Source organism: Dendrobates tinctorius, unplaced genomic scaffold (genome assembly GCF_039654945.1).
Source record: "Dendrobates tinctorius isolate UK_male_01 unplaced genomic scaffold, ASM3965494v1 ptg000069l, whole genome shotgun sequence".
Lineage (NCBI taxonomy): Eukaryota > Metazoa > Chordata > Amphibia > Anura > Dendrobatidae > Dendrobates > Dendrobates tinctorius.
The window spans coordinates 21,118,586-21,637,533 of NW_027361737.1; the positions used below are offsets into that span (position 1 = coordinate 21,118,586).

Consider the following 518,948-nt stretch of genomic DNA (forward strand, 5'->3'; position numbering starts at 1 on the left):
TCTAAACATTTTATTTATAAACGTTCTGTTGACATGAAATTTTACCTGATGTCTAAAAATCCTTCCAGTCCACACAGACCAAGAAATCAAACCATAATGTCCATAAATGTTACAGTGGGGAAAATAAGTATTTGATAAACTGCTGATTTTGCAAGTTTTCTCACCTGCAAAGAATGGAGAGGCCTGTATTTTTTTTACCATGGGTACACTTCATCTGTGAAAGACAGAATCTTAAAAAAAAAAAATCTAGAACTCACATTTGTAAGATTTTTACATATTTCATGCAATAAAATGCAAATTAATAATTTGATCAAATAGAAGAACTGAACTTAATATTTGGTACAGAAACCTTTGTTTTGCAATTACAAAGGTCAGATGTTTCCTGTAGTTCTTGACCGAGTTTGCACACACTGCAGCAGGGATTTTGGCCCACTTCTACGTACACATCTTTCAGGTTTTCGGGCTGTCACTGGACAACATTGAGTTTCAGCTCCCTCAAAAGATTTTATATTGTGTTCAGGACTGGGGACTGTCTAGGCCACTCTAGGACCTTGAAATGCTTCTTACAGAGCCGTGAGTTGTTGGCCAAAATCTCCTAATATATCACCCCATCCATCCTCCCTTTAATACTGTGCAGTTGACCTGCACCCTTTGTAGAAAAGCATACCCAAAGTATAATTCCCCCACCCTGCTTCACGGTTGGAATTCATCCTTCTTTCTCCATACCTGGTTAGTGCAGTTGAAACCAAAAATTTCTATTTTGGTCTCACATGATCTTCTCCCACACATCCTCTGGATGACCCAGATGGTCATTGGCGAACTTCAAACAGGCCTAGACATGTGCTGGTGTTAGCAGGGGGACCTTGTGTGGATTTTAGTCTATGACGGTGTAGTGTGTTACTAACTGTAATGTTTGAGACTGTGATCTTGGCTCCCTTCAGGTCATTGACCAGGTGCTCTCGTGTAGTTCTGTGCTGATTCCTGACCTTTCTCAGAATCATTCTTAGCACACGATACAAGATCTTGCATGGATTCCCAGACCACGGAAGATTGACAGTCATCTTGTGTTTCTTCCATTTTCCAATAATTGTGCCAACAGTTGTCTCACACTAAGCTGCTTGCCCATTGTCCTGTAGACCATCACAGCCTTGTGCAGGCCTACAATTTCGTCTCTGGTGTCCTTGGACAGCTCTTGGTCTTGGCCATGGTGGAGAGGTTGGAGTGTGTCTGCAGGAGACTTTTATACAGGTAACGAGTTCAAACAGGTGCAATTAATACAGGTAATGCGTGCAGAGTAAGAGGACTTCTTAAAGAACTAACAGGTATGTGAAAGCTGGAATTCCTGCTGGTTGGTATGTGATCAAATACTTATTTCATGCAATAAAAATTATTTAAAAATCATACAATGTGATTTTCTGTTTTTTATTTTTAGATTCTGTTTCTCACAGTCGAAGTATACCTACGATAAAAATTACCTCTACATTCTTTGGTGGGAAAACTTGCAAAATCGGCAGTATATCAGATATTTATTTTCAGTAGTCTGTGTAATGATGAGAAATGACACAGTGGAAAAGTATTGAACACGCTTACTTAAATTGAATTAATACTTCATACAAAACCTTTGTTGGTGATGATGGCTTCATGATGCCTTCTGAATGGAGAAACCAGTTGCATGCATTGCTCAGATGTGATTTTTAGCCATTTCTTCCACTCAAACACTCTTCAAATCCTGAAGGTTTTGTGGGCTCATTCTAGGAAGTTTTCTATTGTATTCAGGTCAGGTGATTGGCTGGGCCATTATATCAGCTTTATTTTTTTTTCTCTGAAACCATTTGTGTTTCCTTGGCCGTGTGTTTGGGATTATTGTCTTGCTGAAGTGTCCACCCTCATTTCATTGTCATTACTCTGGTAGATGACAGCGAATTTTTATCAAGAATGTCTCTCTACATTTGTCCATTCATTCTACTTTCAATTACCTGAAGATTGCCAATGCCATATGCTGAAAAACAGCCCCACACCAAGATGTTACCATCCTCAAACTTAACTATTGGTATGGTGTTTTGATGATACAGTTGGAGTGATGTGCAGTGCCTTTTGATCTCCATATATGGTGTGTTTTATAGCATCCAAAGAGTTTAATTTTGGTCTAATCTTACCAGACTATATTCTCCCAGTATTTCACAAGCTTGTCTAAATGTTTGAGTAAACTTTAAACGCACTTTTGGTCAGCAATTGGGCTGTGGTGAGCGTGCATACCGGACATGGAAGTTCAGTGTTTTCCTATAAATAATTGTACCTGTTGATTTCAGGTCTTTCTGTAGCTCTCTTCCGATGCCTCTTAGCTCTTGGACAACTCTTCCTATAATTCTTTTCACTCCTCTGTCTGAAATTTTGCAGGGAGTGTTGGTTATGGCTGGTTTATGGTGAAATGATCTTTCCACTTCTTGGTTATGGCCCCAACAGTGCTCACTGGAACTTTCAATGGTTTCAGAAATTCCTCTGTAACCAATGCCATCAGTATGTTTTGCAACAATAAAGTTGCAAAGGTCTTGAGACAGCTCACTTTTTTTTTTACACATAATGAGTTATTTTTGTGTGACACCTTTTTATAAGCCATCAGTTGAACCAGTTGATATTATTTTTCACTTAGTGTCAGGATTGCTTTCTAATTACTGATAGGTTTCAGCTGGTGTCTTGACTTTCCACGGCTTTTTGCATTTCTCGTTATTCATATGTTCAATCGTTCTTTTCCTCTGTCATTTCTCATTATTACACACAACTTATTTTATGGGCATTTATAGTTTGATTTTTTTTGCCTGTGTGGATTTGATAAGTTGTTACTGACATCTGGTGAGAATTTCATGTCACCTTTAGAATTCCTTAGAAAATTGGTGACGTGTTCAATACTTCTCACCCGCTGTATTTGTTTTGTGAATTTCTATTTAATATAATGGACCCCCAAGGGGTGGTTATACACCAAGCATTTTTTCATGAAAAATAGACATTTTTATTTTGCAATTTACAATCCTAATTTACTTAAATGGATTGTGTCGCCATATAACATAGGGAATGATGCAGACATCATGAAAATAGCTTTGTAAAATAAATGAATTAGCTTTTGAATGGGACATCATTTTTATGTATTCTTTAGTATAGCAACTTAGTGTTGGCACTACTGGCTAATTCTCTCTCTTCTAGGAGCCGAGCATGCGCTGTTCCCTCTCCTTTCAGAATGGCCGCCTCAGTCAAGCAGGAGGAGCCCTCCGCCTCAACCAGCCAGATCTCATCCGGCTGAGTGAAAGCTTAGTAGCAGGGAAGTGTCAGAAGTCAGTGCGCCTCCCTCCCCAAAACAGTGTTTGTGCTTTCAATGGCTTCTGCCAGTGCAGAGTGGATCGGTTGTAATGAGTTTGGCATCTGGTAGCTGCTCTATATATGGGCAGCGTTTGAGATGACAAAGTTCTGTCATCTCAATCCTTGCCTTCGCCGACCAAAACAGCCAGGTAACATATTCATCACAAATTCTCATTCGCTGTTATCACTGCAGAGAGCAACAGCTGTGATGAGTTTGTCATCTGGTTACTGCTCTCTGCACAACAACCACCACATGACAAACTCAACACAACTGTGTCACTGGCGGCAGCGATTGAGAAGACAAACCACTTACTGATTCAGCATCCTCTCTCTTCCAACATCTCTGCCCCCCAGCTCTTCTGCCACATCTCCCCCATGCTTTGTAAGTCCTCTTACTTCCTTTCATTCTCTCACACTTTTGTGAGAGGAGACACAGACTCGCGCGGATAGCTTTCCCAAGTTTGTAAAGAACTGTCCCCTTTTCTAAAAATAAAATAAATCTTATAAACTATTTTTTTTTAAATACATTTTCTAATCCTAATATGGATGAGGACTAGGGTTAGAACTAAGATTGAGTTGGACTAGGGTTAATCCAAGGCTGAAGGTTAGGACTAGAATGAGGCATAAGACTAAAATTAGGGCTACAATGAGGGATAGGGAAAGGGATGAAGCCCATGCACACATTAGACTTAAGTCCGCCAAACACACTGATATTTGCAGGATTGGCTGGCAGTCTAATGTTATGGGGCATGAGAATGCTGATTTTTCAGCAACCTTGAAAATATTTCACCTGTTAAACATTCCCTTTTTAATCTGGTGATTTTTGGCCGGTGTAGTCAATAATTAGGAATCAAATGTTCCTAGGAATGCTTTCTCAAGATTATCCGCTTGTCTAAATGTGCTCTTAGGGGGCACAAAATACTAGTCATAGGCCGAGCACCTGCATCCCATGCTATGTCATTGAGTTTCATGCATTTTTTTATTGCATAAAAAGAGATTTCTAACACAACTGATATGTTGTGGATTTTAAAATCTGCACCGCATGTCAATTTAGAAGTGTTAAAAAGCAATATGCACGTAGGAGATACTTGGACCATGAGGCACGTACATGTGAGATAGATGGGAAAGGTGTGTATGTATATATATTTTATTTGTTGCATAGTGGAATGCGTTGCGAACAATAAAACATAAAAATGAACAATGTAAATCACGGTTACTATCCCATGGAAGTCTGGATTTGAAATGATGCGCAAAATCAAAGTGGAAAATCAAATTACAGGCTGACCTCCTTTCAACACCTAGGCATGATCCTAATGAGGCGGCTGATGTTCTCCTGAGGGATCTCCTCCCAGACCTGCATTAAATCATCAGTCAACTGGACAGTCTGTGGTGCAACGTGGCATTGGTGGATGGAACGAGACATGATGTCCCAGATGTGCTCTACTGGATTCCGGTCTGGGGAATGGGAAGACCAGTCAATGCCTTCATCATGCAGCAACTGCTGACACTCTTCTATCACACAAGGCTTAGTATTGTCATGCATCAGAAGGAACCCAGGGCACACTGCACCTCCATATGGTCTCAGTGGGTCTGAGGATCTCATGGCGGTACCTAATGGCAATGAAGTAACCTCAAGCAATTGACAAGAAAAAATAGAGTTTCTTGATGCAATGAAACAATTATTTTATTCAGGGAATCCACAACTGACAAAACCAGAAAATTCCTCCCAACGTTTCGGCCTTTATGGCCTTTTTCAAGGGTATATTTCTATATAAACAAACACATAAATAATTTGTAACTATAATACAGTAATCCATCAATTATAATCATATGTAGTCTTCCAGTTAGAACAGTCAATTAAGATAATAAAATGGAACACATAGTAATGGGTGTGAATTCACCTAAAAGAAAATGGAAAAAAAAGCTCTAATTTTAATAAACTTAAATGCCAGTCATTTATCCAACCTATTTTTCTATGATCAAAAAGAGATACAAAAGAAGAGCATACCAAACAAATAGGAGTGCACTACTAACTGATCACATTAGGCACCTAATGGCAGTCAGGGTACCTCTGGCTAGCACATGGAGGGCTATGCGGCCCTCCAAAGATGCCTTCCCAAGGGACTATTTGACTACAGTAGAGGGGAAGGTGACTATAAAAGCAGTGATACAGCGGCTGAGCCAATGAAGCAGAGGCACCTACTGTCAACTGGGTCTTCAGTGAATCCCTCCCACAATCTCCTATTTACTATCACATGAAGGGGACACAATTGAATCGGAGAACATTGAAAAAAGTGTTTATTCAAGTTATTCACTTTAAACATTTCCTGTGAACATGTATACCTGTTTAGGAGCTTTCATCAGCAAAGTGTGTGTCATGTCACAACCCATATAGTGGAGACCTATAATAATAATAGTAATCTTTATATAGCGCCATAAGTAACATTAACAATACAACAATTAAAGCAAGATAAGATGACCCTGCTCTTGAGAGCTTACAATCTACAATGTGGTGGAGATACAAAGTACAGGTGTGTATTTACAATGGTGTATTTACAATGATGGTCCAGTCATCTTGAGGGAATGAGGGATGGATGGAGATAGTGAATGGGTTACTCATGCACACTTACACATAGAATGACTTTGATTAGTGAACGTGATAGGCCACGCTGAACAAATGCGTTTTGAAGGAGTGCCTGAAACTATGCAAATTGTGGATAGTCCTAATTTCTTGGGGTAGAGCATTCCAGAGGATTGGCGCAGCGCGGGAGAAGTCTTGGAGTCGGGAATGTGAGGTACGGATTAGTGCAGAGATTAGTCCAAAGTCGTTTGCAGAGCGCAGCGGTCGGTTAGGCCGATAGACAGAAATGAGGGAGGAGATGTAGGGGGGTGCTGCACTGTGGAGAGCTTTGTGGGTGAGAACAAGTACTCTGAATTGGATCCTATAATGAATGGGCAGCCAATGTAAGGACTGGTGAGTGGACGTGTCCGAGTACTGATTAGCCAGATAGATGACCCTGGCTGCTGCATTAAGTATGGACTGGAGAGGGGATAGTTGAGTAACGGGGAGGCCAATTAATAGAGTGTTGCAGTAATCCAGGCAGGAGTGGATCAATGCTACAGTGAGGGTTTTCGTTTCCATGGTGAGAAAAGGGCGGATTCTAGAGATGTTCTTTAGGTGTAAGTGGCAAGAGATTGTATATGGGATGTGAAGGAGAGATTGGTGTCAAACATAACATCCAGGCAGCGTGCCTGCTGCTGGGGTGTTATTGTGGTGCCACCCATGGAGAGGGAAATGTCAGATTTAGGGAGGTTAGTAGATGGCGGGAGCAGAAGAAGTTCAGTTTTGGAGAGGTTGAGTTTCAGATAGAGAGCGGACATGATGTTGGAGACTGCGGACAGACAATCACTGGCATTCTGTAGTACAGCGGGGGTAAGGTCGGGGGATGACGTGTATAGTTGTGTGTCATCAGCATAAAGATGATACTGAAAGCCAAATCTGCTGATGGTCTGTCCAATTGGGGCTGTGTAGAGAGAAGAGAAGGGGACCAAGGACTGAGCCCTGAGGTACCCCGACAGGAAGAGGAGATGACGTGGAGCCAGAGAACAAAACACTGAAGGAGCAGTCAGAAAGATAGGAAGAGAACCAGGAGAGAGCAGTGTCCTTAATGCCTAGTGACTGGAGCCTAGAGAGTAGGAGATGGTGGTCAACAGTGTTGAAAGCTGCAGATAGGTTGAGAAGAATGAGCAGAGAGTTGTCACCATTACGTTTTGCTGTCAGAAGGTCATTGGTCACTTTGATGAGTGCAGTTTCAGTTGAATGAATATAGGGGGCTGAAGCCAGACTGAGAAGGGTCTAGAAGAGAGTGAGTGGAGAGGTAACGGGTAAGGCAGGAGTAAACTAGTCGCTCCAAAAGTTTAGAGATGAAGGGGAGATTGGAGACTGGTCTGTAGTTGTTTGTGCAGGATTGGTCGAGAGCGGGTTTCTTTAGTAATGGAGTAACGATGGTGAGTTTGAAGGAGGATGGGAAAATGCCGAGAAGAGGGAGAGATTAAAGATTGCAGTTAGGATCTACAAATGAAATTCTAAGATACAAATTACTAGCAAATCAGATGATTTCCTTCAGTATTACTGGGATGCAGTTTAGGGGTTTCTGAAGAAACACTACACAAACACGAGGAGGACATGCACAGTCCATAGAGTTGATGTTTTTGCAAGGATTTCAACTAAGGATTCCAGCGTTGCACAGTAACGGTGCTAACCACTGGGCCACCATTCCTTCCTAATTAAATATAATGGAAAAATCGATTCACCTATTATTCTCATAACCACTGGGTTTCCTCCTTTGTGATACTTTGCCAGGCCTTTACTGCAGCTGACTTCACTTTTATATGCAAATTCCCAAAAACAATGAGCCAATGATAACTCCAAGCTCAGCTATTAGCACAACGATAAAGAGCAGCAAGCTCAAAGAGTGTAATCCTAAAATAATATTTATTTCATTAATTTAAAATATGCATGGTAAAATACAGAGACTGCTTAGCAAACAAAACAGGAGACTACAAAGATGAATTATTTAAAGTGCTTAGTGCCACAACACCACACTATAATCGTATTAATTATACTGTCATATAGTAGCAAACACAAGACTGTGATGGGTCCATATAGTAGGTAATCAATGTGAAATAGCCACACGTATTGCTGCCTAATCAAATGGCAGGTCAAATATCCCGTAAGAATGGCCTAATGTGAGGAATATGGCTACACTTGAAAAAATAAGACCCAAAAGGAAAGCCATGGAAAGCTTAAAATGAAGCTACTTACTAAGGAGGTGTAAGTCTGTGTCCTCTCCATCGCCCCAACGCACGTTTCGTTACAAATTCATCAGGAAACGTGTGTTGGGGGAGGGATGGAGCACTCTGATGTGGACACAGGGAAGCAGTGCACACACATCGTCACCATGACACTGCGTATTTGTGCAGTGTCCAGATGTTACAGCATAGTGGATGCCTACTATGCGTCCACAGACGCCCGCAGAGACGGATATGCGGCACGTCTCTCCTGACCGTAGCATGTCAGTTTCTCTTGCAGAGACACAAGTCTCCACAACAGAAATGTCACCAATAGAATGTATTGGATGGCAGCACTTTGGATGCATGGGACATGTGCTGCGTCAAAAGAGCTGCTAGTTCCCGATCGTGGGCACCCGGCCTGAAAGGTTCTCTAATCTCCAGTGCTGAGCATGTCTGGATACTTGACCAGAACTCACAATGATGTAATACCAGAGTCCACCCGCAGTCTGTCCAGGCTGTCTGCACCTGTTCCTAAGGCACATCAGCAGCCATACTGCTTAGTATTCTGCCCAGCAGATAAGAACATGACCGGTCTCAGCATTGCTTTACTCCATTGTTTGCATTATCCTACATGTTTTATTGTGATAAAGTTGGTTAAAATAAACCCACAGCAGTGACGTCATGTGCAGAGATCCTGGATGCCGCTGTCTTCTTGTTTAGCTGGTTGGTGGGCAGGGCGTCGTTTGTCACGTGGTTGGTGGCGGAGCGCAGTTCAGTCAGACTGGGAAGAGAGAGCCTGACCGGACAGTCAGGCTCTCTTATCTGCATACATCCCCTGCTACCTGCACTCCGCACTTTGATTTGATGTCACGTTTCGCCATGGAATAAAACTGCACATCAAGGAGGATTGGGTGACTGCTACAATTCTTTCAATTTCTTATGTTTTACCTTGATGACACCTGTGTGAGTGCACCACCCCACAGAGATCCTAAGGAGGCGTATGGAGGTGTGAACCAGAGAACATTGCGTGATTCCAGCAATTGGTGCCTATTTCTTTTTTTTTTCAAGTTCCATTTTCATTGCAGCTTAATTTTCTATGTGGGGAGGGGACAGCATCACTGGGGGGACACAATGAGGAGAGGAAATGGCATTGGGCAAGGACAGAGTAAAGAATTAATAGCGTTTGTGGACAAGTGGGGCAACTGTGGAGGCCATGTTCATAAGGAATGACTGCGTAGAGGCCATATGTTCAGGGGGAGGACAGTGTGGAGGGAATATTTTCTAGGAAATGACAGCGTGAGGCTATGTGCCCATGTAGCGATTCTGAAGCAGAATAAACCTGAGCAGAATCGCACACCCTGCTCCCGGGAAACCGCATGCGTTTTTGACGCACCTTTTTAAGAGTTTGTCAAGCATTTTTGCATGCATTTTCCTAAGCGTTTTTGCCCATATAATTGATGGTATGCGGAATCGCGTGCGATTCTGCAAAATTAATGAACATGCTGCATTTTTAACCGCTAAGCGTTTCCGCAGCGGTTAAAAACACACCATTAGCACAACATGTGCGTTTTCCATTACAAAACCATTGGATGCTTTTCTTAAATGTTTTTGCAGCAGAAACGCTTGTCTAAAAGCGCTGCAGAAACGCTTAAAAAACGCTACGTGGGCACACAGCCTGAAGGAGTTATTGAGGTCCAAATATTTTTTAAAGGGCACAACGTGTCCAGAGATACTGTATCTTTATACAGGATGCATTATAATGACACATTTTTAAGAGTCGGAGAAGAGAGAAGCCTGTAGAGACAAGATGTGGATGTGAAAAGTCAGCATGGCATCTAGACAAGATGGAGCAGAAAAGCAAAAGAACGACTTCAATCAGAGAAGGTGTAAACAGGACCATACCGGGATATAAATATTTATTTGTGATACTTACTTCAACTAATCAAACTGTATGATCTGCAGATGATGACGGCTGATAACTCTCAGCATCTTCTTACCATTGTTACGCTTATACTGGGAGTGGTAAGTCCATGGGATACAAATGTATATGTTGGGTTCTTACCTGACATAGAAATCATAGAATCGTAGAGTTGGAAGGGACCTCCTGGGCCATCTGGTCCAACCCCCTGCTCAAAGGAGGATTCGCTAAATCATCCCAGTCAGATGTCTGTCCAGCCTCTGTTTGAAGACTTCCATTGAAGGAGAACTCACCACTTCTCGTGGCAGCCTGTTCCACTCATTGATCACTCTAACTGTCAAAAAGTTTTTTCTAATATCTAATCTGTGTCTCCTCCCATTCAGTTTCATCCCATTGCTTCTAGTCTTTCCTTGTGCAAATGAGAATAAAGTTGATCCTTCTACAATGTGACAGCCTTTTAGATATTTGTAGACAGCTATTAAGTCTCCTCTCAGTCTTCTCTTTTGCAAACTAAACATTCCCAAATCCTGCAACCTTTCCTCATAAGACAGGGTTTGCAGACCGGTCACCATTCTGGTCGCTCTTTTCTGAACTTGCTCCAGTTTGTTGATGTCTTTTTTAAAATGTGGTGCCCAAAACTGGACACAATATTAACATTGCAATTGATTGCTGTACTAATCTTGGTGATGTATTCATAGACTGATGATAACTATGGTGATGTGTTCATGGATAGATGGTGGTTTCGGTGCTGAGTTCCTGTACTGATGATGGTTATATTAATGGATCCCTTTACTGATGATGGTTCTGTGCTCTATTCATGTATGGACGATGGTTCTGACGCTGCAGTCATGTATTAAGTATGGTTCTGTTGATGTATTTTTGTATGGACGCTGGTTCTGGTCATGTATTTATATATTGATTTTGGTTCTGGCGATATATTCATGTACTGATTGTGGCCCTGGTACTGTAATCATGTACTGATTGTGGTTTAGGTAATGTATTTGTCCTGATGATGGTTCTGGTGATGTGTTCATGTACTGATGGTGGTCTTCATGCAGTATTTATGAACTGATGATGGTTCTGGTGATGTATTTCTGTACTGATGGTGGTTCTAGTGATGTATTTATGTACTGATTATGGCTCTAGTGATGTATTCATGTACTAATGGTGGTTCTAGTGATGTAATCATGTACTGATGGTGGTACTGGTACAGTATTCATGTACTGACGATCAGCGTCGGACTGGAGCACCTTGGGCCCACCAGAGAAAATCATTCTTGGGGCCCACTATGTAGCTACATAGAAATAAATACAAGACCACCAATTGTGTGGTAAAACACACTAATATCAGGGTATAATATAAAGTAGTACAAATCTTAATTATGTAGCAGGAGTTGGGGTAGCCTCCCTCATAGAATATAAAGCAGCCCCCTCATATAGTATAATGCAGCCCCCTCATAGAATATAATGCAGCCCCCTCATAGAATATAAAGCAGCCCCCTCATATAGTATAATGCAGCCCCCTCATAGAATATAATGCAGCACCCTCATAGAATATAATGCAGCCATCTCATAGAATATAGCCCTCTCATAGGGTATAATGCTGCCCCCTCATAGGGTATAATGCTATATAGATATAGAGTTAGATAGATATAGATAGAAAGATAGATGTAGAAATAGATAGATATAGAGATAGATAGTAGATAATGGATAGATAGAGATAGATAATAGATAGAGATCGATAGAGATAGATATAAAGATAGATATAGATGGAAATATAGATATAGAGATAGATTGATAGATAAAGAGATAGATAGAAAATAGATAATGGATAGATAGATAAACGATAGATAGATAGATAGCTATAGATATAGAGATAGATAGATAGATAATAGATAGAGATAGATAATAGATAGAAATATAGAGATATTGTAATAATAATAATAATATAGAGATATATAGATAGATATAGAGATAGATAGCTACAGATATATATAGATAGATAGATAGATAGATAGATAGATATAGAGATAATAGATATAGAGATAGATATAGAGATAGATATAGAGATAGATATAGAGTTAGATAGAAATAGAGTTAGATAGATATAGATAGAGCGATAGATAGAGATAGAGATATAGAGATAATAGATAGATATAAAGATAGATATAGAGATAGATATAGAGATAGATAGATATAGTGATAATAGATAGCTATAGAGATAGAGCGATAGATACATAGCATTAGATATAGAGATAGATATAGAGAGAGATAGATATAGAGATAGATAGATAGATATAGAGATAGATAGAGATAGATATAGATAGATAGAGAAATAAATATAGAGATAAATAATGGATAGATAGATAGAGAAAGATAGATATAGAGACAGATAGATAGTTAGATAAATAATAGATAGAGATAGATAGATAGAGAAAGATAGATAGATATAGATAATAGAGAAAGAGATATATATAGAGAGATATATAGAGAGATAGATAGATATAGAGATAGATATCTAGATAGATAGAGAGAGAGACAGATAGAGAGAGAGATAGAGATATAAAAAAAACAAACCACGATACTCACCTCTCCTCCTCGCTCCCACGCTGATCCCGGCTTCAGTGTCAGGAGCTGCCCCGTCTGCCAGACACACAGCGGGTGCGCGATGTAGTGACGTCATCGTGCACTGGCTGTGAGTCAGGAGCAGAGGGGACTGAGGGCGGCACCGGCCCTGATTTACAGATGCAGAGCGGCTTACTGGGCTGGGGGCGGGGCCTCTGGGGGTGGAGACTGTGAAATGATATTCACTGCTTTGCAGTGAATATTCATTTCTCTTTAGCAGCGGGGACAGGGACTTCTGCCTCCTGTCACCCGCTGCTGCTCCACTGGCAGGGGCCCCCATAGCAGCTGCATGGTGTGCGACACACCACTGGCTGGGGGCCCCTGGAGCAGCAGGGGCCCTAGGCAACTGCTGGCCCTGTATGCCAGCAGGTGCCAGAGCCCACCAGATGCCAGGGCCCACCGGAGAATCCACCGGTTCTCCGGTGGGCCAGTCCGACGCTGCTGACGATGGTTCTGGTGATATCTTCCTGTACTGATAGTGGTTTTAGTGATGTATTTATGTACTGATGGTTGTTCTAGTGATGTATTTATGTACTGACAGTGGTTCTGGTGATGTATTTAAGTACTGATGGTGGCTCAGGAGATAAATGTATGTACAGATGATGACTTTGGTGACTTTGGTTCTGTAATCATGTGCTGATGATTGTTCTGATGCAGTATGCAAGTACTAATGATGGTTCTCGTGATACATTCCTGCACTGATGATTGTTTTTATGATGTATTCCTGTGCTGATAATGTTTCTGATACTGTATTCATGCACTGAAAATTGTTCTTGTGATGCATTCCTTTGCTGATATTGGGTTTGGTGATGTATTTCTGTACTGATGGTGGTTCTGGTGATGTATTTATGTACTGATTATGGCTCTAGTGATGTATTCATGCACAGATTATGGCTCTAGTGATGTATTCATGTACTAATGGTGGTTCTAGTGATGTAATCATGTACTGATGGTGGTACTGGTACAGTATTCATGTACTGACGATGGTTCTGGTGATGTCTTCCTGTACTGATAGTGGTTTTAGTGATGTATTTATGTACTGATGGTTGTTCTGGTGATATATTTATGTACTGACAGTGGTTCTGGTGATGTATTTAAGTACTGATGGTGGCTCAGGAGATGAATGTATGTACCGATTATGACTTTGGTTCTGTAATCATGTGCTAATTATTGTTCTGATGCAGTATGCAAGTACTAATGATGGTTCTCGTGATACATTCCTGCACTGATGATTGTTTTTATGATGTATTCATGTGCTGATAATGTTTCTAATACTGTATTCATGCACTGAAAATTGTTCTTGTGATGCATTTGTTTGCCGATATTGGGTTTGGTGATGTATTTCTGTACTGATGGTGGTTCTGGTGATGTATTTCTGTACTGATTGTTGTTTTGGTGATGTATTTATGTACTGACAGTAGTTCTGGTGATGTATTTAAGTACTGATGGTGGCTCAGGAGATGAATGCATGTATCGATGATGACTTTGGTGACTTTGGTTCTGTAATCATGTGCTGATGATTGTTCTGATGCAGTATGCAAGTACTGATGATGGTTCTCGTGATACATTCCTGCACTGATGATTGTTTTTATGATGTATTCCTGTGCTGATAATGTTTCTGATACTGTATTCATGCACGGATAATTGTTCTTGTGATGCATTCCTTTGCTGATATTGGGTTTGGTGATATATTTCTGTACTGTTCATGGTTCTGGTTCTGTATTCACATACTGATGAATGTTTTGATGATGTATTACTGTGCTCATTATGTTCTGGTGCTGTATTTATGTACTGATAGTGTTTCTGGTGATGCACTCTTGTGCTGATGATGGTTTTGGTGATATATTCATGTACTGATGGTGGTTTTGATGGTGTATTTATGTGTTAAAGATGGATCGGACTTCCTGTTCTGGCGCCGCCATGTGCAGACGCATGTGAGGGAGCTCCCGCTGACCACCGCAACACTCTGCATTTACACAGAGCCCTGACTCACAAAAGGTACTGGGATAATCGTGAGACCATCCAGGACCATCTGCAACATGGATCGGTTTGTCACGAGAGACGCAGGGAAGGAGCAGAGGGAGGAGGAGGTCGGAGGAGGCCTGCAGAGTGGGAGCACAGTAATGGCGACGGAGACACAAGCACAAACAGGGCAAGCACATGAGGAGATAGAACGGGAGGAGGAAGCCCCAGAGAAAGAAGGACATTTCAGCCAGGGGGAAACAGTGGAGGCAAGAGGCACATTGGAAATGCAGCTACATGCTCATGGCTCATTAAACTTTAAACAGCTAGCAAAAGAAATGGCATCATACCTTGCTGAAGACTTTAAGCAGGCAGTGGATGACATGATCCAATCTACCACTAAAGAGCTGCAAAGCAAGATGACTCATCAGGAGCAGAAACTGCAGGAAGTCGAGCAGAGAATCTCTGAGGCGGAGGACAAAGTTATTCAGCTAGAAAAACAAGTCAGTGACGTAAAGAAACAAGCCTCCTACACTGTGGATAAATTAGAGCAGTGGTCCCCAACCTTTTTTGCACCAGGGACCGGCTTGAAGCAAGACCATTCTTCCATGGCTCGGCAGGGCGGGGATGGAGGTGTGACAGGGGTGGGGCTTTGCTCATAAGGGGGCGGGGCTATGGACGTGGTTGTAGTTTAGCAGTGCATACTTATAATTTAATTATAACATTTTTAATGTGACTCAACTCACCATAGGTTTTGAATGAGTGGGAGCACCTGGCTTGTTTCTCTGTTTCAGTGGGAGCACCGGCTACTTCTACTGATGGCCGTCACTGCTAATGATCATTGGAACCTACACGGAAATGGAGCATTGAGCACTTAGAAAAATTGTACTGGAGTTCTGTACATGCTGATTATTTTCTAATCATCAGAAAATGTATGTGTGGTTCCCCCCGTCCTGTCCAGCTCTGTGTGGCTCCCCCTGTTGTATGCATGGCTCCCCTGTCCCATCCTGTATACATGGCTCGGCTCCCACCCTCCCATCCTGTATACATGGCTCTGCTCTCACTCTTCCATCCTGTATGCATGGCTCCCCTGTCCCATCCTGTATACATGGCTCCGCTCCCACTCTTTCTCCCCTGTATGCATGGCTCCCCTCCCACTCTCCCTCCCCTGTATATATGGCTCCGCTCCCATTCTCCCTCCCCTGTATATATGGCTCCGCTCCCACTCTCCCTCCCCTGTATATATGGCTCCGCTCCCATTCTCCCTCCCCAGTATACATGGCTCCGCTCCCACTCTCCCTCCCCTGTATACATGGCTCCGCTCCCACTCTTTCTCCCCTGTATGCATGGCTCCCCTCCCACTCTCCCTCCCCTGTATATATGGCTCCGCTCCCATTCTCCCTTCCCTGTATATATGGCTCCGCTCCCACTCTCCCTCCCCTGTATATATGGCTCCGCTCCCACTCTTCCTCCCCTGTATATATGGCTCCGCTCCCACTCTCCCTCCCTTGTATATATGGCTCCCCTCCCACTCTCCCGGCCTCCCTTGTATATAAGGCTCCGTTCCCACTCTCCCTCCCTTGTATATATGGCTCCACTCGGCTCCCCCATCCTCCCCCATCATACTTACCCTCACATCGCTGAACTTCTCTCCCTGCATCTCGCGGTTCTTCAGATCCTGTGCGGAGCGGTCACGTGCTACCGCTCATTAAGGTCTATGAATATGGACGCCACGCCTATGGGAGCTGAGTGGCGTCCATATTCATGACCTTAAATGAGCAGTACAAGTGACCGCTCAGCGCTGGATGAAGCCGCCGCGGGATGCAGGGTGAGTATCAGGCGCTGCTGCACCGCCGCCGGCTCCCCTTCTGTCCGCGGAGCGGCAAGGGCACTGCAACGGCCCGGTGCTGGGCCGAGGACCGGTGGTTGGGGACCCCTGAATTAGAGGATCTGGAGAATAGGTCCCGCAGAAGTAATCTGAAAATGATAGGCCTTCCAGAGACAATAAACACACAGCAGCGAAATGATATCTATGAGGTGGAATTGCAAAAAGCACTGGGACTGTCATATAACTGCAGAGTGGAGCGTGCACACAGGATAGCCCCCCAGAGAGGCCTCTGAGACTGAGAGGGGCAGGAATAAACAGAATAACAAGGAAGCTCAGAGACCACGCCAGGCAGTGGCAAAGTGTTTGAACTTTAAAGATAAGGAAGAAATACTCAGGGCTTATAAAGGAAGAAGGCGAACACTGATAATTCAGGGACATAAAGTCCTTTTATTTGGAGACTATTCAGCAAAGGTGACACAGAGAAGAAGGGCATTCAGCGAAGCATGCACTCTGCTGTTTAAACGCAACATCAGATTCCAGCTAAACTACCCAGCAACGCTGCGTTTTAGGACAAGAGATGGTGTGATGAGGTCATTTACAGATCCCAAGGAGGCCATGAAAATTATTTCCCAGCAGCAACCTTCATCTTGCCAACAATCACCTGATAATACCAGCCCGCCGAGAGAGGAGACGGGGAGATGCTGAGGATGAGAGGGGGAGACCCTATCCGTATAGCCTGAGGTCGGATTTGCATTTGGAAGGAGATAATGAAAGAGAGACAATGGCTAAGGAACAAAGAACCCCAATGACAAGGGCGTTCAGGAAGAATCAAACAAGACAGAATTCTAAATGATCTAATGCTTATGAGATTGTGTCAAGATATATCCTGGGGTCAGCATAAGTGAAAAGTATGACTGGAATACCTCACATGATAATATGAAGATGGAAGGGAGACATTTTTGTGGTCTAGGTTGAGCTTCAGAAAGACTACTTACACTCCCAATCACCTAAAATAGGAAGACGTTGTCATGCCCACCATGTCCGTTATGCCCGTCATGTACGTTATGCCTGTCATGCCCGCCATGTCTGTTTACCGCATGACTCCTGGAGCGGTGTGCACGTGCACTGAATTCTCATGCCCGTTATGTCTCATGCTATAAGATGCCTGGAGTGGTGAGCACGTGCACCTTACCTCATGGCTGCATGCCGTTGCTAGGTAACCATCCGTCTCTGCTCTGATTCTGCAATCCTCTGTATTCCTGGAACCCCTGATCATGTGACCTTTCCTATGTTCCAGCACTGTCTGATTCTGCAATCCTCTATGTATTCCTGGAACCCCTGATCATGTGACCTTCTCTATGGTTCAGCCCAGTCTGATCTAGCAACGCTTTCTATGATCCTGGAGGATCTGAACCGGAAGTCCTTCCCTGATCTTCACCCGGAAGTGCAGGTGCTATGGTGCTATATCAGACCGCCCCTTCCTATGGTCGGGGCCGGAGTATCGTGTTGCTTCCCTGCATGGCTGCTTGGTCTGCTCGGTCGCTTTCTGTATTCTGTGCCCCTGCACTCTGCCCTGTCGTGCATCTCTGCACACGCCCTGTGCTTGTACTCTGCCTCTTGTCTCATGCCATGTCTTGTGTTGTCTTTCGTGCCATGTTTGTCCTTGCCTTGCTTTGCCTTGTAGTACTTCCGCTGTTCTCTGCCTTTGCCTGTTTCGCCATGTCTGGTCTTTGCTATTCTGAGCCTTGTAGTGCTTCTCATGTTTCTTGTCTCTGCCTGGTTTTCCGTACTCTGCCCTATGGTGCTCTCTTGCACATTTCCATGTCTAGTCTCAAGGCTCTGCCTTGACCCGCCTCTGGGTTTCGGCCTACGCTCCACTGATAGACTCTGTCCCATCGTGCTCTCTTGCACATTTCTACGCTAGTCTCAAGGTTCTCCCTTGACCCGGCTCTGGGCTTCTAGCCTTGCCTTGTTTCTTCGTGTGCCCTTTGCATGCACCTGGCCTTCCTAGCCTTCTGCTTTTGCCTCAGCCGTGCCCGCCCTAGCCGTGCCTGCCTGCTTGTGCCTCAGCCGTGCTCGTCGGTCAGTGACAGCTGTGTTGCCTGCTATGCCCCATCCGGGTTCGCTGGAGTCTTGCACGCCTGTTTGTGCTGCAGCCCATCCAGCTAGCCAGTGCCCCAGCCATGCTCTCTGTGCTTCCTTGCACTCACGCTGTCTCTGCACTGTGTTGCGTGCTCCTCTCTTAGCACGCGCAGGCCCTCGCCTGCCCCGTGGCATACCTCCCCGTGCTTCTGTAAAAGTACTCGCAGGTCTTGCCTTGTACCCTGTCGTGCCCTCTCGCACGTACAGGTCCTTGCCTGTACTCTGTCCCTGGCGTGTCCTCTGCATGCGCAGGACTCTGCTTTGGACCCTGACCCTGGCGTGCCCTCTGCTCGCGCAGGATTCTGCCTTGAACCTGACCCTGGCGTGTCTCTCTGCACGCGCAGGACTCTGCCTTGAACCCTGACCCTGGCGTGCCATCTGCATGCGCAGGACTCTGCCTTGAACCTGACCCTGGCGTGTCTCGCTGCACGCGCATGACTCTGCCTTGAACCCTGACCCTGGCGTGCCCTCTGCACGCGCAGGACTCTGCCTTGAACCTGACCCTGGCGTGTCTCGCTGCACGCGCATGACTCTGCCTTGAACCCTGACCCTGGCGTGCCCTCTGCACGCGCAGGACTCTGCCTTGAACCTGTCCCGGGCATGTTTCTCTGCACGTGCAGGACTCTGCCTTGAACCCTGACCCTGGTGTGTCTCTCTGCACGCACAGGACTCTGCCTTGTACCTTGGCGTGTCTCTACACGCACACCCTGTCTTATTGTTGAACTTTGAACCCTGGCGTGTTTCCTACACACGCACCTTGCCTTGCACCTTGCTTTGAACCCTGGCGTGTCCCCTACACACGCACCCTGCCTTGCACCTTGTCCTGGACACTGGTGTGCTCCTAGCACGCATCCTGCCTGGAATCCTGCCTTGGACCTCGGGGTGTTCCCTAACACGCACCATGCCTGGTGATCTGTCATGCCTCCTTGCCTGAACCCTGGTTTGCCTGCCGGAGGCACGGAACTTGCCGATCGCTGCCAGAGATCGTAAGCCTGATGACTGCGGCCTGATGTCCGGAGCTGATGTCCACAGCCTGATGCCCTGATCATGTTGATATTTGCCAGCTGTCCGGAGTCCGATGCCATTGTGCCTTTGCCTGTATCCAGGCGTGCCACCTGGCACGTATCATGCTATGGCCCTTGGCGTGCCCACGCACGCACCTTGCCGTGTTTGCTTGTTCTCAGGTTTTTGCACTGAATGTTATCCTGAAGTTGTCTTAATGAAGATACTTTGAACTTACGTCTTGTCTTGCTTCCTACTCGTCCTTGTCGTCAGACACTCGTATCTAGTGTCTACTTGAGCCGGCCGTCTGGTGCCAGCAGTCGTGGTAGCTCACCCCCTTGGTCTTGCCCCTGACACTCCCTGTATAGGGGGTGGTTCCTCACAAGGTTAGTTCGCCCTAAGTGGGTGGGTGCCACGACCCAGAGGGTCCACTCTAAAGAAAAGTTGACTCAGCGTAAGCTGACCTCGTCACAGACGTACAGTAATAAGGGATATCATCTGTGAACCACATGGTGGTGTGCAAAACTTACAAATTTACAGGTATATTCACCCGACCAAGTCAATATCAGACGGAACTATGTATGTTCAAGGAAGACTACAGGACAGCTGGTGGAGAGATCCCCCTTCTCCTATTTCTTTTTTTTTTTTTTTCTTTTCCCATCTTATTTCTTTTCACAGGTTCTGTTGGACTGAATGGAGAATTTGGGGTGCTGATTTAATTGGTCTGCAAGCTGATCATACTGGCTGACGGCAAATTTGTGACTTCCAGGTTTATGGACATTGTGAGGTTTTCACAACAAAAAGACATGCTTTATAAAGTTGGGATAATGCTGACCAGATGTGATGTATATACTAGGTAGAAGACTAGATCTTCATTGAATGTTGATGGGAGTATTTTGTGTTAAATTAAAATATCTTCCAGGGGGAAAGTATCATACAAATGCTAGGTTCACATTGGGAGATATTGCTTGGGGGATGAAGGGGGTGGGAGTAAAGTATTTTTATACCTCTCTGACATAAAAATGAGAGATGGAGAAGGACTTTAAGATAATATGGTTGTGAATATTAAGATGTTAGGAAATTGATATGATAAATTAAGGGAAATAGATGTTGATCTAAGATTTCGGAGTTCCAAGGTTTCATGAGGGTCAGGGCTCAGATAGAGAATGGATATAAAATACGTACAACATGATAAATATGGGATAATAGGCGGGCGGGAAATTATTTCTCTTTTGGTTTGGATAATGGCGGAAAAAAGAGGAGTCAACAAAGAGGTTGTTATATGGAGAGAGGGTGAGATGAGAAGGGGGGAAGGGAGGGAGGGAAGTTAAAGTTCATGAGCCCACTGCTATTGTACTAATTAATTTATTACTGACTCAGATGACATTGACTGGCAGTCCATACCTGAGAGGGAGAAGCTTCACACGTCCTTGCAGAAGAAATGATTTTGCAATTAAAAATGGTTAGATTAATAACATGGAACATAAAAGGGTTGCAATCACCACATAAAAGGATGATGATACTTCATCACCTGAAAAGATTGAAAGCAGATATAGCCTTGCTTCAGAAGACACACTTGGGTAAAGAAGACTTTTTTAGAATGAAGAAATTATGGGTGGGAGAAGTTTATGGTTCTAGCTCAGTAGACAGAAAAGCAGGAGTCCTAATACTTATACATAAAGCATTGGCACACAGAGTTTCATCCGTAGAAATGGACCAGGAGGGTAGGTTAATCCGTTTGAAATTAGAGATAAATAATGAAAGTATTACCCTGTACAATATATGCGCCCCGAACATAAATCAAAATAAATTTTTTATGTCCTTAGGCTAGTTTCACTCTTGCGTCTTTTTGCGCAGCGTATCGAGTGCACATGAAACTCATGTCAAAAGCGCATGCAAACTCTTGTAAACGCTGCATTTTTTTGTAGCATTATTGTGTGCATTACGACAAAAAATCGCAGCTTTTTTTGCGTTTGTAAGCGTTTTTCATGCGTTTGCATTTTTTATGCGCAATGGTGTCACTTCACAGGAGGAAAATCCTTGAAAAATTCTTGCAATACACTCCACCAATGGGACAGCAGTGGGCGTGTCTTATGGAAATTCTTTATATAGACCCTTTTTACAGCTGAATTCTTCACATTTGCTTGCATTTGCCTTGATAAACATGGATCTGCACTGGAAGAATTTTTACTTTGACTTGGATCTGGACATGAGGATGGCTAAGGCTTATGCAGTTGCTTGCCATGAACAGAGGGAGAGAGAGAGGCAGCGAAGATGGCAACGGCGGCGTTTGTGGATACATCCCATTATTGAACTCCGGGAGAGCCGTGGAGCGTACCACACCCTCTACAGCGAGCTACAGGCAAACCCGGAGAAATTTACGGATTATACCCAGATGTCCCAAGAAACCTTTAACTATTTGCTTGGTCGAGTCCAAGAAGTCATCCGGAGACAGGACACACAGCTCCGGCGTGCGATTACTCCTGAGGAGCGGCTCCTTGTCACATTACGGTATGTAGTTTTGCAAAACCAATGCCTGCCTAATTTTCTTTGTTGTGACATGTACTCTTCCAAATCTGGCAGAATTATAGTTCTGCCATGTAGTTAACAAGAGGCTGCGGTATTTTTTTTATGGCATGTATTGAACAAAAGGCTGCAGATTTTTTCTTTTTTTTTCATTGAATTTTAGGTGTGTTCAAAAATCCCTATACAAATATATTAATTTTGTTTTTTCTTTGTGTCACAGATTCCTGGCTACTGGAGAGACCCTTTCTTCACTGCACTTTCAGTACCGTATTGGAATCTCCACGTTGTCTGGAATTGTAGCGGACACCTGCCGGGCTTTGTGGAACGTTCTTTGTCCAGAATTCATGCCCCTGCCCACCGCAGAAAAGTGGTTGGAAATCGCCTAAAGATTCTGGACTGTCTGCAATTTCCCTAACTGTTTGGGAGCGGTGGATGGGAAACACATCCGGATTATCAAGCACAAAAGAACAGGCTTCAACTTTAAAAAGTACTTTTCTACTGTACTCATGGTCATTGCGGATGCAGACTGTATGTTTATTGCTGTGGACATTGGTGCATTTGGCCGTGAGAATGACTCCCAGGCTTTTAAGAACTCCGACATGGGCAGGAGGTTGTATGGCAACCACTTCAATTTCCCCATGCCACGGCCTCTTCCCAGCACCGATGGTCCGCCTCATCCCTTTGTAATGGTTGGTGATGAAGCATTCCAGATGTGCCAAAATCTGCTCAAGCCCTACTCCAGCCGGGACTTGGACCACAACAAAAGAATTTTTAATTACAGGCTGATCAGGGCCAGAAGAACTGTTGAGTGTGCATTTGGTATACTTGTATCTAGATGGCGCATTCTCGGCACAGCCATTAATCTGAAACTGGAAACAGTGGATGAGGTGGTGAAGGCCTGTGTCGTTCTACATAATTTTGTAATTGCTAGAGAGCACCCGAACTTAGATCTTGATGATGTTGCTCCTAACCCATTGCCTGAATTTACTCAGCACCCTCTCCGTTCATCCGTTGAAGTTGGCCAAATGAGGGACCAATTGGCGGCCTACTTCAACTCAGATGTAGGACGGGTGGAATGGCAAGAGCAAATGGTGTAAAAAAATTGTCTTGTTGGTATGTTAATAAAAAACACTGTTTTGATACCTGTACTGAGTGCATTCTGTGTTTTTACACTCCCAATACTATTAGCAAGTAGCCAGGTGTATCAGTGAATTTATGATGCTGTGTTTTGTGCATCATGAATTCACTAATACTCCTGAGTAGGTAACTATACATACACACAAAAGTTGTATTACCTTTATAATCTCTACAGTGTGTGTTCAATTAACAGCGACCGTGGAGATAATACAACTAATATTTGTGTCACATAGGGCGATTTTACAAATAGTGATTTTTGGATTCACCGGCATACTTCACTTTTTATGCCACGGAAACATATGACTATAAATATTATTTGTAGGATCAGCACTGTGGCTTGGATTTTGAAAGCACACTGGTAAAATACCCAGGCCTGGTGTCATGCTGAAGTGACGAATACTTCACAAATTTATCACAAGTGGGCAGAAGAATACACATTAAACTGCAGCCTCACTACACTGTTCTTCAAATATATGGAGAGTTAAGCAACGCTGCAGGTTCAAACTCATGTGTATTCACCTGCCCAGGTGTGATAGTGATGATGATACAAGGTCAGGCTATTTGTGAAGTATATACAACATTTATTTTCACCATCATTAATCAGTTTCTTCAACACACACGTAATAGAGTATGTGGTTAATTACAAGGTATATCTACAGTTCCTTGCCTTATGTCTAATAGTTAAATGATGATGGTACAAAATAGGCAAGGTAACAATAGATATGCCTTGCACTCAACACCATCTTCTATGCCAGGGTTTCCAAAATCTAGTCCTAAATGTCCACCAACAGATCATGTTTTAAGGATTTAATTTTTTTTTCCTCAGGTGATGCAGTTATCACCAGAGTAATGGAATTACTTAAAACATGATTTGTTTGTTGGCCTTGAAGACTGGAGTTGGGGAACCCTGCTCAATTCAGTCTGTGCAATACACCAGATATCTCCATTACTGATGTTTCTTGTGTCAGTCTAGAACTAAATTGTTGTAAAAATAAAAAGAAAACAATCTACATGACTTGTCTTTTCCACAGCAGTCTCTACATTCTTGGAGTATTGCACAGACTGGATCCAGCAGGGTTCCCCAACTCCAGTCCTCAAGGGCCACCAACAGATCATGTTGTAAGGAAATCCATATCTCCGTTGATAACTGCTTCACAAGAGCAAAAACAAAAGGAATTCCATACAACATGATCTGTTGGTGGCCCTTGAGGACTGGAGTTGGGGAACCCTGCTGGAACCAGTCTGTGCAATATTACAAGAATGTAGATACTGCTGTGGAAAAGAAAAGTCATATAGATTGGTTGTTTTGACAACACATATCTCCAAGACTGACACAACAATCTCCAAGACTGACACAAGAAACATGTCTCAGTAATGGAGATATCTGGTGGCAAAAACGCTAAGTGTACGGCGCAGTGTGTGTAGTGGGCGATTGACACAGTAACCAATCCAAATATTTTGAAAGCAGAATTGCACATTTATTTTTATAACAACAACAAAAAAAAGATTTTATTAGGAATGACGTTTGGGGGAAGATTGGGATACTTTGGGGGTGTGGAGAGACGAGTAATGGCTGGAGGTTGAGGAAGGGGTTCTAGGAGAAGGGGCGACGAAAGTACTGGGGGAAGGGAGCTCTGGAATGGACATGGAGGCAGATTGAGACACATTAGGAGGAGAGGGTGGATGGACGAACAAAGTTTTTTTTTCTTTTCTTTGGCGCAGGAGTATCCTGCCTGGACCGACTTCCACCGTGTGACCGCCTTACTTTGCTCGACCGCTTGGAGATGGTGGACCGTGGCGTTGACCTGTAACATATTGAATGTGGGTCACCACTCTGCTGCTCTGTGGTGGCGGTGGCGGTACTCCTAGAAGTGGCAGTGGCGGTGCTCCTAGAAGGGGACAAAGTTGTGTCGGTGCTCATAGAAGTGGCGGCGGTGGATGTCATACGAGGAGACAAAATCGCGTCGGTGCTCAAAGAAGTGGCGATGGCGGTGATCCTTGGAGATGTAGTTGTGTCGGTGCTCCTAGAAGGAGGCTGCGTGTCGGTGATCTGAACAGAAGTTCTGGCGGGACTCCGAGGAGGAGAATTGGTGGCGGTGCTCTTTGGATGAGGAGTGCTGGTGGTGCTCCTTTGATGAGGAGTGCTGGCTGTGCTCCTTTGATGAGGAGTGCTGGCGGTGCTCCTTTGATGAGGAGTGCTGGCGGTGCTCCTTTGATGAGGAGTGCTGGCGGTGCTCCTTTGATGAGGAGTGCTGTCTGTGCTCTTTTGATGAGGAGTGCTGGCTGTGCTCTTTTGCTGAGGAGTGCTGGCGGTGCTCCTTTGATGTTGACTGGTGGTGTCGGTGGCCCAAGCAGGTTCTGTGGTGGTTTTACTCCAAGCAGGTGGTGCTGTGGCTGTGGTGGTGCTCCATACAGGAGCAGCGCTTGCCATAGTGGTGGTGGCGGAGGAGTGTCCAGCAGTACTCAGACTTGGGGTAGTGTAGTGGTGTCCGGGTTCGCTGGGAATGCAGGTGGCCGTGCAGTGGTATGCAGCAGAAGTCGGTAGGGAGGTGTAGCGAGTAAGAGGTGGCACTGTTGGAAATGACTCCACTGACTGCTGCACATACCGATTCTGCTGCATAGCCTGCAAGTAAGCAGTGTTGCAGGCCTGTAACACACTCAGCTGTTGCTCAGGACTAAGGTGTTCTGCCATGCCCTGTTCAATTTCACTGAAAAAATGGTGCGCTGGTTTGTTGAGGTCGACCTCCAGACGGTCAAGGCGCTGGTGGACAGAGTGGAAGCGGCGTTCCATGTGGTTAAAACCACGTTCCATCAGGGAAAAACCGCTTTCCATTCTGGCAGACAGCGCCTTGAGGCTGGCCTGAAAGGCCTCGCTCAAGTACATGAACTCGGGCATGACAGGCCTGTCCTAGGCCCTCTGCCGCTGGCAGGTAGTGCCCGCATAACCAGTGACAGAGACCTGGGACAGAGGAACACCTGATGGACCAGCTTCCTGGTCACCAGCTGTCTGTGTTGCTGACCTGCAAGATGCTTCCTGGCTGTCGGATGGCTGGGACGGGTCCAAAGTCGATCGATGAAGAACCGCTCCTGAGACAGGTTGCAGGGTGCTGCTCCAAGTGCTATGGAAAGAAAGGGAAAACATTAGTGTCATGCATTAACAAGAAGCATCAGCTGTGGAATAGAAAAGCACATAGTAATAATAAAAAAAAACCGCTCTGCTGGCAAGGACCGGTCTCAGGAAAGCCAACTCGCGATGAAAGGGGTACTTTCTTCTGCGCCTTGCCACTGAACCACTGCGAACCTGTCCCTCAGCACGAACATCAGTGTTGAAGCGGTCCTTCATCGAGCGCCAGTGTGTGCGGATTTTTTTCACTGTTGGGAAAAAAAGAAAAAACGTTAGACAATGCACTGAAGGCAACATAATTATCAGCACACACACCTGATAGAACTTTGCAAACAGTCAATGCTGCAGCACAAAAAAATTCTATACAAAATTCAGTCACTGTTGATCGTGAGGACACTGCTATGCTTCCTGCTAGAATATATGTAGCAGCCAAAACAGTATCATCAGGAGCAAGAGTGAAAACAGGATCAAGACAGCAGTTCAATACAAAAAGCAATCACTGTTTTCCAGAAGGCATTGGTGTGCTTGATGCAAGAATATATCTTGCCACAAACACACCTGTACCATCAGGACCATAAATCAATGCAGCTTCAAGACAGCAGTTCAATACACAAAGCAATCACTGTTTTCCAGAAGGCATTGGTGTGCTTGATGCAAGAATATATCTTGCCACATACACACCTGTACCATCAGGACCATAAATCAATGCAACTTCAAGACAGCAGTTCAATACACAAAGCAATCACTGTTTTCCAGAAGGCATTGGTGTGTTTGATGCAAGAATATATCTTGTCACAAACACACCTGTACCATCAGGTCCATAAATCAATGCAGCTTCAAGACAGCAGTTCAATACACAAAGCAATCACTGTTTTCCAGAAGGCATTGGTGTGTTTGATGCAAGAATATATCTTGCCACAAACACACCAGCACCATCAGGACCATAAATCAATGCAGCTTCAAGACAGCAGTTCAACACACAAAGCAATCACTGTTTTCCAGAAGGCATTGGTGTGTTTCATGCAAGAATATATCTTGCCACAAACACACCTGTACCATCAGGACCATAAATCAATGCAGCTTCAAGACAGCAGTTCAATACACAAAGCAATCACTGGTTTCCATAAGGTATTGGTGTGTTTGATGCAAGAATATATCTTGCCACAAACACACCAGCACCATCAGGACCATAAATCAATGCAGCTTCAAGTCAGCAGTTCAATACAAAAAGCAATCACTGATTTCCAGAAGGCATTGGTGTGTTTGATGCAAGAATATATCTTGCCACAAACACACCAGCACCATCAGGACCATAAATCAATGCAGCTTCAAGACAGCAGTTCAATACACAAAGCAATCACTGTTTTCCAGAAGGCATTGGTGTGTTTGATGCAAGAATATATCTTGCCACAAACACACCTGTACCATCAGGACTATAAATCAATGCAGCTTCAAGACAGCAGTTCAATACACAAAGCAATCACTGTTTTCCAGAAGACATTGATGTGTTTGATGCAAGAATATATCTTGCCACAAACACACCAGCACCATCAGGACCATAAATCAATGCAGCTTCAAGACAGCAGTTCAATACACAAAGCAATCACTGTTTTTCAGAAGGCATTGGTGTGTTTGATGCAAGAATATATCTTGCCACAAACACACCAGCACCTTCAGGACCAAAAATCAATGCAGTATCACAGAGCATCTTTATACTTACTGAACGCCCTTTTTGAAGTTGGAGAGGCGCTGTCCCAGTCATCCATCATCACTGCGGCCACCTCATTCCAGAGCGGCCGGGCCACCACTGTGTCTTTGTACTGCTGGTCATGGGTGTCCCACAACGGGATACGTTCCTCAACAAAGCGGATCAGGTGCTCGTTGTCGATGTACACTTCTTCGTCATCCCGTTGTGGAACCTAGAAAAAAAAAATTAGAATCTTTGTAATTTTGGAGAATGAAAAAGATAGAAAAAGAAACAGAGAAGAAGCAAGATAAAAGATGAAAATAAAGACAGAAAAAAAAAGTAGAGATTATATACTAGCATTGCGTCTCCTCGCCACGACTTGGCTACACTGCTCCCGCTCAGACTGCTCCCGCTCAGACTTCTCCCGCTCAGACTTCTCCCGCACTTCACCTTCACTGGCCGTGTCCGATGTCTGTAAAAGAGAAAAAAAAATTATAAACACATTTCTAGAGGCAGCTAAACTTACCCAAAGGCAGCAACATCTTCACCTCAGGATCAGCTTGGGCCATTTCTTGCCGAGATGGTGAATAGACCGATCCAGAAGAAGACATGCTGAAATTTAAACAAAAAATACATTAGTACATTATAAAATTGTACAGGACACACAGACATTATGTTGAAGAATACTCACATTTTGGCTTCTGAAGCTTGAATCCAAAGTTGGAAGGCTCTTCTATGTTCTTGTCTGGTCTTTACAAGGCTGTCTGTAGAGTATTGGTCTGGCCCTGAAGACACCTTCTTTTATCAACACTCCTCCAAAACAATGTTGCTTGTTTAGGGGAGGTTTAGACAAGTGTCTAGACATTGTTTACTGAAATCGCGTGCGCGCACAAAGCGCTGATGTGCGCGCATCCAAGCGCACGTCAGCGACCCCATAGACCAATGCTATTTATGGGCGCACACGTGCGCGCGCGATTTTTTTAACGATGTAGGCGGAACAAAAAAATGCAACATGGCGCACACTAAACGCTGATGAGCACGTGCAATCGCAAGACCCTGCGACCACCATGTTAGAGATAGGGGAACGTTGCGCGTGCGCCTGATAGCGCACGATGCGCTGCGTGATAAAACACTAGTGTGAAACCAGCCTTACAGAACAAAATACTGGCTGATAGTGCCAACAACATAATCATAGGAGATTGTAATGAGGTGCTTAAGGAGGAAGAGGACAGAAAAGGGAGCTTAATAAGATTAAATCCAGGAGAAGGGAAGAGATATAGGGGGAAAAAGGTTATTTGGAAGATATGATATCGAATTGGCAGCTGAAAGATGCGTTGAGAACGTCACACCCTATGGATCGGGGATTTTCACATTACTCTCATGCACACAAGACATGGTCGAGAATCGACATGTTCTTTGTGTCAGATAAGATACTACGCAGAATGTGTGATGTCAATATTGAGGACATGGTGATATCTGATCATAGTCCTTTATTTCTAGACTTAGCTGACGCACATCCGAAAGGGACGGACAATCTATGGTGATTTCCAGGAAACATGACAAAAGAGCAAGATTTTGTGAAACGGATGGGGGAATGGTGGACAGAGTTTGCAATGTATAATGAGGAGCACAAACCTAACCCTAGACTATATTGGGAAACAGCGAAGGTGGTGATAAGGGGAAACATCATGGCTTACACGCAGAGAATAAAAAAAACGAATAAAAGAGCAGCACTCAGCAGCAAGCAGTGAAGTTAGGAGCCCCCATACAAAATATAAGAACTCACTACTGGATGAGGATAAAGATAAGTGGATGCGGGCCCAAAAAAATTTTGAAGAATGGGCCGAAAAAAAAGAGCAATTATATAGAAATCACTGGGAGGTAGAATTAAATAGGTATGGTGACAAAGCAGGGAGAATACTGGCTAATTTGGCTAGGGGAAGATATGTGGGTACATCTATAATGGCAATTTGAGATAAAAAAGGACAATGACTGACTGATCCCAAAGATATAAACAGAGTGCTGGGAAAATTCTAGGCTAGGTTATACAAGGATGAGGATCATCAAGATGTAGCGGGGGAGACATGGCTGGGTAGAGTTGATATCCCTAAACTGGCAGAGGAGGAATTACAGGATTTAAATGGTTGCATCACGGAGGAAGAAATTAGTAAGGCAATAAAAGGACTGGGGGCCAATAAGGCTCCAGGGCCCGATGGATTTAATGGTTCATTTTATAAGGCGCTGAGTGAGAAAATAGTTCCCATGCTTAAAGATTTATATAATCACATTTTGCAAGGGGAAGCTATGTCAGAAGGGATGAATATGGCCTACATAAAGCTTCTCCCGAAGGGAGGGAAGGATTTGGAAGACCCTTCGGGATATAGACCTATATCATTAATAAATCAAGATGTTAAACTTCTCTCAAAAATAATGGTAGACAGGCTGGCTAGGATACTGCCTAGATTGATATCAAAGCAACAAACAGGTTTTGTGAAGGGAAGATTAGCCGTTACTAATATAAGCCATGTTATTGCTAGACAAGATTAGAGGGAAGCATTTGGATAAGGGAGAGGATCCAGCTATGGTCACACTGGACGCAGAAAAAGCATTCGATAATGTGAGGTGGCCATGGTTGGATCAAGTGTTGGATAAAATAAATCTGGTAGGTCCGTTTAGACAATTTTTGGCAGTACTATATCAGAATCCCAAAGCAAGGGTATACATGCCGGGGTTTCTCTCAGATGCCTTCGAGCTGAAAAAGGGAACGAGGCAGGGATGCCCGCTGTCCCCCTTACTGTTTAATTTGGCGATAGAACCTATGTCAAGATATTTAAGGGAATGCAGTTCCTACAAAGGGATAAAGGTGGGAAATGAGACAGTCAAAAATGCCCTATTTGCAGATGACATAATTCTGTTCATGAACAACCCAGAGGAAGATCTCCCTATGTTGCTGCTTGAAACTGAAAAGTTTGGAAAATTCTCGGGCTTTCGTTTAAATAAGTCTAAATGTGAGATTCTGTTCATGAGGAGTGAGGTAAAACGTGGCCAGGAGAGTAATATAATGGGCATCCCGAAAGCGACAACATCTATAAAGTACTTGGGAATTTATTTGGGGAGAACGCCGAAACAGATTTATGATCTCAATTATAAGCCTATCATAGACAAAATGGAGAAGGAGTTGGAGAGGTGGGAATATCTACCCCTCTCTTTGTTAGGTCGCTGCCACCTAATCAAGATGACAAGCTTTGAGAGATTACTGTACCCAATGCAAACTATCCCAATGTTAATTCGTCACGCAGATGTTCTCAGATTAAACAGGGCCATTTCTAAATTCATCTGGAGGGATAAAAGAGCGAGACTGGCTATAAGAACTCTAATGCACCCAAAGGAGGGAGGGGGAGTGGGATTGCCAAATATTAGGGGATATAATTTATCGTGTTTAATGAGGAATGTAATAGACTGGATTAAAAAACGGGGCGATATACTGACTACAAATTGGAAACGGAATTTTGTGGTTTGTGGGACCTGACGGCGCTGCTACATACGCTGCTGTCACACATACCGCCAAACATTAAATATTCGGTAATATGTAAAGATACCATTACCACATGGAAGGCAATAAAAATGTCGTGGAGAGTGTCAAAACACCTGAATCCTTGGGCATTTCCTGCCTTTAGATTAGGAAGAGAAAATAAATTATACACCGAGTGGTTGGGGAAAGGTATACAGACGTTAGGGGACTTACTACATCTACAAGAAGGCCGCTGGTTGACGGGATTGGAAGTGATAGACAAATTTGAGCTGCCGAGATTTCATTTGATGTTATATAGTCAATTAACGCATTATGTATTAGACCTCCTTCAGGATGTGAGGAAGGAAATCGATTCAGAAATATGGGAGGACTTGGTTACCAAAGACATTGGAGAAATATCCATCACCTCAATATATGGGATGCTGAGGGACATATTACGCCCTTCAGGGAAGGGCAAAATATTTCACAAATGGGAAAAACATATACATGATGAAGAACTTGAGCACAAGATTCTGCGGGGCTGGGAATTGGTAAGAAAGCATATCATCAATGAACAATGGAGAGATAGTCAGTTCAGAATAATGCATAAAGCAATATGTGGCTTCAATATACCTCCGACTCCGCAGAATCCTGATAGGCAGACAAGTTGCCCAAAATGTACAATGCCCAAAACAGACCCAGAACATGGATTGTGGTCATGTCCCAAGACACAAGAACTCTGGTTAAAAGTCCAGGATATGTATCTGAAGATATGTGGGATATGGGTAGAAGTAGATCCACTGTGTTGGTTGTTTCACTTTACGACGGGTAAAACAAGAGGGGGACGGCTACATGACTTGTTTCACACCATTGCAATGGTGACAAAACATCTAATTCTGCAACACTGGCTAGCTAAAACACTCCCAGGGATAAAAGAGATCAAGGAAGGTTTAACATCGGTCGTATTTTTGGAAAAAAGAGAAACAGAAAGAAATAAATATAAAATGACGACATTTTTTTTTTTAAAATGGAGTGTTTATAGAAACGTCACTGACCACCAGAGAAATTCAAGACTTAATGAGCGCCTTTGTGGATTCGGAGTGGTATCTATTAGAGGATTTGAGTGGTAATTTGGGTAAACTGAAATTCGTTATATGAGCTATATGGAGGATAAGGTGGAGCTGGAGATAAGGTGTCTGATTTCAGTCAATGTAATCTATGAAAATGTGGGCGTAAGGGGGTTCGATAATTTTATATTTGTTAAGTTTATTTTTGCTTCTATTTAGGCTTAGGTGATAAGCATGTTTAAATATGTTCTTTGTAACAATTCAATGTAACGTTTATAAATTGTAATATGCACTTCATTACAAAATCAATAAAAAATTATGTTTAAAAAAAAAAGATGGATCTGGAGGTTAATAGCAACTCAGTTTCAGCCAGTGCTGTTTGAGACAGATTTTGGCTATGTAATATTGCTGGTATGTGCCATATGTGGGGGAGGCTCAGTGCTTAAGTCCACAAATATTTATATCCTTTTTGTTTGAATGAATTAATGATTGATAACCACTGGGACCCCACCAATCTCAGATACAGGGTTCTGAAATGCCCCACATGAATGTAACCTAAGTCAATCATGCACTTCTCTGCTCAATTCATTCCCTATGGGTCTGATAGAGATAGGAAAGCCCCATTTTAGGAATTGGTGGATGACTATTAGTACCAATTTTTGGACCTCCATTGTTCAGTAAGTTATATCCTGAAATTTGTTTACTTCGTAGAAACCTTTTGGAGTAATATTACGAATTGAAAAATCCATATGTGTATATTTCTGTCTATTAGACCTCCGTGTGTTTTCCTTAACGACCACCGATGCTCCTTTTAACAGTGGCAGTTAAGGGTACTTATTCCTCAGCACCGCTTTTTAACAGCTAGGGTTAAGGTTATGCCTAGAGCAAGGGTTAGGGTTGGGCTAGGGTTAGGTTTGCGTAGGGGTTAAGGTTGTGGTTTGAGTTATGGTTATGTTTGGGATTACGGTTAGGATTGGGATTAGGGTTAGGAGTCTGTTAAGGTTGTGTTAGGGTTGGGGTTAGGGGTGTGTTGGAGTTAGGATTGGAGTTAGAATTGGTGGGTTCCACTGTTTAGGTACATCAGGGGGTCTCCAAACGCAACATGGCGCCCATCATTGGATCCAGACAATTTCGCGTTCAAAAACTCAAACGATGCTCCCTTCTGAGCCTTGTCATGCGCCCAAACAGTGACTTTCCCCCACATATGGGGTATCAGTGTAGTCAGGAGAAATTGTACAACAAATTTTGTGGTCCATTTTCTCCTGATACCCTTGTGAAAATAAAAATTGGTTCCAAAGTAATTTATTTGTGAAAAAAAGTTAAATGTTCATTTTATTTTTTAAACATTCAAAAAATTCCTGTGAAGCACCAGAAGGTTTAATAAGCTTCTTGAATGTGGTTTTGCGCACCTTGAAGGGTGCAGTTTTTAGAATGGTGTCACTTTTGGGTACTTTCTGTTATATTAACCTCCAAATTCACTTCAAATGTGAGGTGGTCCCTAAAAAAAATGATTTTGTACATTTTGTTGGAAAATTAGAAATTGCTGATGAACTTTTAACCCTTATAACTTCCTAACAAAAAAGTAGTTTAAAAAATGATGCAGATATAAAGTAGACATATCGGAAATGTTATTTATTAACTATTTGGTGTGGTATAACTAAGAGCATAAAAATGTAAAGTTTTAAAATTGCTAAATTTTCCCAAAAAATTTTTTGTAAAATTTTCAATATTTTCATACACAAATCCTATCTAACAAAATTTACCACTAACGTGAAGCACAATATGTCACAGAAAAATGGTCTCTGAATCACTGGGATCCAAATAATTGTTCCACAGTTATTACCATTATTAAATTTTGTTGGAAAAATGAGAAATCGCTGGTCAACTTTTAACCCTTATAACGTCCTAACAAAACAAAAAAAATGTTTTGTGCTGATGTAAAGTAGACATGTGGGAAATGTTATTTATTAACTATTTTTGTGTGACACCGCTCTCTGATTTAAGGGTACAAAAATTGCAAAATTTTCAAAATTTGACAAATTTCGATTTTTTTCATAATTAAACCCAAGTTACATCGAAGAAATTTTACCATTAACATGAAGTACAATATGTTGTGAAAAAAATTTCAGAATCAGCGGGATCCGTTGAAGTGTTCTAGAGCAATAACTTCATAAGGCAACAGTGGTCAGAATTGTAAAATTTGGCCTGGTCATTAAGAACCAAATTGGCTCTGTCACTAAGGGGTTAATATATTACACATCAGGTATATGAACAGATTGTTACCAATCGTGTAGGTATCGTGTAGTGTCACGTAACTTAATTTTTATGAAGATGTTCATTTTAAATATGAAGCATAGAACCCATTAGGAAAAAAAACCCTTATTTTTGTTTTATTTTCAGATTAAATTTTGCTCAGATTGTACAAATCTTCGTCAAGTAACATAGTTCTTACCTTCTGTCATAAAACAAACTGTATACTCTGTAGAAAAGGGATTAGTACATTGTTAATTTAATTCAATGTAGCCAGTTTCTTAATATTCATATACGGTAAGCACAAAGCACGGAATGATGTGTCCTGGTATATTACATACTGGAGTCATAAATAACCTAAAATTACACGTAGGAAAAACCGACGTAACTAATCACATACCAGATTCTCTTGACCATATACAAGGTATGCTCGGCATATGTTACTTTCTTTGGATTGTAAGCTGTTGTGGGCAAGATTCTCTTCTGTTTCATTAATTTATTTTTTTTTGTAAACCTGTAATGTATATCTACTGCGACTCAAGATTGTAACTATGGAAAGTACAGGTATTATAAAAGTCCCATGTGTATTCCTGCTGTAAACTTCAGTTTTTGATAGATCAAAGCAGAAATTCAAAGTTACTTTTCAAATCAATTGACGATAATGGACCTTGTCAATTTAGGGGGTAAAGGGCCGTGATTGGAATTATCCCTGATCCTGGCTGTTTTAGCTCAGTGCCAGTAAAAATATACAGTAAATTGCACTAAGCCCTTGACAATGGCACTGTATTACATAGTAAATCTCACCAAGGGGTTAAAAATAGCATTTCTAGAGTAATTTTCTTATAACTTTGCATTGTGCCATTTCTTCGTTCTTCCTCTTAAAAACAGTAAAGCACATTGACAACTGGGGAAAACCATTCCTCTTATTAATGGTGTCTCTACATGATCTGAAACGGTCTGAGGCTGGTTTTACACTTACCGTATTTTTGCGGGCCGATTTTGTGGCCCCAATAGGTTTCTATGGGGCCACAAAATCGGCCCGCAAAAATTCAATGGTGTGCCGTACAGCCGTGAGGGTGCCCATTTAAATCATTGGGGTCGCAAAAACAAAACAGAAACTTGTTCTTGTGGCGCGCCGTCACTTCCGGTTTTCCGCAATAACGGCGATCCGCAAACATTTTTCGTGTCCCGTTATTGCAGTACATCACAATAAATGTGGCGATACGGCCCGCAAAAACAGGCCGCAATAACGGACCGCAAAAAATGCGGTAAGTGTAAAACCACCCTAACAGATATAATAAAACCAAGAAATAGGCATCATTTTGTCAGGCATGACAAATATTTCACTAAAGAATTTTGGTAATTTTACAAATTCTTCAATATTTAGATCACATTTGTGCCCCCGAGTCACTAATATATAATTATTTTAGATAACTGCCCACATTTTGCCATAAGTAGTATATAAGGATGTACATAAACTAATGATATACTTTATAAATAATTCATACATAAATGTACAGATATGTGGGTATAATTGTACTGGACGGAGGTCCTGTGTTATTGTCATCATTTCGAGAAGATGACCTTTTTTACCCAATTAAAGCCCCTCTCCATGTATAGAGAATAAAAAAGGTATCACATAAAACATTTCACTAAAAGGCACAAACAACAATATCTATATACACGAGCATTGTAAATGTACATTGTAAATGAAATGTCAATTCCGCTGCTTTGTGTGAAATATACAGTAACTGAAGATGTACGAATTCTCGTTTTCTTCTAGAAAATGGAGATCTCACTTTATATGAGACTCCTGCCCCATGATTGTTATTTTTGAAGCTTTCTTTCCTGTTTGAATATTTTCAGTATAGCTTCCTCTGCTACAGATGCTTAAAGGGAACCTGTCATGTCAAAAAAATGCTATTAACCTGCAGATATGGGGTTAATCTGTGAGTTAATAGCATTCTAAAGCTGTGCAGCCACTGCAATGAGAGCCCCGCTGCCAGGAGGAAATTAATTTATTCCCCCAGCAGCTCCGGCTTTCAGTCATAGAGGCGTGGCTTCAGTCACCTCTCAGTGCATAGTGAGTGATGGCTGTAACCGCCCCGGCACTGACTGACAGCCCCCTCAGCAGTGCATCAGTGCTGCACCTCTATGAATAAAACCCCGATGCTGCCAGGAGCAATAAAGTCCATGTCCTTCCCGTCAGCAGGAGTTTCAGCCCATCTTTAGAACACTGTTAACCTGCAGATTAACCCCATGTCTGCTGGTTAATAGTATTATGGGACGTGCCAGGTTCCCTTTAATGCAGAACCATTGCATCATCCACTCTACTTGCACATTGTACACTTAGTATGTGGTGCAGAAGCGCAGAATTGTCCTATTCACTTCACTGTCAAAAGCGGCAGGTGAGTAGATGTAATGTAAACATTATGGCTGTTTTCCTACAATGAGCTTCCGGTACATTTCTCTCATGCAGAAAAAAAAACGCATTATATTGTAGTCTCAGCGAAGTGTATAGGATGTATATAAACCTTGTGCCTACTGTGTTTTTTTTTTAAACATTGTGGAAATTGATCTGCAGAATCATTTTGAAGTCCCCAACATGTCAATTTTCTTACAAATATGTTCTATATATGCAGAGTTTTCCTACACATTTGAATGAGATGTGGAAAGTCCACAAATAAAACAACACATGTGGTTTTATCGTGTCTCTGCAGTGGAAAGGCAGGAAAAACACATGAAATCCACACATGAGTTTATCAAGAAAATTGTATAAAAAAATAATATAAATTTATGACTGCATTGGTTGCATATATAGTTAAATTACATATTTTATATGGCAGTATTTTTCCTCCAAAATGGGACTAGGCAATCTTTCATTGCCGCTTTCATGTTTCAAATTCATATATGTGTGACAATAACTCCATATAATGTCCTTGTAAATGCAGAATGTGGTCATAAATCTCCGAGCTTCCAGTAATTAGAAAAATGATTACTTGAGTCTTGTTCTCTACTTTTTTGTGTTTTGTTTTTTTTTAGATCGCATAGAAACATTTTTCACTGATGCGCCCATTTAGACATCTGTCTTGGCACTGAGAGAACTGTCCTCTGTTCTGCCTTCTTCCCGGTTCTTTACATTGTCCGTTCCATCCCGCCTACATGGCAAGCGAAGAAGAATCTGACGGAATTTCTTGACAGCAAAGAAGTACACGATTGGGTCTAAGGCCGCATTTAGGGTGCTGAGGCAAGAAGTAAAACGGTTTGCTAAAGCCAAGCCTTGCCTTAAGTCACAGGGAGATGGCATAGCTGCACTTTCACCTCCAGGCATCAGGACATGATAAAGTGCCCGACTCAGATGATATGGAACAAAGCAGATCAGGAATATTGCAAGGACCAGGAGCACCATCTTTACAGCACGTTCCTTGGGTTTTCTATCACCTCCTTTCCGGAGTCGCCTCAGGATAAGACCATAGCAAGTGACTGTGGCCAAGAAGGGGATGGCAAAGGCTGCACTGAGTGATGACAATGCTCGCAAAGATGGTGTTTCCCGATATAGCAATCGACAAACTGTCTCGTCCATTGCTGCTCCTCGACCTAACAGTAATGGTGCAGTAGCAAATGCAACAATGATCCACAAAAAGCCACAAGTCAAATGAGCATGTAATGGTTTCCGGAATTTGACTGAATTGAGAGGATGCACAATAGCCAGATACCTATCAATGCTTATTCCAGCCAAAAAGTAAAGACTGGCATACATATTGAGGTAGAAGACAAAGCCAGAAAGCCTGCAAGCCAATGAGCCAAAAGGCCAATGATTTCCTGACAGGTGGTAGAAAAGCCGAGTAGGTAAGCTGAGCAACAGGAAGAGATCTGATAAGGCCAGGTGAAGAAGAAAGATGTCAGAGGGTGACTTAGGCTGGCGGTCTCGCACAAACAGTGAGAGGGCGATGATGTTTCCCAGACCTCCAACAAATAGGCCAAGTACGTAGCATACAGATAGCAGAGCATTTTCCAGCAATGTTTCTTGGATACACGGATCCACCCACGCCAGGCTGGAGGAGTTATCAAACATTGTGTCCTCAGAGTTAGTCATAGTCACCAAGATTCTTTACTGCCACCCTGGAAAACAGAGTTCATTAGTTATTTCAGATCAGGTGCTTACATTACAATTGTAATTGTTTATTGGGCCATCATTGCTGCAGTGTAATCAGAAATCGTTATAATTATGGTAAATAAAAATGTATATGTTTATACAGTGTAATATGATGAGACACAGCCCCCCCACTCATAGTATGATATCCCACAGCCCCCACAAGCACACACAATAATATACCTCCACTTCCTCATACATAGTATGATGGTCCCACAGACCTCCCCTACAAACACAGTATGAAGCCCTCTCCCAGTATGATGGCCTCATAGAACCCCCAAACAATGTGATGAGCCCCATATACAGTATGATGCCCCAACAGCCCTCCCCTACACACAGTATGATGACCCCACAAGCACGCGCAATAATATGCTTCCACTTCCTCATACATAGTATGATGGTCCCACAGCCCTCCCCACATACACTGTATGAAGCCCTCTACCTGTATGATGGCCTCATAGAACCGCCAAACAATGTTATGAGCTCCACACACAGTATGATGCCCCAACAGCCCTCCACTACACACAGTATGATGACCCCACAAGCACGCGCAATAATATGCTTCCACTTCCTCACACACAGTATGATGGTCCCACAGACCTCCCAACACATACTGTATGATGCCCTATCACAGTGTGATGGCCTCATAGAACCCCCAAACAATGTGATGACCCTCACAGCCCTCCCCCCACACACTGTATGATGCCCTCTCATAGTGTGTTGGCTTGACAGCACCCCCACACAATATGATGGCCTCACTGTCCTCCTCCCAAGTTTCCCCCACCAGTACTGACTGACAGTAAGATTGCCCCCACACAGTATTATGTCCCTACAATCCCCCATACAGAATGATGCCACAACAGTTTTCCCCAAGTACTGACTGACTATAAAAATATGCATAAAACTACTCTCTTTTCTCCATTACCTCAATGTGCTGCTCTACTTTTTGCAGTATGTGTGGACTGAGGCTCGCACAGCATGTGAAATCTGGTGATCGCTGCTGAACTGAGACTCAGATGCACAAGCTGAATGGTTGACAAAAGAGCCAATTGTTGAATGAAATGTACCATCAAAACGCCAAGCAGGGTGGAGGAAAGAGTGCCACATGGTGTAGTACACTTTCGTTTCCAATCTTTGGCTGTATCAGACAGGAAAGGAACAACCAAAATATGAATGGGGCCCTCTGTGCCCCGGACTGACATGAGCTAAATGTTACTATAACAATTGTTGAGCACCCTAAGGCTACGGATACACTATCAGTATTTAGTCAGTATTTCACATCAGTATTTGTAAGCCAAAACCCGGAGTGGGTCAAACATGCAGAATTGGTGGAATTTTGTTTCTATTATACCTTGTCCTCTGATTGTTCCTCACCTGGTTTTGGTTTAGGGTACCGTTACACTTAAAGATGCACCAGCGATCCCGTCAGCGATACGACCTTGTCAGGATCGCTGGTGCATCGCTACATGATCGCTGGTGAGCTGTCAAACAGGCAGCTTCACCAGCGATCAGCACCAGCGAGGACGCTGGTATCTAAGGTAAATATCGTGTTACTAAGCGGCACGTGTCACTTAGTTGCACGATGTGTACCTTAGAAACCTGCGTGCTCGCGCCGGGAGCTGCGAGCACGTAGGTTTCGAAGGTACACATCGGGTAACTAAGTGACACGTGCCGCTTAGTAACCCGATATTTACCTTAGATACCAGCTCCCAGCGCCTGCTTAGAGCACTGGGAGCCTCGCTGATTGTTGGCTCCCGCTGCCACACGCAGCGATGCTTGCTGGCTAGCGGGCGAGCAACGATCAAAAAATGGCCCAGGACGATCCTGCACGATCAGTGATACCTGGCAGGGGGCCCGGTCGCTAATGTGTGCCACACACAGCGAGATCGCTGTGGCGTCACAAAATAAGCGATCTCGCTAGCGATCTCACTGTGTGTGACGGGGCCTTTACAAATGCTGAGAAAAAATGCTGAACAAATACTGATAGTGTGGCCATAGCCTAAGGCTACCTTCCTTCCCACCATGAGTTTTTGATGTTCCGTAATTTCACTGAGTCAAAAATGCAGCATCTTACAGTTCCAGCAGAGTGGATGGGTTTTATAGACATCTCCTGCCCCCTGTGATTTTTTTTTATCAGTGTAAACTGACCTGCGCTGTGTGTTTCAAATCCGCATCATGTCAATTCCTCTTGTAGCTGCGCAAGCTGAGTTTTATGTGCAGATTTTTCCCATTGACTTGCAATAGATGCAAAACATCCATAGGTAAAAAAACACACGTGTTTTTAAAGCATTTTCGCAGAAAAAAATGCAAAAAAAGCATGTAATCCGCACATGACTGTATCAATAAAGTTTGCTCAAAGCCAAATACCAGGAATTATCAAAAACAGTGCAGCTTTATTTAATGCATGACACAAAAAAAGAGACAAAAAATGCAGTGTCAAAAACAGTAAGCGAGTGTAAAAAAAAATCCCCAAAAACTAACAAAAAAAATGCAAATAACCTATTTTACCTAATAGGTGCAGAAATGGTGCAAAAATCTGGAACATCAAAAACTCGCCAAAAACTCATTGTGGGAACATAACCTTAAAGGGGAGCTTTCTTCCGATTCTTGCTGCCTGAAACACTGGTATCATAAATCAGCCATGTTTGTTTCACTCTGAAACATTGCAGCGTTGTGGAGAAAATATACTTTGAAAAGTCGTCTGGGGACGATGCTTTTCGTATGACTAGTCTAAGGCAAGTCCCCAGCATCTTCTCCCAGCCCCGATTCCCCTGAATGACCCTTGTCTTCCTATTAACACATAGGAAAATCTTCACCAAAAGCTCATCGTGGGTACATGGCCTCAGGGCCTAGTGATGAGTGAGTGTGCTCGTTACTCGAGTTTTACGAGCATGCTCGCGTGATCTCCGAGTATCTTGGGCGTGAACGTAGATTATTTTTGTGCCACTGCAGCTGCATGATTTGTGGCTGCTAGATAGCCTGAATACATGTGGGGGTTGCCTGTTTGTTAGGGAATCCCCACATGTATTCAGGCTGTCTAGCAGCCACAAATCATGCAACTGCTTAGACACAAACTAAATCTCCCAGCACGCCCAAACTACTCGGAGATTACCTGAGCATGCTCGGAAAACTCGAGTAATGAGCACACTCACTCATCATTATGAGGGCCCTATTCAGCAAGACCTCTGTTGTTCGCACTGGTCTTGATGATTGGGCGAGCTCAAGTCAGACTCTCCGGATTCATGTAGATCTGGAGTGTCTGATGAGTGGGCATGCGCCTCGTCAACACCGGCATGAACAAGTTAGGAACTGGAGTACAGAACACCACAGTTCATCATGAATTAGGCGAGCTGTGGCGTCACGCTCCCACTGTGCCTTAGTTCAACCCATTTTGGCAGAGCTGGGAGTACCTGTTGTGAAAACGTCAAAAGTCGCAAACTTTACTCACAACTCAAAATATGCCTAAATTTTGCAACTTTTCAAAGCTTTTACATGATAATTTTGTCGTGAAAGCTTTAATGAATCGCACCCAAAGTATATTAGAATGCTACAAAGCTACATTACTTTTTATTTTACAACTGACAAGCTGTAGAACAGTGTAGAGTCACAGTGTTGTGAAAATTATATGGACTCATGTGCCATCACTTTAGAATAACATGTAATTGATGTATGCACTGAATTAGCTGTGAATTAGAAGACTGTGTGGGGGTTCACACTGTTTATAGGGGGCTGTGTGGGAGCTCACGCTGTATATAGGGGGCTGTGTGGGACCTCTTGCTGTTTATAGGGGGCTGTGTGGGAGCTCACGCTGTATATAGGGGGCTGTGTGGGAGCTCACGCTGTTTATAGGGGGGCTCTTGATATATATAGGGTCTGTGTGGGGCTCTTGCTGTATATAGGAGGCTGTGTGGGGCTCTTGCTGTATAAAGAAGGCTGTGTGGGCTCTTGATATATATATATAGGGGCTGTGTGGGGCTCTTGCTGTATATAGGGTCTGTGTGGGGGCTCACACTGTATATAGGATGCTGTGTGGGGGCTCTTGCTGTATATAGGGGGCTGTGTGGGGGCTCTTGCTGTATATAGGAGGCTGAGTGGGGCTCTTGATATATATAGGGGCTGTGTGGGGCTCTTGCTGTATATAGGGTCTGTGTGGGGGCTCACACTGTATATAGGAGGCTGTGTGGAGGCTCTTGCTGTATATAGGAGGCTGTGTGGGGGCTCACGCTGTATATAGGGGCTGTGTGGGGGCTCTTGCTGTATAAAGAAGGCTGTGTGGGCTCTTGATATATATATATAGGGGCTGTGTGGGGCTCTTGCTGTATATAGGGTCTGTGTGGGGGCTCACACTGTATATAGGAGGCTGTGTGGGGGCTCTTGCTGTATATAGGGGCTGTGTGGGGGCTCTTGCTGTATATAGGGGCTGTGTGGGGCTCTTGCTGTATATAGGGTCTGTGTGGGGGCTCACACTGTATATAGGAGGCTGTGTGGGGGCTCTTGCTGTATATAGGGGCTGTGTGGGGCTCTTGCTGTATATAGGGTCTGTGTGGGGGCTCACACTGTATATAGGAGGCTGTGTGGAGGCTCACACTGTGTATAGGAGGCTGTGAGGGGGATCATGCTGTTTCCAGTGGGCTGTGTGGAAGCTCTTGCTGTATAGGGGGCTTGTGGGGCTCTTACGGTGTGTAGGGCTGTGTGCAGGCTCAAACGGCATGCGGGGGATGGTGGCATACTTAGTTCTGCTCAATATTAATTGATACAATTAATATTTATACAAAAATTAGTAGAATTAATTTCAGCCTATTGGTTCGGCCCTCCACAACAGCCATGGTCTCTCATTATGGCCCCTCAGGAAAATTGATTGCCCACCCCTGGTCTAGGCAATGATCTGTGAGCGAAGTGCAACACAACTTTTTAAAACCTTTCTGATCATTTTCTACAATGTATCATTTAGGAGTCCATTTTATGGAACATTGCCCAGACTGGATGCCATCATGTCCTCTACAGATGCTGAGAGCAGGACTGGATTTCTACAGGTTTGCAGCCTCTGAACTGAAATAAGACTTTACCTTTAGTTTTGGACTACATGGTAAGTTAGATCCATTTACACTTCTAAATAAATGATTTTTTTGTGTGTGTAGATGTAGCCAGGTTGCCAGCCACATTTTTTTATTTGCCAGTTTTGTCAATATGGCAAATTTAAATATTAAAACGAATGATATAGAAGATAAGTAAAAAGCGACCTTATGTAAAAAACTAATAGAAGCACATTAGAAACACTAAGAACTGTAGAATAAGTGTAATTCCAATCACCATTACATATAAAAGCTCCACACAAACATCAAAATGCAACTATTGCTACGTAATTCCAAAGATTTATTTTACAGCAAAGACATCAAATATTCCCTAATGTCTGAGCATTTAGAGTCGAGAATCCCAGCCTGATATTTTACTGAAATTTATCAGAGCAGAGTTTGTGCTTCTAACAAGCAATTTCCATGATTAAAGTGAAGAGCATTTCATTCACTTCCAGCAAGCAGAAATCTTAAAAAATTGAGAGTATTTCAAATTCAAAGTAGGTGAAATACTCATGAAATATTTTGTTATATCATGATTAAAAGGAAACTATGGTGTGAAAATGGTATCGGATCTCCAGCCAGGAAGAGCTGATCAGATTGATATATGGTTTTTGTGGGAAATGTTTCAGTAAAACTTGCATTTTATTCATTCATATCCCTGGTATTTGTATGCACAGGAGTCCAGTGGGCGGTCCCTACCAGTGATTGACAGTCCTCCCTGTATGACTGTGTGTGGAGAGATAGCTGTTCACTAGTAGCACCGCCCACTGGACTCATACACATATAAATGCCAGAGATTTCAGTTATTAAATTTCAAATAAAGGCTCATTCAGACCTCGGTGATTTTACTTATATGCAAAAAATGGTCCAAGTTTCATCAGAGTTTGGTCAGATTGACAGTTTTTACCATCAGTATTTCATCAATTTTTCTCTGGAAAAAAAAATTCTGTAGATATCTCAAACTTCTTCCTTAAACAGTCCGTGAAAAACGAATAGTGCATCCGAGTGCTGCCTATTATTTTCTCAGAGCCATAGAACCAAAGTCTGATCTGTAAGTTGGATCAAAATCAAGCATGTGTCAATGTTCATTCGGTCCACAGAAATACGATGTCACTACTGTCATAGGTACAACTTCTGTCCATGAAAAAGAGAAAGAACTTGTACATGAAAAATCCAAGTCTGAATGAGCCCTTATGCTGAATCTTTTCCAACAAGCCTACATACATATCACTCTGCTCAGTTTCTCCTTGTCTCTACCATTCCAGTCATATATCGGAATGTATGTACGACGTGACAGGTCCCCTTCGAGGAAGTAGTCTCATGTCAGACATTTTGACATCTCCACTTCTGGGACCTGCACCTATCCGGAGAACACACATGGATAAAACATTTATGACAGATTCCGGTTGTGCCATCAATCAGTTTTATATATTATTACATAGTTAATATACATGTATATATAGACACGAAAACCAGATGTTAAATAATGATAAATCTCCCCAGATGGGACAATGATGGACTCACTATGGTGGAGGATATACTTACAGCTTCATCAGCCTCCGGCTCTGTCTGTCTCCTCTTCTCTGTGCCTTAGTATAAGTAGGACCGCGTCTCTCAATTGGGGTAGTCAAAACGACTCTTTTACTAGGGAGGAGGGTGCCCCCCACATTCTTGTCCTCTTCTTCACCCCCCGAACAGATAGGCACAGCAGCATTTTTCATAGTAGGACAAAGAGAGGAGTGTGTCTGCAGAACGGATGAGTGCGCTGTTGCCATAGGAACTTGGGGGGTACATGTTCAGGGGGCTTTTGACTTTTTGTCAGAAGAGACTATCATCCCTTGTGTGCTATTAAGTATAATAAGCTGCTCATCAGAGAGCCCCGTTATGTGCTGGGCTCACACATACCCATCTTGTTCCACAGCTGCAAACACATAGTAAGAGGGGTTTTTTTCTGAGGGCCTTGCAGGGAAAAAAAATTGGGAGGCTATATTTTTGGAAATGGGTCTATTAGGAGACATCTCTTGTTGAAGTCACAGGTGTTTAATGAGTGATTCACAAATAACAAGGACTTTTGACCCATTCTGATTCACAGTAGTATCACCATATCCACCAATAGTCAATAATCTGAAAGGCCAATAAAGAATGAAAAGGCCGTGAACCAACAAACTTCTCTAGTCAACGGCTACTCAATAAAAAGCCTTTTACCATGTAATTTTATCACAGCTAGGCTTTCTTAGCAGAATTCAGTTCACAGCTCATGTGTCCAAATTACCAGGGCAGGGGATGAAGCTGACAAACAAATTACATTCAACTATCTCAATTAATCTTAACAACTTAATTCACAATATCACCACAGATTTTGTAAATTTTAAACGTATTGGTTTATCCTTGTTCGGGAAAATATTGGCTGTCAAGTCATTTGTTTTACCTAAGATATTGTATTTGTTTAGGATCCTTCCAGTATACATTCCTTCAGCGCAATTGTCAAAAATTCAAAAATTAATAAACTCCTTTGTTTGGGATGGCAAAAAATCAAGAATTGCGTCGAACATCCTTTATAAAAGTAAAAAAAAATGGAGGTCTGGGGCTGCCGAATGTAACAGCTTATTACCAAGCCTTATTGATTAAAGCTAGCATTTATTGGTTTAGTCGTAATACAACACCTGCGTGGATCGCCTTGGAAGAAAGTCAAAGTAATAATGACATATTCCACAATATTTTCTTTGCTTATGTATTGGGTTCCCGACCAAGTTTGCCTTCTCATCCCATATTCCAAGCCATACTCTTGGCTTGGAAAAATTTTATTAGACCATGGAGAAATTGGAACAAAGTGAGACAAATGTGTAATTTTCCACTAAACTTAATATCTATCTTTTACAAGTGTACTATTCCAGAAATTTGGACTACATGTAATATTAAAAAATAGGAGATATATACAATGGTACCTTCCTTTCCTTTAGTGAGATTAAAACAAAATTTAATCTTCCCTCCTCAGAATTTCTCTTTTTCACCATTCTAAAAAGCTACATTAAAAAATTCTCCAAAATTAAGCCACTAAATTTGGACATTATATCTTTATACTTGGGAAACATAGAGAAAAAGAACGTTTGGAGCTTAACCCCTTCCTGACATCCGACGTACTATCCCGTCCACGGTACCCGGGCCCGTATGACCGTGGACGGGATAGTACGTCTACCGCGATCAGCGGCGCCCACGTGGTGAGCGCCGCTGATCGCGGCCGGGTGTCAGCTGATTATCACAGCTGACACCCGGCACTATGTGTCAGGGGCGGTCACGGACCGCCCCCGACACATTAACCCCTTGCACACCACGATCAAACATGATCGCGGTGTACCGGGAGTTAAAGGGAAGCATCGGCAGGGAGGGGGCTCCCTCCGTGCTTCCCTGAGCCCCCCACGGCAGCGCAATGTGCAGCGCTGCTGCGGGGGGCTCCTATCCTCCAGGCCCCTGAATCCAAGATGGCAACGGGGGCCTTCGGGGACCTGAGGAAGCTGGCTTCCTCAGTGCCTGCAAAGCGCAGGCAAGAGGAAGTCTTCTTCAATGCCTGTGACAGATTGCTGATCTGTCACAGTGATCTGTGATGTGACAGATCAGCGATCTGTCACAGGACAGTGATGTCCCACCTGGGACTATGTAATAAAGTAAAAAAAAAATTAAAAAAAATGTAAAAATAAATTAAAAAAAATCGCCAAATAAATTAGAAAAAAAAAAAAAAAAATTCCCTCAATAAATCCATTTTTTGGAAATAATAATAAAAAAAAACAATAAAAGTACACATATTAGGTAGCGCCGCGTCCGTAATGACCCGCCCTATAAAACTGTCCCATTAGTTAACCCTTTTAGCGAACCCCTTAAAAAATAAAAATAAAAAACGAAGCAAAAAATAATGATTTATTATCATACCGCCAAACAAAAAGTGTAATAACGCGCGATCAAAAAGACGCATATAAATATCCATGGTACCGCTGAAAACGTCATCTTGTCCCGCAAAAAACGAGCCACCACACAGCATCATCAGCGAAAAAATAAAAAAGTTATAGCTCGCAGAATAAAGCGATGCAAAAATAATTATTTTTTATATAAAATAGTTTTCATTGCATAAAACCGACAAAAACATAAAAAAACGACCTAAATGAGGTATCGCTGTAACCGTACTGACCCAAAGAATAAAACCGCTTTATCAATTTTACCGCACGTGGAACGGTGTAAACGCACCCCCCCAAAAGAAATTCATGAAACGCTGGTTTTTGTTCATTCTGCGTCCCAAAAATAGGAATAAAAAGCGATCAAAAAATGTCACGTGCCCGAAAATGGTACCAATAAAAACGTCAACTCGTCCCGCAAAAAATAAGATCTCACATGACTCAGTGGGTCAAAATACGGAAAAATTATAGCTCTCAAAATGTGGTGATGCAAAAACTATTTTACAATAAAAAGCGTCTTTTAGCGTGTGACAGCCGCCAAACATAAAAACCGCCATAAATAGTAAATCAAACCCCCCCTTTATCACCCCCTTAGTTAGGGAAAAATAATAAAACTAAAAAAAAAGTATTTATCTCCATTTTCCCGTTAGGGTAAGGCTGTGTGCACACGCTGCGGATTAGGTGCGGATTCATCCGCGCGGATTTTGTAAAATCCGCAGGTGAAACCGCAGGTCAAAAGACCTGCGGTTTTACCTGCGGATTGCTCTGCGGTTTTGTCCTGCGGTTTTACCTGCGGATTGCTCTGCGGTTTTGTCCTGCGGTTTTTCATCTCCTCAATAGAGGAGATGGCAAACCGCAGGAGAATCCGCAGAAAGAATTGACATGTCAATTCTTTCTGCGGATTGAAAACCGCAGATAATCCGCGCGGAAAATTCTGCACCGTCTGCACTGCGGTTTTTGATTCCCATAGGGAATCATGGTACTGTACACCGCAGCAGAAACTGCTGCGGGTCCGCAGCAGCCAAAGCCGCTGCGGAACCGCAGCAAAATCCGCAGCGTGTGCACACAGCCTTAGGGTTAGGGCTAGGGTTAGGGCTAGGGTTAGGGCTAGGGTTAGGGCTAGGGTTAGGGCTCAGATTAGGGTTAGGGGTGTGTTAGGGTTAGGGTTGGAGTTATAATTGGGGGTTTCCACTGTTTGGGGACATCAGGGGCTCTCCAAATGCAACATGGCGTCTGATCTCAATTCCAGCCAATTCTGAGTTGAAAAAGTCAAATGGTGCTCCTTCCCTTCCAAGCTCTGCCATGCGCCCAAACAGTGTTTTACCCCCACATGTAGGGTATCAGCCTACTCAGGACAAATTGCAAAACAATTTTTGGGGTCCAATTTCTCCTGTTACCCTTGGGAAAATGAAAAATTGGGGGCAAAAATATCATTTTTGTGGAAAAAAATGATTTTTTTATTTTCACGTCCGAGTGTTATAAACTTCTGTGAAGCACTTGGGGGTTCAAAGTGCTCACCACACATCTAGATAAGTTCCGTGGGGGTCTAGTGTCCAAAATGGGGTCATTTGTGGGGGGTTTCCACTGTTTAGGTACATTAGGGGCTCTCCAAAGGCAACATGACACCCGCAGACCATTCCATCAAAGTCTGCATTCCAAAACGTCACTACTTCCCTTCCGAGCCCCGACGTGTGCCCATACAGTAGTTTTCTCCCACATATGGGGTATCAGCATACTCAGGACAAATTGGACAACAACTTTTGGGGTCCAATTTCTCCTGGTACCCTTGGGAAAATAAAAAAATGGTGACTAAAAGATCATGTTTGTGGAAAAAATACGAATTTTTTATTTTCACGCCCGGGCGTTATAAACTTCTGTGAAGCACTGGGGGGGTCAAAGTGCTCACCACACATCTAGATAAGTTCCTTGGGGGGTCTAGTTTCCAAAATGGTGTAATATGTGGGGGGTTTCCACTGTTTTGGTACATCAGGAGTTTTCCAAACGCGACATGGTGTCCAATCTCAATTCCAGCCAAAAACGTCAAATGGCGCTGCTTCCCTTCCGAGCTCTGCCATGCGCCCAAATAGTGGTTTACCCCCACATGTGGGGTATCAGCGTACTCAGAACAAATTGCACAATAACTTTTACAGTCCTGTTACCCTTGGAAAAATAAGAATTGAGGGTGAAAAGATCATTTTTGTGGAAAAAATATGATTTTTTAATTGTATGGCTTTATGTTATAAACTTCTGAAGCCCATGGGGGTTCAAAGTTCTCACCACACATCTAGATAAGTTCCTTAGGGGGTCTAGTTTCCAAAATGGTGTCATTTGTGGGGGATTTCCACTGTTTTGGTACATCAGGGGTTTTCCAAACGCGACATGGTGTCCAATCTCAATTCCAGCCAAAAACGTCAAATGGCGCTGCTTCCCTTCCGAGCTCTGCCATGCGCCCAAATAGTGGTTTACCCACATGTGGGGTATCAGCGTACTCAGGACAAATTGCACAATAACTTTTAGGGTCCTGTTACCCTTGGAAAAATAAGAATTGAGGGTGAAAAGATCATTTTTGTGTAAAAAATATGATTTTTTAATTGTATGGCTTTATGTTATAAACTTCTGAAGCCCATGGGGGTTCAAAGTTCTCACCACACATCTAGATAAGTTCCTTAGGGGGTCTAGTTTCCAAAATGGTGTCATTTGTGAGGGATTTCCACTGTTTTGGTACATCAGGGGTTTTCCAAACGCGACATGGTGTCCGATCTCAATTCCAGCCAAAAACGTCAAATGGCGCTGCTTCCCTTCCGAGCTCTGCCATGCGCCCAAATAGTGGTTTACCCACATGTGGGGTATCAGCGTACTCAGGACAAATTGCACAATAACTTTTAGGGTCCTGTTACCCTTGGAAAAATAAGAATTGAGGGTGAAAAGATCATTTTTGTGGAAAAAATATGATTTTTTAATTGTATGGCTTTATGTTATAAACTTCTGTGAAGCCCATGGGGGTTCAAAGTTCTCACCACACATCTAGATAAGTTCCTTAGGGGGTCTAGTTTCCAAAATGGTGTCATTTGTGAGGGATTTCCACTGTTTTGGTACATCAGGGGTTTTCCAAACGCGACATGGTGTCCGATCTCAATTCCAGCCAAAAACGTCAAATGGCGCTGCTTCCCTTCCGAGCTCTGCCATGCGCCCAAATAGTGGTTTACCCCCACATGTGGGGTATCAGCGTACTCAGGACAAATTGCACAATAACTTTTAGGGTCCTGTTACCCTTGGAAAAATAAGAATTGAGGGTGAAAAGATCATTTTTGTGGAAAAAATATGATTTTTTAATTGTATGGCTTTATGTTATAAACTTCTGTGAAGCCCATGGGGGTTCAAAGTTCTCACCACACATCTAGATAAGTTCCTTAGGGGGTCTAGTTTCCAAAATGGTGTCATTTGTGGGGGGTTTCCACTGTTTTGGTACATCAGGGGTTTTCCAAACGCGACATGGTGTCCGATCTCAATTCCAGCCAAAAACGTCAAATGGCACTGCTTCCCTTCCGAGCTCTGCCATGCGCCCAAATAGTGGTTTACCCCCACATGTGGGGTATCAGCGTACTCAGGACAAATTGCACAATAACTTTTAGGGTCCTGTTACCCTTGGGAAAATAAAAATTGGTGTGAAAAGATCATTTTTGTGGAAAAAATATGATTTTTTAATTGTACCGCTGTACGTTATAAACTTCTGTAAAGCCCTTGTGGGTTCAAAGTTCTCACCACATATCTAGATAAGTTCCTTGGGGGGTCTAGTTTCCAAAATGGGGTCACTTGTAGGGGGTTTCCACTGTTTAGGTACATCAGGGACTCTCCAAACGTGACATGGCGTCCGATCTGAATTCCAGCCAATTTTGCATTGAAAAAGTCAAACGGCGCTCCTTCCATTCTGAGCTCTGCCATGCGCCGAAACAGTCGTTCCCCCCCACAAATCAGGTATCAGCGTACTCAGGACAAATTGCACAATAACTTTTGCAGTCCAATTTCTCCTGTTACCCTTGGTAAAATAAAAAAAATTGAACCTGAAGTATTTTTTTTGTGAAAAAAAGTTAGATGTTCATTTCTTTTTAAATATTCAAAAAAATTCCTGTGACGCACCTAATGGGTTAATAAACTTCTTGAATGTGGTTTTGAGCACCTTAAGGGGTTCAGTTTTTAGAATGGTGTCACTTTTGGGTATTTTCTATCATATAGACCCCTCAAAGTGGCTTCAAATGTGATGTGGTCCTAAAAATAAAATGGTGTTGTAAAAATGAGAAATCGCTGGTCAACTTTTAACCCTTATAACTTCCTAACAAAAAAAAATTTTGGTTCCAAAATTGTGCTGATGTAAAGTAAACATGTGGGAAATGTTACTTATCAAGTTTTTTGTGTGCCGTATCTCTGTGATTTAAGGGCATAAAAATTCAAAGTTGGAAAATTGCGAAATTTTCAAAATTTTTGCCAAATTTCCATTTTTTTCACAAATAAACGCAAGTTATTTGAATGAAATTTTACCACTAACATGAAGTACAATATGTCACGAGAAAACAATGTCAGAATCACCGGGATCCATGGAAGCGTTCCAGAGTTATGACCTCATAAAGGTACAGTGGTCAGAATTGTAAAAATTGGCCCGGTCATGAACGTGCAAACCACCCTTGGGGGTGAAGGGGTTAAAGAACATATATAAAATTTTCAATAAAGACACGTTTATACTAAAGAGCGCATATCTGAAACGATGGGAGTCAGAATTAAACATTACACCCACACTGGAACAATGGCAAGATGCCTTGAAGTTTTCTTACACAGCAACAATCTCAATGACACTACAAGAGTCTTACTACAAAATGTTTGTGAGATGGTATTATACCCCTTCGAGGCTGAATTTTATAAATCCAGGTAACTCCAACTTATGTTGGAGAGAGTGTGGAATGGTGGGAAACATATATCACATATTTTGGGAATGCCCTAATGTTAAGAGTCTATGGAAGGAAGTATCTGTTCATATAAACACCTTTTTGGGAAGGAAATTGATTATTTCCCCTAGTATAGCTCTTCTTTTATTAGATCTAGAAAATTTAGACTTTTCAGATACATTAATGATAGTACATATTTTACTAGTAGTTAAAAACTCAATAGCAGCACACTGGAAAAAAACCGATATACCAAAATTCGAAGATATTTTTCACAATCTTCTGATACATAGCGCATTAGAAAGACGCTTTGCTCAACATAATAACTTCTTGGACAAATATAATAAAAAGTGGGAAGTATGGAATAAAACTTTTCTTACAAAAAACTAGTTTTGTTGTCACTGATGAATCCAGACAGGATCTTATTTTTCTTTTCTTCTGTTTATTTTAGATTTTAGACTTCAGATGTTAAATTTTAGTTATATTCTTAGCTTTTAGCTTTAAGATGCTTATGGAGTAATGGCTATAAATGATCACTCATTGAGTTTCCTATTGTATTTTCTTTTCCCTTCCCTTTCCTTCTGTATCCCATTTCCCATACCCTTTTTTCCTATGTTTGTTAAATTTGAAATACCTTAATAAAAATTATTGGAAAACAAATTACCAGGGCAAATACAGAGCGGCTTATTGCCCCCTTACACCTGGTACAGAGCTCCAATGACGTGTTGAGCATTCCGATACCGCAAATATCGGGTATCGGTCGATATTCGCGGTATCGTAATTCCGATACCGAGTTCCGATATTTTTACAATATCGAATACCGGAATCGGAAGTTCCCATAATGCAATGAGCCAGTTGTGTTAGTCATGTTAACTAATGGCATGGCTGTGATTGGCTGCTGAAATGATGTCATCATGATGCGCGGTCTGTGCAGGCCTGCTGGGGGTCTGCATGGGCCTGCCGGGGGTCTGTGTGGGCTGCCGGGGGGGTCTGTGCGGGCTGCCGGGGGTCTGTACGGGCCTGCCAGGGGTCTGTGTGGGCCTGCCGGGGGTCTGTGCGGGCCTGCCGGGGGTCTGTGTGGGCCTGCCGGAGGTCTGTGCGGGCCGGCCGGGGGTCTGTGCGGGCCTGCCGGGGGTCTGTGCGGGCTTCCGGGGGTCTGTGCGGGCCTGCCGGGGGTTGTGTGTGTGTGCAGGCATCGTCCGATGGGACTACAAGTCCCATCAGGCGATGCCTGCTACAATGACAGTATTTGACACATTAGCTAATAATGGGACAGTAGTAGTCCCATCATCCGGCTAATGTGTTGAATGTAAAAAACAAAACAAAAAAAACATACAAACTACATACATACAACATTCATACAACATACATACATACTACATATATACTACATTCATACAACATACATACATACATACTACATAATACATACATACTACATATATACTACATTCATACAACATACATACATACTACATACTACATACATACTACATATATACTACATTCATACAACATACATACATACTACATACATACTACATACAGTCATATGTTAAAGTTTGGGCACCCCTATTAATGTTAACCTTTTTTCTTTATAACAATTTTGGTTTTTGCAACAGCTATTTCAGTTTCATATATATAATAACTGATGGACTCAGTTATATTTCTGGATTCAAATGAGGTTTATTGTACTAACAGAAAATGTGCAATCTGCATTTAAACAAAATTTGACTGGTGCAAAAGTATGGGCACCCTTATCCTTTTCTTGATTTGAATACTCCTAACTACTTTTTACTGACTTCCTGAAGCACTAAATTGGTTTTGTAACCTCATTGAGCTTTGAACTTCATAGCCAGGTGTATCAAATCATGAGAAAAGGTATTTAAAGTGGCCACTTGCAAGTAGTTCTCCTATTTGATTCTCCTATGAAGAGTGGCATCATGGGCTCCTCAAAACAACTCTCAAATGATCTGAAAACAAAGATTATTCAACATAGCTTTTCAGGGGAAGGATACAAAAAGTTGTCTCAGAGATTTAACCTGTCAGTTTCCACTGTGAGGAACATAGTAAGGAAATGGAAGAACACAGGTACAGTTCTTGTTAAGCCCAGAAATGGCAGGCCAAGAAAAATATCAGAAAGGCAGAGAAGAAGAATGGTGAGAACAGTCAAGGACAATCCACAGACCACCTCCAAAGACCTGCAGCATCATCTTGCTGCAGATGGTGTCACTGTGCATCGGTCAACAATGCAGCGCACTTTGCACAAGGAGAAGCTGTATGGGAGAGTGATGCGAAAGAAGCCATTTCTGCAAGCACGCCACAAACAGAGTCGCCTGAGGTATGCAAAAGCACATTTTGACAAGCCAGTTACATTTTGGAAGAAGGTCCTGTGGACTGATGAAACAAAGATTGAGTTGTTTGGTCATACAAAAAGGCGTTATGCATGGAGGCTAAAAAACACAGCATTCCAAGAAAAACACTTGCTACCCACAGTAAAATTTGGTGGAGGTTCCATCATGCTTTGGGCCTGTGTGGCCAATGCCGGCACCGGGAATCTTGTTAAAGTTGAGGGTCGCATGGATTCAACTCAGTATCAGCAGATTCTTGACAATAATGTGCAAGAATCAGTGACGAAGTTGAAGTTACGCAGGGGATGGATATTTCAGCAAGACAATGATCCAAGACACCGCTCCAAATCTACTCAGGCATTCATGCAGAGGAACAATTACAATGTTCTGGAATGGCCATCCCAGTCCCCAGACCTGAATATCATTGAACATCTGTGGGATGATTTGAAGCGGGCTGTCCATGCTCGGCGACCATCAAACTTAACTGAACTGGAATTGTTTTGTAAACAGGAATGGTCACAAATACCTTCATCCAGGATCCAGGAACTCAATAATAGCTACAGGAAGCGACTAGAGGCTGTTATTTTTGCAAAAGGAGGATCTACGAAATATTAATGTCACTTTTATGTTGAGGTGCCCATACTTTTGCATCGGTCAAATTTTGTTTAAATGCAGATTGCACATTTTCTGTTAGTACAATAAACCTCATTTGAATCCAGAAATATAACTGAGTCCATCAGTTTTTAGATATATGAAACTGAAATAGCTGTTGCAAAAACCAAAATTATTATAAAGAAAAAAGGTTAACATTAATAGGGGTGCCCAAACTTTAACATATGACTGTATATACTACATTCATACAACATACATACTACATACTACATACATACTACATATATACTACATTCATACAACATACATACATACTGCATAATACATACTACATATATACTACATACATACATACATACTACATACATACTACATATATACTACATTCATACAACATACATACATACTACATAATACATACATACTACATATATACTACATTCATACAACATACATACATACTACATACTACATACATACTACATATATACTACATTCATACAACATACATACATACTACATACATACTACATATATACTACATTCATACAACATACATACTACATACTACATACATACTACATATATACTACATTCATACAACATACATACATACTGCATAATACATACTACATATATACTACATACATACATACATACTACATACATACTACATATATACTACATTCATACAACATACATACATACTACATATATACTACATTCATACAACATACATACATACTACATATATACTACATTCATACAACATACATACATACTACATACATACAACATGCTACATACATACAACATACATACAACATACATACTACATACATACTACATACAATACATTCATACATTCATACAATACATACATATAGACATACAGTACATACAACATAGAGTACATACTCACCATCACTTGTCACTTTGATCCCCGAAGCCAGTGTCATCTCACTGTAAAAAATATTAAAATATCAAACAACCAATATACTTCCTGATCCGCAGAAATACACGAGTGTCCCACGACGATCTCCTGCAGTGCATCACTGAGAGGTTACTGTAGTTCACTGGTTTCACTTTATGGCAAAAGCTGCGTGGGAACTTTCTCACACAGCAATGCCAAAAGTGAGACTAGGGACTATTTTTTTTACAGTGGCTGAGGAATACAGTGCGGAAGGATACCTACCTCCCGTCATTGTATTCCTGGTGCCCCTAGAGAGCGGTCGCATCAGCTAATGCTGCTGTTCTCCACGGGAGATCGTCGTGGGACACTCGTGGATTTCTGCGGATCAGGTAGTATTTTGGTTGTTTGTTATTTTAATATCTTTACAGATGACACTGGTTTCGGGGATCAAAGTAACAAGTGATGGTGAGTATGTACTCTATGTTATATGTACTGTATGTCTATATGTATGTATTGTATGAATGTATTGTATGTAGTATGTATGTTGTATGTCTGTAGCATGTTTTATGTATGTTGTATGTATGTAGTATGTACTATGTATATATGTATGTATGTTGTATGAGTGTAGTATATATGTAGTATGTAGTATGTATGTATGTTGTATAAATGTAGTATATATGTAGTATGTATGTAGTATGTATGTATGTTGTATGAATGTAGTATATATGTAGTATGTATGTAGTATGTATGTTGTATGAATGTAGTATATATGTAGTATGTATGTAGCATGTATGTTGTATGAATGTAGTATATATGTTGTATTATGTATTATGTAGTATGTATGTATGTTGTATGAATGTAGTATATATGTAGTATGTATGTAGTATGTATGTATGTATGTATGTTATATGAATGTAGTATATATGTAGTATGTATGTATTATGTAGTATGTATGTTGTATGAATGTAGTATATATGTAGTATGTATGTATGTTGTATGAATGTAGTATATATGTAGTATACAGTATATGTAGTATGTATGTATGTTGTATGAATGTAGTATATATGTTGTATTATGTATTATGTATGTATGTTGTATGAATGTAGTATATATGTAGTATGTATGTAGTATGTAGTATGTATGTATGTATGTTGTATGAATGTAGTATATATGTAGTATGTATGTATTATGTAGTATGTATGTTGTATGAATGTAGTATATATGTAGTATGTATGTATGTTGTATGAATGTAGTATATATGTAGTATACAGTATATGTAGTATGTATGTATGTTGTATGAATGTAGTATATATGAAGTATGTATGTAGTATGTATGTTGTATGAATGTTGTATATATGTAGTATGTATGTAGTATGTAATATGTATGGGGTTTTTTTTTTTTTACATTCAGCACATTAGCCGGATGATGAGACTACTACTGTCCCATCATTGGCTAATGTGTCAATCACTGTCATTGTAGCAGGCATAGCCCGATGGGACTTGTAGTCCCATTGGACGATGCCTACACACACACAACCCCCGGCAGGCCCGCACAGACCCCCGGCAGCCCGCACAGACATCCGGCAGGCCCACACAGACCCCCGGCAGGCCCGTAAGACCCCGCCCGCACACACCCACACAGTCTCCACCCACGCCCTGCCCACACTCTTCCCCCCTCCCGAACTGGATGTGCAAGTAAAGAAAGGGTTTATTTTCATTCCGATATTTGTGCCCCATTGACTTGCATGGCTTTCCGGTATCGGAATCGTCGATACCCGATATTTTTGGGGTATCGGTCCGATCCAATCCGATCCAATATTTGCGATATCGGAAGGTATCGCTCAACACTACCAATGACACATATCTTATCAGACCTAAATATGGCCATGTTACAATAAAGCATCATTAATCTCTTCTTCAAGGCGTCCTCTTGTTTATCGAGCCTTTAAAACTTTAAAAAATGAAAGGTCTATGGTCTGACCCTCGTCACCTCAACCATCCAACTTGTAACAGTTATTAAGGTTGATGGAAGACTTTAAGTCCATCTAGTTCAACCCATATCCTGTCCTAACCTGCCCTAACATGTTGATCCAGAGGAAGGCAAAAAAAAACCCATGCGGCAAACAGTAAGCTTCACATTGGGGAAAAAAATTCCTTCCCGACTCCACATACGGCAATCAGACTAGCTCCCTGGATCAACGCAATATTAAGGAAACTAGTGTATATACCCTGTAATATTATACTTTTCAAGAAAGGCATCCAGTCCCTTCTTAAATTTTATTAGGGAATCACTCATTACAACATCATATGGCAGAGAGTTCCATAGTCTCACTGCTCTTACAGTAAAGAATCCACGTCTGTGAGTATGCTTAAACCTTCTTTCCTCCAGACGTAGAGGATGCCCCCTTGTCCCCATCACAGGTCTAAGAGTAAAAAGATCATTAGATAGGTCTTGGTATTGTCCCCGCATATATTTATACATTGTAATAAGATCACCCCTAAGCCTTCGATTTTCCAAACTAAATAACCCCAAGTGTAATAACCTGTCTTGGTATTGCAGACCCCCCAGTTCCCTAATAACCTTGGTCGCTCTTCTCTGCACCCGCTCCAGTTCAGCTATGTCTTTCTTATACACCGGAGACCAGAACTGTACACAGTATTCTAAGTGTGGTCGCACTAGTGACTTATATAGAGGTATAATTATATTCTCCTCATGAGCATCTATGTCTCTTTTAATGCATCCCATTATTTTATTTGCCTTTGCAGCAGCTGCCTGACACTGGCCACTAAATGTGAGATGAGTTTGTCATCCACCCATACACCCAGGTCTTTTTCAGTGACTGTTTTGCCCAGTGTTTTACAATTAAGCACATAATTATACATCTTGTTCGTTCTACCCAAGTGCATGACCTTACATTTATCCCCATTAAAGCTCATTTGCCATTTCTCATCCCAGTTTGCATAAATCCTCCTGTAATATAAAATTGTCCTCCTCTGTATTGATTACCCTGCAGAGTTTCGTGTCATCTGCAAATATTGAAATTCTACTCTCTATGCCCCCTACAAGGTCATTAATAAATATGTTAAAAAGAAGTGGGCCCAAAACCGACCCCTGTGGTACCCCACTGCTAACCGTGACCCAGTCCAAGTGTGCTCCATTAATAACCACCCTTTGTTTCCTATCCCTGAGCCAGCTCTTAACCCACCTACACATATTTTCCCCTATCCCCATTGTTCTCATTTTATGTATCAACCTTTTATGTGGCACCGTATCAAAAGCTTTTGAAAAGTCCATGTACACCACGTCCACTGCATTCCCTTGGTCCAGTCCGGAACTTACCTCTTCATAAAAGCTTATCAGATTAGTCTGACAGGAACGGTCCCTCGTAAACCCATGTTAATATTGGGTCATGAGGTTATTCTTCTTCCGATATTCCAGTATAGTATCTCTTAGAAAACCCTCCAGGATTTTACCCACAGTAGAGGTTAAGCTCACTGGTCTATAATTTCCAAGTTCAGTTTTTGCCACTTTTTGAATATTGGCACCACATTTGCTGTACGCCAGTCCTGTGGTACAGACCCTGCTAATATGCAATCTTTAAAGATTAAAAATAATGGTCTATCTATGACTGTACTTAATTCCTACAGTACTCGGGGGTGTATCCCATCTGGGCCTGGGGATTTGTCAATTTTAGCGATTTTTAGACGCCGCCGTACTTCCTGCTGGGTTAAGCAGGTGACATTTAATGGAGAATTTTTTTTATCACTGATCATGTTATCCGTCGTGGGATTTTCTTGTGTAAATACTGTTGAAAAAAGTCATTTAGCATTTTGGCTTTTTCCTCATCCACCATTTCACCCAGACTATTTTTAAGGGGGCCAACACTATCATTTTTTAGTTTCTTACTATTTATGTAGTTAACCCCTTTCTGCCATATGACGTACTATCCCGTCCATGTGCCCTGGGACTTATATCCCAGGGACGAGATAGTATGTCATAGCGATCAGCGGCGCCCACATGGTGAGCGCCGCTGATCGCGGCCGGGTGTCAGCTAATTATCACAGCTGACACAGACCGCCCCTGACACGTTAACCCCTGGCACACTGCGATCAAACACGATTGCAGTGTACCGGGGGTTTAGGGAAGCATCGGGAGGGAGGGGGCGCCCTCCGTGCTTCCCTGAGACCCCCACAGCAGTGCAATGTGCAGCGCTGCTGCCGGGGTCTCGTCCCTGCAGGTCCCCGGATCCAAAATGGTGGCATGGACCTTCGGGAGCCTGCAGGGAGCTGGCTTCCTCAGTGCCTGCAAAGCACAGGCACGAGGAAGCCTTCTGCACTGCCTGTGATCTGTCACATGACAGTTATGTCCCCCTGGGACATTGTAATAAAGTAAAAAAAAAGTGTAAAAATAATTTATAAAAAATCGCTAAATAATCTAAAAAAAAAAAATATTCCCTAATAAATTAATTTTTTGGAAATAAAAAAAACCAAAAACAGTAAAAGTACAAATATTTAGTATCGCCGCGTCCATAACGACCCGCCCTATAAAACTGTCCCATTAGTTAACCCCCTTAGTGAACCCCTTAAAAAATAAAAATAAAAACAAAAAATAAAGCTTTATCATCATACCGCTGAACAAAAAGTGCAATAACGCGCGATCAAAAAGACAAATATAAATAACCATGGTACCGCTGAAAATGTCATCTTGTCCCGCAAAAAACGAGCCACCATACAGCATCAACAGCGAAAAAATAAAAAAGTTATAGCTCGCAGAATAAAGTGATGCAAAAATAATTATTTTTATATAAAATTGTTTACATTGCATAAAAGTGCCAAAACATAAAAAACGACATAAATGAGGTATCCAAGCTGTGCCATGCGCCCAAACAGTATTTTACCCCCACATATGGGGTATCAGCCTACTCAGGACAAATTGCACAATAACTTTTGCAGTCCAATTTCTCCTGTTACCCTTGGCAAAATAAAAAAAATTGGACCTGAAGTAATTTTTTTGTGAACAAAAGTTAAATGTTCATTTTTTTTAAACATTCAAAAAATTCCTGTGATGCATCTGAAGGGTTAATAAACTTCTTGAATCTGGTTTTGAGCACCTTGAGGGGTTCAGTTTTTAGAATGGTGTCACTTTTGGGTATTTTCTATCATATAGACCCCTCAAAGTGACTTCAAATGTCATGTGGTCCATAAACATAAAATGGTGTTGCAAAAATGAGAAATCGCTGGTCAACTTTTAACCCTTATAACTTCCTAACGAAAAAAAATTTTGGTTACAAAATTGTGCTGATGTAAAGTAAACATATGTGAAATGTTATTTATTAAGTTTTTTGTGTGCCATATCTCTGTGGTTTAAGGGCATAAAAATTCAAATTTTGAAAATTGCGAAATTTTCAAAATTTTTGCCAAATTTCCGTTTTTTTCACAAATAAATGCAAGTTATTTGAATGAAATTTTACCACTAACATGAAGTACAATATGTCACGAGAAAACAATTTCATAATCAGTGGGATCCATTGAAGCGTTTCAGAGTTATAACCTCATAAAGGGACAGTGGTCAGAATTGTAATAATTGGCCTGGTCATGAACGTGCAAACCACCCTTGGGGGTTAAGGGGTTAAAGAATATTTTGGGATTATTTTTACTTTCTCTGGCAATGAGTCTCCCTGTCTCAATCTTTGCTGTCTTGATTTGCTTTTTACAGAATTTAATCTTCTGTTTTTATTTAATACCTCATCACTACTACCTACTTGCTTTAATTCTCTAAATGCTTTATTTTTGTCACTTATTGCACCCCTTACAGCTCTATTTAACCATAGTGATTTCCTCCTATTTCTAACATGTTTATTCCCATACGGTATATATTGTGCACAGGCAGCGTTGGACTGGGGTGCCAAGGGCCCACCAGTAACATTGACTTTGAGGGGCCCACTTTTCACCTGCATAAAAATAATACACTCCCCTCATTCACAATTGTACCTATATCTCTAAATAATAAGCTTGGTAGTTTTGATAATGAATGATGAGATGCTGCTTTTTTTCTGTACAGAGTAAATAAAGTGAATTATGCCAAGTACTATCCATATAGTGGGGTTGGGGACCCAGATCTGCACAGGGGCCCATCGGGGGATCCCCCTGTTACCCTGTGGGCCAGTCCAAGTCTGTGCACAGGTCCTATTCAGGATGCTAATAAACGTCTCCCATTTTCTTTGTGTATTTTCATGTCTCAGGATATCGTCCCAGTTAATTGCACCAAGATCATCTCTCATCCGTTGGAAATTTGCCTTCCTGAAGTTTAGTGTCCTTGTAACCCCCTACTACACATCTTATTAAAGGATACATGAAAACCTATTATTTTGTGATCACTATTACCCAAGTGACCCCCAACCCTTACATTTGAGATGCGGTCTGGCCTGTTGGTTATTATTAGGTCTAGCAGTGCCCCCCTCTTGTTGAGTCCTGAACCAGTTGTGAAAGGTAATTGTCTCTCATAGTTGTCAAAAACCTATTAGCTTTGCTGGAACTGCAGGTTTCAGTTCCCCAATGTATTTCAGGGTAGTTGAAGTTCCCCATAATAATAACTTCTCCTTGAGTCGCAGCTTCATCTATTTGCTTTATGAGGATATTCTCTGTTGCTTCCATTATTTTTGGAGACTTGCAACAAACCCCATCAGTAATTTATTATCCCCCCCCCTTATCTCTACCCACAAGGACTCTACATTTTCATTAGATTCATATATATTATCACGAAGGATGGGTTTTAAGGATGATTTTACATATAAACACACGCCTCCCCCTCGTTTGTTTGTTCGGTCATTTCTGCACAGACTATAGCCCTGTAAATTAATCGCCCAGTCGTGGCTCTCGTCCAGCCATGTCTCAGATATCCCCACCATGTCATAATTATGTTCCAACAACATTAACTCCAATTCCTCCATTTTGTTGGCGAGGCTTCTGGCATAAGTATACATGCACTTTATGTAACTCTCTGTACCTCTATTCTTTCTTAAATTATTAACTGTGAACTCATTCACGTCAGTTTTTTGCTTTTGAGCGCCATCCCTGTTTATGACACAGAGTGTCACAATCCATTTTTGGATCTGTGTCAGATCTAGTATTCTCATAAATAAACTTTTTTCCTTTCAGGCCATCGGGGGTTAACATCAGTTTCCCCCCCCGGTGGCCGCTGGCGTAATTACATGGCTGGTCAGTTTTGCTAATGCAGGTGGTGACCATTCCCACCTTCTTTTAAAAGATGACCTGATGCTTCAGCTAACTGTTGGTGATACACTTCCTCTTTGGAGACCAACCAAGCTGGAGTCAGGAGCTGGCTGAGTGCAGTGGTGCTTCCGCTGAATGCTGTGCTCAGGGGCCTAACTCTGCTGTGCGGTGCATTGCAGCAGACAAAGCTAAGTGTTGTTTGTCTTACCTTGTTTGCATATCTTCCCTTGGCGTTATATTAGTGCAGCGGTGGGACCAATGTCCGTACTTACCAATTCCATATTGAGGGATAGGTGCAGGGCAAGTGAGGGCTAAGGTATCCAAAAAAAAAAAGAGAAAAAGAAGACCACTATAATGAATGCACACCACAATTGTAATTGTGGCTAGTGAAAGCTTTTATTGAGAACACCGCATAAAACCATCTACAAACAGTGAGAAACATCCCGCATATGCCCTGCTCCTGTATACAATAGATAATGACGTATAATATGCAGCAGCCCTGTACGAACGAGCTACCTGAATAAAAGCAACATGTACTAGAAAATACAAAATAGAAAGAAAAGCCTAAACCAGGAGAAAATGTAATAACCTGAATATGCAAAAATTATATATATATATACATATACATATGGTAATCAGGCAGAATGTATTACACTGGAATAAACCATATAGTGCAATGTACCACACATGCTGTCTGCAGTAATACAATGCTCCTATAAAGACAAAGCCTCACAATGTGGAAAAATGTGCCATGTACACAAAGAGTGTGTGCACACTAATAGTGCCAATAATGCCTATATAACACCATGTCAAGAGTGTGCTAACATAGTGGCAACAACAGCACAAAAGAAGTGCTGAACACATGAAACATGACACAACCCACATAAGTCAAGGGTAATGTGGTGGAAAGGATAGCCACAAGAAGTGTCATTTCCCATGACGAAGCCGTCCGTGCAACGGCGACACGCGTTGGGTCTCCCCGCCTCTGTGCTCTGCCTCCTCCATTTTGGCCCTTCAGCATGGAACTCTGGTGACTCACTCCTTACATATGAGGTGCATTCCTCATGAGCCTTACAGGCTGCCTATGCTGTGCTTTTACTTCTTGTGGCTATCCTTTCCATCACATTACCCTTGACTTATGTGGGTTGTGTCATGTTTCATGTGTTCAGCACTTCTTTTGTGCTGTTGTTGCCACTATGTTAGCACACTCTTGACATGGTGTAATATGGGCATTATTGGCACTATTAGTGTGCACACACTTTTTGCGTACATGGCACATTTTTCCACATTGTGAGGCTTTGTCTTTTTAGGATCATTGTATTACTGCAGACAGCATGTGTGGTACATTGGACTACATGGTTTTTTCCTTCCAGTGTAATACATTCTGCCTGATTGCAGTATATATACAATTTTTGCATATTCAGGTTATTACATTTTCTCCTGGTTTAGGCTTTTCTTTCTATTTTGCATTTTCTAGTACATGTTGCTTTTATTCAGGTAGCTCGTTCATACAGGGCTGCTGCATATTATACGTCATTATCTATTGTATACAGGAGCAGGGAATATGCGGGATGTTTCTCACTGTTTTTAGATGTTTTTATGCGGTGTTGTCAATAAAAGCTTTTTCTATTCACAATTACAATTGTGGTGTGCATTCATTATAGTGGTCTTCTTTTTCTCTTTTTTTTGGGTTGTCATTACTTTTGACCATTGAATTGCACCCACGGTTTCATTTTGGATAATGATTAGCAGTGCGCCAATTTAATACATTACTATTCTAGGGCTAAGGTATCCTGCTTGGCGACGGTTTGAAAGAAGCCTTGTAGGGACATCAGGATAGACCAGGGCACAGCCTCAGGAGAGTGCAGTGTAAGAGAATGGTCAGCCATAATATACTGAGCGGCCATGTTGTCTCTAGCAGCCATCTTGTCGAAAGTTAGAGAAGATTCAACTTTTACAAAAGAGCTAATAAAATGTACTAAATGGAGGATGGAAAATGAGATCATGTCTCCTAGCAACCTCAGCCGATGTGCGTAGAGGAAGATTGGGTCAATCAATAGGGTCACAGGTCACCAAATATATGGTCAGTATGCTTATACGTGATAGTGTGGTAGCGAAGTGTAGAGTAGTTCAAATGTCAGGATGTAAGAATTTATGGACCTAGACTGGAGACGATGATGAGATTGAAGGCAATAGCCATGCATAATCCTGACTTATATGGGTCTTTAATGTCGTGTAACGAAAAGTAAATTGAAAGGGTCATATTATTTATCATTATATCGTAAAATACCTATTTATGTGGATTACCTTATGTATGCCTCAAAATTATAATCTTAACGCCCTCTGTGGCAAAATGCAGCTTTCTTTGTTCTGATAATGTATAAGAAGCTCCTGTTACTGTTGCTTGTGGCCATTCCATCGCCATCATGCCACTGTGCCTCACCATGGCCAGGGCACAGAGCCTTATCACCGCTAGACCTCCTAGCAAATCTCTGCCCGTCTGAATTCCTGTTTTTGCCCGCATATTCCAACTCCTCTGTTATTCTGTATCTGTTTTGCCGTGTATCTCCAAATAAACTTCAACCTCAGCTTCGAGAAGAATTGTCTGCAATTTTGTCCGGCTCTTCCAACTCTCCCGATAAGAACATTTTCTTACAAGTGGCGATTGCCAGCCATGAGGAGCAGCTCCGGAGAGCGGCCTCCAGAAGAACCTTTGTGGAAGAAGTTGCAGATGAGAGTTTGAGGTTGGAAGAGTGAAGAAAAAATAAAAGAAACGCGTGTGGCCACACGTGAAACCGATCAAAGGAAGCCAGCCTGAAGGAGAACCTCTCGTGATCGCTCCGAGACCGCCTGCCCGATTTTTTATAAGAAAACCACGGACAAAGAAAAAGACTATAAAAAGATGAGTAACTAAGAAGAAGCTATCTACAAGGACGTGAGAACTTTTTTGTGCCCGGTAGCAAGAAGCTTTAAAAGGGCGTGGGGAGATGCCTGGCAAGCTAACGAGTGAGGCTGGAATCACGGCTGCACCTCTTTTGATATCTGGTCAACCCCAAACAGCCGGCAGGAGGTCTTCCATTCGAGAGAGGTGTGAGTATCTAACTTTGCTTAAATTGCATTTGTTGATACTAGAACAGAGTAAAACTCGTCCTTATAGAACACTGTAAATATGGAGTGGTTACGGAAGCAGGCAGAGAAATATGCTGGCACACCCCAGCTGGAGGGGGTTAATGTGGAAACCACGTGGCTAAATTGTATGCAATGGTTTACCACAGAGAACAGGGAACTAGATAGAAAGAATTCGCTAAGGAAAAGTAACAGCCGGGTAGCGGCTTTGTGTAAGACAGTCATAACCTTTGATCAGGCTCTTGATAAACAGTCTACACAACAATATGTTAACATGATCACCTGGGGAAGGGCAGTGTATAAGGAGAGATTAGAAAAGCTGAGTGAGATGCTGGAGCTAGCACGGAAGCACAGAGAGGAGGGGTGCGAGCAGCAGCAGCAGCTGAGAGCAGTTATGTCACAGATGGACACTGCAGTTTCAAAACACAGTGCTGATGTAAATACAGGTGTAGGCTGGAGAAGAGAGTTAGGAGAATGAGTGAAGTAGTACATCACAAGATATAGTGTCCCAACAGCTCCAGCTTATGCAGACACAGTTGAGGAAAGATATATTGTCCCGACAGCTCCAGCACATGCAGACCCTAGGTTAGGTGTGATGCTGCTTCAACCCCAAGAAAAATATCCCTGACCAAATGTCCCTGATCCATCTTAAATTTATTAAAAATTTGCCTAATTGGGAGGAAGGTAAGGGAGTGTTTTGTTAGGACGATGCAGTCCGAGGTGAAGGGTGATGAGTCCAATGTTTTTGCGTACCATTCACCTCGGGGTGTATCTGCTGACTTGGGGAGGCCAGGAGTTCCGGGGGGTACGGCCAGCTGCCGAGAATGGGCAGGTCCCGTTCGGGAGAGCCCCCACGGGATCCCATGAGAGGTCCCCCCTTGTGTTATTTTTGTGGACATCTAGGACATGTTAGACGTTTTTGTCCCAACCTTGTGCCAGGGATTGTACCCCGAGAACCCCGGGCACCATTTAACCCCCAACAGACCCGGGAATTCTCTCGACCACCTTTCGGAGTTAGACCTCCGTATCCAGCAGTGAGTGACCCTAGGCAGTATCAGCAGTACAATGGTCTTCAAATGGTTAACCCAGTCTCACAGGAGCCTTCAGCTCCTGTTCCTTCCCCGCCGGCTTTCACTCATCCGTGCCCGGAGGTCCATGCCATTCAGGGAGGGGTCACTCCTCCTCGTCCCTATGTTCCTCTGATTAGGGAGCTATGGGAACATGAGGATCGGACCCTAAGGATCTCTTTGGGGCGGAAGTGGCGGCTGTTGGACGGAAGCCGTGCCCAGATGGGGATGATGGATTTTTCGGGCTTCCCACCGTAGGTAACACTGATTGATGGAGTGCTCCCCCTGTTCCCCTTACCCTCCTTGCCCCCCTTTCCCTGGGCAAGGACGGTAGACCTTATGTCAGGGAGAATAGCGGGGTTGCCGTGGGAAGACATCCTCATCGATACAGGAGCCACAGTTTCAATAACACGACACAAATTGCAGTCACCCCCTGGACTGCCTGAGACTACCACGTTGGTAGGATTTGAGGCAGTAAAAAGTCGTCCAGTAAACCTGAAATTTCAGGACACAGGGGGATCGAAGCAAAGGGGTCTTCGATGCGCTTTTTGGGTAAACCCACAGTTACGGTACACTATTTTGGGAACTGATGTTTTGGGAGCAATGGGAATTGTTGTTGATTTATGTAACAAAGAAGCCACTATCTGTTCTGTAATTGTACCTGTGGAGGAGGATGAGGGGAGTCACAAATTACCCATTGCTAGTTTCGGAGTATGTACTGGTGAAAATGTTGAAAATGCTGACAATGATGCTTTAAAGAATGAATTGAAGCAAAGGTTCCCTGAATTGTGGATCTCAAAGAAAACTGATTGTGGGTTAATGCAAACTCAGGTTAAAATTGATGGTGAAAAACTGCCACATTTCCAGCGTCAGTACCGCATTCCTGAGGACGCCATCCCTTACATAAGGGTTGCGGTCAGTGAATTGGAAAAGCAAGGTGTTGTTGTGAAAGATAATTCTCCATGTAATAGTCCTATTCTACCTGTAAAAAAGGAAGATGGCAGTTTTTGAATGGTAGTAGACCTGAGACTTGTAAATAAGTACACTCCTTCAGCAGCCCACCTTGTTACATCTGTCCCTGAAGTTATGTCACAGCTGAGGAGTGATTGTAACGTGTTTTCTTGTTTGGACATAGCAAATGGCTTTTTCTCAGTACCCCTAACACCTGAATCTGCCCCCCGCTTCGCATTCACTTTTGAGAATGTGCAATACTTGTTCACGCGGCTGCCCATGGGATTTCACAGTTCTCCTGTGTATTTCCATCAGGCATTAGCTCAGGTGTTAGAACCCCTTGGCTACGGAGACAAAGTCTTACAGTATGTGGATGATTTATTGATTCAAACTGTCGATGAATGTGAACACAGAGAAACCCTTGAAAATGTTTGTCAGGCTTTACAAGATGCAGGACTCAAAATGAGTCTAGACAAAGTACAATTGATGAAATCAGAGGTTAAATTTCTGGGTGTGTCTGTCTCAGCAGAAGGAAAGAAGCCCATGCATGATAGGGTTAAAGCTATTCAGGCTGTCCCCATACCAACTACCATTACTGAACTCAGAAAATTTTTGGGTCTTATTAATTTTTCCAGAGAATTTATTGAAGATTTTGCCAATTTGGCTAAACCACTGTATGATTTATTGAAAAATGCTGATAATGACTTTACCCCTGTAACTGTAGAAGGAGCAGCCTTACAGGCTTTTGAGGGATTGAAGCGCGCCCTTACGGCAGCTGCTGCATTGATTAACCCTGACCCTTCCCAGCCTTTTTACATTCAGACTCACACTGGTGATATCTCTATTTCTTCGGTGCTTCTGCAAAAATGGCCCAAAGAAAGCCCAGAAGTGTCTAGTCAGCTGTATGCCCTAGGTTATTACTCTAGGTTGCTTACTCCCGTGGAAAAAGGATTCACTCAGTGCATGAAGCACCTACTGGGCGTGCACTGGACTATGAATCAAGTGAGACATATAGTGGGATTCGCTCCTTTAATTTTACAAACCCCACATGTCACCTTAAAAACTTTGCTGAAGGGAAAAGCTTCAGGTATTCACAGAGAATGGCCCAATGGATCATTGATTTTGAGACTAGAGACTTACAAGTTGAAGTAGGTGAGAAATATCACTTAGCCCAGATGATGCAATATGCCGGAAAAAGTTACGATTGTCAAATTGAACAGGCTAATGTCACTCCCTCTCCCTTCCGAGCAGATTTTCAGGTGGGAATCCCTTGTGCCTATATCGACGGAGCTCGATATTGGCATGAGGGGCACTACGTCACAGGCTTCGCTGTGTGGTTCCCAGCTAAGCCACTGCTGCTGCAGTATAAACTCCCAGGTCATTTCTCCGCTCAAAGAGCTGAATTGGAGGCAGCTTTACAGGTCATTCTCGAATGTGCAGAGCCGATGAATATCTTTAGTGATAGCGCCTATGTTGTGTCGTCACTCACTCTGTATCTTAATGTATGGGCCCTGAGAGGGATGGTTGATTCACAGAACAAGCCCTTGCAGCATGCAGAAATCTTAAACAAATTGAGCAGCGGGGCAATGAATTCCCAAAATTATGGTCCTTCTGTAAAATTAAAGGACACCAGAGGTTGATTCCTGACCCCCACATCCTTGGCAATGCATATGTAGACCATGCAGCCAAGGAAGCTGCACTCAAGGGTGATGACAAATATCCCCAAGAAGTCATTGCTGCAGTCACTAAAAAACCCCGAGAGCCCCCCTTGTTTTTTCTGCTCTTCAAGATCTCGTAAAGGCACAGGAGAAGGATGGAGACCCATCTCTGTTCAATTCCCTTGAGTCCCTGCCCAATGAAGGGGATGGGCTAGTGCTTTACATCCCAACAACAATGATTAAGTCTTTGCTCAAATTTTCAAGCTAAAAAGGTGATTAAAATGGTTCATATCAATCAGTGTAGACTTCTTCATTATTTTCCTGAGATTTCTGGTAAGGACTGATACTCCACTCTTTTTTTCTATTTTCTCCAGGTCAGCTGAAGATTTTCATATTCGACTCCTGGGACCATGAACCTATTGGATGATCAGGAGAAGATGTTTCACACTATACAGTGGGACTCTGATAGTGTGAGAGGGGGAGCAGATCAGGAAAATTCAGAAGACAAAGAATGAGAAGAAAAAGACCAAAAAGACTTGACTATTGTGCAACTTATTTTTTTCGGCACTATTTGAATTATTTTTTTATTATGTGTTTGTTCTATTTTTAGGGACTTTTGCCTTACACACACACGTGCATAAAGTGCTGAATTACCTCAATATTCTTATTTTCAGTAATTTACCCATGAATATTACAGTATTGTATGTTGTACTCTGGAGAGAGTACAAGAGGGGGACTTGTAAGAGAATGGTCAGCCATAATATACTGAGCGGCCATGTTGTCTCTAGCAGCCATCTTGTCGAAAGTTAGAGAAGATTCAACTTTTACAAAAGAGCTAATAAAATGTACTAAATGGAGGATGGAAAATGAGATCATGTCTCCTAGCAACCTCAGCCGATGTGCGTAGAGGAAGATTGGGTCAATCAATAGGGTCACAGGTCACCAAATATATGGTCAGTATGCTTATACATGATAGTGTGGTAGCGAAGTGTAGAGTAGTTCAAATGTCAGGATGTAAGAATTTATGGACCTAGACTGGAGACGATGATGAGATTGAAGGCAATAGCCATGCATAATCCTGACTTATATGGGTCTTTAATGTCGTGTAACGAAAAGTAAATTGAAAGGGTCATATTATTTATCATTATATCGTAAAATACCTATTTATGTGGATTACCTTATGTATGCCTCAAAATTATAATCTTAACGCCCTCTGTGGCAAAATGCAGCTTTCTTTGTTCTGATAATGTATAAGAAGCTCCTGTTACTGTTGCTTGTGGCCATTCCATCGCCATCATGCCACTGTGCCTCACCATGGCCAGGGCACAGAGCCTTATCACCGCTAGACCTCCTAGCAAATCTCTGCCCGTCTGAATTCCTGTTTTTGCCCGCATATTCCAACTCCTCTGTTATTCTGTATCTGTTTTGCCGTGTATCTCCGAATAAACTTCAACCTCAGCTTCGAGAAGAATTGTCTGCAATTTTGTCCGGCTCTTCCAACTCTCTCGATAAGAACATTTTCTTACATGCAGGAGGTGTGTATTTCCCCGTTCCCTATCGCAGTGCCCACCGTTGTAATTGTGTGCCTGGTGTTCCCTTGTTTGTTTGTCATTTAGTGACACGGCACTCATGGTTAAATCCAGTGGTCTGTTCCTTATACACCGTCTGATAGACAGTAGACCGTGAACTGCCTTCTCTGACCTGGTGGTTTGACACAATAGTTGACGTACCATACGTAACAGGAAGTATTGTGATTATAGCTGACGGAAAAACAGATTAAGGCCCTGTGCACACGGTGCGGATTCTGCCGCGGATCCGCAGCGGTTTTGCCGCTGCGGATCTGCAGCAGAACTGCAGGTGATGTACAGTACCAATAAACACTATGAAAAAAAAATGCTGTGCACATGCTGCGGATTTTTCCGCGCGGTTCTCGTGCGGAAAAAAAGCAGCATGTGACTTCTTTTGTGCGGTTTTCCTGCAGTTTTCCACCTACTCCACTATAGGAATCTGCAGGTGGAAAACCGCAGTGGAAAACCGCGCAAAAACCGCAAAAAAACAGGAAGAAATCCGCAGGAAAAATGCAGGTAATTTGACCTGCGGATTTCGTGAATTCTGCACAGAAAATGCATGCACCGAATACGCACCGTGTGCATATAGCCTTAGTGCTCATTCAGACGTCTGATTTTAACGTACGAGTGCTATCCTTGGTTTTCACAGACAGCACTCATACCTGTGATAGTCTTTGGGACCACTCACATGTCATTGGTTTTTCATGACCTGACAGATCCGCAGAGGATTGTGGAGATGTCCGATTTTGAGCTAAGGGTCAGCTCAAAATCGGCAATGAATGTCTAAGGGTTAGTAAAAATTAGTCAGTCACGACACATAGGCCCTGATTCATCCAAACCGGTGATAAGGAGTCAGAGGCGCCTGATTCATTAAGAAGCGCACACCTGAATTCACGCGTAAGGTATGCCACAGGTCGTCATCACGCCTCAGCTCAGCCCATTTTGGCAGACCTGGCCATAACTGATGTGAAAATGCTAAAAGGTGTCAAATTTTTGCACAAATTTTGTGACTTTTCAAAGTGTTTTACTCCAGATTTCAGGCATAAAGACTTTGATGAATCATGGCATAGTATACAGCTAACTTTTCCAAGTATGTTCTCATAACCAGATTCTGATAGATGCTTCTTGTCGCCTGGGCAGCATAATTCTTATCACAGGTTCCTTTTAAAAAATGTTTTAATTGTGCAAAAGTAGTAAAAGAAAAAAAATGAAATGAAACAGTTATTTCAATAATTGTACCCACAGAATAAAGATATTGTGTCATTTATACTATTTGGTAAAGAAATGAAGATTTTAAGTTTTTTTTTTTCATCTGTCCACAAAAAATAGATAGTTTATTTAACACATTATATGTGCTTCAAAGTTATGCAATTAAAAAATATAACTCATGCCACAAAACGCAAGCCCTGATAAGGCTTTTGAGATGGAAAAATTAAAATAAAGCTATAGCTTATGGAAGGGAAAAACTGAAAAATATGCACCATACTGAGCAAGGGGTTAATATAAGGGAGGAGGATACAAAGAGATACATGAGATCTGCAGATGTACAGAACTAAGAATGAATGTAATTGTATAAAATTTGGCAGTCAGTTCTGAGCAAATTTTAATTACCCATAGCAAATGTATGAACACCACATCAGATTAAAGCGAAATGGATCCAAACAATGAATGTGGAGTTGTAGCCCGAAGAGGATGATGATACAGCCCCCAATGTATTAAAATATAGCTTGTTATACTGCAGTCCCAATTCACCGCCTTCCTGTAAGTATGAATATAACTATTAGGCTATGTGCACACGTTGTGGATTTTTAGCGTTTTTGCCGCGTTTTTTTCGCTGCATAAACGCTAAAAATCCACAACCCATTGAATACAATGGCATTCCGCACATGCTGTGCTAATGCTGCGTATTTTTCCGCGGCGGAATCACATCGCGGAAAAATACGCAGCATGCTCATTCTTTTTGCGGAATTGCGGGAATTCCGCACACATAGGAATGCATTGTTCTGCCTATTTTCCGCATGTGGCTATGCCCACCATGCCAAATGCCAAAAGCGGAAAATGTGCGTATGGTACCCACGGGTCTGGAGGAGAGGAGACCATATCCCTGTTAAAAAAAGAATTAAAATAAAAAATCGTGAAATTCTCACCTTCCGGCGTCCCCAGGCCTCAGCGATGCTCCCGGCAAATCCCGTTCCCAATAATGCCTTGCGACAATGACCTGTGATGACATAGCGGTCTTGCTAGGTCATTGTCGCAAGGCATTACTGGGAACGGGACTTGCAGGGATTATCGCTGAGGCCTGAGAACGCTGCGGGGGACGCCAGAAGGTGAGAATAACACGATTTTTTATTTTAATCATTTTTAACATTATATCTTATTACTACTGATGCCGCATAGGCAGCCTCAATAGTAAAAAGTTGGTCACACTTGTCAAACACTATGTTTGACGAGTGTGACCAACCTGTCAAATCAGTTTTCCAAGTGATGCTACAGATCACTTGGAAAACGCTAGCATTCTGCAAGCTAATTACGCTGCGGAAGTTAATTAAGTTGCGGAATTGCCGTGGAAATTTCCGCGGCAATTCCGCACGTGTGCACATAGCCTCATAGTCCTTTCTATGTATAAGAATATAAACACTATAATACTGCCCACCTATGAGCATAAATATGACTATCATACTCCCTTCTATCTACAAGAATATTACTACTATTTATTTTATTTATTTTACACACTTATATAGCGCCATTAATTCCACAGTGCTTTAAGGTACTGTCACACTAAGCGATATCGCTAGCAATATCGCTGTAACTTGTGACGTTACAGCGATATTGCTAGCGATATCGCTGTGTCTGATACTTACCTACGACCCGCTCCCCCGCTGGTTATCGCTGATCGCGCGAGAACATCCAGGACTGTTACTCGTCATCAGCTTCCTGCGGCGCTTCCTGTGGAGAGACGAGCGACGAGCGTGGAGCCGGGCTGGAGGACGTCAGGATCGCCTGGTGTGACAGGTAAGTAGCGATCCCCGTCCCCAGCGATGTCGCTGGTGAGATCTGCCTGTGTGGCAGCTCACTAGCGACCACTTAGCGATGTACCAGCGATCCTGACTGCGTCATATTGCTGGTCGGAATCGCTGGTACATCGCTAAGTGTGACAGTACCTTTACAAACATTATTGACACTGTCCCCATTGGGGATCACAATCTAGAATCCCTATCAGTATGCCTTTGGAATAATACCTTGTACGTACAGTTGTGCTCAAAAGTTTACATACCCTTGCAGAATTTTTGCTTTCTTGGCCTTTTTTCAGAGAATATGACTGATAACACCAAAACTTTTTCTCCACTCATGGTTAGTGGTTGGGTGAAGCCATTTATTATCATACTACTGTGTTTTCTCTTTTTAAAGAGAAAGAGGACTTGAACTCTATAGCGTCACCTGTTGGTAGTAGCGATCCTACAAGTCACAATCAACCCTCGTCAGTGCAAAGTATGACGAGGGCCAATAGCCCAAAACACTGTCTGCAAATTGAGATGCTGATTTGGCTTTTATCCTAAGTCATATTACAAGACTCGTTAAAGGGTTAATTGTGACTTGTAGGATCGCTACTACCAGCAGGTGGCGCTATAGATTTCAAGTCCTCTTTCTCTCTGAAGAGGCAATTTGCATATTAAATTTCCCAGAGGAGCATTGCATGGCGAATAAGCCTCCTTATCTTGACAAGCCAGAGCTGGTATGTCACTCTACACAAGGAGAAACCTTTTCTCTTTTTAAATAAAAATGACAACCCAAAACATCCAAATGACCCTGATCAAAAGTTCCATACCCCATTTATTAATATCGTGTATTGCCTCCTCTAACATCAATGACGGCTTGAAGTCTTTTGTGGTAGTTGCGGATGAGGTTCTTTATTTTGTCAGATGGTAAAGCTGCCCACCCTTCTTCTCAAAAAGCCTCCAGTTTCTGTAAATTTCTCAGCTGTCTAGCATGAACTGTGTGCTTGAGATCTCCCCCGAGATCTAGCAGCTGCAAATCATGCAGCTGTGGCGACACAAATTAAATCTCCGAGAACGCCCAAATACTCGGAGAACACCAGAACATGTTCGGAAAACTCGAGTAACAAGCATACTCGCTCATCACTAGTGATGAGCGAACGTGCTCGGATAAGGTGTTCTCTGAGCATGCTCGGGTGCTAACCGAGTTTCTTCAGTGTGCTTGAATAACATGCTCATGTCCCCGCAGCTGTTTGTTAGCCAATCACTGCATGTGTTATGGCTGTAGAACAGCCGTGAGACATGCAGCCGCCGAGACTCAAACATATTTTTCGAGCACGCCAAAGTCACTCGGTTAAATAACACCTTATCCGAGCACGTTCGCTCATCACTAGTCACCAGCTTAAGCCCGGTCTGTTGTAATACAGTTTATGCCCAACTTTTATTTTTCATTTAATGTACAACTAGTATCCTGTCCAGATCTCATACTAATTAAATAGACCCGGCCCAAGGCAAGAACTTCTCAGGAGGTGGTCAGGTCGGGGAGATCTATAGAACTATATATATATATATATTTACATACACACATGCATATATTCAGAAAATAACACAGGATCAATCCTTTAAATTCTTTATTAGGGTTACATTAGGACACAAAACACAATGAGAATCCAGGTTTAAGTCAAGGGTAGTCATTTTATGTCATATAAAATACATTTAAACAAATTCATCCATTTCACTGCCATCTTATCCCATGTACCTGGCATTTTCCCAAGTCTGTATCTGTATCTCACATAAGTGATAAAGGCACCAGTATGGTAAACACGAACTTGACATGTGATAGCACAGAGGTGTGTACAAGTCACAGACGGTATACATAAAATGATGGATGCTCTGCTCTATGTAGATTCATGACAACACAGGAGTGCGGAATTCCCGGATAAGTAAGGAGTCATTTACACCTAATGTAACATCTAATGCCACGAAGCAATGACTGTATCTAATGCACATCTCGGGGTGCGTGGCTAGCAGATGAAGTTCACATATAACAGGTGTTTTTCATGTCTTCTTCTATTCAAAAAAATTTGAGGAAAATGTAATGAAAACAAGAATACAATGATTGGAAAATCTTTTGTAGCCATATTTTATTCACGACAGAACAAAGATCACAGATCAGAAAATGAAGATTAGACCGTTTTTCATTTCATTTGAAAATATTAACTCATTTAGAAATTGATGGTAGTGACACATCTCAAAAAAGTTGGGTCAGAGCTACAGCCTGCCTGTCATTGTGTAGCATCACCTCTTCTTTTTACAAAAGGCTTTAAACGTCTGGGAAGCGAGGATAATGGCCGCTCAACGGTTCTGGAGCTTCTCTGCTGGACTTTTAGTTTCATAAATATTTTCTAAATTCGTTTTTTTTTTTTTTCAAATGTTACGGTAAAATGTCTATGTGATGAATAAAATATGGCTACAAGAGATATTTGCCTTTTACACAGTGTCACAAAATTTTTTTTGAATTAAAGTTGAAGTCTGAAATGCCATTTATAAGAAGTGAAGCTGCTTGATAGATCTTACTCAAAAGAAAGTTACAGAGAAGTTATTTGCAGTGTAGGGAGTAATTAAAAGAAAAGCAAGACCTTGATATTAGAGATGTACATTGCTGCACTGGCTTCCATGTGTCCCTGATGCTATGGGTGCAGCGGAGATGAAGTATTACAAGCTGCGAGCACTGCAGTTACTTACGTTGTGTTAACCCATTTCGCATTATGTCATTAATCACTTTCCCAGATCACCTTGGGGGTGACAGAAGCACATTTTCCAGGCAATTGTCAGGTGTATTAAGAATTCCATGTGTAAGTCCAAGGTCCATGATGTAAGATATTGACATTTTATACTTATGAACACAATGCACAAGGCACAAAAATCTGCATGTTCAGCAAAAGTGAAGCAGATGACGATGCTAGGCAGTGACTTGAGCCTTTGCTGGATTGTACATTCGGAATCCATTAAATGTAATTTATTCTTATGACTACATCAGGCACAGATCGGCTGGAAGTAAAGATGGCGTGTACCAATGTCCTTTATCAGATACACTATGGATTGGTTGTTTTTTGCTGTATTGACAGAAAATAACTGATGTATGATGTCAGAAGGTCGTCCATCTTATAGCCCTGTAGAAGAATAATAGTAATGAAAAAAATAGTATAGAATTATAGTTGAGCAAATATGATTTCCATGACCCTGGTTTAGAGGCCACATTTGTAGTCTGTGACTTCTAGACCAGATCACGGCAAACCTCCTATTACCTACAGCGTCCCCAGAGCCTCTGCTACCCCATCATCATTAAGTTGATGCAAAATGCAGGAATGATGACATGGGGGAGTACTAATCAGAAGAGGCATCATGGATGCTGCAGATAGGAGGGTTCAGGTCCTACTATTGTGGTTAAATAGTTATCTCATTTACAGTGGCTTGCGAAAGTATTCACCCCCTGGCTTTTTATGGGGTTGGGGGGATTACTTTATGTGTGGGGGGATTTGGAGTGGGGATGGGGGGTTATTTAAAGTGTGTGTGGGGATTTGGACTGGGGATAGGGGGATTATTTAATGTGTGTGTGTGGATTTGGAGTGGAGATGGGTGTTATTTAATGTGTGTGGGGAGATTTGGCATGGTGATGGGGGATTTAATGTGTGTGGGGAAACTTCAGGACACAAAATGAAGAGTATGTATGAGGACATATATGAGGAAACAGTATGGGGGATGGGTGCAGACACAGTATAGTGAGTGGGGGGATAGGTGCAGACAGTATGGGGAGCAAACAGGTAAATTATGTGGACACAGTATGAGTACTGATGGGAAAAATTTATGTGGACACAGTATGTGGAGTGAGGGTGATGGGATGTGTGCAGACACAGCATGGGGAGTCAGGGGTATGTGTGAGCAGACAGTATAGAGAGTGAGGGGGTAAATATATGAGGAGACAGTATGGTGAACAGGTGGGATGTTAGAGGAGACAGTATGAGGAGGGAGGGGAATAGTGTGAGGCGACAGTATATTGCAGATATTTTTATATAGGAGCATTATAATGACACTTCTATTTTTAAGGGCATCGTGTGGAGATTTGCTGCAGAAGACCGGAGAAGATGGAAGCCTGCAGAGACGAGATGTGATGAGAAAACTCATCATGGGGTCTGGACAAGAAGAAAAGAAGAAGGAGAACAACTCCAGAGACGATGTCATCTATAAGGTACCTGGATGTAAATATTATTTGTGATACTGACTATTTCTCTTGTTTTTATTTGTTAGGAGTATTAGAGGGGTTGTCCAGGTTTAGGCTGAGTCTGCAGTCATTCTATGTGACTGCAGATTTCTGAATTCTCACAGTGCTCACTGAACGCTGTCAGGATTCTCTCATGCCGGTAATATACATACCTACGGTCACATGCTGACTAGACATGTGTGGCCTCACTCAATGAAAATGAACGGAGCGAGGCCGGGCACGTCTAGTCGGAATGTGGCCAGAAGTTTATAAATCACATGCTTGTGCTGACATAACCGTGTACTTTTGCCACCGGTATGGGAGAATGCTAAAAGTGTGCAGTGCATTCGTGTTTAGAATTCAGAAGCTGCAATGTCAGGATTCAGCTCTGCAGGTTCCAGCAGTCATCACATGGACACTTCACACATATGTGATTTTCATACTTATGGTCCTGTGACAATGAGCTTCTCTTCCTGCTTCACTCAGTTTTTCACTGAACATTGAGAGCATTAAGGAGAGCAGCTAGTCGGTACATGACTAAGTATGGAAATCACATGTGTGCTTGGTGGTGGTGGTGGGGGGGGCGCCGAAAGTGCCCAAACTTTTCATGCCATTGTAAAACAATGTTTAGACAATTGCAGGTTCAAGTCCCCCCAGGAGGACTAAAAAAAGAATGCTAAAAAGCTATAAAATTGCAATTCACTCACCTTTGAAAAATAAAGGCATTAAAAAATTAAGTGCAAACATATTGAGTATTGCCTTAACCCATACAGTAGAGCAAAATAAAATATCAAATTGCCATAATTGTTGTTTTTTGGCTGCTGCACTTCCTCCCAAAAATACAATAAAAACCAATCAAAACATTTTATATAAATCAAAATGTTATTGATAAAAACATCAGCTCATCATGCAAAAATTCAGCCCACAAATAAAAAAAAAAGTTATGGGTTTCAAAAATGGCAACACAAACCAATTTATTGTAATTTTTGTTCTGCCACTTTCTGTATTTATCTTTATCACTAAAATCTAAAATAACAAATAGACTAATGGAGAATTAAATAGCCATATTAATGCACAATGAATGAATTTCGTAGAAACAAACCCTAAAATCATGAACAGAATTGTGTTTTTTTTTTTTTGCAATTTCACTGAACTTTTCTTTGCAATTGTTTTGCACTATCCAGTACATTGTACAGTTAGTGACATCAATAGAGTCATTCAAAACTACAACTTGTTCTGCAAAACACATGCCTACATACAGCTATGTTAATGGAAAAATAAAAAGTTATGACTCTTAGATGAAAGGTAGGAAAAATTAGCATTTTGTCAGCACTATAGGTGCAGGAACTTGCTTTCCCTCACTTCTCAGCATGGATTGCACTTTTCATTGTCCAGTGGCTTGTTTGCCACCAATTTAAAGTCCTCCTCTTTATTATGGCTGCATGCCTCTTAGAACCCTTCCTGCAATTGTTTTGACCTTTTGGGTAAATCTTTGTCAACCTGAAGGTTATTATTATATGCAACTCACACAGACGTGGCACTTACCAATGAAGTCTCACATAGGATCTTGTTATCTCGCACCAGGTTCCCAGTTGTCATCTGAAAATATGTATTTCCGCTGTTCCAGCGAGAGATTTTATTTAGTGGATGGTTAACAAGCAACTCCTATGTGGACAGAAAAAATAGTTACCTACAAGCCTTATCAGTGCTCCATAAAAACTGCACAAATATATTTCCTTTTTCAAATGTTTTACTTCTATATGTATATGTATATATGTTATACATTCAAGGGCTTGTCCACTACTTGGACAACCCTTTCTCAATCCCAGCTATACTCTTCTCCAGTGCCTGATCCATTCCAGTGGTGTCAGCACTGGTTTTCCTGGGAATCACGTGAGATTATGAGTCGTGATTCCTACAGCCAAGGCCAATCACCACCAAAGGTGAGGAGAGTGAAGTCAGTGCTGATTGGTTGCTGGGATCGCATGACATTGCTATGTCACGCGATCCCTGGGAGAGCCAGTACAGACACCGCTGGAGGCGAGTATAGGTCTTATTGTTTTACAAGGGGGAAGGGTAGTGGACAAACCCTTTAATCAACAGCTGCTAAACAAATTTATTAAATCAAACATGGTGTTTTTAATTAAAAGATTCCCACCCCTTTAAAAAAAAAAAGAAGCAAAATAAAAAAAAGTTCTCTCTTATCCATAGGATAGGGGACAGCTCACTGATCACTGGGGGTCAAACTGCTGCAGGGGTCCCGAGGTCAGTGCTCTAGCACCCTGACAATGTGCTCTGCAGCCCCATCTTGTATAGAGCAGAAGGACACATATACTCGACCTCTGCTCAATTTTGTCTCAAGATGACTCCCGAAAAAAGTTGAGCGTGCTATTTCTGTCAGTATTATAGACAATGAAGGAAGGCCAAGGATGAGTACTGTCGTTCCATTCAAGATAGTGCTGCAGAACCACATACTTGCAGATCCATAGCCCTGATCTCAGTATTACTGGTGCCCAGCCGGTTGGACCCCAGCAATCGACAAGCTATCACAGATAACTTATTGTTTGCCTGGAAGTCAGACTACTAGGATGCACAGCAAACAGCACGCTAATACCTATTCTGAGGATAGGGGATAGCTAGCTTTTTTGGGAATAACTAACATTTTGATCAAAATTAATAAGCCTATTGCCGTGTCATGACACCTTCTATAGGTGATCCCTACTCAATCAGGTGCAGCCTGGCATGGCAACCACCGACACTGCAACATAGCGCTCCTAGCGTGTTTCAGGTCCTCTATAGGTATGAAGAAAGTTTTTGGACTTAGGATGTATTATTATCTTGCTGGATAGGTGCAGGGTGGATGTGGACAGTAATAGGACGATGCGCAGGTTACTTTTTTAACTCCACACTCCAGTGTACCTGAATTGGTTTCTAGATCTAGGAATGATTAGAGGATCATTAGTTTCCTGGAAGCCTACATTTCTTACCTTCGTCTTGGGATGAAATAAAGATACCCCATGCTTGTTTATTGCAATGAGTACAATATCAGGCAATGAAGGATCAGATGATTGCTGGAAGGTAAAGCTAGATTACCAAATGGAACCAAAAAATGTTGCTGTTCTTACAACAGATATAGTCATAATAATATAGAAAGTATATGGTAAGTATATAAGTATATACATTATAGTTCATAGAAATGTATAAAATAATATACACTAAACTATGCAACACTATTAGATACAGGCAAACCAAACTACATTCATTTTACTGTGTTTAAAGCAATCCAGCTTTATTTAAAGAAAAAAAATGAAGAACTCATAGTCTCATAGGTCCTGATTCATCAAAGTATTTTCATCAGAATTATGGAATAATATTGCAGTAAAACACTTTGATAAATTGCAAAATTTTGTGCAACTCGAGACTGCGCAAAAATATTAAAACTTTTGGCATTTTTACTCCAATTTCGCTCAGTTCTGCCTAAAGGTGCGGAGCGGGAGCGTTACAGTGGCGTGACACCACGGCTTGTCTATTTCAGTTTAGTGTAACTTACACCAGAAATCTTACTCCAGCTCCTAACTTGAGTAAGATTAGTGATGAGGCAAATGCCACTTTTTAAACAAGCCAAAGGTGTGCACCTCTTAATGTAAAGGTTATTATCTAAAAAAATATTTTTTACATGTTGTTTTGACCTATGCTATTAAATTGTATTTATGTTTTTTTTTTTAAATACATTTTACTTTGCAGGTCTTTGGTGTGTCAAAGGTTGTCATAAGTTTATACTCCCAGACTCTGCCGTCTCTCTGAGATTTGAAGTTACCTTTCAATTCAAGTAATTTCAGGTCCAACATTTTTGTATGCCTGATCACAGCACCATGGACCTGAAATTACTTGTATTGAAAGGTAATTTCAAGTCTCAGAGAGACAGGAGGGTATGGGAGTATAAACTTATGACAACCTTTGACACACTTAGTGCAGGAATGAATGTGTTGCATGGATTTATGTCTTTTTATATCAAATAAGGAATTTGCTCTTCAGACTTTGTGGGGGCATCACACAACACAGAACCAGACCCCAATCAGAGGGCAATAAAACTTTCACTTCTAATCTATGAAGTGTTCCAATATTTATGGACACAACTGTTTATCACTCTCCCATAATGACAGGTTCTATGCTGTGTTGTGTATAAATATGTGATTCTTCAGATTTTGTATTAGTCTATGCCTGATGAAGAGACCTGAGTAGTCTCGAAAGCTTGCAATTTGTTACCATCTTTTCAGTTAGCCATTAAAAGGCATCAACCACTGAGGACTCAATTCCAAATATTTTTCCACTGGAAATGGTCATTCTGCTGGTAATAGACCAGTTTCCACTATCTCTCATGTGTTTATACCTCACCTTGACCTCGAAGAATGCAGAACCAAATGTTGGCCACCTGCTAATATGCTTCAGAAATGCAATCTTAGCTTCTTCCACAGTTTTCTTCTCATGTTTATTGTAAGAAGCTATTATGTTCTACAAACAAAATAATATATTATCAGTGTATCACATCCCCAATATACAGGAAAATAATGCTAAAAGAAAAAAAGTCACAATTCATAAATCTGATTTAGACCTTATTTGCATTGCTAACCATTTTCAGATTACAGCATAACAATTTTTAAAAGTAGTGAGAGCAACATGAAATATAAAAAAATATAAATTGTTTTGTACAAAAATAGTATGCAACAATATTAGTAACATTTTCAAGACAAAAAAAAGTGCAAAATCCTTGACAAATTCAACCAATGGTGTCTAGCATTATGCTCTTGGCCACTGAACTCTCCGAGTGCCAAAGTTACTGCTACCAGTGTGGGTGAATTAAAATGTGTCAGATTTGTTGTAGAAATTTCTGTGACTGTCACATTTAACTGAATACAGTTTGAAGAAGACCATGTACATGGTGAAGAAACAATCTCATTAAAATAGATTGAAATGATTTTCAGTTGCAAAAGTTTCTGCAACAAATTTTCGGTTTGTGAATGCACGCTATTACAAATGCATCGAAATAAGACAAAGGTGATGGGGACTTGGAATAGCCTCTTTCTTAGAAACCATGTGAATATAGGTCCAATTACACTGGTCAACAAACTGCCCACAACGATCAATGACCAATATAGGCAATCATATCTGCATAAGTTGGTTGGCGCTTGTTCACTTTCATTATCGTTCCTTTTTCATTGTGCTGATGTGCTGTCAACCAACAATAATTTCTCCCTGTATAAAAGATTAGATTCTCGACAAATAAGTAGTTTGATTAATAGGTCCTTAAAGGGAATCTTCAGTAGCATCAGCCTTCATAAGCAGTCTGTAAGAGCATGTAGGTCATAGAAAGGTTGATAAAATGATACTTTGATATTTGCGAACTTATGTCTCATTCCAGAGAAATCCATGTTTTTCTTATGTGTAAATGAGCTATTAAGATCTCTTTGCCGAACATAGATCTCTTTCAGAATCTGCCTCCAGGACTTATATTAAATGAAAGGGGGTACCAGTGTGAGACATGTAATGACTGACAGTTTGCGCATAATCACAGAAGCTCTGCAGTGAAATTAGAACACAGTATAGCAGAGTTAAACCTTGTCTCACTACAAACACATTTGCAGATATCTTCTCACAGTGCTGTCAGCTTTGCTGCCCCTCCTCTCCACACTGGCGGCCTGGGAGATGGAAGCTGTAAGGGAACCTGTCATGTAAAATAACGTCATTAACCTGCAGATATGGCGTTAATCTGCAGGTTAATAGCCTTGTCAACCTGCCTTCTGCCCGCACTTAGAGCCTTGTTGCCGGGGGTAAATTAACGTTATTTTCCCGGCAGCGTTGGGGTTTCAGTCATGGGGTGGAATCAGCACTGCTTCAGTCACTGCTCTGTGTATAGAGAGTGGTGGCTGTAATCACGCCCCTGTCACTGACTAACAGCTGGTTCTACTGCTGAGCGAGCGCCACTCCTGTAACTGAAACCTGAGGACTGCAGGAAATAAACTTAATTTCCTTCCAGCAGCGGAGCTCTAAGTGCGGGGACCAGGCAGGTTCAGAATGCTATTAATCTGCATATTAACCCCATATCTGAAGGTTAATAGCATTCTTTCACGTGACAGGTTCCCTTGCAGTACTGTGAGAGGACAGCTACAACTAAAAATGTGTCTATAATGAGGCAAAGTTCACTTCTGCTGTACTGTGTTAGCTCTGACTTTACTACAGAGTGATGTGTAATTATGAGAGCAGACTGTTAGTCATTACATGTCTCACACTAACAATGCTTGAGGCAGTAAAATAAGCTCTAGAGGCAGACTCTCAGGGAAATCAGTGACTGGTCCATAGATTATTATTATTATTATTATTATTATTATTATTATTATGCATTTATATAGCGCCATTTATTCCATGGCGCTTTACATGTGAAAAGGGGAAATATAGACAAGTATATTAAACATGTGTAAGACAAGGGACACACAAGTACATAAGGAGAGGGGACCCTGCCCGTGAGGGTTCACAGTCTACAGGGGTGGGTGAGGATACAGTAGGAGAGGGTAGAGCAGGTCTTGCTGTGGTTCAGTAGACCGAGGATCATTGCTGGCTGTAGGCTTGTCGGAACAGGTGGGTCTTCAGGTTCTTCTTGAAGGTTTCCGTTGATGGTGAGAGTCTGATGTGTTGCGGCAGGGAGTTCCAGAGTATGGGAGAAGCACGGGAGAAGTCTTGTATGCGGTTGTGGGAAGAAGAGATAAGGGGGGAGTAAAGAAGGAGATCTTGAGATGATCGAAGGTTGCGTGCGGGTAGGTATCTAGAGACCATGTCACAGATGTATGGAGGAGACAGGTTGTGGATGGCTTTGTATGTCATGCTTAGGGTTTTGAATTGGAGCCTCTGGGCGATAGGAAGCCAGTGAAGGGCCTGGCATAGGGGGGAGGCTGGGGAATAGCGGGGAGACAGGTGGATTAGTCGGGCAGCAGAGTGTAGGATGGACTGGAGCAGAGCCAGAGTGCTAGAAGGGAGGCCAGAGAGTAGGAGGTTGCAGTAGTCGAGGCGGGAGATAAGAGCATGCACTAGTGTTTTTGTGGTTTCATGGTTGAGGAATGAGCGGATCCGGGAAATATTTTTGAGTTTGAGGCGGCAGGAGGAGGCGAGGGCTTGGATATGTGGTTTGAAAGAGAGCGCAGAGTCAAGGATCACTCCAAGGCACCGAGCGTACGGGACTGGGGAAAGAGAGCATCCATTGGCATTGATGGATAGGTCTGGTGGAGGGGTAGAGTGAGATGGGGGAAAGATGATGAATTCTGTTTTGTCCATGTTCAGTTTGAGAAAGCGAGCAGAGAAGAAGGCTGAGATAGCAGACAGACATTGTGGGATTTCAGTCAGTAAGGAGGCGAGGTTGGGTCCAGATAGGCAGATCTGCGTGTCATCGGCATAGCGGTGATACTGCAAACCATGGGATTCTATGAGCTGTCCCAAGCTGAAGGTATAGATGGAGAATAGTAGGGGTCCTAGGACAGAGCCTTGGGGAACACCGACAGACAGGGGGTGAGGTGAGGAGGTGGTGTGTGAGAGGGAGACACTAAATGTTCGGTCTGTTAGGTATGATGAGATCCAGGATAGGGCCAGGTCTGTAATGCCAAGAGATGAGAGAGTCTGTAGCAGGAGGGAATGGTCTACGGTGTCGAAGGCAGAGGACAGGTCCAGGAGAAGGAGGACAGAGTAGTGTTGCTTGCTCTTGGCGGTTAGTAAGTCGCTAGTGACTTTAGTTAGGGCAGTTTCAGTTGAGTGATGCGGTCGGAAGCCAGATTGCAACCGGTCAAAGAGGGAACAGGAGGAGAGGCAGGAGGACAGTTCAAGATATACATGCTGTTCCAGTAGTTTTGAGGCATAAGGGAGAAGAGATATTGGGCGATAGTTGGACACAGAGGATTGGTCAAGGGAGGGCTTTTTGAGGATGGGTGTGATTGAGGCATGTTTGAAGGATGAGGGAAAGACACCATTTGTAAGTGAAAGGTTGAAAAGGTGTGTTAGAGATGGGGTGAAGACTGTGGCCAAGTTAGGGATGAGGTGAGACGGGAGTGGGTCGAGGGCACAAGTGGTGAGGTGTGATCTTGACAGAAGGGTGGAGAGCTGATCTTCTGTCATGGTGGAGAAGCTGGCTTTTGCAGAACAGGGCTGAGCGGCTAAGAGGGGCATTGAGGGCTGCGGGCCAAAGTTTTGTCTGATCGTGTTGATCTTCTGCTAAAAGAAGGAGGCAAAGTCTTCGGCAGAAATGAGAGGAGGGGGAGGAGGTGCTGTGGGACGGAGTATAGAATTGAAAGTGTTGAAGAGCTGTTTAGGGTTGTGAGACAGGGAGGATATGAGAGATGCAAAGTAAGTTTGTTTTTCGGCAGAGAGCGTGGACTTAAAGCTGGCAAGGGACTGCTTGTATGCGTTGAAGTGCTCAGTAGAATGGGTTCTCTTCCATCTCCGCTCAGCGGCCCTGGAAACCCGTCTCAGTTCTTTGGTCAGGCTAGTGAGCCAGGGCTGCCTGTTGATTGTTCGAGTTTTGCTCTGCGTGAGAGGGGCAGCCGAATCAAGTGTTGCTGTTATTGTGGTGTGCATCTGTGTCATGAAGGGAAGCTATGTCTGTAAGAGGGAGAAGGGATTCAGAGAGTGATTGTAAATTGAGGTGTTTGAAATTCCTGCGAGGGTGAGCAAGTTTATGGAGCGAGGGTTGCGCAGTAGGAGAGGAGAGGGAGGAGAATGTCAGTAGGTTGTGGTCAGACATGGGGAGGGGTGAGTTATTGAGATTAGTGAGGGAACAGAGTCGGGTGAAGATAAGGTCCAGCGTGTGACCATCTTTGTGAGTGGCCGCAGAGGACGATTGAGTGAGGCCGAGGGAAGCCGTGAGTGATAGAAGTTTAGAGGCAGCCGGGGTGGAAGTGTCAATGTGGATGTTGAAGTCGCCCATGATGATGGTGGGGATGTCAGCAGAAAGGAAATGGAGTAGCCAGGTGGTGAAGTGGTCGAGAAAGGTGGAGATGGCTAGTTCTGGGGGGCGGTAGATGACAGCCAGTTGGAGGTTGGAGGGGGAATAGATGCAGACGGAGAGCACCTCGAATGAGGGAAGAGTAGCGGAGGGTGGCAAAGGAATTGGGGCAAAGGAGCAGGTATCAGACAGGAGCAAGCCAACTCCTCCACCACGTTTGTTGCTGGGGCGAGGGGTGTGAGAGAGATGGAATCCGCCATAGGAAAGCGCAGCTGGAGAGGCTGTGTCAGAGGGAGTGAGCCAGGTTTCAGTGATGGCGAGGAAGGAGAGTTTGTTGGTGATAAAGAGGTCTTGGATAAATTATAGCTTGTTGCAGACAGAGCGTACGTTCCATAGGGCTCCAGGTAAGGGGGTTGAGGGAGTGGGGGCTGGATGAATGGGTATGAGGTTATCATGGTTGCGAAGACGTGTATAGGATCGTGGCAGGGTGGTAGAAGCGAGTGTAGGGAGGTGTTGAGGAGGGCCAGGATTAGGGGATACGTCACCAGCAATAAGGAGTAGTAGACAGAGCATTAGAAGGTGGGAGCAGGATAGGACATGATGTGGCCGTGTGGGTCTGGAGAAAAAGGATTTTGTATGTGGAGGAATGTTGTGAGTTCATTTTCCCCTTCAATACTGAGGCCCGAGGAACTCCCTCTTCTGGTAAAGAAAGGTAGTGAGCCTGATTATCAAACACCTGAGGCTGATGATGATGACTGGCTGAGTGGAGTTACTGACTGGATATAAGGCTGCCGACGCCCTTCTGCCCTGCGGGTGATTTCTCTGTGGGATCCTTGGAGACCAGTCTGAATTCCTGCTCCTCTAAGCTAAGTTTGCTGCTCGGCTTTTTGCATTTGCGCTTTGACTTTGTTTGCTTTGTTTTTCTGGATTTCTGCCATTCCCTGCTGGGGTATGCTGAATTCCTTTAACTCTGTCTTCTGAAAATACCTGAGTGCTGATTTAGTTTTTGAAGCCTAGCTGCTTCAGGGTCTTTTTCATATCAGCTTGTTGGCTTATGTCTTTGATAGGGTTTTGGCAGATTGCAGACAGCAGCCTTCCTGTCCTTTCCTATCTAGGTAGTTTTGGGCCCCGGCTTTGCTCAGTCTATCTTTCTGTCTGTGTTAGTGTTTTCATCTTGCTTCACCGTCATTATATGTTGGGGGCTGCCTATTGCTTTGGGGTCTGCTCTGGGGCAGTTTAGATTTCCCCTTTCTTTCTTTAGGCCTATTTAATTCTCCGGCTGTGTTCGAGGGGTCTAGGGCATCGTAGGAACCCCCCACGGCTACTGCTAGTTGTGTTGATAGGTTCAGGGGTCTGCAATCTGATAGTTGCCAACTTCTCTGGTTTTCTGGACTTAGCTTGTATTTCTGTTTTTGCCTCCTACGGTGACTCAATCATAACAGAATCACCCGCCATACCGCAGATCCTAGGGTACTCAATAGCAGGAAAGAATTGTAAAAAAAAAAAAAAAAAAAAAGTGTGTATATTTTTTCCTCTATATCTCTGAGGCCGTAGGGGGAATTTTTTTTTCTCTCAATGGAGATAAAGCAATTGTCTGATCGTGGGGAGCAGCTCGCTGCGGAAGTGTGGGGAATTTCCGCCTACCTTGCTCATTCACATGCTGCTGAACCAAAGATTCCTACACCTGATGTATTTTTTTGGGATCGGTCTAAATTTTTGAATTTCAAAAATAATTGTAAATTATTTTTGCCTTGAAGCCTAACTCGTCAGGGAGCTCCGCGCAGCAGGTTAAAATTGTCATCTCTTTGCTGCGTGGCGATCCCCAGGATTGGGCGTTTTCTTTGAAACCAGATGATCCTATTCTGACTAATGTGAACGCATTTTTTCAGGCCTTGGGGTTGTTGTATGACGAACCTAATGCCATTGATCAGGCTGAAAAGACCCTGCTGGCATTGAACCAGGGTCGTGATTCTGCAGAATTGTACTGTCAAAAATTCCGAAAGTGGGCAGTACTTACTACCTGGAATGATAATGCCTTGGCTGCTCTCTTTCGGAAGGGGTTGTCTGAAGCCGTAAAAGATACTATGGTGGGATTTCCTGTTCCCTCTGGTCTTGACGATTCTATGTCATTAGCCATTCAGGTTGATCGGCGTTTGCGCGAACGCAAAGCTGCACGAGAGGTGTTGCCACCTGTTGAACAAATGTCTGAACCTATGCAATGTGATAGAGTTTTTTCCAGAGAGCAGCGTCAGGAGTTCAGAAGGCATAATAAGTTGTGTTTTTTCTGTGGAGATGCCTCGCATATTATTTCTGTCTGTCCTAAACGAGAGAAACGCTTTGCACACACGTTTTCTGTTGGGGGTGTTCAACCTAAGTTTCTTCTGGCTATTACTTTGATCTGCTCCCTGTCCACATTTTCCGCCAAGGCTTTTGTGGATTCGGGAGCAGCCCTAAACCTAATGGACTTGGATTTTGCTAAACGTTGTGGATTTCTGATGACACCTCTGCAGACGCCTATCCCTTTGAGGGGGATTGATGCTACTCCTTTGGCTAAAAATAAACCTCAGTTTTGGACCCAGGTGGTAATGCGGGTCGCCCCAGACCATCAAGAAAATTGCAGATTTTTGGTGTTGCATAATCTGCATGATACTATTGTTCTGGGGTTTCCCTGGTTACAAATTCATAATCCAGTTTTGGATTGGAAATCTGTGTCTGTGGTGAGTTGGGGTTGTCGGTGTGCCTTTATAGTGAGGCTCCGGTGTTTTCCACCTCTCCTCAGTCGCATGATGTTCCTGATTATTTGGCGGACTTTTATGATGTATTTAGTGAGAATGAGTCTGCGTCTCTGCCTCCTCATAGGAGTTATGACTGTGCAATTGAACTGAGCCCGGGGTGTAAATTTCCCAAGGGTCGGCTCTTCAATTTATCTGTACCCGAGCATGAGGCTATGCGATCCTATATTAAGGAGGCGTTGGAGAAGGGTCATATTAGACCATCCTCGTCACCCTTAGGTGCCAGTTTTTTTTTTGTAGCCAAAAAGGATGGATCATTAAGACCTTGTATTGATTATCGTGCCCTCAACAAAATTACTGTTAAATATCAGTATCCGTTACCCCTGATTTCTGATCTATTCTCCAGAGTTAAAGGTGCTTGCTGGTTTACCAAGCTTGACCTCAGGGGGGCATATAATCTTATTCGCATTAAGCATGGGGATGAATGGAAGACGGCGTTTAATACTCCGGAGGGACATTTTGAGTACCTGGTGATGCCTTTTGGGTTCACTAATGCCCCTTCTGTCTTCCAGTGCTTCATGAACGATATTTTCTGAGAGTTTGTCGATAAATTTTTGATTATCTATCTGGATGATATTTTGATCTTCTCCAAGGATTGGGATTCTCATGTGGAACATATTCGGACTGTGTTCTGGATCTTGAGGGAGAATTCCCTGTATGTCAAAGGATCTAAATGCCTTTTTGGAGTACAGAGGATTTCTTTTTTGGGATTTATTTTATCCCCGTCAACTATTGAAATGGACCCGGCCAATTTTTATCGGAAATTTATAGCAAAATTTTCTAGTATTGCCAAGCCATTGACTGATTTGACTAAGAAGGGTGCTGATGTGTTAAATTGGTCTCCGGAGGCTGTTTCTTCCTTTCAGGAGCTGAAGCGAAGATTCACCTCCGCCCCGGTTTTGCGGCAACCTGATGTCTCACTTCCATTCCAGGTAGAGGTGGATGCTTCTGAGATTGGTGCAGGAGCTGTTTTGTCCCAAAAGGATCCTGTAACATCTAAAATGAATCCCTGTGCTTTCTTTTCCCGAAAGTTCTCTCCATCTGAACGTAACTATGATGTGGGGAATAGGGAACTGTTGGCCATGAAATGGGCATTTGAGGAGTGGAGACATTGGTTGGAGGGAGCTAAGCATCAAGTCGTGGTCCTCACTGACCACAAGAATTTGATTTACCTAGAGTCGGCTAAGCGCTTGAACCCTAGACAGGCTAGGTGGGCCTTGTTTTTTACACGTTTTGATTTTGTGGTTTCTTTTCTTCCTGGAACGAAGAATGTCAAGGCAGACGCCCTCTCTAGGAGCTTCTTTGCTGATTCTGCTGTGGTGACCAAGCCTGCTACCATCTTAGGCGAAGGGGTAGTTCTTTCTGCCATCTCACCCGATTTGAGACGTGCTCTGGAAGAGTTCCAGGAGGACAAACCTGAGCGTTGTCCCAGTGGAAAGTTGTATGTTCCTGACCAGTGGAAGAAGAGAGTGATGTCTGAAGTTCATTGCTCTGCTTTGGCTGGTCATCCAGGTATTTTTGGTACTAGAGATCTGGTGAGTCGGTTTTTTTGGTGGCCCTCCTTGTCTCGTGATGTCAGGAATTTTGTGCAGTCCTGTGGGACGTGCTCCCGGTCTAAATCGTGTTCTCGCTCTAGTGGGTTGTTGATGCCTTTGCCTGTCCCCAAGAGGCCATGGACCCATATTTCAATGGATTTCATCTCTGATATGCCTGTCTCTCAAAGGATGACTGTTATTTGGGTGATTTGTGATAGGTTCTCTAAGATGGTTCATCTTGTACCACTCCCTAAGTTGCCGTCTTCCTCTGAGTTGGTGCCCCTGTTTTTACAACAGGTGGTTCGTTTGCACGGGATTCCTGAGAACATTGTATCTGACAGAGGAGTCCAGTTTGTGTCTAGATTTTGGAGAACTTTCTGTTCCAGGCTGGGAATTCAGTTGTCCTTCTCCTCTGCTTTTCACCCTCAGACCAATGGGCAGACAGAGAGAACAAACCAGACCTTGGAGTCATATTTGAGATGTTTTATTTCTGCTGATCAGGATGATTGGGTTTCATTTTTGCCCTTGGCCGAATTTGCTTTAAATAATAGAGCTAGTTCTGCCACTTTGATGTCACCTTTTTTTTGTAACTTTGGGTTTCATCCTCGATTTTCTTCAGGGCAGGTGGAGCCCTCTGCCTGCCCAGGTGTTGACACTGTGGTGGAGAGAATGCACCAGATCTGGGACCAAGTGGTGGATAAGTTATCTCTCTCCCAGGAAAAGGCCCAGCGGTTTTCCAACCGACATAGGACCATTGGTCCCCAGTTTAAGGTTGGTGATATGGTGTGGTTATCATCAAAAAATATTGCTATGAAGGTGGCTTCTCCTAAGTTTAAGCCTAGATTTATTGGACCTTACAAGATTGTGGAGATTATTAATCCGGTCTCTTTTCGTTTGGCTCTTCCTGTCACATTTAAAATCCATAATGTGTTCCATAAGTCCTTGTTTAAGAGGTTTGTTGAACCTGTTGTTCCGGGGGTGGCACCTCCAGACCCTGTATTGGTTGAAGGTAACATGAAATATGAGGTAGAGAAAGTACTGGATTCCCGTCTGGCTAGACGGAGACTCCAGTATTTGGTTAAGTGGAAGGGTTATGGTCAGGAGGATAATTCCTGGGTCTCTGCCTCTGATATTCATGCCAAAAGATTGGTGCGTGCCTTTCATCGGGCTCACCCTGATTGCCTGGTGGCGTGGTTGAGGGTTCGGTGACCCCTCCTCAAGGGGGAGGTACTGTTGTGAGTTCATTTTCCCCTTCAATACTGAGGCCTGAGGAACTCCCTCTTCTGGTAAAGAAAGGTAGTGAGCCTGATTATCAAACACCTGAGGCTGATGATGATGACTGGCTGAGTGGAGTTACTGACTGGATATAAGGCTGCCGACGCCCTTCTGCCCTGCGGGTGATTTCTCTGTGGGATCCTTGGAGACCAGTCTGAATTCCTGCTCCTCTAAGCTAAGTTTGCTGCTCGGCTTTTTGCATTTGCGCTTTGACTTTGTTTGCTTTGTTTTTCTGGATTTCTGCCATTCCCTGCTGGGGTATGCTGAATTCCTTTAACTCTGTCTTCTGAAAATACCTGAGTGCTGATTTAGTTTTTGAAGCCTAGCTGCTTCAGGGTCTTTTTCATATCAGCTTGTTGGCTTATGTCTTTGATAGGGTTTTGGCAGATTGCAGACAGCAGCCTTCCTGTCCTTTCCTATCTAGGTAGTTTTGGGCCCCGGCTTTGCTCAGTCTATCTTTCTGTCTGTGTTAGTGTTTTCATCTTGCTTCACCGTCATTATATGTTGGGGGCTGCCTATTGCTTTGGGGTCTGCTCTGGGGCAGTTTAGATTTCCCCTTTCTTTCTTTAGGCCTATTTAATTCTCCGGCTGTGTTCGAGGGGTCTAGGGCATCGTAGGAACCCCCCACTGATACTGCTAGTTGTGTTGATAGGTTCAGGGGTCTGCAATCTGATAGTTGCCAATTTCTCTGGTTTTCTGGACTTAGCTTGTATTTCTGTTTTTGCCTCCTATGGTGACTCAATCATAACAGAGGAACAGTTGTGACAAAGAGGTGAGATGGCTGGGAAGGATGGACGGGGAAATGACAAGTTCCTTACTGGGTGGAGGGATTGCAGGAGTTAGGGAGAAATAGAGTAGTAAGGGGGTGATAGTAAATAGAAGGCAAAACATTGTTGTGGTGTTATAGTCCTTTACCTTACAGTCAATTCCAGTCCAATTCAAGTCTAATTCAAAGTACTTAGAAATTAGTATTTTGAAATTGATGGAGCCGACTACGTCTGGCGCAGACCCATGGTGGTGAATATATGTGCAGCTAAAGACAATCAGGTGTGAGTAAAAGTGGGGTGTGACTGCCCAGGCCAAATGCACAGAGTTAGGCAGAGGTCATAAAAGGGGGAAGGGGTTATACAGACCACTTACATGTGTGGCAAAGATAACAAGATGGAGTACAATTATGGATACAAGAAGATGGGTAAGCAATGCATACCATACAAAATACAATGCAGTTCACATAGGGCATTCAGGAGCATGAGAAAGTGGTGGAAATTCAGCAATGCATACCATATAAAATACAATGCAGTTCACATAGGGCATTCAGGAGCATGAGAAAGTGGTGGAAATTCAGCAATGCATACCATATAAAATACAATGCAGTTCACATAGGGCATTCAGGAGCATGAGAAAGTGGTGGAAATCCAGCAATGCATACCATATAAAATACAATGCAGTTCTTAACATTTTTATTTCCATAGTAAAAAAACATGGATTTTTCAAGAATAAGACATCAAATTACAGATATCAATATATAATTTTATTTAGCCATCTATGACCTACATGCTCATATATAAACGGCTTAGGAGGGTGGAGCCCAATGAATTATTCCTTTTAGTGATATTAATTTGTCTAATTATTTAGCTGTGTGCACTCTCTACTGATCTATAAGAAAACACTGTATTTGTCACCCACCTTCTTCCATTCTTCCTGTGCACTCATTCGCAGAAGATACTCTGGAATAAAATCCCGTAGGATTCTATGGATGTTGACAAGGTGAGAGCGGTCATTGTTGTACTGTATTTTGTATATCAGTCCAGCTAAGTTCACAGCATCTTCCACGGTACATCTGTGGTACCCACGCATATATTTTGGTAGCTCCTAAAAATTACATTAATATTACTGGTGTCCTGTCCATTTATGTTGCTCCTTTCCATTATCCATATACAAACTGAATATACCTTCCAATGCAAATGTCACTCACCTGATGAAAGTGAAATATAGTATCTGCCTTAATATCCTTCCCTGGTTGAACAGATACCCACAGCTTCCTCATAAAGTACAACTGGAAAGTGGAAAAATTAGGTGCTCCTGCATAGCAAAATCGTGTTACTAGACTCAAAAACATTATGTCTATCTGCAGATCACATATTAGATGTACAATTTACCAGCAGTAGGACGGCTCTTTCGGATATAGTCATTCAGTTGTCTTAGTGCATCATAGAAATAATCTTGCTCATTCAGGCTGATAACCTGTAGCGACATAAAATCAATACATAATTATAGATAAACTAAAATATCACAAATATAGGAAAATAAACTTTACAGCAAAACTTCAACTAAGTCTTTTCTAAACTTAAAAGTATTAGGCTACTACATAGGATAGGCCGTCAATATCTGATCAGTCGGGTGCTACACTCGGCAACCCTGCCAATCATCTGATACCGGCGCTGTCTGTAAATTCTCGGATGTTGTGGGAACACAGCAGTTCCTTCACTTCTGTAGTGGCTGCGGATCCACCGCCTATTCAGTGGAATATGGCCACTATAGTTGTGACAAAGCCACTGTGTTACTCTAGCATCCGAGAACTTCTAGCCACTGCTGGTGCTGGTAACAGCAGACCAGCAAAGCTGCCGAGGGTCACAACCCTACCAGTCAGACACTGATGGGCCAACACTCTTATTGCAGGAGCCTACATGCTACCGTAGCTGGCTGAGCCGAGAGCCATTACTAGGACTAAAAGAGGCAGCCCCTCCCTCAAATAACCATTTAGATACCGCTGTTACTATTGACAGCAATGTGAGTTAAACAGCAGCGATCGGGGCTGATACTGATTGTGGTCATTGCAGCTATGATATATAGTTACTAGTGATGAGCAAGTATACTCGTTACTCCGGTTTTTCCGAGCATGCTCTGGTGATCTCCAAGTATTTTGGCATGCTCAGAGATTTAGTGTTTGTCGACACAGCTGCATGATTTGCGGCTGCTAGACAGCCTGAATACATGTGTGCAAAAACGGCGTGAAAGTGCAATAAGGACTGCGCTTGCTTCTGGTGGAGTACAAGGTTCTTTATTCAGCCAACGCGTTTCCTGAGCCTACTGGCTCACTTCATCCCTGATGAAGTGAGCCAGTAGGCTCAGGAAACGCGTTGGCTGAATAAAGAACCTTGTACTCCACCAGAAGCAAGTGCAGTCCTTATTGCACTTTCACGCCGTTTTTGCAAATTTGTCCTAGGACCCTGTGCAGATTTGCTGCTGCTTCTCATGCGTTTATGGGTGTTGTGACTTCCTCACAACCCCAATAGGTGAGCACCTTCCTTTTTTCTCTGTTATTGTGTTTTTTGATACGGATTTACACAGTGGATGCGCCCTGTATTTCTCCTTTGAATACATATGTGGAATTCCTATCAAACAGGCAATCCCCACATGTATTCAGGCTACCCAGCAGCCACAAATCATGCAGCTGCGTCGACAAACACTAAATCTCCGAGCACGCCAGAATACTCGGAGATCACCTGAGCATGCTCGGGAAAACCAAAGCAATGAGTATACTCACTCATCACTAGTAGCTACATGTTAATTGTGCAATCTATAGGTGATGATATACACCTGACACCTGCTGTCTTTGCTTGTGAGCTGGTGCCATCATTGCACCATACATGTACAGTCGTTTGTGGGAAATCACCTCCCGCTATGCCGTATGCCAGGTATCAGGAAGGGATTAAAAGAAAAATCGTCTCCATATTTCCATACAACCAGCAATCCAATAGTGCTGGAAAGAGACACCGCCCTCTGAGACAATGTGCTCTGGCATGACTTTCTTAAGGGGCGCTGGTGTGCTATTCCTTAAGCCTGCTCTCTGAGGAAGTCTTTGGAGCTCTGATCAGTGGCGTACCTAGAGTTTGATGGGCCCCAGTGCAAGATTTGGATCAAGGCCCCCCCCATCCTGATTATATATGCCCTCCATCCTGGTATTTAGGTCCCTCATCCTAGTATATGCCCCCTTGCCCCTTATCTTGGGACCCATCCTGTCATATATATGTCCCTCATCCTAGGCACCATTCTTGTATATATATCCTCCATCCTGGTATTGGTGACCTGTTCTGCCACTGATCTATAATGTATAGAAAAAAAAACACCAAAACATTATACTCACCAGGGGCAAACATAGAAGTAATGGGGCCCCATAGCAGAAGTATAATGCACTCCTCACAATACTCCATATAGTATAATGCACAGACTATAGTCCTCCCTATAGTATAACGAAGCCCTCTTAGTCCTCCATACAGTATAATGCGCCCCCCATAGTTCTCAATGTAGTATATGGCACCGCCCATAGTTCTCCATATAGTATAATGCACCCCTCATAGACCTCCATATAGTGTAATGCAACCATTAAAATCCTCCGTACAGTATAATGTGCCCCCCAAAGTCCTCCATGTATTATAATGCACAGCCCATAGTCATCCATGTAGTATAATGCACAGCCTATAGTCCTCCATATAGTATAATGCACCCCTCTTAGTCCTCCATATGGTGTAATGCACCACTCATAGTCCTTCATACAGTATAATACGCCCTCATAGTCAACCTTGTAGTATAATGCACAGCCTATAGTCATCCAGGTAGTATAATTCACAGCTCATAGTCATACATGTAATATAATGCACAGTCCATACATATAATACAATGTACAGCTTATTCCCTAGTCATACATGTATAAAGCACAGCGGAACCCATCGTCATACATGTAGTATAACGCACAGCAAAGCTCATAGTCATACATGTAGTAAAATAAAGAGCCCATAGTCATATATGTAGTATAATGTACATCCCCTACTCATATATGTAATATATTGTACAGCCAAGAGTAATACATGTAGTAGTATGGCCACAGGCACAGTATACTCACTGATTTAAAAAAAAAAAAAAGAAGAAATCATTATACTAACCTTCCGTCTGCTTCCCCACCGCGCTGCATCTTCTTCTAAAGCCGGCAGCTAACTTCAGCATGCAAGCGACTGGAGCGCATGACGTTACTTCTATGCACCCCATGTCAGCTGCTGGCCTCTGATTGGCTGGCAGCTTGTATTGCAGCGCCCGGACACAATGGGTTTGTTCACTGCAATACACTTCAGCTGACTGTGCGTTCAAGGACACACATTCAGCTGAAGTAGAGGCTGGCGTCGGCGGTTTCATCACCAGCCATCCCCGGTTTCTGTGGCTACAGCTGCCACCATGGTCGTTATGCCCCTCGATTACTCCCCAACCCATGTATATAGCATGTGTCCCAATTTAGAGTATTTAGCTTAAAAATCACATGCTGGTGCCCAATCCTCTGCCCTCTATTATGACCAATAATATTAAAATATTGTGGTCATTAGGTATCTTGGTGGGTGAAACTTAGGACATATGCAGCTAGACGTACAGTTAAAAAGAACATATTACCTATTCTGCAAAATCCCAAAATAAATACATATACAGAACCCCCACACACCCCTCCCCCAAAAATAACAGATTCCCCAGATCCCAGAACAAAAACACATCAGTAAAAATAAAGGCCAGCCCCCCAGCCCCCCTTGACCAACCCCAGATCACGCTTCCCTGTTTACAGACCCCAGATAAGACATACAACCATTTTCACATTTTCAGACCCCAGACCACACATCCTCTGAACCATTTATAAACAACAGACCACACATTCACTCTCTGTCCCATTTACAGACCTCAGACCACACATTCACACCTGTCCCATTTACAGACCCCAGACCACACATTCACACCTGCCCCATTTACAGACCCTGGACCACACATCCACTCCTGCCCCATTTATAGACCCTTGCAGACCCCAGACCACACATTCACACCTGCCCCATTTACAGACCCTGGACCACACATCCATTCCTGCCCCATTTATAGACCCTTGCAGACCCCGGACCACACATTCACTCCTGCCCCATTTACAGACCTCAGACCACACATCCAACCTCTACTTGCATTTACAGGCCCCAGATCACACATACACTCCTGCCCTTTTTACAGACCCCAGAGCACACATCCACTCCTGCCGTGTTTATAGACTCCAGACCACACATCTACCCTCTGCCTGGTGTATAGACCTCAGACCACACATCCACCCTCTGCTCTGTTTAGAGACCCCAGACCACACATCCACTCTCTGCCTCACTTACAGACCCCAGACCACACATTCACTCCTGCCCCGTTACAGACCCCAGACTACACATCCATTCATGCATGCCCCGTTTACAGACCCCAGACCACACATCTACTCCTAAACCGTTTACAGACCTCAGACCACACATCCACCCTCTATCCAGTTTACAAACCCCAGACCACACATCCACTCTTGCCCCATTTACAGACCCCAGAACACACATTCACTCCTACCCCATTTACAGACCCCAGACCACACATCCACCCTCTGTCCCGCTTACAGACTCCATGTAATGCATCCACTAAGGCCCCATTTACAAACCTCAGACCACACATTCAAATTCTATCCCTTTTATGGGCCCCAGACCACACATCAACTCCTGCCCCATTTACAGACCCGAGAGCACACATCCACTCCTGCCCCGTTTATAGGCTTCAGACCACACATCCACCCTCTGCCAGGTTTACAAAATACAGACCATACATCCAGTCTCTGCTCCGTTTAGAACAAAACATAATATTTGATACAGAAACCTTTGTTTGCAATTACAGAGGTCAGACGTTTCCTGTAGTTCTTGATCAAGTTTGCACACACTGCAGCAGGGATATTGACCCATTCCTCCATAGAGATGTACAGATCCTTCATGTTTCGGGGCTGTCTCTGGGCAACATTGAGTTTCAGCTTCCTCCAAATATTTTCTATTGGGTTCAGATCTGTAGACTGAATAGGCCACTCCAGGACTTTGAAATGCTTCTTACAGAGCCACTTTTTATTTGCATTGGCTGTGTGTTTTGGGTCATTGTAATGCTCACGACCCATGTTCAATGCTCTTACTGAGGGAAGGCGGTTGTTGGCCAAAATTTTGCTATACATGACATCATCAATACTCGCTTCCGCTTCAATACGATGCAGTTATCCTGTCCCCTTTGCAGTAAAGAACCCCCAAATGATGTTTCCGCCACCATGCTTCACAGTTGGGATAGTGTTCTTGGGGTTGTACTCATTCTTCTTCCTCGAAACATGGCGAGTGGAGTTGATAACAAAAATTTCAATTTTGGTCTTATCTGACCACATGATCTTCTCCCATGGCAAACTTCAAATGGGTCTGGATATGTGCTTGCGTGAGCAAGGGGACCTTGTGTGACAAGCAGAATTTTAATCCATGAAGGTATAGTGTGTTACTAATGGTAATGTTTGAGACTGTGGTCCCAGTTCTCTTCAGGTCATTGATCAGGTCTTCCCGTGTAGTTCTGGGCTGATTTCTGACCTTTCTCAGAATCATTCTTACCACATGAGGCGAGAACTTTCATTGAGCCCCAGACTGAGTAAGATTGACATTCATCTTGTTTCTTCCATTTTCTAATAATTGTGTCAACAGTTGCCTTCTCACCAAGCTCTTGCCTACTGTCCTGTAACCCATCCCAGCCTTGTTCAGGTCTACAATTTTGTCTCTACAGTTCTTTGGTCTTAGCCATAGTGGAGAAGTTGGAGTGTGATTTAGTGTGTGGACAGGTGTCTTTTATACAGGTAATGAGTTTAAACAGGTGCAAATGATACAGGAAATGAGTGCAGAGTGGGAGGGCTTCTTAAAGAAAAACTACCAGGTCTGTGAAAGCCAGAATACTTGCTGGTTGGTAGATGATCAAATTTTTATTTCATGCAATAAAATGCAACTTAATTGTTTAAAAATCATACAATGTGATTTTCTGGTCTTTTTAGATTTTCTGTCTCTCACAGCTGAAGTGTACCTATGTTAAAAATTACAGACCTCTCAATTCTTTGAAGGTGAGAAAGCGTACTAAATCAGAAGTGTGCTAAATATATATTTTCCCCTCTGTATATATGGTTATATTTGAATTTGGGGGAAAGATGGATGATCAATATGGCTGTAATTTCCAATAACATTGTCCCACAGCTTTTCCTCACTCATGAATGGTAAATGTGACAATATTGATATAGGTAATAGAATACTGCATAAGTAGGCATATCTACTGAACACACATCTACTATATAATTGTCTAATTCTGTCTGTCTGTCTGTAATGGAAATCCCGCCTCGCTGATTGATCGCGGCCTAATGTGCGGATGCCAGGGTCCAGAGGAGAGGAGACTCCTCCGGACCCTGGGTACCATTAATCTGTAAAAAATAGAATTAAAATAAAAAAAAAAATAGTGAGATACTCACCTTTGGATGGCCCCCGGACTTCCCTTCTCTAACCACGCGCCCGGCATCGCGGTCCCAGTAATGCTTTGCGCCAAAGACCGCTGATGACGTCGCTCTCTCGCGAGAGAGACGCCATCTTCCGTCCTTCGCGCTAAGCCTTACTGGGACCGGAAGATGCCGGGGCAGGAGCGCACGTGAGAATCAAGCATGCGCATAGCACTATCCGGCGCCATTTTCCTGAAGATACATTTGCAGTGTGTCTTCAGGAAAATGGCGCCGGACAGCGCAGTATGGGCATGCGCGTACTCCGGCGCCAGTGTTACACTACTCCTGGCTCCCCCAGCCTCTGGCAGATCGAGACAGCGCTGGACCACAGGAAAGATTGGTGAGTTTAAATTTTTTTTTGTATGTTTGCAGTTTCCTAGGGGTGAGGGGGACCATGCAAACCAGGAAAGGGGGGGGGGTGACAGGACCATGAATACCAGGAAACGGGGGTGAGGGGACCATGCATAACAGGAAAGGGCGGTGTAGTGTCGTGATGTCGGCGATAAAGAATTCAGAGACGTACACTGATGTGCTGGTGCTTGGCTGCCAGGCCGTGCTTTTCTTTAATCCTTACTTCCTCCTTCCTCTCCACGTCCCTCCCCCGACTCCTCCTCTCCCCTACATCACTGTTACTAGGCAAAGAATGCAATCAAGGGCAACAGCCCACAAACAACAGGAGATGTGACAACATCACACCTCTTCTTTTCTCACAACAAAAAAAAAAACTGAAACATTTGAAGAATATTGTCGTTCAAACATTAAGTCTCACTGCAGAACATAGTCTGTAAGGTGGGCAGGTGGTCTTCGATAGGTCCTAGTCGGATAGCGGTGAGACAGCCCATCACCAGATGAGCCCTGAGTATCCCCGGAGACATCCCCTGTTAGGCTTACGGCATCTCCAGTCTCTGGCAGGAAGTCGTCGCTCTCCGCTTCCTTAATAGGCGTGGTTTTTGGGACGTGGCCCCGGAGTTTTTTAAAGTGGGACACATTTCGTGTGACCTGACGACTTTGATTCCGGGCAGTAACCATGGTGCCCTTAACGTCTATAACTTGAAAGGGTTCCGGATAGTACGGTGACGCAAACTTGCTAGTCGCTTTTAACCTTTGTGCCAGGACCCAATCGCCCACCTGTATTGCCGGCTGATTGCCTCGATGGTTGCGCTTATCTGCATACCGTTTCATCTTTTCCTTTGATATGAAGTCATTAATAGAAATCGGGGTCTGGACGGAGATTGCTGGAATGCTTGGAAGTTTGACCCGTAAGGGCCTGTTGAACAGTGCCGTTGCAGGTGGTATTCCCGTTGTAGAGTGGGGTGTAGCCCTGTACTGTCTGAGGAATGCGTTCAACTCTTGCTGTAAGTCCTTGTGCTCCATGGTAGCAATCCTTAGGGTCTTGTTGAGCGATTGCATGAATCGTTCGACTTCACCGTTGGCCTGAGGCCAGCAAGGAGTTATTTTCCGGTGTGTGAAACCCAGGTAGGTTGCGAAGGACTGAAAGTCTGTGCTATTAAAAGGCGGTCCATTGTCAGATTTCACGATCTCAGGTATGCCATATGCCGAGAAGATCTTGTCTAATTTTGGTAAAACAGCCTTGGCCGAGGTTGTAGAAACATGTTCGATGACTGGAAACCTCGAAAAGTCATCCATGATCACCAGCAGATAGGAGCTATCTGGTAGACTGCAGAAATCGATGCTAACAGCTATCCATGGGCCGGCTGGCAGGGGTGTCATTTGTAATGGTGCATGTCTATGGGCAACTGTAGTGGCTTGGCACGGTATGCATGTTTCAACGAGTGCCTCTACCTTTTTGTCAAGTCCGGGAAACCACTTTCTCCCGAAGTAGCTGCTTCGTTTTCACGACCCCTTGATGAGCTTCATGCGCCAGATCCAGTACCCTGCTCTGAAGTTTCTGAGGTATCACCAGGCGATTATCTCTTAAGAGCATATTTGAGTCTGATACTGATAGTGAATGTCTCGCGTTAAAGAAAACCTCCAGGTACCCAGCCTGATCAGGAGGGTGAAGGCGGGCCTCAGCGAGAAAACTGCTCCAGTTCTTGGACCGAACCGTCTCTATCACAAATTGAAGTTGGTGATCGGCATCCAGCGCTTGCTTAATTTCCTGTATGGTCATAGCTTTCGGTACCGAATGGGCGACGACAAAGTTGACATGCTCCTCCGCCAGAATCGTCGCAGGGATGTCGTCTGTGGTGGGCTGTGGTGCTGGGTGTCTCGAGAAATAGTCTGCGGGATTTCCAGCTCCCGCCTCGTATCTCAACTGGAGATGATAGTTCTGTAAGCGGAGCAACCAGCGTTCAAGACGCGGGGGAGGCTTTGACGAGGGCTTATTGAAAATTGGAACGAGTGGCTTGTGGTCAGTTATCACTGTGAATTGATGTCCAAAAAGGTATAAATGGAAATGAAGGCACCCCCACACAACTGCCAGGGCTTCTCTCTCAGTTTGTGAATATCGCTGCTCTGTATCCGTTAGTGTCTTGCTGGCATATGAGATTGTGGATATGTCGCCTGCGCTAGACACTTGTGTGAGAATTGCCCCTAGGCCTACTGGACTAGCATCCACCAGTAGCTGTGTGGGTTTTGACGGGTCAAAATAGGCCATGACAGTGTCGCTGGTTAGGTTGGTTTTCAATGCGTCAAAAGCTGCTTGCTGCTCAGTACCCCATGTCCACGGAGAGTCTTTCTTTGTGAGCTTTCGCAGAGGTTCAGAAACAGTGGCTAGGTCAGGTATAAATCGCCCACAGTATGTGACCAGTCCTAGGAAGCTGCGAACATCTGACACATTTTGCGGTGGGCTAGCCAATTTTATGGCAGCCACTTTCTGTGGGTCAGCTGAAACTCCTTGTTCAGAAAAGATGTATCCAAAAAAAGTTAATGATTTTTGGTTAAATTCACATTTTGACGGATTGACAGTGAGATTGCAGGCTTGGAGTCTTTGAAACACTTGTTCTAGGCGATTGTCATGTTCCTCTTGGGTTGTGCCATAAATGAGAATGTCATCACTGACGTTGAGGACTCCTGCAATGCCAGACAGAACCTGGCTGACGATATTCTGAAAAATTTCTGCGGCCGATGAGATGCCAAAGTTCAATCTCTTAAATCTGCGCAGGCCCACATGCGTGCTAAAAGTTGTAATGTACCTGGAGTCTGGATGCAATTCAAGTTGATGATAGCCTGAGTTTAGGTCAATTTTTGAAAATACCTTCGCACCATTCAGGTCTGCGAGAATGTCATCAATAGTGGGTGTGATGTGCCTTTCTCTTTGGATCGCCCGATTGGCGTGGCGCATATCCACACATAGTCGGATTTTACCTGGCTGCTTCGGTTTAGGTGCAACAACGATTGGTGAAACCCCGGGGGTCGGGCCTTCAACGCGTTCGACGACATCGGACGCCTCCAGGTCTTGCAGTTCTTGCTCCACAAGCTTGCGGACATGGAATGGAATGCGCCTGTGGGGCTGAATAGAGGGCTGTACTGACGGATCTATATGCAATTTTATTTGAACATCCTTTAGCTTACCTAGGCCTTTAAAGAGATTTGGGTACTTCTGCATAATGTGGTGGGCCGAAGGACCTGTAATGCTGTTGACAAGGTTCACAAGGCCAAGAGATATTGCACTGGTACAGCTGAGAAGTGTGTCCGCAGAGCATTCTACCACATAAAAGGTGTCAGTGATGGACTTTCCTTCAGCTGCAACTTCTGACTGAAATTTTCCGCACAGGGGCAGTGCAGCTGCTGAGCCATAAGGAAAAATCTTTATATTAGTACTTTGTAGAGTAGGTTTGTTTAGGAGCTGGTTGTAGACTGTATGACTGATGACGTTGACTGATGCCCCCGTGTCCACCAGCGCTTCTATTGGATTGCCATTCACTAGGATTACTCGTTTTGGATTAGTAACTGCGTGCACAGTATTAGATCCCTCTTCCGTCACGGAGAATAAATAGGTGCTGTGGGACTCGTCATTAATCTGCAGTGTTTGGATCTTCGGTGGCCTAGGTTGTGCAGTGGTATGAGGAGATTGTGGCTTGGATCTACACACCTTTGCAAAATGATTTTGCTTTCCGCAATTATGACAAGTTCCTCCCTTTGCTGGGCAGACATTCTGGTGAGGATACAATCCACCGCAGTTGTAACATGTGGCTGCCTGCGTGCGAGGCACATTTGGTTTCTGTGTAAGCTTTGCTATAGAAGATGTCGCGTCTGGCTCATGCTCGATGTTCTCTATCAGTTTAGCTTGTTTGTCTGCAGCATCATTTATACGCGCTGTATCTAGCAACTTCGCTAACGTCATGGTGGGGTCTCTGAGTGCTTGTCTCCTTAACTTGGAGGAAATACATCCTTGTACGATCTGCATTTGGATTTCTTTGTCTACTTCCGCAAATTCACAGTGCGCTGCAAGGTGTCGTAGCCGGACATGATACTCAGCCATGCTTTCTGTTGGCGACTGCTTTGACTGCCTGAACTTAAAAATTTCAAATGCCGGATTTCTGTGAGGGGAGAAGTGCTTGCTTAACACAGCTTTGCTGAGCTCATAGTCCTTGTCCTCCCCTGTATTCGGCAGAGTAGTGAATATATCGTAAACCTGCACCCCTGCGTAGTGTAACAGCATGGCTTTTTTCCGGGTATCATCAGAGACATTCATGGCTTGCAGAAATATCTCGAATCGCTTTAGCCATTTATCCCAAGATACTGCCAGGTTTGCTTGGGACTGATGCACATCAAAAGCAGGAAATGCGGGTAGACAAGCCATAGTGATTGCTGATAGCCTTGTAGACTGTTCGTGGGACTGAAATACCTGTGGCTGATGAATGAACGCTTCCTCGTCGCCAGTTGTAGTGTCGTGATGTCGGCGATAAAGAATTCAGAGACGTACACTGATGTGCTGGTGCTTGGCTGCCAGGCCGTGCTTTTCTTTAATCCTTACTTCCTCCTTCCTCTCCACGTCCCTCCCCCGACTCCTCCTCTCCCCTACATCACTGTTACTAGGCAAAGAATGCAAACAAGGGCAACAGCCCACAAACAACAGGAGATGTGACAACATCACAGGTGGTGAGGGGGACTATGCATAACAGGAAAGGGGGGTGAGGGTAACCATACATACCAGCAAAGGGGGGTAACGGGACCATGCATACCAGGAAGGGGGGGTGAGGGGGACCATGCATACCAGGAAAGGGGGGTGAGGGGTACCATGCATATCAGGATTGGGGGTAAATCTTCATAAATAAACTACATACATATTCTAGAATACCCGATGCGTTAGAATCGGGCCACCATCTAATACATTTATATATATACTTACCAGGTCCTGCTACTTCACTTGTGCAGATCCCAGGCCAGTGATTTAGGGGCAGCCATGATGAGGAGAAGGGGGAAAAAACAGGACTGTAGCAGCTTCCTGTCATTAGCGTCTGAACTCTGCTGTGCTGTGAGCTGGCCCCTCCCCCTGTCTCTCAACTTCTGACCCACCACGGGAAGAGGGTGACAGATGCTCTCATGAACTAGTACTACAGAGAATGCACAGCATTATTCACTATAAGTATTGCTGTACACCTTCTGTGCTCTTCTTAAATGGGCTGTAGAATCAGAGTGTCCCATAATGCTGGGCCTGACAGCAGGCACACTCACAGGCAGAAGCTGGAGGGGGTGGAGCTCAGCACTGCCTGACCGAAAGTACAGAAACAGTGCAGCTCCTTTCTCACAGAGAGTAGCCAGCTGATTCTCTGCAGAGCAGGCCTCCAGCCTTACTGGCCCTGTCGCAACCTCTGCGATGGCGATTGTTACGCCCTAGCTTCGGTGCCTTGTGTCCAACAGATGATAGCCTCAGGGACTGCATGTGGCCCTTGGGAAGCATGTTTGAGGACCCTGCACTAAACTTTCCAACAGTTCACAAGGAGACTAAACCTCCTCTCATGCATAAAAGTATACATATATTGTATGCTGCGAACTGCAACTACTGTGCCTTAAACCCCTTTCTGATATTTGCCGTAATAATATGTATGTGTGCCCCGGGCCTATTTGACCGGGAACTGATTATCACATCATGGCGATCGCCAGCGCACACTTGTGCGGGCAAACACCACCGGGTGTCAGCTGATTCTGACAGCTGACACCCGGCCCTAAGTGCCAGGAGCGGACTTGCTGAGATCGAACGCGATTGCAGAATTCCAGGAGCCGGCATAGGGATGATAGCCCCTCTGTCCTTGGATTGGAGACCCAGCGGCATGATGCGGGGTCCCAATCATTGCCATGGTGACCCGATGTCATCAAGACAACATCCAGGTCACCAGAGTTAGGAAAGTTGCTTGATCATGCGCAGTGCATGATCAACAACTTTCTCTGTCAGTGCAGAACAACCATTTTGTACAACATGGGGATACTGCTGCATCCCCATGCTGTACAAAAAAGCAGCCTGCAAATAATGATAGTCCCATGGTGAGACGGAGTAAAAAAGTAAAAAAACATGTTTAAAATAATTGTAAAAATATGTATATAAAAAAAATCTAAAGTAATAATAAAAAATGAAAAGATAGTGTCCATAAATACATATTTGTTAGGAAAAACACACATTTTTGGTATCACCGTGTCCACCAGTACCTGACCTATAAAACTGTCCCACTAGTGAACCCCTCTAGTGAACACCATAAGAAAAATTACAAAAACTAGGGAAAAAACAATTCTTTATCATCATTTTGATGAATATAAAGTGGATAACACGCAATCAAAAAGATATATAAATAAACATGGTAACGCTGAAAACATCATCTTGTCACGCAAAAAACAAGCTGCCATACAGCTCCATCAGCGGAAAAATAAAAAAGTTATAGCTCTTAGAATAAAGCAATGCAAAAATAATAGTTTTTTCTATAAAATAGTTTTTATTGTGTAAAAACCCCAAAACATAAAAAAGATCAATTTTGCCACACACGGAATGGCATAAACCCCCCAAAAATTACTAATTTGCTGTTTTTTTTGTTAATTCTGCCCCTCAAATATCAGAACAGAAAGCAATCAAAAAATGTCATGTGCCCTAAAATGGTACCAATAAAAACATCAACTCATCCTGAAAAAAATAAGCCCTCACTTAACTCTGTGGGCCAAAATATGGAAAAATGATAGTTCTCAAAATCTGGTGATGCAAAAACAGTTTTTTTTGCAATTAAAAATGTATTTTAGTGTGTGATAGCAGTCAAACATAAAAACCCAATACAAATCTGGAGTTGCTGCAATTGCACCGACCCGAAGATTAACCCCTTTCTGACATCAGACGTACTATCCCGTCCATGGGACCCGGCCCCTATGCCCATGGACGGGATAGTACGTCTAGCGCGATCAGCGGTGCCCACGTGGTGAGCGCCACTGATCGCGGCCGGGTGTCAGCTGATAATCACAGCTGACACCCAACACTATGTGTCAGGGGCGGTCACGGACGGGCCCCGACACGTTATCCCCTTGCACACTGTGATCAAACACGATCGCGGTGTACCGGGGGTTAAAGGGAAGCATCGGCAGGGAGGGGGCTCCCTCTGTGCTTCCCTGAGCCACCCACGGCAGCGCAATGTGCAGCGCTGCTGCAGGGTGCTCTTTCCCTGCAGGTCCCCGAATCCAAGATGGCGACGGGGACCTTCGGGGGCCTGCAGGGAGCTGGCTTCCTCAGTGCCTGCAAAGCGCAGGCATGAGGAAGCCTTCTGCACTGCCTGTGACAGATTGCTGATCTGTCACAGTGATCTGTGATGTGACAGATCAGCTATCTGTCACAGGACAGTGATGTCCCCCCTGGGACAACCTAATAAAGTAAAAAAAAAAAAAAAAAAAAAAGTGTAAAAATAATTTTAGAAAAATCGCTAAATAAATTTAAAAAAAAAAAAAAAATTCCCTAATAAATTCATTTTTTGGAAATAAGAGAAAAAAAAACAATAAAAGTACACATATTTGGTATCGCCGCGTCCGTAACGACCCGCCATATAAAACAGTCCCATTAGTTAACCCCTTTAGCGAACCCCTTAAAAAATAAAAAACGAAGCAAAAAATAATGATTTATTATAATACAGCCGAACAAAAAGTGCAATAACGCGCGATGAAAAAGACGCATACAAATATCCATGGTACCGCTGAAAATGTCATCTTGTCCCGCAAAAAACAAGCTGCCACACAGCATCATCAGAGAAAAAATAAAAAGTTATAGCTCGCAGAATAAAGCGATGCAAAAATAATTATTTTTTATATAAAATTGTTTTCATTGCATAAAAGCGCCAAAGCATAAAAAAAGACATAAATGAGGTATCGCTGTAACCGTACTGACCCGAAGAATAAAACCGCTTTATCAATTTTACCACACGCGGAACGGTGTAAACGCACCCCCCCAAAAGAAATTCATGAAACGCTGGTTTTTGTTCATTCTGCGTCCCAAAAATCGGAATAAAAAGTGATCAAAAAACGTCATGTGCCCGAACATGATACCAATAAAAACGTCAACTCATCCCGGAAAAAATAAGACCTCACATGACTCAGTGGGTCAAAATACGGAAAAATTATAGCTCTCAATATGTGGTGATGCAAAAACTATTTTTACAATAAAAAACGTCTTCTAGCGTATGACAGCTGCCAAATATAAAAACCTGCCATAAATAGTAAATCAAACCCCCCGTTATCACCCCCTTAGTTAGGGAAAAATAATAAAATTAAAAAAATGTATTTATTTCCATTTTCCCATTAGGGGTAGGGCTAGGGCTAGGGCTAGGGTTAGGGCTAGGGTTAGGGCTAGGGTTAGGGCTAGGGTTAGGGCTGAGATTAGGGTTAGGGGTGTGTTGGGGTTAGGGTTGGAGTTAGAATTGGGGGTTTCCACTGTTTGGGCACATCAGGGGCTCTCCAAACGTGACATGGCGTCCGATCAGAATTCCAGCCAATTTTGCATTGAAAAAGTCAAACGGCGCTCCTTCCCTTCTGAGCTCTGCCATGCGCCGAAACAGTGGTTCCCCCCACATATTAGGTATCAGCGTACTCAGGACAAATTACACAATAACTTTTACAATCCAATTTCTCCTTTTACCCTTGGTAAAATAAAAAAAATTGAACCTGAATTATTTTTTTGTGAAAAAAAGTTAAATGTTCATTTTTTTTTTAAATATTCGAAAAATTCCTGTGAAGCACCTGAAGGGTTAATAAACTTCTTGAATGTGGTTTTGAGCACCTTGAGGGGTGCAGTTTTTAGAATGGTGTCACTTTTGGGTATTTTCTATCATATAGACCCCTCAAAGTGGCTTCAAATGTGATGTGGTCCGTAAAAATAAAATGGTGTTGTAAAAATGAGAAATCGCTGGTCAACTTTTAACCCTTATAACTTCCTGACAAAAAAAAATTTTGGCTCCAAAATTGTGCTGATGTAAAGTAAACATGCCCAAATGTGAACATGTCGATCAGACAATGCTCACACCACCCACTAACTGAGCTACAACAAGAAAACACAGAATGACAGATTTGCAAAAATACTCTGCAATAAAAATGGCAGTAATCATCAAGTGCTGGATAACAAATACAGGGTATTTAGTCGATGTGAGCATTGTCTGATCGACGTGTTCACATTTGTGCATGTCACATGTGTGTTTTTAATCCGTTTTTTTTCCCTTGCTTAGCATGGTTTGGGAGACCCCACCCCTCTCTTGTGTGACGTGCACATAAGAGCTGTCTCAGACCACAAGCCAATACTAGGGAGCGGCCTGTCTGAATCCTGTTCATATTAGACACTGTTCACATGTTCAGGTTTTTAATACATTAGATAGGGACTTCTTCAATGGGGGTTACCTTGACATGGTGGAGCAGCTTGGTGTACATTTTTTTGCGCAAAAAAACGTATCGACTAAATACCCTGTATTTGTTATCCAGCACTTGCTGATTACTGCCATTTTTATTGCAGAGTATTTTTGCAAATCTGTCTTTCTGTGTTTTCTTGTTGTATCTCAGTTAGTGGGTTGTGTGAGCATTGTCTGATTGACGTGTTCACATTTGTGCATGTCACATGTGTGTTTTTAATCCGTTTTTTTTCCTTGCTTAGCATGGTTTGGGAGACTCCACCCCTCTCTTGTGTGACGTGCACATAAGAGCTGTCTCAGACCACAAGCCAATACTAGGGAGCGGCCTGTCTGAATCCTGTTCATATTAGACACTGTTCACATGTTCAGGTTTTTAATACATTAGATAGGGACTTCTTCAATGGGGGTTACCTTGACGTGGTGGAGCAGCTTGGTGTACATTTTTTTGCGCAAAAAAAAGTATCGACTAAATACCCTGTATTTGTTATCCAGCACTTGCTGATTACTGCCATTTTTTTTTGCAGAGTATTTTTGCAAATCTGCCATTCTGCGTTTTCTTGTTGCATCTCTGTAAAGTAAACATGTGGGAAATGTTACTTATTAACTTTTTTGTGTGCCGTATCTCTGTGATTTAAGGGCATAAAAATTCAAAGTTGGAAAATTGGGAAATTTTCAAAATTTTCGCCAAATTTCTGTTTTTTTCACAAATAAACGTAAGTTATATGAATGAAATTTTACCACTAACATGAAGTACAATATGTCACAAGAAAACAATGTCAGAATCACCGGGATCCATGGAAGCATTTCAGAGTTATTACCTCACAAAGGGACAGTGGTCAGAATTGTAAAAATTGGCCCGGTCATGAATGTGCAAACCACCCTTGGGGGTGAAGGGGTGAAAGTCGCCTAATCAATTATACTGCACGAGGAATGGCATAAAAAATAAATAAAACCAATTCTTCACCTTCTGCTGATTTTTCTTTCTGCCTCCCAAAGATTGCAGTAAAGCTTGGGGCACATTTATCCTGCACTCTGCACTGAGCGCTTGCATCGGAGTTTCCATGTAAATCTCTGAAATGCGTGATTCATACGGAACCCCTGGAGGAAGAATCTCAATAATGAGGCAGCAGTGCCGGCGTTGGCGGCAGGCAGACCAGGTAGTTGCCTAGGGCCCCCGCTTCCCCAGGGACCCCCAGCTAGTGGCACATCACACAGCCGCTATGGGGCCCGTAAGGCAGGGGGGCCCACCTGCCGCCAGCGCTGACTCCCCTCACCACCGCATTGAACTATACTGGCATCTTCCCGTACAGTTCAAAGCAATGATGGAGGAGAAAGCGTCAGCTGATGTTTCCGCTCCCATAATGACACAGCAGGTGTGCGATGACGGGGGTTATATGCTATGTGGGGCTGTGCGGCTGTGCTATATACCATGTGGTGCTGTGTTATATACCATGGGGCTGTGCTATATACCTTGTGGGGCTGTGCTATATACCTTGTGGGGCTGTGCTATATACCACATGGGGCTGTGCTGTATACCACGTGGGGCTGTGCTATATACCAAGTGGGGCTGTGCTGTATACCATATGGGGCTGTGCTGTATACCATGTGGCGCTGTGCTATATACCATGTGGCGCTGTGCTATATACCATGTGGGGCTGTGCTATATACCATGGTGCTGTGCTATATACCCTGTGGGTCTGTGCTATATACCCTGTGGGTCTGTGCTATATACCCTGTGGGGCTGTGCTATATACCATGTGGGGCTGTGCTATATACCATGTGGGGCTGTGCTATATACCATGTGGGGCTGTGCGGCATGCTATATACCATGTGGTGCTATGTTATATACCATGGGGCTGTGCTATATACCTTGTGGGGCTGTGCTATGTACCATGTGGTGCTGTGCTACATACCACATGGGGCTGTGCTGTAAAACATGTGGGGCTGTGCTATATAACATGTGGAGCTGTGCTATATACCATCTGGTGCTGTGTTATATACCATGTGGTGCTGTGTTATATACCACATGAGGCTGTGCTATATACCACGTGGGGCTGTGCTATATACCATGTGGGGCTGTGCTGTATACCACATGGGGCTGTGCTATATACCACATGGGGCTGTGCTATATACCACATGGGGCTGTGCTATATACCACATGGGGCTGTGCTATATACCACATGGGGCTGTGCTATATACCACATGGTGCTCTGCTATATACCATGTGGGTCTGTGCTATATACCATGTGGGGCTGTGCTATATACCATGTGGGGCTGTGCTATATACCATGTGGGGCTGTGCTATATACCATATGGGGCTGTGCGGCTGTGCTATATACCATGTGGTGCTGTGCTATATACCATGGGGCTGTGCTATATACAATGTGGTGCTGTGCTATATACCATGTGGTGCTGTGCTTTATACCATGTGGGGCTGTGCTATATACCATGTGAGGCTGTGCTATATACCATGTGGGGCTGTGCTGTATACCACATGAGGCTGTGCTATATACAACATGGGGCTGTGCTATATACGACATGGGGCTGTGCTATATACCATGTGGTGCTGTGCTATATACCATGTGGGGCTGTGCTGTATACCACATGGGGCTGTGCTATATACAACATGGGGCTGTGCTATATACGACATGGGGCTGTGCTATATACGACATGGGGCTGTGCTATATACCATGTGGTGCTGTGCTATATACCATGTGGGGCTGTGCTGTATACCACATGGGGCTGTGCTATATATGACATGGGGCTGTGCTATATACCACATGGCTGTGCTATATACCATGTGGTGCTGTGCTATATACCACATGGGGCTGTGCTATATACCACGAGGGGCTTTGCTATATACCATGTGGGGCTGTGCTATATACCATGGTGCTGTGCTATATACCATGTGGGTTTGTGCTATATACCATGTGGGGCTGTGCTATATACCATGTGGGGCTGTGCTATATACCATGTGGGGCTGTGCTATATACCATGTGGGACTGTGCTATATACCATGTGGGGCTGTGCAACTGTGCTATATACCATGTGGGGCTGTGCTATCTACCATGTGGTGCTGTGTTATCTACCATGGAGCTGTACTATATACAATGTGGTGCTGTGCTATATACCATGTGGGGCTGTGCAATATACCATGTGGGGCTGTGCTATATACCATGTGGCTGTGTTATATACCATGGGGAGTACATTATACATTATATTCTATGGAGGAGGCTGTGTTATATAATATGGGGTGCTACATTGTATTCTATGGGGAGGTGGGCTGTATTCTATTCTATTCAGGGTTACATTATATTCTATGGGGAGGCCTGTATTATATTATATTCTATGGGGGTGATTGCATCATGCTCTATGAGGGGGCATCATTATTCTATATGAGGAAGCTACATTGTTTTCTATGGGGGAGCTAGATTATATTGTATGGAGGCTTCATTATACTTTATGAGGAGGCTACATTATATTCTATTGGGGCTGCATTATACTATATGAGGAGGGCTACATTGTATTCTTTGGAGGGGCAACATTATACTATAAAAGGGCTACATTATATTCTATGGGGGGCTGCATTATTTTCTATGAGGGGGCTGCCATATATTCTATGGAGGGGCTGCATTATACTATATGATATGGGCTGCATTATATTTTATGGGGGGTTACATTATATTCTGTGGGGTGGCTGCATTACACTAAGAGGGGGGCTGCATTATATTCTATGAGGGATGCAGAGAAGAGCGACCAAGGTTATTAGGGAACTAGGGGGTCTGCAATACCAAGACAGGTTATTACATTTGGGGTTATTTAGTTTGGAGAATCGAAGGCTTAGGGGTGATCTTATTACAATGTATAAATATATGCGGGGACAATACCAAGAGCTTTCTAATGATCTTTTTACTCTTAGACCTGTGACGGGGACAAGGGGGCATCCTCTACGTCTGGAGGAAAGAAGGTTTAAGCATACTCACAGACGCGGATTCTTTACTGTAAGAGGAGTGAGACTATGGAACTCTCTGCCATATGATGTTGTAATGAGTGATTCCCTACTAAAATTTAAGAATGGACTGGATGCCTTTCTTGAAAAGTATAATATTACAGGGTATATATACTAGTTTCCTTAATATTGCGTTGATCCAGGGAGCAAGTCTGATTGCCGTATGTGGAGTCAGGAAGGAATTTTTTTCCCCAATGTGAAGCTTACTTGTTGCCACATGGGTTTTTTTTTGACTTCCTCTGGATCAACATGTTAGGGCAAGTTAGGATAGGATATGGGTTGAACTAGATGGACTTAAAGTCTCCCTTCAACCTTAATAACTATGCTATGCTATTACATTATATTGTATGGTGTGGCTGCATTATGCTCTATGGGGTGACTGCATTATACTGTATCAAGGACTATGGGGAATATATTATACTATATGAAGAACTATGTGGTGCATTATACTATGGGAAGTGAATTGTACTACATGGATGACTGGCGGTGTATTATACTATATGGAGGACTATGAGGTCTGTATTATATTATATGGAGGACTGAGCAGTGTATTTTAATATATGGAGGACTATGAGGAGTGTATTATATTATATGGAGTACCATGGGGAGTGTATTATGCTATATGGAGGACTATAAGGAGTGTATTATACTATATGGAGGACCATGGGGAGTGTGTTATACTATATGGAGGATTAAGGAGTGCATTATACTATATGGAGGACTATGGGGCACATTATATTATATGGAGGACTATAGGGAGTGTATCATACTATATGGAGGACTATGGGGTGTAAACTGTAGATGTGCTGCTGATCACATGATACTGTATGGTGATATGTTAGCGATCCATTAGTGATTGTTCTGTCCCGATCAATCTTTCTCAGATGGTGGAAAGAGGCCGGGAAACAAGTGTTGAACGACTTCAAAATTGTCGATCACACTCATTTGGCGGCCTGAACTCCGCGCATGTAAATACAATCAAAATGCTTCTGTGTGATGTGCAATATGTTAGCATTTGGGGCCCCATTATAACTTTGCCTAGGGCCCCACTTTGCCTAAAACCGGCCCTGTGAGGCAGAAGGAGGCACTATGGATGCCGTCTGACCTGTGATCCGGAGTTACTCTGCTGCCTCATTATAGTGAATGAATCACCCGGTGGTTTCATCTGAATCACGTCACTCAGAGATTTACATGGAAACTCCAAAGTAAGTAGTCAGCGTAGAGTGCCAGATAAATGTGATCCAAAACATTATGTACCATGTGCCCAATAAACGCTTCAACGCAATCCACGAAAAAGCAAGCCCTCACTCAGGTATGTCATCTGTTAACGGAAATATAGGGGCTTCCACGTTACTGGTAGAACAAAGGCTCTGGAAAAGCAGAATGGTTGCTCACCCGCCAAAAGAAATTCAGCAAATTCTCCACTGCCAAATCCAAATGCCCCCCTCCCTTCTGAGTCCCACAGTGTACCTAAACCACATATAGCATCCACGCTTGGCATTTCTGAAGTGATGAGAGCCTGCCTAACTTACGGGTGCATGCTTCCAGAAGCACGGGCTGTGCATGACGTAATGGTGACTGCAACGTACTGGTGACTGCAAAATACTGGTCACTACAGCACACTGGTCACTACAACAGCAGTTTGCTTCGCAATTTTCACTCAGCAACATTCAATGCTACTTGTTTCTGGAAAATACCCATGGAGTCAAAATCGTCACTACACCTGTAGATAAATTCCCAAAGGGGATAATTTCCAAAATGAGGTCACTTGAGGGGGGATTCTGCTCTTCTTGCAATTAGGGGCTCTGTATATGGAATCTGCCAACTGTTCTAAGAACATCTACACTACAGAAGTCAAATAGCGCTCTGTTCCTCCCAAGTCTCTCCGTATGGCTAAGTAGTACTGTATAGCCATATATGGGGTATTGCCGCGTTCAGTAGAAATTGTGGGACAAATTTTGGTGCCATTTTAACCCACTTCTTGTGTGAAAATGTAAAATCTGGGGCTAAAACAAAATTTTGGTGGTAAAAATGTAGGTATTTTTTTCTTTGCTGCCTAATGGTATAAAATTTTGTGACACACCTGTGGTGTCAATATGATCACTGCACCACTAGATAAATTAATTGAGAGGTGCAGTTTGTAAAATGGGGTCACTTATGGGTGGTTTTTCTGTATTGGCACTTCATGGGCTCTCCCATTGGGTCATGACACCTGCAAACCATAACAGTAAAATCTGGCACTCCTTGCCTTCTAAGCTTTGCACAGTGCTTTAAAAATATTTCCTGATTACATGTAGGATATTGGCGTGTAACAAGGTGGCACGGGGTGGTAGTTGTGGGCGAGTTTACTAAGCCACAGTCAGTGAGCACCCCGGAAACTTGCACATGAAAAGACAGGTGAAGTCCCAGTCCTGTGGCACAGTCAGTTACCTTCAGCACACATTCACTTCGGTTACAGGGGATGAGGTCTCAGGAAACACCACAAGCCAAAGCTCTGTTCCAACGGTAAAACTTTACTGAACACGGTGAAAACAAGACAATGCTTCCTGTACTTTTTTTGCAGCCTCTGTATGTTGCATACCACCAGCTCATATCTGGGTCCCGAACCCCGTAGTGTTCCTGGGGATGATCCCGCAAAGCCAGTGTCTGCCCACGCTGCCCGTCAAGCTAGGGCAGCTTTTATCCCCATGACCGGGGAATCCTCTGTCCTCGCTATGGCTCAGGTCTCGCCCTGGGCAAGCCTGCCCGGGCTCTGCTCTAAAGGCAGGAAGTCCTTTCCCTAAGTTCAGAGGCTTTGCACCATCCCCCTTTTAATGCCTCCCAACTGGTTAACCCTTAGTACTCCATCCCTAAGCTAACAAAAACATTTTTATGTTACAGTATTAAACATTACATACACGAACATTGGAAAACCGCACATATCATCAATAAAACGTTAGGAAACTGCCCGTAACAGGTGCTAGCTATTCAGGAGAGAGAAGGCAATTGAGGGTCCCCACCACCTCCTTACACTCCTCCCTCCTAAAACATGGTCATCCCTGACCATGATGGCTCCTGTAGATTTAAAGACAGTGGTCAACATTTATACAACATTAAGAATGTTTTTAAAACACTTCTTCTGGGTTAACTGTGACCATCACTTCACTCGTCTGGAGCCCTAAAATCAAAAAGTCCAAGTTCCTTTTGAAGTGAGTCCAACTGACTCCGATCCTGTGATTCCTAGGGCTCGTCCACATAAGGTACCAAGTACCAACAGTTCAGAGGTACCATATAGTATCAGTTCTGGTCCATAGTACAGTACTTTCCTACTCCGAGTAAGCAAACTAAAAAAAACAATAAGAACGAACATACTGGCCCAGTGGCCAGTTCAGCAGCAGTTCATATAGTCCTGACCCGGCTCGCTCCTCGGGTCCTCCTGCACAGATCTCTCCCCCTCCCTCCTTTGAGCAGACCACGGGCCTTTATACACTGGTGGGCTGATTTTAACAGGGGACAGTCCAGGGTTAAAAGAAGGGTAAAGTCGAAGGTTAAAAATAGTTCTGTTCTTAAAGCAGCCGCACACATAGTCCATAGTGATTATCCCTTGATGGGATTCAGCCCCGTAATCCAGCAAGGGGTGCACAACTAAAACTTGGAGGAGGGGGGAAAAAATGGACAAAAAGTTCTGTAACTGTGACCGTACTGGTCCCCACTGACACCCAGTCCAGGTGCCATATAGGGCTCACTGCCCTTTCAGAGACGCCAAACAGTATTTTATCCAGCAGGTGCAACCAGCACAACAACACATTTTTTTTTCCAAAACAGGACCACATCAATCTGTACATGGTCGCTGATGAGAGTAATGGGCCGCATTTGGTCCCTGCAACACAATTTATGTGTGAACCGAGGATCTGCTGGAGGTGCCTCCGCTATGTCTCCTACTCCATGCCCCCCCCAGCGGCAGTCTCATGGCTCCAAGAACTTCCTGCTCTGGTGCTTCAACTGCTGCCGCCACATTCTGTCCAGGCACTGCTTCTTCCTGCCTAGCTGCCGGAGCTGCGGCCGTTACAGCTGGTCGCACATCACATAGGGCTACACGCGCCCGCCGTTCCCCCGGGCTGGAGACCATCCTGATGGCCAACGCATATCGCCCCCGAGGTCCCTGCTTCTTCATAAACGACACTCCGTCCCATTCCTGTATGGGGCAGTCACAGCGAATAGACCCAGCGTTGACGTAGACCTTCTCCCGGGTCTCAGGCTTGTAGATGAAGCCATATCCCCGGGTGGGATGGAAGTATTACATGTACCAATGGGTTATCCGGTCTGACATAGCTCCCCTGCCGGGGCATTGTAGCTCCCTCACAATTCAGCGTTCTCGCCGCTTCTTCTAGCTAATCACCCCTTGGTTCCACCAGTCCTCCTCAGGAGAACACACTCTGGACTCCAGGTAGGCGCCGGTAGAAGCAGCAGGAGTCGGCGAAGATGGCGGGGCTGCAAGAGGTGAGGGGGCAGGAGATGATGTGGCAGCCTGGTCGGACGCGGGTTCCCTACTCACCGCCGCTGCGCCTGGTGAGCCAGGAACTACGGTCGCGATGACCCCTCTTTCAGGCTGTTTCCGATTCTGCCAGTCCCGCGATATCCTCGACCTCGAGAGCCTGCTTGTCTTACCATCAAAAAGATCGCCACTCCTCCCACTTGCTCATCCACCCGGTTTTGAAGTGCAGGCCTGTCTCTGCCTTGGCCACAGATCGCTTCCAGTCCTGGCGTCCAATGCCACCACGGAAGGACATGCTTTGACTCTGCATGCTGTCAGGCAATGGCGTTTTCTCTCCCGACACGCTGTCTCGTCCTTCTGGGCTCCTCCCATTCGTGGGCAGAGTCACTTCTGACTGCTCCACCTGTTTCCTCACACTCTGTTGGAAAGGCTGAAGCTTCTTCACCCGCACCCATTTTGGGTGGGCATTAATCACATTGGGATGTGACCTTGGCTCAGGCCAAGGCCTTCTTTCTTTTGGCGCCAGTTTCTTTCTAGGACGCCCACGAAAAGTGGCACCACCCTCCATTTTTTGTGCCACTGACTGTCTCCTTCTCAACAGTGTTTGGTGCCATCTTGGACCACAGCTCAGTCATCAGTTCACAAGTCCCGGGAATCTTTTCCACCAGTTCGGTAGCTGGGAGCTTCTGGATTCAATCCTGCTGAATATGCCAAATGTAAGTAGGTACGAGGATGCAGTAACCCAGGAATGCAGAGCAAGGGTTAACAAGAATGCGGTTTAATTTACAGCAATAAACTCCTCGCAGGGACATAACAGGAAGGGAAAAGCAGGTGAAAGCAATGTTATTGTGATACAATGCAACAGTCTTGCTATCAAATTCAACTTATCGTGACTCCGCTGTCCTTTAGTCGCGTGCGGTCTGATGGATGATGGAAAATACAAAATATAATGACACGTCACTCCTCAAAATATGGTGGTGCCCGGATAAGGGTAACCAATCCTTGATCAATGTAAAAAATTAAACCGGCACATAAAAGATCAATGCTGATAATGAATATTTTATTTTATTTTATTTCAGAGGGCATAATCCAAAAAAACATGACGTTTCGGTCTATTCATTGACCTTCATCAGACGGTTTAAGATTGAAGCCCATAAGAAGAGAGAAATCATGGGAGAATCTTGAGTAGGTCATAGGAGACAATCTGGTGCAGAAGTGCTGTGCAGTAAAGGGAGGGAGCCGATGAAAAATATGCATTTTTCACCGGCTCCCAGCCGTTACTGCACAGCGCTTCTACACCAGATTGTCTCCTATGACCTACTCATGATTCTCCCATGATTTCTCTCTTCTTATGGGCTTCAATCTTAAACCGTCTGATGAAGGTCAATGAATAGACCGAAACGTCATGTTTTTTGGATTATGCCCTCTGAAATAAAATAAAATATTCATTATCAGCATTGATCTAGTTCCGGATTAATTTTTTACATTAATGGATGATGGAATGCCGATGGAGGCTGATACTGCGTCTTTAGGCTTCCCCGCCCAACACACGGTTCCACTTCTGGCGGCAACGGCCAATCACCGGTTTTGCCCTTTGAGCCCCTAGTCCATTGAACTGCAGAGCCGAAGTGTGGAGCTCTGCATAAGTCTCTACTCGGCATGTGCTTTGCTGTGCACCTGTCGATAGCTGGATACACACCCCACGATGCTGCTCCTGGTGCTCATTCCTTAGTGAACCCACACGGCGCTGCTTCGCTCGGCGCCCATCTCTCTGCGCTCTCACTGCTATTCTGGAGCCCTCACTGAACCCCACCCGAGTCTCTGTACCATGCTTCATCTTACTTTGCAGAGCCCAGTCGGCCACTGCCTTCGCCTTCCTCCGGCGGGAACTCGCTGGCTTTTCCCGCACTACACTCTCTCTTTTCCTCTTGCTTACCACGCCCCTTATCTCCAGGTCATGGGTCCTGTCCGGCTCCCATTTCTTTCCCCCCCTGCAACACTGGATGCAGCCTCGGCAGTTCCAGATCCGGTATTGCACAGGTACCCACAGCCCAGTCTTCCTCCTTACAGGCGCACTCAGGAAAAAATGGACCCCAGTTTGTTGTAAAACATTTTCCTATTAGCCCTTAGAAAAATTAAAAACTTGGGGCTAAAACAACATTTTAGTGATAAAAATGTAAATTATTCATTCTTCACCGCTCAGTGGTATAAAATTCTTTGAGGCACATGTCGTGTCAATATGATCACTACAACCCTAGATGAATTCATTGGGGAGTGTAGTTTGTAAAATGAATTCACATATAGGGGTTTTCGGCTGTTCAGGCACATCAGGGGCTCTGCCAATGTGACATGACACCCTCAAACCATTCCAGCAAAATCTGAACTCCAATATGGCGCCTCTTCCCTTTTGAGCTTTGCACTGTACCCCTTATGAAAACGCAAAATTTAGGGCCAAAATAACATTTTTGTGAGGAAAACGTGATTTTTTTATTTTCACGACTCAACGTTATAAACTTCTGTGAAGCACCTGGGGGTTCAAGGTGCTCACCTGTTGTGAGTTCATTTTCCCCTTCACCATTGAGGTCTGATGAACTCCCTCTTCTGGTGAAGGAAGGTAGTGAGGCTGATTACCAAGCACCTGGGTATGATGATGATGACAGGGTGACGGGAGTTGCTGACTGGATATAAGGCAGCCGACGCCCTTCTGCCTTGCTGGTGATCTCTCAGAGGGATTCTAGGAGACCAGTCTGATTCCTGCTCCTCAAAAGCTAAGTTTTCTGCACTGCTTTTTGCATTTGTGTTTTGTTTTGTTTTGCCTTGTTTTTCTGAATTTCTGCCATTCCCTGCTGGGGTGAGTTGAATTTCTTTTTGCTCTGTCTTCAGAAAATACCTGAGTGCTGTTATAGTCTTTTTGAAGCCTAGCGTCTTCAGGGCCTTTTTCCCTATCAGCCTGTTGGCCCTTGTTTTGATAGGGTTTTTGGCGGAATGCAGACAGCAGCTTTCCTATCCTGTCCTATTTAGTTAGCTTGGGCCCCATCATTTGCTCAGCCTATCTTTTTATCTGTGTGAGTGTTTTTTCATCTTGCTTCACCGTCATTATATGTTGGGGGCTGCCTATTGCTTTGGGGTCTGCTCTGGGGCAGTTTAGATTTCCCTTTCTGTCTTTAGGCTATGTAGTTCTCCGGCTGTGATCGAGGGGTCTAGGGCACCGTAGGAACCCCCCACGGCTACTGCTAGTTGTTGATAGGTTCAGGGGTCTGCAATCCGATAGCTGCCAACTTCTCTGGTTTTCTGGACTTAGCTAGTATTTCTGTTTTTGCCTCCTACGGTGACTCATTCATAACACTCACCACACATCTAAATACATTCCTTGAGGGGTCTAGCTTCCAAAATGGGGTCACTAGTGGGGGGTTTCCACTGTTTAGGCACCTCAGGGACTCTCCAAACGGGACATGATGTCCGCTATTAAATTTTACATTCAAAAAGTCAAATGACGCTCCTTCCCTTCCGAGCCCTGCCGTGCGCCCAAACAGTAGTTTTCTCCCTCATATTGGGTATAGGCGTACTCAGGAGAAATTGCATTTTATGTTGCAATTTCTCCTGTTACCCTTATGAAAATGTAAAATTTTGGGCCAAAATAACATTTTTGTGGGGAAAATGTGATTTTTTTTTATTTTCACAGTTCAAAGTTATTAACTTCTATGAAGCACCTGAGGGTTTAATGTACCCACCACACATCTAGATCAGTTTCCTGAGGGGTCTAGTTTACAAAATGGTGTCACTTGTAGGGGGAGTTTCACTATTTAGGCACATCAGAGGCTCTCCAAATGCAACACGGTGTCCACAAATTGTTCCAGCTAATTTTGCATTCAAAAAGTCAAATGGCTCTCCTTCCCTTCTGAGCTCTGCCATGCGTCCAAACAGTGGTTTTTGCCCTTATATGGGGTATTGGCAGAATATATTTGCAAAAATTTCTACATTTCTGTTTTTTTCAGTCAAGTTGGGGTACAGAGTGTACATTAATGAGAAAAAAATAAAAACTTTTTTGAATTTACAAAATGGCTGCAATGAAACAAAGACTGAAAAATTTAAAGAGATCTGAATACTTTTTGTACCCACTGTATTACTTAGTCATTAAAGCGTGATCTATTTCAAGTGTTTATTTCTGTTAGTGTTGATGATTATGGCTTACAGCCAATGCCAAAGAAAGCACAAAAGTCATTTTCTCAGTAAATTAGAATAATTAACAAAAACACCTTCAAAGGCTTCCTAAGTGTTTAAAAAGGTCCCTAAGTCTGTTCAGTAGGCTCCACAATCATGGGGAAGACTGCTGACTTGACAGATGCCCAGAAGGCAGTCATTAACACACTCCACAAGGAAAGTACATTTTGCATTTCATTTGGAAATCAAGGTCCCAGAGTCTGGAGGAAGAGTGGGGAGGCCACAATCCAAGCTACTTGAGGTCTAGCATGAAATTTCCACAATCAGTGATTGTTTGGGGAGCCATAGCATCTGCTGGTGTAGGTCCACTGTTTTATCAAGACCAAAGTCAGAGCAGCAGTCTACCAGGAAATTTTAGAGCACTTCATTCTTCCCTCTACCGACAAGCTTTTTGGAGATGGAAATTTAATTCTGCAGCAGGACTTGGCACCTGTCCACACTGCCAAAAGTACGAATACCTGGTTTAAAAAACAAAGTATCACTGTGTTTGATTGGCCAGCAAACTTGCCTGACCTTAACCCCATAGAGAATCTATGGGATATTGTCAAGATGAAGATGAGAGACACCAGACTCAACAATGCAGACAAGCTGACGGCTACTAGCAAAGCAACCTGGGCTTCCATAACACCTCAGCAGTGCCACAGGCTGATCGCCTCCATGCCACTCGACAATGATGTAGTAATTGATGCAAAAGGAGCCCTGACCAAGTATTGAGTGCATTTACTGAACAAACATTTCAGCAGGCCAACATTTCAGATTTTAAAATAATTTTTCAAGCTGGTGTTATAAAGTATTCTAATTTACTGAGATAATGACTTTTGGGTTTTCACTGGCTGTAAGCCATAATCATCAACATTAACAGAAATAAACACCTGAAATAGATCACTCTGTTTGTAATGACTCTATATAATATATGAGACTCACTTTTTGTATTGAAGAACTGAAATAAATTAACTTTTTAATGATATTCTAAAGTTTTGAGAAGCACCTGTAAATAAAGAGTTTAAAGGGAATCTGTCACGCCTTTTTTGAGCTATCATATAATGATATCATTCAACTGTGTGTCACATAAGGATTCTCTAAGTACTTTTGCTTCCCCCTGACCCCGCTCCTTTCATGCATAAATACCTTTTTTATATCGGTTCAGATGTATGTAAACTGCCCCTGTCTGGTCCGCTGGGTGGGGCTTATTCACCTGCTCCCCCCTCCCTGTCTTGCTCTACACAAGAAGAAATGCGTAGAGCAAGACAGGGAGGGGGGGAGCAGATGAATAAGCCCCGCCCAGTGGACCGGACAGCGGCAGTTTACATCCATCTGAACCGATATATAAAAGGTATTTATGCATGAAAGGAGCGGGGTCAGGGGGAAGCAAAAGTACTAAGAGAATCCTTATGTGACACACAATTGAATGATATCATTATATGATATCTCAAAAAAGGGGTGACAGATTCCCTTTAAGTTCCCTTTAATTTGAAGTGGCTATATATATACGGGATAACTGATCATGGTCTTTACTGACAAATGCACTGTATACATTATATGTGATACGTACCATCAATACGGCCACAGTAGTCATTATTGATAAGGTGGTTGCTTCTCTTGGAAGTTGATGCATCCGAACATACAGTGGGAGTTTTTGTTATGGTTTTATGGATAGATGCATTGTGTACATTATACAGTATATGATAAGCTTTCCATTGTATCCACTACACCTTACTATTTGTTTGGTTTCCAGTGTGCTATATTTTCATTCTGTCTACTTCAGTCCTATATGTATTTACTTTCAGTGTACTTGAATAAAATAATGGTTTTGCTGTTTAACTCTGTCCTTTTTTGTGCAGTCACATTTTTAATACAGCCGTGTTTAATGCAGATATTAAAGTAAAACATTTAGAGATGTACCTTGTCTCCAATCTTTAAAAATATACTGAAGCCGTCCCAGGAGCTGAGCTGCAGCTTGTTAGAAATGTTCTGGCACACTTCTCTCACTTTAGTGTTTGTGCCAACTTCAAAGGCCTGTGAAAAGATGAAACATACCATTTATTGAGTCCCTCTTGTCTGTTTGTGACCTTTTATTAAGAACAAGCATATATTTTAGAGCAGCTTCACATTAGTATAATGTTGATGGCTTATTCTTAGGATTGGTCATGAATATCTCGTTAGTAGAGGTCAGACAAGCGGCACCCGCATCAGCTGTTATGATATATGGCACAGAACATCGCAGCTCCACACACTACTTAGTGGCCATTGATGGGAACTGCAGATCAGCTCCTATACATATAAAATTAAACTGTGTGATAAAGCGGTGGTGTTCCATCGAATATATATACACAACTTACAATATTTTTTGCAAGGTATGTAGAGAAAAAAATAAAATGTGTTTGTTCTTCACATTAGCTTTTATTTTTTTCAATTTATTTTTTACAAAGGACCACTAAAATGCACATTAAATTGAGTTACTCTTTCCACAGCAATTATTTTTATGTACTGGACAAGAGGGTTTTTTTCTCGATGGGAAGTAGCTCTAGAAGTCTCATTTATTATTTTGTTTTATTTGCTTTCCTTCCTGTTTTGGTTGTCCGGCCACTCCTGGGAAGGTTCACCACTGTTCCATGTTTTTACTATTTGTGGATAATGGCTCTCACTGTGGTTTGCTTGAGTCCCAAAGCTTGAAAAATTGCTTTATAACCATTTGCAGAGTGATAGATCTCAATTACTTTGTTTCTCATTCGTTCCAGAATTTCTTTGGATAGTGGCATAATGACTAGCTTTTGAGGAACTTTTGATCTACTTTACTTTGTCAGGCAGGTCCTATTTAAGTGATTCCTTGATTGAGAACAGGTATGGCAGCAATTAGGCCTAGGTGTGGGAAGTTGAACTCAGCTTCCCAAAGATGTGATAAGCCACAGTTAATTTATGTTTTAAGGGGTTTGATGCAATCACTTTTTCACACAGGGCCCTGTAGGTTTGGATTTATTTTTCCCTTAATGATAAAGACCTCATTTAAAAACTGCATTCTGTGTTTAGTTGTGTTATCTTTGTCTAATATTTAAATTTGTTTGGTGATCTGAAACATTTAAGTGTCACAAACATGCAAAATAATAGGAAATCAGGAAAGGGGCAAACACTTTTTCACACAACTATAAGTGCATGATAGAAGCTGTGCTTATATGTGAGATAATGAAGACAGCAGTACCCCGGATACATGCAGAGCTCACATCTAGCCATTATAGTTCTTAGTGACAATTCCACAAGTGAAAAATCTTAAACTTAGATCCGGCTATTAAATGTATGCTAATGTATTAAACACCCATGCGCTGTTCGTTTGCAAAACTGATAGCTTACGGACAGCACACTGACTAATCAATGTCAATGTGGCAGTTCACATTAACTTTCTTTTTACATATGGATGAATGCTTACTGTAGTTGTGACATCCCATAAATCCCAAATGATAGCTGTAGCCAATCATTAGCCTCAGTGATCTCCAGTAGTTCAATGCTGCATTCACACATCCATGATTCACGGTCCATGATTCCTGGAACATCGGTGGATCTTCCAACCCAAAATCAAAAGCCTTATATACAGTAGCATGTAAAATTTTGGGCACCCTGGTGAAAATTACTGTTATTGTGAACAGTTAAGCAACTTGAAGATGAAATGATCTTTAACCCTTTTCTGACATCGGGTGTAATAGTACGCCAGTGTTGGACTCCCTCCCTTTGATGTAGGCTCCGGCGATGAGCCCACATCTTTCCCGGCAAATGGCAGTATTTTTGAACAGCTGACATGTGCCTGGAATAGCCGCGGGTGGAATCGCGATCTACCCGTGGCTATTAACCTGTTAAATGCCGCTGTCAAAAGCTGACAGCGGCATTTAACATGCGCTTCCGGCAATCGCACCACAAATCCACCCACCGGTGACCCGCGTCACGTGATCGCAGGTCACTGGTGGGTTGGCATGACAACCAGAGGTCTCCAGCAGACCTGTAGGGTTGTCACTGCCGGCTTGCTGTGAGCGCCGCCCAGTGGTCGGCGCTCATTGCAAGTGAGTAATTCAGCTAAATATAGGCGATCTGATCATCACCTCTATGTAGCTGAGCCAATCGAGTTATGGCAGCTTCTAGTCTCCCATGGAGACTATTAAAGCATGATGCCAAAAGTTAAAACAAAAAAGAAACTGTGTTTAAAAATATAAAAAAAAATGAAGTTCAAATCACCCCCCTTTCGCCATATTCAAAATAAAACAATAAAAAAGAAATCAAACATACATATATTTGGTATTGCCATGATCAGAATCGCCCGATCTATCAATAAAAAAAGGATCAACCTGATTGCTAAAAGGCGTAACGAGAAAAAAAAGTAAAAACGCCAGAATTACGTTTTTTTGGGTCGCCGCAACATTGCATTAAAATGCAATAACGGGCGATCAAAAGATCTTATCCCCACCAAAATGGTATAGTTAAAAACGTCAGATTGGCACACAAAAAATAAGCCTTCACCCAACCCGAGATCACCAAAATAAAAATGGAGACGCTACGGGTATCAGAAAAAAGCATTTTTTTTTTTTAAACAAAAGTTTGGAAATTTTTCACCACTTAGATAAAAAAGAACCTAGACATGTTTGGGGTCCATGAACTCATAATAACCTGGAGAATCATAATGGAAGGTCAGTTTTTGCATTTGAAGGAAAAATAAAAAGTTATGGCTCTGGGAAGAAGGAGAGCGAAAAACAAAAACGCAAAAACAAAAATACCTCTGGGATTAAGGGGTTAAAAGACCTCAAGTTACAGATGACACATTTCCTTTTCCTTTGTATTTTAGTGTGTGTATATATATATATATATATATATATATATATATATATATATTTTTTTTTTTTTTTTTGTCTTTTTTTTCTTTTCATTTTTTACATTTTAAAAATTACAAAAAGGAAAATGGGTGAAAGGTTTGGGCACCCTGCATGGTTAGTACCTAGTTTGGGCAGCACGGTGGCTCAGTGGTTCGAGTCCCACCAAGGACAACATCTGCAAGGAGTTTGTATGTTCTCCCCGTGTTTGCGTGGGTTTCCTCCGGGCACTCCGGTTTCCTCCCACACTCCAAAAAAACATACTGATAGGGAATTTAGATTGTGAGCCCCATCAGGGACAGTGATGAAAATATGTGCAAACTGTAAAGCGCTGCGGAATATGTTAGCGCTATATAAAAAAAAAAAATAAAGTAAAAGTAAAGTAGTAGCACCCCCTTTTGCAAGTATCACAGCTTGTAGATGTTTTTTGTAGCCAGCGAAGAGTCTTTCAATTCTTGTTTGAGGGATTTTCATTCATTGAAAACCTGAGCAACGAGCATACTCACTCATCACTAACCATTATCCATTTGTAGAAGCCATCCTCTTTTCAACTTCAGCTTTTTTACAGATGGTGTTAAGATTTCATCATGAATTTATTGAATTTTAATTGAGTCCATTCTTCCATCTACTCGTGAAATGTTCCCGGTGCCATTGGCTGCAACACAACCTCAAAGCATGATTAATTAACATCCATGCTTAATGATTGGTGAAATGTTCTTTTCCTGAAACTCTGTGCCATTTTTTCTCCACACATACATTTGATCATTGTGGCCAAAGAGTTCTATTTTAACCTCATTGGTCTTATTTCCAAAATGCATCAGGCTTTTTAGATGTTCTTTTGCATACTTCTGATGCTGAATTTTATGGTGAGGATGCAGGAGAGGTTTTCTTCTGATGACTCTTCCATGAAGGCCATATTTGTGCAGGTGTCTCTGAACAGTAGAACAATGTACCACAGCTCCAAAGTCTGCAAAATCTTTCTTAAGGTGTTTGTAGTCAAGCGTCGGTCTGATTTGCCTTTCTAGCAATCCAAGAGCAGCTTTCACTGAAATTTTGCTTGGTCTTCCAGACCTTATGTTGCCCTTCACTGTTCCTGTTAACGAACTGTTAATTTCTTAATTACATTTCAAACTGGGAAAAGCGCAACTTGAGAACACTTTGCTATCTTCTTGTAGCCTTTTCTTGCTTTGTTGGCCTCCATCATTTTAATTTTCAGAGTGCTAGGCAGCTGCTCAGAACCACCCATGGCTGCTGTTTTTGATACAAGGTTAGAGGAGGCTGGGGTTTTAAAATGAAGGGAAATTTGCAGCACCTGGTCTTTCCTAACGATGATAGTGAACAAGTCATAACCCTATAACAGGCTATTTAAGGTCTAAAACCTTGGTCAAAGTTATCTGATCACAAAAATCTCCAAGGATGCCCAAACTTTTGTCTCAGCCCATTTTCCTTTTGCAATTTACAAAATATAAAAAGATGACAATATACATATTTTTGATGCCTAAAATACAAAGGAAATGTGTCATCTTTAACTTTAGGCCTTTTAGAGATCATTTCATCTTCAAAAAGAGCAAATGAAGGAGCAAGATCAAGATTATATTAAAAATACAAAATTTATGATAAAAATTTTAAAAAACAACATATGACATCACAATAATTAGAGTACCAAAGAGCATGGACAAAGAGATACAATGAAGCCTACAGGTGCAGCCCCCAAGGCTAGAATATATATATATATATATATATATATATATATAAAAAAAAAATATATATATATATATGTATATATATAAAAAAAAATATATATATATATAAAAATATATATATATAAAAAAAAAATATATATATATAGGAGAGGCGCTGTAATATACAAAGCACATACAGTATATTCCTATAATAGCTAAATGAGTATACAGAAGGGAGCAAAATCATCAATAGCAATCAATTGTGTGGCCACTCAGTGTATTAATAGGAATGCATATAACGTGCAACAAATGTCCAACTGAGCTCCACCATTGCTGGATAGAAACATCCAAATTGTCCCTCACTGATATGCCATCAGATGCCTATAAAATAAGCCGGATTACTTACCGGTAATGCTCTTTTAATGAGTCCACGACAGCACCCACTGGAGGTATCGGATCCGCCCCATTTGGAACAGGAAACTCTACAGGAAAGATAGGCAATGTCTTTGTATATCTAACTTTACTTATTCATCTTTAGCAGATACACTTTATTATCGATATCTTTAGCAGGGAGGGAAGTGAGCAGGTGCTGTCGTGGACTCATTAAAAGAGCATTACCGGTAAGTAATCCGGCTTTTTACCCTTCGCCACGACAGCACCCACTGGAGAGATTCCAGAGACCATCACCTGGGTGGGACCACCGTGCTAAGGATAGTCCTGCCAAAGCTTAGGTCAGCAGTTGATGAAAGGTCAAGTCTATAGTGATTATAGAAGGTAGAAGGGGATGACCAAATTGCCGCCTTACATATGGTTTCAATTGGAACGTCTCCCCTCTCGGCCCAGGAGGTCGCCATTGCTCTAGTGGAATGCGCTCTGATGCCTTCTGGAGGATTTTCATTTTTTGCGGAGTAGGCTAACCGAATGGCTTCCCTGATCCATCGGGAAATGGTGCTCTTCGTGACTCCGTACCCTTTTTTATGGCCCTGAAAAGAAACGAACAGAGCCCTACACTGCCTCCAGCTCCTAGACCTCTCAATATACTTTAGGACAGTTCTTCTGCTCCTCTGGAATGGAGGGATCCTCAAAGAAGGTTGGGAGGAGTATCTCTTGAGACCTATGGTATTTTGTTGATACCTTAGGCAGGTATGAGGGGTCTGGCTTTAATAATAACCTATCTTGGTATACCTGTAAAAAGGGTGGATCTATGGACAGGGCCTGGATATCACCTACTCTTCTAGCAGATGTCAGTGCTACCAAGAGGGCCGTCTTGAACGATAAGTATTTGAGGGATATCGTGTCTATCGGTTCAAAGGGTTCCCCCGTCAGGGCGTCTAAGACCAGATTTAAGTCCCATGTGGGGATTGTAGGTATGTGGACTGGTGTTATGCGTTCGCAGGCTGCAATAAATCGTGATATCCACTTATTTCCTGCTATATTATGGCCGTACAGTGCCCCTAATGCAGACACCTGTACTTTCAGTGTGTTTACTGCCAGACCCAAGTCCTTTCCTCTCTGTAGAAATTCTAAAATAGGAACTATCGGGACTTCTGCTGTATGGGGTGCTATATGAAACTGTAGGAACTTCTTCCATATTCTAGTATAAATCTGGGTCGTGGACTGCTTCCTGCTCTGCAGGAGAGTAGCAATCAGTGTTTCAGAAAACCCTCTTGATCTTAGTAGCTGCCTTTCAAATTCCATGCCGTCAAGTGTAAGCTGTCCACTTGGGGGTGGAAGAAAGGGCCTTGGGAGAGTAGGTTGGGAATCGAAGGGAGGACCCAAGGATCTGTCACTGACATAATTCGTAGCCATGAGAACCACGGTCTCTTGGGCCAGAATGGTGCTATCAAGATTACTCTCGCCTTGTCCTCTCTGATCTTCCGGATCACCTGTGGCAGGAGAATCAACGGAGGGAAGGCGTATGCCAGTTTGAACTTCCATGAGGCTTGGAGGGCATCCAGTATGTCTGGGTGATCTGACGGAGACAGGGAAGCAAATGTTTTTATCTGTCTGTTCGCCCTCGTGGCAAAGAGATCCACCTGAGGTTGTCCCCATAAGGCTACTATGTCCTTGAAGATCCGGCGGCTGAGGCCCCACTCCCCTTGCCGAAGCGTGTGTCGGCTTAAAAAGTCAGCCTCTTGGTTGTTCTTTCCTCTGATATGAAGTGCCGAGAGGGACAACAAATAGCTTTCGGCTAAGTTTAAGATTCTTGCCGCAGAAGACATCAGAGTCTCTGATCGTGTACCTCCCTGTCTGTTTATGTAGGCCACTGTAGTGGTGTTGTCCGACAAGATCCTGACATGTTTCTGTTGGAGCTGTGGAAGAAAATGGTGTAGAGCATAGTATACCGCTGTCATCTCTTTTAAATTAGACGAGTATTCCCCTTCCTCTCTATTCCACCTTCCTTGACAAAAGCTATTCCCCATATGGGCTCCCCAGCCATGGGGGCTAGCATCGGTGGTTAGGATACAAGATGGTACTATGACCCATGGGACTCCGGAGGATAGATGGTCATCCTCTAGCCACCACTCTAGAGAAGCCAAGACCTCCTGAGTTAAGGTTATCTTGCTCTCGAGGTGACCACCATGTCGCCTGTCCTCTTGGAGGATCTGGTGTTGAAGTGTGCGGACATGATAATGGGCCCACCGGACTGCTGGGGCACAGGAATTTAGCGACCCCAATAGCGACATCGCTTCTCTTAGAGACATGCATGGTCTATCTATGGCTGCCTCTACTTTTCCTTTTGTGAGTGCAATCTTTACCTGAGGAAGTAGACATCTCTGGGTTGTGGATTCTAACTGGAAACCTAAAAACATCTGGAGGGATTGTGGAACGAGTCTGGACTTCTGTATATTGATGATCCAGCCTAGATCCTGCAAAGATGAGATTGCGTCAGCCACACGTTTGGTACATTGGGTGACCGAGTTCCTGATTATTAGGAAGTCGTCTAGGTAAGGTACAATTAGAGTGTCTTTTTGGCGAAGATAGGCCATCACCTCTGCCATCACCTTGGTGAAGATTCTTGGCGCTGTAGAGAGACGGAAAGGCATGGCTGTATACTGAAAATGATGGATCCTGCCTTCGAACACCACTGCGACCCTTAGGTATTTTTGGTATCTATCATGGATAGGAATATGATAGTAAGCATCCTTCAAGTCAAACCCCGACATTACACAGTTTGGAAAGAGAAGCTTTATGGTGGATCTGATTTTCCATCTTAAACTTATAATTTTTTATAAACGTATTAAGCTTCCTTAAATTAATAATTGTTCTAAACGTGCCATCTGGTTTAGAAATTAAAAATAAAGGAGAGTAGAAACCTCTACTTTCCTGTCCCTCTGGGACCTCCACTAAAACCCCCTTGGATAATAGGCTCCGAATTTCTTCTTCGAGGGCCTTTTGTTGAACTATGGAGTTAAGGCGGGTTATGAAAAAGAAATCATAAGGGGTTTGAAGGAATTCTATCTTCATTCCCTCTTTAATTATACCTAAGATCCATGGGCTCGAAGTTATTTGTTCCCATTTTGAATAAAAAAATTTTAATCTACGCCCTACTGGTGGGTCTGATTTTTTAATTTTTATTTTCCCTCCGGAATGCTGAACCCTTGAACATGCTACCCTTTTGCTTTTCTTCCTTCGTGGGCCATCTATTTGACCTATCCGTTTGTCTCCCTCTTCCAAACGGTCGTCTTTTAAAGGTTTTCCTATAGAAAGGAATAGAAGAGTCAGGCCTTCTTCCTCTCCTTTGCTTTGGCGAGTATGTCGTCTAGGGCTTTCCCGAAGAGAAACTCACCCTCGCACGGGGTTGCACAAATCTTAGATTTTGATTGCGCGTCCCCCTTCCAGCTCTTCATCCACAATGCCCGCCTGGCGTTGTTCACAAGAGCTGCCGATCTTGCTGCCAACCGCAGAGTATCCGCCGACGCATCGGCCATAAAGGCTGCTGCCCCTCTGATCAATGGAATAGCGGCCCGTAGCTTTTCTCTTGACGCCTTCTGCTCAATCTGTTGATCCAATTGGTCCAACCATACAAGCATAGATCTGGCGGTGCATGTGCTGGCTACTGCTGGTTTAAATATACCTGTAGTAGATTCCCAAGACCTTTTTAATGCTGACTCTGCCTTACGATCTAGCGGGTCTGCCGATAAGCCTGCGTCCTCTACCGGAATGGTAGATTGTTTAGAGGTAGAGGCTACAACGGCATCAACCTTTGGCACCTTGGTCCATTTTAATAGCTCATCATCGCTAAATGGATATTTTCTTTTAGAGGCTGATGGGAGAAAACTTCTCTGATCGTGTTTTTCCCACTCTCTTTTTATTAGGGCCTTAACTGCCGGTATCACTGGGAACGCTCTCCTTTTCTTCTCTGCCAACCCCGCAAACATTATGTCTTGTGTGGTTTGAGCACCCCTTGGTTCCTCACACCCCATAGTGCTCCTCACAGATTTGACCAGGTTATCCACACTATCCAGGGAAAACATGACCGTCCCTCCAAGTCTGATGACGATGACGAGGATGTGAGTGAGGAATCGGAGATTAACCCCTGTTCTTCCTCTGACTCTGAGCTAAGGGTCATCTGTTTCTTGCTCCTAGTCTCTGAGGGAGTACTGGCGCGGTTGATAGCCTGTATTTCCTCCCTGATAATGGCCCGGATGTTTTTTGACGACATTGCGGACCCCTGCCTAGTCTCTCTGGTGCACTGCTTGCAGAGCTTTTTGGGGTAGGAGTCAGGCAGAGGTTCAGAACATAATGCGCATTCCTTATGCTTAGATTTTTCTTTTTTCTTTGTCTAGAAAGGGAGACCGAGAGGAGGGGGGGGGGTAGGAGGTCAGCTTAATAGGCAGAGTATATACTTTGCACACTCACCCAGTGAAGCCTTATTACCGGATCGGATGGCTGAGATCCCGTCCTAGGTCTTGACTCTCCCGTCTCGCTCCTGCGACCGGTGTCTGTCCTAGCGTTGCGGTCCCTGGTGGAGCTGCCCCCCGCAGAGTCTCCTGCTGGAGCTTGCGCTTCCGTTTGGGACGACATGGCTCACCACCGCTCAGTTGTGGCGCTGTTTAAATAGATTGCGCGCTCTTTTTTTTTTTTTCTTGTGTCCGCCCCCGGAAGTCGCTCCTCCTCCCCGGGATCACCGCGCATGCGCCGTCGCGCTCTCAGCCATCATGCCCCGGAAGTTCAACCATTACTTCCGGGGGTCAGGAGCCTCTGCGCCGGCCGGCTACCGCGCCCCCGCTGGTACATGCGGTCCGCGCTTTTTATGTCACCGCCACCGCTGCTCCCTTCTTCGCGCCACTGGCGCACTTACCGCTAGCAGCGGCGGAGCCCTGGTGCCACCCGGCGCGCTCCTGGGTGAGACCGGGCGGCCCACCCCGGACCCGGTCATCACCCTCCATACACCAGACGAGGGGGGAGCCGTCTAACGGAGTCTCCCCCGACGCTGCCTCCGGACCGCAGCCCCTGCCGTTCACATGGAGACTGCACAGGCGGCGTGCATGGCCCAGGTATGTTTCCTGAAGGATCGTGGCTCCGTTTGGAACAGGAAACCAAAAACTGAGGAGGAAAGGCGGACCGCCCCCTTTTATCTTTCCTGTAGGGTTTCCTGTTCCAAATGGGGCGGATCCGATACCTCCAGTGGGTGCTGTCGTGGCGAAGGGTAAAATATAAGTTATTACCTGCCGCCGTGATGTAAGGGGGTGCTGCCTGTCCAAAGACACCTTGACCTTCTAGCCTTGGGAGCCGCACCTGTAGGCTTCATTGTATCTCTTTGTCCATGCTCTTTGGTACTCTAATTATTGTGATGTCATATGTTGTGTTTTTAAAATATATATAATAAATTTTGTATTTTTAATATAATTTTAATCTTGCTCCTTCATTTGCTCTTTTTGGCATCTATGTTGTTTGAAAGGATCATATATATTGTTTAGGAGGATTTTCTTCTTTTGTTTTATCATTTCATCTTCAACTTGCTTAACTGGTCACAATAACAGCAATTTTGACCAGGGATGCCCAAACTTCTGCATGTCACTGTATATCAGGATATGAAGATAAGCTCAGGAGACCCTTGGTCAGTACATGCATATAGAATATGACACATTAGTTTATGATTCTGGTTTAAAGTCAGGTTCATTTGCGTGTATGCAAAATCATTGATTTTTCATCTAGAAAAAAACAGACATTTTTCATCTGTACTGTCATCCGTATGCAATGCATGTGTTCATTTTTGATATCTGCATGCCATCTGTATGCCATTTTTTTATATTCATATACCTATCTTGTTTTTATGTGAGCAAAGTAATAAATAATAAAAGACCAACTACATTGCGATGGATCTGTGAAAAATGCATGATATACAGATGGTAAGCCTTATGCGATTTGTTTTTTTTGCACATTTATTGACTTATGATTGAGTCTGATCCGAAAGACAGATCAAAGTAGTACAAGCTGCAAATTTTTAACACGTGGATCATCGCTCCGTGTGTAAAAACATTCATTTGAACTTGCACATTGACTTGCACTGATCTATCCATATGCTACCAGTATTGCATATGGACTGCACACAGCCTGAGTATACACGTGTCTGAGTGAGCCCTAAGGCTAAATTCACATTTGCGGTTGAGTACGCAGCTCATCGTCCGCAACCGCAAATGTATGCAAAAACGTATGCAAACGCATGCATGCGTTTGCGGTTGCGGACAATTGGCAAGTGCTATTTTCCTGGCAAATTTTTGAATGTACACAAGCCACGCCCAATGGGCGTGTCTTATGTAAATCCTTGCGTATGCAAACGCAAAGCGTACGCATGTGCTTGCGTACGCATGCATTCCCTTAGACTGTAATGCGCTGTTCCTGGTATCGTGGTAAACAAACGTCTAGCGGAGAGGACTGGGGACGCAGAGCTGGAACAGCAAAGATTTTTAAATGATCAAAAACCCCTTTAAGTGACAACTGAAAAATAAGAGTGAGTCTCGCTACTTGAGGTTAGGCACAATCATGGCAGCATCAACAGGGGTAACAGGTTTAAATATTCTAAATCTATTTTAGGTGAGAAAATAAGCCATGACAGTCCATTTATCCTGTAAAATTTCCTGAGTCAAACAAAGTAGGATGTAACACGGCACATGAATAGTTCCATGGTAGGATTGCACTTATACCTGTTCTGTGTCATTTGGAAAGTACACTTTGTGGTAGATCTTGGTGCTCATTTGCTGGATGGCTTCAACTTCTACCTGGTGAGGGGGTTGTTTTCGTGGGCCAGTTCTATATTCCACATTAAAAGAATGGTCAGTAACATCCAGAAAATGAAATATCTATTCCATACAATACACAAGTTACATTTCTGGAGCATGAAATAAAACACAACATAAAGCATTACTATATACAGTATGCAGGCACATAATTATCAGTTTAGTGCAAATAATGGATTAATACTCCTACTCTGTGTTTTCTAGTGAAGCTGTTGTTTTGGTCCTGTAGATGGATTTAACGTTATATCAACACATCGTTTTAAAGGGAATCTGTCAGTAGATTTTGCCATGAAATCTGAGAGCATCGTGATGTAGAGGCAGAGACCCTGATTCTAGCGATGGGTCACTTAGTGGGCTGGGTTTTGCCGTTTCAATAAAATAAGTGTTTTATCAGCAGGAGATTATCACTGGAGGACTAGGTGTCTCATACCTCCTGGTCTAACCACGCCCCCCCAGCACTGATTAGCAGCTTTCTGTCAATATACAGTGTTCACAGAACGCTGCCAGTCAGTGGTGTGGGTGGGGTTATGCATAAATCAGCATTCTAAGCTCTGCTAGATCTGCAGCAGAGAAAACTGTGATTCTATCACAACGGCTTCACCAAGTAAATTAAGTGATACATCACTGGAATCAGGGTCTCTTTGCTTACACTATGCTGCTCTAAGATTACATAACAAAAGTTTGCTTACAGATTCCCTTTAAGGTTCAGATAATTGGGAGGCTTCCATTTGTTCTGCAGGGAAATAGGTTCTATGTGTTAACATACAAAATAAAATAATGCTATTTTGCAGTAGTATACATTACAAGTGTAAACCAAACTAGTTATCGTATTACTGTAGGATTCTTTGGATTCTTTGTTTACAATCCTTGGATAGTGGTTCCCTCTGACGGTTCTCAATAAATTTCTGAACATGAACCAACAAAGTTTTACTTGGTGAAAAGAGCCCAGTGCATAACCAAAGCAGCTGCCATCCATTGCTTAAACTGTAACTGGAAGAAGAAACACAGTTTTATGTAATAAAAGTAAAATAGAGAATGACAAATTCTATGCAGTAAATATACAAGTTGGGACTTCAGACATTTAGGCCTCACTCACACGAGCATATAACAGGACCGAGTGCTAGCCGATGTTTTATCAGATAGCACTAGACCCAATGTTATACGATGGGGCAGTGCCGATCAGCGATTATTTTCTCATGCCGATTCAGCAGCATACTCCGATTGGCTAGACTCGGCTCACACGCTCCCATACCAATATATGGGTGCGTGTGAAACAGAAGACTGCACTCGGATGTCATCCTAGTACAGTCCGATATACACCAAGACAGGTAATGGAGGAGATGGAGAAATTACTTTCTCAGTTTCCTCCGCACCCATGCTCCGATTTTCTGTGCGAGAGGATCGGGGCACAGAGCACTGACACTCGGCTCACGCTCGCAGCAGAGCTGGAGCAGAGTGTCATTAGATATGATGCTCTCACAGATGTTAGACACTTGTGTGACCTCAGCCTTACAGGTAGCAAGTTTAGTTAGTCTATTGTATAATAAACACCTATAAAATCACTGTCTATAAAAAAATCTTCCCTGACTATAAAAAAAGGTAGATCACCAAAGAAAATATTCGATGATCCAAATACATAAATGTAAACACAATCTTTATTGAAGAATTGCAATAAAGGCACATAAAATGCCAAAGCGAAAAACCAGAAGAGATAAAATCATAATCTGCACATGGAAAAAGAGGAGGAATTTTGAAAGTAATAATTTACACAAATGAAAAAATTAATTTATGTAAGGTATAAAAATATGCTAAAGGTAAAAGTAAGGCGCTCAGTGTAAGAAAACGCACAAAGTGAATAAAGCACAAAGCATATTAGGAAGGTTGAAGGCAAATATAAAGTGAATAATACTGCTTAACAACTATCGCAGCATATAATCCAGGGAAGAAGCCCTACCAACCAAGCAGCCCGAGCTAAAATGGTTAAATGAATGTCAGATCCATCTCACCCAATACATGTTTCGCTTTTATGCTTCATCTGGGGATGAAGCATAAAAGCTGAAAGCGCGTCGGGTAAGGTGGATCTGGCATTCATTTGACCATTTCACTGTGAGGTGTTTGGTTTCTCTTTGACATCTCATTACTTAACACTTCATATTTGGGCCTTCTATTCTTTGGTATATGTGAACTTGTGTGAAGATTTAGATAAAAAAATACTAATATTTTGTCAAAAGATTTGCACATAAAATAGTGAAACAATTGACTGAGCATATTGCTAAATACGTCTGCCAATATATTCAGCAATATATGCTCAGAGCATAGAAAGTATTTATGCATATTCCATGGAACAATCCAGAGGATCCATTCTATATTAACATTTACCTGTTGCTATTTGCTGTCATTTGCTTCAAGATCTGGCAGTAGATTTCATCTCTGAGAGATTCCTCACGTACTGGGCCAGAGAATATCTGATCAGTAAGCTCGACTGAGGAGCGAGATTGTTTTGCTGGATAGTCTCCCATATATTTCATGATAGGTACCTAATGTTAAGGTCTGTAATTGAGGCATGTTTCCCGATCTTACACAACTTCCTACCAACACTACAAACAATATTATTTTTCATAGAGGGCTATAGCGTATTCCTGCTAATATCCCTGATGGTCTAGAACAGTATTTCTCTGTGATTACATCAAATTAACCCAGAACGTACGTTTCAGTTCGTGCATCATTCTGCAGTTCTTAAAAGCATAAGGTCAGTGTACAAGACTTTGAGATATAACAATTACTCCATATTTTCTGCATATTGGGCACCTAGGGGATAGCTTAAGGGTTATTAACCGATATCTGTTTTACTCTAATGCGATTTAGGGGTTAAAATGAACCGGTCTGCAGGTTTTTAGACCCCAAAGTAACATCATCCCAGTAAAGTACCTGTAATGATGATTATTTCCATACCTTTATATGTCCATGTCTCTGTTGACTTGTAAGCCATCGGCTAATTCTTTGCAAATGAGCTTGCAAGTGAGGGGCTTGGTCTGCACTTACAGCTCTCGGCTTCCCGGCCTCTTCCTCTTCCCAGTGCCAACGTCCTGCTAATGATCGACAGGTCACTCTTCTCTGTGACCTGCTCCCCTGGACGACATCTTGTGCAAGAGCTGTCATTTCCAGGTGCGGCGCATACACCGATGGCTATTCCGACTCTTGCAATATCATCAGGATATGATAGAATGATAGTGCCTGCCGAGAGTAGGTCACAGAGTAGAGAGATCAGTCAATCACTGGCAGGAGATCAATGCGTGGGAGAAAAAGACTGAAGAGCTGTAAGCGCAGGCCAAGCCCCTGCCATTGCGACTTCATTTGCATAAAAATTCACCAATCGCTGACAAAAAAATGAAGACCTGAAATTGTAAAGTAAAGGTATGGAAGTAATCATCGTTAGGCCACATTGACACGTTCAGTATTTGGTCAGTATTTTACCTCAGTATGTGTAAGCCAAAACCAGAAGTGGACAATCAGAGGAAAAGTATAATAGAAACCGTCACCACTTCTGGATTTATCACCCACCCCTGGTTTTGGCTTACAACTATTGATGGGAAATACTGACCAAATACTGAACGTGTGAATGTGGCCTTACGGATACTGTACTGTGATGACACTACTTTAGGCTATGTGCACACGCTGCGGTTTTGGCCACTGCGGATCTGCAGCAGTTCTGCAGACAGTGTACAGTAGCATATAAATCTATATGATTTACAATCTGTTGCGCAATATGCTGCAAATTTTTAACTGCGGAAAAGCTGCGGTTTTGAATCCGCAGGAAGAATTGACATGTCACTTCTTTTCTGCGGATTCTGCTGCGGGTTACCATCTCCTCCATTGTGGAGGTGATAAACCGCAGGGGAAAACCGCAGGCCAATCCGCAGGTCATTTTACCTGCGGTTCCGCAGATACAAATCCGCAGACCAATCCACAGCGTGTGCACATAGCCTTAGAGTCTAAAAACGTGCTGTCAGGTTCCCTTTAAAGGGAACCTGTCACCCCCCCAAGGCGTTTTTCAGTTAAAGAGCCACCGTCAGCAGCACTAAGGCTGCACTATGTGAAGGTGGCTCTTCTTTTTCTGACCCCTAGTAATGCTGAAATATCAACTTTTATAAATAGCTCCTCATGCCTGTAATGTGTCCCATAGGTATGTTGTGTCCCCCTGTATCAGCCACCTACCATCCGTCCATCATGTCTGTCCTGCGTCTCGGCGCCGCCCACTATCCATCCATCATGATGCCCCTGTGCGCCGCCGCCTCCTCCTGCTTTGAATGCCGGCGCCTGCGCTGGGACAAGAGTTCTCGGGCATGCGCAGTGCGCGCTGCCTGAGAACCGACATCAGGCTATTGCGCCTGCGTGTTGTGGAGGCCCCGATCCCGCCCCGCAATGTGTTATGATGTCCCAGTGCATTGTCACCGCAACTAAATCCGGAAAATATATTCCCCGCTATTGAGATTGCAACACCAAGAAGGTAAATTAGTGGAATTATAGAACTCTAAGAATCGAAAGACATGCTAATTATATGCAAATGATGAAAAACTGAAGCAATTTACAATATAACTGGATTTCACATGCAGAAATACGGGATCTTACACCCCTTGGCTGCTATCATTGAAGTTATTAATGGTAGCTTGAAGAATATTCTGCCATGCTGAAAGCATTCGGGCTCACAAATTATCAAGATCCAATGCTGGCAGCGCCCTTTGTAACTGCCAACCAATGACATCCCAAAATTGCTCGATGGGAGACAAATATGGAATCCTTGCAGGCATGCCTTGGTAGCAGGTTATTCACAGTAACATAAGCAACATGTGGCAGGCATTTTTTTGGACTTTTCAACCTAAATTTGAATAAATTCTATTTTGATATTTTGGATATTGGGCTAAACATTTGCCGTGCATTTCTATTTTCTGGGTTTATATATCATTCATGCCGTATCACCTATCCAGTGAATGAATTAAGGATATCAATGAAAGCCTGGCATGCATAATCTCGCAGATCCGCCACTTCATAAATCTTCCGAAGCAAGGGCTGTCTGAGTGGTTCCCTTGAATAAGCCCAGAGCTGTGACTTACCACGAGATCTTTGTAAAAAGGCCTTGGAAACACTCTCAGGATCTGGAGGTCTAAGGACAGCAACACACAGAAATTAATATATTTTTTATTAAAAGTGCACAGACTTTTAAAATCTTCCTGTTATAAATCCATATATGCTCCTAAAGTATGTTATTAGGGTAAAATATATAATATAGATATAATCCGTCAGAATACTATTCTAATGAAATGGAAAACAGAAAACAGTTAGTTGCAACAGAATATATATATATATATACACATATACACTTACTGTATACCTGCTTCCATATCTTTACATTTAAATACCTGAAATACTGCAAAGAATATTCCTCTAATGTGTATGGCTTAACTTCTTCCTGTTGTCTAAACTCATCAAATGAGGTACCGATTAATTCTGATTTTCGCTGTTCTGGGGACATAGCAATCATTCGCTAAGGGCAAAAATGAAATGCAGAAATTAATAAGCATCATCAAATGGAAAAAGTAAAAAAAAAAGGGCACTGTGTACTTTACAGCCATTTGCTTACCAGTATTTCAGAGCTAGGTTTGGTAAGGGTTGGTACAATATAGATGGCATCCAAAGACACAGCACCACTGTTTCCAGTTCTTTCATTTTGTGCATGAATCCAGCTCCGTCCATTCTGAAGATCTGAGCTTCTGTTAAGTAGAAGCAGATCACCATTTCGAAAGGTTAACAGGTCTGGTTCATCTAGGAATAGAGACAAATACTTGTGATGAGCTCAGAAATACTTTGCTAATAAAGTTCAATATGGCCTCTTGGGTTTACACTTTATGCGACAGTGAAACAGTCCCGCTAAACATATGATTAGACATTTACAACTGTATGTCTACATTCTATCTAATTTGTGCATGTTGTTATATAGTATCCCACCAAGGACAACATCTGCAAGGAGTTTGTATGTTCTCCCCGTGTTTGCGTGGGTTTCCGCCGGGCACTCCGGTTTCCTCCCACATTCTAAAGACATACTAATAGGGAATTTAGATTGTGAGCCCCATCGGGGACAGTGATGATGATGTGTGCAAAAAATGTAAAGCTCTGCGGAATATGTTAGCGCTATATAAAAATAAAGATTTATTTTATTTTTATTTTAAAAGTGCAATCCTTGTTGAGGGCATGGGAATATTAGCAGACAACACTATTGTGTCAGGCATAAAAGATAGACCATGTGAGGGACGACGGAGATGTCCCTCCACTCTTGGGATTCCACAGGATCATTGTTTTTGTTTAATTAAACTCCAGGAACAAGCCCTTTGAAGCTCTGTGACTAGCAATTAGCACAAGGGTGTGAGCTCTATTGCAGCTACAACCAGCTGACTCCCTTTGTCTAACTCAAGCACCACAGGTCAAAGCAAGGCTCTGAGATATTGAATTTGGAAAATGACCTATAATAACAGAATGCAATATATCTGAGCCTAGCCAAGCATATTCTCAGAACCGGCAATCCTTCCCCTACACGCCCGTTCCCAGCAGCCACTTGTAGACCCCTTTGTTATAGAGTTATGAAACATAGCTACCAGGGACCAGGGACCTACATACGGTAGGCATATTTGGTCTCCCAGATAAAATTCAGCAGAATCCAGTGGCATCTCTGCCATTCCATTCAGAGCTTCGGGCGGAAAGTTATGAGCCTCTACAATTCTGGACAGAAAACCATACTCTCAGATATGGGAGGAGACAGGCTGCACAAGCCCAGGGGTGGGCACAGTGTGGGAGGGAGCAGCCTAGGAGATAAGAGGCAGCTCCTCATTTTGAGCTTAGTTTTCTACTGGCAGGAGGATCCGTCACCTGACACTGCCAGGAAAAGCCTGTAACTAAGAGTTGGAACTGTGATCCATTAGTGCCTCCCTGTGGTCACATGCTATATAACACGATAATTGCAACCTATCTATACCCTACCCTTGACTGTATACCTGTATATTGTTCTGTAAATATATGCCTGTATATTTCTAGTGCGCATTTCGGCAATTAAATATAAAATTAATCTTGGGCTGCTCTTTTATCTTAATACACGAATCCCCACGTCCGCACACTCCGTTGGTTATTATACGCTACCTGGGTTGGTTTCTGTCCTGATATAAGCCTGCTGACGGACTGGGCTTATTTCGAATGAAGAACTGGTGGCAGCAGACCGTACTGTTTTAGAGAGGAACTCTGGCAGTGACGGCAGGGAGGTTTATATATATATATCCCCAGCCTAGACTGGTGATATACATCCCCCCTCACTTGGAGTGCCTCAATAACTCGTACATATAAGGGAAGCCTTTCCAGCGACTATTTGCCCTGGGTGCAGTTCCCTGACTGACATGGGACAAGTGGTGGCGCCAGAGAGCTGATCCCTGCTGGGTCCTTCTCTCCTCTACCCCGAGGTGAGAGAAGTCGACACCCCCTTCCCCTGTGCGATCTGTTACAGACCCCCTCAAAATAGATTCAAACGGAGTCCAAAGTGGCAGACTTTTGCCTGATTATACTCCAATATTCGGATCGCATTCTGCCATGCAAGTCAAAGTGTCCATGGAAAAAATCAGACCACACTCGGATAACATCTGAGTGCTGTCAGATTTTCAAAGACTGACAGAATGGAGAAGGTGGGCAATTTTTTTTTACCATCTTCTCAATTGAGAAAATTGGATCACACTATGCTCACACTCTGATCAAAGTTTGATTAGAATGTGATTAGCATATTCAGCCCGATTCTCTCAAATAAGAGAAAATACGCTGGTGTGACCCTCACCTTATAGAAATCGCAAAGGAGTCTAAATCGTAGTGTGAAATTACCCTAAGCCAAGTCTCTATGTTCTTTGTCTAGTTACATGCAGTCTCCATTAATCATGTAGGAACTCTAATAATACAGTACCTGTTAATGTCTTTGTATTTGTCAGTGACCTTGAGCTGTCTTGTAGAGCTACTGCATACACAGACCTCGCCTTTAGCCCATCCAAAAAGTAGAGAAGCAGATTAGCAATTTCTTCACTGTTCTGTGAGGTTAATACAAACTGTTCTCCCCTTAGTGTATTTAAGACACAGCACTGACCAAATGATTTTTCAGCCCTGTAAAAAATATAATAGATATACAATTCGTATATAGATAAAAAATATTAGAATATACAGTAATATTTCAATAATGAAAAAAGGCTGAGTATAATCAACAAGGTTTCCCATTTACATCAAGCCAAGAAAACCAACACTTGGCTTTCAACTGAATTACAACAATGGCCATTCACCTACTGTATATACATATTTAATGCATAGAAATAAGAGCATCTCCTGTCACCAGGGCAAAAGTGGACATGTTTTGGTCTTATTTTATTTCCACTTGTCTTCTGAGTATTCTGTGCTTTATTTATTTTTTAATCATACAGTTGCAGAGATATGTTTTTTTGTTTATAGTCTCTAGCAGGGGGGCATGGCTCACAGAATTCACTGTCTTTTGACTGCATTATTACCCTTTGTGCAGTGCTCCCTTGTTGAAGACCATAAAAATTAGCACTAAATAAAAAAAGTCCATTTCCCTGGAATAGTATGGCAGATTAAAAAAATAAAATAAAATAAATCACTGAATACTCAGAGGAGCAGCAAGAATAAAATAAGCACAAAATCTGGCCACTTTTGACCTGGTGACAGGTTTTCTTTAATCAGTTTAGGACCAGGTTATGTTACCTCATTCCTGGCCATGCGCTTTTAAAGATGCAAGTAAAAATTATCATTTGGATATTCAAATAATTTTTACTTCTTTTTTCACAATTCATGGGTGTCAGTAGGAACACCGTAGAGATCACACAAATCCCACCACTGCCACCAGTTTGTCAGGGGACCCAACTCCGTTGCCTCCAATCATCAGGACAATTATGCAATAGCCTGACGAGTGATGGACGAGGCCACAGCTGCTTCCACTACTTGGCTGGTTATTGGGGAACACACAGTGCCCGTATGGTATATACACCTCTGATTCCAAAGCATGGAATATTTATACATACCCCCTGGTATGGTCACTGCCAACTCCACAATAACAAAAGGAACTACTAGCTGCCGCCACCAGTTGTTTAGGCCGATTGGACACCCTTTACAGGCAGGGCTGGCGTTAGGGGCAGGCAGACCAGGCAGCCGACTAGGCCCTGTGCTCCTCCAGGGGCCCCCAACCAGTGCCGTGCTCTGCCTCTGAATCAGCGTGTGCCAGCAGGGGAGCTGATGAGACACTCTGCAGAAGCCAGAGCAGCAGGGGAATGAGGAGGAGATGCAAATATTGTGTGTGTGTCTGCTGCACAATACTGTGTGTGGGGGGCTGCACGATACTGTGTGTGGGGGACTGCACTATACTATGTGTGTGTGTTTGCTGCACTATACTTTGTGTGGGGGGCTGCACAATACTGTGTATGTTGGGGGGCTGTCGTCATATTGAGATATTGTGGTCATGTTTCCTATCACGATTGAACCATGAACCATGGATGATGAACCATGGCATGGATAGCATCATCCATCTGAGGATATTAAGTTGGAGGTGTTCGGCTGATCTTATGGTGATGTGTGTAAATGTGTTATGTCCCATAAATATCAGAATGATGAAAACCTCAATATTCATAACAGACCACTGGCTTCAGAGAGTCAGAGACAATTCCTTTGAACAGAGGAAGCCTCTGTACTTCTCCACTTCTGATTATTAGAATCCTATGCTTGTTGGCTGGTTCTCATCAAATCCAATGTGGTAATTACCTGTTCACGGCAGAAGGTCATACTTCAATGGAGGTTGAAGTGTCATATCTTTCTCACTTCCCCAGTTATAATTAATCCCATATGTTCAATGTGAAGGTGATATGTACTCTCTATGGAGAAGTCTTATGGATTTTACAATTTTTCTCTATGACAATGGGGCTTAATTTTTGTGTTGTTTGTATGCCTTTTTTGTTTGCTAATAGTCAAAGAAAATGAAGAAATACATATCTATTTTTCACATTTTTTATTTTTATTTCCGATTACAAAGGACATTTTAAATTGTATCTCCCTTTCTGTAGAAATTTTTCTTTATTGGACATATTTGTTACACAGAGGTGGGGCTAGAAACAGTATCTGGCAGCATCTCTTTTTTAAGTTTTGTTTTATTGATTTATGCTTTTTTACTTTATTTTTGCTTTTTTATTTTTTTTTTATTTATTTCACACACTGTGCCTCTCATGAGGTCTTAAAAGACATTTGGGAGAATTTTAACATATTAAAATTTATTTTTCTTGCAGATTTCCCCTGTAACTGGGACTGTTATAATAGCCTCAATTGAAGGGGAAATTTAACCTCCTGACTGCATAGCAGGGCTGACTTGATCTCCTAGGACTCAGCAGCTCCTGCTTCCTACATACAATGGTCGTTCACATGATTTCTGAGTCCGGAGGGGAAAGCACTGTCAGTGCTTTATAATCTATATATACAAGTGCTGGTTCAGCTGTGTCAACACAATAATCAAAAAGGTAAACCTATTAATAAACCATGCTTATCTTCTATGTGAGGAGTCTGACAGCCACCTCCCTGCCCAGACAGCTGCACAATATCATGGAAGCTGCTTAATCTGCATTGACATTTGCAAACATCAGTGCAGAGGAAAGTGTGGAATGTTTATAGTCATTGGGCAGACCAATAGTAGTTAAAAAAAATGTTTATTTATATATTTTTCTCTTTATTGAGTGATATTTAAAAATTGTTAATGACTAGAGTTGAGCGAAACGGGTCGAAAAAATTCAAAAGTCGCCGACTTTTGGCAAAGTCGGGTTTCATGAAACGAAACCCGACCCTAGGATGAGGTCGGCCACGAGGTCGGCGACTTACGCGCCAAAGTCGCGTTTCAAAAGTTTGTTTTGCGCTCTTTTCCAGCCAATCAGGATCCACGGACACTGTGGGCAACGTGATGACATAGGCACGGGTCACCACCATCTTTCAGAAGGGCATGCAAGTGATTGGCTTGCTTTGGTGGGCGTCACAGGGGGTATAAAAGGGCGTGCACGCCGACCGCCATCTTACTTCTGCCGATCTTAGTATAGGGAGAGGTTGCTGCTGATTCTGTAGGGAGAGCGTTAGGCAGGGAAGAAGACAAAAAAACTGCTTCTGCTGCTAGCGATTTGGCCTGCACAACACACAAGTCACTGTGTGTGCAGTGCAAGGGGAGGCTATATTGTGGTGTATCAGTGGTGTTGGTTGTTGGGCTGCCTTTTAAGGCTTCCTGACACGCTGGCATTGCTGTTTACCCACTGCTCCGCAAACTGTTTTTTTAAAAGCAATCCAATCTCCATTATCCTCTCGTCACTTTGGTCACAGGCAGCTGTGCCATCGAGCGTGTCACATAGCGCTCAGATATCAGTGGGCCGCACACAATCCACAAGTGTCCAGTGTCCAAAAGTGTACGCAGAGATTCAAAATCTCCACTATCCTCTCGTCACTTTGGTCACAGGCAGCTGTGCCATCGAGCGTGTCACATAGCGCTCAGATATCAGTGGGCCGCACACAATCCACAAGTGTCCAGTGTCCAAAAGTGTACGCAGAGATTCAAAATCTCCATTATCCTCTCGTCACTTTGGTCACAGGCAGCTGTGCCATCGAGCGTGTCACATAGCGCTCAGATATCAGTGGGCCGCACACAATCCACAAGTGTCCAGTGTCCAAAAGTGTACGCAGAGATTCAAAATCTCCATTATCCTCTCGTCACTTTGGTCACAGGCAGCTGTGCCATCGAGCGTGTCACATAGTGCTCAGATATCAGTGGGCCGCACACAATCCACAAGTGTCCACTGTCCACAAGTGTACGCAGAGATTCAAAATCTCCATTATCCTCTCGTCACTTTGGTCACAGGCAGCTGTGCCATCGAGCGTGTCACATAGCGCTCAGTTATCAGTGGGCCGCACACAATCCACAAGTGTCCACTGTCCACAAGTGTACGCAGAGATTCAAAATCTCCATTATCCTCTCGTCACTTTGGTTACAGGCAGCTGTGCCATCGAGCGTGTCACATAGCGCTCAGATATCAGTGGGCCGCACACAATCCACAAGTGTCCACTGTCCACAAGTGTGTGCAGAAATTCTAAAACTCCCCTGTCCTATAGACACCTTGTACCTTGTTTTACATTACTATATAGTTTGTTGGATTTTGTCTACATTTCTACCAAAAATGAGGAAGGCTGGTGGAAGAGGCCGTGGAATTGGGCGGGGGTTGGCAGCTGGTAATGATGGTGTTGGTGGTGGATCTGATGGTAGTGGCAAGAGCAAAATAGGACCGAATGCAGGAGGTGCTGACCCTGCGTCATCGTCTGGCTACATAAGGACTCGAACGCTTAGTTTTCTAGGAGTTGGCAAACCGCTTTTAAAGGCAGAGCATCAGGAAAAAGTTTTGTCTTAAATTGCTGACTCAGCCTCCAGCTCTATCGCCTCCTCTTCTTCAGTTGTAAAAAGTAAAAGCACTGAGTCGTCATTGGAGGCTCATGTTCATGAACCACACCTTTCCTTGTGTCCTTCACCCCAACCAAGATTGAAGGATGACGCAGGCCATACTACTGATTACTCCATGGAGCTGTTTTCACATACCATGCCTGGATTATCAAGTCAAATGGTGAATTACCCAGGCCAAGATGAATCTGACATGGAGTGCACTGATGCACAGCCGCTGATGGATGATTCTGCTGGTACATTCACTCAGAGCACTACATTGTCCTCGCAGTGTACAGAGCCAGATTTTGACCCTGATGAGACTCAGGTGCCCCTTCCCGCACACTATACCACCATACACGGTGACACAGAGAAAGGTGCACATGACATAGAAGAGGAGGTGATGGATGACCCAGTTGTTGACCCAGATTGGCATCCATTGGGGGAAGAGGGTGCTGCTTCCAATAGCTCAGATGAGGAGCATCCACAGCAGACATCGACATCGCAACAGCTGTTATCTGGCAGGCCCGGAGCACTCCAAAGACAGGTTCCAAACATCAAAAGAGTTGCTGGACAGCTTGTCCAGAGGGTCAAAAGATCACAGCGTGCTAGGCCGCAAAATGTCTGCCAAAGTAGGAAGAGTGCAGTGTGGCAGTTTTTTGAACAAAATCCTCATGAGCAGGCCAAGGTTATCTGTAAGAAGTGCGCAAAGACCTTTAGCCGAGGGAAAAATCTGAAAAATTTGAATACCAGTTGCATGCTTAGACATTTAACCAGCATGCACTTGCAAGCGTGGACACAACACCAAACCTCAAGTGCCACATGTGCAACTGATCACAACGAAGGTAGTCAGCAACGCTACATTGTTTCCCCCACTGTAAGCCCACCGGTTAGCACAGCAGCAAATGTTGAGGTGTCGTTGCAAGGCCACAGCAGTCAGGGAATCCCACTGTTATATCAACGAAAGACTGATTCTAGGCCATCAGAAAGAACAACAACTCCATCACCATCATCAACCCTCTCTCAGTCTGCCCTGTCCACCGCTACTTCCACCATATGCAGCTCTCAAGTCCAGCTCACCCTCCCAGACACTATGAGTAGGTCAAGAAAGTACTCAGTCTCTCATCCGCGTACACTGGGTTTGAACGCCCACATTGCCAAACTAATCTCGTTTGAGATGATGCCCTTTCGGTTGGTGGAAAGCACAGCTTTCCGCGAACTCATGGCCTATGCAGTACCACGCTATGACCTACCCAGTCACCACTTCTTCTCTCGCAAAGCCATCCCAGCCCTCCACCATCATGTGAAAGACCGCATTGTCCATGCACTCAAGCAGTCAGTGAGCGGAAAGGTGCACCTCACAACTGATGCATGGTCCAGTCGGCATGGCCAGGGCCGTTACGTGTCCATCACTGCGCACTGGGTTAATGTGGTGGATGCAGGGTCCACAGGGGACAGCGGTGGTGGGACAGTGCTGCCTAGCCCACGGTATAGGAAACAGTTGGCTGTAGGCGTTCGACCCTCCTCCTCCTCCTCCAGAAGCGACAGCTCGTCCACAGAGCGCAGTCGTACGAGCACTCCATCTGCAGCTGCCACTGTTGCACACGATGTGTCCCCCTATCGAGCAGCTAGTGGAAAGCGTCAGCAGGCTGTGTTGCAGATGATGTGTTTGGGCGACAGACACACCGCCGAGGTGCTGGCCGAGTACTTGAAGCGACAAACTGAGTCATGGCTGGGCAGTGTACATCTTGAGGCAGGCAAGGTAGTTAGTGATAACGGCCGTAATTTTGTGGCAGCCATAGCCCTTTCAAAACTCAGCCACATACCTTGCTTGGCTCACACCTTGAACCTGGTGGTGCAGTGCTTCCTCAAAAATTATCCGGAGTTAACAGCCCTGCTCCAGAAGGTGCGAAGACTGTGCGCGCACATCCGCCGGTCGCCTGTACACTCCGTTCGTATGCAGAAGCTGCAGCGATTGCTCCACCTTCCCAACCACCGCCTCATTATCGACATTGCAACAAGGTGGAACTCCACCCTGCACATGGTGGAGCGGCTGTGCGAGCAGAGGCAGGCCATAATGCATTTGTGGGAGGATACACGGCCAGGCACTTTGAGAGCAGACATGGAGTTGACAGGCGTGCAGTGGTCGAAGCTGAAAGACCTTTGTAAAGTCCTTCAGTGTTTTGAGGAATGCACACGGCTGGTAAGCGCAGACGACGCCATCCTAAGCATGAGCATCCCACTTATGCGTCTGCTCATGCAAACTTTGACGCACCTTAAGGAGCAGGCGTCTGCAGCCAATGTTGATGAGGAGGAAGAGGAGGAGGGAATCCTTGATGACATTCAGCCATTGTCTGCTTAGGGACCTCTCCTGGACGAGGTGGAGGAAGAAGAGGAGGAGGAGGAGGAGGATGATGGGGATGATTACTTAGGGGAGGAGGATGCATCTCGTGGGGCAAGTGAAAATGTTGGCGTGGCAAGGTCTGGTACAGGGTTTGTGCGTGACTGGAGGGATGTGGATTTGCCAGAAAGTGCTCCTCCACCCCAGCACTCGCAGTGCATCATTGACACCGGGAACATTGGCCCACATGTCAGATTATGCCTTGCGGATCCTAAAAAGGGACCCCCGCATTGCCAAAATGATGAACGATGACGACTGCTGGTTGGCCAGCATCCTGGATCCACGCTATAAAGGCAAATTACAAAACATCATGCCACAGGAGAACCTTGACCTAATATTGGCTAATAAACAAGCAACTCTGGTAAATCGGTTGCTTGAGGCATTCCCAGTACACAGCAGCGGTGATGGTTCTCACACGAGCCGTACGGGCCGGGGGCAGCTTGGCATCGTGGTGCACACAGCAGAAGTGGCGTTGGAGACAGGGGTTTCATGACAATGTTGTGGACTGATTTTTCAAATACCGCTCACACAACTGGTAATACTGCATCGATGGAAAGTGACAGGAGACAGCAGTTGTCAACTATGGTTACAAACTACTTTTCCTCCCATATCGATGTTCTCCCACACAGGTCATTCCCCTTTGACTATTGGGCCGCTAAACTGGACACCTGGCCTGAATTGGCACAATATGCCTTACAGGAGCTCGCTTGCCCAGCTGCAAGTGTGCTATCAGAAAGAGTCTTCAGTGCAGCTGGATCAATCCTGACAGAAAAAAGGACCCGTCTGTCAACCCAAAATGTGGATGATCTAACCTTCATTAAAATGAACCACGCATGGGTTTCCAAGGATTTTGTCCCACCTTCCCCTGATGACACATAGGGTGACAGAAAAATGGCTTGCTTTGGTCCACCTCTTCCTGGTACTTCACCTATTTCGCCTTTTGCATCAGTTGAATGCCCAACATCAACATATGCCACTTTCTAAAACTCCCTAACTGTGCTGCCTCCCCCCCCATGGCCGGGGTCACCACCTAGCGCACGACACCGTGCGAGTGCCGTTGCCCTGAACAGGTGGGTAGGCCGACTCTTGGGATCGGGCACTGGCACAGGGTCCCTCATAGTGCAATCAAGTGTCTCTGATGGTGGTGGTGCACACCCGCCGTCAGACACACCGCTGTACTATGAGGGGCCCAGTGCCAGTACCGACGCCCACGAGTGGGCCCCCCTTGCTTGGCCAGGGCCCCAGCATTTGCAATCTTTACCTCTCCCTGCTCCTCCGCTGTGTAATCTGGGCCGTCAAATCCATACTGTGCCTGACACCGTCTGAGCCTGCCTCCTGAGACATATATTTTGAATGTGTACGCTATCCATACATGTTATCCAGGGATACGGTACCCTTTCTAACCTTTGTGCAATGACGTGCAATCCATACTGGGCCTAACACCGTCTGAGCCTGCCTCATGCTGTATAGACATATATTTTGAATGTGTACGCTATCCATACATGTTATCCGGGGATACGGTACCCCTTCTAACCTTTGTGCAATGACGTGCAATCCATACTGGGCCTAACACCGTCTGAGCCTGCCTCATGCTGTATAGACATTTATTTTGAATGTGTACGCTATCCATACATGTTATCCGGGGATACGGTACCCCTTCTAACCTTTGTGCAATGACGTGCAATCCATACTGGGCCTAACACCGTCTGAGCCTGCCTCATGCTGTATAGACATATATTTTGAATGTGTACGCTATCCATACATGTTATCCGGGGATACGGTACCCTTTCTAACCTTTGTGCAATGACGTGCAATCCATACTGGGCCTAACACCGTCTGAGCCTGCCTCATGCTGTATAGACATATATTTTGAATGTGTACGCTATCCATACATGTTATCCGGGGATACGGTACCCCTTCTAACCTTTGTGCAATGACGTGCAATCCATACTGGGCCTAACACCGTCTGAGCCTGCCTCATGCTGTATAGACATATATTTTGAATGTGTACGCTATCCATACATGTTATCCGGGGATACGGTACCCCTTCTAACCTTTGTGCAATGACGTGCAATCCATACTGGGCCTAACACCGTCTGAGCCTGCCTCATGCTGTATAGACATATATTTTGAATGTGTACGCTATCCATACATGTTATCCGGGGATACGGTACCCCTTCTAACCTTTGTGCAATGACGTGCAATCCATACTGGGCCTAACACCGTCTGAGCCTGCCTCATGCTGTATAGACATATATTTTGAATGTGTACGCTATCCATACATGTTATCCAGGGATACGGTACCCTTTCTAACCTTTGTGCAATCACGTGCAATCCATACTGGGCCTAACACCGTCTGAGCCTGCCTCATGCTGTATAGACATATATTTTGAATGTGTACGCTATCCATACATGTTATCCGGGGATACGGTACCCCTTCTAACCTTTGTGCAATGACGTGCAATCCATACTGGGCCTAACACCGTCTGAGCCTGCCTCATGCTGTATAGACATATATTTTGAATGTGTACGCTATCCATACATGTTATCCGGGGATACGGTACCCCTTCTAACCTTTGTGCAATGACGTGCAATCCATACTGGGCCTAACACCGTCTGAGCCTGCCTCATGCTGTATAGACATATATTTTGAATGTGTACGCTATCCATACATGTTATCCGGGGATACGGTACCCCTTCTAACCTTTGTGCAATGACGTGCAATCCATACTGGGCCTAACACCGTCTGAGCCTGCCTCATGCTGTATAGACATATATTTTGAATGTGTACGCTATCCATACATGTTATCCGGGGATACGGTACCCTTTCTAACCTTTGTGCAATGACGTGCAATCCATACTGGGCCTAACACCGTCTGAGCCTGCCTCATGCTGTATAGACATATATTTTGAATGTGTACGCTATCCATACATGTTATCCGGGGATACGGTACCCCTTCTAACCTTTGTGCAATGACGTGCAATCCATACTGGGCCTAACACCGTCTGAGCCTGCCTCATGCTGTATAGACATATATTTTGAATGTGTACGCTATCCATACATGTTATCCAGGGATACGGTACCCTTTCTAACCTTTGTGCAATCACGTGCAATCCATACTGGGCGTGAGAACGGCTGGCGAGCTGTTAAGCAAGCTACAGCACCTGTCCAGACAAGTACAGGGATTCCCTAGCGAGGAGACTTATTTGATTGTTTTCTATGTTGGGACAGCAATTTTTGGGGAGCACTATACTCTGGAGAATGATAGATGGGGCCCACCATACACTGGAACATTCCAAAGGTGGACATCAGACACTGGAGCAGCATTTACAGGGCCCATTATACACTAGAGCATTAGAAATGGGGCCCATTATGTTTGGAGCATTATTTGGGCCCATAAGACAGTGGAGCTTCATCCATGGGGACCAACATATACTGTAGCATTATGTGGAGCTCATCATATACTGTTTCAAACATTATATGGGACCAATGATTTTGTATGGAGAAATAGATGGGCCTCGTCATGAGATGTAAAAAGTGAGGTATTTTTCATTGTACTATACCGCTATTTCTCTGCCGTATCGGAGCATGATGAGTTGTGGTATGTGTTAAAGGGGCGCTCTTTCGCCCAGGGCACATGAAAACCTGCAGCCAGCCCTCCCCCCCCCACAAATTTAGCCAAATAACCCCCATTTTTCAGTGCGTAACTTGTATTATGAAGTTAATTAAGGTTGACAAGCTTAAGTAAGAAGAATTGATGCTTTTGGCATTCAAATGGGCACTGTAGGTGTGTTTCCTGTCCTCCTCTCACTGCCGACTTTTATTCCCCATTGACTTACATTGGGTTTCGTGTTTCGGGACGACCCCGACTTTTCCCTATAATCGGACGATCTTGCTCGACCCGACTTTTGGAAAAGTCGGGTTTCACGAAACGAAACGCGACCCTAAAAAACCAAAAGTCGCTCGACTCTATTAATGACACAATACTAGATGTACCGTTTTGTGAGGATACCAGTTAAATCGGGAAAAGTAAGATCCAATAACTTTTTCTCTGTTTCATCCAGAAAACTCACTCCTTTCCAGTTTATTGCGACAATGAAGTGATTTCTGCTGATGCTGGGTCCTGACGGACATGTAACAAATGAAGTAAATTGTTATGAGACAACAGTATTTATACTGACAGTAAAACCAGCAACATTTTTCTTTCAGTTATCATGAATTTGAACCATACAGTTGTGACAAGTATTATGTAATAAACCTGTCATTTTAAAACTTACTTGGCAGATATGCCTTATCTTACCTGCAAATCTGGAGGCTTCAAAGAACTTTGAAAATAATAAAGGCCACTGCTGGCGAGAGTAATCTACGACTGTTTCCTTTACTTGTAGGGCAGGAGTCTTCTCTGTTATATATTGAGCCTAATAAATAGACACATGAATTCACTTTAGATGCCTGGACAATTGTATATGGACACCTGATCATAACAGCTATATGAGATTTTGGTCACCCCAATCTGATGCCATGGAGTTGGGCCCCTTTTCTGTGTCTATAATAGGCTGTATTTTTCTGATTGAAAAAAAAAAAATTGATAGTGTATCACATCAACAGGAACATTTTGATGAAATATTCGAGATGCTCAATGCACTGCTCTGGACAGAGGTTTCTGAGCAAATAAAGTCTGAAGGTATTCCTGATCCTTGTCCAATAGTTATTTTCACGATTCCTCCTCACACATGCATGCTTGGTTTGGCTGAGTGTGCATGTGTTGTTACGTAGGAAAGCAAACTAAGCGACCGCTCAACACCTTTGATTTATTGGCCTTTTTTTAATCAAATATGACCAGTCCCTCTTTTCCCCCACTATTTGCCATCTGGGGAAGGTCTGCACATGTAATAAGTTGGCTGAATTTTCTCTAATGTGTGTGACCACTATTACTGAAAAAATCAAAAGCAGACCTCCAGAAGTTAAAAATGATCACTCTATGCCTCATCAAGAGCCACCACAATGCAGCCGCTCCCAAGGCTGCTAGTAAGCACGCAAATCAAATAACGAGGTATGCAGGCATCATATTTTCAAACAATAATTGTTTTATCATTTTTCAAAGAATTCTTTCCATGGAGAAAGTGTAAACACGATTACGTGATTACACAAAGCCAGTGTATTCACCATAGTTATTACAATCTGAAAAGCAGATATGCCGCTTGACACTGAAGGAGCCCACACCTGCGGCAACGTTCTGGCGATCCTCACCTTTTTTCAAACACCTTGACTTGTGCTTCTCATCACAATGGTGAATGTAGTGGATGTGTAATTGTGTTTATACTTACCCCTTTTAATACAGGAAAGATGTATATCTTTGTACCGTGTTAGCCAGTAGTATTGAAAGGTAACTTCACATCTCAGAGAGAGAGAGACATGTTTGGGAGTATAAATTTATGACGACCTTTGACACTCTCAGTGCTGGAATGAATGTGTCGCATGGATTTATGTCTTTTTACATCAATTAAGGAACTTGCTTTCAAGACCTGGTGGGGGCATCACAACACATTAGGAGACCCCAATCAGAGGACTATAAAACATCCGGACTCCTTATCTATGTACTGGTCCAATATTTATGTTTCTCCCTCTCCCATATTGACAGTTCTGCTTCACGTCACTTGTCTTATCCATTGCATTTTTTCTGTGTTGTACTGTGCATAAACATGTGACTCTTCAGATTTTGTATTAGTCTAGCCTGAAGAAGAGACCTGAGTAGTCTCGAAAGCTTGCAATGTGTTACCATCTTTTCAGTTAGCCATTAAAAGGTATCAACCACTGAGGACTCTCAATTCTCAATATTGATCTACCCCTTTTAAAGAATTCTTTGAAAAATTATAAAATAAATATTGATTGAAAAGATGACATCTGCATACTGCGTTATTTGATGTGACCACGATTACTGTAGCCGTGGCATGAAAGAAGGTCTCAACAGTGATCTGATCTGCAGTAATACTGCAATTTAATGAATCATGCCATGACACTGTGTTGCAGTGTTTTGTTTCTGTTCTTCCATTTCCTCCATTGTTCCTGGTCTGCTATTTCCTCTAACAGCAAAAATTTAAAGGACGCAGAATTATGCAGCAGGGAGCTACAGTTATGAACCAAAGTATTTTTTTTTTTTAATGTTATGTGGGCAATTATATTATTACAGCAATATTTGATTTGAGATAGGAAAATACTTTAAAGTTAGCCTTTCTGACATTTCATTAAGACATTAATTTCCGTAAGCACCTTACAATTAATTACTGGAATATAAATTACTGAAGCAAAAAATAAATAAAAATGAGAACAAAACTTTGCTGAGCCTAGAATGTTAATCTATAATAATAAATGCCCTAAGCAACTTCCGGTTGTAACAACTTCCGTCCAGTTGTAACCGGTGACGTCACCGCACACCTCTTTCCATGTTAACCCTCAACACACACACTCCACTCACCTTTCACCATCTCCACTCACGTCCACTTACTCTTTCACTCCACATACGACCCTTTCTCTCACTCCGTCTCTCATACTCACGCCGTCATCGCCGCTGATCCACGATCCCCGACATCTTCTTCCGCCGGCGCCATCCTGGATCCAGACGTCCTCCACGCCGGCGACATGTTCTTGCGGCGACGCCATTTTGGATCGGCGAAATCCCGCGATAGTCAAGATAGCGTCGCCGGAAGAACATGTCGCTGGCGTGGACGATGTCGGGATCCAAAATGGCGTCGGCGAAAACTCGCGAGATTTCGCCGACGCCATTTTGGATCCCGACGTCGTCCACGCCGGCGACATGTTCTTGCGGCGACGCCATTTTGGATCGGCGAAATCCCACGATAGTCAAGATGGCGTCGCCACAAGAACATGTCGCCGGCGAGGACGACGTCGGGATCCAAAATGGCGTCGGCGAAAACTCGCGAGATTTCGCCTACGCCATTTTGGATCCCGACGTCGTCCACGCCGGCGACATGTTCTTCCGGCGACGCCATCTTGACTATCGCGGGATTTCACGATACTCAAGATGGCGTCGCCGCAAGAACATGTCGCCGGCGTGGACAACATCTGGATCCAGGATGGCGCCGGCGGAAGAAGATGTCGGGGATCGTGGACCAGCGGCGATGACGGTGTGAGTATGAGAGACGGAGTGAGAGAAGGGGTCGTATGTGGAGTGAAAGAGTGAGTGGAGATGGTGAAAGGTGAGAGGAGTGTGTGTTGAGGAGTGTGTGTGTTGAGGGTTAACATGGCAAGAGGTGTGATGCTATCGCATCCTCCCGATGCGATAGCATCGGGCCATAATCTAGTCTATAATAATAAATGCCCTAACCAGCTTCCGGTTGTAACAACTTCCGTCCAGTTGTAACCGGTGATGTCACCGCACACACACGCACGTTAACCCTCAACACACCACACCGCCTCAACACACACTCCTCTCACCTTTCACCTCCACTCACGTCCACTCACTCTTTCACTCCACATACGTTCCTTTCTCTCACTCCGTTTCTCATACTCACACCGTCATCGTCGCTGCCCCGACATCTTCCTCCGCCGCCGCGATCCAGGATCCAGACGTTCTCCAGGCCGCCGACATCGGGATCCAAAAAGATGGCGTCGGCGAAATCTCGCGAGATTACGCCGACGCCATTTTGGATCCCGATGTCGCCTATGCCAGCGACATGTTGTTGCGGCGACGCCATCTTGAATATCGCGGGACTTCACGAAATCCAAGATGGCGTCCCGCAAGAACATGTCGGCGGCCTGGAGAACGTCTGGATCCTGGATCGCGGCGGCGGAGGAAGATGTCGGGGCAGCGACGATGACGGTGTGAGTATGAGAAACGGAGTGAGAGAAAGGAACGTATGTGGAGTGAAAGAGTGAGTGGACATGAGTGGAGGTGAAAGGTGAGAGGAGTGTGTGTTGAGGCGGTGTGGTGTGTTGAGGGTTAACATGGCAAGAGGTGTGAGGCTGTGTGCACAAGCTGCGGATTTTGCTGCGGTTCCGCAGCGGTTTTGGCCGCTGCGGACCCGCAGCAGTTTTTGCTGCGGTGTACAGTACCATGATTCCCTATGGGAATCAAAAACCGCAGTGCAGACGGTGCAGAATTTTCCGCGCGGATTATCTGCGGTTTTCAATCCGCAGAAAGAATTGACATGTCAATTCTTTCTGCGGATTCTCCTGCGATTTGCCATCTCCTCTATTGAGGAGATGAAAAACCGCAGGGCAAAACCGCAGAGCAATCCGCAGGTCTTTTGACCTGCGGTTTCACCTGCGGATTTTACAAAATCCGCACCTAATCCGCAGCGTGTGCACACAGCCTTAACGACGTCGGCGAAATCTCACGAGATTTCGCCGACGCCATCTTGCATTCGTGAAATTGCGTAATTTACCTCACGCCGACTTGCTGTGCGGACGCTTGGCATTGCCTGTACCACCATAACTACTGCTGCCTTGGTCCTATGCCTGTTTACTGCCGGTGTCTAATTACAGGGCCAATTTGCCTATACTGCCATAACTATTGCTACCTTGCTACTCTGCCGGTGTCTAATTACAGGGCTAATTTGCCTCTACCGCCATAACTACTGCTGCCTTGCTCCTCTGCCGGTGTCTAATTACAGGGCTAATTTGCCTCTACCGCCATAACTACTGCTGCCTTGCTCCTCTGCCGGTGTCTAATTACAGGGCTAATTTGCCTCTACCGCCATAACTACTGCTGCCTTGCTCCTCTGCCGGTGTCTAATTACAGGGCCAATTTGCCTATACCGCCATAACTACTCCTGCATTGCTCCTCTGCCGGTGTCTAATTACAGGGCCAATTTGCCTATACCTCCATAACTACTGCTGCCTTGCTCCTCTGCCGGTGTCTAATTACAGGGCTAATTTGCCTCTACCGCCATAACTACTGCTGCATTGCTCCTCTGCCGGTGTCTAATTACAGGATCAATTTGCCTCTACCGCCATAACTACTGCTGCCTTGCTCCTCTGCCGGTGTCTAATTACAGGGCTAATTTGCCTCTACCGACATAACTACTGCTGCCTTGCTCCTCTGCCGGTGTCTAATTACAGGATCAATTTGCCTCTACCGCCATAACTACTGCTGCCTTGCTCCTCTGCCGGTGTCTAATTACAGGGCCAATTTGCCTATACCGCCATAACTACTGCTGCCTTGCTCCTCTGCCGGTGTCTAATTACAGGGCTAATTTGCCTCTACCGCCATAACTACTGCTGCATTGCTCCTCTGCCGGTGTCTAATTACAGGATCAATTTGCCTCTACCGCCATAACTACTGCTGCCTTGCTCCTCTGCCGGTGTCTAATTACAGGGCTAATTTGCCTCTACCGACATAACTACTGCTGCCTTGCTCCTCTGCCGGTGTCTAATTACAGGATCAATTTGCCTCTACCGCCATAACTACTGCTGCATTGCTCCTCTGCCGGTGTCTAATTACAGGATCAATTTGCCTCTACCGCCATAACTACTGCTGCATTGCTCCTCTGCTGGTGTCTAATTACAGGGCCAATTTGCCTCTACCGCCATAACTACTGCTGCCTTGCTCCTCTGCCGGTGTCTAATTACAGGGCCAATTTGCCTCTACCGCCATAACTACTGCTGCCTTGCTCCTCTGCCGGTGTCTAATTACAGGATCAATTTGCCTCTACTGCCATAACTACTGCTGCATTGCTCCTCTGCCGGCGTCTAATTACAGGGCCAATTTGCCAATACCGCCATAACTACTGCTGCCTTGCTCCTCTGCCGGTGTCTAATTACAGGGCCAATTTGCCTCTACCGCCATAACTACTGCTGCCTTGCTCCTCTGCCGGTGTCTAACTACAGGGCCAATTTGCCACTACCACTTCATAACTACTGCTGGGCAATTACAGGGTCAATTAGTATCTGTTTACTCTACAATACTCCAGGACGCCTTCTTCACTGCCAGATAACTGCCAAATAGACTCCTTTACCTGTGCCAACATGAGTCATAACAAAAAGTATGCCAATGCCAGTGAAAGGAAAGCAGCTTTAGCACTACGACAAAAACAACGCCGTGCTAATGAGACTCCTGAGGAAAAACACCATCGCCTTGAGAAGATTAAGGCTTATAAACGCCGTCGCCTCACACACGAATCCCCTAACTCTAAATCCATAAGATTGGCTGAAGAAGCCTCTGCACGCCGTCACCGCCGACAGCAGACGGCCTCTTCCTCATCATTATTATTAGACTCACAACAGGATGCTTCCACATCAGCATGTGGAACAATTTACTGCTACACTTCATCCCATATGCCGTTCACTGACATAACTAATCAGCAATCTGTTTCTGCCCTATCAATACCACCATTCAATACCGATGCACAGTATGCCAATGCCAGTGAAAGGAAAGCAGCTTTAGCACTACGACAAAAACAACGCCGTGCTAATGAGACTCCTGAGGAAAAACAGCATCGACTTGACAAGATTAAGGATTATAAACGCTGTCTTCTCACACACGAATCCCCTAACTCTAAATCTATTACATTGGCTGAAGAAGCCTCTACACGCCATCACCGCCAACAACAGACGGCTTCTTCCTCATCATCTATAATAATAAATGCCCTAACCAGCTTCCGATTGTAACAACTTCCGTCCAGTTGTAACCGGTGACGTCACCACACACACGCACATGTTAACCCTCAACACACCACACCGCCTCAACACACACTCCTCTCACCTTTCACCTCCACTCACGTCCACTCACTCTTTCACTCCACATACGTTCCTTTCTCTCATTCCGTTTCTCATACTCACACCGTCATCGTCGCTGCCCCGACATCTTCCTCCGCCGCCGCGATCCTGGATCCAGACGTTCTCCAGGCCGCCGACATGTTCTTGCGGCGACGCCATCTTGGATTTCGTGAAATCCCGCGAGATTCAAGATGGTGTCGCCGCAAGAACATGTCGCTGGCGTGGACGACTCAGGATCCAAAAAGATGGCGTCGGCGAAATCTCGCGAGATTACGCCGACGCCATTTTGGATCCCGATGTCGTCCACGCCGGCGACATGTTCTTGCGGCGATGTCATTTTGGATTGGCGAAATCCCGCGATAGTCAAGATGGCGTCGCCGCAAGAACATGTCGCCGGCGAGGACGACGTCGGGATCCAAAATGGCGTCGGCGAAAACTCGCGAGATTTCGCCGACGCCATTTTGGATCCCGACATCGTCCACGCCAGCGACATGTTCTTCCGGCGACGCTATCTTGACTATCGCGGGATTTCACGATACTCAAGATGGCGTCGCCGCAAGAACATGTCGCCGGCGTGGACAACGTCTGGATCCAGGATGGCGCCGGCGGAAGAAGATGTCGGGGATCGTGGACCAGCGGCGATGACGGCGTGAGTATGAGAGACGGAGTGAGAGAAGGGGTCGTATGTGGAGTGAAAGAGTGAGTGGAGATGGTGAAAGGTGAGAGGAGTGTGTGTTGAGGAGTGTGTGTGTTGAGGGTTAACATGGCAAGAGGTGTGATGCTATCGCATCCTCCCGATGCGATAGCATCGGGCCATAATCTAGTATTAAGATAAAGCTATGGAACAAATCTGGATTATTTGTGTTATTATTAAAGGGGTTTTCTCAACTTCTTAAATGGGTAAAATTTCAAAATGCTTGGAAAAACGAAAAACTTTGCAATTTATCCCTTATTAAAAATACTTTCCGTTCTCCAGAACAGAGGGGTTTTTAACTCTACACTGTAGTTTACTGCTCAGTACCTAGGTTAGCGCCCACCTCTGCAATTTATCAGAGGCGGCCAGTTTCCTAAGCAAAAAGTGCAGTGCTTGCAAGCTCTTAGCTATAGAGCTTGCAAGTGCTGCTCATGCTGCATCCAGCTAACTTCAATGTCTCTGGGCTCCTCCAATGCTGTAAAGATCACAGTTTGGTCTAGTGGAATAACAATTTGTTAGTTATTAAGGGTGTGTGCAGACGCTGCGGAATCCGCTGCGGATTAATCCGCACGGATTTTGCAAAAACCGCAGATAATCCGCAGGTCAAAAGACCTGCGGATTATCTGCGGTTTTGCCTGCGGTTTGGTCCTGCGGATTCACCATCTCCACAATGGTGGAGATAGGAAGCCGCTGCGGATTCCGCAGAAAGAATTGACATGTCAATTCTTTCTGCGGTTTCAAAACCGCAGCAAATCTGCGCGGATTTTTCCGTAACGTCTACACAGCGGTTTTTTGTTACCATTCATTTGAATGGTACTGTACACCGCAGCTAAAACTGCTGCGGGTCCGCAGCGGCCCAAACCGCTGCGGAACCACAGCGGAATCCGCAGCGTGTGCACATACCCTAAGAGTGCACCGACCTTCAGCAAGCAGGGAGCTAAGAGGCATGGGAGCAAAATACTTCATGATACAACTCATTTTATTTGTAGCCATGACTAGTTGTTTATTCGAAATGTGTTAGTGGTAACAACTTAAGCAATCTCGGATTATAGATCCTGACAGATGTTTGAAATAAAGGTTAAAAAGTTTTAATTCACATCAGTTCTGGACCATAAATCTCTAACTATATACTTGCTGTAAGATTATCTGCCGGGATAGATCAGTGCATGTGTGGGGAGCTGAGCTGGCCTTTATTTTGCTGAATTTTTCTTTATTACATGTATTGTGGTTAAATTACTACCTTAGCTTGATTTTCCTTCAATGGGGTTACCCAGTAACTGCTGGGCTTAGAGGCTAATTGCTTTGCAGGAATGCAGTCTTTTAGGACACTTTGTATGTGTTCTTCTTTTAGTAATGCACCATATTTAATATAGTAGTGTTTGGACATAAGCTCCACTAAATCATCCTCCTGCAAGAGAAAACTGTAAGGTTACTGTGGATGTATCACATCACAGAACAAATCTGTAACATTTTATTTTGTATCAAAAGAAGATAAATTTCAGATGAAAGAAAAAAAACCATTTAGAATATAAAAATAATATCTAAGATATAAAAAACTTACTGTAAACACTTTTTTTGTCATTTTTTTTTAAATATGAAATACGGAAAAACAAGAAAGAACAAACATGTACGATAAATAAAAGTCCATGACATAACCCCTCCTGTTCTATTCTGCTAAGATAAAATGGAAAACTTAAAGAACACCTACACTTTTTTTGCTAACATATAACAAGGGCCTCATATGTTCTTCATATTGGTGGGGATCAAGATCCTAAGGCTATGTGCACACGTTGCGGATTCTGCCGCGGATCCGCAGCGATTTGGCTCTGCGGAAATGCAGCAAATTTAGGTGCGTTGTACAGTACCATTGTTTTCAATAGTAAAATGAAAAACGCTGTGCACATGCTGCAGATTTTTCTGCGCGGATTTGCTGCGGGTTCAAATCCGCAGCATGTCAATTCTTTGTGCGGAATCAGCAGCGGTTTCACACCTTCTCCATTTTAGAGGTGTGAAACCGCAGGGCTAAACCACGGACAAATCCACAGCACCTAAATCTACGTGTGCACATAGCCTAAGATTGCCACCAATCGCTCAAAACACGTGTCACACGTGGACTGCTTAACTGCATGCAGCGCTGTGTATGGGCTCAATAGAAAGTTTATAATCATTGCGTAATATTCTGCACTTTCAAATCAAAGATTGTTGTTAGTCACCATAAAATCTGTTTCTCGTAGCCTTCATTGGAGGCTGATACTAAGAATACATCTTAGAAAAAAAAAAGCTGACTCCTCTCCTCTAGGCTACACCTGGGCAGCAGACACCCTGTTATTCAGTTAATGCAAAAGCAGTAGGAAGAGCAAAACTAAGACACTCCCCCAAACAAGGGAGCATGCTAGGTCCCCAAATGAAGGCTGCAAGAATGAGATTTTACACGAGTACCAAAAATCTTTATTTATTGGTCACTTCATTGGGGACACCAGAACCATGGAACATCCTCAAGCTATCCCTGGAGTGGGAAAACTAATACCAGTACTGCAGAAGGAATAATAGTAATCCTTTAACTTACTACCCCAGGAACTGCCACTTGCAGTACCCTTCTGATAAAACTTGCATCCCTAGACTAAATGCAAAGGTAAGACATCCACGGCGATGTGAAAAGAAGACTAGTAGTAGCCCAATGGAATAGAAGAACGAACACCTAGAGCTCTAAGACCCAGGTGGATTCTACCCCTCGGGTGTCCTGGCTGGGCTGCTCTAGCTTAGTCTGACCTTCCGCATTGTCAGATCAAATTGGAGAATAATGGTAGTTCTAGAGGTGGCCCAACTTCTGCAACAGCTTATCAGCATGATCCACAAGGCAACTGAACTTCCAAACAGAGCTTTGAGAAAGGCCAGCGTCATACTAGCGACGAATACGGGCGAGTGCTGTGCGATAAAACATCACATAGCACTCGGACCAGTATTCATCTATAGGGCAGCTCCCTTTTTTTTTTTCCTCGGCCGTATTCTACATGCGAGTGAAATCACAGCATGCTCAGATAGTCACCGTCACTTGGCCAAATCTCGTTTCATTCACATCCATATAAGTCTATGGGTGCGAGTGACACAGCGCACATCACTCGGATATCATTCAAGTGCTGTGTGATATACGCTGACCCCGGCAATAGAGGAGATGGAGAAATTACTTTCTCCACCTCCTCTGCAACTATTCTCCAATCCCCTCTGTGCGAGAGGCGCGGAGCACAGTAGCATGACACTCAGCTCACGATCGCAGCAGAGCAGGAGCCGAGGGTCATTAGCATATCGCATCCGATGCTTTCGCATCAGATGCCATACGCTAGTGTGACCCCGGCCAAAGCGGTAGATCTGCACAGCTCTGACCATGTCATATTGTGTAAGAACCTCATTAAGGTGACAGACAGAGAATCACACTAAGGTGAAAGGAGGAAGCTGAACGTCAGACCACTCTGTCCTTTAAAAGTAGAAAGGCAAGTGAGAGCCACCTTTGGAGCTTCGCCTAATGGAAGAGATCGCTAGAGAGGAAAAAATCATTGTTTAAAAGCCAAGCTGGAGAGATATCTCTGATTGGCATGAGAGGAGAGGACTCAAGAGTGTCTAAGACCAGAATTACTTCCCCAAGATCCAGTGGGGTGCTATTATGGTAGCCCTGAGTTCGCCCTGCCCTGGGTGAGCAGTCCAGACCTATGGCTGACAAGTCAAGTTCCGTTGGACCAGGATAGACCAAAGCAGGAATCTGGAGCTTCAGATTCAACCCTGGCTAAAGACAAGCAAGCAAAAAATTAAAAAGGAGGATATTACCTTTGGAGCGCTGCCAATAGGTTCTTACTTAAGAACATGACGCTTTCTAAATCTAATACTAGCAACGTGACGTCTAAGACCTTTGTTCCCTAATCCTTCCAAATGGCACTAAATATAGGTCAACCTACCTTCTGACAGCGGTACTCTCCAAAGCATAGGCCACGTATCACCTGGTTATAAATTAGGTCAGTACTAACAGGATCATCTGAAGAGTTATGCCATGGTGAGAAGACTTCTTTACGGAAGAAAAGACGCCATGGAGCATGCTTCTCTTGGTCTCCCCTTTCCCTGGCTAATTGCTCACATTGAGAAATACCATCCATTAGATGCTCCGATCCACTGCCCAGAGACCACACCTGGAGATTATAAATGGAAAGATATTAATGTTACAAAAATATATATATGTCATACGACTGTAAAGTATTAGGGAATGTTCACACTTTTGCCATGTTTTTTTCTGCCATGAAAAATGCAGCATTCGACTGTACCAGCAAAATGAATGAGATTTATGAAATCTCATGCACGTTGCTTATTTTTTCCACTGCAGCATGTCAATTCATTCATCTTTCTGGTATCATATTTCACCCATTCTAGTGAATGAGAAAAAATGCGTCAAAGAAACATGCAAAATTGCTAAAAGAATTGATATGCTGAAGATTTGAAATTTCTTCAATGTGTGATTTATGCAGCAGTTTTCCTGTCAAGAGACACGTTTTTGGTGCAGAAACATCTTAAACAACTTCTTAACGTGCTCACTCCCTTAGAGGTATTGTTGTGCAAGTATATTATAAGTTTTAATTATTACTTATGTTGAAATAATAATTTGAAATGAGCGCATATGTTTTCTTTATAGAGATGCTATCATTAAAGATGTAATACAATAATACATATATGGTACATACATTAGTGCTGTAGGGCATCAATGTATTATACAATGCAACCTCCAGTATGCACAGTACAGGACACTAAACAAAACTTCATGTACCTGATCATAGACTGAGATATAAACAGAAAAACCAAATAAGTCCTTCATCTCCAGTTTCTGACCGATGTTCCTGCATATCTCTTTAGCAGTGGTGGCAGAATCTGCTTGGATGATGATAGTCTCGCCAGTCATGATCTTGACGGGCACTTCTAGACTTGCTGAACCTTTTAATGCCTTAAACAAACCAGATGGAAATTTCTAATCACTTATAGCAATATGACAACTGCAAAGAAGATTCAAGGTTTTCTACTGAATAGAAAGTTAGCATTGATGTTTTCATACATTAGCTAATACTTTGTATATTTTGGATCAATCACAATTAGAATGAAAATGATACAGTAAATGTTTATAAACCTGTATGTCGGCTACATTTCTGTATTTATGAAATGCTATCGTATAACAATCTAATATATATATATACATGCGCCGATTAAGGGCACCTGCTGACAGGGTATATAATCAAGGATCCCTTATGCGACATACCACCGCACCTTGAGAAATAGGCGAAACGCGCGTCGGTGGCGGCGCTGCACTTGTCCTGGAGCATATGATGGGTAAGCACTTTAGCATGGGATAAAGGGGTTGTTTCTCAGGATGCGCACCTGGGTTTTCCCTATACTTGTGTCCCGTTTTTATGGCCCATCTTCATAAGAAGCACTTGGCACTTTTTTACTTGATATTATATGGACAGGACAAAAAGCAGCTGATATTACCCGATTCCTTCATTGTGGATGTTGTTTATAATTGTCAGTACTATTTTTATGTATAATAAATTTCTTACATTTCTAATTCATTACGGACTTTTACTCCATTTCTTTGTTTGAATACGTATAACAATCTAATTTGGCTGAACTACACTTCTGTTCAAAGTTGTACAGTCATAATCCAGCAAGCCTAGACTTCTATGGTGTCCTAATTTGCTATCACGTGCTTCCAATTTCAAACAGAGGTAAACAGAGGACTCATTTAAAGGGCTTACCCCATTTTCTTAAAATGGGTACAATTGCAAGATCTTTGTAAAAACAAGCAACTTCCTTCTTATTAAATATCCTCCCTGTTCTAAAGAATGGAGAGATTTTGTATTCTATAGTTTACTGCTTATTGCTTAGGTTATCGGCCTCCACGGCAGTCTATCAGCAGTGTTTGCTCTTCTAAAAAAGTAGTGCAACCCTTGTAAGTTCTTTGCTGTACAGTTTGCAAGCCCTGCTCAGAAGTTCTATAGCCGGATAGCAGGATCCTGCCAGCGTTAGTGCCCCTACACTCCTACAGTGCTACAGAAGCAAAAGTGCCTCTCCCAGCAACACTGCTGCTGATCTGAATTTTCAGTCATCAGGAGCACACCGACTCCCAGCTTCCCTCTTGTGGAGCGATGCACTCCTGAAGAAAGAACTATAGAAAATCCCTTTAAATTATAAATAAAGTTAATTGTGCCATGTAATCAGACACCATAACCTGGAGCTACTTTTACATATAAACATTGCTTAAGGTGTTAAGATTCAAGTTCTTGACATCAATAAACCCAGTGATACTCATATAAGCTTCAGACATTTTTTAGCAGATGCACAGTACCTGTAGCTCTAGCCAGCTGGGGGGCTGTGACCGTGCACCATTAGCAATTGTTCGAACTAGCTGTTTCATACACACAGAGCTGTGTGCTATCTGCTGCCCACGGATAAAATTCTGCAGGTACTGTAAAAGTGAAAAACATTTAAACAGAGATAAAACTTTCGGAGAAATATTCCGATATTTGTTTTTATTTTGCAAACAATTATCAGATGCAGTTGAAAAATATTTCTCTATTTCCTTCCCTCCATCTTAATCCAAACTCATAAAAAAACAACATTTTTTAATAAATAGTTTCAGAAATAATTAAAAAAAAAATCAACACTTAGAATACTGCCAGAAAATATGGGAAGCAAGGTGTGCCACAGTCCGCGCTGCTGAGTCCACAAAATCACCTGGGATGCAAGATGTTGTAACAAAGTACTTCTTTATTCCTTCCTACGCGTTTCGGCGCCCTTCCTGGCACCTTCCTCAGTGATATCCCTGAGGAAGGTGCCAGGAAGGGCGCCGAAACGCGTAGGAAGGAATAAAGAAGTACTTTGTTACAACATCTTGCATCCCAGGTGATTTTGTGGACTCAGCAGCGCGGACTGTGGCACACCTTGCTTCCCATATTTTCTGGCAGTTTTTCCACGTTGGAGTGGTCGGTGGAAGTCCTGCAGCAGCTGATACTGTGTTATGTCTTCAAGCCAGTTGTGGGTCACACAACTGGAATAGGTGAGTGGAACTGCATTACACCACTCACATTGTAGTGTCACTAGTGATAGGGCACTATTGCGACTCTTGTTCCCCCACCCTTTTTGTATTAACACTTAGAATACAATACTCTGCATTGATCAGCCTTATGTGCAAGACATTTGTTGTACTGTGTCCAAAGGGCAAGGCATATTATGTGATGTTCTTCAATACACTGTATTGTAAAATGAACTGAGTCTCCTCCATTCATTTCATCTGAGCAGGATGTTACCAGATAAAATGAAGACAGTTCAAACATTGTTTATTATACTAGTGTTTGTAAAATTGGTAAAGCTGGATGACTTAACTTCATCTTCTTATTTGCTTCTTTTGTCTTCAAAACTGCACATGTCCAACTCAGGATACTCAGGATAATTTCTGCTCTATTCAACGCTTTGTCCATATTTGCTACTTTGGAAATTGATTAGAGTACATTCTATCCAAAATATATTACTACTAGCTATGAACCCGTTCTACGCCCGGGTGGCAAGTATTTTTATTGGTATATAGTCTCCCATCCTGGTATGTGCTGTCCCCCTCCTGTCCTGGTATGCATGGTACCCCTGATCCCTATCCTGGTATGTATGGTACCCTCACTCCCCCCAATCCTGGTGTGCATGGCACTCCATTCCTCATCCTGGAATGCATGGTCCCCTCACTCTCTAATCCTGGTATGCATAGTACCCCCTCATCCCTGTCCTGGTATGTATGGTCCCCTCACCCCCAATCCTGGTGTGCATGGTTTCTCACTCCCCAATCCTGGTATGCATTGTCCCCTCACCCCCAATCCTGGTGTGCATGGTTTCTCACTCCCCAATCCTGGTATGCATAGTACCCCCTCATCCCTGTCCTGGTATGTATGGTCCCCTCACCCCCAATCCTGGTGTGCATGGTTTCTCACTCCCCAATCCTGGTATGCATTGTCCCCTCACCCCTCATTCCTGGTATGCATGGTCAACTCACCTTCCAATCCTGGTATGCATGGTCCTCTCACCCCCCAATCCTGGTATACATGGTTCTCTCACCCCCCAATCCTGGTGTGCATGGTTTCTCACTCTCCAATCCTGGTATGAATCGCCCCCTCACCCCCCAATCCTGGTATGAATTGTCCCCTCACCCCCCAATCCTGGTATGCATGGCCCTCTCACCCCTCAATCCTGGTATGCATGGTCCTCTCACCCCCCAATCCTGGTATGCATGGTCCCCTCACCCCCCTATCCTGGTATGCATGGTTCTCTCACCCCTTATCCTGGTATGCATTGTCCCTTCACCCCCTTATCCTGGTATGCATGGTCCCCTCACCCCCCTTTCGTGGTATGCATGGTCCCCTCATCCCCCTTTCCTGGTATGCATGGTCCCCTCACCCCCCTTTCCTGGTATCCATAGTTCCCTCACCCTCCCTTTCCTGGTATGCATGGTCCCTTCACCCCCCCTTTCTTGATATGCATGGTCCCCTCACCCCCCTATCCTGGTATGCATGATCCCCCTCACCCCCCTATCCTGATATGCATGGTCGACTCGCCCTCCAATCCTGGTATGCAAGGTCCTCTCACCCCCCAATCCTGGTATGCATGGTCGTCTCACTCCCCAATCCTGGTATGCATTGTCCCCTCACCCCCCAATCCTGGTATGCATGGTCCTCTCACTCCCCAATCCTGGTATGCATGGTCCCCTCACCCCCTATCCTGGTATGCATGGTCCTCTCACTCCCTATCCTGGTATGCATGGTCCCCTCACCCCCTTATCCTGGTATGCATGGCCCCCTCACCTCCCTTTCCTGCTATGCATGGTCCCCCTCACCCTGTATCCTGAAATGCATGGTCCCCTCACCCCCCTTTCCTGGTATGCATGGTCCCCCTCACCCCCCTATCCTGATATGCACGGTCCCCTCACCCCCCTTTCCTGGTATGTATGGTCCCCATCACCCCCTCATTCCTGGTATGCATGGTCCTCTCACCCCCCTATCCTGGTATGCATGATCCCCCTCACCCCCCTATCCTGATATGCATGGTCGACTCGCCCTCCAATCCTGGTATGCAAGGTCCTCTCACCCCCCAATCCTGGTATGCATGGTCGTCTCACTCCCCAATCCTGGTATGCATTGTCCCCTCACCCCCCAATCCTGGTATGCATGGTCCTCTCACTCCCCAATCCTGGTATGCATGGTCCCCTCACCCCCTATCCTGGTATGCATGGTCCTCTCACTCCCTATCCTGGTATGCATGGTCCCCTCACCCCCTTATCCTGGTATGCATGGCCCCCTCACCTCCCTTTCCTGCTATGCATGGTCCCCCTCACCCTGTATCCTGAAATGCATGGTCCCCTCACCCCCCTTTCCTGGTATGCATGGTCCCCCTCACCCCCCCTATCCTGATATGCACGGTCCCCTCACCCCCCTTTCCTGGTATGTATGGTCCCCATCACCCCTCATTCCTGGTATGCATGGTCCTCTCACCCCCCTATCCTGATATGCATGGTCCCCTCACCCCCCTTTCCTGGTATGCATGGTCCCCCTTACCCCCCTATCCTGATATGCATGGTCCCCTCACCCCCCTTTCCTGGTATGCATGGTCCCCCTCACCCCCTTTCCTGGTATGCATGGTCCCCCTCACCCCCCTATCCTGATATGCATGGTCCCCTCACCTCCCTTTCCTGGTATGCATGGTCCCCATCACTCCCCGTTCCTGGTATGCATGATCCTCTCACCCCCCTATCCTGATATGCATGGTCCCTTCACCCCCCTTTCCTGGTATCCATGGTCCCCATCACCCCCCTATCCTGATATGCATGGTCCCCTTACCCCCCTTTCCTGGTATGCATGGTCCCCCTCACCCCCCTATCCTGATATGCATGGTCCCCTCACCCCCCTTTCCTGGTATGCATGGTCCCCCTGACCCCTATTAAACTGCACACATACAAAAAAATATTATACTCGCCTTTCTTCCCTGTGTCCAGCGCTGTCTCATTCTGCCGGAGGCCGGGGGGTGCCAGCATACGCACATGCCCATACCGCGCTGTCCGGCGCCATATTGCTGAAGACACACTGCAAATGTGTCTTCAGTAAAATGGTGCCGGAAAGCGCTATGCGCATGCGCGATTCCCACGCGCACTCCGGCCCCGGTCTCCGGCCGAAGAGAAGCGCCGCGACAACGCTCCTCCCGATCAGGTAAGTATGTAAATATGGCGCCGGAGATAGCGGTATGCAGTGTGTATGCGTACCGCCATCTCCGACCCCATACACACTTTTCTTACCGCTGGATGCCTAATTCTGCCTGGAGCCAGACTGCGCAGGCGAGTCACACTTGCGCAGTCTATAAAGGCTTCAGACAGAGTGACGCTACCACGATTATATTATAGATGTGGAAAGATAGTTTAAATGGCAACTCTTTTTAGGATCAACTGTTATAATGGGTCATACAAAGTTGAATAAAATGATACCTGGAAATCTGTGATCTGATGTCTTATTCCAGAGAAATCCACATTTTTCTTAACCTGTGTGAGACATGTAATGACTGACAGTCGGCTGTAATGATCTACATGTCTCACACTGGTAATACCCCTTTCATGTAAAATGAGCTCTGGAGGCAGAGTCTCAGGGAGATCAATGTCTGGTCCATAGATCTTAACAACTCATTTACATACTAAGAAAAGCATGGATTTGCTGAGAATAAGACATCGGATTGCAGACATCAAGGTATCATTTTATTCAGCTTTCTATAACCTACATGCCCATAAAGACGGCTGAGGAGGGTTGATTCTACTGTCAGAATCGTTTTAATTCATCTTAATACGTTATATGACTCTACTGACCCTTCTCCCTGCGATTGGTGGTTGTGTATTGCCCTCCGTTTAACTCCCATCAGTTCTTGGATCACTTTTTCACCTGGCTTCCACATTTTCTATCCTGTGACATCCTACTGTCATCATGGGGGATTTTAACATCCCCATTAGTTTTCCCCTCTCCCCATCTGCCACTCACCTTTTATCTGTAACCTCTTCCTTTGGCCTCTCAAAGCTTACTAGCTCTCCTACACATGAAGACAGAAATACGCTGGACCTGATCTCCCGGCTCTGCTTAGTGCATGATTTTACAAACTCCCCTCTCCTGCTCTCTGACCACAACCTTCTTTCATTCTCTGTCAAGAACTGTCACCCAGCACAAGACACCCTCGTTTTCCACACTTACAGTTAGGTCCATATATATTTGGACAGAGACAAAATGTTTCTAATTTTGGTTCTAGACATTACCACAATGAATTTTTAACAGAGCAATTCAGATGCAGTTGAGTTCAGACTTTCAGCTTTCTTTTGAGGCTATCCACATTAAAATTGGATGAAGGGTTTAGGAGTTTCAGCTCCTTAACATGTGCCACCCTGTTTTTAAAGGGACCAAAAGTAATTGGACAATTGACTCCAAGGCTATTTCATGGACAGGTGTGGGCAATCCCTTCCTTATGTCATTCTCAATTAAGCAGATAAAAGACCTGGAGTTGATTTGAGGTGTGGTGCTTGCATTTGGAAGGTTTTGCTGTGAAGGAAACATGTGGTTAAAGGAGCTCTCCATGCAGGTGAAGCAAGCCATTCTTAAGCTGCAAAAACAGAAAAACCCATCCGAGAAATTGCTACAACATTAGGAGTGGCAAAATCTACAGTTTGGTACATCCTGAGAAAGAAAGAAAGCACTGGTGAACTCATCAATGCAAAAAGACCTGGGCGCCCACGGAAGACAACAGTGGTGGATGATCACAGAATAATCTCCATGGTGAAGAGAAACCCCTTCACAACAGCCAACCAAGTGAACAACACTCTCCAGGAGGTAGGCTTATCAATATCCAAATCTACCATAAAGAGAAGGCTACATGAAAGTAAATACAGAGGGTTCACTGCACGGTGCAAGCCACTCATAAGCATCAAGAATCAAAAGGCTAGACTGGACTTTGCTAAAAAACATCTAAAAAAGCTAGCATAGTTCTGGAAGAACATTCTTTGGACAGATGAACCCAAGATCAACCTCTACCAGAATGATGGAAAGAGAAAAGTATGGTGAAGGCGTGGTACAGCTCATGATCCAAAGCATACCACATCATCTGTAAAACACGGCAGAGGCAGTGTGATGGCTTGGGCATGCATGGCTGCCAGTGGCACTGGGTCACTAGTGTTTATTGATGATGTGACACAGGACAGAAGCAGCCGAATGAATTCTGAGGTACTCAGAGCCATACTGTGTGCTCAGATCCAGCCAAATGCAGCCAAACTGATTGGTCGTCGTTTCATACTACAGATGGACAATGACCCAAAACATAAAGCCAAAGTAACCCAGGAGTTTGTTAAAGCAAAGAAGTGCAATATTCTTGAATGGCCAAGTCAGTCATCTGATCTCAACCCAATTGAGCATGCATTTCACTTGTTAAAGACTAAACTTCAGACAGAAAAGCCCACAAACAAACAGCAACTGAAATCCACTGCAGTGAAGGCCTGGCAGAGCATCAAAAAGGAGGAAACACAGCGTCTGGTGATGTCCATGAGTTCAAGACTTCAGGCAGTCATTGCCAACAAAGGGTTTTCAACCAAGTACTAGAAATGAACATTTTATTTACAATTATTTAATCTGTCCAATTACTTTTGGTCCCTTTAAAAACAGGGTGGCACATGTTAAGGAGCTGAAACTCCTAAACCCTTCATCCAATTTTAATGTGGATACCCTCAAATGAAAGCTGAAAGTCTGAACTTCAACTGCATCTGAATTTTTTTGTTTAAAATTCATTGTGGTAATGTCTAGAACCAAAATTAGAAAAATGTCTCTGTCCAAATATATATGGACCTAACTGTATACAAATATATGTGCTATTAATACATAGAAACATATGGAGAATTTGCAGTCCTCATTGGCCCCAATATCATCCCTTTCATGTACTAACTCTGCACTGAAACATTATAATGATATTATACAGAGTGCCCTGGATGAAGCTGCACCTCCTATACATAGAAGAACTTGGCACAGATGATGACAACCCTGGTACACGCTGCAAACACCTCTTCTGCTCCAAGTGTGCTGAACGTCTGTGGAGAAAATCCAATCTACATGAAGATTTCATCCATTATAAGATTATGCTTGAAACATACAACTCTGCCTTTCGCCTCTCCAAACAAACCAATTTCAACACCCTCATTACCTCACTATCCAACAATCCTAAACGTCTCTGACACTTTTCATTTGCTTCTCAATGCAAGACTAAAGTACCTAACCACCAACCTCAGCACTGATGATCTGGCCAATTATTTCAAAGAAAAAATTGACCATATCCAATAGGAATTTTTCTCCCAATCCCTTAATACTATGCACTGTCCTCCCACCCTCACTTATCTAGCCCCCTCTCTATCTGAACCAGTCATGGAAGAAGAACTGATCAGGCTTCTTGCATCCTCTCGCCCTGCTACTTGCACCAGTGACCCTATTCCCTCACATCTCCTCCAGTCCATTTCCCCTGCTGTCACCACTCGCCTAACTAAAATATTCAACCTCTCTCTCATCTGGTATCATTCCCTTCTCATTTAAACATGCCAGCATACATCGATTACTTTAAAAAACATCCCTCCACCAGAACTGCACTGCTAACTACAAAACAGTCTCTAATCTTACCTTTAACTCTAAAATTCCAGGAATGCTATTTCTCAGATAACCCTCTTCTTGACGCTCTACAATCCGGTTTCTGCTCTTTCCACTCTGCTGAAACTGCCCTCACTAAAGTCTCTAATGGTCTAATAGCTAAATCTAATAGTCACTACTCCTTGCTGATTCTCCTGGATCTCTCTGCAGCATTCGACACTGTGGATCACCAGCTCCTTCTCACTATGCTATTCTCTAATGGCCTCAAGGACACCATTCTCTTCTGGTTCTCCCCCTATCTCCCTGACCGCTCCTTCACTGTATTTTTTATGGCTCCTCTTCTTATACTTTTCCCCTTACTGTTAGAGTTCCTCAAGGATCAGTCCTAGGCCCCCTCCTCTTCTCCTTGTATACTGCCACTATGGGACAAATAAACAATAGATTTCGTTCTTAGTGTCATCTCTAAGCTGATGATTATCTTTCCGCTGTCTCTAAAGGGTACTTCACACATAGCAAGATCGTTAGCGAGATCGCTGAAACGTCACAGGTTTTGTGACGCAACAGCGACCTTGCCAGCGATCTCGCTACATGTGACACAAAGCGGCGACCGGCCCCCCCACTGGATATCGCTGATCGTGGTCTAATGACATAGGTCATTTTTTGATCGTTGGTGTCCTGCTGGCCAGCATGCATCGGTGTGTTTGACGCCATAACAACGAGCGACCTCGTTGGCGACTCAGAACTCAGGGACGCAGGCGTGTTTTCATCAGAATAGCTGCTGTGTGACAAGGTCTCAACGACCGCCGAGGTCGTTATACGGATCGCCGTATTGTTGCTGCGTCGTTGAGTAGATTTGCCTGTTTGACAGTTTACTAGCGACCATGTAGTGACATACCAGCGATCCTTACCAGGTCATATCGTTGTTGGGATCGCTGGAGCGTCACTATGTGTAACGAGACCCTAACATCATGTCCTCCCTCTATCTGAAACTGAATCTCTCCAAAACTGAACTTTTCATGTTTCCTCCCTCAACTAACCTACCTATGCCAGAAATCGCTATTTCTGTGTGTGGTTCTACTACTACCCAACAAAATGACCGTCTCTAGATTAGCGTGCACACTGTGTGAATTTCTGAGGTGCTGGTGTAATGGACATAAAGCCCTGAATCAATAGGATTAATGTTCACCGCTCACGCAAGTGGAATGACTTGCACAAAGAGTAAATTTTATTGTAACACTGCTACAGCCAGGTGCCGGAGCGCCGCCCTGCCATCCAGCGGGATAAGGTCCTGCACCACATAAAACGTCCAGGAATCAACATTGTGCTGTAACAGTGCTTTTTTGGCACCTTCCTAATTATATTAGCTCATGGGACCACTTTATATCCTCACTGCACCATTGTGCTTTATTTTGTATATGCACTGCAATCTGAGCGATATATGATTAAGACCCTGGCACGGTCGAAACGTCATCTTTAATCGCATATGTAAATCTGCTCCCTGGCTTAATATTTGTACCACAATAATATTTACTCTTTGTGCAAGTCATTCCACTTGAGTGTGCGGTGACCATTAATCCTATATACACCTCAAAAACATTTTTAGAATTCAACCTTTTCCTCTGCAAAAACTCTTACTGTTGCTCTTATTCATTTTCGTTTGGACTACTGCAACTCTCATTTAGTTGGTTTCCCTCTTACTAAACTCTACTCTCTCCAATACGTCACGAATGTAGCAGCCAGGATCATATTCCTTGCCAACCGCTACACTGATGCTTCACCCTGTACCACTTGTTCCACTGATTGCCCATGTGATATAAAGTTCAATATAAACCCATCACTCTCACCTACAAAGCGCATCACATTTCAGCACCACCCTACATCTCCTCCCTCCTCTCAGTTTACTACCATAAACATGCCCTCGTTCTGCTAATGACCTAAGATTAACATCTTCAATAATCCGAAACCTCCCATTCCCGTCTCCAAGACTTCTTGCGAGCTGCGTAAAATTCTCTGGAATGCATTACCCAGGATACTTTCATTAATCCCCAATACTCACAGCTTTAAGCGTGTCCTAAAAATGCATTTCTTTAGACTGGCCTATGGCTGCAACATAGCAATTATCTAACTATCCATGTTTTGCCCATACAAAATTTTCTTCAAACCCAGGATCCTCGTATCATCTGTTCACATACCCTACATGCACTTAGTAGCCTGCTGTGTCTGCACACATACTAGGTGGTGATCAATTCATGCAGCATTGCGTGAAAACTCTATTTATTATATTATGGCTAAAATACAAGCAATTGTTACCATACACCTTTCGTGCTTCCCCTATTTCCTCATAGATTGTAAGCAGGGACCTCACTCCTCTTGGTATCTGTTGATTTATGTGATTATTGTTATTCTACAATGTCTCATTATCTGTACAAGTCCCTTCTACAACATAAAGTACTGCGGAATATGTTGGCGCTATAGAAATAAAATTATTAAATTATTATTATTTTTATGTAATTATTATATGTCCAAAGGCATTATACAAAATCCAGATAAAGCCAACAATATTGGCTGTATCAGCCAGCGGTCTAATATTAAGGAGGAAACTCAGAAGTCTTCCAATTTCACACCAAAAATGTAAAGTTCCCAAAGGTTAATGTATGGTAAATTATTAATGTTTTCATACTGTCCACCACTAGCTTTTACTACAAAAGTCAATCAGCAGATGGATCTAAACAAAGGACAGGAATACATTAGAACATATGTTTTTTGTAATGATCAAAAAGAGATAGAACCTGTCACCGTCATACCATACTATAGGCAGTATTTTTTTCTTGTCCTTCAAGGGGCAATCCATGAATTAGCAGGAACTTAAATTATTTTATTTATGTATTTACAAAGACCGTTGATTTACCTTCATAAACCTGTCTGTTGGCGGAAAGCAGCCAAGGCATAGTGATAGTAGGATCCAACCACGGGCATAGCTGTTTCTGTTATTGTTCCCAGATACTTGCTTGCAGATTTGACAGTAAATTTCATCCCTAAATAGTAAGATGGTATTATTACAATAAAACCCATATTGAACAGCAATCCTCACTGTACTGATCCTACAATAACAGTAAACTCATCTATTACTTATATTTCACCAAAGAAGAGACCCATACAAAGAACATGTCATATACTGTAAATATAAAGGAGAGGAGGAGCTGTCGGGACACTGTTGAAAAACATTTATATGAATGAAATACATTGACTTATTTTATAAGTGGTTTTATATATTCTGTGTTGCAACAGCTATTTAGCCTGTGGACAGGGTTAACTATTATAAGCCAGCCCATGGGGGAAAAGTAAAATGGGCACATACCGTAGGAACTTGTTTCCTGTTTGTTAAAAAAAAGTTGGCGGGCAGCTTCTGAAGGAGTATTATGTACTGTATTGCTGTTTAGGAGAAGGCCATAAGTGGAAAGTGTATTTAGTCCAGACAAATTAAAGCAAGTTTGAGAACAAGTTCTTCCAGCAACTGATTACTACTTACACCGCCAGAGTGTGGAATTAGAATGGATAGAACGAAAGCATCTACCAATTTGCTGTGAATACAGCTGTAGCATAAGGCTGGGGTCACACTGCCTTATGGCAATCCGTTAGACGGACTGCGTTATACCGCGGTATAATGCGGTGTAACGCAGTCCATTAACGCTGCCTTTGACCCCCATTATGTGGCGCAGCACGACGCATGCCGTAAATCGGCACTCTTTCGCGATGTGCCGTCATTCAGTGACGGAGGCTTGGACGCGGGCTGCAGCGTCTGAGGCTCCGTCACCTCTAGCGCAGATGAATCATCAGCGCTAGCGGTTTAGCATAACACATATCGCGTTATGCTATAGCGTTAACGCAGCCCGTCAACGCTAAGCGTTGAACAGGCTGTGTTAACGCAATGTGAACCTGGCCTAACAGAGCTGTGGCTGTCAGAAACCCTGAAGGCAGCTAGAGGGAGTGGGCTGCAAGGGCACCGTGTTAGCTGGTCCTGGATGATAGGAGTTTCTATTCTGACCAGGAAGGTATGCAGACGTACACCCAGGGTTGGAGAGGGGTAAAAAAAAGGTTTTATGGGCACAGGCCCTTTAAAAAGTGCAGGCAGGGGTGAGAGCATGCAGACCTGACCCGCTGCAATGACCAGGACTGATGTCACCACCCAGGACACCAGTGAAAGTGCCAGGGTCCCGGACGAATGGGGGAACCACTCATCGTCGGGGACACTGGCATGCTATGGTACCCGTGAGTAAGGGGAGCCCAGTGCCAGTGCTGGCATCGCCACCCCTATTAAATACTGACCTCTCCTCGTTCCAACTGCCAGCAGCTCCAGTGTCTTCAGCATTTTCTGACTCTGTGACGTCTCGGGGCAGAGGGCGCGATGATGTCACTACAGCGTGCCCTCTGTGCTGAGCAGTACAGTGTCAGAAGTCGCTGAGGAAACCGGACCTGCCGGGAACGGGAGAGGTGAATATCTGATTTTTGCTTTAACCCCTTAACGACCAGGGGTATTTTTGGTTTTACATTTTCATTTTTCCCTCCCCTTCTTGTTTTATTTTGATTGGGGCGAAAGGGGGGTTATTTTTACTTTTAGGTTTTTTTAATTTTTTTTAATTTTTAAACATTTTTTTTTTTACTTTTGGCAAGCTTCAATAGCCTCCATAGGAGGCTAGAAGCATGCGCAACCCGATCGGCTCTGCTACATATGGGCGATGAGCAGATCGCCCATATGTAGCAGATTTACTGCTGTGCTTTCAGCGCCGACCACCGGGTGGCTCTGAAAGCCATATGCCTGGAACAACCATAGAGGTCTCATAGAGACCTCTGGTTGTCCAGGCAACATGACGCCGACCCCCGATCACGTGACGGGGGTCGGCGATGAGGTCATTTCCGGCCCGGCGGCCGGAAATGCTATTTAAATACCCGCTGTCAGCTTTGACAGCAGCATTTAACTAGTTAATAGGCGCGGGCAGACGGCGATTCCGCTCGCGCCTATTGCGGGCACATGTCAGCTGTTCATAACAGCTGACATGTCCCGGCTTTGATGTGGGCTCAGCGCCGGAGCCCTCATCAAAGCAGGGGAAATGTCTGATGACGGACTGTGTCCGTCATTGGACATTAAGGGGTTAATGTATGGAGAATTATATGGGGCCATTATACTGTATGTAGCATTATATAGGGTCAATTATACTGTATGGAGCAAAATATGGGTCCCATTATACTGTATGGAGCATTATTATAATTATGTGAGGCCATTATACTGTATGGAGCATTATACGAGTACTGCATGGAGCAATATATGTGGCCCATTATACTGTATGGCGAATTATTTGGGGCCCATCATACTGTATGTAGCAATATATGGGGCCCATTATATACTGTATAGAGCAGGGGTCCCCAACCTGTAGCTCGGGAGCCACATGTGGCTCGCGGTCCCATGAATTGTGGCTCGTGGCTGTCTGCCAGCTTGGTGCATTAGCTGCAGGTCTAGCAAACAGGTATGAAGATAACATCTCAAAATAGTGAATTGTGTGAATAGCCCTGCACAGAAGAGCAGAACTGGATTCACATATACTGGTCTTAGGGGTTTAGAGATGTTTTCTGTATGGTACGCTGGAGGATGATACTACCTGTTATAGGAGGGGCTCAAAGCTGGGTGCAACAGTGTGTTGGGAGTCCTTGATGGGAGAAAACTGAATGGGGGGATTGTGGGAACCCCTGGATCTCCATGTACTGCTTTGGAGTGATTTCTGTGGAAAAGCTTTGGTTATCATTATACCTATAATGGGGGCTTTGGTTGACACTACTTTGAAGGGAGTGGGAGCTGGATGTGGCTCACGACCCTCTCTCTAAGCTGAATGTGGCTCGCGACCCTCGCTCTAAGCCGAATGTGGCTCTCAAGGTCAGAAAGGTTGGGGACCACTGGCATAGAGTAATATTTGTTACGCATTATACTGTATGGAGCAATATATGGGGCCATTATTCTGTATGGAGCAATATATTGGGCTACTATACTATATGGAGCATTATACTGTATGGAGCATTATATGGGGCCATTATTCTGTATGGAGCAATATATTGGGCTACTATACTGTATGGAGCAATATATGGGGCTCATTATACTGTATGGAGCAATATATGGGGCTCATTGTACAGTATGGAGCATTATATGGGACCCATTATACTGTATGGATCAATATGTGGGGCCCATTATACTGTGTTGCGCAATATATGGGACCCATTATACTGTATGGAGGACAATGTGGTGCCCATTATACAGTATGGAGCAATATATGGGGCCCATTATACTGTGTGGCCCATTATACTGTATGGAGCAATATATGGGGCCCATAATACTGTTTGGAGGACTATGGTGCCCATAATACAGTATTATGGCAGGGACACCATGCGCTGCTCACAAGCAGAGCACAGCTGCTGGAATACTTGTCGGGACTGTGCACGCAGAGAGCAATGAGTATTATACCTCTCTCCTCCTGTACCAGTCGTGATTTGCATTGTTTAACCCCTTAAGCCCCAAGGGTGGTTTGCACGTTCATGACCGGGCCAATTTTTACAATTCTGACCACTGTCCCTTTATGAGGTAATAACTCTGAAACGCTTCCATGGATCCCGGTTATTCTGACATTGTTTTCTCGTGACATATTGTACTTCATGTTAAAATTTCATTTAAACAACTTGCGTTTATTTGTGAAAAAAACGGAAATTTGGCGAAAATTTCGCAATTTTCCAACTTTGGATTTTTATGCCCTTAAATCACAGAGATACGGCACACAAAAAACTTGATAAGTAACATTTCCCACATGTTTACTTTACATCAGCACAATTTTGGAACCAAAATTTTTTTTTTGTTAGGAAGTTATAAGGGTTAAAAATTGACCAGCGATTTCTCATTTTTGCAACACCATTTTATTTTTACGGACCACATCACATTTGAAGCCACTTTGAGGGGTCTATATGATAGAAAATACCCAAAAATGACAACATTGTAAAAACTGCACCCCTTAAGGTGCTCAAAACCAGATTCAAGAAGTTTATTGACCCTTTAGGTGCGTCACAGGAATTTTTTGAATATTTAAAAAAAAATTAACATTTAACTTTTTTTCACAAAAAATATAATTCAGGTTCAATTTTTTTTATTTTACCAAGGGTAGCAGGAGAAATTGGACTGCAAAACTTATTGTGCAATTTGTCCTGAATACGCTGATACCTAATATGTGGGGGGGCACCACTGTTTCGGCGCATGGCTGAGCTCAGAAGGGAAGGAGCGCCATTTGACTTTTTCAATGCAAAATTGGCTGGAATTCAGATCGGACGCCATGTCACGTTTGGAGAGCCCCTGATGTACCTAAACAGTGGAAACCTCCCCACAAGTGACCCCATTTTGGAAACTAGACCCCCCAAGGAACTTATCTAGATATGTGGTGAGAACTTTGAACCCACGAGGGCTTCACAGAAGTTTATAACGTACAGCGGTACAATTAAAAAATCATATTTTTGCCAGAAAAAAGATCTTTTCACCCCCAATTTTTATTTTCCCAAGGGTAACAGGACCCTAAAAGTTATTGTGCAATTTGTCCTGATTACGGTGATACCCCACATGTGGGGGTAAACCACTATTTGGGTGCATGGCAGAGCTCGGAAGGGAAGCAGCGCCATTTGACGTTTTTGGCTGGAATTGAGATCGGACACCATGTCGCGTTTGGAGAGCCCCTAATGTACCAAAACAGTGGAAACCCCCCACAAATGACACCATTTTGGAAACTAGACCCCCCAAGGAACTTATCTAGATGTGTGGTGAGCACTTTGACCCCTCAAGTGCTTCACAGAAGTTTATAACGCCCGGGCGTGAAAATAAAAAAATCGTATTTTTTCCACAAACATGATCTTTTAGTCACCTATTTTTTTATTTTCCCAAGGGTACCAGGAGAAATTGCACACCAAAAGTTGTTGTCCAATTTGTCCTGAGTACGCTGATACCCCATATGTAGGAGAAAACTACTGTATGGGCACACGTCGGGTCTCGGAATGGAAGTAGTGAGGTTTTGGAATGCAGACTTTGATGGAATGGTCTGCGGGTGTCATGTTGCCTTTGGAGAGTCCCTAATGTACCTAAACAGTGGGAACCCCCCATAAGTGACCATATTTTGGAAACTAGACCCCCTAAGGAACTTATCTAGATGTGTGGTGAGCACTTTGAACCCCCAAGGGCTTCACAGAAGTTTATAATGCCCGGGCATGAAAATAAAAAATCGTATTTTTACCACAAACATGATCAATTAGTCCCCAATTGTTTTATTTTCCCAAGGGTTACAGGAGACATTGGACCCCAAAAGTTGTTGTCCAATTTGTCCTGAGTACGCTGATACCCCATATGTAGGAGAAAACTACTGTATGGGCACACGTCGGGTCTCGGAATGGAAGTAGTGAGGTTTTGGAATGCAGACTTTGATGGAATGGTCTGCGGGTGTCATGTGCGTTTGGAGAGCCCCTGATGTACCTAAACTATTGAAACCCCCCCACAAGTGACCCCATTTTGGAAACTAGACCCCCCCACGGAACTTATCTAGATGTGTGGTGAGCACTTTGAACCCCCAAGTGCTTCACAGAAGTTTATAAAGTAGAGCCCTGAAAATAAAAAAATCATTTTTTCCACAAGAATATTTTTGCCCCCAGTTTTTTCTTTTCCTAAGGGTAACAGGAGAAATTGGACCCCAAAAGTTGTTTTGCAATGTCCTGAGTAGGCTGATACCCCATATGTGGGGATAAAACACTGTTTGGGCGCATGGCAGAGCTTGGAAGGGAAGGACCACCATTTGACTTTTTCAACTCAGAATTGGCTGGAATTGAGATCAGACGCCATGTTGCACTTGGAGAGCACCTGATGTGCCCAAACAGTGGAAACCCCCAATTCTAACTCCAACCCTAACCCCAACACACCCCTAACCCTAATCTCAGCCCTAACCCTAGCCCTAACCCTAGCCTTAATGGGAAAATGGAAATAAATACATTTTTTTAATTTTATTATTTTTCCCTAACTAAGGGGGTGATAACGGGGGGGTTTGATTTACTATTTATGGCGGCTTTTTATGTTTGGCAAGTTGTCACACGCTAAAAGACGCTTTTTATTGCAAAAATAGTTTTTGCATCACCACATATTGAGAGCTATAATTTTTCCGTATTTTGACCCACCGAGTCATGTGAGGTCTTATTTTTTGCGAGACAAGTTGACGTTTTTATTGGTACCATTTTCGGGCACGTGACATTTTTTGAGCGCTTTTTATTCCGATTTTTGGGACGCAGAATGAACAAAAACCAGCGTTTCATGAATTTTTTTTGGGGGGGTGCGTTTACACCGTTCTGCGTGCGATAAAATTGATAAAGCCCTTTTATTCTTTGGGTCAGTACGGTTACAGTGATACCTCATTTAGGTCGTTTTTTATGTTTTGTCGGTTTTATGCAATGAAAACTATTTTATATAAAAAATAATTATTTTTGCATCGCTTTATTCTGTGAGCTATAACTTTTTTATTTTTTCGCTGATGATGCTGTATGGCAGCTCATTTTTTGCGGGACAAGATGATGTTTTCAGCGGTACCATGGATATTTATATGCGTCTTTTTGATCGCGCGTTATTGCACTTTTTGTTCGGCGGTATGATAGTAAATCATTATTTTTTGCTTCGTTTTTTATTTTTATTTTTTAAGGGGTTCGCTAAAGGGGTTAACTAATGGGATAGTTTTATAGGGCAGGTCGTTACGGATGCGGCGATACCAAATATGTGTACTTTTATTGTTTTTTGTTTTTTTTATTTTCAAAAAATGAATTTATTGGGGGAATATTTTTTTTTTCTAATTTATTTGGCGATTTTTTTAAATTATTTTAACTTTTTTTTTTTTTTAACTTTATTACATTGTCCCAGGTGGGACATCACTGTCCTGTGACAGATCGCTGATCTGTCACATCACAGATCACTGTGACAGATCAGCGATCTGGCACAGGCAGTGTAGCAGGCTTCCTCGTGCCTGCGCTTTGCAGGCACTGAGGAAGCCGGCTCCCTGCAGGCCCCCGAAGGTCCCGGTCGCCATCTTGGATTCGGGGGCCTGCAGGGAAGGAGCCCCCCGCAGCAGCGCTGCACATTACGCTGCCGTGGGGAGCTTAGGGAAGCACGGAGGGAGCCCCCTTCCTGCCTATGCTTCCCTTTAACCCCCGGTACACCGCGATCATGTTTGATCGCGGTGTGCAAGGGGTTAACGTGTCGGGGGCGGTCCGCGACCTCCCCTGACACATTGTTCCGGGTGTCAGCTGTGATAATCAGCTGACACCCGGCCGCAATCAGCGGTGCTCACGACGTGGGCGCCGCTGATCGCTATGACGTACTATCCCGTCCCTGGGAATTAAGTCCCAGGTCACATGGACGGGATAGTACGTCATATGGGATTAAGGGGTTAAGATTACTTTACTCGTTTTACTATGTATACCCATTTTCACATGCAAAGCGTCATGGAATAAATGGCGCTATAATAAAAATATTGTTGATCACACTTGTTTAGTGGCATGAACTCAGCGCACGTAAATACAACCAAAATGCTTCTGTGTGATGTGCAATATGTTATCATTTGGGCCCCCATTTTATACTCTTGCCTAGGGCCCCATTTTGCCTAAAACCGGCCCTCACTATATGATAGTATTATGTGAGTTTTGCAAGGCACACATTCACAATTTTATCCCTAAATACAGTTTAAACATTCATTTTCATAAACCTGCAGAAAGACACAATGACCTGCAGGTGGCACCTCCACCGGAACACATTTTTTGGCCTCTGCTTATCAAACCAATTTATTGTATTACCAATCTACATATATAAATACCTGTCTGTGTCATTTACATTTGACTAGCTTGCTTTTTCTGAAATTGCCTGTGCCCCCGACGACCAATGTGCGAAAATTTCGCACGGGCCCACTAGTTCTTCCTAGTTGAGATTATGGAACTAAATATATAGCATGAGCATCTCCTATTCATTATTATTATTATTATTATTATTATATGTCATCATGGAGAATATAACCCCCAACCAGTAGATTCAGAGCCCAATTTTTCAGGGTTGTCCAACTGTTTTTAACAGTGTGTCTAATATTTCTCACCTTATTTCTGGCCTCAGGATTCCATTTCCAACAATTAAATGTGCTTTTTCTAACATTGACATGGGTTTATCAATGAGGGAACTATCCATCTCTGGGATATCTGCTGCATTGTTCAACTGACTTGAAACCTGAAATGATGAAAAACATGTACTTGTAGAGAGAAAATAGAAATTGAGTGAGACCATTAAACGGGAATCTGTCAGAAGGATTTCACCTTCCAAACTATTTCTTTCTGCATGTAGCGCTTTCAAAGACAAGTCCAGCAAAATTTAAAATTTACCTAAGTGCCAAGTTTTCTACAAAATTTACATGGGATAGGATCCTACTTGGGCACCATCCACAGAAGTGCCATAATTACTATTTTGAAGAGCTATTTGTAGACCTGAAACCTCTGTCACTCCAGCTCTATTCCCAGCTCAGTGCTGCTTCCTCCTGCTTGACTGACTGTCCTTGTGCCTAAAGTGAGACAGCATAAAGCTGTTAGTCAAGCAGGAGGAGGCGGCACTAGGTTGGGAATAGAGTTGAAGGGACAGAGGCATCAGATCTACCAGCCTCATCTGCATTTCAATTCAAAGTCTGATTTCTCTGTAACAGAGGAACAGACTGGCCTTGTAAAGGTATTGCTGGACTTGTGTTTGAAAGAGCTACATGCACATATAAATAGTGTAAAAGTGTGAACTCTACTGACAGATTCACTTTAAGTAAGCTAAAAAAACCATAGAAACATCACATTTTGGGGTTCATTAAACTGCTCATAGACATAGATTATTGATAGTGGATCCAAAACTGGGTAGAATGGGTTTAATAAGCACACCATAGATTATGGCAGCACAAGGGCCATCTAACTCATATATATCTTGCAGAAATCATATGCTGTTATGACTGTCCAGAACAGGAATATTTATAATGTAGTCCAGGTAGATAAGTGCCACCTGGGCATTTGCTTGGTCAAAAGTTCTCTCATATCCATTGCATATTAACATCATCTGTTATATGGAACCTTTCTAAAATGGATAACGGAGCTGACAATAGACCGCTACCTAGATGCTGTGATAACTACTTTATACATTATTTTAAAAATTAAAATATACAGGAGGTTGAAATAAGTTTTGAACAACCACCAATTTTCTAAGTAAATACAGTATATTTCTAAAGATGTTACTGACATTAAATTTTCAGCAGGTATCGGTAACAACCATTCAAATCCACACAGGCAAAGAAATCAAACCATAGATGTCCATAAATTAAGTTAGGTGCAATAATGAGAAACGACTCAGGGAAAAAGTATTGAATACATTTACTGAAATTTATTTAATACTTTGCACAAAAGCCTTTGCTGTTGATAATAGCTTCAAGTTGTTTCCTGTTTGGAGAAACTTGTCGCATTCATTGCTCAGGTGTGATTTTGGTCCATTCTTCTACACAAACACTCTTCAAAACCTGAAGGTTCCATTGGCTCCTTCTATGAACTCTGAGCTTTAGTTCCTTCCATAAATTTTCTATTAGATTCAGGTCACGTGATTGGCTGTGCCGTTCTGGTAGCTTTACTTTCTTTCTCCGAAACCTATTGAGAGTTTCCTTGGCGGTGTGTTTGGGATCATTGTCTTGCTGAAATGTGCACCCTCTTTTTATCTTCATCATTCTGGTAGATGAGAGCAGATTTTTATCAAGAATGTCTCAGTACATTTGACCATTCATCCTTCCTTCAATTATAAGTTTGTCAGTGCCATATGCTGAAAGACAGCCCCACGCCAAGATGTTCCTACCTCCAAACTTCACTGTTGGTTTGAAAAATATTCAGAATTGAGAGTCCTCAGTGGTTGATGCCCTTTAATGGCTAACTTAAAAGATTGTAACAAATTGCAAGCTTTCGAGAGTACTCAGGTCTCTTCATCAGGCATTGACTAATACAAAATCTGAAAGATACAAAGATATACCTCTTTCCTGTATCACTGTTGGTATGGTGATTTTTGGGGTGATATGCAGTGTTTTTTGGCCTCCAAAAATGGTGTGTATTATGGCTTCCAAAGAGTTCAATTTTGTTCTCATATGACCAGACTATATTCCCCCGGTATTTCACAGGCTTGCCAAAATGTTGTTGAGCAAACTGTAAACGCCCTTGAACATGCTTTTTGGTCCACAATGGAGTCTTGCATGGTGAGTGTGAATACAGGCCATGGAGTGTGAGTGCACTGCTTATATATACAGTTAAGTCCATATATATTTGGAGAGACACAACATTTTTCTAATTTTGGTTCTAGACATTACCACAATGAATTCTAAACAAAACAATTCAGATGCAGTTGAAGTTCAGACTTTCAGCTTTCATTTGAGGGTATCCTCATTAAAATTGGATGAAGGGTTTAGGAGTTTCAGCTCCTTAAGGCTGGTTTCACATTTGCGTTTTTTAGCGCTGGAAAAAAACGCATACGTGCGCATGCGTTTTTTCCCCTATATTTAACATGGGTGCGCATACCTGCGCGCTGGTAAGCGCATGTATGCGATTTTCATGCGCTGCGTTTTTTTGGGGTGTGCGTTTGTATTTTCCAGACACAGCATGTTGCATTTTTTGGCCCTGCAAAAAAGAGCATGCGCACATATGCGCACGTTTTGCGCTAAAAATGGCCATTATAGCCTATGGATGCGCATACATGCGCACTGGCATGCTCATGTATGCGTTTTTTTGCACATGCGTTTTTTTTTGTTAACCATGGAATTTAGGGGTTTGGGTTAGAGTTAGGGTTAGTTATGGGGGTTTAGGGTTAGGGTTATGGTCAGGGTCAGGGTTGGGGTTAGGGTCAGGGTTAGGGTTAAGTATGGTTTGGTTAAGGGTCAGGGTCAGGGTTAGGGTTGGGGTTAGGGTCAGGGTTAGGGTTAATTATGGTTTGGTTAAGGGTTAGGGTCAGGGTTAGGGTTAGGGTCAGGGTTAGGGTTAGGTATGGTTTGGTTAAGGGTTAGGGTCAGGGTTAGGGTTAGGGTTAGGGTCAGGGTTAGGGTTAGGGTTAGGGTCAGGGTTAGGGTTAGGGTTAGGGTTAGTTAGGGTTTAGGGTTTGGGTTAGGGTTAAGTATGGTTTGGTTAAGGGTTAGGGTCAGGGTTAGGGTTAGGGTTAGGGTCAGGGTTAGGGTTAGGGTTAGGGTAAGTTAGGGTTTAGGGTTAAGTATGGTTTGGTTAAGGGTTAGGGTCAGGGTTAGGGTTAGGGTTAGGGTCAGGGTTAGGGTTAGGGTCAGGGTTAGGGTTAGTAAAGTCATGGTTTGGGTTAGTGTGAGGGGCCACCTAATGTTGGAAAAAAACGCAAACGCGGTAAAAACGCACTAAAAACGCATACAAACGCATAAAAACGCTGCGTTTTTTTCATGCATGCTCATAAAAATGCTTGAAAAAAACGCAGCAGTTGTATGCTTTTGTATGCGTTTTTTCAATGCGTTTTTTTGCGGGAAAAACGCGCTGCAAAAAAAAAGCAAGTGTGAAACTAGCCTAACATGTGCCACCCTGTTTTTAAAGGGACCAAAAGTAATTGCACAGATTAAATAATTGTAAATAAAATGTTCATTTCTAGTACTTGGTTGAAAACCCTTTGTTGGCAATGACTGCCTGAAGTCTTGAACTCATGGACATCACCAGACGCTGTGTTTCCTCCTTTTTGATGCTCTGCCAGGCCTTCGCTACGGTGGTTTTCAGTTGCTGTTTGTTTGTGGTCCTTTCTGTCTGAAGTTTAGTCTTTACCAAGTGAAATGCATGCTCAATTGGGTTGAGATCAGATGACTGACTTGGCTATTCAAGAATATTCCACTTCTTTGCTTTAATAAACTCCTGGGTTGCTTTGGCTTTATGTTTTGGGTCATTGTCCATCTGTAGTATGAATCGACGACCAATCAGTTTGGCTGCATTTGGCTGGATCTGAGCACACAGTATGGCTCTGAATACCTCAGAATTCATTTGGCTGCTTCTGTCCTGTGTCACATCATCAATAAACTAGTGACCCAGTGTCACTGGCAGCCATGCATGCCCAAGCCATCACACTGACTCCGCCGTGTTTTACAGATGATGTGGTAAGCTTTGGATCATGAGCTGTACCACGCCTTCGCCATACTTTTCTCTTTCCATCATTCTGGTAGAGGTTGATCTTGGTTTCATCTGTCCAAAGAATGTTCTTCCAGAACTGTGCTGGCTTTTTTAGATGTTTTTTAGCAAAGTCCAGTCTAGCCTTTTTATTCTTGATGCTTATGAGTGGCTTGCACCGTGCAGCGAACCCTCTGTATTTACTTTCATGCAGTCTTCTCTTTATGGTAGATTTGGATATTGATACGCCTACCTCCTGGAGGTTGTTCACTTTGTTCAAGTTGTTCACTTGGTTGGCTGTTATGAAGGGGTTTCTCTTCACCATGGAGACTATTCTGCGATCATCCACCACTGTTGTCTTCCGTGGGCGCCCAGGTCTTTTTGCATTGATGAGTTCACCAGTGCTTTCTTTCTTTCTTTCTCAGGATCTACCAAACTGTAGATTTTGCCACTCCTAATGTTGTAGCAATTTCTCGGATGGGTTTTTCTGTTTTTGCAGCTTAAGAATGGCTTGTTTCACCTGCATGGAGAGCTCCTTTGACCGGATGTTTCCTTCACAGCAAAACCTTCCAAATGCAAGAACCACACCTCAAATCAACTCCAGGCCTTTTATCTGCTTAATTGAGAATGACATAACAAAGGGATTGCCCACACCTGTCCATGAAATAGCCTTGGAGTCAATTGTCCAATTACTTTTGGTCCCTTTAAAAACAGGGTGGCACATGTTAAGGAGCTGAAACTCCTAAACCCTTCATCCAATTTTAATGTGGATACCCTCAAATGAAAGCTGAAAGTCTGAACTGCAACTGCATCTGAATTGTTTTGTTTAAAATTCATTGTGGTAATGTTTAGAAAGAAAATTAGAAAAATGTTGTTTATGTCCAAATATATATGGACCTAACTGTATATTCTTTGAAGCAAGTGTACCTGCTGATTCCAGATCTTTCTGTAGCTTTTCACAACTGGTCTTTCGCTCTTGGACAACTCTTCTAATATTTTTTTTCACTCCTCTGTCTGAAATCTTGCAGGGAAGCACCTATCATTGCCGGTTTATGGTGAAATTATGTTATTTCCACTTCTGGATCATGGCTCCAACAGTGCTCACTGGAACCTTCTGTAGTTTAGAAATTATTCTGTAACCAATGCCACCAGTATGTTTTGCAACAATATAGATGCAGAGATCTTGAGACCGTTCACTGGTTTTACCCATCATGAGATGTTTCCTATTTATAGGCCATCAGTTGAACCAACTGATATTTTTCACTATGTAGCAGGATTGCTTTCTAATACCTGATAGATTTCAGCTGGTGTCATGAATTTCCATAGCTATTTGAACATATCTTTCTTCATGTGTCCAATACTTTTTCCCTGTGTCATTTCTAATAATTACACATACAGTTGTGGCCAAAAGTATTGACACCCCTGCAATTTTGTCAGATAATACTCAGTTTCTTCCTGAAAATGATTGCAAACACAAATTCTTTGCTATTATTATCTTCATTTAATTTGTCTTAAATGAAAAAACACAAAAAGAATTGTCCTAAAGCCAAATTGGATATAATTCCACACCAAACATAAAAAAGAAGGTGGACAAAAATATTGGCACTGTTCGAAAAATCATGTGATGCTTCACAAATTTGTGTAATTAACAGCACCTGTAACTTACCAGTGGCACCTAACAGGTGTTGGCAATAACTAAATCACACTTGCAGCCAGTGCGCAGTGTCATCAAGAAGTTTAAAGCCCATGGCACTGTGGCTAACCTCCCTAGATGTGGACGGAAAAGAAAAATTGACAAGAGATTTCAACGCAAGATTGTGCGGATGTTGGATAAAGAACCTCGACTAACATCCAAACAAGTTCAAGTTGCCCTGCAGTCCGAGGGTACAACAGTGTCAACCCGTGCTATCCGTCGGCATCTGAATGAAAAGGGACTGTATCTTAGGAGACCCAGGAAGACCCCACTTCTTACCCCGAGACATAAAAAAGCAAGGCTGGAGTTTGCCAAAACTTACCTGAAAAAGCCTAAAACGTTTTGGAAGAATGTTCTCTGGTCAGATGAGACAAAAGTAGAGCTTTTTGGGCAAAGGCATCAACATAGAGTTTACAGGAGAAAAAAGTGGCATTCAAAAGAAAAAAACACGGTCCCTACAGTCAAACATGGCGGAGGTTCCCTGATGTTTTGGGGTTGCTTTGCTGCCTCTGGCACTGGACTGCTTGACCGTGTGCATGGCATTATGAAGTCTGAAGACTACCAACAAATTTTACAGCATAATGTAGGGCCCAGTGTGAGAAACCTGGGTCTCCCTCAGAGGTCATGGGTCTTCCAGCATGACAATGACCCAAAACACACTTCAAAAAGCACTAGAAAATGGTTTGAGAGAAAGCACTGGAGACTTCTAAGGTGGCCAGCAATGAGTCCAGACCTGAATCCCATAGAACACCTGTGGAGAGGTTTAAAAATGGCAGTTTGGAGAAGGCACCCTTCTAATATCAGGGACCTGGAGCAGTTTGCCAAAGAAGAATGGTCTAAAATTCCAGCAGAGCATTGTAAGAAACTCATTGATGGTTACCGGAAGCGGTTGTTCGCAGTTATTTTGGCTAAAGGGTGTGCAACCAAGTATTAGGCTGAGGGTGCCAATACTTTTGTCTGGCCCATTTTTGGAGTTTTGTGTGAAATGATCAATGTTTTGCTTTTTGCTTCATTCTCTTTTGTGTTTTTTCATTTAAGACAAATTAAATGAAGATAATAATACCAAAGAATTTGTGATTGCAGTCATTTTCAGGAAGAAACTGAGTATTATCGGACAGAATTTCAGGGGTGTCAATACTTTTGGCCACAACTGTAACTTAATTTATGGACATCTATGGTTTGACTTCTTTGCCTGTGTGGATTGGATAAGCTGTTGCCAACATCTGGTGAAAATGTCATGTAAATAGCACCTTTAGAAATATATTTACTTAGAAAATTGATGACGTGTTCAATACTTATTTCACGCATGACATCTATCTTCCCCTCCATCACGTCTCATAGCCACAAATAAGTATATCATTTATTTTAACAGACGTCCCATGGGGTTTTTGTCATCCTCTGGATCAACATGTAAGGAGATAGGTTGAACTTGATGGACTTAAGTCGACCTTCAATCTTAAAACTATGAAACTATATATTTGCAAATGCTTGAAAACTATACATGTACAGTCATGGCCAAAAGTTTAGAAAATGACACAAATATTAATTTTCACAAAGTCTACTGCTTCATTTTTTCTAATGGCAATTTGCATATACTCCAGAATGTTATAAAGAGTGATCAGCTTAACAGCAATTACTTGCAAAGTCAATATTTGCCTAGAAAATTAACTTTATCCCCCAAAACACATTTCAACACCATTGCAGCCCTGCCTTAAAAGGACCAGCTAACATCGTTTCAGTGATCGCTCCATTGACACAGGTGTGGGTGTTGATGAGGACAGGGCTGGAGATCAATCTGTCATGATTAAGTAAGAATGACACCACTGGACACTTTAAAAGGAGGCTGGTGCTTGGCATCATTGTTTCTCTTCTGTTAACCATGGTTATCTCTAAAGAAACACGTGCAGTCATCATTGCACTGCACAAAAATGGCCTAACAGGGAAGAGTATCGCAGCTAGAAAGATTGCACCTCAGTCAACAATCTATCGCATCATCAAGAACTTCAAGGAGAGAGGTTCCCTTGTTGCCAAAAAGGCTCCAGGGCGCCCAAGAAAGACCAGCAAGCGCCAGGACCATCTCTTAAAAGTGTTTCAGCTGCGGGATTGGGCTACCAGCAGTGCAGAGCTTGCTCAGGAATGGAAGCAGGCAGGTGTGAGTGCATCTGCACGCACTGTGAGGCAGAGACTCTTGGAGCAAGGCCTGGTCTCAAGGAGGGCAGCAAAGAAGCCACTTCTCTCCAGAAAAAACATCATGGACAGACTGATAATCTGCAAGAGGTACAGGGCGTGGACTGCTGAGGACTGGGGTAAAGTCATTTTCTCTGATGAATCCCCTTTTCGATTGTTTGGGACATCTGGAAAACGGCTTATTCGGAGAAGACCAGGTGAGCGCTACCACCAGTCTTGTCTCATGCCAACTGTCAAGCATCCTGAAACCATTCATGTGTGGGGTTGCTTCTCAGCCAAGGGAATGGGCTCTCTCTCAGACTTGCCTAAAAACACAGCCATGAATAAAGAATGGTATCAGAATGTCCTCCAAGAGCAACTTCTCCCAACTGTCCAAGAGCAGTTTGGCGATCAACAATGCCTTTTTCAACATGATGGAGCACCTTGCCATAAAGCAAAGGTGATAACTAAATGGCTCAGGGAACAAAACATAGAGATTTTGGGACCATGGCCTGGAAACTCCCCAGATCTTAATCCCATTGAGAACTTGTGGTCAATCATCAAGAGACGGGTGGACAAACAAAAACCTTCAAATTCAGACAAAATAAAAGCATTGATTTTGCAAGAATGGACTGCTATCAGTCAGGATTCGATCCAGAAGTTGATTGAGAGCATGCCAGGGAGAATTGCTGAGGTCCTGAAGAAGAAAGGTCAACACTGCAAATATTGACTTGCTGCATTAACTCATTCTAACTGTCAATATATCCTTTTGTTACTCATAATATGATTGCAATTATATTTCTGTATGTGATAAAAAAAATCTGACAAACACATAAAAACCAGAGGGCAGCAGATCATGTGAAAATATAATATTTGTGTCATTCTCTAAACTTTTGGCCATGACTGTAGATCTGTCTGAGGAAAAAAAAAGCAGACTAAAGCAAACTGTAGTTAGCACATTACTTCATCATATGTGTTTTACCTGTCCAGCCAATTTTGAGGACCTCTTTAATTTCATGGAGGAAATCTCTTTTGAGAATTTTGCCCTTCGGTCAACTCTTGGCGACTTAAAAAAAGAACAACGCATAGTTATGTAATTACATATTACATTTTTGAAATCATGATTATGACCCAAATTCAGCAAAAAAAAAACAGAATTGCAAGGCAATCATTTCTTTAAAATGTATTTTTTATTTTTAACGCAGCATAAAAATAAAAAATAAGTTTCGATTTCCAAAAGGTGTTGTCTTGCTGCTTATATACTGGACTAAAAATAAAGGCTATGTATAGAAGTACTGTAACATGGTGACTTGAAATGCTGTTATTTGCTGACATAGGTTATGGTATTGGGGTATATTCACAAATATAAACTCTCATCCCCAGAAAATGAAAAAAAAATGCTAAGATAGAAGCTTCCCCTTTCTTATGATGATTCCTACATGAAGGTCATATGTGGGCAGGTGGCTCTGGATAGTAGAACAATCTACCACAACTTCAGAGTCTGCTAAATATTTCTGATTTTTTTTGTAGTCAAGTGGGGGTTCTGATTTGCCTCTCTAACAATTCTACGAGTAGCTCTCACTCAAATTTTGCTTGGTCTTCCAGACCTTATCTTGACCTCTACTGTTCCTGTTAACTGCCATTTCTTAATTACATCTTGAAGGGGCATCTTGAAAACGCTTTGCTATCTTTTTATAGCCTTCTCCTGCTTTGTGGGCCTCCATAATTTTCATTTTCAGAGTGCTAGGCAGCTGCTTAGAAGAACCCATGGCTGCAGTTTTTTGGCACAAAGTTAAGGAGGCTGGATTTTTATAAAACTGGGAAACTTGCATCAGTTGGCCTTTCCTAACATTGATAGTGAACAAGCCATAACCCTAACAGGCTATTTTGAGGTCTGAAACCTCGGACAAAGTTATCTGAGCACACAAATCTCCAAGGGTGCACAAACTATTGCATATTTTCCCTTTTGTAATTTTTAAAATGTAAAAAATGACAATATTTATATTTTTGCCAAAAATACAAAGTAAATGCATCATCTTTAACTTTAATTTTGACCAGGGTTGCCCAAACTTTTACATGCCACTATATGGGCTTTCAGAATGTGGGCACAATAAACTAGGGGAAGCTTCTGACCCCATATGATGATATTCCCTCTGCCCAACCGATATGACGTCCATATGCTCTAGTCTAATTGGATAGATGGACAGGGGTTATTTTTATGCAACAACCCCGTTAAAAAAAAATAAAAGCATGATTCCTGAAAGAAGACATTACTTCATTTAATGATACTCACTCCTTGCATGCCATCCTTCATTGCAGCCTTAATATCATCCTTCCTGGTTAAAGTGTCATAAATTTGTGTGAGAACAGAGCTATTCTCGCTTCTAGATCTGGGAGTGTATAATGCTGGCTCTGGAAGATCGCCCATAAATCGCAGTATAATCTTCCAAACAGTTAGCGATGCCTGAAATTAAAATAATAATTTCCACACAAAACATAATGAATGGACAAAATACTATTTTTGCTTAAACTTTCCAGGTTTCTCACATGCTGTACTAATACTCAAAGGAATAGTGAAGAAAATTACCTGTTGCTCAGAGAAATTATATACAGTACTTCCTATGTTATATTTATCAGATACATTTCTTTGTTACCTACAGTAAAAATGTATTGAACATATCACCAATTTTCTAAGAAAATATAGTTCTAAAGGTGCTATTGACATGAAATTCTCACCAGATGTTGGTAACAACCCATCCAATCCACACAGCCAAATAAAATAAACAAAGATGTCAATAAATTAAGCTATGTGTAATACTGAGAAATGACACAGGGCAATAGTATTGAACACATGAAGAAAGAGAGGTGCAAAAAGCTGTGGAAAGACATGACACCAATTGAAATCTATCAGTAATGAGAAAGCAATCCTGCCACTTAGTGAAAAATAATATCAGCTGGTTGAGCTGATGGCTTATAAATAGGTGTCTCATTACCAAGGTACCACACAAGAAACATCTCATGATGAGTAAAACCAGTGACCTGTTTCAAGATCTTCGCAACCTTATTGTTGCAAAACATACTGATGGCATTGCTTTCAGAAACATTTCTAAACTTCTGAAGGTTGCAATGAACACTATTGGGGCCATTGTCAGGAAGTGGAAAGATCATAATTTCACCATAAACTGGCCATGAGAAGGTGCTTTCTGTAAGACCTTTAATCAGCAGGTACAATTGCTTCAAAGAAAACAATAAGTAATGTACTCAAACTCAACTATATATATATATATATATATATATATATATATATATGTCATCCTGCGGTTGATGAGTGACATTCGAATAAGATGACGGTCATCCCAGTCAGTGGAGAGTCGTTTTTGCCCTCTGCCGGTCTGTAGCTTTGTTGTCCCCAATATCTGCTGCTTGACCTTGTTGTAATGGACTGCTGTCTTAGAAATTTTAAGGATGGAGGCAACATGATGCTCACTGTATCCCTCTGCTAGTAAAACCAGAATTGAGCCCTTCTTTTCCTCACTCAAGACTTTTCTTTTCAACTCCTTTGGCATGGTTAAAAGTTATTTTTTCATTCCTATGTACAATACAAAATAATGTTGTACCGTGTTAGCCATAAAAATAGATGTAAATACTTATGTCCCCACCAAAAAAATTGAAAAAAGTATTCAAGGAATGATACCTTTATTGGTTAACAAGAGAAATTATATTCGCAAGCTTTCAAGGCTCAGAAGGCCCCTTCATCAGGCTTTTGCTGAGAAGAGATGGCAACATTTGTATAAGAATTATACAAGGACATGAGGTGATGCTTGCTTGAGATAGGCCAAGGAAATCAAATTAAGGTTTTGATTATACATGTAGATGAGGTGGAAGTGTTCTATTAAACTTCTGAAGATCTACTTGTAGAGCAAGCATCATCTCATGTCCTTGTATAATTCTTATATAAATGTTGCCATCTTTTCTCAGTAATGCCTGATGAAGTGGTCTTCTGAGCCTTGAAAGCTTGCAAATATAATTTCTCTGGTTAGCCAATAAAGCTATCACTCCTTGAATACTTTTCTCAATTTTTTGGAGGGAAATAAGTATTTACATCTATTTTTTCATTCCTATTACTTTTGGGATATTACTAGCACTTGTTTTGTCATCCAGCTTGTCTTATTTGGAAGAGGATTGTGAACACCACAGCAGGGTTTTTTTTATACTTTCCTTCATTAAATAAGATTTGGTTCAGGTGATCACCTAATCAGAAGCACATTAAGTAGAATGAGTTGTACTCTGGTTGGAATTCAACTGACACTGGAATGGAATGGTGGTCAGACATATAGAGATGCTGATTTTTATAAAACTGTGCAGTAGTCTCTTAATATTTGCCAGAGATGTATATATACAGTAGATGGCAGCAGATTTTCTTCAAGAATGTCACTGTATATCTGCTGATTTCAGGTCTTTCTGTGGCTCTCCACAGGAGATCCTTGCTACCAATGCCATCAATATGTTTTGCAACAATAAGGTTGCGAAGGTATCGCGACAGCTCACTGGTTTTACCCATCATGAGATGTTTCTTGTGTGGCACCTTGATAATGCAACACCTTTTAATAGGCCATGTGTTGGACTGGCTGATATTATGTTTCACTAAGTAGCAGGATTGCTTTCTAATTACTGATATATTTCAGAATATATCTTGACTTTATTCATGTGTTCAATACTGTTTCCCTGTGTCATTTCTATGGTTTGAGTTCTTTTCCTGTGTGGACTGGATGGGTTATTACTGTTATCTGGTGAACATTTCATGCCATTAACAACTTTAGAAAAATATTTACTTAGAAAATTGGTGACGGTTATTATTATTTCTTATATAGCACCATTAATTCCATGGTGCTGTACATGAGACGGGGTTACATCAAAATACAAATATCACTTACAGTAAACAAAACTAACAATAACAGACTGGTACAGAGGGAAGAGGACCCTGCCCTTGCGGGCTTACATTCTACAGGATTATGGAGAAGGAGACAGTAGGTCGGGGGTTGCAGTAGCTCTGAAGGCTTTGAAGTGGCTGTGTACTCATTGCAGGTTGTAAGCTTTCAATACTTATTTCACCAGCTGTATTTGTCTCCTATCTGATACACCCCCATATTTTCTGTATTTTTCTTTAAATGTATGTATTTATAGTACATTGCATTCATCAACTATGTACTGCAATTGGGATTCAGACCCTTGGCTACGTTCCAATGATGAGCTTTTGGTGTGTTTTTGATGTAGATTTTCTGCACCATTTCTGCACCTACTAAGTAAATTATCTTACTTGCGTTTTTACTGCATTTTGTACATGCATTTTTATTGAGTTTTTGACACTACATTTTTGTCTCTGTTTGGTGTGTCATGCTTTAAATAAAGCTGATTTGTTTTTGATACTTCCTGGTATTTGTTTTTCACAAAACTTTATTGATTTACTTAGGTGCAGATTACATGAGTTTTTGATGTGTTTCAACAGTAGAAATGCACTCAAAATGTATGTGTTTTTTTACCTAGGGATTCGTTTGCTTCTGATGCCATTCTGTGGGGAAATTCCGCACTTAAACTCAGTGTAACTGTTCTGATCTGAAATACCCACTGCTGATCAGTTTACTCTGAGTCAAAACAAAGCACGGGGGCGGGAGTTTTCTATTAATCCCATCCACTTTGATGTAACTGTAAAACACGGTGTTTTTGATGCAGTAAAAATACGCAGAGTCAAAAACGTACCAAGATATGCAAGCTCGTAATCCAACGTCAAGGGTCCCCTCACGCTTGGGAGTCCTATCACTAAACTAATAGCAAAGCCACAAAAGAAGACTAATAGGCTGAGAACCAGACACTATGCATTACCTGCATGTGAACTGCGCCCTATACAGGCCTCTATTGTGCAAATGTATACTAAGCAGTCACCCCCTCCATGAATGGATAGATGGTGAGTGGCTGTCTATTTAGTATTTTGCACCTTTTTTGCAACATCTTTGCTATATGGGCTGGCTGCATCCTGTAGTGCATTTGTTCAAAGACCTGGGCAGGTAAGCGATGCTGCCTTTTTTCTGCTGCATTTTTCCCCTTCACATGTATGTGTCTCCAGTACGTGTAGCATCTGTTTTTACACATACCGGAGACACTTATCAACACATACCCATTTTAACTTTTTGTAAATATGCGTCTTATTAATTTCAGTTGGAAAACACACCCATAGTGCACATGGAGCTGTTTTATAACGTGGAAATAGAAACATGTCAATTCTTGAGGTGCTTCTGCTTAAAAAAAAGTTCTCTATTTGATGGAAAAAAGCCCCTTGGCTTGCACAGAAACCACAATGGAAAAAAAAACAAATAAAATAAACATTTAAGACTTTCTCTAACAATTAAAGGAATCTGTCACCCTTTTGAGCTTTTTGAGTTATGGGCATACAGGTTGTATATAGCTGAAATAGGTCATACCTGTATGCCTCCTGGATGCGGCCTTTTATAGCTTTGATCTTCAAGACTATTGGGCGTAGGCTGCCTGGAAAATAAGACTGCCTCCGGTCTTCATTATACAAGATTTCCCCTTCTCTTCAGACGTCCCTTTGACATCATGTGCGTGAACGGAAATCCCACGCCTGCGCATTCTGCCTGTCGTCTCTCCTCTGCACTGTTCCTCCCTTCCGTGGGCAATGATGAAAGAGGATGCGTCAGCTGACGCTTCCTCCTCCATCATTCTTTCTCAGAGACTGACATCTCAGCGCAGCGGTCGCGATGATGTCCCTACATGGCATACGCTGAGCAGAGATGTGCACTGGGGAACGAGGAGAAAAGGTAGTATTGTTTTCTTTTTTTTACATAACTAAGTACATTGCTGTGACCATAATACTCCATGGAGGACTATGGGTTGTGTATTACACTATATTGAGGACTATGTGATACATTATACTATATAAATACAAATACAACACTAGGAAATGTACTAAAGGGCTCAACTCACTGAACAATACAAAATAAATGGAATCTCATGCAAGAGCTATTAAGCACAACAGGAGATCAGAATAGAGTTTTTCCAAGCTCAAATATAATTTATTGAAATAATGATAAACAGAGCATAAATGCTAGTATAGGTTGCAGCAGACATAAACACAAAGTGATTGTACAGCACCTTAAAAAAAATTTTTTTTTTACATTTTTTTTGAAAAATATAGATATTTTTGTGCAGCATAAGCAGTTATTTCACAAATATAGAACACAATAGACAGCAGCCACCCAATTGAAGAAATATATATACCCAGAAAAAAGGGTGTTACATACAAACAATACCCAGGGTAGGATACCATCTATAAAGTGCATGAGTGCTCTGTGCTAATAAACCCAAAGGGCGTTAAATGTAAACTAAATGAGATGAAAACTGCCTATGCAAGATACAGAACTAAATATAAGGGCTGCGTTATAGAGTAACACTTACATGTAATGTGAATGCTGCTGTCAAACCTGCCGCCCCTACGAGCGTTACGCCGCAGCGTCCTCAGGATTGACAGATTGAAAGCTCTTTCTCGATTCTGTGGGTGGTGGTGCATGGCCGTTCTTAGTTGGTGGAGCGATTTGTCTGGTTAATTCCGATAACGAACGAGACTCCGGCATGCTAACTAGCTATGCGACCCCCCGCGGTCCGCGTCCAGCTTCTTAGAGGGACAAGTGGCGCTCAGCCACGCGAGATCGAGCAATAACAGGTCTGTGATGCCCTTAGATGTCCGGGGCTGCACGCGCACTACACTGAACGGACCAGCGTGTGTCTACCCTTCGCCGACAGGTGCGGGTAACCCGCTGAACCCCGTTCGTGATGGGGATCGGGGATTGCAATTCTTCCCCGTGAACGAGGAATTCCCAGTAAGTGCGGGTCATAAGCTCGCGTTGATTAAGTCCCTGCCCTTTGTACATACCGCCTGTCGCTACTACCGATTGGATGGTTTAGTGAGGTCCTTGGATCGGCCCCGCCGGGGTCCGCCAAGACCCTGGCGGAGAGCCGAGAAGACGATCGAAATTGACTATCTAGAGGAAGTAAAAGTCGTAACAAGGAAGCTACGGCGTAACGCGCGTAGGGGCGGCAGGTTTGACAGCAGCATTCACATTACATGTAAGTGTTACTCTATAACGCAGCCCTTATATTTAGTTCTGTATCTTGCATAGGCAGTTTTCATCTCATTTAGTTTACATTTAACACCCTTTGGGTTTATTAGCACAGAGCACTCATGCACTTTATAGATGGTATCCTACCCTGGGTATTGTTTGTATGTAACACCCTTTTTTCTGGGTATATATATTTCTTCAATTGGGTGGCTGCTGTCTATTGTGTTCTATATTTGTGAAATAACTGCTTATGCTGCACAAAAATATCTATGTTTTTCAAAAAAAATTTTTTTAAGGTGCTGTACAATCACTTTGTGTTTATGTCTGCTGCAACCTATACTAGCATTTATGCTCTGTTTATCATTATTTCAATAAATTATATTTGAGCTTGGAAAAACTCTATTCTGATCTCCTGTTGTGCTTAATAGCTCTTGCATGAGATTCCATTTATTTTGTATTATACTATATGGATGACTATGTGGAGTGCATTATACTGTATGGAGGACTGTGGTGCCAATTATACTATATGGTGGACTATCGTGTGCATTATACTATATAGAGTACTATAAGGGGTACATTATACTGTATGGAGGACTATGGAAGGGCCTTATAATGTAGAGAGGATTATGGTGAGTGCATTATACTGTATTAAGGACTAACATAAGGGCCTTATACTGTACAGAGGATTATGGTGAGTGCATTATACTGTATGGAGGACTACGGGAAGGGCCTTATACTGTACGGAGGATAATGGTGAGTGCATTATACTGTTTGGAGGACTATGGAGAGTGAATTATACTATATGGAGGACTATGGGGAGTGCAGTATGCTACATGGAGGACTATGCTGAGTGCATTATACTGCATGGAGGACTATGGGGAGTACATCATACAATATGGAGGAGTGCATTATGCTATATGGATAACTATGGACAGTGCATTATACTATATAGAGGACTATGGGGAATGCATTCTACTATATGGAGCACTATGGGGAGTGAGTTATACTATATGGTGGACTATGGGGAGAACATCATACTAGATGCAGAACTATGGATAGTATGTTATACTATATAGAGGACTATGGGGAGTGCATAATAGTATATGGAGGACTATGGGGAATGCAGTATACTATATGGAGGACTATGGGGCCCATTATACTATATGGAGGGCAATGTGGGGGCTATTATAATAATATTTTAAGGGCTATGTGTGAATCATTATATTATCTGGAAAGCTATGTGGGGGCCATTCTAATATTTGGTGGGCTATGTGGGAGATTTTAGATTTTATGGAGGGCTATATGGCGGTTATTATGCTGTATGCATGCAATTATACAGTGTGAAGGTTTGTGTGGGGTCCATCATAATGTCTGGAGGCCATTATACTGTTTGGAGGGCTAGTTGGAGCCATTATACAGTGTGGAGAGGTGTGGGGGCAATTATACTGTATATAGGCCCAGTATACTGAAAGGATGGCTGTGGGGGGGGGTCACAGTTGGCAAATCATACTGTGTTGGGGTCACCATACTCTGCCAGGGGAGTTGAGGTGGGGTACAGTAGGGACATCAGACTGTGCGTGTGGAGGGTACTGTGGAGGAATTCACTGTGAGGGTATCCTACAGTATTTGTGTGGCACTTTTGTTGGCATCAAACTTTATGGTTATAATGAAAGGGGAATCTACGGCTTCAGTACATTGTGAGATATGCTTTTCTGTGACTTGTCTATCTTTACAATTACTTTGCGGTGCATCTATCCCAGCTTCATCATATTTTCTTGTTATAATTTAAGTTTTATATTAGGTGACAAACTTGGTTTTGCACGTGTTTTTTTTTTTTGTTTATTTTTGTGAGGAGAGGTGAATGGAATTATAATTGGTTTTACAACTATAGAGATTGCTGTATAAATAAGGCTATGTTCCCACTGAGTTTTTGGTGGGATTTTGATGTTGCAGATATTCTGCACCATTTCTGCACCCATTAAGTAAAATAGGTTACTTTTATTTTTTCGAAAATGTGCAGCATCAAAAACTCACCAGGTACTCATAGCCTGAGACAAACATTTAAAAATCAACACATATTTAATATAAAATTGACAACCGTACTATAACATCACCATGGTCTTCATGATACAAAAGTGGTTGGTGCAATGTCTTCCTTATGTGGGTATCTGTAGCTGATCCTTGAAAGTAGGTAGCTGCGAACTTCGGAAAAGTGAATTCAGACAGGTGATCCATCTCTTTCTCTAACTCTAAAGGGAGTGTGTCCAGGTCTATTTCATCTAAAGATTGTGAATCCAAGTCCTAGTGGAAAAATATTGCTTTTTTTAGTAATATGTTTTCATTCAATTTATTTTATGCCAATAAACACATTTATAGAATATAAAATCCAAATGATTCACGCTGACATTTACCATGAGAGGTAAAAACCCAAACACTTGCTCCACCATTGCCAGGTTTTCCTTCTCTTGCTGTTGTAGAAGCTCTTTCTGCACCAAATTCCTTTGCTTTTGCATTGCTATGTCTTGCTGGTTTAATAAATCCTGTGGTAAATAAAAAAAAAAAATTGAAGATAAATTGACTATTTTTTTTAATACCCCCTTTTTTCTTTTTTTTAAAAAGGAAAAACATTTTACACAAATTGTTCCCAAATCTGTTATCCATTTTTCTTTAAGGTTTTAGCTTCTTCATCGGATATTTTGGATACTGCACAAACGCCAGAATGTTTAAGCAGCATGTTGGGCAGCACGGTGGCTCAGTGGTTAGCGCTACAGCCTTGCGCTGGGGTCTTGGGTTTGAATCCCACAAAGGACAACATCTGCATGGAGTTTGCATGTTCTCCCTGTGTTTGCGTGGGTTTCCTCCCACATTACAAAGACATACTGATAGGGATTTTAGATTGTGAGCCCCCTCGGGGACAGTGATGACAATGTGTGCAAACTGTAAAGCGCTGCAGAATATGTTAGCGCTATATAAAAATAAAGATTATTATTAAGCTAGAGGCTACACTTAGACAGCAGCCCTAAGAATAGTGGTGTGTGTCAAAAAAATATCTCTGCATCGTGTTATGCAACTATTTTGGAGCTGTGATTTTGCTCTAAAAAAACAAATGACCAGAATGAAGTGCAGTTGCATGTGATTCACTTTCAAGACTATGGCGGAGTCCCGTGAGATTTTAGACTAGCGACAAAAGGTTCAGCTCATTTTTAAACACTTGTGCCTCGTTGTCACAGGAGGTTGCACATCATATGCGATGTCACAATGAGACACTACGATTTCAGGGTCGCGTGACATATGAAATCCCTTAGTAAACATTTAGTCATACTTACACTCTTTCTCATCCTCCGGTACCTATTACGAGCCAGCATAACCCTGGTGTAAGTCTGAAGAACAAGAATAGCTGTCTTCTCCTGTGCAAGGCGTTTTCTTAGTAGATAACCTCTGCATTTGGCCTGTAGTTTGGAAATGATAGCTTGAGATTTCTGATACTGGAGGCGTACATGCCTACTTCTTATAAGTGCTTGCAGTCTTTGGAAACCATGTTGCATCTGAAACAGAAGGGTTGGAACTTTAGAAGAAGTGACCAGTACAATGAGCTAAAATCTTTAATTCGTCAATGATAAGAAATGCCATGCAAGGAAAGAATAATACCTTGAGGTAGGACTTCCTATCATGGTAACCTCTCCATGCACTTTGAATCTTCACAGCAGACTTTTTCTGCTTAAGAAACAGTTTCCTGCAAAGTAGGAAGACACTTTAAAAATCAAGTAAACAACTGCAGCATTATTGAAGAATTAAACAAATAACACATTAAAAATATTTTGGAATAAAAAAGAATCAACAATCAAGAAAAAAATTTCGAAAAATGTATGGAGGACATAAGACAGACGTAAGAAATGTAATGGTAACTTTACACTTGACATTGCAGTCAGTTCAACAAGCTATATAGACATGCACACTCAATTTAACTCTGCAAGGGAAGAATGGGGCTTATCTCCTGGGAAAACAAAATGATGAATGTAAAAGGAAGTATCCTGACAAGAAAAAATAAATTATAAATATATATATATATATATATATATATATATATATATATATATACACAGTTGTGGCCAAAAGTATTGACACCCCTGCAATTTTGTCAGATAATACTCAGTTTCTTCCTGAAAATGATTGCAAACACAAACTCTTTGCTATTATTATCTTCATTTAATTTGTCTTAAATGAAAAAACACAAAAAGAATTGTCCTAAAGCCAAATTGGATATAATTCCACACCAAACATAAAAAAGAGGGTGGACAAAAGTATTGGCACTGTTCGAAAAATCATGTGATGCTTCACAAATTTGTGTAATTAACAGCACCTGTAACTTATCTGTGGCACCTAACAGGTGTTGGCAATAACTAAATCACACTTGCAGCCAGTTGACATGGATTAAAGTTGACTCAACCTTTGTCCTGTGTCCTTGTGTGAACCACATTGAGCATGGAGAAAAGAAAGAAGACCAAAGAACTGTCTGAGGACTTGAGAAACCAAATTGTGAGGAAGCATGAGCAATCTCAAGGCTACAAGTCCATCTCCAAAGACCTGAATGTTCCTGTGTCTACCGTGCGCAGTGTCATCAAGAAGTTTAAAGCCCATGGCACTGTGGCTAACCTCCCTAGATGTGGACAGAAAAGAAAAATTGACAAGAGATTTCAATGCAAGATTGTGAGGATGTTGGATAAAGAACCTCGACTAACATCCAAACAAGTTCAAGTTGCCCTGCAGTCTGAGGGTACAACAGTGTCAACCCGTACTATCGGTCGGCGTCTGAATGAAAAGGGACTGTATGGTAGGAGACCCAGGAAGACCCTACTTCTTACCTCGAGACATAAAAAAGCCAGGCTGGAGTTTGCCAAAACTTACCTGAAAAAGCCTAAAACGTTTTGGAAGAATGTTCTCTGGTCAGATGAGACAAAAGTAGAGCTTTTTGGGCAAAGGCATCAACAGAGTTTACATGAGAAAAAAAGAGGCATTCAAAGAAAAGAACACGGTCCCTACAGTCAAACATGGCGGAGGTTCCCTGATGTTTTGGGGTTGCTTTGCTGCCTCTGGCACTGGACTGCTTGACCGTGAGCATGGCCTTATGAAGTCTGAAGACTACCAACAAATTTTGCAGCATAATGTAGGGCCCAGTGTGAGAAAGCTGGGTCTCCCTCAGAGGTCATGGGTCTTCCAGCAGGAAAATGACCCAAAACACACTTCAAAAAGCACTAGAAAATGGTTTGAGAGAAAGCACTGGAGACTTTTAAGGTGGCCAGCAATGAGTCCAGACCTGAATCCCATAGAACACCTGTGGAGAGATCTAAAAATGGCAGTTTGGAGAAGGCACCCTTCTACTATCAGGGACCTGGAGCAGTTTGCCAAAGAAGAATGGTCTAAAATTCCAGCAGAGCATTGTAAGAAACTCATTGATGGTTACCGGAAGCGGTTGGTCGCAGTTATTTTGGCTAAAGGTTGTGCAACCAAGTATTAGTCTGAGGGTGCCAATACTTTTGTCTGGCGCATTTTTGGAGTTTTGTGTGAAATGATCAATGTTTTGCTTTATGCTTCATTCTCTTTTGTGTTTTTTCATTTAAGACAAATTAAATGAAGATAATAATACCAAAGAATTTGTGTTTGCAATCATTTTCAGGAAGAAACTGAGTATTATCTGACAGAATTGCAGGGGTGTCAATACTTTTGGACACAACTGTATATATATACATACATACACACACACCATAATTTTCGTATTATAAGACGCAATTTTTCCTCCCCAGTTGAATTGGGGAAAATGGGGGTGCGTCTTAGAATGCGGATATACCTTACAAACCGTGGTGGAGCAGGGTCCCAGGGTCGCTGCTGGAGGAGGAAAGAGAGGCGCGTTGCTGCAGGCCGCAGGCTGGGGTGTTCCAATGTGTGCTGCTGCAAGTGAAAATGGCTGCGGTGCTCTGTGGTGCGGGGGGCTCCCACCTGCATTTTGTGAAAGCCCGGAGCCCCCTGCATATCCATTACTGCGATGTGGTGGCCTCTGGAAAAATGGCCGCCTGGAGTGGTGCATGCTCAGATTGAGTACTTAGCAGCGAGATCTTGTCCCGAGATCCCGAAAGACGAGATCTCGGCACCCGAGAGCTTGTTGCCGAGATCTCAATCTGAGCATGCGCTGCCCTGACAGCCATTTTTCCGGAGGCCATGGCATCGCAGTAATGGATATGCGGGCGGGCTCCGGGCTTTCACAAAATGCTGGCGGAGCCCCCCGCACCACAGAGCCATTTTCACCCGCAGTGGAACTCCCCCTCATCCCAGCCTGCGGCCTGCAGCAACGCGCCATTCGTGCCACCACCAGCAGCGACCCTGGAACCCCGCTTCACCGCAGCCACCACCCCCGGTAAGCAATAAGACGCATGGATTATAAGAGGCACCACCATTTTATTAAAAAAGTTTTTTTTCCTATTTTTCTCCTCAAAATATTGGGTGCGTTTTATAATGTGCAAAATACGGTGTATATACACTCACTGGCCACTTTATTAGGTACACCTGTCCAACTGTGTGTTAAGACTTAATTTCTAATCAGCCAATCACATGGCGGCAACTCAGTGCATTTAGGCATGTAGACATGGTCAAGACAATCTCCTGCAGTTCAAACCGAGCATCAGTATGGGGAAGAAAGGTGATTTGAGTGCCTTTGAACGTGGCATGATTGTTGGTGCCAGAAGGGCTGGTCTGAGAATCTCAGAAACTGCTGATCTACTGGGATTTTCACGCACAACCATCTCTAGGGTTTACAGAGAATGGTCCGAAAAAGAAAAAAAATCCAGGGAGCGGCAGTTCTGTGGCCGGAAATGCCATGTTGATGCCAGAGGTCAGAGGAGAATGGGCAGACTGGTTCGAGCTGATAGAAAGGCAACAGTGACTCAAATTGCCACCCGTTACAACCAAGGTGGCCAGAAGAGCATCTGTGAACGCACAGTGCGTCGAACTTTGAGGCAGATGGGCTACAGCAGCAGAAGACCACACTGGGTACCACTCCTCTCAGCTAAGAACAGGAAACTGAGGCTACAATTTGCACAAGCTCATCGAAATTGGACAGTAGAAGATTGGAAAAACGTTGCCTGGTCTGATGAGTCTCGATTTCTGCTGCGACATTCGGATGGTAGGGTCAGAATTTGGCGTAAACAACATGAAAGCATGGATCCATCCTGCCTTGTATCAACGGTTCAGGCTGGTGGTGGTGGTGTCATGGTGTGGGGAATTTTTTCTGGGCACTCTTTGGGCCCCTTGGTACCAATTGAGCATCGTTGCAACGCCACAGCCTACCTGAGTATTGTTGCTGACCATGTCCATCCCTTTATGACCACAATGTACCCAACATCTGATGGCTACTTTCAGCAGGATAATGCGCCATGTCCTAAAGCTCGAATCATCTCAGATTGGTTTCTTGAACATGACAATGAGTTTACTGTACTCAAATGGCCTCCTCAGTCACCAGATCTCAATCCAATAGAGCATCTTTGGGATGTGGTGGAACGGGAGATTCGCATCAGGGATGTGCAGCCGACAAATCTGCGCCAACTGTGTGATGCCATCATGTCAATATGGTCCAAAATCTCTGAGGAATGCTTCCAGCACCTTGTTGAATCTCTGCCACGAAGAATTGAGGCAGTTCTGAAGGCAAAAGGGGGTCCAACCCCTTACTAGCATGGTGTACCTAATAAAGTGGCCAGTGAGTGTATATACTGTATATATCCCCTCTGTCACTTATTCCCCCACAAAAAAGTATGTCCTTATCATCCCCTCATGTATATAATAATGTCCCCACGCTTTGGAATGTCCCCTCATACCCTGATATAATATGCCCAGGATAAATCTTGTCCAGGCATTTCAACGAAGGTGAACAATTGTCCATCTGTTGTCTGTGGCCATATACTGACATGGTTAATTACCATGTCAGGAGATAACCACAGACTGCTAGAACAAAGTTTCAAAGCGACCCTTTGTCCTGGTAGCAGCCAACACCTGCAGGGCTCTGGGCGTTCACAGGGATGCAATCATATGGTTGTGAACGCACAGCATGTCAAAGCGCCCTGCCTGGGTGTGAGCAGGAACTCATGTGCCAGGCACTCGTGCCCTGCGAGTTTACATGCAGGGGGTGGGAGCGCACGGAAGCACGACCCACCGAGTTTAAATATCCAGTGGGAGCAGCACTCACTTTCTTCTCTCGGCCCCCTGCCTTAGGCCACATGCACACATTCAGTATTTGGGGAGTTTTTTTACCCCGGTATTTGTAATCCAAAACCAGAAGTGGGTGAAAAATGCAGAATGTTTCTATTATACTTTTCTTCTCGCCGCTCCACTCCTGGTTTTGGCTTACAAATGCTGGGGTAAAAAACTCATCAAATACTCAATGTGTGCATGTGGCCTTAGGCCCACATTCACAGCCCCCACCGTCTGTGTCTCCTTCCTCTGTAGCCTTCCTAGTCTTGAGCTCTGCTCTCCGCGCTGGTCTCCTGTTCTTCTCCCACACTGTACTCTCTCTTCTCACCACAGCACTGCTGTCATAGACCCTCGGCGTCCCCTACCTCTCTGTCCTACGTGTCCTCAGCATGATCTGCTCTTCCGTTTCTCTTCTCACATAAAGTGCCCTCTTTGTGTGCCCACAATCAGTACCCTCCCTCACCACTCTCAAGCAGCTTCTCTCTCTTCCCCTAACAAGAATCACCCAGGATCCTCTTCCCACTATCAAGGAACCAGCAGCCTCTTGTTCATATTCGGCTAAGTATCACTATTATTATTAACCCCTTAATCTCTGTAGGGATAGCAAGAGGTAGGCGGATGGGCTGTAATTATCATGTGTGTGGTTTTAAGGTAACGTGGGTGGGAAATATAAATGGATAATTGTGGGTTTAATTGTATATTAGTATTGTGTGATATTATTGTATATGGTGTTAGTATAGTAATTTAATAGGATAATAACTGTAGACTTGTGTGTAATAAATATTCTTTATTGATACACGGGTTTGTCTCAGTTAATCTCCATTCTTATATTATACTAGATGGAGGCCCAATGCCATCGCATCGGGAGGGCGGTAATGTCACGATGGGGGCAGGCTTTGCAGCGTTGAGAATCTCTCCCCCCATGTGCTTACCCACCTATCCACTCTCTCTATCCCCATGTGCTCACTTCTCCCGTCTGTGCTCTCTTCTTTGACCTGTCTACCCCATGTGCTATCCCCCTTGTCTGCTGTCTCACCTTCCTGTGCTGTGTTCTCCCCTCATGTGCTGTCCCATTTGAGCTGTCTCCCCCGGTGCTGTCTCTCTCACCCCTGTGCTCTTTCTTTCTCCCCCATCTGCTGTCTTTTCCTCTCATGTCATCTCTTCTTTGACGTGTGTACCCCAGACCGCCGCCATCTTTGTGCAGACAGATAGCGGTGGTCACATTAAAACTACGCATGCGCTCCTCCCGTACAAAGATGGCGACGGTCAGTGAATCATTCGGCTGATCCCGGCGGCGTGTTCGCGACGGTGTTCCGCTGGTGGTACCGCACTAGAGGCTGTGTACGGCGTATACAGTGTGTGTGGTGCGTACGGCATATACAGAGTGTGTGTGGTGCATACGGTGTACACAGTGTGTGTGCTTGGTGCGTATGGCATATACAGTGTGTTTGTGTATGTGTGTGTGGTGCGTACGGAGTATACAGTGTGTGTGTGGTGCGTATGGCATATACAGAGTGTATGTGTGGAGCGTACGGCATATACAGTGTGTGTATGTGTGTGTTGCGACAGTGTTCTGCTGGTGGTACCGCGCAAGAGGCTGGTACCACCAGCAGTTTCCATATTGAGACACCCATCACTTGGGTGTCCCAATATGGCAGTCGGTGAACTTCCGCCGTTTGGAATTCTGGGATCCGGACACATCTGGACAGAACAGGATGTGAAGACATTACAAGGTTAGTATATATTAAGATAGTAAAGGAACCAGAGAACATTAAGGCGTGAGGTGTTAGCCAGATATTGGTTATTGATAGTCACGCCTGACAATAATTAATATATGGAATAACCAATGGAGTATATAAATATAAAATACGTGATCCTTCTATTCCGTGCCATCATGTGTCATAGTAGACTTGAGAGGCCGCTATAAACATAAGAGGGTCATCCTTTCTCTACAAAATTGGCATGTCTCGTCAATTTTAATATGTATGGGGACCTTTCAGATGGGCGTTCTAATGTGATAAATCTTACCAATTATTTACTGAGTAATCATAATGCATATATTACTCATTACTCATGCAAAGTATCTGCAAGAAAATTGGTTAGTGTACTAATATAGATTGCAATAACATCAACTAAATACTCTACAGTACAGGATGAGCATAAATACTGAACCTGTGTCAGGGCATGCTTCATATTAAGCTTATGTGCTAGCAAAATTGCCACAATTCCACTGGATTTCAGGTACTGGCTTAGATAAAGTCTGCATTAATGACACACTTTCAGTGAGGGAATGTAGGCTTGGCCAATACCCATCTAAGAGCACATCACACAAAAATTACACCAAAATAGTTTACCTGTCTTTAAATCCCCTCAGCACTCTTTGTATGAGAATAGCGCTGGATGTAATTTTGATGTCACGTTCCACCTCTAGTTTTGTATCATGTTGATCCTAGACAAAGAACAGCAATAGAAAGCTACTTTAGTTCCTTTCCTATACGGTGACATATGTGCACAAAAGCAGAACAGAAATCTGTATATACCGTGTGTTACATCATTATAATGCAAATTTGTACCGGAGATAGATTACAGCTTTACGCTGACCATTTCTTAACCAGCTTAATACTGGACCATTTTCTCCTTTTCTTTACATGACAGGCCTCTTTCTTTTTTTACTTTGAGCACAGGCAGGTTTTAAGACCTTTACATTTTTTTCCTTCAGACATTTAAATAATGATTGCTTATTTTTTTAATTCTTGATGTCATTTTTAAGTCAATTTTATATAGTTTTTTTCCCCAACACTGGGCAAAAGTCTAAACAAAAAGAAGGAAATGTGTCTATTTTTCACATTTTTTTTATTTTTCTTTGTCAAAAAAAGGACCACTGAAATACATTTTCAATTGTGTTCCCCCTTCCATAGACATTGTTTCTGTATCAGACATACATTTTTTTTTTGTTTTAAGACTTTTTGTGAACAGTGCCAGATACAGCAATTTGGGATGTCAGTGGCTTTTGGTTCTCATTTTGTTTCATCTATGGTAATTATTTATTTTTTCTTACGTGGTACATTTTATATTAGTTTTTTTACTTCACACGTTTTGACCGCAGTAAAGTCATAAAAAGACCATTGGGGGGAATTTCAACATATAAATGTATTCTTATTATTGCTGATTACTGGGGTTGGGATATTGAGTACAGCTCAAAGGCATATTCAGTTGAATGGACTCCAAAGCTGATCTGGGTCTGCTGAGATCCAACAGTTCCTCTCAACAATTGGCAATCATATTGTCAATACAACGAGTGGAGGAAGCAATGTTTCTGCTTCCTACTCTATATACACAACTCTGTGTATACAGTGATTAGGAAAATAAAATATCATGCAAAGAAGTCTGCCAGTAGTTTTATATAATATCTTACCTTCAAGAAAAGCTTTGTCTTTCCTACTTTCCAGTCTTCATCTTTTCCTATGACTGCCCTAATAATATCCATGCAGCATTCAAGATGATCCAACTAAAACAGAAAGAAATTATAGACTTTAACAGAATCCATGTGATAACTTTCAATAAACTGCTGAGGCTGGGCTATTCTTTTCTCTCAGTATTTACACTGTGTTCCAAATTATTATGCAAATGATATTTTTCTCTGATTTTCCTAAATAGTCGGTACAAATGACAGTCAGTCTAATAAAAGTCATCACCGGTTAGAGTATACATCAAATTTTATTGAAGAAACTTCCCGATAATAACAGTATAATCTCCAAAATGAATAAAAACTCAAATTGCACTGTTCCAAATTATTAGGCACAGTAGAATTTCTAAACATTTGATATGTTTTAAACAACTGAAAATGCTCATTTGTGGAATTTGCAGCATTAGGAGGTCACATTCACTGAGCAAAAAGGATATTTTGGAGTTAAATAGCTTAACAGGCCAAGTTACATGTTAACATAGGAACCCTTCTTTGACATCACCTTCACAATTCTTGCATCCATTGAACTTGTGAGTTTTTGGAGAGTTTCTGCTTGTATTTCTTTGCATGAAGTCAGAATAGCCTCCCAGAGCTGCTGTTTTGATGTGAACTGCCTCCCACCCTCATAGATCTTTTGCTTGATGATACTCCAAAGGTTCTCTATAGGGTTGAGGTCAGGGGAAGATGGTGGACACGCCATGAGTTTATCTCCTTTTATGCCTATAGCGGTCAATGACTCAGAGGTATTCTTTGCAGCCTGAGATGGTGCATTGTCATGCATGAAGATGATTTTGCTCCTGAAGGCACATTTCTGCTTTTTATACCATGGAAGACAGCTGTCAGTCAGAAACTCTATATAATTTGCAGAGGTCATTTTCACACCTTCAGGAACCTTAAAGGGCCCTACCAGCTGTTTCCCCATGATTCCGGCCCAAACATGACTCCTCCACCTCCTTGCTGACGTCGCAGCCTTGTTGGGACATAGTGGCCATCCGCCAACCATCCACTACTCCATCCATCTGGACCATCCAGGGTTGCTCGACACTCATCAGTAAACAAGACTGTTTGAAAATTAGTCTTCATGTATGTCTGTGCCCACTGCAACCATTTCTGCTTGTGAACACTGTTTAGGGGTGGCCGAATAGTAGATTTATGCACCACAGCAAGCCTCTGAAGGATCCTACACCTTGAGGTTCGAGGGACTCCAGAGGCACCAGCAGCTTTAAATATCTGTTTGCTGGTTTGTAATGGCTTTTTATCAGCCGCTCTCTTAATTCAATGAACTTGCCTGGCAGAAACCTTCTTCATTCTGCCTTTATTAGCACAAAAATGTCTGTGCTCAGAATCAACCACAAATCTCTCAACAGTACAATGATCACGTTTAAGTTTTTGGGAAATATCTAATGTTTTCATCTCTTGACCAAGGCATTGCACTATTTGATGCTTTTCAGCAGCAGAGAGATCCTTTTTATTTCCTAAATTCCTTGAAACCTGTGCCCTGCTTAATAATGTGGAACATCATTCTTAAGTAGCTTTCCTTTAGTTGAGCTCACCTGGTAAACTAATTATCACAGGCATTTGAGATTGGTTTCAGTGATCCAAAGAGCCCTGATACACAATACCATCTATGAGTTTATTTGATAAACAAAAAATTACATCTTTATGACACTTAAATCCAATTTGCATAATAATTTGGAACACAGTGTAGTAATGTGTGTGCATAATGGTGTCACACTGGAAATTCTGATCTAACTAATTAGATTTTCATACATTGAGGCCACATATAGAATCATAGAATCATAGAATCGTAGAGTTGGAAGGGACCTCCTGGGCCATCTGGTCCAACCCCCTGCTCAAAGCAGGATTCGCTAAATCATCCCAGTCAGATGTCTGTCCAGCCTCTGTTTGAAGACTTCCATTGAAGGAGAACTCACCACTTCTCGTGGCAGCCTGTTCCACTCATTGATCACTCTAACTGTCAAAAAGTTTTTTCTAATATCTAATCTGTGTCTCCTCCCATTCAGTTTCATCCCATTGCTTCTAGTCTTTCCTTGTGCAAATGAGAATAAAGTTGATCCTTCTACAATGTGACAGCCCTTTAGATATTTGTAGACAGCAATTAAGTCTCCTCTCAGTCTTCTCTTTAGCAAACTAAACATTCCCAAATCCTGCAACCTTTCCTCATAAGACAGGGTTTGCAGACCGGTCACCATTCTGGTCGCTCTTTTCTGAACTTGCTCCAGTTTGTTGATGTCTTTTTTAAAATGTGGTGCCCAAAACTGGACACAATATTCCAGATGAGGTCTGACCAAAGAGGAGTAGAGGGAAATAATGACTTCACGTGATCTAGACTGTATGCTTTTGTTAATACATCCTAGAACTGCATTTGCCTTTTTTGCTGCTGCATCACACTGTTGACTCATATTCAGTCTGTGATCTATTAGTATACCCAAGTCTTTTTCACATGTGCTGTCACTTAGCCCTATTCCTCCCATTCTATATATGCTTTTTTCATTTTTATTGCCCAGATGTAGTACTTTGCATTTCTCCCTGTTAAAAACCATTCTGTTAGTTACTGCCCACTTCTCCAGTTTATTTAAATCTTTTTGAATCCTCTCTCTCTCTTCTCTAGTATTAGCTATCCCTCCTAGCTTTGTGTCATCAGCAAATTTAATCAGTTTACCCTCAATTCCTTCATCTAAATCGTTGATAAAGATGTTGAACAATACAGGGCCCAGGACAGAGCCCTGTGGTACCCCACTTGAGACATTCTTCCAACTGGATGTGCAGCCATTTACGACCACTCTTTGGGTCCGATCACTAAGCCAGCTATGAATCCACCTAACAGTTGCCTTGTCCATTCCATACTTAGTCATTTTTTCAATAAGGATTGTATGAGAGACTTTGTCAAATGCTTTGCTGAAGTCAAGATATACTATATCTACAGCATTTCCTTGATCCACCCAATCAGTGATACCGTCATAGAAGGAAATTAAGTTAGTCTGACATGACTTATTAGTTACAAACCCATGCTGACTCTGTTTGATCACTTCATTCTTATCCAGGTATTGACTTACATGTTGTTTAATAATTTGTTCAAAGATCTTTCCTGGTATAGAAGTCAGACTCACCGGCCTATAGTTGCCTGGGTCCACCTTCTTCCCCTTTTTGAAGATAGGAACAACATTAGCTCTTCTCCAGTCTTCTGGCACTTCTCCTGTTCTCCAAGAATTTTCAAAGATTATGGAGAGTGGTTCAGAAATTTCTTCTGCTATCTCCTTCAGTACTCTGGGGTGTAATTCATCTGGACCTGGAGACTTGAATTCATTTAGGTTAGCTAAGTGTTTCCTCACTATCTTTCTGTTTATAGATATCCTGGATTCTTCTATTCCCTTAATAGGACAGTGAATAACAGTTGATGTTACATTTCCTTTCTGAGAGAAAACAGATGCAAAATAGGAATTTAAAAGTTCAGCCTTCTCAACATCCTGTCTTACCATTTCATCATTTTCATCCTGTAAAAATCCTATAGCATCTTTGACTTTTCTTTTACTTTTGACATATCCCCAAAATCCTTTATTATTGTTTTTGACATCTCTTGCAAGCCTCAATTCATTTTCAGCTTTAGCTAATCTGATTTGTGCCCTGCAGATTTTGCAGACAGCATTATATTCTTCTTTAGATATGCCTCCCTCTTTCCATTTTATAAACATTTTTTTCTTCCTTTTTAGCATGTGCTTAAGTTCTGTGTTCACCCATCCTGGTTTCCTTAAATGCTTCCTATTCTTCCCTCTTTTCGGAATTGTTAACAACTGTGCTTTGAGAATTTCATTTTTCAAGATTTCCCATCCTTCCTGGACATTTTTGTCTTTAAGGATATCCAGCCATTGGATCCCTCCAATTATCTTTCTGAATCCCTTAAAATCTGCCTTTCTGAAATCTAACCTTGACGTCTGAGTCTTCACAGGTCTTCCGCCTCTAGTTATCCAAAATTCTAAAATAGCATGGTCGCTACCTCCTAGGGTTCCAGCCACTTTTACCTCCTCAACCATTTCCTCCCTGTTTATAAGGATTAGATCCAAGGTAGCAGTTCCCCTTGTTTTCTCCCCTACCTTTTGGAAGATAAAGTTGTCAGCAAGAGAGGATAAGAATTTCCTTGACCTGTTAGTTTTGCCTGAGAGAGATTCCCAACAAATGTCTGGATAGTTGAAATCTCCCATGACAACTATGTCATATTTTTTGGAGAACTTGGCCATTTGATGCATAAAGAGTTCATCCATATCTTCAGCTTGCACAGGCGGCCTGTAGTAAATGCCTACAATGGTGTCCTTTCCATTGTTCTGTCCTTGTATTCTTACCCAAACAGTTTCCACAGAACTCCCAGTCTCTGAAGCTTCAATCTCTGTGCAGATATACGCGTTTCTAACATACAATGCAACACCTCCTCCTCGTTTATCAAGTCTGTTTCTTGCAAATAAGTTGTATCCTTCTAGTCTTGTATTCCAATCATGTGTATCGTCCCACCAAGTTTCAGTGATTCCAATGACATCATATTTCTTTTCCTGTGTTAGTAGTTCCAATTCTCCTTGTTTGTTGCCCATGCTTTGTGCATTAGTATAGAAACATTTTAGTTTGTGATTGGTTTCTCTTTCTCCAATATTTTTATTAATTAGATTCTTTCGTCTTTGTTCTTCCTTTCCACTTCTATTAGCAGAGTTCTCAATAGTATTTGTCAGGTGTATGGCATTTTCTGGTCTTTTGCTTCCCTTCCCATGTTGTTCTAGTTTAAAGCTCTCCTTACAAGTGTAGCAAGGCGACTTCCAAATACATGCTTTCCAGTCTTCGTAAGGTGCACCCCATCTCTAGCAAGTAGTCCATCGTATAAGTAGTTCACTCCGTGATCCAGAAATCCAAATCGTTGCTGACGGCACCATCGACGTAGCCAGTTGTTCACCTGCAGAATCTTATTCCACCTCCTTGTTCCATGGCCATCCACTGGGAGGATGGAAGAGAAGACCACCTGCGCTCCCAGTTCTTTCACTTTCTTGCCTAAGTCTTCAAAGTCTCTGCAGATGGTTTCCAGGTCGTTTCTTGCGGTGTCATTTGTCCCCACATGTAGTAGCAGGAATGGGTAGTCATCTGTAGGTCTGAAGAGTCCTGATATCCTGTCAGACACATCTTTAATTTTTGCACCTGGAAGACAGCACATTTCTCTTGAAGTTATATCCGGTCTGCAGATAGCGGCCTCTGTTCCTCTCAACAGGGAATCCCCCATGACCACCACTCTCCGTTTCTTCTTCACAACATTTTTCTTTCTCCATCCAGGAGGACTCTGAAGGCGTACAAGGTTGCTGTTTGTTGGCAAAGTCTTATCCTGATGTATTTCTTCATCGTTTTCCTGCGTGAGAGCCTGGTACTGGTTTCTGAGCAGTATGGGTGCTGACTGCCTCCTGATCCTCCTGCTTCTCTGGGTCACATGTCTCCATTCCTCTGTTTCTTCAGGTGCACTTCGAATTTCTTCTCTTTCTGTAACATGAAGAGATAATTCTGCTCTGTCCAAGAACTCTTCACCTTCCTTAATGATCTTCAACGTAGCCAACCTCTCTTCGAGATTTTGCAACTTTTCCTCCAACAGGGACACAAGCTTGCATTTGTGGCATGTGAAATTTGGCTTTTCCACTGGTAAGTCTGTGAACATGTAGCAAGAAATGCAGCTCACCAAATGGCTCCTGGCCTCTTCCATCTTGAGATTTCTTAAAAACGATGAAAGATGAGCCAAAATTCGCGCGCCGATAGGCGCCCGGTTTTTCCGATTTCCTCTTTTCAGCTGCAACGGCCAAAACCCAGTGATCGTAGAGCTCGCGGAGACTCTTCACTTATCCCAGAAGGCACTGGGAATATGCAAATGATCTCCTCAAGACTCTTCCCCTGGTTTTCCGATTTCCTCTTTTCAGCTGCAACGGCCAAAACCCAGTGAGCGTAGAGCTCGCGGAGACTCTTCACTTATCCCAGAAGGCACTGGGAATATGCAAATGATCTCCTCAAGACTCTTCCCCTGGTTTTCCGATTTCCTCTTTTCAGCTGCAACGGCCAAAACCCAGTGATCGTAGAGCTCGCGGAGACTCTTCACTTATCCCAGAAGGCACTGGGAATATGCAAATGATCTCCTCAAGACTCTTCCCCTGGTTTTCCGATTTCCTCTTTTCAGCTGCAACGGCCAAAACCCAGTGATCGTAGAGCTCGCGGAGACTCTTCACTTATCCCAGAAGGCACTGGGAATATGCAAATGATCTCCTCAAGACTCTTCCCCTGGTTTTCCGATTTCCTCTTTTCAGCTGCAACGGCCAAAACCCAGTGATCGTAGAGCTCGCGGAGACTCTTCACTTATCCCAGAAGGCACTGGGAATATGCAAATGATCTCCTCAAGACTCTTCCCCTGGTCACATGCACACATTCAGTATTTGATGAGATTTTTTACCTTGGTATTTGTAAGCCAAAATCAGGAGTGGGTGATAAATATAGAAGTGGTGATGTGTTTCTATTATACTTTTGCTCTGATTGTTCCACTTTTTGTTTTGGCTTACAAATACTGAGGTGAGAAAACATGTAGCCTAAAAAGGTGTCTTTGTTATACAATTGAATACTATAGGATTGACTATAGCACCTCCACACAAGCTATAGAAAAGCCAGCAATTTCCCTTTGATAGGATGTGCAAAAAAATGGAAACAGGTTCTCTGGCCTGATGATTCAAAATGTGAAGTATTTGTTCATAATAGAAGGCAGTATGTTCAACAAACGGCTGGTGAGTGGTACAACAATAAACTGCAGCCAATAGTGAAGCATTGTGGAAGTTCCTAGAAGTTGGGGGTTGCATTTCAGTAAATAGAGTTGGGGATTCGGTCAAGATTAATGATGCCCTCAGTGCTGAGATATACAGATACTACTTATCCATCATAAAATATCATCAGAGAAACATTGATTTGCTCCAAATTTAATCTGCAGAAGGACAACAACCACAAAACATACAGCCAATCATTAAGAACTGTCTAGAGTGTAAAGAAGAACAGTAAGTCCTAGAAATGATAGTATGGCCTCCACAGAGCCCTGAACTGTCTAGTCGGTCTGGAATTCTACATCCTACATTCACAAAAGATCTGTAATTAGTGTTCCAAGATGTTTGGAACAACCTGTCTGCTGAGTTCAATCAAAAACTGTGTGCAAGTGCCAGGTGCACCTAGAGGAATTCATGCTCCTTTGAAGATATAGGTGTCACGTCCGCCATGTCTGCCATGTCTGTTTGTCTCAAGAACTCCTGGAGCGATGTGCATGCGCATGTTTTGTCTGCTGTCCTGCATGTTCGCTAGAGCTGTGTGCAGACTCACCTCATGTCTGAGCTGCAGGATCCCTGCGTTTCTGCTCTGCCTTCTGTGATCTTCTCGTCATGTCTGGAGTCCTTGATCATGTGATGTTTCTTAAGATCCTGCACTGTCTGGTTCTGCAATCATCTCGTCATGTCTAGAATCCCGGATCATGTGTTCTTCCTAGGATCCTGCACTGGTTGGTTCGGTGATCATCTCGTCATGTCTGAAACCCTGATCATGTGACGTTTCCTAAGATCCTGCACTGTCTGGTTCTGCTATCATCTCGTCATGTCTAGAATCCCGGAAGTTCTCCCCTGGTCCTGACCTGGAGGAGGAGGTGCTATGCCCTATATCAGGCCGCCTCTTCCTATGCTCAGGGCCTGATTATTGTGTTGCTTCCCTGCAAGGCTCTGGGTCTGTGGGGTTGCTCCCTCTATTCTGTGCCCTTGCACTTTGCTCTGTAGTGCGTCTCTGCACACGCTCCGTGCTCGTATTCCGCCTCTTGTCTTGTGCCATGTCTTGTGTTGTCTCTCGTGCCATGTTTGTCTTTGCCTTGCTTTGCCTTGTAGTCCTTCTGCTGTTCTTTGTCTTAGTCTGTTTTGCTATGTCTCGCCTTAGCTATGCTTTGACTTGTAGTCCTTCCTTTGTTCTCTGCCTCGCCTGTTTTGCCATGTCTTGCTTTTGCTATGCTTTGACTTGTAGTCCTCCCTGTGTTCTCTGCCTTGCTATTCCTTGCTTTGTGTTCCTCTCTATGGTCTCAGTCTTTGCTTGCTCTGCCTCGCTCTCTCCTATGGTGCTCTGTAGTGCTCCCTGGCACACGCACCATTTCTCCTCTCCTTAGTGCTCGTTTCTTTGTCTAGTCCCAAGGTCTTCCCTTGGCCCGGCTCTGGGCTTCTGCCTACGCTCCGCTGCTAGACTCTGTCCTCGCTCTGACCTGGCTCTGTTTCTGCTTGTGTTCCTTGCCTTGTTCCCTGCCTTGTACTTGCATTGAACCCCGGCGTGGGTTCCCCTTGGCCGTCTCCTGTGCCGTGGTAAGTGCCACGTGTTTGTGTACAGCCGTGTGCACTGGCCAGTGTGGCGTGCCCCCTGCGTGGCTCCTAGCACGCACCCTGCCTTGAACCCTGGCGTCGCTTCTAGCACGCACCCTGCCTTGAACCTTGGCGTGTCTCTACACGCACCCTGTCTTGTGCCTTTGCGTGTCTCAACACGCACTCTGTCTTGTGCCTTGAACCTTGGCGTGTCTCTACACGCACCCTGTCTTGTGCCTTTGCGTGTCTCAACACGCACTCTGTCTTGTACCTTGAACCTTGGCGTGTCTCTACACGCACTCTGTCTTATACCTTGTACCTTGGCGTGTCTCTACACGCACTGTCTTATTCTATGCTTTGGCGTGGCTACACACACACCCTGTCTCGTTTGCGAACCTTGGCGTGTCCCCTGCACACGCACCTCGCTTTGAACCCTGGCGTGTCCCCTACACACGCACCCTGCCTTGCACCTAGTCTTGAACCCTGGTGTGTCCCCTACACACGCACCTAGCCTTGGACCCTGGCGTGTCCCCTACACACGCACCTAGCCTTGGACCCTGGCGTGTCCCCTACACACGCACCTAGCCTTGGACCTTGGCGTGTTCCCTAAACACGCACCCTGCTTGGATATCTGTCGTGCCTCCTTGCCTGAACCCTGGATTGCCTGCCGGATGCCCGGAACCTGCCGACCGTTGCCAGAGGTCCGGAACCAGATGACTACGGCCTGATGTCCGGAGCTGACGTCCGCAGCCTGATCCCTGGACCCTGTCGGTTTGCCAGCAGTCCGGAGTCCGATGCCATCATGCCATTACCTGTGCCTAGGCGTGCCATCTGGCACGTACCATGTTATGGACCTTGGCGTGCCCACGCGCGCACCTTGCACGTTTTGCTTGTTTCTCTGTATGTGATCTTGTGTTATTCTAATGAAGATACCTTGCACCTACGTCTAGTCTCGTCTTGCTTCCTGCTCGTCCTTGTCGTCAGACACTCGTCTAGTGTCCCCTGAGCCGGCCGTCTGGTCCCAGCAGTCGTGGTGGCTCACCCCCTTGGTCTTGCCCCTGACACTCCCTGTATAGGGGGTGGATTCTCACAAGGTCAGCTCGCCCTCGGTGGGTGGGTGCCACGACCCAGAGGTTCCACTCAAAAAATGGGCTCAGCAGGAGCTGAGTCCGTCACAGTTAATCAGGCCATGGACTCCGCTAGTACCTCGGCTACCCGTCTGATGACCCGTCTGTTATAGAATCTGATCTGCTCTGTCTCCTGGACTCTCCTGAATATGGCGGTACCCCGGCCACTCTTCTGATGTAAATCAGACCTGGCCCTTGACCTCTGGACTCATTTGGAAATGATGGCAGCCAGAGTAAGAAGACTTGCTTGTCTAACCGCAGTCCTCCCCACTGGATCTTCATGTCTCGTTAGCGGCTCCTGTGTCTTGACCGGTGCAGGTGTCCGTTTCAGATGTCGGATCAACATTGTTGGAGTGGTTTGTACTAAACTCTGGTTTCTGCCGAAGAAAATTTTTTTTTTTTTCTTCTTTCCAGCCCCGGTGAGAGGGGGCTTAAAGAGGGGGGTACTGTCACGTCCGCCATGTCTGCCATGTCTGTTTGTCTCAAGAACTCCTGGAACGATGTGCATGCGCATGTTTTGTCTGCTGTCCTGCATGTTCGCTAGAGCTGTGTGCAGACTCACCTCATGTCTGAGCTGCAGGATCCCTGCGTTTCTGCTCTGCCTTCTGTGATCTTCTCGTCATGTCTGGAGTCCTTGATCATGTGATGTTTCTTAAGATCCTGCACTGTCTGGTTCTGCAATCATCTCGTCATGTCTAGAATCCCGGATCATGTGTTCTTCCTAGGATCCTGCACTGGTTGGTTCGGTGATCATCTCGTCATGTCTGAAACCCTGATCATGTGACGTTTCCTAAGATCCTGCACTGTCTGGTTCTGCTATCATCTCGTCATGTCTAGAATCCCGGAAGTTCTCCCCTGGTCCTGACCTGGAGGAGGAGGTGCTATGCCCTATATCAGGCCGCCTCTTCCTATGCTCAGGGCCTGATTATTGTGTTGCTTCCCTGCAAGGCTCTGGGTCTGTGGGGTTGCTCCCTCTATTCTGTGCCCTTGCACTTTGCTCTGTAGTGCGTCTCTGCACACGCTCCGTGCTCGTATTCCGCCTCTTGTCTTGTGCCATGTCTTGTGTTGTCTCTCGTGCCATGTTTGTCTTTGCCTTGCTTTGCCTTGTAGTCCTTCTGCTGTTCTTTGTCTTAGTCTGTTTTGCTATGTCTCGCCTTAGCTATGCTTTGACTTGTAGTCCTTCCTTTGTTCTCTGCCTCGCCTGTTTTGCCATGTCTTGCTTTTGCTATGCTTTGACTTGTAGTCCTCCCTGTGTTCTCTGCCTTGCTATTCCTTGCTTTGTGTTCCTCTCTATGGTCTCAGTCTTTGCTTGCTCTGCCTCGCTCTCTCCTATGGTGCTCTGTAGTGCTCCCTGGCACACGCACCATTTCTCCTCTCCTTAGTGCTCGTTTCTTTGTCTAGTCCCAAGGTCTTCCCTTGGCCCGGCTCTGGGCTTCTGCCTACGCTCCGCTGCTAGACTCTGTCCTCGCTCTGACCTGGCTCTGTTTCTGCTTGTGTTCCTTGCCTTGTTCCCTGCCTTGTACTTGCATTGAACCCCGGCGTGGGTTCCCCTTGGCCGTCTCCTGTGCCGTGGTAAGTGCCACGTGTTTGTGTACAGCCGTGTGCACTGGCCAGTGTGGCGTGCCCCCTGCGTGGCTCCTAGCACGCACCCTGCCTTGAACCCTGGCGTCGCTTCTAGCACGCACCCTGCCTTGAACCTTGGCGTGTCTCTACACGCACCCTGTCTTGTGCCTTTGCGTGTCTCAACACGCACTCTGTCTTGTGCCTTGAACCTTGGCGTGTCTCTACACGCACCCTGTCTTGTGCCTTTGCGTGTCTCAACACGCACTCTGTCTTGTACCTTGAACCTTGGCGTGTCTCTACACGCACTCTGTCTTATACCTTGTACCTTGGCGTGTCTCTACACGCACTGTCTTATTCTATGCTTTGGCGTGGCTACACACACACCCTGTCTCGTTTGCGAACCTTGGCGTGTCCCCTGCACACGCACCTCGCTTTGAACCCTGGCGTGTCCCCTACACACGCACCCTGCCTTGCACCTAGTCTTGAACCCTGGTGTGTCCCCTACACACGCACCTAGCCTTGGACCCTGGCGTGTCCCCTACACACGCACCTAGCCTTGGACCCTGGCGTGTCCCCTACACACGCACCTAGCCTTGGACCTTGGCGTGTTCCCTAAACACGCACCCTGCTTGGATATCTGTCGTGCCTCCTTGCCTGAACCCTGGATTGCCTGCCGGATGCCCGGAACCTGCCGACCGTTGCCAGAGGTCCGGAACCAGATGACTACGGCCTGATGTCCGGAGCTGACGTCCGCAGCCTGATCCCTGGACCCTGTCGGTTTGCCAGCAGTCCGGAGTCCGATGCCATCATGCCATTACCTGTGCCTAGGCGTGCCATCTGGCACGTACCATGTTATGGACCTTGGCGTGCCCACGCGCGCACCTTGCACGTTTTGCTTGTTTCTCTGTATGTGATCTTGTGTTATTCTAATGAAGATACCTTGCACCTACGTCTAGTCTCGTCTTGCTTCCTGCTCGTCCTTGTCGTCAGACACTCGTCTAGTGTCCCCTGAGCCGGCCGTCTGGTCCCAGCAGTCGTGGTGGCTCACCCCCTTGGTCTTGCCCCTGACACTCCCTGTATAGGGGGTGGATTCTCACAAGGTCAGCTCGCCCTCGGTGGGTGGGTGCCACGACCCAGAGGTTCCACTCAAAAAATGGGCTCAGCAGGAGCTGAGTCCGTCACAGTTAATCAGGCCATGGACTCCGCTAGTACCTCGGCTACCCGTCTGATGACCCGTCTGTTATAGAATCTGATCTGCTCTGTCTCCTGGACTCTCCTGAATATGGCGGTACCCCGGCCACTCTTCTGATGTAAATCAGACCTGGCCCTTGACCTCTGGACTCATTTGGAAATGATGGCAGCCAGAGTAAGAAGACTTGCTTGTCTAACCGCAGTCCTCCCCACTGGATCTTCATGTCTCGTTAGCGGCTCCTGTGTCTTGACCGGTGCAGGTGTCCGTTTCAGATGTCGGATCAACATTGTTGGAGTGGTTTGTACTAAACTCTGGTTTCTGCCGAAGAAAATTTTTTTTTTTTTCTTCTTTCCAGCCCCGGTGAGAGGGGGCTTAAAGAGGGGGGTACTGTCACGTCCGCCATGTCTGCCATGTCTGTTTGTCTCAAGAACTCCTGGAACGATGTGCATGCGCATGTTTTGTCTGCTGTCCTGCATGTTCGCTAGAGCTGTGTGCAGACTCACCTCATGTCTGAGCTGCAGGATCCCTGCGTTTCTGCTCTGCCTTCTGTGATCTTCTCGTCATGTCTGGAGTCCTTGATCATGTGATGTTTCTTAAGATCCTGCACTGTCTGGTTCTGCAATCATCTCGTCATGTCTAGAATCCCGGATCATGTGTTCTTCCTAGGATCCTGCACTGGTTGGTTCGGTGATCATCTCGTCATGTCTGAAACCCTGATCATGTGACGTTTCCTAAGATCCTGCACTGTCTGGTTCTGCTATCATCTCGTCATGTCTAGAATCCCGGAAGTTCTCCCCTGGTCCTGACCTGGAGGAGGAGGTGCTATGCCCTATATCAGGCCGCCTCTTCCTATGCTCAGGGCCTGATTATTGTGTTGCTTCCCTGCAAGGCTCTGTGTCTGTGGGGTTGCTCCCTCTATTCTGTGCCCTTGCACTTTGCTCTGTAGTGCGTCTCTGCACACGCTCCGTGCTCGTATTCCGCCTCTTGTCTTGTGCCATGTCTTGTGTTGTCTCTCGTGCCAGGTTTGTCTTTGCCTTGTAGTCCTTCTGCTGTTCTTTGTCTTAGTCTGTTTTGCTATGTCTCGCCTTAGCTATGCTTTGACTTGTAGTCCTTCCTTTGTTCTCTGCCTCGCCTGTTTTGCCATGTCTTGCTTTTGCTATGCTTTGACTTGTAGTCCTCCCTGTGTTCTCTGCCTTGCTATTCCTTGCTTTGTGTTCCTCTCTATGGTCTCAGTCTTTGCTTGCTCTGCCTCGCTCTCTCCTATGGTGCTCTGTAGTGCTCCCTGGCACACGCACCATTTCTCCTCTCCTTAGTGCTCGTTTCTTTGTCTAGTCCCAAGGTCTTCCCTTGGCCTGGCTCTGGGCTTCTGCCTACGCTCCGCTGCTAGACTCTGTCCTCGCTCTGACCTGGCTCTGTTTCTGCTTGTGTTCCTTGCCTTGTTCCCTGCCTTGTACTTGCATTGAACTCCGGCGTGGGTTCCCCTTGGCCGTCTCCTGTGCCGTGGCAAGTGCCACGTGTTTGTGTACAGCCGTGTGCACTGGCCAGTGTGGCGTGCCCCCTGCGTGGCTCCTAGCACGCACCCTGCCTTGAACCCTGGCGTCGCTTCTAGCACGCACCCTGCCTTGAACCTTGGCGTGTCTCTACACGCACCCTGTCTTGTGCCTTTGCGTGTCTCAACACACACTCTGTCTTGTGCCTTGAACCTTGGCGTGTCTCTACACGCACCCTGTCTTGTGCCTTTGCGTGTCTCAACACGCACTCTGTCTTGTACCTTGAACCTTGGCGTGTCTCTACACGCACTCTGTCTTATACCTTGTACCTTGGCGTGTCTCTACACGCACTGTCTTATTCTATGCTTTGGCGTGGCTACACACGCACCCTGTCTCGTTTGCGAACCTTGGCGTGTCCCCTGCACACGCACCTCGCTTTGAACCCTGGCGTGTCCCCTACACACGCACCCTGCCTTGCACCTAGTCTTGAACCCTGGTGTGTCCCCTACACACGCACCTAGCCTTGGACCCTGGCGTGTCCCCTACACACGCACCTAGCCTTGGACCTTGGCGTGTTCCCTAAACATGCACCCTGCTTGGATATCTGTCGTGCCTCCTTGCCTGAACCCTGGCTTGCCTGCCGGATGCCCGGAACCTGCCGACCGTTGCCAGAGGTCCGGAACCAGATGACTACGGCCTGATGTCCGGAGCTGACGTCCGCAGCCTGATCCCTGGACCCTGTCGGTTTGCCAGCAGTCCGGAGTCCGATGCCATCATGCCATTACCTGTGCCTAGGCGTGCCATCTGGCACGTACCATGTTATGGACCTTGGCGTGCCCACGCGCGCACCTTGCACGTTTTGCTTGTTTTCTCTGTATGTGATCTTGTGTTATTCTAATGAAGATACCTTGCACCTACGTCTAGTCTCGTCTTGCTTCCTGCTCGTCCTTGTCGTCAGACACTCGTCTAGTGTCCCCTGAGCCGGCCGTCTGGTCCCAGCAGTCGTGGTGGCTCACCCCCTTGGTCTTGCCCCTGACACTCCCTGTATAGGGGGTGGATTCTCACAAGGTCAGCTCGCCCTCGGTGGGTGGGTGCCACGACCCAGAGGGTCCACTCAAAAAATGGGCTCAGCAGGAGCTGAGTCCGTCACAATAGGGTTATCAAATCAAAACAATATTTTTCCACCACTAGGAGCAAAACAGTAATAATGTAGTGACAGGACAAGATTCTGCATAACTAATCATATGCTAAATAGTTGCAAGTCAAATTTATGTATGAGATAGCCAAGATGATTGTCTATAAAATGATAGTAGTGGATGGCGAGATATAGAGCTGGAAAGTCAAAGTTCAAAACATTGTTCCCCTTTTGCTCTTCACTGTAATTTTACACAAAAATTCCCCAAAATTGGCCAAACATAATTGTTAGCACCCTTAATTTAATATTTGGTTGCACACCCTTTGGAATAAATAACTGCAATCAATCTCTTCCTTTAACCATCAGAAGGTTCTTACATCTCTCAAATAGAATTTTGGACCACTCGTCTTGATTTTTAAGATCTCTGGACAGGTGTTCAATGGGATTTAGATCCGGGCTCATCGCTGGCCACTTAAAACCTCTACAGCGCTTTGTTTACATCTATTTCTGGGTGCTCCTTCAAGTATTTGCCTTTTTTTCCTTTTTTTTTGTGTTGTTCCAATACACTTCGTTTTCTGGAACACTTTCAAGGGTGCCAACGCTTTCAGCCATGACTGTATTAACACTTCTAATTTGGAAAGCATTCATACTTTGCTGCATTTTTTCTACACCTGTCTAAAACTTTTGCACAGTACTGTAGATCAATAAGGGTTGATCTTACAGAGTACTATTAACTCAATAATATAGTTACAACTCTCATACACCTGCATTACTAGATTACAGTAAATTGACCCATGTAGCATCCACAGGTCTAACAGTCTACTTCCTTACTTTATTTGAGTTATAGTTTGCAAGCACACGACAAGTACACTAAGCGAGGTAGTGTGATGTATAATGCTGGATCATTGATATTGAAAGGTTTTAACATTTACAACCCCAATTTCAAAAATAGTTGACACCCAGTGTAAAATGTAAATAAAACAAGAGTACAATAATTTGGAAATCTCTTATAACCATATTTTATTCACAACAAAACAGCGCACAGATCAGAACTAAATCAAAGAGCTGAAGGAGAAATCAGCGCAAAATAGCGTCTTATCCGAGAGATATGGTAGGTGATACACTCAGATTAAACTCATCTGTTCAATTCGTTAAGAAAGCATGTCACATAGAAAATCAGCTGCAGCAGATCCACGGTTCAGCAAGTGAACATGACACTTCAAGGATAAAAGGGATTAGTGGACGGTTTCCGCACTTGCCGATATTTATTGAGATATCACAGTGAGGTTAAAAGAAATGATGGCATTCAACACATTTCGAAGTACAAATGACTTCATCAGGATGATCACAAGTATACAGAGACAGCAAGGGAATCGCTTAAATAGGTTGAAATTTTCAAATGTGGGCGCCCAACTGATTCCAATTAGAATCTTTTTCTTCCTTTTTTATGCTCCGATTGGGAATCCTATTATTAAACAGATACTTATATATGTTATGTTATAACAACACGAGTGTATTACAAATAATTTTACTTTCACCTCTGTAAATTATGTGTATATCATGTGTTATCTCATGTGGTACCTGATTGAACTCTGACACCTTGTCATATGGCTCAGTTTGGAGCCCACATTTGAAAATTTCAACCTATTTAAGTGATTCCCTTGCTGTCTCTGTATACTTGTGGTCTTTCCTCATGAAGAAGTCATTTGTACTTTGAAACGCGTTGAACAAACCACTATTTTGTTTAACCACACTGGGATATATGTCTCAATAACTATCAGCAAGTGTGAAAACTAGCCACTAATCCCTTGACAGATCAGAAGTTGAATGTTAGACATTATTCCATTTCATTTGAAATAAAAACAATCAAAAAATAATAATTTAAAAATTGACAGCAGCAACACATCTCAAAAAAGTTAAGACATGGCTAACAAAAGGTTGATTAAGTAAGTGATACTAATTAAATTTGATCCTGACGTTGTTTTTCAACTAAAATATTACTGTGAATAAAAAAAAGGATTTTGCAAAAGCAGAGTCTCTCAAAAGAAAACATGGTCAGAATTAATCATTCTGTGAGCAACTGCATCTAAAAATTGGGTAATATTTTTCAGAAATTATTACTCAATGAAAAATTATAAATAATGTAGTTGTATATTCAATTTCCAGCTTTCCATCTTTTCAGGTTCTTCAGGAGTATGTGCAGTGAATTTATTCCTAGTGCCTTACTGTTCAAAAATTATAAATACTTTGACTATCTCACCATAGAGAACAAAATATTATCAATAGATTTAGAAATTCTGAAGGAATACCAATGCAGAAGAGACAAGGTCGATGGTCAATATTGGATTCTAGTGTTCTGCAGGCCCTCAAGGGGCACTGCATTAAAATCAACATGATTTGGTTGTGCAAATCACTGCATGGGCTCAGGAATACTTCCATAAATCATTGTGAACACAGTTTGCCTGGCAATACAATCCAGAAACACTGCTGTCTACTCTGAGACAAAGCTCATTTAAAATGAACTCAGCCAACCAGATTGTGACATTTTTTATGGAAGCCATGAACGATGTGTCCTGCATACTCTAGTAGAGTGGAATCATCTAGCTTGTTATCAGTGCACAGTTCAAAATCCTGTACCTGTGATGGTATGGAGTTGAGTTAGTGCCTATGGCATTGGCAGCTTACCCATGAAAGGCACTATCAATGCTGAGCATTATATATGTCTGTTTCAGAGAAGGCCCTGCATATTTCAGCAAGACAATGCTAAACCTCATATTGCATCCATCACAACAGCATGGCTTCACAAAAGCAGAGCTCGGGTAATAAACCGACCGCCTATAGCCCAGACTTTTCACCAATAGAAAACAATTGTTAAATTATAAAATGAAAAATCTGGCAAAGGCCCAGGACTGTTGATCAAATAGAATCGTACAATAAACAAAGATGGGACAATATTCCTCTCCCAAAACTCCAGCAATTGGTCTCCTCAGATCCCAGATGTTTAATGTCTTTTGTAAAATGAAGAGGGGATGCTACACAAATGTAGACATAGCCCCCCCCGCCCCAAATTTTCTGAGATGTGTTGCTGCCATCAACTTCTAAAATACCGTATATACTCGAGTATAAGGCTACTTTCACATTAGCGTTTTTTAGCGCTGCGCTTCGTGCGCAATATAAACGCATGCAAAAAACCGCATCATGCGTTTTACATGCGTTTGCGGTTTTTTTAGGCGCATGCATTTTAACCAGTTTTTAGCCATGTAAACTCTTAAAACGCATGTGATTTCAAACGCAGGCATGCGCATGTCCATGCGCACGCCTGCGCTCCCATAGACTGTAATGTGTTATTTCGTCACATTCCGTGCGCAAGCATGCGCATGCGTTTTTTTTGACAGACCCAAAAATGCAACAGGTTGCGTCGGGCGCCCCTAGGCGCACACTACAAAAAAAGCATGCGCACGAAAATGCATACGAACGCGTGCAAACGCTAGACCATGCGCCTGCCATGTTAAACATAGCGCATGGACGCGCACGATGTGCTGCACTAAAAATTGCTAATGTAAAACCAGCCTAAGCCGAGACTTTCAGCCGATTTTTTGGGGGGCTGAAAGTCATATACGCCAGGGGCTCAGTGGGGGAGGGGGTTGTCAGGTCATACTTACCCCCTCCTGATGCGTCTCTGCAGCCCCCCCGCTTCTCCACGGTTTCCCTTCCTTCCTTCCTTCAGCAGTCACATGGTACCGCTCATTAAACTCATGAATATGTGCATATTCATGAGTTTAATGAGCGGTACCACATGAACGCTGAAGGCAAGAAGGAAGACCGTGGAGAAGCGGGGGGCTGCGGAGACGCATCAGGACGGGGTAAGTATAGGCTATATTCACCTGTCCCCGGTCCATCGCTGCTTGCTGCTGTCTGCTGCGTCCTCTGTCAGTGACATTCAAACAGCACAGGGTGCGGTGACATGGTTAGTGCGTGCCGCATCCTCTGCTGCCTGAACGTCACTGACAGATGACGTGGCAGACAGCAGCAAGCAGCAATGGAGTGGAGACAGGTGAATATCTCAGGTGCTGGGTCCTGAGCCAGCAGTGACACCAGCAACTGTCCTCCAGCGACGGAGAGGTGAGTATGTCATTTTTTTATTTTTATTTGCAGCAGCAGCGGCAGCATAGCATCTTATGGGGCAACATCTATGGGGGCAACATATGGGGGCATAATCTATGGAGCAGCATATGGGGGCATAATCTATGGAGCAGCATATGAGAGGAGCATATGGGGCATAATCTATGGGGCAGCATATGAGGGCATAATCTATGGAGCAGCATATGGGGGCATAATCTATGGAGCATATTATGGGGGCAGCATATGGGGGCATAATCTATGGAGCATCTTATGGGGGCATAATCTATGGAGCATCTTATGGGGCCATAACCTTTATGGAGCAGCATATGGGGCATATTATTCTATGGAGCATCTTATGGGGCCATTATTAACCTTTGTGCAGCATTATATGGGGTGTATTTTGTATGTAGCATCATGAACTGTATGGAGCATTATATGGGGCTCCTGATTCAAAATGGATATTCAAAAACATTTAACCTACTGATGTTTTAATTAATTTTACTTTTATTGTTATCTATTTTTATTTTTGAAATTTACCAGTAGTTGCTGCATTTTCCACCCTAAGTTTTCCCAGTTTTTTTGTGGCAAAATTAGGGGGTCGGCTTATACTCGAATCGGCTTATACTCGAGTATATAAGGTAGTAATTTTTTTAAAATAAAATTGACAAATTTTAAACTTTCAACTTCTAAATATAAATAATATATAAATAAACATAAATAAATAAATAAATAATAAATAAATAAATATAAATAATTGTTTAATTCTGTCTGTCATGGAAATCCCATGTCGCTGATTGGTCGCGGCCGGCCGGGCACGACAAATCAGCGACTGCCACAGTCAGGCCGTGAATTGGCACAGAATTCGAACGACGCACGCTACTGCTACAGTCGGGAGATCTGCGGCGCTAGCCGTTGATCTCCTGATGGTTGCCGCGGGTCATCTCCTGCCTCACGGAGGTCAGCAGCGATGCAGCCGGGAGATAACCGGAGCTAGCCAGTACCCAGGGTCCGGAGGAGAGGAGACTCTCCTCCAGGCCCTGGGTACCATAAACCTGTAAAAAATAGAATTAAAATAAAAAATAGTGATATACTCACCTTCCGATGGCCCCCGGACTCTTTCCCTCCTCTCACCACGCGCCCGGCATCTTACGGTCCCAGTAATGCTTTGCGCGAAAGACTGCTGATCACGTTGCGCTCTCGCGAGAGTGACGTCATCTCCGGTCCTTCGCGCTAAGTATTACTGGGACCGGAAGATGCCGGGAGCGTGGAGAGGAGATTGGGGGCCATCGGAAGGTGAGCATAACCTTTTTTTATTATTTTTTACATTCTATCTTTTACTATTGATGCTGCATAGGCATTATCAATAGTAAAAAGTTGATCAAAATTGTCAAACACTATGCTTGACAAGTGTGACCAACCTCTCAATCACATTCCAAGTGATGCTTCAAATCGCTTGGAATGCGCTTGAATTCCGCATGCGAAAATCGTGTGAAAAACGCATGTTTTCCATGGGAAAACGCATGCGAATTCGCATGCGTTTTTCCCGTGGCGGGAGTTGCGGAAATGCTGCGGAAATTTCCGCAGCATTTCTGCAACGTCGGTACTTAGCCTCAGTGTGACACGCAGCAGAGACCATGCCCCCACTGTGAGATTGCCGATCATGGTGGATCATCCTGGACTATCTTTTGAACGTCGGTCTCCCGCTGGCCATATTCTAGAATACCCGATGCATTAGAATCGGGCCCCCATCTAGTATGGATATAAGAGATTTTAAAATCATTGCATTTTGCTATTTTTTACATTTTATACAGTGTCCCAACTTTTTCAGAATTGAGGTTGTATTATTCTCGTCTTCTACTTACAATCTCAAAGGGATAGAACATGAAAGCCATTGCCTTCTTCCACTTACTCATAGAAAACAGCTAAAACTTAAATTCTCATTGAGATCCACTGACATCATAGACTTCATTTATATATCCATTACGGGTTTTTTCCATTTTGTTTTTTTCATCATATAACTGCATATACTGTATTTAGCTAAATAATCCTCTGTAAAGTATTTACAATTGATAATCTCCTTATTCTTACATACCTCTCCAACACTTGTGCTTTACAATGTTTGAGAAACAGTAATCAAATTGCTTGTCAAATATTTACTGCACCTATTTGTGCCAAATGGGCTCCAATAGGGTCAGGAATCCTGTATAGGTTCAGACATAAAAAGGCTAGCAACTAGTCCTTTTTTTTATTTTCATACTCCTGTGAATTTTATGAAAAAGGGTATCTGTATGACCTGTCTGGTAGAGGAAAGCTTTGGTTTTAGAAGAATTCCTCCTGATGCTGATTTATCTTACACTCTGCATCCTTAACTTGAGGAAATGCAGATAGCAATATTCTGCCTCAGAAGGCTGTTTTTTAGCTTTCTCATGAATGTCAGTCATATCTGTCTATGTCGGCTCTTAGGGAACTTCACATTGAAAATGGCACACTGTTTGCATCAGTCTTGGATGTAAATTTAAAATCAAACTCATTACAATTAAATACCTGCAAAATTTTTGAAAGTATGTGTGTTGCGTCCAACTACGACTAAAAGATACCTTTGCCAGATTTTGGCTAGAGATTTATCTTCCCATGCCACATTTTGAGAACTATATTGGAGTCTCACCAGCACAAAAACCATTTGGCATACACAGGGCACAAAGGATCCCCATTGCGGTGCCCTTGAGCTGGTGGTAACAATGACTTCAGACGAAGAAATGAAAAGTTTGAGAAATGTGTCTCTCACAGCAATTTTCTCAGAGAAATGAGTGTAAATAAAACCCTAATAAATAATAAAACCTATTAGGCATTTTTAAGTGTTGAAGATGGTAACACCCATTTAACATTTGCTGAAATGTCAAAATCGATCAAGAATTAAATGATAAATACATTTTTAAATATGAAGTTATATTTTGGTCAAAAACATTCAATATTTACCTTACTGCGGCTAGGGGAGTTTAATGGTATCAACACTCGAAAACGGTGGAAGAAATCAGAAAAACTGTAGCGTATTGGATACCCTGCCTTCCTGATTCGTATAGTCTCCATCATCCCAGAGTATCTCAGTTGTCGGATACATAATTCTCGATCAAACAGCTAAGGAAACATGCAGGTTACAAGTTGGAGAGGTAAATACACATTGATATGTTTTATAAATGAATTAAGTAACTAGATCCTGCATATTGTCTTTTTCAATTATACTATTATACGGTATTTTATTTTTCATACATTTGATCTAGTCCAACATTACTTTCTTTTGCATATGGAGAATAAAAAAATCATGTATAAAACCAGGATGTTCTCTTTGCTGATCTGTTAGGCTACTTTCACACTTGCATTTTTTTGCGCTGCGTTTTTGCGCATACATGCACATGCGTTTTTTCCTATACTTAACATGGGTGCGCATTGTCATGCGTTTGTACGCGTTTGTATGCGCATGCGGTTTTTTTTTAGTGTGCGCCCGGGCGCACAAAATGCATCCTGTTGCATTTTTTGTGCGTCCGACCTGTCTCAAAAAAACGCATGCACACGCAATGCGCACGAAATTCACCCAAAACCCATTAAAGTCTATGGGAGCGCTGACGTGCACATGGTCATGCACACGTCAGCGCAAAAAAAGCATGTGTTTTTTTGCAAGAACCATGCGCAAAAAACAAGAAAACGCATTAAAAACTGCATGGTGCGTTTTTATGCGCGTTTGCACTGCGCACGCAGCGCAAAAAAGCGCAAGTGTGAAAGTAGCGTTAATGCCTGCATTAAGTACAAATGAATGCATTTTTTAAAAGGGCAAAATATCTGGAAACATAAGAACCATAAAATATGATAGGCACCAAATTAAAAAAAATATCTATCCACCTTTTGCTCAACTCTCAGTTTTACGGTGTGAATGAAAAGAGTTTTCCAAAGCTCTCTTTATTTATTATGCCCCCTTATTCAAAATATTTGAAAAAAATGAAATAAAAAAAAATATATTTTTAAGTTGATTTATAAATGACATGTATTTTACAACATTTAACGTTTCACATCACGAAAATGTTTAGCATTTAGCATGCACTCAAAAATCAAGAAGAAAATTTGGAAGCCATAATAATCTGCATGTGTTTAAGATTTGGCCCTTGAGCTGGGTTCTCAGAGAAGGTATTACTTGGGTTTTACTTCTCCAAGCATATCCATAATGTTAGGAGTCTGATTTCTTCCTTCCCTATGATGAAATCTAGACCCTTACATGCTGCAGTCTCCTGCGTTTCATCTTCGGTAGAGGAGATTGCAGAGGAGAGTGCCTTGCGGAAACTCTCTCCAGAGGCAAAGTCCTCTGTTCCCTCCACTGAGCATGCTCATGGGACGAGCTCCCATTGGAGTTCGGGAGTCACATGCTCAGGTCCTGTGTCTAATCCTATTGGCTCCTCCTGGAGCCTTGGAGACTTCCGGAAGGTCCCGTTTGGTATAAAAAGCGCGCATGGCTGTTCCGCCATGCGCTAGTATTTCATACTTGCTGCTGTATGTATGGTGATGGATGCTTGGACTGGTGACTGACTTATTAAGAAACCCCTTCCCTCTGATAATACGATTGTGTGAGTGTTTGGGTTCAGCCAGTAGCAGCGCTAGCACCAGCGCGCATATGCTCCATCTTGCTCAGCAGCTTAGCGTCTGCATTGCGCCAGCGTTATTGCAGCGCTTTGCCAGCGGCTCAGTTCTTGCCGCGCTGCAGTTGCAGCTTTCTCTGCATCTGCGGTTGCGACGCTTCGCACCTTATTTGATGGTAGGTCTAGACGGAGTAGTCCTGCAGTTTAAGGCTACTCCTGTGACCGCGAATACCGCGACTATATCGCTGTGTCTGTGACTCTGAACAGACTCAGCGTTTAATTTGAGCTTATTTGCCTGCAGCTCTGTGAGTATAACAGAGCTTGCTTTTGTGCACTGGGTGCTGACTAGCCCTTGTGCACATTACCGCCTTGTGCTCTGCCTCTCTAGCAGCGGTTTTTCCATCCACCGCACGGTGGACCCTGGGTGGCGAAGGCACTTTATTTATTTTTTATTTAGTGTCTTCCGCCACTCCTAACACATAAAGGGCCCTAAATGAAACTCCATTGTGTATAAACTTGGATTTCAATAAAAAATAAAACATACACCACATACACATGTACAATATGTTTATCAATATGATAGATCACACCTACCAAGGGCTTCTTGAACTCATTAGGTTTGAGGCAGCGAATAAAAAAAGGTTGACAATTGCCTAAAATTTTCATCAGCTGCTCCAATGACTGTTTGAATTGACCTCCAAGAGTATGTAAGGACTTATTTGTATCTGTGATCTGCAGGTAGAATATAACATGGTAAATATTTTGTTTGGTAGACTGAGGCTCTGGTTACTATTAGCTTGAACATTATAATGTAGTCCTTTATTATGTAGTATCCATCAATGAGTTTTGAGCATATTATTCTCACAAGAACTGTATAATGAATTTGATCTTCTGTGCAAACCTACTTTTTTTTCTGACTGTACGAAGGGAATATTATCACCCAAAATGTAAGCAATAGTATTCAATTTTTTAATGTTTGTCTTTATTGTACAAAATATAGGAAGTTCACAGAGTCCAAGTCATAAGCCGTACAGCTAGAGACAGTAAAAATTTGATATATTTATTAGTTGTACATGCAAAGGATTTTTGAGTTCTTAATCAGAATTAAAAATATATGCTTACAAAAATCTAATAAAATTAATCAGCAAAACATGTTGAGCTTTCTAGATTAAAAAATGGCATTCAAGGGTGGAAATTTTATTTAAAGGGAAGAGGTGCCCGGCCACTGTACTGAAAGAAAATTAAATGTATTCCTCCTGGAAGCTACTGGCTTTCAGTCATATAGTCGTGCCTACACATCTCCATTCACTCTCATTACCTTGGGAGTGGTGGATATAAGCATGTCCTGCTACTCTGGCACCTGGCTCTGCACTGAGGAGTGTCAGGGCATGCTTACAGCCATCACTTACAGTATAGTGGGCAGTGACGGTATCTGTATTTGCACCGGCACACCTGCATGACTGATAGCCGGCGGCTCCTGGAAGGAATAACATTCTTTTGCTCCCATGTGCTACACTTTAAGTACAGCACCTGGGCACGTTCATAATGCTAATAACCAGAAGATTAACCCTAAAGTAGCACTGATGTCTCTGCCTTATGCCTCTTTTCCCTGGCAGAGATGCCAACTCAATCACCACCAGGGCCTCTCTCCTGCACTTCCTGCTCTGGCAGCTGATACCTGGGGCACACTATTTAGGGCGTGCGCCTGGTCCAGTCATCTTAAAGGGACTGCGCGTGTTGTCCTAAAGTGTCCTCAGCCAATGGCTGGGAGACACCAATTATATAAGGCACCTCCACCTGATGGGAGGTGCCAGTGCAATGTTGCAAGTTTATTCATAACACTCGTTAGTTCTCAAGTCCACCTGCTCATATTTCTGTATACCTGTGTTAGCTGTACTCTCCTGCCTGTCTATCATCCGTACCCGCGTGCGCTCATCTATACATCAGCCGGTCCAGTCTGCACCAGCCAGTCTCATCTGTACATCAGTCCGTATCCATGGTTCCCGTGTTCGTACAGTGTCTGCTTGCATCTACTGTTCCTTCCTTCGGGCCGTCCCTGCTACCCATCCCTAGGGTATCAGCTGCCATCTACGTGAGATCAGTACTGGAGTAGTACCTGGGCCCACCTCCTTTGCCTCTCCTAGAATTGCGGTATTGTCAGCCGCCATGTCTCCGAGGTTGGGTTTGGTGAGGCACCTAGTTATGCCCCTCCAGGCTTTTCTTAGGCTTTGGCACAGTGGTTCCAAAACCCGGCCCATTGCAACTATAACTGCAGGTGAATATCGTTATCTGACCTGACAGGTTCCCTTAAAGAAAAAAATTGACCCGTTTTGGTGAGAAATCATTGTTCTGCCTATATTATTTACCTCTTATTTCTTATAGATTGTAAATGTAAGCCTGTTCACATACAAAACAGTACAAAATCCTAATACAGCATAACAGGTTGTCCCAATATTCAGCCACCCACACAATCAAATGCAACAACTAAGGCTAGATGACATGAAAAAGCTAACCTTCTGGTAGTTAAGGCCTGTGTTTCTAATAATTCCTCGAATAGAAGTGTTGGAATTTTTTTCCACCTGGAAAATTTGCTTTAGGAATTTACTGGTAGAGGAATGCATCAACAGGATGAGATCGGTGCTTAGCAAATCACGATTTTTGTCCAGGAATCCTTAATATAAAAAATGAGTAAAGCATTCTTAATCTTAAACTGAAAAATTATTGTTTTTTTTGTTTTCTACTGATAATTTTTTTCTGTGTTTCTTTTTCAAATATAACATGAAATAAACATGTGTAGTATAAATCTAAGCATTGCATCATACATATATGAGCAATACTAAATGCTTATAAACTATTTTTTTATTGTATCATACTATGAAACATACACAGCATTTGTATATCAGAAACAAACAATACATAGCACTCACCTTCAGTTTCATAATACACAAGTCCTGCAAAATGGTTTACTCCAAATTTTGTGTCATATACACTTTTAGGTGCGATGTAAATATTGCTTTTACCATGAATGCTATTCAATTTTATAAGCATAGTAGCATCAGTTCCCTTAAGAAAAAAAATATTATTGTAACTCATTCAATTCATGGATGAAACTAATATTATACACATATAGTTGGGACACTACTATTTGGAACACTTATGTGGCTAATACCTAGTCTATTTTGGGGTACAACTATAATTTTAACTGTTTAGCAAAACTATATAACACCTCTCTGTATGGATATATTTGGACTGCTATAAAAATAATAGGGCACAGCACATTATATGGACAGTTTTATAAGGTCACATTATAAAATCAATGTTGCTACTTCTAAATGGTCACACTAACTAGTATCTGATACAAAATTACAGGTATACAATTATATATTGCTCTCAGTAATATATTAATATTAATATATAGCATTTATGTGGCACGAATAAATTTGCACCTCTCAATGCTTTAATTTATGGGCAAGAGTTTTAGGTTTTAGCACTGAGCCACAGACTGCACTGATAAATATAGGAAGATATTTTTTCTGTCTAACGAGCTACATAGTATTCTTCTTCTTTACAGGTATACTGTACCGCTACATAGAGATACTGTATACCAGTACAAGTCAAAAGATTTTTTTTTCTACAAAATTATAATGAATGAGCAAAATAGAATTACAATAATCACACTTTTTAAAAATAAACATCACAATCAACTAAATAACATGGATAATCGTAACAACCCGTAAAACACAGTGAACAGATTATTTATGCTGATTGGTAAATGGCATTAAAACATTGTGTGATATTTTTTCACATGCCATGTAGGGTGTTCGACAATGGGAGATTGATCCCTTTCTCACTCCATTGGCTCCCTGCAACGTGATCCTGGTTAGAAGATGGTTTCTGTGCCAAACAAAAGACAGCACTGGCCCCCGGGTTTGACGTAAATTAAGGCTCCTGCCAGTATCCCAGCGACAGTGATATTTTTCATCGAATTTGGTCCTCAAGACCCCAGAAAGTTCTCTTCTCTTTTTTCTGCTCTTTATGCTTAGTATGGCACACACAGACACACAAAGCAAAGATTGAGTCAACTTCTCCATTTTTTATATGGTTTCAGGTGTGATTTTCACACCCCTGAAGCTGGGAAGCGTACATCTGGCTTCAGAGTCACCGAGATGCTGCTGGAATGAGTGATGTGCGTGAGCAGATTTGCAGTGGCAGTCAATGAGGTCGGTGGTGCAAATTCTGTTATCACTTACTAGTCTGGTTAGTTAACGCTTACTAGTCTGGGGCAACTGACGCTCTATTGACTACTTGCAGCCTTCATTAGTATAGGAAAAACAGAGGTTCTAAAAGTTTTTTTAAAGTATTTATTTAACTGAACTATGTTATACATGGCTGGTTAGGGAGGGAGGATAATCACCCTTAGCCGATTGCTGCTGAATTTGAGGGCACCGAGGACCAAACGGGTTCCCTTTAACACTTTATTTGTACATAAAATAAAATGCATAACATTTTAAATATAAGATAAAACAGAATTGCTTCTTTTTTTCTATACCTTCCCATAAAGTATTAATCAAAGCTTGTTATTGAGTTGTATGAACTCCAAACTATTTCCAAGGACAACTACAACTCATTCCATAAAAAGGAAAACCCTCATACAGCCGCTAGTCCTTCAGGGATTAAGCAATGACCAGTGCCATCTCATTTGTAATATAACGCCATCTTGTCAAGACATCAGCAGACTGATTACTAATCATAAAAAGTTAGAGCCATAAGCTCTAATCAAAACGTGTCCATATTGTCTAAAGCAGCCAGTTTTCTAGACTGCGTTAAAAAAACCCAACTTTTTTAATATTGATATCAAGGTTCTCTTTCTAATAGAACTTTTAAAAAAAATCCTTACCTGTGGAAATTTACTTTCCTCATCTATGAGGGAGATGATGTTCATGGGTCGGAGTGCAATTACATCTAAAGCACGCTGGTTGTCAGTGAAATCAATATGCTGCCAGGGTATTTGTTCTGCATTGTATTCCTCTTGCTCAAGTTTAAATATATGACGTACAAAAAACTGCTGCAGATGTTCATTTGCAAAATTAATGCAAAGTTGTTCAAAGCTAGAATGATAAACAGTAAATGATTGTAACAACCTTAGTTGTGACAGTGTATTCAACTTTAAGGTGATATGTCAGAATGATCCCCCACCACCATCCCAACCCACAAAAAGTTTATATGGTCATGTTACTCTTTGGAGGATAGTGTCATTCACACTTTTACTGATGCAATCTCTTGCTCTCTGACTATAAAATTGCTAATTTTCAATTTAAGAAATGCAAAAAATCCTACATAAGTTTTATTATCGAGGAATATATCAGGTGCCTTGAATATTTTTTATTGGACTTACTGACAAAATAGAAGAGAATTACCCAAAGAGAGCACAGAGTGGTGCACTGGAATTATTATCTTCTACAGTTTTGGGGCGGATCGGTCTGAGAGATTCCCTTTAAAGGGAACTTGTCACCTTGTAAAACAATATTTACCTGCAGATATACGGTTAATATGCAGGTAAATAGATTTACAATACTGCCTGGATGCCTTACTGCAAGTCTGGCTACTGGGAGAAAATTAACTTTTCTCTTCCTGGAAGCTGCAAGCTTTTACTCATCTACGCTAAGTGTACCAATAGGGTGGGATGCAGAATGAGCTGTCAGTCAAATTGCCGTGGGCCCGTGGTCTGCTTATATAAGGGGGTGAAGTACAGGAAGAGCCGAGGGAGAGTTGCCTCCTCTGCTCCGTGCCTGGAACCATTGAGCAGGGCAGCAGGTTCCCCGGGGGAGACAAAAGCAGCCTGTTCAGCAGCTAGGAACAGGAAGGGAGGTGAGCAGAGAGCGGGAAAACAGAGCGCGCTTTCCTCTGAGCAGCACAGACAGCAGAGAGGGGAGGACGATGACACAGACCGGGAGAGACAGAGATCTTCGGTGCAACAGCCAGAGTCAGAGGGACCTTGTGCAAAGACTGCGGACGGTGAGTACGTGAAGCCGGGTACTGCAGTGACAGGAAGGTTGCGCGCTCACCTCAGTGATAAGACATTTCCCTGCAAAGAGACTGTGTGCTGTGACATGATGCTTCCATGCAAAGAGACTGTGTGATGTGACAAGACGCTTCCCTGCAAAGAGACTGTGTGCTGCGCTAAGACTTATCCTTGCAAAGAGACTGCACCCAGTGACAGGGCTGTGACCTTCTTAGAGAGACTATACCACGTACAAAGTTCCGGTGACCCTTGTGTTAATGCAGAGCCCCTGATTCCGGTGGGAAAGCACCGCTGTGGAGTTGGAAAGAAGGACTTGGAGCATAGGGAATATCGTTTGTCTCATGCCCCTCTGGCTCCCGCAGTAACCCCATATATTCCGGCTGGACATTGTTAAAGGCACAGGATACAGAGTACTTCAGACTACAAGCGCTGCTGGTGATTGGGCGCCAACGTTGGAGAAGAGTGACCCCTTCAGTCAAGACCCCTGTGGACTGATAAGTTCCCCATAGGAAAATTACCTTTATTGCTGTTAAATACTGTTCATGCTTTTTGGCTGTTTGCCTAACTTGTTTCATACTATAATCATATCTACACTATTAATTCTGCCAGTGTTATTCCCTGTAAATAAACCTCCCTTTAACTGTTGATTCGTCTGTTCCGTGGTGACATACTCTTCTCCTGCACCTTATTACACTTGGCGTCGTCAGCACGATGTCACACGAAGGAGCGGAAGGGGCGGACCAAGCAGTTAGGGAAGGCCCCAAGACTAGCATTTCCCTGGGAGCCATGTTGAATAATCTGCCGAGGTTTACGGGGAACAATGTGATGCTGTGGAACTGGACGGAGAGAATTCAGGGGCTGTTGCGAATGCACCCCTTGGCACCAACATTAGAGGCAGAGATTGCATTGATGGTCCTAGAGGGGGAGGCACGGGACTCTGTCATGCATAGGCCCCCTGGGAAAGAAACACTCTGTTCAAGGTGCTGCGTATACAAGCGGAGACACATGGGGACCCCACCGACGTAGGGGAACTCCATATGCGACTGTTCCACCGGACTCAGTTTGTGAACGCCCTACAAGAGCTCCACACTGCTATTAAATGGAAGGACGGGGTAGGTGTAGGGTCAGTAGACGTGGTGCTCAGAGACTAGATGGTGACGGGGCTGCGTGACGGAATGATGAAGCAGGTTATGCGAGAGCGCCTGCGGGGAAAGCCAGACATGACCTTCTCTGAAGTTGGTTGTGAGGTGCGCATGCACGAGCAGGAACAAGACATGACAGGGCCAGTGGGAAAGGTGAGGAGCGGGGAGGCAGCCACCCCCGCAGACAAAGTCCCCCGATGGGTAGAAAACCTGAGAATGGAGATCAGCCAGTTCCACAAAGAAATGGCAGCTTCCAGGACGACCCAGGCAGAGAGGCCCGGTTCACTGGTGCGAGATAGAGGAGCTGTTCCCCGAAGAGAAGTTGCATCCCCTCACATGCTATACTTGTGGAGAGCCCGGTCATATTGCCCGGTGGTGTCCCCAGCGGAGCCGACCATCCCACGGCCTCCGTTAAACTAGGTGGCTCCGAGCATGAGGGACACTGCCCGGAGCGTGAAGAGCATAGGAGGAGTGAAAAGAGTCCCACCAGCCTTGTTTCCACGTGCCCCCTGGTCTGGGCCAAAATCAATGGAAGAGCTGTGCGGTGCCTCATAGACACCGGTTCGCAAGTGACCACCATGCCCGAAAAATTTTTCACAGACACTTCACGGAGGCGCTGCGGCCTGAATGGGGCCCAGTCATCAAGCTTACGGCAGCCAACCATTTACCCATCCCGGTCGCAGGGGTGGTATGGCTGAACATAGAAGTCTGTGGAAAAGATGTGAGGAGAAAAGGAGTAGTGCTGACAGATGGAGAAGCCGCTAGGGATCATACCGTAACCCTGGGCATGAACGTGCTTAAAGACCTCAGGAGTATTCTTCTCAATGAGTCTCCAGACCAATTCCTGCAACAATGGAGCGACCAGACCCCACAGAAGAGCGTCTTTCAGCAGCTGATACGGACAGCCCAGGTTCGGGAAATATGCAGCAGTGGAAAAGAACTAGGCAAGATCATCACCCCCGCTTCTTTGAATCGAATGTTGCCCCCTGGACAGACCGTGCTTCCCCTGTCTGTCCGAGCAGGTATTCCCCTAGAAGGAGTGGAGGTCGAAGTGGAACCCAGCCAAGCTGATCAATTATGGTCAGGGATATTGGTCGCACGGACCTTGGCCACTGTGCGGGATGGCACCGTTCTCGTGCGCTGTGTGAATTTGGGAGATACTGATGTGACTCTGCCTCCAAGGGGTGAAGTGGCCCACATCCTGGGCGAGTTGGACGAGTTGGTACCATCTGAAACAGTACAGTTGACTGCCAAGCCAGTGGTATATTTGCAATTTAGGTATATTTGCATAATTTGCATCTATGTTATCTATGACCAGTAATTAATCTAACCTATAAATGCAGAGTAGTAAAAAAATATTGCTATTTTTTTTTAAATTAAACCAACTTACCTATTTGTGTTAAAATGTTCAAAGCCAAAAATATCTAATAGTCCAATAGACCTTCGCTCAGTCCCAAGATCTTTAGATGCTGGAGTGAAAATAGCTTCATTAATTTTATTAACTATCCACATGAACATGCGACCATAAATACCCTGCAATAGAATCATTACAATTATTTTTTTTAAAAATGTCCTGAGACTACCATAATTGAATTTCTTAACATTGTCCTTTCAGACTTGGGAGAGTGATAACAATCTCTGTACGATACTATGTTGGAACTTGGAGCTCCAGGTATAAACACCAGACAAATTGATATCAGCATTGGTGTCCATTTATTGCGCTTTTATTGTTCTTCCAGTCTCTTTGAAGGAAGTAGGGGGTGGCATAATGCTACTGACAGATCACTTAAAGGGAATCTGTCAGCAAGTGTTTGCTCTTTAGTTTGAGAGCAGCATGACATAGAGGCAGAGACCCTGATTTCAGCAATTTGTCACCTACTAGGCTGTGTGGTGCGGTTTCAACAAATTCAGTGTTTTATCTGCAGGAGATTAAATAGGGAAATTGCCTCTACAGATAGGAGGAGGGATTAAACTCTAGTGCCATCTATTGGAAGTAGCAATCAAAAGTCGATATCCACCCTTTAACGAGCCTTGTCACATGACTAAGGCCTCTTTCACACATCAGTTTTTTCCAATCAGTCGCAATCCGTCAAAGTGTGAAAAAAACAGATCCTGTGCAGATTGTGAAAAACTGATGCGACGGATCAGTTTTTTTTGACGGATCCGTTGAAGCAGCTGTAGCTTGAGGCAAAGTTTGTCCATGGTGCTTCTGGAGAGAGAGCATGCTCAGTTTTAAAAGATGGAGTACGTCGCCAGATTCCGTCTTTTGACGGACAGTGACTGATCCTGTGCCCATAGGCTTCCATTATAGCCAACGACGGAAGGCGCTGGATCCGTCGCTGTCCGACTTTTCAACGTAGACAAAAACGTTCCTACGTCCGTTGTTTCCGGCAGACGGACAAAGAATTTCTGACGGATCCATCGAACGACGGATGAAACGTGCGGCCATCCGTCGCAATCCGTCACTAATACAAGTCTATGAGAAAAAAATGGATCCAGCTGGATCCTTTCTTTTTTAAAAAAAATGACAGATTGTGACTGATGGCAAAAAACTGATGTGTGAAAGAGGCCTTAGGATGATTGGCAGCTTTTGTGCACACTGGAGACTGACAAAAGCTGCTAATCAATGTTGTGGCGGGGTTACATAGAGCAGGGTGAACACATGGCAGAGAGCCTTGTCATATGATTTAGGATAAAAGCCAAGCCAGAATCTCAATTTTGATTTGACCTTTATCAGAAACCACATGGCAAGATTAGTTAAAGGGTCGATATTGACTTTTAGGATTGCTACTTCCAATAGGTAGCGCTAGAGTTTAAGTCCGCCTCCTCTTTGAAGAGGCAATTTGTATATTTAATTTTATAGAGAGCATCCATGGCTTATAGTTTTCTCACTCTGACATACCAGGCTTGGCTTGTCACTTTTCTTAAGGAGAAACATTACCCCTTAGATCTGCAGGAAATTATCCACTAGATGGCTAGAGGTCTTGTGCCATGTATTCTCCCGCTTTGGGTAACCCCGGCTCACGAATGATTAGCAGCTTTTCTCAGTGTCCTGTGTACACGGAAATCTGCCAATCAGTGGCGTGGGTGGTTATATAGTGCTCAGCATTGAAAGTTCTGGTAGATTTGGAGCTGAGAAAATAATGTTTTTTATCAAAACCAGGGCTGTGGAGTCGGTAAGCCACAGTTGGGACTCCGACTCCTGGATTTTATCAGGCTCCGACTCCGACTCCGGCTCCGACTCCGACTCCTTCATAAACGGCCAATTCATAACAACAAATTTACTGTTGTAAAATATTAAACATCGTGCTTATTCAGTTTCTCATCATCATATAAGTAATCAGACCACTTAGAGCAAAAACTACATTTATTAGAATACAATTAGAATATAGCAAATAACTTTTATAAACTTTTCTAAACTGTAAGTAGATATGCAATAAACACTTTTATGCAGTTAATAAGAAGAAATCTATAAATTTGTCCTCAGAAAAAGTATTGCCTCTGTCAGATCCTCCTTCATGGATGCCCTCAAATCTGATCTAATTATTTTGAGAGCAGAGAACAACCTTTCTACACTAACTTGTGTTGGTGGCAAAGCAGTAACCACTCGGGAAACATCTGTCATGGTTTGAACAGGGTTCTTGCCCTGCACTCACATGGTTAAGTGTTCGTGGCCTCTTTCTGGATCTGGGAGGGGTATTTATACTCACTCTCTACCAGGGTTCTCTGTCAGCTATACTGTTGTTCTGGTGTGTCTGACCCCTGGTGTGCTTGTATTCTGCATTGCTTGTTTGCTTCCCGTGTATGACCCGGCCTGTTCCCTCACTCTGTACTCCGTCTCTCGCTTTGGTACTACTGTCTTCTCCGGTTCTGACCTCCTGGCTTGGCTATCATTACTCCGTTACAGTTTGTCCCTATTGTACCGTCTATTGCCCGTTCTGGTTTTCTGACCTATTGCTACGTCCTGACTATTCTTTCTGTCTAAACCCCGTGGTACTGTATTGCTATCTGGTGCTTTGACCCTGGCTTCGTCTGGTTTCTGTCTCTGTCTATGCCCCTTGGTAACATTGCCCCGTAGTTACCTTTCTAGGAGTTTCCCTGCAGCTCCTAGATCTGTGGAGCTTAGGCCACACCCCCAGCAGTCATGTGCTTCAGGTCCTGATACTCTGAAGCACGCATCGTCACCGCTGCTGCCCTGCTCCACAGGTATCTGTGAGTACTGTCTTTGTACTCAGGACACCCGCACTGGCACAGTGAGCAAGTGCAGTGCGGTGTTCCTGACAACATCTCTGACAATGTCAGGATACAGAGGAATCGCTTGTTGCACTGTTATTTTTGATGAACGATCAAATTTCTCAATTTCTTTTAGTGCACATGAAAAATTCTGCTGAAATGTACTGGCTGTGTTCCTTGATGGGGATGACTCTTCTTCTATGCGGGAACACTTTGCACGGTCCTTGTGATCCAAATATTTTTCGAAATTAAATTCTTCATCAGTTGATGAGGGTGAAGATGTGGCAGGACGACCAAATTCTTCTTGTTCCTCCTGACTGTTCTGCAACCCTTTCATCCTTACTGCTATTTCAAACAGAGCTTCTTTTCCTTTACTTAGCTGTTGATCATCTAGAAGAATCCGATGCATTGGGTCTACATAAACAGCTGCCAAAAGAATGTTATTTTGTAATAGTAGCTCCTCTCTCCGTTTCATTGATGTAGCAATGCCACTTGCAATAAACCCTCCTCTTTGGGACAGGCGAAATATCAGGTTCTTCCACTCCTTTAAGAAAATACCTGGAGTTAAGTCCTCTGCTTGTAATTTTTTAGTCACTGTAAATGGGTGCTCTAGCAATTTTTCCAGCTCAGTCACCTGATTCCACTGACTTTCATTTAGCGTGAGTTGAGGGTTAGCCATGTCTACAAGAAAGGTTTTCAGTTCAACCAAGCGCTGAATTATTAAGTAAGTACTGCCCCATCATGTGGCTTGATCAATAATTGCCCCTTTTCCAGCACGTCTCTTCAAAATTGAGTCAACTTTAGGGGTTCTGGCAACAGTAGACAATTTTCTCACCTTGCCAATCAGTGCAGCAGCATGTCCTTCTTGCAGACTGTCTCTTATAGCCAGCTGTAGCGTATGCACAACACAGCGCATGTGATGAATGAAAGAACATATTGACACAGTTTCAACAAGATCATCTAAACTATCATGTTGCTGTTCATCTGAAGCAACTTCAGTTTGCTCCTCAGTTACAATACTGTGTTCCTCTATTTCAAACATTTCTGTGTCTGTGGACCCAGAATGTTCTTCTAGCTGCTGGTCACCATCATTACTCTCATTCATTAGCTTAATAGTACTTATCATAATTGAAGCATTGTCAGTTACGACAGAAAGAACTTGCTCTTTTTTAAGTTCATAGTCTTGCAGAACCTTTTCCACCAAGACCTGGAGAAACTCACTGGTGTGATGAGCTTTGGTGTCTTTTACTGCCAATGTCTTGGTAACTATTTCATTTTTGTCACAAACAAATCGGACATTGATGGCAAAATAGTTCACTCTGTGACGTGTGCAGGCATCCATTTTAAGAAACAGAAAGCGTCCCTTGAGAGTTTTTTTAAGTTCTTCCTTTTGTTTAAAAGCTTCTTCGATTACTAATTTTCTAATACTCTCTCTCTCCAGAGAAACACCAAGCTTGCGGGCCATTTCCCCATTCAGACACATAAAAGCTGGTCGTGAAAATAATGAAATAGGCACACAATCCTTTACAACAAGCTCTATGATCTGTTTTTTAAATGTATCTACTGTCATTGTCACAGTAACTTTGTCACTGACAAAATATCTTGCAACTGATGGCTGCAAAGTTCTCTGCTCCTTTGTTTGGCTGGAAGAGCTGGGCACTGGTTCATTGGTTTGGATGCAGTCTTTCTCATCCACTGCTTTCAGTACTTCTGGATGAAAGCGCTGTAAATGTCTCTTTAGATTAAAAGCTCTGGTAGGAGCATTTTTATCTTTGCCTGAATATGCACTCATCTTGGCTTCACAGCATTTGTTTTCGTCTGGATCATTTGTCATACACTGACAGACATAATGTTTTCTATCTTGAGTGATGGTGAAATGTTCAAATACAGCTGATTTAATGTGATGCTTCTTTGACATTCTCAGGTTTTTAATTCTGCATTCACAATCCAAATGACAATTGTTTTTCCTAAAAACAATTGTACAAAATTATTGCCAGGTCGTACAACTGATATAGTGGTCAGTAATACTGTTATTATTCCTCATGTACTTACAGTTAACTGATGCAAAGTTTGTTGAAAGGATAATACTTCTTACAGTCTTCCTCTTCTGAGTAGCAGGCAGCTGTGAGATGCTTGGAAGACGCACACCTAGTATGATCTAGTCTAGAGGAGGAGCTTTACTACTAAGAATTTGCAACACATTTTCACTTTCAGTTTCATACATTGTAAGTAGGGGGGTTGGGGCAGCATGAGGTTAACCAAGTATAAGATTAGATAAGGGCAGTGGAGAACAGTGACACACAAGAAGTAAGAAATGTCTCTATCTCCAGCAGAACTGCTTATCACTGTTGTTCATAGTTTGATAGAACATATATATTTGAGTAACATTTATAAAATTCATATGAAAGTTCAATTATGAAATATTAATACATTTTTTTTAAAGCTGGAGTCGGAGTCGGTACATTTCTACCGACTCCGACTCCAACCAAAACTAACTCCGACTCCGACTCCGACTCCACGACTCCGACTCCACAGCCCTGATCAAAACCACACCACGGAGCTCAATAAGTGATGCATTGGTGGAAACAGCGTCTCTGCACCTTCATCATGCTGCTCTTACATTACATAACAAAAAATTAGTGACAGATTCCCTTTTAAAAGTGTGCAGCAACCTGAGAGTATGGAACAAAGTGCCTGAACAAGAGTAAGATCTCTGGGCTACGGTATATATTGGTAGGTATCTGTGCTAGCAACTGGTCAGCATGCTAAATTGATAATCATCATCAGCATGCAGCTCTTTTAGGCTGTGTTCACACGTTGCGTTTTTTTCACGTTTTTACCAAATAAAACGCTTAAAAAACGCTTACAAGAAGCTTCCCATTCATTTTAATGAATTCTGCACTTTCTGTGCATATTGATGCTTTTTTTTGCGGAAAAAAATGCAGCATGCTCATTAATTTCGTGGAAAATTCTGCATTTCTTGCTATTTTCTATGTGTCTGGGGACGAGTGGAAAAAAAACGCATAAAAAACACGCGTTTTTGTGCAAAAAACGTGCAGAAGACGCGCGGAAAAAACGTGCGTTTTCTGGGAAGGAGTCCTGTTTTCATGCAGAAATTTTCTGCATACATGTGCACATAGCCTAACTGTGGGTTGATGAACTGCTGCCATTAGATCTCCAAGTCTCCAAGAATCAACTGGCAAGGAGTTGTTTCGCTGTTCTTACAACAGGAGTGACGCTTCCAGAATAATACAAAGGGGTTTATTTGTGTATAGTATATGTATATGGGCAGAAGTTATGCATTTGTGTAATGTGTATGTGTATATATACTGTAATTTACAGCAGGTGAAATAAGTAATAAATCAACAATTTTCTAAGTAAGCATATTAGAAAAAGCTCAGAGTTCATAGAAGGAGTCCACGGGACCTTCAGGCTTTGAAGAGCGTTTGTGTGGAAGAATGGTATAATATCACATCTGCACAGTGCATGCGACTAGTTTCTCCAAACAGGAGATGTTTTGAAGCTGTCATCACTAATAAAGGCTTTTGTGCGAAGTATTCAAGAAATTTCAGTAAGTGTGTTTAATACTTTTTCCCTGTGTCATTTCTCATTATTACACATAATTTAAATTATGGACATCTATGGGTTGATTTCTTTGCCTGTTTGGATTGGATGGGTTGTTACCGACATCCGGTGAGAATTTCATGTCAATAGCACCTTTAGAAATATATTTATTTAGAAAATTGGTGACATGTGCAGGTGCTGTATATATACACATATATAACTAATACATATATATTATATACAATATATTTGCCCCTCATATAGCATCCATTCATTAAAATGCTTGTACCTTTGCCCATTATGCTATTTTATTAGTATGCTAATTTAAAGAGGCTAAATAGAGCTCTGATACACCATATTGAGCAATGCACCTTTATAATTTGCACTTTCTCAGAACAGACTTTCAGGCTTTGGGTGGAAATATTATTTTCATTCAGTGACACCAAGCAGAAATCTTCAAATGGTAAAGAATGGTGAGGAAACAGGTCCTTCTGATTCTCTATAAATATGTGTCAGAAGACTCAAAATTCAACACTATAGTCATTTTCTAAAGATCTGTAGCACAAACCTGTCACTAGATTCATCTCCATCTACAGAAACTACATACCATGTATTTGCTATACATCTGACTTACCTTAGTGAAAGCATCTCTGCCATCAGAAGCCTGTGAGCAACTCAGAGGTTTAGAAACACTGTCTCCCCGAACTATTATGGTGTGTCTGGTAAGGCAACTTTTCAATTCCATTAGGTTCACCTAGTTAAAAAAACAAACAAACACATTTACTTATAATATAAACAGTACAGACCAAAAGTTTGGACACACCTTCTCATTCAAAGAGTTTTCTTTATTTTCATGACTATGAAAATTGTAGATTCACTCTGAAGGCATCAAAACTACGAATTAACACATGTGGAATTATATAATTAACAAAAAAGTGTGAAACAACTGAAAATGTGTCTTATATTCAAGGTTCTTCAAAGTCTCCACCTTTTGCTTTGATTACTGCTTTGCACACTCTTGGCATTCTCTTGATGAGCTTCTCTTTTGATGCCTTCAATTTCATAGTCATGAAAATAAAGAAAACTCTTTTAATGAGAAGGTGTGTTCAAACTTTTGGTCTGTACTGTATATACTGCGGCAAAGCCAGGTAGGCAAGGGTTAAATCCTAGCTCTACATGCTTGGATTAGGTGCACCTAGCTGGCTCTCTATATAACCAGGCTAGGTGTTCACCTTATCACCTTAGTCAGTCTGCTGGGGGAACCTGAACAGACTTGATTGTATTGGAGCTGAAGAGAGAGACAAAACAGAGTTTCTCCCTGAGAAGATACTGCACAGGCCGTGTGCACCAAACTGCAAGTCTCAGTTGTTGCTATGAACAGTAGCTGTTTTGCTTGACCGGACTGAGACTAGGTCAGCGGTCAGTGGGTAGCCAGGGTCTATTTTGGTTAGTTAGCACCTGGACAAGGCTAGGGACTTTGTGTTTAAGGTGTCGTTTTCAGTACTATGCAATATGTAGAAATAAACGTCACATTGTTTTGACAAAAGAATCCAGATTTTCAGGCTTTGGATACAAATATTGTTTTCACTGTATAGTCGTTTTCTAAAGATCTGCAGCACAAACATATATGTAAAGGCAAGAAACTACCAAACAACTCCCATTTCACGCTCTCAGTTGCCCTCCCTAGGGTTTCCAATAGGCACAAGTCTCTGATGGCTAATGGAAAGTCCAACTTTGCATACATTGGCCTACATGACATAGAAAATATGAGAATATGAAGTTGTTCAAAAGGGTGTATAAAGCATATATTACGTTTGCTTCCATAGTTACCTCAAGCATTTTAGCTACAGTGGACAGATGTATGGACTCCGGTACATCACAGCCATCAATATTTCCAAACATTGCACCTACAAATAAAATTCATATTATATATTATGATATATACCATTTATAAATTTGATATAGAAAGAAAGAAACATGCTATACACTGCTTCAAGAATGAATGAAGTGACTACACTGTGAATATACTGTAAATATCAAGACATATCAATATACAAGTATTGTAAACTGTTAATAATCTGATATCAGACATTTCGTTTAAAAAAAAGTGCATACTTTGGAAGTCAAGATTGCCCAGATGCAGCATAGCAGCCAGCAGTCTATTAATGTTCATTACATCTTGATCAGAAAAAAGAAGAATCTTCATGGCAGAACGGACTAGTGTGTACTCTCTGGCATCATTACGTCCCTCGCACTCTGTGCAATTACCCTAAAAAAAAGGAAAATAACAGAACATGTTACTCTATGTCTTTAGAAGCCATATTGTGGGTTCATTCCTTTCAAACTTACATATTGTCAATCTAGTAGCAATTTTGTTGATTTGCCATACACAAAGCAAGTAAATGCCGTATAAAAAAAACTATTACTTATAGAGTTTGATTGAAAAATTGCAAGTATGAAAAACATATAATTGATATGGCTAATAAAATAGTATCTCTAGGAATTATTCTAAATTATATCAATTTACTATTCTATGTTTAGGAGACTAAAGAGTAATTAAACTTTAATTTTTGCATTTAATAATTTTGGCCATTGTGGAAAACTAAACTTTGCAAATTAGGGAACATGTCTTCATTTCTGTAAAAAAAAACATTGCATGTAAGTGACTTCCAAGACAATGGTTTTTGCCAATATTTTTGCCTTCTGCATTTATACCAGATCATACTCATTAGGAGGACAGATGATGGAAGTGGTAGGTCAGCACATGCCTCCTCCTCTAAGAACAATCTCCTGGAGCCACTTCTCGCTAGAGTTAAGAACCGTACTTTCTGGGCTGACCTTTCACCGCCAGCATCAGTACTCCAAATGAGTATGTTCAGATATTAATGCAGCTGAAGGCAGGCAAATAAACTTATATAAAGTGAAGGTGTGGAAAACACTATTTTCTTTTACAGGAATGAAGATAAATCCCATAATAAAGTGAATTGCAAAGTGTAATAACTTTCCAAGCTAGACGAAATTATTAAAAAACAAATAAAAGTTTAGTTACTCTTTAAGTATTCTGTCATTAATGTTGATCAGCAACCAAAATATATTCTCTTCTCCTGGGAAACAAATTTTTCAACTAACTAAATCAGCCTTGGGCAAAATGGCTGATCATTCTGTTACTTTAAAAAATATTACCCATCTAGCCACTTAAGTTTGCTTAGGTATAGTGTCATGAGGGTGTCACATCCCCCTGGAAGACTTGGAGATAGACGGTCACATCGGGTACTGAATCGCAGTCCTCTTTAGAGATGCTGTGATTCATGGCCTAATTTAAATGTATTTCCCTTTCTTTCAGTACTGAGAGGGTTAAGGACTCTTTCCATGCTGGCTGAGACCATACAGCCTGGTTGTTCTTAGCTGCAACTGCTTACCCTTTACTCCCTCTATATATACAGGCTCTGGGCATTTAGTCCCTGCCGGTGAAAGATTCGTCTTCCTGTGCTGAGTGCTAAAGCTAAGTAGTTGAAGTTTGGGGTTGGAGTGATAGAGCTCTGTAGTTTGCTGTGGTACGTGTGTTCATCTTCTGATCACTTTTCCCATTTAGTTTATTCCTCACTGTCCCTGTCCTCCTCCCTATTATTGGTTAATGCTACTGTATGATAGATGTTTTCTGCTATCCGTGTTTTGTTTTTGTGTCTGGTTTTCCTTTCATTTCTGTCCCATGCCTCAGGGGATGTGGAAGGGAACAGATTAGGGTTTTTATAGGAGCATAGTAAGGTCGGAGACTCAGGCCTCTTTACCTTCAAGAGTGCCCCCACGACAGGGATAGTTCAGGTCCCAGCTCTGGGGACAATTTGATGCCCCTCTTCCTTACTGAAGACTGTCACAGTTTGACATATAGACAATTTAACTGCATGGTTTAGTGCTCAATAATAAGAAGATAGCACGCTGATTTAAAGAATTTTAAGACATCTAAAATATATTAAGTATATTACCATGGTGAGGTACTTGTAATCTGTTGATTTTCCCAGTTTTAGTTGGTTCTTTTCTTCTGAACCCATTCCAAGAAGCATGCAGTAAAATATGTGATAATTTCTCTCCCCTGTGGCCTGTGGCACAACAACAGAGAATTTGATTACAATTAAATATTTTTTTCAAGTTTTACTTTAATTTTTTTCCAGAATTTCCATCTTAATATCTTTATCTTAAAAGACGACAAATGTTTTCTAGGGGCGATAAACTTTACTGGCTAACCAGCAAAAATTATTTTTTCAAACTGTTTTTTGATTAGCCAATAAAGATAGAACTCCGAGAATAATTTTGTGCTTTTTGGCATAATAGAATTGACACAAAATTATTTTTAGAGTACATCTCAATTGAAATTCTTAAAAAAAAACAACTGTAAATACAGATTACTAGTATAGAGACATAGATAATGCTTAGAGGTATCGAAAATGTATGTTATAAACTCATCAGTGCTACCAAAATAAAATGCAATTCTGCAAGTGCATGTACAGAAAATAATGTAGCTCATAATGACATTATTTCAGAGAAATATTCTAGGTTTGCTTTGAATTTGTATATTTTAGATGTTTTAAATCATTGAGTACATTCATAGTCATGCTATGTTTTTATCACAAAAGTATGTTTATCTGCCTTAGAATTTAAGCGTTCAGTTATATAAAATCACTTGATATCTGTTAACAAAGTTTTTTAGGCTGACTCACCTGCCTGCATACTCGAGACTTCTCCAATAGGAACTGCTCAATACGTGATCCCTCAATGACATTCTCTTTGGAGAAATGGATTTCTATGTACTTTCCAAAACGGCTAGAATTGTCATTTCGGATCGTCTTAGCATTGCCAAAGGCTGAAATCAATTAACACAAGTTAATCAAAGGAATTATAAAAAAGTGAAATCTATTATGAATATGGAAAACATGATTGCACGATAACAATCGCCTGGAAGTTTTTCATGGCCCATGGACGTGTTGGATATTATTCAGTGAGAAGAATGACCTGGCAATTTGGTTGTTAGAAAATAATACTTAAAATACAATGTCAAGAAGATGTGTTCTCCTCTGAAGTGCTGGTTTTAATAAGTTGTGTTTTTTTGTGTTTGTTTGTTTCCCTTCCCAGCTTCTTTTCCACGCCATTTTTTCGCTTTCCCCTAGCACACACAATTATTTGGATGCTGTAAGTGCTTACAGCTCCTTCACCATCTTGGGTTTTTCCGTTTTTGAGTTTCTGTTTTTTGCTCCCCTTCTTCCCAGAGCCATAACGTTTATATTTTTCCTGTCAGTATGGCCGTGTGAGGAATTGATTTTTGCAGGAAGAGTTGTACTTTTGAATGGCACCATTGGTTTTGTTATACAGTGTACTGGAAAATTGGAAAAAAAATTCAAAGTGCTGTGAAGTTGCAAAAAAAAGTCCAAGTCCACAATTGTTTTTGCCTTTATGATTCTCCAGGTCATTACGAATTTGTAAACACCTAACATGTATAGGTTATTTTTTATCTAAGTGGTGAAAAAAAAATCCAAAATTTCTAACAAAAAAACATGGATTTTTGTGAGTACTCACCGTAAAATCCTTTTCTCCGAGACGCTCATTGGGGGACACAGATACTGTGGGTGTATGCTACCGCCATCTGGAGGCTGACACTAGGCAAACAACACAAAGGTAAGCTCCTCCCCCGCCGCATACATCCTCGCCCTGATTGCGGGCGGAAACCAGTTTAGTGTAAAAGCAGTAGGAGAACTGTTATGAATGGGAAACCGAGGAGGAAAAAAAGACAAAAAGCTAAGTCTCAGAAAACCAGAGAAGTTGGTAACTATGCAGATTGCAGATCCCTGATCTTAACCGCAACAACTAGCAGCAGTCGTGGAGCATTCCTACATTGGTCCTAGACGCCTCGTCACAACCGGAGAACTACATAAGCCTAAAGCAGGAAAAGAGGAAAACTAACTGCCCCAGAGCAGACCCCAGAGGAAAGACAGCCCCCCACATGTACTGACGGTGAAACAAGATGAAAATACAAACAAAGGCAGGAAAATAGGCTGAGCAAACGATGGGGCCCGGCTAACTAAAAAGGACAGAAAAGGAAAGACACTGTCTGCAATCTGCCAAAAAAAACTACAAAAATATTGTCCAATACTTCTGATAGCAAAGTTAACCCTGAAGTCACTAGACTTCTAAACCTATATCAGCACTCTGAAATATTCTGAGACAGAGCAAAAAGAGGCCAATCTAATAACGGACAAAAAGCAGATTGGCAAATACTGATTAATAGGAGTGGAATTTCAGCATAGCCCCAGCAGGGGCAGGCTGATTACACAAAAAAACTGAATTGACCAACAAGCGCAAGTGTGAACAATAGCAAAAAACAAACTTAACTTGAGAAGACGTGAAGAGAGCTGAAGTCCAGGACCTGAGAAGCAGACTGAATCACCAGCACCCGGATAGGGCGTCGGCTGTCTTATATCCAGTCTGATACTCCAGAGATCCAATCGTTATCTTCCTCAACAGGTGGCAGATCACTACCACTTAAACCAACAGCACTACCTCCTGTCACCACCAGAGGGAGAACGGAAGGGGAACTCTCAACTGGTGGAGCAGAAAATGAGTACATGACAGAGAACAATAACAATCAGCCTTAATGCAGAAAACAATATGTCTGGCAAAGAAGACCACCCTGACATTCACAAAAGAAATACATATTAATTAAATAAACAAGAGCCAACTTGGCTGCGGGGTGGGTGCTATGTCCCCCAATGAGCGTCTCGGAGAAAAGGATTTTACGGTGAGTACTCACAAAAATCCATGTTTCTCCTTCATCTCATTGGGGGACACAGATACTGTGGGACGTCCTAAAGCAGTCCCTGGGTGGGAGATTGACTCACCGATCCAAGCTACATGCACCTCTTGTTTAAAGGTGCGCTACCGCTGCTTGGAGAATCCTTCTACCCAGGCTCGCATCCACCGAGGCCTGAGTATGGATCTTGTAATGTTTGGCAAATGTGTGCAGGCTGGACCAGGACGCTGCTTTGCATGCCTGTTCCACCGAGGCCTGATGCCGAAGCGCCCAAGAGGCGCCCATTGCCCGAGTAGAGTGCGCCCTGATCCCTGATGGAACCGGCGCCCCTCTGATGCGATAGGCCTCCTGAAAAATTAAACGGATCCATCTGGCTATGGTTGCTTTGGAGGCCGCAAGTCCCTTCCTGCGCCCCTCGGGGAGCACAAACAGCGTATCCGTCTGTCGGAAGGGTGCTGTCCGCGACACGTACCTCCTGAGTGCTCTCACCAGGTCTAACGTGTGAAGAGCTTTTTCCACGCGATGCACCGGTGCCGGACAGAACGAGGGCAAGACAATATCCTCATTGATGTGGAAGGAGGACACCACCTTTGGAAGAAAGGGGGGAGCTGGTCTAAGCACCACCTTATTCTTGTGGAAGGCTAGAAAAGGTGCTCGGCAAGACAGCGCTGCCAACTCCGACACTTGCCTCATGGAGGTAGTGGCTACCAAAAACACCACCTTCCAAGAGAGGAATGATAAAGAAATATCCTGTAGCGGCTAAAAAGGAGCTTCTTGCAGGACACTCAGGACCAGGTTAAGGTCCCAGGTGCCCATTGGCGCCTTATAGGGAGGTACTAAATGAACGACTCCCTGGATGAAAGTCTTCACCTGCATATTAGTAGCAATCTTCCGCTGGAAAAGGACGGACAACGCCGAAATCTGTCTCCTAAGGGAGCTCGGGGCTAGTCCCGCGTCTAGGCCTGATTGGAGAAAAGCCAAGATGTTGGGAATAGAGAATGTCAGGGGCGAAACCTCCCGCTCTCGGCACCAATCGAAGAAAATCTTCCAGGTGTGATGGTAGATTCTCGCCGAGGTAGATTTCCTTGCGCTAATCATTGTAGCGACCACTTCACGCTCGAACCCCACCTGTGTTATAATCCAAGATTCAACGGCCATGCCGTCAAACACAGGGTCCCTAAGTTCGGGTGGAAGATCGGTCCCTGGGACAGTAGATCTGGGCGTTCTGGCAGTCGCCATGGGACGTCGGTGAGCAGCTGCACAAGATCTGCATACCACGCCCGCTGGGCCAGTCTGGTGCCAGCAGAATCGCTGGAACCCCTTCCGTTTTGATCTTCCTGACGACCCTCGGAAGTAGTGGCAACGGGGGAAACAAGTATGTAAGACGAAACTGGTTCCATGGTAGAACCAACGCATCCACCTCGAACGCTCGTGGGTCCCGTGACCGAGCGACGTACATGGGCACCTTGGCATTCCTTCTGGATGCCATCAGATCCACGTCCGGAGTTCCCCATCATTGGCAAATCTGCTGGAAGACCTCGGGGTGCAGAGCCCTTTCCCCCGCCACGACCTCCTGCCAGCTGAGGAAATCTGCTGCCCAATTTTCTATGCCTGGGATGTGGACTGCCGATAATACCGACTGGTTCTTCTCGACCCACTGAAGCACGTATCCTATCTCACGCATGGCTGCCCTGCTGCGCGTTCCCCCTTGATGATTTACATAAGCCACCGCTGTGGCATTGTCTGACTGAATCCGAATGGGCCGTCCTGCTAGGAAGTGCTGAAAGTGTTGCAGCGCCCACCGGACCGCTCGTATTTCCAACAAGTTGATCGGGAGGCGTGCCTCCTGTTGTGACCATTGGCCCTGAGCCGTGTGGTGGCGAAAAACTGCTCCCCAGCCCTGGAGGCTGGCATCGGTCGTGACCACTAGCCAATGCTCTGGGGGAAAAGGTTTCCCCTGAAGAAGGGAGGATCTGACCGTCCACCACCCCAGTGACTGCCTGACCTGAAAGGACAGCCGGCACTGTTGATCGAGCGAAAACAGGTTCCTGTCCCAAGCTGCCAAGAGGGCGTGCTGTAGTGGGCGAAGATGAACCTGGGCAAATGGAATTGCTTCTATTGCTGTCACCATCTTCCCGAGTATCCTCATCCCAAAGCGAATGGTGTGAAGGACTGGCTGCTGAAGCTTATGGACTCCTTGCTGGAGCGCTAGGGCTTTGTCTTGAGGGAGAATTACCGACCCTCGGGAGGTGTCGAAAATCATCCCTAGAAAGGAAATCCTCTGGGCTGGGATGAGGGATGACTATTTCCTGTTGACTACCCACCCTAAGCGGGAGAGTGTATCCAGCGTAATGCCGACATTCTCCTCACATGCCCGAAATGAGGGGCCCTTCACCAAGAGGTTGTCTAAGTAGGGCAAGATGACTATGCCCCGAGAGTGTAAGACGGCCATCACGACTGCCATTACCTTCGTGAACACTCTGGGGGCGGTGGCTAGCCCGAAGGGCAGCGCTGCAAACTGGAAGTGTTGGCCATTGATGACGAATCGAAGGAACCATTGATGCAGTGGAAAAATGGGGACATGTAGGTAGGCATCCTGGATGTCGACCGAGGCTAAGTACTCTCCCTGCACCATGGCCGAGATAACTGAACGGAGAGACTCCATCCTGAAATGTTTGACCCTGATGAATCTGTTCAGGAGCTTCAGGTCCAAAACCGGCCTGACCGTCCCGTCCTTTTTGGGGACTGCGAAAAGGTTGGGATAAAAACCCTGAGCCCTCTCATGCTCTGGTACGGGGACTATAACCCCGTTGTACTGGAGTGAATCGATGGCCCCCAGCAACGCCTTTGCCCGGGACTTCACCTTGGGAAGTCGGGACAGAAAAAAACCATCTTGGGGGGTACCTGATAAACTCTATCTTGTACCCCGAAGACACCAGTTCCGCCACCCATGAGTCATGTGCTATGTCGACCCAGACATGGCGAAAGAAAAGCAGGCGGCCGCCTACCCTGCTGATGTCGCTTACAACGTGCTCCGAGTCATTTGGCTGAGGATTTCTGAGGCCTGGTTCCTCTCGACCTGGGCTGGCGCACGCGCATCCTCCCCAATGGATTGGGTCTATATGGGACCTGTCGCTCCCTATCTTGGTTGGAGTGACTTGGGCCGGCCGAACTGACGGCCATCGACCATCCAGTGTTGCGAAAGGCCCGAAACCGTGCCGAGGCCTGGCGAAAAGGATGTTTAACTTTCTGCTGTGGCAGGAAGCTGCTTTTTTCCCCCTGTTGCGTCGGAGATGAGCTGATCCAACTTCTCCCCGAACAGGCGGCCTCCCTGATAGGGCAAGGAAGTCAAAGACTTCTTAGAGATAGGATCGGCTCGCCAAGATCTTAACCAAAGGGCTCTCCTAATGGCTAACGCATTAGCGGCTGCAGATGCCGCACAATTGGCCGCATCCAAGGAAGCATTGATCAAGTAGTCTCCAGCCATAGCAATCTGAGTTGCGACCTCTGACACCTCCGTCGGCAGGTCTCTATCCTGCAAGGCCCTATTCAACATTCTGACCATGACATCATGGCCTTGGTCACCCACGTCGCCGCAAACGAGGGGGCGAGCGCTGATCCTGATGCCTCAAAAACTGATCGAGCCAAGCTCTCTATGAGCCTATCAGTGGGGTCCTTAATGGATGAGCCACTCGGTACTGACAATAGAGAATGCGAGGCCAGGCGCGACACTGGTGGATCCACCACTGGTGATTCTGTCCATTTTTTACAGAGATCAGGGGCAACTGGATATCTTGCCTCTATTGTCTTTTGGCCCGAAAAGCGCCTATCTGGGCGTTCTCTGTGACGCTGCACTATGTCCTCAAATTCTGGGTGAGTACCAAACACTCTGTGAGGTCGCCTGGCCTGCTTAAAGGCCACTTTATGGCTCGACGCCAAAGCAACCTCATCCTCCACCCCCAGGGTTTGATTGACAGCTTCAATGAGGCTGTCCACTGCCTCTCGACACCCCGGAGTATCTAGGCCCAGCGGTCCGTCTGAGTCACAATCCAAACTGTGCCCGCTCCCGGCCATTGGAGAGGGAGAGCGAGATGCTGAACTCCCGGATGCCGAGGCACCGGATAGACGTGTGGGCCCGTTTCCTTCGCACTTGCCTGGCATGAGAGCGGCCCCTGCAGGCCGAAGGTTCTTGTGAGGTGGAGGACCCCTCCCCGATAAGTGAGCCTCTATCCTTGCCTCCGTTCGGGGCGTGAAGAGACTCGATCGCCCTTGTAAGCGATGTCATAGATTGGGATAATGATAGAGCCCATTCCGGGGGATTTTGCTCCCTGGACTCCGCTGCTGGGGGGTGGCTCCTGGGCACGTTCGGAGTCGCAGGCCTCGCACAACTTGTTGCTCTGCGCTCGCGGGAACGCAGCCCTACAGGAGATGCATGCAGCTTAGAGGAAAGTGTGCGACTTCCCTTTCCCGGCCATATTGCATCTGCCAGGCGATTTGTCTCACTGTTTTTCTTTCTTTTTTTTTTTTTAATATATAGAGAGGGGGCACCCCTTGAGTCTCTAGTGTGCTCCCGCAGATGTGGCTGCACTTACCCGCTCCTGTATCCCCCTCACGTGCCACCGCTCCTGCGCTCTTGCGCTTCTCTGTGGGGCAAGCCGACCACTTTACCGGTCACGGCCTACCCTGATTTGAAGCCGGGGCCTCAATTTATCCGGCGCCCGCCCAGGCTCCCGGGGGCGGGCCGCCGGAAGTGACGCTGCATGGACGGGGGCGGGACCTCCGCCCCGGCCTAGCTCCGGCCGAAGCCGCGGGCTAAATTTTTAGCATCCGCACGCGGGGGCGGCAGCGGCCTGTGGGGCCACAACGGTGGCGCTGCGGCGGCGCACGGCCCACTGCACCTCCGCCTGTCTGTAATCCTCACCAGCATCACCTACAGGAGGAACGGGATGGGGGAGGGATTTGCCAGTCCTACTCTCTGTGATTCTAGGCCTGCCAGCACACCGCTGCTCCATTCGCATCTGTATCTTCATCCGGAACGCCAACAGGTATGAAAATCCACCGGGGAGGCGTGGGGTGGTGGGGGGGATCCAGGACTGTGCAGGTACCCTGACTCCATCCAGCTTCCAGGGCCGAGGAGAGGGACCGTCCGCCGCCTTGCAGCACCTCTGTCTAGCGATGGTGAAGCAGTGGGGGCCGCACGGACTACTCTTGTGCCTCTGTACAAGCCCATGGTTTCCATACCTAGGGGTGGACAGGGCTAAGTTCGGCATCATGTCCCACATCGCGGGAGAGGATACGTGGAGGGCCACTCGCACGTGCTCGCCCGTTGATGGTTTGGGGAAATCGGACCCTTTCGATAGGATCCGTTGCCCCTGTCTCATCTTCATAGAAAAAATAAAGGAAAAAAAACAAACTAAAATAAAAAATTCTGGGGAAACTGCCCAGATTTGTCCCACGGTGCGGGAAAGGATACGTGGAGACGATACTCGACACATGCTCGCCCGTTGATGGTTTGGGGAAATCGGACCCTTTCAATAGGATCCGTTGCCCCTGTCTAATCTTCATGGAAAAAAAGTCTGGAGGAAAAAGACCAGAAGTGTGCCTCCATAGACACTAAGCAAAAAACTGGTTTCCGCCCGCAATCAGGGCGAGGGTGTATACGGCAGAGGAGGAGCTAACCTTTGTGTTATTTGCCTAGTGTCAGCCTCCAGATGGCGGTAGCATACACCCACAGTATCTGTGTCCCCCAATGAGAAGAAGGAGAAAATAAGTTGACATTTTCCAAGACCCATAGCGTCTCCATTTTTCGTGATCTTGGGTTGCGTGAGGGCTCATTTTTTGCATGCCGAGCTGACGTTTTTATTGATAAATTATTGCATTGTTGCGGCGACCCAAAAATGTAATTCTATGGTTTCGGTTTTTTTCCTCCTTACGCCGTTTACGGATCAGATTAATTCTTTTTACATATCGATAGATGGGGAGATCCTGAACTCGGCGATACCAAATATGAGTATTTTTTGTAATTGTTTTATTTTGAATGGGGAGAATGGGGGGTGGTTTGAACTTTTATATATTTTTTATATATATATTTTTTAAAACATTTTTTGTTTACTTTACACTTACTTCAATTGTCTCCATGCTATCATCTGATTACCTGTGCTACACATAGCAGGGCTTCAGTCCTGCTCTGTGTAGCAGAAATGCTCACTTGCTATGAGAGCCAACCACTGGGCGGCGCTCATAGCTATCCAGCAATGACAATCACAAGGGTCTCCTGCAGACCCCGGGTTATCATGCCAACTCATCAGCGACCCAAGGGCATGTGACACGGGTGCCGATGGACGGGATTAGTGGCACACTTCCGTTGCGAGCATGTTAAACAAGGGGAAGCAACCTTACGTCTAAGGTGGTAAAGGGGTTAATACCTTATCAAGCTGGTTATACTTACATTCTATTGTTTAACAATAACTTATTATTAACAACCGTCAACATTTTTATTGTTATTATTGAACGTAATTGGAATGTTCTGTTTTCCTATCAATGTTGTTAAAACCCAATAAAAATATTTAAACCAAAAAATAAATAAAAAGCTAAATTTAACTGAAAAATGTACCGGTATGTGGCAGAAAAAAAACCGCAAATTTAATTATTCAATCTCACTACAGTTTGAAAAAGTATAAAAAAAAGTCATAGAAACAATCTCTAATTAATTGGGTAGAGCTAATATTTTGTAATAAAGGTGCCAAGTGTGAATGTGGCCTAAGACTTTACCTGATTCATACATTGGACATAAATCTGTTGCCATGTGCTTGTGGATTTACTGCAGATTTTACTCATTGCCACTAAATTTGTGAAATTCATGGTTGAATATACAATAAAATGTATATAAAAATTACCCAAAGCCGAAGTCAATAATGTAGTGAAAAAAAACCCATTTTATTTATACTTTTTACTATAGAGATTTAAGGCACCTTTATAATATAAGGGCAATGCAATGCATTATATATTACAATAATTTTGTGTAAAACTTACATTATTTATTAATTTATACCAGAAACATTGCATTCCTAATCACTGGCTGATCACCATGGGTCCAACTTCTCTGACCCCCAATGATCATCTGCTGTCATTTTATTGGATGATTTGTTTGGCCATACATTACCTATATAACACTACATCCCTATCTGTCAGATTAGTGATTGCCTGTATTGGCTTGGTGTACCAGAGTGGAAGACTCTCTTAGGCTAGTTTCACACTAGCGTTTTTTTGCGCTGCGTTTTTGCGCAGTGCAAACGCATACAAAAAATGTGTTTTGTATGCGTTTGCTGCTTTTTTGCGCATGTGTTTTAACCATTTTTTAGCCATTTTTACTCTTAAAACGCATGCGTTTTTAAACGCAGACGTGCGCATGTCCATGTGCACATCTGCGTTCCCATAGATTGTAATGTGTTTTTTTTGCGCATTCTGTGCGCATGCGTTTTTTTGAGACACGTCGGACGGACCAAAAATGCAACAGGTAGCGTCCGGCGCTTGGGCGCACACTACAAAAAGACGCATGCGCACGTAAAACGCGTACGAACGCGTGCAAACGCTAGACCATGCGCACCCATGTTAAAGATAGGGGAAAAGGATGCATGCACATGTATGCGTAAAAATGCAGCGCAAAAAAATGCTAGTGTGAAACCAGCCTTACGCACTTCACGTCTGTTTTTCACATTTATGTTATAAATGTATTCTTCACTGAAAGAAAGCTACCCACCATAATCTTTTTCTTTTTCCCGACTGCTTGGCCGCAATAATAAAAACTGAGTCATGTCCATTTTTGATCCAACTTGTGAATCAAAATGTCCTTTTTGTGTTAATTGTTGGTAAAGAAAAAAAATGGACTGTACTCAGGCGCCATCCAAGTACTGTCTGTTTTTTACTGTCTAATCTGTAGCAGACGTTGGAATTGTTTTTCTATTTTTTACATGTGAAAACACTGAAATGTGGTATGAAATGGATAAAAATTGGAGCTAGCACAGAAATGAAAAAGTTCTTTTTTATTCTTGTATGTAAAAAAAGGAAAGGACAATTGACGGAGGCCTTACAGAGAACCTGTCCTTGATGGCCCAAAGAATGGGTTCTAGACAGGAGAGATTTTAGACTGCTGACCAAAATTTTACACATTCCCGTGTTGCAAGCTTTGCAGGATGCAGCAATTTAGCTTCTGTTCAGCACTTGCAAGCACTATAGCAAGGAGGTTGCAAGTGCTGCACTTATTGCCTAGGAACCAGCAGAGGTGGCCAGTAACCTAAGCAACAAGTAGTAAACTATAGAATAAAAAATTCTACTCATCTTTAGAGCATAGTTGATTGTTTTTGCAAACACGTTGCAATTAATTAAAGGGATTATCCAAGAGTAAATAATTTTTTTTAGCCATGACTTGTTTAGATGTTCTTTTGATCATTTTGTCCATGAAGATGATCATGACTATTACTAAAACAACAAATTACAATAATGTTTTAAACAAACTTGAAAGAAAAATAAAATGATTGCATCCTCAATGTGAGGGACACCTACTGTATACTCAGCTTACCTTCCATGATAGGGTTGGCCTCCAGAATTTGCTGCTCTATCCAGGAATGTTGGCCACTTGAAGATGCAAGGAACTGCAGCATTAGTTTAGTACTCTCTGTCTTCCCAGCTCCAGACTCTCCACTGGAATTAAATTATTGGAATGATTAAAAGAAACCATGCGTACGCTTTAGATATCTGTCGGCCAACCACTCTCTCTACCGACCTTCACCACATACACACATGTATGCTCATTTCAGCAAAGCATGCATGTATTCTCAATGGGGAGAGAAGAACCAGCTGCAACTAAAAATCTCTGTGTATTGACACCATATGGATTTTTATGCAATCATAATTAGTCTAGCAGAAATGCCAAAGCAAGAGTGATAAGGTTGATAAACCCAATCCCAACCCAATCAATGACTTATTCAGTGTTAACTCACTTTGCAGCCAGCTATCTAATGCAGGGTTCCCCAACTGCAGTCCTCAAGGCCCACCAACAGATCATGTTTTCAGGATTTCCCTTGTATTGTACAGGTGATGCAATTATCACCTGGGCAATACTAAGGAAATCCTGAAAACATGATCTGTTGGTGGGCCTTGAGGACTGGAGATGGGGAACCCTGATCTAATGTGAGACATGGGATATAGAAGGCAAAAGGTTTTCAATTTTTAATGAAACTCTATTCCAAAAATAATTTTTAATTAAAAATACAACATTTTTAATATAGAAAAAAAAGGTCCACAAAGATGTCCATATCTGTTAATGGTTACTGTAAAAGAGCATAAAATATTATCTGTTTGATATTTACTAGTAAAAGTATATATATACAGTATATGTACAGTAAGTATCAGAATTATATATGATGCACATATTGCATAGAGTTGGTGCAAATTAATTCACAGAACCCGGTTCAACGACGTGTCGGTAATCTGTGGTCGCTGGATGGGAGTCCTGAGAACAGCCTCCTATATCTCAGCATCCGCAGATCTTTTTTGATGATCCGGCCTGGTGCGACGTAATTGCTGCGGCATGATGCAGACGTGATGTTGCACCACTCCAACTAATCAACAGAGTAGCCACGGATGCAAGGAAGTAGGAGGCTGTTCTCCGCAGCCACAGATTACTGTTGTGGCCAGAAACAGATTACTGTTGTGGCTTCTGTAAATGAATTTGCACCAACTCTAGTCTTGGATTATATTTTGTAGTATAATTGACAATACCTAATAACACAGCACTGGTCAGTTTTGTTTCTTTGCATGTTGAAGTAACAGGCATCCGCCAGGGCAAAAATATGTGGAGGAAGTTCTCCAATGCGTCTATTTCTGTACGACTTGATCTGTTCCGTGTGGTAAAGTGGCAACTCTTCATAAGGATTCACAGCGACTAAAATAGCTCCAGTGTATGTCTGTAACAAATATAGGCAATCAGAACTCTAGACATGCAGCCTCTGAAGGAGTATTGCTATCAGGGAAAGCAAAATGATTTTCATCACAATTTTAACTGTCAAAGAAATAAAATGTCCATATCTTACATAAATGTTATTCTGTTTATATCGGATATGCAAATTGTGAACAATTCCAGCCTCATTAAGGTCTCCCAGTCTGATCATGTCTTCCACGCCCTGGGCCGAGCTAGGATGCATAGAGTGTATGCTGCTCATGTTCCGTGCAGATATCCAGTGCTCCTGTAAAAGCAAAGCAGAATCTCAGCTGCAAACATTAAGTAATACGTTGATTTATAGGGACTTCTGAGAATTGGATAAAATCTGATCTGATGTTAAGATGGGTGAACCCAAACAGTAAAGTTCGGCGTCTATACCGGACACCTACTCTTCGGGCACGGACCCCAAACATGGACTTCACCAGGAAGTCTGTGTTACTGTTCTGGTTTGGCCCCCGAACACCGGGTGCTTGTCACGCTGTCATGTGCATAACAGCAAAGCTAACACTGCTTCTGATCGGCAGTAAAATCATTACCACCGATCAGACAGCCACGGTTCCCAAACCGTCAATTGACAACTGGAGCCCGCAGCTGTGATCTTAGGTAAAAAGTTTAATTCCAGTCACTGGAGTCAGCTGATGGGACTACTACTCCCATCAGCCTACTCCTGCTGCTAATAACAGCAAGAGCAGATGCTGCTGATGGGAGTATTCATCAACCAGTGTCTGCTTTCTAAATGAATAATTTAAAAAAAAATGGCGTGGGTTCTCCTGTGTTTTTCATAAACAGCCAGGCAAAACTGACAGCTGGGGTCTGCAACCCTCAGCTGTCAGAATTAGCAAGACTGGTTGTCAAGAATAGAGGGATTCCCAGGCTATTTTTTTAATTATTTAAATTAAAAAAAAATAAAAAATGGTGTGGGGTTCCCTCCATTTTTGACAACCAGCCAAGTTAAAGTTGACAGCTGGGAGCTGGTATTCTCAGGCTGGTAAGGGGCCATTGATATTGGCTCCTCCCATCTAAAAATAGCAGCCTGCAGCCACCCAGAAAAGATGTACAAGTATCTATAGATGCACCAATTCTGGTGCTTTGCCCAACTCTTCCTACTTGCCTTGTAGTAGTGGCAAGTGAGATTCATATATGTTAGTGTCACCTTTGTATTGTCTAGCGACATCAAGCCCAAGGATTTGTAATGGAGAGTAATCTATAGACACCTATTTATTACAAATCCTAGCGTTACAGTTGTGCTCAAAAGTTTACATTCCCCAGCAGAATTTTTGCTTTCTTGGCTTGTTTTCAGTGAATATGAATGATAACACCAAAACTTTATCTCCACTCATGGTTAGTGGTTGAGTGAAGCCATTTGTTGTCAAATTACTGTGTTTTCTCTTTTTAAATCATGACAACCCAAAACATCCAAATAACCCTGACCAAAAGTTTACATACCCCATTTCTTAATACAGTGTATTACCCCCTCTAACATCAATGACAGCTTGAAGTCTTTTGTAGTAGTTGTGGATGAGGTTCTTTATTTTCTCAGATGGTAAAGCTTCCCACTCTTCTTGGCAAAAAGCCTCCATTTCCTGTAAATTCCTGGGCTGTCTAGCATGAACTGCGCGCTTGAGATCTCCCCAGAGTGGATCAATGATATTGAGGTCAGGAAATGGAGATGGCCAATCCAGAACCTTCATTTTGTTCTGCTGTAGCCAATGACAGGTTGATTTGGCCTTGTGTTTTGGATCGTTGTCATGTTGGAACGTCCAAGTACGTCCCATGCACAGCTTCCGGGCAGATGATTGCAAATTTGCCTCCAGTATTTGCTGATAATGTGCTGCATTCATGTTTCCTTCAACTTTGACCAAGTTTCCTGTGCCTTTGTAGCTCACACATCCCAAAACATCAGCAATCCACCTCTGTGCTTTACAGTAGGAATGGTGTTCCTTTGATCATAGGCCTTGTTGACCTCTCTCCAATGTAACATTTATGGTGGTTGCCAAAAAGTTCAATTTTTGTATCATCAGTCCAAATTACCCTGTTCCAGACATTTTGAGGCATGTCTCTGTGCTGCTTTGCATATTGTAGGTGAAATACTTTGTGGCATTTGAGCAGTAATAACTTTTGAATCGACCATGCAGCCATTTTTCATCAAGTACCTCCTTATTGTGCATCTTGACACAGTTTTCAGAGAGTCCAGTATTTCAGCTGATGTTATTTGTGGGTTTTTATTTGCATTCCGAACAATTTTCTGGCTGCTGTGGATGAAATTTTTGTTGGTCTACCTGACCGTGGTTTTGTTTTTACAGAGCCCCTGATTTTCCATTTGTTAATCACAGTTTGAACGCTGCTGACTGGCATTATCAATTCCTTGTATATATTTCTGCATCCCTTTCCTGGTTTATACAGTTCAACTACCTTTTCCCGTAGATCCGTTGACAATTCTTTTGCTTTCCCCATGACTTACATTCCATAAACATCAGTGGCTGGATGAAAGATGCCAGAGTCTGTCTGGATCCCAGAAACTCACTCAGCTTTTATGCACACACACTGTTTACAAGCAAACAGGTGAGGATGTTACCTTTAGTAGCCAGTCAAAGCCATTTGTGTCAACTTCTGTCCATGTTATTAGGCCAAAATAACCAGGGTTTGTAAACTTTTGATCAGGGTCATTTGGATGTTTTGGGTTGTCATTATGATTTAAAAAGAGAAAAGACAGTAGTTTGATTATAAATGGCATCACCCAGCCACTAACCATGAGCGGAGAAAAAGTTTTGGTGTTATCATTCATAGTCTCTGGAAAAAAAGGCCAAAAAATACTGCTGGGGTATGTAAACTTTTGCGCACAACTGTATATGGTAAATAAACACACAGTCAGAATAAAGTATTTTATTTGAAATAAAAACAAAACACATTTTTCCTTTTTTTTATTTAAAAACAACAAATACAGTCATACTCACCTAACCCCCAATCTATTGAATCCCTCGTCTCCTTTAATAGAATAAAAATAAAAAACAACAATATTACTCACCTGTCCCATGCTGTAATCCATGTCTGGTGATTACTTGGTTTTAACCAGGACGGTGCCAAGATGTGGCCGTACAGGCTGAGAACCACTGATGAATGAGCTGCTGTGAGCGAAGCATCCGTAAAGTCATATGTAAAAAAAAAAAAAAAAAAAGAGCCCAAATATGGCTCATTCGGCAAAAAAAAAAAAAATAGCTACAGCTTTCATAATATGATGAAGCAAAAACAAATTCATTTTTGTAAAATATTGTTTTTAGGCTGCAAAAAGAGCAAGCATAAAAAAAAATATAAAACTGGTATCGTTGTAATCGTACCGACCCGACGAACAAATTGGTCTTATCACTTTAACTGCATGGTGAATGGTGCAAAAAAAAAAAAATTAAAACAATAAGGCCGGGGTCACACTAACCGACGCAAAATACGGTTAGTATTTTACATGCGTAATACGGATGAATGGCCCCTAAACAGTGCTCCGTATGTCATCCGTAATCAATGTGTGGTCGCGTATTTTGCGCATGTAAGCATCCGTATGTAATCCGTATGGCGAGATTTTCTCACAGGCTTGCAAAATGGACAAATAATGGAGCCCTATGACAGGGTTTCTAACAGAAACCAAAGAATAGATATAGACTCATAGAATGCATATATATATATATATATATATATATATATATATATATATATATGTATTCTATGTGTTTATATCTATTCTTTGGTTTCTTTATTAAAACTGTCAGTGTGAGTTTACTGTATAGCGCACTGAATTGCCGGCTATGCTAAAAGACACCGGGTGCGTATTTCTCGCAAGTCACATGTGTGGTCCGTGTGTAATGCGTATTTTTTGCGCACCCATAGACTTGCATTGGCGTACTACGGGCGTAGTACGCTGACAATCGCAGCATGCTGCGATTGGCACGGAGCGTAGAATACGGATGAGAAATATACGCCTGGTGCAAGGGACCCCGTAGAGAATCATTTGTCCGTGTCTAATGCGTGCTTTTAGCGCCTCTCACTCGGCCGTATTCCTCGCCAGTGTGACCCCGGCCTTACTGAATTGCTGGTTTTGTTCATTCTGTGTCTGAAAAATCTGAATAAAAAGAGATAAAAAAAATTATGTTCCCCAAAAAGGTAACAAAAAAATCTACAACTCGTCCTGCAAAAAATAAGCCCTCATATAGCTCCGCTCGCCAAAAAAATAAAATAGTTACAGCTCTCAAAATATGGTGACAAAAAACTACTTTTTATAGAAAAGTATTTTTACTGTGTGATAGGAGCAAAATCTAAAAAACCAGACAATATAAATCTGGTAATCAGACCGACTCGAAGAATAAATTCGCCTCATCACTTATACTGCACAGTGAACCGTGCAAAAACAAAAATAAGAGCTATTCCTCTACTCCTGTCTGTTCATTATACCTCCCAAAAATCAGAAAAAGGCTCGGCTCACAAATATCCTGCACTCTCTGCTGAGCAATTGCGTCGGGTTTCCATGTAAATTCCCCAAAACTGCGATTCAGACAAAACTCCGGACGGAACCACTCACTTATGAGGCCGGTAGGGTGACTATGTACTGGTCTCTGTTCCGGCGGTGTCCCTTCATTTTAGGCATCTTTTTAGTGCACAAGTGTGGGCAACCACAGATCTGTGCACGCCTAAAAAGATGGATACCACCGGAGCAGACGCCAAACATAATACAAAGTGTCTCCATCTGCCTCATGGGGAATGGTTCCGTTGAGATACCATTTTTGTGGGATTTACACAGAAATCCTGAGGTAAGTGCTCAGCGTAGAACACAAGAATGTGATCCAGCCTTATTCTGGAAGTGATGGAAAAATATAATGTACCTCTACATGTTACCAATTAAAACCTATCCCACACAAAACCAACCCCCACTCAGGTCGTCATCTGTCACTGGAACTATAGGGGGTTTCCAAGTTACTAATAGAACAGACTCTGGAAAAGTAATATGGCTCCCACTCCCATAAATATATGCCAGTGAATTCTGCACTCACAAATCCAATGCCCCGTCCTTCTGAGCCCCACTGTGCCTAAACCACAGTAAGCAGCCACATGTTTGGCACTATTGTAGCGGGGAGAGAGCACAGTATATGGGGGCTCTACACTCTATGGGGACACAATGTATGGGTACTAGACTGGCAGATTTGCAATTCTCCAGAAAAAAAAGTCTGGAATGGATGTTACAAAATAGTCACTGCAGCCATAGATGAATTCATTGCGAGCTGCAGTTTTAACAATGGGGTCACTCTTGGGGTTCTTCTGCTGTTCTGGCACCATAGGGGCTCCACAATTGTCACCTATAAACTATTCTAGCAAAATCTGTGCTCCAAAAGCCAAATAGTGCTGCTTCCATCTCAGCCCTGACGTGTGACCTAACAGTAATTTCTGACAACATATGGGGCAGCACCGTGTTCGGGAGAAATTGCACAATAAATTGTAGATCTAATTTCACCTATTGTTTTAATGTTTTATTTATTGAAATCTGCAAGTTACATCCGAAAGAAAGCAATCAACAAAGTAGCTTACAAAATTATTATATAACCTACAAATTCCGCTTTTCGGGCGTTAAACAGATGGTTTGAAATATCAATTCATGGCAAAAACTATTGATATATAGAGGTTTAAGGACAACAACAGCCTTAAAGGAACTTCCAGTAGCAAGATTATCTGGGTTCAAATCTGGGTTCTTCCCATCCACACGCCCCTGCTACATCACATATGCCATGATTTCAAACAAAGATGAAGAAGAACAAAAAAGAAGAAAAGAGAAAAAAAAAAACAGTATAAGGAGTAAAGGGACAGGAGGTCAAGTAATTAGAGGGAGAAGTTGGGAGATAGGGGTGGAATGTAGGGGAAGTAAGGGGAGGGGGGGGGAGAGGGGAACACTAGGCAACAAGGGTTTCGTCCACTCTGATAAAGCCGAGCAAGGAGGCCACTATAGCCTTATCAACTTCTACTAATGGATCTGAATCGGGTCCATGGGTGCCATACTCTTTCAAAAGCTGAAAGTGAGCCATTCACCAAGGCAGCCAATTTGGCTACTTGATATAGCATATCTACCTTCTCTTGCAATTGGGATATAGATGGAGTGGTAGTTGTCTTCCAGTTCATAGGTATCAAAAGTTTCGCTGCTGAAAGAATGTGTTGAGTCAACAGAGCAGTATTCTTATGTCCAGTTGGTGACAGAAAATTTAAGAGCACTATCTCCGGTGTCAATGTAAGCTTTTTGCCCACAATTTCCCCGATATAATCCTCTACTAGTCGCCAGAACTGCAGCAGGGGTGGACAGGACCACCACATATGTAAGTATGTTCCCTCCGAGTCACAGCATCTCCAGCATCTAGTAGAAGACCCTGTCTGCCAATAAGTGTTCTGCTGTGGTGTAATATACCATCTGGCGACTATTTTAAAGGAATTCTCTTGTGCTCTAACGCATTGTGATGGGCCATGAGAAGAATTATAAATGTGTGATATTTGCTTTGGGGTAAACTTGTATCCCAAATCCTTTTCCCAATGTGTTATATAGGCTCTTTTGAGGCAACAGTCAGTTATATTTAAAACCTGGTAAATAGACGACATTATCTTTTTGGGTTTATCCTTTGTTGCACAGAGAGTCTCAAATGCAGTCAGTGGGCGGGTAACGTCTGCTCCTAAAAGATACTGTGCCAAGGAGTCTCTTATAGTGCCGAATTGTATAAAGGTCAAGTTGGAAAGCCCTGATTGCTTCTTCAGTTCCTGAAAGGAGGGGAGTGCCCCGTCCGTTAAGAGTTCATCAACCGCTACATTTGCCAGGGAACCGGGTTTGATTAGATCATTGTCTCGGGAATAAGATGCGTGTGGCATTATATCTGCCAACTTGAGTAAGGGGGACAAAGGGGGAACTAGAGTTTTCACCAATCCCTTCCATAATTTTAAGGTAGCTTTGGTGTGTATATTAGGTAAATTTTTGTTTATGTTTTTACAAGGATATGCCAAAAGGATGGATCTCAGGGGATAAGGCGCTAGGGCTTCCTCCACCTCAATCCACTGCTTATTGTTAGGAGACCGCAACAGGTCTACCACTCTGGTAAGCATTGTCGCTTTAATTTCACCTATTAACCTTTTTGTACCTGACAAATTTGTAGCAAATACAAAAATTACATTTTTACCACTAAAATGTCACATTTCCACATATCAATGTTATAAAATTCTGTGAGGCACCTATGGGTTCAAAATACTCACTACTCCCCTAGATGAATTCCTTGAGGGGTCTAGTCACTTGTGGGGGGGGGTTTCTGCTGTTTTCCCATTTCAGGGTCTCTTCAAATGCAACATGGCATTCACAATCCATCCCAGGCAATAGCAGTCTTTCCTTTCCTAGCCCTGCCATGTGCCCAAGTATTTGGGAAAAAATTGCACAACAAATTATGAGGTCCGTTATCTACTATGAACAATATTTTTGTGACAAAAATTAACTTTTTCAGTATGTTGATATAATTTTATTAAATTCCGTGTCGCACCTGTGGGTTCAAAATGCTCATTATACTCTGGATAAAATCCTTGAGGGGTGTAGTTTCCAAAATGGGGTAACTTGTGTTCTTTTTTTTCACTGTTTAGGCACATTAGGGGCTCTCAAGAAAGCGACATGACGCCCGCAGGCAATTCCATCAAAGTCTGCATTCCAAAAGTAATTCCTTCCTTTCCAAACCCTGCTGTGTGCCCAAACAGTAGTTTTCCTCCACAAGCGGGGTATCGGCATACTCAGGAGAAATTGCACAACAAATTTTGGGATCCATTTTCTTCTGTTACCCTTGTGAAAATAAAAAAAATGGGGCTAAAAGTACATTTTTGTGGGGAAAATGTGATTTTTTTTATTTTCACATCTCTATGTTATAAACTTCTGTGAAGCGCCTGAGGATTCAAGGTGCCCACCACACATCTAGGTATATTCCTTAAGGGGGTCTAGTATCCAAAATGGGGTCATTTGTGTGTTTAGGCACAGCAGGGGCTCTTCAAATATGACATGGCATCTACTCTCGATTCCAGCCATTTTTGTGTTCAGAAAGTCAAACATTATTACTCCCTTTCCTGAGACCTGCAGTGCGCCCAAACAGTGGAACTCCTCCACATATGAGGTATCGGCATACTCAGGAGAAATTGCACAACAAATATTAGAGTCAATTTTCTCCTGTTTCCCTTGTGAAAATAACAAATTTGGAGCTAAAGTAATTTTTTTTTGTGAAAAAAGTTAATGTTCATTTTTTCCTTCCACATTGCTTTAGTTCCTGTGAAGCACCTGAAGGGTTAATAAACTTCTTGAATGCGGTTTTGAGCACTTTGAGGGGTGCAATTTTTAGAATGGTGTCACTTTTGGGTATTTTTTGTCATAAAAACCCACCAAAGTCACTTCAAATGTGATGTGGTTCCTAAAAAAAATGGTTTTGTAAATTTTCTTGGAAAAATGAGACATTGCTGATTAATTTTTAACCCTTATAACTTCCTAACAAAAAAAGATGCTTAAAAAATGATGCAGATGCAAAGCAAACATGTGGGAAATGTTATTTATTAACTACTTTGTGTGACATAACTATCTGATTTAAGGGCGTAAGAATTAAAAGTTTGAAAATTGCTAAATTTTTGCCAAATTTCTGATATTTTCACACAAAAACGCAAGTCATATCAAACAAATGTTACAAGTATTATCAACAATATGTCACAAGAAAACAATCGCAGAATCAGTGGGATCCGTTGAAGTGTTCCAGAGTTATTATCTCATAAAAAGTGACACTGGTCAGATTTAAAAAAATTGTTCTGGTCATTAAGGTCAAAATTCGTTTGGTCAATAAGGGGTTAAAGCACTTCATATACAATGCATGCCCTAAATTCTCCACCGTTAAAGCTTTTTTTTAAAATTTATATAGGTTACATACAGTACATAAGTTACACTTACCTTGCCATCATCATCCTCAAGCAAGGTCTGTCCATTATGTGTATCCTTAACCACAGCACCAATGGGTATTCGACTGTCAGATGGGATTTCCAACCAGACATGTTCCCCCTATAAAAATATATACTGGTAAGCAAAATGGTGAAGGGTGGAGCACAGACAAAATAGAATTATTTATATTTTGTCAGTCTGTATGTAATGCTAGGCACACAACATTTTTTTGGACCAGTCCAAAGTATCAGTATGGTCCAAAGAATCTGTGGCTTAAAATCACATATCAGAAAAAGTATATACCAAACACATTTCTGTATATAATAGATTCACAAATTTTTCTATCTTTAATTTTTTCTTGATGTTGAAATCTCTCCCTTTGTTTTTTGTTCTCATGCCGGGGACTCTGGCCAAGACGTTCATTCCGTGCATCACCTTTTGGATCATCCGATACGGAGCTTTTCCTTGGTGACTGATAAACTGTTTTCCAATTTTGTTGCCCAAAGAAACAATTGTGCTATAGATTACAGCCCTCACGCAGCATTTTGTATAATGTAACTTTTTATGCACAACAAGTATTGTATTAGACTTGTAACTATAGTAAAATCCCTTCTAAAAAATAAATGATGTTGGTATAGAGAAGATCAAGTAAGGGAAATGTACCTCATGGCTAGAGAAGTGAAGCAATAAGATATTTACCAGAATATGGGTATGGGGACCCTGGCTGATTTTTTCATTCTGGTAAATATGTTATTGCTTCAATTCTCTAGCCATGAGGTACATTTCCCTTACTTGATCTTCTCTATACCAACATCATATATTTTTTAGGAGGGATTTTTTTTTCCTTCTGAGGAGATCAGCTATGGGGAAACCAGCAATGTCTGGGTTTCATCTATTTCATTGTGCTTAAAGTGGCTGCAGCCTTCTTTTAACATGCTATTAGGCTCTGATATGTGAGATTATATCATTAATATTAATATTATCTATTTCTGCTTGCTACACCAGCACTTTAATAATTATTTTGTATGCAAATAATTTTTCCATATATTTCCTCGTGTGCTACATTATTGTAGCAGTTATTTTACAGTCCATATGTTTGCTATTTTCCATTTTCTGTATGGTTTGCTGTTTCTTTTTATTTTTTGTGTTATTTAATACATTTTGAATATTTTACACAATATCCTTGGAGGACCTTTTTCTCTATAGTGTTTATACTTGGAGATATATGAGCCAACGTACGCTATCTGGGGGCAGACTCGAGTAGGACTCTAATGCGTACACAGAGAGACATGGCATCAATATATTAAGTTATTGAACCATGGAAGTATAAAATCTGACATTTCATGCTTGAAAGTGTCATTTATCAAGTAGTTGAAAAAAACATTTATACACACTGAAAGCTGATGCAGTATACAGTGCCTTGCGAAAGTATTTGGCCCCCTGGAACTTTTCAACCTTTTCCCACAATATCATGCTTCAGACATAAAGATACCAAATGTAAATTTTTGGTGAAGAATCAACAAGTGGAACACAATTGTGAAGTTGAACAAAATTTATTGGTTATTTTAAATTTTTGTGGAAAGTCAAAAACTGAAAAGTGGGGCGTGCAATATTATTCGGCCCCTTTACTTTCAGTGCAGTAAACTCACCCCAGATGTTCATTGTGGATCTCTGAATGATCCAATGTTGTCCTAAATGACTAAAGATGAAAAATATAATCCACCTGTGGGTAATCAAGTCTCCGTATAAATGCACCTGCTCTGTGATAGTCTCAGGGTTCTGTTTGAAGCACAGAGAGCATCATGAAGACCAAGGAACACAACAGGCAGGTCTGTGATACTGTTGTGGAGAAGTTTAAAGCCGGATTTGGACACAAAATTATTTCCAAAACTTTAAACATCCCAAGGAACACTGTGCAAGCGATCATATTGAAATGGAAGGCGTATCATACCACTGCAAATCTACCAAGACCTGGCCGTCGCTCTAAACTTTCACCTCAAACAAGGAGAAGACTGATCAGAGATGCAGCCAAGAGGCCCATGATCACTCTGGATGAACTGCAGAGATCTACAGCTGAGGTGGGACAGTCTGTCCATAGGACAACAATCAGTTGTACACTGCACAAATCTGGCCTTTATGGAAGAGTGGCAAGAAGAAAGCTATTTCTCAAAGATATCCATAAAAAGTGTGGTTTAAAGTTTGCAACAAGCCACCTGGGAGTCACACCAAACATGTGGAAGAAGGTGCTCTGGTCAGATGAAACCAAAATCGAACTTTTTGGCAACAATGCCAAACGATATTTTTGGCGTAAAGGCAACAAAGCTCATCACCCTGAACACATCATCCCCACTGTCAAACATGGTGGTGGCAGCATCATGGTTTGGGCCTGCTTTTCTTCAACAGGGACAGGGAAGATGGTTCAAATTGATGGGAAGATGGATGGAGCCAAATACAGGACCATTCTTGAAGAAAACCTGTTGGAGTCTGCAAAAGACCTGAGACTAGGATGGAGATTTGTCTTCCAACAAGACAATGATCCCAAACATAAAGCAAAATCTAAAACAGAATGGTTAACAAATAAACGTATCCAGGTGTTAGAATGGCCAAGTCAAAGTCCAGACGTGAATCTAATCGAGAATCTGTGGAAAGAGCTGAAAACTGCTGTTCACAAACAATCTCCATCAAACGTCACTGAGCTCGAGCTGTTTGCCAAGGAAGAATGGGCAAGAATTTCAGTCTCTTGATGTACAAAACTGATAGAGACATACCCCAAGTGACTTGCAGTTGTAATCGCAGCAAAAGGTGGCGCAACAAAGTATTAAGTTAAAGGGGCCGAATAATATTGCATGCCCCACTTTTCAGATTTTGAATTTCCGCAAAAATTCAAAATAACCAATAAATTTCATTCAACTTCACAATTGTGTCCCACTTGTTGTTGATTATTCACCAAAAATTTACATTTGGTATCTTTATGTTTAAAGCATGATATGTGGGAAAAGGTTGAAACGTTCCAGGGGGCCGAAAACTTTCACAAGGCACTTTATATGATTTAATGTAATTTGTGTAGTTTTTTCTCTAACTTGCTCTAATTTACACGTTTCAATGTGTGCCTTTAAGTAAATGGAAACACCCCTGGTACTCTGACCAGTGTGTATCAGATGGTAATGTCATAGCTACTGACGCACACGGTGAATACATCTTTCAGTCTAATATTTAACCTTTTTTATGACTCAGGATAAGATTAATGTCTAAGGAAATTTGCTAATACATTTTAGTGTTACGTAGCAGTTATTTTCTCAATAAACTAAAGCAATATGAGGGGCGAAAATGGATAGCCAAGGGGAACTTAAATGAAGCAAGTCAAGTATTAGATGTAAAGTTATTGGTATCTCCCAGAGACGAGACAGACGGAAAAAGTTGTAGGTGTGTAGATATTTGTCGGATGCTTCCGAGGGTAGGACAAATGGGCAGAGAAATAAAAATGGGTGTTTTACTGCCATAATATAAAAACAACGAGTTCTGATCCGGAACTTGCACCTTCCACAGGTTTGAATATAACATATGAACTGATGGTCACTTACATATCCTAGAATAGATGGAACAAAAGTTTCCATTGGAGAACTTTATTGGATATAAACAAACTACAGATAGAGACGACACTAACCATAGTGTCCCTCCTCTGAATGAGATCATAGCAAAAGAGAGAAATGAATTACATTAGATAAGGATTGATTTTTTTGAAAACAGAAAGATACAAATATATAATATGTACTTTAAAATTAAAGTAAAACCTGTACCATATACGTCTGAGAGAAATTGCCTGATTTCTTAAGGAGATACTGTGTATTTGAGAAAAAGCTTTTAATTTCATCTACTATCACTTTTTTATATTTATTTCCCATTACTGATAGAACTACTTTAAGTGAACCCAACATCACAGCAGGAATAAAGGACATCTATTTTTGTACTACTCACACTCTAGCTAGAGAATGTACAAACTCTTGAAGGATCACATCACATGAAGCTTAGGGAAGATTATGGGCAGGCTGATAAATCCACTAATAGTGATATTTTTAAATCTATGTCTCAAAGATTTTTTTTGACATATTTTGTCAGTACAGGCCTTTATATAAAGCACAAAAGGAAGGGAGACCAATTGATAGTTCATTTAAAGCTTTTCAATCTTTATTCTTTGGGTCACTGCCAGCCACAACACAATCATGCCACCGCCTCAACATTGGACAAAGGTCCAACCCAAAGTGCAAAAACCACTCTTGAAATGTAGTTTTTATTTGACTCATGAACTCAGTATGAAATATGGGAGAAGGGCAGTGTAAAAAGTTCTGTCCTAAACCAATAGTTAAAGGGTTAATCCAAGACAGCAAGTTTTCCCTTATTTACTTGATAGGGGATAATCATATTGACTGCTGGGGGTTTGACCTCTTGGTCCTCCAGTGATTCCCGAACCATTGGAAGATCATTTATATATCCAATAGATGCACAAGTAGCCCCACTGGCCTGTAGGTTTTGGCACACAACCTTGCTAAAAGCCAATGGGATCCTGGAGAATCCGCACAGCGTCACATTTCAACAACAGGTTCATGAATAAAAATGACAATATAATTCCTATCATCATTGTTACATTACATTAATAATAAATCCCCTTTAAACTGCCAAATAAGTAACAGATTTACATGACAAAGTAATATCACCATAAAGTGGTCCGCATGAACAGCAGCTGACTCTACTAGTAAATGAATTTACGTCTCAGGTTGAATCCTCCCAGCTGCCTCAACAAATATTCAGAAGGATTCCCAATTTAAAAGCTTAGATCGATGATCCGTTTGGGGACTCTTTTAATCCTCTTAAATGATGAGAAAAGTGGATATGTTCACTGCATTCCTATTATTAATGTGTGGAAGGTGTATGGTTAGTGGCCCGTTGTGGATAACACATGCCGCTTTCAGCAGGTATCGTATGCAGCCAAGTACACAAAATGTTGTATTATAATTATCGTCATACATATTGTTATCAGAAATAGACTAAAAATGGTTGGAGGTGATCTTCTTGCAATAGACCCATTATGGCAGTTCAGATATATTCCGTTTTGCGATATGTAGATTTCCTCTAGTTTTCTCGGCAAATAGCAACAATAAAAATAAAGGAGGATAAACCCTTCTCTAACTCTATCCTACTCCATTTTCTAAATCCATGGAAAGGCTTCAAATATGGGATATGCCTCTGGCTCCTTCCCTGAAATATCTACCAATTTATGTTAATTAATTAGATATTCCGTTTTGTGTAATGTCTTCTTCTAACATCCCCACAAGATTATCTCTATGACTACAATCTCCCTAAACGATCATAAGAAGTGTTAAGAGCCTCATACATAGTAGATAGCTGTCAGCTGAATGATGGTTTGACCAATTGTTTGGCCTGTAGCTATCTCTCCTAACTCCTCCATACAGAAGATCATCCGCTCGGCTGATCACGTCTGTATTTTCTATGAGAGAGCCCCTGCCAGACTACTCTGGATATGGCTTAGCTCACCCAGAACAACAGGATTGGCAGTCCAAAATTGACCGTGCTGGATCCTCGTCTCCCCCGACATCATCTGTTGGGGAGAGACTTGATATACACCATTCACATTAGGCTGTCAGCTAAGCCCGCTTTTATTGGCAGATTTGGACGACATTAGTAGTTAGTGTATAGAGGCCTTTAGATTCAGTAAACATGTCAGTCTCTACGGATGAAATTCTGGAGCCCTTTGAAAGATGTACCCTGTGGAAAGGCTCCAAGCCCAAATGGTTTTACTTACGGTACGTCTGTTACAGTTTCTGATGTACTTGTCTATTTTACCCATCTGCTGGCTAAGGCTATGTGCACACGGTGCGTATTCTGCTTTGGAATTTTCCGCACAGGATTTACTAAATCCGCAGGTTAAATGACCTGCATTTTTCCTGCGGATTTAGTGCATTTTTTGTGCGGTTTTACTGTATGTTTTGTGCGGTTTTCCACCTGCGGATTTCTAGAATGGAGCAGGTGGAAAACTGCAGCAAAACCGCACAAAAGAAGTGACATGCTGCATTTTTCATTCAGCACCAAATCTGTGCGGAAAAAAACGCAGAATGTACACTGCGGATTTTGTTTTAAATAGCCTTTAATGCTACTGTACATCATATGCAGTTCTGCTGCGAATCTGCAGGGCAAAATCCGCTGCGGATCCGCAGCAGAATCATCACCGTGTGCACATAGCCTAAAAGATTTTAGCCAGTCTTGATGATTGGGCATGTTCACGTCAGAGAAGCCTGAATAAGACGCATCTGAATCAGGCACGTCTGAAAACTGACATTGGGTTCACTTAAAGAAGAACCATTGATTATGGGAAAATCATAAAAAGTGACAGACAAAACTCTAAGACTTTTCCAAAATATATGTAATTAGAAAATTAGACATTTTCCCTTAGTATTACAGGGATGCAAGTTTTAATTTAATTTTACTAAAGTGAGCACAAAAACTTTTGCGATGCCTTTTCTGGCACATACCAGCTCTGAGGGTGGAGGGGCGGCTCATTCTATGCAGCATATGAATGACAAAGTGGAGCTTTGTACTCCGATCTGGATGGATTTGGCATGTTATGTTGCTTTTGTTTGCTGGACCCTAGATTTAAATGAGACAATCAAGTCTCCTACTAATTTCATAAAGTCGCCAAAAGACAATCATAGACATGATGGAATAATTTACCACCCTAAAGTTCAAATGAATCAGAAATTTGCATCATGTGTATTAAGTAGCCTAGATAGAGAATGAAGAAAATGCTAGTTCTAAAGGGTTAATCTACAAAAGGAGGATACAGCTGTTTGTAAATGGCTAATCTATAAAGGAGGAATTGGATCCCTATAAAGCAGAGTCTTTCACTACAGCTGTACAAAGAGCCACAGCCACAACACTTAGGAGATGAAGCTGTGAATGACCTTAGTTGCCATTTTTATCTATCTCCTGCTCCTCTGTAAGACACAGGAATCCATCTTACATATCTTCTTCCATAACTGCATACAGCATAAGATAACAGCACAGATCTCCACCTATATTTCCATGCTGCAGGCTCCCAGTTTTCCCCACTAAGTTGTACCTACTAGCTCAAAAACAGGAAGTCTCAGCCTCTCTTTTTTAAGGGGCAATTATCAGTAAATTAGGATTTTTTGTAGTTTTCCTTTGAGAATTGTGTTATTGTTATGGACTGATCTGGGTTGGAGTAGTGGTATTACAACCACTAGGGGCAGCATCGGCAGGTAGCGTAGTCAGGAATAGTCAGGGGTCAGTACACGTAACAGCAATATAGTTAAAGGATCAGCAGGTTACGTAGCCAAGAATAGCCAGGAGTCGGTACACGGTAGCAGCAGTATGATCTTGGAATGAAGCAGCAGGTGAAAGGACACTTGACTACTGTAGATGCTGAGAGCTCAATAATCTCGCAAGGAAGGAAGTGCAATGCCAGGTTTAAGTAGGGTGTTCAATCAGGGCGGAGCCAATCAGGAACGCAGGATGGAGCCAATCAGAAACACCGGTACTAGTATCTGGATTAGCAAGAAACTAACCAGGGAGCTGAATAGCTCAGACGGAAGAGCTGCCGCTTGGTGCACAAAAGCTGCTGGGCTTGAGACCTGACAGTTATATTTTGATCTCTTTTTACTTCATGGAGTTTTTTTTAGGAGGCCATAGATCACATTTAAAGGGGCTGTCCACTACTCTTACAACCCTTTCTCAAACCTCATGTTTTCCCCTTGTAAAATAATAACACTTATACTCACTTCCAGAGCTGAGCTGATGCCCTTTCAGCAATGTCGGTACCGAGTTTCTCCCAGGGATTGCGTCACATAACAATATCCCTGTAGCCACTCAGCAGCCACTTCACTCCTTCTACGTTTGTAAATATCACATAAATCCTTAACAAATCAGTGAGCAGCAGCCCCCTGAAGGCGGAAAGAGTGCAACCAGTGAAGATTAGCTGCAAAGCTCACGATGTATGGGAGAACCAGTGCTTATATCACTGTAAGTGCAGGCACCGGAGGCAAATGTTATTTTATAAGCGTGCAGCATGAGGATTGAGAAGGTATTGTCTGAGTAGTAGACAACCGCTTTAAGAAAAACTACAGCTTTCATTGAAGGGAAGTAGTCTTAAAATATTTAGGGTTAAAAACATTTATACTGTACTGACTTGTACTCTCATAACTTTCCTGTCTTTTCTGTTCAGTAATTGAGTAATTCAGGGTATGTGCACACGCTGCGGATTGGGGTGCGGATTTGGCAGCGCGGATTTTGTAAAATCCGCAGGTAAATCTGCAGGTCAAAAGACCTGCGGATTAGCCTGCGGTTTTGCCCTGCGGTTTTTCATCTCCACAATGGAGGAGATGGCAAACCGCAGCGGAATCCGCAGAAAGAAATGACATGTCAATTCTTTCTGCGGTTTAGAAACCGCAGGAAAACCGCGCGGAAAAATCTGCACCGTCTGCACTGCGGTTTTTAATATCCATAGGATATTATGCTACTGTACACCGCAGCTAAAACTGCTGCGGATCCGCAGCGGCCAAATCCGCTGCGGAACCGCAGCAGAATCCGCAGCGTGTGCACACACCCTCAGACTCTTGCATAAATTAACTCATTTTGAAACACATTGCGCAAATAAAATGACCCTTCTGCTATGTTACTGTTACTTTGAATCATTAAAAAAAAACCTCCTTTGCGTAATCTTAAACCATAACGTGACTTTTTCTAAAAAAAATTTGAATTGACAGGTGTTGTCAAAGGTGAGAATGAAATGTAATAAATTACAATGATGGTTTGGGGAGTATCAATACCCAATGTTTTAAAGAATTAATAGTGAACTCATTTATGATATATAGTCCGATTAAAAGGTCTGCAAAAAGTGAACTGACAAAAAAACCCTGGATCTCTAAATTGCATCCAAATACATTAATTTGGATGACAAATCCCCCATGGATACATGTTCCATTGACAGGCCAGATGCAATTTATAAAGGAGTTACGATCCTCCTGAAAATAGCAGTCCCTCGTGTTCTCTCCAGACTTCCCTATAGTCTCATTCCTATTTGAATCTCTAAGAACTTACAGTATTACTACCCTGGATTTCGGCAGGCCTTTCCAGATATTTAGATATACACACTTTATAAATTCTAATTTGAGCATCTAAAGGATTTTATTTTTTACGTGAAGTATATTCATATTTTCAGCTCCTTTTTTGGGGTAAACTAACATCTCTTCACCATTGTAGTCTGAAAAGCTATGCCCAACATTACCCCTAGAGGGACAGCAGCTCGTGGTTTCATAGCGTTAGAGTTCTCATCCACTTTGAGATGACGTATTGGGGCACCTAAGTGACATTTGCAGTTTAGAAGTCTTCATGGCTACCCTGTACAACAAAGCAGGTCCATTTGATGCAACCTTTCACCCCACCATACTCCTTCTGTATTTCCCTTTGTCCTATGTAGTAGTTTTATTTCTATTACTACAAAACCATTAATAAAGAAATAACTAATGCTATATAAAAATTTACTCATAAGACTCATCAGGATAAATAGAACTTTATGTCTAAGATTTACAATAGCCCCATTTGAAATAGTAGCCATTCATTAAGGGGTTACTAGTCTTCTGCCTTATCTAAAATCCATGTGGGGAATCTGGTTTTCAGTTCTTCATAGAGAATAAAGTTCAACTCGTCAAAGGATATATTATTAAAGGGAACCCGTCATCCCCCAGGGCGTTTTTAACTAAAAGAGCCAGCATTCTGTGAAGGTGGCTCTTCTGTTTCTGACTCCCAGTAACGCCAAAATAGAGGCTTTTATAAATAGGTCCTCATACCTGCATTCCGTCAAAGAGGTATGGAGTGTCCCTCTGTTTAAGCCGCCTCCCAGCTGTCCATCAAACCCCCTCTATAGCGTCCCTGCACCGCCTCCTCCTGTTTGTTGCCGTTACACATGTTGTCGGGCGCCTGTGCTGTGATAACAGTTCTCGAGCATGTGCAGTGCGCGCTGCCCGGGAACTGCCATCAGGCTATCGTGACTGCGTGTTTCTGAGTCCCCAGATTCCGCCCTGCAGTGTGTTATTAAGTATTCACACTGTGGGGCTCGGGCCTCCGCCTCACGCAGGCATGATAGCCTGATGGCAGTTCCCGGGCAGCACGCACTGCGCATGCCCGAGAGCTGTTGGCACAACGCAGGCGCCCGGCAGCATCTAACGTGAACAGTAGCACAGGAGATAGGCGGCGCAGGGACACAACAGGGGGTTGATGGACAGCTGGAAGGCAGCTTAAACAGAGGGACACTCCATACCCTTGTGACAGAATGCAGGTATGAGGACCTATTTATAAAAGTCTATATTTTGGCGTTAATGGGGGGTCAGAAACAGAAGAGCCACCTTCACAGAATGCAGCCTTAGTGCTGCTGAAGGTGGCTCTTTTAGTTAAAAACTCCCTGGGGGGGGTGACAGGTTCCCTTTAACAAACAAAAGTGAGTTTACAGCAGTAGAGCTTATTGCTGTATATAATTTCCACTTCATCACTTTCCAGCTTAACTTCCAAAAAACAATTTCTAGACTCTCGATATTTGATGTCAAATTCAAATTCATGTGATTGGAATTCAAATATTGTATGACTTTCATAAATTGTGGCCATTAGAGCTTCAAAATAACAGATCAATAGGCAGGGTTGCCCCTTGTCTCCAGCTCTATTTGCTATGGTAATGGAGCCATTGGCGCAAAAGATTCGCCTACACCCTATCACAGGCCAAACTATAGGTAAACAGGAATATAAGATCAGTCTGTTTTCCGACAACCTTCTTTTGACTCTGACGAACCCCCATGTGTCCCTGCCTAATCTTATAAATACGCTTAAACACTTTGAGGAAATTCCTGGTTTGAAGGTCAACGTTGATAAATCAGAAGTCATGTTACTTAATACCTCTCCTACTGAACAAGCCTCAATATTAGAAAACTTCCATTTCCGCCATGCGAAACACTATATTACCTACCTAGGAATCAACCTTACACTATCCAAATCCACGTTATTTAAGCATAACTATGCCCCTCTTCTCCAAAAATTAACGCAATCTTTATCAAAGTGGTCCTCCCCGTCTCTCTCCTTTTTGGGAAGAGTCCATTCGATTAAAATGGTCACCTTGCATCAATTCTTATTTGTTTCGATCTCTGCCCATTCCAGTGCCTCTGCTGACCTTCAAAATGATAAACTCGCATGTAACACGTTTTATCTGGAACAATAAAAAGCCCCGTATCTCCCAGCAAATTTTGTTCAGACACAAAAGACAGGGAGAAGTCACTCTGCCCTTTATTACAGGGTGGCCCAGATTGCCCTGTTGGCAGGGGTCAACGTAGAACAACACGCCCCCATCTGGCCACAAATAGAAAACTCACAGATAGCACCTTATTCCTTGGACAGCCTAATCTGGGCCACAGGACCCTTACCGAAGGATCTGGCTTTACATTCACCGTATACTTTCACTCCCTGTGTCTCTGGAGGGCAAACAGATTCCAATTCGCACTACAATCTCACCCCTCCCCACTCTTAAATCTGTTTAATAACCCTATATTTCTGCCAGGAATTACGTCTCGGAATCTCATGTGGTGGCAGCAGAATAAATTAACTAGGCTGCAAAATTTATCGACTCACTTTAAACTAATGTCAAAACAAGAGTTTGTTGCAAAATACCAAGTCCCGAGGTCTGAGGCTTTCAGACTGGAACAAATTTTCCACTTTTTGCAAAACCTAACAGTAGGCTCACCAAACATAAAACCTACAACGTACGAGTTAAAATGTTTATATGACCCCCTGGGTAATGGCCTTATATCCCGACTCTATTCTATATTTAATCAACCTAGAGACGGCTCTAAACTGAAATCTATGGAGCAATGGGAAGCAGACCTACAAATTTCCCTCACACCTCAAAGGTGGTACAGGTGTTGCGAGAATATAATGAGGGGTAGCAATCAAGTTTCACTTACTGAAACATCCCTTAAACTGTTCCATAGGATTCACTACGTACCTAGCTTCCTGCACAATATCTACCACTGAGTCCCTGGTAATTGTTTTAGAGGGTGCACGGATAATGGGGATGCCCTCCACATATGGTGGACATGCCCAATAGTAAAGTCTCTCTGGAAAGATGTGGTAAAACTAATTGACAATTTACTGAGTAAGAAATTGCCTCTGTCGCCGTCAGTACTACTGCTGGGAGACAGACCAATCAATGCTAATAATGGGACTTGCCGTCTTATTGACTTTATTGCAATGGCAACGAGAAACCACATAGCTAGCAGATGGAAGACTAGTACGCTATCAATAACGCAGGTGAAGAGAAGGGTTAATTTGATAATGTTATACGAGAAAATAGAAGCCATCAGTTCTGATTCTCTCGACATTTTTCGAAATATCTGGGACCCCTGGATTCAGGCCCATGGGGGTGACGACCTCTCCAGGATGATATCCTTATCCACATGGCGTGCTGACATGGTAATTGACTCTTACAGTTATGGTCTCTAAAACAAACTCTCTAGTACCTCACGTCTATTCATCTTTATTATCGACACTCATCATACACTCCCCTCTTTCCCTCCCCATTCTGTTAAGACTAGATTAGTCATGTTATATTTGTTTTTCTACAAATATTTAAAAATTAAGATAACGAAGTCAAGGATAACGTATGACATATTGTGTCTTTTCCTATGTACTTCCCCCTGCGAGGGGATCCTTGTACTCTAATGTGAATGTATTTCATGTTTAATGATGTTTCCTTTTCAATAAAACCGTTGAAACTAAAATAACAGGTCAATTTCTTTCAAATTTGACATGGGAGAGAATCTTGCCCCATACATTGTTTTCTTATCCGAAGAAAAAAAAATTAAGATAGATACTCTGTTGCGATTAGCAAAAATTTCTTTAATTAGAAATTCTATGTACTCTATATATCTAAATGAAGAGCCAAAGACTTTGCATTCATAGAATCATAGAATGGTAGAGTTGGAAGGGACCTCCTGGGCCATCTGGTCCAACCCCCTGCTCAAAGCAGGATTCAATAAATCATCCCAGACAGATGTCTGTCCAGCCTCTGTTTGAAGACTTCTATTGAAGGGGAGCTCATCACTTCTCGTGGCAGCCTGTTCCACTCATTGATCACCCTGTCAAAAAGTTTTTTCTAATATCTAATCTGTGTCTCCTCCCAGTTTCATCCCATTTCTTGTTGTCTTTCCTTGTGCAAATGAAAATAAAGATGAACCTTCTACAATGTGACAGCCCTTGAGATATTTGTAGACAGCTATTAAGTCTCCTCTCAGTCTTCTCTTTTGCAAGCTAAACATTCCCAAATCCTGCAACCTTTCCTCATAAGACATGGTTAGCAGACCGGTCACAATTTTTGTCGCTCTTTTCTGAACTTGCTCCAGTTTGTTGATGTATTTTTTAAAATGTGGCGCTCAAAACTGGACACAGTATTCCAGATGAGGTCTTACCAAAGAGGAGTAGAGGGCAATACTGACTTCACATGATCTAGACTGTATGCTTCTGTTAATACATCCTAGAATTGCATTTGCCTTTTTTTGCTGCTGCATCACACTGTTGACTCATATTCAGTCTGTGATCTATTAGTATACCCAAGTCTTTTTCACATGAGCTGTTGTTTTGCCCTATTCCTCCCTTTCTGTATATGCTTTTTTAATTTTTATTGCCCAGATGTAGTACTTTGCATTTTCCCCTGTTAAAAACCATTCTGTTAGTTGCTGCCCACTGCTCCAGTTTATTTATATCTTTTTGAATACTCTCTCTTCTCTAGTATTAGCTATTATTAGCTATCCCTCCTAGCATTGTGTCATCAGCAAATTTAATCAGTTCACCCTCAATTCCTTCATCTAAATCATTGATAAAGATGTTAAACAATACAGGGCCCAGGACAGAGCCCTGTGGTACCCCACTTGAGACATTCTTCCAACTGAATGTGCAGCCATTTACGACCACTCTTTGGGTCCGATCACTAAGCCAGTTATGAATCCACCTAACCGTTGCTTTGTCCATTCCTTACTTAGTCATTTTTTCAATAAGGATTGTGTGAGATACTTTGTCAAATGCTTTGCTGAAGTCAAGATATACTATATCTACAGCATTTCCCTCATCCACTCAGTCAGTGATTCTGTCATAGAAGGAAATTAAGTTAGTCTGACATGACTTATTAGTTACAAACCCATGCTGACTCTGTTTAATCACTTCATTCTTATCCAGGTACTTACATGTTTAATAATTTGTTCAAAGATCTTTCCTGGTATAGAAGTCAGACTCACCAGCCTATAGTTGCCTGAGTCCACCTTCTTCCCCTTTTTGAAGATAGGAACAACATTTGCTCTTCTCCAGTCTTCTGTGACTTGTCCTGTTTTCCAAGAATTTTCAAGATTATGGAGAGTGGTTCAAAAATTTCTTCTACTATCTCCTTCAGTACTCTGGGGTATAATTCATTTAGACCTGGAGACTTGAATTCATTTAGGTTAGCTAACTGTTTCCTCACTATCTTTCTGTTTATAGATATCCTGGATTCTTCTATTCCCTTAATAGGACAATGAAGAACAGTTGATGTTACATTGCCTTTCTGAGAGAAAACAGATGCAAAATAGGAATTTAAAAGTTCAGCCTTCTCAACATCCTGTCTTACCATTTCATCATTTTCATCATGTAAAAATCCTATAGCATCTTTGACTTTTCTTATACTTTTGACATATCCCCAAAATCCTTTTGTATTGCTTTTGACATCTCTTGCAAGCCTCAATTCATTGTCAGCTTTAGTAATCTGATTCGTGCCTTGCAGGTCCTGCAGACAGCATTATATTTTTCTTTAGATATGCCTCCCTCTTTCCATTTTATAAACATTTCTCTCTTCCTTTTTAGCATGTGCTTAAGTTCTGTGTTCATCCATCCTGGTTTCCTTAAATGCTTCCTATTCTTCCCTCGTTTCTGAATTATTAACAATTGTGCTTTGAGAATTCCATTTTTCAAGATTTTCCATCCTTCCTGGACATTTTTGTCCTTAAGGATATCAAGCCATTGGATCCCTCCAATTCTCTTTCCGAATCCCTTAAAATCTGCCTTTCTGAAATCTAACCTTGACGTCTGAGTCTTCACAGGTCTTCCTCCTCTAGTTATCCAAAATTCTAAAATAGCATGGTCGCTACCTCCTACGGTCCCAGCCACTCTTACCTCCTCAACCATTTCCTCCCTGTTTATAAGGATTAGATGAAAGGTAGCAGGATCCCCTTGTTTTCTCCCCTACCTTTTGGAAGATAAAGTTGTCAGCAAGAGAGGATAAGAATTTCCTTGACCTGTCAGTTTTGCCTGTTGTGAGTTCATTTTCCCCTTCACCATTGAGGTCTGATGAACTCCCTCCTCTCGTGAAGGAAGGTAGTGAGGCTGATTACCAAACACATGGGCAGCTAGATGATGACTGGGTGGCTGGAATTGGGGACTGGATATAAGGCTGCCGACACCCTTCTTCCTGGCTGGTGACTTTCCTGCTGGATTCTTTGAGACCAGTCTGATTCCTGCATCTCAAAGCTAAGTTTTTCTGCTCTGCTTTGTACTCTTCAGTTTTGTTTTTGTTTTGCCTTGTTTCCTGGGAGTTCTGCCATCCCCGGCCGGGGGTGAGCTGAATTCCATTTTTGTCTCTGATCTGCTGATCTTTTGCTCTGTTTTCAGAATATACCTGAGTGCTGATATAATCTTTTGAAGCCTAGCGTCTTCAGGGCCTGTTTTTCCTATCAGTCGGTTGGCTCATTTTGATAGGGGTTTTGCGGATGGCAGACAGCAGCTTTCCTATCCTGTCCTATGTAGTTAGCTTGGGCCCCATCATTTGCTCAACCTATCTTTCTATCTGTGTTGGTGTTTTCATCTTGCTTCACCGTCATTATATGTTGGGGGCTGCCTATTGCGTTGGGGTCTGCTCTGGGGCAGTTTAGTTTTTCCCCTTTCTGTCTTTAGGCTATGTAGTTCTCCGGCTGTGATCGAGGGGTCTAGGGCACCGTGGGAACCCCCCACAACAACTAATGACGGTGAAGCAAGATCTACCAATCATGTGTATTGTCCCACCAAGTTTCAGTGATTCCAATGACATTTCTTTTCCTGTGTTAGTAGTTCCAATTCTCCTTGTTTGTTGCCCATGCTTTGTGCATTAGTATAGAAACATTTTAGCTTGTGATTGGTTTCTCTTTCTCCAACATTTTTCTTATTTAGATTTTTTGTTGTAATTGTTCTTTCCTCCCACTTCTAATAGCAGAATTCTCAATAGCATTTGTCAGATGTATGGCTTTTTCTGGCATTTTGCTTCCCTTCCCACATTGTTCTAGTTTAAAGCTCTCCTGATGAGTGTAGCAAGGCGACTTCCAAATAGATGTTTTCCAGTCTTCGTAAGGTGCAGCCCATTTCTAGCTATCAGTCCATTCAAATCTTCGGTCGATAAATAAGTACAGCACCACAACATGACATGTGGCTCAACAATTTTTTCCATCATGTGCCACATGTTTAATGCCCAGTTTGTAAATTGGAAAGTTAGTCTCAGACATTAACCTAGCCAATATGCTCTTAAGGCACTTTGCATATTAAACAAGCTATACAGTGACAAAGGGGACTGACTGTCATGATCTCAGTGCGGGTTTGACTCGCACACGTGGGGTTAATGTATGGAACCAGTACTGATGACTGGCATTTCTGGGGTTAAAGGTTGTGATCCCGGTGCAGGCTTACCTGCACACCTGGGGCTATGATTGTGGCCTCTCCCTGGTTCTGGGGGAGGCTTCTTATAGCCTCAGGACGCTCCCATCCCTGTCAGTTATACTTTCGCCCTTGGCATTGTGTGGTGACCCCTGAGTGTGTTTGTGCTGTGTTCTGGTTACTTGATTCTCTGTGTATGACTCGGTCTGTTTCCTGGATATCGCTTTGGATTCTGCCTGGTACCTCCTATGTCTGTTTGGTTTTGATCTCTGCTTGGCCCTGATTATCCGCTCTGTCTCATCCCTGGTACTGTACTGTGATCCTGTGTATGACCTTTGGCTTTGTCTGACCTCCCGTCTGTTTATCCCTCCTGTACCTCGTTTAGCACTGCTTCTGTACTCAGGACACGCGCACTGGCTCTATGAGCAAGTGTAGTGCGGTGTCTCTGACACTGAGCACCTACAAAAATCATACTAGCATTGCAAATTTTACTGGTATAGTGCCTGAGAAAATTAACTGCAATTAATTTTAATTCAAATGCAAATTAGGTGCATCCAAGGACACCGTGTACCTTTATGCATGTTCAATTTGCATTTTGGGGGCTTCCCCAACTTTTGATTGACAACTCTCACTTGCCATGAGCAAGCATTGCCTGAATTTAGCTAGCATGGTTTTCAGATCTTTGACCATCATTGTATCTAATTGTTTTATTTGTGTTCTGAATCCTTGTGATGTCTGATTATTGCTGACATTTGTATTCATGGTGATGATAAAAGCATCCTTATTACTTCCAGTTCTGCAATTCTCTACTTTCATTGCACAAATTGCTTGACTTAACATCACAGCTGGTTGCATGATTAGACATAAAAACTAACAACGCTCCTTTACAGCAGGAGAGTGGGCGCACTGCCTGAAACTCCCTGAGTACAGGGGCCAAGTCAAACGTGGTCACCTCATCGCCCACACAATCTCTGAACAAGTGCATGAATAAGACCAGGAAAACAAAACCCAGAATGTAGGCCATAGAAGAGTCCAGAGCAGGGTTGTCAACCGTCCAAAAATTCCTGGACAGTCCGTAAACGTATGGCACTTTTTTACCCCATCCATGAAAAAAGCTGGAGAAATTCATACAGATGATTATGGCTGTAAAGATAATCATTTAACAGGTAACAGTGAATGCAGATATCTTCAAATCAGAAATATGGGTTGTAGGCATGTGTCCCTTACAATCTTAATGGTTTATTGTTGTTTTCTAAAGTGTCCATAAAATAAGTTGTCTGCCTGTGATTTTTTCAAAAACTGTCCATAAAAAAATGTTGGCAACCTTGATCCAGCATCAAAGGGGGTTTGGTTTCAATTCTTTTTATTGGCAAATATCACTGAAATATCCAATCCAAACAATAATAGCTCAAGCATCTTGCAAAAAAAAGCCTTCAGACACATCAATCTGAAATTCGGAAAAGTTGATACAAAACCAAATTTAATTATGTTTTATTTGTACACATTAGATTAAAGTTGGCCTAAAACTGTCCAAACATGTTAGATCCAGACCCAGCAACAGTTGGTGGTTACTGTGCAGGGGGCTGTCGATGCAGGGGCTTCTAGTTCTGGGGGTAGGGATGTGTCATTAGCGTCCCCCGAATCTCCAGTCAAATTGCCAGACCTTTTCTCAGGGGATAAAAAGGAGTTCAGGTCTTTCAGAGAAGGATGCAAGCTTTTTTTATCTCTAAGGCCCCGCTCCTCCGGGGATGAGTTCCAGAGGGTGGGGGTCATTATTTCCCTACTTCGGGGGGCTCCGCAAGCATGGGCTTTCTCTCTGTCTTCCTCTGCTCCTGAACGTATGTCAGTGAACGCATTCTTTGAGGCCCTCGGGCACATTTATGATGAACTTGACCGAGTGCGATTGGCAGAGGACATGTTGATGAGTGTCTGTCAGGGGAAACACTCAGCTGAGTGGTTTTGTTCTGAGTTCCGCCGCTGGGCAGCAGAGGTCTCCTGGAGCGACGTCGCACTCCGAGGACTCTTTCGCAGAGGCTTGTCCGAGCGGCTGCAGGATGCTTTGGCTTTACATCCCCCACCTAACTCTCTTGAGCATGCCATGACCCAGGCCGTCCGGATGGACCGCAGGCTGCGGGCCAGAGGGGTGATGCAGGTGGATACTCCATTATTCCCCAGTGGAAAAGAGACTGCCCCTGAGCCCATGGATGTAGGCGCCCTCTCCCTGAACGATACGGAGAGGAAACGCCGGAAGGACAAGCAGTTATGCTTTTACTGCGGTAAAACGGGACATTGGAAAAGGGAGTGCCCGAATTGCCCGTCTTCAAACCCGGTCGGCGGGAAATGACTAGGTCTGGGTAGTCAACTGGGAGGCTGCTCAGACCCTCAGGTACCATTTTCCTCGTTTTCTAAAGTAGTACTGCCTGTGGAACTGTTTGTTGGTGGTAGTTCTTTTTCCTCTGCAGCCTTCGTGGACTGCGGATCATCTATTAATCTTATTGACTCCCAATTGGTCACACACTGCAAGATAGGGACAGTTAGGCTCAAGGTTCCGATCAAGGTGATGGCCATTGACTCATCTCCCCTCATTAAGGAGGGAATTCGCTTTATGTCTGATGTGTTTTCGCTCAGAGTGGGCGCTACTCATGTGGAAAACATAAGTTGTTTTGTGCTGGACAATCTACCTGCAGGGTTGGTGTTGGGCATGCCCTGGTTACAACGCCATAACCCAGTTATTAACTGGAAAACGGGGGAGATTGTTCAATGGGGGTTTAATGATTTTGAGTTATGTGATAAATCCGCACTGCTGGTTGAACCTGTTAAATCTGTGTCTGTATCATCTGTCGAGCTGGAAGGTATTCCGGAATGCCTGAAGGACTTCGAAGATGTATTCTCCGAAAGCGAGGCCGAGACGTTACCGCCACATAGACCCTTTGACTGCGCTATTGAGCTGGTCCCGGGGGCTAAATTACCCAAAGCCCGTCTGTTTAATTTGTCCGGTCCTGAGCGCTTGGCTATGAAGGAGTACATTACTGAAAGTCTGCGCAAAGGACACATACGTCCTTCAGTCTCACCTGTGGCGGCAGGTTTCTTTTTTGTAAAGAAAAAAGATGGCGGGTTACGTCCCTGTCTCGACTTCCTGGAGCTTAATCAAATTACTGTACGGGATACGTACCCCCTTCCGTTGATTCTCGATTTATGTAACCAACTATCAGGGGCAAAGTGGTTTTCTAAACTGGACCTTCGGGCGGCATATAATTTGATAAGGGTCCGGGAGGGGAATGAATGGAAAACCGCATTCCTCACGACCGAGGGACTATTTGAAAATTTAGTCATGCCGTTTGGTCTTACCAACGCCCCTGCCATATTTCAGAATTTCATCAACGTGGTATTCTCAGATCTCATTGGTCATTTTGTCGTTATCTACTTAGATGATATTTTGATATATTCCCCCGACAAGTATTCTCATTTGGAACATGTACGAACTGTGCTCCAAAGGCTTAGAGAAAATCATTTGTATGCCAAATTGGAGAAATGTGTATTCTGTGTACAAGAGTTGTCCTTTTTGAGGGTTTTCGCATGGACCCCAAGAAGGTGCAGGCCATTGCGGATTGGGTGCAACCCCGAGATCTTAAGGGTCTTCAGCGCTTCTTGGGGTTCGCCAATTATTACTGCAAATTTATCCGGGGGTTTTCGCAAGTGGTCAAACCTCTCACGGATCTTACATGCAAAGGTGCGGATGTGAGAAATTGGTCCTCGCTCGCAAAAGAGGCCTTTGCAACGCTGAAAAAATGTTTTATGTCTGCTCCTGTGTTAGTGCAGCCAGATCCGTCCAAACCATTCGTCGTGGAAGTGGACGCCTCTGAGGTGGGGGTGGGGGCGGTTTTGTCCCAAGGGCCTGCCACTCTAACCAACCTCAGGCCATGTGCTTTCTTTTCCAAGAAGTTCTCTGCTGCGGAAATAAATTACGACGTAGGCAATAGAGAGCTTCTTGCGGTCAAATTGGCGTTTGAAGAATGGAGGCACTTTTTGGAGGGAGCCAGTCACCCGGTTACGGTGATCACGGATCACAAAAATTTGTCGTACATTGAGTCTGCTAAAAGACTAACGCCCAGACAGGCCCGTTGGTCACTTTTTTTTTCCCGTTTTCAGTTTATGATTACGTTTCGTTCAGGGTCTAAGAATGTCAAGGCTTATCACGCAGTTTTCAGCCGGTGTCGCCCCCTGAGCCACCGTCCTCCATTCTTCACCCTGGGGTTGTGATAGCAGAGGTCTCATCTGAATTGGAACGGGAGATTCAGGGAGCCCAGTCGTTGGCCCCGGCGGCCAAGCCGGAGGGGAAGTTGTTTGTCCCAGAGCAACTTCGCCTGAAACTCTTGCAGAAGTTCCATGAATCCAAGCTGAGTGCTCACCCTGGTATTTCGGCCACACGTCTGGCGGTGGCTAGGATCTTTTGGTGGCCTACCCTTTGTTCGGACATAAAAAAATTCATTGCTGGTTGTGGGGTCTGCGCTCGTTCTAAAAGCTCTCATAGCCGGCCGGCAGGGGAGCTGATACCCTTGGCAGTGCCCGAAAGGCCATGGACTCACTTATCCATGGATTTTATTACCAATCTCCCTCCATCTAAGGGAATACAGTGGTATGGGTAGTGGTGGCCAGGTTTTCTAAGCAGGCTCATTTCGTACCCCTGTCCGCACTACCATCAGCTGAGACGTTGTCCAGGTTGTTTGTGCAGCATGTGATCCGGTTGCATGGGGTACCCCTGAATGTGGTGTCTGATCGTGGTGTGCAGTTTGTGGCTAAGTTTTGGCGTGCTTTCTGCAAAAAATTAGGTATGTCTCTGTCCTTTTCGTCTGCATACCATACTGAGAGCAATGGGCAGACGGAGCGCACTAACCAGTCCCTGGAACAGATCCTCAGGTGTCTAACCTCTGCTAGACAGAATGACTGGTGCGATGCACTACCGTTCGCTGAATTTGCCTTCAATAGTCGGGTGAGTCAATCCACGGGTATGACTCCTTTTTTGATCAATTATGGGTTCAGTCCTCATTTCGGTGAGTTTTCTCGTCTGGATTCGGGGTGTCCCGGGGCTGAGGACTCTGTTCAGCGGTTAAAAGATACATGGGCAGAAGTCCAGCGGCGTATATCTAGGTCTCAAGGCAGGTATAAGTTTTTCGCGGACAGGAAACGAACACCTGGTCCCATGTTTCGGGTGGGAGAGAAAGTTTGGCTCTCCACGCGAAACATTAAGTTAAAGATTCCGTCAGCCAAGTTGGGACCCAAATTCATTGGCCCATACAAGATTGTGGAAAAAATCAATCCAGTGGCGTATAGGCTGTGCCTTCCACCCTCTTTCAAGATCCCTAACGTCTTCCACAAATCTCTACTGAAACCTTTTGAAGCAGTCCGGGGAGACTCCGAGCCTGCTGCTCCTCCTGTTTTGGTCGAGGGGCAGGTGGAGTACGAGGTTGGTCATATCATAGATTCCAGGTTGGTACGGCGGTCGGTACAGTACCTGGTTCATTGCAAGGGGTATGGACCGGAGGACAGGTCCTGGGTACCGGCCCGGTTGATGCATGCTGATCGCCTGGTGCGGGCTTTCCATGCTAAGTACCCGGTCAAGCCTGGGGGTCCAGAGGCCCCCCCGTTGAGAGGGGGGTACTGTCATGATCTCAGTGCGGGTTTGACTCGCACACGTGGGGTTAATGTATGGAACCAGTACTGATGACTGGCATTTCTGGGGTTAAAGGTTGTGATCCCGGTGCAGGCTTACCTGCACACCTGGGGCTATGATTGCGGCCTCTCCCTGGTTCTGGGGGAGGCTTCTTATAGCCTCAGGACGCTCCCATCCCTGTCAGTTATACTTTCGCCCTTGGCATTGTGTGGTGACCCCTGAGTGTGTTTGTGCTGTGTTCTGGTTACTTGATTCTCTGTGTATGACTCGGTCTGTTTCCTGGATATCGCTTTGGATTCTGCCTGGTACCTCCTATGTCTGTTTGGTTTTGATCTCTGCTTGGCCCTGATTATCCGCTCTGTCTCATCCCTGGTACTGTACTGTGATCCTGTGTATGACCTTTGGCTTTGTCTGACCTCCCGTCTGTTTATCCCTCCTGTACCTCGTTTAGCACTGCTTCTGTACTCAGGACACGCGCACTGGCTCTATGAGCAAGTGTAGTGCGGTGTCTCTGACACTGAGCACCTACAAAAATCATACTAGCATTGCAAATTTTACTGGTATAGTGCCTGAGAAAATTAACTGCAATTAATTTTAATTCAAATGCAAATTAGGTGCATCCAAGGACACCGTGTACCTTTATGCATGTTCAATTTGCATTTTGGGGGCTTCCCCAACTTTTGATTGACAACTCTCACTTGCCATGAGCAAGCATTGCCTAAATTTAGCTAGCATGGTTTTCAGATCTTTGACCATCATTGTATCTAATTGTTTTATTTGTGTTCTGAATCCTTGTGATGTCTGATTATTGCTGACATTTGTATTCATGGTGATGATAAAAGCATCCTTATTACTTCCAGTTCTGCAATTCTCTACTTTCATTACACAAATTGCTTGACTTAACATCGCAGCTGGTTGCATGATTAGACATAAAAACTAACAACGCTCCTTTACAGCAGGAGAGTGGGCGCACTGCCTGAAACTCCCTGAGTACAGGGGCCAAGTCAAACGTGGTCACCTCATCGCCCACACAATCTCTGAACAAGTGCATGAATAAGACCAGGAAAACAAAACCCAGAATGTAGGCCATAGAAGAGTCCAGAGCAGGGTTGTCAACCGTCCAAAAATTCCTGGACAGTCCGTAAACGTATGGCACTTTTTTACCCCATCCATGAAAAAAGCTGGAGAAATTCATACAGATGATTATGGCTGTAAAGATAATCATTTAACAGGTAACAGTGAATGCAGATATCTTCAAATCAGAAATATGGGTTGTAGGCATGTGTCCCTTACAATCTTAATGGTTTATTGTTGTTTTCTAAAGTGTCCATAAAATAAGTTGTCTGCCTGTGATTTTTTCAAAAACTGTCCATAAAAAAATGTTGGCAACCTTGATCCAGCATCAAAGGGGGTTTGGTTTCAATTCTTTTTATTGGCAAATATCACTGAAATATCCAATCCAAACAATAATAGCTCAAGCATCTTGCAAAAAAAAGCCTTCAGACACATCAATCTGAAATTCGGAAAAGTTGATAAAAAAACAAATTTAATTATGTTTTATTTGTACACATTAGATTAAAGTTGGCCTAAAACTGTCCAAACATGTTAGATGGCTTTGAGCTGAACGATGCTTCAGCCGATCGTTGAACCGACAGCCATCCCGGCTAACTCTCCCATACACATGGGGTGCCCGCTGAGCTGAACACTCTTGTGTTCTCTATGAGAAAGCCGTCAACTGAGAACTTATGTTAGGGAGATAAATGCTATAGGTTTGACCATCAGTCAGCCAGCACCTCCATATACATTAGACAGTCAACCGAACTCGTTGATATGGGTGGGTTCAGTCAACATTAGTCTATTGTGTATGGGGGCTTTAACTCCATGACGTAAAGGAGAGAAGCATCTGACCTGTTGAATTTTAGTGTCCATTGTGCAATCTCTTTGCTTTCTCTGATGATAAGGGCCCCGTCACACATAGCGACTCACCAGCGATCCCGACGATATCAACTTGTCAGGATCGCTGGCGATTCGCTACATGATCGCTGGTGAGCTGTCAAACAGGCAGCTTCACCAGCGATCAGCACCAGCCACGCCGAGCGCGCGGTGTCGCTGTGTACGTTAGTTACCAGCTCGCTGATGCAGGGAGCTGGTAACTAAGGTACACATCGGGTTTCTAAGCAGCACGCATCACTTAGAAACCCAATGTGTACCTTGGTTACCAGCTCCCTGCATCAGCGCGCTGGTAACTAAGGTACACATCGGTTTTCTAAGCACCACGCGGTGCTTAGAAAACCTGCGTTTACCTTAGTTACCAGCACGCTGATCACTGATCGCTAGTCTCCCGCCTGTCACACGCAGCGATGCGTGCTGGCCAGCAGGAGACCAGCGATCCAAAAAATGTCCTGGCTATTCCAGGACAATCAGCGATAACCGGCAGGGGGGCCAGTCGCTGGTCAGTGTCACACACAGCGATCTCGCTGGTGAGATCGCTGTTGCGTCACAAAACTTGTGACTCAGCAGCGATCTCGCTAGGCGGCGTGTTCTTGTGTATGGCAGTGTCAGAAAAGACAGGTGTTGGCAGAATAATCATTCAGCTGACAACTATCTGATGTGAATGAGGAGCCTTAAAAAGTACAAAAAAATCAATTCTGGTCTGTTTGGACAGTTTTTATTGTATACATATTGTATTATAGAACAGCACATAATACATCACCTAAGCCCAGATATAAACAAATTTGGCTGTTTAATTGATGTTATATTATGAGGCCGAGAGATACAAGAGTGTGAAAAAAACAGATTTGTTTCCGTTGTGTGACAAACGGATGCCACCGGATCCGTTTTTTGAACGGATCCGTTTTAGTCGCAAGTGAATGAAATTTAAAGGAGAGAGAGAGAGATTTTTTTGCTGCCAAAATGGAATTTGGGGTTAAAAATCATCAAACAAAATTCTTCTGGGCATGCTCAGTATAAAAAGGCGGATCCGTTGGCGGATTCCGTCAATTAACAGTTGCCAACGGATCCGCCACCCATAGGCATCCATTATAACGATGGATCCGTTGCTATCCTCTGTTTCAACGCACACAAAAAACGTTTCATAGTCCATCCCCTCAAGACAGCGGACGCCAAAATTATGACGGATCCGTCAAAAAACGGATGCAACGGATGACCATCCGTCAAAATTCGCCACAATGCAAGTCAATGGGGAAAAAACCGGATCCAACAAAAAAATGGCGGATCCGTTTATTTGCAAAACAACGGATTTTGACTGACATAAAAAAACTGAAATGTGAAACAGGCCTAAGACAAATGTATACCAACACACGTCACCCATATGTATGCTAAAAGGAACTTGCTATCGCCAATGACTGTCTAATAAAGACTATAGGCAAGTAAGACATATACATTGAAAGAAATTGTCAGTGTGTAAAAGAAACGTGAACCTAGTATGCTTGTTTTATTATTTCAGTTTCTATACGTACTAAATTGACTCTGTTAGGAATGTCAATTATTTAATGGTCACAACGTAAATTACAAAGTCAAAGGCTGCTATATACCGTAATAGCTTTGGTCATAAATAGTTTTCTATTATAAAGATGACGGAACTATTAAGTATTTCACGGAGTAGACCTATGTTTAGGCACATAGATGAATTAGAAGGGTTTCTGCTGCAAAGAGAGGAGCACTGGCTTATCTCTTAAGTCTATAGTGCAGAACAGGACTACAGATCTGTGCTGCTGCTGCATTTAATGGATATTTTCAATAGTAATGTGAACAGGACAAGGCCAGAAGGCATATAAAGCCTTCAGAATAATTCAGTTCACTTATTAGCATAGCTGTAGACTATGTACATAGAGCCGTCATACACGGGGTCTTGCTTCTAAACCCAGCCATATACATTAGATGCCTGTTGGACGAACGATGCTTCGGTCGATCATCCGGCCAACAACCACCTCAGCCAACTCTCCTATGCACAGGAAGGCTTGTTCAGTTCTTGTATTCTCTGAAAAAGCCATTGTCTGACATGTTGGCCAGCAGCTAATCTCAGCAAGAACAATGCAATCAGTAGTCCGAAACACACCCGATCGACATCTCTCCTGACCGTCAGTCGGCCGGTCCCCTGACACATTCGACTTTCAACCAAACCATCGATATCGGCGAGTTCAGCTGACATTAGATGAATGTGTTTAAGGGTTTTAAGGAAGCTGAAACACTCCTTTGCTATGTAAAAAGACACAGACACAGTTACAGATTTTTGCATTAGGTCTAGGTTACTGAATAGATAGAGAGCAGACACAGAACTGAATTGAAACACAAAGTATAGTAAATAGAAAGCATACAATTTAATTATATAATGATTAATTTATAATGACACAATAGCAATAGCAGACAATCCCAATGAGTAATTATTTTACTACATTATAGGGCTCTGTTCACATATCCATTTCCCCTTTCCATTGGTTGCACTTCATTTGTCCATTCCATATTTCTGTTCTAAATGGAATTCGCACCTTTTGCATTCTTGTCTTAGGCTAGTTTCACACTAGCGTTTCTGCGCACGGCCGCCGATAAGCCCTGCCCCCTGCCGCGCCCCCTCCTGACATCACCGCCTATTATCGCACATGACCGCATGCGATCTGCGCACCCTATCTTTAATATAGGGTGCACTGAGCATGCGCTAGTAGGATTTTTGACTGCGCACTTTTGAAGGTGCGCCGAGCGCTCCAAAATGCAACATGCTGTGTTCGGCGCACACGGCACACCTACAAAAGTGCGCAGCGCACTCAAAAATCCTACTAGCGCACGGTCTGCGCACCCTATATTAAAGATAGGGTGCCCAGATCGCATGCGGCCATGTGCGATAATAGGCGGTGATGTCAGGAGGGGGCGCGGCAGGGGGCGGGGCTTATCAGCGGCCGTGCACAGACGGAAGAAACGCTAGTGTGAAACTAGCCTTAAAGGGAACCTGTCAGCAGGATTGTGCTCAGTAACCTACAGACAGTGTCAGGTCGGCACCATTATACTGATTAAAATGATAAAATGCGTCTTGTGGTTGTTTAATCTTTTTTTTCAGTTTTGAGATAATGACATGCTCGTGCCCCGGGGCGGCCTGTGGGGGGCCTTCATGTAGTGCTCTGATTAGGTATTCATCTGTATGGCTTCTGACAGGTCACTGATCCCTCATTGACCTGCCCCCATTTTACAAACTGATTATTATATGTATTGAAAAAAAAAACCGTTCAGCATGCAGGCGGCGCCAGCGCTGCAGCATGATCTCATGTACAATGTGCATTACGGTAAGTTGTTTTAATTAGTCATATACATTTATGCTGAAAAAAAAAAATCTTTCTCAAAATGGCGCTGGCTGCACCTGCGCAGTAGCATCTATCATGCACAGGCACCGCTGCCATTTTGTTAGAGGAAAAAAAAATCAACTTGTCCCCACCAAGACGGCGCAGCCTCGTGTGCAGTAACATCTATCGGATCGCCAATAGATGCTACTGCGCAGGCGAGGCCGGTGCCATTTTGCCAGAGGGAATTTGTTTGTTTTTCAGAATATATTTATATCACTAAATAAATTTTTTAATGCACATTATACATGCGGTCACGCTGCAGCGCAGGTGCCGGCGCCTGCCTGCTGAATGTGATTTTTTTTTTTTCAATACATATACCGTAATATGCAGTGTCTAAAATAGAAGGCAGGTCAGTGAGGGATCAGTAGCCTGTCGTAAGCCATCAGTAAGAATACCTAATCAGAGCACACACATAACAACCCCCCACAGACCGCCCCGGAGCACGAGAATCTCATTAACTGAAAACTACAAATAAAGATTAAACAACAACCACAAGACGGATTTCATCAACAGCACCGATCTGTCACTGTGTGTAGGTTACTGACAGGTTCCCTTTACATATATGCAGAGGGGCCCCATTGATTTATATCGGGTCCATCTGGTTTTCTTTGGGGGTCCATTTTTAAGAATGGAAGAAAAAGTCCTGCATGAAGAACTTTTTCTTCCATTCCATTTTAAAAGGAAAAAAAAAAAGGAAACCAGACCGACTTCAAATAAATCAACAGAGCCCTTTCTCTTTAAGAAGAAGAATTCAATGGATCCTAAATCCTGAAAAGATAAGAATATTTGAACATAGCCCAAGAATACGATACGTAATTATTAATATTGTTGATGATTTTACAGGAAAATGTTTACTGCAGCGACAGAGGGAAAAGTAGGTAGGGGAACATATTAAACAAGAAATACAAGTATCTACCACAAAGGATATCTACACTAAATGTGGCATACTGGCCTGTTGATATGAGGCCTCATTGGCCTTCCTGACAGAGACCATTGGAAGGTTGATTTGAGAATGGATTTGTTGTGAATTCTGTTGCCACATGGCTAGAATATAAGAATACTGTATGAACACAGATTTGGATGATGAAAGTTATGAAGATATGAACACAGTCTACAAATAAGCTACATCTGATACATTTGGACTCATACATATCGAATGGAGTAATAGTCATGAGTAAGTATATATAATTATTTCACACAGAAGGATTTGGGAAGCTAAAAACCCCATATTTCCTCCAGGATCAGATGTCAGAAGGAAGAAGCATCCAGGAGTTGTCCCACAAGATAAGCCACTAGAGGTGTTTGACAATGGCTTATTTTCCTGCTCTCTTCTTTCCATTGAGAATGCATGCATGCTTGGCCATGTCAAGGTTGCATTTGTATAAGTCTGGAATAAATAATTATTCATTAAATACATACCTATCCTAGGAACACATTTCCTGATAAGCATCCAGTGTAAACAGGCTGCTTAACAACCAACAAATGAACACAATGCTTGTTTGTTGGGTGCAATGATCTTTAAGCTTGCTTGCAAATCATCTTTTTTGGCAGAACGATCTTATATAAACAGGACATGTACTGTCAAGAATAATGACAGTCTACATGCACCGAACAATTGCATTAACGATTGTTTTGTGAGCATGGGAAGTGCGGATAGCCTGTCAAAACAGTTTATTAAATAACCTCCGATTGGCTTTACCATAGCTGATAAGCAGTCATTAAAATGCCACCATAGGCCACAGTAAACTCCCTGTATGACTCATTCAGAAATTAGTTCTTCAAATACGCGTTCTATCTATGTATCTATGTTTTTATAGGTAGACTAGTACCTATTATAGTCTATGGGGTTATTCACATATCTGTGTATTTTTGGAGTGGTCCACACTAAAACACGGGAACATGTTCGATTTTGATCCGAGTCACGGATCAAACTTGCAAAACAAGTCTATTGGTTCATTAAAACAAAATGTAGACAGCACTCGGATGTCATCAGTGTGCCATCCTTTACTGGTTTTCACTGATTGATAGGAAAAGCTTCAGAAATCTCCATCACTTTGTGAAAAATTGAGGAAGCTCTTATGGTAAAAATGGATACACTGGTTCAACTGGTCTGATGGAAATCTGATCCAAAACACCAAAGAAAATCTGTCAATTTTTATTTTGTGTATGACAAAAATCACATATGATTAAGGCCTTAGTTTTGCTCACAGGCCTGTGCCTGGAAAACAGGAATAGCTATTGTGCACCATGACACATTGTCGCAGGCTGTGAGCAGTACTACTATCGATTAGCACAGCATGTGTTTAGTCATTGAAGGTAACCAATAAACGTAAATATATAAATACACTATCCTTCAGAAAGATCAACTACATACATTGCAGTCATATAATAATGTATAAATTGTCTCTGCAAGTGATGATCTTCATAAATCATCATGACAAATGGTCCAAAAAACAGACAGAACAGTGAAGGTACTGGCAAACTACTAAAAAGATATTCCTCTGTGATACTGTATGTGAACTCTTATCTACGGGATTACACATCCAGTCTCCACTGCTACTAAATGGATTAGCAAATGTCACCTTTTACTTTGCCTCTCTTAAAAACACTTGTTTACACTAACAAAGCCACCTTATACAAATTCTACAAATGAAAAATAACTTCAATTCCGACCAACCCACAATAGCCCATGCTTGTGATTTTTTTAAAAATATGGCACATGTTGCATTCTATTGCTAAAAAAACTTGTAATGTAGCTTAGCATATGATCATTTTTATAATTTTTCAGTGTGTAGAATACAAAATGGAGTATAAAATCTCAATAGCAAAAATAAACAACAAAATAAAGGTGGTCTTCTTTTATCGTAATCAATAATGCATCACTAGGATATAGGAAAAAAAGAAGTGGATCCAGCTCACTCACAGGGCTTATTTAAAAATCTGAAAATTTTTATCGGATGATCCTTAAAAAATTCAAAATGACAAAACAGACATCTCAGATGGCACTTTGTCATTTTGAATTTTTTTAAGGATCATCCAATAAACATTTTCTAATTCTTAATTAAGCCCTGTGAGTGAGCTGGATCCACTTCTATTTTTCCTATTGCCTTGGACGCTGTGCAGCAGTGAGGAAGCCGTGCTCCTTCTTGTGCTTGGAATTACATCTCAGGGGTGAGCTGAATGTTCTCTTTTGTTGTTGATCACTAGGATATAACATTATTTACCGATTTGGCCTCCAATAATATTCAGAATGAGGGAGCAGCAGCAGAGTATGACCAGGGCTGTGGAGTTAGAGTCGTGGAGTCGAAGCCCATTTTGGTGGAGTCGGAGTTGGAGTCATGGAAATTGAGGAGTTGGAGTCGGAGGTTTGGCTTACCGACTCCACAGCCCTGGAATGAGGGAGTTGGAGTCGTGGAGTCGGAGATGGAGTCGGTGTCATGGCAATTGAGGAGTCAGCGTTGGAGTCGGAGGTTTGGCTTAACGACTCCACAGCCATGAGTATGACTACTCCAGTTCCTTTACAGATTTCACTTTTAGAATTTATTTGAATGCACTTATGTTTTGATTGTCCCAAAAGTTATGTCATAACTTTGTAAAATGAAAATATGACACTTTAAGTGCCATCTAAGGTCAGCAACATCAGTGATAGATTGATCACCTAGAACTGCTGTCCATTGACTCACACTGCAGAGTAATGTATGTGATGCAGCCTTAGTCTGTATCTCTTGGCTCCTGCTGGTGATATGCTTCTCCCTATCAGCTCAAATAAGGAGGCGAAAGGGAAAAAAACTGAAGCTGGATCACACTGACAATTCTGTATACAAGACTCACAGATAGTATAGACTGGAAGTGTTAGTCAGGATGCATAACAGCATTACAACATCACTGTATGAACTCACCTACTATAGCAATATACTGTACGCTAATATGGCAGAAATAATAACTATGTGGAAATCATGCAGCAAACCAAGTGATAGAAGCTGGGTGAGGAAGATGAGGTATCTTAGAGCTGCCATGACATATTTCACAGCAGATGATGCAATCTTTTACGTCGTAGGATGCCAGAGGATGACCTAATGTCAGCACTGGAGAGCAAGTATGACACTGGTAGTTGAGAGATCACCTCTATGAAAGGGTTCAAAATACATGGATGATACTGACTTTGGATGCAAAAGACTACACAGCTACAATATTACTGCCAAGTTAACATTATACAGTATGTTATAAAAAAAAATTGCTGGAGTCCCATTTTATGCGCAAACATTGTGGATTTGTGGCATTTTTTTATATAAAGGGAACGGGTCATCTGATTCATGCAGCCTGATCCAGCATAAATCACTATTTATATTACTGAGCCTGGCTCTGCCATAGAAACTGTGTATGTTTTACTCTGAAACTTTCTGCCAATTAAGAAAAAACATACTTTGAAAAGCTGGTCATGTCCTATGTGTCTCTAACCAGTCCAAGGTGGTTTCTCTCCTCCCTGATCCCTTTGACTGACAGGTTTCTCCCTATGTACACACATGGGAAGAGACCTGTCAGTCTATGGGACTGAGGCAGGGAGAAGCTGCCAGTGTCCGGCCTTGGACTAGTCAGTCGATACACATAGCACCTAGCCGACTTTTCATAGTGTGTTTTCTCTGAAACACTGCAGCATTTTAAAGTAAAACATACACAACTGCAGTACCACAGCCAGACTGAGTCATGCGGATTGTCATTTCAGCTTCATTAATCAGACAACAGGTTCCCTTTACCTTAATGCAGTTCTAAAAATTTGCCTGCATATCTGACTATTTTGCAGAAATCCAAAACCACAGCATGTCAATAATAATTTTAAAATCCATCTTATACAATAGCATTTTATGCCAATTCCTTTATATAGTTTTTATTTACATAGGAGTTTTTGGACTGTTCAACAACCAATGAATAGTCGATGATGATAATAATAAATAATATGACTACATGTCATCTCTTCTCATGGTCTAGAGTAAGTTACATTTCTTTTAGTTTCAATATAGTTTTAATAGAAATGACTACTGTAACATATTCATGCATTTATATATGAGGTGATTAAATTAATTGCCATAGGTTTGTGAACAGATAGGTGTAGTAGAGGTAACCAGTAGCATTTTTCAGAGTCACAAAAGTACTTCAATGCAACATGGCATAATATTTTTCCCATCATTCATTGACATATCCTCAGCATGTTCAGATAATATAGCTAGCATAACCATTAATGAGCAGTCTACTAGCTGATATGTTGGATACTAGAGCCCTGGACCCAAATTATCATTCGTGCAACCTGTGCAGCTGCACTGGGGCCCAAGAAGTAAGGGGTAGAGTTGAGCGAAACAGGTCGAAAAATTTCAAAAGTCGCCGACTTTTGGCAAAGTCGGGTTTCATGAAACGAAACCTGACCCTAGGATGAGGTCGGCCACGAGGTCGGCGACTTACGCGCCAAAGTCGCGTTTCAAAAGTTTGTTTTGCGCTCTTTTTCAGCCAATCAGGATCCACGGACACTGTGGGCAACGTGATGACATAGGCAGGGGTCACCACCATCTTTCAGAAGGGCATGCAAGTGATTGGCTTGCTTTGGTGGGCGTCACAGGGGTTATAAAAGGGCGTGCACGCCGACCGCCATCTTACTTCTGCCGATCTTAGCATAGGGAGAGGTTGCTGCTGCTGATTCTGTAGGGAGAGCGTTAGGCAGGGAAGAAGAAAAAAAAACTGCTTCTGCTGCTAACGATTTTGCCTGTACAACACACCAGTCACTGTGTGTGCAGTGCAAGGGGAGGCTATATTGTGGTGGATCAGCGGTGTTGGTTGTTAGGCTGCCTTCTAAGGCTTCCTGACAGCTGCATTGCTGTTTACCCACTGCTCTGCAAACTGCTTTATTAAAAGCAATCCCAATTTTTTTTTTTGTCCTGCTGAGGTACTGAGCGTGCATTTTTTCACACCATACAGCGGTGTACGCTCCTCACACAGTACCGTGTAACGGCTGTTATCACAGCCACAGTGAAGCTATCTGTGTGTCACTCTGTGAGAATAAGTCGAGGACATGTTCCGTTCTTACAGACCTGCACCTACTAGTTTTGTCTAGCTTTCAAACAGTTAAATATATTTGCTGTTTGATCACATTCAAAACTATAGAGAGACAGTGTGTGTCAGTCCGTATACTTAAAAAACACGGAGCTTGACAATTTTACGTACACCGGACAGCCGTGTACGTGCACGCTCCTCTCAGTACCGTGTAACGGCTGTTATCACGGCCACAGTGAAGCTATCTGTGTGTCACTCTGTGAGAATAAGTCGAGGACATGTTCCGTTCTTACAGACCTGCACCTACTAGTTTTGTCTAGCTTTCAAACAGTTAAATATATTTGCTGTTTGATCACATTCAAAACTATAGAGAGACAGCGTGTGTCAGTCCGTATACTTAAAAAACACGGAGCTTGACAATTTTACGTACACCGGACAGCCGTGTACGTGCACGCTCCTCTCAGTACCGTGTAACGGCTGTTATCACGGCCACAGTGAAGCTATCTGTGTGTCACTGTGGAAGGATAAGTGGAGGACTTGTTCCGTTCTTACAGACCTACACTCTAGGGAGATTCCTATTCTGCCCAATTCTACATACACCTTGTAGTTTGTGATACACTAGCCAATTTCTGCCTGTGACATAGCGCTCTGATATTCAGTGGGCCTCACACAATCCAAAAGTGTCCAGTGTCCACTAGTGTGTGCAGAAATTCAAAATCTCCCTTATCCTGTAGTCACTTTTTTCACACCTGTGCCATCGAGCCTGTGACATAGCGCTCTGATATTCAGTGGGCCTCACACAATCCAAAAGTGTCCAGTGTCCACTAGTGTGTGCAGAAATTCAAAATCTCCCTTATCCTGTAGTCACTTTTTTCACACCTGTGCCATCGAGCCTGTGACATAGCGCTCTGATATTCAGTGGGCCTCACACAATCCAAAAGTGTCCAGTGTCCACTAGTGTGTGCAGAAATTCAAAATCTCTGTGATCCTGTAGTCACTTTTTTCACACCTGTGCCTCGAGCCTGTGACATAGCGCTCTGATATTCAGTGGGCCTCACACAATCCAAAAGTGTCCAGTGTCCACTAGTGTGTGCAGAAATTCAAAATCTCCCTTATCCTGTAGTCACTTTTTTCACACCTGTGCCATCGAGCCTGTGACATAGCGCTCTGATATTCAGTGGGCCTCACACAATCCATAAGTGTCCAGTGTCCATAAGTGTGTGCAGAAATTCAAAATCTCCCTTATCCTGTAGTCACTTTTTTCACACCTGTGCCATCGAGCCTGTGACATAGCGCTCTGATATTCAGTGGGCCTCACACAATCCAAAAGTGTCCAGTGTCCACTAGTGTGTGCAGAAATTCAAAATCTCTGTGATCCTGTAGTCACTTTTTTCACACCTGTGCCATCGAGCCTGTGACATAGCACTCTGATATTCAGTGGGCCTCACACAATCCAAAAGTGTCCAGTGTCCACTAGTGTGTGCAGAAATTCAAAATCTCCCTTATCCTGTAGTCACTTTTTTCACACCTGTGCCATCGAGCCTGTGACATAGCGCTCTGATATTCAGTGGGCCTCACACAATCCAAAAGTGTCCAGTGTCCACTAGTGTGTGCAGAAATTCAAAATCTCCCTTATCCTGTAGTCACTTTTTTCACACCTGTGCCATCGAGCCTGTGACATAGCGCTGTGATATTCAGTGGGCCTCACACAATCCATAAGTGTCCAGTGTCCACAAGTGTGTGCAGAAATTCAAAATCTCCCCTGTCCTATAGACACCTTGTACCTTGTTTTACATTACTATATAGTTTGTTGGATTTTGTCTACATTTCTACAAAAAATGAGGAAGGCTGGTGGAAGAGGCCGTGGAATTGGGCGGGGGTTGGCAGCTGGTAATGATGGTGTTGGTGGTGGATCTGATGGTAGTGGCAAGAGCAAAATAGGACCGAATGCAGGAGGTGTTGAGCCTGCGTCATCGTCTGGCTCCATAAGGCTTCGAAGGCTTAGTTTTCTAGGAGTTGGCAAACCGCTATTAAAGCCAGAGCATCAGGAAAAAGTTTTGTCTTACATTGCTGACTCAGCCTCCAGCTCTATCGCCTCCTCTTCTGAAGTTGTAAAAAGTAAAAGCACTGAGTCGTCATTGGAGGCTCATGTTCATGAACCTCACCTTTCCTTGTGTCCTTCACCCCAACCAAGATTGAAGGATGACGCAGGCCATACTACTGTTTACTCCATGGAGCTGTTTTCACATACCATGCCTGGATTATCAAGTGAAATGGTGAATTACCCAGGCCAAGATGAATCTGACATGGAGTGCACTGATGCACAGCCGCTGATAGATGATTCTGCTGGTACATTCACTCAGAGCACTACATTGTCCTCGCAGTGTACAGAGCCAGATTCTGACCCTGATGAGACTCAGGTGCCCCTTCCCGCACACTATACCACCATACACGGTGACACAGAGGAAGGTGCACATGACATTGAAGAGGAGGTGATGGATGACCCAGTTGTTGACCCAGATTGGCATCCATTGGGGGAAGAGGGTGCTGCTTCCAATAGCTCAGATGAGGAGCATCCACAGCAGACATCGACATCGCAACAGCTGTTATCTGGCAGGCCCGGAGCACTCCAAAGACAGGTTCCAAAAATCAAAAGAGTTGCTGGACAGCTTGTCCAGAGGGTCAAAAGATCACAGCGTGCTAGGCCGCAAAATGTCTGCCAAAGTAGGAAGAGTGCAGTGTGGCACTTTTTTGAACAAAATCTTCATGATCAGGCCAAGGTTATCTGTAAGAAGTGCGCAAAGACCTTTAGCCGAGGGAAAAATCTGAAAAATTTGAATACCAGTTGCATGCTTAGACATTTAACCACCATGCACTTGCAAGCGTGGACACAACACCAAACCTCAAGTGCCACATGTGCAACTGATCACAAAGAAGGTAGTCAGCAACGCTACATTGTTTCCCCCACTGTAAGCTCACCGGTTAGCACAGCAGCAAATGTTGAGGTGTCGTTGCAAGGCCACAGCAGTCAGGGAATCCCACTGTTATATCAACGAAATACTGAATCTAGGCCATCAGAAAGAACACCAACTCCATCACCATCATCAACCCTCTCTAAGTCCGCCCTGTCCACCGCTACTTCCACCATATGCAGCTCTCAAGTCCAGCTCACCCTCCCAGACACTATGAGTAGGTCAAGAAAGTACTCAGTCTCTCATCCGCGTACACTGGGTTTGAACGCCCACATTGCCAAACTAATCTCGTTTGAGATGATGCCCTATCGGTTGGTGGAAAGCGCAGCTTTCCGCGAACTCATGGCCTATGCAGTACCACACTATGACCTACCCAGTCGCCACTTCTTCTCTCGCAAAGCCATCCCAGCCCTCCACCATCATGTAAAAGACCGCATTGTCCATGCACTCAAGCAGTCAGTGAGTGGAAAGGTGCACCTCACAACTGATGCATGGTCCAGTCGGCATGGCCAGGGCCGTTACGTGTCCAACACTGCGCACTGGGTTAATGTGGTGGATGCAGGGTCCACAGGGGACAGCGGTGGTGGGACAGTGCTGCCTAGCCCACGGTATAGGAAACAGTTGGCTGTATGCGTTCAACCCTCCTCCTCCTCCTCCTCCTCCAGAAGCGAAAGCTCGTCCACAGAGCGCAGTCGTACGAGCACTCCATCTGCAGCTGCCACTGTTGCACACGAGGTGTCCCCCTATCGAGCAGCTAGTGGAAAGTGTCAGCAGGCTGTGTTGCAGATGATGTGTTTGGGCGACAGACACACCGCCGAGGTGCTGGCCGAGTACTTGAAGCGACAAACTGAGTCATGGCTGGGCAGTGTACATCTTGAGGCAGGCAAGGTAGTTAGTGATAACGGCCGTAATTTTGTGGCAGCCATAGCCCTTTCAAAACTCAGCCACATACCTTGCTTGGCTCACACCTTGAACCTGGTGTTGCAGTGCTTCCTCAAAAATTATCCGGAGTTAACAGCCCTGCTCCAGAAGGTGCGAAGACTGTGCGCGCACATCCGCCGGTCGCCTGTACACTCCGTTCGTATGCAGAAGCTGCAGCGATTGCTCCAACTTCCCAACCACCGCCTCATTATCGACATTGCAACAAGGTGGAACTCCACCCTGCACATGGTGGAGCGGCTGTGCGAGCAGAGGCAGGCCATAATGCATTTGTGGGAGGATACACGGCCAGGCACTTTGAGAGCAGACATGGAGTTGACAGGTGTGCAGTGGTCAAAGCTGAAAGACCTCTGTAAAGTCCTTCAGTGTTTTGAGGAATGCACACGGCTGGTAAGCGCAGACGACGCCATCCTAAGCATGAGCATCCCACTTATGCGTCTGCTCATGCAAACTTTGACGCACCTTAAGGAGCAGGCGTCTGCAGCCAATGTTGATGAGGAGGAAGAGGAGGAGGGAATCCTTGATGACATTCAGCCATTGTCTGCTCAGGGACCTCTCCTGGACGAGGTGGAGGAAGAAGAGGAGGAGGAGGAGGATGATGATGGGGATGATTACTTAGGGGAGGAGGATGCATCTCGTGGGGCAAAGTGAAAATGTTGGCGTGGCAAGGTCTGGTACAGGGTTTGTGCGTGACTGGAGGGATGTGGATTTGCCAGAAAGTGCTCCTCCAATCAGCACTCGCAGTGCATCTTTGACACCGGGAACATTGGCCCACATGTCAGATTATGCCTTGCAGATCCTAAAAAGGGACCCCCGCATTGCCAAAATGATGAACGATGACGACTACTGGTTGGCCAGCATCCTGGATCCACGCTATAAAGGCAAATTACAAAACATCATGCCACAGGAGAACCTTGACCTAATATTGGCTAATAAACAAGCAACTCTGGTAAATCGGTTGCTTGAGGCATTCCCAGCACACAGCAGCGGTGATGGTTCTCACACGAGCCGTACGGGCCGGGGGCAGCTTGGCAGAGGTGTTCATGGTGCACACAGCAGAAGTGGCGTTGGAGACAGGGGTTTCATGACAATGTTGTGGACTGATTTTTCAAGTACCGCTCACACAACTGGTAATACTGCATCGATGGAAAGTGACAGGAGACAGCAGTTGTCAACTATGGTTACAAACTACTTTTCCTCCCATATCGATGTTCTCCCACACGGGTCATTCCCCTTTGACTATTGGGCCGCTAAACTGGACACCTGGCCTGAATTGGCACAATATGCCTTACAGGAGCTCGCTTGCCCAGCTGCAAGTGTGCTATCGGAAAGAGTCTTCAGTGCAGCTGGATCAATCCTGACAGAAAAAAGGACCCATCTGTCAACCCAAAATGTGGATGATCTAACCTTCATTAAAATGAACCATGCATGGGTTTCCAAGGATTTTGTCCCACCTTCCCCTGATGACACATAGGGTGACAGAAAAATGGCTTGCTTTGGTCCACCTCTTCCTGGGACTTGACCTATTTCGCCTTTTGCATCAGCTGAATGTCCAACATCAACATATGCCACTTTCTAAAACTCCCTAACTGTGCTGCCTCCCCCCCATGGCCGGGGTCACCACCTAGCGCATGACACCGTGCGAGTGCCGTTGCCCTGGACAGGTGGGTAGGCCGACTCTTGGGCACGGGCACTGGCACAGGGTCCCTCATAGTGCAATCAAGTGTCTCTGACGGTGGTGGTGCACACCCGCCGTCAGACACACCGCCGTACTATGAGGGGCCCAGTGCCAGTACCGACGCCCACGAGTGGGCCCCCCTTGCTTGGGCAGGGCCCCAGCATTTGCAATCTTTACCTCTCCCTGCTCCTCCGCTGTGTAGTCTGGGCCGTCAAATCCATACTGTGCCTGACACCGTCTGAGCCTGCCTCCTGATGTATAGACATATATTTTGAATGTGTACGCTATCCATACATGTTATCCGGGGATACGGTACCCTTTCTCACCTTTGTGCAATCACGTGCAATCCATACTGGGCCTAACACCGTCTGAGCCTGCCTCCTGATGTATAGACATATATTTTGAATGTGTACGCTATCCATACATGTTATCCGGGGATACGGTACCCTTTCTCACCTTTGTGCAATCACGTGCAATCCATACTGGGCCTAACACCGTCTGAGCCTGCCTCCTAATGTATAGACATATATTTTGAATGTGTACGCTATCCATACATGTTATCCGGGGATACGGTACCCTTTCTCACCTTTGTGCAATCACGTGCAATCCATACTGGGCCTAACACCGTCTGAGCCTGCCTCCTGATGTATAGACATATATTTTGAATGTGTACGCTATCCATACATGTTATCCGGGGATACGGTACCCTTTCTCACCTTTGTGCAATCACGTGCAAGCCATACTGGGCCTAACACCGTCTGAGCCTGCCTCCTGATGTATAGACATATATTTTGAATGTGTACGCTATCCATACATGTTATCCGGGGTACGGTACCCTTTCTCACCTTTGTGCAATCACGTGTAATCCATACTGGGCGTGAGAACGGCTGGCGAGCTGTTAAGCAAGCTACAGCACCTGTGGTTTGCACACGTAAGTTTTTCATTTTTTCAGGAATGACGGTTAGGCCTAATTCCGGAACTGCGGTTGACCTGCACTTACTGGGAAATCATCGTTCGTGGGTAATAATTGTAATCAGTGATCCCCATCACTAACGTTGTTCAGCGGGTTATCTGCACCTGTAACGCTGGCCTTTTCAGTGTAGCGCACATGCAGCCACGGACATGTAAGGGCATGACACACCAGTTATTGGCCAATCTCATGTGCCAGAGCCTCACGTGTCCCTCTAGTAAGCCGGACTCGGACCGCGGGGCATGACGGAGTCTCGTTCGTTAACGGAATTAAGCTTGCAATGTGTGCATCTTTTCTGTAGCTGGCATGGTTGAGGTTTCCCAGGTGGAGTCGAATTTAACCATAGGCTCCACTCCTGGTGGTGCCCTTCTGGACATTCCTTTAAGGTTCAGCTTTGCAACCATACTGCCCACGTAAAACAAACACTTTGCCTTCATGAACGTTGTTTGGAGGGTCATGACTCGTGGGAATAACGCCGAACAATCAGTTAACCTGCTAGAGAGATCCTTCGTTGCTCCCAAGCATGACATCACACTCCCTAGGAGGAAGGTAATGCCACTGTGGCGACCGTACTCCTGGGGGCGACACAAGTGCACTGATGCCCAGCCACTGCTCGATGAATCTGCTGGTACATTGACCCAGACCACTACATTCCCCTCGCACGCTACACGGCCTGAATCTGACCCTGATGAAACTCAGGTTACCCTTCCCATATACAGTTCCATCTTACACGGTGACAAAGAGGAAGCTGCAGATGAAAGTGCAGGTTCGCCCCACCCGCCATCAGACACACCACCGTACTATCAGGGGCCCTGTGCCAGTGCCGTCGCCAACGAGTGGGCCCCCCCTGCTTGCTCAGGATCACAGCACTTGCAAGGTTGAAATACTGTGCAGTGAGATGGAAGATGGGGACGACGAGGAGTCCAGACTAGTACAGGGATTCCCTAGCGAGGAGACTTATTTGATTGTTTTCAATGTTGGGACAGCAATTTTTGGGGAGCACTATACTCTGGAGAATGATAGATGGGGTCCACCATACACTTGAACATTCCAAAGGTGGACATCAGACACTGGAGCAGCATTTACAGGGCCCATTATACACTAGAGCATTAGAAATGGGGCCCATTATGTTTGGAGCATTATTTGGGCCCATAAGACAGTGGAGCTTCATCCATGGGGACCAACATATACTGTAGCATTATGTGGAGCTCATCATATACTGTTTCAAACATTATATGGGACCAATGATTCTGTATGGAGAAATAGATGGGCCTCGTCATGAGATGTAAAAAGTGAAGTATTTTTCATTGTACTATACCGCTATTTCTCTGCCGTATCGGAGCATGATGAGTTGTGGTATGTGTTAAAGGGGCGCTCTTTTGCCCAGGGCACATGAAAACCTGGAGCCAGCCCTACCCCCCCACAACTTTAGCCAAATAACCCCCATTTTTCAGTGCGTAACTTGTATTATGAAGTTAATTAAGGTTGACAAGCTTAAGTAAGAAGAATTGATGCTTTTGGCATTCAAATGGGCACTGTAGGTGTGTTTCCTGTCCTCCTCTCACTGCCGACTTTTATTCCCCATTGACTTACATTGGGTTTCGTGTTTCGGGACGACCCCGACTTTTCCCTATAATCGGCCGATCTTGCTCGACCCGACTTTTGGAAAAGTCGGGTTTCACGAAACGAAACTCGACCCTAAAAAAACAAAAGTCACTCAACTCTAGTAAGGGGGCCACTACCACCTCCAAATCAGGTGGAATTCTGCATTATGATGATCAATTGGACTAAAAAGAGCCCATACTGTATATTGTTCTTGCACAAGGGCCCTCTTCTGTCTGTGTCTGCTCCTGACTACAGCTTTCATCATGGTTCCTAATACATGTTTAGATTTGTAGTTTTGTAACAGGTGGCGAGCCACTGGTTACAGAAAAAAAGCTATGTGTTAACAATAGAATTTTCTCCAATAACCCCCCCCACAACAGCACCACAGGAGGATGTCAGCTCACCCTAATAGGGACAGGAAACACAAAGAGTTCAAATAGCCACTCCCACATCCTCTCTCCAGTGTTTTTTCCTGTCCCTATTGGGATAAAGAGGTCATCCTGGGTGCTCTGTGCCAGTTGCAGATATGGGAAGGGGGGAGGAGATTAGCTAGCCGGGCAGCAGATCGATTAAGCTTATCTCTCCTCTCAAGACCCTGCTCCTGTCTCCTGGATGGATTCAGGACTCCCTTTCCAGTCCCTACCTTCAGGTAAGGTCTGGAGGATACTTCAAGCTAGAGACCTCTCTGAGCTCTCCAGCTCATCTCCTCCCTCTTCCTTGTGATCTTCGCCGGACCTGGTAAGCACAGGATGCTGGGCTCCTCTGATTTATCGGCTTGTCCTGTGCTGTAAGTGATGGTACCTGAACCCGAACTTTTTTTTAACTGTTTGGCTACACCCACCAGACCCGAACATCCAGGGGTATGCCCAGCTCTAGTCTCAAACCCAGCACATTCAAGGTTCAGGTGTTTGAGCCCTTATCATCAATAATGTTGGACAGACTGGCCTAAAAGACAGCCTTCCTTGTAGTGATCATTACAGCCAGAAGAGTGGGTGAGCTTCAGGCCTTCTCAATTAAAGAAACATACTTAAGAATCCTAGAAGACTGACTCATTCTTTATCTTGACCCATCATTTCTACCCAAAGTGGTCTCAGACTTCTACAGATCTCAAGAGATAATTCTTCCCTCCTTCTGCCAGAATCCAGCAAACAAGAGGAAAGAAGAAGTCCATACTCTGAATGTATGAAGGGCGGTCCTTCATTATCTTCAAGAAACACAGATGTGGAGAAAAGACCAAAATATGTTTACTCAGTTTTATGGCCAGAATAAAGGGAAGAAGTCTTCCAAAAGCAAGATCGCTAACTGGATCAAAAGCGTGATTATCGAGGCATATCTGTTAGGCGTCAGGTTTCTTGCTGTTTATCTACCGCAGAGGAGATTGCCTTGCAGCAAACCTCTCCAGGGGCTAAGTCCCTCTGTCCTCCTACTGAGCATGCTCATGAGATGATTTCCCATTGGAGATCTGGAGTCACGTGCTCAGGTCCTGCTCCAGATCTCATTGGTCCATCTCGGAGATCTGGAAGCTTCCGGAAGGTCCCGGCTGCTATAAAAAGCATGCATGGCCATTCCGCCATGCGCTAGTATAGTCTCTAGTTGCTACTGTGTGAATGATGATGGATGTATGATTCTGGTGAATGACTCACTTGAAACCCCTTCCCTCTGATATTACGTATGTGGATAGGGACTAAGCTTAGAGTCAGCGCCAGCGTGCCACTACTACATCATCCACAGTTGCTAGCGTCTGACATTGCGCTTGCGTACTAGCTTTGTCGTCTAGCGGCAGTGTCCTACGCTGTGCTGCAGTTGCAGCCCTCCTTGGCATCCGCAGTTGCGACGTCGCAGGCACGGTAGGTCTAGACGGATGCAGTTCCGCTGTCTTTGGCTCTGCTCCTGTGACCAGATACCGTGTGTGCATTTACTCTGTGACTCCAACAGTCTCAGCCTTATTGTATTTGTCTTTGTTGGCACCTCTGTGACTTAACAGATTGCTCTGCGCACCAGGGTGACGTTTAACCCACGTGCGCATTTCCGCCATATTGCTTGCCTGCCACCACTTAGCAGCAGTCATATCATCTACTGCACGGTGGACCCCGAGCGGCGAACGCAATTTAGTATTATTTTTATTTATTGCGTTTTGATATTGTTCATAACAATATCATATCCAGAAACTATCACCTCCGGAGACACTCACGGCTCATTCCAATAGGGCGGTATCAGTCTCCTGGGCTGAGAAAGCCGGTGCTAAATTAGAGCAGATCTGAACATCTGCTACTTGGTCCTCAGTCTATACTTGATCCTCGGTCCATATATTCACCAAACATTACAGACTTGACTTAACATCTATTAAAGATCTGTCCTTTGAGAGAAAAGTTCTCCAAGCTATTGTCCATCCCTAAACACTTGTCTTTGGTATTCCTCCTGTGGTGCTGTTGTGGGGTGTTTTTTGGAGAAAATAGAATTAGACTTACCGGTAATTTGGCTTCTAATAACACATCACGACAACACGGGTAATTCCCTCCCTTTGCTCTATTATTTCTTACATTACTTGAATCGAGTGATAATAAATATAATTTGAACCATTCATACTCTTGTGGTCCTTTGTAATAACACTGGAAAGAGGCTGTGGGTCGGGTTATTTGACCTCTTTGTGTTTCCTGTCCCTATTAGGGTAAGGTGACATTCTCCTGTGGTGCTGTCGTTGTGGGTTTTTAGAAACCGAATTACCAGTAAGTCTAATTCTATTTTCATTAAACTGCTCTATTGGCTACAAATGCATTGGTCAAAATAAAATGTTGTTATCCAAGCTGATGGCTGTCTTCTTGATTTTTGTCATTCAACAACCATCAACTGAGAATTATCCAAGCTAAGTGATTCGAGTGTTAAGTCATTTGCCATATGCTAAAATGGTCATACTTCATCACAACAACAAAAAATATATAGTACTGAATAAAGGAAACCAATATAATAGATAACTCATTAGGTGAAATACAGAGACACCAGGCGAAACAAGCATAAAATCCACTACGGTGCTTACCGCTCTGAGGATTACCATTTCTTGTCAGGGTTTTGAGCTTCTACTCCAGCCTATAAATGATGAAACATAACTATGAGCATAACGGAGTTAGTAAGAGAATGTAAATACATCAATACTGAAATTATATTCTTACCATCTTTTCAGTTAGCCAATAAAAAGTATCAACCACTGAGGACTCTCTAAACTAATTACAGGGATAATGAATTGTTAGTCATTTGTCTTGTGTTGTTTGTGAACAGCCTTTAAGCAAGGTGAGATGAAAACAAAATACCTACAAAAACAATTCTCATCATGAAACACAACCTCTCAAATAACTTACATATCAGGCGGCTACATGGTTAGCACTGCAGTTATGGGGTCCTGGGTTCAAATCCCATAGACAACTTCTGCAAGTAGTTTGTATGTTCTCCCACGGGTGTACATAGATTTATACCAGATACTATGTTTTCTTCCCAAAGGAATTTATAATGTGAGCCACGGTGGAACATTGATGATGATGATGATGATGTCTTTAAAAGGATGTGGAAATTATTGGTGTTATATCAGTAAGTGAAATAAACAAATATTCTTTTAGATATATTTTCATTTAGGATTTCATTTCTATATAGCACAGCTTCTATGCTTCCTTAAATATGACAGCTGACATTGGGGACATTACGTTACTTTATGGGAAATTTTTGTCTGATTTGCCTGGCTCAAGACTTCGCGAAGAGACTCCAGCCATATAAGAGCAATCACCTCATCCCTACATTTGTGAATTTCTATCTCTCTGCTAATTCTTGCCATGTACTGTTCCTGGTTTGCCTGACCATTACTTCCTCTGAATTTGCAAACAAAGGTTTCTGTACAAAATATTAAGATCTGTTTTTCTATTGTAGTGCTAAGATGTTAACGGCCATCAGGAATCCATATTGTTAACCTGTCTTTAAAGACCCCTTTAAGATATTAGACCGTAATAGTTTAGCCTTGTATTTTCTTTAATCGCTTGACCCCCAAGGGTGGTTTGCACGTTCATGACCGGGCCAATTTTTACAATTCTGACCACTGTCCCTTTATGAGGTAATAACTCTGAAATGCTTCCATGGATCCCAGTGATTCTGACATTGTTTTTTCGTGACATATTGTACTTCATGCTAGTGGTAAAATTTCATTTCATATAACTTGCGTTTATTTGTGAAAAAAATGGAAATTTGGTGAAAATTTCGCAATTTTCCAACTTTGAATTTTTATGCCCTTAAATCACAGAGATACGGCACACAAAAAACTTAATAAGTAACATTTCCCACATGTTTACTTTACATCAGCACAATTTTGGAACCCAAATTTTTTTTTGTTAGGAAGTTATAAGGGTTAAAAGTTGACCAGCGATTTCTCATTTTTGCAACACCATTTTATTTTTACGGACCACATCACATTTGAAGCCACTTTGAGGGGGTCTATATGACAGAAAATACCCAAAAGTGACACCATTCTAAAAACTGCACCCCTTAAGGTGCTCAAAACCACATTCAAGAAGTTTATTAACCCTTCAGGTGCTTCACAGGAATTTTTTGAATATTTAAAAAAAAAAAAAGGACATTTAACAAAAAAAATACTTCAGGTTCAATTTTTTTTATTTTACCAAGGGTAACAGGAGAAATTGTACTGCAAAAGTTATTGTGCAGTTTGTCCTGAGTACGCTGATACCTGAGGGGGAGAACTACTGTTTTGGTGCATGGCAGAGCTCAGAAGGGAAGGAGCGCCGTTTGACTTTTTCAATGCAAAATTGGCTGGAATTCAGATTGGATGCCATGTCATGTTTGGAGAGCCCCTGATGTACCTAAACAGTGGAAACCTCCCACAAGTGACCCCATTTTGGAAACTAGACCCCCCAAGGAACTTATCTAGATATGTGGTGAGAACTTTGAACCCACAAGGGCTTCACAGAAGTTTATAACGTACAGCGGTACAATTAAAAAATCACATTTTTTCCAAAAAAATGATCTTTTCACCCCCAATTTTTATTTTCCCAAGGGTAACAGGATCCTAAAAGTTATTGTGCAATTTGTCCTGAGTATGCTGATACCCCACATGTGGGGGTAAACCACTATTTGTGCGCATGGCAGAGTTCAGAAGGGAAGCAGCGCCATTTGACGTTTTTGGCTGGAATTGAGATCGGACACCATGTCGCCTTTGGAAAGCCCCTGATGTACCAAAACAGTGAAAACCCTCCAAAAATGACACAATTTTGGAAACTAGACCCCCCAAGGAACTTATCTAGATGTGTGGTGAGCACTTTGAACCCCCCAGTGCTTCACAGAAGTTTATAACGCCCGGGCGTGAAAATAAAAAAATTGTATTTTTTCCACAAACATGATCATTTAGTCCCCAATTTTTTTATTTTCCCAAGAGTAACAGGAGAAATTGGACCCTAAAAGTTGTTGTCCAATTTGTCCTGAGTACGCTGATACCCCATATGTGGGAGAAAACTACTGTATGGGCACACTAGGGTGACCGCAAAAAATCGATGTCGGAATTTTGTCCGTCTGGACCCCACAAAACGATTCCCCTTTCCAGATATTGAGATAGCCAAAATTTGAGCTCGATCAAACGACGTTAACCCGTGCCGCTCGTCGCTCAAAGTTTGAAAAAATCCAAATTGAGGTATTTTAAGATTTAGGTATTTTGCATAGTCTGTTAGACTATAAAGAATGTGACAACAACATTGCAGAAATAGCCCTGACCAAATTTTCGAACCATTTGTGGTATTTGAATGCAGAGTTGGTGGGATTATCATTTTTTGATCCCACCATTACAGACAATGAAAAGTTATTAATGGCTAATAAATTGCTCAGTAGCACAGATGAACCATCAGAGCACGCTAGGGTTGTAAATCCAAAAGTTAGGAAAGAAAAATTAAAAGAGGTAGGAAGTGACCGACTTTAACGACCTTCTGACAAAAGATGAAGAACAAAAGCAATATGTCCTGCAAGTTGTAAGCAAATGCCGAGCATTATATTCTGACGTTTCAAAAACTACTTTAACAAAAGCTATAGAATAGATTAGATAACTATGTAAAATTATCAACTCATGTAGGTTAGCGTGCTCTGATGGTTCATCTGTGCTACTGAGCAATTTATTAGCCATTAACAACTTTTCATTGTCTGTAATGGTGGGATCAAAAAACGATAATCCCACCAACTCTGCATTCAAATACCACAAATGGTTCGAAAATTTGGTCAGGGCTATTTCTGCAATGTTGTTGTCACATTGTTTATAGTCTAACAGACTATGCAAAATACCTAAATCTTAAAATACCTCAATTTGGATTTTTTCAAACTTTGAGCGACGAGCGGCACGGGTTAACGTCGTTTGATCGAGCTCAAATTTTGGCTATCTCAATATCTGGAAAGGGGAATCGTTTTGTGGGGTCCAGACGAACAAGATTCTGACATTTCCCCCCCCCCCATATGAGATCCGGTCACCCTAGGGCACACGACGGGGCTCGGAAGGGAAGTAGTGATGTTTTGGAATGCAGACTTTGATGGAATGCTCTGCGGGTGTCATGTTGCCTTTGGAGAGCCCCTAATGTACCTAAACAGTGGAACCCCCCCACAGATGACACCATTTTGGAAACTAGACCCCCCCAAAGAACTTATCTAGATGTGTGGTGACCACTTTCAACCCCCAAGGGCTTCACAGAAGTTTATAATGCCCAGGCGTGAAAATAATAAAATCATTTTTTTCCACAGAAATGATATTTTTGCCCCCAATTTTTTATTTTTCTAAGGGTAACAGGAGAAATTGGACCCCAAAAGTTGTTTTGCAATTTGTCCTGAGTAGGCTGACACCCTATATGTGGGGGTAAAACACTGTTTGGGCGCATGGCAGAGCTTGGAAGAGAAGGAGCACCATTTGACTTTTTCAACGCAGAATTGTCTGGAATTGAGATCAGACGCAATGTTGCATTTGGAGAGCACCTGATGTGCCCAAACAGTGGAAACCCCCCAATTATAACTCCAACCCTAACCCCAACACACCCCTAACCCTAGCCCTAACCCTAGCCCTAACCCTAGCCCTAACCCTAACGGTAAAATGGAAATAAATACATTTTCTTTTAATTTTATTATTTTTCCATAACTAAGGGGGTGATAACGGGGGGGTTTGATTTACTATTTATGGCAGGTTTTTATTTTTAGCAGCTGTCGCACGCTAAAAGACGCTTTTTATTGTAAAAATAGTTTTTGCATCACCACATATTGAGAGCTATAATTTTTCCATATTTTGACCACAGAGTCATGTGAGGTCTTATTTTTTGCGGGACGAGTTGACGTTTTTATTGGTATCATTTTCGGGCACATGACATCTTTTGATCGCTTTTTATTCTGATTTTTGGGACGCAGAATGAACAAAAACCAGCGTTTCATGAATTTCTTTTGGGGGGTGCGTTTACATCGTTCTGCCTGCGGTAAAATCGATAAAGCGCTTTTATTCTTTGGGTCAGTACGGTTACAGCGATATCTAATTTAAGTCTTTTTTTATATTTTGGCACTTTTATGCAATGAAAACAATTTTATATAAAAAAATAATTATTTTTGCATCACTTTATTCTGCGAGCTATAACTTTTGTATTTTTTTGCTGATGATGCTGTATGGCAGCTCGATTTTTGCGGGACAAGATGACAGTTTCAGCGGTACCATGGATATTTATATGCGTCTTTTTGATCGCGCGTTATTGCACTTTTTGTTTGGCGGTATGATAATAAATCATTATTTTTTGCTTCGTTTTTTATTTTTATTTTTTAAGGGGTTCACTAAAGGGGTTAACTAATGGGACAGTTTTATAGGGCGGGTCGTTACGGACACGGCGATACCAAATATGTGTACTTTTATTGTTTTTTTTTATTTATAAAAAATTAATTTATTAGGGAATATTTTTTTTTTTAATTTATTTATCGATTTTTAAAAGATTATTTTTACACTTTTTTTTTTTTACTTTATTACAATGTCCCAGGGGGGACATCACTGTCATGTGACAGATCGCTGATCTGTCACATCACAGATCACTGTGACAGATCAGCAGTCTGTCACAGGCACTGCACAAGGCTTCCTCCTTGCCTGCGCTTTGCAGGCATGAGGAAGCCAGCTCCCTGTAGGCCCCCGTAGGTCCCCGTCGCCATCTGGATTCGGGGACCTGCAGGGATGGAGCCCCCCGCAGCAGCGCTGCACATTGTGCTGCTGTGGGGGGCTCAGGGAAGCACGGAGGGAGCCCCCTCCCTGCCGATGCTTCCCTTTAACCCCCGGTACACCGCGATCGTGTTTGATCGCGGTGTGCAAGGGGTTAACGTGTCGGGGCGGTCCGTGACCGCCCCTGACACATTGTACCGGGTGTCAGCTGTGATAATCAGCTGACACCCGGCCGCGATCAGCGGCGCTCACCACGTGGGTGCTGCTGATCACTATGACGTACTATCCCGTCCCTCGGAATTAAGTCCCAGGGCACATGGACGTGATAGTACGTCACATGACAGAAAGGGGTTAATCTTCCTAACACCTGGAGACTGCATAACTCCATCAATATTTAATGAGAACGTGCATGTTTATAGTATTCATCCAATACCACATAGTTCTTTTATCAATGTTTAGTGAGAAATCATATTTTTAAAGTATCTCTAGTGCGAAAGCGTATGTTTATTGTTACTGCATAGTTTCGCTATTAATGTTTGGTGAGAAATGTTGTGTTTATAGTATGATAGAACATCCGCTACCAGGAGCGTTTGTGGCATGTCATATCCGGTGATGTATTTGGTGTAGACTGACATCTGAAGAGCTGGCCACTCAGAAGAGAGATACTATATTGGACAAATAGAATTTGTTAGAGTTTGTATAACACTTGGTTACGCAAGCATTTGTTTTTCCAAACAAGACATAAGCTGGGGAAGACTGCAGCTAAGACAGAAGCCTGTCAACCTGTGGACTGGAGGGGACGCCTGTGGGTCCACAGTGTGGATATCCCAGGACTTTCTCTGTCTTGACTGTTTGCTTCTCACAGCTGATGTTCCCAGACAGATGATGTGTACTATGCCTGGTGAAGTTTTTCCTGTGTAGTGTGTAATGTAAGTACTTTATCTTTGTGATTTATATTATGCAAAAGTGTCCGTATTATCACACTTTTTCCTATTTCCTGTAATCATTTAATTATTGTAATAAAATTAATTGCCTTATTTAAAGCCATATCCGACCCCTTTAAGTACTTTGCAAAACAATCGTATCAAATACTTATTTCATGCAATAAAAAATGCAAGTTAATTACGTAAAAATCATACAATGTGATTTTCTGGTTTTTATATTTAGATTCTGTGTCTCACAGTTGCTGTGTACCTACGGTAAAAATTACAGACCTGTCCATTCTTTGTAGGTGGGAAAAATTGCAAAATTGGCAGTGTATCAAATACTTATTTTCCCCACTGTATGTATAATACTACACATTTTTGAATATTGACTTATATTTGCTGTTACTCCATACTTAGTGTTACTTGATATTTAAACTCCACTCCATGCAACTTAACATGCATTTATGGGGTTTACACAGGTATTCACCCGCCGGGGTACCTCAGGGCTCAGTCTTTGGCCCCCTTCTCTTCTCTCTCTACACGGCCCCAATTGGACACACCATCAGCAGATTTGGCTTTCAGTACCATCTTTATGCTGATGACACACAACTATACACGTCATCCCCCGACCTTACCCCCGCTGTACTACAGAACGACAGTGACTGTCTGTCCGCAGTCTCCAACATCATGTCCGCCCTGTATCTGAAACTCAACCTCTCCAAAACGGAACTTCTTCTGCTCCCGCTGTCTATTAACCTCCCTAAATCTGACATTTCCCTCTCCGTGGGTGGCACCATAATAACACCCTGGCAGCAGGCACAATGTCTAGGCGTTATGTTTGACACCAATCTCTCCTTCACATCCCATATACAATCTCTTCCACCCTCTTGCCGCTTACACCTAAAGAACATCTCCAGAATTTGCCCTTTTCTCACCATAGAAACAACAAAAACCCTCACTGTCGCATTGATCCACTCCCGCCTGGACTACTGCAATGCTCTATTAATTGGCCTCCCCATTACTCGACTTTCCCCTCTCCAGTCCATACTTAATGCAGCAGCCAGGGTCATCCATCTGGCTAATCGGTACTCGGACGCGTCCGCTCTTCGACAATTGTTACACTGGCTGCCCATTCATTATAGGATCCAATTCAAAGTACTTGTTCTCACCCACAAAGTTCTCCACAGTGCGGCACCCACCTACATCTCCTCCCTCATTCCTGTCTATCGGCCTAGCCGACCGCTGCGCTCTGCAGAAGACTTTCGACTAACCTCTCCACTAATCCGCACCTCCCACTCCCGACTCCAAGACTTCTCCCGTGCTGCGCCAATCCTCTGGAATGCTCTACCCCAAGAAATTAGAACTATCCACAATTTGCACAGTCTTAGGCGCTCCCTCAAAACACATCTGTTCAGAGCAGCCTATCATGTTCACTAATCAAAGTCATTTTATGTGTAAGTGTGCGTGTGTAGCCCATTCGCTATCTCCATCCCCCACCTTCTCAAGATTACTGGACCATCATTGTAAATACATCATTATAAATACGCACCTGTACTTTGTATCTCCCCCACCTCATTGTAGATTGTAAGCTTTCACGAGCAGGGTCATCTTATTTTACTTTAATTATTGTATTGTTAACGTTGTTACTTATGACTGGTTTTTTGAAACTGTTAAACTGTAAAGCGCTGAAGAATATGTTGGCGCTATTTAAATAAAGATTATTATTATTATTATTATTTTTATCAATTTAAACTAATAAAGATTTTATTTTTTTAACTTATTGTTTGACCAATTCTGTCCTGGTACATATGCCTCTTTTTGCCTCTCTATCTTTCCAGTGCTTTTTTGGGACACTATTTTTCCTAGAACTGGAAGTATCAGTAGCTCAGATGTGCCAAATAAAAACCAAGAGCACAAGGCTGTAATGGTGTATTTCGACAGTCTGATTGTGGTTGTCTGTTAAGGCCTTTTTCACATCTCTCGGCGGTCAGCTGAAATCCGCCAAAGGTAAAAAAACAACTGATCCGCCTCCGTTTTGTGACATACGGATGTCATCGGACCACTTTTTAGGACGGATCCACGGAAGCTGGAAAGAGCCGTAATTTAAAGCGACCGCGGCCTGGAAAAGGAGAGGGAGAGAGGGGGGGAGAGAGAGAGAATTTTGCCGCTTCCAGAACGGAATTTCAGGGTTAAAATGTTTCCCGGAGCAAATCTTCCGGGCATGCGCACTTACAAATAGCGGACCGTCAAGCCAAAGAAACGTTTCAGAGTCCGTCTGTTCCGCCCGGGAACCGCTAAAATTCTCACGGATCCGTCAAAAAACAGATGGAACGGACGAACATCAGTCAACATCCGCCACTAATGCAAGTCTATGGGGGGGAAAAAACGGATCAGCCAAAAAAGGGACGGATCCGTTTTTTTAGAAAACCGGCGGATTTTGACTGACGTCAAAAAACGGAAATGTGAAACAGGCCTAAGCAGCCACTGATCAGCTAAATGGAAACTGATAGGCAGTCATGTAATAGCTTGACAGGCGACTAACTGGACTTTCACGCGTGTTGAATGATTGTTAATACAATGGTTCTGTAAGCATAAATCATACAGTATTTCTCAACAGCACATGCCCTCTTTATAAAAGTGCTTTGCTCGTGTAAAGAATGATTGTTGGCCTGTTTAGAAGGCATGGTAATCAGGATATGATTATCTGCTAGTGTAAATGTACCTTAATATAATGGTTAAAGATTCTAGCTGAAACCATTAGTCATTCTAAATAAAATGTGAAAACCAGCTGAAATCCAAGACCATGGAAAACCAAGAACCATACAGACAAGAAATATGTAAATAAAAGGTGTATCTTTATTCAATAAATTGACAAAAAACGGTACTAAAAGATTTGTGCGCGTATCAAGACAAAATATATTCAATTAATCATATATATATAAATATGTATTGCAAATGTCAGATAAAAGGTAATAGAAACATGATAGAAAACAAAAACCACATAATTTCCAATGAGTGTCAATGAATATTAATGGATACCATGAAAATAAAGCAAGCACTTAGAAAATGAAATATTTATATAATTTTTTTAATGTGTAAAAGGTTTTTTTAAGTGATTAATATAAGGGTATCCATGAATCAAATCAAAATAAAGTGCAGCAGTGTCAGGATAGTCAATATACTATCCTGCTGTATAAAAGTGCAAAGTGCTACAAAGTATGAGAAAGGGGGTGAAATACCTTTAAATGCCGCCATGTCTTGGTAACGCGCACCCCACTTGCTTTATTTTTATGGTATTCACTTATATTAATTGACACTAGAAATTACCGGTAATTCAGTTTCTAGGAACCTTCCACGACAGCATAGGGAGGTTGCCTCTTAGCCCTGATGGGGGACAGGAATCACAGAGAGGTTAAAAGACCCTCTCACCTACCACTTGCCAGTGACTTATAACTGATACCATAGCACCGGTTACCTTCTGAATCCCAGATTTTTTTTATTCAGAAACATAGGGAGGGAATTAGTGCTGTCGTGGAAGGATCCTAGAAACCGAATTACTGATAAGACTAAATTTCTATTTTCTCTAGTCACCTTCCACGACAGCATAGGGAGGAATACCAACTAATTCTGCGCTAGGGTGGGACAACGGCCTTGAGTACTTTCCTGCCAAAGACTAGATTCCTATTGGACGATACGTCCAATCTGTAGTGTTTGGAGAAAGTATGTATCGAAGACCATGTCGCAGCCCTGCAGATAAGCTCCGCAGATGCAAATGCTCTTTCTGCCCAGGAGACTGATGTAGACCTTGTTGAGAGGGCTTTGACCCTGTTGGGGGTGACATATTTTGAGCGTGACATGCTTCTGCTATGGCTCTCTTGATGCAATTAGAGAGAGTGCTCTTTGCCACCTTTTTTCCTTTATTCTGATCAGACTGATGGATAAACAGATTCTGATCAACTCTCCAGGTGCTGGTTTTCTCTAAGTAATGTTAGACAATACGTCGGACGTCGAGAGTGTGGAATTTCTCCTTCTTTGGGTTTGCTGGTTTTTGGCAAAAGGATGGTAGGACAATTTCCTGGGAACAGCGGAAATCAGAGAGACTACTTTCGGGAGAAAGGAAGGATCGAGACCAAGAACTATTGAGTCATCTCTAATTAGTAAATAAGGCTCTCTTATTGATAGGGCTTGTAATTCTCCTACCCTTCTAGCCGTGGTTATAGCCACCAAGAAGGCCGTCTTGTATGCAAGGAATTGAGGAGAACAGGAGGATAAGGGTTCGAACGGTGGACCTGTGAGCCCTTGGAGCACTAGATTAAGATCCCATGAGGGAACAACTAACTGTTTCTTAGGGTTCATTCTGAGGGCCGATGTCATGAAGCTTTTAATCCAGCAATGACCGGCTAGACCCTGGTCGAAAACTGAGCTCAGGGCAGAGACTTGAACCTTTAGAGTACTAGGTCTAAGATTGATCTCTAGACCCTTCTGTAGAAAATCCAGGATTTGTGATATATTTGGGTGAAGTGGATCTGGTAGGGTAGGGAAACAAAAGGATGAAAATTTCTTCCAGACCTTATTGTAGATAGCATTGGTTACTGGCTTTCCAGATCTCTGTAGACTGGTAATTACTGAGTCCGACAACCCTTTGGCTCTCAGCACCTGGGCTTCAGTAGCCAAGCAGCTAGTTTCCACTTCTGAGGGTTCGGGTGACGAATGAGTCCCTACGAGAAGAGGTCGGCCTCCATCGGTAACTGAATCGGACCGTCTATCTGCAGCTCGATGACCAGGTTGAAACTTCTTTTTGGCCATAATGGGGCTACTAGGATAGTTGGGATCTGATCCTCTCGGATTTTCTGCAGAACTTTCGCTAGGCATCTACTCTCCAGGAATTGTCCCTGGGGTTTGGGGAAAAAAAGGCTTCGACTTGTCCGTTTTGGCGATACTGTTAGGCCCTACCTGTCTACCAGTATCTTGAAGCTTCACCTGTTTAGGCTCCATTCCCCCAGCTGGATGTCCTGGCAACTAAAGGGGGTTTTACACTAAGCAATATCGCTAGCAATATCGCTAAAACGTCACTGGTTTTGTGACGTTATAGCGATATTGCTAGCGATATCGCTATGTGTGATACTTACCAGCGACCGGATCCCCCGCTGTCCATCGCTGATCGCGCGAGAATGTCCGGCTCCATTTCTCGTCGGGCGCTTCCTGCTGAGACTTCCTGCTGTGACGTCCAGCGACGCGTGGACGCGGGCGGGAGGACGCAGGATCGCTGTGTGTGAATGGTAAGTATCGTGCGCTGCGTCGCTGCTGCATCGCTGTGAGATCTTTCTGTATGAAAGCTCACTAGCGATCATTTAGCGATGCACCAGCGATCCTGACCGGGTCGTATCGCTGGTTGGATCGCTGGTGCATCGCTAAATGTAAAAGGGCCTTTAGAAAGTCCACCTGGATTTTGGAAGAGCCTTTCAAATGAACTGCTGTCAGGGAGAGTAGGTGCTTTTCGGCCCAACAAAATATTAGATTGGAAACACTCCTTAGGTTGTTGAACCTTGTGCTCCCCTGATGTTTGATATAAGTGATTGTAGTCATATTGTCCGAATATACTTGGATGTGCTGTCCAGCAATCTGGCGACCTGCTGCCAGAAGGGCCTCCTCTACAGCCTTCAACTCTCTGAAGTTGGATGGTTTTTCGCTCGTTCTTTGATCCCAGAGTCCCTGGAAGGGGATATGATTTATCATGGCCCCCAGCCCCTCTTGCTGGCATCTGACGTAATTGAAATCAGCGGGTCCTGAGTCCAGCTCATGCCTCTGTGAAGGTTTTTGGAACTTAACCACCATGCCAGGGAGGCTTTTACACAACCCAGAGTGTATATTCTCCTGTTCAGGGTACTGGGTCCGTTTCAGATTTCCAAAATATGAGCCTGAAGAACTCTGGAGTGGGCTTGTGCCCATGCTACCGATTGAATACAGGCTGTTATTGAGCCTAAGACCAACATGCCCTCCCGAAGTGTAGGGGATCTCAGGTCCCTGAATCTTGTGACCTTTGCTATTAAGGCCAGACGATGGTCCTCTGGAAGAAAGGATGTTTGTTTTGCAGAGTCCAGTAGTACTTCCAGGAATTTCCTGGTCTTGGAGGGCTGCAGCTGATATTTTTTCAAATTCGAAAGCCACCCCAGAGACTTTAGGATATTGAGAGTCTTCAATACATGAGATTCTAGGGTTGCCGTGGTGGAAGCTACTATCAGTAAGTCATCCAGGTAAGGCACTTTACAGACACCTTTACTCCGGATGAAAGACACTGCCTCCGCCATTATCTTGGAGAAGACTCTTGGCGCTGAGGAGATGCCAAAGGGAAGGACGTTGAACTGATAGTGCTCCACTTGCCGGCTCCCCTGTACCGCAAACCTGAGATATTTTCTGTGTCTCGGGTGGATTGGGACATGGAAGTAAGTGTCCTTCAAGTTGATGGTCGACATGACGAAGTGAGGCCAGATCAGAGGAATGGCTGACTTCACCGATTCCATTTTGAATTTGCGGTATCTTACATGTCGATTCAGCCCCTTTAGGTTCATAATGATACGAGTCTCCCCTGAAGGCTTGTTTACTAGAAATAACCGGGAGTAGTGACCTAAGCCCAACTCTGACTCTGGGGCCGGAGAGATCGCATTTGATTTTACAAGATCTCTGAGGCCTACTAGTAGCGTTGCTTGAGCTCTTGGAGCTGGAAAGGAGGTGACTTTTAGACCCTGTGAAGGGGAAGAGCTGAACTCTATCAGTAGACCCTCTTTGATGACATTGAGGACCCAGTGACAACAGGTGATGGCTTGCCACTGATGAACAAATTCTGAGAGTCTCCCTCCCACCGGGTCACAGTCATTGCTTATCCTCTTAGGGCTGTTGCTGGGGGATGAGAATATTTTTCCCCTTACCCTTGGCATAGCTCCACCTACCTGTCTTCCCCTTCCCCCTTGTTTGGGAGGTTTGAGGCTGTGAGGCATGAAAAAAAAAATCGCTTTTTGGGTGGTTTTTGCTCTGGGAGGGCTTTTTTCTTGTCTGTGGCTTTTTTTCTAGAATTTCATCTAGAGCAGGCCCAAAAACATACTCGCCCTTAAAGGGTATTGAGCATAATTTGGCTTTGGAGGTGATATCCCCACTCCACATTTTGAGCCAGAGAGCTCTACTAGCAGAGTTAGATTGTACGAGCGATCTGGCGGCAACTCTGATGGACTCCATAGAGGCATCCGCTACAAACCCAGTGGCTCTATGAAGAATAGGCAGAGAATCCAGCAGTTCCCCCTCTAGAGGTGCCCTAGGATATTTGAGTTTCCAATTCCTCTAGCCAGTGGGAGAGAGCACTGGCCACGCAGGTGGAGGCTATGTTAGCCTTTAACACAGAAGTGGATGTTTCCCAAGACTTCTTTAAGAGGCTCTCTATTTTTCTGTCCATTGGATTTTTTAGTTGCGAGGATTGCTCAAAAGGGAGTGCGGTTCTTTTCGCAACCCTTGCCACCTGTACATCTACCATGGGTATGTCCCATTTATTGTAATCACTTTCTAGGGGAAATCTATTTTTTAACTCTGAGGGAGTGCTGAGGCGCTTCTCTTAGGTAGGAAGGAAGGATCATCCCCACGCTGCTGCAAGAAGAATTCCAAAAATTGTAAAGGTTTCAGTGTGGTTTATTCTACGCGTTTCAGGGTTCAGGTGACCCCTTCATCAGGACAACCACAAATATTGTCAATATTTGTGGTATGTCCGGATGAAGGGGTCACCTGAACCCTGAAACGCGTAGCATAAACCACGCTGAAACCTCTACAATTTTTGGAATTCTTCTTGTGGCAGCGCAGGGATGATCCTTCCTACCTAAGTGTATGCTTTAACCAGGTCCAGCACTGACCTGTGGATCTGCAACAGCCACCATTAATATATGTCTTTCCTTCACTCTCACCAGGTGAGTAGTTCTCTTGGTGGGCAACTCTGTGTAACGTTTGATAAGACCCTATCTGCGCTTTTGTGTCTCCATCTTTTCTCTGAGGCGCTTCTCTGGCAGTTCCCACTCCTGTGCAATCAAGTCAAGGATATTGCCATGTACCGGGAAATCCTATGTGTTTCCCCGTTTTCAGCCCGCCAAACATTTGGTCTTGAATGGACTGAGGTTCTGACTCCTCTTCCAACCCCATAGTGCTGCGTACAGCAGACACCAGCTCCTCTATATGATCAGAGGAAAAAAGGTATTTCCTTGTTTTTGCGGCCTTAGGTGATGCCGGTTCTTCCCATTTACCAGTGGATGATGTATAGGACAGGTCTGATTCAGACTCAGAGTCCTAAACTTGTATTTTCCTCTTTTTCCCTGGAGAAAGGGGTGGTGGGGATAGAGGAGTAAAAGCCGCCTAGGAGGACTGAACCTCCTGTTTGACCAAGGAGCGAATCTCTTCCAAATGGGAGAGTTGCTCTGCTCTATTTTATCAATACATGCTAGGCAGAGCTTCGTATCCCATAGGGAGGGTAGCTTTATGTTCCAGATAGCACATTTATTCCTGTTAGTAGCTCTGGGGAGAGACTTGTCTCCCTAAAAAGAGAGGGAGAGTACTATCAGAAGAAGCCGCCTAGGAATATACCTCCCAAGGACCTCCTCCCCGCGTACAACTTACTGTAGCAGGGGCAGCACTGGGCTCTGCAGGTGCAGGGCATGAAGTGCCTTCCATACTGGTAGGGTATACACTCACTGGCCACTTTATTAGGTACACCATGCTAGTAACGGGTTGGACCCCCTTTTGCCTTCAGAACTGCCTCAATTCTTCGTGGCAGAGATTCAACAAGGTGCTGGAAGCATTCCTCAGAGATTTTGGACCATATTGACATGATGGCATCACACAGTTGGCGCAGATTTGTCGGCTGCACATCCCTGATGCGAATCTCCCGTTCCACCACATCCCAAAGATGCTCTATTGGATTGAGATCTGGTGACTGAGGAGGCCATTTGAGTACAGTGAACTCATTGTCATGTTCAAGAAACCAATCTGAGATGATTCGAGCTTTATGACATGGCGCATTATCCTGCTGAAAGTAGCCATCAGATGTTGGGTACATTGTGGTCATAAAGGGATGGACATGGTCAGCAACAATACTCAGGTAGGCTGTGGCGTTGCAACGATGCTCAATTGGTACCAAGGGGCCCAAAGAGTGCCAAGAAAAAATTCCCCACACCATGACACCACCACCACCAGCCTGAACCGTTGATACAAGGCTGGATGGATCCATGCTTTCATGTTGTTTACGCCAAATTCTGACCCTACCATCCGAATGTCGCAGCAGAAATCGAGACTCATCAGACCAGGCAACGTTTTTCCAATCTTCTACTGTCCAATTTCGATGAACTTGTGCAAATTGTAGCCTCAGTTTCCTGTTCTTAGCTGAGAGGAGTGGTACCCAGTGTGGTCTTCTGCTGCTGTAGCCCATCTGCCTCAAAGTTCGACGCACTGTGCGTTCAGAGATGCTCTTCTGCCTACCTTGGTTGTAACGGGTGGCAATTTGAGTCACTGTTGCCTTTCTATCAGCTCGAACCAGTATGCCCATTCTCCTCTGACCTCTGGCATCAACAAGGCATTTCCGGCCACAGAACTGCCGCTCACTGGATTTTTTTTCTTTTTCGGACCATTCTCTGTAAACCCTAGAGATGGTTGTGCGTGAAAATCCCAGTAGATCAGCAGTTTCTGAAATACTCAGACCAGCCCTTCTGGCACCAACAATCATGCCACGTTCAAAGGCACTCAAATCACCTTTCTTCCCCATACTGATGCTCGGTTTGAACTGCAGGAGATTGTCTTGACCATGTCTACATGCCTAAATGCACTGAGTTGCCGCCATGTGATTGGCTGATTAGAAATTAAGTCTTAACACACAGTTGGACAGGTGTACCTAATAAAGTGGCCAGTGAGTGTAAGTCTTACTTCTGTGGTGACTTCAAGAAGGTTTATATGGCGGCCAGCCCCTGCCCCCAGCGTAATTAGGCTCCCTTCCCCCTCCCTGGGTCCTTGTGCAGGCCAGAGTGCCGTCCACGAGCACCGCGCGACGCTCAGCCCCCAGCAAGCACCTGGAAGTGCAGGTGCGTGTTCCAGCGTGGAGCGCAAGTCCCGGAAGTGACGAGTGCGTTCCAATGATGTCACTTCCGGGACGCTGAACAATGCGCCATGGAGGGGGAGAAAACCGGGAAGCTACAGGAGGCCCCCGGTTGGGACCCCTGGCCTGCTTTACCCTCGCGGGGGCGCAGGAAGCTAAGGAGGGGTCCCAAGGCCACCGCAAGCGGGGACGACCGGAGCAGCATGGAGGCACAGGGCGACCACCGCTGCCCAGCAATACAGGCGCTGCCGGTGAAGGAAAGGTACTGCAGTCGCCGGCCACTACAGCACATGGTGACCTCTCCCTGCCCCATGGGAAACAGGAAAGACACTGGCAAGTGGGAGCGCCTTTTAACCTCTCTGTGTTTCCTGTCCCCCACCAGGGCTAAGAGGCAACCTCCCTATGCTGTTGTGGAAGGTGACTAGAGAAAGAATGGTTACGGTCAGAGCAAATGTCACGACACAGCTGTCGGGTGACCTGGGACCCCTGTCCCTAATACTACAGGCTGCCCTAGCTCGCACTACTCCCGTACCTTGCTGTTAACTATTTAACAGGTCTGTGAGAGCCAGAAATCTGTCTGGTTGGTAGGTGATCAAATACTTATTTCATGCAATAAAATTCAATTTAATTAAAAGGCATTTAAAATCATACAATGTGATTTTCTGTTTTTATTTGTAAATTCTGTCTTTCACAGTTGAAGTGTACCTACAGTAAAAATTAGAGATCTCTCCATTCTTTGTAGGTGGGAAAACTTGCAACATTGTCAGTGTATGAAAACCACAAAAAGAGGAAAAAATTAAGGCCTTAATACGGAAGCTGACAAACTGCGTCAAAGTTCCTTACACTTGTCAGTCCCTACTCTAACATGAATACCACAAAAAGAGGAAAAAATCCTCCAAAAAATTCAGTTACAAACCAGACAGGCCTAAATGCATCTGCATAATCCAGGGTGCAGCGGTCCCAAGTAAAATGGCAGCTGCACAGGTGCATAAATACCAAATGAAACAGCCAGCCTACAATCAGGGATTGGCCGTGTGGTACACCAGTGCAGAAAAAATGGTTTTCATGTTAGAGTAGGGACTGACAAGTGTAAGGAACTTTGACGCAGTTTGTCAGCTTCCGTATTAAGGCCTTAATATCGACCAATACCTTACATATATTGATATGTTTGTTGTGCACTTTTTATATTTCTTTCAGGGTGCAGTTGGGCCCAAATGGTTCTGCAAACTTGTGGCCTCTGTTCACACGGGATGCATTCTAGTTGGCACTGGGCAGCCCCCCTTATGGTGTTACTAAGAGGTTGTGAACCAGAAGCCCTGCATTCCCTGTGTGAACACTGCCACATGTGGATTATTTTTTCTGCACTGGTGTACCACACGGCCAATCCCTGATTGTAGGCTGGCTGTTTCATTTGGTATTTATGCACCTGTGCAGCAGCCATTTTACTTGGGTCCGCTGCACCCTGGATTAGTGCAGATGCATTTAGGCCTGTCTGGTTTGTAACATTGTCAGTGTATCAAGACTAGTGATTGGGTGCAGAGTGCATGTGTCAGCACTGGAACTTGACATAACCGGCGCAGCACTGGAGAGGCAGTGCTTAACGTGCAGATTGTGAGTATAACTGAGTTTATTATGTTATATGTCTGCAAGCTTATGGAATAAACAAACATCTTGGAAAATCCATTGTTCATATGAAATTTGCAACCTCAATTTAATACACAGAATATGACAGGATACATAGGAAAAAGGGGTTTTCTGTGCCAGTGCAAATTTTTGGAAAGCACTGTAGTGTGTAAAATCCTAACAGTGTGTAATATACTCACTGTCAGAATTTTGTCAGGGGTAATCTGTATTCACTGTAAACAGATTTTACTAGTGAATTGCGAATTTTGAGAATGAATGATCAGTTCAAGAGGAAAAAATAGCCAATTTTATTAATTTAATGCATACTATTAATTTTCTGAAAAAAAAGAAATAAAATGATTACTCTTTAACTATCCCGGCCATCACATGGTCTGACTTCTGGTACCCCTTTCAATCAGCTGCTGCCACTGGGGAAATGTACTGTATTTTACGTTGTGGCCACTATAACTATTACTTACATATGCTTTATACAGTACTTGGACAGGACTAACTTCCTGACTCAATCCCATTAAGAATACTAAAATAAACAACACAATATTTTATATTCTGAGTGGAGGAAATAATGTATATAATTTATGGTCCAGTAGTATATTGATTGCAATGACAGGTTTAAAGGAACCATTATTTGAATAAAAGACTGCTTAATAGTATAGTTCACATTGCTGACAAAATAAGCAATCTATGGATCTGGAAAAAATGAGAAGGCTGCTAACTGGAATATATGACGCTCAGTTATAACTGTTTCAGATTACAGGGTATCTGTCAAAATATTTTGGCAAGTTAATTAGATGTCAGATAGAGAACTGTGCTGAATCAAATAATATAATCTATAGAAATGTAAATGGGTAACTGTGAGCCAAGAATAAATATATTATTGAAACATTATTTGTTCAAAAAAATATCCATCAGAATAAGAATTTTGGTGACAAATGCTCATTAAAAGTAACTATAGGCATACACTATATTGTTCAACTGTCATTCTTGATCCTATGTAAACATGTTTGATAATACCTATGGAAGACGGAGAAGGGGTGGAGCTCGCTTCCATAAGTGGAAAAATAAATAAGTTGGGCAAAACAATTCAAATCGATAAGCTCTTCTCTTTTTACACATAAAAAAAAAACATGCAGTTGTCAACAAATTATAATTTAAAGTCAGGGTGTAAGGAGATGGAGATACTGCCCACACTCCACCTTCAAGACACGTATATAGTTGTACATGTACCTTGATGTGTAATATATAATGTGACATGCATTGTTGGTGACTGGTTGTGTTTTTCCCGACAGTAGAGAGAGTTAGGGTTAATGTTTGGGACTAGCCCAGGGTGGGAGGGCTAAGATGAAGGGACAGAGACAGTTTCCTGTCAGGAAGTCAGATAGCGCCCAGCGTGCAGTAAAAACAGACCTATGGTCTAATTGGTGAGCACAGCCGCATAATATAGGTGTCCCTAACGTGAGTGGGGACCGAGACAGTGGATAGTGAGATCCTAAGGAGAGGGAAGTGATCGAAGGACAGAGTGATCAACTGGAGACCGGTCCTGCGACTGGACAACTAATAATATGATCCCAAGTTTTTAAACTCAGAGAAGTAATGGGCCAGGATGGAACAGAGAATGTAAGATGGAGAGAGTGCCCCAGGCAGGTGTTCCTAGGCGTGTGCAAGCTGAGAAGTACAGGCCATATTGACATACTAGTTCCCTTAAGAAGGAAGAGGACATGGAAATTTGGGTTGAGAATAGTACCCTCCCTTACTGGACTGTAGTACTGTGCTGGGTTGTGGTGAAGGCAGGTGAACTAGTGGAGACAGAAACGAAGAGTTAAAAGAAAGGAACTAAGACTGTGTGTGTGTAAATGCTCTGTGTGTTGAAGGAAATGTTCATTAAGCTGTGTACCAGCTATCTTTTATACATAATCCCCACCAAGGTAGCATTCAGTAAAATTTTATTTTTGACTGGTGGTCTCCCTCATTAAAGTACTGGCCAACCCAAGCCATCAATAACATGCGGCCTGCAAGAGTGTAGCACCCCTGTAAGGGTGACGACCAGAGTGCGGGTACCTGCGTGCCGGGTCTGGAACTCAAAAGGCTGCATCCCCTGTTCCCATGGGTAAGTTTTAAGGAGGCGGACCTTCCCCTGTTGTCTGGGGGAAGCTCTGGCGAGGCAGACCTTCCTGCTGACCGAGGGGGCCGGGTAGATAAAAGGAAAAAGCGCATGCAGCAGGGTAGTTTGGCGCACAGAGGGCAGCGCGCAGTCTGGTGAGCGGCGCGCTCCACTTACCCTCCCCACACAGAGCACCGGCGCCGCGACAGGCCGCACTGACAGGGTCCCCCAACGTCTGCAGAGGGACCGCTGCACTGAGGGGAGCCGTGTGTCCAATAGCAGCAGCAGCCAGGCAGAGGAGTGCTCCGTCCTGGGAGCATCAGCAGTGTGCAGGCCAGTGTCCTGCCATCTCTCGCCACCAACAGTGGGGACCAGAGAGGGAGAGGAACCAGCAGTGTGTGCCCGGTGACTACAGAGAGAGGTGCAGTGTGCCGGTGGCTACCAGAGAGAAAGGCGCCGAACGTTCCGTGTCCGTGAGTACTGCACACATGCCCCATAAGAGTGACTGGGGGACTGGACAGACAGACACTTGCACCCTGACTTTGCCAGTAAATATTTGCCGAGCCACGATGGGCTCGTACAGGACTGTGGCCCGTACCCTTGTCAGACACTGCAGCAGGGACCAGTGAGTGCTCCGTTCCCACAGCATCCGTACAGCGTAGGCCAGTGCCCAAGCACCGCCACCGTTGACAGAGACTGTGAGGAGAGTTGTGCAGGGGCCATGTCCGTCTCAGACAGTGCTGTGTCCCACGCTCCCCAGCCACATTAGTATATGGACTTGGGGCCCAGTGGAAGGTACCGGAGACCGACCACTGCCGCCAGAAGACAGATCACCATCATCACCAGGACCCTCTTGTACAAGCACCGCGCCAGCTGTTGTGGGCGCTACTTACTTTCAAGGAGCATCTATAGTTGGAGAGACTTCTGACACGATAAGTGTACAACCGAACTGTCATTATCTGAACCCTTGTTGTTCTTCACCTCACCATATCCTTTGCCATTTGCACTGTTTAATCCACTGTTTAACCCCTTATCTCCCTGCATGGAGTATTCCCCTGTTAAGTAAAACTGTTTAACCCTTGCTCTGCCTCCTGTCCGTCACTGTATCCGGCAACCTGCTCACACCCCCATAGATGAAGTCCACAGATCCAGCCAGGAACCGCACCTTCATGTTACATTCTGGGGCGTAAGAGACGAGTACCTTGCCCACATCTACCGCCCTGTGCCACGTCAGAAGGGCATCATCTATATCAATGTAAAGTCTCTTTGAAGCTTACTGGAAAGACAAAGCGATTCAGTGACACATCTTTAGCCATAAAATATGTATACATTATTTACTATACATAAATACATTGCTGATTACTAGTTATAGTTCCTTAATTCCTATCATTCAGGTGGGAATAGTATATAAAGATTACCTACTGTGTGTGTTGTTCAGTCAAGATTCCCAGGAAAAAGAAGTTTTTCTAACTGCGCTCCAGTCTCATTTATGAGTGGACTTTGCTCTTCTTGCAGTCAAGTTAATCCCTGTCCCTTACCTCATTTACATAACCATAAATAATATCTAGTAACCTTTTAATTCCCAGCTGCCTTAAGTTTCATGCAGGTAAACAAATCTTGGTTAATGATGGATAAGGTCATAGTTTTATGCATTTACAAACATAATTTAATAATAATAATTGTTTGGCTGGTTATTAAACTACAGAATAACTGTAAAAAGTTTAAAATACACCAGAAACTCCATAACAAATGTGCCATGATTGATCACTGTTCAAATTTGTATCCCCTAGAGAACCTACGGCAGAATAGTACAATGCAGGCAGTGGTCAGATGAATATTATTGTCTGGATATTCTAGATACTGTCACTGTGCCTATTTAGTGAACAGTGGGTCCGGTCCATGGCTGCAATATACATATTAGTACCTGCTGCAACTGCTTGTGAGTGAGATTATTTTTTTTGCAGATTCTAAGCAAACAAAATATCATCTAAGGATTTTGACAGAAAACAGGGGCTTAGTTTGTGAGCCTGTAATGGGGAGGACCGCACCAAAAGTACCTGCTTGCCGGGGCTGGAACTGTCGAGGTTGGATCCCCAGTTGCCTGGGGGAAGTACTAGTAAGCCGGACCAACCTCATGCAAAGAGAAAATGTATTTTGGCGCGCCGCATTATATAAATGAATATATGTGTAATATAGGGGTGCAACCAAGTAGTCAACCAAGACTATAACTAAAGAAGAAAAAAAGCACTACTGGAATAATGCACACCACAGAAAAATCTATATAGAAAATATTAATCAAAACAATTTTATTGGCACACAATTACAATTAAAACACACTTAAAAACATAGAACTGTGTCCACAGAGAAAAATTGATTCAATAAAGACTCCCATGCATGAGAGTAGACAGTAAATGACCCCAAAATAACCCCTCTCCTAGCGGCTCATGAGGCTAAAGCAATACATATGAATGTAACCTGTCCAATAGGAACTGGAAAGCTTGATAGAATAATAATCCCAAAGGGAGAATGATCCCAAGGGGAGAGCAAGGAAAAATACAAACTGTCCCACCAGTCTAATAACAGGGGGACAATATGAACCCAGAAGGAAAGCTCAAACAATGAAGACACCTTCCAAAAAAAGCCCCAGTGCCAGCATATTACCAGGAGAGAGTCAGGAACCCACTTAGATCTCTGACCCTTGGGAGCAGTGGGTTCCTGACTCTCTCCTTTGGTAATCCTTACACCACTTTGGCTGCCTGACATGCTTCCCACATGACTGTGCCCTTACCCTGACTGACTGACCTGCGGTGATGTATTAGTCCACCTTATCCTATCTAGGCCAGTGACTTTTTCCATCAGGGTTCTTTCTTTATTAAGGATATAGGAGCTTGGGACCCAGCTTAAATAACTCTTTGTTGGTTAACAATATTTAATTTTTCCCTTTGTTCCTTAATATGGTGTAAAATGTATTGGCATATTGTGGGGTTGTATCAGCAGCATTTTTTACATGATATATGGTTTGCATATTATATGAATATTAGTGGCCAGTGGTTGTTTAATGTCTTGTATCGATTCTTGGGAACTATGTTTGTCCTGATTCAATGCATTTTTTAAGTGTTTTTAACTGTGTGCTGTTCTTTGGTTTTGTATACAATAACATTTATTTTTTATATATCTCCTGGTATTTGGTGTGGTGATCCTAAAATATATGCATGCTCTTTCCTCTTATTATTCTGACGCAGGTAACAAGCGCGCGCGTCGCTTAGTTACCCGCTGTGTACTTTAGAAACCAGCGTGCTGGTGCAGGGAGCTGGTATCCAAGGTAAAGAGCGGGTTTCTAAGCGCCGCGTGGCGCTTAGAAATCTAGTGTTTACCTTGGTTACCAACTCCCAGCAACCAGCACGCTGGTCTCTAAGGTACACAGCGGGTAACTAAGTGATGCGCGCGCTTAGTAACCCGCAGTTTACCTTGGTTACCAGCTCCAGCTCGCTGGTCTCCCCCCGGCCACACGCAGCGATGCGTGCTGGCCAGCGGGAGACCAACGATCAAAAAAATGTCCACGGCTTTTGAGTACGATCAGTGATACCCGGCGAGGGGGCCGGTCGCTGATACATGTCACACACAGCGATATCGCTGGTGAGATCGCTGTTGCGTCACAAAACTTGTGACTCAGCAGTGATCTTGCTAGCGATCTCGTTGTGTGTGATGGGGGCTTTAATCCCGTTTAATTAAAACTGTTAAAATTGTTAACCTTTGCTCTGCCTCCTGTCTGTCACTGCATCGCACAACCTGCTCACAAGCCCATGGATCTTCTCCTTGCCTTAGTAAATGAGCTACCATGGTAACTGGGACCTCAAAAAATGCTAATTTTAATATCAGGAAAAACAGGTATTTAAATGAACTATACAATTATATTGATATGAATTTCCTTCCATTCCCATCGTGGCCAATTTTAGTATTAGCAAGTTTGTTTTTATCTCATTCATTGATACACCCTGGACTGTAGCCATCCCTATACATAACAAAGTTGCTCTCTGTAGTGCTAACGAATGTAAACATAAAACATGAAATTTATTAAACTGCATTACTGCTCTAGATAATAAGAAAAATGGAGATGATTAGCACATAATTTGGCCAATTCATGCGTGCCCAACCCCCAAGGACAAGGCAATCTCCAGTTGCTGGGGACCTATTTAATGTTAATACTCTCCTAGGCTAAAAACTGCCTTTATGGGTTGGTAGGTCCCTGCTGCAATTAGAACAGCAATAGGCTGGTGGATGAAGTGCTCGGTCATGGGCACGCATGAATTGGCCAAATGATGTGTTTCCATTTTTTCTAGAGCAGTAATGTAGTTCAAATTTCATATGTTTCATGTCAGTGCAAATGATCCGTCGACATTTGAATAAAATGAAATGCTATGGCAGGAGACCCAGAAGGACCACCATGCTGACACAGAGACATAAAAAAATCTAGTGTGCAGTTAGTCAAAATGTATGTGAGTAAATCAAAATCCTTCTGGGAAATCATCTTGCGGATAGAGCTTTTTGGTAAATCACATCATGTTATGTTTTACCGGAAATGGAATGAGGTCTACAAAGAAAAAAGCACAGTACCTACAGTCAAATATGGAGAAGGTCCAAAGATGTTTTGGGGTTGTTTTGCTGCCTTTCGCATTTGGTACCTTGACTGTGTGAAAGGCATCAAGAAATATGAAGACTACTAAAGGATTTTGGGTTGCAATGTAGTGCCTATTGTCAGAAAACTGGTTTTGTGTCCCAGGTCGTGGTTCTTCCAGCAGGACAATGGCCCCAAACATACTTCAAGAATCACCCAGAAATGGGTAGAAACAAAGTGCTTGAGAATTCTGAAGTGTCCAGTGTTTAGTCTGCATCTAAATCCTATTGAACACCTGTGGAGAGATATTAAAATTGCTTTTGGGAGAAGGCACCCTTCAAATATGAGAGACCTGGAGCAGTTTACAAAAGAAGAATGGTCTAAAATTCCAGTTAAGAGGTGTAAGAAGCGTGTTGATGGTTATAGGAAGTGGTTGATTGCAGTTACTTATTCCAAAGGGTGTGTAATCAAATTTTAAAAAGAGGGTGCCAGTTTTGTCTGGACCATTTTGGGTGTTTTGTGTGAAATTATGTCCAATTTGCCTTTTATTCTGTTTTTTTTTGTGTTGTTCAAATACACACAAAGGAAATAAACCTCTGTATAAAAAAAAATGTGTAACTGCAATAATTTTATGGGAGAAATACTTAATTTTCTGGAACAATTTCAAGGGTACCAACACTTTCGGCCATGACTATATACAGCGTGTGAAATAAGCATTGAACATATCACCAATTTTCTTAAGTAAATATTTTTCTAAAGGTGCTATTGACAAGAAATTCTCACCAGATGTCGGTAACAACCCATCCAATCCACACAGGCAAAGAAATAAAATCATAGTTGTCCATAAATTATTGAACAGGGCCCTGTATTGTTCAACATCTTTATCAACGATTTAGATGAAGGAATTGAGGGTAAACTGATTAAATTTGCTGATGACACAAAGCTAGGAGGGATAGCTAATACTAGAGAAGAGAGAGAGAGGATTCAAAAAGATTTAAATAAACTGGAGAAGTGGGCAGCAACTAACAGAATGGTTTTTAACAGGGAGAAATGCAAAGTACTACATCTGGGCAATAAAAATGAAAAAAGCATATATAGAATGGGAGGAATAGGGCTAAGTGACAGCACATGTGAAAAAGACTTGGGTATACTAATAGATCACAGACTGAATATGAGTCAACAGTGTGATGCAGCAGCAAAAAAGGCAAATGCAATTCTAGGATGTATTAACAGTATCATACAGTCTAGATCACGTGAAGTCATTATTTCCCTCTACTCCTCTTTGGTCAGACCTCATCTGGAATATTGTGTCCAGTTTTGGGCACCACATTTTAAAAAAGACATAAACAAACTGGAGCAAGTTCAGAAAAGAGCGACCAGAATTGTGACCGGTCTGCAAACCCTGTCTTATGAGGAAAGGTTGCAGGATTTGGGAATGTTTAGTTTGCAAAAGAGAAGACTGAGAGGAGACTTAATAGCTGTCTACAAATATCTAAAGGGCTGTCACATTGTAGAAGGATCAACTTTATTCTCATTTGCACAAGGAAAGACTAGAAGCAATGGGATGAAACTGAATGGGAGGAGACACAGATTAGATATTAGAAAAAACTTTTTGACAGTTAGAGTGATCAATGAGTGGAACAGGCTGCCACGAGAAGTGGTGAGTTCTCCTTCAATGGAAGTCTTCAAACAGAGGCTGGACAGACATCTGACTGGGATGATTTAGCGAATCCTGCTTTGAGCAGGGGGTTGGACCAGATGGCCCAGGAGGTCCCTTCCAACTCTACGATTCTATGATTCTATGATTCTATGAACACGCTTACTGACAATTAATATTCTGAAAGAAAGAGAATGGACAGCACCTCCAAAATCATACATTAATCTAATGCCGCTAGGCAAAAATATGTATAACTGAACATGAGTTTCGTAGTTTAACAGTCTGATCAGACTGTATGAAGCCAACTGACATTTCACGTTGAACCTTTTGGCGGGTCCTAACTTTTGTTGCCTTAAAGGAGCGGTGTCATGTGCTAACCTTTGCCGCAGCGACAATGCACCAGCAGGGTGAGCAGTCTGATGCCTCACAGCTCCCATGCTGCAAGACTGAGTCCCCATGACTCCAGTCTGCACCACCCCACAAGCACAAAACCACAGCAACAATGGCCGCCTCACAGCACTATCACCAATGAAAGGGGCATTGAGAATTACCTTCTGTGAGTTCTTCCCTTATTGTGAACAGTTAAGCAAGTTGAAGATGAAATGATCTCTAAAAGGCCTAAAGTTAAAATGACACATTTCCTTTGTATTTTAGGCAAAAAAAAAAATATATTTTTTCCATTTTAAAAATTACAAACAGGAAAATGGGCCAATGCAAAAGCTTTGGCATCCTTGGAGATTTGTGTGCATGGATAACTTTCACCAAGGTTTCAGACCTTAATTAGCCTGTTCGGGTTATGGCTTGTTTACTATCATCATTGGTAAAGGCCAGGTGATGCAAATTTCCTAGCTTTTTACAAACCCAGCTGCCTCTAACCTTATGCCAAAAAACAGCAGCAATGGGTTCTTCTAAGCAGAGGCCTAGCACTCTGAAAATGAAAATGATGGAGGCTCACAAAGCAGGAGAAGACTACAAGAAGATAGCAAAGCGTTTTTAAGTTGTCCTTTCCTCAGTTCAAAATGTAATTAGGAAATGGCAGTTAACAGGAACAGTAGAGGTCAAGATAAGGTCTGGAAGACCAAGCAAAATTTCAGTGACAGCTGCTTGTAGGATTGTTAGAAAGGCAAATCAGAACCCCCTTGCTTGACTGCAAAAGACCTTCAGAAAGATTTAGCAGACTCTGAAGTTGGGGTACATTGTTCTACTGATCAGAGCCACCTGCACAAATATGGACTTCATAGAAGTGATCAAAAGAAAACCTCTTGTGTGTCCTAACCATAAAAATCAGCGTCAGAAGTATGCAAAAGAACATCTAAGCAAGCCTGATGCATTTTCAAAACAAGTTCGTGGACCAATGAGGTTAAAAGACAACTCTTTGGCCGCAATGATCAAAAGGTATGTGTGGAGAAAAAAGGTCATAGAATTTCAGGAAAAGAACAATGTGCCACCCATTAAAGGGGTTGTCCACTATTAAATAAAAAAGCCTATTCTCACCTCCCATGCCGGCGTATTCCTGCGGTGTCAGCACTCGTGATTCCAGGGCTATCGTACGGTTGTATGACATGTGCTGCCTGGCGCTCAATCAGCACTGGCGTTATTGTCCCAGCCTTCAGACAAATTGAACATGAAGAGGAAGTAAGATCAGCTGCAGCCCGGACTTCCTCTTCATGCTGAATTTATTCGAAGGTGGGGACAGTGACGCCAGCACTGATTGGGCGCCAGGCACCACGAGTCATACAACCACACGAGAGCCTCAGGACCGCGAGTTCTGACACCGCAGGAACTGCACTGGAATGGGAGGTGAGTATCGGCTTTTTATTTTATCGGGGCCAAGAGTGAGGAATAAGAAGCAGTTGTCCAAATAGTGGACAGCCCCTTTAAGCATAGGGTGGATCAACCATGCTTTCAGTTGTGTTGCAGTCTATGGCACGGGGATCATTTCACAGGTAGAGGGAAGAATGGATTCAAGGAAATTTTAACAAATTCTTGATGCAAACATAACACAGTTTTTGCCTTTTCCTTTTTGTAATTTTTAAATTTTCCTGAGTTGGTATAAAAAGGGTTATCTACCTATTTTCTTCTAAAATAGGCCACAGAATGGTCCCTGCTGGAAGACCAAGACAAGAAACCGAGGCAGTGACAGGAGAGACAGGGAATTGGTTGTTGATTTAACTTTCTTTATTTTTAGACCATTTAAGCCGTAGCGTAGCTAACAGGGAGCAGAGGGTGCTGCTGCCCTAGGCCCCCCTGCTCTGAGGGGCCCACTTGGAGCTACGATACTTTTAACTGTATCACTGTGCGCAGCGCGCCAATACAGGTAGACTCAATCTCCCTGCACTGCCGTTACAGGACACGTGAGCTGGGAGGGGCCCAGTGTCAGCGCTGACACAGGGCCCCCCAGCAGGTTCAACTGAATCGGCATCTGTCGAGCGATGATACAGCTGAAAGCAATGATGGAAGAGGGAGCGTCAGCTGACACTTCCTGCCCATTATTCTTCCTCAGCGTCTGATGTCTCTGCGTGATGATGTCACTAAATGGCATCAGCTACACTGAGATGTGTGATGCCTCAGAAGACAAGCAAGCACTGCAGAGACTGGAGCAGTGGAGGAACGAGGAAGGGAGGTAAGTATTGTAATTTATTGTTTTTTAGAACCTTGTGTAGCCATAATACTGTATTGAAGACCATGGGGGGATGCATTATAATGTATACTATAGACCATGGGGGGAAGCTTTATACTGTGTGGATCATGGATTATACTGTAAGGGTATGTGCACACATAAGCTGTTTTTTTGCGTTTTTTCACAGTTTTACCAAATAAAACGATTAAAAAACGCTTAAAAGAAGCATCCCATTCATTTTAATGAATTCCGCACTTTTTTGTGCATATCGATGCGTTTTTGTCTGCGAAAATACCGCATCGCGGAAAAAAACGCAGCATGCTCATTAATTTCGCGGAAAATTCCACCTTTCCAGCTATTTTCTACGAGACTGGGACCACTCTGGAAAAAAACGCATAAAAAAGCGCGTTTTTTGCGCAAAAACGCGCGGAAAAAAACGCACGTTTTCTGGGAAGGAGTCCAGTTTTCATGCAGACATTTTCTGCATACGTGTGCGCATAGCCTAAGAACTATGTGGGGATTCATTATGCTGTGAGGACCACGGGGGATGCATTATGCTATGAGGACCATGGGGGGATGCATTATATTGTATGGACCAATGGGGGTGCATTATAATGTATGGACCATGGGGGATGCATTATACTGTATGGGCCCTGGGGGCTGCATTATACAGTATTGGCTATGAGGTGCATTATGCTGTATGGAGGACTATGTGGGGCTATTAAAATATTTTGAGGCTTACGTGGAAGCCTTTAAACTTTATGCAAGTGATTATACAGTGTGAAAGTTTGTGCGAAGTCCCCCATACTGTGTGAGGGCAATATACAGTGTGGAGAGGTGTGGGGCCATTATACTACTTGAAGGGCTGTGTGGGGGACATAGTTGGGGGATCATACTGTGTTGTGGTCACCATACTTTTCCTGGACAGATGTGGGGTGGGGTACAATGGGGTCATCATACTGTGCATGTAGAGCAGTGGTTCCCAAACTCCAGTCCTCGCAGACTCCAACAGGTCAAGTTTTCAAGATTTCAATAGTGTTACACATGTGAGAGAATTCCTGATGCCTTGATAATACTTCCATCACCTGTGAAATACTAAGGAAATCCTGAAAACATGACCTGTTGGGGTCCGCGAGGACTGGAGTTTGGGAACCACTGGTGTAGAGGGTACTGTGGAGGAATTCACTATGGGGGTATTTTAGTGTTTGTGGGGCAATTTGTTGACATCATACTTTACAAATGCAATGAAAGGGGAATCTAGGGCTCTAGTAGGAGGAAAATTAGAGGGCACACAGTACCACACAGTAGGTGCAGTAATAGGGACACAAATGACAGCAGCGGCTGCTCAGTATTGGGGTATCAGCAGGTTGAGGCGATTGTGGATACATGGAGACAGTGCCTGAAAGGTGAAAAGTCAGATGTGTCTTTGTTGTAATCTCTGCAGACACACTGTGAATGAACAGGGGGGATAGTGAATGATTAGGGGGAATAGTATGGATAAGGGGCCGCATAAGGGATACAAGTATGAATGCACAGTATGAAGAAGGTGCACAGTATTGAGAGGGGCAGCATGTGAAGATTGTGACAGCGTGAGGGGGTGGTAGCACAGGGAAGAGTGCAGCACAGAGAGGAAAGTGTGGAGTTGAGAATTACATGAGGGAAAACAGTGGAGAAAGGACAGCATGAAGTAGGGACAGAGTGGAGGCCATTGTTCATAAGGCAGGAACAGAGTGGAGGGGGAACAGCTTATAGGCCACAGTTGATTAGGGCGGGAAGTGTGGCGATTGAACTGTAGGTCATAAAGAAGACAGTGTGGCAGTTATAGCTTACAAAGCGGCATTGTGTTCCAATTTTAGTTCATAAGGTGAGAGGGAGCAGCATCATCTATAATATAACCAGCTAAGCGTCACTCTGTCCGAAGCCTTTATAGCAGGGGTGGGGAATCTTTTTTCTGCCAAGGGCCATTTAGATATTTATACCATTCTTCGGGGGCCATACAACCTCCGCCCACAAAGTACATCCTGACTCTGGCACTGGTTTCATGACTTCATCTTTCATTGCACGCCCTTCAATGTTCAGTAGTGAACACTGCGTGTGTGTGCTAACAAAGCAAGAAGAAATTAATGAGATTGTGGCAATCAAAATACAGCTCCCTGCCCAAGAATGCTGTCCCTAAGAATCTGCTCGGGGGCCTGATAAAAGGTCATTGAGGGCCGTAAATGGCCCTGGGGCCTGAGGTTCCCCACCCCTGCTTCATAGACTGCGCAAGCATGATGTGCCTGCACAGTCTGGCTCCAGATAGAATGAGGCAGCCAGCGTGTAGGAGCGTGTATGGCGTCGGAGATGGCGGTACGCGCACACACTGCATACCGCTATGTCCGACGCCATACTTACATACTTACCTGACCCGGAGGAGCGTTGCCACGGCGCTTCTCTTCGGCCGAAGACCGGGGCAGGAGTGCGGCCGGAATCGCGCATGCGCATAGCGCGATCCGGCACCATTTTACTGAAGACACATTTGAAGTGTGTCTTCAGCAATATGGCACCGGATAGCACTATGGGCATGCGCATATTCCGGCGCCAGACTCCTCCCCCAGCCTCCAGCAGAACGTGACAGGCAGAGCTGGAGCACAGGGAGGAAGGGTGAGTATAAATGGTTTTTTTTTTTGCATGTGTGTAGGGGTGAGGGGGACCATGCATACCAGGAAAGGGGGAGAGGGGACCATGCATACCACGAAAGGGTGGTTGAGGGGACCACGCATACCACAAAAGGAGGGTGAGGGGACCATGCATACCACGAAAGGGGGGGTGAGGGGACCATGCATACCATGAAAGGATTGTGAGGGGACCAAGCATACCACGAAAGGAGGGTGAGGGGACCATGCATACCACGAAAGGAGGGTGAGGGGACCATGCATACCACGAAAGGGGAGTGAGGGGACCATGCATACCACGAAAGGGGAGTGAGGGGACCATGCATACCACGAAAAGGGGGTGAGGGGACCACGCATACCATAAAAAGAGGGTGAGGGAACCATGCATACCACGAAAGGGGAGTGAGGGGACCATGCATACCACGAAAGGGGAGTGAGGGGACCATGCATACCACGAAAAGGGGGTGAGGGGACCACGCATACCATAAAAAGAGGGTGAGGGGACCATGCATACCACGAAAGGGGGGGTAAGGGGACCATGCATACCACGAAAGGAGGGTGAGGGGACCATGCATACCACGAAAGGAGAGTGAGGGGACCATGCATACCATGAAAGTGGAGTGAGGGGACCATGCATACCACGAAAGGGGGGTGAGGGGACCATGCATACCACGAAAGGAGGGTGAGGGGACCATGCATACCACGAAAGGGGAGTGAAGGGACCATGCATACCATGAAAGGGGGGGTGAGGGGACCACGCATACCATGAAAGGGGGTGAGGGGACCATGCATACCACGAAAGGGGGGTGAGGGGACCATGCATACCACAAAAGGGGAGTGAGGGACCATGCATACCACGAAAGTGGGTTGAGAGGACCATGCATACCACGAAAGGGGGTGAGGGTACCATGCATACAATGAAAGGATGGTGAGGGGACCATGCATACCACGAAAGGAGGGTGAGGGGACCATGCTTTCCATGAAAGGGGGGTGAGGGGACCATGCTTACCACAAAAGGGGAGTGAGGGGACCACGCATACCACGAAAGGTGGTGAGGGGATCATGCATACCACGAAAGGAGGGTGAGGGGACCATGCTTTCCATGAAAGGGGGGTGAGGGGACCATGCATACCATGAAAGGGGGGTGAGGGGACCATGCATACCACAAAAGGGGAGTGAGGGGACCACGCATACCACGAAAGGGGGGTGAGGGGATCATGCATACCACGAAAGGAGGGTGAGGGGACCATGGATACCACGAAAGAGGGGTGAGGGGACCATACATGCCAAGAAAGGGGGGTGAGGGGACCATGCATACCACGAAAGGGGGGCTGAGGGGACCATGCATACCATGAAAGGGGGTGAGGGGACCATGCATACCATGAAAGGATGGTGAGGGGACCATGCATACCACGAAAGGAGGGTGAGGGGACCATGCATACCACGAAAGGAGGGTGAGGGGACCATGCTTTCCACAAAAGGGGGGTGAGGGGACCATGCGTACCACGAAAGGGGGGTGAGGGGACCATGCGTACCACGAAAGGGGGGTGAGGGGACCATGCATACCACGAAAAGGGGGGTGAGGGGACCATGTACACCAGGATTGGGGGGCGAGGGGACCATGTATACTAGGATTGGGGGCGAGGGGGACCATGCATACCAGGATTGAGGGGCGAGAGGACCATGCATACCAGGATAGGGGGGTGAGAGGACCATGCATACCAGGATAGGGGGTGAGGGGACTATGCATACCAGGATAGGGGGGTGAGGGGACCATGCATACCAGGATAGGGGGGGTGAGGGGACCATGCATACCAGGATAGGGATGAGGGGTGCCATGCACACCAGGATAGGAGGGGGGCAGCACATACCAGGATGGGAGACCATATACCAATAAAAATGCCCACCACCCAGGAGTAGAACGGGTTCATAGCTAGTAGTTAATAAGGGCAGAAAGTATGGTGGTTACAGCTCATAGGGAATGTGGAATGTGTGGCAATTATAGACTCTGCAACATTGAAACTGCAATAAGAACAAAAAAAGTAATCAATAGAAATCTTAATGAAATGAAAATTAGGAAAAGATGGAAACAAAATTATCAAAACCTCTTAAACTAATAAGAATTGAGTATGAGCGCCATGTGCAGAAATACATACACACCTTGGAGTGACCTCAATGAGGTTATTAATGGTTGTCTGAGGAATATTCTGCCACGCTGAATGCACTTGGGCACACAAATCATCAAGGTCAGAATCTGAGGACTGAGCTCACTGCACATGCAAATTAGTAGTAAAGTACACAGGCGCTATGCCTGGTTATCGTGCGGGCATTCCAGTGGGACAATCACACAGTGCATGCTTTGTTTACCCACGCTGTAACCAGGCATGCCTGAGAATTTGGAAACTTACACATATTAATGAACGCTCAGGGTGGGTCTGAAGGGCCTAGTATAGGTGTTGATGAGTGTGCATCTTAGCGATTCATTAGCATATGGAGAACTAGGAGGCATGTGACATAATGAGAGCATTACTAAGAGTTACGACGCGTGCTAGCTTTACAAGCTTATATGGGACAAATGTGGGAGAGTACAATAAAAATGACATGTACAGAAAAACCTCAGAAAGCCCTATTTCAGGTATACTGTATATACTCGAATATAAGCCGAGATTTTCAGCCCGTTTTTTTGGGTGAAAGTCCCCCTCTCGGCTTATATTCGAGTCATATACACCGGGGGGTCGGAGGGGGAGAGGGGGCGGGGGTGTCAGGTCATACAGGTCAAACCTGATACATTTTACACCCCTTAGTTCTCCTCAAGAGCAATACAATAGGGGAAACATCATAAAATGCCAGACTGAAAATCGTAACATAAAGCGCCAAGAATATAAAAATCTTTTTTTCACAATCATATATAATTGTACAAAGAAAAGGTAATTAGTAATAGCCCAATAAATTATAAATATATAAAGTGCCAAAAATAGAACAAATATTATATTTTAGCCATGATAAATAAAGTGCAAACAGTGCCCATCATGCATGCAATTACCTATGAATCAATATTAAGCAGCGATTAAGTGCTTACATAAAAAAGTAGTGCCTATTATGCATGTGATTACATGTGTATCGATATTGAACAGCGGTTAAGTACTTACATATTAAAGAAATGAGCTGTGTCCCCAAGCCTGGCGCCCCTACGCACGTTTCGAGATAACTTCGTCAGTTATCTCGAAACGTGCGTAGGGGCGCCAGGCTTGGGGATACAGCTCATTTCTTTAATATGTAAGTACTTAACTGCTGTTCAATATCGATACACATGTAATAACATGCATAATAGGCACTACTTTGTTTTTTTATGTAAGCAGTTAATCACTGCTTAATATCGATTCATAGGTAATTGCATGCATGATGGGCACTGTTTGCACTTTATTTATCATGGCTAAAATATAATATTTGTTCTATTTTTGGGACTTTATATATTTAGAATTTATTGGGCTATTACTAATTACCTTTTCTTTGTTTAATTATATATGATTGTGAAAAAAAGATTTTTATATTCTTGGCGTTTTATGTTACGATATTCAGTCTGGCATTTTATGATGTTTTCCCCTATTGTATTGCTCTTGAGGAGAACTGAGGGGTGTAAAATATATCAGGTTTGATGTCATCATGATCATGTTTTATTAATTGCGGTTGGTCCTTATTGATATTGAGACTTATGTACTGTCTGTAATTAAATTCCCTACATATATTTAAGCCTGTTTAGTATGTGGTGCTCTACATTTTACTATGGTTACAATTGAGTAAAATAAAAGATATATAACTTTTCCAAAAATACTCTTTTGAATCCTGTTTCCTTCCCATTTTGGGATAAGGTATCATAGAATTTTTGATGTTGATATATAAATACCTCTCTATCTTCATCATCTCATGAAATACATTTTCATTTGACCAGCTTGCTTTTTCTGAAATTGCCTGCGCCCCTGACAACCAATGTGCGAATTTTTGCATGGGCAAAGCTAGTTAACTAAAAAATGCTTTACTGAAACAGACAGCCCCTTTAAAAATAGGTTAAAGGACAATCTAGGGATCAGTGATATCATTCAGAGATGCAGGTAAAAATCTTGAGATCATTTTTAAACCTCTTTCTCTATACAGTATAATAAAAAATGCTTGTCCTGTTGTACTTGCCATAGACAAGCTTCATGGTGGTAGAATGACGTCAACTCTGTTCACGGTCAGGCCACCTATAAATAAAAACAAATAACATTTTTGGTGTATAGAGCAATGTACATTCTGATACACAAGCAACTCTTTGTTTTGCAATCTTTACATTGCTGTGATAATACATGATGACTATAATAAAAACTTTTCTGGACCATTTATATTTTATTTACATCACCAGCAAGTAGAAACCAGGTTATAACAGAATTCATACACCATCTCTGCAGCAAGGTACCAACCTAATGATATCCGTTATTGTTGTTGCTAAATCCTGTGGTCAGTGAAGTGGCTTGTGCGCCTATAAAGGTCACACTTTCACTATTATCAGAATTTTCAGTGTCCCTCAGGACCCTACAAAAATTTTAGCCATAATATGAATACTTAGTTCTAAGGTTCTGTTTGCATCATCATCATGGCTTGTGTTGTTAACAATGCCATGATAGTTATGTCTGATCTGTTTTTAACTGCTCATAACAACTTATAGATGCCATTCAGACAGTCAGGCTCCATCTATAACTAGGTATTTTTTCATAGGTAAAACAGTGCTGCAGTCTTTGAAGTTTTTGCAGCCAATGTTTTTTCGGATCAATGTTATTCTATGATTGTGTGTTCATCTGCGATTTTTTTTCCAACTCGGATTGGATCACAATTGAACTGGAAAAAAAAAAATTGCAGCATGCTGCGATTGTAATCGGAAATCAGATCGCATGCCGGAATAGAAGTAAATGGGTGTGAAAATAAAATCGCACAGCACTCGGACCATGCAACTACTGTCCAATTTTTACACACCCATGCCCTTTGGAAAGCCGGCAATTCATCTGCCGCGTACAGTAAAATCGCAGTGTGACCTGACAAAATAGAATAGACAATTTTTTAAACAAGAAGAGGTGAAGCAGACAGCTGGGGGCAGATGTTTATAGCTTGGGAAGGGGGTAATACCCATGGAGCTTCCCAGGCTATTAATAGCAGCTTGCAGCTGTATACTTAGCTTTTACTGGTTATTTAAATGGGGGACCCCCCAAAAAATAACATAGGGTCCCCCTATAATTAAAAACCAGCAAAGGTTAGGCAGACAGCTGATATTAATAGCCTTGGAAGGAGCCATGGCTATTGACTCCCTCCCAGAATAAAATCATCAGCTCTCAGCTGCCCCTAAAACAGAACGTCCATAAGATGTGCCAATTCTGGCACTTAGCATTGCTCTTCCCACTTGCCCACGTAAAGTGACAAGTGGGGTGATAGTTGGGGTGGTTGATAACACCTTTGTATTGTTAGGTGACATCAAGCCCAGAGGTTAGTAATGGAGAGGCATCTATAAGATACCCCCATTACTAACCCCATAATTGAAATAATGACACAGACTCCTTTAATGAACCTATCTTTACCACAAACACGTATTCTCACATCAACGCCCAGTCCAGTGAAGCCAATGTCTCCTTTGACAGAATTAAAATAATAAACAACCATATTCCTCACCTGTCCACTGAGAAGATAATCCATTTGTCCCGTGACACATATAGCTCTACTACATCTAGATGACAGGCTGCATTGTTGCATGATGTGACTATACAGCCTGCCATCCAGCAGAGATACTGAACTGCGCATGCTTGCACAGCTCAGTGACCTCGCAGTGATGTGGTAAAGTTGAGAGGGGTTCATATCCAATGAACTCCTTTCACCTTACTGACGTCAACGCGAGCGTGAGAGAGTTCTCACGCTCGTGGTGCCATCAGAAAGGTCCTGGGGGGAAAGTTCTAAAGGCGCTCACGCTGACATCAGTGAGATAAACTGAGTTCATTAGCTGTGAACTCTCAGGACCTTTCTGACAGCATCACAAGCTTGAGAACTTGCTCATGCTCGCTGTGACATCAGTGAGGTGAAATTATTTCAACGCGAGGCATTGGGCTGACCAAGCACGCGCAGTTCAGTGTCTCTGTTGGATGGCAGGCTGTATAGTCGAATCATGCAACAATGCAGTCTGCCATCTAGATGTAGCAGAGCTAGATGCGACATGGGACAAATTGATTATCTTTTCAGCAGACAAGTGAGGAATATGGTTGTTTATTATTTTAATTCTGTTACAGAAGACATTGGCTTCAGTCGATCAAGCGTTGACATGACTATATGTATTTTTGGTAAATGTAGATTCATTAAAGGCGTCTCTGTCATTATTTTAAATTAAGGACTTTATTCTGTTTTTTTTAATAATATCAATATGGGGTTAGTAATTGGGGCTTCTTATAAGTCATCTCTCCATTACTAACCTCTGGGCTTATTGTCACCTGACAATTCAAAGATGACATCAACCCTAATACTATCACCCCACTTGCCACCGCACCAGGGCAAGTAGGAAGAGTGAGGCTAAGTGGCAGAATTGGTGAATCTTATAGATGCGCAATTTCTGGGATGGCTGAGAGCTGATTTTTTAGTCTGGGATGGGGCCAATATCCATGGCCCCTTCCTAGGCTATAAATATCCATCACACAGCTATCTGCCTAGCCTTTGTTATAAGGGGACCTTACATCTTTTTTGGGGAGTCCATGGCTATTACCCCTTTACCATGATATAAACATCTACCCCCAGCTGTCCACTTTTCCTCTGCTGGTTAATAAAATATCTTGGGATCCCACGCCTTTTTTTTCTGAAAGGAATTTTTTACCAAAAAAAAGTATAGTAAACTACACACACAAAACACTGATTATATATCTCACTCACAAATTTATATATATATCTCTTTGTGTCTGTGTATCCAGTGGCGGATTATAATGAGGTCAATCTGGGCGGTAGCCCAGGGCCCAGTGGTGTGGTGGGGGCCCACAAGCCCAGGGAAAATTGCCCCAATATAATCCGCCACCATAGCGCCACGCCCCCCATGTACTGACCCTTTCCTTCCCCTCCCAGACCCACCGGCCACCGCAGCGCCAGCCCCTCACTGATAAATCCCTGCTCTGTGCGCACAGGACCTGTGATGAGGTCACAAGAGGGGAGGAGTCAGGGGTTACATGATCAGGGGTTTCAGTCGGAGGCCCCTGATCATGTGACCCCTGACTCCTCCCCTCCTGTGACCTCATCACAGGTCCTGTGCACACAGCCATCAATGTATTGTATGCGGGACTCTGCTGTACTGGTTGTCATGGTGCTGGATGAGGGAAGTATGTGTGGGGTCAGGAGGGGTTTACAGGGTGGATGTAGCTGCATGTGTGTGCGAGGTGTATGGAGCAGAGCCGCAAATGTGCGAGGTGTATGGAGTGGAGCCGTGTGGGTACAAGGTGTACGGAGCAGAGCTGCGAATGTGCGAGGTGTACAGAGCGGAGCCACGAATGTACGAGCTGTACGGAGCAGAGCCGTGTGTGTACGAGGTGTAGGGAGCGGAGCCATGTGTACGAGGTGCATGGAGCGGAGCCACGCACGCGAGAGGTGTACAGAGTGGAGCCGCGCGTGCAAGGTGTGCGTTGCGGAGCCGCGCGTGTATCAGGTGTACAGAGCAGAGCCCTGTGTGTACAGAGCTGAGCTGCGAGTGTGCGAGGTGTACGGAGCGGAGCCACGTGTTTGTACGAGGTGTACGGAGCGGAGCCACATGTGTGTACGGAGCAGAGCCACGTGTGTGTACGAGGTGTATGGAGCGAAGCCGCATGTGTATGAGGTGTACGGAGCGGAGCCGTGTGTGTACGAGGTGTACTGAATGGAGCCCTGTGTTTATAGAGCTGGGCCATGTGTTTATGGAGCAGAGCCGTGTGTGTACGAGGTGTATGGAGCAAAGCCGCATATGTACAAGGTTTACAGAGCAGAGCCATGTGTGTACAAGGTGTACAGAGCGTGGCCGCATGTGTATAAGGTGTACGGAGCAGAGCCGCATGTGTACAAGGTTTACAGAGCGGAGCCGTGTGTGTGCGAGGTGTACAGAGCGAAGCCGTGTACGAGGCATACAAAGCGGAACAGTGTGTGAATGAGGTGTGCAGAGCCATGCATGTACAAGGTGTATGATGGGGAGCATTCATACCTCCCAACCGTCCCAGATTTTGATTCTGCCCCACTGCCCCGACCGGGAGCTTACTTTTCCTGCGGACACAGGAGTATACGGCGGAGCACCGAGGAGCACTTTTAAACTTGCACGTGACATTCCATCGGAAGTGATGTGCTGGAAGCTGACCAGAGGAGATTGTGACAGAACCATGAAGGCACTTCAGGGAATGCTTCAGATCACCATGTCCTCCTCCGACAGCGGGATCGCCTTGGACTCGGGGATGTCGGCCATGTGAGTGGATCATGATATGTCCTGCACCAGGAGGCTCAGGAGGGCACTACAATGTGAGCCGGGCTGGTATAGTATTTTTATAGAATCTTTCTTTCCCCTCTTTCCTTGTCTTTCTTTCTCTCTCTGTTTTTTCTTTCTTTCACTTTCTGTTCTTTCTTTCCCCTCTTTCTTTCTCTCTCCCTCTGTTCTTTCTTTCCCCTTTTTTTCTCTTTTCTCTTTCCTTCTCTCTTTGTTCCTTCTTTCCCCTCTTTCTTTCTCCCTCGCTGATCTTTCTTTCCCCTTTCTTTCTTTCTGTTCTTTCTTTCCCCTCTTTCTATCTCTGCTCTTTCTTTCCCGTTTCTTTCTCTCTGCCTTTCTGTTCTTTCTTTCTTTCCCCTTTCTTTTTTTCTCTGTTCTTTTTTTCTGTCCCCTCTTTCTTTGTTATTTTTTCCTTTCTCTTTGTATCTCTTTCTTTCTCTCTGTTCTTTCTTTCTCTCTCCTATCTTTCTGTTTTTTTCTTTTTTCTCTCTGTTCTTTCTTTTCCTCTGTACCAGTCAATGTGCCCACAGTACCAGCCACTGTGCCCATAATGCCAGCCACTGTGCCCTCAGAACCAGTCAGTATGATCAGCAGTGCTAAATGGGTGTGGTTGGGGTGTGGAAATGGGTGTGACTAGTTGTGAAATGTGTGTGGTCGGGTGGCCAGTAACCAATCATCAAAGTGGATGTCATGTTTCCATCAACTTTGTTATATGTGGGCAGTGGGCACCTCTAGTAAGGTGGGCACGAGATGGCGGGTCTTGTCACATCTGCCTCACACATAAGTTACTATGAGGTGTACTTTATTCCTGCCACATTTCTTTCTTGGCCTACTGAGAGAAATGTTTTGACCAGTTGAAAATTATACAACCTGAGGATTGTGCATGTGTGCGCTGCCCGCATGTAGTAATATGTGTCTGTGCATATATATATAATTTACTTACTCCAACCCCTATATAAACCCTGCCCCTCCGACCGCCATCCACTTTCCCATGCTCCTGTTCCAATCCTGGGATCTTTTTTGTCCCCCCTTGGTCCTCCACATGCTGAACATGTGGGACATGACTAACATTGCGCATTATGCGCTTGTTTGTCGCCAGATGCAGCGTCATGTCCAGTGTGAGGAGACGGCGACTTGCCTGTGGCGTTAACCCCTCTGCTACCATGTTGGGCACAGCCTGTGACGAGGAGCATCTCTTCCTGTGTATCCGGCCACAGGCTGCACATCGGAGGCTGCTTCTTCTATCTGGGGAAGTTCATGAAGCAGTAGCCTCTGTGTGACTCATGTGAAGTAACTTGTCTGACTGGTCATGGGTCCAGGTCAGCAGGTGATTGCAGACTATTAGCTGGTTTCAATGTTAGGTACAGGTGAGTCAGGACTAGATGTTGGGTGGAAGCCTTCCAGTATTTGTAAGGCCTCGTGCACACGCTGAGTATTTGGTGAGTTTTTACCTCAGTATTTATAAGGCCTCGTGCACACGCTGAGTATTTGGTGAGTTTTTACTTCAGTATTTATAAGGCCTCGTGCAGATGCTGAGTATTTGGTGAGTTTTTACCGCAGTATGTATAAGGCCTCGTGCACACACTGAGTATTTGGTGAGTTTTTACCTCAGTGTTTGTAAGGCCTCGTGCACATGCTGAGTATTTGGTATTTTTTACCTCAGTATTTGTGAGACCTCGTGCACACGTTGCGTATTTGCAGTTTTTTTACTTCAGTATTTAACCCCTTCCCGCCCCTTGACGCACCGTATGCGTCATGAAAACTAGTGACTTCCCGACCCCGTCACATGACCGGGGGGACCACAGAGTCTGAACAGCCCGAGGCCCTGGCTACCCTTAATCCACCCCTGTGTGTATCTATCAAATCTCTCTCTCTCATACATATATATATATATATCTTGAAGAATTTCCTTGGAAAACTGTGTGTAAATTACATAGAGAATTGCGCTATGTAAAGGCTCATGTTAAAATTGCAGTGCAATTAGATCACATTTGCATGTAAATACGATGTCCTTTAGATGCTAGGTGTTAAGACTCGGATTGTACTTCCATGAAAAGTGCATAAGGGCCCCGTCACACATAGCAACTCACCAGCGATCCCGACAACAATATGAACTTGTCAGGATCGCTGGTATGTCGCTACATGATCGCTGGTGAGCTACCAAACAGGCAGCTTCACCAGCGACACGCAGGTAACAAGCGACGCACGTCGCTTAGTTGCCCGCAGTGTACGTTAAGATACCAGCGCGCTGGTGCAGGGAGCTGGTAACCAAGGTAAACATCAGGTTTCTAATCGCCGCGCGATGGTATCTAACGTACACATCGGGTTTCTAAGCGCCGCGCGGCGCTTAGAAACCCAATGTTTACCTTGGTTACCAGCGTCCACCTCGCTGATCACTGGTCTCCCGCCTGCCACATGCAGTGATGCGTGGTGGCCAGCGGGAGACCAACGATCAAAAAAATGTCCAGGCCATTCCAGCACGATCAGCTATACCCGGCAGGGGGGCCGGTCCCTGATACCTGTCACACACAGCGATCTCGCTTGTGAGATCGCTGTTGTGCCACAAAACTTGTGACTCAGCAGCGATCTCGCTAGCGATCTCGCTGTGTGTGACGGGGGCTTAACACTCGTCCAACTTTTTTCAAAACATTAGTGTGTCTCCGGCCTTGGGCTGAAGTCCCACAATGTGTTTTTGACAACTCCAACAAAGTGTATGAATTTATAGAAAATTCATGCCTGCTGTGCTTTTTTTTAACTCTTTGTAAACTGACCTGTGGTGCGTTTCAAATATGCAACATGTCAATTTCTATTGCGGGAACTCTGGGTTTCCTGGTCAGATTTTTGCCATGAGGCTAAGTTGTCATGAATATTTGATAAGTTTTTAATGTTGCAGATTTTCTGCAGCATTTCTACACCTATTATGGAAATTAGCCTACTTGTGCTTTTTTTTACGTGTTTTAAATGTGTTTTTGACAATGCAGTTTTTTGTCTCATTTTGGTATTTCATGCTTTTAATAAAGCTGCTCTGTTTTTGATACTTCCTGGTATTTGCCTTTGACAAATCAATATTAACACAGACATGTGTTCTTTATCTGGGGATATTTTGCATCTAATACAATTCAATGAGGAAAGTCTGCACACAAAACTCAACAAAAGAAATTAACATGTTGCGGATTTGAAACAGGGAACCCAGGTCAATATAGACTGCATGAAAAAAGCCCAGTGGGCAAAGCTTTCTATAAATCCAATCCATATTGCTGAAACTGTAAGAAAGTGTGTTTTGGAAGCAGCAAAAATATGCAGAGGCAAAATTGCACCAAATACTACTTGTGGACATACAGCCTAAAAAAAGCAGAAGATGTGGAAAATCAAAGCAGTTTAAAAACAAAAAAAAACAAAACACATGACATACCAAAAAAAGACAAAAGCCACAGCATCAAAAACGCAATAAAAATGCGTGTAACCTAATTTACATAATAGATACAGAAGATCTACAACTTACAAAATACTAATTGCCTCAATGTAGCCTTAGGGGAACTGTTACGTGCTTTACTAAAAAGCAGCACTAGTGGAGATATCTTCATCAGACTACGGTACTTCCTTTTGGTAAGATGGTAGCGATACAAGATGCTGTTAACTATCCAATGATGCACCATGCCCTAAAATCTACATTGTTTTAATCACATATTCTGGAGAAGAGATCTGCCCCGCTGATCACATCCAAATAATGTCCTTCTATATAAACTTCTCTTCCGCCAAAGAAAGTGACTACACTAGATTGTACCTGAGTCCTACTACAGAACTTCAGTGATTTATGGTACCATTTCATTAAGGGAATATGTGCCAACATGTTGCAGATTGAAGCTTTACATTGCTGACTGATATATGCTAGTCACCTGTATGTCTTACCAAACTAGAGCTTTCTGGAAAAAAAACTGTTCCTTCATAGACCTATGCAAAGCAGACACCAAAATAAACTTAAACACCAAACATAAAATAGACTAAAATCCAAGTAATTGAGCTAACAGCCAAATATCAATATGTTATTTTCTTAAGTATTCTACCATGTTCAGGATGTCAGATCTAAACCTGCAATGCCCCTTACGTACTTTTATATCTACAAATTGAAAATTAATTAATTAAATTCCTCTAGATACATTTTTACTTACTGGATTACATGGAAGCCATCTGGTACAAATATAATACAGAAGAATGAACCTAGGTACATTCATGTAGCACACAAGTTTGAAAGTCCATTGACATATTCGGTTTTGCAATTCTTGTTAAGCTGTGCAAAGATAAAGGTTTCAATATTTTCCAAGGCTACATGAGGCTTCTTCACACTCGAGATGAAAACAGGTCAGTGTTTCCTACTGGGCAATCCCATTATGTTCTCACATGCTTACTTCACCCCTCCCAGTGTCTTCTAGAAACGGATTAACTGCTCCACTGACATGAGACTTTGTGAAATACTGAATTAATTTTGTGATTATCATTTGGCTTGTTTTCAGGGGTCTCTAAAATCTATTGGACTTGCGAGAAACATTATCGATTCCCCTTTTGTGCTTCTTGGACTAAAGAAAAATAAAAAAAACAAACTAAATAAGACAATGTGCACGCAACACCTTTTCAGATAGGTACACTCCAATAATCCACCTGAATATGAGCTAATTAAACAGAAAGAATATTTGCACTGCAATGTAAAAAAGACGTGCTGTGCATATGTTCAGTTTTGAAGAGTCTTAACTGCTTCACTTCCCCAAATTGTCCAAGGAGCCATTTTCTACATGATAAAGCCAAGCTGCTTGTTGCTTGTGCTACTGTGAGAAGCCTGCATGACCTACACATGCTACCATGGTCTGCAGTGTCTCCGGACTCGTCTCCCATCAAGCACATCTAGGACGTCATTGGTTGGCAGCTGTGCTGCCAGCAGTGGATCTTAGGGTATGTACTCATGATCCAGAATAGCAGCGTTTTGGACGCAGCTCGCCTGCACTGCCTACAAAACACTGGGTTCTAGGTTACAAGAACAGTGAATGGGAATTTTTGAAATCCCATGCCCACTGTGCTTCTATGTGACGCTGCATAAACTCATCCGTGGCACGGGTTTACGAGTTGCAGCATAGCCATTCATTCCAACAATTTCAATAAATAGTCTCATAAGACTCCAAAGGGAGACTTTTGAAGGCTTGACACTCCCCTCTACACTGGCAGCAGAGCATTGAATAAAGAATACAGGAGAATCTCTGAGCGAATGGGTGAGATCAACCCTTTGCATATACTAATTATTGAAATTGTTGGTGTAGCTGTGTGCATTTGCCTATCTATGGTTTAAGGGATGAACATGATTTTAAAAAATCCCATTTCCTGCAGGCACAATATCTACCAATAAGACATTTACGGTATGTTGCAAATTTATGTGTTCTTTTGTTTGGAGGCACACACAGTCAAGTTATACACTGTATCTTATTGATAAGATGTAAGAAGGCGGTGGTGGATCAACTAAGAGGTCATATGTGTGATATATCTCTTTGAGATCTATACTGTGACTACATTTTGCACATATCCACCCCCTCCCCCCTTGCTTTCTTATCTACTTGATATACCATTAAACTGACTGCGGGCAATATCCTCGTATATGGACTGACTTGTATCCCTGGGCCTTGACAGGTCTGGATCACTACCAGGGTCTTAAGGGCCTGTTACACATTGCGATATCGCTAAAGCGTCACCGATTTTGTGACGCAGCAGCGATATCGATAGCGATATTGCTACATGTGACACTCACCTCCGACCGGCCCACCCGCTGGCTATCGCTGATCGCGCGAGAACGGGATGGTCAGTTTCTCGTCGTTGGCTTCCTGCTGGCGCCGACGAGCGACTCCATGGACGCGGGCAGAAGATGTCACCCTCGCTGCGTGTGACAGGTATCGACCTCCGACCGCTGCTGCAACGCTAGTGAGATCTGCCTGTTTGGCAGCTCACAAGCGACCATTTAGCGATGTACCAGTGATCCTGACCGGGTCATATCGTGGTCGGGATCGCTGGTGCATCGCTAAATATCAATAGCTAGGAGGATTTCCCACTTCTTAAAACATAACCTTTAATCAGTCATTAAAACCTAAGACATCACAAAATTCACAAAAACAAACATAATAGTGCTCGAGTAAGGACCCCCTCATTACACATTGGGGGTGACACTACAGGGTCCACTCGGGGCCTGTCCTTGTGAGGACAGGAGCAAAACTTGGGCACGACAGGGAGGATAGGGATCATTATACACTTATATCCCTTTCCACATATACTGTCCTGCTCCACCGACTGAATCCAGTACCCAGTAGGGACACATCTGAAAACAGACTGGGTTTTCATGTCCATGATTAATGGTGAGACCGAACCATTTTTTAATGAGCACTGATCTGCACTCGCACTATTATGTTTGTTTTAGTGAATTTTGTGATGTCTTAGGTTTTAATGACTGATTAAAAGTTATGTTTTATGAAGTGGAAAATCCTCCTACCTATTGATATTTAACCCCTGAGGGTTTTGTTTATGGTGATAAGCATCTTACACCGCAGCTGATCTTGTGCATCGCTAAATGTAACGGCGCCTTTAGAGTAGTCTGTGGATGGAAACAAGTGGCTCTCAAAAAAGAGGGACTATTTGAGAAGGTAGCCAATTGTACTGTAAAATCCCAATTGAGAACACAGTGGTTTTCAAGTTACATGTCCAAAAAGAAATTTTGGACATTGTTTCTCAATTGCTGGAATTAGCAGTTGAGACCATAAGGTACAGAGGACAGATACTATCTTCAAATCAAGGGCACAGCTATGGGCGTTAATGCAGCTCCGCCATACGCTAACTGCTATATGGCCCACTATGAGGATAGTATACTATACCCCGATGACCTCTTCCGCTCACATTGTGTGATGTGGAAGAGGTACATCGACGATATTTTCTGTGTCTGGAATGGTTCCTTGGATACACTCAATATCTTCTATAACCACCTCAGAACATCATGGCCTGGTCTAGACTTCACAATGTCACATATTTCTGATAAAATGAATTTTTTGGACACCCTTGTGATCAAAGATGACATGGGAAATTTATCAACATATCTATATGTGAAACCCACCAATCGAAATAGCCTACTGCATTATAGTAGCTTTCATCCAACAAAAATGAAGGACTCCATACCCAAAACACAATTCATGAGAGTCAATAGAATTGTATCGAACCAGATCACAAAAGAAAAACGCATGCAAGAAATGCAATCAAAATTTGTAGAGAGGGGTTATCCTCAACATGTATTAGACTACTCTGCTACATCAAATTCTCCTAATACCAGAATGAGGGATCGTATCCCTTTTGTCCATGATTACCATCCTCTAGCCTACCGGATCCATAGGAGTATATGTCGCCATTGGCATATTCTTAATACTGCTCATCCTAATGTTAATGAGTTTAAGAAAACCATTCCTTCTGTGGTGTAATGACCACTGTGTCCGTTAGGGGGAGCAGTGTGGATGTCCCAAGAGAGAGGATGAGTGGCAGAATCCTGAAGGATGGTTATGTATCTCAAGGTGGGTGGCCTTGAGATGGAGACTTATGTGTGTTGATCAGCAAGGACATTGCTGAGGTGTTGCTTCAAGGTGTCAGGAAGATGTCTCCAGGTAGAGAGATGGGTAGGCCTGGTTACCTACAAACCCACCCAGGGGGTGTGTTTAAAGAACACCGTTGTAAAGAGTGTGAGTGGTTGAAGGACCTGTGATGAGGTCATAGTCATGTGACCCGGTGGGCGTGGTTATGGACCATATAATGTGGACAGGGTAGGTCACATGTGGTGAAGGCTGGGACCCGATTGGTCCAGTGTGGAAGGTCCCGCTGAGGAGCTTCCTGGCTAACAGCCTGTGAAGTGGCTGTGGTGAATGGCTGCACGTGTCTGAGAGTTCCCAGGGGAGGGAATGAACATCTGCAGTAAGCTGAAGCAGCCATGAGGAAACCCGGACGTGGGTTAGATAAGTGACGCTAAGAGAGCCTGTATGCTGGACATTGTAGAACCTGTGTGAACACAGGGTTTACAGAGTGAAGCTCTGGCATGGACGCTCTGCTGTTTATATGAAGTTTTGTTGCTGGGTTTATGATGTTGAATAAACCGCATGGACTGTGCTTGTTTTATGGAAAACCCGTGCTGGATCTGGTTTTGTGGCTGCCAAGCGAGTATCCCCTACCCGAATGACAGCGCTACCTCACACTTCCCTGTTTTAGAAGACCACGCAACTTTAGGGATCCTCTCGTTAAAGCAGATGCTGGATCATCTCGTCCACCATTGAATCAACGTTTTCTACAGAAGCCGAAATGTGGTACTGTACATTCCCGTGCTTATCATGCACCCAATGCAACAACGTTTTGAAAGGCAGTTCTTTTTTCACCCACAAACTGGTAAAAAGTACGATATAAACACTTCATATGTTATATACTTGATTAAGTGCCCTTGTGGTTTGATTTACGTGGGTGAAGCTACTCAACCTATTAAGGACAGTATCTCAAAACACAAGTCCACAATTAGGTGTAAGAATCTACTACTTCCTGTACCACATCATTTTATTACAGTATGCCACACCATAGCTCAATTAAAATACCAAGTGATTGAGCAGGTTAATGTACCACGTAGAGGTGGAAATCGCATAAATATATTGAAAAAACGTGAGGCTTTTTGGATTCATGAGCTCCAGCCATTGGCCCCTAAAGGGGTTACACCGAGACTATGATATCCAATCATTTCTTTATTGAGATTATATGTGATGCTGTATTTTCCTTTTTTTCTCTTCTTAATACTTGTCATCCTTTTTCAGAACCTACAGCACTAAGCATGTATTTCCCTCACGGAGAGATCTCTATATCTGCCTTCCACTGAACCACCATATCCCTAAAGAATACTATAGAGCCGCCTGGATTATTCACTGCCACCTTGTCATGCACAGCCTTAATTAGGAGCACTGTCTTTATCCTTAGGATTATTTTATTCCTCCTCTTTCAAGAATACAACAGCAGAGGATGTTTATTGTTATAAAGGACACTTCCTGCCGGTGACACGCCTATGGCGCTGCTGGAACGCACAGCGACGTCACTCTCGGGACCTCCTACTCTATCTTCCTGGCTGTGGACCGCATCAGGCCACACTGGAGCGCACTGAGACGTCACATACAGTTTTATACTTCCTCTCCGGCCGCCATCTTGGCCCCTATTTATAGATGCAGCAGACGCTGCTTTACAGCGCCATTTGACGAGCGGTGGATGCCGTGCCATTGCCCCAAACGCTGTACACTGGCCGGACTGGTAAGCACTTTTCTCCTCCACTATCTTCACAGGACATTCTGCCCGGTTTTCATGTCCTATAACAGCGGTTATCTCCTAAAATGGGAGATAAAACCACCCCACAGACCTTGCAAAATTGTGCTTTATGTCCCTACTCCCGGGGAGTATGTATTCATGAACTCTTTATCACCTCTCACAATCGATTCAGTCCACTTTCTTAACAGGAGATATTTATCTCTCACCTCACAGGATTAAGGTACTGTCACACTAAGCGATATCGCTAGCAATATCGCTATAACTTGTGACGTTATAGCGATATTGCTAGCAACATCGCTGTGTCTGATACTTACCAACGACCGGCTCCCCCGCTGGTTATCACTGATCGCGCGAGAACGTCCAGGACTGTTTCTCGTCGTCCGCTTCCTGTGGAGAGACTAGCGTGGAGCCGGGCGGGAGGACGAAGGATCGCCTAGTGTGACAGGTAAGTAGCGACCCCCGTCCCCAGTGATGTCGCTGGTTGGATCTGCCTGTGTGGCAGCTCACTAGCGACCACTTAGCGATGTACCAGTGATCCTGACCGGGTCATATCGCTGGTCGGGATCGCTGGTACATCGCTAAGTGTGACAGTACCTTTACACATCTCTTGACTCTTTGTTAGAGTATTATGCAAACAACAACAGTACAATACATAGGTATGTGATTTTGCATTTTAATGAATGATTCATTCAATCATTGTCTTGGTCTTATGGGTACCTTTTTCCATTATAAATACATCCATATATGTGCCTTAATTGTCTGGTATGCTATAGACATCATTTACAACTAGATACCATGTTTGTACCCCAGATATTATATTGCTTTTGCTATGTATATACTTTAGTTTGATTACTTTATTTTCTTACAGTACTGTGATGAAGGTCAATGTGACCGAAACGTCTATACTGTATGTACTGTACATTAAAAACTACCTTTTCACTGGAAATCACTAATTGTGTGTGCCAAGTCTTTATATCTATATGACTACGGACTAAGATCCTACTTGTTGCACCACCACATTGTAGCTGTGCTAAACGGCTCTGATTGGCACTGAGGAGAGGCTTCCATCTGGCCATTCTGCCATAAAGGCCCGACTGGTGGAAGACTGCAGTGATAGTTGAGTTTGTGGAGCTTTCTCCCATCTCCCTACTGCATCTGTGGCGCTCAGCCACAGTAATCTTGGGGTTCTTCTTTACCTCTCTCACCAAGGCTCTTCTCCCATGATTGCTGTTTGGCTGGACGGCCAGATCTAGGAAGACGTCTGGTGGTCCCAAACTTCTTCCATTTAAGGATTATGGAGGCCACTATGCCCTTAGCAACCTTGAGTATGGCAGAAATTCTTTTGTAACCTTGGCCAGATGTGCGCCTTGCCACAATTCTGTCTCTGAGCTCCTTGGCCAGTTCCTTTAACCTCATGATTCTCATTTGGTCTGACATGCACTGTGAGGTCTTATATAGACAGGTAATCGAGTCCTATCAGTTTAATTAAACACAGCTGGACTCCAATGAAGTAGAACCATCTGAAGGAGGATCACAAGGAAATGGACAGCATGTGACTTAAATATGAGTGTCTGAGCAAAGGGTCTGAATCATTATGACCATGTGATTTCGTTTTTTCTGTTTTTAATAACTCTGCAAAAATTTCTACATTTCTGATTTTTTCCAGTCAAGATGGGGTGCAGAGTGTACATTAATGAGAAAAAAATGAACTATTTTTTGAATTTACCGAATGCCTGCAATGAAACACAGTAAAATATTTAAAGGGTCTGAATACTTTCCGTACCCACTGTAGATATCGACTACACCATATGGATATCTAAACGTAAAAAACTGGATTGATCTCACCGATTTAGTCATCAATCAACTCTTTTCCAAAGGTGCCTCTGACACTATTATACGGGGTATCAACCCTTCAAAGATTCCTCCATACTTTCCCTAAGTGATGGATTAAGAGCCTGATGTTTGTTTGAATATCTCTTTTTTTTTTAAGTCACAGTATGTACCATTAACGTGTAGGCTGCTTTCTCTTTGGCCAAATACAGCCCTTTAATATATTGTACCTGAGGTCATGATAAAGGTGGTTTCTGATCATTGGGATGGTCACTTACACTTGACACCCCTCTAGACTCATACATAATCAGATACATATATCCCTTATTTTTTGGCACAGTACTAGTATCTATAAGCTACAAGTATAATATCCTTACGTAGAGACTGAATGGGATGCTTTTTGATCATTTGATATGTTCACAGTTGCCCCTGCTCAGCATTATTTTATATAAAGCATATGTCAGGGTTGGGTGAATTCAGTGAGGTAATGACTATCTGGATCGACATGGGGTGAATGCATTTACATAGGATACTTCTGTGCAGGTACAGACTGGGGCATAAATTCAGCCCTGGCATTTGAAATCACACAGGCCCGATGCACTATATGGGATATATTACTAATATTACTGTTCTGCCTTCATACACGTTGACACGGTGTGAACTCTAGCATACAGCATACAGCATAAACCACCTTCTGTCTTCCACAATAAGCAGACTGTTCTCTGTAGTCTAACTTGTTTATTGGTGAAGAGTATAGAACATGCGGTAAAACTATAAAGAACGCAAACGACATGGGTAAGTATTTCCCTTGTCATATCTGTAAACTCGTAAAGAGCTGGATATTGACTTAAAGGGCCACTTAATATGGTGGTAATGGTGGTTTCCGAAAGGAGCCACCCCTTGGCTGGGTCCTTCCCTGGAGGAATATCTGGCTAGTCCTGTGTTTGACACTCTTAAATGAGGCTCCACGGACTTTATTTGCATATGGGTAAGTATTGGGCAGATGATTACACAGCTAACACAATTAAAAGGAAGTATACAGTGTGATGCAAACTTTACATAGAAACACACAGGTGTCTAATTACATCTACTGAGCACTGGCTGCTGTACAGTTAATAACATCTCTGTAACACTGCATTGCAAGACAAGACAAGACAATCTTACCAGATATGCTTTACCCAGATAGACTCAAACAGGGGAGTTACAGGAGGACAAGTAAACAAGTGTCCTTATGAAAAACACAGAAAAAAAATGGCATTTTCCTTATCCCAGAATACATTGCTTCATTCCCACATGCATTGCTTCCATCCCATAGTGAAACACTCTGTTAAAGACACAGGCTGTAAATGCTATTAAAGACAGCTATAAATTCAGCCACCACTAGATGGTGCTATAACTAAACCAGAAGATATTTGCCCTATATTCAGAGGGCAGAACACTCCCTGCTTGGCACTGATGCCACTTCATTTTCCAGGTTTGGAGCGTTAAAGGCGTGCTTGCAGTGGTGCCAACCTGTGCAAGACTTCTGACTGGTGGGTGATGTTGACTTATAAGACTGAGCCACATGAATTAAAGAAGCAATGGTACGAACAAGCGAGTTCCAGGTTGGAAACTTGCTGAAATGGTGGGATTTGAGGTGATTGTCTGAAGTCACCGTACTTAGAGAGGATACCTGAGGGTGGATTTCTTCATCTGCATCTGGATCTACCAGCTCAAAAAGGTGTCTGATTCGTCACTACAAGTCATTGAATGGTATAAGAATGCAGGACCCATAAACCAGGTTGTGTCCTTAAGATGTCTAGATTCAAAAGATCTAGTTGCGTGGTCCGCAAGATTGTGGTGTGTAGACACATAGCGCCACTGCTTAGGGCAAGTGGATCTCCTGATCCTTAGCACCCGATTGCTGACGTAACCATAAAAGCGTCGAGTTTCGTTGCAAATATACACAAGCACCACCTTGCTGTCTGAGTAGAACTCAACGTCCTTGATTTCCAGGTCAATTTCTGTTGAGATAAGTTCAGCTAACCACTGCTAGCACAGCCACACAGAGTTCCAGTCTGGGTATTGTGTGCTCCTGGACTGGAGCTAGTTTTGTTCAGCACATAACAAGCCTTACATGGCATTGTTCCTTGATGTCAGTAGTTTTCAGATATGCAACTGCTGCAATCGCTTTGGTTGAGGCATCTCAGAAGATACAGAGCCTTTGCATTTTGACTTTTGTTGATGGCACGGAAGCGTATGGTCATGCCACATAAAGATCTGACAAGGCTTCTAAAGATTTCTTCCATCTTACCCACAAATCTCTCTTCTCCATGGGAAGTGGATCATCCCATTCCAGACATCTCTTGGGTGAAGTCTCTCAACATCATTTTACCTTGGATAGTTACAGGGGTTACAAATCCTAGAGGATCGTACAGGCTGTTTATCACAGACAGGGCGCCTCTACGTGTGAAAGGTTTTTCTTCGTTGATCCGAAAGGTAAATGCATCTCTCTTCAAATCCCAGAGCAAACCAAGGCTCCGTTGCATGGGAAGGGAGTCCGTGTCTAAATCCAAATCTTTTAGATCAGTTGAGTACTCTTGAGAGGGAGAAGCTGCCATCATTTTTTGGCTGTTGGAAGCAATTTTGTGCAGCCTCAAATTGGACAAAGCAAGCATTTCTTGTGTCATTTTTAGGAGACTGACTGCCGATTGATCTGTGGATTTGGATTTCAAACAGTCGTCCATGTAGAAATCCTTCTCCAAAAATGATCTAACATCCGACCCATACTTTGCTTTACCCTCTCTGGCTGAATGCCTAAGACCTTAGATGGCGACTGAGGGGAAGGGCTGTTCCCGAAGATGTGTACTTTAATCCGATACTCCACGATGGTCTTTGTTGGGGTCATTATCGCGGTACCAGAAAAACCTCAAATAGTTTCTATGTTCTTTTTTGACAAGGAAGCAATGAAACATCTGTTGCATGTCAGCCATGAATGCCACTGCATCTTTGCGGAAGCGAACAAGTACTCATAGAAGTCAGTTATTGAGGACTGTGCAAGACAAAGACATCGTTTAGCGAGACACCTTCATATCTGGCACTTGAGTCAAATACTACTCTTATCTGACCAGGTTTCTTTGGATGATACACGCCAAAAATGGGTAGGTACCAACATTCCTCGGAATCTTGAAGTACAGGTGTAATTTTTGCATGGCCATTCTGAAGTATTTTCTCCATGAAGGCAAAGAAGTGCTCTCTCATTTCAGGTGCCTTCTGAAATTTGCGTTTGAGGGAGACAAATTGACCATAGACAGGTTCTCTGTTGTTGGGTAAACGTTGCCTCTGGGGTTTAAATGGTAGAGGGGTCATACAACTCTGACTCATCTCTTACCATCTCTTGATCCATGTCCAAAAACAGTCTGTCTTCTATGGATATTGCTACCTTGTTGTCTTCTCTTGTTCTGTAGAAAACTGTGCACCCTATGTGATCTTGGTCGTCGTCACATATGTGGTCTTCACAGGAAGGATCAGCTAACGGACAAGGTAAGAGGAGCATTGTGTGTCAACTCTTACCAGGAAACTACTCTTACATGGCTGGAAGATAGACGGACGTCCATTTTCAAGAGTACTGGTTAGCATGCTGTCGACTAAGGCCAGTTTGTGTGCTCCACCAAGGCAGATGTCTCCTATGATGACCCATCCAAGGTCTTGCCTCTGTGCATACAGAGCGTTCCTAGAGCCGTTTATACATTCTTTAGTCTTGTGGACTTGTAGTATATCTCTTCCCAGAAGTAGAGCTATTGGGGTTCCTGTATCCATCTCAGGTGGGCTATACGCTTTAGATGGGGTGATGTGTCGCAACCTCCCGTGAAGGTATTTCTGACCTGTTGTCAGGAATCTGGTTGCACTCCAGGATGGTGGGTAATGATAGGCAGGTTTGGCCATCTATGGACTCCACCTTGTATCTGGTAGCTTTTCTCCCCGCCGTCTCAACGGTACCTGAACACATCCTCAGGGTGTAGGGAGAACCAGGGCCTACAATGCTGAAGTTGTCAAAGAAGATGGACCTGGCTAGGGACCTGTTACTTTGGTCATCTAGGATTGCGTATATCTTGAGGGCTTTGCCCTTGTGGCCGGCAGGATAGACTCGGGCAAGGCAGATTTTTGAACAGGACCTTCCTCCTGTGATTCCCTTACAGATCTCCATACATTTAGAGTTGACCTCAGGGGTGTCTTCGTCGGCGTTTTTCTGCTTCTCATCGTGCTCCTCTGCTTGTGACACTTGTGGAGTTGATCCAGGGTGCATGGCTGTATTGTGATCCATGCTGCTGCATTCTGCACATTTCACGCTAGCTTCACAGTTCCTGGCAAAGTGAGAGGTTGTGGCACCACATTTGAAGCAGATGTTGTTCTCCTTAAGGAAACCTTTGCGATCCTCTAAAGACTTCTCCCTGAAGGCTCTGCATTTTAGTAGAGCATGTGGTTTCTTGTGTAGAGGACAATGTTTACTGACATCCTGAGGCTTACTCTCGTCCGGAGGAGGTTTATTCACGTTGTGAGGAGGGCCTGTGGAAACAATGTTAGTTTTGTGGACTGCAACAGGTGTCCTACTGGGTTTGACACCATGGGCAGTGGAACACGACAGAGTAAAGTCAAAACTAGGGTCATTTCTAATCCTAGATTGGTGACAAAATCAACAAATACAGTGAAAGGAGGGAATGATACATTACGATTTTGTTCATACTCTGACCCACATGTAATCCACTTTTCTTGTAGGTTGTAAGGAAGTTTCTGTACTATCGGATTGACACCCTTAGCGGTGTCTAAGAATGCCAATCCAGGCAAATCTCCTTCCTCCTGATCAACCTGTAATTCAATCAATAAATCACTCAGATCTCTAAGCTTTTGATAACCTTTGGGTCCTATCTTAGGAAAAATCATCAATTCTTTTATATAAAGCATTCTTTATTACTTCTACTGTCCTACAGCATTCATCAAGTCTCTCCCACACTTTACATAGACCTGTGCAGGGATGCTTTACATTAATGTCTCTCAGTCTTTTGGCATGTTTGACCGACTCACTTCCGAGCCACTTTACTACTTTAGATCTAATTCCTCACTACAAGAAAGGTCCAATCTACGAATGGCATTCCGGAATGAGGCTCGCCATGACCGATAATTCTCGGGTTTGTCAGTGAACTTTACAAGTCCTTTTGTAACCAGTTCTCGGCGGGCAAAGAACTTTGCAAAGTCCATGGTGGCTCAGTCAGAGCTGGCATGAGCCGGTGTATTATAGTCATGTCTAGTGTGTCGTGTATCACCATACCTGTAAGATGCTTCTGACTCTGGATAGTCTGTGCAGTACCTTCTCGGGGAAGGAGTCTCTTTAACCCCTTCACTACCAAGGGTGGTTTGCACGTTAACTCCCGGGCCAATTTTTATAATTCTGACCACTGTCCCTTTATGAGGTAATAACTCTGGAACACTTCAACGGATCTAGGCGATTCTGACAATGTTTTCTCGTGACATATTGTACTTCACTTTAGTGATAAAATTTCTTCACTATAATGTGCGTTTATGAAAAAAATGGAAATATGGCGAAAATTTAGAAAATTTTTCGATTTTCAAACTTTGAATTTTTATGCCCCTAAACCAGAGAGTTTCGTGACACAAAATAGTTAATAAATAACATTTCCCACATGTCTACTTTACATCAGCACAATTTTGGAAACAAAATTTTTTTTGTTAGGAAGTTATAAGGGTTAAAAGTTGACCAGCGATTTCTCATTTTTACAACAAAATTTACAAAACCATTTTTTTTTAGGGACCACCTCACATTTGAAGTCACTTTGAGGGGTCTATATGGCAGAAAATACCCAAAAGTGACTCCATTCTAAAAACTGCACCCCTCAAGCTACTCAAAACTACATTCAAGATTATTAACCATTCAGGCGCTTCACAGGAGCAGAAGCAACATGGAAGGAAAAAATTAACATTTAACTTTTTAGTCACAAAAATGATCTGTTAGCAGCAATGTTTTTTCCCAAGGGTAGCAGGAGAAATTGGACCCCAAAAGTTGTTGTCCAATTTGTCCTGAGTACACTGATATCCTATATGTTGGGGGGGGACCACTGTTTCAGCGCACGGCAGGGCTCAGAAGGGAAGCAGCGCCGTTTGACTTTTTCAACCTAAAATTGGCTGGAATTGAGATTGGACGCCATGTTGCGTTTGACGAGCCCCCAATGTGCCCAAACAGTGGAAACACCCAACAATTGACCCCATTTTGGAAACTAGACCCCCTAAGGAACTTATCTACATGTGTGGTGAGCACCTTGAACCCCCCCTTAGGGCTTCACAGGAGTTTATAACGCCCGGGCGTGAAAATAAAAAATCATTTTTCCCACAAACATGATCGTTTAGTCCCCAATTTTTTATTCTCCCAAAGGTAGCAGGAGAAATTGGACCCCAAAAGTTTTTGTCCAATTTGTCCTGAGTACACTGACACCCTATATGTGGAGGGGACCACTGTTTAGGCGCACGGCAGGGCTTGGAAGGGAAGCAGCGCCGTTTGACATTTTGAACCTAAAATTGGCTGGAATTGAGATTGGACGCCATGTTGCGTTTGACGAGCCCCCAATGTGCCCAAACAGTGGAAACCCCCCACAAGTGACCCCATTTTGGAAACTAGAGTGCCTAAGGAACTTATCTAGATATGTGGTGAGAACTTTGAACCCCCAAGTGTTTCACTAAAGTTTATACTGCCCAGGCATGAAAATAAAAAAATCCTATTTTGTGCCCACAAAAATGATCGTTTAGTCCCCAATTTTTAATTTTCCCAAGCGTAACAGGAGAAATTGGACCCCAAAAGTTGTTGTCCAATTTGTCCTGAGTACGCTGGTACCCCATATGTGGGAGAAAACTACTGTTTGGGCACACGTCGGGGCTCAGAAGGGAAGAAATAACGCTTTGGAATGCAGACTTTGATGGAATGGTCTGCGGGCGTCATGTTCCATTTGCAGAGCCCCTGATATGGTTAAACAGTGGAAACCCCCCACAAGTGACCCCATTTTGGAAACTAGACCCCCTAAGGAACTTATCTAGATATGTGGTGAGAACTTTGAACCCACAAGTGTTTCACTAAAGTTTTTACTGCCTATGTGTGAAAATAAAAAAACCTAATTTGTACCCACAAAAATGATCGTTTAGTCCCCAATTTTTAATTTTTCCAAGGGTAACAGGAGAAATTGGACTCAAAAAGTTGTTGTCCAATTTGTCCTGAGTACGCTGGTCCCCATATGTGGGAAAAAACTGTTTAGGCACACGTCGGAGATCGGAAGGGAGTGACGTTTTGGAATGCAGACTTAGATGGAATGGTCTGCGGGAGTCTTTTTCCATTTGCAGAGCCCCTGATGTGCCTAAACAGTAAAAAAAAAAAACCACAAGTGACATTGTTTTGGAAACTAGACCCCCAAGGAACTTATCTAGATGTGCCCCAACTAATCTAATGTTTCCGGTAAAGTAATTTAGTAGTGCATTGAGGTGTGCTACAATTTGAAGCAATCCTTCATACACAGTACAGGTTTTTCGGGGCAGGTGTCGCATTGATAAATGGTGTCCTTGCGTATTCCGTTTTTGTATCACACTCGGCACCTTTTTTGCGATTTACCTCTTTTTGCAGTTTGCGGGACCTCCCCCGGGAAATGCTGACCTGGTACAATACGAGCACCTTCAGTTCCAGAAGTTCTGGGGCCCGCTCCTTCCACAGTGCCAAACATCAGGGCCTTAACCACTACCTCCTGGAACTAAAGGTATGACGTATCGGTGTGGTGTGCACATTGTGACAGCAGGAATGCGTTGAGCATTGCCAATTGGACGATGTGCACGGCCAACTTTTTGTACCACACCTTGGCCTTTCTCAAAGCATTGTATGGTTGGAGGAGTTGATCGGAGCGATCAACGCCCCCCATGTTTTTATTGTACCCCAGCACACATTCAGGTTTGCTGACCTGTGCAGAGGTACCCCGTACAGTGCTGAGGGCGCTGCCATTACCATGTATGGTGGTCAAGAGAAAGACATCCTTCTTGTCCTTGTACTTGACCACTAGCAGGTGGTCGCTACATTGGGGACTGCTCTCACCTTTTCGGAGCATCTGCCCAAGTAGCGTCTTCGGGAGGCCTCCCTGATTTTTGCAGACAGTACCGCAAGCTGCGGTACCTCGCGCAGAGAGGGATTTGTAGAGTGGGACACTGGTATAAAAGTTATCAGTGTAGAGGTGATAACCTTTATCCAGCAGTGGGTGCACCAAATCCCACACAATTTTCCCACTCACTCCCAGGTCAGGAGGACACTCAGGGGGTTCAATCCTGGTGTCCTTTCCTTCGTACACTCTAAACCTGTGGGTGTACCCTGAGGTACTTTCACACAGCTTATAGAGTTTGATTCCGTACCTGGCCCTTACTGGGCAGGTATTGATGGAATCCGAGCCTACCCTTGAAATGGACCAAGGACTCATCCACGCAGATGTTCCTTTGGGGCACGTACACTTCAGCAAACTTTTCGTTGAAGTGTTCGATGACCGGCCGAACTTTGAACAGACGGTCAAAGTTGTGGTAATCTCGTGTGGGACACTGTGCATTATTGTTATAATGCAGAAACTTGTGGATGGCCTGTAAACGCATCCGGACCATGACCATTCGGAACACTGGAGTGTTGTATAAAATATCAACACTCCAATATTGCCGAATTTCAGGCTTCTTCAGGATACCTATGTGGAGGACCAGGCCCCAAAACTGCGTCATTTCAACTGCGTCCACAGGAGACCAGTTAGTATAGGATGAATGCGGGTTTTGCTCCAAAAATTGCCGAGCGTACAAATTAGTTTACTCCACCATGAGGTTAACAAAATCCTCAGAGAAAAAGACTTTGAAAAAGTTAATTTCTGTGAGGCCGGTGGTGTCAAACTTGATTCCTGATTCTGCCACAAAATCAGGAATCGGTGGCTCGTAAATTTCAGGGGGCGAGGTCCACACAAGGTCTGCTGAATCAGCTGCGGGCATGGTGGGCGCTGCCTCATCTTCTGTCCTGGAGCGTCTGCGTGGTGGTTCCGCAGGACCCGAGGAGGAAGATGAGGGGGAAGAGGAAGAAGAATCCGAAAAATAAAGAAAAGTCGGATCGTCATCCTCGCTATCAGTGTCGGAGGCAAGTAAAGCATATGCCTCCTCCACTGAATAGCACTGTTGGGAGGAACGTGATGGGCGGGTCATTTTTGTGTAAATATGGTGCTTGGGTGTACTTTATTTATTTATAACTGTGTATGTGGTGGTGGGGCTAGTGATTGGTGCACACTATCCTGTAAGAAAAAGCTAAAAGGAAATGGGGAGCAAAATACCTGTGAAAAAAAAGTCTAAAACAGCAGGTCCTAGATATGATAAGTGAACGGCGTAACTTATCAAAATTTAGTGGCTGCTGGATGTGTGCACAGGGGTGGCTCAAAGGGGGAGGGGGGTGAAAAAGAAAAATGGAAAACAGCCGGCCCGAACTTTGATAAGTGAATTGCGTCACTTATCAAAATTCGGCGGCTGTTAAATGTGCACACGGAAACGGCGCAAAGGGGGGTAAAAAGAGGGGGCTGTGGGGATTGGGGTGGATGAATAGAGATCGGGCAGGGATCAACAGTTAGGGTTGTAGTTAGGTGGCACAAAAAGGGGTGAAAAAAAATGAAAACCGGCAGGCACAAGCTCTGATAAGTGATGTGCGTCACTTAAAGTTTTGCGGCTGCAGGATGTGTGTGCGGAGGTGGCGCAAAGGGGGCTAAGGAAAAAAAAGCGAGCACGAGTGTTGATCGGTGAACTGCGTCACCGATCAACGCTCGGCAGCTGCACACGGAGGTGGCACAAAAGTGGGGTGGAGGGGGGTAAAAATAGGGGGAAGGGAGGGATTGGGGTGGATGAAGAGAGATTGGGCAGGGATCAGTTAGGGTTGTAGTTAGGTGGCACAAAGGGGGGTGAAAAAAAATGAAAAACGGGATGTGTGTGCGGTGGCGCAAAGGGGGCTAAGGAAAAAAAAAAGCGAGCACGAGTGTTGATCGGTGAACTGTGTCACCGATCAATGCTCGGCGCTGCGCACGGAGGCGGTGCAAAAGGGGGGTGGATGAAGATAGATTGGGTAGGGGATCAGGGATCAATTAACACTTACAGTTGTAGTTTTCTTTCTTCTTTCTTCTGCAGGGATCGTGATGCTACAAGCTGTGACACCACAATACCCAGCACAGGAGCTCTTGCTGCGTCCGACCTCTCTGCAGGAATACTCAGCTAGAGTGAGGACCCCTGCAGACAGCTCAGAGGCAGGTCAGGGGCACGTCACAGAGCGGTCACATCGCTGCTGTGACCTGTCATTGGTGGGATCGAATGATTACATCGATCCCACCAATCCCTGCTCTGCCTGGTGACCATGGTAACTGCCTAGGATCGGAGCTCACAGCTCCGATTCCTAGGCAGATCATGGCCAGGTCATCAGCAGGGCACAGAGCGGTCACGGCGTGACCGCAGCTGTGCCCTGTGGCTGGCGCGATCGCCGATTTAATCTATCGCGCCAACCACTTCCTGCAGGCCCTTCTGGGCCTATCCTAGGCTCCGGCCTAGGATCGGTGCTATTACAACACCGATCCGGGCCGGTACCGACAGGGCACAGCGGCGATATTGCGCCGCTGTGCGCTGCGATTTACGCGATCGCGCCAATCTGGGGGCTTTTCTCCGGTGCCTGGCGTTGCCAGGAATCGGTCCTAGGATCGAGTACATCGGTACTCGATCCTAGCCTAGGATCCTGTTGTTTCAGCCAAAGAGAAGCGCTGTGATTGGCTGTTCTGAATTGAACCGCCAATCACAGCTCACAGAGGGGCGGGCCAAGGCTGAGACTGCCCGGGATGCCGAGGCCATCTATCCTGAGGTAAGATGGCGTCGGCATTTTAATGCGATCACCGCGACTTAAGTCGCGATGTCGCATTAAAGGGCATGACGTACTATTCCGTCCATGGTACTTAGGTCCCAGGTCACATGGACGGAATAGTACGTCCATTGTAGGAAAGGGATAAAGGCGGGATGGGAGCTGTACCTTCTCAGTGGAACGGTAGCTGTAGTCAACATCTCTGTGCTGGACGTTTTCTCGTCTATGGTAGTGAAGTTTGGGATTGGATCGCTGGTAATCGGCATAGGCTCATCGATATGATGCGCCAGGGCTGTCATCTACACCGGAACGTTGACGGACGTACTCTGCGATGCGCTGGATCCTGCTGTTCTAGATCTGGTCCGAGAATGTTGCCGCGTCTCTCAGAATCAGGATTCTTCATAGCTTCCAAATACTCTGCTTTAGCTATTGCAGATGCTGTCTCTTTGTTTGCTGCGTTTTTCTAGCTCTGCTTGCAAACGTGCAGTTTCCGCTTCTCTCTCTGCCTTGTGCTGTGCTTGCCTCAGCTTTAGATGCATCTCTCGTTCGGCGAAGGAGGATCTTGCTTTGGCTGCTTCGGCCTTTGCTATTGACGACCTGCCAGAACTTGCTCATGACCTTGTTTTGAGTGAGGATGTGGTGTTTCGAGACATTGCGCGCTTAGCTGCGTACTGCTGAGAAACAGTCTATGCACGGCGGGCTTCCGGGTGGCTGGAAAGATGAAGCACTTGATGGCGGGCTGCACTCTCGGTACTTGTGACTGTATGGCGGCCGCTGCAGTATCCGCAGGCAGTGTGGGTTCAAGCGGCTCCTTATGTCATATTCACTATCGCAGGAGTCTAGCATCTGTTTTACTGTTCTGCCTTCATACACGTTGACACGGTGTGCACTCTAGCATACAGCATAAACCACCTTCTATCTTCCAAAATAAGCAGACTGTTCTCTGTAGTCTAACTTGTTTATTGGTGAAGAGTATAGAATATGCAGTAAAACAATAAAGAATACAAACGACATTGGTAAGAATTGGGCAGATGATCACACAGCTAACACAATTACAGGAAGTATACAGTGTGATGCAAACTTTACATAGAAACAATTACATCTACTGAGCACTGGCTTCTGTACAGTTAATAACATCTCTGTAACACTGCATTGCAAGAAAGGACATTAATCTTACCAGATATGCTTTACCCGGATAACGAACTCAAGTAGGGGATTTACAGGAGGACAAGTAAACAACGTGTGTCCTTATGAAATACACAAAAGAAAATGGCATCTTCCTTATCCCAGAATACATTGCTTCAATCCCATAGTGAAACACTCTATTAAAGACACAGGCTGTAAATGCTATTAAAGACAGCTATAAATTCAGCCACCACTAGATGGTGCAATAACTAAACCAGAACATATTTGCCCTATATTCAGAGGGCAGATCAATTACCCTGGATGGAGGAGGAAAGATTTACTACAAGACCAATGTTTCTAATGATTCCCGTGGCCTGCTGGGGTAAGTGACGGAGTCAGCAACTTTGTGCTCCATCACAACTCTTAGGCTGAGTTCACACGTGGCGTTTTTTTTCGCGTTTCCGCGGCGGTTTTAACCGCGAAAAATAAGCATCTCATGCACTCCTATGGGATTCCGCAATGCTGTGCTAATGCTGCAGTTTTTACCGCGGCGGAATCGCTTCGCGGTAAAAACCGCAGCATGCTCATTAATTTTGCGGAAGCACGGCGATCCCGCACCTATAGGAATGCATTGTTCCGCTTACTTCCCGCATGTGGCTGTGCACACCATGCGGAAAGTAAGCAGAACAATTGCGGATGGTACCCACGGTCCGGAGGAGAGGAGACTGTCCTCCGCGCTTTGGGTACCATATCCCTGTAAAAAATGGAATTTAAAATAAAAAATATTGTTATTCTCACCTTCCGGCGTCCCGCGCAGCCTTCCCGCCTCTCTCCATGCTCCCGGTCCCAGTAAGCCTTTGCGAAAATGCCCGCGATGGCGTCCATTCTCGCGGGATCGCGAAGTCTCACGGTCATCGTGAAGTCTCGCGGTCATCGCGAATTACCGCGAGTCATCGTGGGCATTTTCGCAAAGGATTACTGGGAACGGATGCGCGGGACGTCGGAAGGTAAGAATAACACCATTTTTTTTTTTACATTCTATCTTTTACTACTGATGCCGCATAGGCGGCCTCAGTACTAAAAAGTTGGTCACACTCGTCAAACACTATGTTTGACGAGTGTGACCAACCTGTCAATCAGTTCTCCAAGCGATGCTACAGATCGCTTGGAAACCGCTAGTATTCTGCAAGCTAATTACGCTTGCAAAATGCTAGTTTTTCCGCGGGAAAATCGCGGGAATTTAAAATGCGATTTTCCTGCGGAATGGAATTCCGGAATTCTCGCGGTAATTTCTGCGAGAGTTCAGGTACGTGTGCACTTAGCCTTAACAGTATGGGTGTCTTGAGAACACAGATTCTTCTAACAACATAGCAGGCAAGGCAGAGTCTGGCTGTGAGAGTAATGTGCTGCAATCACAGCACTGCACACTGCCCCAAACACAGCACCGCAGAGTACACAGCACTGCAGTGTTCACTATACACAGCTCGGCACACTGCCCCGAACACAGCACCGCAGAGTACAGCGTAGACAGCACTGCCCCGAACACAGCACTGCAGAGTACAAAGTACTGCAGAGTACACAGTATACAGCACTGCACACTACCCCAAACACAGCACCGCAGAGTACAGAGTAGACAGCACTGCCCCGAACACAGCACCGCAGAGTACAGAGTAGACAGCACTGCCCCGAACACAGCACCGCAGAGTAGAGTAGACAGAACTGCCCCGAACACAGCACCGCATAGTACAGAGTAGACAGCACTGCCCCGAACACAGCACCACAGAGTAGACAGCACTGCCCCGAACACAGCACTGCAGAGTACACAGTAGACAGCACTGCCCCTAACGCAGAACCGCAGAGTACACAGTAGACAGCACTGCCCCGAACGCAGCACTGCAGAGTACACAGTAAACAGCACTGCCCCGAACACAGCACCACAGAGTACACAGTAGACAGCACTGCCCCTAACACAGTACCGCAGAGTAGACAGCACTGCCCCAAACACAGCACCGCAGAGTAAACAGTAGACAGCACTGCGCACTGCCCCGAACACAGCACCACAGAGTACACAGTAGACAGCACTGCCCCTAACACAGCACCGCAGAGTAAACAGTAGACAGCACTACCCCGAACACAGCACCGCAAAGTACACAGTAGACAGCACTGCCCCGAACACAGCACCGCAGAGTACACAGCAGACAGCACTGCCCCGAACACAGCACCGCAGAGTACACAGCACTGCAGAGTACACAGTAGACAGCACTACGCACTGCCCCGACCATAGCACTGCAGAGTACACAGTATAAAGCACTGCACACTACCCCGAACACAGCACTGCAGAGTACACAGTATACAGCACTGCGCACTACCCCAAACACAGCACTGCAGAGTACACAGTACTGCCCCGAACACAGCACCGCAGAGTACACAGTATACAGCACTGCAGAGTACACAGTAGACAGCACTGCCCACAACAGTACTGCAGAGTACACAGTATACAGCACTGCACACTGCCCCGAACACAGCACTGCAGAGTACAGTATACAACACTGCACAATGCCCGAACACAACACTGCAGAGTACACAGCATACTGCCCCGAACACAGCACTGCAGAGTACACAGTATACAGCACACTGCCTCGAACAAAGCACTGCAGAGTACACATTATACAGCACTGCACACTGCCCGAACACAGCACTGCAGAGTGCAGTATACAGCACACTGCCCCGACACAGCACTGCAGAGTACAGTATACAACACTGCACACTACCCGAACACAGCACTGCAGAGTACATAGTATACAGCACTGCCTCAAACACAGCACTGCAGAGTACACAGTATACAGCACACTGCCCGAACACAGCACTGTAGAGTACAGTATACAACACTGCCCAAACACAGCACTGCACACAGTATACAGCACTGCACACTGCCCCGAACACAACACTGCAGAGTACACAGTATACAGCACACTGAGCCGAACAAAGCACTGCAGAGTACACAGTATACAGCACTGCACACGGCCCCGAACACAACACTGCAGAGTACACAGTATACAGCACTGCACACTGCAGAGTACACAGTATACAGCACACTGCCCGAACACAGCACTGCAGAGTACAGTGTACAACACTGCCCAAACACAGCACTGCACACAGTATACAGCACTGCACACTGCCCCGAACACAACACTGCAGAGTACACAGCACTGCAGAGTACACAGTATACAGCACTGCACACTGCCTCGAACACAGCACTGCAGAGTACAGTATACAGCACACTGCCCCGAACACAGCACTGCAGAGTACAGTATACAACACTGCCCAAACACAGCACTGCACTGTACACAGTATACAGCACTGCACACTGCCTCAAACAGCACTGCAGAGTACACAGTATACAGCACACTGCCCGAACACAGCAATGCAGAGTACAGTATACAACACTGCCCAAACACAGCACTGCACACAGTGTACAGCACTGCACACTGCCCCGAACACAACACTGTAGAGTACAGTATACAGCACACTGCCCGAACACAGCACTGCAGAGTAAACAGCACACTGCCCGAACACAGCAATGCAGAGTACACAGCACACTGCCCGAACACAGCACTGCAGAGTACACAGCACACTGCCCGAACACAGCACTGCAGAGTACACAGCACACTGCCCGAATACAACACTGCAGAGTACACAGCACACTGCCCCGAACACAGCACTGTAGAGTACAGTATACAGCACACTGCCCGAACACAGCACTGCAGAGTACACAGTATACAGCACACTGCCTCGAACACAGCACTGTAGAGTACAGTATACAGCACACTGCCTCGAACACAGCACTGCAGAGTACACAGCACACTGCCTCGAACACAGCACTGCAGAGTACACAGCACACTGCCCGAACACAGCACTGCAGAGTACAGTATACAGCACACTGCCCCGAACACAGCACTGCAGAGTACACTATACAGCACACTGCCCCGAACACAGCACTGCAGAGTACACTATACAGCACACTGCCCCGAACACAGCACTGCAGAGTACACTATACAGCACACTGCCCCGAACACAGCACTGCAGAGTACACAGCACACTGCCCGAACACAGCACTGCAGAGTACACAGCACACTGCCCGAACACAGCACTGCAGAGTACAGTATACAGCACACTGCCCGAACACAGCACTGCAGAGTACAGTATACAGCACACTGCCAGAACACAGCACTGCAGAGTACACAGCACACTGCCAGAACACAGCACTGCAGAGTACACAGCATACAGCACACTGCCCCGAACACAGCACTGCAGAGTACACTATACAGCACACTGCCCCGAACACAGCACTGCAGAATACACAGCACACTGCCCGTCCCGAACACAGCAATGCAGAGTACACAGCACACTGCCCAAACACAGCACTGCAGAGTACACAGCACACTGCCCGAACACAACACTGCAGAGTACACAGCACACTGCCCAAACACAGCACTGCAGAGTACACAGTATACAGCACACTGCCCGAACACAGCACTGCAGAGTACACAGTATACTGCCTCGAACACAGCACTGTACAGTATACAGCACACTGCCTCGAACACAGCACTGTAGAGTACAGTATACAGCACACTGCCCCGAAAACAGCACTGCAGAGTACACAGCACACTGCCCGAACACAGCACTGCAGAGTATACAGCACACTGCCCAAACACAGCACTGCAGAGTACACAGTATACAGCACACTGCCCGAACACAGCACTGCAGAGTACACAGTATACTGCCTCGAACACAGCACTGTACAGTATACAGCACACTGCCTCGAACACAGCACTGTAGAGTACAGTATACAGCACACTGCCCCGAACACAGCACTGCAGAGTACACAGCACACTGCCCGAACACAACACTGCAGAGTACACAGCACACTGCCCAAACACAGCACTGCAGAGTACACAGTATACAGCACACTGCCCGAACACAGCACTGCAGAGTACACAGTATACTGCCTCGAACACAGCACTGTACAGTATACAGCACACTGCCTCGAACACAGCACTGTAGAGTACAGTATACAGCACACTGCCCCGAACACAGCACTGCAGAGTACACAGCACACTGCCCGAACACAGCACTGCAGAGTATACAGCACACTGCCCAAACACAGCACTGCAGAGTACACAGTATACAGCACACTGCCCGAACACAGCACTGCAGAGTACACAGTATACTGCCTCGAACACAGCACTGTACAGTATACAGCACACTGCCTCGAACACAGCACTGTAGAGTACAGTATACAGCACACTGCCCCGAACACAGCACTGCAGAGTACACAGCACACTGCCCGAACACAGCACTGTACAGTATACAGCACACTGCCTCGAACACAGCACTGTAGAGTACAGTATACAGCACACTGCCCCGAACACAGTACTGCAGAGTACACAGCACACTGCCCGAACACAGCACTGTACAGTATACAGCACACTGCCTCGAACACAGCACTGTAGAGTACAGTATACAGCACACTGCCCCGAACACAGCACTGCAGAGTACACAGCACACTGCCCCGAACACAGCACTGCAGAGTATACAGCACACTGCCCCGAACACAGCACTGCAGAGTACACAGCACACTGCCCCGAACACAGCACTGCAGAGTACACAGCACACTGCCCCGAACACAGCACTGCAGAGTACACAGCACACTGCCCCGAACACAGCACTGCAGAGTACACAGCACACTGCCCCGAACACAGCACTGCAGAGTACACAGCACACTGCCCCGAACACAGCACTGCAGAGTACACAGTATACTGCCTCGAACACAGCACTGTACAGTATACAGCACACTGCCTCGAACACAGCACTGTAGAGTACAGTATACAGCACACTGCCCCGAACACAGCACTGCAGAGTACACAGCACACTGCCCGAACACAGCACTGTACAGTATACAGCACACTGCCTCGAACACAGCACTGTAGAGTACAGTATACAGCACACTGCCCCGAACACAGCACTGCAGAGTACACAGCACACTGCCCGAACACAGCACTGCAGAGTATACAGCACACTGCCCCGAACACAGCACTGCAGAGTACACAGCACACTGCCCCGAACACAGCACTGCAGAGTACACAGCACACTGCCCCGAACACAGCACTGCAGAGTACACAGTATACTGCCTCGAACACAGCACTGTACAGTATACAGCACACTGCCTCGAACACAGCACTGTAGAGTACAGTATACAGCACACTGCCCCGAACACAGCACTGCAGAGTACACAGCACACTGCCCGAACACAGCACTGTACAGTATACAGCACACTGCCTCGAACACAGCACTGTAGAGTACAGTATACAGCACACTGCCCCGAACACAGCACTGCAGAGTACACAGCACACTGCCCGAACACAGCACTGCAGAGTATACAGCACACTGCCCCGAACACAGCACTGCAGAGTACACAGCACACTGCCCCGAACACAGCACTGCAGAGTACACAGCACACTGCCCCGAACACAGCACTGCAGAGTACACAGCACACTGCCCCGAACACAGCACTGCAGAGTACACAGCACACTGCCCCGAACACAGCACTGCAGAGTACACAGCACACTGCCCCGAACACAGCACTGCAGAGTATACAGCACACTGCCCCGAACACAGCACTGCAGAGTACACTGCACACTGCCCCGAACACAGCACTGCAGAGTACACAGTATACTGCCTCGAACACAGCACTGTACAGTATACAGCACACTGCCTCGAACACAGCACTGTAGAGTACAGTATACAGCACACTGCCCCGAACACAGCACTGCAGAGTACACAGCACACTGCCCGAACACAGCACTGCAGAGTATACAGCACACTGCCCAAACACAGCACTGCAGAGTACACAGTATACAGCACACTGCCCGAACACAGCACTGCAGAGTACACAGCACACTGCCCGAACACAGCACTGTACAGTATACAGCACACTGCCTCGAACACAGCACTGTAGAGTACAGTATACAGCACACTGCCCCGAACACAGCACTGCAGAGTACACAGCACACTGCCCGAACACAGCACTGCAGAGTATACAGCACACTGCCCCGAGCACAGCACTGCAGAGTACACAGTATACTGCCTCGAACACAGCACTGCAGAGTACACAGCACACTGCCCGAACACAGCACTGCAGAGTATACAGCACACTGCCCCGAACACAGCACTGCAGAGTACACAGCACACTGCCCCGAACACAGCACTGCAGAGTACACAGCACACTGCCCCGAGCACAGCACTGCAGAGTACACAGTATACTGCCTCGAACACAGCACTGTACAGTATACAGCACACTGCCTCGAACACAGCACTGTAGAGTACAGTATACAGCACACTGCCCCGAACACAGCACTGCAGAGTACACAGCACACTGCCCGAACACAGCACTGTACAGTATACAGCACACTGCCTCGAACACAGCACTGTAGAGTACAGTATACAGCACACTGCCCCGAACACAGCACTGCAGAGTACACAGCACACTGCCCGAACACAGCACTGTACAGTATACAGCACACTGCCTCGAACACAGCACTGTAGAGTACAGTATACAGCACACTGCCCCGAACACAGCACTGCAGAGTACACAGCACACTGCCCGAACACAGCACTGCAGAGTATACAGCACACTGCCCCGAACACAGCACTGCAGAGTACACAGCACACTGCCCCGAACACAGCACTGCAGAGTACACAGCACACTGCCCCGAACACAGCACTGCAGAGTACACAGCACACTGCCCCGAACACAGCACTGCAGAGTACAGTATACAGCACACTGCCCCGAACACAGCACTGCAGAGTACAGTATACAACACTGCCCAAACACAGCACTGCACTGTACACAGTATACAGCACTGCACACTGCCTCAAACAGCACTGCAGAGTACACAGTATACAGCACACTGCCCGAACACAGCAATGCAGAGTACAGTATACAACACTGCCCAAACACAGCACTGCACACAGTGTACAGCACTGCACACTGCCCCGAACACAACACTGTAGAGTACAGTATACAGCACACTGCCCGAACACAGCACTGCAGAGTAAACAGCACACTGCCCGAACACAGCAATGCAGAGTACACAGCACACTGCCCGAACACAGCACTGCAGAGTACACAGCACACTGCCCGAACACAACACTGCAGAGTACACAGCACACTGCCCGAATACAACACTGCAGAGTACACAGCACACTGCCCCGAACACAGCACTGTAGAGTACAGTATACAGCACACTGCCCGAACACAGCACTGCAGAGTACACAGTATACAGCACACTGCCTCGAACACAGCACTGTAGAGTACAGTATACAGCACACTGCCTCGAACACAGCACTGCAGAGTACACAGCACACTGCCTCGAACACAGCACTGCAGAGTACACAGCACACTGCCCGAACACAGCACTGCAGAGTACAGTATACAGCACACTGCCCCGAACACAGCACTGCAGAGTACACTATACAGCACACTGCCCCGAACACAGCACTGCAGAGTACACTATACAGCACACTGCCCCGAACACAGCACTGCAGAGTACACTATACAGCACACTGCCCCGAACACAGCACTGCAGAGTACACAGCACACTGCCCGAACACAGCACTGCAGAGTACACAGCACACTGCCCGAACACAGCACTGCAGAGTACAGTATACAGCACACTGCCCGAACACAGCACTGCAGAGTACAGTATACAGCACACTGCCAGAACACAGCACTGCAGAGTACACAGCACACTGCCAGAACACAGCACTGCAGAGTACACAGCATACAGCACACTGCCCCGAACACAGCACTGCAGAGTACACTATACAGCACACTGCCCCGAACACAGCACTGCAGAATACACAGCACACTGCCCGTCCCGAACACAGCAATGCAGAGTACACAGCACACTGCCCAAACACAGCACTGCAGAGTACACAGCACACTGCCCGAACACAACACTGCAGAGTACACAGCACACTGCCCAAACACAGCACTGCAGAGTACACAGTATACAGCACACTGCCCGAACACAGCACTGCAGAGTACACAGTATACTGCCTCGAACACAGCACTGTACAGTATACAGCACACTGCCTCGAACACAGCACTGTAGAGTACAGTATACAGCACACTGCCCCGAACACAGCACTGCAGAGTACACAGCACACTGCCCGAACACAGCACTGCAGAGTATACAGCACACTGCCCAAACACAGCACTGCAGAGTACACAGTATACAGCACACTGCCCGAACACAGCACTGCAGAGTACACAGTATACTGCCTCGAACACAGCACTGTACAGTATACAGCACACTGCCTCGAACACAGCACTGTAGAGTACAGTATACAGCACACTGCCCCGAACACAGCACTGCAGAGTACACAGCACACTGCCCGAACACAACACTGCAGAGTACACAGCACACTGCCCAAACACAGCACTGCAGAGTACACAGTATACTGCCTCGAACACAGCACTGTACAGTATACAGCACACTGCCTCGAACACAGCACTGTACAGTATACAGCACACTGCCTCGAACACAGCACTGTAGAGTACAGTATACAGCACACTGCCCCGAACACAGCACTGCAGAGTACACAGCACACTGCCCGAACACAGCACTGCAGAGTATACAGCACACTGCCCAAACACAGCACTGCAGAGTACACAGTATACAGCACACTGCCCGAACACAGCACTGCAGAGTACACAGTATACTGCCTCGAACACAGCACTGTACAGTATACAGCACACTGCCTCGAACACAGCACTGTAGAGTACAGTATACAGCACACTGCCCCGAACACAGCACTGCAGAGTACACAGCACACTGCCCGAACACAGCACTGTACAGTATACAGCACACTGCCTCGAACACAGCACTGTAGAGTACAGTATACAGCACACTGCCCCGAACACAGTACTGCAGAGTACACAGCACACTGCCCGAACACAGCACTGTACAGTATACAGCACACTGCCTCGAACACAGCACTGTAGAGTACAGTATACAGCACACTGCCCCGAACACAGCACTGCAGAGTACACAGCACACTGCCCCGAACACAGCACTGCAGAGTATACAGCACACTGCCCCGAACACAGCACTGCAGAGTACACAGCACACTGCCCCGAACACAGCACTGCAGAGTACACAGCACACTGCCCCGAACACAGCACTGCAGAGTACACAGCACACTGCCCCGAACACAGCACTGCAGAGTACACAGTATACTGCCTCGAACACAGCACTGTACAGTATACAGCACACTGCCTCGAACACAGCACTGTAGAGTACAGTATACAGCACACTGCCCCGAACACAGCACTGCAGAGTACACAGCACACTGCCCGAACACAGCACTGTACAGTATACAGCACACTGCCTCGAACACAGCACTGTAGAGTACAGTATACAGCACACTGCCCCGAACACAGCACTGCAGAGTACACAGCACACTGCCCGAACACAGCACTGCAGAGTATACAGCACACTGCCCCGAACACAGCACTGCAGAGTACACAGCACACTGCCCCGAACACAGCACTGCAGAGTACACAGCACACTGCCCCGAACACAGCACTGCAGAGTACACAGTATACTGCCTCGAACACAGCACTGTACAGTATACAGCACACTGCCTCGAACACAGCACTGTAGAGTACAGTATACAGCACACTGCCCCGAACACAGCACTGCAGAGTACACAGCACACTGCCCGAACACAGCACTGTACAGTATACAGCACACTGCCTCGAACACAGCACTGTAGAGTACAGTATACAGCACACTGCCCCGAACACAGCACTGCAGAGTACACAGCACACTGCCCGAACACAGCACTGCAGAGTATACAGCACACTGCCCCGAACACAGCACTGCAGAGTACACAGCACACTGCCCCGAACACAGCACTGCAGAGTACACAGCACACTGCCCCGAACACAGCACTGCAGAGTACACAGCACACTGCCCCGAACACAGCACTGCAGAGTACACAGCACACTGCCCCGAACACAGCACTGCAGAGTATACAGCACACTGCCCCGAACACAGCACTGCAGAGTACACTGCACACTGCCCCGAACACAGCACTGCAGAGTACACAGTATACTGCCTCGAACACAGCACTGTACAGTATACAGCACACTGCCTCGAACACAGCACTGTAGAGTACAGTATACAGCACACTGCCCCGAACACAGCACTGCAGAGTACACAGCACACTGCCCGAACACAGCACTGCAGAGTATACAGCACACTGCCCAAACACAGCACTGCAGAGTACACAGTATACAGCACACTGCCCGAACACAGCACTGCAGAGTACACAGCACACTGCCCGAACACAGCACTGTACAGTATACAGCACACTGCCTCGAACACAGCACTGTAGAGTACAGTATACAGCACACTGCCCCGAACACAGCACTGCAGAGTACACAGCACACTGCCCGAACACAGCACTGCAGAGTATACAGCACACTGCCCCGAGCACAGCACTGCAGAGTACACAGTATACTGCCTCGAACACAGCACTGCAGAGTACACAGCACACTGCCCGAACACAGCACTGCAGAGTATACAGCACACTGCCCCGAACACAGCACTGCAGAGTACACAGCACACTGCCCCGAACACAGCACTGCAGAGTACACAGCACACTGCCCCGAGCACAGCACTGCAGAGTACACAGTATACTGCCTCGAACACAGCACTGTACAGTATACAGCACACTGCCTCGAACACAGCACTGTAGAGTACAGTATACAGCACACTGCCCCGAACACAGCACTGCAGAGTACACAGCACACTGCCCGAACACAGCACTGTACAGTATACAGCACACTGCCTCGAACACAGCACTGTAGAGTACAGTATACAGCACACTGCCCCGAACACAGCACTGCAGAGTACACAGCACACTGCCCGAACACAGCACTGTACAGTATACAGCACACTGCCTCGAACACAGCACTGTAGAGTACAGTATACAGCACACTGCCCCGAACACAGCACTGCAGAGTACACAGCACACTGCCCGAACACAGCACTGCAGAGTATACAGCACACTGCCCCGAACACAGCACTGCAGAGTACACAGCACACTGCCCCGAACACAGCACTGCAGAGTACACAGCACACTGCCCCGAACACAGCACTGCAGAGTACACAGCACACTGCCCCGAACACAGCACTGCAGAGTACACAGCACACTGCCCCGAACACAGCACTGCAGAGTACACAGCACACTGCCCGAACACAGCACTGCAGAGTATACAGCACACTGCCCCGAACACAGCACTGCAGAGTACACAGCACACTGCCCCGAACACAGCACTGCAGAGTACACAGCACACTGCCCCGAACACAGCACTGCAGAGTACACAGCACACTGCCCCGAACACAGCACTGCAGAGTACACAGCACACTGCCCCGAACACAGCACTGCAGAGTACACAGCACACTGCCCCGAACACAGCACTGCAGAGTACACAGCACACTGCCCCGAACACAGCACTGCAGAGTACACAGCACACTGCCCCGAACACAGCACTGCAGAGTACACAGCACACTGCCCCGAACACAGCACTGCAGAGTACACAGCACACTGCCCCGAACACAGCACTGCAGAGTACACAGCACACTGCCCCGAACACAGCACTGCAGAGTACACAGCACACTGCCCCGAACACAGCACTGCAGAGTACACAGCACACTGCCCCGAACACAGCACTGCAGAGTACACAGCACACTGCCCCGAACACAGCACTGCAGAGTACACAGCACACTGCCCCGAACACAGCACTGCAGAGTACACAGCACACTGCCCCGAACACAGCACTGCAGAGTACACAGCACACTGCCCCGAACACAGCACTGCAGAGTACACAGCACACTGCCCCGAACACAGCACTGCAGAGTACACAGCACACTGCCCCGAACACAGCACTGCAGAGTACACAGCACACTGCCCCGAACACAGCACTGCAGAGTACACAGCACACTGCCCCGAACACAGCACTGCAGAGTACACAGCACACTGCCCCGAACACAGCACTGCAGAGTACACAGTATACAGCACACTGCCAGAACACAGCACTGCAGAGTATACAGCACACTGCCCCGAACACAGCACTGCAGAATACACAGTATACAGCACACTGCCCGAACACAGCACTGCAGAGTACACAGCACACTGCCCGAACACAGCACTGCAGAGTATACAGCACACTGCCCCGAACACAGCACTGCAGAGTACACAGCACACTGCCCGAACACAGCACTGCAGAGTATACAGCACACTGCCCCGAACACAGCACTGCAGAGTACACAGCACACTGCCCGAACACAGCACTGTACAGTATACAGCACACTGCCTCGAACACAGCACTGTAGAGTACAGTATACAGCACACTGCCCCGAACACAGCACTGCAGAGTACACAGCACACTGCCCGAACACAGCACTGCAGAGTATACAGCACACTGCCCCGAGCACAGCACTGCAGAGTACACAGTATACTGCCTCGAACACAGCACTGCAGAGTACACAGCACACTGCCCGAACACAGCACTGCAGAGTATACAGCACACTGCCCCGAACACAGCACTGCAGAGTACACAGCACACTGCCCCGAACACAGCACTGCAGAGTACACAGCACACTGCCCCGAGCACAGCACTGCAGAGTACACAGTATACTGCCTCGAACACAGCACTGTACAGTATACAGCACACTGCCTCGAACACAGCACTGTAGAGTACAGTATACAGCACACTGCCCCGAACACAGCACTGCAGAGTACACAGCACACTGCCCGAACACAGCACTGTACAGTATACAGCACACTGCCTCGAACACAGCACTGTAGAGTACAGTATACAGCACACTGCCCCGAACACAGCACTGCAGAGTACACAGCACACTGCCCGAACACAGCACTGTACAGTATACAGCACACTGCCTCGAACACAGCACTGTAGAGTACAGTATACAGCACACTGCCCCGAACACAGCACTGCAGAGTACACAGCACACTGCCCGAACACAGCACTGCAGAGTATACAGCACACTGCCCCGAACACAGCACTGCAGAGTACACAGCACACTGCCCCGAACACAGCACTGCAGAGTACACAGCACACTGCCCCGAACACAGCACTGCAGAGTACACAGCACACTGCCCCGAACACAGCACTGCAGAGTACACAGCACACTGCCCCGAACACAGCACTGCAGAGTACACAGCACACTGCCCGAACACAGCACTGCAGAGTATACAGCACACTGCCCCGAACACAGCACTGCAGAGTACACAGCACACTGCCCCGAACACAGCACTGCAGAGTACACAGCACACTGCCCCGAACACAGCACTGCAGAGTACACAGCACACTGCCCCGAACACAGCACTGCAGAGTACACAGCACACTGCCCCGAACACAGCACTGCAGAGTACACAGCACACTGCCCCGAACACAGCACTGCAGAGTACACAGCACACTGCCCCGAACACAGCACTGCAGAGTACACAGCACACTGCCCCGAACACAGCACTGCAGAGTACACAGCACACTGCCCCGAACACAGCACTGCAGAGTACACAGCACACTGCCCCGAACACAGCACTGCAGAGTACACAGCACACTGCCCCGAACACAGCACTGCAGAGTACACAGCACACTGCCCCGAACACAGCACTGCAGAGTACACAGCACACTGCCCCGAACACAGCACTGCAGAGTACACAGCACACTGCCCCGAACACAGCACTGCAGAGTACACAGCACACTGCCCCGAACACAGCACTGCAGAGTACACAGCACACTGCCCCGAACACAGCACTGCAGAGTACACAGCACACTGCCCCGAACACAGCACTGCAGAGTACACAGCACACTGCCCCGAACACAGCACTGCAGAGTACACAGCACACTGCCCCGAACACAGCACTGCAGAGTACACAGCACACTGCCCCGAACACAGCACTGCAGAGTACACAGTATACAGCACACTGCCAGAACACAGCACTGCAGAGTATACAGCACACTGCCCCGAACACAGCACTGCAGAATACACAGTATACAGCACACTGCCCGAACACAGCACTGCAGAGTACACAGCACACTGCCCGAACACAGCACTGCAGAGTATACAGCACACTGCCCCGAACACAGCACTGCAGAGTACACAGCACACTGCCCGAACACAGCACTGCAGAGTATACAGCACACTGCCCCGAACACAGCACTGCAGAGTACACAGCACACTGCCCCGAACACAGCACTGCAGAGTACACAGCACACTGCCCCGAACACAGCACTGCAGAGTACACAGCACACTGCCCCGAACACAGCACTGCAGAGTACACAGCACACTGCCCCGAACACAGCACTGCAGAGTACACAGCACACTGCCCGAACACAGCACTGCAGAGTATACAGCACACTGCCCCGAACACAGCACTGCAGAGTACACAGCACACTGCCCCGAACACAGCACTGCAGAGTACACAGCACACTGCCCCGAACACAGCACTGCAGAGTACACAGCACACTGCCCCGAACACAGCACTGCAGAGTACACAGCACACTGCCCCGAACACAGCACTGCAGAGTACACAGCACACTGCCCCGAACACAGCACTGCAGAGTACACAGCACACTGCCCCGAACACAGCACTGCAGAGTACACAGCACACTGCCCCGAACACAGCACTGCAGAGTACACAGCACACTGCCCCGAACACAGCACTGCAGAGTACACAGCACACTGCCCCGAACACAGCACTGCAGAGTACACAGCACACTGCCCCGAACACAGCACTGCAGAGTACACAGCACACTGCCCCGAACACAGCACTGCAGAGTACACAGCACACTGCCCCGAACACAGCACTGCAGAGTACACAGCACACTGCCCCGAACACAGCACTGCAGAGTACACAGCACACTGCCCCGAACACAGCACTGCAGAGTACACAGCACACTGCCCCGAACACAGCACTGCAGAGTACACAGCACACTGCCCCGAACACAGCACTGCAGAGTACACAGCACACTGCCCCGAACACAGCACTGCAGAGTACACAGCACACTGCCCCGAACACAGCACTGCAGAGTACACAGCACACTGCCCCGAACACAGCACTGCAGAGTACACAGCACACTGCCCCGAACACAGCACTGCAGAGTACACAGCACACTGCCCCGAACACAGCACTGCAGAGTACACAGCACACTGCCCCGAACACAGCACTGCAGAGTACACAGCACACTGCCCCGAACACAGCACTGCAGAGTACACAGCACACTGCCCCGAACACAGCACTGCAGAGTACACAGTATACAGCACACTGCCAGAACACAGCACTGCAGAGTATACAGCACACTGCCCCGAACACAGCACTGCAGAATACACAGTATACAGCACACTGCCCGAACACAGCACTGCAGAGTATACAGCACACTGCCCAGACCATATCATGCAGTCACAGTGTACACTGTACGTACAGAACTATAGTGCGGAAGCTGCGGAGACTTTTTTACTTCACATTTTACTTCCGCCCATCAGTTTTCCCGCCCTTCTCTGGATCACGTGGTTATTGCGTTGTGACGCAATTGTTCCGCCTCTTCCAGGTACAGGCTCGTCTCCCGTAATGTCCCTACGGCGCATGTGCATCCCGGTTTGTATGCGGCCTACTACCTAGGGATTTTTTCTTGTACACTTTACGGTAAACGGGAATCTGCGGAGAAATTGAGAAAGTCCCTTTGGCTAACGGGCAGTTCGAGGAACCAGGCTCGTGAATCACAAGCCATGGAAACGGATTATTACAGTCCGGAGCACTCGGGTAAGATGGCATGGAAGTGTGAAGAGTGTCCTATCAGCTGGGCAGCCTGGTGCCCCTGAGTGAGTATGTGACCCCCCCGCACTGCCGCGCTCTGGTGACCCCCGCACTGCCGGGCTCTGGTGCCCCTGGGGGAGTGTGTGTGTGACCCCCGCTCTGGTGCCCCTGGGGGAGTATGTGACCCCCCGCACTGTCGCGCTCTGGTGCCCCTGGGTGAGTGTGTGTGACCCCCGCACTGCCGGGCTCTGGTGCCCCTGGGTGAGTGTGTGTGACCCCCGCACTGCCGGGCTCTGGTGCCCCTGGGGGAGTGTGTGACCCCCGCTCTGGTGCCCCTGGGGGAGTGTGTGACCCGGGGACCCCCGCACTGCCGGACTCTGGTGCCCCTGGGTGAGTGTGTGTGACCCCCGCACTGCCGGGCTCTGGTGCCCCTGGGGGAGTGTATGACCCCCGCTCTGGTGCCCCTGGGGGAGTGTGTGCCCCGGGGACCCCCGCACTGCCGGACTCTGGTGCCCCTGGGGGAGTGTGTGACCCCCGCACTGCCGGTCTCTGGTGCCCCTGGGGGAGTGTGTGACCCCCGCACTGCCGGGCTCTGGTGCCCCTGGGGGAGTATGTGACCCGTGGACCCCCGCACTGCGGACTCTGGTGCCCCTTGGGGCATGTGACCCCCGCACTGCTGGACTCTGGTGCCCCTTGGGGCATGTGACCCCCCGCACTGCCGGGCTCTGGTGCCCCTGGGGGAGTGTGTGACCCGGGGACCCCCGCACTGCCGGGCTCTGGTGCCCCTGGGGGAGTGTGTGTGTGACCCCCGCTCTGGTGCCCCTGGGGGAGTATGTGACCCCCCGCACTGTCGCGCTCTGGTGCCCCTGGGTGAGTGTGTGTGACCCCCGCACTGCCGGGCTCTGGTGCCCCTGGGGGAGTGTATGACCCCCGCTCTGGTGCCCCTGGGGGAGTGTGTGACCCGGGGACCCCCGCACTGCCGGACTCTGGTGCCCCTGGGGGAGTGTGTGACCCCCGCACTGCCGGTCTCTGGTGCCCCTGGGGGAGTGTGTGACCCCCGCACTGCCGGGCTCTGGTGCCCCTGGGGGAGTATGTGACCCGTGGACCCCCGCACTGCGGACTCTGGTGCCCCTTGGGGCATGTGACCCCCGCACTGCTGGACTCTGGTGCCCCTTGGGGCATGTGACCCCCCGCACTGCCGGGCTCTGGTGCCCCTGGGGGAGTGTGTGACCTGGGGACCCCCGCACTGCCAGGCTCTGGTGCCCCGGGGGCATGTGACCCCTGCACTGCCGGACTCTGGTGCCCCTGGGGGAGTGTGTAACTCGGGGACCCCCGCACTGCTGGCCGGGCTCTGGTGCCCCTTGGGGCATGTGACCCCCGCACTGCCGGACTCTCGTGCCCCTGGGGGAGTGTGTGACCCTTGCTCTGCTGGGCTCTGGTGCCCCTGGGGGAGTGTGTGACCCTTGCACTGCCGGGCTCTGGTGCCCCTGGGGGAGTGTGTGTGTGACCCCCGCACTGCCGGGCTCTGGTGCCCCTGGGGGAGTGTGTGTGTGACCCCCGCACTGCCGGGCTCTGGTGCCCCTGGGGGAGTGTGTGTGTGACCCCCACACTGCCGGGCTCTGGTGCCCCTGGGGGAGTGTGTGTGTGACCCCCGCACTGCCGGGCTCTGGTGCCCCTGGGGGAGTGTGTGTGTGACCCCCGCACTGCCGGGCTCTGGTGCCCCTGGGGGAGTGTGTGTGTGTGACCCCCGCACTGCCGGGCTCTGGTGCCCCGGGGGGAGTGTGTGTGTGACCCCCGCTCTGGTGCCCCTGGGGGAGTATGTGACCCCCCGCACTGCCGCGCTCTGGTGCCCCTGGGGGAGTGTGTGTGACCCCCGCACTGCCGAGCTCTGGTGCCCCTGGGGGAGTGTATGACCCCCGCTCTGGTGCCCCTGGGGGAGTGTGTGACCCGGGGACCCCCGCACTGCCGGACTCTGGTGCCCCTGGGGGAGTGTGTGACCCCCGCACTGCCGGGCTCTGGTGCCCCTGGGGGAGTGTGTGACCCCCGCACTGCCGGGCTCTGGTGCCCCTGGGGGAGTGTGTGACCCGGGGACCCCCGCACTGCCGGACTCTGGTGCCCCTGGGGGAGTGTGTGACCCCCGCACTGCCGGGCTCTGGTGCCCCTGGGGGAGTGTGTGACCCCCGCACTGCCGGGCTCTGGTGCCCCTGGGGGAGTATGTGACCCGGGGACCCCCGCACTGCGGACTCTGGTGCCCCTTGGGGCATGTGACCCCCGCACTGCTGGACTCTGGTGCCCCTTGGGGCATGTGACCCCCCGCACTGCCGGGCTCTGGTGCCCCTGGGGGAGTGTGTGACCCGGGGACCCCCGCACTGCCAGGCTCTGGTGCCCCGGGGGCATGTGACCCCCGCACTGCCGGACTCTGGTGCCCCTGGGGGAGTGTGTAACTCGGGGACCCCCGCACTGCTGGCCGGGCTCTGGTGCCCCTTGGGGCATGTGACCCCCCGCACTGCCGGACTCTCGTGCCCCTGGGGGAGTGTGTGACCCTTGCTCTGCTGGGCTCTGGTGCCCCTGGGGGAGTGTGTGACCCTTGCACTGCCGGGCTCTGGTGCCCCTGGGGGAGTGTGTGACCCCTGCACTGCCGGGCTCTGGTGCCCCTGGGGGAGTGTGTGACCCTTGCACTGCCGGGCTCTGGTGCCCCTGGGGGAGTGTGTGACCCTTGCACTGCCGGGCTCTGGTGCCCCTGGGGGAGTGTGTGACCCTTGCACTGCCGGGCTCTGGTGCCCCTGGGGGAGTGTGTGACCCTTGCACTGCCGGGCTCTGGTGCCCCTGGGGGAGTGTGTGACCCTTGCACTGCCGGGCTCTGGTGCCCCTGGGGGAGTGTGTGACCCTTGCACTGCCGGGCTCTGGTGCCCCTGGGGGAGTGTGTGACCCTTGCACTGCCGGGCTCTGGTGCCCCTGGGGGAGTGTGTGACCCTTGCACTGCCGGGCTCTGGTGCCCCTGGGGGAGTGTGTGACCCTTGCACTGCCGGGCTCTGGTGCCCCTGGGGGAGTGTGTGACCCTTGCACTGCCGGGCTCTGGTGCCCCTGGGGGAGTGTGTGACCCTTGCACTGCCGGGCTCTGGTGCCCCTGGGGGAGTGTGTGACCCTTGCACTGCCGGGCTCTGGTGCCCCTGGGGGAGTGTGTGTGACCCTTGCACTGCCGGGCTCTGGTGCCCCTGGGGGAGTGTGTATGACCCCCGCACTGTCGGGCTGTGGTGCCTCTGGGGGAGTGTGTGTGTGTGACCCCCTCACTGCCGACCTCTGGTGCCCTTGGGGGAGGTAGTTTGACCTAAATGTGACCATCAACCCCAAAATTCACTTGAGGTGTATGTGGAATTGTTCATGGATATCTGCAGCAGATTCAAGGTTCAAACCACTGATACAGTGATAGCTAGTGGCTGTAACAAGGGAGACCTAAGGTCCTGCACTGACTGTACATGAGGAAAGAGACAGCGAATCAGAAAAACAATAGATTTCTAATTGGAGGTATTTACTAATATTATTATTATTGCACCTACTACATATTGGGATAGGATCTTGGATATTGGAATGCCCCTTTATCTTCCTTAAGGGCATGTCACACTAAGCGATATCGCTAGCAATATCGCTATAACTTGTGACGTTATAGCGATATTGCTAGCGATATCGCTGTGTGTGATACTTACCTACGACTGGCTCCCCCGCTGGTTATCGCTGATCACGCGAGAACGTCCAGGACCGTTTCTCGTCGTCAGCTTCCTGCTGCGCTTCCTGCTGTGACGACGAGCGACGCGTGGAGCCGGGCGGGAGGACGCAGGATCGCCTGGTGTGACAGGTAAGTAGCGATCCCCGTCCCCTGCGATGTCGCTGGTGAGATCTGCCTGTGTGGCAGCTCACTAGCGACCACTTAGCGATGTACGAGCGATCCTGACCGCGTCATATCGCTGGTCGGGATCGCTGGTACATCGCTAAGTGTGACAGTACCTTTAGTCTTTCGCACCAGAAGCGCAGCAAAAACGGGTACATGATGTTTTTGCTCTGTCAGGTCCAGCTCACGGCCAGATTCTTAGTAAAAGGGATTGTTCGGTCTAAAATAATTTTGTAGTCAGTGTGTGACTTAGGAATCATTCCAGCACATGCATTGTGTGCTGCGAGGATTCGTCGGTTTCTGAGTCAGGACCGGTAGGTACTTATGTGTTATACATACTCCCGGCCAGAACCCGACTAGTGGCCACAAGACCGAACCAACTGGACGGCTGCGTCACTAAACGGGGCACGACTTCGCTCCATACAACTGTGTGGAGTAAGGCTGTGTGCACACGATGCAGAATTCCTGCGGATCCGCAGCGGACTTTACTGCGCAGAAACGCTGTGGATGCGCAGTGTGATTTACAGTAGCATGTAAATGAATGAAATAAAAACTGCTGTGCAGACGCTGCGGTTTTCCCGCGGTGCAAAATCCGCAGCATGTCACTTCTTTGTGAGGTTTTCCACCTCCCCAGTCTCCAAATCCGCAGGGGGAAAACCGCACAAAAATCAAAGAAAACCGCATTAAAAATGGAAGAAATCCGCAGGAAAAATGCAGGTCATTTGACCTGTGGATTTCTTCAATTCTGCGCGGAAAAATCCGCAGTTCAAAAAAGTATGTGTGCACTCAGCCTTAGGCTGCGCCCTCTAGTCAGGTTCTGGGTGGGAGAATGCATATTGCATAAATCTGCGAATCCCGCAGTGCATTCGCTGGGAGGATTCATAAGTCTGCAGTCACACAGATTGACTGCAGACTTATCATTTTAGACCGAGCAATCCCTTTAAGTTTCAGAATACTTGGCTACATCCAAGTGAAATTGAAAAAAAAAAAATGCAATTCTGCTGTGGCTTTTGTTTTTATGGCAAATCAGAGATGGCAGTGGCATTAAGTGGCTAACAACTCAGCTCCTGCCACGGCCCTTAGGCTTCATTTAGATGTTGGTGTTTTTCACATATACAGAAAACAATGGGACGTGTACAATTGGTGTTTTGGAGCAGAGAATCATCAGTGTTTTTCACGTGTGGATAAATGGATTACAAAGCTTCTCCTATCTTTGGCAATGTTAATCAAGGCCTACGCACTGATGCCACTCATTTAAGGCCCTTTTACATTTAGCGATGCACCAGCGATCCGACCAGCGATCCCACCCGGTCAGGATCGCTGGTGCATCGCTAAATGATCGCTAGTGAGCTTTCATACAGAAAGACCTCACAGCGATTCAGCAGCGACGCAGCGCACGATACTTACCATTCACACACAGCGATCCAGACGTCCTCCCGCCCGCCTCCACGCGTCGCTGGACGTCTCAGCAGGAAGTCTCAGCAGGAAGCGCCCGACGAGAAATGGAGCCGAACATTCTCGCGCGATCAGCGATGGACAGCGGGGGAGCCGGTCGCTGGTAAGTATCACACATAGCGATATCGCTAGCAATATCGCTATAACGTCACAAAACCAGTGACGTTTTAGCGATATTGCTAGCGATATCGCTTAGTGTGAAACCCCCTTAAGTGTATGTGATTTTTTACAGGAAAGATGTATATCTTTGTACCGTGTTAGCCAGTAGATAGAAAAATATTCAGAATTGAGAGTCCTCAGTGGTTGATACCTTCTAATGGCTAACTGAAAAGATGGTAACACATTGCAAGCTTTCGAGACTGCTCAGGTCTCTTCATCAGGCACTGACTCATTGAGTCAATGCCTGATGAAGAGAAAGAGCAGAAAGTTCTATTACTTCCATTTTGGTCAATATATATTTTGATCTATTACGTTTATATTTTTACGTGAAATATATATTTTTGTACTGTTGCCCAGTAGATAAAATGTGACTCTTCGTATTTTGTGTTATTCTATCCCTGATGGAGAGACCTGAGTAGTCTGGAAAGCTGCTATTTATTACCATCTTTTTAGTGAGCGGTTAAATGATATCAACCACTGAGGACTCCAGTTGTGTTTTTTTTTATTTATTTGATATTTTTCTTCTTTACTGATCGGGTCAATTAATTTTATATTTTGATCAGTCTTTTATGAGCAAATGTTGTACATTCTGTACAATATATATTACCTTTTTATTCTAATATCTGATCACTTATACTGCAATACCACAGTATTGTAGTATGTAGTGTTTATTCTGGTGTCCGTAGAAGCTCAGCTGTATGAGGAGGACGAAGATGGTGGCGGTTGGGGGGGCCTTCAGCTTCCCCGTGGCTGTTATAGTATCCTATAATTCAGCATGGGACGATGAATGGAGCCGGTAAGCACGAGCAGCAGCGCACTTTCCATGTAAATTCTTCTGCTGTCAGAAATTGACAGTGGCATCTAAATGGCTAATGGCATCAGCCACGGCTTTTAAAGACAGGTCCGGCTATTTAATGTAGCTGATATTTGCTGCACGTGGAGGGCACTCGTCTCCTGAGTCCTTCCCACCACACGTGATCAGTCCTGAAATTGTACTAATCACAATGTTCCCAAAGGCAACTAATCCCTAACTAAAGATTATAATAAAACAACTTTTAATAACTAATAGGACAATTAAAATAGGCAGCTGTGTACTAGTCACTAAGAGGGGATAATTTCCTGCCTATAATTGAAGGAATAATTATCAAGTCATAGTATTCCCTATAGTTTCATTCCCCAATAGCGTGAGTAATAAGTCTCATGGGATCGGTGCAGCTGCTACCTATATCCCTATAATATATATACATACTACTGACCTTTAAATTTCATGCTGCTCACAGTTTGGGCTGGGGCCATGCTGCTCACGGCTTGGGCTGGGGCCATGCTGCTCACGGCTTGGGCTGGGGCCATGCTGCTCACGGCTTGGGCTGGGGCCATGCTGCTCACGGCTTGGGCTGGGGCCATGCTGCTCACGGCTTGGGCTGGGGCCATGCTGCTCACGGCTTGGGCTGCATTTTGCAGCTGCCAGGTTCCCTTTAAAACTTTTGACCTATTAATTAGTATTGGTACTACTATGGCTGAAGGTAAATAGTAGTGGTGTGTTTTTTAATAGCTGTCATATTTCCTTTAGTTATAGCTGTAGATCTCTTTGCACATGTACTCCACCAATCAGGAGACCATTTAGGATGTGTGAAGCCAGTGATGTCTTATTGCATCTTTCTTAATAAAATATAATCAGATTGTTCCTTGGCTGTATGTAGCATGACTCTGCGTTACCCCGTGTGGTCTGACACTGACGTCCAGACTACTTCTTGTGCCTTATTGACCTATCGCTATTGTCATCTGCATCCTCCTTTATCTAAGATGGCCTTTGCTCACTGCCTGTGTTAAGCTGTCACCCGCTGCGTTGGTACTAAGTATAACCTATGACAGCCGGCATACACAACTAGTTTGTTTGCAGTTGCTGTAAATAGGATCAAAATTATACAGCATGTTATCTTTGGGGAATTAAAGGGTTATTTTCATCTTCAAAGATAGTATAAGGCACTTGTAAAAACAAGCAACTTTCCAATTTATTTTGAATTAAAATTCAAAGTGTTGTCCAGTCTGGAGGTTCGAGTTTGCAGTCGCTCTCTATGGCTGCAGGTTTGGGAATCCTCACGTCGTGTACGCTGTCAGGATTCTCCGGTGCTGGGAGTATACTTCCAGCCACATTGTGACTAGATGTGTTCTGCTTCGCTCAATTCACTTGTCACGAACCCACCTGCTCCTGAGGCCAACACCGGACAATCCTGACAGCGCACAGTGTGACTGCAGACGTGAACCCCAAGCTTGGACAACCCCTTTAATGATCATAAATTTAGTTTGTTTGTTTTTTTGTTTGCAGTGGCAGAACATACACAGCTTACAAGCTCTTCTCTATATTCGGACCAGCGTGACAATGCCACTGGTCCTGATTGTTAATCAAGAGCTCACTTCCCTACAAATAGTAAGCCTTCTGCCTAGGGAGCAGGAGCTCGTGTAATAACAGCTTAAGGGTGTGTGCACACGCTGCGGATTCTGCTGCAGTTCCGCAGCGGATTTGGCCGCTGCGGATCCACAGCAGTTTTAGCTGCGGTGTACAGTACCATAATATCCTATGGATATTAAAAACCGCAGTGCAGACGGTGCAGATTTTTCCACGCGGTTTCTAAACCGCAGAAAGAATTGACATGTCAATTCTTTCTGCGGATTCCACTGCGGTTTGCCATCGCCTCCATTGTGGAGATGAAAAACCGCAGGCTAATCCGCAGGTAAAACCGCCTGTCTTTTGACCTGCAGATTTACCTGCGGATTTTTACAAAATCCGCACAGCCAAATCCGCAGCGTGTGCACGTACCCTAAGGCTATGTTCACACGTTGCGGTTTTGCTACTTTTTATATCCAAATTAAAATCTGCTTTTTACAGTACCAGCAAAAGCGCTGAGATTTCAGTAATCTCATGCACACACTTATGGTTTTTCCTGACTGAAACTGGAAAATTGCAGCATGTCACTTATTTAAATGTTTTTGCAGCATTTTTCACCCTTTGACAGCAATAAGTTAAAAAAAAAAGCAGCAAAATACATTGCCATCAGTTTTTGCAGCACTTTTGGTGAAAGAACGCAGGTACAGCAGGATGCGAAACCCATTTAATTTTGTGATATTCCCCAAGTTGTCTTGGTGTAATCACATGCGCATAAATGCTATTGTCATATGTTGAGGGGGTTTTACACTAAGCGATATCGCTAGCAATATCGCTAAAACGTCACTGGTTTTGTGACGTTATAGCGATATTGCTAGCGATATCGCTATGTGTGATACTTACCTCCGACCGGCTCCCCCGCTGTCCATCGCTGATCGCGCGAGAATGTCCGGCTCCATTTCTCGTCGGGCGCTTCCTGCTGTGACGTCCAGCGACGCGTGGAGGCGGGCGGGAGGACGCAGGATCGCTGTGTGTGAATGGTAAGTATCGTGCGCTGCGTCGCTGCTGCATCGCTGTGAGATCTTTCTGTATGAAAGCTCACTAGCGATCATTTAGCGATGCAACAGCGATCCTGACCGGGTCGGATCGCTGGTTGGATCGCTGGTGCATCGCTAAATGGAAAAGGGCCTTTAGATGTTAGTACAGTTTAATTAAATTAGCAATGTGTTAAAGTAAACAATTCCCTACCAATGTGTGAAATTGAACAATGCCTGACCAACTTGATGCCCTGCCAATTCATCCCCCATACCCACTGTTTTTGTATTTTCTATTCTGAGAAATATTTCCAGTTTTGTCAAGGAATGCTTCCGGCTGAATCATTAATTCGAGGAATATCCAGAAAACGAAGGGGGGTGCAGATCTAAGTGCAGAGTTTTAATTATGTCATATAGAAATAAAAAATTCTTCTCACCTTTTTGGTGTCTTGTTGCTCAGCGTATAACCCTGTGTTTGGGTACTGGAGTAATCGTCTGGATCTGCTGGCCTGCAGCTCAAAACAGGTGGAACGAACTACCTTGTAGGAGATTTGTCAGAGAATGCAGAAAAGGATTTCCAGTTTGTCAAGGAGCGCTTCCGGCTGATTCATTAATTACTCCGAATATTTAAAGGAATATCCAGTTTATTATTAGACATAAAAACACAACGCTTTTCGGCTATACATAAAATTAGCCTTCATCAGGTAAAATCATATATATCTTTAAAAGACACATTTATATAGGGAAAAAAAAAAAAGGTTCCACCCTTCAACCAATTATCATCGATTAAAAACACATGCACACCTCTCCAAATTGTTGGGATGTTAGTTGTAGGTGGAATCTATATTGCTTGGAATCTAATAAAAAAAAAAAAAAAAAAAAAAAAGAATCGATAATTGAAGGGTGGAACCTTTTTTTTTTTTTTTTTTAAATATTTTTTTAAATATTCGGAGTAATTAATGAATCAGCCGGAAGCGCTCCTTGACAAACTGGAAATCCTTTTCAGTATTTTCTATTCTGTATTTTTTCATTAACTTTTTTTTTTTTTTTTGAATAGTCACCGTTTTTTCCAACATGTCAGATTGCCCTTTTTTTTATTCTTTCACGTACTTCTTGCTTTAGTGGCCCAACACCTTGTATTATTCATGCTTGCATGTTGGAAGCAAAGCTGAACTTTGTGATCCTAAAAACGCAGCAAGAAAAGCAGCAGTTAGGTTATGTGTCAGCGATCAGGTACTGCTGCAGGCATGACGCTGCTTATTTATGTAACGTCCTACCCACATCATCCAGCTGTGTGAGCATAGTGGATGGGATTTGAAAAAATCCCATGTCCACAATGTGTCCACAGGTGCCTGCGGATCACCCACAGAGACTGACATGCGGCACGTCTTTCCAGACCGCAGCATGTCAACTTCTCTTGCGGAGATGCTAGTCTCCGCCAGAATAATTACATCAATAGAATGTAATGGATGAGGTAAATCCGCACAGTTCAGTGAACACATGCGGATTTACCTGTGTTCATTAGAAGGCAGCGCTTTGTCCGAAGTGCTGCTAGTTTCGGATCGTGGGCACCCAGCTTTTTACTTCATCTAGTCTATTTTTTTTGTCTTGTTTTTAAAGAAAATCTGTCACCAAGTTTTTGCTCCCACAGCTGAGAGCAGACTGATGTAGGCAAAGAGAAGCTGAATCCAGCGGTGTATCGCTTAGATTCCTGGTGCAGCTATGCTCGCACAATCAGAGCTTTTAGATAAGGCAGTGAAGCAGAGAAAGCTGCCCCCCACCAGGATCTCTACGTACAATGTAGACAGTAACCTCGCAGAAGGGTGATGTTGCTGGACCAGGAAGCAAGACAGCTTACACAGCAAAAACCTGCGGACAGATTCCCTTTGGCTAGGTTCAGATTTGCGGATGGCAGAGCTGTGGAGGGCTGCGGACTTCCTCTGTGAAGCTCTGCCCACTGCTGCACCTCCTCTGTTCAGCTCCGCCTATGTCTGCCTGTGTCCTGTGTACCTATCTTTAACATTGGGTACGCAGGCCTTGCAGATGTATGCGGATGCCTCCGCATGCGTCGTTTTGACAATGCGACGACCGCAACAAATTGCAACGTGTTGCGTTCAACGCAGGTCGCCGCATTGTCAAAACGATGCATGTGGAGGCATCTGCATACATCCGCATGGCCTGCGTACCCAATCTTAAAGATAGGTATGCAGGCCGCATGTAGACAGCGGAATGGAGGAGGTACGGCAGTGGGTGAAGCTTCACGGAGGAAGTCCGCAGCTCTGCCATCCGCAAATGTGAAGCCGGCCTTTAAGAGTATCCCCGATGAAACCAGAGCTTATAGACATATCATGTTTACCTTTTATTGTACACGTCTAATTATTGTCATTCTCTTTGCAGATGATGGAGGTGCAACCCCTGTACAAGATGAGCGGGAGTCTGGCTCTGACGATGAAGGAAATGGTCATGAACAGCACGGATCAGAAGGTGAAAGTCCAGCAAATAGATATGAGGTATGAAACTGAAAGATGTGCTCATGCTATGTCTAATAGCTGTTAGTTTATGTTCTATACTTTAATTAAATTGGTATTTTCCACTTCTTAGAATGACAACAGTGATGCAGAAGAAGGAAACAAAGATCGAGGCAGCGGTTCAGAAAATGAAGCCAATGATTCTGATGATGATGAACGTAGGCCACGTAACTCCAGTGACATAGAGAATGATAGTTTTAATCGCAATGCTAGTGACTCTGAAACAGAAGGAGCTCATAACCATGTTGCTAGTGATTCAGAGGATGAAGCACCCTGTCAAAAGGACAGTGATGATGATGGCACTACCTTTAAAGGTGCTGCAAGTGACTCTGAAGAAGAGGTACAGTCTAGGCACTCAGCCATTGATTCTGATGAGGAAAGTCCTACGAAAAGAAAGGGGGATAAAGTCAATGACTCTGAGAATGAGGCCCCTGACAAACATTCTGGCAACGATTCTGAGGATGAGCCCCCTGCAAGGCATGTCGCCAGTGATTCTGAGGATGAGAACCCTGCAAGGCATGTCGCCAGTGATTCTGAGGATGAGAACCCTGCAAGGCATGCCAGAAGTGATTCAGAGGATGAGGCTCCAATCAAACATGTAGGTAGTGACTCGGAGGATGAAGCTCCTAGGAAGCATGCAGGCAGTGACTCGGAAGACGAAGCCGCAAAGAAGCATGCGGGCAGTGACTCAGAAGACGAAGCCCCAAAGAAGCATGCTGGCAGTGACTCGGAAGACGAAGCCCCAAAGAAGCATGCTGGCAGTGACTCGGAAGACGAAGCCCCAAAGAAGCATGCTGGCAGTGACTCGGAAGACGAAGCCCCAAAGAAGCATGCTGGCAGTGACTCGGAAGACGAAGCCCCAAAGAAGCATGCTGGCAGTGACTCGGAAGACGAAGCCCCAAAGAAGCATGCTGGTAGTGACTCGGAAGACGAAGCCCCAAAGAAGCATGCTGGCAGTGAGTCGGAAGATGAAGCCCCAAAGAAGCATGCTGGCAGTGACTCTGAAGACGAAGCCCCAAAGAAGCATGCTGGCAGTGGCTCGGAAGACGAAGCCCCAAAGAAGCATGCTGGCAGTGACTCGGAAGACGAAGCCACAAAGAAGCATGCTGGCAGTGACTCGGAAGACGAAGCCACAAAGAAGCATGCTGGCAGTCACTCGGAAGATGAAGCCCCAAAGAAGCATGCTGGCAGTGACTCGGAAGACGAAGCCCCAAAGAAGCATGCTGGCAGTGACTCGGAAGACGAAGCCACAAAGAAACGTGTGCCCAGTGACTCTGAAGATGAGACACCTAAGAAGCATGTGGCCAGTGACTCGGAAGACGAAGCCACAAAGAAACGTGTGGCCAGTGACTCTGAAGATGAGACACCTAAAAAGCGTGTGGCCAGTGACTCAGAAGATGATGCCCCAATGAAGCGTGTGGCCAGTGACTCGGAAGAGGAAGTTCCTAAAAAGAGTGTGGCCAGCTCTGAAGATGAAGCTCCTGCCAAGCAAGCGGCAAGTGACTCTGAGGATGAGAGGCCTGTTAAGCGTCTTGCTAGACGTGCTCTTAGTGGATCAGATGATGATGATGCCCCTAAAAAAAGGACAAGTGGTTCAGAAGAAGATGCCCCTGCTAAACGAAAAATTGTTGACTCTGATGATGAACCCCCAGCTAAGCGCGCCGTTAGCGATTCAGATGAGGAACGTCCATCTAAACCAGAGCACAGTGATTCTGAAGAAGATACACCTGCTAAACAAGCAGCTGCTAATTCAGAGGATGAATTTCCCAGGATGAAAAGAAAAATTTTGTCATCAGATGATAGTGGTGATGAAATGGGAAGGAAAATTACCAAGAGAAGGAGAAAAAGGGCACAACGAAAAAGTTCAGGCAGTGATGACAGTGCAAGTGAGAGTGCCAAAAAGAAGGTAGCTTCAGAGAGTGAAGAGGAGGGCAACAGGAAAGTTGTAAAGAAGAAAACTGTTCTTTCTGACAGTGAAGATGAAGAGACATCTGATAAACCAGGTATAAAAGACCAGACTATGCAAATAACCACCTATTACTTACATTACCTGTATGTAATTACAAGTCAAAATTATAATTGACTACTAAAATGATTCTTGTTATTTTCTGTGCAAAATTAAATATTGTTCCTCCGTGAAGTTCCCCTTATGAATATTTTGCTTCTTAAAAATTGAGAACTTATTTACGGTACTTCATTTCTGCTTTTGACACCTGACCAGTTTTGTTAAAAAAAAATCAAAAAAAAAAATCATGATTTAGTACAGAATAGCGAGACAGTCATTTAATTTTCTCCTGACTCCACCATATATGTGAATGCTTGACTCGGTCTAGCATTCATGTGTATTCAGTGGGTAGAGAGGTGATTTCCCCTGAAAACAAAAGGAGCAGGCATGGAAATTCCTGTCCCAGAGCAAGAGAGATTGGAGGTCCCTGTACACATCAGACAGTCCCACTGAAATCGGTGGGTTCGGTTGACCTTTATCTGATTTTGTGTAGAAGCATGTAGATATGCACTTTATGCCATGCCATCAATATACGGTAATTGTTTGGTTATTGTGAGTGGAGCACAGCATTGAACAGTCTTGTACTCCCATATGAACGATGATTGAGGTATGAGCTTTCTTTGCATTGTGCATAATTTTTCTATTTCCAATGCAGCCGCTAAAAAGAGTCGGATCCTCTCAGATGGCGATGACTCCGACAGTGATGAGTCCTCTAAGAAAACTCAAAAAAAGAAGGCCGTGTCATCTGATAGTGAAGCAGAGGATGGGGAAAAATCCAAAGACGAGCCAAAGGGTGGAGAGAATAAGCTTTTTGGTAGCGACAGTGAATCTGGAAATGATGAGGAGTAAGTAGCAACAACATAGACAATACAAGGGGTGCCAAGTCTGCTATGTGTATATGTAGCTATTACAATGTTTTGACATCCTTATATCAGGTGACAAATATGTTATTGTTTAACCATTTCCTGACATTTGATGTACATGTGTTTATGAGAGAAGTTTTCCTACATGTACTTCACGATGATTATGCAGGCTCAGTATTTCGGCTTACCTGGCAGCAAATTTCTGCAGCCACAGTACTATGGTGGACTTTTTACCCCTTTACACACTGCCATCAATAGGGATTACAGCATCCAGAGGGTTCTAAGAGAGGTGGCGCTCCATCTATCACCCCATCGTGATTGCGAGGTGCTGATGGTTGTCATGGCAGCCAAAAGTCAAATAATTACCATAGTGAATGGCGTAAATAAGAAAAGCTCAAATTTTTTTTTATAAATTTCCCTCCCAAAAATCAGAATAGAAAGGTATTAAAAAATTGCTAGACCAATAAAGACTTGATTTAGTCCTGCAAAAAATAAAAAAAATAAGCTTTCATACAGCTGGCTGCAGAGAAATAGAAAAATTACAGCTACCTTAGAGTGTGTAGAAGTAGCAAGATGTAAAAAAAAAAAAGCGCTCCTTCAAAGCCCTGCTATGTTCCCAAACAGAATTGTATGACCCATATTGGTAATTAATGAATGAGTGTTCCACAGAAATTGCATAACAAATCAGTGTCCATTTTAACCTGCTACCTCCTATGAAAATGTGGGCCTAAAACAGCAGTTACATTGTAAAAATGTGTTAACATGCTCATTAAACTTCCAGACAAATCCTTTAATGGGTGTAGTTTTGTAAAATGTGGTGGCTACTTTTTTTGGGTGTCTGCTTTTTGGTGCTTTAAGCTCTGTCAATAAGACATGACACTCAGTAACCAATCCAGCTAAATCTGCACTCCAAAATGGTGCTCCTTCCCTTCGGGGCTTTGCAGTGTGCCCTAAATGTTTTTTTTTTTTTTTTACCACATATTGGGGATTTGCATACTCTAGAGAATATGGACCCTGGAATTTAATCTGCACTCTCTCCTATTACCTCCTGTAAGAAGAAAAAAAAATTGCTACTAAGCAACATTTTAGTGGAAGAAATGCAATTTTTCTTTTTTTTTTTTTTTTGTACAGTCCACTGTTGTAAAGTTTAGTAAATTACCTGTGCGGATATTTGCATAAACATTAAAAATTGGAGAATTGGGACTTTTTTCTAATTTTTTGTAAAATTTTCAATATTTCCATAGATAAGCGCAAATTGTTTAAGCCTAAATTTAACACCAACATACATTTAAAATGTGTCATGAATAAACATTCTCAGAGTTGCTTGGATATGAAGAAGGATTTCAGAGTTGTCATCCCCAATGTAACACATGTCAGATTGGAAAAATGTGGCCTGGTCAGGAAGGTAAAAACTGGCTTTGGAAGAATGGGTTAAAGAAATATTAATGTATATAAAGTGCTGCTTAATATGATAGTGCTATATAAGCGAAGCATAATAACTATTGGAATTCTGATACATTTCAATAACATTTCAGAGAGGGCTAATGTTGTATTTTTCTTATGCAGAAATCTAATTGCAGACATTTTTGGAGAGTCTGGCGATGAAGAGGGTGAAGAGTTTACGGTAAGGAAGGATTAATAGCTTTCCATTAAAGAACTTATCGCCAGAAAATGACCTATGTTTTTGTGTATATGTGTGTGTATAGACCAACTTTGCCATTAATGTACACTGTGTGGGATGGGGTAAGAGATTGTTGGAAATTACCGGCTGTTCCATAAAGGAGTAAATCATAAGTTGGCGCAGTTTGACAAAATTAAAGGGGGATGGGGGGCTGAGGGGAATACAAACGGTGGAAAATCTACTAGAAAATGGAATACTTAAGAGATTCAATAAACTTCAACAAGAGTATGAACTTTCCCTGGCTTTCTTTTTCCAATACCTACAATTTAGACACCCCTTTCCAGATTGTTTTGTGATGCAGCACCCCGAATTCAAAAAAGTTATGTACTTGAGTCATTAGCATTTGCAAAAATATACGACCCGTCTAATCTCTCGAAAATATCAGCAACTACTGCAGTCCCGTTCCAGTGGATATAAAATTAAAATCAGGGGCAAATTACAGAAGAGCAGTGGAAGGAATTGTTAGAGCACATTCCTAGACTGTCCCCATGTGAATCTTAGAGACTTTACCGATATAACTCATACACAGGGCTTTATAGAACGCCGACCATACTTTTTGAGATTGAGGTTCTCTCGAATGTGGAAAGCCGTAGATGTGGAGCAGGCGACGCACATTTAATGCACAGGTTTTGGGAATGTAGGTGTTTGGGCTCACATTGGACAAATACCTTGGCCCTAATACAAACGGTTTTCTGGGTGCAACTTCTGGCGGACTCAAACTTGAGTGTTGGGATATCTGGGAGAGTCGACGGATTTGGAATCCCCGTTGGCTATTGCATTATCACGAATACTATACTAAGCTCGCAAACTAATTACATTGCATTGGTTGCTTGCTCAGCCGCAGTTAATGAATTAATAGAATAAATTATAACATATGGTTGGAACAGGTGGTATATAGAAAGAGAAAATCAATAAAGACACTTGAAAATATGGGGGGAACCTGGCTGAATGTTCCAGGCCTACTGCCTGGTGCATTAATGAGGGGTTATGGCAGTTAATGATTCCAGGATAGAAGGTTACCGTATTTCTTCACCACCCAATAGTATAAAATTCTGTGAGACACATGGTATCAATATGATCACTGCACCCCTAGATGAATTCATTGAGGTGTGAAGTTTGTAAAATGAGGTCATATATGGAGGTTTCTGCTGTTCTGACATCTCTGGGGCTCTGCCAATATAACATAAACTAGTTCAGCAAATTCTGAACTCCAATATGGCGCTTCTTCTTTTCTGGGCTTTGCACTATGCCTCAAAAGTAGTATTCCCCTACATATGGGGTATCTCGGCATACGTAGTAGAAATTGCACAACAAATGTTAGGGTCCATTTTCACCTGCTATCTCTGTGAAAATGAAAAAAATATTTTTGTGGAAAAAATATATATTTCTCTATCGCTTCATTGGGGGACACAGAGACCATGGGTGTATGCTGCTGCCACTAGGAGGCTGACACTATGCACAGAAAAAGGTTAGCTCCTTCTCCGCAGTATACACCCCACCAACCAGCACTAATTTCCTCAGTTCAGCTTAGTGTCAGTAGGAGGTGGACACTGGTCTTTCATTAGACCCATATCTACCTCGGTGTGCGTCGTTTCTTTTCAGGTTTCCGGAGGGATACAGTGTGAATAATCACAACTGTACTCCCACAAAGAGACTGAGTACGGCATGTACTGCCACCCCGTATCCTCATAGCTCTCCGCAGCAGGACCAAGAGCTTAGCACGGGTGCGTGCCAGCGATCCAGATCATCCTCGCCCCCCCCCGTCTCCCACCCACTCGCCTACCAGAGCCTGTCGGTTTGGATGAGGCGCGGACACAACAGAAGACGGATCAGACAGCGTTGGATAACGACAGGTATCTTTATTGACGGCAGAAACAGAGGTAAGTATGGGGCCCGAGTCGCGTCCTCCTCAGCGGTTTCAAGATCCTTCACAGCGGTCGCTGTGGCAGTATTGCAAGGTCTTGCGCCGCCCGCGCCATTTACTCCAGGCCCCGGCTTCAGTGTGGGCCTTGTTCTACACTTCGCCCCCGCCTTCATTCTTAGGCGGCCTTCTCCCGCCCGGCAGACATCAGGCGGCGATCTTTAGGAGGGTTGCCGCGCTGACAGGCGGCCGCCGCTTTTACTTTAGTCCCCGGCTTCATTTCGGGCTTTCTCAAGCGTTGCGGCCACGCCCCCACCCTCTTTCCTAGGCGGGCTTTTCTCCCACCCGTTCAAGGCCCGCCCACCACCTCTCTCATGGACCCTAGCCTGTTTGCCAGCGGGCGGTGCCTTCAGTTCGGCGGCTAGCTCCGTCCATCTTCACTGAAAGCGCGCGTTCCATCCTCTGCTCCTCTCAGGCTGCTGCCATCTTCTCAACCTGTCAGCCGGACACCGATCTCCTCTGCTGGGGCCCTGCATGTACAGATGGGCCGTGTAGCATCGCTTTCTGGGAGTATCTACAGGACACCAGACCGTGAGTAGCTCTGCAGCTGCAGACTGACACCCTCCTGTGCCTCGGTCCCCCAACCTTCCAGCACTGCTTCAGTGAGTTTCCTTCATTATGCCTAACTCTAAGCCTGATTGTGCTCGTCCTCCGGCTCCCACTGGCACCTTAGAGGTTCTTTGCTTGTTCTTCTTGCAATCGCTAACTTCCCTTAGGTCAGTCCACTCCCCTCTGCCTAGATTGCAGCAATCCCATTCAACCCGACGCCGCCCAGGAGCCATCTATTGCTCCACGTGAGAGTGAACCCCCCCCCCATTCCTGGCTGGGCTTCTTCTCTATCACAATCAGAGGCAGACCTCACCAGGGTGTCTAAGTCCCTAGTGGCTGTTCTTGATCTGTTGCCCCTGGACACTTCTGCAGGGTCCAGCAGGTCTCAAGAGGTTCCATCTGAACCAGCATAAGCCGCAAAAGACCCAGACAGGATCTCCGCCCGGAATCCTCCCCTCGACCCATCTCACCACATAGTCCTTCCCAGCAGTCTCCTTCCTGTGCCTCCTCACCCGAGTCAGGCGAAGCCTTCTCGGATGCGCCATCCGAAGAGATTTTAGAGCTGGATTCGGACCATGACGCGGACATGAAGGTTACGGTACAGAACCTCATTGCTGCGATTATCCACACTTTCGAAATCTCAGACTCCCCTGCGAAACCCTCAGATCAGGAGGTTTCGTTCAGAAGGGCAGAAGCACCTTCCAGAGTCTTCGCCTCCCACTCTGAGTTTGGCAAGCTCCTTACCAGGGAAAGAGAAAATCCGATCAGGCGCTTTCAAAGAGGGAAGCGCCTCGGCGCGCTGTATCCATTTCCTAAAGAACTCACCGACAACTGGTCGGCTTCCCCCTCAGTCTGGACACGGGAGCGTATACAATCTAACAACACAGTCCTTCCGATTTCAGGTGTGGTGTCTCTGAAGGATTCTAATGATAGGATCATAGAATCCTTAGCAAAGTCAGCATTCGAAGCTGCTGCGACGGTGCTAAGCCCGGCCTTCGCTTCAACTTGGGTAGCAAAGGCCAAAGCTACTTGGGCGGAAGATCTCCGCCAGGGCATTCTAGATAGAGCCCAACCAGAGCGATTGGCCGAACTGGCCAACCAGATCTCCCATGCAGGGGATTATCTGGTCTCTGCCTCCTTGGATGCCGCGTCTTGCGCAGCTCAGGCGTCCAGCAATGTAGTTGGAATCGGCGTACAATTTGGCTCAAGGCTTGGCAGGCGGATTTGTCTTCAAAAAAGTCCCTTACCAATCTGCCTTTTCAGGGAGCGTGTGTCTTTGGATCCCAGCTGGACCAGATTATTAAGGACACCACTGGAGGCACAAGCTCTCTTCTCCCTCAGTCCAAGCCTCGTAGACCTCCTCCAAGGCGTCAGTTTCGGCCCTTTCGGTCTTTCCGCCGCTTCGCAACGGCAGAAACCTTTTCCAACCAACAAAGGCCGCAAGCACGCCAGGATAGGAAGAAGGTCTCCTTTAGACCCACTCCCTCCTGGCGATCTCACTCCTCCCAGGGCAGATCCTCCAGGTCCCGAACTGGAAGGTCCACATCAGCATGACTATCAACAGAATCTCGAGGCGCCTTCCCAACTAGGCGGTCGACTCCTTTTCTTCGGAGACGTCTGGCTTGCCTCAGTAGAAGACGCTTGGGTCAGGGAAGTTGTATCCTCAGGATACAAGATAGAGTTCGTTTCTTGTCCCCGGGATCGTTTCTTCGAGTCCCGACCTTCAAAAGACCCTGCCTTAGTTCCGGGTTTCTTTGCATCCATCGACTCTCTCCTCAGTTCCGGGGTGATTGTGCCCGTTCCCGAATCAGAACGATTCACAGGGTTTTATTCAAACCTGTTTGTAGTGCCGAAAAAAGGCGGTGCAGTTCGACCCATCCTGGACCTCAAGTTACTGAACAAGAGGGTCCGCCTACGATATTTCAGGATGGAGTCTCTTCGTTCGGTAATCGCTTTCATGGAGGCGCAGGAATTCATGTGCTCAGTAGACATTCAAACTGCCTATCTGCATGTTCCCATCTTTCCCGGGCATCAGAAATTCCTACATTTTGCGATTCACCAGGTCCACTACCAGTTTGTTGCCCTGCCGTTCGGTCTCGCCACTGCACCCAGAGTATTTACAAAGATCTTGGCGGCGTTGATGGCCTTGTTGAGGATCAGAGGTCTCGTCCTCTTTCCGTACCTCGACATTCTTGTCAAAACTGTCTTTTCACCAGACTCGCCAAAGTCTTACCATCGTTCTCGACACCCTGTCCAATTTCGGGTGGCTCGTCAACAAAAAGAAGTCCTGCCTGGTTCCGACACAACGTCTTGTGTTTCTAGGCCTGTTGCTCGACACCCGTCGATCGAGGGTTTTTCTCCCAGTAGACAAGATAATCTATCTGCAGCGAGATGTACAATCGCTGCAGAGCTCACGGCTTCCATCACTCCGGGCAGCCATAAAAGTCCTAGGAAAGATGGTGGCAACGACCGAAGCGGTTCCCTTTGCCCAGTTCCACTCCAGACCGCTCCAAGAGGCCATCCTGTCTCGGTGGAACAAGTCTGTTCTTTCCCTGGATCATCCAATTCGCCTTTCCTACCGGGTCAAGCAGTCCCTCAATTGGTGGCTGACGTCTCTTCTCATTTCTCTGGGCCGGTCATTTCTTCCAATTCACTGGCAGATTGTGACAACGGACGCCAGCCTCCTCGGCTGGGGGGGCAGTGTTTCGCAATCAGACTGTTCAGGGTCGGTGGTCGACTCAAGAGACAGCTCTGCCGATCAACGTCCTCGAGATACGGGCGATCTATCTGTGTCTCATTCACTGGGAGAGGCTTCTCAAGGATCTACCAATCCGGATTCAGACAGACGATGCCACATCGGTGGCATATGTCAACCACCAAGGGGGGACACGGAGTTCCTCAGCTCCAGCGGAAGTGTCCAAAATTTTTCTCTGGGCAGAAGTTTCAGTCCCAGCAATATCCGCGGTGCACATTCCCGGCGTGGACAACTGGGCCGCTGATTTTCTCAGCTGCGAGGGTCTCGCGGCGGGAGAGTGGTTCTTACATCCGGACATCTTTCATCAGCTTTGCCGTCGTTGGGGGACTCCGGACGTAGATCTGCTGGCGTCTCGCCTGAACAGGAAGGTCCCTCAGTTCGTATCCAGGGCTCGAGATCCTCTCGCAGTGGGCGCCGATGCTCTGACCATTCCCTGGTCTCAGTTTGGGCTACCCTACCTGTTCCTTCCCCTTCCTCTTCTTCCCAAGCTGTTAAAGAAAATAAAAGCGGAAGGGGTTCCAGTCATCCTCATCGCTTCGGATTGGCCCAGAAGGTCTTGGTTCACGGACGCCCCCTGGAAGCTTCCAGACAGGGCAGATCTGCTGTCTCAGGGTCCGATTTGCCACCCCAATTCTCGGCCGCTCAATTTAACGGCGTAGCTGTTGAGACCGCGGTTCTGAAACAATCAGGTTTTTCGGATCCGGTTATTCACACCATGATCCGGGCTAGAAAGCCATCGTTTTCCAAGATTTATTATCGTACATGGAAGGCCTATTTCACTTGGTGCGAGGCCAATGACATTCCGCCCATATCCTTTTCACTCCCTTCTGTCTTGGCGCTCCTCCAGACAGGCCTTGACGCGGGCCTTGCACTCAGCTATTTAAAGGGTAAAGTCTCGGCGCTTTCCATTCTGTTCCAGAAGACATTGACCTCTCGTCCGCAGGTCAAGACCTTTCTTCAGGGAGTGGCTCATACGGCACCTCCGTACCGCATGCCTGTGGATCCATGGGATCTTAATATGGTTCTCGAGGTTTTACAGGGTCCACCCTTTGAACCTCTAAGAGAAGTCCCTTCTCTCCTGGAAAGTAGCTTTCCTTGTGGCCATCACCTCCATTTGGCGCGTGTCGGAGTTGGCGGCCCTTTCTTGTCGCCCCTCCCCCCCCTTTCTTGGTGCTCCACCAGGATAAGGTGGTCCTGCGGCCCCCGCCTTCCTTCCTTCCTAAGGTATTGTCCAATTTCCATCTGAATGAGGACATTGTTCTCCCGTCCTTTTGTCTGGATCCAACTCACCCTCTTGAGCGCTCCTTGAAGAAGCTAGACCTGGTCAGGGCAATGAAGGTCTACCTGGCTAGGACGTCTCCCTTGCGGAAGACAAACTCTCACCTCATCATTCCAGATGGTGCGCGGAAAGGTCAGCTGGCCTCCAAGGCTACTATTGCTCGCTGGATCAGATCGGCAATTTTGAAGGCCTACCGGGTCAAGCATCGAGTGGCCCCTCCTGGAGTCAGAGCTCACTCTACCTGGGCAGTGGGTGCCTCCTGGGCGGTGCGTCACAGAGCCTCCGCGCTGCAGCTTTGCAAGGCTGCAACATGGTCTTCCATCCACACCTATGCTTCGGCGGATGCCAGTCTAGGCAGAAGGATCTTGCAGGCAGCGGTGGTGAGTTCTCAGACCTAATGGAAGTTTGCTTCTCCCTCCCCAGGGACTGCTTTGGGATGTCCCATGGTCTCTGTGTCCCCCAATGAAGCGATAGATAAAACAGGATTTTTGGGTTACCGTAAAATCTGTTTCTCGGAGCCTTCATTGGGGGACACAGCACCCTCCCATGTTCTACAACTCCTGTTCTTATGTGGTTTGTTACTTACAGTTGAGTTGTCTGTTCTGTTTCAATCTGTTTTGTTAATTCTCCTACTGCTTTCTCACTAACTGAGGAAATTAGTGCCGGTCGGTGGGGTGTATACTGCGGAGGAGGAGCTAACCTTTTTCTGTGCATAGTGTCAGCCTCCTAGTGGCAGCAGCATAGAGACCATGGTCTCTGTGTCCCCCAATGAAGGCTCCGAGAAACAGATTTTACGGTACGTAACCCAAAAATCCTGTTTTGTTTTTTTCATTTTCACAGATCAACGTTGTAAACTTCTGTGAGGCACCTGGAGGTTCAAGGTGTTCACCACACGTCCAGATGAATTCCTTGACGGGTCTAAAATGGGGTCGCTTGTGGGGTTTTTCCACTGATTAGGCACACCAGGGGCTCTTCAAACATGACATGACACCCCAGCACAATTCCATCAAAGTCTACATTCCAAAACGTCACTCCTTCCTTTCTGAGCCCTGCCATGTGCCCAAACATTGGTATTCCCCCACATATGGGGTATCTGCGTAATCAGGAGAATTTGCACAACAATTTTTGGGGTCCATTTTCTCCTGTTATCCTTGTTAAAATAAAAAAATATGGGGCTAAAAAAAGCCATTCGTGGCTCAATGTTATACATTTTTGTGAAGCACCTGGGGGTTCAAGATGCTCACAACAGATCTAGATGGGGTTAATAATTTTCTGAGTAGGTAATTTAATGTAAATCTTAAGGAGAACCTGTCAGCACAATTTTGTAATGTAAAGAAAAGACATGCAGTCATACAGCCATTATACCTTTGATTACATTGATACCTTTCATGAAGAAATCAGAATTCTGGTTCTCATTTAATCTTCATTTTAAAGTTTTCTGCTAATTAGATGTCGGTGAATATGGAACGGACTGTGCACTGTGTCTGCTTCTCCCTGGCAGAGGGTCCGTGGAATTGCAGGCTTGAGGCAGGCGGAGGGGCCGGGGAATCGCAGGCTTGGGGAATGCTGAGAGGCTGGGGGCAGGCGGAGGGGCCGGGGTATCGCAGGCTGCGGGCAGGCGGATGGGGTTGTTTATTTTCTGAGTAGGTAAAGTTTTCTGCTAATTAGATGTCGGTGAACATGGAACGGACTGTGCACTGTGTCTGCTCCTCCCTGGCAGAGGGGCCAGGGAATTGCAGGCTTGAGGCAGGCGGAGGGGTTGGGGAATTGCAGGTGGAGGGGTCGGGGAATTGCAGGTTTGGGGAATGCGGAGGGGCTCGGGAATCGCAGGCTGGAGGCAGGCGGAGGGGCTGGGGTATCGCAGGCTGGGAGCAGGCGTATGGGGTTAATAATTTTCTGAGTAGGTAAAGTTTTCTGCTAATTAGATGTCGGTGAACATGGAATGGACTGTGCACTCTGTCTGCTCCTCTCTGGCAGAGGGGCCGGGGAATCGCGGGCTGCGGGCAGGCGGAGGGGGCGGGGAATCGCGGGCTGCGGGCAGGCGGAGGGGGCGGGGAATCGCGGGCTGCGGGCAGGCGGAGGGGGTGGGGAATCGCGGGCTGCGGGCAGGCGGAGGGGGTGGGGAATCGCAGGCTGCGGGCAGGCGGAGGGGGTGGGGAATCGCGGGCTGCGAGCAGGCGGAGGGGGTGGGGAATCGCGGGCTGGGGAATCGCAGGCGGAGGGGCCAGGGAATCGCAGGAGGAGGGCAGGCGGAGGGGCCGGGGAATCGCAGGCTGCGGGGCCGGGGAACAGCAAAATGGATTTCTTGACCAAAGACATCAATTTAAATTGTATTACGGCACCATTACAGTGATGTCTCTCTACATTACAAAAGTGTGCTGACAGGTTTTCTTTATGTGCCCGTGGGATATAAGAGCTACAGGTTCCTTTTCAGTACATATAGCTTTCTTTTCTCTTCTGCACACAGGGTTTTAACCAAGAGGATTTGGAAGGAGCAAAGCCGGCAGCTCTCAAGGCAATAGCAGATGAAGATTCAGACTCTGACATGGATAAAAAATATGGAAAAATGTAAGAACTTTTTCATTTTATTCCATACCACCTTGGAAATGTAATATTTCATCTTAAAGCACAAACTCTTAAAATATTGATCTACTTCGGAGAATATATATTTCCAGGGCCCCATACAGAAAAGAAAAGGTGGCAGCCTCGATGTCAAAATTAATGTTAGAATAACTTAGTTTGTCCTGCAAGTGTCCCAGTGGAGTCTCTTTACAGGCACAACTAAGTAAATCCACAGAAGCAGCAGGAAATTTAATTTTCTATTTACTACATGCTAGAAGGCTCTTATTTTATTGAGCGCAATTCAGTACTTGAAGTATATTAGGTCAATAGTTGTGTGTAGATATGGCACAATTTTTTAATCAGTCATTGTCAAGTTGCACCACTATATTGGACTGTTACCTGAGCTGGGACCATGATGAACACATTTCTTACAATCTATTACTACTTTTAATAATGTATTGTAAGGCTTTATATTGAATACAATTTGCAGCCCCACATACTATATATACTAATGACCAAAAACCAAAGCTCACAAAGTTGTGAGATTTAGGATATGTTCAAACATCAGATTAATCTCTGAGAAATCTGAATTTGTGGAGTGTTCCTATGCTGAAAAACCAACATTTTTTTTCAGCCACATTATTTAGGTCTTACAGCGATGATATTCTAATACTTAGAGTTTCTGATTTAGAAATGATGTAATCTTTAACCGTTTTCTGACATCTATGTTCATGCTTTACACCCATGTAATTTTCTAGCATTTCTTCACGTGCAACGTTCAATACTGCAGCTTTTAAATTGTAGAAAAAGCACCCTCGAAAACTTACACAATACAGTTTTAAATACTTAAATTCTTTAATGAAATATGTAGTGCCTGAACTCTTACATTACTTATGTTTTATTCTTTCAGGACAGATTTTAAGTCTGACTTTGAAATTATGTTAGAGAGAAAGAAGAGCATGAGCGGTAAGAGGCGGCGGAATCGGGATGGTGGCACTTTCATAAGTGATGCAGATGATGTAGTGAATGCTATGATAATGAAAATGAATGAAGCTGCAGAGGTACGTTTAATAACTGAATCTTTTATTCTTAATTGTGGAAACTCTCATTGGTGTTGCTGTGTCTGCGCTATTGCATGAGAGAAAGTAAATCTCTATATATTGTTGCATTGAAATACAGCAAGCAGTCGCATGTTTATATGGGGACAGTATATTTCCCAAAGCTGTAATTCATTTTTAATTGCAATTTAATTTCCCAGTTGCGCTTGCATTAAAAACACTAGAAAAAAAAAAAATATACAAACTTCGTCCAGTTGTTGATGCCCTAGAACTGCAAGACAATTTGTCTGTTCAGTGTTCATCTCCCTGTGCAACAGAATGTGAGTAAGCGGTAATGGATACATGACTTTAAGGGCGCAGCCAGACTGCCGTATAAATCGTGCCAAAATCTGCCCGTATTGTGTGGGCTGGACGGCGGCTCAGCCGAGCGTGACAGCTGCATATGTTTCCATGCATCTGTCGCACTCGGGTCAGGAGACTGGCAAGCCAGTCCGATGATTATGGGGAGATTTTGGTACAATTTACACGGCCTTCTGACTGCACCCTAAAGCTGGTTACAGGCTTTAGACTTCAGTTATTCATCTTGACATACCCCACTCCCGTGTGTACTGAATAGTAATAGTTTAATTTCTCGTTCGCCTTATTGGGGGACAGAGACCATGGGTGTATGCTGCTGCCACTAGGAGGCTGACACTATGCACAAAAAAAGGTTAGCTCCTCCTCCGCAGTGTACACCCCACCGACCGGCAGGGAATTCCTCAGTTTAGCTTAGTGTCAGTAGGAGGTGGACACGGGTCTTTGATTAGACCCATATCTACCTCGATGTGCGTAGTTTCTTTTCAGGTTTTTCCGGAGGGATACAGAGTGAATAGTCACATCTGTACTCCCACAAGGAGTCTGTGAGTACGGCGTGTACTGCCACCCCGTATCCTCGCAGATCTCCGTAGCAGGACCAGCAGCCTTCCAGGCGGACGCCAACACGAAGACGTGTCAGCGATTCAAAGGGTCCTTGTCGTCAGTCTCCCACCCACTCGCCTACCAGAGCCTGTCGGTTGGACGAGACGCAGACACCCTTCAGAAACAAGGTACCTTTATTCGACAGGAATTCGGGCCCGGGACGGGTAAGTATTGGGCCCCATTTGCCTCCTCAGAGGGCACGGTTGCAGCGTTCCCCTTGGAGCAGGGATGCGGTAGCGCTGCGGACACCTGCGGCCATCCTGCGCCTACAGGCAGCCTCCGCGCTCTCTTACAGCCGTTCCCTTCTCCCCTGACAGGTTTTTTTGCGGCAGCGCTCATGCTGCGACACCTCCGCACCGACCCCGTGCTGACAGGCGGCCGCCGCTATTAATTTAGGCCCCGACTTCAATTCGGGCCTACTTCAGCGTCGCGGCCACGCCTCCCGCCCCTTTCTACTAAGCGGGCTTCTCTCCCGCCCGTTCCATGTCCTCCCACAGCCTCTCTCTTGCACCCCAGCCTGTTCTTGGCCAGTGGGCGGTGCCTATTTCAGCCCGGCGGTTAGCTCCGCCCTTCCCCTGGAAGCGCGCGTCTTCCCCGCTCCTCTCAGGCGGTCGCCATCTTTTCAGCCTGTCAGCCGGACACCGTTCTCTTGGCCTGTCAGCCGGACACCGTTCTCTTGGCCTGTCAGCCGGACACCGTTCTCTTGGCCTGTCAGCCGGACACCGTTCTCTTGGCCTGTCAGCCGGATTTCACTCTGACTTGCATCTGCAGACAAGTCGGATAGCATCATCTCTGGGGACACCGGACCGTGAGTATCTCTGCATCTGCAGACTGACACCCTCCTCTGCCTTCTGTCCCCCAACCTCCCGGCACTACCTCAGTTTTCACTATGTCTAACTCTAAATCTGATCGTACCCGCCCTACGGCTCCCTCCTGCACTCTAGTCAAGTTCTTTGCATGTTCTTCGTGCAATCGCAAACTTCCCTCAGGTCAGTCCACTCCCCTCTGCCTGGACTGCAGCAATCCAATTCAGCCTGACGCCGCCCAGGAGCCATCTATGGCCCCAGGTGAGAGTGAACACCCCATGCCTGGCTGGGCTTCGTCTCTATCACAATCAGTGGCAGACCTCACCAGGGTGTCTCAGTCCCTAGTAGCCGTTCTGGATAAGTTGCCCCTGGACACTTCTGCAGGGTCCAGCAGGTCTCAAGAGATTCCTTCTGAGTCAACCAGTGTTAGTCGCAAAAGACCCAGGAAGGATCTCCAGGCGGAATCCTCTCCTCGTCCCATCTCACCGCATAGTCCTTCTCAGCAGCCTCCCTCCTGGGCCTCCTCTCCCGAGTCAGGTGAAGCGTTTTCGGACAGGTCATCTGAGGGGATTTTAGAGCTGGATTCGGACCAGGATGCGAACATGAAGGTTACGGTGCAGAACCTCATTGCAGCGATTCATTATACCTTCGACATTGCTGACTCCCCTGCGAAATCCTCAGATCAGGAGGTTTCGTTCAGACGGGCGGAAACACCTTCCAGGGTATTTCCTTTCCATTCCGAGTTTGGAAAGATTTTTACCAGGGAAAGAAAGAGAAGATCCGACCAGACGCTTTCAAAGAGGAAAGCGTCTCGGCGTACTGTACCCGTTTGCTAAAGAGCTCACGGACAACTGGTCTGCTTCTCCCTCGGTGGACCCGCCCGTGTTCAGACTTTCTAATAACACGGTTCTCCCGCTTTCAGGTGTGGCGTCTCTAAAGGATTCTAATGATAGGATTATAGAATCCCTAGCAAAGTCTAACTTCGAAGCGGCTTCAGCGGCGGTATGTCCAATCTTTGCTTCATCTTGGGCAGCAAAGGCCATAGCTACTTGGGCAGAGGATCTTCGTCAGGGCATCCTAGATAAAGCACAACCAGAGCGATTGGCCGATCTCGCCAATCAGATTTCCCATGCGGGGGATTATCTGCTTTCTGCTTCTTTGGATGCCGCATCCTGCGCAGTTCAGGTGTCAAGTAGCGTAGTGGCAATCCGACGTACAATTTGGCTCAAGGCCTGGCAGGCGGACTTGTCTTCTAAAAAGTCTCTTACTAATCTGCCTTTTCAGGGAGTGCGCCTCTTTGGATCCCAATTATACCAGATTATTAAGGACGCCACCGGAGGCACGAGTTCCCTCCTCCCTCAGTCCAAGCCTCGCAGACCTCCACTAAGGCGTCAGTTTCGACCCTTTCGGGCTTTCCGCCGTTTCAATACGGCGGAGAACCCCTCCAACCAACAAAGACCGCAGGCATGCCAAGATAGAAAGTTTCCTTCAGACCCACTCCCTCCTGGCGATCCCACTCTTCCCAGGGCAGGCCATCCAGATCTGGACGGTCTACATCAGCATGACTATCGTCGGACTCCCGAGGGTCCCTTCCAATTGGGAGGTCGACTCCTCCTCTTCAGGGACGTCTGGCTGGCCTCAGTAGAGGACGCTTGGGTCAGGGAGGTTGTATCGTCAGGATACAAGATAGAGTTCGTCTCTCTTCCACGGGATCGTTTCTTCGAATCCCGTTCTCCAAAAGATCCAGCCTTGATCCCGGGGTTCTTTACCGCCATCGCCTCTCTCCTCAGTTCCGGGGAGATTGTGCCCGTTCCCGAATCGGAGCGCTTCACAGGGTTTTATTCGAACCTATTTGTGGTGCTGAAAAAAGACGGGGCGGTCCGACCCATCTTAGATCTCAAGCTACTCAACAAGAGGGTCCGCCTTCGCCACTTCCGGATGGAGTCGGTTCGTTCGGTAATCGCTTCCTTGGAGGAGCAGGAATTCATGTGTTCAATAGACATCGAAGATGCCTATCTCCATGTTCCCATATTCTCCGGACATCAGAAGTTCCTGCGTTTTGCGATTCGCGATTGACATTACCAGTTCGTCGCGCTGCCCTTCGGTCTCGCCACCGCTCCCAGAGTCTTCACGAAGATCATGGCTGCGTTGATGGCCTTGTTGAGGATCAGAGGTCTCGTTCTTTTTCCGTACCTCGACGATATTCTGATCAAAGCTCCCTCAACAGGCTCGCCTAAGTTTGACGATCGTCCTAGACACCCTTTCCAATTTCGGGTGGATCGTCAACAGGAAAAAGTCCTGTCTGGTTCCTACTCAACGTCTTGTGTTTCTGGGCCTACTGTTCGACACTCGTCGGTCAAGGGTCTTTCTCCCACAAGAGAAGATTCTTTCCCTGCAGCAGGATGTACGATCGCTGCAGATCACACGATTTCCGCCCCTCCGAACAACCATGAGGGTCCTGGGAAAGATGGTGGCGGCGATAGAGGCAGTTCCCTTTGCCCAATTTCACGCCAGACCTCTCCAGCATGCCATTCTGTCGAGGTGGAACAGGTCGGCTCTGTCCCTGGATCGCCCTGTTCATCTTTCATTCCGAATCAAGACGTCACTCAACTGGTGGTTGACGTCACCTCTCATCCCCTTGGGTCGGTCTTTTCTTCCCATTCACTGGCAGATTGTAACAACGGATGCCAGCCTCCTCGGCTGGGGTGCAGTGTTCCACAATCACACTGTTCAGGGTCGATTGGTCGACTCAGGAATCAGCTCTGCCGATCAACGTCCTAGAGATACGAGCGATCCATCTGGCTCTCGTCCACTGGGAGAGGCTCCTCAGGGGCCTGCCTGTCCGGATTCAGACAGACAATGCCACAGCTGTGGCATATGTCAACCACCAAGGAGGGACACGGAGTGTCTCAGCCCTGGCAGAAGTGTCCACGATTCTTCATGGGGCAGAGATTTCCGTTCCGACAATTTCTGCGGTACACATTCCCGGCGCAGACAACTGGGCCGCCGATTTTCTCAGCTGCGAGGGTCTCGCGGCGGGAGAGTGGTCCCTACATCCGGAGGTGTTTCCTGCTGGCGTCTCTCCTCAACAGGAAAGTCCCACAGTTTGTTTCCAGGTCTCAAGACCCTCTGGCAGTGGGCGCCGACACTCTGGCCGTTCCTTGGTCGCAGTTCGAACTCCCCTACCTGTTCCCTCCCCTGCCTCTTCTTCCCAAGCTGTTGAAGAAGATCAAAGCAGAAGGAATTCCAGTCATTCTCATCTCCCTGAATTGGCCCAGAAGGTCTTGGTTCGCGGACATTGTCAACCTTCTCGCGGACGCCCCCTGGAAGCTTCCAGACAGGGCAGATCTGCTGTCTCAAGGCCCGATTTGCCACCCCAATTCTCGGCCGCTCAATTTAACGGCGTGGCTGTTGAGACCGAGGTTTTGAAACGGGCAGGATTCTCCGATCGAGTAATTCATACCATGATCCGAGCCAGAAAGCCATCATCTTCCAAAATTTATTACCGTACTTGGAAAGTCTATTTCACTTGGTGTGAGGCCAATGACATTGCGCCCATGTGTTTTTCGCTCTCTTCTGTTCTGGCGTTTCTTCAGGCAGGGCTGGATGCGGGGCTTGCCCTCAGTTCTTTGAAGGGTCAAGTTTCGGCGCTGTCCATTTTATTTCAGAAGACGTTGGCCTCCCGCCTTCAGGTCAAAACCTTTCTTCAGGGCGTGGCTCACACGGCTCCTCCGTACCGAGCGCCCGTGGATTCATGGGATCTTAATCTTTTTCTTGAGGTTCTGCAAGGTCCTCCTTTTGAACCTCAGGGATGTTTCCCTTTCTCTCCTTTCTTGGAAGGTAGCTTTTCTGGTGGCCATCACTTCCATCCAGCGCGTGTCGGAATTGGCGGCTCTTTCTTGCCGCTCTCCTTTTTTGGTACTTCAGCAGGATAAGGTAGTTCTGCGGCCTCCGCCCTCTTTCCTTCCGAAGGTGGTGTCCTCTTTTCACCTCAACGAGGATATTGTTCTGCCGTCCTTCTGTCCGAGTCCAACTCATCCTCGGGAGCGGTCCTTGAACAAGCTGGATCTGGTCAGGGCGATGAGTCTATCTATCTAGGACGACTTCCTTGCGAAAGACAGTCTCTTTTCATCATTCCAGATGGGGCGCGGAAAGGTCACCCAGCTTCAAAGGCCACTATTGCTCGCTGGATCAGATCGGCAATTTTAGAGGCCTACCGAGTTAAGCATCGAGTGGCTCCTCCGGGGATCGTCGCGCACTCTACCCGGGCAGTGGGTGCCTCCTGGGCGGTACGCCACAGAGCTTCCGCGCTGCAGCTTTGCAAAGCTGCAACCTGGTCATCGGTTCACACGTTTGTGAAATTCTGCAAAGTCCACACCTACGCTTCGGCGGACGCCAGACTAGGTAGAAGGATTCTGCAGGCTGAGGTGGTGAGTTCTCTGGCCTGATGGAAGTTTGTTTCCCACCCCAGGGACTGTTTTGGGACGTCCCATGGTCTCTGTGTCCCCCAATAAGGCGAACAAGAAAACAGGATTTTTGGATTGCTTACCGTAAAATCGGTTTCTCGGAGCCTTCATTGGGGGACATAGCACCCTCCCATGTTCTACAGCTCCTGTTCTTACTTTGGTTGATTGGTTACAGTTGAGTTTTTTTGTTCTGTTTTCAATCTATTCTGTCACTTCTGCTTTCTCACTAACTGAGGAATTCCCTGCCGGTCGGTGGGGTGTACACTGCGGAGGAGGAGCTAACCTTTTTTTGTGCATAGTGTCAGCCTCCTAGTGGCAGCAGCATACACCCATGGTCTCTGTGTCCCCCAATGAAGGCTCCGAGAAACAGGATTTTTGGGTTGCTTACCGTAAAATCTGTTTTTCCTCAAAGCAAAATAATCCGCATGTTCAAAACCAAGAAGCATGATCCTTATTTTCCTCAAGGTGATGTGAGAATATCCCTATACACATTAAACAGTCAGCTGGTCCCGCTGAATTCGGCCAACATTAATCTGTTAGTGGCCACCCTGGGGCTGGAATCTTGCATCCCACGTTGCTGCAAGTCTTTTTTTTTTTTTTTTTTTTTTTTGCAACCTTTTGCATCAAAGCCTGAAGTGCATTACAAGGGAACCTGCTGTTAGAGAAAAAAATGAAAAATTTTTGATTTAGCAGTTCACCTCTGGTGACATGTATTTTTCCTTAAATGCATGTAGTTGAGGAAAAAGAAAAAGTTTTTATTATAAGTTCATTAATCATTTTGCACAGTTTTGCTTCCACAGGCTTTGATGTGGTCTTGGGTGATACATCAGCTGAGCGCCGCTTGAAAGTAGACAGTTACAAACTCTGCGTTTGTACCATTGGATCGAGTTCTCTGACATATCCTGGCGAAGACAAACTGTGCAAACTTTTGAATGTAACTCAATTACAAAAACTGACTTTTAGCCAAAATTACATGCATTTAAGAAAGAAAAAAGTCCCCAAAAGTTGACAACCCCATACAAATACCAGAAAGCTTTCAGTACTGCTATGTTTTTGGAAAGAAAATATTTTTTTTCTCTTTGCAGGAAGATAGAAATCTCAACTCCAGTAAGAAGCCAGCACTGAAGAAATTGACACTGCTTCCCACTGTAGTGATGCATCTAAAAAAGTAAGGACTATATATTATACAGGTATTGTCTGGGAACTTTTCCAGCAGTCTGTGTACTGATGTGAATCTCGGGAACACTGCAAGAAATTATTATAAGGCACTTCTGTTAATGTTCAAAATGTATTCTGGTGTTAATTCAGGTTTACCACAACAAATACATAAAAGTTCTTTAGTGCACATGGAAAAATATACTCTGCCTCATTTTAGCTTTTTACTTTAAAGAGTAAGGATCGTTTTTATGTCATAAATTGTACACGTGTCACATTAGGAGTTGATTGTTTTCGTCAGCGAAATTAACTTTTTTATTTTTCTCCACCTGGATTAATCTTTCACCCTTGGTTCATATGTAAAATCTTTATTCCGTGAAGGCTGCTTTTGCCATTACTAAATTTCTATGGAAAGAAAGAGGAGCATGAGACCGGCAGACATTCTGCTGCAAATTCTCCATAGAATTTTATGAGCACCAACTGTCATTTATGTGCAATCGAAAAATCTGTATTTGATCAAGAAATTTTTATGCCAATGAATCGAGAATTTTGAGTGAATGATCAGTTCAGGAGGAGAAAGTAGCAGATTTGTTTACGATATATTAAAAAGTTGCTTATTTTCATGTGGCTATTATGAAAAAAAAATAAATAAAATGACAGTAACTCTTTTCAATGTAAGCAAGATTTCTGCTTTGCAGTTCTGTAGATTTGCTTTCTCTCACTAGAAGAATAAATTAGATTTTCATGCTCTAGTGTGTATGAAATAGTGTTGAGACAATTAAGAAAGGAAAGCTTTAAAATATTTCCTTTGTGTCCTTTTATAATAGGCAAGATTTAAAAGAGACATTTATTGACAGTGGAGTGATGTCTGCCATAAAAGAATGGCTTTCCCCTCTTCCTGACCGCAGCTTGCCGGCTTTAAAGATTCGAGAGGAACTGCTTAAGATACTTCAAGAGGTGAGAATTCCCCAGCACATCAAAGGCTTTCCTGCTAGGACTTTATTTTTCTGCTCATTATTAAATGGGTTTTTTTTCACAAACTTAATTTTAAAGTTTAGAATAATAAGGTCCACAATTGGATGAGTTTAAAAAAAAAGTTTCTGTACTGAGAACTTATACATGTGCCCCTGCTGTGTACTGTGTAATGACTGTGTCTGACCGTACAGGGACTTGGTCTGATCATACCACAGCTCCTGGGCAGGGGAGGAAACAAAAGAGGATGAGGCTGATTTTTTTTTTTTATTTGAAGTAAACCATTTTTCCTTTATCGCTTCATTGGGGTACCATGAGTGTATGCTGCTGTCACTAGGAGGCTGACACTAGGCAAAAAAGGAAAAAAATAGCTCCTCCTCAGCAGTATACACCTACCGACAGGCACAAGGCAACTCACTTTAAGCTTAGTGTCTGTAGGAGGCAGACCTGGATCTAACAACCAGATCCGCATTTTTTCTTTTACAGGTTCCTTGTGTGTATTTTTTAATCTTTTCCCCATTGTTTTTCAGGTTCATCATTTAGGGTAACAGGGTGTAATTTCTCACCCTGTTCTCCCACACTTGTGCGACCGAGAGAGCAGTGTGGTGTCGCCCCCATCGCCCACTCGGACCCGCAGGCAGGACTTTGTCCCCTGTCGCCCTTATGGGTGTTTTCAGGGTGACTCTCTGTGGCCAGTCCTTGCCTCTTCCCCACCTCACCCCTCTCCTCGGAGAGGACTGAGAGGAAGACGGAGGTCACCAGCAATGGCCTCCCCCCTTCTAGCAGGGGGTTGGTGCAGTCTTCTGCACCGTCTTGAGACGGTGTGGGAAGGAGGATCTTTGTTTCCAGCGACCCTCTCTCTCACGAGGGCTCCTGATGCGATCCTCATCTCTGAAGAGGAGCTGGAGACACATGGCAGGTATGTATGTCCCCTCCATCCCCCTACAGCAACTGATGGCTCACCCCCTAGGCAAGTCTCTTCCCCCGTACAGCCCCAGCCACCTCAGTTCCAGGATTCCCCATAGGACTCACCGCTTTTGCCTCACATTGGAAATTCTCGCCCTTTTTCTCTGAGCGCGCATTCCCCAGTCGACATTTTACAAGCCTTTTTCCTGCTCTCCGGCTGTTCTCTGTACTGGACACACCCCCAAGGGCATGTCAGCCCGCAACTTTCATTTTCAGCTGCTGGTCACACCCCCCGCTGTGTGCTTAGTATAGGCGCCTGCACTCCAGCCATTCTCCGTTCTGGACATGCCCCCTCTGGCGTGCCAGGCTATCAGCTAACAGCTTTCTTTTTCCCTCCCGGCTGCCCATCCAATTACAGGGGCGCTTTCACTTTGTACCAGCCGGCAGTCCCCCTACCTGGCCACGCCCCCCTCTATGGACAGTCAATCAGCCCTTGGCTGCTCTGCACCTTAGCCCCGCCAGCCGCTTGCATCAGCTCGTTGCGTGGCCATCATCCATCTTGGACCCCGTGCTTCCACAGCATCTTCAGAGAACTTCCATCTTCACCTCACTGGGGGACACGGCTAACCTGCGCTCTGCGGCTGCTTTATCGCTGGTATCTGGTAGGTTCTGCCCTCTCCCACTCTCTGGCCGCTGTACTATTGTATAGCACTCCTCTGCAGTGTCGCCTTCACTTTATAGCATCTACTTATGCCCAACCCTGCAAAGGCTCCTTGTCCTAAACCTACGGTGATTCATTACGCTTGCACCCGCTGTAAGAGAAAGTGGCCTTCAGGTCAGCCGTCTCCCTTCTGTCCGTCCTGCAGTCCTGCCACCATGTCTGCCCCACACAAGCACTCTAACGCCCGGGATAGGAGCACACCCTTACCTCCGGAGTGAAAAGGAGATAAATCCAGCGAGCCAAGTTTGAAGTACATAAAAAATCTTTCTTTATCGCCTTATTGGGGGACACAGATTACCATGGGTGTATGCTGCTGCTGCTAGGAGGCTGACACTATGCAAAAAACAAGAAAATTGACTCCTCCCCGGCAGTATACACCCACCGACAGATACCAAGTACCTCAGTTTGTGCTTAGTGTCTGTAGGAGGCGGACCGGGATCTCCCCAGATCCGCATCTAACCATTTTCTTTTAGGTTTTGTGTGTGTGTATTAATCTTTTCCCATTTATTTTCCAGATTCTTCACCGGGAAACGGGGTAAATGTTCACCCTGCTTTCCCATATCATGCGGCTGAGCGAGCAGTGTGGTGTCGCCCACATCGCAACTCTCAGTACCGCAGGCAGGACTTTTTCCATATCACCATTCGGTGCTATGGGCGGATGACAGGTGGCCGGTCCTTGCCAAAACAACGCCTCATCCCTATCCCAGGACAGGGCTGAGAGGAAGACGGTGGTCGCCATCGCTCCCAACAAAAGGACGCCGTCTTCTACGTGACACGGGTAAGAGGACCTCTCCCAGCGGCCTGTTCTCTATTCATGCCCCTGTGGCCCTCCTCTTCAGGGACGTCAGGTAAGATCCTGAACGATCCCTTAGCCCCGCATGTCTCAGGAAGCAAGAGAGATCAGTCTGCATTTGAATCTCCCGCCTCTACTAGCCGCGCGTCTCTCATATCAGTCGCTCTCCCTTTTAATACAGAGGCACATAACGCGGGGGTCTTCCTGGGCTCAGGGGGCTCTTTCTTACATAGCAGGGTAGCGCAGGCTCACCTTAATTAGTGGCGCCGCGGGTGTCAGTGTAGAAGCTCGGGCGGGGAGACCGCTTTCACTTTCAGCTGCGCTTTCTTTTTCCCTGCTCTGAGCGCGCTCCCTGTTACTCTGGGAGCGCTTTCTTCTGCGCGCGCGGTTTCTCGCGCCCTTTCCATCCCTATCACATCTTGTCTTTCTTTTTAGGGGATGTCACTCTCCCTTTTTACCGCACCCCCCCCTCTGCTATTGCCCAATCTCCTCCGGGCGCCAAATCCCGCCCTCCAGGCTCACAGCCAGTTTCCTCCTGCAATTTTCTCTGCTTCCTGCGCTGCTTGGGGGACACGTCAGGGTCCGGCTGCTCGTCAGATTCTCGGTAGGCTCGGCGCTTAATGGCAAATTCGCTCCCCTCTGCAGTACTTTTCGGTGTAACATAGTAACATAGTTATTAAGGTTGAAGGGAGACTTTAAGTCCATCTAGTTCAACCCATATCCTATCCTAACTTGCCCTAACATGTTGATCCAGAGGAAGGCAAAAAAAACCCATGTGGCAACAGTAAGCTTCACATTGGGGAAAAAAATTCCTTCCCGACTCCACATACGGCAATCAGACTAGCTCCCTGGATCAACGCAATATTAAGGAGACTAGTGTATATACCCTGTAATATTATACTTTTCAAGAAAGGCATCCAGTCCCTTCTTAAATTTTAGTAGTGAATCACTCATTACAACATCATATGGCAGAGAGTTCCATAGTCTCACTGCTCTTACAGTAAAGAATCCGCGTCTGTGAGTATGCTTAAACCTTCTTTCCTCCAGACGTAGAGGATGCCCCCTTGTCCCCGTCACAGGTCTAAGAGTAAAAAGATCATTAGAAAGGTCTTTGTATTGTCCCCACATATATTTATACATTGTAATAAGATCACCCCTAAGCCTTCGATTCTCCAAACTAAATAACCCCAAGTGTAATAACCTGTCTTGGTATTGCAGACCCCCTAGTTCCCTAATAACCTTGGTCGCTCTTCTCTGCACCCGCTCCAGTTCAGCTATGTCTTTCTTATACACTGGAGACCAGAACTGTACACAGTATTCTAAGTGTGGTCGCACTAGTGACTTATATAGAGGTAAAATTATGTTCTCCTCATGAGCATCTATGCCTCTTTTAATGCATCCCATTATTTTATTTGCCTTTGCAGCAGCTGCTTGACTCTGGCCACTAAATGTGAGTTTGTCATCCACCCATACACCCAGGTCTTTTTCAGTGACTGTTTTGCCCAGTGTTTTACAATTAAGCACATAATTATACAACTTGTTCGTTCTACCCAAGTGCATGACCTTACATTTTTCCCAATTAAAGCTCATTTGCCATTTATCAGCCCAAGCTTCTAGTTTACATAAATCCTCCTGTAATATAAAATTGTCCTCCTCTGTATTAATTACCCTGCAGAGTTTAGTGTCATCTGCAAATATTGAAATTCTACTCTCTATGCCCCCTACAAGGTCATTAATAAATATGTTAAAAAGAAGCGGGCCCAAAACTGACCCCTGTGGTACCCCACTGCTAACCGTGACCCAGTCCGAGTGTGCTCCATTAATAACCACCCTTTGTTTCCTATCCCTGAGCCAGCTCTTAACCCACCTACACATATTTTCCCCTATCCCCATTGTTCTCATTTTATGTATCAACCTTTTGTGTGGCACCGTATCAAAAGCTTTTGAAAAGTTCATGTACACCACGTCCACTGCATTCCCTAGGTCCAGTCCGGAACTTACCTCTTCATAAAAGCTTATCAGATTAGTCTGACAGGAACGGTCTCTTGTAAATCCATGTTGATATTGGGTCATAAGGTTATTCTTCTCCAGATACTCCAGTATAGTATCTCTTAGAAAACCCTCCAGGATTTTACCCACAGTTGAGGTTAAACTTACTGGCCTATAATTTCCAAGTTCAGTTTTTGTCCCCTTTTTGAATATTGGCACCACATTTGCTATACGCCAGTCCTGTGGTACAGACCCTGTTATTATGGAATCTTTAAAGATTAAAAATAGTGGTCTATCTATGACTGTGCTTAATTCCTGCAGTACTCGGGGGTGTATCCCATCCGGACCCGGGGATTTGTCAATTTTAGTGATTTTTAGACGCCGCCGTACTTCTTGCTGGGTTAAGCAGGTGACATTTAATGGAGAATTTTTATCCCTGATCATGTTATCCGTCATGGGATTTTCTTGTGTAAATACTGTTGAAAAAAAGTCATTTAGCATATTGGCTTTTTCCTCATCCTCATCCACATCCACCATTTCACCCAGACTATTTTTAAGGGGACCAACACTATCATTTTTTAGCTTCTTACTATTTATGTAGTTAAAGAATATTTTGGGATTATTTTTACTTACTCTGTCGCCTAATTGGGGGACACAGAACCTTGGGTGTTATGCTGCTATCTAGGAGGCGACACTATGCATAATCTGAAAAAGATTAACTTTGGCTCCTCCTCTGCAGTATACACCCCTGGACGGCGTCAGCCTTCTCCAGTTTTTGCTTAGTGTCGCAAGGAGGCACACCTTTTTTCTTCCGTTTTTTTTTTTCCTTTTTTTCACGGAAATACTTCCGACCATCCTCATCGCGCCAGACTGGCCCAGACGTACTTGGTACGCCGACATCGTCCAACTTATGGCAGACGCCCCCTGGCGTCTACCCGACCGCCACGACCTTCTGTCTCAAGGTCCGTTCTTCCACCAGAATTCAGGGGCCCTCAATTTGACGGCATGGCCCTTGAAACCTGGATTCTAACCCAGGCAGGTTTTTCACCGGCAGTCATTGCAACTATGATCAGGGCAAGGAAGCCTGCCTCCGCCAAGCTCTATTATCGTACCTGGAGAGCTTTCTTTTCTTGGTGCGAATCTCATGGACAAGTCCCACTCCCTTATTCCCTCCCGAAGGTACTAGGTTTTCTTCAATCGGGCCTAGATGCCAAGCTATCCTTAAGTTCGCTTAAGAGTCAGGTGTCGGCGCTTTCAGTCCTTTTTCAAAAGCGCATTGCTATTAAACCGCAAGTAAGGACTTTCATCCAGGGAGTTTCCCGATTGGTTCCTCCCTACAAACGTCCGATGGATACGTGGGACCTCAATCTGGTCCTGACAGCATTGCAAGCTCCACCCTTCGAACCTCTTAGAGGAGTTCCACTCTCCATTCTGTCTCAGAAAGTGGTTTTTCTAGTGGCTATCACCTCGTTACGCAGAGTGTCGGAATTGTCAGCACTTTCCTGCAGACGACCTTTCCTAGCCTTTCACCAGGACAAGGTGGTTCTCCGCACGGTACCATCCTTCCTTCCGAAGGTTGTGTCCAACTTTCACCTTAACGAAGAGATTTCACTGCCTTCCCTTTGCCCGGTTCCGGTCCATAGAGTGGAGAAGGCTCTGCATACGCTTGACCTAGTCAGAGCATTGCGGATTTACGTGTCCAGGACTGCACCTTTCCGGAAATCCGATTCCCTCTTCATTCTTCCGGAAGGTAGTCGCAAGGGGTTGCCGGCTTCTAAGGCTACCCTTGCCAGGTGGATCAAGTCCACTATACATGAGGCCTACCGACTTAACAGTTCCCCTCTTCCGGCCGGTATCACGGCACACTCTACACGGGCAGTAGGGGCCTCCTGGGCCATTCGGCATCAGGCTTCGGCACAACAACTATGCAAGGCGGCCACTTGGACTAGCCTACACACGTTTACGAAACACTACAGTGTTCATACCCAGTCCTCAGCGGATGCGAGCCTGGGTAGACTGGTTCTGCAGGCGGCAGTACCCCAAGTCTAGGGGACTGTCAGCACAATATTCGTCCACTGCTTCCCACCCAGGGACTGCTTTGGGACGTCCCAAGGTTCTGTGTCCCCCAATTAGGCCTCTTTCACACTTCCGTTTTTGTGTCCGCCAAACGGATCCGTTTCCGTTTTTTTGACGGAAACAGATGCCAACGGATCCGTTTTTAAAAAAACGGATCCGTTTTTTTGACGGATCCGCGGTAACCGTAATGGAAGTCTATGGGACAAAAAAACCGGATCCTGCAAAAAATGGCGGATCCGTTTTTTTACGGAAAACAACGGATTTTGACGGATTTGAAAAAAACGGAAGTGTGAAACAGGCCTTAGGCGACAGAGTAAAGGAGATTTTTGTGTACTCACAGTAAAATCTCTTTCTCTTAGCCTTTAATTGGGGGACACAGCTCCCACCCTCTTGCCCTTACGGGCCGTTGTTTCCTGTTGAGTTCTCATATTGTTCTTGAGCTCGTACATAGTAGCCTTCTTACAGGCATGGTTATGTTATTTGGTTACGTTCCTCCTTATGCTTTGGCACAAAACTGGAGAAGGCTGACGCCGTCCAGGGGTGTATACTGCAGAGGAGGAGCCAAAGTTAATCTTTTTCAGATTATGCATAGTGTCGCCTCCTAGTGGACAGCAGCATAACACCCAAGGTTCTGTGTCCCCCAATTAAAGGCTAAGAGAAAGAGATTTTACGGTGAGTACACAAAAATCTCCTTTTCTCTGGCAATGAGTCTCTCTGTCTCAATCTTTGCTGTCTTGATTTGCTTTTTACAGAATTTATTTAATCTTCTGTATTTATTTAATGCCTCATCACTACCTACTTGCTTTAATTCTCTAAACGCTTTATTTTTATCTCTTATTGCGCCCCTTACAGCTCTATTTAGCCATAGTGGTTTCCTCCTATTTCTCGCATGTTTATTCCCATACGGTATATATTGTGCACAGGTCCTATTCAGGATGCTAATAAACGTCTCCCAGTGTAGAGTGTAGTGCAGCCATAAGGTGTATCTTTCCTATGCTCAACCCTGCAACGGCTCTGTCTGTCAAGCCCACCATTACCCATTACGCCTGTGCACGCTGTAAAAGGAAGTGGGCTTCAGGTCAGTCGTCACCTTTCTGTCCGTCCTGCAGTCCTTCGGTTATGTCGGCCTCTCAGGACCACACCGATTCCCGGGATGAGGGTACTTCCCACCTCCCAGAGTGGGCCGTTGCAATGTCGCAGTCGGTCTCCGATCTGACTAAAGTCTCTCAGTCCCTGGTCCAAGTCTTAGAACGTTTGCCTCAGTTATCTACAGCCACCTGTGCACCGACCACCTCTCAGGGTGGGTCGTCCGCACCTGACCGCGACCTTCAGAGGGACAGGCCGAGTAGGATTTCTAGGAAGCATGTTCTGTCTGGCTCGTCTTCCAGTTCGCTAGGCCCGTCGGCTTCTCCCAGGGGTCCTTCTCCGTCTTCAGAGGACGACCCTAGGTCTGACGTCGATCCCCAATCGGGATCTAGTTTAGAAGCAGATAACATATCTAAAAAGCGGAATATGGTCGATAGTCTTCTTTCTGCCATCTTCCAAACCTTGGAAATTAAGCAGGACAAACCACCTCCTCAGGAATGTTCTGTTCCATTTAAACGAGCGAGGCCTCCATCCCGAACCTTTCCAAACCACAAGGAGTTCGATACTACTCTAACCAAACATTGGGAGCACCCTGAACAACGCTTTTCAGGCCGCAGGTACTTAGATGTCCTGTATCCCTTTGAGGTAGATCTGCTCACAAAATGGACCAAAGCCCCCGAGGTGGATCCTCCCGTCTCTTGTATAGCCTCTAAGATGGTTCTATCCCTTCTGGACGGGGCATCGCTTAAGGATCCAACAGACAAGCAGATAGAATCTCTGGCTAAGTCTATTTTTGAGGCATCCGGCACCTCTGTCCTATTTTCGCTTCCTCCTGGGTGGCAAAAGTCATTTCAGCTTGGGCAAAAACTTCGCAGAGGCATCTTAGCGGCAGCTCTCCAGGACGAGCTGGCAGATCTAGCAGATCAAATTAATCATGCGGGTAAATACCTCTTAGCCGCCTCCTTGGATGCGGCTGGGTGCGTAGCAAGGGCTAACAGCAACATAGTAGCCGTACGCCGAGTCCTTTGGCTAAAGTCATGGAATGCAGATACCACCTCTAAAAAGTCGCTTACCAATCTGCCTTTCCATGGTTCTCGGCTCTTTGGAGCCAAGCTAGATCAAATAATTTTGGATGCCACTAGTGGTAAGAGCACTTCTCTGCCTCAGTCTTGGCCAAAACGCTTTTTTAACAGAAAGGGTTTCCGGCCGTTTAGGCCCTTTCCTGCCTCACCCCCACCTGGAAGTTTTTCCAGGGTGCGAGGCAGACTTTCCTTTTCCGCGGACGCTTGGCTGTCTGTTGTCGACGATGCTTGGGTCAGGGAAATCATCGCATCCGGATACAAGATCGAATTTGCTTCCCAGCCAAACAGACGTTTTTTCCTGTCTCGACCTCCAAGACAGCGGTCCCACATTCCAGGATTCTTTCAAGCCGTCTCCTCCCTTCTTTCCGCCGGCGTGATTGTTCCCTTTCCCTCAGACGAACGGTTTTCAGGGTTCTACTCAAATCTTTTCGTAGTCCCGAAAAAAGACGGGACCCTTCGACCAATCCTGGACCTCAAGTTGCTCAATCGCCATGTGAAGATTCTCCACTTCAAAATGGAGTCTCTTCGATCAGTGATAGCCTCAATGGAACCCGGAGAATTCCTCTGCTCTGTGGACATACGGGATGCTTATCTTCACATCCCTGTTTGTTTGCAACATCAGAAATATCTTCGGTTTGTGATTCAGGAAAATCACTTTCAATTCACGGCTCTTCCCTTCGGCCTAGCCTCTACTCCCCGTGTTTTGACGAAGGTGATGGCGACGGTCATGGCCATCCTTCGATCCAGGGGGATTCTCATCATCCCTTATCTGGACGATCTCTTGATCAAAGGCTCGTCCCGTCAAGACGGTCTCCTGAGTCTTCACATAACCCTGGATACCCTCGGCCGTCTCGGCTGGTTAGTCAACAAGGAAAAGTCCATTCTCAGACCCACTCAGCGTCTGACCTTCCTAGGCATGGAATTCGACACGAATCTGGCCCGGGTGTTGCTTCCGAGGGAAAAATTTGCTTCTCTGTCCAAAGAAATTTGAGCCCTCAAAGGCCGAAGCCCATTGCCCTTCGGCTCTGCATGAAGGTTCTGGGGAAGATGGTGGCTTCCATGGAGGCAGTGCCTTTTGCACAGTTTCATCTTCTCCCCCCTTCAGCTGTCCCTCCTCTCAGCTTGGGACAAGACGACGTTGTCCTTAGACCGCCCCATTCTCCTCCCTCTCAGAGTGAGGCATTCCCTGACTTGGTGGGCAATGCCTACGTCAGTCCTCCAGGGGGAGGTCCTTCCTCCCGCACCAGTGGCAAGTCATTACCACCGATGCCAGCCTTCTAGGTTGGGGAGCGTTTTTCCATCAGAGAACGGCCCAAGGACGCTGGAATCCACAGGAAGCTCTGCTCCCTATCAATCTTCTCGAAATCAGAGCAATCTTCCTGGCCCTTCTTCGCTGGCAACCTCTTCTCGTCGGCAAGCCGGTCCGCATTCAGTCGGACAACGCCATGGCTGTGGCGTACATAAACCATCATGGCGGCACGCGCAGCAACCAAGTGATGTCAGAAGTGGCCAAGATACTGCGCTGGGCAGAACGGTACGTTCCAGCAATCTTCGCTGTTCACATTCCAGGGGTGGAAAACTGGGCAGCCGACTTTCTGAGTCGTCAAGGCCTAGCGTCAGGCGATTGGTCTCTCCATTCCACAGTCTTCGATCAGATATGCCAGCGCTGGGGTTATCCGGATGTCGACCTCATGGCATCTCGGATGAACCACAAGGTTCCGCGTTTCATAGCCAGGTCCAGGGACCCTCTAGCCGTCGCTTGCGACGCCCTAGTAATTCCGTGGTCCCAGTTCCAACTCCCTTATCTGTTTCCACCTCTTGCCTTGATCCCAAGAGTGGTCAAGAAGATAAAATCGGAAGGCGTGCCAGTGATTCTTGTGGCTCCAGACTGGCCAAGAAGGCCTTGGTATGCGGAACTGGTGAACATGCTCGTGGACGTCCCCTGGAGTCTTCCAGACCGTCCGGATCTTCTCTCGCAAGGCCCCCTTTACCACGAGAATTCTCGGTCTCTGAATTTAACGGCATGGCCGTTGAGGCCGCAATCTTAAGAGATTCAGGTTTTTCCAACCAGGTGATTCAGATGATGATCAAAGCCAGGAAACCAGCCTCTTCCCGTATCTACCATAGGCATTGGAAGGCCTTTTTCCGTTGGTGCGACGATAAAGTCTTTCCAATGTCCTTTTCCATTCCGTCCATACTGGGTTTCTCCAGTCTGGCTTAGATTCGAGTCTGTCTCTCAGTACCCTCAAGGGCCAGGTTTCCGCTTTGTCTATCCTTTTTCAAAGGGAGCTCGCTTCTTTACCGCAGGTTAAGACATTCCTCCAAGGAGTCGCTCATGTGGCCCCTCCTCATCATTCACCGATAGAACCGTGGGATCTCAATCTCGTTCTTAGCGCTCTCCAAAAAGCGCCGTTTGAGCCCATCCAGGACATTTCTTTGTCTTTTCTGTCATGGAAGGTAACCTTTCTGATTGCCATAACATCCATCAGAAGAGTTTCTGAATTAGCGGCCCTGTCATGTTGTTCTCCTTATCTGGTACTCCACCAGGATAAAGTCGTCCTCAGGCCCGTTCCTTCTTTTCTCCCAAAGGTGGTATCCTCCTTCCACATCGAGGATATCGTTCTTCCATCATTTTGTCCTGCTCCTTCTCACCCTCTTGAGAAGTCACTCCACAAACTGGACGTTGTTAGAGCCTTGCGTGTTTATCTCGCTAGGACTGCTTCGTTTCGTCAATCCGATTCATTGCTGGTCATCTCTGGTCACCGGAAAGGGCTTCCGGCATCCAAATCCACGATCGCTCGCTGGATTCGTTCTACTATTCTGGAAGCATACCGTCTTCAGGAAAAATGGCCGCCTCCGGGAGTGAGAGCTCACTCCACCCGGGCAGTGGCAGCCTCGTGGGCCGTTCGACACCAGGCTTCGGCTCTGCAAATTTGCAGGGCCGCGACCTGGTCGTCTTTGCATACGTTTGTGAGGTTCTACAGGGTTCATACCCAGGCTTCGTCTGATGCAGTCGTTGGTAGGAAGGTCCTGCAGGCGGCGTGGCGCATCGGCCGACCTAAGCCCTTCCTGTTCTTTCGTTCCTTATTGCTGTTCCCGCCCTTGGGACTGCTTTGGAACGTCCCATGGTAATCTGTGTCCCCCAATAAGGCGCTAAAGAAAGATGGATTTTTGGTTCTTACCGTAAAATCTCTTTCTTGGAGCCTTCATTGGGGGACACAGCACCCTCCCTGTTTTAAGTTGTACCGTGTTGGGTCCTTGAGCCCCTTGTTGGGTTGGTACATACAGTGGGGAAAAAAAGTATTTAGTCAGTCAGCAATAGTGCAAGTTCCACCACTTAAAAAGATGAGAGGCGTCTGTAATTTACATCATAGGTAGACCTCAACTATGGGAGACAAATTGAGAAAAAAAAATCCAGAAAATCACATTGTCTTTTTTTTTTTTCATTTTATTTGCATATTATGGTGGAAAATAAGTATTTGGTCAGAAACAAGCAATCAAGATTTCTGGCTCTCACAGACCTGTAACAACTTCTTTAAGAGTCTCCTCTTTCCTCCACTCATTACCTGTAGTAATGGCACCTGTTTAAACTTGTTATCTGTATAAAAAGACACCTGTGCACACCCTCAAACAGTCTGACTCCAATCTCCACTATGGTGAAGACCAAAGAGCTGTCAAAGGACACCAGAAACAAAATTGTAGCCCTGCACCAGGCTGGGAAGACTGAATCTGCAATAGCCAACCAGCTTGGAGTGAAGAAATCAACTGTGGGAGCAATAATTAGAAAATGGAAGACATACAAGACTACTGATAATCTCCCTCGATCTGGTGCTCCACGCAAAATCCCACCCCGTGGGGTCAGAATGATCACAAGAACGGTGAGCAAAAATCCCAGAACCACGTGGGGGGACCTAGTGAATGAACTGCAGAGAGCTGGGACCAATGTAACAAGGCCTACCATAAGTAACACACTACGCCACCATGGACTCAGATCCTGCAGTGCCAGACGTGTCCCACTGCTTAAGCCTGTACATGTCCGGGCCCGTCTGAAGTTTGCTAGAGAGCATTTGGATGATCCAGAGGAGTTTTGGGAGAATGTCCTATGGTCTGATGAAACCAAACTGGAACTGTTTGGTAGAAACACAACTTGTCGTGTTTGGAGGAAAAAGAATACTGAGTTGCATCCATCAAACACCATACCTACTGTAAAGCATGATGGTGGAAACATCATGCTTTGGGGCTGTTTCTCTGCAAAGGGGCCAGGACGACTGATCCGGGTACATGAAAGAATGAATGGGGCCATGTATCGTGAGATTTTGAGGGCAAACCTCCTTCCATCAGCAAGGGCATTGAAGATGAAACGTGGCTGGGTCTTTCAACATGACAATGATCCAAAGCACACCGCCAGGGCAACGGAGTGGCTTCGTAAGAAACATTTCAAGGTCCTGGAGTGGCCTAGCCAGTCTCCAGATCTCAACCCTATAGAAAACCTTTGGAGGGAGTTGAAAGTCTGTGTTGCCAAGCGAAAAGCCAAAAACATCACTGCTCTAGAGGAGATCTGCATGGAGGAATGGGCCAACATACCAACAACAGTGTGTGGCAACCTTGTGAAGACTTACAGAAAACGTTTGACCTCTGTCATTGCCAACAAAGGATATATCACAAAGTATTGAGATGAAATTTTGTTTCTGACCAAATACTTATTTTCCACCATAATATGGAAATAAAATGAAAAAAAAACAGACAATGTGATTTTCTGGATTTTTTTTTCTCAGTTTGTCTCCCATAGTTGAGGTCTACGTATGATGTAAATTACAGACGCCTCTCATCTTTTTAAGTGGTGGAACTTGCACTATTGCTGACTGACTAAATACTTTTTTTCCCCACTGTATGTTTATAGTCCCGTGGCTTCTCCTACTGCTTTCTCACCAACTGAGGTACTTGGTATCTGTCGGTGGGTGTATACTGCCGGGGAGGAGTCAATTTTCTTGTTTTTTGCATAGTGTCAGCCTCCTAGCAGCAGCAGCATACACCCATGGTAATCTGTGTCCCCCAATGAAGGCTCCAAGAAAGAGATTTTACGGTAAGAACCAAAAATCCATCTTTTTCTTTATTTCAAACGTAGATTAAAAATATTTATCCATAGCAGCATATTGATATAGGCAGAGATAGGAAAAATTACTGCTGTAAAGCGCACGGCAAGACGCGTTTCGGCTAGACCTTTATCATTGCCATAATCCGGAGTGGGATGTTGCTATGTCTGTCTGTCTGTCTCTGACCTGACAAAGTATCCCAGTCCCTGGTCCAGGTCCTGGAACGTGTTCCACAGCTATCTGCCGCCACCAGTGCTCCGAACGCCTCCCACTGTGATTCGCATGCACCTGACCGCGACCTTCACAGGGACAGATCGGGCAAAAGATCTAGGAAGCGGACTCTGTCTAGCTCCTCATCCAGTTCACTGGGGCCCTCAGCAGCGTCTAGGATGCCCCTCTCTCCCCATTCCCCCTCCTCTAAGGTGGACATTGGGTCGGATGCGGTCTCTCAGTCAAAGTCTGACTCTGATGCAGACCAGGCTTCCAGGACGCAGGACATGGTAGATAGCCTTATCTTGGCTATTATTCAATCCTGCGAACTAAAAGAGGAAGAGGCGCCTGTTCAGGACGACTCCGTTTCATTCAAACGGGTTAAACGTCCCTCCAGGATTTTTCCCAATCACAAGGAGTTTGAGGCTACTACGTCCAGACATTGGGAACATCCCGGAAAACGTTTTCCGGGAAGGAAACAACTGGACATTCTATACCCATTTAGTCCAGATCTTGTCAACAAATGGTCAGAATTCCCTAAGGTGGATCCGCCTGTTTCCCGCTTGTCCTCTAAAACAGTCCTGTCCATACATGATGTGGCGTCTCTCAAGGATGCTACGGACAGGCAGGTTGAGTCTTTGACCAAATCGGCCTTTGAGGCGACTGGTGCTTCCCTCCGCCCCAGTTTCACCTCCATTTGGGTGGCAAAATCCATCTCTGCCTGAGCTAAAATACTACGCCAGGGCATCGTAGCGCCAGCTCCTACAGAAGAGCTAGCAGGTTTAGCGGACCAGATTGCTCACGCGGGTAAATATCTTCTGAATGCCTCCTTGGATGCGGCCGCCTGCTCTGCCAGAGCAAGCAGCAATATCATCGCCATTCGCCGCATGCTTTTGGTTGGTGGTGTGGAACGTGCAGACCCAGCCTCTAAAAAATCACTTACCAGCCTACCCTTCCAGGGCTCTAGGCTCTTTGGGTCAAAGCTGGACCAGATAATTTCGGACGCTACCGGAGGGAAGAGCACCTCTCTTCCCCAGTCAAGGCCAAAACATCCCTTCAATAGAAAGGGACCTTTACCTTTTTCCGCTCCTTTCGACCTTTCTCCTCTTCAGGTGTCTGCTCCCAGCAGGACCGTTCTTCCGCACCAGGGGAGAGGGGGAAACCATCCTTCAAGCCAGCCCCTCACTGGAGGCCTAATGGCCTCTCCTCAAAGCCCTCGGGATCCCACAATCACAGGTTCTCCTCTAAATGACGGGTCACCCCTACCGTTCTCCAGGTCATCTCTTCCCTTGTAAACACAGGAGTAATCGTAGCCGTTCCTTGGAACGAACGGTTTGCAGGGTTCTCCAACCTTTTCGTAGTCCCAAAAAAAGACGGTTCACTCCGCCCAATCCTGGACCTCAATCAGTTGAATCGCCATGTTCGGATCCACCACTTCAGGATGGAGTACTTATGCTCGGTGATTGCCTCCATGGAACCGGGGGAGTTTCTTTGCTCTGTAAACATTCAGGATGCTTATCTTCACATTCCTGCTTGTGTGCAGCATCAGCCTTTCTTTCGGTTCGCGATCCAGGAAGAGCATTATTAGTTCACGGCTCTTCCGTTCAGCCTGGCGACCGCCCCCAGGGTCTTCACAAAGGAGCAGTCATGGCCATCCTTCACTCCAAGGGGATTCTCATAATCCCTTATCTGGATGATCCCCTGATCAAGGGGCCATCTCACAGAGACTGCAATCAGAGCCTCCAGGTCACTCTGGTCCGTCTCAGCTGGATAATCAACAAAGAGAAATCTTCCCTGATCCAAATTCAGCGTCTGGTATTCCTGGGCATGGAGTTCGACATGATCCGATCTCGAGTTTTCCTTCCAAAGGACAAGTTCTCTCATCCCTCTGCCAGGGAATCACATCCCTAAAGCGCCCAGTCCCTCTCCCCCTTCGGTTCTACATGAGAGTCCTGGGGAAGATGATCACCTCCATGGAAGCCGTTCCTTATGCCCAGTTCCACACCCACTCTCTCCAGTTGGCCCTCCTGTCTACCTGGGACAAGAAGACCGTCTCCCTGGACCGACCGGTACTTCTACCTCTCAAGGTGAAGCAGTCCCTCACTTGGTGGATGCTGTCCGCCTCAGTCCTGCGTGGGAGGTCCTTTCTCCCTCTCCAGTGGCAGGTTATCACCGCCGACGCCAGTCTCCTCGGTAAGGGGGGCGGTGTTCCTTCATCACACAGCGCAGGGTCGCTGGAACGTTCAGGAAGCCCTCCTCCCCATCAGTCTCTTGGAGATCAGGGCAATCCTTCTTGCCCTCCTCGCAGGCAAGCCAGTCCGCGTTCAGTCGGACAATGTCACGACCGTGGCTTACATAAACCACCAAGGCGGGACTTGCAGCAAGCAGGTGATGACAGAGGTGGCAAAGATTCTGCGTTGGGTATGGTCTGGTGTGCGGAGTTGGTGAACGTGCTCATGGACGTCCCCTGGAGGCTTCCAGACCGTCCAGATCTTCTCTCACAAGGCCCCCTCTTCCACCCGAGTTCTCAGTCTCTTGAGTTTAACAGCATGGCCGTTTAGGCCGCAGTCCTGAAGGAGGCTGGTTTTTCTCACAAGGTCATCCAGACCATGGTTAGGGCAAGAAAACCAGCATCTTCACACTGCACAAGCTGGATTTGGTCAGAGCTATTCGAGTATCCCTTGCTATCTTGTTTGTACCCTCTCTTGCTTCCTCCCCTGCCCAGGAACTGTGGTATGATCAAACCATCTTCCTGCACGGTCAGACACAGCCATTACACAGTACACAGCAGGGGCACATTTATAAGATTATCTCAGCACAGAAACAGGTTTTTATTAAACACATCCAATTGTGGAAATTATTATTATTCATTTCCCAGATCTATTGATTAAAATGAACTTTGTTCGAGGGACAACCCCTTTAAGCCTTTCTGGTATAATGTGCAGTATTTGTGACATTATTTCTTCTCCATCTCCAGTTGCCTAGTGTGAGTCAGGAGACGCTAAAACACAGTGGCATTGGCAGAGCTGTTATGTACCTATACAAACACCCTAAGGAGTCCCGACCAAACAAAGATATTGCTGGCAAACTGATAAGTATGTGTTTTATTATCTATTTTTTTGTGAAAGTAAAGGCATTATTCTTGATATGAGGAAGGAGGAAAACAAGAAGAAAAGCAGTAAAGAAAATGGGAGGAAAAAAAACTTGCCTAATGATAAATTGGTCCCAATTGGTTCCTTGTTTTCCCTGCAGCTTTGATGTGCTGCACATTGAGATGATGGCCAAAGCAGCTCCTTGGCATCAGTGGTCTGCTGTACATGTTTGCATCACTACTTAGACAAGTTCTAATTCATCCTTTTTAGATGCAAGAGCACAATCAAAACAGATTTAACCCTTTACTGCAAATAGAAGTACCATTACATCCATACTGATATTCATGGAGGGAGCTCAGGAGCTTAGCCTGCTCCACATGCGGTAGATACCAGCTGTGTTGTACAGCCAGAATGTGTTTCTAATAGCAGCTACTGTAGATTATTGAAATCGGTGCGTTTTTTTTTTTGCGTTTTTTACCAGTTAGGTTCAACTGTCAATCTTTAGCATTGGCATTTTGATGGAAAAAATATAGTTAAAAGTAGTAAGACTTTCAATAGCCATTTTTCTCCAGTTAAAGAAAAATAAATTAATTGGTATCACCACGTGTGTAAAAATCCTATCTCTGTATAGGTATCAAATTTACCAAACATCACAATAAGCGCTGTAAATATAAAAAAAAAAAAAAATTGAAACTCCAGCATTGTCATTTTTCAGTCACCACACCTTAAAATAAAAAAACAAACATAAAAAGCAATTAAAATTCACTAAATGGGTATCCATAAAACCGCTTGCCACACAAATAACAAGCTCTTACATTACTCAGTGTACAGGAAAATATAAACTCAGATGTAATGAAGTATATGTCTCAGATCGTGGCAAAATGTTTTGGTTTTTTTTCCCCAAGCATTCACATTTTTGGGGGAATTGGAATAAAAATAAGAAAATGTAATTTTGGTATCTCCATAATCACACTGACTTAGAGAATCATAACAGATTACTTTTCTTACCAGACATTGAATGCCATGTAAATAAAAAAAAAAATAGTTGAATTATATTATTTTCATCATTTCCTCCCTCTTGGAATTTTTCCCCATTTTTCAGTACATTATATGGTAAAATGAACAGGGTCATTTAAAACTATAACTCGTCCTGCAAGAAAACAAGTCCTTGTATGTCTGACTGAAATAATGACATTTGGAAGAAGGGTAGAATTAAAAAAAAAAACAAAAAACTAAAAATTGCCCAGTTACAATGGGTTAATGATGGGGGAAAAAGGCATCCAGAGGTACTGTAATGCTAGACAGGCTGTTGGCTTGCTACATTTGGCAAGTGAGACCAAGGTTTTTTGGTCATTTGCTGTAGCTTCCCTGATAATAGTAGCTGGGGCTCAGCTGTTCTTACAGCCATACCACTGATCTCTGGGCTAGCTTCATTGAGCACGGAGGCTCAATGAAGTATCAGGTCCTGGGTTCAAATCCCACCAAGGACAGCATCTGCAAGGAGTTTGTCCTCCCCGTGATTGCGTGGGTTTCCTCCCACACTCTAAAGACCCTACAGATGGGGAATATAGATTGTGGGTCCAATGAGACAGAGATGATGATTAATATATGTAAAGCTCGGTAGAATTAATTGCGCTAATATAAGTAAGTAAAATAAATTAAACAAATCTTTTTATAGGACTCATTTTTTAACAAGAAAATATCTTGTTAGGCTGCATAATCTGACCAGCTGAAGGACCTTCCACTGGATTAATTAAAGGACCTTTCAGGTCATGTGACATCACATGCCCTGAAAGTTACTTGTGTGTAAGTTCTTTCAGCTGTTTAGCTCATGCAGCTTGCTTCAGTTTCTGATCAGGAACTGCAAGATGTGGTTATAGTGTGTATGTAAGTGTGCATGCAGCAGAGTTGTGTGTATCTTTGCATTTGTATAAGGAATAGGTATGCGATTAAAATATAGCTTTTATTGTGTATAAAGTAATATTAAGGCATCATCTACTCAGTACTTATACTGAATGTTTATTTGATCACTGTTGCTTGCTAATAAATGTTATTTGCTATGCAACTGTGAGCCACTAAAGTGCCAGTATGCAGTAATCAGGGTATTCTATAGCTTAGGTAAATCTAGCCAAGGTGCCTTGTATATAATTGCCAGAGGTAGGAAATCTTAATTTCTCCTACGCCTCATTGGGTGACACAGACCATGGGTGTTATGCTGCTGCCACTAGGAGGAAACTAAGTGAACACAGAAAAAAAGTTATCTCCTCCCCCGCAGTATACACCCTCTCACTGGCTGGGAATTCCCCAATTCTTGCTTAGTGTCTGTAGGAGGCACTTGGGTCTGGCTTCAGACACCAAAAGTTTCTATTTTCATTTTTGAATTTTTTGTAAATTTTTATTTTTTAATTAACGGAGTGAAGGGGGCGACGGTTCCTTTCAATGGCCCGCTCTCCCCCGAACCAACAACAGGCGAGCATGCAGAGTATATCTCCCCGCACACTTTCCTGCAACTACTGGGGCATACCTGATTCTTCTGGGCGACTATTCCTTTAGGCTGTGTGCACACGTTGCGGATTCTGCTGCGTTTCCGCGGCGGTTTTGGCCCTGCGGAAACGCAGCAGTTCCGCTGACCATGTACAGTACAATGAAACCCTATGGGGTTTCAAAAACGCTGTGCTGACGGTGCAGACTTTTCCGCGCGGTTTTGCTGCGGTTTACAAACCTCAGCATGTCAATTGTTTGTGCGAATTCCGCAGCGGTTTCATACCTTTACCATAGTAGAGGTGTGAAACCGCAGGGCAAAACCGCAGACAAAACCGCAGGTCACTTTACCTGCGGTTTTACCTGCGTTTCCGCGCGGAAAAATCCGCAGCGGAATCCGCAACGTGTGCACATAGCCTTACGGTCCCGGTCTCCCCGCATGGATACGAGGGCAAGCGCACAGAGCACACGGAGTGCTGGGAGAAGACTTTGGAAGCGCTTTCGGATGCCCTGAATCAGACCCATGGCCTCTCCATCCCCCTGCCCATAGGGAGGATCGATTGAGGTATACCCCCTTTAAGAACTCCTCCGGCTCTGCTACATCGCCCGGGAGGATGAGATCTGAAGGCTCCTGGACAGCGCAGCTGGCGCAAGCACCGGATTGGAGGTATGGGGTCGGGTCCTGGTCCCTGGGAGAAGCGCTGACCTAGTCTCAGCAGCGGTATACCGGCGCCCCGGCGCGGCTCCCCCCCTTCACCCGATGCTCGCCGCGGGTAGGCCCAAAAATTTAGTCCCCGGCTTTTCGGCCTACTAGGCCACGATTTACATAGCGCCGCCCACGTCTTTGGCGCTTCTCTCTTTGTACGAGAGGCGCCCTGCTAGTCTCGTGGGCCATGTCCTTAACCCCTTCTCTGCACATCGGGCTCTGTGACGGCTGTGGGGGTGCGCGCATGGATGGACAGGTGACGCTACAGGGCCACCGCTATTCCTCCCAGGGACACACCATAAGGACCGCGGGTAAGCTGCATCTGCCCTCAGAGCAAAGCTTAACCCCTTCTCTGCACATTCCCTGCAGCTGCAGCCCAGGCTCTGCTTGTAACTCTTTTAGGGGCACTATGTCTCAATCTAAAGAGGCAAAATGGGGGCTACCAAGAAGCACACTGCGACTTGCAAGACTGCCTTGCTCTGTGCCCAGACTAATCCGCTATGCACGGATTGCGACCCGGCTTGTGCTAAAACCCCATCTGCCGCCGCTGCAAGGTGCTCCCTGCATTTAGCCCCCCTGAGTGGGCTGCGTCCTTGTCACGGTCTGTGGAGTCACTGACCAAGGCTATAGACTCCCTCCCGGAATCCTCTTTAAGTTAGAACGTCTTTTTTTTTTTAAACTCTTTTTATTGAAAGATTCCACAAATTAATACAACGAGCATATGACATTGCAGTATAAAATACAGGTCAGCACATCATTATTATCCAAAGTGGATATAAAAGCATACTTTCAACAATAGAGTGAACAAGCACTACAAATAAAGTATAACATTTCTACAAAGCATTGCATCAAGAACGCGTCTTTACCGCCCGAGGAGGGCTTTGGCGATGGCCGGGAACTGTCCACCAGCAGGGGCCATGCTCGTTCAAGGGATCCTCGGGTCTCTAGAAAGCGGACCCATGACGTGTCCCCTAATCACGCTTCAGCATCGGCGAATTCTGTCTCTTGCTCTCCCTCTCCTAATGTTCGCAAAGAACATGACTCTGAATTCGAGACACGTCAGTCCCTCAGAATCCCCCAAATGTCCATTAGTCGCTTGATTCTCTGACAGTCAGTCAACAAGTTTCTGACGTTGGACGAGGAGAATATTCCCGCTCCGGAACAAGTTATCTCCTTTAAGAAGACTAAACGTGTATGCAGGGTATTTGCCAGCCATCTGGAGTTTAAGGACATTGTCCAGAAACGTAGGAACTGACCACATAAACTGTTCACAGGGCAAAAGCCTATCCAGGCTAAATACCCCTTTACTCCAGATCTAATGAAGGATTTGTTACAGTCCCTCTTGGTGGATCATCCTGTATCGTGGCTTGCTTCTAAAACGCTTCAATCCATTTCTGAGTGCTCTTCAGTCAGACACCCCTCCAATCGTCAAATTGGCTACCTCACTCGTTCAGTTTTGTTTTGTTTTTTTTGGCGCTTCGGGAGCAACACTTTCCATCTTTCGCGGCGACTTGAGTGGCTAAGGCAATGGCCACTTGGGCAGAAGTCTTAATTACTGCCTTCCAAGGTAGCAATCTTCCTCCGGAGGGAACCAGTGTCGCCAAGCAGATGATTCACGCAGGGGATTTTGTAGTGGACGCCTCTTTAGATGCCGCTAATTGTGCTGCCCAGGCAGCCGCTAATGCAGTCTCCATTAGAAGAGCCCTATGGCTATGCGACTGGCGGGCAGATTCCACCTCCAAGAGATCAATGACTTCTCTGCCTTATCAAACTGGTCGCCAATTTGGAGAAAAACTAGACCAGCTCACTTCTGACACTTCCGGGGGGGAGAGTAAGTTTCTTCCCCAACAAAGGGCTGTCCGGCCGTTTTCAGAATCAACAGCCGACTCGTTTTTCGACCCTTTCGCAACAGCTCTAACTGGTCCTCCACAACCTTCTCTTCCGAATCAGGTCAGTCCTCGCGTGGAGACAGAGGTTCCCAAGTCTCTTACAGACCTAACCGCTCTTGGAAACCCAGGCCAAGAGCACCTCGATCTAGGGGAGCCGATCCCATAGATCCTCTACTCAATGACTTGTTGTGGTATCCGGCAGACGCCGACAAAGTAGGCAGCCGTCTGCTGTCATTCAGTCACAACTTTTTTTCGGGCCGTTCATGCGCCGCAAAGGGATGGAGTCATCCTTCTGGTCCCTCAAGACGAATGGTTCAGCGGTTTTTATTCAAAGCTTTTTGTGGTTCCAAAGAAGTACGGAACGTTGTGGCCCATGCTATTAAATCAATTTGTCAAGGTACGACGATTCCGAATGGAATTCCTCCAATCGGTTGTCTCCTCCATGTAAAAAGGAGAGTCCCTAGCATCCATCGGTATCAAAGATGCTTACCTTCATATCCCGATAGCAGTTCCTGCATTTTGCAATTCGAGAGGAACACTTGTTGGTTGCATTGCCCTTCGGACTCGTCACCGCCCCCAGGGTCTTTACCAAGGTCATGGCGGCAGTCATGGCCATTCTTCGGGGACTGGTGGTATTGCTGTATCTGGACGACCTGCTGATCAAGGTTTCGTCCCTTCCAGCCTGCAAGGGATCCGTGGATATCACAGTACATACACTTTCTTGCCTGGGTCAGAAGATAAACTTCGGAAGTCTTCCCCAACACCGATCCAGAAGATTTCCTTTTTGGAAATGATCTTGGACACTTCCCGCGGTTGGTCATTCTCCCTCCAGAAAAGGCCCGAACCTTACAACAGGCAGCACGGACTCTTTGCCGACGGGTTTCTCACTCCATACGTTTCAGCATGATAGTTCTCGGAAGCATGGTGGCAGCGATGGGAGCGGTCCCATTCGCAGAGTTCCATTTCTGCCCTTTACAACATGCATTGCTGTTAACTTGGGGACAAGAACCCGTTCTCCCTGGACCGTCCGTTCCTTCTGTCCCTGCGGATCAGACGAGCCCCCAAGCGATGGACACTGAAATCCTCCCTGAGTCAAGGGAAGTCCTTTCTACCGGTACGATGGTCAGTGGTGACCACCGACGCCAGTCTTCTGGGCTGGTGTGCGTTTTTTTGTCACTGCACGGACAGGGTTGTTGGTTAATTCGGGAGTCACGTTTCCCCATCAACATCGTGGACATTCGAGTGATCAGATTAGCCCTACTGAGTTTCCACCATCTCTTCGCAGGTGACCATCAGGATCCAATCCGACAACGCCACGGCTGTGGCGTATATCAACCGTCAGGGGGGTACTCGGAGCAGGATGGCCATGCACGAAGTGAGTCACATCTTCCATTGGGCCGAGACCAACCATCCGCCCATCTCAGCAATCCACACCCCGGGTGTAGACAATTGGGCGGTGCATTTTCTCAGTCGCCAAGACCTTGCCTCAGGAGAGTGGTCTCTTCATCCAAAGTTTTTTTTCAGCAGATTTGCCATCGCTGGGGGACTACGGATGTGGATCTTATGGCCTCACGACTAAACAACAAGGTTCCTCATATCATTGCCCGATCCATGAGCCGTCGGAGCGGTCGCCCTAGTTCTGCCGTGGCACCGGTTCCGGCTCCCGTGCATTTTTTCTCTTCCCTTGCTCCCGAGGGTCATCAACAAAATCAGAGCAGTGGGAGTACCAGTGATCCTAGTCGCGCCAGATTTGTTGCGCTGGCCATGGTACGCAGAACTAGTACAACTAGTCACCAACGTTCCCTGGCAACTTCCAGATCGCATGGATCTACTCTCACAGGGCCCGATTTACCACCAGAACTCTGGGGCCCTGTCTTTGACAGCGTGGCCGTTGAATCCTGGTTAGCACAGGCTAGTTTTTTCTCACGACGGGATCTCCACTATGATTAGGTGTAGTGGTTCATTCAGGGAGTTTCCCATGTGGCGCCTCCCTATATAAAAGGCCATTGGAATCATGGGACCTTAACTTGGTTCTTGGAGCCTTACAGGAGGCTCCTTTCAAACCACTGCAGGACGTACCACTAGCTATTCTCTCTTGGAAGGTGGTGTTTCTAGTGGCAATTACGTCAATCAGACGAGATTCGGAATTGGCGGCCCTGTCCTGCCGTCCTCTGTTCCTGAGTTTTCATCAGGACAAGGCAGTTCTCAGGACGTCCCCGTCTTTCCTGCCCAAAATCGTGTCTTCCTTTCATTTCAATGAGGAAATTGTTTTGCCTTCCTTCTGTCCGGCACCAGTCCATTGCATTGAGAGGGCCCTCCACACCCTGGATGTGGTTAGATCTTTGAGACGGTACATCTCGCGGACGGCTCCCTTCCACAAGTCAGATGCCCTGTTCGTACTTCCACAGGGGCATAGGAAGGGTCTAGCCACTTCAAAAGCCATGCTAGTCAGGTGGATTCGCTTGACTATTCAGGAATCCCACCGTGTCAGGGACACACATGTCCTAGCATGGATTAAGGCGCATTCTACCTGCTCAATGGGTGCCTCTTGGGCCATTCGGCACCAGGCGTCGGCAGGTCCAGCCTGCATACCTTTACAGAACATTATCAAATTCATTCTCAGGCCTCTGCGGATGCAGCTCTTGGCAGACGCATCCTGCAATCGGCAGTACCACAGTGTTGAGTCAGTGGTACATGGGGTATTAGCAGTTGTATGCTCCCCACCCAGGGACTGCTTTTGGACGTCCCACTGTCTGTGTCCCCCAATGAGGCGTAGGAGAAATAGGGATTTTTGTGTACTCACCGTAAAATCCTTTTCTCCGAGCCAATCATTGGGGGACACAGCACTCACCCTGATTAGCCTATTGGCTCAATGTAGCATTCTTAGGTTTTGACAGAGTTATGGTTATTGTCATTTGTAATGCTCCTACTGCTTTTTCACCGAACTGGGGAATTCCCAGCCAGCGAGAGGGTGTATACTGCAGGGGAGGAGTTAACTTTTTTTTTTCTGTGTTCACTTAGTGTCCTCCTAGTGGCAAGCAGCATAACACCCACTGTCTTTGTCCCCCAATGATTGGCTCGGAGAAAAGGATTTTATGGTGAGTACACAAAAATCCCTATATTGTCAGCTATAATAAAAAGCGAGGCAGTAGCTGCTGCAGTGAACTTCATTATTAAACAGAGCTGTATCTCGTGATTATACACTGTAGCCAGGGCATTGTATAATACACACTGCAGAGAGACCATAACAATAGAGTTATTACCTCCCTAGGACATTAAAATTAGGGATAAGGAACCCTCCATTGTACACCGTCTGGGAACTTTTAATGGGAAAATTGTTTTTCCTGTTTTCTGCTGTCTAAACCTGGGGTGCGTGTTATGGTAAGGTGCATCTTCTAGTCTGAAAAATACAGTAACTTAAATGTAATTAATATTTCTGCAACTACTTTGTATATTTGTAAAATCTACAGATGAATGGTCACGACCTATTTTTGGATTGACCTCCAACTACAAGGGGATGACAAGAGAGGAGAGAGAACAAAGGGATCTTGAACAGATGCCACAGCGAAGGAGGATGAGCAGGTATGTTCATGTCAAGACATTTGACCTGCCAAGTTTGCAGCTGTGTAACATGAAGAAACAGATAACTTACTTTACAAGTTAATATTTGGATTTTCTATTTCTCTATTTTCACAATTCTTGACATCAAGGCCCATATTCATTAAAGATTTTAATCCCAGAAATTAGTTTTAAGTGCAAAAGCTTTGAAAAGTTACCAAATTATGGCGCAACTCTGAATTGCGCCAAGGTTTTAGCAATGTTTGGTGTTTTAATGACCATTTCACTCAAGTCCATCAAAATGGATGGAGTTGGTGCAGGACGGGGGCTACGGCGGAGGCATGATATCAAAATTAATAACGAGCAAATTCATGACTTGCTCTGGCATTCACAACATTAGAAATCTCACTCAATTTCTGGCATGTTGCACAGAGGCTCACGCCACTCATCAGACGCTCCAGATTCATGAAGCTTGCACGCATACATGAATTTGAACATCTGAGAAAATCGACGGTCTTGATAATTCATGCCTTAAGTGTACAATGTAATCTAGTAAAACCATTCATAAGATTACTTTTATTTAGGAAATACTGTTTTATTTCTTAATTTGAAGCAAATACTATATTTCATGAAGCTGGACAAGTAAACAGGTGGTGATGCCAAAAGTTATGGGGTTTTTTTCTCTCAAAATATATGGCTTGCAGGTGGCTGCCGATACAGTTAAAAGCAATGATGAAAGAAGGAATCGTCAGCTGACACTCCCTTCATCGTCATTCTCCCTCTGCATCTGGCATCTCAGCGCAGCAGAATCGATAACCTCATTATTTTGTGACCACTGACATCTTTTGCTGGCTGGCTTTTTCGACTCCCTTTCTTTGGCAGCCACACAGCAGTATGCCTTGTAGATAGTGCTTAGAAAGAGCATGTGCTGCAGTGGATGGCAAGCGCTGCATCAAGTGGCGTCGCTGCCTCTCCCTTAGCATCACACATAGTACAATCCTCAGAGGTGGTACCCCAACCACCGTTGTTTCATTCCGTGTCAAAAATTTCCAAACGCCCAACTGACTGTGGGGAATCACAGATGGGCTATTCTGAAGAGCTGTTCACACATTCTATTCCATGAGCATCAGAGGTCTGCGCTGAGGAATCACAGAATCCAGAGGAGGAAAGCATCTGCACTGATGCCCAATATTTTTTCATGTTGAATCCGGGGCCGGCCCAATTGGGGTCCGAGCAGAATCCAGACCCTGGTCTCACCAGACTTTATCCAACAAGGATGGAGGTGATCCTGATGACACTCAGATACAAGAGGCGCACATGGACTGTACTGTAGTGTTAGGGCAGGAAGAGGAGGGCAACTCTAAGGGTGAGGAGTGTGAGAAGACTGAGAGGAGACTTAATAGCTGTCTACAAATATCTAAAGGGCTGTCACATTGTAGAAGGATCAACTTTATTCTCATTTGCACAAGGAAAGACTAGAAGCAATGGGATGAAACTGAATGGGAGGAGACACAGATTAGATATTAGAAAAAACTTTTTGACAGAGTGATCAATGAGTGGAACAAGCTGCCACAAGAAATGGTGAGTTCTCCTTCAATGGAAGTCTTCAAACAGAGGCTGGACAGACATCTGACTGGGATGATTTAGCGAATCCTGCTTTGAGCAGGGGGTTGGACCAGATGGCCCAGGAGGTCCCTTCCAACTCTATGATGCTATGAGAACAGAGAGGCCGACGATGAGGTTGTAGATCCCTCTTGGTGTGGACCCAGAGGTGCACAGCTGAGTATCTCAGCAGAGGAGGTGGAGGAGGAGGAAAATGAGAAGGTTACGTTGTGGCTTCCCACACAGACACAAAGTTCTGCAACCATGACACTGCATCTTCAGCTCTGGCTGTGGCCAACACCGGTCGCGATTATGCAGTTCATAGGGGTGGCAAGAGTTGCCTAGCCTGGGCATTTTTTGAGACTGCAAAGGATGACCAAACACATGTTATCTGTCAGATTTGCAAAAAAAAAACCCTCAAAGGAAGAAACACACCGACACTGGATATAGTATATATCAAAAAAAAATGATACACTGATCAATCATTTATTAATAATAATAATAATAATAATAATAATAATAAAATATACCACCAGTGTACAGTGAAATTAGTGATTACATACTAGTTAAGAGAGAATAAACCAACCAACCAATCATGAGACCTATTAACCATAGAAAACCAGACAGGGTGTACTTAATTAATAATATTTTTATTGTACAAATGGTTACATAAAAACCAATTAAAAACAAAAGTGCACGTATAGGAACGATTTAACAAAATTGTAAAATAAAATTGGACCCAATTACATATAAAATATGCATACCTCATGTTATAAAGTAACCATTTTTCAAAAAAAGGGGGGGTATTTAATATATAAAAAGTGCAGATATATGAAATTATGACAAAATAAATCACAATTCTAAAAAAGTGCAGTGTGCGATGTGCAAAATATACCACACAGTGATTATATATCATATGCAAAAAATATAAAAAAAACACCTTTTTTATATACAGTGCAAACAATTATATTTTATAGAGGATTTGCATAAATAGATCCTATACCTTTAAGGGTCACCACGTCCCTATCACGCGCTTCCCGATGCGCGTTTCGGAATCCTTCCTTCCCTGATAAAAAAAGACACTGGTTGCTCTATATGTGTGTATGTTTTAAAAATTGCATATGCACAATGCACTTTATATTGTAAATGTGATTGCCTTGAGTCACTTGTTAAAAATTTTTTTGTGGATATACATATTTGACATTTTAAAGGCACAGGTGTGTTGGTTTTTTTTTTTTTTGCATATGATATATAATCACTGTGTGGTATATTTTGCACATCGCACACTGCACTTTTTTATGATTGTGATTTATTTTGTCATAATTTCATATATCTGCACTTTTTATATATTAAATACCCCCCTTTTTTTGAAAAATGGTCACTTTATAATATATGAGGTATGCATATTTTATATGTAATTGGGTCCAATTTTATTTTACAATTTTGTTAAATCGTTCCTATATGTGCACTTTTGTTTTTAATTGGTTTTTATGTAACCATTTGTACAATAAAAATATTAAGTACACCCTGTCTGGTTTTCTATGGTTAATAGGTCTCATGATTGGTTGGTTGGTTTATTCTAAAAAAAAAAAAACTCAGAGGCAAAAATTTTAATAAATACAGTGACATGCATGAACCAGCACATGCGCGATCAACATGCCTTAATGTGGGAATCTCAGTGCGCTAAAATGCAGACAAGCGGGCCTCGCCAACCACCAGCCGACCCATCAACCCCATCTGCTGCTGCTTCCTCCTCTGTCACCATTCCAAGTCTTCACACACAGGTTTCTGTTTACCCACCACAGTCTGGGTGAGTGAGAGCTGGTCATCTGTTATGAAAGTAGACATGACTGCTGCTTTTCTGTCACCTTGCACAAAACCTATTACTCAATCCACCATAACATCTCCGTCTGCACCTCACTCACAGTGCAGCAGTTTGTCCTGTTCTCCGCTTTCTCTCAGCACAGCAGCCAGCCCTTGGTCACAAAGTTGTAGACACGTAAAAGAATACATCCACCTACACATGGCAAAGCTAAGAGCTTGAACTCCATCTCGCAGCTGGACTAAATTAAGAGCAAAACCTGAAGTGGTGATGGGTCCTCTTTAAACTGGAATGATCGGAGTTGGCTCTTATCACATCATTGCAGGTCATATATAATAGTGCAGGCTCAGGACCTGTCAAAATATATATATATATATATATATATATATTAATGTGTGTGTTGAGCACATCCGCTGTTCATTTGCGGCGGATGTTGCCTAGGGGTTTGTTTGCATCACTTACTGTCTGTTTAAATTTAGTGTGTGCACTGTTGAAGTTTATGCTAAACATTTCAGCAGGATTCTTTGCTTAGACAGATGCGAAAAGGGAGTCCTTTGGAATTTGTCTCCCTGCCAATTGTGACTGATGAACAGTGCATCTATTTATTGAATACGTCATTCTTCACTGTATGAGCAGTGAGACACTAAAACTCACTGCTGCGGCATGTGATGATCGATTCACTAAGAGGGCCTGGATGCCTTTCTTAAAATATATTACTGGAGGTGGGACGTTGATCCAAGGAACTTGTTTCATTGTCGTATGTGGAATCGGGAACAATTTTTTTTTTCCTAATATGGGGCAAAGTAGCATCTACCTCCTAGGGTTTTTGTCTTTCTCTGGATAAACGTGTTTGTTATAGGTTGGACTTCGGTCTTGTTTCATCCTTAAAACAATTGGATATCTCATGATTTGTTTGTTTAAATTGATGTTCTTACAGGTGACAGTTGTCTCTTTAATAAACAAAAGTGTACTTTTACTATTGTATAAATTTGTTTTACTTTAATCTTCAGCTCTGGGGGTCAGACACCACGAAGAGACCTGGAAAAAGTTTTGACTGGAGAAGAAAAGTGAGTATTAAATTGACGTTGTACTTCATTGTATCCATCTATTTTAGTGTTGTCTATCAAATCAGCAGCTTCTATAGGTTATCCCATTGAATATCAGAAAATTTGCAGTTGTTGATCTATGTTACATGCATGTTCAAAATTCCTTACTAGTTTTATGTGGCATAAGGCACCAAAATGCTAAAGAAAATGCGTTCACTGCTGGATATTTACAAGTGTGCATTTTTTGTTTAGGGCGTTACGTCCAGGTGACCCTGGTTTTTGTGCTCGAGCTAGAGTGCCAATGCCATCCAATAAGGATTATGTTGTACGTCCAAAATGGAATGTAGAGATGGAATCGTCCCGGGTAAGTTGAAGGTTTGATTACCATGTACATGTGGGCAGGTGGTCATATTTCCTTTCATGTTTGTCCATTAATTTCTTTTCGCTTTAATAAAAAAAACAAATGTATTTCTAACTATATTTCTTTGCCATCCTTCTTTGTGTTTTTTTTTACGTCTCTATACTGGTCACACAATGTTTTGATTTAGTTTGGAGGCCGTAAAGGCATATCTCGTTTGGAAAAGCACAAAAGACGATTTGCTGAGCAGAGAAGGCTCACTAAAACCACTCGTGCCGTCAAATTCAGCATTGAGGGCAACCGAATGCCCTTGTGATATTGGTAATTCTTAACCTATGCCCCAGTGTGAAGAATACAGGTGTGCTCTGCATGCTCTGGTACATGCTTCTCTGCATCAAATCTTATGAGGCATGATTTAAGAACCCAAAATATGAAAAAGGTACTTTGGTATAGTCAATGAATTGGTGATTAATGGAGCAAAAAGAATACTAATAACATATCTTCCTTTTCGTAAATCTGCCTGGACTCATTGTGTTCAGTTCAGAATAAAAAAAGGGGTCTTTACATGTCTCTGCCAACCATCTGTTTGAGGGATGAGCAATTAATTTTCCTGACTGGTCACTTGAGAGACCATGACTGTTGTGTACGGCCAAACCAAAATTAGTTCTGCTCAATATTAATATTACCATATTAATGACAATATAAAATATCCCTTAATATCGAGCATAATTCAGTATTCCAACACACCCCTATATACCGAAGGTTCACACACTCAGCACTCCTCTACACTGTATGATCCCTCATAGCCTCCCTATATACAGTATGAGCCCTCACATAACCACCTATTCATATGTACAGAATGCACTCCCCACAGCCGCTCATATACAGTATGATCCCCATATATCCTCCTTATATACAGTATGAGCCCTCACATACTGTACATGGGGAGCTATGTGAGGGATCATGCCGTACATAGGGAGCTATGAGCCTCTCCTCTGTGCAGCAGGAGCCCCCCACACTGCTTCCATTCTGTTCAGGCACACATGTAAGGCTAAGTGCACATGTTGCAGAAATGCTGCAGAATTTTCCCCAGCATTTCCGCAACTCCCTGCTGCGGGTAAAACACATGCGGAATTCGTATGCGTTTTCCCGCAAAACACTAGCGTTTTTAGCTTGCAGAATGCTCGCGCTTTCCAAGCGATTTGAAGCATCGCTTGGAAAGTGATTGGTGAAAGGTTGGTCAAGTGTGACTAACTTTTTACTACTGATGCTGCCTACGCATCATCATTAGCAAAAGATATAATGTAAAAAATAATAAAAAAAAAAATAGGGATATACTCACCTTCTGATGGCCCCTGGGTGCTCCCGCCTCTGAGCCACGCTGCCGGCAAGCTCCGTTCCCAGGGATGCATTGCGAGAATTACCATTTTTACAGGGTTTCCTAAGGCTGTGTGCCCACGTTGCCTTTTTTAAGTGTTTTTGCCGCAGCGGAAACGCTTAAAAATCGCTAATAAAACGCACCCCCATGCAATCCTATGGGATTCCCCAGTTGCTGTGCCCATGCTGCGGATTTTACTACTGCAGAATCGCATAGTGGTAAAATCCGTAGCATGTTCATTATTTCTGCAGAATCGCGGCGATTCTGCCTCCATAGGATTGCATTGAAACGCTCAGTTTATGCATGTGGCTGTGCCCACCATGCGTAAAGTGAGCGCTTCATGTGCGGATGGTACCCAGGGTCTGGAGGAGAGGTGACTCTCCTCCATGCCCTGGGTACCATATCCCTGTAAAAAATAGAATTAAAATAAAAAAATAGGGATATACTCACCTTCTGATGGCCCTTGGGTGCTCCCGCTGCCGGCATCTTTCGTTCCCAGTGATGCTTTGCACAAATCACCCCAGATGACGTCACGGTCGCGTGACCTCTACTTCATCTGAGGTGATGCTCGCAATGCATCCCTGGGAACGGAGCTTGCCGGCAGCATGGCTGGGAGGCGGGAGCACCCCGGGGGCCGACAGAGGGAAAGTATATCCCTATTTTTTATTATTTTTTTAACATTCTATCTTTTACTACTGATGCTGCGTAGGCAGCATTAGTAGTAAAAAGTTGGTCACACTTGTCAAGCGCTATGCTTGACAAGTGTGACCAACCTGTTAATCACTTTCCAAGCGATGCTTCAAATCGCTAGGAAAGCGCTAGCATTTTGCAAGCTAAAAAACGCTTCCAAAACGCTAGTGTTTTGCGGGAAAACGCATGCGAATTCCGCATGCGTTTTACCTGCGGCAGGGAGTTGCTGAAATGCTGCAGAAAATTTCGCAGCATTTCTGCAACGTGTACACTTAGCCTAAAAGGTAAAAAATAAATATACTCTCGCTTTTCCCAATCCCCCAGCGCTCTCTTCCGGTCTTTGCTGTGTGCACAGATGCTCCACACAGCGGACACGATGTAATGATGTCATCGCGTCTGCTTTCTCCATCACACATGCGGATTAGTGGAAGATCGAGCTGGCGGCACTGTCCTCCACCATTGTATTCACTGTTATCTGCATCTCAAGGGTGCAGATAGCGGTGAAATCAGGAAGCCAGACAAGGTAACGGGGCCAAACCGTGCAGGCCGTGGGCAAGTGTTTTCAGCCCTTTGGCTGTCTCAATTCGCAGCTAGAGGTCCTGATGTGGCCCTGGCACCGCACTTTGCATTGGTCTGATCTGTTCCTTTCCCCTTTACCAACACTGCTGGTGTTTGCAAAACAGTGAGATAATGGGGGAAGTTGTGCACGATGTTAGGATTTGGCATCTTTAACTTGGATGTGCTGAGCTGCATCTTATTTCCCAATTTGCTGCGCCCTAGTCTATATTAATTAATCAAGCTACGCTTTGCATGGTCATCATGCAGTTCACATTAAGGGGACCACATTTTTCTTGCCCAAATTCTGCCTGAGTTTGCAGAAAGTTTTGCAGTTTGACAAATAGAGTGTGTGTAAGTGGTCTTGTGTGATCTTAAGAGCTGTGTCTGTTTATCTCAATAATGTTGTACCAAGTATATGTGTGTCTTCTGGGAGGCTGGCATCTAGCAGTGTGTTGTGTACAGTGCACGATTGACATTGAATGTTGTGACCTTGTAAATTATGCATGCACAACAGAATGTTACAAAGAACAGATTTCATGTGTGTGTTTTATCTTAAATTTTTCTTCTTAGATAATGATTTATGTTCTCATCATTGGCTTGTTAATATCTCTGATAATTGACTTATTTCTGCACAAGCATAAAAATGCCTTTCTCTTTCCAGGGAAGCGGAAAGAAAGGGGTGAGCCGATTGGACAAACAAATGAGGAAGTTCACAGACATCCGGAAAAAGAATCGCTTTGGCCACGCAGTTAAAATCAGCATAGAAGGGAATAAGATGCCTTTGTGACACTTGCTGTTCTGTTTTTTTTCTATGCCAATTTTGGGACAGGGCTTTTAAAAAAGTTGTTCTGTTGCATTTGACAAATTGGACTCTTAATGAGCCTTTTGCAATAGTTTTAATGTGTTTTCTCCTGTCCCTGTAAATGTATTCTATCTCCTTCAGGAGACGAGGTTTCTTCTGCTTCCCCACTCACACAGCTCTGGAAACCAACTCTGGTCCTTATTTTTGGATCGTATTTAATGCTGATTGTACAGATCAATTTCTCTTCGTACCTCAGTGTCTGGATTTCAGACAATAAAATTCTATCTTGTTTTTTTTTTTAATTACATGTGTTCTGGTGGATTTAAAGGGGATCTGTCACTAGATTTTTCTAAATAAGCTGTATGCATTATACAATGGATCACGTGGCCCTGATGAGGATGATGTATTTACTTTGTAAATCCATACCAGTGTCACTATAATCCTTTGGGTTTGAACAATTTTATGAATACGGATATACACTGCCAGATTTTGAGTGTACTAAAACTCTATCTTCGGCCTCTTTGCTTGATTGACAAATCTTCACGGGTCCATTTGGTCTTCATGCTTAGGAGAAGCCGCGGTCTGCATAACACTATGGTACAAAAGTGTCCTGATCAGAACTTCCTATAGTGTTCGGTTGGGTTTAGAAGAGACAAGTTGAGCATTACTTTCCATCCAGCAACTAGGCTTGATTCTTGAAGAATGAAAAACGATAGATGCTGCAATACGTCATAAACTTGTACATTCCAGTGCAATCACTAAGCAGCAAAAAGAGGACTTAAAGATCCTCCAAAAGATTGAAAAACCAGCAGAAAGAAAGGGAGAGATATTTACCTGCCCAGGCCTCCAAACAAATGCACTAACAGGATGCAGTGGACCCATTTAACATAGGTGCAAAAATGCCGATGAGACAACCACTCACAGCCTTCCAATCCATGGAGGGGGTGGTTGTTTGGCATAGTAATGCACAAAAAAAGTCTGTATGTGGCGCTGTTCACACACGGGCGATGCAAAGGATCTGGCTTACAGCCTATTGGTGTCGCTCATACTATTAGATTAGGCGGGCTGCCCAGTGCTATCCAAAATGCATCCCATGTGAACAGACACCACAGTTGACAAAACCAAATGGACCCAACTGCACCCTGAAAAAATAAAGTGCAAAAAACACTTACAAAAATATGTGAGGTATTAGTTGATATTATGGCCAAAATATGCAAGCTTGCAACCCAAGTCAGGGGTCCTCACACTTGCGAGTCCTATCACTGATTCTATCACTAAGCAGCAGAAAGAGGACTTAAGGATCCTCCAAAAAAGTGAAAAACCAGCAGAAAAAAAGGCAGAGGTGTATAGTGCATTTGTTTGGAGGCCTGGGCAGGTAAACATCTCTGCATTTTTTTCTGTTCTGCTGGTTTTACATTCCAAAGCTTCAGCATGCTATGTATAGCCTAGATCCCAATCTCCTATAAATGCCAGCCATGGACTGCCTTTCACAGGTTCACAGGAGGATTGCAATAACAGGTATGAGTGTATTCAGCAGACACCCAACTGTCATGACAACCCATCAGTTTACAGGAGCGCAAACGGGAGTGTGGAATGACGCGTCCCCCTGTCGGCTCCACCCGTGATTGTTAAAGATACACGATTTACTGTATATACTCGTGTATAAGCAGACCCGTGTATAAGCCGACCCCCCCCCCCTAATTTTGCCACAAAAAACTGGGAATACTTATTGACTCGTGTATAAGCCTAGGGTGGAAAATGCAGCAGCTACTGGTAAATTTCAAAAATAAAACTAGATACCAGTAAAAGTAAAATTGAGACATCAGTAGGTTAAATGTTTTTGAATATCCATATTGAATCAGGAGCCCCATATAATGCTCCATACAAAATACACCCCATATAATGCTGCACAAAGGTTAATAATGCCCCCATAAGATGCTCCATAGAATAATATGCCCCATATACTGCTCCATAAATGTTATGGCTCCATAGATTATTCCCCCATAAAATGCTCCATAGATTATGCCCCCATAAAATGCTCCATAGATTATACCCCATATGATGCTCTATAGATTATGCCCTCATATGTTGCTCCATAGATTATGCCCCCATATGCTGCTCCATATAATATGCCCCCATATGCTGCTCCATATAATATGCCCCCATATGCTGCGCCATAGATTATGCCATCATATGCTGCTCCATAGACTATGCTCCCATATGCTGCTCCATAGATTATGCCCCCATATGCTGCCCCATAGAATAGGCCCCCATATGCTGCCCCATAGAATAGGCCCCCATTTGCTGCCCCATAGACTAGGCCCCCATATGCTTCCCCATAGACTAGGCCCCCATATGCTTCCCCATAGAATATGCCGCCATATGCTGCCCCCCATAAGATGCACCATATATTATGCCCCCATATGCTGCTGCTGCTGCAAATAAATGCCATACTCGCCTCTCCTGCTCAGGACCCAGCACCTGAGATAATCACCTGTCTGGGGTCCATCGCTCCTTACACTACCGCTTCTTGTGTCAGTGACTGTTCAGCCAGCAGAGGGCGCAGCGCACACTAACCACGTCACCGCGCCCCTGCTACCTAAACGTCACTGACACAGGATGCAGCAGACAGCGGTGAGTGAGCAGCAATGGACCAGGGACAGGTGAATATCACTAACTTACCCCCTCCTGGCACGGTCTCTGCAGCCCCGCTTCTCCACTGTCTCCCTTCCTGTCTTCAGCGGTCACGTGGTACCGCTCATTACACTTGTGAATATGCGCATATTCATGAGTTTAATGAGCGGTACCACATGACCGCTGAAGGCAGGAAGGGAAACCGTGGAGAAGCAGTGTGCTGCAGAGACGGCGCCAGGAGGGGGTAGATATGATCTCTGACACCCCCGCTCTCCCTCCGACCCCCAGGTATATGACCCGTGTATAAGCCGAGGGAGGGGGGGGGGGGAATATCAGCCCCCAAAAAATGGGCTGAAAATCTCTGCTTATTCACAAGTATATACGGTAATCAGCCATTATGTGTGGGGAAAATATGCGGGCTCGGCATGGAAGCCCGCATCAAAAGCAGGGATATACTTGTACATCAAAAGTCATGAATGTGGTTAACCCCTTTCCGACAAAGCCTTGCGGGCAATATTAGGTAACCACTTGTCAAACTCTACACAGCATCTCATCAGAGGGAATTAACCCTAGATATATTGAGCCATTTGGCCACTGAGCCATTCAGAACATGGACAACTAGCAGCTAAGTACTCCTTGATTATACTCCTGATGAACCTCGGAAGAGGAGAAACCGGTCGTTTAATTTTTTTTTTTTTTTTTGTATTAATTTAGGGTTACCTAATATTGCCTGCAAGGCTTTGTCTATGTGCCAATCCGTTATGATATCTTGATATGGTTTACCTGTATTGACTTATATAAGAGTCTGATCATTAAGAGGCCACATTGCTCATCCAGTAGGCTCCTCTTTCATATAGGCCGTAAGAGGCCACATTGCCATCTTATAGGTTCCTCTTTTATATGCCAAATTTTTCTTGTGGCAATCACAATATATCAAGTGTTAATTGTAGTCATCGTACTTGCCACGTATACATTATTTTGTTCATCTGTAACCGAGGGGCGAGCAGGGCAAACCGTCGACGAGTGAGGGAGCCATTGCGCAGGTGTTTAGGGTGCCAACCTCCACTGGTAGGTAGGGTGGGTCAGCGAATTATAGGGAAAGGCACCTCCCTGTGGTATCTACATTTCTATTTTTTGGTGATAGTGTATGCTTTCACGTTTTATGTATGTTTAGCATTTTATTGACGAGAATTAAAAGTTGTATCTATCCATACATCCACAATAAGCCATACATTCCATAGAGGTGGCCTTTATGGAAGAGTGGGCAGAAAAAAGCCATTAGTTGCACACCAAAATTGTAAAGCTTGTTTTGAGTTTGCCAAAAGATGTGGGAGACTCCCCAAATATATGAAGGAAGGTGCTTTGGTCAGATGAGGCGAAAATTGACCTTTTTGTCCACCAAGGTTAACTCTATGCCTGGCTTCAAACCGACACAGCTCATCACCTCAAGAACACCATCCTCACAGTGAAACGTAGTGGTAGCATCATGCTGAGGAGATGTTTTTCGGCAGCAGGGACTGGGAAGATGGCTGGTGCGAAATACAGGGATACTCTTCAGCAAAACCCTTTTGAGACTGGGATGAAGGTTCACCTTCCAACAAGACAAAGACACAAAACCTACTGCCAAAGCAACACTCGAGTGGTTTAATGGGAAACGTGTAAGTGTTTTGGAGTTGCCTAGTCAAAGCCCAGACCTTAATCCAATTAAGAATCTGTGGACAAACTTGTTAACAAGAGCAAAACATCTGAAGGAGCTGGAGCAGTTTTGCCTTATGGAACGGACAGAAATCCCAGTGGAAAGCTCATAGAGATTTATGCAAAGCACCCTGCAGCTGTAATTGCAGCTAAAGGAGGCTCTACAGAGTAATGACTTTGGGGGAAAGAATAGATGCACACTGAAGTTTTCAGTTAGTTTTGTCCTATTTGTTTGCTTCAAAAAATAAAACAAAATGTTCACAGGTGTTGGCATGTTCTTTACATGAACTGATGCAAAACTTAAAGTGAAATTCTAGGTTGTGAGGTAGCAAAAGGTGTGTGGGGGCGTGAATACTTACACAAGTTATTGTATGCTAAAAGATAAGTGGTGTTATTGACATCCATTTTATTAGGCAACAAATTTCCAAGAGTGCCATTGTTTGACTTTTTGCCAAAAATCTACATGGATCGCCAGGTTGTCCAATTGTGCCTGGAGTTAATTCTGTACTCTATGCCCTCGCGGGCTATGTAAATTTGTATCTTCAGAATATTGTTAAAGGATTTCTTAATTGTTTGAACACTTGGGAGTTTCTTGACAAGATAGACACATTTGAATTCAGTAGTGTAATTTTTCTGTACCTTTCGGCTATTAACCCTTACCACCTAAGCCTGTTTTGACTTTCCTGACCGAACCCCATTTCCAGTTCACCACCTGACAGCACCATGGAGGACGTCCTTATCCTCATTGGGACAGGAATAACGAGCGGTTAAAAGGACCCTTACCACTCTTCAGTGTTTTTCCTGTCCCACTGAGGATAGGAACGGCGAGCCTTGTCCTGACTGCTGGGCAGATGGTGAGGATTGGGGGGGCCCAGCCTTTCCCGCCTCAAGAAATCTGCGGCTGATACCCGCCATGTGGGGTCCCTCAGCCAGCCCCAGTGTAGCGCTGCTCCTGGGGAGGGGTCCGCTTCCTCCTACCTGGGGGCTCCCAGACCTGGCGCTATGCCGCCGCAAGCAGCGGTCCCGGGGAGAATGCTTCCGGTGTGGACGAAGAGGAGCAGGCAGGCCGACGAGCGTCCCAGGATACACACACTTATGGCCGTGTCCGACACGGGAGCATCTCAGCGATGGCGCCAGCCTCAGACGGAGGACTTCCCGGTCACGGCGTGCGCTGGTGCGCGGGCCAGGGATAAGCAGGATCAACCAGGTATTACATATAAAGGTGGGTGAGCAGGGTGAGGCATCCCGCAGGTCTGAGGGCGTCCTCTAATCACATCCACAGCTGCCGTCACCTGCATTGTGGGAGAGTGGCTCTTATACACCGCCAGCAGCTAGTCGCAATGGAGGAGACAGCCAGGCTAGAAGGCCCAGAGCAGAACCAGGGGCACATGAGTAGGCTCTCAGAAGCCATACCACAGTACCCATACCCTACACACACTGGGACAAGTGGCAAGCTCTCTGTATTCTAGGGAGAAACATCCGCCCTGTCAGCCGCTAAGAAGGATAGTAAGAAGTCCGGGAAAAATAAGTCCCATTTGCACGTCTAAACTACCAGAAAACTGGCTAAAAGCCCTCTGTGAGACCTGTACCTTAAAGATTGTCGGTGAAGAGCAGTCGTCATTAATGACCAATATGAGGTCTATGTTAAGGCAGGAAGTCCAATAAGAAAAAAGAACGGTCTCGATGGAGCGCTGGCGTAAGACTGGTTTCACATTAGCATTTTATAGCGCAGCCCATCGTGCACTATTGGGCGCATGCCCAATGCTCCCCTATGTTTAACATGGCGGGCGCATGGTCTAGCGCTTGCACACATTCAGCGTTTTCGTGCATTTTTTGTTCCGCCCAACCTCGTCAAAAAACGTGTGCGCACGTAATGCACCAAAAAATCACTTTACAGTCTATGGGGTCGCTGGCGTGCGCATGGACATGCGCACGCCTGCACTTTTGAGCGCATGCAATTTTTGAGTAAACAATGTCTAGACACTTGTTTAAACCACCCCCTACACAAGAAACATTGTTTGGGGGAGTGTAGATAAAAGGTGTTTGCACTGGCAGACCACTATCTACAGAAAGCCTGGAGGAGAGCAAAGCAGACTGAAATCTTTAGAGAAGCAGCAACTTGAAAGAATGTGCGTATTCTAACCAAATGTCTGCCTGTCCTTTTGAAAATTTATTATGTATTGTATTTATTCTTTTATTGCAGCATGTCTTCTGGATCAGAGTACACACCGTCCCAGGGTGAACTGGCCCAAGCAGCGCATGAAGTGAGTATCTTCCTGCCCTACATTTTGGGTAAGTATTGGCTTCTGTATCTACACATGTGGCAAATTAATTTTTGTTCTTTTTCAGACATCATCGGACGCGGTTTCAGAGGCCGAAGTGCAGGAGCAGCCAAGCCAAGTGTCGGCGGTGAGACAGCATGTAAGTATAAACTGACTTTGAATGTCCGTTTTTTTGTTTTAATTTTTTTTCCCCCTGCCTTTCTTTCCGTCCTGCCTTTCTTTCTTCTTTTCTGTATCTTTTTCATTTACAAATCTTTCCAAGATTATAATGTTTTTATTTTTTCCAGGTTCCACAACGGGATGAAAAAATCGTTCTGGACAAAGAGGCACTGATCAACCTGGTCCAGGAGCGAGTCCCGTTGTGGGACAGCCGTGACCAGCAGCACGCGTACAAGGTGGTGACCCGGCAGCTATGGAATGAGGTGGCCGCAGCGCTGATGGAAGGCTGAGTCAAAAAGGAGTTTAGTAAGTATTTCAATGCTCTGTGATGCCGCATTGACTCTTGGGCGTGATGACACAAGTGTGTGCCATGCTATAGATATATTCTATCATGAAACACAATTGTGTTATCATGGCCAACAGCGAGTGCATTGGCTATTGTATTGCTATAGATATATTCTAGCATGAAACACAGTTGTGTTATCATGGCCAACAGTGAGTGCATTGACTATTGTATTGCTATAGATATATTCTAGCATGAAACACAGTTGTGGTATCATGGCCAACAGTGCGTGCATTGACTATTGTATTGCTGTGTGATGCCGCATTGACTCTTAGGCGTGATGAAACAGGTGTGTGTCATGCTAGATATATTCTAGCATGAAACACAATTGTGTTATCATGGCCAACAGTGAGTGCATTGACTATTGTATTGCTATAGATATATTCTAGCATGAAACAGTTGTGGTATCATGGCCAACAGTGAGTGCATTGACTATTGTAGTGCTGTGTGACGCTGCATTGACTCTTGGGCGTGATGACACAGGTGTGTGTCATGCTAGATATATTCTAGCATGAAACACAATTGTGTTATCATGGCCAACAGTGAGTGCATTGACTATTGTATTGCTGTGTGATGCCGCATTGACTCTTGGGCGTGATGACACAGGTGTGTGTCATGCTAGATATATTCTAGCATGAAACACAATTGTGTTATCATGGTCAACTGTGAGTGCATTGACTATTGTATTGCTGTGTGATGCCGCATTGACTCTTGGGCGTGATGACATGGGCGTGTGTCATGCTAGATATATTCTAGCATGATACACAATTGTGTTATCATGGCCAACAGTGAGTGCATTGTATATTGTATTGCTGTGTGATGCCGCAGTCACCTTGGCCGTGATGACATAGGTGTGTGTCATGCTAGATATATTCTAGCATGATACACGTGTGTTATCATGGTCAACAATGAGTGCATTGTATATTGTATTGTTTTGTGATGCCGCAGTGACTCTTGCCTGTGCTCACACGGGTGTGTGTGAAGATAGAGATTTTGCCATCAGTGCATTGTATAATTTTTTTTCTTTGTTTTGCCCACAGTGAACAAAGTCAGAACCCGTTGGCGCTCGATGAAGGACCGCTTCAACAGGGATGTTCATGATGAGGGCCAGGTTCGCAGTGGTTCAGCAGCACGGACCAGAAGAAAATACCGCTATTATTGGGAGTTGGCGTTCCTAAGACCGGTCCTTGCCACCAGAGCATAAGTGGTTTTTTTGTATTGTATTGTGTTTTACTCTGTGCTTTTCTTTTCCACAGCAGTTGGCGCTTGTAAATGCATGATACTAATGTTTTTCTTTTCTTTTTCACAGCACCTGGAGCAGCACCCTGCAACCTGGAGCGGTCCTTCATCGAACGACCTCGGACCCTTTCCAGCCATCCGACAGCCAGGAAGCAGCTTGCAGGTCGGCAACACAGACAACTGGAGACCAGGAAGCTGGTATGTCAGGTCTTCCCCTGTCCCAGGTCTCTGCCACTGGTTTTGCGGGCACTTCCCGCCAGCGGCAGAGGGCCTCGGACAGGAATGTCATGCCCGAGTTCATGCAATTGAGCACGGCCTTTCAGAACAGCCTCAAGGCGCTGTCAGAGTGGAAAGCGGTTTTGCCCTCTTGGAACGTGGTTTAACCACATGGACCACCGCTTCCACTCTGTCGACAGTCGCCTTGACCGTCTGGAGGCCAACCTCAACAGACCAGCGCACCATTTTTTTACCAAAATTGAACGGGCCATGGCGTAACACCTTTGTCCTGATCAACAGCTGACTGTGATGCAGGCCTGCAGCAATGCTTACTTGCAGGCTATGCAGCAGAATCAGTACGGGCAGCAGTCAGTGGTGTCATTTCCAACTGTGCCACGCCTGACTCGCTTCACCCCACTACCGACTTCTGCTGCATAGCACTGCACGGCCACCTGCATGCCAAGCCGGACACCACTACACCACCCCAAGTCCCTAGTGCTGCTGAACACTCCCCCCGCAACCACCATGGTAAGCGCTGCTCCTGTCTGGAGCACCACCACCGCTCCACCTGCTTGGAGCACCGCCTCCTCTCAACCTGCTTGGAGCACCGCCACCTCTCAACCTGCTTGGAGCACCGCCACCTCTCAAACTGCTTGGAGCACCGCCACCGCTCAACCTGCTTGGAGCACCGCCACCACTCCTAGGAGCACCACCACCGCCAGCGCTCCTCCTGCTAGGCGCACCGCCAGCGCTCCTCCTCCTAGGAGCACCGCCAGCGCTCCTCCTAGGAGCACCACCACCACCAAGCATCAGCAGCAGAGGGGTGACCCCATTCCCTTTTTGTGGAAAGGCACCCAAGTTCCACCAGGTCCAGCCGGTCACCAAGGTCAAAGCGGTCACACAGTGCCAAGAGGTCCAGGCAGGAGACTCAAGGACACAGAAAAAAAAGAAACCAAAGGTTACATCGGGGGCTTATCTACAGCATTCTGTAATGCTTTAGATAAGCCCCCTAATGGCGGTGGCCGCATCTTATATACCTAAAATGGGGTGACAGATTCCCTTTAATAACTACATCCGGTCCATGATCCTAGAGGAGTGGGAAGATGCAGAGAAGAGACTAGTCGTCCCGAGGGACTTCAGGCTCCGGTTGCCCTTCAACCCAGATGATATAAAGACCTGGGACGAGGTACCCAAAATAGATGTACCAGTAGCCAACGTGATCGGGTGATTGAGTTCGAGGCCTTCTCCAGTCTAAAAGAACCAATGGATTGTAAAGCAGATGGACTGCTAAAAGAACCTGGGAGACCTCAGCAGCCGTAATACGAGCTAACATTGCAGCGACATTTGTGACTCAGTCCATGCATTTATGGGTGGACGATTTAGAAGAACATCTGAAAGCCAAAACTCCTAGAGACGTTATACTTAAATCTCTGCCTCTGTTGAATCGGCTGAGTCAGTGCGTGCTGCAGCCAGGACTGAGTCCTTATCCAATGCAGCCTGAAGGGCTATTTGGCTAAAGACTTGGTCAGGAGATACCCAATTGAAGAATAATCTATGTGCCATTCCCCATTCAGGGGGTAAAGTTTTTGGACCGGTGCTAGATGACATACTAGAGAAGGCCTCGGATAAAAAAAAGGGGTTCCCTGAGGAAAGACTGAAAAAATACCAGCTCTTTCGTAAATCCCGACCTAGTCTGAAGCCAGACTATAAAGAGAAAGGGAAGACCGGGAGATGGAGTTACCCCAAGGTAAGGAAGGGCAGATACTCCATCTTCTCAGGCTCAGGCGCACACAGGAAATGACGACATCAGAGTGGGAGGTCAGTTAAAGGAGTTTCTAGGGAGTTGGCAGAAAATATCTCAGAATCCATGGATTCTGCACGCAATCGCCCAAGGTTACAAGCTGGAATTCACCAATCTACCTCCAGAGAGGTTCATAGTAACAAATTCTCACCATTTACCAACCTCCCCCAAATGAACAGACATTCAGGACCTACTGAAGATAGGCATAATTGTCCCAGTTCCCGCCCTAGAGAGAGGCAAGGGTCATTACTCGGGCCTCTTCTCAATCAAGAAACCATCAGGAGAGTCCAGGACAATTATAAATCTCAAGCCCCTAAACAGGTGGATAAAGTACAAAAGATTCTAAATGGAATCCATAAAATCCACAGTACCCCTAATAGACAGACATGGTGATGTGCACGTTAGATTTGAAAAGTGTGTACTATTATGTCCCAATTCACGCTTTCTACCAGAAATACCTAAGATTCGCCCTGAGAATCTAGTTGATGGTTCATCACTATAAATTCCGGTGCCTTCCCTTTGGGCTAGCCTCAGCCCCCAGAGTATTTACCAAACTAATGGTAGAGGTAGTCGCCTACTTAAGAAGCCACGGTATAACCATAATACCCTACTTGGACAACTTCCTAGTAGTAGCAAAATCCAGAAAACAGCTCAGAATCGATTGCCACTTCACGATCTCCACACTACACGATCTGGGGTGGATCATAAATTGGGAAAAATCAATCTTGATCCCGGGGTCCAGAATAAAATTTCTGGGAGTCATCCTAGACTCTCACGCCAGAACATCTTTTTTGCCAGAAGAGAAACACGCTGTGCTAATCGAAAAGATTCACTGATTCTTAAGGAACCCTTGTTCTATAAGAGAAGCAATGAAGATACTAGGACTAATGACGTCATGTATCCCCTGTATAAGGTGGAGTCAATTTCACTCTTGAGGATTGCAGAGGGAGATTTTGTTGGCCTGGGGCAGAAGGCAGAGCTCATTGGACAAGAGAATAACGCTATCCCTTCTGGTAAAAAAGTCACTAAAATGGTGGACCATTCCAATAAAACCTAAAGACAGGAGTACCGTGGATTTTCTCTCCATATATCATTGTTACCACCGACGCCAGTCAGTTCGGGTGGGGTGGTCATGTAGAGGGGAGATACTATCGGAGACAATGGGAAAGAGTTATATGCGGTGTGAAAAGTGCTTCAACAAGTTCAGTCAAGAGTCAAAGGCAAGCATGTAAAAGTGTTATTCGACAACATAACAATAGTGGCGTTTCTAAGGCACCAGGGAGGCCCAAAGCTCCCATCATTACAACACCTAGCGAACCGAATTTTTAGATGGGCAGAAACTCGGTCAAATCCATCTCGGCAGTACACCTAGAAGGAGCCAAGAACCAGGTGGAAGATTTCCTGAGCAGGACAAAAATAAATCCCACGAAATGGGAATTGAACACAGAAGTATTCAACATGTTATGCCAACGTTGGGGAATTGTGGATCTTTTTGCCACCAGAATGAATGCAAAAGTCAGGACCTTTTTTTCATTGAATCCCCTAGACGGTTCGGCAGGAGTCGACGCACTCTCTCAACCCTGGGGAGAAGGGATCCTATATGCATTTCTGCCTCTTCCTCTGATTCCGAGAATACTCAGGAAGATACAGGACAATGGGGCAACCGTTATCTTGATAGTGCCCTTCTGGCCAAAGAGAAGCTGGTTTCCTTTACGAAACAGAATGTCGACAGAGAAGCCCATTCTATTACCAAAGAGGGAGAATCTCCTCCACCAGGGTCCGGTTCTCCACAGCAATCCAGACGGGTTCCAACTCTTAGCTTGGATCCTGAATGCCAGATCCTGAGGTCCAGAGACCTGTCCGAGGAAGTGATCTCCACACTCCAAGCAAGTAGGAAACCCGTGACCTCGACTATTTATAAGATATGGAAACGGTTCTGCACCTTCTCAGGAGAGGCTTCAGTAGACACTACATGCCCAGATATTCCCAGAATTCTTGACTTTCTCTATTTAGGCTTTAAGAAAGGTCTTGGGCCTAGTACCTTAAAGGTACAGATCTCAGCCCTTAGCATATTTTTTGATTGCTCTCTCTCGTCACATCCCTGGAAAGCTAGGTTTTCGAAAGCCATACAGAGATTGAGACCCCTCGTGAGGAAGTCGACTACACCATGGGACCTTAATCTGGTCCTTAATGCCCTGTGTAAGCATCCATATGTCCTATCCGAACATATGGATATAGCCAAGCTTTCATTGAAGACGGCCTTCCTCGTGGTTATTACATTGGCAAAGAGGCTGGGGGAAATGCAGGCCCTATCTATTCAGGATCCGTACCTGCAGGTGTTTGAGGATAGATTAGTCCTTAGACTTGACCCAGCTTTCCTCCCTAAAGTGGTTTCGACTCCAAACATAAATCAGGAAATGGTCCACCCCTCGTTCTGCCAACACCCTAGAAATCCGAAAGAGGGAATCGATCTTAATCTAGATGTTAGAGAGACGGAGCTTAAATATCTGAAAGCAACTGAGGGTTCGAGATGGGACAAAAACTTATTTATACAATGTGGGGGGCCAAATAGGGGTAACAAAGCAGCAAGATCTACGATAAATCTAGCCTATAAAGCACAGATATTCTCAGAGCCCATTCCACTCGAACTATGGCTACGTCATGGGCAGAAAGGGGAGGGGCCTCATCAGATCAGATTTGCAGGGCCGCAACTTGGTCTAGTCTTAGTACCTTTGCTAAACATTACAAGCTAGACGTTGTATCAGGGCAACTAGCCTTCGGCAGGAAAGTTTTACATGCAGTAGTTCCGCCCTAAACTACCATCCTTTGGTACTTCTCCATGTTGCTGTCAGGTAGTGAACTGGAAAATGGTAATTAGACCTACCGGTAATTGTATTTCCAGGAATCCATCCTGACAGCACTACTAGTTCCCTCCCTACTGCAAGCTTTTTTTATACTGATGTGACGTAACATTTGTATAAGGATTGTTAATAAAGTTTCTTTTTGCATCCATCCAGATGTACCTTGGAAAATCCACTGATGGGTGGTAAGGGGAGGGTCTTTTTAACCGCTCGTTGTTCCTGTCCCAATTAGGATAAGGAGGACGTCCTCCATGGTGCTGTCAGGATGGATTCCTGGAAATACAGTTACCGGTAGGTCTAATTACCGGTTTTTCAAACCTTACAAGTGTCACTATGGTAGTAGCTTTAGCATGCTTCTTCCAACCCAAGTGATTTTTTTTGTGACACATTGAACCTCATGATCGTGGTAAATTTTAGTTCAATTAGATTTGCGTTTATAAAAATGTTGGAAATTTGTCAAATTTAGAAAAATTTGCAATTTTCAAACTTTGAATTTTTCATTCCCTTATAGCAAAGTCATACCACATAAAATAGTTAATACATATCCCATATGTCTAGTTTACATCAGCATAATTTTTTAAATACACTTAATTTGTAAGGATGTTACAATGGTTAATGGTTTATCAACAATTTTTCCTTTAATTCAATAAAATTTACAGGCTTTTTTTTTTGTTTTACATACCTATACAGTCTAGTGACTTTGAGGGGCCTATAGATCACAAAACCCCCAAATGGTATACTATTTTAAAAACTACACCATTTTAAGTATTCAAATCCTTTTTCAGGAAGTTTAATAATTCTGCATTAATTTCTGGGAAGCTACTGAAAAGTGGAATGAAAAAATGAAAAATTACATTCTTTAACCCCTTTCCCACCTGAGACATATCCATACGTCCCTGTGACCTCGGACATATGGATATGACCCGGCGATTTTGCGCACACAGGCTGTGCGCGCACGATCACTGCCGGGTGTCAGCAGATTTTGATAGCTAACACCCAGCACTCAGTGCCAGGAGTGGTCCCACACAGCTCCTTGCACTATAACCCCCTAAATGCCGCAATCAAATTTGATACCAGCATTTTGGGAGCAGGCAGAGGGAAAACAGCCCCTCTGCCCTTGGATTGGAGACCTCGCGGTGTCTCAATCGTTGCCATGTTGATCCAATGTCATCAAGATGACATCAGGGTCACCAGAGCTAGCAAAGTTGCTAGGTCATGCTCAGAGCATGATCAGCAACTTTGTCAGTGCAGTGCTGATAGTTTGCATAGCACAGGGATGCTGGTTTATCCCCATGCTATACAAGCGATCAGCCTGCAAAAAATGAATGTCACATAGTGGGGCAAAGTAAAAAAAAAAAAAAAATTTTTTGAAAAATTAAAAAACCAAAATATATTGTACCCTTAAAGGAAATATTTTTCTGAAAAAAAATATAAACAATAAAATTACACATATTCGGTATCGCCGCATCCAGAACGACCTGAGCTATGGAACTGTCCCACCAGTTAATCCCTTTAGTGAACTCCATACAAAATAAATTAAAAACAAGGCAAAAAACAATGCTTTATCATCATACCGACAAACAAAAAGCGGAATAAAACATGATAAAAAAAGATGGATATAAATATACATGGTACTGCTGAAAACGTAATCTTGTCCCGCAAAACAGAAGTCATCATACAGCTCCATCAGCGGAAAAATATAAGTTATAGCTCTCAGAATAGAACAATGCAAAAATGATTATTTTTTTCTAAAAAATAGTTGTGTAAAAGCGCCAAAACATAAGAAAAACTATACAAATAGGGTATTAGCTGTAATCGTACTGACCCAAAGAATAAAACTGCCTTATCAATTTTACCACGCAGAACAAAATTACCCCCCAGAAAAAATTCCTGAATTGCTCTTTTTTCCTTCACTCCACCTCCCAAAAATCAGAATAGAAAGTGATAAAAAAAAGTCATGTGTCTGAAAATGGAACCAATAAAAACATCCCGTGAAATACAAGCCCTCATATGACTGTGGGCCAAAGTATGGTGATGGAAAAACTACTTTTTGCAATAAATAGCGTTATTTAGTGTGTGACAGCTGCCATAAAAGCCCATCTAAATCTGGTATCACTGTAATCGCACTGACCCAAAGAATAATGTTGCCTAATCACTTATACCACACAAGGAACGGTGTAAAAAATAACTATTCTTCACTTGCTGTTTTGTTCATTCTGCGTCCCAAAGATCGCAGTAAGGCTTGACGCACATTTATCTGCATTGGTGTTTCCGTGTAAATCTCTGAAATACGTGAATCAGACGGAACCTATGGTGGAAGATTCCCTAAAATGAGGCAGATGGAGGCACTGTGGACGCCATAGGACATGTGATCCGGCAGTGTCTTTCTTTTTAGGATTGCATAAAAGTGCAGTCAGTCAGTTTTGTGCTCTTCTGGGAAAAAACAAAAACGCTGGACAGGGGCCAGACGGAGTCCAGAGTAACTCTGCTGCCTCATTATAGTGAATGGATCCATAGGGGGTTTCATCTGAATCAAGTCGCTCGGAGATTTAGATGGAAACCCCGATATAAGTGCTCATCGTAGAGTGCTGGATAAATGTGATCCCAAACGTTATGTAAAATGTTCCCAATAAAAGCTTCAACTCAATCCAAAAAAAAGCAAGTCCGCACTCAGGTCTGTCATCTGTTAATGTAAATATAGGGGGCTTCCACATTACTGGTAGCACAGAGGCTCTGGAAAAGCTAAATAGCTCTTCTCCCCTCATAAGAAATTCAGCAAATTCTGAGATCTCAAATCCAAATGCCCTCCTTCCGTGCCCCACAGTGTACTTAAACCACTTATAGCGTCCACATGTTTGGCATTTCTGAAGCGACAAGAGTCCACCTAACTTACAGGTGCATGTCTCAAGAAGCACGAGCTGCGAATAACTCACTGGTCACTACAGCGTACCGGTCACTACAGCGTACCGGTCACTACAGCGTACCGGTCGATTTGCAATTTTCACTCGGCATCATTCATTGCTGCTTGTTTCTGGAAAACACCCATGAAGTCAAAATCACCACTCCACCTGTAGATAAATTCCCAAGAGAGTGTAATTTCCGAAATAGAGGTCACTTGAGGGGGGGTTCTGCTCTTCCAGAAATTAAGGCCTCTGTATATGGAGTCTGCAAACTATTCTAGGAAAATCTGAGCTCCAGGAGGCAAATCGTGCTCCGACCCTCCCGAGTCCATATGGCTAGGCAGTACTGTACAGCCACATAAAGGGTATTGCCATGTTCAGTAGAAACTGTGGGACAAATTGTGGTGCCATAAGGGGAAAACGTATAGCTGCCCCGGATTGACAGTTCCCTACCTATACATGCACGTAGACAGAGACTGGGGACCTGCCTAAAGCACAGCCTGGACCCTACAGGCTTTTAACTGTCTTTGAAATGCTGCAGAATTAAAAATATATGGCTGGAATCATGCAGGCTTTGTCTGATACATGCTGCTAGTAGATTAGTCAGCATGTGTCAGCTGTCAAGTTCTCTTTGAAGTGAACCCCATTTGGGAAATTATATTCCTCTGTGGGTGTAGTGAGCATTTTCAACCCGAATGTGTTTAGCAGAATTTTATAATGCTGGGTTATGAAAACAAAAAGAATTTATTTTTGCCACTAAAATGTTGATTTAGACCCAAATTGTTCATTTTTACAAGGAGTGATGCTAGAAAATGGACCCCACAATTTGTAAAGCAATATATCCCAAATGCGGCATTCCCAATATATGGTTTGAAACCACTATTTGAAAGGGAAGAAGTTCTATCTGGCTTTTGGAGCACAAATTATCCCCTTTCTGCCATCTGACGTACTATCCCGTCCATGGGACCCGGGCCCCTATGCCCATGGACGGGATAGTACGTCTATCGCGATCAGTGACACTCACGGCGCGAGCGCCCCTGATCACGGCTGGGTGTCAGCTGTGATAATCAGCTCACGGACCACCCGCGACACGTTAACCCCTAGCACACTGCGATCAAACACAATCGCAGTGTACCGGGGGTTTAGGGAAGCATCGGCAGGGAGGGGGCTCCCTCCGTGCTTCCCTAAGACCCCCGCAGCAGCGCAATATGCTGCGCTGCTCTGGGGGCCTCCTTCCCTGCAGGTCCCCGGATCCAATATGGCGGCGGGGACCTTCTGGGGGGCCTGCAGGGAGCCGGCTTCCTCAGTGCCTGCAAAGTGCCAGCATGAGGAAGCGTCCAGCACTGCCTGTGTCAGATCACTGATCTGTCACAGCGATCTGTGATGTTACAGATCAGCGATCTGTCACATGACAGTGATGTCCCCCCTGGGACAGTATAATAAAGTTAAAAAAAAAAGTGTAAAAATAATTTATAAAAAAATCGCTAAATAAATTTAAAAAAAAAGTTCCCTAATAAATTCATTTTTTTGGAAATAAAAAAACAATAAAAGTACACATATTTACTATCGCCGCATCTGTAACGACCCACCCTATAAAACTGTCCCATTAGTTAACCCCTTTAGTGAACCCCTTAAAAAATAAAATAAAAAAACAGCAGAAAATAATGCTTTATTATCATACCGCTGAACAAAAAGTGCAATAACGCACAATCAAAAAGACGGATATAAATAACCATGGTACCGCTGAAAATGTCATCTTGTCTCGCAAAAAACGAGCTGCCACACAGCATCATCAGCGAAAAAATAAAAAAGTTATAGCTCACAGAATAAAGCGACGCAAAAATAATTCTTTATATAAAATTGTTTTCATTGCATAAAAGCGCCAAAACATAAAGACATAAATGAGGTATCTCTGTAATCATACTGACCCGAAGAATAAAACTGCCTTATCAATTTTACCGCACGCGGAACGGTGTAAACGCACCCCCCAAAAGAAATTCTTGAAATGCTGGTTTTTGTTCATTCTGCGTCCCAAAAATCGGAATAAAAAGCGATCAAAAAATGTCACGTGCCCAAAAATGATACTAATAGAAACGTCAACTCGTCCCGCAAAAAATAAGACCTCACATGACTCAGTGGGTCAAAATATGGAAAAATTATAGCTCTCAAAATGTGGTGATGCAAAAACTATTTTTACAATAAAAAGCGTCTTTTAGCGTGTGACAGCTACCAAACATAAAAACCCGCCATAAATAGTAAATCAAACCCCCTTTATCACCCTCTTAGTTAGGGAAAAATAATACAATTAAAAAAATGTATTTTCCCATTTGGGATAGGGTTAGGGCTGAGATTAGTGTTAGGGGTGTGTTGGGCTTAGGGTTGGAGTTAGAATTGGGGGGTTTCCACTGTTTGGACACATCAGGTGCTCTCCAAACGCAACATGGCGCCTGATCTCAATTCCAGCCAATTCTGCGTTGAAAAAGTCAAATGGTGCTCCTTCACTTCCAAGCTCTGCCATGCGCCCAAACAGTGTTTTACCCCCATTTATGGGGTATCAGCCTACTCTGGACAAATTGCAAAACAACTTTTGGGGTCCAATTTCTCCTGTTACCCTTAGGAAAATAAAAAATTGGTAGCAAAAATATCATTTTTGTGGAAAAAAATATTTTTTTATTTTCACACCCGGGCGTTATAAACTTCTGTGAAGCACTTGGGGGTTCAAAGTGCTCACCACACATCTAGATAAGTTCCATGGGGGGTCTAGTTTCCAAAATGGGGTCACTTGTGGGGGGTGTCCACTGTTTAGGTACATCAGAGGCTCTCCAAACGCGACATGACACCCGCAGACCATTCAATCAAAGTCTGCATTCCAAAGCGTCACTACTTCCCTTCCAAGCCCCGACGTGTGCCCATACGGTAGTTTTCTTCCACATATGGGGTGTCAGCGTACTCAGGACATATTGGACAACAACTTTTGGGGTCCAATTTCTCCTGTTACCCTTGGGAAAATAAAAAAATTGGGGACTAAAAGATCATGTTTGTGGAAATAATATGATTTTCTTATTTTCACGCCCGGGCGTTATAAACTTCTGTGAAGCTATATGTAGAGAAAGAGGCATGTAAATTTAAGGGATCACCAGTAGAATTTTTATATATATATACACATCAGTTTTAACTTAGTGTCAGTAGGAGGCGAACTGATCCCAAATCCCTTTGTTTTTCAGGTTCTTCCTTAGGGTAACGGGGTGTATTTTCTCACCCTGTTTTCCCGTACCTATGTAACCGAGAGAGCAGTCTGGTGTCACCCACATTGCCCATTCTCGGACCTGCAAGGCAGGACTTAATCCTCTGGCACCTTTGTAGGATGGAGGAAAAGTTTAACCAACAGGGATGGGGGGTGACCCACTTCTTGCCGCAGACAGACACCAGACTGAGACAGAGGTTGTATTCAACAGGTCCGTTTTTATTGGCCGTCCTTCTGACGACCACCACAGCTCAACACAGCAGGTTTACACTTCTCTGTGTACAGGCCCGGGTACCTTCACTTCCTTTGTTATTATAATTGTGGCGTCCTCTGTGGCTTTTTTCACTGTGGCTGCCCTAGGCCCATCCACCACAGCGCTTCACCAATCTGAGTACACCATCCGTCCAATACCCACAGACCGTCTTCATCTGCGGCTACCGTCCTCCTGTGACCGCCTCAACTGTCAGTCCTCTCTGGAGCCTTTCTACTGTCTATCTCCACAGCAGAACCTCCTCTCAAGGGTGCTCCCCTCACTGACTGGACTTTCCAGAACCTTCCCTCAGCCTTTTATACTCTCAGTCCTGGTAGCTCCACCCACTACCACCTGACAGTTTCTTTGACCAATGGCAGTTATACAGTCTCCCACTCTTACACTCTCCACTGCCCTCTAATCGTCAAACTATAGTATGGCACCCTCTTTATCTCAGCGCTTTTATACCTACACTGCGCTGCCCCTCTGCCTCTCACTACAGGCAGATCTGTCCATCAGTTCAACTTCCCTACACTCTCCCTTCCTTTATCCATTGTCGTCCTCAACAATCTTGTCCTATTCTGCGGGAGTGTACCTTCCACCTTTCTCATTGTCTGTGCCCCTTTTTCCATTTGGACCGCCATAACCAAGCCCCTAACCTATCAGGTAATCGTCAGCGTCCTTCAATTCTTCTGGGGGTACGTGGTACTGGGGGCCTGACTCAAGGACCACTGTCTGTCTACATTCTACTTGTCTCGTCGTCCTGCCAACTTTAGTAAGTCATGGTCGGCATACTCCAAGTACCCGGAACCTGTTGAACACATTTTTTTTTTATAACACTTCAACATTTCAAATCTACTACACATCCTACCACGTTTACTGCAATACGTTTTTATCAAAACATTTTTTTTTTTTAGACATTTACTTTTTTTTTAACAAAACAATACACTCTTGAAAATGTTAACCATATGAGGACAGGGGGTGCTCCCCCTTTTAAGAAAAACACTGCCTCTAGGCATCCCTGCTGCACCAGGAGGAGGATATTTTTCCACATGGGGACGCGGAACAGTCCCCCCATTGTGCAACGGTGCACTGCAGTCCCGGCAGTCCATTGTAATAGGTGCTCCGGGCAACCTCCTGGCGTCCGATGTTTCGCCAAAACAGGAGACTCCACAGCCGTGGGGTCTCTGGGATGTTTGTAGAATCCCTGGGCCTCGAGTGTCCCTGATGTGCGAGACCCAGGAGTCCTCATCTCTTTATGGGGGCTTGTACCCCTCAGGGTAGGCGATGACGGCCAGCGCATAGTAGCCGCTGGGGCAATACTCTTTGTAATAGGAGACTAGGTCTCCCTCCCGCGGAACCTGGCCGTGCTTGTTTGAGGCCACGTTTAGATAAATTTTATAGCCGGTGGTGAGGTCTCGAATAAAACCGTAGCCCTTGCCAGTATCCATATACACCAGCCACCCGTATGACCGGGGAGTAGACATGGCGGCCTCCTCCTTCTCATGGAGCAACGCCCACACCTCCCATTCCTTGGCCGTCTTCTTTTCAATGATCTCCGCAACCCAAACAGAGGGTCCGGTATAGGCCGCAGAGTCCGGTGGGCGGGCCACAACAGACAGTGGAGCAGAGGCGGTCGCAGACATGGGGGAGCAGGCCGCAACCGGAGTAGCGGACGGGACAGAGGCAGCCACAGGCGTCGTCGGACAGGCTGTGGAGTTGGCCGCAGCCGGAATCAAGGTGGCCGTGGACTCCACGAAGTTGGCCGCAGATGGGACAGCGGCGCCGCGGGTGCTGGTAAGTAGGCCACGGTGATCTGCGGCGGGCCAGAAGTGACGGCAGGCTGCGATGAACAGGCCGCGGCCAGAAGACAGAGCACGGCAGGGGCGGCCGCAGGTTGTTTCCGCACCGGCGCCGCCGGGCGGGGCGGCTCGGGATGGTTGTGAAGAGCCGTGAAGTCATCCAGGACCATAGTCATTGAAGAGCAGGAGGTTGGCCGGGGAGTTCGAGGGCCGGCTGGGAGGGCGGCTGTCTCCTGATGTAGGCCGCTCCCCCCAAGGGCGGATGCGACATAGTCCTAGATTGTCCAGTATGGCTGCAAACTACTGTGTCGCTTCCTGACGCTGAAATGCCACAGCCATTTTGACACTTTCCTGCTCTGGATCCACTTAATGACAGCCAGCAATTCCTAGGCACAGTCCCAATTTGTAATCCACAGGGAAAATAATATCTTCACCCCGTACAGCTTGGGGTCCTTTGGTACTTTGTGGCAGGCTTGCCGCTGAAGATGTTGTATTTGCGGCAATTATCCTGCCGACTATGCCAAATGTAGGATGGAGGAAAAGTTTAACCAACACGGATAGGAGGTGACCCGCATCTTGCTGCAGACAGACACGAGACTGAGACAGAGGTTGTATTCAACAGGTCCGTTTTTATTGGCCGTCCTTCTGACGACCACCACAGCTCAACATAGCAGGTTTACACTTCTCTGTGTACAGGCCCGGGTACCTTGACTTCCTTTGTTATTATAATCGTGGCTTCCTCTGTGGCTGCCCTAGGCCCATCCACCACAGCGCTTCACCAATCTGAGTACACCGTCCGTCCAATACCCACAGACCGTCTTCGTCTGCGGCTACCATCATCTGGGTCACTCCCCGTGACCGCCTCAACTGTCTGTCCTCTCTGGAGCCTTTCTACTGTCTCTATCTCCACAGCAGAACCTCCTCTCAAGTGTGCTTCCCTCACTGACTGGACTTTCCAGAACCTTCCCTCAGCCTTTTATACTCCCAGTCCTGGTAGCTCCGCCCACTATCACCTGACAGTTTCTTTGACCAATGGCAGTTATACAGTCCCACTCTTACACTCTCCACTGCCCTCTAATGGTCATGCTATAGTACGGCACCCTTTCTCTTTATCTCAGCGCTTTCATACCTACACTGCGCTACCCCTCTGCCTCTCACTACAGGCAGATCTGTCCGTCAGTTCAACTTCCCTACACCTTCACGGGTGCTTCAGGGTGATTCCCGGAGAGGGGTTTGGAGGAAGACAGTGGTCACCAGAGGTGGCCTTCCCCCTTCTTGTAAGGGGTTGACGCCATCTTCTGCACCGTCTCCAGACGGTGCAGGAAGGAGGATCTCTCATCCCATTGTCCCTTATCCACCCGAGGGCTCCTGAAGGCATCCTCATAGGTGAAGAGGGATCGGGACTCACCTTGCAGGTAAGTTCCCCTTCTTCCACCTGCAGATGCACATGGTAGGTCTGAGAAGGATTACTGTCCCTCCATCTGGCAATGCATGGGACAGGGCGGTGTTAGTGCATAGAATGATCATGCAGAGCTGCAGCCATTTTTTCCTGGCTGGTCTTTGTGGGCCACACCTCCTCCTTTTTCTGCCCTTGCCTCTTCCCAGCTTCCTCTGACCATTCACCACTGCACTTTTAAATCGCGTGCCCTTTTGGCCCAACAGGAGGTCTCATCTCTTTCCTCCTCTGTCCTGCTCAGACCTGGCCAAGCCCTTCACATTGCAGCGTGCGTCTTCTCGGCACGCTTTTGCTCCTATCACGGAGCTTCCTCTTCCTGACTGGTTGACCCGCCAGAGGCGTGTACAATCGGAGGGCAACTTTCAGTTTTCACTTGCTGACAGAACCACCACACCCACCGCAGTGCATCTTACTTGCTGTAACACAGGGCTTGTGCCTCAGCAGATTTCAGTACCTCTCTAATACACTGCTTTATCCTGCGCTCTCTGCATCTGACCTGCAGACACCGCACACAGGGTGACACAGCCAGCCACATAGTCATCTGCTGGTCGTCGCTGACATCGGGTTCGCTCTGCCCTCTCTTTTTCTGCTCATCAATATACCCCTTCATAGCAGTGTTACCAAGGCTTGACTTATGGCCAACCCTAGAGAGGCTTCTTTTTGACCATCTAAGCCTACTATTATTCATTATGCCTGTGCTCTCTGCAAAAGGAAGTGGTCTCCTTTCTGTCAGTCCTGCAGCCCTTCTACCATGTCTGCCTCACAGGACCCCCCTACCACCCTGGACAAGAACACACCCCTTCCTCCGGAGTGGGCTGTTGCTATGTCCCAGTCGGTCTCCGACCTGACAAAGGTATCACAGTCTCTGGTCCAGGTCTTAGAGCGACTACCACACTTGTCCACCGCCACCTGTGCTCCGAACGCATGCTCCTGACCATGAACTTCACAGGGACAGATCAGATACAAAGTCAAGGAAGCGGGTTCTTTCTAGTTCCTCCTCCAATTCCCCGGTCCCCTCTGCATCCTACCGGATGCCTTCCTTATCCCATGCCCCTCCTCGGATGAGGAATCCCAGTCAGAGTCTCAGTCTGATACGGACCAGATCTCAAAATTGTATACATATTACCGTAGTCCATAGAAACCTTCACAACTAAGATCACACTCCAATATCATAATGCATAAACAAGCCCCTCACAATAAGGGAAGGGAGAGGAATGTGTATGACAATCAATGCTTTTATTTACACATATAGAGCTCTGGCAAATATTAAGAGACCACCATATCAAAACCCTGTCATGGGCAGCCCATTTTCCAGACCTGAGCCTCATTGAAAACCTCTGGAATGTCATCAAGAGGAAGATGGATAGTCACAAACCATCAAACAAAGAAGAGCTGCTTAAATTTTTATACCAGGAGTGGCATAAGGTCACCCAAAGCAGTGTGAAAGATTGGTGGAAAGCATGTCAAGACGCATTAAAGCTGTTTTTAAAAATCATGGTTATTTCACAAAATATTGATTTCAGAACTATTCCTGAGTTAAAACATTAGTATTGTTGTTTCTAAATGATTATGGCTAGTTTCAGGGTATGTGCACACGTAGTGGTAGGTCCTGCGGATTTTTCTGCGCGGATTGGGAAAATCTGCAGGTAAATCCGCAGGTCAAAAGACCTGCAGTTTATCTGCTGATTTTCTGCAGTTTAGCCTGCGGTTTGACACTAGTCATTGATCAGGTGCTAAACCACTGCGGAATCCGCACAAAGAATTGGCATGCTGCGGTTTTGAAACCGCAGCAAATCCGCGCGTAAAATTCCGCACCATGTGCGCTGTGTTTTTTAATTTCCATTGCTTACAATGGTACTGTACAACGCAGCAGAATCTGCTGGGGACCCGCAGGGCCAAAAATGCTGCGGATCCGCGGCAGAATCCGCAACGTGTGCACACACCCTTACACTAGCATATGGCAGTGCTGCGGAGGGATGAAGACTTCCTCTGTGAAGCTCCGCTCACTGCTGCACCTCCTCCATTCAGCTACGCCTATGTCGGCATGCGGCCTGCGTACCCTATCTTTAGCATTGGGGTACACAGGCCACGCCGATGTGTGCGGATGCCTCTGCATGTGTCGTTTTGACGGTGCGGCGACCGCAACAAAATGCAACACGTTGCGCTCGGTGCCGGTGGCCGCACCTTCAAAACGACGCATGCGGAGGCATCCGCATACATGGGCATGGCCTGCGTACTCAATGCTAAAGATAGTGTACGCAGGCCACATGCCGACATAGGTGGAGCTGAATGGAGGAGGTGCGGCAGTGGGCAGAGCTTCACGGGTGAAGTCGGCATCCCTCTGCAGCTCTGCCATTCGCTAATGTGAAACTAGCCTATGAACTTGTTTTCTTTGCATTATTTTAGGTCTGAAAGCACTGGGGTTTTTTTGTTTTTTAATTTTGACCATTTTTCTTTGCTAGAAAAAATTTTTATTTGCTTGGAAATTTGGAGACATGTTATCAGAAGTTTATAGACTAAAAGAACAATTTACATTTTATTCAAAAATATACCTATAAAGAGAAAAATCAGACAAACTGAAAATTTCAAAGTGGTTTCTTAATTTTTGCCAGAGCTGTATATTCATACATCAAATCAACAAAGGTAAAAAGGATCCCTCATGTCAGAGAACTGGCAAAAATAGCTAACCACTCATTGTGGATTGTACAATTGCCCAAGCCTAACTGGTTCCAAGCATAACATACTTGTAGGTTTTCCTGGATGATAGGAGCTACTATAAAATATACACTGAAAAAAACACCTATATATACCTTTTAACAATAAATAAATAATTAGCAATTCATATCAGGAAGGTGCTTTAGTGCAATAAACAGGTATGCATGGGATGTAAACAATAAGAATAAAATCACTATCAAGTAATCAAAAAAGTGCCTCAGTGCATGTAAACTAAATTGTAACCTAGATTAGCAGCATAAGTAAACCAAATGGAAGAAAAAACATTGAAACGCGCATTGGGGTGGGAGACAGGGCAACTTTTGGCTTTCCACGAAGATAAAAAAAAAACATACTGTATAGCACGTTTCTTTCCATCTGGTTTCTTTATACTGCTAATCTAGGTTATAATTTAGTTAACATGCACAGAGGCACTTTTTTGATTACTTGATAGTGATTTTATACTTATTGTTTACATCCATTTCAGTACTTACCTGATACATACCTTCCTGTGGTCATGCCCCTGTGGTGCCGTTTGTGCCCTGCCTCCTTCTGTCTCCTATGCCGGCGCTTGCTCTGTGAAAACAGTTCTCGGGCATGCGCAGTGCGCACTGCCCGTGAACTGACATCAAGCGATCACACCTGCGTGTTGTGTAGGCCCCAGATCCTGCCCCGCAGTGTGAATACATCATAACACACACACTGCGGGGCAGGATCTAGGGCCTCCACAACACGCAGGCATGATCGCCTGATGTCAGTTCACGGGCAGCGCGCACTGCGCATGCCCGAGAACTGCTTTCACAGAGTAGGCGCCGGCATAGGAGACAGAAGGAGGCGGGGCACTGACTGCAGCATAGGGGCATGATTGACGGCTAAGGGAGGCGGGGCCCTGACGGCAGAGCAAGCGCATTATGGACAGCTATGGAAGGCGGGGTACAGAGCAGGGGCATGATAGACTGCTATGGTAGGCGGGGCCCAGACGCTGTAGAGACCTTATTGACGGCGGAGAGGCAGCTACTCCAGGGGGACACACCATTCCTATGGGACTCAATACAGGTATGAGGACCTATTTACAAAAGTTAGTATTTCGGCGTTACTGGGGGTCAGAAACGGAAGAGCCACCTTCACAGAATGCAGCCTTAGTGCTGCTGAAGGTGGCTTTTAGTTAAAAACGCCCTGGGGGGGTGACAGGTTCCCTTTAAAAGAAGTGTTTTTAGGGGCAAAACATTTTTTCCGTTATTTTTTTTTTCTTGCTTTATTTTGTATTTTTTTATTACTGTCTGATATGCTGTACCTGTACAAAGGATATCGTCAAGGGGTTGAAAGCCTTTTTTACAAATATATCTTGCAACGAAGACATGTCCTCGATGAGACGAAAAACTGTAGGGACGTTACCTTGAGCAATGAAAAAAAATAGGTTTATAAAGGCCTTAATCAATGTAACACTATCTACAATTTTTTGACTTGAAGAAAACTGCATTTTTAGACCGGTATCACACTACCGTGTTTGATGCGAGAAACTAGCACCAGTCTCTCGCATCAACACCCGGCGCTGCCGCCGGCACTCAGGATTGGAGCTGCAGCTGCATAGAAATACATGCAGCTGCAGCTCCAGTCTTGAGTGCCGGCGGCAATGCCGGGTGTTGATGTGAGAGACTTGTGCAAGTTTCTCGCATCACACAATGTAGTGTGATCCCGTCCTTACAATTACAAGGCTCAAGAATATGGCCAGCAGTAGCCCCAAACTAGCAAATATATTTGGCTACTTTTCACACCATGTTTGTGTATCCCTCCAAAATGGCTAAATAACCTTATATTGCTAGATGCGTTGATGGCATGTTTATATTGTGGAGGATCAATTCTGAGCAATCAAAAAAAATTGTAATTTTTTTATTTTATTTTTGGCAGTGTTTCTTTTTCTTTTTTGCAATCTGTATGTTAAAATAAGTAAAAATCTTGAAATTTTCACATTGATAAACTTGTTTCAAGAAATAACACCTGTACAGTATACACACTTGTTAGCCCTGGACCCTTTCTTTTGCACTGATGTGTCTAATGAGAGTGTGAAAACGCTATTGTGAAAGGAGGAGGAGTATGGTCAGCTGTGACATCTCCTATTGTGATTAGTGGATCCTTGTGTTATCAGCTGTGTATAGAGATGTTACCTGTTATTATAATCCTGCCTATAATGATAAGGAGCCTCACTGAAAACTCTCTGTGAAACGTAAAATGTAACGGTGACCACTCTCTGCTCGTTCTTTTCGACCTCTGCAGCGTTCAACACTCTTGACCACCATCTCCTACTCTCTATGCTCTAATCAATAGGTATAAAGGACACTGCTCTCTCCTGGTTCTCTTCCTATCTTTCTGATTGCTTCTTCAGTGTATCATTCACTGGCTCCACTTCTCTTCCTGTCACTGTTGGGGTCCCTCAGGGCTCAGTCCTTGGCTCTCTTCTCTCACTACACTGCCACATTTGGACAGACCATCAGCAAACTTAGCATTAAGTAGCATTTTTATGCTGATGACACACAACTATACATGTCATCCCGTGACCTTACCCCCGCTGTACTACAGATCACCAGTGACCGTCTGTCCGTAGTTTCCAACATCATGTCTGCTCTATATCTGAAAATCAACCTGTCCAAAACTGAACTTCTGCTACTGACGTCTACTGACCTCCCTAAATCCGAGATCTCCCTCTCAGTGTGTGGCAGCTTCTGTCGCTTGCACCTAAAGAACATCTCTAGAATGCACCCCTTTCTCACCATGGAAACAACAAAAGCCCTCACTGTTGCCCTGATCTACTCCCGCCTTGACTACTGTAATGCTTTATTAATTGGCCTTCCCCTCACTCGACTTTCCCCTCTTCAGTCCATCCTTAATGCAGCAGCCAGGGTCGTGTATCTGGCTAATCGTTACTCGGATGCGTCCACTCTGTGCCAGTCACTGCACTGGCTGCCCATACATTACAGGATCCAATTAAAAATACTTGTTCTCACCCACAAAGCTCTCCACAGTGTGGCCTCCACTACATCTCCTCCTTCATTTCTGTTTATCAACCTACCTGCTCGTTGCGCTCCGCAAGCAACTTTCGACTAACATCTGTACTAATCCGTACCTCCTACTCCCAACTACAAGACTTCTGAGCTACATAAATATTCTGTAATGCTCTACGCCAAAAAATTAGAACTAACCACAACTTCCACAGTTTTAGGCACACCCTAAAAACATATCTGTTTAGATCAGCCTATCCCGTTTCCTAATCGAAGTCCCTTTATACAAGTGCTTCTCACTAAATTAGAATATCATCAAAAGTTAATTTATTTCAGTTCTTCAATGTAAAAAGTGAAACTCATATTATATAGAGTCATTACAAACAGACAACTTGGAGCCCCTGTGCAAAAAATGTGTCTGGGTCCCCTCCTTTTATGACGACCGATCTACAGTGATAAATATACAGTGAGGAAAAAAAGTATTTAGTCAGTCAGCAATAGTGCAAGTTCCACCACTTAAAAAGATGAGAGGCGTCTGTAATTTACATCATAGGTAGACCTCAACTATGGGAGACAAACTGAGAAAAAAAAATCCAGAAAATCACATTGTCTGGTTTTTTTTTTCATTTTATTTGCATATTATGGTGGAAAATAAGTATTTGGTCAGAAACAAAATTTCATCTCAATACTTTGTGATATATCCTTTGTTGGCAATGACAGAGGTCAAACGTTTTCTGTAAGTCTTCACAAGGTTGCCACACACTGTTGTTGGTATGTTGACCCATTCCTCCATGCAGATCTCCTCTAGAGCAGTGATGTTTTTGGCTTTTCGCTTGGCAACACGGACTTTCAACTCCCTCCAAAGGTTTTCTATAGGGTTGAGATCTGGAGACTGGCTAGGCCACTCCAGGACCTTGAAATGCTTCTTACGAAGCCACTCCTTCGTTGCCCTGGCGGTGTGCTTTGGATCATTGTCATGTTGAAAGACCCAGCCACGTTTCATCTTCAGTGCCCTTGCTGATGGAAGGAGGTTTGCACTCAAAATCTCACGATACATGGCCCCATTCATTCTTTCATGTACCCGGATCAGTCGTCCTGGCCCCTTTGCAGAGAAACAGCCCCAAAGCATGTTGTTTCCACCACCATGCTTTACAGTAGGTATGGTGTTTGATGGATGCAACTCAGTATTCTTTTTCCTCCAAACACAACAAGTTGTGTTTCTACCAAACAGTTCCAGTTTGGTTTCATCAGACCATAGGACATTCTCCCAAAACTCCTCTGGATCATCCAAATGCTCTCTAGCAAACTTCAGACGGGCCCGGACATGTACAGGCTTAAGCAGTGGGACACGTCTGGCACTGCAGGATCTGAGTCCATGGTGGCGTAGTGTGTTACTTATGGTAGGCCTTGTTACATTGGTCCCAGCTCTCTGCAGTTCATTCACTAGGTCCCCCCGCGTGGTTCTGGGATTTTTGCTCACCGTTCTTGTGATCATTCTGACCCCACGGGGTGGGATTTTGCGTGGAGCACCAGATCGAGGGAGATTATCAGTAGTCTTGTATGTCTTCCATTTTCTAATTATTGCTCCCACAGTTGATTTCTTCACTCCAAGCTGGTTGGCTATTGCAGATTCAGTCTTCCCAGCCTGGTGCAGGGCTACAATTTTGTTTCTGGTGTCCTTTGACAGCTCTTTGGTCTTCACCATAGTGGAGTTTGGAGTCAGACTGTTTGAGGGTGTGCACAGGTGTCTTTTTATACTGATAACAAGTTTAAACAGGTGCCATTACTACAGGTAATGAGTGGAGGAAAGAGGAGACTCTTAAAGAAGAAGTTACAGGTCTGTGAGAGCCAGAAATCTTGATTGCTTGTTTCTGACCAAATACTTATTTTCCACCATAATATGCAAATAAAATGAAAAAAACCAGACAATGTGATTTTCTGGATTTTTTTTTCTCAGTTTGTCTCCCATAGTTGAGGTCTACCTATGATGTAAATTACAGACGCCTCTCATCTTTTTAAGTGGTGGAACTTGCACTATTGCTGACTGACTAAATACTTTTTTTCCCCACTGTGTATATATATATATATATATATATTTATTTTTACAGTCTCCTCTCATATATATTGCCACCCTTGTTATTTTTGTTATTTATAGCTCTCCGTCTTTATTACATATCGTCCTCTCTTGCTAGATTTAAACTGAAATGACGGCTTGGACCTTGGGAAAGCTTCTTTTGTGATGGATGCGGCTGACGGACAGGTCTTCTGGTCAGATGCTGCTTCATCAGCTATCATTTTCCATTCAACAAGAAAGGACTCTAAGTAACAAAGAGAGGATGCTGTGTGTCACGGGTCCTTCTCCGATACCACACATTCAACAGAGAGAAGGAAGTGTGAACAATCCCAAAACCTTTATTATAGGCAAAACTAAAAGGTCCATAAACAATCCACCACACTGAGGATACAATAGTCCAGAACACGAGTGCAGTTCAGTAGCAGGATGAATGTCGAAGGAGATGAGAGTCCAATAAATCCAGCAAACAGGAAAAAATGAGTCCATATGCTTCCCCTTCTCTCTGACGTGCCGTCTTCACACGATCAACACAACACAGGGTCTAACTTGTCCAGCCCCTGTCCTCCCCAGCCCCCTCCTTATGTCCAGGGGTAGTCAGATAGGTTGGGGCGGTTTTCAGGCCTCCCAGACCTGACAAAGGTGCCTTGGGGATTAAGGCACTACAGGAGGTTCATCAAGAGGCATAGATACAGTCAGACTGCAGACAGTAAGTGAGCTCATTCAATTATCAGACTTTTGGAAGGTAAGTGAGACTCTAGACAATATGGGGAATACACGGAATGATACAGGGCAACAAGAGAACACTATGGAAATCCGTAAAATATAAATAGACACAAAATGATACCCACATAACACATCACACCATCACAACCTCTCCCCCCTCATAATAAGTGAGCACACCATGAGGTCTACACAGACCACTGGCCTGCTCACCTTAGTCCACATTTCTCAATCATTTATAGTTCCTTGTACAGTGGCAGGGGTAGGTCGGCCTGGGGAGTCTATGGTTCTTGTCGAGACAGTCCATCGGCGTTCTGGTGTTGGCTTCCCCACTTGTATTGGATGGAGAAGCTGTAGGGTTGTAAGGATAAGCTCCACCGCAGCAGTCTTCCATTGTCCCCTCATACGCGGTTCAGCCATGTGAGGGGGTTGTGGTCTGTAACAATTGTAAAGTCTCTGTCATACAAGTATGACTGCAATTTTTTTAGTGCCCATATGATGGCAAGGCACTCCTTTTCAATAGAGGCATAGGCAACTTCCCGATCCAGTAGTTTCCGACTGGCAAAACCGACAGGATGTTCTTCTCCAGCGGCGTTCACTTGGCTAAGTACTGCCCCAGTCCCAAAGGTGGATGCATCTGTCTGCACGAGGAACCTGCGCTTATAATTAGGGGCAGCCAAGACAGGAGCAGTGATATGGGCAGTCTTTAACGCTGAAAAGGCATCCTCGCATGCAGTCATCTATGTGTCATTCCTAGGCATGTTCTTGCGGGTCAGGTCGGTTAGGGGTTTGGCCAAGGTGCTGAAATTAGAAACTAATTTTCGATAGAAACCAGCAGTTCCTAAAAATGCAAGTATCAGGAACACCGCACTGCACTTGCTCACTGAGCCAGTGCGTGTGTCCTGAGTACAAAAACAGTGCTCAAAGATACCTGTGGAGCGGGACAGCAGCAGTGACAATGCGTGCTTCAGACTATCAGGACCTGAAGCACGTGACTGCTGGGGGCGTGACCTAAGCTCGACAAAGCTAGGAGCTGCAGGGAAACTCCTAGAATTGTAACTACGGGACAAGTTACCAAGGGGCATAGACAGAGACAGAAACCAGATCAAGCTGGGGTCAAAGCACGAGATAGCAGGACAGTACCAAAGGGTTAGACAGAGCGAATAGTCAGGATGTAGCAATAGATCAGAAAACCAGAACGGGCAATGGATGGTACAATAGGGACAAACTGTAACGGAGCAACAATAGCCAAGCCAGGAGGTCAGAACTGGAGAAGACAATAGTACCAAAATGAGAGACGGAGTTCAGAGTGAGGGGACAGACCGGGTCATACAAGGGAATCAAACAAGCAATGCAGTATCCACGCACACCAGGGGGGTCAGACACACAGCCAGAATAACAGTATAGCTGACTTGGAATCCTAGTCTGGAGTGAGTATAAATACCCCTCCCAGATCCAAAGAGAGGCCGGCAAAAGTTAACCCTGTGAGAACAGGACATTAACCATGTCCTAACCATGACAGCAAGTGCCTGCTTTTTAGTCTGGAAGTCTACACCAGTTGCTAATGGCTTCCACCTTGGCAGGCTCAGGCCTTAGGGTCCCACCCCCTACTCTATGCACAAGGTACTGCACCTCAGCCATCCCTATTTGGCAATTATCAGGGCGAGTGGTCAGCCCTGCAGTAAGGATACAGTCTAGCGCTATGCCCAAGTGTTTAAGATGTTCCTCCCAGGTTGTGCTAAAAATGGCAATGTCATCCAAGCAAGCACAGGCAAAGTCCTGAAATTGTTCTAACAGTCGATCTACCAGTCTCTGGAAAGTAGCAGGGTCAGTTTTCATCCCAATGGGCATTCCCAGGAACTCAAAATCCCAAATGGAGTAATGAAGGCCAAGCGATCCCGAGTGTCCTCCGTTAGGGGTATCTGCCAGTACCCCTTGCTCAAGTCTAACGTGGTCACAAATTGGGCACTGGCCAGATGATCCAATAGATCATCAATCCTGGGCATGGGGTAAGCATCACTCTTGGTGGCATCATTTAATCGTCTGTAATCAATGCAGAATCGTGTTGTACCATCCTTCTTGGGGACCAGGACGACAGGAAAGGCCCAAGAACTGTGTAAGATGGCTGAACAACTCCCAGTCGTTTCATCTCCTCCAGTTCATCCTTTATTGAACATCCTCTGGAATCCGGTAGGCAGCCTGCTGGATGGGGCATTGTCTGGGGGTTTCCACATGGTGGCTGGTGAGAGTAGTCTTCCCCGGCTTTGAGGAGAAAGCAACAGCCCTCTGCCTTAGTATGGCGAAAATATCGTCCTTTTGTATATACGATAATGGGAGCCCAGGGGCACTTGTTCCAGTGATCCTCCCGCTTGGGCGGCCTGGAGAAGATCGGGGAGACACTTGGCGGCGGTATCACTACGGGGGTGGCAGACGGCTAGAACAGGCAGAGATCGGTCGTGGTATTTTTTTGGCATGTTAATGTGGACGGTTTTCTGTCGTCGACCACTAGAGTCCAGGGCAATAACGTAGTTAATGTCATTAATTTTCTTGACAACGTGATAAGGGCCTTCCCACACTGCTTGAAGCTTGTTGGCAGGGGAAGCAGTAATCATGAGCACTTGTTGTCCTTCCATAAATTCCCAGGTCCTGGCATTACGGTCGTACCAGGTTTTTTGTCTGGACTGGGCCATTCGCTGATGTTTTTTAGCCAAGGTAGCTAGCTGGGCAAGACTGTCTCTGAACTCTAGAACATAGGGGACGATGGGCATTCCGGTATCTGAGATGTCTCCCTCCAATTGTTCTTTCAGAAGAGTGAGAGGCCTACGGACCTTCCGGCTAAACAGTAGTTTGAAGCGAGAGAACTCTGTGGACTCTTGGGGAACCTCCTGATAGGCAAAGAGGAGATGTGGCAGGTATTTTTCCCAGTCTTTTTCAACGTCCACAAAAGCCCTCAGCATATTTTTTAGGGTTCCATTAAAGCGTTCACATAGTCCGTTGGTCGGTGGGTGGTATGGGATGGTGCGAATGGCTCGAACACCACAGGTATGCCATAGGGACTGGATCAGATCTGACATGAACTGCCTTGATCCCATAATATTTCACTAGGAAACCCTACCCGGGTAAAGATGGTAACAAGGGCCTCCGCTTCCTTTACTGCTGTAATACTGGACAGTGCCACAGCTTCAGGATACCGAGTGGCATAGTCCACCACTGTCAGGATATATTTTTTCCCCGACCGGCTGGGGTGGGTCAGAGGACCTATGATGTCGACAGCTACACGTTGAAATGGTTCTTCAGTTATGGGCAGGGATTGCAGGGGTACCTTATGTCAAGCTCCTGGATGCCGCATTCGCTGGCACACATCGCAGGTGCAGCAATAATGGGCTACTGACTGCGAGATGCCAGGCCAGTAAAAACTTTGGGTGAGTCTCTTTTCAGTCCTTTTCTTCCCTTGATGTCCAGCCAAGGGGATGTCAAGGGCCAGTTGGACTAGCTGTGCCCTGTACTTCTGAGGGACAATGAGTTGCCTGGTCGTTGCGTCAGGGTTGCCCTTGTCACTGACCATTGTTACACGATAATACAGTCTGTTTTCTCGAGTGAAGCCATCCCCATTATCTCCCATGCGCCCAGTTTCTGCCCTTCGCCTAAGGGCTGCTAAGGTAGTGTCACCCTCTGTTTCTCTCCTAAACTCCTCTCTGTCCCAAGACTCTCCCAATGTAGTAGCAGTGAACGTATTACTTACCAACTCTGATGCGGTTCGTGGTGGTTGCTCCCCGGTGAGGTCCGGATGACGTAGTGCTTGAAGGGCCTATAGTTGGGTGACTGCTCCCACAAATTGGCACTGTAACTCCCCAATGTCATTCCCCAGGAGGATATCTGCAGGAAGTCCTCCCATAACTCCAATCCAACACAGTTTTTCTCCTCAACCATAATCCAAACGCACAGAGCCTCACTGTATATATTTGCGGGCACCCCCCACCAGGACAATGGGAATTTCCGGACCCTGGTGAATTGCCTCGGGTCGAACCACACGGGGGTCAGCGATAGTCAGGAATGCCCCCGTGTCTCTAAATCCTGACACTTTGTATCCATCAATTAATACATCCTGCAGGTGCCGTTGCTCTGGGTAGCTAAAGGACAAAGGCTGGAGTCCGAACGCTCCTGGAGGAGTATCTATGGTGCCGTGGTCGGTGGTCCACTATGGTAGGGGGGGTGATAGCTCTTCCTCAGGTGGGATGGAGTGCACAAGATGCACTGGACGAGGTGGGGCTCCCTCCGAATCCTTGAGGGACAGCCAAACTGCAAATGTCCAGGTTGCCCACACCCATAACATCTCCTCTCTGTGATACCCCCAGATCGTGGTCGGAACTGTTGGGGCGCAGGATTATGAGGCGTGATTGTCATCGGCTTGCAGCTAGGTGGAAGGGCAGATATAATCAGAGGGGCACGGGGCGCAGGGGTAGGCAGTGGTTCATTGTCCAGAAGCCTCCTCCATTGCGTCGGATAGTAAGGGCTTCATTGGCGAGGGCTGCAGCTCTATCCACGGTACACAGCGTGCACTCTCGGACCCATTCCCGTACCTCTGCGGGGCACTTGGCAAGAAATTGTTCTATAAGGAACTCCTGTATAACATCTTCCACAGTAAAGGCGTTTTCTGCTTCCAGCCATCTCTGAAATGCCTGGGACATCTTATGTGCATACAGCCTAAACAATCCCCCCATGGTGCATGGGAGGTCTCGGAACTTGGCCCTATATGAGTCTGGGGTGATAGTATGGTAATCCAGGATAGTCCGCTTTACAGTGTTATAATCCCGATTCCGCTGTGAGTCAATGGTTCGGTAAGCCTCCGCCATGCTTTTGTTCAGGAGTCCCACTAGCAAACGCATCCAGCCAGAGTGGGGCACCTCCATTACAGCACACTGCTGCTCAAAGTCCTTGAAGAACCCCTTCACATCTCCAGAAGCCTCATCCAATGGCTTAAACTCTGTCCGGGTGAGTCGTACAGGCTCCCGGATTGTTGGGTTTACACTCCACATTGCATTACTCCATCTTTCAAGCTCGAATGCTTCTTGTCTCCGCTGTTCCCGGCGGGCAGCCTCTTCCTTATACTCCTGAGAGACGCCGGAGCCCAGAACCGCCATCTCTTCTTCATACCACACCAACCACTGGCTTTTTGGGGTGGGGATCCCTGTCTCCAGTGCTTGTCCTTCAGGCATCTGGGAGGAGGTGGCCGGGCTTGCACCCACCAGTAGGTCAATTAAGGCTTCTTTAGTCAGTCCCTGGTAGTTCAGGCCCAGGTCTCTGTCTCTCTCCTGTAAACTGGATACAGTCCAATTTCTGTACGCACTCTGTGGATGGTTCTCCATTGGGTTACACTCTGTTGATCCCACTGCTGCCACAGGTTGTCACGGGTTCTTCTCCAATACCACACACAATCCACCACACTGAGAATTCAATAGTCCAGAACACGAATGCAGTTCAGTAACAGGATGAATGTCCAAGGAGATGAGAGTCCAATAAATCCAGCAAACAGAGGATAAAATGGGTCCATATGCTTCCCCTTCTCTCTGACGTGCCGTCTTCACACGATCAACACCACACAGGGTCTGACTTGTCCAGCCCCTGTCCTCCCCAGCCCCCTCCTTATGTCCAGGGGTAGTCAGACAGGTTGGGGTGGTTTTCAGGCCTCCCAAACCTGACAAAGGTGCCTTGTGGATTAAGGCACTACAGGAGGTTCATCAAGAGGCATAGATGCAGTCAGGTTGCAGACAGTAAGTGAGCTTATTCAATTATCAGACTTTTGGAAGGTAATTGAGACTCTAGACCAGTGGTCCCCAACCTTTTTTGCACCAGGGACCGGTTTCAAGCAAGACCATTCTTCCATGGCCCGGCAGGGCGGGGATGGAGGTGTGGCGGGGCTTTGGTCATAAGGGGGCGGGGCTATGGACACGGTTGTAGTGTAGCAGTGCATACTTATAATTAAATAACATTTATAATGTGACTCAACTCACCATAGGTTTTGAATGAGTGCTCCATCACCCCCTTCTCTCCATCATTGCCTTCACCCCATCACTCCCTTCTCCCCATCATTGCCTTCACCCCATCACTGCCATCTCTCCATCATTGCCTTCACCCCATCACTCCCTTCTCCCCATCATTGCCTTCACCCCATCACTGCCATCTCTCCATCATTGCCTTCACCCCATCACTCCCTTCTCCCCATCATTGCCTTCACCCCATCACTGCTGTCTCTCCATCATTGCCTTCACCCCATTACTCCTCTCACCTGTCCGCGGCATCGCCCGCGCTTCCTCACTCTGACACAGCAGCGGCCGCGCTCCTCTCTGTGTCAGTCAGAGACAGGAAGCGCGGGCGGCGGGCAGGAAGCTGGACGGGTCCTTGCAGCTCCGCTCCTGCTATTCCCTCTTGCAGGCAGCGGAGCTGCTTGGATCGCTCCCTGGCCGCCGCTAAGAACTGCTGCGCGCCGTCCCAGCCCCTGCTACGCCACTGACCGCCCCTGGCTCCCCTTGTGTCCGCGGACCGGCAAGGGCACTGCAGCGGCCCGGTGCTGGGCCGCGGACCGGCGGTTGGGGACCCCTGCTCTAGACAATATGGGGAATACACGGAATGATACAGGGCAACAAGAGAACACTATGGAAATCCGTAAAATATAAATAGACACAAAATGATACCCACATAACATATCACACCATCACACTGAGATTAACAAAAATAATGAGAATACTGTATCTTTGTGAAGCATCAGTGTGCTGTCCAATTTTTTTTCTTGAACATCAAACATCCCTTGAGAATATCTTATTCTGATCCTCAAAATTGGACCAGAAAAGGACATGCCCTGAGTTTCGCAGATCTCATTCTCGGATACATGATTTTCACAGATCTTTAAAACTCTGAGTCCATATACTGTCCAATAAAAACAGCACACAGACATTTCACACGAATGTAAGAATGTGGCCTAAGGGAAGTTATTTACAAATAACAGAATTACTCCAAGTTTCACAGTATCAGGGTGGCGTTAGGGGCAGGCAGACCAGGCAGCTGCCTTTTGCCCCCGCTTCCCCAGGGGCCCCCAGCTATAGGCACATCACGCAGCCGCTATGGGGCCCCTGTGAGGCAGGGTGGCCCGCCTTCCCACAGTGCAGACTCTCCCCGCCGCCGCTGCATTGAACTATACCGACAACTGCTGATACAGTTCAAAGCAATAATGGAGGAGAGAGCATTAGCCGATGCTCCCTCTCCCATCATTCCCTGCTCTACCTCTGACACAGCGGGTGCGCAATGACGTCGTCGCGCACTCACTGTGTATCAGGCAGAGCACGAGACAGGAGCCGGGAGCAGTGCAGGTATGAGGAGAAGGTGAGGAGTGTTTTTTTGTTTTTTTTTTAATATCAGTGTGAGTACAGGACTGTGGGGCCATTCGGGGGGGCAGCTATATACTATGCTGGGCTATATACCATGCTGGGCTATATACCATGCTGCGCTGTATACCATGCTGGGCTATATACTATGTTGGGCTATATGCCATGCTGGGCTATATACACCATGCTGTGCTGTATACCATGCTGGGCTTTATACCATGCTGGGCTATATACCATAAGGTGCTGGGCTATATACAATGCTGGGCTATATACTATTCTGGGCTATATACCATGCTGAGCTATATACCATGTGGTGCTGGGCTGCATTCCATGTGGTGCTGGGCTATATACCATGCTGGGCTATATACCATGCTGGGCTATATACCATGATGGGCTGTGCTATATACCATGTGGTACTGTGCTATATACCATGTGGTGCTGGGCTATACACTATGCGCGGTGTTATATACCAAGGGGGGTACATTTTACATTATATTCTATGGGGAAGGCTGTGTTATATAATATGGGGACTTACATTATATTCTATGGGGAGGTGGGCTGTATTATATTCTATTTGGGGCTACATTATATTCTATGGGGGGCTGTATTATTTTTATTATATTCTATGGGGGGTGATTGCATCATACTCTGAGGGGGCCACATTGTACTATATGAGTAGGCTACATTGTATTCTATGGGGGGCTGCATTATATTCTATGGGGGGCTAGATTATATTGTATGGGGGCTTTATTATATTCTATGGGGGCTGCATTATACTATATGAGGAGGGCTACATTGTATTCTATGGAGGGGCTACATTATACTATATAAGGGGCTGCATTATACTCTATGAGGGGGTTGCCATATATTCTATGGAAGGGCTGCATTATATTCTAAGGGGGAAGTTACATTATATTCCGTGGAGTGGCTGCATTATACTCTGAGGGGTAGCTGCATTATGCTCTAAGGGGTGTCTGCATTATACTATAAGAGGGGGACTGCATTATATTCTATGGGGGTTACATTATATTGTATGGTGGGGCTGCATTATACTCTGTGGAGTGGCTGCATTATACTGTATCGAGGACTATGGGGAATACATTATATGAAGAAGTATGGAGTGCATTATACTATGGGAAGTGAATTGTACCATATGGATGACTATGGCAGTGCATTATACAATATGGAGCACTATGAGGAGTGTTTTATACTATATGGATGACTTAGCAGTGTATTTTAATGGAGGGCTATGAGGAGTGTATTATACTATATGGAGGACTAAGTGGAGTGTATTATACTATATGGAGGACTGAGGAGTGTATTATACTATATGGAGGACTATGGGGCACATTATATTATATGGAGGACTATAGGGAGTGTATTATACAATATGGAGGACTATGGGGGATATTATATTATATGGAGGTCTATGGGGTGTAAACTGTAGATGTGCTGCCGATAACATGATACTGTATGGTGATCTGTTAGTGATCCATTAGTGATAGAATGAAGGGAACAGAACATTCTCAGATGGTGGAACGAGGCCGGGAAACAAGTGTTGAACGACTTCAATATTGTCGATCACACTCATTTAGCGTCCTGAACTCAACGCATGTAAATACAATCGAAATGCTTCTGTGTGAGGTGCAATATGTTAGCATTTGGGGCCCCATTTTAAACTTTGCCTAGGGCCCCACTTTGCCTAAAACTGGCCCTGCACAGTATACAGAATAAATAATTACTGTACATCTAATGATTGCTGACGTCTCATCTGATCAAAGACGTTTTCTGTTTCTTCTCCATCTTGTCTGACCTTCAAGTCGATATCTTCCAGCCACATCCCATCTTGTTACACTGATCACCGCAGCTCTGAAAATAGCAAAGTCTCATATATTGTACACATACATTTGTTTCCCCCGCACTGTGCCCCTGAGTAGAAATATGTACTATGCTATTAATATATGTTAGCCAAGGCACCAATCAAAATATAAACTGATTAGCCAACACTGTACCCCCCATTTATTATACAGGGTGGGCCATTTATATGGATACACCTAAATAAAATGGGAATGATTGGTGATATCAGCTTCCTGTTTGTGGCACATTAGTATATGGGAGGGGGGAAACTTTTCAAGATAGGTGGTGACCATGGTGGCCATTTTGAAGTTGGTCATTTTGGATCAAACTTTATTTTTTTCAAAGGGAAGAGGGTCATGTGACACATCAAACTTATTGAGAATTTCACAAGAAAAACAATGGTGTGCTTGGTTTTAATGTAACTTTATTCTTTCATGAGTTATTTACAAGTTTATGAACACTTATTAAATGTGTTCAAAGTGCTGCCCATTGTGTTGGATTGTCAATGCAACCCTCTTCTCCCACTCTTGACACACTGATAGCAACACCGCAGAAGAAATGCTAGTCTAAGGGGGTCAGATTCCTTGTAGTAAATGTATAGGTTATATAAATGAATAAGTTATATGTGTATCCATATAAATGGCCCACCCTGTAGTTTCCGGCGCCCAGTAAATAAAATTTGATCAGTCACTCTCCCCCAATTTATTTGAAGACTATGTGCAGACGTTGCGTTTTTGTTGCTTTTTCCATCACAGAGTTGTGGAAAATATGCAGCATTTTACAGTACGAGCAAAGTGAATGAGATACCTGAAGTCTCATGCACATGTTGCCTAACCCCTTTCCCACATTAGACATACTATTCCGTCCATGTGACCTGGGACCTAAGTCCCAAGGATGGAATAGTATGTCTAGCGCAGCTGATCGCGGTCGGGTGTCATCTGATTATCACAGCTGACACCCGGCACTATATGTCAGGGGTGATCACAGACCGCCCCAGACACGTTAACCCCTGGCACACTGCGATCAAACACGATTGCAGTGTACCGGGGGTTTAGGGAAGCATCGGGAGGGAGGGGGCTCCCTCCGTGCTTCCCTGAGACTCCCACAGCAGCGCGATGTGCAGCGCTGCTGCGGGGGTCTCCTTCCCTGCAGGTCCCTGAATCCAAAATGGCAGCGGGGACCTTCGGGGGCCTGCAGGGAGGTGGCTTCCTCATGCCTGCAAAGCGCCGGCATGAGGAAGCCTGCAGCACTGCCTGTGACAGATCGCTGATCTGTCACAGAGATCTGTGATGTGACAGATCAGCGATCTGTCACATGACAGTGGTGTCCCCCCTGGGACAATGTAATAAAGTTAAAAAAAAGTGTAAAAATAATGTATAAAAAAAATCGCTAAATAAATAAAAAAAATATATATTCCCTAATAAATTCATTTTTTAAAAGTAAAAGAAAAAAAACAATAAAAGTACACATATTTGGTATCGCTGCGTCCGTAACGACCCGCCCTATAAAACTGTCCCACCAATTAACCCCTTTATTGAACCCCTTAAAAAATAAAAATAAAAAACGAAGCAAAAAATAAAGCCTTATCATACTGCCGAACAAAAAGTGCAATAACACACGATCAAAAAGACGGATATAAATAACCATGGTACCGCTGGAAATATCATCTTGTCCTGCAAAAAACGAGCCGCCACACAGCATCATCATTGAAAAAAATAAAAAAGTTATAACTTGCAGAATAAAACCATGCAAAAATAATTATTTTTTATATAAAATTGTTTTCATTGCATAAAAGTGCCAAAACATAAAAAAAATATAAATGAGGTATCGCTGTAACCATACTGACCGGAAGAATAAAACCGCTTTATCAATTTTACCGCACGTGGAACGGTGTAAACGCATCCCCCAAAAGAAATTCATGAAACGCTGTTTTTTGTTCATTCTGCGTCCCAAAAATCGGAATAAAAAGTGATAAAAAAAGTCATGTGCCCAAAAATGGTACCAATAAAAACATCAACTCGTCCCACAAAAAATAAGACCTCACATGACTTGGTGGGTCAAAATATGGAAAAATTATAGCTCTCAAAATGTGATGAAAAAACTATTTTTACAATAAAAAGAGTCTTTTAGCGTATGACAGCTGCCAAAAATAAAACCCGCTATAAATAGTAAATCAAACCCCCCGTTATCACCCCATTAGTTAGGGAAAAGTAATAAAATAAAAAAAATGTATTTATTTCCATTTTCCCATTAGGGCTAGGGTTAAGGGTGTGTTGGGGTTAGGGTTGGAGTTACAATTGGGGGGTTTCCACTGTTTTGGTACATCAGGGGCTTTCCAAACGTGACATGGCGTCCAATCTCAATTCCAGCCAA

The 518,948-nt window shown here is 44.6% G+C and overlaps 3 protein-coding genes across 3 annotated transcripts; 1 reads left to right on the forward strand and 2 right to left on the reverse strand.

The window, feature by feature from the left end:
• Positions 1 to 35,036: 35,036 nt before the first annotated feature.
• Positions 35,037 to 45,784, reverse strand: GPR17 (G protein-coupled receptor 17). The gene is made up of 2 exons (XM_073581165.1): positions 45,697 to 45,784; positions 35,037 to 39,045 (listed from the first exon to the last, which is right to left on the reverse strand). The coding sequence occupies exon 2, from the start codon at positions 39,017 to 39,019 to the stop codon at positions 38,000 to 38,002; it is 1,020 nt and encodes a 339-aa protein (XP_073437266.1). The 5' UTR covers positions 39,020 to 39,045; positions 45,697 to 45,784; the 3' UTR covers positions 35,037 to 37,999.
• Positions 45,785 to 77,115: 31,331 nt separating this feature from the next.
• Positions 77,116 to 348,840, reverse strand: MYO7B (myosin VIIB). Its single transcript, XM_073581166.1, has 48 exons — positions 348,782 to 348,840; positions 327,412 to 327,461; positions 282,395 to 282,502; positions 273,518 to 273,670; positions 273,207 to 273,391; positions 272,005 to 272,126; positions 261,343 to 261,485; positions 260,611 to 260,724; positions 258,743 to 258,896; positions 258,458 to 258,534; positions 257,262 to 257,381; positions 250,221 to 250,363; positions 246,564 to 246,774; positions 244,594 to 244,729; positions 244,180 to 244,337; positions 242,261 to 242,398; positions 240,021 to 240,179; positions 217,975 to 218,067; positions 216,914 to 217,008; positions 209,973 to 210,057; positions 209,651 to 209,869; positions 208,736 to 208,864; positions 208,428 to 208,625; positions 200,486 to 200,656; positions 199,175 to 199,258; positions 190,274 to 190,401; positions 181,996 to 182,122; positions 171,752 to 171,871; positions 170,183 to 170,356; positions 169,326 to 169,553; positions 166,619 to 166,786; positions 158,248 to 158,365; positions 157,944 to 158,070; positions 147,004 to 147,197; positions 144,655 to 144,836; positions 144,434 to 144,558; positions 144,020 to 144,177; positions 141,396 to 141,549; positions 139,851 to 140,006; positions 138,924 to 139,029; positions 127,146 to 127,259; positions 96,504 to 96,588; positions 96,320 to 96,426; positions 96,031 to 96,216; positions 84,158 to 84,274; positions 82,750 to 82,833; positions 81,308 to 81,427; positions 77,116 to 78,674 (listed from the first exon to the last, which is right to left on the reverse strand). Exons 2-48 carry the CDS (start codon positions 327,427 to 327,429, stop codon positions 78,597 to 78,599), a joined length of 6,369 nt encoding a protein of 2,122 aa, XP_073437267.1. The 5' UTR covers positions 327,430 to 327,461; positions 348,782 to 348,840; the 3' UTR covers positions 77,116 to 78,596.
• Positions 348,841 to 407,282: 58,442 nt separating this feature from the next.
• Positions 407,283 to 476,257, forward strand: IWS1 (interacts with SUPT6H, CTD assembly factor 1). The gene is made up of 14 exons (XM_073581167.1): positions 407,283 to 407,549; positions 418,858 to 418,970; positions 419,062 to 420,991; positions 421,649 to 421,838; positions 423,423 to 423,480; positions 432,509 to 432,609; positions 433,514 to 433,664; positions 440,976 to 441,058; positions 441,873 to 442,002; positions 458,951 to 459,068; positions 467,612 to 467,723; positions 472,134 to 472,190; positions 472,422 to 472,533; positions 475,815 to 476,257. The coding sequence occupies exons 1-14, from the start codon at positions 407,516 to 407,518 to the stop codon at positions 475,938 to 475,940; spliced, it is 3,315 nt and encodes a 1,104-aa protein (XP_073437268.1). The 5' UTR covers positions 407,283 to 407,515; the 3' UTR covers positions 475,941 to 476,257.
• Positions 476,258 to 518,948: the final 42,691 nt, after the last annotated feature.

Coding starts and splice junctions, on each gene's coding strand:
- GPR17 (XM_073581165.1), bottom strand. CDS start 39,019: ATGACTAACTCTGAGGACACAATGTTTGATAACTCCTCCAGCCTGGCG.
- MYO7B (XM_073581166.1), bottom strand. Junction 190,402..199,174: donor CCTCAAAATTGGCTGGACAG/GTAAAACACATA, acceptor TCATCATTTCAG/GTTTCAAGTCAGTTGAACAA. Junction 169,554..170,182: donor ATATCTCAGTCTATGATCAG/GTACATGAAGTT, acceptor TATAATCTCCAG/GTGTGGTCTCTGGGCAGTGG.
- IWS1 (XM_073581167.1), top strand. CDS start 407,516: ATGGAAACGGATTATTACAGTCCGGAGCACTCGG. Junction 407,550..418,857: donor TTACAGTCCGGAGCACTCGG/GTAAGATGGCAT, acceptor TTCTCTTTGCAG/ATGATGGAGGTGCAACCCCT. Junction 467,724..472,133: donor CAGCGAAGGAGGATGAGCAG/GTATGTTCATGT, acceptor TTTAATCTTCAG/CTCTGGGGGTCAGACACCAC.